Consider the following 550,567-nt stretch of genomic DNA (forward strand, 5'->3'; position numbering starts at 1 on the left):
CTACCCAATGAAAAACTCTTTGATTCTACTACTTGCTGCTACTTGCATAAAATTTCCTTCTTCTAGGTGGAAGTTTGTTATGTGCCTAGAGAGATTTTTCTAATATCCTCCAAAGGTTATATCAAGCATTTGAGTAACCAGTGGTGACCAATGAATATTCAAAAACACATGGGAGATACTATAATGTGATAGGAGTTAGTTATTTTCTAATCTGCATTTTGTTTCTCTTTGGTAAGACTAGAACGATTTGCTTTAATGCACGCACCTGGTTAAATTCTAGCCATCCATCCATCAAAGCAACATTACTTTATAAGAATATTGCAGACACCAAACACTTGTTTACCATAGGCTTAATTTTCTGAATAGCATTTACAGCATCTCTCTTAGAAATCATGAATTCTACTCATGTTGTTTCTGTTAGTTCAGAGCAAGGTCAGATGGAGTACAATTACTCAGCCTCTTCCATTTTTTATTTTTTTAATTAAAAGCAAAACCTGAAATCTTTAAGGGCCATTTTCAGTAAACTTTTATTGATCTGCTTAAATCCCCCTTGTTAGAATAGATGCTCTGCTGGGTCCATCTGAACATAAATTATACTCTGTCTAAATTTCCACACTTTTTTAGGGGAAAAAATACAAGAATCAATTAAATATAGAGAAATACTCTTTCAATATATAATTTGTCTACCAGATGCCAGCTGGCTTTAGCTTTGAGGCTGCTCAAGTCTTGAGGGACTTCCATTTCTTCATGGAATCTTCTTTGTGTGATGCTATATATTTGGCTTCCAGACCCTCCACTGGCAATGAGTACCATAATTTACTCATACATTGTACAAAAACATGTGCCTTTTGAGCCTGCTACGTGATAATTTCTAGTCTTGAAACATAAAAATAATTATTGCATTTACCTTGTCTAAATCATTCTTGACAGATCACTGCCATACTCTCTCTCCTGTCTCTTTTCCAGGCTGAAGAGTTCTAATTTATTGAAATATACCTTCATAGAGATGCTATTCCATGGCATCTTTTATTAATTTGTTTCCTTCTTCTGTGAGTTCTAGATCTCCCATGTTAAGTTGCAGTTGAGGACACCAGAACTGCAGCCATACGAAGACACTAAAACCCTTCTGCTTACATCTGAGGGGTTTTCACTCCTGCTTTTTGTAATAATTTGTATTTTAACTTTTTCTCAGGTACTACTTTGCAAGGTGATTACTTTGCATGATTTTTTAATGAGCCATTGGTAGGCCTCAATTATGTTGCCATCCATCTGTCTGTACACTATAATTCTATCTGATTAGCAAATGATTGACATTCCTCTAAGATTTATATCACTGCTTTATATCTAAGAGCACATTTGGAAATCACCTTGAATATCAATATAGCATCTACATTTCATGAGATCCTGGATAGCAAATTGCTCATCTGTGTATCTAAAAGCAATACCTCCTGTTAATTTACACTGAACATCATGGGATCAAACTGAAAGAGGCATATTTAGGCTAGCTATACAGAAGAAATTCTTTACTGGCAGGGTGATAAGGCACTGGAACAGGCTGCCCAGAGAAACTAGATGCCCCATCCTTGGAAGTGTTCAGGGAGAGGTGGGATGGGATTTTTGAGCAATCTGGTCAATGAATGACTTCCTGCACATGGCAGAGGGGTTCACAGAATCATAGAATATTCTGTGATGGAAGGGACCGATCAGGATTATCAAGTCCAGCACCTGACTCTGCACAGGACACCCCAAGAGTCACACCATGTGCCTGAGAGCATTATCCAAATGTTCTTGAACTCTGTCCAGCTGATGCTGTGACCACTTCCCTGGGGAACCTGTTTCAGTGCCCAGTCACCATCAGGGTGAAGAACCTTTTCCAAATACTCAACCTAAGCCTCCCTGACTCAGCATCATGCCAGGTTGGAACCTTAAGGTCCCTTCCAACCCAAACCATTCTATGAGTCTATGATTATGCAATCTGAAAACATGTATTTATCTCTTTATCTCTTTTCATTTCCTTAGTTACAAGCATGAGCTTCCTTTCACAGCAGTTCCTTGTGATCTGTGTGCTGGCCTGTGACAGCCCATTTCCAAGAGTTCTTATTTTCCTTCTTTTTCTTGGTACAAAAATTAAGCACAGAACATCTTAAACTGTGGTTAAAAACTCAGTGTTGTAATGCTGCTTTAAAAAATTGCAGTTGATAGGAGGAGACTCTTAAGCTTTTATAAGTACTTAGTTTGATGTATATCGAATGGGGAACTGTTTTGTAATATGTTGATATGAAGTTTCATGCGATGCTTGCTTTTCTTTGTCATGAAAAAAAAATTGGAAGGAGATGTTGATTTCCATTGTATTTCCTAGAATCACAGAATGGCAGAGATTAGAAGGGATCTTTGAAAATTATCTGGTCCCATCACCCTGGAAAAGCATGGCCAGGTGTGTCTATCCAGGGCAGCTTTTAAATATTTTCACAAAGGGAGACTCCGCAGTGCCTCTGGAGATCCTGTGCCAGTGCCTGGTGACCCTCACATCAGAAAAGTGTTTCCTGATATTCAGAGAAAATCTCCTGTGTTTCAGTTTGTGCCCATTGTATCTGGTCCTGGCGCTGAATGCCACTTAAAGGAGCCTGGCTCCATCCCCTTTGCAACTCCCCTTCAGTTATTTGTAGACACTGATGGGATCTGTCTGAGCCTTCTTTTCTCCCAGCTGAACAGTCCCAGCTCTTTATGTCTTTTCCCATGGAAGAGATGCTCCACTCCCTTCATTCTTGTGGCCCTTGCTTGGACTCCCTCCAGTCTCTTTACATCTCTCTTGTTCTGAGGAGCCCAGCACTGAACGCAGCACTGCAGGTGAGGCCACACTTGTGCTGAGCAGAGGGAAAGACTGGTCACCCTTACCATGGTGTCATTACTTTGCCCAGTACACCCCAGGAGGCCACTGGCCACCTCTGCATTGAGAGTTCCCTGCTGGCTCCCATTCAGCTTGGTGTCCCCCACTCCTCTCTTGCCAAGCTGCTTTCCAGCTGGGTGGCCCCCAGCATCCACTGGTGCCTGCAGTTGTTCATGAGGTGTGCAGCTGAAGATGGCAAGCATGTTGTCAATTTCACCGTTTAAGAACACAAATCATAAAAGGCCTGTTCAACAAATATGCTTCAAACTCTAAAACTGCTGCTCAGAAGTTTGATTGCTACAGCTGTAACACAGAAATGTTGGATGACCCCCACTGGAATCCATAAAACATAGCTGTTTAGTAACAAAATGTTAAAAGCTTGGGGTGTGTTTACTCTCCCTAAGCTTTGATGAAGAATAAATATGATCATAGAAGATACTGCAGCTGTCAAAAGTGCTGGTGGTGGTTCATACTTCAAATAGAAATTATCAGCACATTTAAAATACCAGAAACATTTGAGAAAGCCGCCAGGATTTTTCCCAACATGAATCATTATCATGTCAGTAAAGTAAAATATTTTATTTGTAACTTAATGAAAATAAAATATCTTTATTTGCATATAGATCTGTATGTGCTGGGACTTATCATTCAAGCATTGCCAACATCAAGGTTTGCTTTTGTTGTTTAATTTGGTGGGCTGCCAGTATCAACTTTCTTTCAGTACACTTCAAAGTCAAAGTACAGCATCCCTTCAATAAGTAGGTCACTTGGGAAAATGTCACAAATGTTCAGTTACTTGTGAATCTTTGTCAGCTCTTATTTATCTTTAAATAAAAAAAGAGATGTACTGCATGATAAACATACCAAGTTGCGCTAAAGGAGATTATATTATAATTTTGGGCAGTGCCTCAGATTCACAACACTTTTCCATATTATCCTGCTAACTTCATGAGTACTACAATCTGAAAAATAGTGCTTGAATATTGAGGGTGTCCAAGAAATGCAATACTCCATATACACTTAAGCATCTGCATAGGCTTACCTTGGTGCTTATAAAATTGGGTAGATGTCTGTAGTTCTGCTCATGACCAGAGACACTGTCAAATCATCTTCGTCCAGCTTATGGTCAGTTGTGTCTTGTTCTGGGGTACTCACAAATGAAAGGATCAGGAAGGTCTTAGTCATGGCCCTGCTCTGGACTTCTAATGAGATTTCTTCAAGACTATGTCCCAGGACTGTCAGGGAACAGGCACCTTCAAGTCAGCCCCCAAAAAGCACTGTGGACAAGAGTGTACAAAATTTGTCTTACTCCATTTCCACACTCCCCCCACAGTATTACAGCAGGCTTTACACATTCAAACAGCTCATGTGTCCTCATTTCTAGAACATTTAGTATACCCACAAGAAGTGAAAACAGATGACAGGAGAGGGGAGAAGAACTGTGATGCTGTAAGACAAATCATTTCTGTTTTAAAAATTCTACCATCAATAGTTTTTCACAGCCGGATATAATCCATTGGCATAGGTCTCTTGGTGCCCACAGTTGTAATATTGCTAAAAGTCATGGCCCACCAGCAGAGCCCTAAGGTAGCTGTCAGCCACCCTCCCACTCCTATGATTCACATCAGCTTTGGAAACTAGTACAGCCCATGGCACAATGCATTACTCCCAAGTCTGCTCTAATTCAGGAGAAAACTCCAGAAAGCTACAGCTCAGAGCAGCTGAAAATCCACATCACCGCATGCACTGCGGGAACTTCTTTCATGTATCTTAGGAGGATCCTCTCTCCACCAGCTACAAGCCTTCTACACCCCTTGTATTCCTGTGAAGCAGTGTTCAAAGAGCAGTGTGAAGTGGAGGATGATGATCTGCCTGCTTGAGCTTCCTGAGGTAAAGAGTAGTTGTAGAACACTGTAAAACCATAGCCAGTTAGTAATTAAAAGGTGATACAGCAAATATTGTTTAGAGCTGCAGGTATTATTAACTGTAGGAATTTAAAAATAGCTGCATAGACAATTTCAATTTACTTCAGAGGACTAATCACATCCAATTAAAAAAAAAGCCTCCTGGAAAGGGTTATAAGGCATGAGATGTTAGAAAATCTATGACCATTCAGACAACTGACCACTGGAGTAAGGACATCGGTAGGATTTTCTTAGGATCGGTTTCTTACTCTGAAATTTGCAACTGCTGTATACATACGAGTATCTATATTGGTAATAATTTATTCAGTAAACGTGGTAATCAAGCTCTTTCTCATCTGCTCTGAGCTTTATTTAATGTCTGTGGAAATGAAAGTGTACAATTTGGCATTTATCTTAAAAACTCAGGTCAGCCACTCATATTCAGGAAGCATTTAGAAGCTGTCCTTTCATCCACAGGAGCCACTGTACTGAGCAGCATAAAATCAATGACACACACATCTGTCTTTATAGCCAGAGCCAATGTGAGTAGTTCAGAAAATAATGGATGGCCTGTTTCTGTCTGCATAACGTATGCAGTGTGCAGGCGAGCAATCGTCTGTCTGGACAGCTGCACTTTGGCTGTTGTGCTTGAGAACAGCCACCATTCCCCCCTCCCTGAATGCAGCCTCCTGCCCAATGGATCTGCATCAGCATGGTTTCTGCCCCTCTTCTGAGCTGCTCTGCTTCACATGTTGGAGGTAATGCTCAGCCCAACTCGGGTGGGTTGACCTTTGCTGTCCACCAGATGTCCACCAAAGCCACTTTATCACTACTTTCCCCACATGAACAGGGAAAGAAAATATGATGAAAGGTCTGTGAGTTGAGATAAGGAGAGATCACTCAACTTTTACCATCATCAACTCAATCTTGGGGAAATTAATTTATTGCAAACGAAACAGAGCAGTGTAATGAGAAATAAGGACATAAATCTAAAAACACCTTTCTCCCATCTTTCTTTTTTCCTGGACTCAACTCCCAGGATGAGGATGAAGGAGTAAAAAATTCACTTACTTCCATTCATGGGGTGTCAGTGTCACAAATTATAAGCCCTTGTTTCATCTTTCTGTTTAAACACAATGGAATTGTATCTTCCATTCATGGAGAAGTTCTGCTACACTGTAATTAGAAGCCAATCTTAGTACAACCTGACAAAAAACATTTTTCTCCTTAAATATTAAACTCTTTGTTGACTGCCATGTTTGCTTTTGAATTGTCAGTTGCATAAAACACCATCCCAAACCCCATAAATAAAGCATTTACCAGAACAAAAGGATGCACTGACTATGTTATCTTTTTCTGGAGTACTGACTTTGAATGGTATTTATCAATACAGTGAACACCTCCCCTTCTATACAGAAGTTCATTCTGCTCTTTATTTCACAAAGACATTTTCAAAATAATGAGCATATCCATCTTTTACAAGTGCTGCACATTTAGACTGAGGTAAATAATAATTCACATTAATTTAATGTTGAATATTAGACTTAGCTGGGGACTTCTAACAATAGAATGGGTACTGGTACCCATTTACAGGTACAGTTCTGTATGTAGCACAAAAAGAAATGACACCATTAACTTTATCCCTTTTTTTTTTTTTTTTTGCTAACCTTTTTCATTATTCCTTCTTCCTCCTTTCTCAGCTGAAAAGTCTGAGATAAGTGTGATGTCAGCAGCAAAAATAGCAAAGCATTTAACAGTTAAATAAATTGTAAGTACAAAGAGGGACTGAGGTGACAAAAAGGTGCTTCACAGAAGCCATGGCTGCTCATACTAAAATCTCTGCTTCTGGTAAGGTCTCTGCCTCTGTTGATTTGCATCAAAGGATTACATACAGTCTGGAAATAATTCATATATATGTGTGTGTGTGTGTGTGTGTGTGTATATATGTGTGTGTGTGTGTATACATATATGTGTATTATGTGTGTGTGTGTGTGTGTGTGTAGATAGATGTAGATATAGATTTGGAAATCCACCAATTTACATCACCAAATTATATTATAAATAGGAAAATTTTGGTGGAGACTGCTATTAATTAGCAAGGGACTTCAAATTCGAAAAGGTAATATTCTGGTACATGTGTGCCAGTCCTAGTTTGTGGGTAAGCTGCATATCCCAAAAAATAGGCATACAGACTGACTATACCAGTAAGCTTCTTAGAAGGTAAGTAAAATCAGTGTTCTGTCATAATCTATATTAAATTATAATCCAAAATTTGGCATGATTCAGAGCTAAGCCTGCACTTTCCCAGGCACAACTGGCACACGTACCATTCCCAACAAGATTGGATATGGCAATCTCATTTAGGAGGGTGGTAAACCTTAAGTATATGGGATCCTACTTCATGCTCAAAAAGAAAGGCTCATGCCCTGTTTTGGTTGCAAGTATAGAATTTGTTCTATCATTTAGGTGCATTAAAGAGGGGGTCAGCAAGAATTTGGTTCCTGATGGAGCCAAGAAGTTGCAGAATCTCCCTTGTCTGTAGCTGGAACAAGAGCAGAGCATGGGCAAGGGAGAGAGAGAAAGCACGTTTGCTGTGCAAGGTTCTTCTTTCCTGTGTAAAGCAATGTTGTGAATCAACCACGCCTGGTGTAGCCAATGGCCACAGAAATGAATGCCAGAATCTTCTGAGTCCAGTTCTCCCTGCCACTCCAAGTAAAAATGCCTGCAATGTCCTTTTTCAGTCACAGCTTGCTGCACAGCACCAGACCCAGTGATAACCACTAATGAAAAATTTATATTTTTTATAGCAGGACATAGTTATTTTTTCCTTGGCTTGTTCAAACAAATTAAGACAATATGAAAACAGAAATATTAGCTGCTGACATTTACCAGCTGGTTCTTGTGGCACAGCAGTGGGATGCTTGATGGGAAGTAAGGATGTGATTTCTGCTCAGTTCCCTCAGTCTGAGTCAACCTCCCCTCTGTACACTACAGCACTATAATTAGTAGCAGTTCAATTGCATTTCACAAATTAAAATGTTGTGTAAATTGTTCCCCTATTCAACACAACACTTCTGCTCTTAAGGGATAATCCAGGCCAAGGAAGCATCCTGAGACTCCATGGAGAAAGACTACCACTTCTCACAGAGCGGAGGGGAGAGAAGCAAATGAGCAATGTCTATTTATGTATCTGTATTCTAGATATGTGGTAGTTTGTCAAATTTTAGCCAGAAGTATGATTGAAACTAGTTGACCTTTAAGGTCTCTTTCAGCCCAAACCATTCTATAATTCTAACATTTTGCTAGTGAAAGGCTGTTAATGTAGGAAAGAAGAGGCAGAAGCAGAGGAGGAGACCAAATATTGCTAGGATAAGAAACTGTCCTGGACAAATCCTCCCTTCACTGTATAATAAAGCTGGTTTAAGAACCTGGGAGCAGAGAGGAAAGGATATCTGAATACCTAGTCAAAGAGTACATGGGTTTTAAATGCTATTTAGTCCTCCGTGAAGATTTTAAAACTATGTACTGAGGACACAGAAGGTTTTTTGGCATAGGCTAATGCTCCTGTGTTAGCAGCTCAGTGGGTCCTGTAACTGAAGTGACTGCCTCATCCTTCCTAGATATCACAGATACAACAGGGGACAGCAGCTCCTTTGGGACATCTCCATATATCCTTAATCAGGTTCTAACCTCTACAGCATTATTTGAGGTTGGAGCTCCAGGGTCAGACAAGGCACTTACTCCTTTTTGGGGTGCATACTCACCTGTCTGAATTTGGGCAGCAGCAAATTATGAACAGCACTATACAGCAGGGTTGCAGTGGTGAGCTCAGGGATGCTAGCTCTTATTCTTAATACTGGACTGCACCTGGGCAACTGTTAAAATATCTGGAGTGGAGGACTAGACTGTACATGTCAGGGGATTGAACTTTGGAAGCTCAAATTTATGTCAGAATATGCTCCTACTTCTCCAAAGCAAAACCCACCTTCTCAATGTAGCACATTTCAAGCACAATTTCAGCAACAGGTATGCAAGATCTATTACCAGTTTTTCAGTATGAAAAAGTTAACTTTTCCCTTTCTCAGACAGGGAAAAGTGCTTAGTGCTTGGGATTTTTTGATAACTAATCAGTTTTATGGTATTTTTGGTGGACCGAATGAGTACAGAAGTTAAATATATTGGTAAGACTCAGCCTGAAGCTAATATTAGAACATTAAATGATAGGAAGGTCTGAGTCAAGATTTGAGATTTGGGCTCAATTTTGCTTCATCTCATGGTAAACATTATTAAAACTTCTTAAAGGAGAAATAGTGACAATATTGACTAAGTTTTAATTTTAACAACATGATTAATGTCTTTCTTTTTTGTAAAAGAGAGGGTTTTTTTAATGGAAACTTTCCACATTTGGCCATGATTTAGGTCATCCTTTGTAGGGAGAAGATGAAAGACAATTTCACTGGGAGATGGTCTGAATTTGTTAATGCTGCTGTCCTGTGTTCTTGAGGAAAAAGCAAGACAAATTTTCAAAAGAAAAAAGAAGTAGCAAAGGAAGCAGCAAGGATGGCAAACAGAGTGTCAGGGAGCAGCAGGAGCAGGGGGGACATAAGGTACAGGTGACAGTGAGGAACACAGCAGTGCCCCCCTGACATGGCCCCAGCTCACAGCACCCAGCTAGAAGAGCTGAGCAGAGCCAGAAAATCAGCAGGGCAGATCCACAAAAAACCAAGGGCAAGGCCCTGAGCCTGATGAGGCCACGTCAGAGCTGCCCTTGATCACAGGCAGCCAGACTCCAACAAGGACTTGGTGTATAGGTTCTGCTTTCGGTGTTCTTATTTGCCCTGTTTTTGAAGAATGTTAGTACAATTCAGTCAGCTGCTCTGTGCACAGGGAAACTTTATCAGCAGCCTTACTAAACACACTTTCTTGGCTAAGGAAGGAAAAAAGTAAGAGAAGAATAAAAGATACAAAAATGGTACAAGCAGGGGGGAAAAGGCAAAAAAAGCTCCAGATCTAATATTAAGACATTGCCAAAGCTGGTAAAGGTGGAGATGAGGGATCCTTTGGGTCCCTCTGTCTGTCTCAAGAAAGTTACTCTAACTCCCAAAATGGAATGTGCCAGAGCACTCATACTGAATTGCACTTCCAGGATGTTACAGAAGTCATTTGTCACAGTTCCAAATTATACTGTTTGTGTCACTATATTAAAAGCTTCAGCAAAGGGTCTCAGGTTAAACTGAGTTTTTTCCTACTTTCTTAATCTCTTGCTCTTAGTTTCTTACATTACCAGCTCTGGTTACTCTGGGTCCTCTGGTTACTCAAACCACACCCTTTTTGGCTAATATTAGTGTGTCTCTTTGCTTCAAAGTATTCAATTTCTTAATTTTTTACTTTGTCAGCTTCTACAAATAGTTTTAGGTAACTGGCTGGATTAGATTCCTGTTATCCTGGCTTAAATATAAGAAACCACACAAAGCTTTGAAAATTTGTGACTTTTTCCTATTAAAATGTATCCATATATTGCTCAAAGACACTTCTGTATTGTGTAGTATTATGATGGCACAGTCTTATTATTAACACATTATTAATCTCCACTGGGAAAGACATGAAGTTCCATTATATGCCATTTGGGGAAAAAAAGAGAAGCCAAGGAAGAACTGAAATACAGAGGGAAAAAAAATCAGCTTGCCTAAAGCTACACAGAAATTCTGCAACATTGGAAGGTCTTGAATTCCATCCTCCTAACACATAGGCTAATACCACTCCTGCCTGATAAAAGCCTTTGGCAGTTTTATTTGTAACAGACCTCATATATATCAGTTAATGTGAACAGTGTTCATTTCCATCAGCTCTGCAGATGAAAGCAGAGAATTTCTTAAGGCAAAGCCATTTAGAGGCAAAGAATTAACACAGTTATTTTTAAAATATCCCACTCCCTCACCAGTTCATCACCATCACTATCAATTAATAAAAAAATATTTCAGTTCGGTGAATAACCTCCCTGTGTGCCGTGGTCAAGGTGGTCCCAGATGCGTTACTGTGCAGTTCCAGGGTGGCATGTCACAGCCAGCAGTGGCAGCTGACAGGAGTTCCCTAAGTGTAGCCCCAGCGCAGGCTCCCAGTTCCAAACCAGCTCTTGCCTCCCATCTAGTGGCTGCATCCATACATCAAATAATTAATTCAGATTTTTTTTTTTAATTAAGGTACTGAACAACTAAGAATCTTGTCTGCCATAAGAAATTAACCCACATTCTTAGAATTTTCTAAATAACTTTGCATAACTTTTTGGAATAACTTCAGTAAACTCAGTTACTCAAAAACTGTTGGTTCCTTCAAAAGTCGCTATAGGATCTTCAGAGCTAGAAGATTGAAAAAATAAATCTGAACATGGAATTCTTCTATTACCTCCATGAGTTTGAGCCCTGTAAGGAAGCTGTGTTCACAAACCTTTCACTGCTGATGTTAAAATAGAAAGCTTACTTCTCATCTCCAACAGCAAGGTTAAAATCTTGTGTGGAAAACTCCAGAACAGCAGCCTGTAAGGAAAAAAAAACCCAAGGGGACTGAAAGAAGTAGACTAGAATCCCAAAAGTGAGCACAAACTCTTGACTTTACATCCTGCAACAGCTACAGAACCTGGAAGGGACCTCCAAAGATCATCTGGTCCAGCCTTTCATGGGAGAGGGAGCCTCCATGAGATTAGGACTCTGTCATGTATTGAAAACCTGGTGAACAAGGAATTCCCTCCCTTCAGCCATGAGCCAACCCCCTCCTGTTTTGCACAAGCCATCTCCAGAGGAGGCAGTCGGTAGCTACATCACCTGAACAAAGAGCAGCACCAGCTGAAGTCACACCTGAGTGTGGCTCACACAAACAGAGCTGCAGCAAGGAGGTGGCAGGAAAGATGCCAAACAGCAGAGCCTGGCTCCTCACTGCTCCCAAAAAGCAAATGTGTGTCCTCAAGGAAGGCTGCAGCTAAAAATGCGACTCAGCATCTGTAGTGTACAGAGTGCTGTGTTTGGGGAAGGGAGGGCAAAGCAGAGATGTTACTAAGGGATAACAGGACCCAGGACCAGCCTTGGTGCAGCTGGCTTCTCACCCATTTGGGATTACTGCTTTTATAGGACATCAATCATCCGTCTTGTTGGTGAATATAGCAGGCGGAACACAAAGCAGGGAGTTATCCCATGTGAGAATATGCTGGCATTTAATGCTGGTCAATAGGTATTGGTAGTACTTTGGTGGGAAATATCTCCTTTTGAGTTTATTTCAATATAGGACCTCTCTATTTCTGGATTGTATTCAGCATCTAAGCAGAGCTCAGAATTGATAAAGCCAGAGATACTTTATATTACCAGCATGTACTTCTACTAGCAATAAGAGTAAATTAAACAAAACCTGGGCACAGTCTTTAGACACAGCTAGTGATTGTTTAAACTGTTTAATTGTTAGGATAGAGCCTGGGGTATTTTTTTATGCTCAAAGTCTCCTAAACAACTCCCAGGCATAATTTAGGATTTGGCATATGCCGTGCATCATTCTCAATTAAATTGTCTCCCTATTTTGAAGGGGAAAAGGCCTTTAAAGTTGGCCCCTGTGCAAAAGAAGTAATTTAATGTGGTACTACAGGCATTGCCTTTGGCTACATCAATGCCGCTGGAAAATAAAAGCACCAGGCTAAAATTAAAATTATGTTCCCCTAAATACATAAATCTTAGAGTTTCAGGATCTTCTGTAAACAGCTTCCCCTCATCATGGACTGCAGAAATAAATTTTTTTTTTCCTTTTTTCCTTTTTTCCAGGAAGCAGCTCTCAGAGAGCAAAAATTCTACCAGTATTTGGAGCAGTTCTTTATAAAAATCCTCTGCTCTCCTAAAAATGCAAGGAAATACTGCAGTTTAAATGAAGAATTAATTTCTTATTTGTCTTGCTTTTCTTATAAATAAATTAAAAATTCTCTGGTGGTGTCTATTCTTGAGTAAAGAATTGTGTTCTGGATCATTATGGAGTAGTGGTATAGGGAAGCATTTCCTTGATAAAATCAACAAATTATTGAATCACAGAATGGTTTGGGTTGAAAGGGACCTTAAAGATCACCCAGTTCCTATCCCCCTCTCATGGTCAGGGTCACCTTCCAATAGACCAGGTTGCTCAGAGTCCCATCCAACCTAGGTATTACATAGATCAAATAGTTTATTATTTATTTCACTAATTTGCACAATTATTTAACAAATAATAACAAATATTAACCAGTAAGCTCAATTTAGTTAGTTTCAGTTCCAAAGAGCTCTAACTAATAACTCTGAGAATGTGTCCAGCATTTTTCACCACTCCTAATTAAGTTGTATGCATCATTAAGACCATGCAAAAAAAAAAAAAAAAAAAAAAAAAAAAAAAAAAAGTGTTTTACCTAGAGAATTACAGGAATTACCAGTGTGCCATTAGTATGCAAAGAATTAATATTGAATGATTATAAGTGAATGCACAAAAGGCTGGAAATTTGCAGAGTCCTCTAACTACTGGCCCTTAAATGCACCAGCTATCCTGATTTTAAAAGTACTATCTAAAGTACAAGCAGCCTGAAAGAAACAAAAGTACTGCCTGAAAACGATGTGCTAAAATTTCTAAAACACCCCAAGGAATTATCTAATTAAATTTAATTCAAAAAATCAGCCCTTTTTTTGCTTTTCAAATCTCACTTGAGCTATTTCTGCTTTACAAGTTAAATAGCAGCTTTGCAAGTGGATTGGACTGATTCTCAGTCTCTTTTACAACCCTTATTCTCTTCTACATCCAATATGATATAAAGGAGCTTCACCATAGGCAGTCTTACCCAAAGTCTGACAAAAATAGTGATAACCTTCCCATAACTTAAATAATTTTAGTGTAAGGCCCTAAATAGTGACATATCTCAAAGCCTGAAGTACTAATATGGATGTATGTATCAATTAATAAAGAATCTTATACTTATTTAAGCACAACCATTTTTATAAATACATGCAGAAATACATGCAGTTAATTTAGCAATGATTTTCTGCATTGAAACTAATGAGATCCCATTGGAATAAATATTACCATAGCTGATACAAGGCAGAAGAATAATCAAGTAAAATTAAGGAAATAACACACTATCATCATAAATGCTAACCATATTTGTTTAATAAATGATGCTTTAGGCAGAGTCCCCAAGCAAAATATCCTTAAAACCCAAAGATTCTTGAACTCTGTTTCCACTACTGAATGATGGATGTGCAAATCTGTAAATCTGCAGTAGGCAATGGCCAGAGTTAGGTTACAGATGTTGTAAAAAAAAAAAAAAAAAAATAAAAGTATGCTAAAAATCATCATAATATACTTTCCTTTTTCCACTGAAATAAGCTGTTTTTCTAGAAACAGAACTCTTCTAGACAACATACTACAGTGATAGCTGTGGTGTGACCAGTGCTGTGCCTGAGACAGAATTTGAAATCTCCCTGGCAACAAAGTCCCAGCTGTGTCTGTCTCAGGTAGTAGTTTTGTGTTGAGATCAATTGCTAAATAAGAGATACTTGCAGACTTCAGCCAATGAAGGTCTGTAGTGTGATGTCTGCACAAAGATAGCATACAGTTATCAAGCTATTTTGCATGTGTCAAGCCCATTGAGTTTGTATCCAAAGCCTATAACTTGCTACATTTTGAAGCCTGTCTGAATGGTACCCAACCTTCTAGTGATGATGATGGTTTTGTGTTGATGTGCACAGTAGTGCAAATATAGATAAGCAATGCTAATTCCACACAGGAGAAAATATATCACCACATTACATTCTAATGACCTTTATAACTGCCTCTAAACAATTGGTGCCAAAGTCTTTTTAACTCCTTTTATCACTGTGAAGAGATTATGACCTTAGTCTTTGTCTTGGTTCCATACTTAATTCACATTGCACTCTTGGGAATCACTGGTGGTATTGACACCAGGAGACCATTTTATTTTTCTGGTGCAAACAGAAAGGTGCTCATAGGTCCACAGAAGGTAGTTTGGGAAGCAGATGTTAGAGATGGGGTGTTATTTGCTTGTATCAAAACACATTTCTCATCTATGTTGCTTGTAATAGTTGTTGTGGCAAACACAGGGTTGATAAAGAGTATGTGAAAAGCTGTGTACTTCTCAATGACTTTCTTCTGCTTGAAAAAGTTAATAACTACTTCAGGTGTGCACAGATTCTGCAAAGAATGTCTCTGTACAGGAACTACATATCTCTGAGTCTTGAGCTGCTCCTTTTCAAATTCAGGACAGTTGGAGCAGGAGAAATGGGTGGGTAAGTAACAGCACTAGTCAGTGTAACTCTTCTAAGTATTCTGCACCATCATAAAGATCCCTTTGCCACATCCACACATAACCATCCTGATAATCTTAAGCAGTCCTGAAAAAAACAAAATTTTCAGGCCTTGCCTCATCTTGAAATGAGTTTCCATTCAGCAATCAGTTGTCAATAATAAATACACAGTTGTATCTATTCTTGTAAGACTTGGTTGGTTTACCATTTCATAATCAACACAAGTGTCTTTATCAATTCCAGCTGATCTCATAAGAGGGGGGAATTTCTAAGTAGGAAGAAAAAAGCCTAAATATTCCTAGGCAGAGAGCACATGTCTAAATGCTATTTAGATACAGCAGGACAGTAATAGAAAATGTTTTAATATAAGCCAATAGTAATTCCTAAGTGTGTATTTGAATACTTTTCTGGAAGAAAACTAGTTAGAGGTTCCAATGGCATTTGCATGAGTGATGTTTGCTTAAATAAATGTTTGCATTTATTTAAAGACAAAGAGTGGGTGGTTTTTTTGTTGGTTTTTTTGTTGTTGTTGTTGTTTCCAATTGCTTGTATTAATGTTCAGCCATAATAAGCCAGTTTCTTTGATAATATTCCAATGGCCCTAATCTCTACAGGATAAAGATTTAACTAAACAATAAATGGGACTGTTCACTCTTAGCTGCTATGGCTGCTTAGTAAGGTTGTGTTCCTTGAGGAGTTCCCGGTGAAGGAGCAGTCCTAATGAAGTACTGTCATGGCACCCATTATAGTACTTAAACTCTGAAAATTACACCAAAAAGAGCAAATATCTAATGTGGAAGAAAACAGCTGGTAACAATATTGGTCTGTGATGTCATTTGGTGACAGTAGAAAGGGCCCTATTCTGTCATCAGTGATCTGGTGTGATTACAATGGGATCAAAAGCATCAAGGGAAGTGTATCCCAAAGTACTAATATGGTGCACATGAACAAAGCCGTTTCTAAGTCAATAAAAAAATTGGGTTTTTTTCTTCCCCTGATTCTGTTTTTTTGTTTTTTTTTTTTTTTTTACAAGGACAGGGGATCAGCCAGACATTTGGTCCACCTGCAGTGGAATATACTTGTCATTTAATGCCATTTGCAAACTTGTTGAGTTCAGTCATAATCTAATTAGATTTCTTCCCCTGCTGCTTCCTCCTGGAGAATTGTCCCAGTGTGCTGAGTGGGAAGAGTTACATCTACATGCAAGACTCTCTTTGGTGAGCATTTTCCTTAATGCAGAGTGCAGGTAAGTCAGCATGGCCACTCCAGAAACACAGAACTCAGGAAGAAGCAGGCAGGGAGGTAACACTCAGCAACAGCCCCAGGCCATTTGCACATGCTTCTTAATAAAAAAAAAAAGGTGCTTTACAAAACTTCATCAACCAAGATAATCTTGCTCCATGGGAGGGCATGGGAATGTTGTACCACAATGAAAGGATCTTCAGTTCCTTCGGGAATTGAAGAGGATCCCCCCCCTCTTTCAAGGATATGATCTCTTAGGTAATCTTTTAAAAGATATGATCTCTTAATCAATGAAAGGAACTGTTCCTTTAAATCAATAAAACCAGTGGAAACAGACAAAGTAATGTTATCCATAGTAACAGAACAGCACCAGTTCAATTTCACAATCAAGTGTGCTGAAAAAATGCCTTGTTTTTCATTCAGAAAAATGGGGGGGTTATAAACAACAAAAAAATGTTTCGGTATCAACTTTTAAATTAAAATATCTCCTCTACAAATGAAAAGACAGTGCGTTTAGCATGCAGTTTGGAAAATCTAGACATTTCCCTGGTGTATCTACCCTGCCCTTCCTACAGATGAATGACAAAATGTCCAGTTCTACTCTAAACAGTGAGAACTGTCATTCCAAAGTAAGTGGGCCAAGAAAATCCTGGATTTATGACAGGTTATGTTATTTAATGCTTGGTGAACTGGTCCTTCACCAACAGAAGGTCTGCAGTAGATAGGTCACAACAGCCTAGCCTCTTGCTCTCTTGCCTACTGTGACTTAGACTGGAGCTGAAGGGCACACAGGGGACAAGTTGTAGAGCACTGATAACAGAGGAATCATGCTGTGGCCATGCTATTCAGTCTTCTGTATTATGTTCTAAAACTCCTTGTAAGTTAGATATAGTCCAAATATTCATTAAAAAATTAGGTGAGAAGCTATTTGGACAAAAATTATTTTTAAAATACAGTCTTCCAGACTAACATGGAATGGTAACCAAGTTCTTATACAGCTTTTGCATTTTAGTTCTCTTTGGTTCTATCATCCTTTCTGGAAGCACATTTCTTACAACACTGGCCACAGAATCATTGTCACTTTGTGCCTGGAAACAATGCAGTTTTTACTGACTATTTTTTATTTCTGTTTATTTGCACAAAATGTTTCTCCCCATGTGATAAACTGTGTTATTTTGCTGCACAGTCCTAAACCTGAAAAACTTTCAATGGAGTTCCCTTGGGGACAGACGAATGGAGCCTTAAGATCACTAATTGTGTTTCTAAATATGTCTCACAGTAGCCAAGCTGGCTGTAAAGAATTCCAATATCTATAAGGAAGAACTGGACAAAAATAAAATCTTATTGACAAAAGCCAACACATGGCTAATACAAATGAATGGTGGAAATCTGCCAATTATGGCAATGTCATTTCCTTTTCAGCTGTTCTTGGGGGCAATGCTCAAATTGTTTTTCTCATTGACCCCTTTCAGGAAAAAAAAATCCTTTCCTGCCTAATATTTATTGATCATATTTAGAATGGGACAGAATGAAATTATATTGCCTGTAGGGTTTAATTAACACCACTGAGAAGTCTGAGGCCCAGAAGGCACAGCTGCTTTCATATGGCATGAGCTGGTAGAGCCAAGGCCAGGAAGAGAGCCCAAGTGCCATTGTTATTCATCTGCATCTGTGAGAGCAGGGCTGCTGGAGACCTCCAGGAGTTAATCTGTAGGGTTTGCATGTGGTCTTTGCCAGAAGATACCACATGGCCCACAGCCTTGTGGAGTAATACCTCGAGTTAGAATCAAAGTGAAAATAGCCAGGCAGGGAATATTGGTGAACAGGTCTTTTGTGTTCTACAGAGAGTAAGGGAAGGGCTCCAGCCTGCTTCACTGTACATCAGGTATGCACATACACACAAGAATCATCTGTTCTCATCCTTCCTATTGCTTTGTTATCCAACCCCTGACTACAGCTCAAGTAACCCACCCAAGTTAAGGGTTTGATTGCCAGCAAAAGATGCACGAACTGATAACTGTGATACAGAGAAGTGTGTAGTAGGTTATACTCCCTTCTGAAGCATCCTGGTGGTCAGATCTTAATTTGAAGAGCTTTTCGGGAGAAGTCCAATGAGGACTGAGAAGTGCTTTTGGATAGCAAAAAGAAGACCTGCTTGCTGCCTGCCTTCCAGAGATGTGTTTTTACTTTTACAAGTTCTTTTGTCACTTTCTTTGTCCTCATTTTAGAGAGTACAAGACAGATGTAACCGGGCAGCCTTTCTCCAGAGAGGAGGTACTAGAATTAAGTCATACAGCCAGGTGAAATTGCTTAAGCCCGTCCCATGGAGTTCACTGATTTGGTCTAAAAAACATAATTCAGTGGCATTAGAGGTACCTGAGCCAGTTCTGAACAAGGCAGCTGAGGCACCAAAACTCACTCAGCCACTGGATTTTGACAGTTTATTTTGAAATCTTGTAGTGTTTGCATAAGACAAACAGCAAAGAGTATTCACAAATTAAGCTGACATTATCTATCAAAGTTTTTAAATGTGAAGAGATTCAGTACTAGGGAAATATTTTACTCTTTAGCTCTTTTTACTTTAAAATTGTTGAGCCTGTTTATTCTCCTAATTACCCAATCAAATAGTCTGGGGTTTGTTTCCATTTCTGTTAAAAATCTTCTGATTCTAATTCTGAAACAGAATTTTCCACATATGCGGGGAAAGGCACTGCCCATCTGATGAACTGTGGAATTGGCAATGTGAAAGGAAACAGATGAAGTAATATCTTTCTGTGCAAATTTGCCTAAACAAGACTAAACTCACTGGCCTAAGTAATTAGTAGAAGATAAATGCAACAAAGATAGCTGCAGTGTTTCCAAATGAAAACATCTTATCAAGTTAGAGCTTGACTTGATGAGACTCATCTTATATACAGTGATTGTGTCTTTTGTAATTATCACAGTTCTCTTTTCCTTATTGTTCTAACAAAACTGTTGAAAGAACTTCATTTTAAGTCTGGAATCCATAGAATTAGAAATACCAATTTCCATCTTAAATGAAGTTAACATAATTAATGGTAATTTTAAAAGCTTCCTTTAAAATATGGTGGGACCTGCCTCTCACAGGATAAATAACTTTTGTTTTTCAGTAACTATTGTCTGGAATAAAAAAAATGTAAAGGAAGTCAATAGATGTGATTTGAGGACTGGAGGTTCAGAATTCCCGTAAAGCATGTGTAAAGTTGTCAGAGTGGCCACACTGGGCACATACACGCAACTGGTGTTCTTAAAGATTTATACTTGCATGTCATCTTACCCAAGAACAGACTTCCAAAATAGTTTACTTTCCATTTAGGCCCAAAAAATACAGTCAAGTATTTTTCGGTCCATTTCACGTGCTGAGGTAGTTTTGAAGCCCTATTTTCACAGCTTTCGTGAAACCTTAAGTGTGCAAGCATGAGGTTCTGATTATGGTGCTGATTCTGGCCTGCCAAAGATATTTGGAAAATTCCCAGCTAGCTCTCTGCCAGGCAATACTCAAGTGGATCTGAGAAAGATCCCTCAGCACAGCTCCCAAAACATAGTGCGGGTGACACTGCAGCAGCTTTTGCCTTGTCCCTTCAGGGGAGAAAAGCTGACATCTCCCAAGTGCCCTCAAGCCACATGTCCAGGTGCCAACAGGTATCTTCAATTTCATGTGCTGAAGACACCGCACCAGTTGGCTCAGAATCAGCTCTTACACCATTACAGACACCCCAAAATGTGAATATGCAAAAGAGTAACCTCATTGCAGGGCTACAGGGGCACCAGGCATCATCCAGAGGAGACCCACGTCCCAGCCTAAGGCAGTGTGGATGCTGAAGGACTTGGCCAAGGCTGCCAAGAGCCACACTCACTGAATTGTGTGTGGCTGTGCCCTCAGCATACAGTCTGGACGCTAATGAGCTGTAGCTGTCAGAACTGCAGCCCTCTTCATGGCCTGAGGACACATTCAAGTGTGCCTTCAAGTTACTGCCAAAACTTGTAGGCCATCTGCAGGAGAACCACAGCAGTTGAATCAGAAAGCATGACAAAACTGCCAAGTTAAAGTTGCATCTTCAGTTTTGGAGTTTTGTACAGTTTAACTACTTTTATTTTCAAACTTATTCCTCATTTAGATGGTGAAGATTTCTACAGCAAACTGAGTTGTTTTAGTTGCTTGGGAAACAACCACCCTACCAGGCTGTAACCCAGAAGTAGAACTACATAATATAAACCATTTCTAGTAGCACCTTGACACCTAGTTTAAAGGATAAGATTCTGCACCAATGCTACATTTGTTCTGCTGAAGTTACCAGATCTGTACTCATTTACACCAACTTCTGCTTTGGTTTCTTTGCAAAAAGTATATCAATTCTTTAGACATATCCATGGTTGATGCTACAGGTCTTTTATGAGTTAGCCCAACTGGTATTAATTTTTCCTTGAGATTTCTTATTTTTAGATCTATACATTAAGTACCATTAATCAGTCTTTCATTTTAAACTTTTATGTCCCATTATATTACTTTTAAATTGTCAGCCAGATGATATAACAGGTAACATGATGGACACATCTGGCATCAATTAAGATTTAAAAGCTAATAATGGTCTAAAAATATAGATGATTGGAATTACATGAGAACAATTTTGTCAGAGCATCTTTAGACATGTGTAGGTCTATTATTCTAATGGTAAATGATCTTATCCTATGGCTGTCTTGGCTCTTCCCAAGTACAGCTGAAGGTCAGACTGATATTCCAGCCTTGAAAGTGGAAGAGACCAGCAGAGGGATTCTTGTTCTCTAACTAAAATAGAACAAAGGTTCCTTCTCAGTTATGTTTGTTGCACATTTGTTGGAGGCACTTTACATCACTCCTGCATGAAAAACATGAAGTTAGAGCAGGTAGAAAGGGGACTGAGAGATGCACATTGAGACTTGCAGCTTTTACATCTAGTGGAGTTCTCCATGGGAATGGGAGAAAAGAGAAGATTTTTAGTGTGCTGACTAAAACCTTTAGTGGAATAAAGTTTCACAGGAAATTTTTATCATTTTTCTACCTACTTTCTTTTTGTCTTCTCTAAATTTATCTTCTCTCTACTCAGAAGAGTTTAGTTTCCCTCTTGCCAAGCTGCTTTGTTATTTTTCAATTTTAAAAATGCAAAGAAAAACCCTGAAAACTGTTAGGATTGCTCATTCTATTGCATTTGATGTCAGAAGAGGAAAAGAGGAGAAAGAAAGTATTATCAAAACTATGAAAACTTCTAACATATTTTATTTCTAGAAGTTGAAAGAACAAGAGCTTTTTGTTTAATTTTTGAGATCAATAGATGTTTAAATGAGGAGAGATAATCCACTCACAGTTGAAGGAATCCAGCTGAATCCATAGGAAATTAGGCTGACACAGAAACTCTTTGCAGTATTTTTTTCAGTCTGACCAGAATAACTTCTATAATTTCTATTCCTCCTGTTGCTCTATTCAGGACTTTGCATGAGCATAAGGCAGTATCCCTTTTGTTTAATTGAATATTTCTTACCTAATCTACACAGAAATTATTGAAAGTGTTGGACATAAAAGCCCTATAATGGCTGAATAAAGAAATTTACTCTCCAAAACTTTCTAGCTGTAACTTAAGTGTTTCTCATATCTCTGTCACTATATAGCAATTTCAAAAATATTTCACCCCTAAAAACTGGAACCAGTAGATAATTAATACCTCCCACATAGGAGTAAGGGACAAAATAAGTGCTTAGGCTATTTAGGCTATTCCTAAAAAGAAAATAAAAATAATTCTTTCCAGAAAAAAAGTTTCCAAATAAGAGATTTCTATGTGTGTATGTGTGCATGCATGTGTATGAGGAAGATTCTAGTCTGACAGGAAAATTACATACTTGGCAAAGAAAAGCTTCCAAATATAGGGCTTGCTTTTCTGGGTGGTTCTGAATGGTTGATTGTCATATGCAATGTTTTGAAAGGTTTGAAATATGTGATTTTGTAAGACAGCAGGGCCCAGATCCTGCCCATCTCTGAGAAAATGGCCTAACAAAGCCCTGGGTAAGAACTAGCAGTTTCCTTTATTCAGAACAACCCTCAATTTTCTTATTGTATCACAGCAGTTGCCCTCTGAGATACCAGGGATCCAGAGTCGGGAAACTGTCATGCATTAAGCAGCAGTGTATTCTATTTACCAGGTCTTGGAGGAAAATGGAGAGCCATTAAATAGTAACAGCAAACCTTTCCAAGGCGATGAGAATATTTATTTCATTTTTATACTGGTTTCTGATGTGATTTGAAAAATACTTATACTGTTTCTGTTAGTGTAACCTTGGAACAAAGACAAGAATGGAAAAAGCAGCCTCTGTTTCAGACCTTGCAGTATGCCAAGAGAGTTTAAAAACACAGTAAATTATGCAGCTGTCAGGTAACATGTGGGAGATAGGGCTCAGAAAAGTTCAAGCTCCTCTAGTTTACTCCAAATGATGTTTTCCTCCAAAGATGATTAGGCTCTTAGGAAACACCTGCAAATGTAGACCTAATTAAAACCCTGATTTGCCTACAGAGCAGGTGACTACCTTGCAAAAAATGCTCTTTCTGTAAATCTGTGCCTCGCAGCTTGGGAAACAGGCAGGAGGACACCAGTTCTTGTCAGAGCTGGTCTCACTGCCACTCTACATTCACAATCCATATTATTATCCATATATCCAAATTATCCAAATGCATATTATCCAGATACGCTGAATATTCTTCTCAGGAGCTATCTTTTTGCTGTGAGGGCTCATTGTCTGCCATTCACCATCAGTAATAACCAGACCTTCTCTCAGACCTGCCCGCTCCTGTTGCTGCGGGCTCTGCTGCCATCCAGTGGAAACCAGCATGAACGCTAAGGACCTCACTTCAAACCCGGGGTGTGTTACTGCTGCAGGAGTCGCCCTGAGGATGCGGGGGTGGGTGGGTGGATGGATGGATGGATGGATGGATGGATGGATGGATGGATGGATGGATGGATGGATGGATGGATGGATGGATGGATGGATGGATGGATGGATGGATGGATGGATGGATGGATGGATGGATGGATGGCCGAAGGGCGATTTCTAGTGCACAGACATATACCCAAAACCCTGCATAGGCTGAGATGTCCCTCATGGTGTCAGGCAGGGGTGCAGAAAGGGCAGGAGAGATGGGGTCTCAGAATGAAAGTGAGAGCAAGGGCAGTGCTGACCACAGAATCATAGAATCCCAGAATGGTTTGGGTTGGAATGGGCCTTAAAGATCACCTTATTCCAACCCCCTGCTGAGGACAGGGATGCCTTCCACTAGACCAGGGTGCCCAACCTGGCCTTGAAAACTTCCAAGGATGGGACATCTACAACTTCTCATGTCTCACAGCACTCAGAAAAGCACAGTAGGTAAAGGGACAGGGACTGGTGTCAGCCACAGCCCAGGGATGGCCAGCCCAGCCAGTGGTGACAGGCAGGTCTCAGTCTGTCAAGTCTGCCCCCAGCCTGAGCAAACAGCACAAGTATAGGCTTGTCCCAGTGATGCCTTCCCATCACTGCTGCTGAAGCTGAGCTGCTTTGCAGCATAAGCATTCGGACCAGCAGCACAATCCCCTTTGCTTCCCCTTCCTCTGGGCATACATATATCCCACAATCATCTTTTTGGTGCAGAGAATGATTTCTCTGTACCACTGACAGCACCTGCAGACTTACCTAGCTGGTTTCTATGTGTTACAACATCATTTAGAGTCATATTCAACCCACAGATGTAAGAAAATATCCTTAGAAATAAAATAGCAAAATAATTTCTGCTGTGTAGATTTTTGTGCTAGTATGTATTGCATACTGCAAATGGTGCAGGAATCTTTTCTAGGCATCAATCAGTGAGTGATGAGTGCAAGAACAGCAAACAGTGAGCATTTAACTCTTCACACAGGAGTGCTCTTCCAGCACCAGATGCAAGGCTGGCCAACTCTACAGCACAAATCACATCACCGGCCACAGCACCCATCCAAGCACCCTAGAATATTAAATCAATGTTCAGTCGTTACCTCTCACAATGATAATTTCTGAGGATAGCCTATCTCTGACAGCAGGTTTCACCTGGGAGCCAAAGACACTTTCCCTAAGCCAATTTAACCACATCTGCAGACCAAACTACAATTCCAAACGTTTAGAATCAATTTTGCCCACTGAGAAGTGGTTTGTTTTCAGTTTAGTGTAGACGACCAAGACAACAGTTTATATTGCAAATCTCAATTCTTTTAGGAATGAGACAACACCTCAGTTTTTCTGGTTCATCTTTGCCCAGGATTCAAGAATTCAATAATTCAGTTCATAATACAGATATATATTAGCAAAATATTCATCCATGTCAGTATTTATGTGGTGTATGGGGCAGTAGTTCTGTGATCCCTTGTCACATTTAATGCTGGATTTGTAGCTAATGAGAGAACTTCCACATACTTCTTACACTTTGTATAAACCGATCAGGTTCCATCCTAAACATATTCTTATATTCCCTTTAGTCTCCTTAAATTTGCTTTCCAGTGAGTTAAAAATTTTCCTAATTTAATTCTTTCACGAGGTCATTTGAGTGTTTTCACCAATGTTGCATTTTTAAATGTCTTCACTCAATTAATATTTTCTCCTTTCCCTGACATATCAATCCTGATGTATTTATATGGAGCAGCTGTATTACTTGCTAACTTTGGTTTGGAAGGATAAACAAGCTGAAATCTTGGCAGATTTTTCTGCACTAGTAATATCAAACAGGCTTGTACTTGCTTTCCATTGCACAAATGTGTATGACCAAGTAAAGAATGACAATTGAAAGTAAGAACCAAAAATACTGCGGAAAGACTCAAAGCCCTGTAAATGGGTGGGAATGTGGTAGATGTCTCTGTTCTACAGCCATACTGAAAAACCACTGCAGGAATTTGGTCTGAATGGAAATATAAAAGCATTTATATTCAAATGTTCTACAAAGAAAACTGAGACAAACAGTTTTGGTTTACATGGAAGTTTCTTATTCAGTCCTAAATGAAGCATTTAATTTAGTTGTCTTTTAAAATTATTTGGTCTTTTTGTAAGCCCTGCAATCCTCTTTCTTTTTTAGAAGTCAGTAGGTTTCAGGTAGATAATGTCAAAACAAACAATTTAGCAATACCAAATATTTCATTCTGAAAATGTTAAAATGAAATGTTTTGACATTTCTCCAATTTATCCTCCTCTTTTGCAGTCTTAACTATTTATCAGATTTGACATGACCTCACAGTTTGCTTAACTAAAATGTCAATTTTTGGCAAAGTTACTGATCCTCAGAACAGAAAATGGTCCATATCTACCTACTGGATCTGCCTGATCTTACTCTTCATCCTGTCAAAAAAGGGTGGTTTATAGCTGTATCAGTAAAATGACAGGTGAAATGTAGAGGGTGAACAGGTTTCAGTTATTATCTGCTTCTCCAAATAGAAAAACTAACAAATACCAAATGTAGTGGCAGATGGCAGGTTTAAAAAAAAAAAAGGATTTTTCCCACAGAGTTCCTTTGTACAGAATATTATGAAGACTAAGAAGTTTACATGGAGTAGAGGGATAAATCTATGGAAAAGAGAGCTTAAGAGGATGGCTGAAAACACAGACATCACCCGTGGCTCATAAAAATGCCAAGCTGCAAACTGTTAAAGGCTGGAATAAGATTCTGGAAAATGATTGTTGCATGCTTCCTCTGTTCCCTGTGGATGTACCTCTGGACATTTTCTGAGGAAGGATACTGAGCTAGACAAACCCTTGATCTGACCCAATCATCTGGGCTGAAGTGCATTCGTGCAAATAACGCAAAGGAACAGAATTAATGAAAGAACCAAGCTCGGCTGCTCTGCCCGTTGAGCACAGCTGTGTTTCAGTGGTACAAACCTTATTAAAAATGTCACATTTGATGTCTGCAATGCTCTTCTGAGTTCCTACTGAAAAGTGAGCAGCTACCCATCTGGGAAGCTTTAACAACCCAGATATTATCTGTTTTATTTCCCTATTGGTAAGCTTATGATAGCTTGACCTATCAAAGTGTTTACTGTGCCACACCAGTCTACTTTATTTCTTTTTGTCTTTTGAAGAGATTCAGATATGTTGAAAACAGCAGTGTCAATAAATAAGCAGACAGCATCTGCTAATGTCTTCTGCCAAGAAAAAGGAGAGTGGGAAAACCAACATAATTTAATTTAGACATTTACTCAATAGCTTTATGCCCATCAAACACCAATACTTTATAGTTCCCTTCACTTCGCATAAACATTTAGCAGAGCACGGGGGTGAAGCTAATCCTCAAATTCAGCTCTCTCCACCCAATGCTGATTTCATTATATCTTTTAAAGAAAGGTCTGGCAGCATTACTTTGCTTTCTCTTCTGAAATGAGCAGAGAGAAAATTAAACTGATTCAGTTGTTTTGGTTTTTTCTCTTTTTTTTGAAGCCTTAGTCCTTTAGCTGCGTTCTTAAGCATCATGGTGACAGCTGTTGGTGTCACTTGAATATGTAGCCTTGAAAAACTACTTGAAAATCTGCTCTATGATTCATAAAAAGCATGTTGAAATCGCTGTCAATAGAGTTGAAGAGCAAATGTGTGGATCACTGCAAGAAGAGTCAAGCTACAGAGAGGAAATTCCTAGTTTTGTAACACCATAATAACTTTTCCATTAATTACAACTCAAGAGAGTAATCAGTTTTGCCACTTTTAGAGACATAGGAAATGTCTTCTCAAAGAAAAAGATGGTAATGCCATACTATGTTTAAAAGTTAAATAAGTTCTCGAAGACTTGTTTCATGGATCACATGTTAGAAGTTTGTACACATTTTAAAAATACAGTTGGTATCTTCTGATTAACAGCTGCGTTAAAAAATGCAAATACTCAATATTGTCAAAATATTATTTTGTCTGTCAACAGCTCCTGATTTCATTACTGGAATGGTGTAATTCTGTAACTGGGAGTTTATTATCCATGATGGTGAAGGAGGTGACAAATGTCACAAAGGGCTACATGAATCACAGACCAAAAATCAGGACAAGGTTGCAAAAGAAACATTATGCAATGACTCACTGCTTAAGGACTATGTTAATCAAATATTAGTCAGGGCCTGAAGTGTCACACTGAGAGCTCACTTCAATTTGTGGCCCCAGTTACAGCTAGAAACAGTTGGAAATGAGCCAGTGAGATACAAAACACCCTGCTGAAGTACTTGGGCACAGCTCTTTGAATTGTACATGCTATTGCACGAAAGGAGAGAAAATGAGGAAGAAAAATAAGGGTGGAGAAAAACAGTGGAGCCATAAGCATTTGTACCACAGAGAGATGCTGCTGTAAGAGGAATAGTGAGAGGCTGGTAGGTGTGGAGAAAGAGAGGAAGCCACTGTTATTAGGGAAGGTGCCAAGAGGAATGGTGGGCTCAGGATGAAGGAAGCTCTGCACTGCAATAATCTACCCTTGCTTCTACCCTGCTGCTCCCAGTGCAGTGCCAGCCACTCAGACTGGACATCCCCCAGTGAGGGTGGGATTCACTTTCAGCCTAAAGAAGAGTTCTAAACTAAGTCAGCTGTTGGAGTTGCAACTGGGAAGCTGATCCTGAGGGTTTTCTCTGAAGTAGAGTGCTGTACTGATGCAGCAGTGGCTGCTAGGTGGGTGTTCAGGAAGTACCACCTGAGTTCCTTATTTCACCAGGGAAAGGTTTCATTCCTGTGTCTCAAGTCTCATTCTGTAAAATGAGATTATCTCCCCTTCACCCTAAAGGATTCTGTGACAGTAAATACATGCCTGGATACTCTGGTTATAAAAAACCACGTGGAAAGTTGCAAAAGGAAATTAATATATTTTTGTTTTCAGAGTAGGCTTTAAAGTTCTAAAGAAACAAAGTATATTGGTCATTCACTGAATGAGGGAAAAGTTGATGACAAAAGACAGACTGCAGATAAAAGTATTTCATAATGCATCTGATAATTAAAAACCATGTAATAATGCAGCTGGACAAGAAGTCTGACGTGGAATTGTGCAGTGCTAACCTTGCAATTTTAATAACAATCATTTACTTCTGACTGGGTGGCACACATCAGAGATATCTTAGACCACCAAACGATAGAGCATTCACTCCTTAATAGCTCTAAAATATGCAGTACACCTTTGCAGGTAGAAAGATGCACTTTTTTGGAAGTATCTTTTTTCTAAGTTGCTATCAAATACTTCTGAGATTAGAATCTCAGAAAGCACATTAAGAACTGAAATTGCTAGTTGCTTCATTGTAGTTTTGTGCACCAGCTTTCTCACAAGTACAATGGTAGGGTTGATGAAGCCATATAAGCTTTTCTGATATGCCGTCATACATATACAAATAGACACACAAAAGCACACCCCCTACCTCTCTCATTATAACTTTCCCTTTGTCTGAGTCTCACTCATTGAGGGCATTTTAGAGTTTCAAAACTGCATTAGTTTTGTTTTCCTGCACTGTATTTTTCTACAAAAATATTCTCCAGTGTTTGCCATTTCTTCCTGGTTTGGTGGCCTTTGCAAATCTGACAAAAGGGCACACTCTGCAGACTGTTGGTAAAGATGCTAAACACTAATGGGACAGACCCATGCAGTATCCCATGTGTTAATGGCCTCCAAGGTAGAGTGTGACCCTTTAAGCCCAATCATGCCACCAGTTTTTCTGATTTTTGTTTTACCTCCCTACACTCACAGAGCCCTCACTTGAATCCTGCTTTTTTTATCCATTTTCCTGTCCACATCCATATGTAACATCAAAACATCAAAAGGTTGGTGGTAACAAACATTGATAAGGTATATATAGGAATTTGTGTTCTCCTAATAAACATCCTTACAATAACACTAAGCAGTCTCATTAATGCAATGATTGTGAAAATGCCACAAGACAGACAACAATCCAGGTTCACATGGTGCAGGAATACAAGAAGACAACAGCATTAGTAGAGACATTGAAAAAAAAAGAAGATGACTTAGGAAAAAGGCACTGAATGCTAATTCTCTGCTGCTTGTCATTATTTCAGGGAAACTGGACTCTTTCCAAAGTCAGGCACTTTGTGCATTGCTGTGCAACAATGAAAGAGCCATTTGGGGTCAGCAGTAACTGTAAAATGAATGGCCAGAAAAGGAGTGCCTCATTACTCAGCTTGACTGAAGACAAAAGAATATTTGATGATCACCTTTATATTCTGTCTCCGAAGCTGACCACAATTAAGCTGAGCCAAAATGTTGATGGCTAATGGGATGCCACTGAGATTCAAATGTTATGTAGAATCCCATGGTATGTGAAGAGCCAGTAACATATTTCTGTGGTCTAATTAAAAACAATGTCTTTGCTTTTACATTACGGAAATGTAATGAACACTGTGTTAGTGAAAAACATTGTCCTACCAAGAGAAGATGGAACACTTGTGAGAGCTGAAAAAAAGCCCAGCTTGGCCAAAGGATCAAAAGGTCAAACATATTTCACCACTGTTTTTAGTTTCCTGCAGGAATTATAAACAGGAGTATCTCTGAGAAACTTAAGCAAGAAAAATAGCTACAGCAGCACCTGAAACTACAGTGGGCAGAAGAATTTAAATGACATTCATTGTAGCCTGAAAGAAGAAATTGCTCACTTCACTGGGTGAAATGTATTAACCTCTAAAAGGCAGTGAGTCAATAAAAATGATTTAAGACTTCTTTCTGGCCTGAAATTCCATGAATCTATGAATACCAGATGACACCTATGCAAAGCCAACTGTTTATCATTCACACCATCATCTGCTTTGTTTCCTCAGGTATTAAAAGGACGATGTTCTTCTTCTCTATCTGCCTACTTGCACATCTTAAAAGAGGATGTAATCATATACCAGAGACTCTGACTTGTTGCTGTCCTCCATGTGACCTGCTTGGAAGCTGTGAACTTGGGATATATGCACAGAATCGCAGCTGTGCTGCTACCACCACGTGATAAAACTGAGAATATGACTAATTACTGGTTCTTTTATTTTTCCAAATTCTTCATTTCAACCTATGAGTTTCCTATAAATCCCATAGCTCTCACAACACTGCCAGGACATAAATGGCAACAGTGACTTCAGATTGTGACCCTTGGTCTAGTCCCACCACAAGACACAGAAGACAAGGGCATCTTTGAGTAGGACAATTCTTTAGCCATAAATTTTTGAAAAGATCTTCCATGAGACAGGGAAGAAAATGTAAGTACCTCTTAGGGACTTAGGGAGAATGAATGGTTTTCCAGAAGTCAGATGGATGGGGAGGATGAGACGCAGAGAGGGGGTTGTTGGGGAATCCTCTCTTGGTGCTCAAGCTTTGGTTTTATGGAAAGCACTCCATGTCTGTCCCTGGCTGCAGCAATCAGCTGCTTTCCTGGAAGATCAGAGGAGATTTTATCGCCCTGTGCCACAGCTCTATCAGAGGAGTCATTCTGCAACTTGTGAAATGCCAAGAGTTTTCTGTTTTCACCTCTGCTTCTTTTCCCTCGCTTTTCCAAGCGCAATCTGACAGCCACCTTCCTGTGCAACTGTGCACCCTCCTACCTCAGGGGTGCCGGGGCAGAGTTTTGTACCCCTCTAACCAACATGCTGTCATCCTCCCAGCTTTGCACTCTGTACTCTGGACCACAGCCACGTCCATTGCATGGGATTTCTTATGAGAAGCAATTGCTACCACTGTATGAACCACTCTTTTTGTCTTTCTCTTCCTCTTCACCCTTTGTTTGTAGCTTTTTATGTATAACATTATGTTAGGGAATATGAATTGCCTAGTAGCTGCCAATAGGAGATAGCAGTGATTTAGGTAGCCAACCAGAATTATCCAGTGGTATATTTGCAAAAAGCTGAGGAGACCATTGCAATGGCCAATGTGTGTATAATCAAACCATGCTCTGAGCAGTATGATTAGCACAAGAAATAGGGATGATTAATAAAGAGGTGGAGTGCATCAGGGTGAAACCACCGAGTTACTGTAGAAAGAATATCTGGGAGAGAAAAGCAGACAGAGCACCAGAGGTCCACTACTACCACCAGCACCAGAACTACCACTTCACCTCCCAGCTAGCTGCCACGGAAGATTCCCTTTTCTGTATCCCTTTCCCTTTTTTATTTCTCATATTCCATTTCTCCTTTCTTTTTTTTTTTTTCCTTTCCCATTTCCTTTTCCCTTTCTTAAATTTGTGGATCTTTTAATCTTTCCTTGAAAATGGCCATTCCTGCCAGAGCTGATGTCCCTCAGCTTTTTTATAACATCACTCGTATACAGACACACTCTCTGTAAAACTTCTATGTGGATGTTGTTGGATAAAACAGCTGGGAAATGAGTCACTTCAGTTATTTATTCAGTGATTATTCAGTGATATGCCTGGGGTGCATACGGTTTCCACTCAGAAGTTTTGTAACTATTTCCTATTAATTAATAGAAATTAATACCTAAAAAGCCTAAAATATCTTGACTCTTCTTGTCTGTTCTTTCTGCATATAAAAGCTCTTGTCCACAAAGTTCTGTATCTTTGTCTCTCAGCCAAACACTTCTTTGAAAGAATTGCGTTCTCTGCCTCTCTGGCTTTTCTCTAACAGCCTGGAAGAATTCCTGCTGGATAGTTGCTGCCTCAGGAGTACTACAGCTCATCTCTGAAAACTGTTTTGTTACTCATTTGTGGGAGGCAGCGGGCACCAGTAGACAAGGCAGTGTACAGAGACTCAAGTCTGCAGGGTCTGTTCCTGTGCATGACTCCCTTTTCCATGTTTTTTTGGCAAGCTACACCACCTTTGGGGCTTAATTTCATTATCTATGATAAACAGAGCATTGATACAAGGTTCTTACACTTATCTGCAAAGTACCTTGACTCTAAAGATGAGAAGGGACTTAGATAAGTATGGGTGGTTTTGCTAGGTTGAACTTGTTGGCAATTTAATCTTTATGAACAAATAGGTCCAAAAATTGGCCATTGTGAGGTCGGCTTATTTCATTTCACCAAATCTAGGGTCCTGGTGACAAAGGAGAAAGGAAGATCCTGGAAAATGCATGGAGAGGTGCCTGGTCAGGTTCTTCTTCTGTTCTTTTATACAATCTGTTCAAATGAAAAATCCCTCATTCGCAGATGATATTTAATAGAAGTGTGACTTATTTCATGTGATTTATCCATACAGAAAGTAGGAATCTAATTCAGACATCTAATTTTCCACTATAGTTGAGAGGGAGACACTCCTGGATGAGCCGTCCCTCCAGCTTTGAGGATACTACCCTGCACAATGGCATCTTCATCTGGCATCTGTTTTTCTACTAAACCTACTATAACTGCAATGCCCTGGCATTATCTGTACAGCTTTGTAGTTGTATTTCTTTGGTTGCCCATAACCTTTTTGTGAAAAAGAAGTCTGCTGAAATCTCCCTTCTTGTTTTTTTTTTCCCCAAGACATGCCTTGTTCAGTGACTCCAGAAATTCTTTTTACTATTCATTAAATTCATTGTTTGACATTTTTTCCACATATGTGGATTTTTTTTCCCATTTCAAGTACTTTGAATTTGATGATAATCTATTCATTGCTGTGTGATAGCCTGAAATTCTTCTATATTAATCATGTCCCACAACACAATGTCATAAGCCATTTTTGTCAGCATGTTTTCATTTAATCCTAAAAGAATGAAAATAGTTGACATCAGTCACTGGACTACTCCTTAAGGAACTCCACTTCTGACTTTCCTCTGCATAGTGCATTCTCCTTCAAATGCACCTATTGCTGTCTCTCCTCTATCTAATTTCTATTCACCTGAAATTTCTTCCACTAATTTGCATACTTTCCAATTTCCCATACAGCTGGTAGGCCAGACAGATGACATCAATTCCATTTCTTTTGTCTAGAAAATAAGTTAGCAAAGAAGGATGTCAGGCTATTCAAATGTGATTCACATTCAGTAAACTCAAGCTGCAATTTATCTCATTCTCCATTTTTTCATTGTCTTTGGTTTCTTTTTCCATGGGAATATGTGTCGGGCCCTGAGGACATTCATAGTAGTTAATTGCCTGATCAGCCTTGCCCAAGGCCTCCACCCACCCCTGCCAACTCCTCCGTAACTGCCAGCCCTGCATGTTTCCTGACAGTATTTTCTTAAACTTCTCGTACCTTTGGGATCAGAATAATGGGCCTGTAGTTACACAATGAACCATCCCTAAAAACATCCCTAAAAAACATCACATGCTTTCCCTGATTTGAGGTCTGTGTGAATGCACTGCTATGAGACCAACAGTTTTGTGTATTCTCAGATTTCTTTAGAGAGGAATCTGTAAAGATCACACTCTGTCCCCTGACCTGTACTCATCAATTTCACTGACATTTTTGTGTGTGCCTCAGTTCTGATAATTTTTACTTCTACATTCTTAATCACAGAGCTATCCTGCCTTTGCCCATATGTTGAGCATGATCGTCTTTACTAACAAGTGAGAAGCTGTTAGTAAACAACAATTAATGCTTCATCAGAAAACTTCCTGCAGACCCTCCTTCAGTCAGGTTGTTAGGTCCAAACTTAGAGACCATTAAGAAAATTTGAATGTTTAAAAACTTCACTCTACTGGAAACATGCACCCAGTTGCCAAAGTTGCTGTCACAAGATTAAGGACATTTGCACTTCAGCTCACATAATTTAGTCTTCAGGCATCTCAAGGAGCTGACACAGGTGTCAAGAGACAATTTCTAAGACTACATATCGGAGCCTGCATTTTAATACAGTATATTATTACCAGCAAATATTCTCATCTAGCAGCCATGCACCATATGGTTATCTAGTTTCAAGCAGATTGGTAACCCCAGACTGCCTTAATTCAAATAAATCATGGCATTCTCTTAATATATTGGAGACTGCATCTGTTATCCTGCACCTGTCACTCCTGCAGCAATAGAATGATTTATGGTTCTCAACTTCAGGGTGTTATGAAGTGGCAGATGGATAGATGCACATGCTACCATCAGTTTGGGGACAGATGGAAGTGTAGCAGTGTCATAAACTTCAGACATTTCCTGATAATATCAAGGCTCTTTTCTTTTGGGAAACACACCTAGTTACTCACCAAAATTTCCATGATTTTGTCATTTACAGTAACCACAGTAACCACATTGATTATTTACCAACATTTCCATTATTGTTTGATAACTAGAACTGTGTTTAACATCTGGTTTAACTCATCATATATGACATGAAGTTTGATTAAAAAATTTGTCCCCACTGGAAAAATGAAGATCAGTATATACCTTTGAAGTAAAAACAAGAAAAAACCTCTTTAATTATTTGTTGTTTGCAACTCAATCTAAAAGTGATTTTGGTGGAATTGAATGTGTTTCTGTGTGTGCATGTGTGTGTGTGTGTGTGTATGTATGTGCGTGTGTATGTATGTACACCTTAGAGAAAACAGACCTCCTATTTATTCAAAAACCAGCAATGAAAAATATTCATAATTTGGCAACTAAAAACAACAGCAATCTTATTTTTAGGTTGCTCTTTCTTAAAGATAGGGTTAATTTCACCTAGCCTTAAAAATACAATAAAAACATGTGTGTTTCTTGTGGCCCTATGGAAAATGAGAAGCATCTCCACTCAGGTTAATAATACAAGTCAAAGAGAACTACCTTTCAAGTAAATGCAGAATACTTTTTTTAGATTTGTATGCCTAAACTGAAATGCTTAAAAGATCAATCCCAAGACTTTTCTAAACATTAAAGGTAAGACATAGCATGACTTGATCAGTTTAAATTACTAATTCGTTTGCCCTATTTTTTTTCACAAGGTCCTTGCCCTAGCTTTCATGTATTAGTTGACTGAATAATCATATATTACTAAGAACCTCTTGTTGACATCTACTCTTTTCAAGGTATTTAAATATGGCTGTTAATATTTTCAATTACAGACTGTTTGAACATGAAAATAATTCCTGTAGCTTGAAGTATTTCCAGACATTTGCTTCAAGAGTCTTGTTTTTTTAACTTTATGATTTCAGCTTTCATAATTATCCCATTGTATGCTTGGAGAGCAGCAGAACATGGTTTTCTTCATTATCACATAAGCATAATACCTTAGAAAACAAGATGAGAAAGATCAGAAATACGTAAATACGTTTTATATAGTTTTCCTTCTCTTTCATGACCAATTGGAGCAATTGAATTTCACTAAATCACAGAATCACTAACCTGGAATTGACCTTCAAGATCATAGAGTCCAGCCCATGCCCCAACACCTCAACTAAACCATGGCACTGTGTGCCACACCCAGTCCTTTCTTAAACACATCCAGAGATGGTGACTCTACCACCTCCCTGGGCAGACCATTCTAATATTTTATCACTCTTTCATAAAAAACTTGTTCCTAATAACCAACCTGTATTTCCCTTGGTGCAACTTAAGATATACTGAAGATTATTTTCTGTACAGACAGTTTATTTTTGATTGCACTTTCATTCATAACAAGAATCTGTAAATGACACCTGAGCTGGTCTGAAAGTTTCTGTAACAAATGGTTATATGAGAGTCTTTCATTCACATTACTTTTCTGATGGTTGCTTACCTGGTACCATGCCAACTTGCTTGTTTTCTCAGTAGCTACCAAAGGACCTAGAAAAATTTCATATTCCCCAGTTTTTGAGCTCTGTGACTACCAGAGATTAAACACAACAGCTAAATTTACCGATTCTTCAGAAAATTTTTGGCTGGCTAATGAAAGAGCACTTGATTAGTTACCTCTGCATTCTGGTTCTGAAGAGTTTCATACTGTCCCAAACAAAAAACCCTGTTAGAGCTTCAACTACAAAACTCCCTGACTCTTCTACAGGCCATCAGGCAGGATATTGTGGAACAGGAGATGTTTAGACCCTGGAGTATATATATTTCAGTTAAATATTAAGGAATATTGACTCAGTGAAAAGTTCTGGAGTATTAATTACTCATCCCTGTTCTCAAAACTATTTTTTAAGATACAGAATCTGCTTTTTCAACAAGATATGAACTAGACACCATGCACTAACAGATGTTGCTGCACATCTCAGTGGACATCTCACAGCTCACTAGAGTTTTCATATTTGTTTGATGCCATGCTGCAAGATTTTCAAGGTTTTTACATATGCAAATTTGCAGCTAGAGTACTTTAAAGCCTTACAGAGTGGCCTATAGACATGTCATTCCACTGATTTCAAACATGCTTTTGCATTCTGTGTAATGAGAACAAACATTTCTGAAGTTATTATTAAGTTAATCATTATTGCCTCTGTGGCAAATACTCTGCAACAGGAGACCATGCTCTGCAGAGTAGAAATTTCTCTCTATATTACAAGAATTACTGGTGTTCTACCATTGGGCTTTAGAGCCCAGAAGGTGTTCAAAATGCAAAACTACTGTCAAACTGTGCTCAAATTACCACTGTTTTCTAAAAATTGCATGTATGGATTTCCATACCTGAATGGAAACTGGTCTTTAATATAACATAAATAAACTTTGGACAGCTGGACAAATTCTGCCTTGGCAGAAACACAGTAAATTCTCTGTATTTTCCTGACAATGAATAGACTGCAAATCAAGACAGATTTTCACCAGTACTGCGCAATGGAAAAGAATTAGTCTTGGAGGAGATATAAGTTAATTTTTCTATTAAAATTGAGCTGGCTCAGACAAACCATTCTCAGTCAACAGCTTTACCATATGAGAAACAAAATACTATGCCAACCTTATGCTTTCAATTGAAAATACATTCCCAGTGTTCTTAGTTATTTAAGGATGGATCCAAAACCTGTGGAAGCTTGCCATGTATTTTAATAGACTTTGGAAAAAGCCTCTCAGAATCATAAACAGATTAATAGTAAATAGAGAATACTACAAAAAACAATCTCAATGATGATTGATTATTTTAGAATGCCTATAGTTGGACATTACCTATAGAAGTTATAAACGTATTTCTGATTTATGAAACTATATATGCAGAGAAACCTGCTTGCAGAAATAAACGTTCTTCATGACTTATCTTTTGTTTTCTGCATTGTATACATAATCTATTTCAACCTGAAACTCAGCAGCCTAAAGAAAGCCGTAAAGCTGGTAAAAAATTCTGAATAAAATAGAAAAGGCAAAGAAATCCTATGTCTGAAAGTCAGAGAGAAAGCTTTGTTAAGTTTTAAATATCTCTGAAGATTACCAACAATTATATACAAATGGACTATTTTAAGAAATCAATGGATTTGTATTCTTGAAGGAAATTACTTATGTCACCAATTTTCTAAATTTTCATATTTTTTTTTATATTTAGCGCTATTCTAAGAGTTCTAGATTCTTTGAATCCAGTAATAATGTAGTAATTCCAGGCTTTATGAGAAAGTAAATTAAGTTTCTAATCCCTAGAGCTAAAGAGAAAGCAGCATGCCAAGGTACAAAACCAAATAACTAACAAAAGGATCAATTAAATCTACAGGGGTGCTTTATCCCAAATTATACTTTTCAGAACTACTAGGACTTATCAGCTATTAGGAACTACTGTTAGAAATACAAAAAAATGCTAATCTTGCGTAACTTGGGGTCTTATATTCTCATTATGTGATTATATCCTCATTCAGGTTTTGTTAATCAATGAAATTTGGGGGTTGGAAGTATGATTTTGTTGGTGAGCCAATTTTCTTATGTTACTGGCAGTCTTTTTATTTTTTTACTGAGATGTATACTTGTCTCAAAAGAATACTGTAATCCCATGCATGCCCCCAAAGGAGTCATTTGCGTAGAGTCAGTCAAAGAGAGAGCAGCAGCAAGTGGTAATACTCAGTTCAGAAAATATGACCTGCTGGAGGAAGTTGAAAGAATCAGGATTGTTTAGACTAAATGAAAGAATGGACACCATGTTTGTATGCTCTTACATAAAATATTGCCAAAAAGCAGAAAAGACTAACTCGTTCTGCATTCCTCTGATGGACAGGATGAGAAGTCACAAGATTAAACTGATGGAGGCTCGCTTAGTTTAGATATTTAGTAAATGTAATTTGACATGGTTTTGCAATAGCCCTTTAACATGTCCCTCACAAATCCTATCACTGAACATGTGTAAGGGAAAAAACAGACATAGAGAGGATATTCCTTATATTACTGGTAACAGAAAAAAAATACAACATTGAAAATGAGTAGCTTCTTAGGTTCTGTAAAATGTGGCTGAAATGAAAAAATTAAGAAGTGAAATCAAGAAGGCTGAAGAGTAGAAATTAAGAGGTGACTTACAGATGCTTTTTCTGTACCCTTCAAGTGTTCATTTTATCATAATGAATTCATAATTATAATTATAATAGTAATGCAGGATTCCCCACATGCTAGATGAATTGTCCCATCATTCCCATCCAATTTACAAAAATCAATCATTCTTTTCTTGAGCCACACTAATCCTGTCCCTTTTAAGACATTAAGAACTAATATATACACTCAATCACAAGTTTCATATAACAAGAGTTTGACATAAAGGGCTCATTATGCCAACCACTGAAATTATAAATTAACTTCTGACAATTGCAAGTTCTTTTTTTAATCCACTAGAAAAATTATGTAGTTACATATATTTACTGTTTTTACCTGGAAATATCAAAATACTTGAGAAATTTGAATTATCCTCACAACAATCCAACAAGATAGCAAAGTTTCAATGTGACCTACTTAAATCATAAGAAAATTATATGACAAAGACTAAGTCACTTCCCTCAGATCATGCAGTGGCTATCATTAGAGCATATTAAAGAATTCTTCTTTTCTATTTACTAGATAGTGCTTCCTCTCTAACCATGATAACATCATGATTGCTTATTTATGGCAGAATCATGCAGAAGTAATTCTGCTACATTTCAATAACTGGTGGAAATAAAATGAGAATCTGGTCTATCGTGTAGCATTTCTACTTCTGCTGTCATTTGGTCTTTCAATTTTAACATACAAATTTGGTGTTCTGTAACATCATCTGAACAGATCAAGCTTTCAGAACATCCAATTCACTGAAGCTGAAAGTGGAATGCCTCACTAGGGAGAACAGACTCAATGCAAGCGGTTAAAGGGCACCTGCAAGGTATTCTGCTTTCTAAACTGCATATGAAAATCGTATTTCTTGTGCAGTACCATAATAGAATAGCTGTCCATTAGACAAAAGTAGCAATGCAGAAACCTCATTGTGATAACACTGTCTTTCAATAATGTAATTACTTCATTTACCTTACAGCTTCATTTAGGTTGGAAAAGATCAAGTCCACCCATTAACCCAACACTGTAAATTCATCACTAGCCATGTCCCTGAACACCCCAACACCCCATCTACACATCTTAACATATCTCCAGCAATGGTGATTCTACTACTTCCCTGGGCAGCTTGTTCAACCCTTGACAACCATTTCAGTGAAGGCATTTTTCCTAGCATTTAATCTAAAAGTCCCCTACTAACAAGGCCATTTCTTCTCATCCTGTTGTTTGTCACCTGGGAGAAGAGACTAACTCCAACCTCTCTACAACCTCCTTTCAGGCAGTTATAGAGAGCAATAGTCCCCCCAAGCCTCCTTTTCTCCAGATTAAGCACCCCCCACTCGTCATTGAACACTGAAGGCTCCAGACCCTCCCTCAGCTCTGTTACCCTTCCCTGGACACGCTCCCACCCCTCTAATGTCCTTCTTGCAGTGAGGGGCCCAGAACTGGACACAAGAATTGAGGTATGGCCTCAGCAGTGCTGAGTAAAGTGGGACAGTCCCTGCCCTGGTCCTGCTGACCACACTACTGCTGATCCAGGCCAGGATGCCATTGGCCTTCTTGGCCACCTAGACAACAAGCACTGGCTCATGGTGAGCCACTGATGACCAGCACCCCAGGTCTTTTTTCACCAGGCAGTTTTCCAGCCTTTCTGACCCAAGTGTGTAGCACTGCCTGTGCTTGTGATCGAAGTGTAGGACCCAGCACCTGGCCTTGTTGAACCTCATACAGTTGGCCTCAGCCCATCAATTCAGCCTGTCCAGATGCCTCTGCAGAGCCTTCCAGCCCTCCAACAGACCGATGTCTGTCTGTGAACTAACTGACTGAGGGTGCACTTAATCAAGATTTCATTTTGGTGAATCCCAGTGAAACAGTCTTTGCTAAGTTTACATTTAGTTATCTTCAATATATTTTTGTCTCTTGAAGAGTTTTAAAGCTATATGAGATTCCTGAATTACTGTTTCTAGGCTTCATCCATGCCTATTACAGCATAGAAACTAAAAAATAATAAATGCCTTACACTTCTAATTGGCATTCAGTAACTCTAATTTTTTTCTTGTCATTCTGGAATGATTCTTAAATGTTTCTGAATGCTTTGAGAACTTCAGTTCCAGATTATCCTAGCAATGACTGTATACCAACACATGACATCTTCAACTACACCAGATTTCTCAGAGTCCCATCCAATTTCACCTTTAATGTTTCCAGGGATGGAGCATCAGCTCCAATCTGGGAAACCTGTTCCAGTGTTTCACAGGTCTCACAGAAAATTGTGTTCTTTTACCTACTCTGACCTGACCTCTTGTAGTTTAAAAACATTACTCCTTGTCATATCACATTCTACAGGTCCTATTAGAAAGTCTCTCTCCATCTTTCTCCTTTTAAGTATTCAAAGGCTTCAATGAGCTCCCCCTGGAGCCTTCCCTTCTCCAGGCTGACCAATCCCAAGCTCTTTCACCCTATCTTCATATGAGAAGTGCTTCACCCTCTGGTTGTCTTCATGTCCCTCCTATGCAGGGCCCTCCCTGACAGGTCCCTCTCTTTCCCATACTAAAGACCCCAGAGCTGGGCACAATATTGCAGTGGAATCTCATCAGAGTGGAGTAGTGAGGCAGTCATCTTCCATGGCCTGCTGGCCATGCTGCTTCTGGCAGAGCCCAGGATACACTTGGCTTTCTAGGATCCAAGCACACATTGCCAGGTCATGTCCTGCTTTTCATTCCCCAGTAGCCCCAAGTCCTTCTCTACAGGGCTGCTCTTGAGCTGGTCATCCCTCAGCCTGAGTTTATACTAGGGCCTGCCCCAAACCGGGTGCAGGACCTTGTACTTGGCCTCCCATGAGATTCCCATGGGCATGCTTCTTGAACTTGTCCAGGTCCCTCTAGATGGCATCCCGTTTCTCAGCTGTGTCAGTTGCTTGATGTCTGCAAAATTCCTGAGGGAGCACTAGATCTCACTATGTCATCAATGAAGGCATAAAATTGCACTTGTCCCAGTACAGATCCCTGAGGGACACCACTCAACACTGATCTCCATCCAGACACTGAGACATTCTCCACTTACCCCCTGGATGCAACCATGCAACCAGTTTCTTACCTCCTGAATAGTCCATCCATCAAATCCATATTGCTCTAATTTTGACAGAAGGGTGGGTGGCCATGTCAAAGGCTTAGCAGAAGTCCAGGTAGATCTTCCCTTGTCCACTGATACAGTCACTCCACTGTAGAAGGCCATTAGATTTATTCAGGTTTTTACTCAGTTTCTTACCCTATGTGCCCCTACATGTCTAACTGACACTTGAACCTTTATGCTTCATCCTGTTAAGCCATTGAGATTATTGCAGATAGAAACAGATCTACAGAAGATGGGAACAGACTCTGGTTCCTCAAATGAATGGGTTTTGTCCATCTAGCATAATACATGCAGGAGATTTTGTCAAGCTCTTCTTTGCTTCTTCTGAATTACTGTGCAAATTAGTTGTATAGAGCTATATCAGTAGTCCAGTGGCTGTCATTGAGTGCTCACTTAGCCATCTCTGCACTGCTTCTCAGAAGGCCACTTAATTTGGTTAAGAAAATAGTTCTCAAATGTCTTAAACTTCCTTCAGTGAAAAACTTTCAACAAAAAACCATTATAAAACTGGATCCACAAATTTCTTTGCAGAAAAAATACAACAAATCAAACAAAATAAGTGAGTAGATTCTGTGATATTTTTCAAAAAACCTATATCTTTAAGACCACAACTATGTTTGCTATTTTATTTCTAAGATTTTCACAATGACTTTTTCATATTGAGGTGTCCATAACAGTTCATTGTTGTGACAGCCTCTAATATCTAATAGCCCTTTAACACCTCTGTGCACTCCAGTCTCCTATATCTTTTCACAGTAGGATCTATATATTCTCCGTGCCCCAAGGGCACTAACAAATCTATAGTTCTCTTTTTCTCTTATTTTGCTTACTTTTTCTAGGAAGACAGTATGATTAATGTCTCCCTAGAAAATGTCAGGCAGCATTCACTCCACTCTAAGTCAGCCAAACCAGTTCCCTTCTAGATTTATTAAAAAAATCAGTCCTTCTATTACTACCAGCGCTATTATTACTCATTAGTTGCACTGCAGGAGCACTGCAGCACCTCAGTTCATCTTGTTAAGGGATTCCAGCAACACATAGCAAATAACTGAACCTGTTCTCATAAAAAAAAAAGGAGAAACAATGTATATGACTAATACATGAGAGAAAATGCAAATTAATCATAGGAAATATTTTACACCAAATTGATTACAGAGGGGAAAACAGAGACAATGAATGTTATTTTGGTGACAGGTAGGCAAGCTACTCATTATATGTAATTACAAACAAATGCTGTCTTCTCCAAAATATGAACATGCCAGTCTGGAAAAGGCAATGCATCTGGAGCAAAGGGAGAATCCTGTATTTCTTCTCCCAGCAGGAAGGCTTATAGCAAAGTAAACACAGAACCTGCAGCACATTTGTATATTCCTTCCATCCTATATTGTGATTTTAATTACCAGATGTCCATGATCTCCCAGCTCTTCATAATCAGCTTGGTATTTTGATACTGGGATGTCCTTAAGGGGATAAACCGACCCTTGAATCCTTAAATGTCCCTGTTGAAATAGAATATCACTGACATTACTTCTTTTCAGTTCTCATTTTTTTCATATCCAATATCATCTGCCCTCTGGTGCATTCACATCCTGAACAGTGAGTATGGTCATAGTGCTCAAAGGGCAGTAATATTATGAAAAATAATATTCAGAAAAGAAACCTCAAATGGCACTGTATGGATGCAATTTCACTTTCTCCTTGGTGCCGCTAATGCAAGCTGTTTACTTTGGCATATTTGAAAGGGCACAGTTATTTGTCCTAAAACTTGCTACAGATTGATTTGATAATCATGCCAAGTTCTTCCTGTTTCTTTCTGTCGTCAGTCCTAGTAATTCAACTCATTTATCAATGGCAGTGAAGGAATGCAATGCCTCTTGCTGTGCAGCACTTGCAGAAGTATGAGTCAAATATCAATTTATATGTCCAGAAATTGCCATGAAACACTCAGTATGGTTCCTATATGTTGTGTTCCTGAATTCACACAACTGTAACTACTCTATTTTGCCCACTTTTCTGACTTTCACTGTATTTTTCAGAGCAGTCCTTGACGCAGATGCATTCAGCCTGCTGAGGATACCCTGCCCTAATATCTGCACTGAAATGCAGATCACTGGAAACAGAGAGGTTAGCTTCAATCCTTTGTCAATTATAAACTTATATTCTGTACTTAAGAAATTAAATTTGAGGAACACTCAGAACCATGTATTCTAGATCTACCTGCACCTATTTACTGCTACATTTAACTGAATTTTCTGGTGGAATCATCACAAATGTAAATAAAAAGTATCAGTGTTAATCTGTAAACTCTGCTCACAGTTACCATTTGCATGCACTTTCAAATCTCACAGCTCCTTGAAAAATTACTCTTTATATTGCATTGGACACAGTCTGAACCAGTGTGACTCATTTGCCTGTGCTGGAGATCTTGACATATCACAACCCAAGAGCTCCTAATCTCAGAGTCAATATACTAATTTGGAATAGAAAATCAGTTTGCCAGGTAACAAACTTAATAGGAGGCATGGATAAACTCTTAAGTGTCTGAAAGCCCCAAAGAAAATAGCACTTGATCAACAAGGGCAGGTGATCTGAAAGAAGGCATGCAAAAATGAGCCACTAACACTGGAGTTTGTATCCATGGAATTTGCTGTCACAAGGACATCATTATTGTTTAAGTTAATCATAATAGAAAATAGTTAGTTTACCACATGACAAAATAATGCAGCTAGCAAGGCAGCAAATGCACTTCTATAATTTGGCTGCCCTTATATAGGAACTGCAGCTTACAAAGCTGTGTAGCAACACAAATTCTGCTCTGCAGCTGTGGTATAATCTACAGCAAATACTTTTTAATTTTCTTTTCAGATTCAACAAAACTAAAAAACTGAAAGATTGTAAATAATGCATAATTGTCTTTATTTTGTATCTTATCTTATAAATGTTTTACCTTATTTATCAAATAGGGGTAATGGATTTTTTCTCTATACCCTTTTAAATCTGTATGTTCATAAAATTACAAACTGGATACAAGTTTTACAATCCTCCTATTTTTACAGTGATTAGTATGCATTTCATCATAAGTATTTGTTCATTTTTTCCTTCCAGTCCTACTTCAGTGCTGAAGAATCTCATGTACCGATATACAGTTGGGTCTGCTACAAACCAGCAAATATGACACTCACGTATTTTGACCCTTTTAGTCTCAGTAAAGCAAAAATATAAATGCATACTAAAGTTATGGGCTTGACTTTAGATGTTTCAAAGGAAAGAGAAGAAAAGAGGCACTATCTTAGGCAGCAAGACAGCTGTTGTGTTAAATTACAATGTCCCATAGGATAAGGATTGCCACAGCCCCTGGATCCTTTGAGGAAATTCTCTCTCTTTACAAGTTCAGACTGTGCCTATTAATGCTACAAATGCCCTGTTTTCATCCTTCCTGTTGCAGTCTGTTCATACTTTCTCCTGCAAATAAAGCATATCCTGTAATCTGTTTCTTGAGCAGAAGTAAAAGCCACATATTCAAGCCCTGTAACATCCTAGTTTCTTTGATCACAGCTGGGTGGCAATATAGACTAGAAAGACTAATGACTTAGAATGAAAAAGTATTCCTCACACATTCAAACACATTTTCCTACTATTTGTATACCTTCCTCAAGTAACATGAAGAAATGCAGTCTTTTCAGATAAAACAGGAGTTAAAACCAGTGGGAACCAGATAATTGTGATAGTAATTAGCTGTGATTTTCTTTCAAGCCTTTGTTTACCTCAGCTATTTAGATTGCAATTTATCATTAGACTACCTTTTCTTTTCATGGGCATATTTACATTGCAGGCTCTGTAAACTGATTATAGCAATGTTTTTGAAAGTCATTTAGTCTTTAAGTCCATGAGGCAACAGGGACCAGGATGCAAGACTCTTTTCCTGTCATCAAAGCATGTCCTTTTCCTACCAGTCTGTAGAATTCATCTCTCTTTATTTTTTCCCCTCTGGTTTTGAAATCTTGTACATACATTAGCTTGATCTAGCTCCAAAAAAAGTGATAGAAAGTACAGCCTTACAGAGAGCCAGCAGACTTTGGAAGGGTCAGCTTACCACAAAAGTTTTTTTCTAAAGTTTTCTAACCTTAGAGTTATGATGCAAGAAGTATCTCACAGCATTAGCACCAAAGTCCAACACTTGGCCTTCTGATTTCTGAAAGACACGGAAATCAGACATAAAAAAGATACACATTCTGGTAAAGCCAGGTAACAGTTCAAATATAGCCCTGCATCTTGTTTTTCCAAATGCTTTCTCCAGTTGGACCCTTCAATGTGATATGGAAAGTCAGAACATTATCAATGTAGCATAAAGGTACGGTGTAAGAGAATTTTCATGTTAATTTTCTGTCAATGAACAAAGGAAAGCAATAGTAACGTTATGTAAACTGTGATAATTTCTAAATACTTATAAAATCCTTTAGTCATTACAACAATATTTTTGTACATAGAATTTGTTCATCAGAAAGAGCAACAGACTGAATCAAAAGCTTCAAAATGTACTAAAAATATAGCAGCCATTGAATACAATGTGAGACAAAGGGAGAGGAAGAAGGGTGCAGCAAAGATGGTTGCTATTTAAGGATCACTTCCTCCAGGCTCAAGAAAGATCCACCCCAAACAACTTAGAAATCAAGCAAAGGTGGCAGGTGGCCAGTAAAGGTGAGAAAGGAAACTTCTGAGTGAACTCAGACATAAACAGAAGTGTACAAAAGGTGGAAGCAGGGGTGGGTTAGGAATGCCAAGGCCAAATCAGAGTTGAATCTGGTGAGGGATAAGCATGGTTTTTTGGGGCTTTCTTGGGAAACAAGAAAGGTTTCCCTAAGTACATTTGTAGCACAAGAAAAACTAGGAAAAACATGGTCCCAGGATGAATGGGGCAGAGGAACTGATGATAAATTACATGAGAAAGGATGAAGTTACCAATGCCTGTGTCTCAGTCTCTACTGGCAGGCCCAGTCTTCAGGAATCCCAGGCACCTCAGGCCAGATGAAAAGTCCTGAGGGAAGACATACCTTCAGAAGAGGAGGATCAGATGAGGGAGCCATTGAACTAATTGGATGTACAGAAGTCCATGGGACCAATGGGCTGTCCCCACAAGTACTGAAGGGGTCAGCTGATGTCACTGCAAAGTTATCTTTGATTATCTCTGAAAGGTTAGGGCAGCTGGAAGAGGTTCCTGAAGACAAGAAGAGAACAAATGACACTTATCTTCACAAAGAGCACTGAGAGAGATTCAGAGAACTACAGGCCAGTCAGGTTGACCTGAGTCCCCAATAAGATGATGGAGCAAATAATTCTGAAAAACATTTCCAAACTCATGAAGGACAGGAAAGTGACTGGGACTAGTCAGCATGGATTTACAAAAGGGAAGTCATGCTTAGCCAACCTGACAGTAACCTAATTTGATGGATGAGGCAAGAGAAGTGAATGTTGCTTAGCTCAACTTTCATATGACTGTTGATGCCGTCTCTCCTAATATCCTCATCAACAACCTGACAAAGTACAGGCTAGACAAACAGACAGAAAGATGGATTAAAAACTAGTTGAACAGCCAGGTCCAGAAGGTTGTGATCAGCTGCAAGAAGTCCAGTTGGAAGCAAGTCACTAGTGGTGTGCTCCAGAAGTCAACACAGGGGCCTTAATCTTCTTTAATGACTTGGGTGGTGGGCCAGAGTGCACCTTCAAAGAGTTCAAATATAATACAAAACTGGGAGGGCTGGCAGATTGGTGTATTATCAGAACACATTGGATACATTGGATGAGAGTAACCTCCTGAAGTTCAGAAGAGGCAAGAGCAAAGTCCTTCCCCTGGGGAGGAATCAGTGGATCAGTTCATGCTGGGGGCTGACCGACTGACACACAGCTGACAAGGCAGGTCGCAGCAGATAACAGTGATGACCGTGAGGCAAGAAATGTGTTGTGGCAAAAAAAGTCAGCAGCTTCTAGTATTGCATTAGGAAAAGTGCTGCCAGCAGGTGGAGGTCCACTCACTCAGGGCTGGTGAGGCCAGATCTGGAGTAGAGTCCAGTGCTTGCCAGTACAAGACAGACATGAACTTACTAGAGTCAGAGCAAGGCTACAGAAATTATTAAGGGAATGGAACTTGTTTCGTAACAGAAGAGACTGAGAAAGACAGTTTTCAGCTTAGCTTTAAACATAAAATATACAGTTTTCTATATAAACTAGGTATCATAACTTTTCGTTTATACTCACTGGACAGAAATAAGAACAGTCGTTCAGCATGGAGAAGAGATGCCTCAGGGAAATTTCATCAATAAATAAATATAAATACCTGGTGAGAGGGAATGAAGAAGAGGCAGTCAGACTTTTCACACTTGTGCCCACTGGAAAGACAAGAGGTAGTGGACACAAATTAAAAAACATGAACTTCCATTTGTTTTTGTGCAGTCTGCTTGAACTGTGGGACTCAACTTTATCTAAAGAGATTCTTTCCAAACTAAACAATTCTGTGATTATGTGACAAAACAGCAATGAAAAATCAACTAATTTATCCTAAAGTGACGCTCTTCATAAATTAAGACACAGTAAAACATGCTGAATGCCTCATTCTCAGGAAATAAAATAATAATTTGGTCTTACAGAAAACCTAGTATTGCAAATGACTGAAAGACAAGCTCAATGTTTCTACAGAAACACTGTGTAGCTCTGGAAACCAAAATCCTCTGTAGAATTATGAGTATCAGTCATTTTGAATTATATTAGAATACATTATTGTGAGGAAAGATAGCAGAGTTCTAAATCAAAGGAAATACAAATTCTTCACTCTTTTAAAAGCCCTGCTTTTCTCATTAAGAAAGCATTAAGAAAATTCAAAGCATACAGAACTTACAGTTATTGAAGCACAAGATACCTAATGGTAACTGCCAAATTAAGATGGTCAGGTTGAACAATCTGGTAAAAAAGAATATATATTTTGACATATCATACCTGCTATGATGTTTGCCCTATTTAAGCAAAGGGGAAAAAAATCTGAATTTTGAACTGGGGCTATAGTCCATTGCTCCCGCCCCAGTCCATGCCTTCTGATTCTGTTTTCTCTGTATCTTGATCTAAGTTCTAGAACAGGCATCTCTGTATAATATCTGATAAATGAAGCTTGAGATCCTGTGTACATTCTTAGGAGTGACTACAATGCAAGTAAATAGCATGGAGGGCACAAGGTGACAAAGAGATAGAAAAAAAAAATATTTGAAGCATAGTTCCTGCTTCAGGTTGAAAACGAAATGGAAGGCTGTTACCTAAGCTTCCAGAGAGTCATAACATGCTGGAAAATCTAGCTAAATCATGGGTCCACAAAGCCATGAATCAGGAAGCTAAAATGATCTTTTTGTCTCATTTCCAAAAGAGAAAAATCTGTTGGTGCTGAGGTCGGACAGAAGAAAGCAGGGTTTGTGTGTCTCAACACTGATGTCTGGTATTACAGAAGACACCATAAAGTAACTAAAATACCTAGCATGTATGAAACATAAAGGAAAATATTCAGGGAGTGCAGGAACCCATCCAGATGAGACAGAAATCACTTAGGAGCAGATACCATTGCATTATTCACAGTTACAGACCTTCAAATGATAATACAAAGCTCCCTAGATTTCTGTATGCAGTCACAGAGAAATAATCATCTGATAAAGCAGCATACATTCGCATTAACTTTGTGCCCAAACTAAAAGCTGTACATAAGATAATGACTGTTCAAGATGTTAGAGAAATACATGTAATCTATGGATTTTGAAAAAAAAAACCCTATGGATTAAGACAGAATTATTTAAGCCACTAATTATTGGTATGGCTGCAACCTTGGCAAAAAATATGCCAATAATAGAATGGAAAAGCCTGAGTTAGTGATCCTACTGGCAGAATTATTGTTGAAAATTCACAAGTTAAGGCATATATATTACAATGAACTGTAGAACTCTCAGATGGGTTTGTTTCCATACTTCCTTTCATCCAAAATTATAAAGTAAGAATAAAGCCTTCAGCTTCCAAAGCAAAGTGTAATGAATAAAAAAGCTGAAAGTTATTTTTACTTGAAGAGGAAATATGCCTTTCTCAGTCTGAAATCACTGTTCTCTGAGAATAAATTGTACTCTGCAACCAGTGATGTCTGAGCGTGATCTATACAATCCAAAGTAACCAAGTGTGCCAAACACTTCACAGCTAACTAGCTACAATTCCTAAAAGCATCCGAAAAGAGACTGAAAATAAGGGAATGTAAGAACACCAAAAAAGTCACACAACCCTAACTGCAGTACTGTCTTTTTAAAGGAAATCAGTTATGTGTAACTCATCTAAAAAACCAACAACTTCCAAGGGAGGAAACCTTCTCCCTCATTAACTGCAGTTTAGAAACACCCCATTTAGATCTCAGAATAAAATGTGCATAAATACACTGTCAATAATCTGGCTTTGGGGTTCTCTGAGAGGCTGCAGTTTTCGATTGGTAAACCAAATAAACAACACTTGAATAACTACTCTTAGAAAAATGTCACACTTTTCAAACAGGTGTTAAGTACCTATCACTTCCTGCTCCCCCACATTCAAAATTGTATTCAAAAAGCAGTCTTTTCAAAAAGAAAACAGCAAGTCAAGGAATCAGAATTCTGTTAAATAATATATTTCACTTTCTGAGACATTGTTTTGACAAGCTTCTCTATATCATTTCATTAGCAGCAGCATTGATAAAGAAAGAAATGTCACATTAAGTAATAGGACTACATATTCAAGCCACCTGTGTATTTTCTGCTATACTAATTTTTCTAGATGGTGGAAAGTATCACATTGATGTGAAAAGTGTTTCCTGAGTTTAAGATTCAGTTCGCTTAGCTTTAAACATAAAATATACAGTTTTCTATATAAACTAGGTATCATAACTTTTTGTTTATACTCACTGGACAGAAATAAGGACTTTGAAGGTGATTTTTAACAATGTCATTTTAGTTATAAAAATAGGAAGAGACTAATTTGGCCTAAAATGCTTATTTCTGTTCACAGACAGAAGGTCAGAAATTTCAGCTATATACAACAACTATGTAGATCTTTCCATGTCTTGAGACTTAATTTAATTTCATTTGACCTAAAATCATAGAAAACCAGCATGATTTATCACCAGATTTTGAGGAATTTGTTGCATACCTAAATGATATTTTCACAGAGTAGGTAGATAAAACAATTCCTTCTCTAGCTGGGGAGCAAGGACAAATGATCCAAATTTCAGGCTCAACAGCATAAACAACAGTGGACTGAAGAAAGAAAAACAAGAAGGATGGGACTTCATAAGCTAAAGCAATAATTGGACAATTAGCTCCAATATGCTAATGGACCAGAAGTTATAAAAGTGTGAGACTCAGGTCGTCCATTTTCTTTCTGGCACTCTGACACGAATCCCTGAGTTAGGAAGTCAATGCCTTATCCACTGGACCACTGGAACCTGTCAGGTCTGAGGGTTCGTGTCCCTTTGTGGGCACCAGAGACTGATGCCTTGTGAAGGCTGACCTGGAACAGAGACTAGACAGAGTTAAAGAATAAAATAGGTATTTATTAAAAGGCCTCAACGGATACACCTTGAGCAGTACAAGAGCCCAGCCAGGGCTACACCCAAGATGAACCCAAAATGGTCACAAAATGGATGATTGGTCACAGGGTCTCACACTTTTATAAGTTCTGGTCCATCAGCATATTAAAGCTAATTGTCCAATTATAGCTTTCGCCCATGAAGTCCCACCCTTTATGTTTTTTTCTTTTCAGTCCACCGTTGTTTCTGCTCTTGGCCCTGAAACTAGGATCATTTGTCCTTGGTCCCCAGCTAGAGAAAGAATAGTTTTTTCTACCTACTCTGTGAAGAAAGTTTACTATCCCCTAATATGAAGCTCAGAACTACACACTAAAGCAGTACAGAATCTGAGAAATACAAAAGCTAAAACCTGAAGCATCACCTTCCCTAAACTATGCACATAAAAAACATATACCAACAATAACTGGCTTTCCAGACAGTGAGAATGATGCAGAATTACAAGCCTGAGTGCACACTAAAAATAACAAAAGATATTCCAAATTCACCATTTGTATAACAACATGTCAAGTTTCATAACTAAGAAAAATAACCTACTAGACCCTGAAAAGTTACAGAAGGCAGAGACAGAAATGTTTGCAGGTTTGGTTTCATGTGGCAGTAACAGATGACTGGCCATGTGGCTTGGAAGAGCTCTTAGGGAAAAAAAAAATAAAAAAGAGTAGCATTCATGTCCCAAAACTCAAGGAAAGGACAGCAATGTTGTGAATCTGTTTAGACAGCCCTCTCTAATGCTGCAAATATGGCTATTCTCCCTTTGCACTGATAAAGAACTCAACACCTCACATGGACACATGCTTTTTTTCCCCCAAAGGTTTGAAAAAATGCAAGAAGAACATAAAAAAGTCTTTATCAGCATGTCAGTTGGTGCTTTGATCTATGGAATTCTTTTTAGCAGAAAACTCAGTGGGAAAAATCCTTTACACTTCATAACAAGAACCATCAAAGCAGCTTAATTTTACATGGTCAGAACTGGTCAATTTTTAGCACAAAGATGCTAAACTGCAACACAGACATTTACAATGTTTCTAAACAAATAAACTATTATTTCAAGAAATACATTAAAATTGTATTAAAGACCTAATTTTCAGACATGGTAGTGCTTAAAAGCCATATAAAAATTTTAATATCCTACTGATTCTGAAAATCTGAATACAACCTGTCTGATTTCAATGCAACTCTAACAGTCATTTTGTAAAATAGTCAATTATATGTTTTGAACTGCACTAGAAAACAGGAAATATGTTTTCATTACAACATATTAACAGAAGCATTTGTTTGCTTCGATTTATTTTTCTCTGTCAAGAGAAGGCAAGAAGAAATTGCATTAAACTACTTCTGGCTGAAATGAGTAAGAAGAACAATCTGTGAATGAAGAATGTTTATGAATAATTAATGTCATGACTACTGAGTTATTGAATCCCAGACAAGAAAATTATTGGATGAGATGACTTGTTAACCAAGCCAAGACTGTTTCTTTCGTATTCCATGTACAACAAACCAGAAATGGTCACTGCAGCAACAGCCGAAGATAAAGGATAGATAAACAAATATGAATACAATTAAGTATATCAAATTTCTGTGTCTGGAAATTAATCCAAATAGTTTGCTGAAAAGTGTATGAAGCCTTTGACAAATTTCAGAGTTGCATCCAGAATTCATTAGTTCAAAGAACCACCCTTCTTCTCTAATTGTTAAAAGTTATGGTCATAAATTTGGCCTAGATAGTTTCTTTTTTTTTTGCAGTAACCATACATAAGATGGTCTAAAATCCATTGCTCTCAAGCATCCTCAGATAGTTCAGATGATCTGTTATCCTACTGAATTGACATAAGTGCATGGTTTTGGCAGGAAGCATAAAATGTTTCAGAAAAATTGCTACCATGTAAGTGTGGCTAGCTCCATCTGACTGGTCCATATACTCTGTAGAAATAGGAATTTTGGGGATTGGAGAAATGAAACTAAGAAAATCTTGGATATCACCACTGGTGAGTTTCCAGATGACTGGAAGCTGTCCAATATGACACCCATTCACAAAAAGAGTGGGAAGGAGGATCCTGGTAACTATAAGCCAGTTAGCCCAATCTCAATACCTGGCAAGGTAACAGACCAGTTTATATTGAGTGTAATCACGCAGCACTTACAGAATGGCCAGGGTATCAGACCCAGCCAGAATGGGTTTAGGAGGGGTAGTTCATGTTTGACCAACCTGATCTCCTTTTATGCCCAGGAGAGTCACCAGGTGGATGCAGGAAAGGCTGTGGATGTTGTCTATTTAGACTTCAGCAAGACCTTTGACACTGTCTCCTACAGCACGCTCCTGGAAAAGCTGGCAGCCCATGGCTTGGACAGGAGCACTCTTTACTCTTTGCTGCGTTAGGAGCTGGCTGGATGGGCAGGCCCAGAGAATTCACAGAATCACAGAGTCACAGTATAATGAGGTTGGAAGAGACCTCTAAGATAATCGAGTCCAACCTATGCCCTAATACCGCAACTAGACTATAGCACCAAGTGCTGTGTCCAGTCTTTTTTTAAACATATCCAAAGATGTTGATTCTACCACCTCACTGGGAAGACAATTCCAGTACTTTATTTTTCTTTCAGTGAAATATTTTTTCCTAATATCCAACCTATACATTCCCTGATGTAGCTTGAGACTGTGTCCTCTTGTTCTGTCAGTTGCTGCCTGGTGGAAGAGACTGACCCCCACCTGTCTACAACCTCCCTTCAGGAAGTTGTAGAAAGCAATAAGGTTACCTCTAAGCCTCCTCTTCTGCAGGCTAAACAACCCCAGTTCCTTCAAACATTCCTCACAGGGCTTGTGTTCCAAGCCCCTCACCAGCCTTGTTGCCCTCCTCTGGACGCTCTCAAGCGTCTCAACGTCCTTCTTAAACTGAGGGGCCCAGAACTGGACACAGCACTCAAGATGTGGTCTCACCAGCACTGAGTACAGGGGAAGAATGACCTCCCTGCTCCTGCTGGTTACACAATTTCTAATGTAGGCCAGGATGCCATTGGCCTTTTTGGCCACCAATTGTGGTGAATGATGCTGCATCCAGCTGGTGGCCACTCACCAGTGGTGTCCCTCAGGAGTCTGTGCTGGGGCCAGTTCTGTTCAATATCTTTATCGATGACATGGATGAGGGGGTTGAGTCTTGCATTGTAAATTTGCAGACTACACTAAGCTGGGAGCATGTGTTGATCAGTTGGAAGGTAGGAGGGCTCTGCAGAGATACCTGGAATGGTTGGATGGATGGGCAGAGTCCAGTAAGATGAAGTTTATTAAGTCCAAGTGCCGAGTCCTGTATTTTGGCCACAATAACCCCCCGCAGCATTATAGGCTGGGGACGGTGTGGCTGGACAGTGCCCGGGCAGAAAGGGACCTGGAGGTACTGGTCGACAGCAGCTGAACATGAGCCAGCAGTGTGCCCTGGGGGCCAAGAAGGCTGAGAGCATCCTGGCCTGTGTCAGGAATGGTGTGGCCAGCAGGAGCAGGGAGGTCATTCTCCTCCTGTGCTCGGCACTGGTGAGGACACAGCACTCAAGGTTCTGGGCCCCTCAGTTTGGGAAGGACGTTGAGATGCTTGAGCACATCCAGAAGAGACAACGAGGCTGGTGAGGGGCTTGGAACACAATCCCAATGAGTCATGATTGAGGGAGCTGGGGAAATGGAGAAAAGGAGACTCAGAGGTGACCTTATCATTCTCCACAACTTCCAGAAAAGTGGTTGTAGTCAGATGGGGGCTGGTCTCTTTCACCAGACAGCAACAGATAGAACAAGAGGACACAGTCTTAAGCTGCACCAAGGGAAAGACAGGTTGGATATAAGGAAAAAGCTTTTTATTGAAAGAGTGATAAAGTATTGGAATGGTCTGCCTGGGGAGATGGTGGAATCACCATCTCTGGATGTGTTTAAAAGAAGTTTGGATGTGGCACTTGGTGCCATGGTTTAGTTGAGGTGCTGAGGCATGGGTTGGACTCGATGATCTTGAATGTCTCTTCCAACCTAATGATTCTGTGATTCTGTGAAATACCCAAAAATCACATCAGTGAGGTCTATCTGCCTGTTGAAGAAAACCTCCTGAAGAGTGATACTCAGCAGTTTCAGTCAGCAGAATCTACACTGGGGTATAGAGATTATTAGAACTGGCCTTTAAAGATCATTATGACTTTGAGAGAAGTAGGTAAAGTAAAAGGTTCTTTATAATACCGTGAATTGAGTGGGGGAAGCTATTTTTAGTCCTCAATTTTATATTTGGATTTTCAATTTAAACTACTAGGAAGGTGGAGAGCTGAAAATATTGCTTTAATATCTCCCCAGCTGTGAACTTTCTCTGATAAGATGGAAAATACTAATATCACCTTATATGTATGCAGCTGCCTTTGTCCCAGAGGATCCTAGGACATCAACAAGCTATTCGTAAAGAAAAGTATATTCACTCAGTCATAGATTGCAGCAATCAGGTAATAGTCAGGAATACAAAACAAGTTAAAATAGGAGACTAGACAAGGACATTTTGAGCACTGATCTCACACAAATCCCTGTGCTTATAGCTCATTATTAGACAACCCTGTAAGATAATAATTATTCAACAGTTGAATTTGAAAAGTAAGCAGCATTGGAAAGGGAACAAAAATTGAGCCTGTCCTGGGATATAGAGGATGCAGAATACAGCATTTCTAGTCAAAGGTAATTTTTTAGCTCAGTGTTCCTAAACATGTGCAAAGATGAGCAAGATAACTGTGGAGGATATGGAAAGTTTCAAAGAGATGGAACTGGAATTGTTTTAAGGAAGAGGAAGAATATTCAAGATTATGAAAGAATTACTATAGAACAAATCCCGGTGGCTCTAACATTACTAAATAACCATGTTATTTAACGAAAAGGTAATAACTATGTTATTTAGTAGTTGGTAATAAGTAATTAGTAATTCATAACTAATAATAATTTAGTTATTAGTAATAACCATGCTATTTAATTATTTAGAAAACAATTAATTTCTTAATGAACAAAGATCTTTTCTACAGACCCTTGTCCACAGTACATCTGGTTTTATACAACATTATGAGAGTAGCTAATGACATTCTGGAAATTCCATTCAAATGTTCTTCTTCATAACTGGTGTAAAAGTTTGAGAGGAGGATTGTGGAGTTGTGTGATTTATGGGTTTTATTATCCCTGTATTATGTATTGGTTTATTCCTTTGTACCCCCATGTACAACTTGGTTTGTCCCCAGTTTTCCCGCTTTGTCCTCCCTTCCCGCCTCTCCAGTATCTATCCATCACCCTGGAAGAGGCGCAGCCTTTCCCTTTACCCCTCCCGGGTGCCTTGTCTGTCACTCGGTGCCCCTTCCCATCCATCCAGAAGCTTCTATTCAGGGCACCGGGTGATTGGGCGAGGACCTGGGGCTCCCCCCATCTCCTTCCCCCATTGGACCCCATCATATCCCCCCATCCCGGAGTCACTCCCTATCCCTATCCCCATTGGGCGTTGGTTTCCCCCCTCCCACGCAGTTTATAAGCTGGTGTCAGAACCCTGTCTGGGTTCCTGTTGGCTGGCACCGTTCCACAATAAACTTGGATTTAGCCCCCAGCAGGATCCGTCCTTCCTTTATCACCGCGAGGCTTGCTATCGCTGCTCGGGACCCACGAAGGCACTCTCCAAACCCCAGCTGGGAGCAGCGGAGGGTGCCTCCATCGCCCACTCTCACCCCAGATGGAGAGCTAGCCGGGGCGGAGGAAAAGGGAACCGGGGCGGAAGCGCGGCAGAGAATTGATTCTTCATTTAGTATTTGTTCAATTCTCTGTTTCAGATTAACTGTAAGCCTTTCCTGCTCCAGTAGCAAGGCATAAACATTAAAAAAAAAAGCATAAACATCGTGTAGTGGATATGATTTCTCCTTCCAATTCTCCTCCAGCATCAGTGTATGTACAGCTAGCAACTAGCATCCCAAACAGCTCCCAATACCCAAAAGTGATTTGGGTCCTTGCTGGCAAAATCTCACTCCTCTTACTTAAAAACTACTGTTGTCCAAATCCTTTCCTCGTGTGCTCCCCACCTTTCTTGTCTTTCATCTACCTAGTCCTTCCTCAGACTCTCTCAGCTCCTCCTTTTATCCTGCTGTTTCTCACACACCACAGTGATATCTGTAAGGACTGCTAAAGAAACATCTTCACTCTTAGGTCTTGTATTTCAGATAGGAGGAAGCAAGCAGAAGATAAATCTCATTGCTCATCGGCCAGAGACACAATTAAAACCAGAGCTGATTTCTCTCCGATTAGCAGCATCTACAGTGCGCACACACACACACACACACACACAAATACACAGAAAATCCTGATCTAATTGCTTCTTCCTAGAAAGGGCAAAGGAAAAGGTAACTTGTCAGAGGTCGAAGTTCATGACATTCAACAGTGATGTTTCCTGTTTCCTTGTTCCAAAAATAGGCTCAAACCCTGGCAAATTATTGAGAAAAACATACAGTTTGAAAATGTCCAGTAGCCTGAAGAAACCATTCCTTGGATATACACTTTACTGTTGGTATCTTCATTGTTTTGCCTTAAGACCTGATAGAGGTCAGGCTGAAGCTAGCAAGTAGCAGAAGAAGGCAAGTTTGAATGTACTAGTAAGGAAAAACACAGCCCCTATCCCAGCTGGCTCAGCCTAATTGGGCAGGGAGGTCAGCAAGAACAGCTGCTTTGAGGAGAACTCTGCCTTACACCCCAGAAATGCCAATCAGAAACTTGGCCAAGCAACCCTCAAGTCATGAAGGGGCAAAGGCTTGAGTCAGTTGTAGCAATTTTCTTGCCACACTGTGTTGGAAGATGGAATACTTCAAGAATACCTCTCCAACAATCTTTTGCTCTAGACAGTCAAACACTTAAAACAAGTGTAAGATTCAGGCATCTGTGTTTGTGCATGCTTGCATACCCAAGTGTCTGTGTCTTTCTCCATGGGTCCTGCACATTTTTCCCCACTAATTTGCTTAGCTATTAAATAAAAATTTATTTATTATTTATTTGCTTACCTACATAAAAAATAAACTGATCATGGCTTATATCTGTCTGGCCAGTTAACCTTTTGGATAATAGCATAGTGCTTATAATATAATAATTAGATATGCCTGCAATGAAGTTGCAATGTAGTCTTATGAGATGGCAGTGTTCAGGTTGGGAGGGAAAGTCAAGGATAAAGGCCTCACCCTTAGAAGCAATTGGGTTACTCTGATGAACAATCCTCATTTTCAGCTTGTAGAAAATGTAGAGTATTTCTGTTAGCTTGAATTTTCTAGGAAAGCTTTGCTTGCTTTTGCTTTTTGTACCTGGAAGGTGAAGCAAAGTTTCCATTGCTGCTGGTGCGTTACATATTTGCATGCACTTGGCCCCACAAGAAGCATTCACACTGACCCAAGTTTCATTACTGTGAGCTGCCAACTGTTAAGCAGAATACGATGTTCAAGCAGATGCAGTATTTGCCCAGCCCAGACTCAGCCTTGAGCATTCAAATACTCAGAACAAGCATCTGCAGAAGGCAGAGACAGCAAGCAAATACTGTGCTACTGTTATTTGCACTCTGATTAGAATTATGGCTCTCAAGGTCAGAAGGGTGAGTTTAGATGTTAGGTTGATAAAAAGCTCTTTTCTGTCTCTAGAAAAAAAGCAAGAGAATGACAAAGCCAGTATCCTATGTGCCTGTGTCTGAATCCCCAGCCAAATACCTCTTTACAGTCAAGTTAAATGGGGGTTTAACTTTTCCAGGCAAGCCAAAAAGCTCAGGCCTCATAATGCACTTCTATAGAAGGTAACATAGCAATACTTTTTAATTGCTCTACCACTGTACTCCAATACTAATTCTGAAAATAATGAAATTCAGTTAATTAGAAAACTAAACAGGAATTCCAAAGATAAAAGAAATAAAATTAGTTAAGGCAGAGCACCTGATCATCCAAGTACAACTTGAAAATATCATCTTAATATAACCAATATAGCACTGTATTCTATATGAATACATTTTTATGCAAGTGAGCAATGTGAATTCTCATGACATCTACTCAATTGCTATCTCTGAAACCCCAAATGACAGCCTAAATGTCAGCACTGTTAATTATTTCTCTACAAGGTATTTCAACAGAATATTCACTTAATGTGCTTGATTTAAAAAATAAAAACTTAAATCTATGCAACATTAAAAAACTTCCAATTATCTACTCTTCCATAATTAAATTTAAATATGACCAAAAGCAGCTAATACAATTGTTAGCATATTTGTGCCATTGAAAACTAAAACTGTCAAACTATCATAAAATAATTTACCTTCAGGATGAAAATAAACCAGTTTGTTTCCTGTAATCCCCTCAGACAGTACAAAGTCAAATGTATGCTTTTAGAGTGGGTTTTTTTCTATACCTTGCCTATCTTAGCCAGAATAATTTTTAATAAATTCTTACGTCACTATGATACAATATAGAAACTGAGGCAACTGTGGCAGGATATAAAGCCACAGATGAAATGTACAGTCTCAAGTTTAACAGTCTTCTTTTTAACTGCAGACAAGATCACAGACAACATTTGATAAGTAAAAACAAGTTACCCAAGAAGTATTTTTGTCTGTAGAGCTAGAAACCATCCATATGCTGCCAAACCATAAAATATTTTTATATTTTTATGTTTCAGTAGGAATAACTACAAAGGAAAGACTATGCCATACTGAAAGATTTTGAAGTAATGCTAAACACTATTATGACTTTCCAGAAAAATATTAGCAGCAAGGTTTAAACAAGCGATTGTTCTTTTGTGTGGAAAATATCTAGCACTATACAGATAAAATTCAACAAAGATCTTAGGTCAAAACAACCTCATGGAATGCTCCAAGCTTGGTTCAGAATGTCTGGGAAGCTGTCCAGTGGAAAAGGACCTGGGGGTGATGGTCAATGAATGGCTAAACATGATCCAGCAGAGTGCCCAGGTGGCCAAGAAAGCCAATGGCATCCTGGCCTGTATCAGGAATAGTGTGGGCACCAGAACCAGGGCAGTGACCGTCCCCCTGTACTGGTGAGGTCACACCTTGAATCCTGTGATCAGTTCTGGGCCTCTAACTACAAGAAGGACACTGAGGGGCTGGAGCATGTCCAGAGAGGGGCAACGGAGCTGGGGAAGGCTCTGGAGCACAATTCCTGTGAGGAGCAGCTGAGGGAGCTGGGGGTGTTTAGCCTGGAGAAAAGGAGGCTCAGGTGGGACTTTATTGCTCTCTACAGCCGCCAGAAAGGAGGGTGTAACCAGGTAGGGCTCAGTCTCTTCGCCCAAATAACAAGGGATAGGACAGGAGGAAATGGCCTCCAAGTTGCACCAGGTGAGTTTACATCCTACATTAGGAAAAAATTTCCTCACTGAAAGGCTTGTCAAGCACTGGAACAAGCTGCCTAGGGAAGTGGTAAGGTCACCATCCCTGGAGGTATGTAAGAGATGTGTAGATGTGGTACTTGGGGCCATGGTTTAGTGGTGGACTTAGCAGTTCTGGGTTAGATGTTTGACTCCATGATCTTAAAGGATTTTTCCAGCCTACACAATTCTACCATTATTTTTTTTCTCATCCTTAGAGACTGACAGAGAAAGACTCATTTGTAAGAGTAACAAAAAAACAGGTGTGATGGCACCTTTATATCCTGTCTGCATTCTCCTAGAGCACTACCCTTAATTTTCAGGTTTCCTCTTACAGGATAAATTCTTAAAATTCTCCACTCCAACGTTTCAGCCTACAGTGTGACATATCAATTGGTTTACCTGGCAAATCCTACTAAATCCAAACTCTGTCCTTTCCTTCAGTGATTTCATAAGCAGCTTAAGAAAAGAGTAATTTTCAGTTAAAACTAGAAACAAAATACTTAGAAACAGTACTCTTCATCTATGTCTGTATTGTGCCAGGATTTATCAGTCCTGCCAGTAAATTAGTTAGGCACTTTTAGAATCTTCAGGCACATTTTATGCCTGTCTCATTTTCACAAGCAGAAATCCCTCTTGAAAAGGTTCTTTTTAAAATGTCATTCTTCTGTTATTGCTTACATCTTAAGGATCTTTTTTGTAGATTTTATTGTCTCTCAGTGACTCCTGCATAGTTGTTGATGGATGGCTTATACTCAGCTATTCCTTTCCTTTTCTATAAATTAAGTTGGGGTGTTCCTATGTATTCAAACTAACATACAGAATGCAATTAATAAACTTCTATAGAGCTGCTATGAATCCATCACATAAATATCACTAAAATAATGTGGTTTCTATGCTAAAGAAATGAGTCTGTTTCTTATTAAAATTATACTGAGCTTACTGGAACAAAATGTTCAATCAAATCTGTCATCTGAGATTGCAAAATTGTGAATATATCCTGTAAATACAATCTGTATTTAAATACACAAATGCACTTAGGTTTTACCTGCTATTACATATTGTACTACAAACCCAACACATATTGAAGAATTCAAGTGACAAATACCTAGGAAGGATAATTAGTAGGTATATAATCATTTATCACAGAAATTATGTCATTATGCTACTCCTTTAACACCACCACTTTTATTCTGCTCTGAAAATATTCTATATTGAATTGTGTATTATTGCTTTGTTATTAGAAACTCTCACCTGCTAGATACAGAATCCAATATTTTGACGTGCTAAATTCCATCCCATTAATCATTGCCCAATGCTCCAATCTGAGATCCCTCTGCATGGCAGCTTCCTAGGTAATGCCTAGTTCCCCTTGTTTTTGTGAATAGATCAGTGTTGTACTTTGTCTTGTTTGCCATTTGTTCACACTCCATTGTGTAATTGCCCTGGTCTACTTTCCTTTTTTTTTTTTTCCTAAAGAAATGTGCTTATAGCTTTCCATTAATTTTAATCTAAAATCTGATTTAAAATTAACTTTTTTTTTTTTTTGCCGGCTGGCTGGCTGTCACAATTTGTAAGGCATGTTCTATAAAATCAACAAATAACAGTTTTGAGTCTCATAAGACAAGATCTAGTCAGGAGATGATTGGATGAGCATAAGCAAATAAAAAGGTCAGAAATTTGATATGGGATTTTTTAATATAGCGGGAGAAGCATTTGGATATACATAAGAGAGTTAGAAACACAACTACAGCTAGTGGCAGTGGAATTGTCTTTCTAAAAAGCTTTGAAAATGTAGATAACTAATTTAAACATTATTTTACTGTATTTTTCTAAGTTGCCCCCCTCCTAGTTCCATTTAGGCATGACAGATGAAGCTAAATTTCTGAATAACTGATTACCACTGAGATAGGGTAAGACAGGGAGGAAATTAAAATATATACACTGGGAATATGGCTGAAAAGTTCATTTCAATTGAGCAAATGAAAAAATGGAAATTTGCTGGCAGTTGCATTAAAAATTACTTCTAGTATATAATACTTTAAATCATCTCAAAGCTCAGTATTTAAAAAAAATAAACCCAAATTTCACTATTGAAAGAAAAAAAATCTCAAAACTATTTAAATTATAAGAATTATATTTGAAACATTAACTCAATTACAGTAAGTAAATAATGAAGAAAAGCATAATGAAGTATTAAAAGTGTAATGAAGAAAACATTTTCAGGGCTCAGAGTGCAGCAATTGGTCCCACAGCTTTCTCCTGTCATCCTGATGGGCCTGGCTACAAGGGAAAATTCTAATTTTCTAGAATTAATAGGCAAACCTCATCAGGGAGTTCCTGTCACCTGTGCTAGGTGATCCTGCCTTAGCCAGGGAGTTGGACAAAATAATCTCCAGAGAGATGATCTCCAGAGGCCCATTCCAGTCCTAATACTTCCATCATTCTCTGACTTTCCTGAAACTCTGCATATAGTTTCAGTCTCTTATAAAAAAAAAAAAAAAAAAAAAAAAATCATTTTTCACAACTTGAAACAGCATTTCTGCTGACAGGAAAACCATCTGCCACAATACAGTATGTAGGAACCCAATGAAATAGATTATACCTTAGAACTGGTACTAAAACTGCTGTTCACTTTGCTAATTTCAGTAAACATATCAAGAAAAACAAAGCCAAAGCTGGACATGTAGTGCAAAGAAATAGACTAGCAGGTCCTGAAAGTGCTCCGTGAAAATTTCAGGACAACACATACCAAGTGAATGGTGCCATCCTGGTAGAAAAACTGACTGGTGTTTGAAGAAATGTAAACTCCCTCAAATTATGACTGTAAAAAGCTGAAATAGCTGTGATTCCTAAAAGCATTATGTTGTTCAGTAAGACGGACTGAAGGCCACAAGAATGGAAAGGCATCAGACCAAGGTCGTTAGCAAAATAATCTGAAAATCGTTGGATGCTCTTTTACAAAAGCATAGGTAGTCATTCAGGGAGGAAAGGGTAATGTTCAGCCTTTTCATTATCTAGTAATAACAGAGTTTTAAGGGGAAGAGGAGGAAAAAAAAAAAAAAAGAAGAAGAAAACACCTTGCCTACTGATTTCTTACATTATGTTAAAGTACACCTTCTTTACTCGGGGGGAAATTTTCCCGTGGTGAAATTCACTCCGGCTTCCTTCGCGCCGAAGGAGGGGCGCAGGGGGAGCGACCGCGGGATGTGCGGGCGGCTCCCGCGGCGCCCCTCGGGGCCGGTACCCGGCCCGGCCCTGCCCCGGTACCCGGCCGGGCCCTGCCCCGGTACCCGGCCGGGCCCGGCCCTGCCCCGGTACCCGGCACTGCCCCGGTACCCAGCCCTGCCCCGGCCCGGCCCTGCCCCGGCCCGGCCCTGCCCCGGTCCCGGCCGCCTTCCCGCCTCGTCCGCCGCCCTCCGCGTTACCGCGGCGACGGGCGGGCGCCGCGGCGGGCCGGGCCGGGGCGGGCCGGGGCGGGCTGCGGGCTCGTACCGCGGGCACAGCGGCAGCGGGGCCGGCAGGAGCGGAGGGGGAGCACGGCAGGTAACGGGAGGGGAGGGGGCGGCCGCGGAAGCCGGGGGGTGCTGCCCGTGTCCTCAGGTGCCCAGCACAGCCAAGGCTGGCCCTGTGCTGGTGTCACCTCAGTGGCAGCATCACCTCTGGTGCCTGGTCCTTTTTCAGCCAGCGCCCCTCTGGCAGTGTCATCTCCCGTGCGGGTCCCGCTTTGGCAATGTCACCTCAAGTGCCTGCTCCCTGTGTCATTGCCCACACGTCTGTGGGCACTGGTACCCGTGCCCTTGAGAGCCCACTGCTCTCCCCCACCAGGAGTTAGGGCTGTTTCAGGCTCTCCCGTCACCCATAACATTGTTGCGTGCAGGCAGGCATGCTCCCCATCCTTGTGGTCCTGCAGAACCGGGCTGGTCTCCGCAGTAGCATTGTTCTGATCGCCCTGCCGAGCTCTTCGAGGGCTGCGTGTCTCGGACTGCACCTGCCAGGCGAGGGAGTGACCGGTCAGTAGCAATCCGAAATGGTGTTCGAGAGCACTTATGGCCGGGGTGGAGGTTAATCACGGTGAGCAAAAAAATGTTTGGTGAGCGCTGCCATGGATCTGTGGCAAATTAAGATTCACGCGCTTCAGAGTGTCTTCTCAAATCATTGACATCACACAACAGGGAACGATCCAAAACAAATTTCTGTATGGAGACCCAGGGCTAGGTTCAAGCTCAGCACCACCTCTGGTATCTCGGTGCTGCACCAAGTGATTCTCCAGTTTCTGTCAGAGAGCTGAGCTATCTCCCGAAGTTTTTGTCTCGCCCATTCCAGCCTGTAATTAGAGCTGCACGCCCATGTCCTTGTTGGTTGTAATGAGAAAATTGCATAATATGAAAGAAAAGCATAGAACTATCCAGTTTGCACTACTTAGCTATGTAAATGAATGCATTTAAGAATCAGAATTATTTGATTTTTGGTGTTTTAACAGGTTAAAACGACAATCATTATAATGGAGGAGGACTTAGAAGTGTTCCAGGAACAAGCTGTGACTAAGTACGTGATGACTTACTCTCTTGGGAGTTGAATATATGATGGATTTGAATTATGTATGTTTATTAAAAATGTTAACCACAAAATATTAATGATTTTGGAAGAAAACTTGAATCTACATTTCTTTTCCTTTCCATGCAAACTGGACAAGACAAAGTATCTTATTGCTTTGACTAGTACTCTACTCACTGTTTCTGTTAGTTATTTTAATGTTTTAAATATTCATACCTGAACCAGAGGTGGAGGGGAGAATGAAAGCTATGTAGGGTTTTATTAAGATGTTAAGAAATGTTGTTTCAAACGTTTTTTATAAAGTACTTGAAGTTGCTAGGCTACAGAAATATAAACTTATATATCACAGTTCTTAAAACATTAAGAATCTTGAAAACAAGATTAATTGCTAAAGCCCTAGCCTTATTTTGCACAGATAATAACTAAAACTGCTCTCCCCAATTACTAAGTGCTCTTTTTATAAGAACACATTATCTTTTTTTTTTACATAATCCAAGTTTCATTCTTTTAATGTTAATCTAAAAAAATATGTTAGCACAAAGTTTTTCTAAAGAAATGAGAACATGAGTAAGATTTTATGTAGGACCTCATCCCATTCAGCATCTTCAGGGAACACACAAACATAAGAACTTCCCCATTTAATGACTTAAACCAGAATATTTATCCATCATAATTTTATAAGTAAACTTACTAACTACTTTTCAAATAAACCAGTTTATTCTGCCATTATTACCAAGAAACAACACAATGTGATATGATGCATATTAAAAGTATTTCTTAAAATAAAAGAGGCATAATCTATCATACCTTATTCTGGCCCAAGAAAGTTTTTAATGGGATTTAAAACTGTGGTGTGTCATACTGAAGAATAATGCATGCACTTTTCATGGTAGATATAAACTACTGCAGTAGAATATTCTGATCAGTGTGGTGCCCCCTTCCTCCCACATTTAAGTTTTTTCTTTGCTTTGAGGGAATTCTTTTTTCATATCATAGTTACATGATTTGTAAAAGTAGTCATATAAAAACTTGAATTAGAAAACCCCAAAGGTATTGCTGTTCTTTGGCTACAAGTCAGAAGCCTATTTCAAAAATTCAGGGTTCTGCCTTACCTTTATTTTAATCAATTTATGAAATTTCAGGCTATTTGCAGATGCATCTGGAAGAATTTGTCCCATCATAAACCATAATTCTTGCTATCTAGGTATTTCCATTAACTATACAAAGAATCTGAAAGAGTAGTTTAGGATATACCTTCACTGAAAGAAAACAATTTCATTCTATGCTGATGGTATTCCAGGGAAAATGCAGTGCCTCTAAAACTTGGTAATATAGCTGAATAATGGTGGTGAAAATCATGACAATTACATTCCAGCTGCAAAGACACATAAATCACAAATTATCCATCCATAGATGTAATAACATCCATGTTATTATGTTGATTCAGTATGGCTGAAAGTTGTTAAATAAGTTGGTTGTAGTTCTTAGAATGGAACTTTGGGGTAGAAGATTCTATCACAACTGGTTTGTATATTTCCTATTTTTAGAGCAAGGTTTGCAATAATTAAATGAATTGACTGTAGAAGCTGTGGTAAATATCCAACCTAATGAATATACTGTGTAAGATTGAATAAGTTTTACTTTTGTTTGCATAAATATGGCCATACTTATTTTCCAATTTGTGAGCAAATGTAAATAATAAGGAAGAAAGTATAAATTCAAGAAAGACGGTATGAACCCTAGATTTCTTAAATAATCTGTTTTTAAATAAAAACTTTATTCTAGAGTGTATGGACAATACCATTCTTTCTACCATTCATTTTTCTGTCTGTTAAGAAACAATCAGAAAAATGCAGACCTGTGCAGAACTCCAAAGCAAAAGATGGATAAATAGAGCTAGAAAGGTCTAAATAGTGCAAAAATCATTTGTGATAAAGGCCTGGAGGTGGTAAAACTTTTTATCTGGATTTTTGCCTAAATTTTGTTTTACATGAAGATAAATAGTTATTAATGACAGTAGAATATGACTCATCTCTATTTTCACTTATATGGAGTGAAAATCATTTGCAGAATAAAAGAAGACTAAGAGCTTGCCTACACCACTTTAAAATGAGATAACTTTAAGAGTTTTGAGCTGTTTCAAAGTAAATGAACCAAAAAAAAAAAGTAGCTCCAATTGCTGAAGTACAAGTCATTACTTCCCTGTATAACTAATCAGTTCACTGTATGCATTCAGCAAACTGGGAATACTGAATCCACATGGGTAAAAACACCATGCATGCTTCTTTGCTTATGAGAAAATTTGTTCTTTGTGTGTTTACATGTGCCTTACTAAACAAAATAAGCCATTGCATTCCACATCCAGTGATCAAAATAAACTCTCATTACTCTGGTGCCATATAATTTGCCATATTTTGAGGGGGCTAATTTGCACTCTTTCCAAAACACTAGTGGACTAAAGCAATAGTTACTGCAACAAGTAGCACCTCCCTGCAAGCAGGTGGGGACGACTGCAGATCTGTCTTCAATACCAGAGCCTTGGTACAGAATAGTTTTGGTAGTAGAACAGCGGCAGTAATCTACAACTTCACATACAGATTTCCTTTTGCAGCTGCAAATGTGCTTAGAGGATCCAGGTGTAAGGAATTTGAGAAAATGAAGGTAGACTGAGAAGCTCTTTCAGAAGCGATTTTTCTTTCAACAGCTCCCTTTTATATAATGATGGCTCTAGGTTCAAGAAGCGTGCAAGAACTGCTAAGAGAAATTTTTTCTAGCAACAAATGATGAATTTGCCATGTGCAGAAAGATCTGAAAGAAGCAGATGAAATTTAAGAGTGAAAGGTGTCAGCCATGGTTGGATCTGAAAGGGTAATCTGATGATCTAGGCTAGAAGTTGCATTCTTACTTGCATAACAGTATTTAGATTATCCATGTGACACGCAAAAAAGCAAGTACGTTTTTCTGAAGGCTAAAATCACACAGCTGAGTCACTGCTGGTGGTTCACCAAAGTGTTGCTGTGTAACATTAGAGGAGGCTGGAAGTGCACAGGCCTTTACAGCAGTATCAAGGAAAAGGTAGCCCTGATGTAGCTGGTAGACCTGATAAAGTAGTGTCGCTTTATGTTCTGTTTTCAAAATCCCATTTTATATTCCACCCAGAGTCACTCAAATTTTACCCATCATTAATGCTATTTTTGAGAGGGGTATTTTTGTTTTGAGTGATATACATCACTTGCTTACACTTTGCTTATTGTCATCCTATGATTCATATTAACTTTCAAAACATCATTACCAAGAGTTTTAACATTAAAAAGTCATTAAGATTTATATGCATTTAAAAAGCCCTTCCAAGCTTAGCACTGATACCATTACAGTTTCAAGGATTTGTGGATGTAAAATAAGTTTTAAAGAATTTAACTTCAAAAAATCATGCTAAGTTTTAATTACGATGTTATAAATCTAAGAAATTATCTTAAATTTCCTGTAATAATTATCAGAACAAGGGATGCGTATAATTTAAGCATCAAAGAAAAGATTTGTGATAAATCCATATCCACATTAAAGAGCTGTTTTTTCAGTTTAGTAAAGTCAAAAGTTGAGCATGCAGGCAAATTCAAGATTGATGAAGTGGGATTCCACCTACATTTGAAGACATCATTTAACTTTCCCATTTCTTTCTTTCTGTTGTTGAAAAGTAGTTAGTTTGGTCACAATTAAAACAGAATTGAAGTAATGTAAATAAAAATTTGTTTTCTCCCTTGTTCTTTATATGAAAAAAAAATCTTTTTATGTTTTTAGAGCTTCTCTGTGTGAAGCTGAACTTCAGGAATTAGTGCATCAAATTGACATCATGGTAAACAGAAAGCAAGTAGAATGGGAAAGAAAGATGAGAGCTTTGGAAGCAAAGATGGATATCCAGGATCAAGAATTAGCAAGTGCCCAAAGCAAACTGGATCAAAAAGGTCAAGAGGTATTTAGGAATATCACATTCTGTAAAGAAAGTATTTATTCTGGTAGTTTCTTATTAGTATGCTTTAAATTCTCCATAAGACCGTTTGTTCTATCATGTAAAAATACCAAACACCTCTTAAAGGTCACTAATTATCCTTAGTGTTTTGTTTTAAAGTGTGCTTCTGTTCTGAAAAGTGATTGTAAAAATGTCATTGAAAATCTCATATTTCTTCTATTTCCCTAAAGTCTACATCAAATATTCTCAGGTTAGCTGTAAAAAGATAGTTCAATGTTTTTTCTAAATGCCAGCACTTCTTATTTCATCAGGAGTTTTAAATGGAAGAATGCAATTCAAAAAGGTTCCCAACATTATGTCTTTGTTACTCCTTTTTACTCTTGATTTTTAGTGTTTTACATTTTATACTGTCTTTGTATGATAATTTTACTCATTGTGATGACTTGAAATGTATTACTACTTTGACTTTCTTGTGTAACTTAAAGCCCCAGTGTACCTGATGTTGTCTGTATTTCACAGTCTTTTCTTCTGAATAATTATTCAGAAGCATCAAGAAATCCTTGCATAGCATTCAATTCTAGTTCAAACCTGCTGAATTTAAGTGTTTACACAAGGGCATCCTTGTGCGAGCTCAGTGGCTAAATTGCCTGTGGGAGTTTTGAAAATGGAGTGACTCTCCCTAATGAGCAATTAAGGAACTCGCCCTTAGTCCCTGCAGTCAGAGGAACCAAGAGAAGAATTCAAGTAGCCCATCCTGAAAGCATCAATTTATTTGCTGTACAGAGACATTATCTGGAATACTTCAGCATATTCTACCAAGCTTCCAGCTGCCCCTCCAGGAAAGCACAGGTGCCATATATGCTCTCTGTCATATTTCTCAGGTCTCTGTGAAACTCAGTAATAATTCATGGTATCACAAATGGCACTGCACTTAGGGAGTTCACAGTGTCTCCTGGTAATTTGTACATAAATATGGGAAGGTAATTAGTATCATTTTATAAGCCATGCAAGGGACATTTTCACAATGGGCAACAGCGTAGTTTGGTTTTAAAAGCTTTTGGGAATGGTCATTTGTACAATATTATGACTAAATCAGCGTGTAATGAGATTTTTTACAATAAAATCCCTAATTTGATGTTGTCACAATCTAGGTCTGTGGTATGCATTCTGTTATCAAGCTAGTGATTTAATACTTATTTTTAATATCTCTTCTTAAAGCAGTGATCTTCTTTCAGAGTTTCAAATTACTTTCCCAAAAATTACATATTTTGAAAAATGTCAGAAAAGGTACTTTTGAATGCTTATTTTAACTTTAGGTGGGACTACTTCAACAAGAATTGGAAAACTTACAGAAAACTAAAAATGAAATGGCTCAGAGTTACGAAACTCAGCTTCAAGCACTGAAATCTCAAGTAAGAAAAATGTCAGTTTCATTATTTTGTGATTGCAGTATAAAAAACTTACACATGCCAAATTGTATAGATGTGCCATCGTGAATTTGGGAAAGATCAATCATGTCATACAAATGATGATGACTACAGCTGCCTACTAGGCTCTATTATAATTTATGTACTGTCGTGTCAAAACTCTTTGGATGGATTTTGATGTGGATATGACATCTGCTATGAAGAAAGATACTTGTTTTCCTAACTCCAGACTAATAAACTAAAGCCTTGGTGAATGAATAAAATAGGTAATTGGATTCATGCTAATATGAGTCGGATGCACATTAGGGATTTTAAGATTTATACTGTGCTTCTCATGTCTTTGCTATATCTTTTTCTGGTTTTAGTTTCCTTGATTTACTGCTAAAGTGGCCTGATAGCTTTCCATAAGGTATAGATTTCCTTTGTATCAAAACTGGAGTAACCCACATTAATGATGTTGTGAGTTTGTTCTGACTTTATTTATTTCTGAGTGTTCATGCAGATCACAATAAAAAGAAATGTGGGCTGCATAAAAAGAAATGTGGCCAACAAGATTGAGGGAGGTTGTTCTCCCCCTTTTCTGTTCTGGTGAGGCCCCACCTGCAGTGCTGTGTCCAGCTCTGGGGTTCCCAGAACAAGAAAAATTTGGACCTGTTGGAGTGAGTCAAGAGGAGACCATGAAGAAGATCAGAGGGGTCTGGATCATCTCTCTGGTGAAGACAGACTGAGAGAAAGGACAAGGGTTTTAAACTGAATGAGTGCAGATTTAGACTGTACCTGAGGAATAGTTTATTATTTTTTTTTACTGAGGATGATGAGACATTGGAACAGGTTGCCCATAGAAGTTGTAGATGCCCTATTCCTAGAAGTGTTCAAGGCCAGACTTAGATGGAGCTCAGAGCAAGCTGGTCTAATGCAAGGTGCCCCCTTTTATGACAGGGGGATTGGACTAGAGGATCTTTTAAAGGTCCCTTTCAATCCAAACCATTCTATGGTTTCATGATGCAGTTTGGCTATGTTTGCTCTGCACCTGTCTTTTTGTTTCTTCAGTATTTTCTGCTTCAGTCATGGATATAAACTCGTAGCAAACTTGAGTAGATTCTGTTTCTCTGCTTTTAACAACTCTGCATTGTTTTTCCTGCTGTTTCCTTCACTGGATTCTTCTACCAGAGACATGGTGTTGTAATTCAGAATGTTCAGTCAGCACACTTATATAGTGATGTCAGATCACATAAATTGGATATCATTATTTTCATTTAGAAGTGATAGTATACCTGAGTCCATCAAATGAATAAATGTATTACTTATTTTTGAGGTTATGTTGTCTTTAATTTATCTTTTCTTTTACAATTGAAAACAGATTTAGAAAACAATTCTGTAAGTAGGTGGTGAATGCTTTGGATGTTTTGTAATTAACACTTCTAATCATTTGAGAAAGTAGCTAGAAATAAAAGCTGGTTTATAACTTACACAAATTACAGAAAAGCATCATCTTAGCATGATTGTTGAGAAGATAAGCATCAGACAATGAAAAGGAGTGTGACATTTTATGCAGAAGTATTTGGGTGTCTTTTAGCAGTGCAGAATTATTCTCAAAAATATAGTAAAGCTCTTTTTTTCTTTATAACATTTGCTGCAATATCTTTCACTTAATTATTTTTTTTTATCCCATGCTAAAAATGCTTGGGTTTATGTTGCGTGTTGTTGCTAGTATCTTCACTGAAATTGAACCTTCTGAAATTGAAAGTCCAGGCAATTTTTCATCAAGATTTTTATTTTGGAGTGTTTAATTACCCTACAAGTCCTTTCCATGGGCAAATACAACCTGTTTTCTCTTTTATTTTTTTAAAGAACCTGACATTTTCTCACCTACAAGCTTTTCTCTTTAAACCTGGATATATTTTTTCCCCAAATTCTCCCTTTTAGTTACTGCTCAGACTACTTAACCTTTATTTGGGTTTCTTGATTGCTTCTTCTTCTATCTTTACGCAAGATAAACTTGATAGAACTTTGGATTTCTAGCTCTTAAGAATATGTGTCACTTTCCCAATCCATGTCTCCAAACATTTCATTCTCTCCGTCATCCTATTCCTTTTTCTAAAGCTTCCAGCACTGATGCTGTTTGCATTTTATTTTTCAGTCCCCATTCCTCTCCTTTGACCAAACCATATTTCTTCATGAAATATCCACCTCATTCACCTTGACTGAAAAAGAAAACTGTTAAATGTCTGCGTTAAGGGGGCTACCTTGATTCTCCATGTGATAAAGAGAAATCTGCCTGTCAGAACAATTCCTAGCACCTATGCTAGACAATAGGACTGTCCCACTCTGCTCCTCCAGCTTTTGTCACATCTCCTTACTGAATTTCTTTCCTAAATAAGAGTGCTGCATTGTCTGCAATGGAATGGCTTTAATGTCGCCAATTCTGAGCTACACAAACTCATATCTAATATATAGACCTTCTGTGACAATATTAATTTTTGCCTTGTTTCCTTTGATTCCCTTCTTTTGGTTCTTATTCTCACTTGGAAGTTATACCACCTTCTAAACTGTAGAATCTTATGAGCTAATTTAGTTTTGCACAAATTGTGTGACCAATAGCATTGTATCTTTTTCTACATAGGTATTCTTAAAATCCCACCCAAGATTTCTTCCTTCCTAATCTTGATAGAAATAGTAAGGATCACTTTCGCTAGCTATCAGAATGCTACACTATTCAGAATTAATTTCTTTTCTGTTTGATGAGCTATAGTCCATCTGAATTGATTGTGTGCCAGTTTAATGCAGTAAAACCTATATTTTTCTTGTATTAGGGATATAATTCCTAGTATGTAACCTGAAACTCTTAGGCCACACTGTTGAATTTGTTCAAACATGCAGCATTTTGTCATAACCAAATAGCAAAAACTTCTGAGGTTCATCTGCATTACTTTGATCCTTTATTTTTTTTTTAATGTCTAGTAGTTATTCTCACTTTGAAAGTGATGGAAACCTCTTAGCAAAAGAACAAGGATCCTTTCTTGCTCTAAGAACTTTGCAACTAATTTCCTCACTTTGACACATAAAAGCTACTTCTGAGCTATCCCAGGCTCCCTTTAGAATCAACAGAAAGAAATGGACACCCCCAGAATACAATTCATCTCAGTGTATGACAAGAATGTAAGATAGCTGAAATGACTAAGCATTTACAGGCAGATTTTTCTGATGCAGAGTATCTCAGGCTTGTATGTCTAACTTTCAGAAATCTAAACTAAGATGGATTCTACCCCAGAACTCACTAAAATGCCTCCTTTTTACTTAACATGCAAAACATGTGAACAGAACAACTTGGACCTTTTAAAGCAAATGTCTGGGCTTAAATAGAAGGATTTTTGTCCTTCAGTCTTGTTTCCAGTCATCATAACATTCAGACAATAATTTGCTTTTAATATCCTACTGTCATTAAATATCTAAGACTCAAACTAAATTATATCATTTTGTTCATTAATTCAAATTAAATTATATCACTCTGTTCCATTTTAGACTGATTTGCCAAATTGTTGGATCATGTATTTCCCAGCCTTTTTAGCATAAGCATTCCAATACCTGTCTTACTTGCATTGAGTCTTCCCAGGCAGATCACATATGCCATAATATATTCAAGAGCAAAACTCTTATTTGAAAAAGGATATCTTTCTTCCAAGGTCAACGAGTTCCATGTTGTTTGAGCTGGATACTCTGACTAATTTTAAATATTTTATCTTAACTCTGTTCTCTGACAAAGACAATTTCAAATATAGGCAGCTTTACTGCAAAGCTTTTGATTTGGGTTTAAAGGTGATAACTCATCTCTTTTATGCCCAAGTTACAGAATTGCTATTCAGACATTCCAAGCTGGTGAAATCTGTGCCTGGGTCTCTTCATGTCATGAAACTTTCTAGTCCAGGACAATCTGTCTTATAGCCATCTTTTCAATTAGTCTTTGCTGTCTCATTATGATTCTCCAGTTCATCTTGAATGTGTCTAGAAAGTTTCCAGATTATTTTTTAATTTGTTTCTTCCGGACTTCTTTTGGCCATGTGTATTTATCTGAACAGACCTCTATTGCTCATTCAGTGTTGACTCAACAGAATTCCATTCCATTTCCAAACAGTAGTTCACTTTGAGCTGTTAAAAAATATATAATATTTTATGGATTTTGTTTGGATATACAGAGAACTTTATGTGAGAGTCAAGGTTTTTTTTAAAGTTATATATATTTAAATATAAAGGAACTAAACAACAAGACACATGATCAGTATTTATTCGAAGCTTCTTTCCTGCATAATATTCTTCCCAAAGTTCTTCCATTCAACTTTCCTCAAGGCCATAGTTTTAGTGTTTCCTTTATTAATATCCTTGAGTTTGCTTTTTTCCAAAACCAAATGTACATATTCCTACCAAACAGTATCGCTTTTTTGTATCAAATCTGTTAACAGGCACTAGACAGACCCTTTGTTTTGTGCAGTGTAATGAACTGATGTGAAAAATGGCTCTTTTTCTGAAGAGGCTGGTCCTTCTCCTGCTACCTTTTCTTCTGTGCCTTTGACTCCTAAGACTTTCATGGTGACATCAGTAGGCAGTGGCTGTTGTCTATTTAGTGTCTAATTCTGAGACCCACACACTGGTACCAGAGAGTGCCAATCATCACACACAAAACATTTCAACAATTTTCATCATAAGAAAGAAACACGCAAGTTTAGAGTACATTGATGATAATCTTGCATTCTGACTAGTGAAGCACCCTTTAAAAATGTCAACACAAGATGGCAGTAAACAAGTATAGAACAATCCATATGAGCACTGTAGAGGAAATTACTCTGTGGATAGCAATGCCAGTGGAGAACTACACCAGAATTCAGAAGCTGTCAAATGAACCCACTTGAACAGTTAACATCTATATGAGAGCTTAGTCTTGTTCATGTGTAATAACTTTATTAATTGAAGTTAACTTTATTAATTGATTTTTTGTTACACTGATTAAACATTTAGAATGCTAAAGCTGGAGTTGGTAATTCTAGTTTAAACAAAACTTTGGCCATATGGTCCTCCTTGATAGATTCTGCATGTTCAACTCTACTTTTGTTTTTAGTTCTCAAAGTTGATACATAGTTACGAAAAGCTACAGTCACATCAGTTAAAACCAAAAAAGCTCCAAAGTAGAGAAAATTGTGAGGAAAACCTGGAGACATCATCTAACCCAAGGAATTTATACGTGAAACTTGAGGTAAGAATATTTGTCATTATATTTTAATGTGCTTCTAGAACTAATCTTTGATTTAAAATTGTGAGATTTATTTTGCTCATAGTTCTACAAAAATTATATAATTGTCTGTCTTTGGCAAGAACAGTTCTTAATTTTAATATTATTTAATAGCAAAATTTTTGTAAATGTAGCTATAAATAAATTTTACTTTTTTCCTGATGAATAGACGTGTACTGGATAACACAATCTCTTGAGGCGTGAGAGCTTCTACATATGCAGGATACTGTCACATAATACCTATCATTAATTCAAGTTTTATAGACCTCAGGACAACCTTGATCACTTTGGGCTACACAGAAAAAAGGATTTAGGATTGGAAAACTGCTTGTTACACATATATCCTGTCAGCACCCATATGCCTGAAGCAATCCATGACCTTGACCTCAGTGCCTAATTTCCCTAGGCAATGTATGAGGAAGGATTAGGCACTTAAAAATACATCCTGCAGAATCCAGCATATTGATTGGGGGACTAGATAATAGATGCTGAGGACAGGATCAGTCATACTCCCTATCTCTTTGGTCACGGGCTGGATTTTAGTGGACTTATTCTTGAATACAGGAAGACACTGATTTTTGTTCATAATTCCCAGCCTTGACTTCTCAGAGGTTACTTTATGGTCTGTGGAATAAACAGGTGTTTATTGGACAAACAGGAAAGTTAGGGAAGATAGAGAGCTTGTAGAGAGTGTGCCCACAAGTGGTGTCTTCTCTCCAAATACTCCTCTGCCTGCATTCAGTGGGGCAGAAACTGATATCCAGTATTATTTCTTATAACTGAGCAATATCATCTCTGGATATGCTAATTTTTGCTGCTTCTTTTTTACCTATCCAATAAATTTTCTCATATCCTGAGATAAACGAAACAATTTGAAAAGGAAGAATTTCGGAGCTTGTTGAAAAATAACATTTGTCTGTTAGAAAACTAACATGGGAAGATTACACTTCAGATTCTGTCTTGAAAGATTTTTACACCGAGTCCTCCACTTATGGGAAGACCAGTCTAACCAGTAATCTGATGAAGCATAGGATGATCACAAAATCCATGTTTTCTCTGTTGATCCTTTGTGAAGACCATAATAAAGGAGTGCTCCACATGCTTACTGGGCTGGGTGCTGTAGGCAAAGCAAGGAGATCGGTACTAGTTGATATGGGAGCTGCTTGCCCAGCTCTAAGCATTGGGAGGACTTAGATGTTTATGATGTAGATTATTTGGACACTTAGAGGACTTTGCAATCAAGAAATTCAGCACTAGTAGACTTTAAGTAATTTCCTACTTTCAACCCAAACTAAGCAGTGTCTTAGGATCTGTGTTTTGGACTTGCCTTTTATGGCATTCTGTGAGATACAGGACTACTGAGACCTCTGGGTTCCACATAGACACATCCAAACTCTATATGATGTTGGCTGTCTCCTCCACATGGAAGTTGTCACCATCAGAAAAGCTAGAATGCTTTGGACTGCAGCATAACTCCCAACATTAGCTACTACAAGAATAATAAATGGGTTGTACATCTATCATTGATGTATCACTACTGTCAGCTAATTTGAGAATAACCTTACTCAAGATTAAAATGTGAAAATAATGTAAGACAATGCTATAATTTGATTAATTATGTAGTATGAAAAATGCATACTTGGAATATATTCAGCAAATCTGAGTATTCAGGAAATAATTACCGTGGTGAAAATCTACTAAGCTCAGCAGTGCTTTAGTAAGGCCTTGAACTTGCAGTCCTTACTAAATAGTCTGAAACTCTGTTTGTATCATGTTTTATAAAATAGGGATATGTTTATTGTTTTAAATGCCAAAGCAGATGTCAGGAAAGCTATGAGAGAAGATTTTTATTAATCTGTGTTGAGAAATAGTCAGGTTTTATTCAGTAGCAAAATAAAAAAACCCTTATTGTTTTAAATTTGGGGAATATTCTAGTTTAGCTTAATTATAAAATATCATCTGTCTTTTGGAACAACATTTCCATTAGTTTTCAATATATAAATCAGTGTACTGTTATTTTGCTGAATTTTCAAACTAAAAGAGCAACAGCTCTAGTAACTGAAGTTCTGCTTATTTTTAGTATACTGCCTTTAAAATATATTTGTGAACATAAAAGGTTTGGCATGAGTTTAAAGCAAATTCAAATACACTATAAATATAAATGTAAGTGCAAATACAAAAACAAAATTAGATAAATCTAATATAATTGAATTTCCTAAACAGCTTTTTGTTTAAACTAGATGAACTGAGAACCTGAAGCAGCAATTTTAAAGAGAACAAGAAGTAGAATTTATTCAATGAAGCTGCTGTCCCATTAAAAACAAAGGCGAAAAGTGAGCACTTTGTGTCTGAATATTAAGGGTTTGATTCCCTACTGATTACCCTTCTCAACACTAATACAGCTTTAAAGCCACAGGAATTTCTATCCAATACAATTTTTGTATCATAGTAATAACTCTAATATTTTATTATTTTTATTCAATTACTATGTTTACACTCAGTGTTCTTTGTTCAACAGCCTTTAAGACTAGTCTATCTCTGGTGGGGATGACTGGATGGCTGGTTTATAGAATTGTTATTTTTTTAACTTCTTTCCAAAATTATGGAAAGATTATGTATTAATTAAAAACCTAGGTATTTCTTAGAACAATGCACATTACAAAATCTCTTTCAATTGAAGAAAGTAGATATTTATGTCTACTAGGCTTGTTTTGCTGTCTTTCAGGAATTTAAGGCAAAATCACAACAATGGGAGAAGACTGTGACAACCTATGTAAATAACCCTTTTTTTGTAGATATGTAACCCAAATTATTTCCCGAGAAATGTAATTTATTTCAGGTAAAATTCCTACATTCCTGCTCTAGGAAGAAAATGAAGTCTTTACTCAGCTAGAGCTTACCTAAACTTAATTTTTAAAAACCAAGCTTACGGTGAATATTACAAAGCATGTCTATATTGATAGTGAATCTATGGTAAGGTAGAACCATACTGGAAGGTCTAATGATACATGCAGTTATTTTAATTCAGGTTTTCTCATTAAAATGAGAAAATTAATAAGAATCATGATGAAAATGTTAATATTTCTTAAAAAGAAAAACCCAAACAATTACAAAACCCACTGAATGTTCCTTTTTACTTTTTAAGCATATTATAGATATACTTTTCCATGTTATTTGCTATTATGCAATTAATTGTGACAAGTTATTAAAAAGTATCTCAGCAGGTAAATAGTGCATGCCATTAAGGTGTTAGTACAAGTATAAAGTTCCTTCAAATCTGATAGCCTTCTTTTTTTTTGGAAGACCATAAATATACAATAGTATCATTTATGCAGAAAAATGAATTTTCATATGCTACTCCAGAATCACTCTTGGAGTTGTTTGTTGGATCACTTAGTCTTTTTTTAAATATTTTTCAGCCTTCTAGTTACCATGCAGTTCCTTGGTTGACTCTATGATTCTTTTTGATTTGCCAATTTGCTTATTGCTTTTTTTATATATAGACTGTTGATACTATATATTTTTATTTTTTTAATTCCTTCCATTCCAGAAAAAAAATGTTATTTAATGATGTTGTGATGACCTATCCTTCTCTAAAAATAACACCAGAAAATAACTTACAAATTGACTGCACCACAAGAGAGCTTGAAAATTAAGTAAGGGGAAGCCAGTTATGTTGCTCATTGGTAATTCCCTTCTCTACTGTTACTAAGCTCATTGGATCTTAATCTAGTGAAACACTTCCTTAACAATTCCTGTGAGACTCCTTACACATATCCAGAGTTTCCAAGGACAACAGCTGTTTTGGGTTTAGCTGCTGAGAGCATTATATTCCAGCAATTAAACTTTCATACAAATGTGTTTTAAAAGCAAGTCTTTGACTAGGTTTAACTATTGACTGATGACATGCTGATTGTACAGTTAGACAAGTCAAAATAGAGTACTCAGGGTGATCATTCACAGTTTTCTGTTGAAGCTTTCATTGCCATCAGTGAACTTGCTTTGAAGACAATTTCCTTCACAACTGTAACATAGCACCAGCTATTTTTTAAAATCCAAGTCTGAGGGACTGTTACCCTTAGCTGTTTCAAAAGTGTTAATTGTTCCTGCATCTTTGCCTCAAATTCATCTTTCATGACATCTTTGATTTCCAGTTGCGGTCTTGCACTATATTTTCGCAGGATGTATTGACACTTTCGTATATCAGAGTTCATAACTTGGATATCAAAGGGACCTTAATTTTTATCTATAGAAATTAAACTTGAACTACAAAATTTTTTGGGGTTTTTATTTGATATGCAGCCAGTGGTCCATTCTACTTAGGTTCTCAGGTAACACAAATTGCAATAACATCAAAAACTGTCTAAAGTATGACTTTTTGCAGTCCTTGTCAGTGAAATATAGTGTTTTTAACCCTATTTATTTTTACTTTATATTTTCTTGCCCAACTTGTTTTCTGCACATGATATATGATTTCCAGGTCATATTTTGTTGTAATTTTTCAAGTAATTCTCAGTCTTCTGAAATATTAGTGCTGCTTGTTAATCTCCCAGTAGTGGGATTCATGTCGATAATTTTTTTTAAACAGCAAAAACAGTTGCTATAGTAATTATGCTTCTTCACAATGCCTGTGGATTCAGAAATACTGGCAATACCAATTTTCTGAAGTTTTGTGTTTAGAATTTTAATTGGTACAAGAAGCTGCATGGGGTGTAGGACTCTGCCAAATGTACGAATGATTCTTCCCCAAGTTTAAGGATAATGATCTCAAAGAAGTGCAGTTCCTGAAGTTACTGAGCTGTTTGTAGATGACCTGTGTAATGTAGCCCTCTAGTCAAAGGTTAATTTCTATCCTGAGGCACACACACACACACACACACACACACACAGCTCCTGCTGAGTTCAATGAATCAAAGAGGAACATTTCTCTCAAATTATTTCTCACAGGTAACTGCTTTGAATAGGTCATCATAATCACCTTTTTCACATTTGAGTCTCATTAACATTAAATACTAGGAAAATACACAGCACAGGAGAAAAAAATCCTTGAAATCAATTCCTGTGTCCTTGAAGGCTTTTGAAACTTTTTTTTTAACTGAGGGAAAGTATTCAAACTGTTTGAATTATGTCATCTTTTCTAAGCAAATCCAGCTGAAGACAGGAATAATCTTATGATTTCACTAATAACAATTTGGTCCTAGCAATTTACATACAATTATTGAATTTAATTTAAAATATTTGTTTGTTTTGTAGAAGCAGACCCAAAATTATCAACATCAAATATGCAATAAGAAACAAAGCCAAGAAGAGCTAATTACCTATACTCAGCCCAAAAGTGAAAACTATGAAAACGATGATTCAATTATTGAAAAACTAAAGGCAATTGTGAATGAAATAGCAAGAAACAAGAATAAACTGGTAGAGGAAAACATGAAACTCCATGAGGATCTAAAAATGTACCAAAATCAGTGCCAGGTAGTAATGGATTTTTATGATAACTGTGGAATTAAGGTTGGAAAATCAAGATGAGATGCCTGCATAAATATACATTAGATGTATTCTGTGCATGGACACAGAATAATCTGGGAGCAGTATGGGATGTTTTTTTTAGTAAAATAGAAATAAGTTTGTTTTGTAGCAATATATTTTTTCTCTTGTCTATGTATCTAGGGTTTTATAACTCTCCTAACATGAACTTCTCCTAGTTTGGTTCCTTGTATATAAATGACTTCTGTGAAATCTCTTTATCTGATTTACACCTTGCTGTTCATTGTGCCATATAGCTAGTAAAGAAGTATACACAAACATGTGTGGTATATTTTGTTTATTTTGAAAGGAGATTGTGCAGTCAATTTTTAATTTTTTTTAAGTTTGTGGCTATTGTAAATAACCATCAGGTTTTATCCCCAATTCCCTGTTTTTCAGTATAGCACTGATCTATGAAGACAGCCATTTCCTCCTCTTCTTTTGGTCATGGTATATGAGTTCTGAAAAGATTGAGATAACATAAGATCTTTACAACCTTTTTTATTATCTGTGTTTGAAACATATCAGGAATTAAATTGTAGTTGATTTTTTTTTTTTCTGGTGACATATACCATATGCTTTTGCTTTTTTATTTAAACACTTCTAGGTTCAGTAATATATTGAATGGTGTATAGAAACTTCAAACCCTTTTGGAGAAAGATTTGTTTGTTTATAGACAGTCTTGCAGAGTGCTAACAGTATATGCAATATACTGTATAAGAATTAGCATATATGTGGCAGAGGTTAATTTCAGATTGTGTTGTCAGGTGTTGTCAGAAGAGCCAAGTTTATATATGCTATTTGCACATTAGTTCACTGAGTTTTTGCCTGTGTACACATTATCAGTGTGCAAACAAAACTTCTGTTTTGGGGCCTGTTAAAAAGGCTGTCTTCAAAAGCAGGGACTAGACTGTGCAGTGGAACAAATCATGGCAGTCGCAGCAAATGGATACGTGCTGTATGACAGAGAGATTGTGCTGTCGCCTTGAAGAAAATCTTCAAGCAGGAAGAATTTTGGAATCATATGTTCAAGAGAATACAGGAGATGTAGGATGCTTGAAGACACTTTAAGTAGAAGTGGAGATAGATGTACATAACAGTGTCATCTGAAGGGCAGAAAGTTCCAGAATAACTGTGTTGGTGGTGTGGAATGCTGTTATGTTAGTTAGAAAAGCTGCATTTGGAAATAGCTGCATAAGGGAAACACTGATGTCAATGAATGGTGAAAAGGGATAGCTCAGGGAAAATATTTTTTTAGGAATGTCTGTATGAGAAAGAAGAAAGTACAAGGCCTGTTGTCAGCCAGAAAAATTAAGCAGGTTTGTGCAAAGGAGAATTAGGTTGGAGGATAGCAATAGTTGGACGTGATATGGGTAACAGAGGAAGGAGTAGATAGGAATCTTGGTGTGGAGAACCCTGATGGCAATTAAAACAAGAATTGTTGAGCCTCATATATTCCTTTATGCCTATGATAATTTCAGCTTCTAATTATTTTATTTATACTATTAATTAGCAAACAATAAAGTGAAATATTTGGAAGAGCAGTTTGTTGACTTTACAGAAAACGCAAAGTTTAAAATATCAAAATGGAGACTGCAGTCTATTCTATTTTTCTACCCTGTGAATTATCTGACAAACTTATCTGCAGCCCTAACATGAGAGGTAACCTGAAAACATCACACAAGGGGCTTGGTTCTTGAAAAGTCAGCTTTAGGTCAGCTGCTGGATATATGTAAATGTATGTAAATTTGTATTTTTACAAATTTATGTAAAAATACACCATATAATTGTATTTAAAAGGAATAGTGTATTGAATTTGTGTTGGGAAGGTTTTGGTAATGGGGACGCTCCAGGGATGGCCTCTGTGAGAAAGTACTGGAAGCTTCCCCCATCTCTGACAGAGCCAATGCCAGCCAGTTCCATGATGGACCCAGCAGCAGTGATGGTGGTACCTTGGGGTTAATGTATTTAAGAAAAGGTAGGCGGGGGAGCCCTGTGCAGTGGGGAGAGAAGAGTGAGAATGTCATAGGAACAGCCCTGCAGACACCAAGGTCAGCGGAGAGGAGGGGCAGGAGGTGCTCCAGGTGCCAGAGCGGAGATCCCCCTACAGCCCGTGGTGAGGCAGCTGTGCCCCTGCAGCCCGTGGAGGTCCATGGTGCAGCAGAGATCCACCTGCAGCCCCTGGAGGAACCCAGGTCAGAGCAGGTGGATGTCTGAAGGAGGCTGTGGGAAGCCTGTGCTGGAGCAAGCTCATGACAAGACCTGTGGCCCTGTGGAGAGGGAAGCCCACGCTGGGGCAGGTTTCCTGGCAGGACTTGTGACCCCACTGGGGTTCCACACTGGAGCAGCCTGTTTCTGAAGGACTGCACCCCATAGAATGAAGCCACACTGGAGGAGTTAATGAAGAAATTCAGCCTATGGGAAGGACTCACCATAAGTTCATGGAGGGCCATCTTCCTTGGAAGGGACCCCCACTGGAGCTGGGGAAGAGTGAGAGGAGTTCTCCCGAGAAGGAAGGAGCAGCAGAGACAAGGTGCGATGAACAGACTGCAGCCGCCATTCCTCATACCTCTAGAGCACTGGAGGGGAGGAGGTAGAGAAATGAGGAGTGAAGTTGAGCCTGGGAAGAAGGAGCCATGAGGAGAAGGTGTTCTAAGATTTTGTTTTTATTTCTCATTAACCTGCTCTAATTTGATTAGCAATAAATTAATTTCTCTGAGTTGAGTCTGTTCTGCCTTTGGCAGTAACTGGTGAATGGTTTCTCCCTGTCTTTATCTCAAGAAACAAAGAGAAAGGCAGTGACAGTGTGGCTGTGGTGGGTACCTGGCATCCAGTCAGGTCAACCCACCACAGACAGCTTTGAGTAGAATTAGAACAAGAGCTGATCAGGAAATTTTTGGGACTTTGTTTTGATTGGCAAGCTAGTAAAAGCAAAACTTTTCACAGAAGGAAAGAAAAGATGTAATGATTTTTTCAACTTGAAATAGACTCTTTATATGAGATATTTTCTAAACAAATCCTAAAGGTTTCTGCTTCTAAATTAATTTTCATTTTAACCAGATGCGGTAGATATTTTCTAAAATAGTAAGTGATGCATATCTAATTTATTTTTTTAACTGATATGTGAAACTGTGAAACTCTTGACCTGAAGTTCTGTTTCAATTATTATTGCAGCTGCTGCTGTGGCTGCTGTTCTTCCTGCTAGTATTTTAATTCACAAGAAAATACAATTTATGTAAATATGTGTGCTGACTGCAGTCTATCACAGAAAATATTACTTCTGCCACAAAATTGTGTAGAATTCATTTCCCTTATCCACCCCAGAATGAAGTCAGAGGGGTAACAATCTCCCAAGTTCCTATGTTATAAAACAATTGTGGCTATTTCTTAAATGTTGGAGTCATGAAGATGAGAATAAACAAGTCTTAGCAAGAACTTTAACAATTCATTAAGATTTTTTTTTCACTTGAATATACGCAGAATTGCATTTGGTGTTTAAAAAAGCTCTCATGATCTTAGTGTAACAAAGGATAAGATGAATGTCTATGCAGCCTCCCCCTAAAAAACTCAAAAAAAAAATGCAAAAGCACTTCGTATCTGTCTTTAGCAACCCTTTCAGCCAGAAGAAGACCACCGGCTTCTTGGGAGGAGCCTCTAAGGGAAATAAACCTGTGAAGTTCTTCCTTGCAGTGCAGTTTCTGTAATCCAGTTCTCTTTTAAAATCTTAAAGGCTTTATTTATGCTCTTAAAGATGGAAGCTATATTCAAATAAAATTAAGAAATTATGAAAAATGTGAATGTTTTTAGTGGAATAGTTTGAAAGGTAAAGGATCAATATCCTTGGAAAAATCTTTTTCTTTTTTTAATCTGAAACATGCTTTTGTATCTTAGGTGAGAAACAATACATATGCTCTGGATATTGCTATTGGAAGCATTGATTGTTAGTGGTACTTTTGTTATTTGTGGGTTGTATTTCCAATTTCTTATATTTAGTATGTTTTCAGTATATTTTTGTGAAATTCTGATTTTTTTTTTAAATTCATGTTTTATCATGCCAAATGTAATATGTGTCTTCAGGTTGTCTAACACGCTATCAATCAGAAATAAAAATAAAGCAGAATAACATTTGTCAAGTCCCTAAGAAAAATCTTTTTTCAATTGTTCGAAATTTTTGTGATGCTTATTTAAATAAGCAATGAGCTCCATGCAGATGGAACTAGTTTTGAAGAAGATTTATGCAGCCTAGTCATTTCTAAAGTTTATAAATTTGGAAATGCTGTTAGTAAAATAGAAGTGACTTATGGCACCAATTCCACCATGTGAAACATGTTCCAGGATGCAAAACCTGCTAAAACAAGCCAACTATATATTTTAGATGCATTTAGTACAATAAAGAACTTTTGAATTATGTTTCCTATGATAATTTTAGAGGCAGATGCATTGGAACATTGCAAAGGCTAAAGAATATTATGAGTCTGATTTTTAGATGAGAGGAACTGACATGGAAGCAATATGTTTTTCTGAAATTAAAATCATGTATGTACAGGTATTGAATATGATGTGCTAAAAACCAGCATTTTGAGCTGTCTGGTTTTATTTAACTCTTTGTGTATTTGCTTGTTTCTTTAGAACATGGAGGCAGACATCTCAGAAATGAGAAATGAGCTTCAGTCAAGGGATGGTCTCTGGAGAAGGATACAACTGGAATGCCAAAAGTTGTATACAGAATTATTGAAAATCAAGGAGTATAAAGATATGCATGAAATTCAAATAAAGTATGGATGGTGAAGACATATTTAAATTAACAAGTACTTCTGGGCTAATAAGTTTTTTTTCTTATATTTGTTTTAAATTAAGTCTGAAAAGGTACTCTGGATTCAAATGTCAGCTTCTAAATTTTAGACTGGATATTTTCATTGACAATTGTATCAGACAATTTCTGGCAATAGATACAGGCTATGTTAAAAAGCTTTAATGATGGCTAAATTTTTACAAATCAATGCATTTCAGGTATTTCTACTTGTATCTTTACAGTCTTTCCTTTTCTCAGCATTAAAACACTTGAATAAAATTGTCATGGTTTTATGGCTTATGTAATCTGCTGTAGCCATTTCAAATTATATGAAATACCAGTCTATAAGGGCTTTCAGGAGTCTTTCTGCACATAGTTGTATTGTCCTTGATTCCTAGACATCTCCCAAAATCCAGCCTGGTTTAGGTCAAATGTTGATTATGTCTGGGGGTATTTTTTCATCAGCGAGCAGATGTTCTACAGTTTTACACTGTGGAGAGGATTCTGCAAGGTAAAGAGTATTGAATCTTTCATGTTTTGTTTATTTCTTACTTGAAGGCATCAGTCATCTCCTGTTTATCTTACTGAGCAACTAGAAACTAAAAATGGTGAATTACTGATATTTGCAGAAAGTCGAGAACACCAAGAAGAAGAGCTGAACAAGGTATTTCCTATAATTTCCATATCTTAATTGCAGTATAGGAATTTTAGGAGAGAATACTGACCTAGGGTATGTGCATATACTGTAGGGAGCAGGAGGATACACTGTAGGTTCAGGAGAACATGAAGTTTTTTACATGGGAAAGATTTCGTATATGTTTGCATTTAGTTGTGTAGCTGTAAAACTGACATTCTGATTCTGTGCCTACCTACTTCACTGAAATAATAGAAGAGACCATGCCTATAGATTATCGTGATTCAGATAATACCATGCAGCTAAGAAAGCCTCCAAAGCTCTGATTAACTGGTAACCTGTAGAGATAAGCTGTAACTTGTTGCTAGTCTCAGAGGCAGGGTATGCAAACAGATCAAGTGATACAAGTGACTGTGGCAGGTACCCACACAAGGCTGAGCTTGCTCAGGTACCTGCAGCACGGTTGGTCTAGGGCAGAGCTCTCTCGTTGGAGCTACGCGCCGCATTGCTCGCACCTTTCAGAAGTGCTGTGAGCAAGCAGCTGTGGCATGGCACTGTGGAACTGTGTATGGCTTGGGAGGCTGAGATACCTTGGAAGTAGAGGATGCTCAGAACTCAGAAGCATGTTGTGGTTTTGCTAACTAGCAATGTAAGCAAAATCACAGAATTGTTAGGTTGGAAGAGTCACCCCCTGCCACCTAGGGCAGGTTATGGGAATGCTTGCCAAGTGGGTCTGGAATGTCTCTCTTTGGATGCATCTGACTTGGGTTCATCAGTTTTGGTACGATCTAGCCATGATCTAGCTTATAGGTATTTTTGCATTTATATATATTTTTTTACAATTCTAATACTTCAGAATGCAATCTGTTATTCATTGTGCATAGTACTGCAAAAAGTTGGTAAGATGGCTACAAAGGTTGTTATGCTGGTTTTTGACGTCCTGTTTCTTATACAATAAAAAAATCTTTCAGTACTAAATTTTTGGTTATAGTAGAAAGATTAGGAAGACAATTTTTGTGTTGATACTTTTGAGAACTCTCCACAGGAGCTTTTGAAGAAAGTTTGGCCTTAAATTTTTACATGTAATGGCAGGGAAAATTCTCATAAAATTATTTTCCATATATACCCATTTCTAGCATAGTTTCTTATTAAAGAACCTCTAGATTGATTTATTTTGTTGCTCCTAAGTTAATTTAAGCTTCGTCAAACTTTTTTTAAACCTAAGTACAGTATAAACAAATCATACTTAAATTTATTGAATGGATATTTCCTTGGATATTCTTTATCATGAATTGGAATTCTATATGTGATTTTACTACATTCTTTTAAAAGGTTCATTGAAGTGTATTGTACTTTGTTCATTTCTAATATTAAATTGGGAAATGAAAGTACAAGGGAAGTGAAAAAAATATGTAAAAATAAACAAAGCTCTGTGCACTGACTTCCAAAGGCAGTTTATTTTACAATTTCAGAATCTCTGGTTCAGTTAGAAGAGTTGGTGTCTGGGATGCAACAGCAGGAAAAGTCACTGATAAGTAGCAAGTGATGCAATCAGATTTACTGCACAGCATTTTTTCTTTTTGAAATGTATTTGCTACAGATAAGAAACCATGTTTATCGAGAGGAGCGGTCCCATTGCTCTGAGCAGGAAAGAATGAAGACAGAAATCTCTGACCTGACAGAGGAGCTTCATCAGAAAGAGATCACTATAGCAACTATCATGGAGAAAGCTAGTCTTCTGGAAAGACAGTTAAAAATGGAGCTAGAGACAAAACACAAATTGTTAACAAAACAGCAGGTATGCAAGTAGGCAAAAGCAGCCCACATCATTTTGCTCCACTATTGATGACATTCATTATCTGTGGGGAAAAAAGGCATCATGTTTCTTGCTATAGTTTTTATCAGCAGTGCTGTAATATCTGTGAAGCATTACAAAAGCAGCCAAATTCATACTGGAACAAGAAATCACCAGTAAATGTCAATTGTATATCTAAATAGAAATTCATTCTGACCATCACATCTAGTTATCATTTTAACATGCAAAAGATCTTGAAAACTTCCAGTTTGTGGTTATTACATATGCTTCAAGTTTCTAATTTTCCAGTGCTTTCTAAAAATTTTTGAAGAATGTTACAAATCTGCATAGAAAATTCAAGTAATTTTATAGCTGGAAACTGTAAGATACCAGTACGAATTTTGATGGCAAATTTTTGTTTAAAAAAATTGTCATCTTTGTTACTTAGTTTGTAAGACAAAATAACCATCATATTTAGAGGTTCTGAGTATCTCTGTTTTTTATGAGAGGGTCACTACATGTTGACAACTGTGATTGAAGTAATACTTTACTTTTGACAATAGTAAAGTTAGTGTTTGGGGAAAATGATACCTCCTGCTGTGTGGTGCTCTGTACCAGGTATTTCCATATCACTAAAAGAATCTATATAATTTGTAGACATCATGAATAGGATTTCCTCCAATTTCAGTGGCCTGTAAAATCTGTCCCTTTTTCTATGTATTAACTGCATGTGACCTTCTTGTTTTCATAAGTCATTACTTCTTTCAAAAAGGTAAATAAATTCAGAGGTATTGTATTTGTATATCTTTTATAGATGGTTTAATAATTCTACTTTGATATTGCTATATTTTAAAATATTATAGTAAATTTTATAGTTACTAATGTATATTTTGTAAAATTAAGCTTAAATGTATCTATACTCAGTGTTACTCCAGTTGAGAGTACTATTCTTGTATTTAACTAAGAATTTAATCTTTTCCTAGTTGTTGGAATTCCATTACCAAGCTATCAAATCTGAAAACACACATCTAAAAGAAATGGTGGAAAACCAGGAGTGTGAAAGTTGCATGGTAATTTTTTTTAACCTATGAAGTATGTATAGTATGCAAGAATAGTTACTTATACTTATTGTAGATGTAGATTAAGATTATGGCAGATATAGAGATTTCTGCTTTCATTAATTAAGTAAATAAAAATAAGGTGTGCAACATAATCAAAACCAAGTGGTATTCACAGACAACCTGAAGATGAGTATAGCTAAGAGTAATTTTTACCTTAATTGTATTAAACTACAGGTAAGTTACATTTTTCAGTAACTGTCTAGACATGAAACAATTTCCAGGAGCTTATTTTTTTGTAAGTGATATCACTTATTTAAGTTTAAACAGTCATCATTCTCACAGACAAAAATATATCCCTTTTTTTTAAATATCTTACCCCTTTGTTCACATGGCATTTAAATAGCAGTGTAAAAATCTGACACATTTTGCTCCCACCCAGCTTATTTTCAGAGTTTAGTATTTATATCTCTCCAAACAGCGGAGCTTTAACATTTAATTGATAAAAAGTGTGCCACAAGATTATGTAGAACTATGGTTTATGAAGGTATAATAAATTGTATATATGCCGTTTCCACAAAAAGCTTCAAAACATCCCCTGCTTATAGAACATCTGCAGTTACTGTATCACTAAAAAAAAATCCCACTGGAATGTTGTTTGGAAATACTGATGTAAATACATTCTGGGGGGATTTGTAGCCTGTTAATTGTCATGAATGAATGTTACATTTATCCACACCCTTAAAACAGCACAGATGCCGTCAGTGATGTCTTACCTACGCATACAGACACACTATTATGGATCTCTCTGTGTGTATATATGGTATATCATTGTGGAAGCATAGATGGATGTGTGTATGCATGTCTAACTCTGCAGTGACACTTTTCTTGAAGACTGAGAAGAGCTGCCCGACAAGGGTCCTTGGAGACATCACATGTTTGTTATATTTTAACAGTAAAATCCAGTTATTACAAACACCAAGGTCAATACATGTTTCAGTAGATTTGTGGACTTAAAAATTCTTTGCTGCTTTACTAATGTATTGTGAGGATCTAAACATTAGAGATTGTGATATATTTGATATTAAGATTCCAGGGACTGGAGAGATTTTTATGGACATGTTTGTGCTGTACAGTGGAGCACTACACAGACCTCTGAGACCACTGCCAGCCTAAGTCAGTATGATTAGGTTAGTCAGTCAGGCAAGGTTACTTTCAGGGTTTAGATATCAAAAGAAATGTAGCTGGGCTAGCTCAGTTTTGGAGTTCATGCCATTATAATTTACTGCTGATTCTGCAGCTATTAGTGGTAGGATGACTTAGTGCCCTCCTTCTCCTGCCACTCCTCCCACTTGTGAGACATAGCTGAGCCCCTGCTCCCCCATAGTTGCACAAAATATTAAATTTTATTATACCTTCTGGCATTTCCATGCCAGCTTGGCTCATAAATTCACCCTAAAACTGAGAAAGGTGAGGTTCACAGGAAAGAGATGGTATCAAACCAGTGCACGGAATAGACAAGCTTTCAAATACAGGAGCACAATTGTGCCAGCAGTGTACTGAGAACCAAATCTGTAATGATTTACTGAGTTCCAAAAGAATGAGGTAAATCTAAGACTATATGAAAGCACAACTTAATGAAATGCAAGGGGTTTTAGTCTTTTGTGTGTAATCTGATTAACCTTTTGAGAATTTCCTGGTGATGACAGTATACTGTTATTGCAAATATATTACACAATGCTTTGCAGTACTCTGCAGAGAGATAGTTCCAAAATAGTTGGCTCAGGTGTGCAGCATAGGCTTCATGGATTAAGTGATAGGAAAAAAAAGGAGCAGAGTATCCTGGCTAGACAACTTCCAGAGCGAATTTCCATCTTCCCTTCTTGATATCCTAGTGGATAAGGGTATTTAGCCCCTGATCACAGTGCACCTGTGGCTTGCACTTGCAGTATTTTGCCTTGCACACCATGTGGGTTAACCCAGCTGATAACTGGGGTTTAGTGACAGGGACAGAGAGCACTGTGCTGATGTGGCTTTACTCACTGTTTTTGAAACTGAAGGTGACTGTGTCAACACACATATTAAACTGTGCCTGTACACATATTCTATATCTACTGTAGTAATGAACTCCTACAATTTTGCTTGTTATTTTTGGAGGAATTGTTACTGGAGGGAGCAATACAGTCTGCAGCTATAGCTGTTATGGTCGCTTTTATGTCATCAGTTTTACAAAGCAAGCGATAAATTTACAACAATAATATTTTGAATGCATGTTTGCTGAGAAATTTTAATTTGTTTTATTGTGTTGTAAAGGCTGTTATCCCTTCTTTTCCATTTATCTACTGTGATTTTTTTTTTCTGGAGGCAATTCTCTTGGTTTGCTCTAAATGGTGCATGATTATATATGGTAGCTAGGTCTTTTCTTTAGCATAGAACATTGTTTTGTGTTTGCTTGTTAAAAATATACCCATTTATTCTGGAAAAAATAACTACTTAATGATGGTATTATCTCCTTTCACAGTGTATAGATTTATGTAACAAAGAACATGGAAATTTCACAGCTTCTCTTCACAAAATGAAACATGAGAATTTAAGACTACAAAATAGCCTTGTTAAACCACAAAATTACACAGAAACATCGATACTGGGTTGCATGGATACATGTAGAGAAACAGAGCACAGCTACCAAACACATTCAAAGATGCAAAAAAAGGAAGAGAGGTAGGTAATATTTCGATTGTACACATTTATGAAACTTCTTGTGATTTGGAAGGTCTGACAGGGCCAAACTGTCCAGTATTTTGCTGTTTCTGTTCATTCAGAACTCCCATCAATATAAATAGCAGACCTAATTAGTATATTTGTAAGGACTTCCTACATTTTTCTGGATGGATAATGGAAATGGACAATAAATGAAGTCTCAGAAATGTTTAATATCTGTTATAGTATTTAGCACATGACACTTAAAAAATCTTTTATGTGCCACTTAAGCTATTCTTAGTTCCAGGTTTTGCAAGATAGACCAGACTCTATTTTTATTACCAAATAAAAACAAGACAAGGAAAGGCTAGAAAAATCAACATGAGAGGTAAACTTCTCGACGGGAGGTTTTCTTAATAAGCAGTTTGAACTATAGGCCCTGTGAAAAGCTTTGTGTCCTCCAGTTTCATTTGTTGGGAGTTTCATTAAATGTATTTTAATGCCTTGTCTGGTTTCAGTGGTTTTGGGTGACCTGATTTTTAACAGAAACATAATTTCAGATGCCCTGAGTAAATCATTATTACAATAAACTCCTTCTTAGGGAAAAATAATGAAACTTTAGAATATTCAGACTCATAAAAATCATTGTAGTGATGACTTTCTTCTTATTTCCCTGTATTCAGTGAGCCATTGAATTACCTTCAAACATATAATAATCATAGCATTGCAATAAAAAAAAAAAATAAACACCCTGCTAAACAGTATATGTTGATTATTTGTAATAAAGAACTGACATGGTAGCACTAACATGAAATAGTTCTGTGAAGTAAAGTTGAAATAGTTGGAGCCAAAATCGAATGTGTTAAGATTTCAAACTCATACATTTAGGTTTTGGCAGAACTTAAAATTATTTTCTTTCTGCAAAATAGAGTGGTGTCCCAGTAAATGTAGCTCCATTTTTGCCTAAAATTTTCTTTTAAAGTGTGCTGTTTTGTGTTGAAGATAACATTCATGTGTATATAAAAATAAATAGATATATGTATTTATATATATATATGCATATACATAATGCATGAGTATATGTATATATATATATATATATATATATATATATATACACACACACACACATACACCTATCTTTGGAAGTAGCAGGTATGGCTGATTTCCTATGAAGTTTGAAATTATGCTGAAGATGTTGCTGAAACAAATACTTGTAAACCAAGATACATATTATTCTGCACCAGGAGGTCTCATAACTTCACAAATTGGTCATTGCCATTTTTGCTCATGCTTCAACTCCTCCAAAGTCAGGAAGAAGTAAGATTTTTTTTCCCATTTTCTCAGGATTTACACTCGCTGTACATAAGAGACTGTGAAATTTAATTTATGAGAACATAAATATTTTATACAATAGAATTATGCATGTAATTTGCAGGATTGTGATTTCATAGCTGTTGGAAGATCAATCAAAACTGTGAGAGAGACACCTGTGAGAATTGACCTTTCTCCCAACAGAAATTTCAGCCAGACTACTGAATACAATATAAATTATTATTATTATTGTAGTTTATATGATGAAACAGATATATTGAACCTAGATTTCAGAATCTAAATCATTCATTAGAATTTCTAAATGTAAAGCTATTCAGATAAATAAATAAACAGATTTTAAAACTTGCAAATTTGACATGTACTGTGTATGCACATCACTTAGCCAGTGTTTTTATGATAGGGCCCTCTCTGTACTATCAGTTCTCTGTTCCCAAGCAAGAAACTACCTCAGGATTTTTCCAGAAAACTAAAATTAAATTTTCAACCATCAGATCATCACAGATAAAGTAGGAAATTGATCTTGGTTAAGTTAAAATCTGGGGTATGTTTATTTTATTCTGACTGTAAACCCTGTTATTTCTGCTTTAATTTGCAGTTCTGTTTCCATGGTAATTATGGCACTGGAGAAAGGGCACAAAAGACTTTTTTTATAGGGTAAAAAATTAGAAAACATGGTGTTTGTGCAAGGGATGGGTGTATAATTTATAATATTTTTCAGTTGTGTCTCTCAGTCAGTACTGGAATCCTGGGCACAGGCACCCTCATGTCTTAGAGAAGAGACCTCTAGAGAAAACACAGGAAATTGCAGGAAGTTATACTGGCAATCCAAAAAGCAGCATGATTCTTCCTTCTTTCAGTATACAGGGCATTTCTAAATACTAGAAAGTAAGATATGCAGAAGTAGCATCTTTTTGCTCAAAAAGTATTGTGCCCACATTCTACCTATAACCACCTTATTTAATTACTGTTTTCTTATTTAATTATCTTACTTCTAATTGCCATTTACATAAGCTTTCCCCACTCTCAAGATTTCAATCCTTTACTTAGACCTTGACCGTATGCAGTTGATTTAAGTTTGCATTGTCGAAGAGGACTCTCCAATGAAGCTGATCATTTCAGTTTGTTTCTTCCAAAATTAAAACATGCCTGTGAGTTTTGAAATGAAAAGCTATTTATTTTCCACAAAAACATGCACAAAAAAGATAACTGATCAAGCCAAAGTGCACTTTCATCATGTGGGGAAAGTGAAGGGTAAATTCTGAGATTTAATGCCTGCTAAGGTAGCTGGGGATCGTTTAATGGATGTGTGTTTGCAGTGAGTATCTGTGTTAAGGAGGTTTTTGGAGATCATACAACTCTTAGTCACACCACTGTATCAGTTATTGCAACAGATAAAGTGGAAAAAGTAAAAACAGTTCTTCAGGAAATGGCTTTTTATCCATTTTAAAATCAAGCTAGCCGTTATACGTGCCATGTAAAAGCAACAGCTCGAATTCTTGAAGACATTCTGTCATTAAAGATTTGTAGTTTTCTTTCTCAAGACTGGTTATGTCACCAGCAAAGCTGAGTAAGGAATTTGGGGTTTTTGCATCACTGAAGTCATTGACTGCACAGAGACCAGGCTGATTTTATGTGTGAGTCAGGAAAAGTAGATCCTGTTTAAATTGCCTTTGTGAGAGCACTGTTCTTTCACTACTTGTCCCCTGTGTCACCATGTCAACAGTGATATTATTTGTGTGGCATGTGTACATGTTAAATACTCTATGACTAACCCCACCAAAAGCGTTACTTGTTCAGCTGCAGTAATAGTGTATTTGCATTGGTAGTGTTAACAAATGGACAGCTTTTCACAAATTTGCAGATTGTATTTAAAGTAGATCTATGTTTTTAGATATTGTTTTGCACAAGAACTGGTAGAAGTTTAAACCACAACTGTGGACACCATCCAAAGTAAAGGCCAAGTATCCCTATCAAAGCACCTCGATGTAGGTTTCATGTTTTTCCAAAATACCAAGAAGCCTCAGCAATACTATGGATCACACTAGGAATGGGAGAATGGGAATCCCTTTTTAAAAATCAGTCCTTTTTTTATTTTTTTTTACTTACTTTTCTGGGAGGGGAGGTGCGGTATCTGTTTTTATTATCTAAAGGCTACCATAACCCAAGTCAAGTAGGCACTCAAGTCTGAAAATTCTGATCTTAGAGGAATTAATAATAACATTAATAATTTGTATTAAATACATAAATAACCAGTTCTGGGAAAAAAAAAAAACACAGATCACATAGACTTTACTATGGGTTTAGAGAGAAAATTACTTCCAAAAAGGTCAAAACATGAGATTTAAAAAAAAATTTAAAAACCTGTGATTTTATTATTCATCCCATCTATCTTCAGTTGTGTCAGGCTTTTTTTCACAGTGCCCTTCATCCAAACCATAGATAGCATGGATTTTAAAATAGGGGGAAAAATAAAGAAAAAATTATTCTTCAGTGCCCAAAGAGCAGAGTATATTCATGTAAAGAAAAGTATGAAAGAAAGGAGAAAACTCTGCATCCATAAAGGTAAACATTTTAGGTGATTTAGAAAACTGGAAGGTTTGGAGAATATGTTAACATGTATAATAATACTATTATGATTGGAGTAAAAATAAAATTAGAATAACAAATAATAATAAAGCATCATGCTTTATTTGCTTTGCTTTAACATTCAGATTATCTTAATCACAGCTTCTTTTAAAATCAGAGGAAAAAGTATGTTCTTCACTAGTTCTCTGAGTTGTTCTGCATAGTCCATGTACTGAATACTCAGTTTCCTCTTTTGGGGCTGTTGTGGTTTAACCTGGCAGGTAAACAGCACACTTGCTCACTCCCCTACTCACAAGGAAAGAATTGGAATTTTAAAAAAGTAACATTCATGTGTTGAGATACAGTTTAATAGGACAGAAAAGGAAGGTAGTAGTACAATAGCAATAACAACAATAATAAAATTCTATAATTAGAATATACAAAAGGAGTGATAACCAGTGATAACAGTACAATTGCCCACCACCTGTCATGTGATGCCCAGGCAACCTTCCCCCAGCGTTTTATTGCTGAGCATGCTTCCATATGGTCTGAGATATCCCTGTAGTCAGCCGTGATCAGCTGTCCCAGCTGAATCCCCTCCTGACTCCCTGTGCACCCCCAGCCTCCTCTCTGGTGGGGTGGGGTGGGGTGAGGAGCAGAAAAGGCCTTGGCTCTGTGTAAGCTCTACTCAGCAGTGACTAAAACATCCCTGTGTTACCAACACTGTTTCCAGCACAAGTTCAAAACACAGCCCCATTCAGACTACTGTGAGGAAAATCAACTCTGTCTCTGTGAAAACCATCAGAAGGGTTTATGTAAAAGCAGGTCCACCAAGGCTCCACAGCCACTCTCTCCAAACACCAAATATTTAAATTAAGATTAGAAAATGATGGTGGGATCTTTCTGCAGAAAATACTTTCTTTTCCCTGTACTTGGCAAGTTCTTCGTATTTAAAAAGAAAAAGATAGCACTGAGTAGCACTGCATACTCTTGAATATTTATTAAATTATATTTTACTGGCAGAGAACATGCTCTTAAAAAGCTTTTATAGCTGCATTTCAAATTACTAGTGTGTTTTAGGATATTTGCAATGATAGAATCTGTTCAAACTGCTGTCATGTTTTAGTAGTTACCTCCCAAGATTAAAATTTCATCATAAGCAAAGACCTCAATACAATGGAAATTTTTATCTCAGCTAAAAATACTGTAACATAAAATTAATAGAATCTGAAATAAGTTTTTTTGCATGTATTGGTATATAATACAAGGAATGCTGCAATTGAAAATTAGTGTAATTTTGAAAACATCTGGGCAAGCAAGTCTCAAAATTGTCTGCTTTTATCAATACAGTATCTGAATTGTTCAGTTAACTATTTTGGAAATGGGAGGAAAATGGCTTTCTTTTTCTTATTTTTCAGGTGTTAATAGCTAATTAACCCTAATAGCTTTTGCTTTACAGAAATACAAATTATTAGAAATACATACTTGCACATCAATTCTGATCAGTGAGATACAAGAGTTTTGGAAAATCATAATAATGTGCTTAAAAATTATTTTTTTAAGATTGAAGATTTCATTTATTGTTACAAAAGCATGTTATTGTACAATTTTTTAAAAAGTGCATTTTAAAAAGCTAATAATTTTTTATATTAATCTCCAAAGTGTTGCCATTAAATCAGTGGCAAAACTATCATTGCAGTAAAAATGCAGAATCAAAGATTCCTGTACTATTTTTTGTTTAAGTATTTATTCTAAATTCTAGCCACTTGAATGTAGTTGTTTAAGATGCTATTAGATCAAAATTGACTAATTTTCCAATCACTAATAATAGGTTTTTTCTCTCCTCTCATACTTGCATATTTCATTTCCTCTGTTTGTGTGGCTGAATTCACTCTGGTCCCTAGACATGGCCATAGATTGCTTGCATAGCTTTTTCCACTGGAAAAAGAAATGATGGCCATTAGCAAAGGATAAGTAACAAACACTTGAGTATTGGCATTTTCAATACCTGAAGTGAGTATGTGTTTTAGCTCGTTCTAGTCACGTTATACCACGCAAGGCAAGGTTCCTCAACCTAAGCTCCAGGCAAAGGGTTTAAATTAGGGAGGTTTAATTCAAAGCTGAATCACACAGAGAGTTTTACAGCAACCTAGGTGGAAACTGGTAAATTGCTGCAATTTGGTAATGCTGGATCTTATGCCCATAACTTCATGCATCAAGCAGTTTGAACAGCTAAGTAATCGAAACTATGTAAACAAGTAAAATGAAAAATCCTTGGCTTTGCTGTGGTAGTTTAAGAGTTTTAACTGGGTTTCATAAGTAGATTTTTTTTTCTTTTAGATCCTTCCAAAATAAAGATTCATGGGAAGTGGAATGTCAACAGCCTGCTATGCTCACTGCTGGTGGATGCCACAGAAACTGCAGTCCTGCTTTGTATGACCAAGGCAATATCACTGGTTCAAAAAGTGATAGCACTTTATCTTCTCATCCACTTCACAGAGGCCATGAAAAGAAAACAGATTATAAAACTCCATTACCACCAGTGGGGTGTCCTTTGGGCCTTCCTGGGCCATTTCCTGCAATGGGCAGAACAGGCAGCTTTCAGAGCCCTGCTTACAATGCAGAAGAAATCAAATTATTGGTAAGTAACTATTTTCCTATAACACGTATATTCTCAAAAATCCATCTGTGGACCAAATGTAGCCTTGGAGGAGCCAAAAATTAGATCACTCTTGTTGTCATTATTATTTATACAGTGCCAGCCCAGCAAAAATGGAAATAGCTTATCCTAACACAAATTCTGTTTTTCTGGAGATTAAACATCCCCTACTGAGCCATACCTCTGTTCTAATAACAGTGGTGGTAATTACCTGCCATTATGTGACTGTGAGAAAGATTTTTACATTTTATTGGCTTCTATATTGGGGCACTTTGCTGTGTATTGCCTATATAAGAGCACGCTGCTTCAATTGTATTTCCATAATGCCTGCAAACTTACTGCCTTAAGTGCTGTTAGACAAATCAAGTTCTTATTTGATCTACATCTCTTTGATTGATGGATGAAATCAGAAAAATCATAGCAACTATTTTCCATATGTTAGCTATTGTATTTGAAAAGAAACAGAAATTATAAGTGCTGTGATTCTTACTTTTCTTGAAGTGAAAGAGTAATAGGACAGCGTTCTTTCTTTTTGTCTTCATAGACTGGAGACTATCACCCTCCATGACAAGTGGGACAAATCCCACTTTGCCTAGGACTACTTAGGAAAAATTTTCCATAATTATTTGGCTTTAGACCTCCCTTTAAATTTGAGATTTATCCTCTTCCTTAGTATCTTCTCTTCTTCCTTAGGCCTCCACTAAAGGCAACTATTGTTTTGCACTTGACAATTAGCACTTTCCTGATCTCAAACCATGAAACCATACCATCAGTAAGCAGTGAAACTAAGAATGTAAGTGAGGAATGAACTAGAGGCCTCCCTCTGTCCAGCTGTGATGCATGGATCTTTGTAACCAGGAGATTCTCAGCTGCAGGGCTCGGGCTGAACCTTTAGAGAGAGAGAAGCGGGAAGACTTCAGCATTTACTGGGGGGATTGACAGGCAATTGTACCTGTGGTTGTTGTACCCCGGTTCTGCTGTCCACTTCAGAAACAAATGCACAGCCTTTCCTGTCACAGACATGGCTGCTGCAGAGCTATCTCCATAGTCCAGAATCTCACTGTTGATAGGAGGAGCTGTAATGATGGTGTGCTTGGGAAGCAGGGATTGCAGTGCAGCCCTTCACTGACTGTGGTCCCATCAGCTTTGTCCTAGTGGACTGAGAACAGTGAGAACCATGTAGTCCCAGGTGTTTGACCTCACTTGCATTTTTATATTCTTATGTTTCACAGGAACTTTAAGTAAACAGCTTTTGGGTTCTTATGGCTTGAAAGTTTTCCTCTTTAAACTGCTAATCATAAAAAGAGTCATTGGACTTTTTCAGATGAGTCTGATAAACACCAGTTCTTCTTTCTTCTGTCAGAAGTGTCAGACAGAGACACCAAATTGCAAAGCTTCTGTTTCCAGACAGCCTGGGGAAAAAGTCCCTTCTGAGACACTACTACAAGCTGCAGAGAAACTATTTCCCAGCTGGCACTCAGGCCAGCATCAATGCCAAGACGTTACAGCAGGTGTGTGGGCAAACACATAACAAAACTATTAAGCAAGAGATATTTTTCATGCAGAGTCTAGGTCCAAATCAGTGCAATTGAAGCAGGTACAAGTTCAGATCTCTGAAATTAAATCATCACTCAGGCTGACATTGGATCCCACAGCTTTAGTGCAGAAATCATTCAACAGTCTGTTACTCCAGAGTTCTGTGTTCAAATGCAAAGCTGTTCCATTGAGGAGAAGGAGGGAGGGAAATACACAATATGTTAAACTAGAGTTATTTGACAGAGTTCTGAGGTCTTCAGGGGTATAGAACACAGGGGCAGGACTCGTGTGAAATCTCCACTATGTTCAAAACTTCAGAAAATCCTATAAGGCACTAGTTTGCTGAAGAATATTTGTACTTCAAATTGAAAACATCAAATTTCCAGGTGATGGCCAGATACCTACCAAAATAACTCTTGGTATTGAGGGAAGAGAGAAAATAATCTGTAGGGCTTTAGACAGTGACTTATATCTCTCCTCCTGGTAAAGAATCTTCAGACGAAGATTAGTAAATGTTCCATTGCAACCTCTGTCTTCTCACATTCTTACTTAGAGGTGACATGTATAGAAAGAGTCATTCTTGCCTTATAATAAGCCAGAAAGCTCAGCTGGGATTCATTGGAAATTCCCATAACCTCAAAAATTCCTGTTTCAAGGGTTTCCAAATCTAGGGAAATACTTATTCTTCTAAACAGTACTTTAGGCTGCACTCTCTGAAATGAACAACTTCAGAAAATGATTGGTTGATCTTTTAGTCATAAATAGTTTCTCATGTTTCTCTTCAGATGACAGACAGTTGTTTGTTCTGGCTTTAAGGCTTGGAAATACAAAATTTAAGCTTTAATAATTTAAATTTAAAATAAACATTAGGAAATTTTCTAACATTAGTATGGGAACTTGCTTAATAAATAGATTGCAATGGAAAATTGTGGAAATTCTACCACTGAACATCATTAGGAATTATTTTGACAGTCTTGATACTACCCCGAGGCAAGCTATAAAGTCCATGCCTCTCACTCTTAGGTATTACTATTACTTAGGCCATCTAAAAATCTTCCTATGTCACTCAGAAATTTAAGCATCTCAAATTTAATTTTCATATATGAGCAGAAGCAAGTTTAAGACAGCACCTTCTGTCTAAGATGTATTGCAGTGTAGGGTTAGAGGAAACTGGTCCCTAAACATCCCAAATTTAGTCACTATGAGACTAAAATTAGCCAGACCACTAAGACTAATTATCCAGCCAGACTACTCTTGGTATTATGAAATATTCCCTGGAAAGTAGAAGCAGCTCAGCATGAGAAGACTCTAACACTGCGGTTTGACCGCTTATGATTTAGCTGGCAAATGTTAAAATATCCCACATGTTAAAGCTTTCTTGCTGCCCTGCTGAAGGTGTATCCAAGAATGCTGGGTCAACTCATGGGGCAAGTAAGAGATTGCCTCTAGGCAATTAATTAGGCAGTTCTGTCTCTCTCTCTCTCTTTGAGAGATCTAGCTTCCTGAAGGGCTCCCCCCCAGCAATCCAGAATGAATTCTTGACCATGTTGGGTAGCTCTTATTTAAGGAGAAGACATACTTACAACATATTTCATCTATTGAAATATGCATCTCTATCAGGTGCACTCCTTCATTTCCAGCAAATGATGAGGCAAAAAGGTGTTTTTCATTACTGGTATAAACCAAAGAAATATAAGATCAGCTGGCACTGTAGAAATGAAAAAATAGAGTCCTCCTTGCCTTATTGCCCAAACAATTTAGATGGAAAGCTTATGATGAATCCATCCCTATCCAGCTGCAGTTAGAAAACCAAAAAACATAAAAGCAGTAATATCTGAGAAAAAGAAATTCAAAACCAAGGACCATGATTCTCATCTGAGACATGGATTAAAGCACTTTCTTTGTGGTTTTTCTTCCTCAGAGGCCAAAAGTAAAGACAATAAAGAACATAATGAAAGAACAGACCAGAGGCTTGGAATGCAAAATGCTGCTAACAAGGAATGTTGCCTTTTAGACTTGCTTACATAAAACCTTCTCTCAAAGTGCATGAAAAACAATGCATTAGGGACCTATCTAAAATCATAGTCTGTGATGTTTGACCCTCGGGTAAGGAGCTGTGGGGGGCCATGACCTGCTTATTCTAAGTGATAAACATTCTTCTCTCTACTCGGAGAGATGAAATGTCTCATTCAGAGTTTACAGTGTATTTCAAGAAGAAACACATCAAAGTACCAGTTGAAGCAAAGAACATTAACAGTTTGGGAAGATAGCTTGATTGTAAGGCCAGTCTTTTTCCAATGAGAAGTCAGTAGTTCTTAGCATTGTTATCCTGAATTTCTAAGGATCTTTTCTAACTTGATGTAAAGTTTCTGAGACTGGTACCTGTGTAAATCTGCAGTCCATAAGGAAAAGTCTAACACGACATTTTCTCTAGGTGATGACACCTGTTAAATTTGTATTTCAGATTCAGATTATCCCAGTTTCTCATGCTTCTCAGTGAAAGTGTTTTATTTGCTCAGCATTGAATCAGTGATTTTATAGGTGGTATCTAGTAAGGGAGACACATAGTGGTTTTTTAAGTTAAGCCTCCAAATCCAATGTATTCTTCATAATACAAAAGCCTTCTTCAAATAATTCAAAATAGTACTAATAATTCTGTCACTGAATCTTGACAACACAAGGAGACGTATTTGTGACCTAGCCCATGAAGGAATAAATGGCATATAGCCATGGCATTCAGAAAACTCTTCATATGGAAACAGTGATAATTTGTGAATGGGAAATCACAAAATCAAAGGCAGGTGATATCCCTCCAATTTCTTAAACTTTAGAGGATTGGCATTCTTTTTCTTGCTAGTACAAGGATTGAGAGAGGGGTGTTATGGCAAAAAGTGACCCAATATCTTTAGGTTTCTTATTCATACATGTCGAATTAAGTCACTTTATCTTGCCCATCATTTTAAATCATTCTTTTAGAGGGATTGAGAAAAGGAAGATTCTGCTTTTTCTGTGAATTTCATTTTAGGAGCCCTATACATCAGAAGGCCTCTCTCACTCAAGAAGGATGGTATTAAACTCAGAATTTATTTCCAGCTGTCACTCACTTCTGTACTTTGAAAAGAAAGTGGGTTTCCTATAGGAATTCTCTAAATTTTATCTCAGAGTTGTACAAAGAGTTTGAATGGATTGGTGCTTTAGAGCATTTTTTCCAATTAGTATCTTTTAGCCTTAAAAGCTGCTAGAGAGCAGTTTTCAATGAAGTTGAAAACAAAGTCCAAATCTGTCTCTAGTTGCTGTGGAAATAAGGAATACCCCATTCTGACACGGTGGAGCCTGGAGTAAAAATTTTTGGATGTAATATAATTGGCCTTTTCCACAGACAATCTGAATATTTGAATTCCTGTTTGATGTGCTAACACATAAACTTCAAACATTTTTAAATTCTAGAAAAAAAACCCTGAAATTCTAGACTAATAACTTAACCAGTAACTAAAACTATTTAAGATATGGTTTAACTAAGATTAAAGATGTCAATCATTTTTCTTAATATATGACAATATAAAAATAGAAGATTACCTCTCTTTTAATATTAAAGCCCCTATACTAAGTTTTTTTCAGCCGAAACTCAAAAATTCATGTCATAAAATTGCATTTATCTCTACAAAAAAAGCATTGAATGTATTTAAACAGGCATAGTGTCATTAGTAAAAGAAAAATTATTTCATATTTCTTTTGATAAAGATATTCCAATGAATTCATCTTAGGTATTAGCAAGAAAATTAACAAAAATTGGTGCTGAAAAATTTAGACCTTGTTCCAGCAAAGATTCACACATGTCATTTTCATACAGCTCTGCATCCCATGACAACCATCTAAAGGCTGATTATTGGTATGGTTTGTGTCTGAGTCTACTAAATGCTCATGAAATGAAAAGAAGATTTTTCAGCGAATTACTTGCAGTGAACAAAAATTTAGTATATTCGCCAGAATGTCAGAGCTTGGAGTTAATAGTACTGAAATGAGCTCAAGTTTTCTTCCTTTCCTTAGAAAGTATAATACCACAGAAGCAGAGAGCTAAAATTACAGGAGACAATCAGCAGTATCCAACATAATTATACTCAATGTCATTCCAAAAAAGATTATTGTCCTCTGCCCTGGTCTATATTATACAAATAACTAACATAGCCTGTAGTTGATAGATTTTGGAGGTTCTGCAGCAGCTTAATTCTGTCTAGTGGGATATTTAAATTTTTAATGGCCAAGCTACATCCTAATGCCATGAATATCAGAGATAATCAAACACAACATTCAGTTCATGTCATTTAGGCATGGCTGCCTTTAAAAATGCATGCCTTTAAAAATGGTGCTTTCTTGAAGAGGTGTAAAGCATTATAGTGTTATTAGCTGCTGTAGGTCAATATGTTTTTCACATCTAGAATTTAATAATGCAAACACGTTGTAGCACTTGTTGGTTTTTCCTAACCATGATTTTCTATTCATTGCTCAGTCTCCCCCTGAGATGTCCTTCCTTTCAACAACAGAAAAGTTCCTTCAAGAGGAAGAGAAACATGAAAGAGAATTTGAAGAACGTTTAAATTCACACCTTGAAGAGCTGCAAAGATATTCTGAAAATACTCTAAAAAAATATGCCAGAATGCAGCAAAGCAGGCATACTTAAGCCAGTCACACAATTAAGAAAATCAAACCAAGTAATCACCCATGAGTTTCTTAGAACTAAAATCTGCAACTAGCTGCTTAATGTATTTAGGCATATCGCCAATATCATGTATTTGTAACACCAAGTTTTCAAGAAAATCATCATTCTCCTACAGATTTAAGTATATTGTAACTTGAGTATATGACAAAATAAACTCTGAACATATTCTGAAAGATACAGATGGGTTTTGCACAGTTAAATTGTGTGCAGCAGAGACCCTGTTGCAGCACTGTAAATTAAGATACTTAAAATTCTGTAATGTACAAAGGGCCAATAAGTGGAATTATTCCCTTGAAATTAGAATCAACCAAGACAAATTCTCTAGATTGTACAGAAAAATAATAAAGGCCTTTACCCATGTCTCAGCTCCTGGCATGAAAAGCTTATCTATGCTCTGGTGATTCTTGGCCATGGAAGTAGCCCCTGGGCCTCTGGAAATGCTGCTTTGTGAGAAGAACATTAAAAGACCAAGCACATGTTTTGAAGCCACCCATATTTCCCCTTTTACCAGACTGATAGACTTCACCAGGGGCAGAACCTGATCTCAGGCACTTTACATTAAGACTTTACAATTTTTAAAACCTGTGTTCAAAAGCACCTATTTTGGATTGAAGCTTTCTTACCATGTTGGTTCTTTGCTTAACTGTATTGGAACAGTGAGGAAAAACTTCAACTTCAGACAACATGTGATCAGTCTTAGGTAAGGGCCTAAATTCTTTACATTTTCCTACATCATAGAAAAACATTATATAACCGAGCAGAGTTAATTCAACTACATGTGCCGAAAATCTGCATAATATTGAGATTCCTTTTATTTGCAGTTCACACTGAATTCTATTGCTGTGCAAGCGAAACAGAAATTACAGACACTGTTGATGAACCACCAATTTCAGTGAATGAGATACTGAAGAACTGCTTTCCACCATATACTGTTGCCAACTTCCTGGGAAAATCTGGATAAAAATAATACCAGGCTGTCAAACTGCTCCAGTTTGTGAGTAAAAGAAGTCTCATTAATATTCAGGACCATGGCTAAAATGTAAATTGTTTTTTGATTCTATATTTCCACTAAGACAAAATACACTACATCATACTTACACAAAATACCAAGATTTTAAATACCACTTTGGCTCAGCTTGCAGTAAAATGAGCAATGAAGATGAGGACATCAAAGAACCTTTTACAGGAAAATTCAGGAAAATTACTAGACGCAGCTGGAGGAACAAGAACTGAACAGAAAGATGATGGAAGGACATCTGAACAAACTAAATATATACGCACCCTCAGCTTAGGGGGAGATGCAGTTTTAAAAGAATTAATGAAGAAATTCAGAAACCTCTGAAAATAAAGCTAAATTTTAAGTGGGGAAAGATCTGTATAAGCAAAAAGACAGCAAAATACTGACTTTCAGAAGAGCAAAATAAATAGCCAGTTAGCCAGAATCTTTTGCCACTCTCAGATTCAAACATACAAGATGACAGACTGCTCCAGATCTTCCAAGAAATGTACACGTCTGCCTCCAGTTCAGGCATGAGGACAGTACTCAAGGTTAGATCTGTGAGATGATGCAGAATGAGTGAATGAAATCATCAGAAATGCATACAATGTTTTTTTTCCTAAAGCTTTTTAAGATCTGGGCAAGCTACTAATTTTGGCTGATAAAATACCAGAGTTAGTTTCAGCCTGGCTTTTGTGCAATGCCATATAATAAACTGCCTTTGAGAAGCACTGGAAATTGTGAAGTACCTGTATCTGAACAGCCTACTTGTTACTGTTATTGCCTGCTCAGAGAGCACTGTGCCACAAATGCACTGAGACACAATGGATCAAGGTGCCATTTTTTTTTAACACCTACTAACCAGAAAGTTTGTCCTTCTCTTTCTCAACCAAACAGCAAAAGTTGCTCATCTAACAATCCCCAATTTAAATGAGACAATTGATGCCATAGTATAGAAACCACTGGTTTGAACACTTTAGTTACATTAAAAGGCAGAAACTCAACTGAGCAGGTGAGAGGTTTCTGAAGGAAGATATATCTTCCTGATGTTAACCTCATGTTATGCCAAAAAAACTTTTTAATGATGGACAGCAGAAATAATAAAGACTGAGAAATTACTCATTTATGGACAGGGGTTGGACATGGATGTATATTGTTAAAAAAGGAATAATCAGAAAGGTCCAAGGCTACAAATTACTCAAGACACCAATAAAAATGAAAAAAAAAGTATTAAATATTAGGCTCATTTGACAAGACAAGGTGCAATCTTCGGGAGCTGCAAATTGTCTGGATACTACAGAAAATTTCTATTCTACTTTGTGAATAGTGAAGCAATGGAAAATTTTTATAAGCTGCTGGACTTTGATGATTTTTCAAAGCTGTACTGAAAAGCAATTTTTTGGCTCCCAGTTGAAAGACTTGTTCTAAACACGAAGAACAATGGTTCAGGCTGCCACCAGCTTTTTTTTTTTTTTTTTTTTTTTTTTTTTTTTTTGGCTGAAGAAAAAACAGAGGTCAAATGCACGCAGTTGCCAACATGTTTCATCAAGATATAATTTTGAAATAGTTGGTGGCATAAAAGCTGCCAGAGCATTGCTGTCCAATTCACTTCCCAAAACTTTCTCTGAGGAGGCTGAAACAGCAGTTACTGAATACTAAATAGCCATTTAAAAGGGGCTCACATGAAAGTTGGATATGTAGCGCATTTTCTTCTATTTCTTACTCTCTCATGTATGGGAAATTGAGGAGTATAAGAATGGAAGAGTGTCAGACATTGGAAGAGTGTGAGTACTCCGAGCCAATGTAGAGAGGAATGCAAACTGCAGCAGCAAAACACAGTGCCAAATGAACATAAAAACAAACAATCACAGGCACAGCTCTCTTGCTTTTCCAATGGGTAGACTTAAACAACAGCCAATAAATCTATGCTGTGATCAGAGACAGTACAGGAAGTGCCTAACCCCCCAGTGTCACTGCTCTGGCTTTATTGTAGTGGAACTGGTTCTAACTCCTGGTTTAACAGCGCTACAACAGCACACAGAATGAAGCCCACCAGCACTTAATAATTCCAAGCTCAACTAAACACCACAAGTAGGAATGAGAAGGAAACCATCAACAGAGACTGCTGAATGCATGAGCCAGGAGACTGCACATCTGCAGTCTGTCTTGCCAGCCACCAAAGCCTGGATTACACAGCCAGCTCAGGTATGTGATTAACTCCTCTCACTCCTGCTGCTCTCTGCTCCTGCGTCTCCCACAGACTCAACAGCTGGTAGAGTGTACTGGGGAGAAGGTCCTTAACTTGTATAAATCCCCTCTGGCTTTACAACCTACAACAGCCAATTACATCATTCACAATCATTCAAATCCCCGTTTAATTCTATTCAAAATAGCTATCCACTAGATTTTACACACAAACTGCCTTGCACTAGGAAAATCTGGGTTTTTTCTTCTCACACACAGCTTCTGCTGAGAAAATGCTGGGTTAAGCAGAGTTCATTGGAGTTGGGTAAACCAGTGTGGGAACTGCGTGTTGTTTTTCCCTCACTGTGGGGATCAGATCTCAAAGTTCACTGTGTTGGAGTTACTCTTTAATCACATGGACACCTTTAAATCCATAAATAGGCTGTAATTTAATGTACTGCATTTAAGTTTCTGCTAGTGGATTGAGCAATGCCCCTAGAGTGTGATATGCTGCATTCCTGTGTCTCTTCCTAAACCAACAGATCAATCTGTTTCTTTCACCTCTTCCACAGCTGCAGGAGTGTTCAAAGCTGTACATGATCCATCTGGGCACTGAACATAAACGGTCTGAAAAAAGAACAGTGCATCTTCTCTGTTGTGTGCATTTAAACTGAATATCAGTGAATAAGTAACTATTTTCTTGTAGATTCATTGAAACATGAGACCAGGAGCCAATCTCTTTAAGCTCTTAAAATGCGTGTAGTTCTTCCTTCAGACCACAGGCAGTGCCACTGGCTTCTCTCACCTGGCTATGGGAAGCTGGGGCCATGTGTAAGGCAGCTGGGCATTTACCCACTGCAAGAATACTTGACATGATCGCTTTGTTTTCTTAGCACTTTGCAGACATTTATAAAACTCCATTCAATACCTTAAGTATTTGACTCAGATTTGATTTATGCTTTGAAAAATCAGGTTTTAAAAACTGCTTCTCTAACTTGATTTATCAGAAGGCAATGGCAGATTTTTAATGACTTCACCTGATAATGAGCACTCTTGGAAATCATAAGACACTGCTGAAGAAGTGTCTCAGCATGAGTTTTCTGGAAAATGCTTGTAATAAATCATTCAATTTTGCCCACAAGCTACTGTATGCTGGGAAAAGGTTTGAAACTCTATTTCTAAGACATTTTTGAAGGCAACTGACAGTTGGAGCAATACATACAGTTAAAAAAACAGAGGCACTGTTACACCTTCAGCTGAGAAGCTCACACAAGTTGACATTTGGGCAACCACCATTTATTTATTTCCCCATTATTACTCAGTGATTTTTGACAGTTTCTGTCTGCAGAGGCTTCATACCTTTTTTCCAAACCCACATTCTCATATTCAGTACAAGTAAAAGGGAATTTGGTAGAAAATGTCAGAATCCAACTTTATTGTTTACTAGAGAAAAAAATATTTTTTTTTTTTAAGTTGAACTGTGAAATCAATTCCAGCTTCTACTACATAAGGAACTACTTAAAGAACCATTCAAAATGTGTAACACTATCTTCCTCTCAATTAGTACTCAGTAAAATTGCACATTTCAGAGAATTTAAATACACATCTTTAATTAGCTATAGGTTCATATTAATAGACATTTGTCTCTGAAAATATTATTACTGTGACCTGAAGAATTTACAGATGACAAGAGATAAATGAAGGGCATAAGAAAAAGCAGCAGCAATGTAACATCTCATTAGAGGAGTAATCATAAATGTTATCTAGCCCAACTGACATTTTACCTATTTAGTTGTTATCAGCCAGTTCATCAGTTCATTGCTCTTATGTCACAGACTCAACTCTTGAAGAAAATGAAGGTGGGGCAAAACTGCAGAAAGACTTTGAACAATTTTGGGGAAGGATCTCTGAATTATAAGATCATTGCCTGGCCTCATAAAAAAACTCTGCAGGTAGAAGAAGCTGAAATAAGCTACTACTCAGAGATGGGGAAGTCACAGGGACTTCATTAGAGCCATCACAAAGTATTACAGAACAAGAAGAGTCAGAAATCCCTGGTTAAGAATCTATGGAAGAGGACAATGAGGAGGAACCTCTGCAAGAGGTTATCAAAAACTGCACTTCTATTCTAAACACCCAAGACACCAAGTACTCTGCAGGACATGCATATTTAAATTGCACACGCTTTTGGTCACTTGCTCAGGCACAAATTTTATTCAAGCTGAACAGCACAGTTGAAAAAGGTGCAAACTACCAGAGCTCCACTGCAGCCATCCCTGACTGAGGATAAAATAAAAATAGGACAAGGATTTGGTGCCTAGGAGAACAGAAACAGCTGGGAGATGACAGACTAAGCAATTACCGTTAGAGATTCATCATTTGAGAGCTCCCCAGCTGAAGGAAGCAGTTGTCAGTGCAAAGCACAGATAATTTCAGTGTCAGCACACGGCCCGCTGAGCACAGGGGTTTGCCAGCAGACTTCCCGCTGGCCGCTCGGCGGGTGAACACTCTTGCAGTCAGACCACGCTGGCCATGCTGTCTGTGCAGCTTGTTGTGCAGATATCCCAACTAGGATGCAAACTGCAGGGGGGAACAACCTCACAGTTCATCCAAACTCTTTAAGTTTTAGTAAACTTTGTATTTCAAAAACATCTGTCTTCAGGGCCAGTTTTATTCTAGACACTCCCAACAGCACTAGCACCAAGTCAGGAGCCACGGCCACCCTCACACCATCAGATATCTGCATCATTCCCAGGGGAGCCAGTTTATACCCAGCCATAGGCTCACCCTGCTGTGGGAATATGGGCCTTAGGGAAAAGTACACTGCAAGGACTTGCATTTGCTCACCTGGAGTGGGTTTTTTTTTGTAAAGCAACTTTGGGTGGCAGCAGTATTCTGCACAGGAGCAGTACATGGAGGTGATGCAGGAAACACAGCCCCCTCTTTCACTGGCACCTCAGTGAAGAGTCCTGCTGACTTCACTGGGACTATGCCTTAGCCAAAAGACTACACATGAGGGAAAGACTCACGGGATCTTTAACTTTAAGCACATCAATATTTCCTGCCATGCACCAGTGCACCAGAGCATCATGTTTTTCCTTCTTTGGCCTGCATTTAAGCAGCAGTGAGGAGTTCCCAATCTCCTTCCCCAAAATCTTCTGAAGGTTAATGCCTATTGAATGCCTTAAATTACTTGAATAAAAAAGGGCTGTAGTAGAATACAGGTTCATTGGGGCATTTTGATGAGAATTTGCAGCTTAATTTCCTAGAATTAAACTGCCCAACCTGTGCTCACAGGTTCCTTCTAATGAGGGGATGAGGACTAAAGTTACACTGTTACTTCTCCCTTCTTAATAAAAGAAATAATCAAGGTTTTGTATGCAAAACCACCTTTTTATTGCCATTTACACAGTTTCAAATATTGAACATTCAGATAAGCAACTATCTGTGTTTATGCAGTTTGTTATTAGTTACTTCACCATAACCTGGCAGAATGTCCCTGTCCAAATTCTGTAAGATTCCATACAGCAGGTCCTGAAGTATTCACTTTGCATGTTTACATCTCACACCAAAAAGAAATTCTTTTTGAGTGAACTATATAGTGGTTGATGAAAAAATTATTACACAATGTAGGCTCTCACAATGTCACTTTTCTTTTTTTTTTTTGCAAAATAATTTGAAGATTCCAAGTAAGACTTCTTTTATTCAAAAAATAAATATATCTTTTCTGAATCAAAGCACATCATATGACATTAAGTACAAAGAAGAAATGTACTTCTTTGGAAGTTCTGAAATAGACATACAAGAGCTCATGGGAGCAACATTATCTGTAACAGTGATAAAAGCTGAAAGCTGATTTTTTACAAATTTATAGCAGAACACGATTTCCTTTTACAATATAGAGCTTCAAACAGCTTTACGAAAAACACCATTTTTAAAAGTCTGAAAGGCACATAACTGGACCATAAAACGTACTGGCACATTCACTAATACGTTTTATGTTACATTCCTAAAGAGAATCTGTGGGACTGTAGCCAAAAGAAAGACTGAAAATACCAGCAAGATCCTTTGCAAAGTACTAAAAGAGTGGCAGAGAGTTCCTTTTGGCTCTTGGTAAAATTAATATCCCAAAGCTAGAGAGTCTGAAAAGCTGCATCATTCAGTTGTATTGGGACGAGTCGCTACATAAACAAACACAACAATCAGCAGTACTACAACAGCCAGCGTGGGAAGCACCACGGTGGTGATCTGTTGCCGGGCCTCTTGCATTGCTTGTTTTCTCTCCTTTTTATCTTTGGAGGTCTCTTTTTTGGGTTTTCCTCTAAGCTGCCTCATCCTCCTCTTTGGATCTTTTCTTTGCTGAAATGTGGGACCAAAGGGAGTGTAACAGCAGAAGATTGTCCGAGGTCTTTTGAAACAAGAGGCTGAAGAATTCTTTTTCCACTGAGTGGTTGGCTGTGCAAGAAACTGCAAAAGAAAGAAAACAATTCTTTTGAGCACAATTTACATATACTCCAGTCATTAAAAACATTTGCAGGTAAATCTTTTATCCAATGGACACCAATGCAGCTTCTTTCAAGGAAACAGAATCATGGAGTTCAGCTCATCCACACAACACTTTCTCCATAAAAACCAGAGCAGTTCATCATGGTGTGTATCAGTCCAAGAACCCTGAAAATTTTTGTACTCTGTTAAGCCAGAAACAAAGCCCAGCACCATACATTTTGTCCTCCAAGACAAACAAGGTAACACAACTAAAGACTTAATGAAAATAATCTGAATTAGTCTTGCATGAACACAGGGTTCAGCTGCCCTTGGACGAGGCAGGGAGGAGGGTCCCTGCTCATGGGCTGTGGCTCTCACAAACCTGCAGAACAAGGAGGGGCAAGCTGACACACCCTGACACAAGCATTTATCATCCACAACAGGTATTTATTGGCATAAAGGGTACTCCAACAGGAAGAAATGGGGAGAAAGAGCTGATTACTGAAAGAGCTGCTGATACTTCTGGTTCTTCTGCCGCACAGCAAAGTCTAAATCATAACATGACTCAGTGCTGTCACTCTTATTGCAGCTGTCATTGACAATTGAAAAGAAGCCCAAGCAGTAACAAGTATGCTAACAAACTACTGGTGTAGACAAACATTCATCAATAAAGTATAAAGTAGTTGTTCTAAAGCATCTCCTAGACAAATTTTAAATACAGAAGTATCTACAAAGTGAGATTAAGAAAAACCACAGCATGGTATGAAAGCCTCTCTGAAATGAGAGTTAGTAGGGGCTTAGTATTTCCATACCCAAAGTATTTTTGCCCCTGAGCTGCCTGGAGCTGTGCAATTCCCTGACTGCACAGCAAGGGTGGACACCATGCCAGCCATTGGCTACATTCTTCACCACATCCCCCAGTTCTGCCATGGCACAACAGCTGGACACATGCCACATGCACATAAAGACAGATTTGGAGGGCAATAATTACTGGTATCAAATACTGAGTTGAATTGAAATAAATTATGAACTCAAGTTTTTCCATCACTCTAATATAGTCAAATAAAATGTATGTAGAAATTAATGGGTTACTGCCACTTCCTCTTTCCCTCTTCTTAATATCAAAATGTAAAGATGCCTTTAATGTGATGTTGTAAGTGAGGAGCATATATCAGCAAGCAAAGGTGCAAAGCTCAGTTCACCCCAGACATGACTTCCTCTTGATGTGTCATCTCTGGTTGATGCTACAAGCTGTCTTATGACTGCTTTTTTGAAATCCAAGAAGAGGTTTCGCTGAGAGTGAGATGCTTTCTTTTGGTGTTACAACTCAATCTCATTTGTCAGCCTGATCACAAAAGCAAAACAGAACTAAAAACACTCACAAAACAAGAATCCTCACCTAGAGGTTATGTGCAGCTACAAAGGACTTTTCATCATTTCTCACAGGTAACAACCTGCCTGCTGTGAATCTCATCCAGGCAATTCCTTTGCATCATTTAAGATACAATGTGGAATAACTCTGCTAAACTTGGACTGATAGAAGTGACCAGACTATCACAGCAAGCCTGTGGTACTAGAAAACCAGCAACAAGGCACAGAATCAATACCTCTGGCTTTATATGGTCCATCCTGGATGCACTCTAAATAAATAAATAAAACCAAAACAACCATAAAAAACTCCAAATCAAACAAAACAAACAAACAAAAAAAAGGTTCAAGCATGAAAAAATCACAGTGTTCAGCTGGATTCACCAATTCTATATCCCCTACCTATACATCTTTCAGGAAGTTGTTTTCTGATCATAAACTTAGCAAATTCAGCTTGAAGTCTGAGGCAAACCCTTCATTTTGGTTTTGCTAGAGAACAAAAGGAGAACTTTTAGTGGCTAGGATATTTTTCAAAAGAGGAAACAATAAAATTCAAGTCTTAAAAAGAAACATTTCCTTCTGCATGGTACAGCATTAGGATCAAAATATGTAACAGATTTAGAGACCAGAAGTGGTCAATGAACTTCACAATGGAGAGGCAAACAAGAATTGGATGGCATAACTACATACAACACCCTGTTCCCATCTTTTAATCAAATGGTCTGTGTAATTTCTAGACTTCCATAATTTTCTTCTTAGCAAATCTGCAACACTTCCTGACTCAGGGAGAAGCTTTTGATATACACCACCAGCAAGCCATGGGTTTCTGGTGTGGTGGTGTTATCACTTCCCTAACTCCTGAATTTCCTGTAGGGCAAAACAGATTTTTTACCCCTTCCATTTCCATTCCCTCTCCTGCTCTGCTCACAAGATTTATTACAAACTCTAAAAAAACTACTATGCAAAATAGAGTTTTACATTTGTCCTTTGGGATAATTAGCCAACCAGAGCATTTCAGGCTGCATTTTGGTATTATTTTTTACTTCCACTGTTAATGTATGTCTGCAGGTTTTGTATCTGGATTACCCACAGGACCCAAGAAGTGATGGCCAGTAAAAGCCTCTAGGACTTTCTGTGCACCATAGTAACAAAGAGGAGTTGCCATTAAACCAATTTCTCTAACAATAAATGTATGTCTTGCTCTGTGCAGCATCACTTACTACCCAGACACTAAAAACATCAGGATGGTTTTTTAAAGTCTCTTTTGAATGAATATTTCATTCTGAAGCAGAATTATACCAAGTTAATTACATACACTGGCTAACATCTGACAACTTAGAACAGAAAACCTTCCCGCAAATGTCAGCACCACTTGAATTGCAAGCTGACATTCTCCAGTTTGGGAACCCGGCATCAGTCTCCAAAAACGTATCCGGTAGACTTCATTACTTGGCTTTGCTACTGGCAGAGATGGACTCACACAGAAACTGACCCAGAGTTGTCAGAGAAATGAGCCTTAGGTTTCTTCTTAACTGAACCATAAAATGGAAGTGGTGAACCTCTGCAAATTGCTGCCAGGGTCCTGCTGCCACCCGGTGCCCAGCCATGACTGCCAGGATTGGACAGTTGCTGCAAGAGACAACATTTTCCCACAGGAAAAGTCCAGGATGTTGTAGATTCTGCTGTTTTCATCCTGGAATGAAACAACCCTGAAAAACCAGTGTTCAGCTGGATATGAGGAAACTCTACAGCCCATGTTGTACAAGCACATTCAGGGTGCTTTACACTGCCAAGCCTCTTACCAGCCCCTGTGGACTTCACTGACTACTAAAAATTATGTGAAGAAAGAAAAAGATGCATAAAGCACATCAACAGTGACAGGGGCAGGATTACAACATTAGGGTCTTGTTCCCTGTGGTGTGCACAGTCCATGAGAACAAATTATCTGATATTACAGAGCTACATCCTCCCTCAGCCATCAACCACCCTGCTTATGCTCTGGGAAGGCTGAATGCCAGTGAAGAGAGGAAGGAAGTAACACAGCATTAGGATAGGTGTAATTAACAGTCTCATTAGCACTGCTCACTTGAAACACCTGAGAGAAAGACACTACCAAAAGCTCAATGAAAAAGTGTTGTCCCACAGGCACTTCAGTCTTGTGCAAACTCAAACCTTGGACCAGCTGCAGAAGAACTGGAAGCTCACCTTTCCTCCTCAGACAGAAGCGGAGTCTTCTTTCCATGCCAGTCTCCCTTGAACAGGGGAGGGCTCACAGCCACAGGCTGCACACATCCCATTCTCCTAAGGCTACTTCCCATGGATATTAACGGCTCGACTGGCCCAAACATCTGGCAAGGGGGAAAGTGATCATCAAACTGGTTCAACTACTGCCTTAACTGGGAAGCCAGCAACTCCCTCAGCTGGGACACAAGGGGAACATCAACAGAAGGGATTAACACTCTAGCAAAAGTGGCATGCCTGTAGTCCACAACACTATGACAGCAGCCTGGCAGTAGCCAGCCATGGTAACTTCATCTTACTTTTATCAATTTTAAAATTTAAAATTCAATAATAAAATTGCATGGGGTGATGAGGTTATTTTTAAGTTCACTATAGCAAATTTTCCCCCAAAAGCAGAAACCTGCTGGCTAGAAAGAAACAATCATTCTAAGAAACACCAATTGCCAAGTAAAAGAAATGAGTTGGTAAAGTTGTTTTAAACTTGGTAAAGTTGTTTTAAACACCCATGTCACAAAGCCTATCCCATCTTGATACTGAAGAGCTAAGGTTTCCAGGAGAAAAAAAAAAACAGTAAAAAAATTCAGGCTATTGAGGATAAAACTAAAGGTAACATTCTTCATCATTCTTCATTGTTCATTGTTCTTCAACATAACACAAATTCACTAATTTAGTATTCTGGGTTGCCTACTAGAGCAATTCCATGCCTCTTTGCCCATAATCAGCATTTCTTTTTATATACAAATATGTTCATTCTGTCTTCTGGGTTAAGTTACTGTGCACTGTTTCTGCAGAGCTAAAGTCAAAACCTAAAAACATGAATTGGTGGACTGAGTCACTCATGTCACTCATACCAATGCTGAAGTATTTGACAGCATCTTAGACCAAGTCAATCTAAGCAGGGATCATTTTATACCAGAATACTATAGTGGAACCTGATTTCCTTCAATATATACCAACAATCTTCCAACCACATCTGTGCCAGTCTGCCATCTCCTTTTTTTGGTAAAATTAACCCTGAACTTCAGTAATCTGCTGTTAAAAGCTCCTCACACCACAGAAGGCTATTCCTGTGAGTCTTGAATGGCAGCCTCAACTCAGGCTAGACCACTGCTCATGGAGTATTGCAAATTTGCATATCCTTCCACATGCAACACATGCAGAAAAGATTTTGTTTATCTGCACTTAGGGTAATTGTATGTCTCAATGTCTAAAGAACTTATTATCACAAACCTCACAGCATGAATGTATTAACCATATTAAACTGACAATTTTTTCTCCAAATCCAAAATTACAAGTGTATGCAAGCCAATTTGGCTCAACCTGGCTTCATGATCCTGGCATTGACACTGCAACATTCCTGGAACAGCAAAACAACTTGAAATTCAAACAAATAATCTGACAGGAATTAATTTTTATAATTTAAATTTTCCCTTAGGGGTATGGATATTACTGAGACATTAAAAATAAAATCAAACAACGAACTAGCAGACAATCTGGACACACAGTATTCAGACTTGCCTGCCAGCAGTTGGAAAAAAGGACATAAAACATCTAAGCAGACAATATTCTTCAGATTATCTGAGCATTAAAAAGCCCCCAGACCAGTAGTTCCCAAACACCAGGACACACCAGCATCAGATTTGCGAAGAAGCCAAACCAATAAACTTATCAGCTTGTTACTTATGTTTGCTGTTGGGCTGATTACTCCAGGGTCATGCAGCCAGAGCTGCTGCGTGGAGGCTGGAAGAACCATTGGGCCCAAGAGCTGGAAAGAGGAGGTAGGGACCCTACTCCAAGGGCAAGAGGAAGCCTGGCCAGCAGGGAACCACTGCTCAGCACTGTGTGGTCATTCAAACAGGAGCACTCCCCATCCTCATGACTAGGACCATCCCTTCCACCAGAAAAACAGGATTGTTCCTTGAGTGCTGCTGAAGCCCCAGGCCATGGCACTGCGTCCTCTCCTTGCACAGTCCCACCAGAACAGACACAGGGGCTCTGTGTAGCCTGAGCAGCAGGGCAGGGCCTCCTACACACAAAGGTAATCCACCTTACCTCACAGAACTTCAGCTTCCTGCAGCTGAGCGGTGACTGCTGCAAAGGGACAGCAGCTTCTCACAGAGCAGAAGGAACCCTGACGTGCTGCCCCACCCAGCATGGGGAGCCCAAAACCCACAAGTTAGCTGAAGTAACAGCATTTCTTATTTCCATCCCTAAAGTGGGGTCTAAGCAACAGAGATGCTTTATTTCCTAGTTTTGAAACCAGGCAAATGTTTTGGGGTTTCTTAATGAATGACTGAACTGCATGTAATACTGTTACACAAACCATGAGTACTATTTAATAAAGGACAAGTCTTATTTTAGGCTAGCACACAGAATCACAGAATTACACAATCAACTGGATTGGAAAAGGCCTCTGAGATGATCAAGTCTAGCCTGTGACCAGACATCACCATGTCAAATAGACCATAGCACTAATTGTCATATCCAGTCTTGTCTTAAACACCTCCAGAGACTGTGACTCCGCCTCCCTGGGCAGCCCGATCTAAGGTCTAAGCACCCTTGCTGTGAAGAAATCTTCCTACGGTCCAACCTGAACCTCTCCTGGTACAGCCTAACACTGTGTCCTCTTGTCCTGTCACTGGTTGTCTGGGAGAAGAATACAACCTCTTTTCAGGTAGTTGTAGAGAGTGATAAGGTCATCCCCTGAGCCTCCTCTTCTCCAGGCTTCTTCTCCATGGAACACAGATTTATTTTTTTTATCATTACTTCATAACTGATTTTACCTTGTGGTGACATATCATATTTTGGATGGGGAATTTTCCTTCCTGAAATTCTAAGGTCTGGTCACTGCAGGAACAGCATCAGGAAGGTCACCAATTTCTAAGGTGATTTGACCAGATTAGACATGCAGCTAAATGGGAATTTTGAAAAGTATTTCAGTAGAAGTTTGGAACAGATGTACAAGCAGGAATACTGGTACATGGAGCTCTAGATGAGGTTTCCAGAGAGTACAGTTCTGAAGAGTACACAGCCTTTCCATCCACCAAGGTCCAACTTTATTTTACCTCACATTTTAGTTGTGGCAGATATGTAAAAAATAACAACCCTCACAACTTCTCCGGAGAACATGTTCATCACTTAGTGTGGTTACTACACGGGAAGAACTTGCAGCAGCACTTGGACCGGTTTGCAATTCATCTTCCACACAAAGACAAGCTAAACCTGCCTATGTTTGTGTCAGACCCATTAGGCACCCAGTGTCTTGCAAGACTGGCTCTGTGGAGGAAGCTTTTTGCGGAGAAAAAAAGGCAATAAAAGCTTGACTTCAACAGTTTTTAAGCAACTGCAGTAGTAAATGTCCAGCAATATTTCCATCACATTCAAGCACAATTATTACACTTATTTTTTAACACTAAAAGTAAAATTATAGTTTAAAAAAAATCTTCATTATTTGACTGGTTCTATGTAATCACTTTTGCGACTGATAGAGTGAAGATTTGCTAATTTGACTGTGAGTTCTGAACCCTAAAGACTGGGCCTGCCCAAAGGATTAGCAAAACACTTCAATCCTGGTCACATCCTCCATCGCTCTCCCAAACCTTCCCGGACAACCCACTCTGAACAACTCAAAAGTGGTTCCATGACGAAGTGAATATTCCAGCTACAGGAGAGCTTCTTATGGTACTAGACCACAGTTCTGTGCAACCACTAAAGAGGAGAACTTATTATCAACTGCATAAAAATCCCCCAATTTTTAATTTATACAAGACATCCCCTAATTAAACAAGCAACAACTGCAGCAACAGCCAGAACAATAACTTTCCTTCTTCATGATCAGAATGCTCTGGGTCATGCATTCCTTTTAAACTGAAGCTACACAGCAGAATTGATGCATACCTGAAGATAGTGCTTGCAGTGCTAAATTTGGGATCCTGTCTTTCAGTGACACTGTCATGATTTCAGAGTCTGCTAAAAATGAAGAAAAGCATTACGAGAAAATTTTTTGCTCTGTGAAAAATTGATTTTCTCGTTACAGCATGAGGTCAATTCTTAATATCACAAAAATTTACCTCAGTCTATTTGACTGTAGCAAGGAATTACAATTAGCAAATAAAAAGAACCCTGTTTTCAAGGGTGAAAGCTTTTAATTATACACAGAGCAATATGGAACTATTAAGATTCTGTTTGAAGTCAGTTTAACATTATTTTTTAGTGAGAGGTGGTGGCTTTTTTTCTAAAGCTGAATTGACCCATCTGTTGCCTTCTGCTGAGAAGGCAGGCGACCTGGTTCCAAGGGACAGCACGGCAGCCCGGCCTCGCCCGGGCCACTCGGGCCACAGACATGCACAGACACCAACGTGGTGGATGGTCAAACGGCGTTTATTACCTTATCTCGTGAGGTTAAATAGTCAAGGGAGCTTTGCTACATCAAAGGAAGAAGGTAGGGTCTCTAGGGTTAGTAAGGGGTGGAAAACTACTGAGTTAGGAGGCGTTACATGTCTCAGGGGTGATGGATTACATATCACAGGATGAGGGGGGAAGGGTCTTGCTTTCTGTTACATCCCGAAATCTTCTGTTCGCCTGTCCCTGTCTACTGCACCCATCATTACTGCAACATCACATTTACTGTAAATGTAGCTTTGAGAGTCTCCAAACTATTCACAGCATTTGGAAAATGAAAGCCATCACTGAATGCTGCCAGAAAGTCAGAGAGAGCAAGGCCACCAAAGCAGAAAGCTATTTCTGTATGATTTTCACAATTCTAAGGACTTGGGTATAGCAAGCAATCTCCATTAGAAACAAAGAGCTGCGGATCTCTGCATTTCAGAAGGCATTGTTAAACAGAGGCCAGGAGACCTGCAGTGCCATCCTATCTGCCCTGAATGCAGCAAAGAAACCGAGCAGAATGCAATTAAAACAAAATAAGTAAATAGGCAAGCTCTTTTGCTCCATGAACAGGTGGATAAATAACCTATATTTTTCCTGGTAGAGAACTAACATCAAGACAACTTTTCCAACAGGCAGTCCAATGAAGAAATACAACTAATGTTTACTGAAAACACAAGAAAAATAAACATGTAATTTCTGCCACTGCATGAATTAAATTCCTAGGGGAGGCTGTAAAAGAAGAACTTGGCATTCTGCATCTCCACAGCTATGGATGATTTTGCACATAAATGCAGTAAACCACATCTAGCATATGACTTGGTATTACGTGTTTGCTCAGTTGTTTTCATAAAAGGTAATTTTCTCAGCTGTTCCTGACAAGGCTCCTTTGGATACAATACATTTATCTTTCCAGTATATTTACATAAATTCAGTCAGTTTGTAAACAGCTACACTAAATAAATAATAACCTAGTCACTGGTGTCAGAGCTCCTCAAAATTTAAGCGCTGCTTTCCCAGACCAACCTTTGGCATCTGCCAGAAGGAGCAGCAACAGGAATCTGGTGTGAAAACAATGTTTCCTTTTTCCAGTTCAGCTGCGTCAGCCCGCCCTGATCTTGAGTGTCACTGCTCACACCTGAACCTGAACTGTCACCAGAGGGTAGCAGGGCTCATCTTCTGAAATGGTGACGACCTGGATGGGAACCAACACACTTTTCCTACATGAGGTCTGGTTGTTGCTTCCCCTGTTCAAACTAAGGGGTTCCCAACACAGTCACTCCGTGAGACAGCATCACTATGAAGGTCTTTGAGACAGATCCCCGAGGCATGTGCCAGGCACAATGCCAGCTAGTCCGAAGCCTGATGTTACAGTTTTGTAATGCAAAAAGGAGAGTTGAGGGACTCTCACTGCTTTTCATTATGATTCTACTGTCTTTAAAACTTTGGCACTGAAAGGCTAGTCCAGGCTAAAGATTGGCAGGCAGAAAAACCTTGCCCACAGCAAACAAGGATGGAATGTTAAATCTAAAACGACAGAAACCAGAGAGGCAAGAGCTGAGCCTGGGCGGCAGGTGTGTGTGTGTGTACACCTGCATGTGCAAGAGAGGGGAAGGATGTAGTGTGACTGACAGAAGGGAAAGCTGGAAGAACAGTCCAAGATAGCACAAATCTAGAACATCCAGAAATGTGTATTTCGTGACCACAAGACAATCTGTGTATGCTGGATCAGAACTATTTGTGAAAGTTTGTTTCTTCAGGAGGCACAAAGGGAAATCTCGCTCTTCTAGCTCAAACATGCAGAATTGTCTGGCCTAGGAATATGCAAGATGGATGTGCATGCACCTGGGCTCCTGAAATCCCCCAGACAGTCCCACAGGGGAAAATGGACAGCACTGCACTGACAAAAGTATTTACCATTTTATTCTATACAGTACCTTAGAGGTATTCACAGATTTAAAGCAAGACTGATGCAATGTCAGAACACATTGAATGAGGGATGCAGATCTCAAACTCATCCCCTTTGGGGCTTTTCTGAAGTTCTGGTTTTTCAAGCTTTTCTTGGCAAGGATAGTTTTTCAGTAGGAGGCTGAGGAAAGACTGCTGGCAACATGCCTGTCTCTCCGTGCTCCTACATGTGACAGGGAAAGACTGCATGACACTGGAGAGTAACTCAATCACACAGAAATCAACTCAAATACAATCTATTAAGTGGGTACCTGTTATTCCCCTCCTTACTTGCTTTCCCAAGCTTTATTTTATAGCTTATGCAGTGCTACCATTTGGCAGATTTCATTCCCACCTCTGCTGCTTTCTACACACTCATTTAATCTGGATAATCAAGTTATCAATGAATGAAATAAAAGCCTCCACCTTACACTGGATGAACACTACAGTTTTAGCTAGAGCTCTTCCTCCAGCAGCCAGAAATCTACACCTTTCCCAAATTCCTTTCAGTTGCAGGAACATCTCAACATCAGTGTGAAAATAATGCAATCAGGACACCTTTTTTTTGAAGGGGGCTGGGGGGGAGGAAAGATAAGAACTGAGACTTGCAACACAGGATGGGTGGGGAACTTTCTCTTCCTACTATTGGTCTCAGTAAAATCTCATTCTGTTTACTTCCCAGCTTAAACTTGAAGTCTTATTACATTTCACTAAACAATCCCACATTATAATAAAGCAGTTGGCTTTCCTGCCATGATTGATAGACTTTGCAATTATTTAAGGGGAAGGCACATAATTACATACAGCTGGATTAGGCTGATCAAATCCCTGTTAGTGTCTGTCAATATACACATAATAAGAGAGTGTGACATTAATGTAAACTAATTTAAATGCAGAAAGTTTAATTAAGACTTAATAAAATTACAAACAGAAAGAAGGTTTTGCACATTCTAACCAAAGGGTATTGCTCAGCAAAGACACTTTATAAACACAAACCTGTTTTGCCTGATCAGCTCTGCAACACTGATTCTTGCACCATCTATTTATTTATATATTCTTACTTATAGTTCTACTGCCAAAACTTTCACCAGCTCAAAACCTTGGAAGCAAAAGGAAATGCTGTGGAGCCATGTGTGTAAGAGAGTCCATTATGAACAAGCCCAGGTAGTCAGAGAAGGATGTTTCAGAAGTTCAGAACACTCAGCAAGCAACTATTGATCTGTAACACAGTTCAACACAGTACAGTACAAGTGGCCTCCTTTTAAAGCACTTACCAAGACCAAAACATCACCTCCCCGTATGCAACACTAGTCCCTCTCATTTAGTCCTGTACAGCCTCCTTTTCCACTCGAGTTGTTTTTAAAGCAATCTGCTACATTCACAGCATCATTCTCAGAGTCACCAGTGATACAGAATACTGGATTAACCCCAGGAAATTTAGTGCAAGACTAAGCTTCACTCCCTGCTGCATTGTTCCAAGGGTAGTCATGCTTGTGCACTGCCTTAGTTGTCCTTTTCCTGCAACTCCTAAGGATGTGGTTGCAATGATTCCCTAATTATAGCTAAAATACACTGAATGCTTGGTATGGCCCTTGGTGTAATCCCATGCTTGCAGGGCCAGGGAGATTTGGGTATGGATGCCAGAAGTCCAGTTGTCTACACATGTTCCCTTTCCCCCTTCACTCAGTGATAATGACTCCTTCTGCATATGCACGTTATCACCATTTCCAGCCTAGATGCCCTTGCTGTTTCTCTGCCAGGCACTTTCCAAGACAGTGATCCAAAGAGAAGGGTGCAGGAGCAACTGTGCCACAGAACTTCCCTTCACCATGAAGGATGCCTGTGCTTTGTTACTAAAAAGTAGGATATCGCTCCGCCCCAACACACTTATTTTCCCATGCTAAGATTTTCTGGTATGCTCCCTGCCAAATTAAATCAAAATGAGTATCTTGTTAAAGAAAAAAACATTGCAGATTTTGATCTATTTTTATTAGTCTGCCAGTTGAGCCTGTTGCTCTGATCTGGTTTACTTGACAATTCCTTAGCTGCTATGCTCAGCTTCTTCTCTGCAGAGGCCCTACAGTATTTCAAGAATATTAGAAAGTTCTGAGTAAGATACAAGGATCCTCACCACGGCCTTATCCAAAAAGGCTGCAAAAATTCTGAACGAGTCTATTTCACAAACATGAACATTTCCTGCAGAATTAGGTCTTGTCAGCTGGGGGAAGAGGAAGAGGGAAACAAGGAAAAACCTGAGAAATCTAGAAAGGATTACAGTGCAATCACCTGGAAAATATATTAAAACTCAATACCGTCTTAAAACTGATGAAAAAAAATAAGCCCTCCTGTGTTCAATCACATCCCTCCAAAGCTCTTGGCCAACCTCTCCATGTTAGAGACAAATCACTGTTAGATAACCTTTTCTGAACAAGTCCATCACTTATTCTAGTTTATGTTCTGTTTCTTTTGGCAGCACAGCTATTTAAGGCAGCCTTCTAATCCAAAACCTATGGTAATTTTTCTTTTCTGTTCTAGGGCAATTCTTCAAAGCATCATAAAGGCAAATTTAATAAGCACCTCAATTTGTATTGCTTTATATTTATAATACTGCAAGCACCTGCTGCTGCTGAGACCTAAGCACATATCTATCGATCTTAACTCTGCATAGACTGATTCGGATTAATCTTAATAGTTTCATATTTTAAAGCAATTTCAAGAAATATTACTCCAAGCTGCTGGGTGGATTGGTTGTGGGTTTTTTTCTCTTTGGGGTGTTGCTTTTTTGTTAGGTTTGGCATTTGGGTTTTTTTCCTTCAGTGTTTTTTGTTTGGGTTTTTTTTTAATTCATATTGTGGTACCCCCTTATTTTTATTAAGATACTGCTGACCAGCTCCTAAAAACACAATTAATTTTGCTTCCTTGTTTAAACCAGCCACATTTGATATGTGTATTTTATATATATATTTATCATTTTACTGGAGTACTCAGTAGATCCCTCTTGTCAATATAACAACAGGGACTCAACAATCAAACCAAGTTACTCCTGGAAGCTCAACACTGGAAGTCAAGCCACCACTGGAGCTCATGGATGGTTTTGGGATCTCTGCACATGCAGGGAATGGGTGTTTAAAAGTTCATACCATGATCCAGTACGTGTAGGGTTTGAATCACGTATTATCTGACCTTCTCTCAAAAGAGGGATATATTAGCTTTTAATCTTATCCAAGTGCTTGCAAACATCAAGTGACAGCTAAGGCTACACAGTACAGAAGTAAAGTCCTATGTCTGACCTTTCAAGAGGGGCTGAGGAATCATGTCCTTAGGCACCTCTTCAGAGCCTATCTTCCACAGCTTACAGACAGAATATTAATGGATGCACCCTGGGCTGTGGACATCCTGGTATCTACAACATCAACAGGAACTGCTCTTGCTGTTATTTCATTTGACAAGATGACAGATAAGAAGTTTAATGCAGTAGGGGGAAAGGAAGAAAAAAGTTATGATGCAGTGCAAGTAGGTGAGCGAGATAATGAAGCCCAGACATAAAGCACAGGAGAGCCCCCTTAGTGTTCAGGAGAAAAAAAAAGGAAAAAAAAAAAAAACAGCACATAGAAGAAAAGCTGCATGGAAGTAAAATAAAGACTGAAATAAGTGAATGGAAGAAGAGTCTATCCATCAAAGAGGACCGACATTAGTGATGGGTCTCACTTCTGCACTGTCTTTGCTTTTAGTGGCTGACAGCTGAGGTTCGTACTTCTCATCCATCTCCTGCCTACGTATTTAGGTGTGATGGAGCAGCCTCCTCCACAACCCATCAGGAGACCTCATGGAAGACTTCACAGGATACTCTGCAGATAATTTAATCTCAAGAGTGACTCCCTCTCATAAACTCCTACTCTAGAGGGGCTGTGCTATGTGACTCCCTGCAGTATATAATATGGGCGTTACAAGATAGGTTTTTAAGTATTCCCATTAAAAACACACCTCTTTATCAACAAAACAAGAGTCTGATTGCTGTTTTTATTCACCCCAATCATGGCAAGATTGTTGCTAACTTCATGACATGCTTGTGAATATCTAAAACAAAGTTTGCAAAACTGTTTTTAACTGCATTTGTTGGAAAATTAGGCAAATGGAAAGGCTCACAGACAGGAAACATCATTGTAAGATAATCAGTTGTATGCCCTCTTATTTATCAACAACAAAAGCCAATACAGACATTATCTTGGGAATCCATGGATTTTTAAATTTTCTCTTAACATGATGATACAGATTTCCTCAGAAAATAAATGAGGCACAGGGAGACCTTGCATGTCATTTATATAGAAGAGATGCCATTTATCCTTCAGCTTCTGGCTGCGAATTCCAAATTACTGTCCCAAAACATCTGTAACCTTCATATGTTCTCATCTTCTTTCACAATTACTTCTTATCATGTGCGGAGGTCTTGAACTTTTGCAACAGCTATACTGAGTAAATCAGCTATAAACAGACATGCTATTGATACTCCAAGCCAACAGCTAATCATGATTTCTAGTCTTTCAAGCGAATAGGACAACTTAAAATGGCAAACATTGCTCTATCTACTCATCCATAAATTAGGAGTGACAATTGCAGATTATTACTCGTTCACTCAGAGCGTTTGTTTGGCCCTGAGAGAACTGGCTTCATTCCAAGAGCTGGCAAACACTGGTTAATATACATGTAAATGTTTTATTTCTCTTGGAGTAGGCAATTTCACAAAATGAAATACCGAATTAAAGATGACCTCAGTTCTGCTGATGCCTGTCTTGGATACAGTGCTGCTGGAAGCCTTTGCAAGCTTTTTCCACACCAAGTCAACAGGGAAAAAGACACCTTTTCTTTTCAAAGTGAGACAATTTCACTGTGGAAACATGAAAGCTTTTATATAAATATTAATCACCACATTTGTCCTGGAGTTAAGTGGATGGAGACTGGCTTATATAAGGCTGCAGTACTGACTTGAAAAGAGTGAGTGACACATACTGAAATGGTTCTGCGAATACTGCTCCAAATAAGCTGTTCTTCTATACAAGTACTGTGGTGCAAGGAGTAGATTAGTGACCCCAATATTTAATCTGAGGGTACTAGATTAAATAGTACTGAGAGTGAGAGTGGAGAAGGGGAATTTTGTCCTTTGAATTCTTGATGTAAGTGTAAAGAAAAGGAAATTGTTCATTTCCTCCAAAACTGCAACTAATTTGAATGGGGAAGAAGAGACAAGACTAAGAAAAGGAATGGAGGTTCAACAAAGAGTGGGGAATAAACTAAATATCTGAGCAGAAAACCCAGCAGTGGTTTAACAGACCCTCTTACTAACCAGACCAAAACCTAAATATTCAAAATAATACTAAGTGTACTGTACCATACTCTTCTATTCAGTTTGGAGCATGAATCTCCAACACCCAAGAGAATCAACATGCTCATTTGAGGTGAGGACAGTATACACCACCTCCAGCAGGACTCTGAGAACCATCTTTTTCCTACAAAGGGCTGGAGGTATCAGATCTGTTTACTCCTCCTATGATACAGGCTATCAGCCATTGCTTACCCCTCTTTCCTACAGAAAGTGAGATTTATTTTCACAAATCAATGAAGTTTTGAAACTAGAACTACAACTACAGAGCAGATTTCTGAGAAGGGGAAGAGAGAAGCATAACCTCTTATCTACTGTGCTGTACCATAGGTATTGCCTCACTTTCTTTGAGGGCACACTGAAGTTTCAATCAGTTGAGGATGCTAAAAATAGTTGAAAATTGTTCATAAACCTAAACAGAGATGACACAGTATATTTCACAACAGCAAGTATAGAATGAAATACAAAATAAGCTACAAAGCATGACTGAGATCACAGTAACTTGAGGGAGCCCACAAGCAGAGAGCATACAACAATTAAGAAACCCCCAATTAGCAAGACAGCAGCAGTCAAAATTCACCTTCTCTGAGTGAAAGGGATAGAAGATGAACAAACATTGATGGGAAGCAAGTACCAACAGATGACACCATCAAAAGATTCAGGACTGTATTTATGCAGCAAGAGCTGATGAAAAGTTTAGTTCCGTTTGGTAACTCATCTTGATAGCTATTGCAGTGCTCCACAGTTTTCAGCCAGGTCTCTCCATGGACACAAACAGGACACCAGATCTGTATTTTCTGGAGATAAATACATCAAAAACTGCAGACATTAGAATTGCTCTCCTTCACATTCTGCATTTGAACAGGAAAACAATTTAGATTTTACAGGCTACTACATTAACTAAAGCTACTTTGGAAACATTTTTCCATTATTTCTTCACGAAATGATATGTTTCTTTTTCTTCTCACCTGTAGAAAACTACTGCTGGAGCAAGCACACTAACTAGCACTTGACATGACTTTGAAACTTGAACCTTATGCTGCACTTTTCCATGCTGCTTTCACACAAAGCACACCCTCCCCACTCTTGTGTGCTACTGCTTACATGGCACCTGGAGATCTCACAAGGAAACCTGCAGGAACAAAGGGCAACACAACAGAACATGACAGTGCCAGCCTCAGCTCTGAAGAGGATTTTAAAATTTATAACAGGGTCTCACTTGGCTGCTCGGTGCTCTACGTGGCTGAAATGAATACACAAGCCAGGCGGAACTGCAAGAGAGGCACCTATAAAAGGTGACAGCACTATTACCAGATAAGCCAGCAGTTAGACATCACTGATTACCACACTGGACAGAGATTTTAACTCACCTAGAGAGCAGACAGCTAATCGGATCTCTTAATGGGCTTCTCTCAGTTTCACTGGGGCTGATGCATGCTGCATACAGGATTTGGAATGAGATTTTTCCCTGAATAGCACATACTGCTTTACTACATCATTCTGTTATCATCTTGGCTTACGCTTATATAAAATACCAGATGGAAGTTACATGAACAGTCATTAAGAGGTTGTTAATCATTAAATTCAAGCTATGCCAGGGCAGCAACAAAGCTGACCTCTTGAATAAATTGAGCTTGGATACAGGTAACATTGATTTTCCTACTTAACTCTAGAATTGTGATTTCTTTTGAGAGTAGGAAGTTAAGAGCTAATCCAAATTTGCTATTTATTTTCTACCAAAGAGAAACCAGCCTATTTAAAAAGCAGAAAATATGATAGATCTCCCTCCCTTTCATTTTTCTCTCCCTTCTGAGAAAAACTCAACTTCACAGGACTTCAAACCTCACGGAGGAGGGGAGGAACCCAGAAAACAAACTCTAAAAACCTTTTAAAAAACCCAGTTCATCTTTATTCTACAAACTTTTCCTCCAGCACTGAAAACCCAATGTATATTTTCTCCCAACTACTTTTATCCCTGTATTGTTCTTAATGCTTTCCTAGAAATTATGGTTTTTTAGCGCCCAAATGAAAAACTTATATTTGATGAAGGGATAGGGACTGTTTGGAGCCCAGAGTCAGCAAAAAGGCACATGGTAAATATTTGGATATGCTACAGGATATTGAGCCTATCTGCTATATTTTCTCCTTTCCAACTCATCCTGGGTTTGTTCTTAAACAGGTATCAGAATCAACCAGGTGACTATTACAAGTTATACCATTAAATTGAAGAGTTTCCTCTTCACCTCCTTCAAGTATGATAAAGATCATCCATAAAAACAAAGTGATCTGAGTTCCCCACTTCCCACAGGTATGCTAAACTGCTTACTCAACCACAGCAGTAATGTACATGACAAATGGAGTGTGTTGCGGACTTGGGGTTTCTTAACTTTCTAAAATTACTATTTTGACTTACTCATATCTTTGGGAATGTAAAACTTACTTAAATCTAAGAAAATTATCTAAGCAAAAAAGGAAGAGACAAAGTTATTCAAAAAAGAAAAAATACGCAAAACCTCCAAAACACACATCTTTTACAAGGGGTAATTTCTTACTCTCCTTGTTTTGAGAGCATTGCTTCTTTTATAAAGCAAAGTTTTCCCAAAGCAGGCATCACTGACTGCATTCATCTGGAACTTTTATGTAAACAATGTTGAAGTAAGAACTGAAAAGCCAAAAAAGGATATTAAATCACAGGATATATACATCCTGGAACCTTGTATGTATATTTTTCAAGAGAAGAATAACAAAAAAACAATTGGACATGAAAAAGACAGAACAAGGAGGCAATAATGTGGAACATGAAAGGCTTTTTGCTTAAGGTCTCTCATATCTTAAGAATTTTTTAAAATATTATGTTAGAGCACCTGAATTACAGCTAATTGCTTCTGAGATGGCTCCTGTTGCAGCAGCTTTTGCTGGAATATTTCACTCTGGCTGTCAGCCAAATCTTTGCCATGCTGATGCCAAATAAATGATACCCAATTTCAATGACAGATGCTGTTGTGTTGACACATAATTAATAGGTTTATATTCAGGACTCCCTGGAATTCTGAAACACTTTATTCACAAGAAATGTAACTGACAGCAGAATTCAAAGGGACTTGCACATAGCTGGTGCCACTGCACTGCTGGTATTGTCAGACTGGAAGGAAGAGATTGCCAGCTGTCCAGGGTGGTCAGGAATAGTGGAGACCAAAAATGTTCCAGGGCAAAGGAAAATATGGAGAGATACAACCCAGCAGTAAAGGTTAACCTGCTCAGCTAGAAACCTGCATGCCCAGAGAAGCAGGAAATCTGAAAGTTTTCAACACAAGTCACATATCCCTTTCCTGCAGAGTTTCTAACTGCACAGGAGATGGAAATCAGAGAAACAACACAGCATTGAATAACAAATATGTCTATAATCTTCTTTTCTCTTAAACTTCCTTTGTTTTCTAGGCAGGAAACAGATTAGCAACTGTTAAAAATACATTTACCAAAGGTATGTTTCAAAGAAAACATTAAATACCCTGATTCTTGCATGTTCACTCTCCTGGAGTCAATTTGTAATAAACTTTCATAAATAGCATTTATTTTGGAAAGCAACTATATCCCTCCTGAAGCTAAACACACCTTTGCATCCACTGTCATTCTTACAGGAAAAAAATGTTGATGATACTACAATATATTCCTACAACCTGAGGTGTTTTTTTTGTTTTGGTAACAGTGTCATATTATTTTCACACAATGAATAAAAACATGGGTGGAAATATTCAACAAAATATTTGTACCTGCTCATTTCACAAGGAAAAAAAGAAAAACAGCAAAAAATAAAATTTAGCATAAAGGAAAAAATAAAAGCCACATGGCAAAGCTTTCAGTGCTTTAACCAGATAGTATATGCTGCTGCTGCTCAGCAAACATGCAATGTAGTATACTCTACCATGATGCCTTTTTCTAATTAAAATAAGGTTAAGCTTAAGAATACTTTTGAATTGCACTATATGGGGATTATCAAATACATCTGAAGTTTGCAGATGAACTAACTGAATACATATTTTGTTGACAGTTTCTTAAATAGTATTTTAGAATACTGATCACAGCCCAGAAAGCTTCTTCAGTGTGATACACTTCTGCTGTTTGTGAGGCCTTATCTAGGTCTGAGATATTGTCTGTACTTCTCTACCAGTACCACAGGAAAGATTTCTTCTTCCATTCCACTCTTTTCTTTCCACTGTATGAAAAAGGGACTGATGTTAATGCTTCAGACTTTGCACACTGCAGCTCTTTCCTTTAATTCTTCCTCTCCTGTGCTTCTAAGGGTTGCTAAGGGCAAAACTGTCACAAGACCTCTCTTCACACTGAATTTCTCCTTCAGGAGTGCCCAGCACAGAGAATACAGATGAAATTTTACAAGGGAAAAATGCATTTGTCATCAAAGTTCCTATCTCTCAAATCCCCAAATTTCCAGTTAGTTCAGCAACACAGAATATATAAAATGTCCAGGTTTATATCCTTGCAAAAGCACAAAGTACTTGAAAAGGTCAAGGAAGTGCATTAAGCAGAAAAGCTTTAGAGGCCAGGAGTTCTTTCTTCACTGTTCTGTGAAGCATTGGGGAAAAAAAAAAAAAACACAACAATTTTTGCCAAAACATATCCAGAAGTTAAAAGTTAAGCAGCAATTGCACAGGTACTTTCTTTCTAAAACAAAACAACCAACTTAATAAAACAAAAAACTACATCAAAAAACTTTAAAAGCGCACCCCAAAGAAATCACATCCCTCCCCAAAACACATAGAAATTTTGTCAGTCACAACGACAGCTGGGACTAACCTCCCACTGGCATTTGGGCATTTCAGGAACATACACAGAGAATCATAAAATGGTTTGTTTTGGAAGGGACCTTAAATATCATTTTGTTCCAAAGAGAACATGAAAAAACCAGCTAAGCCAGCTGTCAACAACTTTGATTTACCAAAACCAGACATGGGGAATGACAGGGTGCTATACCACAGGCAGACCCAATCCTCCACACTCCTGTTCAGAGGGGATCAGATGCAAAGCAGCTCCAGATGCTGTGCCTAACTCAAAGAAGGCCATTCTTTCAGCACTGCATTTTCACTGAGCACAGCACAGAAATAACAAAGCTCAGAGGCTTATACAGAAGCTCCTGCTCCTGTCTAATTACTTGGAAGGATGTGCAGAAAAGGCTGCAAGGCACTGTATAGCTACACTGTGCATGTGTTAGGAGGGGTGTGATTAGTTCAGGAAGAGATCAATGCTAAGATGCACAACCAACTCAAATATTTCTACTTGTTACTGAATTTCCTCCAAAGATTATTCCTACAGTTCTTTTGGGGTGTTTGAAACCTCCCCCTGCTCCTCCCTTAAGCACATACTGAAGTCAATAGCTTTCTCTTTTTTAAAAAAAATGCAACATCATATTCCATAGTAATAACCCATCCTGTTATTAACAAAGGCCAGAATTTAAAAATTCAAATGAATTCTCACTCCTACGCCTACTATTGGCTTCGGCATTATGTTCTGTTCGGACACAGAACAGAAAGGTTTCACTTTGTCCCAGCTGAGGAAGGCAGTGCTATAGCTGGAAGACATGGGGGAAAAAATGATTGTATACAAATATTTCTGTTTCACTTCCTCAATTTATAATGCAATTTAAAAGAAAAGCAAAAGTGTGTTTGATGCTCATTACTATACAATGAGTTTAAAATGCTAAGTAAATTATCAACAGAAATAACTAAGTCATCTTCAACTTTTAGAAGTGTAAAAGACATAGCAATACTTCAGGCAATCAGATTTAAGATCAAATCTTAGTTTTACAGACACTGTTTCCTGTACTCTTAAGTATTTCTGTTACAACTGTGGGAAAGACTTAAACAATAGAGGGAAACTGTTTGCTCTGCAGACTGAAATAATAATTCAGCCGCAAGAACTAGCATCAAGACTTTTGAGTAATGGTATCAAACCCTAACATTAAGGCAAAAAGTTGGCATGCAGCCTTTTCCTCTATGCTAAAGTACTTCATCACAAGTAACTCTAAGACTCCAAACCTTCAAATGTACTTCACAGGTTGTAACAGTATAAATACAAGCCTCTCCTGTAACAGTTATGAATTCAGAAAACTTAAGGTTTTCAGATGCTGTGCAGCATTAACACCTAAACCTCTCAAGCCACTTCAGACACATCTATCCTGCAGTTTTTGTCCTAAATTATGCTGGAGTTTAAGTGTATGTTTTTCCATTCAAAGTAGGCTGTGAAGGTTGAGTTGATGGCCAGACCCAGCACAGTAAGTGCACAGGTTTCTAAGCAGACCTGAATTTGCAAAGACAACTAACCACCACAGATGAACTTCCCGAGCCTTTTTGTGGCATGACTGCAGGCTCAGAGACGTATTTTATCCTGGCACCAGTAAGTCTAATAAAAGGCTCTTGGTTCTCTTATCTTATTTGTATCATGACAGCCATGTACCTAATCTATGTTTGAGGGTGCATTTTTATAACTAAAAACTCCATCTTGCAGCTTCCTTCTTTTTGTTATGTTTCTAGCTGGGTGCCAAAGTTAAGTAAAAGATTTATCCTGATGCAATGATGCTATTGACACATGTAAGCAGACATGCTAAGAACAAACATTTGAGAGGCATAGCACTACAGTGAATTTTGGAAACAAATTTATGTAACACACTTCCCCCTCCACACCTGACACTAAGCATTGTACCATGGTCTCCTTTCCAAATATACAAGCAAAGCCAAGGTGTCAAACCAAACTGACACTGGGTGAAAAAGCAGTGAGACCAATCTATAAACCAGAAGCAGTCTGAGAAAGAGATGGGATATACACACTGAGGTCTAGTACATCCAAACCCTGATTATCCATACCTCTGGCATGACACAAAGCCCAAAATCAACCTGACCTGAACACAAGGGTTTTATGCTTAGCAACTAATAAGGCTTGAGAAGCCTTATTAGAGACCCTTCTCAAAAGAACCTATCTGAAGACAGATGGTACTTTGAGTGTTAAAGCCTACTCAGGCATCTCCTCTCATTTAGCATTTTTCCCCATGTTTACCATCATGCAAACATAGCTCTTCCAACTCTTTAACTGTAATGCATCTTTATTCTTCATAGTTTTTTTTAGACCAATTTATGGAAAAAAAAATTAAAATTCACAGCAGTACCAAGGCAGAACACAGCCACAATCAAAATGGATTTGGTTTGTTACTGCCAAAGTCTAAGGGGTGCCCATGTAAGGAAACATAAGATCACATCATTCTGCACTCCCCATCACCACACCAGCTCATTTCAGCCTGAAAAAGTCATTTGTGCCTGCAGCAGTGCAGGCCACATTTCTACTCTTCATGTGACAAAGACACAAACATTGGTTTGGGCAGAAGCAGCTTTTGCACTGATGTTGCTCTTTATTTTCCACTCTTTTTGTGAAATACAGAGACAATTTCTGAGCAAAGCCTTTTGGGAAAGAGCTTTACTCAAAATCACTAGTCCTCTGTCTAGCACAATAAGAGGAGAGAATGTAAATTAGTTTCAATAAAAGCAGCTGGCAATCAATAAGAAAGGGATGGTCTCAAAGAGTAAAACTGGTTCCTCCAAGAATAAGAGTTAAAAGGAGAAAAATGTAAGAAGATGAATAAAGGAAGAATAAATGTAAACAACAGAGTTTGTGCACAGGAGAAAAATCTAACAATGCAATTTAAAAAAATCAGAGAAACCGTCAAACAAAAGCTAGGGTAAATAGAAAGAAAAATACCAGAGCAAATAAAAGGACCACAAGAAAAAGTCTAATGGAAAACAAGTGCAATCCAAACAAGATAAAATAAAAATCATGAAAGGGATCAGAAAAGAGGTTAGCTGGCACTAAGGCTTAGGGCACCAGTCACGAGTTCACATTCTAGCCTGGTTCACAGGCTTGGTAAGTCCAATAATGAGTTTCAGCATTCCTGCTTCCACACATCAGGCCGTTTCACAAAACCTTATAAACCTGCCTCTTCTGACCCTCTGCCATAACACAGGAAGTGAATACCCACCCATTCTACATGCAGTCAGACTCCTCTGCTATGGCCCTTTACCTTCAGGTCCACAGGCACCTGCAGAGGACTGGGAAAAGCCCAGCAGTATTGTTACTACCTATTTAAAGAAAAAAAAGAATCCAAACACTCAAAACTCATACTTTCACTGAATTTCCATATAATTGTGTCTCATTTTTGTAAGTCAGAGACTGCATTATGGTCACAGAAGCAGCTCTTCCAGACAAGGGAAAATACAAGCGTGGCTGTGTTAGCAACCTGCACTCAAGAGAAACCTAACAGTCGAGTGCCATGCATGCTGCAAAAGTCAGTGTCACACAGTGTCCATCTTCCACCTACAGATCGAGCCCCACTTTCTGGTTTTATCAACACCTCCCACCGAACCTTGGTAAACGTGGAAGTAAGGTCCTATCCTGCACATGCCTTTAATAGAGCGTATGAGCAAAGAGGAAGGCAGGCAGGTACTTAGCAGCTTTTTATCCCCAAAGAATCTCACCACAAAACTACACAGTGTAACTCCTCTGGTCCCAAGAATGCAGCCCCATCAATGAAGTAGCTACTTAAACAGCACACGTGAATTGCAAAAACTGGTGTTTTCTACACTCACCGGAAACTGCAGTGGAAAATTCACTGCACGGCACACTCTTTCATTTACATTAAGTTTTGACCAAAATACTGATGGACTCAAAAGATAACCCCTCTGACAAGTTGCTCATATACGTAGAATTATGCTTGTACTTTCAGAACTTTAATGCAAAGTAATTTGACTGGGATATGCCCTACCTTTTGAGGTACAAGATTTTTAATTACAACAGTGGTCAGAAACTTGCAGATACACAGACACCCAATAGCTCACACTTTTAAGAAAGTACAAAGTGACTAACTTCTTTGCATCTAAAATGGGTATACAATGCAACAAAGAAAAATAAAGAAGACCAAAACACCCACATACTGAAACTAAACTAGTGACAGAGCAAAAGACAGCAGAGAGAATAGTATCACACATGCTTATCCCCTCAAGATATATACGTGCTCAAAGGGCTCACAAATATCTCATCTCTGGCTGTGTCCCCCATTCATTATACAAAGCCTGCTTCCTCTGTTACCTACAGTAATTATTTTATGGTTTGTCTTAAGTAAAAATATCTCTCTCAAAACACCCAAACAAGCAACCAGAAGGAAAAAAAAAAAAAAGAAAAAAAAAAAAAAAAGAAAAAAAAAAGGCTGGCGGTCTGCACTGTTGCAGGATTCTACATCTACAACTTCATGGCCTGTACCTACTTATAAAACAATTAAAGCATTTTAACAGCACGTTTCCCTAAGGTGGTGAGCAGTTAAGACCTTTATATACTGAAAGAGATGCCCTTCCATATTTGCATGGCCTATCAGCCACAAACAGGATTAAGAGCTCAGCAAATCCTCACACAGGCCACATCTGCCCACATAACTCTTTGCCATAATGAGCAGAAAGGAAAGTAACTCCTCAGCTGTATGCAGGACTTACTGGGAAGCTGTTACTGCTATAATTAAAAAAAAAAAAATTAAAACCCAAGTTAAAACCAAAACAAGCCAAAAAAGAAGCAACGCAAAACGGCATCATGGACACCTCAGGATCTTTCACCCTCTAAAGAAAAGTCTCACCTGGTTACAGATCTTGGGGACTTACAGCCCTACCACTGATAGCTTTGCAAGAGATCTGTGCATCACTCTGAGCACAGCCCCCATGACAGCAGTGCTGTCTGCTGAATCAGGACCCATCTTCTGTGACTTAATGCAGGACTTCATTCAGCTTCTCACCACTGCTTCTTGGTGGAACACTATCATTGGGACGAGCCTTGTTGGTCTTCAAAGCAACAAGAAAGGGAGAAAGATGATGGAGAAGGAAAATTTGTGAAAATAAACAAGGAAACTGCATTACATTACATACTGCCATCATCAAATGTATCTACCATCCAATAAGATAGGTCATATCACCTAATCAGTACATGTACCTCTTATATAGACATACATATGTGCAAAAGCACTTCTGTGTTTATTTAATGCATAGGAAAACATGATTAGATTTTTTTTAAATATTGAAATTATTTTGCTAGCATACAGATCTAGCAGCAACCAGTGAGCACACAGTCCACTCAGTGAGCACACGGTCCACTCTCTTGCTGCTACTGCACCCACACCCCTCTCCAAACAGGCAGCAATGACCCAGCGATCAGCTAGGGAGCATTACTGAGGGTTGTCACCTCACACAGGCCCATTTCCACCCCACGCTCTGGGGTAGCTGTAAAGCTCAGATGCTGTTTCACAGACAGGAGGCATGGGTATGCAGTCACTACCGAGCATTCGATGTTCACTGGTTTGAACACAAACCAGTCCCATCCGAGTGTGAATACCAATCATATCCCAGAAAGGTGTAATGTGTGCTCGGGACTCCCTGGGAGACTTTTCCAGTGTCCATCCTGGCAGCATCTGAAGCTGCCCAGCTCTGCAAATCACTTGTCTTTATCCCTGTAAGTCTGTCAGTGCTGTCCATGCTCCTCTGTGCTGCCCTTCATTTGTGGCCAACAGCTCTGCCACAACCCTCTCAAGGAGCAGAATGGAGGCCTATGCAAATCCAGGCTGGAAAATGCACTAAAGAAACAGGTAGTTCTCCCAAAACATTGGACAGCATTTGATAGCTTCACCTAAAATTCCTGTTGGTAGATGTCCCTTCCTACAAAGCATTAGGGAAACCAGCAGCTAAAACTGCTGTGCAAGGAGAAGTTCATTTATCTGACAATTTCATTTCAATTTCATTTATCAGTGAAATCAACAAAGGTTGAAAATAGTTTTCTTCTTAGCTTCATCTTAGGAGGTCTGTATGTTATAAATAGGCTACTATAAGGCAATTAAGAGAGAGAAGGAGAGCAAAAAGTTATTAAAAATGTACCAGCAGAAACTAATTTCACTTTTTTTCAACAGGGCATAGGGGAATTCCTGTAAGACTTCTAGCTAATTTCAAGGAGGAAATTCTGAAGGAAGCTATAAATGACAGTCAAATTTTCAAAACTGAGAGAAACACGAAGCCCCAAGAGGTTCGACCCAGGGTGGCACCACCCCACAGACCGATAAAAATATCATACAAATTTCAGGCAAGATAGGGACCACGAAACAGAAACCACTCTGACAAGAGAACATTTTAAACGGTCGAAAAATAAGAGAAAGGGTTTAACTATAATCGGTTTAGAAGCACAACAAAAAAAAAATTAAGGTAATCAACAATAAGGAGAACCACAAAACTATGCACCGAACTCATGACAGCTCATCACAGGGACAAAACACGCACAAATTAGGGCACGGTGCTTTAAAAAAAAACCCCACGTTTTTACATTCAGAACAGATTGGGGTTTTTTTTCCTTCTTGGGTCACCTTTAATGCTTTCCTGAGAATTTTTTTTTCCCCAACAGGCTGCTTAAACACAGGTCTCGGTCGTTTCCCGGCACAACTGTACTCGCGACTGGGAATCGAAATTAAGTAGATAAGAAAAAAGAGCAACACATAAACCCCGAAAGTCTCCTGCGAGTCTTCGGAGCAGTTATTTTCCTGGCCAGCCTCTCAGCGGAGCTTCCCGGGGGCTGCCAGCCGGCCCCGGCAGCGCGGCCCGGCGGCAGCTCCCTCCCGCCGCCCCGGCCGGCTCCCGGCTCCCCGCCCGCCCTCCGCCTAACCAAACTTTCCGGGCTCACCCGCGGCACCCCGGCCGCGGGACGGAGCGCGGGGAGCCCCATCCGCACCGCAGGAAGCGGTCCCGCCCGGCAGCCGATCCCGCCGCCCCGCGGCTCCCCCGGGACACCGCGGGCTCGCCCGTGCCCCGTCCCGGCGCTCCCCGCCGCCCGCCCCGGCGCCTCCGCACCCCGGCCTCTCCCGGGACAGCGGGCGGGAGCGGGGCCGCCGCGCGCCCTTACTTGGAGTTGCGTGCTCCGAGAGACGGGAAGGGCCGGGCAGCGGCGGAGAGCAGCAGCGTCCGCAGCGCCGGCCGCCCGCAACTTCCCCGCTCCGCCGCCACACGTGGGGCTGAGGCACGGGCTGCGCTCCCCGCCCGCCGCTCGCCGCCGAGGACGTGGCAGCTCCGGCCCTCCCCGGCCGCGCCGGAGGCTCCTCCCGGCCCCGCTCTGCGGAACGCGGGGCGCCCTCTGCCGCCCGCCCGGGGACCGCCGGCCCGGCCGCGCCCGGCCCCGCCGCCCCGGAGCGCGGCCCGGCGCCGCTGCCGCCCGCGCTGCCCGCGGGCCGGGGGCCGCGTGCCGCACGCCCGGCCCCGCCGGTGTCGGCCCGCGGGCCGCGAGGGGCGGGCGCGCCGGACAGGGGAGAGGGGTTGGTAAGGGAGAACGCCAGAATAGGTGGCATCAGGAGAGCAATTCCTTTTCTTTCCGCGTACCAGCAGGACGGAAGCGCCTGTTGAGTTGATCAAACTCTGCGATAACGGGCCGAAAATAAAAATGGAGGGCCGGCTCCGCGCCCTCCGGGAGCAGGGGCTGTCCGGGCAGAGCGGCGGGACTGGGTGTGCTGAGGAGCCCTGTCACACGCAGCCCCAGCTGCTGTCACCTCTGCACCGGCGACACCCCAAAACACCTGCAGCTGCTTCCCAGCGCCCATGGCTTAGGCTGACTGCCACAGAGACACTCTGCTCTCTTACTGCGGAGAAGGGACCTCTCACCGCGTTCCTAAACAGACAGTAGCTGTTAACTGCTGGAAAATGGAAGACCTCAGACATCTATTTGTCTTTTCTTCTTGTTAGGATTACACGTTTTGAAAATAAAATTTAAAAAAAACCGTTTCTTGTGCTTGCATTGGTTGCAGTGCGCCTGACAGCATTCAGCTTCTTGCTGAAAAGGATGGTTGGGAGGAATCTTGCCCTTCTTCTATGTTAATAACAGCTACAGAACTTTTTCCAAGCTTAGTGGTTTTGTCCTTTTCCTCATGCCTTTCTTAAAGTGTTTCCTGTGAGAGTGTTTGTGACAGGCTCCTTAGTGTAACCTTAACAAACCTTCTATTTGAGTGGTCTTAGACTGTTGTGTTGCTACCTCCTGTTGCTCTTCTTCCTGCTGAAAACATCCATTTCTCTGAGTGCTGGGCACAGTTTTAATCTCGAGGTGCCCTGTCAATTTGAGGTTAGGTTCCGACTTTGAATTCATAAAGAAGTGCTGTTGCTGATGTTCAAATAATGCTGAACCGCTTAGGGCTAAAGCAGAGAAGAAATAAAAATTGTGCTTTTCTAAAACATCTCTTGCACTGTGGTTATCTCAAAGGGCTTTATTAAGTAATGTCAAGTAAAGGGGCACCTTTAAGCATAGCAGCGATTCCATGCACAAATGTACCTCTGAACGAGGAAAATTTTGGCATTAGAGTTATCTACTCATTTAGTAGGGCTATTATGTATGTTTAATGATCACTTGCAGTACCATGAGAAATATCCAATAATGGTCACCACTTAAAACCATTAAGGAAAGATAAATTATGTGTGTATATTCAATTACTCCTTGGGTTGACTCTAAGTAAGAAAATGCAGCCAAGTCGATTTTAAGGTTAAAGTGAATATGTGAATCTTTGCTACATATTCCAGGAAAGCTGTTAAATTTACAAAGTACATAATTTGGTGGTTATTAAGTTACATATTTATGCTGAAGGACTCCTGGTACACAATTACTTGCTACTGTAATCGCTCCAGCTTCAGCGATGTCCAGCAACAGGATGTTGCCATTTAGGAAACACAGATTCCTGTGTAAGCTCTAGGCAGAAGACAATGTGTGGGCCAAATAGGTTTTCCAACCTGCATCTGTCCAAAACAGATATGATTAAGTGCATTTTTGTTTAGCTATTGATTTATTCACCTGGCTTCCTCAAATATCGGATATATATATGTCTCTTGTCCAAGAAAAATAAGGCTCTTCAGAGTATTGATTGCAGCAGTGGAGTCTGCAGTACAGCTCAGTAAAAGGTTTGGTTCACATTTTAAGACATTGCACTGTTATAGGTAATAGTATGTAATAAACCTACACGTCCTTTGGATGTAGGTGTAAAAATCTGCTGCGAGGATTATAATCTTTATTATTTATTCTTAATGTAGAAAAAAAGATCTTTTCAGGTTGAGCTATCAGTGTGCAGTAATCCTCCCCTAAACCTGCTCAGAATTTATAGATTTGTTTTATGCAGTACTGTAAAAGCATGGGAAATGCTATTGCCAAATTTAGTATTTTGTCCCTTTGTTGTATCCTACTTCTGTGACAGTAGCAGCTTAGTCTTTTAATAAATACATATGGTTTTACATATGTGCATGTATGGAGAGAACAAGAAAAATAATCCCACATAAAGTGCAACTGAAGTGCAGAAACTGTGGTGTTCATTACAAGTTCTAATACAAAATAGAATCAATTGGGTTCATATACATGTACACTTACAAGGCCCTTTCCCTTGAATATTGTTTCCTTCTCTGGGAACTTACAGTGGCAAAACCCTACAACCGATATCCTTCCCAACTGGCAAAATATTTTTGACAATAAGAAACAGATGTTTCTTGCCAGGACTCTTTGTGGTTTTCACAGTCTCTGGCAGTTTTGGGCTTTTTCTCCAACAAGTGGTGGAACCACATCACAGATACTTTCCACCTCTGTGCAGTTGCACTCCTGGGTTTTGCTGGTGTCTTTGCCTTCCAAGAACTCCTTTGACTTTCTTTTGATTTTTTTTTTGGTTCCACACTTTCTTCAGATTTACTCTGGGTTTCTTGTTTACCTTATTTTCTGTTCATATCAATCTTCTGTGAGACTTCCCCTAAACCTCATCATCAGAGTCTTCTTTCTCTCATAAGATTCAACATGGAAATCCCACAATTACCTCCAACACTCAGACTAGATAATATGTCAAACTGTGTGGGATAGAGGTGCCATGAAAGTGCCTATTTATCTCTTTCTGACTATGAAAAGTACATAAGTAGATCAGATTTAGACATTTAAAGTGGGGTGAGATGAATTCCATCTTATGATACTTCTCTGTTGCCAGTGAAGTTAAAGAAAAACTGAGTCTTTTTAGTACTGAAAGATAAGATATTTTTATGTCCTGGGAACAATGGTATCTGAGGGGATGGATAATGTATATTTTCTTTTCTAACTCAGCAGCTACCTCAAAACACAAGCGACCATTACTTATTTGTAAGTAGTTTGGTAGTCTTCAACAAATGAGAATTCCACATGGATTTTAGTCTGTGTTTTCAGTGATTGCTTTGTGATGGATGTCACTCACTGAACTGTCTTAGAGATTATAATGCTCCTTCTCCTCTGGAGAGGTCCTTGGAGCTCAGTCTCTGTTAGAACAAGTATATCAAAAAGGTGCTTTAAGGACCACCTCAGCTCAGTACTGGAAGTAACTATGTATGGAAAGATCCTAGGAACAGACTGTTAACTAAAGTTAAAGCTCAACATTTTCACACTAAGAATGAAATTAAAAACATGAAAGCAAATAAATAGGGAAAGAAATATATATCATGTAAAATTGTCAATAATAATAATGTCTAAATTGAGGCAGGATGCTTTCCTGATTTGATCCCAGAAATTATGATGTCCTCTCTATATATAGAAAGTCAAAGTAAATTACCACAGTGCTTTCTTCTGAGTTTACAAATTACCGAAAAAGCTCTTCAAACAGAAAGCTGGGCCATATTGACAAGGTAGAAGAAGCTGGTTTGTACTGTCACCATCCTGCAGAAATCCTTTTTCTGAAACCTGAATAATACTTTCACAGTCACAACAATTTGCCCAGTGTAGAGCCTAAAATAACCTTTAGAAGACGTGAGTTTTGATACAAAACAAAAGACTGGATTCATCTGCTGGTGTTAACTTGGCATAGCTCTATTGAAGTCAGTGGAATTATATTGATTTACAAAAGGAGAAAATATGATCTATAAACATTTGAAGCTAAGACTAACACACACTAAGACACTATCCTTTTTCCCTAGTACTCCAGATCACAGCAGAACTCCTGGACTTTTAAGATTCCTTTTTCAGCAGAACATTATATGTAACATTCTGAAATATATAGAAATGTGATGTCACCAGGACTTTGGTTGATCTTACCTGAAAACCATAAAAATATTAGTCAGAAACTTCTGAGAGATAATTTATATTTTGTGTGTTGGATACATGCCGGTATATTTTGCAGGCTCATTCTGTAGTGCAAGTTTAGTCTTTTTATATTTCATCCGCTGTCACAAGTGATCAAATGACAGATAAAAAATTTACTTGATAATAATTGAGTATGTCATCTGCTTCCAAAGACTCACAGTTCCAAAACTGGGAAAGACTGAACAAGGGGAAATGTACAGTGTCTCATTATACTTCATCTTTCAGGTAGCTAAATATTGTGACTAAAAGTCAGACTAGACATTTACATCTGTACTGTGTTTTACAGAAGTGGAAAGATAAGTCACAGACGTTGACAAGGCTTTCTTCAGTACATTCTATTGAAAAAAATGCTTTAGTTGATCTGCTTTTTCATGCCATGTCCTCTTTTGGCACTGAACATTATAAAATTTACGAAAGCAACACCTGCAGCTCTCTAAATCACAGCCCTTTTGAAAGTTGATGTCTACATATAACACTCTCACATTCAATCAACCTAAATGTGTTAACAACTATGTGACTTACAGTGAATCCCCGAAGACTTATGCTTGAGAAACAATCTTCTTTGTTTGAAGATGTCTCTCTCTGAAGACTCTGTCATACAAACCAGACTTTCAAACTCTGCTCTATAAAAACTATGGTGCAGTGCTGAGCAACTTCCTGCAAGTTACTAAGTGCTTTCAACTCTTACTGAACTTTTAGGAATTGTAGGAAGTTGACTATTTACAGGAAGAGCTGAGACTTTTAAAGAATGAAGTGCAAACTAATTTTATTAGCTTACATGCTTGTAGCTACTTTTAGGTATAGTTTGACATTTCCTATTTTTTCTTCTTGACATAAAAATATACTTAACTGGCAAAGTCTTGCTGTCACTTCAATTAAGATTCTCACACCAGCCATCAGCTTGTTCTGTTGCTGTTGATGTTAGAGGACAAAATGCTTTGGAGGAACTTATGTGTAAAAAGCTTTAGATTTTAAAGTTAATGTGTGGTGCCATGAATTACAGCAGATATTTTTCTTCCCTTACATATATAAATGTTCTAATGCTGTGAACTATTTTATATATTTTCAAAATCATAGCAGCCAGATATCCAAAGGACCAGTTTGGTTGTGGACTTTTCTCTAAAGAATAAGTGTATTTTCAGACCAGAGCTGTTGACTGCTTAATGATCTGTTTAAAGATTCAGTAGCATTTGGCACATTGATATTGTTTACAGCATGCCCTTCATTCTCTCTGGCACATAACAGGGCCTTCTGCTTCCTCTTGCTTCCCTGATGATCACCTTACAGTGACTCTGGAAGTAAAATAATATAATTAAAGAGAATGTGGGTATCTCCAGATAACATTAGAAAATCACATAGCAGGATTATCCAGCTTTGTGCTTAGCAAGTTTAGCAGAAAGATGGGTTCTGTGCTTTTTGACATAGATGTCACTATAATTCTTTGTGATGGGCCTCCACATTTGATGATATTGCAAAAGCAGAGTGGGATAGATTTAACCTTGAAATAAATTGCAATCTGTGTGAATAATTAAACAGTAGGGTGTCTTCACAAGGAAGTGGTGGATCACTATAACTTTGCTTTTTCCAAAGAGTTGATATATTTTTTACAAAATATGCTTAAATCATCTGGAAGAAATTTACAGCCCCTGTACTGAGATTATGGGCTGGAGACATTATATTTCCTTTTGATTTATGGAACCATGAATCCATGAAGAGTTTCTTTTCTTTGTGGATCGTGGCATAGTGAGCAGAATTGTGCCCATAGTCCTTGCTTTGTTCATAGTACTAGTAGTTCTGTATTACATTAATGTGTGTAATTAAAATGTCATCTCTCAGGACTTCACATGATTTCCTGAAGGGTTTAGGAAGTTTTCTCTGCCTTGCCCCCTCACTTGCCTAGGCAAAACTAGCCAGATGTACTTTTATTTATCTTTTCCTCCACCAAACCCATCAAAAGTGAGATGCTGTAAACTGGTGGCTGGAGAGGGTGAAGATTTCACACTGGCTGGCTGGAATTTCTTGTTCACGATCCAGCTTTGGGCCTAAGGAAGAGAGATCAGTCATAAGATGAATGTTTCTATCAGAAAGGAAGTGTTGGGGGTTTTTGCTTACAGTTGGGTGGAGGAGTGGAGTAGATTCTGGCTGCAGATGGGTTCCAGTAATATCACTAATGATGTCACTATAAAGCATTTTCACACATAACATGATTCAAAGAGCATGTGTGGTTCCTGTTGACCTGCCTCTGAAAAGAAGTTTGTAACTCAACTGTAAAGTCTGAGGGTTATATTGCCATGCAGATTGAACTAGGCAGTAAAGACCTGTTCCTCATAAAACTTTACAGGTTTAATTCCAGCCCTCAAACCCTTTTATTTATTAATATCAGACTTGGAGATTTTAGGAGAAGCATAAGGAACTGTCTTGTCTCAGCAGTTCTTTCTGGCTCAATTCCAGTGTCTTTCTCCACATTGTATCTATGAATATATCTAATATTACATCTGTGGACACTCTTAATAATTCAGTTCCTTGGATCCCAGAGGCCAAATTCATAACTTTCTTTTTTTTTTTTTTTTTTTTTTTTTTTTTTTTTTTTTCCCCCTCAAGGTTCGATACTTATAATGCAAAGATATATATTGTACTCTTTTTTTTTTTTTTCCAATGTTGTGAGAAGTGAAGGGGGGAGATGCTCTTGCCCCCTTCTCCTTCAGGCCCCCTTCTCCTTCAGTCTAATAACTTCCATGAGTAGGTGCTACACAGCATGGGGAAGTATGAGAGAAATCTCACCAAGCTGGGCTGGGCATGAAATTCTATTTTGAAGCTGGACCCACATAGAAGCCCACAATCAGGGGTGGGGGAATTTGAAATAGTACTTTCCTGTTGGCTTCAGATTTGGAGTTCTGGCTTTGGATCTTTTCCCAGTGGAGGTAAGCATGATTATACACCCTAGCAGGTGTTATATAATCTCTAGTTACATTTGGATTCACTGCTACATATGTTTGATATTTCCTCTCATAGAAAATATTAGAGATTAGTTCTCTTCAGCTCCGTCAGTGTAGCTGGGATTTTTTTCCTATAAAATTCAATAACAAGAAAAAAACCAATGCATTTATACTCACAGAAAACCAGTCATGCAAAGCATTCGCTTATGAAAGAGAGATAGTTACACTGAGTCAATACTAATACAATTACCTACTTGAACAAGCTCAGTTACTCAATGCATTACCTAATTCTGTCTTTTGAGAGTCTTGCTAGGTTGTGTTTTTCTTAAGGTCCTCTTTCTGTATGCTTTTATTCTGGTGTTTTCAAGAACCACCAGTAGCTAGAAATGTAGAAGTACACACTGTTGTCATGGAAAACCTGACTTACCTACACAGATATCTTACCATCACTATAAACAAAAAACAGATGCAAGATTTACAAACTATATTTACAGTTCTGAGACACAGTAGGCTATTTGGTAGAGCAGGGAAATTTTTTTATTCTGTCTGTCAAAATCTTAAAATAATCTTTTGTTATTCCCAATGGGACTAAAGTTTTCTTAATCCAAGTGGGACAAAGGTTTTGAGGGACAGGGAGATGAGTGGGATGACAATTGTCTATATTAAATTTTTAAATAAAAAAAAAATAATTCTAGATGACTTCTTATGTTTTACCTTACTCTGTTCCAAATGTTTTGCTTCAATTTAATTTTCTATGAGTTTCATCACTAAATGGCAAACCATATTGAGGTTAAACATTTCTAATTTGGAGAATACGGAAAGAGGAAGACTTTTGCTATTTCCTAATAGAAACTGCTTTGAAATTGATAATTTCACATAAACCCCCCCACTTCTGTAGAAATGGTGCTTTCCAAACAAAACATTTGTGCTAAAAAGTGTGACTAGTCTAGCTTATCAACAATTCTTAAAAATGAAGATTGTTGGTTTGGAGCTATATCTGTGACCTTCTGAAATCAATGGGAATCTTTGAGTTTCTAGAGACTGTATTAATTGATTTTGCTAAATGTTATGTGTCAAGCTCATTAAAAACCACTTATATTAAAGGCAAGCTCATATTAAAAAACAACTTTAAATAGGTTTGATTTAATCTTAGGGACCTACTGAAGTTTACCATAGCCTGGCATCATTGCCCAGGAGCAATAAAACAGGAGCTGATTTAAACTCTATATCCAAGGAGCATAGAGATGTTGGTTCTTCCCCTTTACTTGTAGTTAGAGGAAGTTGCTCCACTGTACTACGCTTGTATGGTTGCACTTGGTCCTCCAAATTTGTGGATTATCCCAGAGTGTCATGCTGATCACAGTTTGAAGTCACTTTAAAAGGCTCCAGAATCCAATCATGATCCACAGAGAAGTGAGTGGTAAAGATGCTCCTCTAACACAGCTGTTCATCTCATAACGTAGTTTTATGAGCAAATTTAAATGTGTGCCATTGTGCATTGCCTGCTTAGCATTCATCTTATGTTTTCCATAATATATTTAGTAAATTAAAACTGATATACTTGCTGGAGAACAGACAAGAATCCCCATTCCTTCTCCAGTCCCCACCTTAATTACTAAGTTACAAGTTATACTCCCTCAGGTCCCTGTGAATATCAGTTGTTTACATAGAGTGGAACATCTTCAGCAAAGGTGGTGAGACAGACATTCAGAGTGCTCTGTGACTTTGACTTTATGGCACTCCAATGGGAAAACAAGCTCAAACCTTTAAGGTAAATGAAGTAGCTGGGGCACTTCTGTCCTGGGCTGCATTCAAATTCGAATACCTCTCAGTGAGTTGTTAGGTAAAAACACTTATCAGGAGCATGCAGTAGGCCCAGAAGAGTTCAGCCTTGAACCTAATCCAAAGCAGTTTGTTTGCAGTACACTGGTCATAAGACCACAGCTGGTACTGGTATGCCTTCTTCTGGAGTTAATAATTATTTAGAAATAATGGCTGCAGTGGTTTGTTTTTTGGTCAAGCTGAAGGAATGAGGGTAGAGCAGCCCTCATATTTGTTGTGTCATAAGAGGAGTGTGAAGCAGTAGCTCTTTGGGAAAGCTCCTGCTGGAAGTCTGCACCCGCTCCATCGCTCTGCAGCTCACCACTGGGAAAGGGCCGGCTTTGCCGAGCTTGGCAGCAATGAGCACGGCTCGGCTGACAGCTCAGAGAGCTGGGGCTGGCTCACACACAGCCACTTCCAGCTGATGAGCTGGGTCAGTTGGTACATTCACTTCGGGAGTCACAGTAAGAATACTCTCACATGGAGCAAGGCTACACTGCATGAATATCTCCCTCATCGGAAAGAGAGATGAAGGCTCAGTACAGGACAAGGAGTGATTAGCGTGAGGGAAAAGAAAGAGAGGCAGTGTATCTTTTGGAGAGAATAGTTTCATTCATTTTCCCTTGATCTTTTTGAAGGTTTGGGTTTTTTCCTTTATTGTCATGTATCCCATTTGTAGCCAACAGGACTCTGTGATTCCACCCTTTCCCCATTTCTCACATACTCTGCACAGAGTGCACAGCTATGGGTGCAACTTAACAGTTGTGCCCAAACTGCATCCCTTCTCCAAAGAAGGGGGACCATTACTTTGCAAAAGTCTCAGGAATTAATTACTCTTTTTGGGAGTAAAAGAAGACACAGGAGGGGACCAATCTCTTTTGGGTTACAGGGTAAAAAGAACAGATTTCATGGATCAGATGCCTAGCAGTAAGCTTCTCTCCATTGCTTGGATTTTGAGCCATCTGGAGCAGAGCAGGTTGTTGGTTCGATTTTTTTTTAGCAGGTTGCATGTTATAGTATAAATAAGAACAATTCACAGTTCAGTACTGCTCTTCTAGGCAGTACCTAATCTTTTTTGGTGCAGGGAAACAATGAGCTCTTGGCTTCTTTTTTAATATGTCATGCACAGGAGGAAATCCTCATGTTTTATGTAGTCAGTTGCTGCTAGATTATTTTCTGACACCGGCATTCAGTCTTTGTTGTTGCTGCATTTGCCACAGCTCTAAGTGCATAATAACAATGCAATACATATTAGCAAAAATATAGTGACCTGTCACTATGTAACCTGCTGCTATAGCTGCTGCAAGAACAGTTTCCTCTTTCTGTTTCTGCTCCTTTCCTAAAAGCCCTTGAATAAATCTAATATTCCCCGAGTGCACATTTTACTGTCAAACTTTGCTGCTTTTAGGGCAGTGTGCAAGTGTACAGGACACTGTTGTGAGCATGGTATGTAATGGAGGAGTTGGGCCACTCCTCTATCACAAAGGCCACACCTGACAAGAGCAGAACAGGCTGGAATCAGCTGGAACCAACTGGAACTGGCTGGCACCTGCAGGGTGCAGCCCTTATACTTCCAGACTTGTGGCCTCTGGTCTGTTGACTTCCCTCTGGGATAGATCTTGGACTCTGATATCTCCCCATTAGGGCAGCTCTTGGTTTCTCTTATCTACACACCGGCACAGCTCTTGGTAACTCTCAGCTTCCAACTGGTACAGATTTTCTATTCTCACGTCACCCCATTGGGACAACTCTTGGATTCCCCACATCTTCTGCTTTGTATAGAGATGTGTCATTGGCAGCCTTGCAATCCTGCAGTGTTAATCAAACCAAACAGTGGGCTTATTTTGTTTCTAATACAGATACAGAGTCTTAATTACTCCAGCATTGTTTTAACTACCTCAGCACATTCTTATCTGCTTTACTGCACTTCATTTCATATTACACATTTCCAGTTGGAGGCTTGACAGGAGGCAGAAGCAATCAAACCATATTGTCTTGCAAAACAGTGGGGAAACTGCCATGTCTCTCATGCAAAAGATTAATCATAGACTGTGCTTTGTTAAATAAAAACATGTCTCACTTGAACAGCTTAAAAGTTACGTCCTTTGTGATGCTGTCAGGGTGGGGGCCAAAAGTCAGACATTTAAAGAGTCAAATCTTTGAAGAAGCAGCTTTTTTTTCCCCTCTTGTAATCATAGCATAAATTGCTGCAGCTGATCTGGGAGCACGGTGCTTACACGAGACTGCTGCTGCAGATAGGAAGGACAAACTGTTGCTGGGCAGATTAGTGGGGAAGCTGGGAGTACTTCAGGTGGAGAAGGAATAGCCTGCTATTGCCAGCCGAGGGAGCTTTAGGTGCAAGCTTGAATTTTAGATCCAGAATGATCTCTGGAACATAAGGAGCATAATTGCTGCCCAGAAATACCCATGAGGGCCAGGCACGTTATTTCTAGGTCTGCCAGCAGCTTGGAAAAACCCATATAGGTGCTGTCTAATCTGAGGAGGTAGGGCCATGTCCAGAATTATTAAACAGAATAAACAGGAGTAGCAAGGCTTGGGAGGAGGCAACAAAAGTCTATTTGGAATTTTTTTTCCCACAGATTTGTTAAGGAATGCTTCAGAAATACATGAAATCACTCTAAGGTCCGAGTTTTCGATCCAGGAGTGTAACTCCTCCATGTTGCATTTACTGTGATCCATCTTGTCCTAAATATATGAATTAAAGGTAATTTATGACTCTCACCAAAGTACAGAGAAATGGTTAAACATAAAAAGTTTGCAGGTGTTGGGGAGGAGGCAATAGAAAATCCTGGTGCAGGGTCTTATCCTCTGCTTGCAAACGTGCCTAATCTTCATTAAAAAATTCAAAGCCTGCTTGGCATGGATCCTAGATGTGTAGCAGTTTGTTTAGTGATGATGGAAAGCTCACTCTACATTAATTCCTAATGGTTTATTGCAAAATGTTCTGTAATGATGACGTGCTTGAGCTGTTAATTGATTATGAAATGCCTTGAGATCTTTATGAAAAGCATAAGATACAACTGTTATTGGATCATGACGCTCATTAACTTTAAAGAAAATAAATGTGCTGTAATTCCAACTGTCCTGTAAATCTCTTATGTCTGGAAATATTTTTATGTCATCCTTCTTTTCTCTGATAGTATCAGTGTTTGCTGTGTGTTCGAATTCCAGTACATTCAGGGAGATTAAGGGCCTGAACTAATCAGACTGAAGTCAACCTGAATTTTTCCCATTGAATACAGAAGGAGTTGGAGCAGTCCTTGTTTGCTCTGTCCAAGTCCAAAAAGAAAATTTCTGGAAGAGTGTGGCAGCCGTGAGATTTTCCAAAGAGAGGAGACGTGAAAATTCTTGTTTCTGAACTGAGAGAACTACTTTATCCTAGAACAGTTCCTAGAACTGTCTTCTGTTGTCAAAAGAATTCTGCATAAATGGTGAGGTTTAGGAGATTGGGACAGCATTTCCTGTGATACTATTTCATCTAGAATACTCAAGATTTGGGTACAATTACCTCCTAACCTGGTTTCAAGAAGAGTTATAATTCTCAGGGTACCACTGAGATGTGGTAAGGTGACACTGGCTAGTGCATAAGGGCCAATCCAGGAAAGGACATTAATGAGTGGGACTTTTACCTTGTTCTGGATGGGGCTTAGGGAAAAAGCTTGGTGGTAATCCTCTGTGTAGAGCTGAATTTCAGCTCTAGTTCTCACACTTGCAGCAAGACCATCATAAAAAAGAGCTGAGCATTTTTATACATTAGAACTAATTTAACTGGAGACTTGCAAGTTGTATTTTTAAGCATTTTTACCTTATACCATTTCAGAAATAATGCTGACGCCACCAGTTATTTGGGGAGCAAACACATATTGCAAAAAAAAAAAAATTCAATTTTATCAGAAATAGTGTAGACCCCTAATTTCTGCAGAGCATTCTGTCTAGAGAATCTGTCTAGAAGTCAGCAGACTCCCCTTCCACATTACTCCAGACCTCAAATGCTGACAGGTAGCACTGGCACTCTGGAAGGTGAAAGAGAATTCTGGATATTCATAAGTAAATTTAAGTAACTGATGTCCCATTCTTCTTTTTTGCTTTCAATTAAAAAATGAAGAGAGAGAGAAAATAAGAAATCTCCCCAAATGTAATGAAGTATTTTCATATAAAGAGACCTTTAACTTACATTCTTTGCTCATTGGCAGTCTTTGGAAGCCCATAATTCTTTTCTGATGTTAAATTTACTCAGAAAAAATATTCACATTTCTGGAGAAGTAGAGGTTTATTTTAAAATTCATTGTTGTTCATTTATTTTCACAGAATGCAGACCTTTCTAGACACAACAACTGTATCTAGACATGAGCAGGAGAAAGATGTAAGATTCTGTGGTGGTGTGTTGTTTTGGTTTGGTTTTTTTATAATATCCTAGATAAAAGTTTATAGATGCTATATCAGTAGAAAATCTCACTGTGGCAGCAAAGGAAATGTGGATGTTTTCAATTTCTCATCCTGAGTGTGCAGCTTTGTGACTAGATAACCATGAACAAATGACTTATTATATCAAGGACTAAAGTTAGTGTTATTTCTACTGGCATAAATCTGGAATAACTCCACAGAAGTCAATGGAGTTACAGTGCTAATCCAATATTGTTTCCTCATCTGTAAAAGAGGTTAATGACATTATCCTCTCTTGGGGAATATGTCAAGGATATTTAGTTAATATTGACTCTGTAAAATGCTAATTAATTGTTAGTGCAAAATTTGTGCTTTACAGGTGAAAAAAACAGCACAAAAGGTACTCATACTTAACCCACTCTGTTAAAGATAGATTGGCTTTCATTACAACATATCAAACAATTTTCCCATTATCTCTTTCATTTGGGAGGGAAGACTGATCATTCTACTAGGAAAGCAAAGCAACCAGATGCATGTAAATAAATTAACACCAAAAGATTACCAAGCGTAGCATGTGCATATGTTCCACACTATGCAGCTTGCTTGAGTACCAGTCCAAGGAGAACATTGTAAATTTAAAATAAAAAGCTTTGATTCTGCTAACTAATTTGTTGTTATATATAGACTGAGAGAGAATAAAATATACACAGACAAAATGGTGGACAGATAAATAATTACTGCCAGAAGTGATCTGCAGCTTTCAGGCAATCCTTTTAACATTTTTCTGTCTCATTATTTCTGTATATAAATGAGAAGTGTCTTTGTAAGGAGCAGCATGAAAGCCCTGGTATATGTCTTTCCAATGCAAACAGAAACATGACTGTAATTCCTAGTAACTCAGAATTAGCAATTTATGAAGCACTCATGGGACACTGTCACAAAGCAAGTAGGAGCATGCGAAACTGCAATAGCAGTAATTTCCACCCCTGTTCTGAGGTTCATGCTGGTAATTCTCAATGCATTTTTCACAAATGGGTGCATTATTCCCATTTTGCAGATGTGGAAAGGGATGGCCCTGGGGCAAGTGCCTTGCCTGAACAAAACAGCCGGTGAAGACCTGCAGCTGCGTGCAGAGAAGAAAAGGGCAAGAGTGGGGGTGGCATTTCCAGCAGCAGGCACCCCACAGAGCCACTCCTATACCCACTTTCTCACATGGAAAGAGAATCTTGGCCGACCAGCCCCCATCATCTATCCACTGACATTAGATTAAAGGTAGAGGACAGAAGGATACAACGTAAAATAGCATAAAGGAGCTCTTACTTATGAATGATCAACTCAAGTATTGGGATCGCCTGGATTTTTTTCAGGTACCACTCTTCTCAACAGTGTGTTAACTGTGTTAGCACTGTGTTGCATTGCAACCTGCCAGTCTCCTCTTGTTATCCCCTCTACTAGTGCTGGACTGAAGAGGAGGCTGATTGAACACCTTTCATGTTCTAATATTTCCAGGGGTTCAGCTGTGGTCTCTTGAATCAGGTCTGTAGGACACACCTTTCCAGCACAGACCAGCTCAGGCTTCTGTTCAGTCTGGAAGGACTGGTGTAAAAATGGTTAAAGCTTCCTTCTCTCTTAGCCATGTGACTGTGTCCAGTGAGATGGTATTTCCAGAGAAAAACATTGTGAACCAGTTCTGTATTAAGCAATATTCTTTTTACATGGAACTCTTGAGCTGGCAATGTAGTTAGAGTGGCTTTGGGCACCATCTGCCAAGTGTTTACACAGGATGTCAAGCTGGCTTGTTCCATTCATGCCATGAGAGCTACACTGCTACTGGTCCCTCAGTCATCATGATACACAGCCTGGGTTTATTAACATGACATAAGAAGATGCTAGATTTACCTATGTTGCCAAAACATTTGACAAGGAAACCCCAAAAATTCTACAACAATCATTAGAAATCACACACTGAGAAAACGTTTTATTTCCAAAATTAGGTTTTTGTATTTTCACATGCTAAAAGGAAAAGCAGCAACAATATTTCCTGTAATGTTTTAATTTAGAAAAGAAAATAATCAAGTAACTTTTTCAGTAGCCTCTATAAATTAGAAATAGCACTGGTTTGGCCAACTTGTCCTTAAAACGAGCTCATTAAATCTAATTGTACACACTGTATAGCAAAGAATCATATGAAAAAAATCCCTGAGTTTTATTCCAATTAAAAGAATACTCTGTGGTGTTCAGCACTGATTTCAGTGGTGGATGTCTGCCAAGATACATTTAGCTAAAATTAATACACTTTGAGATAGAATCAGCCCTGACAACAGGGAAGTAATCTATTAGAGGCAATAACTCAAAGATCACAGCAAAATTGCATGTTAAAAGAAATCATAAACTTGGGAAAAAGTCGATTTTTATTAAAATTTATTATCTCTGATTTAAACAGATGGCTTAGTAGAAGAGATTAAGATATTTTTAAGATTTTGTAACTTGACCGTAGTGAATCAAAATGAATAAACACATGCCTTGCAAGTAGAAAATGGGGCTAATATCCTCCCCTACAGTCAAAAGCAAAGGGAAAATGCACAACTAAATAATATAAGGATGAGATCCAGAGTGCCTATTTATGTATCATGAAGTCTGGGCTCAGCAGGGGAACCCAAATAACTAAATGATGCATGTCAGCTCCATATTCGTGGAGAAAATAATTAGACACTGTGCAGGGTAGCCCATAATGCTGCCCACAAGGGCTTAGTGGCTGGCAGTATGATATCCTCGGGATTACTGTGTCTGAGCATTCCCCTATTCCTGCACCTCAGAGCTTCTTCCTGCTCAGGACACACTGCACAGAGCCTTCCCCCCACTGCAATGGCCTAGCTGAGCATGGCTCATTCTTTCCAGGTGAATGGAATGGCTGAAGGACAAACCTAAGCTGGAGTCTCGACTCATTCGTTCGCTTTGAAAGTTCATCTCATGACTGCCTAATGTAAAATGCAATGATCATTCAGAGCACAGCAGAGAATTCAATCTTCACCTGATTTCCAGGGCCTCTCACCTTTCTCTCTCTGGCCTGGATGGGCAGCAGCCCCTTTGGCACAGGATGTGCCCCTAAGAGACTTCTCTAGCCTGAGACAGGGCATATTCAGGCTAAGGATTAACCCCAAATCTCCATTACCCTGGGTAACTTCTTTGACCACTAAGCAACAGGAATGAAGAAGCAAAAGCAGCATCACTTCTGTAAAGGGTAACTTGGCTGTCATGCTTTACACTGAGAAAAATGCAGTCCTTATGTGATATATATTTAAGTTTATAGCTCACAAAGTCATTTCTGGTTGCATCATGGTGGACTTCTGTTTCCACCATCAGACACCTACTTTCACAGAAAAGTGCAATACACAGAAGTCTCATTTCAAGTGTTGAGAGAGCTTCCAAGTCAAGTAGGGGCATGGCATCTCCAAGAGTAGGTTTTCTGAGGAACATGGGATTTTAAAGATTAATTTCTTGTATTCTTCCCAACTTCTTGTCTCTAGGCATTGAAGGGATGTCCCTAGAATTGCTCCTGCTGCAAAATATGATAGCAGCTATGGGGCAGTTGCAACCAAAGGACAAACTTGAGTTTTGTACTTACCTGCACAACTCTCATCACATTTTGTTAGCTCAGTTCCCAGTCTATATAGTCTGAGATGGACAGTATGCTTCAATATACTTGTCAAATGCCTTCCCTCTGTGGATTGGGATTTCTCAGAACAAAACCTCATATTGAATCTTTAGCATTTTATAGTAGAGATTAAAATACCACATGCAGTGGTAGCTAGCAAGCAAACAAGAAACTTATGTTTTCAGTAAATCTGCATATTTGTGTGTCTCCCTTCATTGCAGCACCTGAAGGATTCATTGCCTTTATACAGCATTAGTATTAACCTAATTTTATACTAGTCACTGGAGCTCAGCTTTTTTGAGTCCCAGTCTAGTGTCTTCCAGTACCTCAGGCAACCTGGTCGTAACTTGATTATTGTTTTTTCTGCTAGTGTTGCTTTCCTAGAAATAAAATCAAGAACATAAACATTGTCTAATCCTTCATTCTTAAACCAGTGTTCATTTCCATGGAATAAGATTTAACTTTTGGCAGAGGATTGAGCAGCAGACCTAAGCACATTGACAAGCATTGATTGGCCATGTGTGCAAAGAATTCAACCTTGGTCAGTCTTTTTCATCCAAACAAACTCAGTGTCTTTCACTGATTCATGCCTGGCTGTTCCCTGCCACCTGCACTGGAATGAGATGCCTGACCAGGCAACCCAGCCTATCTGAGAGGAAGTTAACAGATAATAGGCAATAAAGCTTTATTGTTTCCCCAGTATGTGTTTATTCTGCATCACAGAGAATCCATTTGTCAAATATTAATTGAATTCTCCAACATTTGGCATATTTGCATAAGTATTATGAAATAGAACATTATCTCCCTTGGTATTATACCCATTTCCCTTAGATGGTCTCTCTTTGATCCATTAATTATGTTTCCTGTATCCTCCCACAGAAATTTAATTGCTCACATCCCGTAGAACCCACTCACAAAAAAAAAGAAATTAGCTCTATGTAAATCTAAGGTTATTACCTTGCCTCTATAAATGTAAAACAATTAAATTATCCTCTAAAAAGGACAGTGATAAAATTCCAGATGAGCACTGATCACCCAAAGAAGCAGATTGAGGTGATTTCATTGGACCAGTGGGGAAAAAAGTGGTTTTGCTCTACCAAGGACATTGCTGGGGCAAATGATACTGCTGCCTATGTCTCTGCTACTGCTGCTGTCCCCTATACTGACTTCAGTATTACTTTAATATCTGAAACAAAGGGTTAGATTGAATTTTAGTGCAGCCTCGAATATTAGGGCTGATGTAGCCTCTTACTGGTGGGTACATCAACTGTGCTTTGCTGGAACCTTGAGGAATGGTCTAAAGATGGGAGCACACCATTAGGGAACCATGTAAAGTCAAAGGTACAGGTGTCCAGCTGCCTTATAGGAAATACTGAGAAAAGGAATATATCTTGAGTTCCACCTCTCAGATCTATAGGGATATGATTTTCAGAATACGTATCTTTAGCCTCAGATATCTACTAAATATTGGAATCCACATGAAAAAGCAAAAATGCCTTCTTGAGTACACTAGATGGTGGTGTATATCTATCTATCTATCTATCTATCTATCTATCTATCTATCTATCTATCTATCAAGACATAATACCTGAATCTTGTTCAAGTTTAGATTCTGAGCCTTTCTGTCCTGCCAACATCAGAAGAGTTTGGGCATATAAAGATCAGCAAATCTAGAAGCTCACGGATCTTTAGCACTGAAAATGCTAACAGCTTCTAGACTTTAGTAATTTAGCAAGGCTTTTCAGGATCAAGATTCTGGGACTTAGTTCAATTTATAAGATCTATCCCAAAATGCCTAAGCCAGCATTACAGGCACAAAAATCTCTTGTCTTGTAGAAAACAGAAGACTCCAGTTTACCAAACTATCATCTAAATCATCGATAGCTTCCTTACACATTTGTTTTCCTCAGACTTGACTCTAGATTTAATTCCTTGCAATCACTAAATACCCTTTGTTTTTTCACCCTTCCTTGGTTTCCATAATATTTAGCCAAATTATGACAGAAAATGTCTCCATGTCTTTAGAGAGATTAGTTTCTGTTAAAGAGTAAAATGGGAGCAGTAAGAACCACTATATCACTACTCCCTGTTCACTGCTCTCTTCTGAACTCATTTGTTCCCTTTTCAGCTTTTCCAAATTTCTTCTCTTGGTGCAAATTCATTCTCACTTCTTGTAAATTTTTCTTCACCACCCATTCCTTTTGCAAGGTTTTCTTTGAAACATATTTCAACCCCTAAGTCTTTTAATGACTTCATCTATATAATCAGTTTCTACTAAAGAAAACATCAAAGTTAATCTGCAGTAGAAGTATAATCTGCTATATCACAAGTCTGTCTGATCATATAGTCTCTTTGATTTACAGCATGAAGGTCTTGATCAAACCAGGATCGACTCTTTTACCCTGTGAACACTTTTGCTGGTATTTCATAAAGAATATTAAGATGTTATAACATCTCTCCCAGAATAATGACATGTACTTTCCCAAGAGGAGACCTGCATCCTTGTGTCATATCCTGTAAGTCACCTACTGTACAGGTTAGTTGTCAGAGAGATAGCAGCAGCCAGCATTAAGGAAATGGAGTATCTAACACATATTTTAAATTTCTTTATGTATAAATGACTACTAAGACACCAAAAAGGATTCTGGGCTTCTGTGCTTGAATTGGTCAATATATAGACAGGTCCTGACAATTTCATTTTTTATGATTTTTTATGATTCAGAACCTTAATTAAACCTCTTGTTGGAGGCTTGTAGACTTAAAGCCTTAAGCTATTCTTCAGTATGTCTTTGCATTATTTTTTTTGTTTATGGCACATCATTTGGATGCCCATCTGAGAGAAACTGAAGCTTGTGAAAACTCCCATGTCTCCTGTAGAAAATGTAATAAATGTAATCCATCAAATGGAGGGGGCAAACAATACAGAATAAGTCAAATTAGGTTGGAGAAAATGTAATCATTTTGAAATTAGGAAAAAAACCCTAGTTTTCTCCTTTCACCTTTACTACCTGCTGAAAATACAATGCTTACTAATAATGTAGGACTAAACTAAAAAAGCATTTTTCATCACATAAGGAGGGCTTTCCCTACAATGCAAAATTTTAAGCCATTCAAGAGATCTTGCTGGAGTAGAAACTGTTATTTAAAGATAATGTCAGAAAATCCAGTTTTCTGCTTGAAACTACCTGCAATAAAGAAAGGAATGTTCAATATAGTTTCTGAAATGGAATAGAAGTAGACATTAGAAGAAGCAGCTCAGGAAGGTTAGCCAAACAAGATATGGCACAGTAGTTGAGAAAAGCTGGCAAAGACCAGCTGTAAACTCAGTGGACTGAGCATAACTGGCCTATTAGTGCACAGAGTTACTATGCCTATTTTAAGAATTGGAGAAAATTCTGTTTGTGGTTCTCATATATTTTAGAAAGCTGAATGCAAGTTACAAGAATTTTAGCAAATGAATATGCACACACCAAGTTTTCATTGTAGAGGTCTACCCATGCTGGCATCACTGAGTAATTAGGCAGACTAATCACAGAGTAATTAGGTTTTGAGGCTATACAACAGGTACACAAGGCTCATTTTTACCTGTAAAAACCTGAATCCAGTTCAGTTCTGTTGACTTCAAGGTTTGGGAGGCTTCATTTGTTTGAGAGCCTATTTTAAAATGACCTCAGGCAGCACAGTTGTTCTTAGTCACTTGTTGCTGGTCTTACCACCCCAAAGCTGGTGGTTTTACACTGACCCAAATCATTAAGCTGGGCCAAGGATGCTGGGTGAAATCCCAGGAGCCTTTGTGACAGAGAATAAGCCTGGTTTCCTAATAAGAACTTTTAGCTCAATGTCATAGGACAGCCTGCCTTTTTTTTTGTCTGTAAGACAACACTATATATGTCCAAAGTCACATCTGAATTTACAGACATTTTCTTCCAAAACAATAATTTTAGGATGTATACTATATTTAATTACATATAATTATCCTTTTGCCAGCTACATAGCCTTTTATTCTTCATGTTTTACTTATATTTTCTTTTTTTTTTTTTCTTTTTTTTTTTTTTTTTTTTAAAGAATCTGCACCTTGAGAATTTATACAGGCACAGCTCTGGATACAGTTGCTTTGGCACTGAAAATGTAGCTTTGCAGCATTCTATTACATGACATAGAGTATAATAACAAAAGCTATTCTTCCACATCTGTCAAGAAAATGTATCTCCAAATCAGTCTCAGGCAGAAACTATTATAGGCTGTGCTTGCACAAGCTGACCATGGTAGATTAGTCAGCCTCAAAAATAAAGATTAGCCCTTCTTCCTTCTGAGGAGACTCCTTGTCTTTTTGCAAAGCTTACACAGGAACGTACTTATTGCAAACTATTTAACAAAAGCACTTTGCAGTTTTGAAAATGTGTGAACTGAAGCATTACAAACATTTGTAAAACCACGTCCTGTCAGCTCCTGGCGGTCACGATAATTAGACATCAGGTGCCAGGTGCTAAAAAGAACGGCATGGGGAAGTAATCACACATCAAACCAAAATGAACCATAGGGGAACTTTTAAGATTATATGACAGTGTGGGATGTGACTTTGAGGAATACAGAATGCAGAGAAAGGCGAATTCAGACTGAGATAAATTCTCATTTCATTCTGATAATTCAGTTATCACAAGAAGGAGACTAGAAGCAGAAACTGCAGTAATGTATAATGATATGTTAGAGGACTCAGGGCAGGTGAATTTCGTGTCTGAATGTGACACAGTTTCTAAAGCTCTTCCTTCAGGGTTTTTCAAGGAGAATACTTATTTCATGCAGGGTGCCAAGTCCTTATTAAGAGAGTACTTATTTCGTGCAAGGGTGAGCTGTCAGGTGTTTGTACTGTTCCCTTACTAGCTTGCAGAAAACCTTTAAAACCAGGGCTTCCCTGCTAAAGATGCAGGGAAGCCTGCAAAGTCACCTTTCCCCTGTGCAACTGAGAGCCATGAGCGGACAGGGAAGAATTTCTGATGAAGAAAGGAGCAAGTGTAGTAAAAGATATAGGTTGCTTATGCTGGTCTGCTAGACCTGCCCGTGAGACAGGGAATATTTTCTTGTGAGACAGGGAATATTTTCTCTCAGGCCACACAAGGTCACCTCCAGCCTCATGGATCTCACACTGGGGCCAAACGGCCCCACAGAGCACACCGAGGCAAGGAGCCTGTGCCAAAATCTCTTGCAATGGTTCATCTACTGATGGAATAAACCTCCTCTGTGATAGGGAAGTACAAGCAGTCTGCTCTCAAAAGACATTTTCTGGAATAGCACAAGGCCTATACTGTGATTTGAGCTCCTGACTGTGCACTGCAGGCCAACTCATCAGTGGCTTTTAGAGTCATACAACCCCTCTTCAACCTCAAATGCATTAATTTAATATGATTTCTTTTAAATCTGTGTTTTCACGTAAATTCACTCTGAGACATTTTATACATATGAAAAGCATTATATTTCTGAAAAGAAATTCAAATTTCCAGTGGATATCTTGGGACTTTGTAGATAATTCCTGCAAGTGTAATTTCTTTTCCTCAAGAGGAATGTGACCAATAATTGAAGCTCAGTACCTCCGGTTTTATGTACCCCTGACTAAATGCACCAGTACTGCTGCATCACTATTCACCTTTTATAAAAGGAACACCATCTACTTCACAGGGGGAGGGAATTAATGCAGGTCTGTAATACTGTAATTTAAGCGTGAGTAGTCAAATGTAGAAAACATTACAGTATTAAAATTCCCGGTTTTCAGTATATGTATGTAAATTAAACAATAGCAGAAATAATTCTGCAAGACCATGACAGAAAGCACCCTTGAAACAAAATTCTTACCCAGCACATGTTGGTTTCATAATATCCCTTTTATTCAACAGTATAATTGAGGAGCATATATTTGACCTCTTTCACATTCTATAAGTAGAGGATTAAAATCCATAATCACAATGACTCTCTTAATAGACTATCTTGACTTTTTTTTCACCTGTTGACCTGCAGGATAAAGCTATTTACAAGTGATGTTATTGAGGAGATCACTACCATAATGAAAATGCTGAAGGACAAAAAAATCCGATAAGGAGACTAGAAAACACATTTGGAAGTGCACTTCTCAACTCTAATTTATTCAATATGCATACTGTGAAGCAACTGTGTGTCTAAAGTACAATCAGATATTAACTAGCTATTCCAGTCAGTAGTTTGCAGCAAGTTGCAGGCACTTGTCAGAAAGCAAAAATCTGTGAAAGAGAAGGTAGCTTAGCAGTGAAATGCAGAAGGCAGGGAAGAAAGCACATTAAACTGCTATGTTACCTCTTCTCCTTATGCTGATGTCTTTTCTCTTGCAATTTTTTTTTTTAGTCTATTTTCTTTGCAGCCATGCATCTGCATGCACCAAACCATAAATTTTACAGAGTAATCTCAGCCCTCCTGGTTTCAGTCCTGTAGGGCACAATGTGGCGGGTTACTATGACAGCTAGTTCCTAGCATAAAATGTGTTTTTTCTTTTTCTATAAGAAACTGCCAAAAAAGTAGCTATATTTTGCACTCAAGTTTCATCCCAAGACAATTGATTATCTGCTTTGTTCCTGGCCTGTTTTAAGTCACAAACATTTCTTTCGTTTTTGTAGCAGCAGGTCAGACCCTTAGGATGTGCTCCATGCAAAGAAACAGACTAACAGCCTCTCTTGCCTCATTTGTATGTGTGGCAGAATTGTTTCCTTCAATACAAATAACATTTACATTCCTCATAAATCAAGGATATATGACATTTCTACTTTCAAATCCCAGCTGCTGCAAATCTTGCACATATGATAAATGGCTCCTTTTAGAAAGAAAGGTGAAGTGTGAAGAAGAATCATAGAACGGTTTGGATTGGATGGGACCTTAAATGTTGTCCGCTTCCAACCCCTCTGCAATGGGCAGGGACACCTTCCACTAGACCAGGTTCCTCAAAACCCCACCCAACCTGTTCTTGGGGGATCCAGAGATGGGGCAGCCACAGCTTCTCTGGGCAACCTGTGCCAGTGCCTCACCATCCTCATAGCAAAGAACTTCCTCCTAATGTTCAATCTGAACCTATTCTCTTTAAATAGGATTTTCTTTTAATGTGTTTAAACCCATTACCCCCTTGTCCTGTCACTACATGCTGCCAGCAAAGAAGCAAGCATTCCATCAAATTTACAAGGGGCAGACGTTAGTTAAAAATTAGGTTTATAAAGGAAAGGTTTAGCTACAAGGTTGAAGCAGCAGCACAGATGTGCCTACTGTAGAAGCCATGTGAAGCCTAGAAGAGAGGCAGAGCAGCACGACACGTACAGGGCACTGCCATAGCCTGGACGGGATGGAACTAAATGATCCTCGAGGTCCCCCTCCAAGCCAAACCATTTTGTAATTCTATGATACTCCTTCTACTGAAACAGTGCAACCGAAACCAGCTCTGAGCAGGGAAGCTGCATAGGAGTAACACTAGTGAGGCAGAACTAACAGGATTCGCTTTTATTCCGCTCTCAGCATTTCAAGCTCGGCTAGTGAGTGCCCCTCCCACGCGAGCGCTTGGAAGCTCCGACCGCGGGCTCGGGGGGCGGTGTTGTGAGGGAGCCGGGGTGACGAACCCCTCCCCTGCATCTATTTCGTTAAGCGAGCAAGGCACCGCCCGCACTTAGATCGGCCACGGGGAAGAGACTGACAGGCACAGACGAACCCCCGAGGACATCCTGCGGGACAAACGCCTTCAGAGCGGCCAGCGCCGCGTTTATATTGGGCGCGCGCGCCCCTCGCCGCCGTCCCGAGTCCCGATTGGCTACAGGGGGACGGGGGCGGGGCTCGGGCAGCGGGGCGGGCGGCGGCGCATGCGCTATTGGCGGCTCGTTGGGGGCGCGGGGTCACGTGGCGGGGGCGGCGGCCGTTGGCGCCTCGGTGAGCGGGAGGGCCCGGGCGGCGGCGGCTGCGTGAGAGACGGGTCTGTCCTTCCCTTCCCTTCCCTTCCCTTCCCTTCCCTTCCCTTCCCTTCCCTTCCCTTCCCTTCCCTTCCCTTCCCTTCCCTTCCCGCCCCCCGCTCCCCCGCGCTGTCCCTGCTCAGCTCGGGCGGATGTCCCGGTGACTGCCGGGGCCCTCTCGTCGCTCTCCGCCCCGCACCACCCGCCCCGTGCTGCGGCTGAGCCCGGGCAAGCGCGGCGTTCGCAGTCTCACCTCTGCTCTTAGCCTTTGGATCCAGGCTCTGCATTGGTCATCCTGTACATTTTTCCCCTCTTTAGGAGTGTGTGTGCGTGTGAGAGAGAGACTGTAGTAATTTGCTGCTTAATTTTGTGCCGTGATAAACTTCTGTAGCTCATCGGGTGACTAAGGGAGGGCTAGCAGGACCCAGGATGCTACTGACCTTTTTTATGCTGTAAAGAGCTTGGGATTCATTGCTTTAATAACCCTTTACCGAAAGTGATCTTCGGCTTTACACCTCGCCTGATTTCTTTACAGTGTTGCTATTTTATCCGTGATACTGTGTCTCTAGATATACCAAAATCATTATGTATGATGCTGAAAATAATAGTTTTCAGGTGTGATATGTTGGTTAAACTCTCATAGATTTTTTTAGAATCAAACAGTGGCTTTTGAAAGTCTTTGTTTGCTAGTTTCGTGTGAATATTTTCAGGGTTATAACTATTTAAAGATTCAGTAGAAATCTTGCTTTGTTTGGGGGGAGGGGAATTTTAGAATTTAGCGGTAAAATTTTGAAGGAAACATAATTTGAAATTTGTCTTCTTAGGTAAATTTGAATAAAAAATCGTTAGTGAGCACTTTCAGTTTTCCAGTGAAATGCTTGTTACGCAGGCTGTTGCTAGAGTTTCAGAGCCTGTACACCAGGAAACCTTGGAGTGCACCCAAAAACATCAACAAAATTGCTGTGGTGTCTTACCTCTTCTCTGCAACAGTTATGAGAGTATTTCAGTAGAAATTATCTGAGTGGCCAGCCTGTTTTACTGTGCCGTGTGCTTTTCAGTAGTTTGTGGGTTTGTTTTTAAATCTTCCCAGGAGCAGAATGGTGTTCGCTCTTTTCTTTGCAAATGTTGGTGGCTGGCCTGCAGAGCGGACTGTGAATGTCATGCTGTTTCAGTGTTTGGTACATAGCTCAAAGAAGTTCAAAAGCATTATCTTTTGTGACTGTGACAAAGACAGAGCCAATGCTGTTGATTACAGTTAAGAGTCATTAAGGTTGGAAATGGCTTCTGAGATGTCACCTCCAGCCTCTAGTTGGAGCAGACGTGAACAGTTGTAGCTCTCACATGCAGATACCATGATAAAGTTGACAACATTATGGCAGTATCTTGTTTTTATAGCTGTTTTGCCAGTGTCATTTATGCATAATTTCTTTTTTTCTTTGCATTGTTCTCGTAGAAGTTGATTATTCAGCATATCCAAAGATGAAGAGGAAACTTGCAACAGCTGGGACATTGAGGCTTAGTCCTAATGAAGAAGCCATGTTTCTGAAAGAAGAATACGAAAGAAGAAGAAAACTAAGGTTACAACAGGTATGCCTGTGGTAGTTTTCCATGTGCTGTATTTAATTTGATGTTGTAACAAATAATTTAAGAGAAGTGAAAAGATTATTTCCTGTAAGTTAAATTTCAAGGTAATAGTATTGTAGAATGGTGGAATTTTTCATGTTGGAAAAGACCCTTGAGATCATTATCTCCAGCTATTAATCTGGCACTGCCAAGTCCACCACTAAACCATGTCCCTAAGTGCCACATCTACATGTCTTTTGAACTTTTCAAGGGGTGGTGTCTCAACTGCTTCCCTGGGCAGTTTGTTCTAGTGCTTGACAACCCGTTATGTAAAAAAAAAAAAAGTCTAAAATACAAAGTGGAAAATAATAAACTATGTATACTAAGTTTTCGGTATAGTTGATTTGTTAAATCTTGAATTGTAATAGGAGCCTTTCATAGATTTTTGTGTTATATTTTTGGAGAGGAGGATATCCAAGCAGTGTTTGCGGTTTGTCACCTGTATGTAATTTTTTGGACTTTAACCAAAGTGTTTAATTGAGATTAAATTTATTATTTTATATATTAATTTTGGAAAAGGGTAGGAGCAACTTGAAAGTATTTTCTGGATAGACTGTGAATGGACTAGTAGATGAGATAGAAAGATGGAAGTAGAGTAAACTGTGTTGTGGAAAGTCTTGCTGCAAAAAGTATTATGCTTGTCTTGAATTGCTGATGAACATAAATGCTATTTCTACAGGTCAGAGAGCAGCAGAAGTATATCTCCTACCAGATAAGGCAGAAGGTAAAGCAGAAGAGAGAAGAACAACTGCATCAGTTAGAGGAGGCACTGAGAGCTGAATGGCAGAAGGCACAGGATGAGAAGATGAAAGCCTTGGAAGAACTGTATCTATCAAGCTTAAGAGCAATTGGGGAGGGTCATCGACAGGCCAAGGAAAATGTAAGTGAGCTTAATATTATTGTGTCATGGTTTCACCCCAGCCAGCAGCCAAGCAGCAGGCAGCTGCTTGCTCACTCCCTTATCAGTGGGATCAGGGAGAGAATCAGAAGGGTAAAAGCCAGAAAACTCATGGATTGAGATATAGACAGTTCAGTAGGGAAAGCAAAAGCCATACACAGAGCAAAGCAAAATGAGGAATTCATTCTCATCTTCCCTTGGGCAGGCAGGTGTTCAGCCATCTCCAGAACAGCAGGGACCCATCGTGTGTAATGGTTACTTGGGGAAGACGGCCACCATCACTCCAAACATCTCCCCCTTCCTCCTTTGTTCCCCCACTTTATGTACTGAGCATGCTGTCAGATAGTGTGGAATATCTCTTTGGTCAGCTGGGATCACCTGTCCTGGCTGTGCCTCCTCCCAGCCTCCCATGTACCCCCCACTCTCTCGACAGTGTGGCAGCACAAAGAGCGGAAAAGGCCTTGGCTCTGTGTGAGCCCTGCTCAGCAATAACAAAAACCTTTCTATATTATCAACCCTGTGTTCAGCACAAATCCAAAGCATGGCCTCATACCAGCCACTATAAAGAAAATTCCATCCCAGCCAATACCAGCATATATTGTCAGAGACAATTTTAATGTTTTAGAAATCCCAAGATTGCTGTTTGTTTGGCTTTTCCTTTGACATTCTAGATTTTGAAGTCCTGATGCCTAAATAGACAACTTTTTAAGAATGGAAACTTTTTAAAAGTGGTTGTGTATTTTTTTGCAGGTAGCTTCCCGCAAGATAGTCTATGGGCCTATATGTGAAGGCTTTTGCTGGGCAGATTTTAAAGTTATTTTGTATTAGCTTGTACAATCATGTACGATTTTATTTGACTAAATTGTACATAATGACTTAGTTTCTCAATTATGCCAGTAATACAGTAATTTTTTCTCCACCATGGATCATTTCTATGGGCAAGAAGATACACTTAACATTTTTTTCCCTTCAGTGCTCCAGTGACATGGAAAACCTTGATAAGGGCTTCAGAGACCTTTGCCTGGACTGCAAATGGGTGTCACTTTAATTCTGCACCTATAAACTGATTTAGCTTTCTTTAAAATCCTATAACTTGTGTAGGCTCTGCTTGAGAGATCATTAAGATTTCTGGGTAGAGTTTTTCTGTAGGTTTGACTCTGAATCAGGTTTACAGAAATCAGCCATAGATTCTTACAAGGATTTTGCAAAGTAGCTTACTACCTGAATTAGTAAGAATCTTTAAACCCAAGTAAATTAGCATTATGCTTTTCCATGTATCAGTGTCTTTAAATCAACTTCTTTTTAAAGTCCCTTCTAATGCTAGGATGGGTGAGTTAGCAAAAAAATGTGGAACCAGTGTTATAGGAACAGAAAACTAATAATAATGTTTCTGTTGATGACTGAAGGGTATTAACATGCTTCTTCTACACAGTTTAGTTTGCATTTGCTACAGGGTGCTTAAATAACTATGTTTAATTATCCTTTTCATCAAACTGATGTAGAAGAAGCTAGGATTTCTACATCAATATTTGGTTAAATTGGCCGAGGGATGTTGCAGGTTTGCTGCTGTTGTTGGTGGAGAAAAAGAAGAAAATAAAAGATGGAAGAGAAGGAAAAGTTATTAAAGTATTTTTACTTTAATAGCATAGAAGGTAGTTTAGAGCTTCTGCTTCTTGCCAGCAGTATGTAGTTTGAAATATCATACTGATAGTATGAGATTTAAGTGGAATTCTGTATTAAGTGATTACAATATTTCAATGTTAAGGAACCTGACTTAGAAGCTCTGGCAAAGCAAGCAGAGGAAAGGAAACAAAGAGCAGAGACAAGACATAGAAAAGCTCTGATAGAGCAGAAGCACCAAAAGGAAAAATTACTTCGTGAGCAATCCAGGTATGCAATAGTTATTTTGTTTTATTAAGAATGAATTTTAGAGTGTCACAAGGTGAAAGGCAAAAATGTTGATGCTTCTTGCTTGGAGCTTTTTCAGTCTTGAAATTTTATGGGCTAGAGAATTAATGCTCTTGGACAAAGCTTGTGCCTTTTGATAAAAACTGTAGCTTTAAGACCAAGACAAGAATGTCAGGAATTCAAGCTGGCCCTATAGACTCTCCAGGAGTTCAGTGACATATGAAATGAAATGTTGTCAGGGCAGTTCCTCATGGAGAGTTAACCACCTGAAAAAATGACCTAATGTATTTGTCATGGTCTTCCTTCTTACGTTGTTTTTTATTAAGCAGATTGGAACAAACTTGTGCTGGCATGGAAAATGCCATGTCTCCTCTTGGGTGTAGTTGTGCTTGGGTTGAGCTAAAACCCAATTAAATAGTTAACTATATCTACATTCAGGCAGTTAAAGTAGGTTGAAATGCACAATGCTTTCTGGAAACTTAGGTCAAAAGCAGAGATTTTGCCTTGCTTTTGGGATGCTTGTATATATTAATGTTTTTGCATAACTTGAAGAAGGTAATTTTTAATGCTGCCTTCCAGCCCAAGTTCTGTTATCTTTTTAATATGCTTCCCCATCCCTGTGGCCCGACCAGTCAGTGCAGGTACTTAGGAATCTCATTTTAGGTTTACCTTTTATTTTGCACTGTTCTGTCACTGTTGCTTGAATAATTTTCTGTCTCTCTTCTCTTTTGTGGTTTGTTTTGTCTTTTCCCCCAAGACGAGCAAATGCACGTAAACGTGCTCTGGAAGTGGAAAGACAAAGAGCAGCCAAGGTTGCAAGCCTGCCACCTCCTCCGCCACGTCCTTTTGAAGTATGTATCCATGATACAACAGGAATTACGATTTCAGGGGTACCATATATATTTATTGGTCTGACTCCTTGCAACAGGACATCCCGAGTCGGTATTTGCATATACAAGGAGAGTTATTCAGCAAAAGCTGAGGGAGTGAATTCATTAGATGTTAGCGGATTTCTTGCTACTAAGCTTGGGTACTTTATTGGTCTCTTGTTATATGTGAATATTATTTCTTGTAATCAGACTCTAATTTTTGTATGTGTCTTTTTAATGTGTCTTTTTAAACTTTCATCATATCTCATTTTCATTGAGTAGCCTCAGTGATATTAGGCTTTACAATGATCTCTCAGCAAGTACATTACATGCCTCCTCAGCCTGCTGTCATACTGATATAGTTCACAGCATTTTGTTTAGTTCTGAAATAAAGGCAATTCTGTGTTTTTAGCTGTGGGGCAGTTTTGTTGGGTTTTTTTTCCTCCCTGCAATTTTGTTTTCTTGTAGAAAATCCTAAATGAAGGGGAAGCTCTTTAATTTTGATAGGAAACCATCACCCAAGTCTATTGGGGAGGCTGCAGCCTTTTGAGGTGTGGCTTTGTACCCCATTCATGCTGTTTTGATTTCATAAAACTGGTGCATACATGTAGAATTTGCTGTAGGATTGCAGATCTGAACTGCAGAAAGAATATTATTACATGCATTTTTACTTTGGAGTTAACTAAGAGGATTTTATGAATGCAGAGCTTAAGTTGCCTCATGTGGTGTCAGGGATATTCAAACTACTGACAGTAAAATAAAGAGTTGAGGTATACTAGCCCCTCTCAGGGCCAGTGAAGCTTTCAAAACTTTTTCCAGCTACATCCCGGCACAGTATGTACAGGTTAGAGTGCAGGATGATAGGGGTTTGGTGTTGTATCTGGAAAAAACTGAGTAAGGTTTGACCCTCCCAGTTTTAAGAATGATTAGAAGGAGTACCCATGACCTTTCATTCGTACAAGTTTCTCTCTAGATCTTTATGTTGGCTGCCCAAGGGTTTTCATGTTGTGTAAGCTGGATATGAGTGAAGATTAAAACAAATGTAAGGGAGTGGTAAAGTTTGGGGTTATTTCTGGTGAAATATATGCTGTATTGAAATTTAATACATCTGGAATAAGGTCCTGTCTGGTACAGTTCAGGTAAATTCATACACCCTTTCACGCCTCTGCTACCCCCTATGTTGTGCCACAGGGTACGTTCCCAGAGTGTCTGGTGCAGAGCAGGTGAAGTCTGTATCAGTCCAAACTTTGACTATTTCATGGATTTCAGGTGCTTCTGTTGCTCATTTTGGCATTGTTGAGAAAACATGAGATACTGTGGCTTTGCTTTGTAGTAACTTTTGCAGTTTAGAATGGGTCTTATGTGACATTTTATTTAACCCTTCCCCATAGATAGTCTCTGCAGTTGATCTGCATAACAACTAAAATGGCATAATACTTAATATGGAATACTTTTATCTAGTATATATCAATAATGCATCTTCCTTTCCATTTTATAAATGCAAAATTTTCTCCTCATTCTTTAGCATTTTGTCACCAGGGGAAGTAAGAAGGCTTTATTTCCAGGTTTCTTCAGGTTCTGGTGAAACCAGAATTGCATATACAATTGTGTTGGGTGATATGTCTGGGTCAGTGCTCTATTTAAGTATTGTTCTTTTCCACTCATTTTAGGGGAGTTTGCAAACATCTGGATTTTCTACAATATGTGGGTTTTGTTTCTGTTTGTTTTGTTTCATGTTTTGATAATGGCAGATTGAATCAGTAATTTTGCAGACATGTTGAACTTTTGTTGAAGAAAAAAGATTACTCTGTTTCCGTATAGCACAGCGTGTCAATTTGTTCCATTTAAAGACTAGCTGACTTTAAGCCTTTTTTCTAGTTTTCATAGCTGTATAGATTTTAATCCTTTTGTTGTAGACCTGTGGCTGGGAGGGCACAGGGCTAAGAATAAAGTTATTTTCTTCAGAGAGTTATTGGGTGGCATGTACTACATGGCCATGTACTTCATGGGGAAAATGTTAAGGAATTGAAAGAGTGAGAGATTTTTATTCCTGTTTCTGCTTCAAGAGAGAGAAAACAAAAGATATTGACTGTCAGTTGGGGGAAGGTAAATCTAGGGGTTTTTCTTGCAAATGTGTTACTCAAAAGGCACTGAATTTAATTGTTTAACTTTAAATCCTATGAATTTCAGCAAATTACATGGTCATCTGAGTAAGTCTGCTTGTTTTTTTGAATGTTTGCATAAGGAGTTTAATAAATGCAACTATAATCATAATCTGATGCTCTTTTGCAATAACAATTGACTATAATTTCATAAAAAGGAGCTAGGGTATTGTTGTTCATGGCATGATTACTTAGAATATAAGAAACATTCTCTAAAGATGCTCCTATTATTGTGATTTTACCCAGTTAGAAAAGAAGTATTTTTACTCTAATGTCATAACCCATTTTGGTTCTCAGAAGTATGCATTTTAGGAGGCTGTATTTAGTTAGACCAAATGAAAAGTTACTTAATTCAAGTTAAACTGTAAACACCATTTTATTGGTGTTTTTTTTGGAACAACATTTTATTGGAAAATGTGGCAGCGTTCTTGGAAACTTTTTCTTACATGAGCTATTAGATTTTTATGGAATGGAAACAAAAACTGAAAAGTATTACTATACTCCACTTGAGTATTCATAGCATTTGTAGAGTTGGGGTCATGAGTTTTGTGTTGGGTTCTTGACCCATTTCATGATACATTGCTGCTCCAGTTTTGCCAGATTTTAATATAGAATTATTTGCTTTTTGAAGAAAGGAAAAAAAAAGGAGAGAGGAGTTACAAAACCATGATGGAAGTATGGTATTTTTTTCAGCCTAAATTGCTTTTGACACTGATTAAAAAATTGCAGTCTCCAACATAATTCTCACATCATCACAGCTTTTGAATAAAATTCTGGCAATTTGATTGACTACATGTAATTAATAATTATTTGTTATTAGTTTTTAATAGTTTATTAGTTTGTTAATTTTAAATAATTCAGGAGAGGTGTTTAATTGTACATTCTGAAAGTAACCCAGTACAGGGCAAGCACTGGTAATCTGGCTAATGAGGTTTAGGCCTGGGACTTGTCTGTTCTCAAACCTATAATCAGTATCTGCAAGTGTTGATCTGTTACAATTACTATTATTAGTATTGATTAAGAAATTTAGCAGTTTCTTTTTTTTTTTAATCTACTAGGATAACATGAAAAAATATCGTTTAAGGACCATAAAATAAGTTACTGAAGTTGTGTTGATAACGCTAGAAGTAATTTTACCGGTTTTGGGTCCCTTAGGACAAAACAGACATTGAGGGTCTGGAGTGTGTCCAGAGAAGGGCAACAGAGCTGGGGAAGGGTCTGGAGCACAAAGCTGAAAAGGAACAGCTGAGGGACCTGGGGGTGTTTAGCCTGGAGAAAAGGAGGCTCAGGGGGAACCTTGTCACTCTCTACAACTGCCTGAAAGGAGATTGTAACTAGGCAAGGGTGGGTGTCTTCACCCAGGTAACAAGTGAGAGGAAAAGAGGAAATAGTCTCAAGTTGCACCAGGGGAAATTTAGACTGGCTATTAGGAAAAAATTCTTTGCTGTCTCATCAAGCACTGAACAGGCTGCTTGGGGAAGTGGTGGAGTCACCATTACCTGGAGATACCTAAAAGATGTGAGTTGTGGCACTCAGGAACATGATTTGGTGGTGGACTTGGCAGTGCTGAGTTCATAGTTGGACTTGACGAAGATTTTTTCCAATATAAATGATTATATGATTATTTTATTTTCATTTAAAGACTTTACTTTCTACAGTCTTCATAAAATAGTGATTGTCAATACTGAAGTTTTGTATGTCTCTTCTTATGCAGAGATAAGTTTAAGATATTCCTGAGACTTAATGCTGCTCTTTGTGTGTGCATTTCTTTATGATCATGTTAGTTTTAGAGCACTCAAGCTATGAATCTTTCCAGTTTAGTTAATGTGGATAAGAACACCTTTTTAGGAGGAGGTTGAAGGAAGAGGAAGCTGAGAGAAAATTAATGGAGGAAATGTTAAGTACAAAGACAGGTCCAACAGGATATTGAATAACCTAACCTGGCTACTTTGCTACTGAGAACATGAGGCTAAGCCAAAGAAGAGGGAGGGTCTGTTGGTTTATTGTTCAAATTTCCAGAAAAGAGTTGAAACGTGTTAGTGTACCCAAAACTTCTAAAAAACCACAGCAACTTAGCATTATATGAATAGACATACAATGCTATTTTTCAGTGAAGTTACAGAAAATGCTCTTTTCTCTAGTCAACTAATAAATTGGACATAATAGCTCTGAATTTCCTAAAGCAAGTCTGTACTTGAGAAGTTTTGCTTAGTTGTTGGGTATAATTATTTTGTGGGTCTGTGGTTACCCTGCTCTGAGGTGAATGTGACAGCTGTTGTAAGTGGGATTTGTATTAATGCATTAAACTCAAGTGCTTTTAAATTAGTGCTTTTGAAACATGACACTGATGAGCATCAATATCTGTGTAAGGGTTTGCCTATGACTGTTATATGCTCTCCATTATAAAAGCCCTCTAGATCTGTCTTGTGCTGATGTGGTTTATTAATTATCACATGTATATAAGGTTTTAAACACTATTTTCAGGACATAATTTGGTGGGGTGGGTTTCTTTTTATAATAATTTTGGTATACAGATCACTTTTGTTTAGTTGCTTTGGTGGAGCTACTGTTCTGTGATACAGCTGTAGTTGTACTTTTCTTCCTAGAGTTTTGAAGTGAAAAAGATCCTTGGGATGAAGACCTGTGGTGCTGACAACTTTTCTGTTACACGTTACCATATTGCTGAAGCTTTGGTAGACAGAGAAGTGGAAGGAGGGCAGGTGATTAACTCCAAGTGTTTGTGCTATAGTGTTACATTCATGTTTCTTTACATTGCATACATTGTCTGCATATCAGCCGATGGATTTTCTAGAACCTGTTTAAAGATAACTTGTATAAAGCAGCTTATACTACTTACTGAAGAGAATCTCAGATGGGCAAGCTTCTAAAGCCTGTTATGTGCTCAGTCACTTAGGGGATCACAGCTAGCAGTCCCTTGTGAACAGGCTTTTATTGGAAGGTGAGATCACAAGACTGGTATAATGTTCAAACACCCAAACTGGAAGACTTGTGCCTTATGCTGAATTGATAGGTGCAGTTGCCCTGGTTTTCTCTCTTCCCCTCTTTAGCAATGTACTCCCAGATTTGCCTTGTATTTTCCTTGCTTATTTGAAATGACTTTTTTTTATTCCTAAGTATATTTTTATGTTAGGAAGATTTTTCTTCTTTGAAAGTTGCAGGTTGTTTCTGGTTTCCCAAATAAGATTGAAGATATTTCAGGGACATTTTCCCCCTTGTTTAAAACAAAAGCATGAGGATTGAAGTATTCAATCTGTAATGTTGAGCATATCAGTATTGTAGGAAAAGTAACCACTCTGTGATAACAAATCATATAAATGGTTGTCCCTGGTACAGCTTGAAACTGGAATACTTTGTCACCTAAATTTACAAAATACGTCACAATGAATTTTTTGCCAAAGGTAAAAAGTTATTTTGATCCTGCTTGCAAAATAAACATTCAAGGATGTTCATATGGCATTGTATGTCATTTAAATGCTGTTGCTGCAGAAGTATTCATTTATTTATTGCTACATATGCTTTAAACTATCAAATAACTTCATGGACTAAACTATTGATTGACTGCCAGCCAGATGCTCATTTAGCTGCTGAAGAAGAAGGGAGACGTTTGGAGGAACTACGCAGGGAGGCAGAGAGGGAAAGAAGAAAGCAGCTTGAAAAGGCACATATTAGAGGAAGTCACGCCTTGAAGAAGATCCAATTGGCCAAGGTAGGCAAAGCAGTTATGTCTGTTTTTAATGTCAGAACAGCCACTGTTAAATAAGTTGTAGGTAGGTGATTAATAAAGGAATTACATTTACAGGAGGGAAATTGATGGACTAAATAAAGTTTGCAGAATGTCATTGGAAAAAAAAATCAAAATCTGTTTACTTGTTTTAGCATCTAGAAGGAGTGAGAATGATAGAACATCCTCTTAATTTTTGTTATCTGAATGTTTGACCATCTATTAAACAATAGTCAAGCAAACTTTAATAGGTAATGAGTTCTGCTTTTCCACATTAGCTGTAGTTGGAGTTGGTACTTCAGTGGAAAAAATATTACTAAGAAGGTAACAAGTTTTTTTATTTTTTGAAAACTTTCCTAAGTTTTTACTCGAAGACTGATATTCTGTTAGTGTGCAAGTCTGGAAATGTTGAAACAGTTTCCTTTAAGAAATAAAAATTGAACTACTAAGAAAAGTCTTTGTACTGAGATCTACATTCAAAAAAATTTTGTGATCTGATAGCTTCACATGAATTTTTATTGTTTAGAAAAAGAAAAGCTTATGTTTTATCAGCTGGGATATGATTGGCCCTGAATGAGTAACCAAACTAAAATGGGGATTTCTGGAAATATTACTGGTGCTCCTGAAATTAATAGGAAAAAAAAATGCCAACAAATGTATTTTTTCTTTTTTTTTTAAATAGCTCTCACGTATACTCAATGTGCCAAAGAGTATTTAGTTTGCATCTTAGAAAGTAGCAACTGCTGAATTATATACTAGCAAAAGTCACTTGGCAAAATAAATACTCATTTACCTTATAAAACAGGAAATTTAATTATCTTGAATAAAGTTGGCCTGCAGGTGTAGAGTCTGATCCTGTATTTAACATCGGATCTTCTAGGTAGTATTGATGACTCCTGTGTCTAAAGGGCTGATACTGCTTTCTCCTGAGGAAGCACTTTCTCCCGAGAATAAGATTAACTTTGAACATTAACCAAACATCATGGTAACCAAATGGAAGCATTTTGTATCAGTCTTGATATGTGGCTGTCTGAATGTGAACACTGAAGATTTATGTTATCCCTTCTTCATTCTTGAAGGACAGGGAAAGACTCCTGGAAGAACTGGAGCAAATGCATACTCAGGAGCGGATGCGCAGGAGACAGGTTGTCGCACAGATGCCACCTCAGCTTTCAGTGCCACCATACAAACGCATGGAAATAAAAGAAGAATGGCAGAGAGAGCTGGAGTCTGCATTTGAAGAAATGTGCAGTGAAGACAGGAGTAAGTTCTTTGTTGGAGATTGCTGGAATCTGGCGCCCAGTAAAGGAGAGGCTGCTGCAGCAGCCTCTTCCCTGTACAGCTGGTAGCGAAGCTGTGTGTGTATTCCTAGTTGGCATGCACACAAACAGCCTTCCAGGGCACATCCATATAGCTGGCCTTGCAGGCCAGCAGGAAAAGCAGCACTCACATAAGTACAAACAGCACAAATAGCTTTCTTCTGTTTACTGCTCTGGCTGATCAACATGAAGTCCTTTTGTGGGATATATGTGTGTAATATGGTATGGATCCCTTTAGCAGTTGGTCTTAGACACTCAGTCTATCCAGGAGTTGTCCCCTGTATCCTGGGTCTCTCTCTGCCAACTGCAGATCCTCCTCAGGTTTCAGACAACTAGTCTAGAGTCCAGTGATTCATGCTGGGCCCTGGAGCCTTAACATTACATCTCATACTCATGTATGTACTCAAATGCTCATGTGCTCAAATATGTGCTATGGATCACTTAGACACTTGCTCTTACCTGGCAGCTGGCCCTTGATCCTTAGTCTTCCCAGTTGCTGGCTGCTGGGCCTGTGAACCCCCAAGATCTGCTGCTCTTCTCCAGTTGTTACTGCACAGATCCAGCTGGGCATGAGAGCATATGAACAGACATGTACATGCTATGGATTCCTGTGGGAACTGACCTTATATACTCAGTCTACCCAGTAGCTGACCCTGATCCTCTTGTAGTCTTGAAGATGCACACACATGTGCTAGCAGGTTTCTTAGGATCCCTTCCTCTCCTCTTCAATGCTTGGATCTCCTGATCCCTTTCCTAGACAGTTTGTAAGCTCCCCTGGCCTCTACAATACCCAGCCAAGTCTTAGAGCTGACTGATGTATAACTCCTAAGCCTCTTACCATTCTTGCTAGCTAGTCTAGCTTGTGATTTGCTAGCCACTGCATGCTGATACTCATACCCAACTAAATGCATTCATTATGCATTTAGCCTCTGCAGTTAGCAATGCTCTAGACACAGGTGCATCTGTGACTTCTGGTCCCTGTTCCAGTTACTGGCCCTTACATATCTATGTACACACATGCATACAAAACACAGTGTTCCTCATGCAGAAAAACAGCTACAATTGGAATTTAGTGAGAAAACAGAATAGACTGTCAGGTACAGTGCATGGCCAGACCAGTGGACTGACTGTCTCATTTTATCTCACTATTTTTGCACTTTTATCTCATAGTGCTTCTGCCCCTGACTAACTTGATCCTTTCCTTTCCCTGCCTTGGGTTTCTCCCCTAAGTATATGTAACAAGCATAGAATTTCAAGGTGTTCTTCCCCTGTGTGCCACATCCCTTGTAGGCAGTAACCCCCTCAGTCAGTGAGGTGATCATAGGGGAATTCCTGTTGTGCAGTCTTCTGGGATTTCACACCTGGACTGTGTGATCACTCTCCTGTGGCAGCCTTGTGAACAGCCAGGTCAGCGTGTATCTTTTCCATGATGAAGTTATTGGGATCATGTGTAATTTTTCTTGTGAGCTGCTTTTGGTGTAAAGCTAAGCCTTTCACCACATCAACTTTTATTTTGAAAAACATAGCATATTCTAGTGGAAACTGCTGTGGCGGTTCTGAATGAATAGATGGCTATTGATCTAAACAGTTTTGAATCTTGTATTTTGGTGGGAAAAAAAAGATGGATTAGATTTGTTGTAAAATAATCTCTTGATATTTGAATTTCCTGGGGATTTGTGTGTGAGTGTAGTCTTGCAATGTTGTTGGATTTGTATTCCAAATGGTCATTTTATTTCATTGTATTATTTTAATTAGACATGAAAGGAGACCTGATTCTGCAGTTTGAGCCACAACCTTTGCCAGCTCCTTCTGACAGAGCTCGAGATAATGATCTTGATATCTCCTTGGAACATGAATCTGCTTGTGACACTCAACCAGAGCTTCCTTGTGATACGCAACAGGAATCAGGACATATGATAGAAGAGGAGGTCCCTAATGAACCAGAAAGTAAAAATTCTAAACTGCATATTCAAATTAAACCTTTTCATTTTATATTAGAAAATATTAGTATATCAAATAAATTTTAGTAATAAGTAAAATGCCCTAAGTAGTAAAACTTCATAATGTGCATAAAGTAATTCAGTATAATTTGGTTTATGTTTAGTATAGAGGTTAATACCCTAATGATTATGAATTTAAAAATGACAATGTGGCTTCTTTCTCTGATATGCTTCAGTTTATTAGTATGCTGAGAATAATTTTCAATTGTAAGAACTACACTGTTAGTAGTCATAATGATTATTGTATGCTTAGTATAAATTATGGACTGATGCTGATGTGTGAAATTAAGATGTTGAGATATTTCAAAGCTTTATAGTCTGCTTATTGTATGTCTTATGTTCAGGTTTATGGTTGAGCTGCTGCACATTGTGAGTAGGCCGGAATGAATGCATGAGTGTGTCCTGTTTGTGTTGTCCAGGGTCATACGATGCGAGCCAGAAATGTCTCCGTGAACTTTGCTGCTTGACCAAGCACTTCTGCATCCCTTGGGTGGCACAGTCTGGTGTTTGGTCTGTTGTGCATTGTGCTTCCAGTGCTGATAGAAAGCAGAGGGCAAGTGTTGGGATAGTACTGCATATTTCTGCTACAGTTTGACTATAAAACACTGCATCCAGCTTAGTCCTTCTTTTATAGCTTGCAGAGACAAGTTACTGTTTTTCTTTTGCAAGTAAGAGAAAATTCTGCTAAGATTTTAAAAATACATCTAAGCTACTTGTCCAACTCTGTAAGCAATAAAAAGGAAATAGAGGGCTTTTTTATGATATTAAGATATTCATTATCCAAAACTCTTAACAGTATCTATTCTTTCTAGGGCATGAAGAAGGAAAAGCTTGTCAACCTCGATCAAAACTTGCCTTAAAGAAATTGTTGAACAAAATTAGAAGCCAAAAAGAGGAGTGGACGTCAAAAAGTGAGAAAGAGAGTCAAAGTGATTTTGAAACTATTGAATCAGGCACAATTGCTAGTGAAAATAGACCATTATGTGATTTAGAACTTAACAAGGAGCAGCAGAAAAATACAGTGTCTGAAGCCAAAGGTACACAGTACATACTTGCATCAAAGTTTGTTGTGTAGGAGCAAAAGACTTGTACCGGGGGAGCTATGACAATGACTGTGACAAAACTGTTAATGAACTTCCAGTGTTAAGTGTTTTGTCACATTGAATAAAAGTACAGTTTCCTATCTGTGCCCACAAGGTATTGTGGATTTGTTGAAACCACATATTTGAGAGGTTTTTGCTCTTATGTCCAACTTGTCCATTGAGATCTTGAAGAGAACAGATGTCCAAAATACCTTGCTGTTTTTCAAATCTCACTCAAATTGTTGCCACACTTGGTATTGCTGTACTTAATAGGTGTTTGCCTCCAGGGATAGAATTCTCAGTGCAGGAGTCAGCATTGAATTTCTGTACCTGTGAAAAGCCACTTTCTTTGGAGATTCACAGCTATAAATGCCCAAGACAAGTATAAGCTGATGAGTGGAGTTTTTTTCTGCTTTTAGGCACCATTAAAGAAACCTTTTTGTAAAATTGGAATTTATAGCAATTAGACACTGCAGTTTGTTTGATAGCCAAATTATCTTGGGCTACTTCCCATGTCTGTCCTTGGTGCCCTTCTGGTTAGGCTAATGCCGAGTTGGTGATCTTGTATGTTGGGTAGAATTTCTGAAGTTTTCAAATAATCAAGTTGTGGCATTGGGTTTTGGGTTTTTTGCTTTTGGATTATTTGTTTTCATAGGGTGCTTGTTTTTTTAAACAAGATAAAGTGATCTAGTTCCATCATGTACATGGCTATGCCAACATAATGTCTGGGGATTGGAGAGTGCAGCATGTGTGAAACCATGCCTTGGGGAAAATGTGCTGCTATTTGAAGCTAACAGTACAGGATTGAGACTTGCTTTTTGTACAGTAGCCAAATGTTAGATAGTTTTCCCAATACTGCCAGTTTTAGACCCTCTTTGTTCCAAGAGGTTAATGTGTGGCTTTTGATTCTTCAGAATGATCTTGCTCTTGGCCTCCCAAGTAATATTAGAGGAAATTTTCAGTCCCATTGAAGCTGGGACATTACTGTGTATTCAAGAAAGACACACAATAAAGGGCTATTAAAGACTTAAATTATATAAAAACTGATTTTCCAGCTTATGGAGACAGTCAGAGTAGTAGGATATAGATCTTTTCAAGAGCAGCTTATGCATTTTGTTGAGAGATATTGGGAAACTGTAAAGCAAGATATAAAGAAGATCCAAGGCTTGCTCTGACTGCAATTACAGCTAAGTAACATGTATATTTTAGACTCTGTGAAAATGTTGGAAAATGCAGTTGCAGATGAAAAGTCAGTTCCAATCCATCCTCAGGAACAGGCAGCTAAAATGAGAATGGAAGAGGAGAGACAGAAGTGGGTAAGTGTGTTTATATTTTTTCTTACCTCAGTTGTGCTATTTTAAAGTATTTCAGGTTATACAGCAGCTATAGGCACTCTCAACATTTGAACTTTTACTGTAACATTTTCTATACTTCTCAAAAATCAAAGCTGTAACTGGAATTTAGAATAGAGTGGAAACCCCCAGTTTCTTCAAATGTAATAAGTGCTGTAGGCAAGGGTAGTCAGGGTTAAATGAGAATCCCAGTTGTACATTAATATCTTTGTTTTATAAAGGGAGGGTATAGTCAGCAATACACAACTCTGAAAACTTTATTTACCCTGTGTAATAATGTAGGAAAATCTGTGAGATTGTGTTTAGAGTGACAGGAGAAGCATACAAACTTTGAGTAAGTTTTTTTTTTCAGTTATCTAGGAAGGTTATCTGGGAAGCAAATGTAGAAAGTTTCTTGTGTCCCTGGGAATGCTATATTTATTACATTTAGAAAAGAATACATTCATTATTTCATTAAATCTATTGCGTATTGTGTTTCATCGTATTTTAATTTTTGTTGTATCCCTAGAGACCTACCTATGTGGTAGTTTACCAATTTAAAAAAAAAAGTTGAATTTTGGGTCTATGTACAACCTTCAGTTGTAGAGTTTAAGTTCAGAAATCAAGGAAACAAAAATTTGACAAAATAGTAATATTAAAAAAAAAAAAAACAAAAAGCAACAGATCCTTTATGAAAGTGTGGCTACTTTCTTTAACCTTCATTTCCTCCCATTTTGCACCTGGCAGGTGTCTGTAGTTCTGTGTCCACATTAACTGTTCTCAGGTCCAGCATTTTCTCAGGTTGCTTTTCCTGACATGCCCATTTAGACTGTTATTAGAGGCTGTTTTGCACTTCATCTTTGCCAGTACTTTGAAATTTTTCCTTGTTTCCATTCTAAAAAGCACATATGCTGCCACTAAATGTAGATCTAAGTGAATTGTAGCTGAGAGGTATATGGAAAGAGAATAAACAAACAGACGACTTCAGAGGCTATGGTCTGCTCTCAAAGTGGTTATACATTTGCTATTTCAGATGCTTTTGTAAAGTTTGAATTAATGTTTAGATGTGATGAATTCTGATAAAAACTGAGTAAAATGCAAAATAGATTTTTCAAGTAAGTTTAGGAAAATTACTTCTTTTGCAGTCTTCAGAAAATGATAATATATCTTGAATGGATTCTGATTTTATCCATTTTATTTATTTGAGAACAGATAATAATGCAATAATAAATGGACTCAGAGATTGTTAGAAATATTTAGCCAGTAAAACAAAGTTATTCCTGTAGACTTTGGAACTACTTTTAAAGGCCTGTTGCAATTTGGAAATACCTGTCACAGGCAATAGAATTTCTTCTTTAATTGGGAACAAAAGTTTGTGCATGGCGTGGTCATGTGTGTGAGCAGTCTGGTTTCTTTGTCATTCAGTTCTAGAGATTCTCCCTTATTTTTCTTTTGATAGAATGAGGAAATAGAGAAACAGAAACAGGAGCAGCTGGCCTTGATTAAAAAAATTGAGGAAGAGAAAGCTCTTTTGGAGGCTGATTATCTAAAGATCCAAATGCAAACCAGTTTGGAGCAGGCAAAGAAAAAAGAGGAAGAGCAAAGTCAGCTGGTACAAAGCCACAGTTTCCATTCCACAGATCATCAGAACCAAAAGGAACATGAGGTGAATAATTAGAGAAAATTTTGTGTAGGTTTTTATTTACTATTATAATAAAAATAAAGAACACCATTTACCAATTTTAACTATATCAGTTAAGACAATTTTTATTTCTTAGGCTGTGAATTAGAAATTTGTACGTATTAAAGCTTCTTTTTCTAGTGTGCAAGCTTCTATTTCACATGGTATTACTGGACCTGAAGGAGTGGCATGCATATGTATCAGAGGAGGTTTAGGTTAGATACTGGAAAAAAGTTTTGAACCAAGAGGATGGTTGGGCACTGGAACAGCTCCCAGAGAAGTGGTCACAGCACCAAGCCTCTCTTGAGTTCAAGAGAGTTTGGACAATGGTCTCAGGTACATGCTGTGACTCCTGGGAATGGTGCTGTGCAGGGCCAGTGACTGGACTTTGATAGCCTTGTGGGGCCCTTTCAACTCAGTGATTCTGTGATTTTGGGATTGTGACTTTCTGCTATTGTATTGTCTCTCTGTAGTTCAAGGGGCAGCCTTGATAATAATACCTGTTATTAAAATCTGGTTATAGTCAGATAATGATTGTTCATGTAGACATAACCTTTTTCAAGAAGATAAACAGAAATCACAGTGGGAGAAAAAAGACAAAAATCTGCCTCTGTTTAAATCTCAAACAAATGCTTAAAGAAGAGGAATTTATGGAGGATGTTGACAGATAGTAATCTTTTTTATATATAAAATCTTGATTCATGTGCACACCTGGTAGTCTTCTGAGAGTGTGATTGCCTTGGAAATGCAGCTACATTGGCTCATTGCTCCCTGAGTTTGCAGGGTATATTTACCTCTTTAGGCTGAGCTGCTGTAAGCACCATTGACTTTGATGGTGTGTGTAGAGAGAGGCTGTAGCTGTGGACCATGTTCTAGAAACTCCTTTAGCTGCATTGCCTCAGGCTGAAATCTCACAGACTTCAAACATGGTGGTACTGAGCAGCTCCTGTAAACTTGGGTGCAAGAACATACAGCTTAAGGCTGCTGCCATAATAGTTTTCTGTGAATTAGTTACATATGTGCAATTAAAATTATTTTATTTTGATTAGTCTGGAAATGTATCAGAAACCAGGAGTCCAGGAGAAGACAGTCATAGACAGACAATACGTGATTTTCAACAACGCCTTCTGCAGCAAAAGAGGTAGGTATCTATGGAATGGAAAGTGTCTTTATGGAATGCCTGTTCGAAGTCATTGAATTTCCTTGATTATTGAAGTTGATTTTTCTTTTTGCACTGCTTTGAAAAGATCCATGTTTTTGCTCTGTTCAGGTTGCACAAACAAACCATTGAAGAAGCTAGAAAGAATCTACAGCAGTATCAGAACACACTCAGGCAAAGGTACTTGTCTAGTTCTGAAATTCCTCTGAGCACAAGGGAAACAAAGCCCATTAATTTAGAGCCTGTCTCAGAGCAGCCCCTACAGATACAAGGAGCACAGCCAACACAGTACCAGGCATCAGAACAAGTTCATGCCCAAGAATATGTGCAGTCATTACCTGTGTTTTCAGGAACATTGGTTATGTTGGAAAAACTATCTTCACAGAAGCAGCAAGAGCAAGTGCCTAATACTTGTCCTGGAAAATCAGTGCAGTTTTCAGAAGCATCAAAATTGAAGCATGGAGAGTTTCACTTGCCCTGTGACTGTCCTTCACAGGAGCAAGTGGGAATATTCAAGGCTGCCAATAATCACATCAGAGAACCATTCCAGTCCCATTTACCATCAGGATCAGTCAGGAAAGAAGTGACTGCAGTAAGAATACAACCAGAAGCACACCAACAACACTTTAGGTTTACATTGCCTGCAGAAAGTTTCTCTGAGTCTTCAGAAACAGTACTCTCTAAAGGGTTACCTCAGAAGATATATAACTATCAAAACAAGACAGAAGATGGAGAAGAGCATGCATTTAAGACATCCATCCTGCCAGTAACGAAGAAATCAGCCTTGGCTGATCCTTCAGCCTATCATCAGGGATCTGTAGAGAGCAGCAAAACAAGCCCTGATCAACCTCTCAATCTTTCTGAACCCATGATTCTAGTGCATGAAGAATCTAAAGCCCAGAGAGTTGAGGAATTCTTGGTATCAAAAGCAGGAGATGCATCTTCATTAAATTATTCTGGTATACTGAGTTTAAGGGACAGAGTGTTGGCCTCATCAGAAAGCATCCAAGCTCAGCAAAAGTATTTGAAAGAACTGCAAGAGCAGCTAGATGCACAAAGAGAAGCTCTTCTTTCTAAACAGAGAATACAAGAAAAACTACTTTTACAGAAGCAAGATAAATTGAAGGAACAGATGCAGAGACAGCAAGAGGCTTTGAAAGAACTTCTAAACAAGCAGGTAAGCTTTAGAAACACCTTGCATAGGTAATCATCAGTAGGTGATCAAATGTACAAGTCAATACTACAGTGTACCCCATGGAGTGTTGATAGTTCTAGGTGATTTACCATAACAAAAATTTTAATTAGGATTTGTGATTTGTAATCAGTATTTTCCCCTGTAAAGCTCCAAGAGTGCAGTTTTATCAAGTCTAACAGAAATACTGTGAAGGTCTGTGCTTGGTCTCTGAATGCAATACCCATTGAAATTGTTGTCTGAAACACCTGTAGGTAGAGTTGTTTTCATATCTGTAAATGCACCTCCAGGTGTAAAACAGCCCTTGTATTAGCAATACGTAAGTATTACCTGAAAGGATATCATAATCATCTTGAATAGATCATTTTTTAAAGCTTGTCTTTTGTGTGTACCCACTATGAATTTGGTTTGGCAGCTTCAGTCTTGAGTTGTAATTTGCTTGTTTCTCAGTAACAGAAGAAAAATCCAAGTTTATTTTTGAGCTTATAAAGAGCCTCCTTTTGCCTCTCCTTGTGCTTTATTTTAAATAGAAGCCATCTTAGAAGAATAACTGTTCCCTGTAGTTCCTGTCTTTTGATCTTGCAGTTTCCAAGCAGCTAAAATTATTGAATTCAGGAGCTGAAAAACTAAAAGCAGACTTTTCAGCAATTGTTCTTGTTAAAAATTATGGGCACTCTGGTCTAATCTCACAAAGGCCCGGAAATGTAACTAATTGTGCTTTAGCACATTAGGTTTGTAGAGCTCAGTAAAATACCTCCATGTCCAAATGTTTCTGTGAGCTAAGAGATCTGTCTGGTATCCTGCATAATTGAGCTACTTTCTCAATGTGCTCAATATTGTCTTGCATGGAATACACACAAGAGAAAATTCTATTTTAATAAATGTGTATAAATATAATCTTATATAAAAATGCTCCTCCCTTCTAAGGTGAGATATATGTACCCAAATGAAGAAATGACAGAGGCACAAAAGCCTTTCAGGAGTAAGAGAACTGACGTCTTCCAAGTTTTAGAAAACTACCAGCAAGAGAATTGTGGCAGGAATAAATTTCACGGAAGTGAAACAATTTCACCGTGCATTGGTCCAGTTGAGCAAACTGGTAAGGCAGTTACGTTATTTTTCATTATAATTTTTATTGCTTTATGGCTGAGATGGAGTTCTCTTCCATCTCTCCAAGTTAATTTGAAGTATTTGTGTGTTTGTACACATATTATTGCAACATACTAAACTTTGTTTTACAGATCAGTCTGAGAAAGTTCTCTGTAGAGAACAGAAACAGAGGTCGTCCAAACCACCAGTGACAAAAGTCAAGTTAGGGCTTGGTTTGGAGCAACATGAACTTAGTGTGATACCAGAGGTAGACACACCAAAGAGTTGCAGCCTCTCTTTGACAGGTAATGTATAAAACATATAATAAGTGCTGTTATAAGTAGTAGATTGGAGGAATATAATATTTTCTGAAGAATCTTTGAGATTATTAGGAAATAATAGCTGATACTGTTGCCTTTCTTAAAGTATAATTTATGTACTAGCAAAGTTGTAGTTCGGAAAAGTTTATTCTGTGAGTGTCTGTCTAGAAAAACATAAACAAAATTTCACTAGGAAAAGAAAATTCAGTTACTCCATGACCTGAGTTCCCTGTTGTTTTTCTTTTGGGCAGGGTCTGTGTTAATAGGCAGTTGTACAGTAACTAAAAAAAAGTTGGTAAATTTTCTTTAAAGGTTTACCTTTTGAGCATCCCAAGAAAGTGACTGTAAAATCTTTCAAGTATTAGTATCAAGCTTCTACAGAAACTTCTAGACCATCTCTTTAAGTTGTTTTTTCTAGTTAAAAAACACTCATTGCAAAAAAAAAAATTAGAGAGCAATAAAAATTTTATAAATATATTACAGTCTGCAGACAATGCTTTGCAATTTTCTGTAAGGAACATTATTTAACAGGTACAACAAACTCATGTTTTCTAAACATAAACAATTTTTTTTCAATGTGTCTTCACATCTAAAATGTAATGCATATTTTACAAAGCTTTTTCATGTTGTGTTCTTAAAAAGGCTCAGCAGAACAATGTGAGTAATTATAGGCTTGTCAGGCTGGCATTCCTTGCAAAATAATGAAACAGCTGATATGGGACATGCTTCAATTAAAGAAAAGTAGTTAATGCTAGTCAGCATCAATTTATGCAGAGCAGTTCTTGTCGGATTAATTTGATATCTTGATTAGATAGCAAGTTCTGTTGGGGAAGGTTTTGTTGGAAAAATATATCTATGTTTTCAAAAGCACTTGGCTTAGTAACTTACACTTAGCTGTATAATACTGTAGTGATCCATAGGTGATTTATTCTTATATTATCAAACCATTGCTAATGGTAGGTAGTAAAAACTTGAGATTTTTATTAGATTGGGTGGCCAGAAAGGGCTGATTTGTGGGCTGGGTTGCAGAGAAAGAAATCTTTAAACCAGAGCAGAGAAGTTGTATTACCCCGGGATCTGGAGAAGTTACTGCAAGCTTTCTTGGATTTGCTGTGTGAAAAATTTGGTTTCTTTGAGTAAATACTCTGGTGGAGTTAGGAATTAGTTTTTGAGGAGTCTATGATCTGCATAATCTTTCAGCCTGTATAATGATGTGATATGGCTAAATTCATTAAAATGGAGACCATACAAATTCAGCAGTTTATTTCTGTAGAGTAGAATGTGCATCTTAATGTTCCTCATGAAGTGCGAAACACTTCCTTTTTATAACTAAAATGATTACAGATGTTTTAAATTTGGATAAAACAGATGATGGTACTGGAGAAACTTCTCAGAGTTCAGCCTCTGGGGAGTTTGCATGTGTGAAACATCACAGTTATGCTCTTCATGGAGGCGCCTTTCCCTTGGGCATGACAAACTATGACAGAAAAGCCTCTAATGGAAGTCCAAGGCAAACTAATCCATCAGGAAGATTATTACAAGAATTGTTGATGATGGCTGCGGAAACTTCATGTGATTCAGGTGAGGAAATCCTCTCCATTGAAGAATATCATTCAGCAATGCTGATTTTGCTGCTGTTTATTTGTAGAATACGACCTGACTATTAAAGAACATGCAATGCTATTTAATGCCATTGAATTTTGAGTGTAAAAAAGGGTGTTTCAATAAGTACTTGTTTCAGAATGAATGAGTTTTTATCTTTTGGGCTTTTGGGATCCATTACCATTTTGGTAACAAGTCCGCATTGCAGGACACTTCATTGCTGGTCAACAGTTTCTTGTCCAGAGCATGTGCTTTGCATCTGTAACCTTTAGAATTGTAAAGGTTTGCAGGTATTCCAGGTGGGAACCTATTGGTAAACCAGTGGCATTCCTGATTCAGTACCTAATGATTCTCGTATTGATACAAAGGAAATCAGTGCTTAAAAATACCTCTGGAGTGTTAATGTGTTGATGTAGACATCCACTGAAGGATCACTGTGTATAAGAAATTACTTAAAAATACAGTTGAGACAAAAAATAGAAACATAAGGTCATTGTCAGCTCAATAAGACTTGGAAAGAATCATGTCTTAGGTGTGACAGACACGAAAATTGAGAGTTGTAGAATATTTCAAATTTAAAGACTTACTAGGCTCATTGAGTCCGACTCTCTGCTTCTCCCAGGATTACCTAAAACTAAACCTACTCCTTGAACTATGATGGCCTTAGAGCTATGATCACTTCCCTGGGAAATGTGTCCCACTGACTGACCACCCTCTCAGTGAAAAACCTTTTCCTAATGTCCAATCTGAGTTTACCCTAAATGCAGCTTCATTCCATTTCCTTGTGACCTATTGCCTTACTTAGTGTCAGGTAATTATTTTGTATCTGCAATTTCTGTTTAATTAGGAAGTTGTGACTATCAGCTCACAGTGCATTAGCCTTGACTCTCAGCTTGTGGGACTAACACAATGCTAAAGCTGAGCCAGACACCTGGGATTTTCAAGTAGCTGTGACAGCTCTCCTGTCTAGGAAAAATCTGTGCATAGCCAGTCTTCAAGAGAGGTCCATTCTGCTTTCACCTTTCTGGTAGCCATCATAGGCTTTTAACATGCTCCACTGAATATGTCAGAAGGTCAACAGTGTAATAGTGTAAGGACTGCTTCAGCTCTATTTGTGTCTGTCTGTGAAGACCTTTTATCAAACAAGAACACCTTTGAGGATGGGCCATGTTTATAGGCGGCAGAGTTATTCTGATTCCATAAAATAAAACAAGATGTTTTGGTTATCAAGAAAAACATTTTTGTTAGAACGTTTTGTGAATGTTGAAAATAATTTTGTTACAGGGACATTGAAACCTACTAAGCATGTTATGGGCAACTTGACTGGCTTTATAAAAGAACAAAAAGGACTAGTTTGTAAAACATTCACTAAAGGAATTTGAAGTTTATTACAAGATGACAGCATTGCATGGTCCAGTACAATTTTCAGGATTCATCTAAAATATTGGAGTTGCAGAGGAGTTCTCAGAAACTTGGCAGCTTGCATATGCCCATTGGCACAAGCAAAACAACTATGTAGTACACATCTCCTGGCGTTGCTAGAAATTTCATCACTGGCCCTAAGCTTTAATTTTTCATTTAGTTTGCATTGAGACATCATTTCCAATTCAATCAGATTTACTTGGAATTTGAGTTGTTTTGAATGAGTACATATAAGCTAATTTTCCTTCAGCTGTTTCTTTATGTCTCAGAATGCCCCTTTTGAAATATGTCTATCTTTGAGCTTCAATTACAATGAAAACATTTTGTCTTTTAATAATATTTGAAGAAAAGACTGGTATTTTTCTAAGTTGTAGAACTGTTGCTAGAGCAGCTGTTACCAAATTAATATAAAATATTTTGGTGTGGTGCCTTTTTACATTATAGACTATTGTATATGAACAATGCAATAGTTTATGTAAGAGGATTAGGAAACTTCATGTGAACATCTATATTAAAAGAAAAAACCCTAAAGCTTTCTGTGATTATGTGTTTAAGAGGATTGCCCTCTTGAGCAGATCAGCAACCAAAAGTGCCAGCAATAATCTTGAAAACATGTAGGCTGTGATGCTCTCTCTGGTACTTTCAGTAACTAGTGTGGTATTTCATCAGGAAAATCTACAATCCCTTGCACTTTATATACAGGGTTTCTGAAGGAAAAATTTAAGGTTCATTTTAGGTTGTTGCTTATGATTTTTTATTTAATTTGGTTTTTAATTTTTTTTGCAACTTGATTCTTACCAGAACATTGTTTGCATTTTTTTCATGTTTTCAAGATGTAATTGTATCTCTACAGGTAAGAGCAAATGAGTGCTTTGTGTGATCTTTGACCCTGTTCTTTGAAGTAATGTTCTTGGTGGTTTGAACCTTTGACCAAATAATGTAAGTCTTTACAACTTAGGAGTTGTACTGCTTTCATGACTACAGAACCACTAGATGTGTAAAAATACCTAGTCATTGCTCACATGCTTTTCCAAATCAGACATAAAAGATGAAAAGAGAAAGTTGGTAAGTCTGCTTTTTACATGCAGACGCTTTATCAACAAAGGTGAGTTTTCTTTGATAAGAGGGTTGCCTTGGGTAACAGGCAGTTTTTTTGAAAAATCTGTAATTAGCTGCCTATATAATTTTCCTCTCAAATTTAAAGGCAGCCATGTCTGTAAAATGGGTCTGAAGGACTGCTTGTGATTAGAGGGGATGAATTCCTGTGCTCAGAACTGAGTGGCTGCAAGTGCTACATAAACTGATGAGCTGGTTGCAGCCAGAGGACAGGTAACTGCTGAAGTGATGTTGCATTGAGCGCCACCAGTGAGTCTGAAATCTAAGTTCCTCTTTTACATAACACTGATTCATTGATAGGATGAGTTGGGAACTTTGGACACTTGATGTTCTTTCCAATCCTGTTTGATTAGAATGGGCCAATAGAATTCAAGCTGTTACTAGGGAATTAGAGGGTAACCGTGCATGTGAGACAGGCAGTTTGATAGCATAAGCCTGATTTCCTTAGGAAGTCAGCCTGCAGCTGTGACTAGGTTTGATACATACACCTCTTCCACAGTTCTCCTTGAGGGACACATCAACAGGCTTATCTCTGTATATCTGCAGTGATTCCCTTGAGCAGTGTTCCAGATGTGATTATCTTCATGTGTTGCTACTCTGTACAGAGGTGTTACTCCAAGCATGACTTTATTTTGTGATCCAGGCTAACCTAAGATTTCAATTTATCTTTAGTAATCACAAATAGTTGTCCATAATCTGGCATTTCAACAGACTGTCTTTTCCATTACCAGTTTGTTTTTTGTTTGTTTCTTTGTTTGTCTACATGGCTGAATTTGGACTAATCCCTGTTTTTATATTGCTTTCACTGAGTGTTGGATTTTCAGTCATTTGTCTTTCAAATTGCATCCTAAAATAATTGTTGCCATTCCCCTTGGGGGGAAAAAGAAGCATTTGGGATATTACAGACTCAGCTTTTAAACGTAAATTCTTTGTCACTTTGTGGTGGCCAGAAAGTTAAAACATGAAATTCTCATGTTCATTTCAGGATGCTGTGAAGAACAAGAACCTTGCACTATTATTTTAGAGGAGGAAGAGAGAACTGAAAAACCCTCCTTTATGAATCACCAAATACCGTATTTTTACAGATATTATTTGGTTTATAGCATGAAATTGATACAGTTAATCCCTGGAATTAATATCACAAGAACAGTACAGTTTATTAGAGTTGAGTAACAAAATATTTGTAACATAGCTGTCCACAGAATTTATATACAAGAGACTATGAAATGCTTGAATCTCATCTCTAGTGTATCCTGAATGGTGATATTCTAGAGAAAATAAAATAACTTCTTTCAGAAAAGTATCTCTAATGTGGATGGAAAGTTATCAAGAAATGGAGAATTATGTGGTAGCTTGTTCCAGCATTTACATTTTATCAAATCTTAAAATAGTTTTTAGTTTCTGAATGTCTGACAGCCATTTTTAGACACTGCTTGTTATTACTTTAAGTTTAGCATTTTGTACTATGTATTTCTTTCTCCTATGGTGATATTTAAATAGCAATTGATTAGATGATCACAGTTTTCATGCTTCTTCAAGGAATTTTCTTGAAGGCCTTGCTCATTTCCAGGATCCTCTGTCTCCCTGTATCCTGCTCAAAGGAAGAGGAGTGAACTTGAGCTGAGTACTTGATCTCTAAACAAATGTGGTTTAGATGTGTTTCCTTTCATGTTTTGTACTTTCTCCTAGATGTATACTAGGTGATAGTGGCTATAAGAAATCTTGGATTTTTTTTTCTCTCCCTAGAATGAGTTTCAAAATGTTTAATATTTTTTGAGAACACAATCTTTATTATTGTCATATCATATCAATCCATCATGGCTGTTGCTTTTCAGAGGAAATATCTTCTTTTTTTAATAGTATGAATTAGAACAATCAGAGTTTGCCATCTGTTAGGAAGCTGAGTTTCAACATATACAAAGTACAAACTAGTGTTGGGATTCAGAAAAAATCAGATCTGCTGAAGTAGAGAGTGTTATAAGAGCTGAAGATTTGAAATGTCTGTCATTAGCAGACTTTTTAGAATTGGGAAAAAACATGCCTACTTCACTTGTGTTTAATTTCAGTTTCATACTTAGCACTTTCTTGAAAACTATACTGGAAATAAGAATATGTATTTCTTTGTGACAGTTAAGTTATAATCATAGAATTGTTAAACTTTGAAGGTGCTTTTCAGCACAGATACTGATCTTACTTACTTTTATGTGTTAAAAGCATTATGGCAAAAGTGACTCAGTTCCATGGTATTAGTCAAGCAATTTGGTGCTTCTGGTTTCTGTGATTCACTTAGAATGTCTGCTTTTCTTTGTAATCATTGTAATGGTAGATTGTAAAGGAGTCCCCCACTCCAGTGAAATGATTGGGATAACGCTGGCAAAGCCATGTTTCATTCTGCTAAGCCAAAACATGAATTTCGAGCTCTTCCTGTCTACTCTGTGGTAGTTAGAAATCACAGGAAGGTGTGTCAAAGACCACAGGTCGCTGATGAATTGGTGGTATGGTGCAGCAAAAAGTTACGTAGGTGAGAGGAAAGTGGTTAAGGATGGGCAGAATCAGTGCCTGAAGAGTGAGGCCAGCAGCAGTGGAGTGTTACTGCCCTCTGCTGTGCATTGCTCACTATGAAGTCGAAAATGGCTTTTTGTTCCTTATTGCTTCTGTTACTTTTGTGTTCAGCCCAGTCTGAGGATTCTCAAGTGTCTCAAGATTCACCAGTTGTCGCTGCTGAAGGTGGAGAGAGACTTAGAACAAGTTCTGGACCATCATTCAGGCTTGATAATACGGTTGGTCATATCAAAATAATCATATAACTCACTATTTTGTGATGTAATCTGTGTTATATTGGGTGGCTAAGAGTGGGTGCACTATTCTAGATGCAGCAGTAAAACAAGCACCAGGTAAAGAGGTAACCACTGTGATGCATCTGCTGGTTCTGTTCCTGTTCATACAGCATGGGATGCTGTTGCTCCTTGGTCAGGGCACACCATGGGCTTACACTCAGCTTGCTGAGACTCCTTCACAGTGCTGCTCCCCAGGCAGGCCCAGCTGGGACTGGTGCTTTGGCTTCTTTCTTCACAGGTGCTGGACTTTACCCTTGCTGGGTTTCATACCATTCCTGTAGAGGCAGCCTCAGAGGTCCTTCTTGATACCAGCACTGCTGTTCAGTGCATGGGATGCTCTTCCTGCCTTAATGTATCTGCACATTTGATGAAAGTGTGGTGTAACCTCCTCTGAGTCATGGCCAAAGACAGGGACCTGTGTACTTGTTCACCACCTCCACAGAGTGTGTAATCCTTCAGTCACTGACTTCTGAGCCTGATGATCCAGCCAGGTTTTTACCCTTCTTACTGTCCATCCATCCAGGTTCCAACATCCAAACTGGGATCATGGAATATTGTGAGAGTGTTAAAAGCCTTGCCAAAACCAGCACCAATCTCCCTACTTTCTCTCCCTCAAAGATTCCATCATTTTCGTAGCAGATAAAAACAGTATTTAAAGCATGCTCTGTATGACATGGATATATAAAAATACCTTGGGTTGTAAATATTCTACATGTGTATGTTTATATATATATATATATATAGTGAGAGAGAGGGTATGTAATGAGAAATGTAGCAGAAGGGTTTCCTAAATTTTTAATTTTCTTAGGGCACATTTTAAGTCAAAGTTTGAAAAGGACTGTTCACATCTAATTCTTCAGAATTTTGAAGTACAAGAATTCTCATTTGTGGCAAGCACATTTCTCTCCCTCTCAGGATTTTTCATGGAGGTGCACAGAGAGAAATGAAAGAGAAAACAATTTCTATTTCTGCTCCTTGTTTTCCTATGTGGAATGTGTTTGGAGAATTGTTTACCTGGAGTGAGTGCTTGATTGGATTCTGGTGAGGATTGTTTGAGCCTGATGACCAATCCAATCCACCTGTGTCGGGACTCTCGAGAGAGGGTCACTAGTTGTGTTAGAGTCAAAGAAAGTAGTATGTAGTTTTAATATCCTCCTTTTATATAGCATATTAATGTATTTTAGCATAGTTATAATAAAGAAATAATTCAGCCTTCTGAATTGAGTCAGACATTGTTATTTCTTTGCATTGGTTTCGCCTGCATTTACAACACTCATTATCTGCTTTGTGACTTTGTAGAGCTTACCTTAAAATTAAAGATGATAATGCTTTAGAAGATTTTGTATATTTTAGTTTAATTTAGTAGAATAGATTTTAAGTCTACTGTGTGCAAAAAGCTCAATATTGGAAGTGCTTGTAAAGTTCATGAGTTTTTAATGTTACACATGTATGTCCCTCTGAGATCCACAATTCAACTTAAGTGGGTCTGTGATGAGAAATAGCCAAATCTGACCACCAGAAGATAAAACAATCTTCCAGGTGTCATGATTTATATGCAGTTCTGAGAGGCTTTATATGAGAGTGAGTGTGTGTATGTATGTGTGTATGAGGGGGGCTGTTGGGGGTGATGTGCCTGGGACATGGGGTGTGAATGTGTTGTACTGAGCAAGGATGAATCTATATTTGCCAGATTGTGCAAAACATGAAGGCTCCTACACTTGAACTGAGCTCAGAATAAAATCTGTGTGTTTAAAGTTTTACTTCTGAACATGTGAATACATGGTAATGTATGTTACTTTATCCTAGGAAGTGCCAGGTTCAGAGGCTTCTATGCAAAAAATACCCCGTGATGGCACCTTTTCAACCAGTGAAGTGTTGAATGCAAGCCCCGTTGACACTGGTGAGTGTTCAGGTTTTGTTGTTCTTGTAAAAGGAAAATTGTAGTTTCATTTCATGGCAGAATGGGTCTAACTCACTGAATATAAGTTCTTCTGAAATAATCCTATGTCAAACTTCACTGAAGATTGATTAATATATCTTACAGAGTTGAGTATAACCAGAATGTTTTCGTAGGGGCTCATGATATTTTACTTTTATAATAGTTTAGTATTATTATACATCTGCTTTGGCAAAGGATATTTTGAGTTTTATTATGCAACTGTAACGCTAGCAGTGGCAATTTTTGTTTTAAAAATTATCTTCAAATGATACATTAATAAAAGTTTCCTAATCAATCTATATCGTGGATTATTGCAGAGCCATGATAGTCTTGCTGTTAAGAGACTTGTTCCAGTATCTGCTTGTCACCACAGTAATTCTTAATGACTTATTTCTGAAAATGCCATTTGAGTGCCCTATTGACTTTTAATAGTTTTCTGGGAAATGTGTTCTTACTATTTTTTCTCTGTAGTCTGCCTCTTGATGTTAGTTTTTCATAAAATCAAAACTAGTTCCTTTATAATAAATATGTAAATGATCCTGACATTATTACTTGTGAACATAGAAGTGAGTTTGAAATTGATTAGAGAGTGACCCTTGGATTTACTTACATTGAGGCTTAATTTTGGATCATTCTGACACGCACCTGATTTCTTAAGAAATGTAGATATATGTGTTATTCCATGTTTATAAATCAATTTTTGAAGATTACAGTTTTTACAGCCTGAGATTTCAATGGCTTATTTTAACCCTAATGTTTCAAAGAGATGTTATTTTGAGTAGTAAACTTTATGACTCGTGACAGGTCTGTGTTTTATTGATGTAAGAAAGCTAAAGCCATTTCTAAGATAATTTTCTTGTGTTTTTTCTTCTCTATTCTTTTTTAGTTAGTTTTTTAGTGAAAGAAAAATACTAGAATTTTTCTTGAAGAAAAATACCAGAAGGTATTTGACTAAATAAATTTTTCAAGTCTAGCTGTGTCTTCACCATACCCTCAGTGCTTTGTAATGACCTTTTCTGGTAGCTTTGTGCAGTTCTTCTGTAAGCTTATGGCTAAAGAAGGGTTGGTGTACTGTTTAGGAACATGATTTTGGTTGTCTTGGTCCCTCAGATTTCTAGTGTTGGTATGAAGCAATTTCTGTTTGAGCATGAATAAAACCACTGTGGAGTGTCATGAAGATACTCAAGATCACATGAAAGGATTGACAAATTTATATGCAGTAGGAGGTAAAGATGTGCTAGTTAGCATAAAATAGCAGTATTAATTCTTTTTGGATTTTATTTCAGTATTTCTTAAGTCTACATTCTGGAAAAGTGCTATGTACTGACTGCTCCCTAATTAGATATTAGCAACTTACGTTTGTGAAAATGTGTGGTAGGGTTTGTAGGAGTGTTGACAGGAGACAAAGAAATAAAACCCCAGAACTCTCTATGAATATTTCAGGATACTAAGCACTGTCTTTTCAAATGATACAGTGTAAGAGGTTTGTATGCAAAACTGTGAACATCTAACTTACTATTTCAGGATTGTCTTCTGATAGTAGAGGAGATGGAATTCTGAGAGAAACAGGAAGCCACCCTTGGAACTCCTCACTTCCTTTTACCTTGCAGCAGAGGCAAGAGAATTTTTCTGGAGCATGTGAAAGTCAGCTCTCCAAAGGAGAGATGTACTTTTATAAAGAAAACCAGATACAGCAGATCTTGGGGAGACCTACTGGGAACTTGAACTCTTACTCGGAGGACAGTACACATTTCCAAGGTATTCATTATTTTATAGCATTTTTGTGCTTCTCTCTGATCATACAGAATGAGGAGCTTGCTCAGTGTTAGGTATTGGTCTGTATTATTTATATTTATATTCAATTTACATTTTAAAGTCAATAAGGATGCAAGAATTCGATACTTTTATGCCACCAAGCAACATTTTAATAACTTTCTTATTTTGGTTTTTTGGGGTTTTTTTTTGTTTTTTGGGGTTTTTTGTTTGGGTTTTTTTTTGTTTTTTGTTTTGTTTTGGGTTTTTGTGTGTGTGATTGTTTTTGTTTTGTTTGTTTGTTGTTTTGTGGTTTTTTTGGGGGGGGGTTTTTTTGGCATGTTCAAGGAGACTGTATTTTCTTTAAACTGACAAAGGACAGATTCAGATTAAATACTAGGAGAAAGCAATCATAGTGAGGGTGTTAAGGCACAGGTACAGTTTGGCCAGAAAAGTTGTGGATGCTCCATCCCTGGAAGGTTGGATAGGCTTTGACTAACTGGTCAAGTAGAAGGTGTCCCATTGCAAGGGGCTGGGAACTAGATGATCTTTAAAGTCCCTTCCAATCCAGAGCATTCTAGGATTCTCTGTACTGTCTCTGTACTGTAGACAGCAGACATTTTTGTACCACTTCCCTCACACCCCCAGTTCTTCTTTTAAAATTGAACAAACTCATTTATTTAGCTGCTCTTTGAACCTCATGTGCTACATCCATCCTCTAATCATCCTTGTGGCTCTTCATTGGTCTTGTTCTGTTGCGAGTTTTGTACTGAGAAGCCCACACTACTTCTGAGCCAGTCTCACAAGAGCTGAATGGCGAACTTGCGGACTTCACCTTTTCATTTAAAGAATAATAGAATTGAATCAGGGTAGCACTTTCTTACTGCTTTATGTACCTTCATTCTTCCAAGATTCAAAGAATTGGATGCTGTAAAGATTTCATTTTTACAGCTGGTATTTGTATACCTGCAGAATACTATAGGCTTTATTTACTGTATATAGACACAACTTGTGATATGTCCATTGTTTTGGGTTTGTTTTTTTTTATTTTGGTTTTGGGGGTGTGGGTGATGTTTGTTTGTTTTTAAAATAACCTCTTTTTTTTTTTTAGCTCTAGCAACTGAACTCTGTTCTCCTGAAATGGAGAGACCTTTTCCAAACTTCCATCACCAGCTCTTTCAGCCTCTGGAACCAAGTGTTGACTTTGATACATCATCATCATCATCCTGTTCTCAATACAGAATTTCCCAACACAGTCGAGAATTTAGCAAGGTACTACAGAAAATACTCTGGTGGAGGAAAGCTTTGGCTGAAGTTTTTTGTAAGATTTAAATGTATACTCCCTATACTATTTAGAAAAAAAACCCATATTTTTTTTATATATGTAGATTTCTGTTTGTAGCAGAAACATGACCCAAAAATCAAAAACTACCTTATTCTTTTTGTCCTTCATATTTCTGAGAAAATTAATCTTAAGTCAAAATTTTTTTTTTTATGCCACTAGACTTCGGAATTTTCAACAGAAAGTCCCAATGTGTCTGAATTTCTAGAAGAGGAAAACTCTGGTCTGAACAGACAAAGAAGCAGTCAGCCTTCTAGTCTTGAAACAAATGGGCAAAACATTTCATCAGAAGAAGGGCTGGTTAGAGAAAATGTTACTCCAGGTATGTTCAGTGTAGTTTTCAAAATCAGCTTTGTGCCAGTGTATAAATACCAGCCCTTAGTGTGGGTTTGAAATGGAGACAGATCTCGCTTCTCTCAGCCGTGCTTTGAAATGTCTTATCTCCACTCTCAAACACAGTCTCCTCTACCACCTGTAATGGTAGAACTAAATTTTTTAAAGTTAATTTCTTCAGCAGTATGACTGTGATACAAAAACAGGTCAGCATATTCAAGTCACTTTAATGGATATTATATCACTTATTCCCTCTGCAATGATTTGGTTGGCAAAGAAATACAAACTCTGGCTGAAACTGCCCTGTGTTATCTCTCTACAAAATGAAATGGATGATAAGACAGCACCTTTTGATCTATGGTGTTATAATTAATAACTGGAAGTATATTATTAAGTTAACTGCAGCTTATAGCAGGAAAAATATTTTGTAATGTTTTGCAGTTAAATTTAAATTAACTTGATATTTCATGTAATTCTAAATTCTAAAAGTTTCAAATGTAGCTAGTAGCAAACTAAATATTTCTGGAGCAAAAATTGGTGTTCCAGTGTTTCAAGATGCTCCAGCAAAAAGCTGATAAGGAGCAGGAAATGTGGGACAATAATTCAAGTAATAGATGTAGTTCTAATGCAAAGGTTATTGGTCAGTTATATTTGTGACTTGCTAAGTAATAAAAAATGCTAGAAGAGGTTGACACTTCAAGATGTGATTGTGGTCACAGTAAATAGGATTTAGGAAGCTCCACTGTAACTTCAAACAATTCTATTTCTAAATTGCTTATAGACACAGTCTTTGTGGTTTAACTGCAAAATCTTAAGTGTTTTTATAACTATGAAATAATTATTGTTATGCTTTAAAAGGAGGGGGGAAATAACATAAGTGGCAGGCTAAGCAAGTAAAAACTATTTTAGATTGTTCAAGGAAGGCTGACATGGAAATGCATCATCCACAGAATTTTCTGTTGATGGCTGATGTTGCAGTGTAATTCTTCCCTCCCTATTAACAGCTCTTTATCAGCAGACAATATTATTTATAAAATTAGATATTTTCTGTGTATCAAATAATAAAAAAAATGTCTAAAGGAAACCATTAAATATTTCTGTGGTACTTTGCATGTGTATAAAAAGCCTGGTGATAGCTGGAGTCTGTGTAACCAATTTTATCAAACTTAGGACAAAAAAGAAAGGGATCTAAACAATGCTGTTGTCTGTCTGGCAGATGCTATTTTACTGAAATGCCTCCCCAGTCATGTTGGTAATGTTGATAGCCAGTCTTACTCTTTGCCCAGCCTCTTCTGGGGAAAAATGGTATCTTGACTTCTATGCTCAGATAAAGAAAGATAATTTAGGGTGCAGTACTGCACCTTGGAGGAACAGTAGTCTCTGTTGCAGTTTTATGTTGCTTTCTACATTCAAGACTTTCTGCCCAAGTAATGGTGTTTTGGGTCGTTTTCTTTCTGGTTTAGAGACTTAGTTGCAGTCCCAAAAGCAACTCAGAGGACTTCCATTTAAAGAGTATAAGCTGTAAAGCCTTCTGACTTCCAGTGTAGTTATGTCAGCACCATCACAAAGTCCATTGCTAAACATATTCTAAGAAGCAGCAAAAAGTGTTGTTTCTTGAAGTTTTGTGCACAGTGATGGAATAGTTTTCTGTAATGTTAATGGTATTCTGTTTGAGGAAACTTAAGCAGTTTTTTAAACAAAATGTTTCTTCCTATTTACTAGACTTCTTGTTATACATTACTGAAAAGTCTTCTTATAGAGAGACTTAAAGTGGAAATTCTGTTTTGTTAGCAAGAAGTTTGACTTCTGACAATTTTTGAAACAGGATCTGAAGAATCTTTTCACCCACTGCAATTAGAATCTACTCTGAGTGATGATTGTCAGAATGCTGATCAGCCAGAGGATATGAACATTGTGTCACAGAGACCTTTTGAACAAACCCCTGGAATTAAAAACAGAGGCAATGAGAGCTGTATTTCACCTGCAAGTGGATATGAAGAGCTGTCAAGAAGTATGGAATGTATTACTCTCCAGTGTTCAGTGGAAGATCTGCGGAATGAAAGTCTGGAAGAGCAAAAATCATTTTATCAACTAGATCCCATACCAGTTACAATGGATGAAACTTCCTCTGAGCAGTTAGTAAAAGAGGCTGTGTCTTCTGAAAAATTACCTTTGAAGGCATTTGATAAGAAGAAGCTTCCTGAAAAATCAGTTCATGTAGATGAAGTAAATAAAGCTATGGAGCTGCATTCTCAGTGCAATATGGATATAAAGGAGCCGGATCAAAGCTTTCCAGAAGGACAAGAATCTCTGAGGGTTCCCAAGGAAACCAACTTGGAAGACTCAGACATCTGTTTGCACAGTGTTGTACAGCAGAACAGTTCTTTATTCCAAAGACATGGAAAACATTCCCATCCTGTGCCCAGAAGCTCATATCATATTCCCGTCTGGGTGAGTACAGTAGAACAGATTTCCAAAAGCAGGGGATTTATTAGTTATTTTAGACCTCTAATATCTGAAAGCTTGGCAAATGTTGATTTTACAATTCTATTTCCTGTTTCCTGGAGTTTTGCCCTACTCCTTCTTCCAGATCCTAACACTGACATAATAAACAGTAGTTTAACTGAACTGAGTTCTCACAATGGTTGGAGGAGCTGTAGCATCCCTACTGCATCTCCTTCTCTTAGCACCAAGTGATAGTGTTCATGCAGCTGGGTTACATGGCATGGGTGCCTCACTGGACAGCCCCTGGCTCAATTTAGAAGCCTGAAGGATGTAAATAAATTAACCAATGCATAATCAAACTTAACTAAATCGTTGATGTAGCTTTAAAAAAATAAGTTTGCCCTAGAGCTCAGTAATTTAAACTTGTGGAGAGGGGGATTTTTTGTAGTTGTTTGGTTGCTTTGGGTTATTTGATCCAATTTTTTAAATTCTGATATACAAATGTTCTTTCTGTATTTCATTTACTGCTTGGGACAAGTTTTCTTTTTTCTATATGTTAAATGAGCTTCCTTTTTCTGACAACAGTTGTTGCTGTTGCTGAAAATACTGGGTTTTTACTTTTTCTCCTTACTAATGTCTTGATTAATTTATTTTTTAGGAGACTGAGTCAGGGCAAGGTATTATGGAAGAACCAGAGCTCACCCTGATAAGCTCCAATGACATCAGTATTGTAGAATTAGACACTGAACATCCTAACCAAGAGAAAACTAAGGAGGATGCAATGGATAACTCAGCATGTGTGGATCAATCTGAATGTAATATTTATACTAAGGTGAGAATTATGTAATGTGATTCTGGTTTGAACTTAGTATTAATTACAATAAGGAGAGGCCCCACTGTAGCAGTTCATCCACTGTTGAAAAACAAGAGGTTGTTGTGTTCTCCAAGCTTTGTAATTGCTTTGGATCATCTTGGTTTGATGTTGTGTTTTCCAGACAGATTGAACAGATCCTAGATTTGGGGTATTCCTTTGAATAACTTGTCATATTGATCTAGATAGAGTTTGGGAAGACTTGCTGCAAAAAACAAAACTGTCTTGCTGGTGTTTGCAAGACTTTTTAGTTGAAAACTGAATGAAAGGAGAGTGTGGAATAAAATGAAAACTATAGACTAGATAGGATAAAAAGGAGAACCCCCTCACCTTGTGAGGATGGAGCCATACCAGAGTGCCACAGCAGTTAGAGGTTTATGGGGAAAATGAATCAGCTCTTCATAAATGCCACACTTAATTAACCCATTCTTTTGGATGCTTGCTTATGTAAAGCAAAGGCTTTTGTAAACTGCAGAGGGGCTGGGCTGTAATGAGACCATAGTTTGGGTGCTGATGTAGAACCAAGTAATCTGCATCTGTTAGATGAACAGATTAGATTAAATCATGCACTAATTTCAAGAGCCATCTAGAGAGTTCCTGAAAGTGTCTAAGGATGGATTTTTATCAAGTAGTTGATACATGGGTGAGGTGGAGGTTGGCAGCTGGAGGCTGTACTGCTGCAGTGGATGTTACCTGCCTCTGGGAAAAGGGAGGAAAAGAGCAGGAAGAGAGTGATGAGGAGAACTGGAGAGAGCAGGAGGAAAGGAAAAGAAATTGGATTTGCAGACCTGTATTAAGAGCATACAATTGAAATCTGATGGGCAAAAGGCTTTAATGGATGGGGTGTTTTTTTGGTTTTTTTAGGTTTTGGGTTTTTTGGGCATTTTTTTTTTGTTTGTTTTGTTTGTTTTTTTTGTTGTTGTTGTTTGTCTTTTTAAGTTTTAAAATGTTTTTAGAAAACAGCTTTTTCATACCTATTACCAAAATTCATTTCTGATTTTTCTTTGCATCAGGCATAAAGACAAAAGCATGTATTTTATTTGTATTAGGTCTATGTTAGTGGTACAGTAGTACTGCTTCACTCAAATTTGTCACGTGCGTTAAGCATTTCCAATCCAATCACTGATCCTTTTGAAACAGGAGAGAGAATTTTTCCCACTAGCTCCAGATGCAGATTATTCAGCATTCCAAAGGCCTGACAGTTCTCCCAAAGCCCAGAGTCCCAACGAGAGTCACTGTCCGTCACATCGGACTGCAGGTAATTATGTGGTACTTCAGTACACTGAAGTTGAAAGTATTTTTTTAGTATTAAAATTATCAACAAAATATACCTCTCATTTAGAAAACCTAGAGCTGCTTTTACTTAGGCAAGTGCATCCTGCTGTTCAGGCTTGGTCTGTAGTACCTTTGACTGAGGTTTAGTGTGTGTCACATGGACTTGTCTCTTCCTGGGCCAGGGTCTTTCTCATGAAACTTCAGAATCTCTACCACTACACTTGTTTCATTTTGTAATGACTGAATTTTGAAAAAAAAATGTGCCATTTTCTGATTTGTTGTCATAATTTATATACCTTTGTTTATTTCTCATTTTCTGTTAGTCCCCCAAGTGCTGTAGCTAAAGAATTGTCCTTTTTCCTATTCTGATGGTAGTCTGGAACAGTAGTAAAATACTGTCTTTTTTTTGTCCAAGATGAACTGCAGTAATATGAAGGGGTCAGGAATTCACAGAACTTAATTGTGTTGGGGACTTGTTAGGTCTTCCATATGTTTTGATGCATCCAGATGCTTTTCATGCAGTATTTCTCACAGCATTAGTCTGGGCAGACCTGCTGACCTTTAGTGGATTCCACAGGTCTGAACTGCTGCTGGTTCTGCAAGATGCTTCATCATTCAATGCCATTCTCCTCGTGCTATGAACATGCTTAAGCTCAGCATTTTTAGAAGTACCTTGAACTGCATGACTTACTGCTCATTGTTAAAAGTGAAAGATATGGAGACTTTCCCTTTTCTTTCACAGTGATGCTGCTGGAATTTGCAGCTACACCTGGAAGTTTACAAAAATCTTTTTTAAAAAGAAAGCAGAATTTCATCCAGAAATCTCTGAAAAGAGTAGAAACAATAAAAAATAAGGAGAGAGAAAATGAAAAGCTGGAAGCAAGAAAGCTTCAAGGAGGAAAGTCTGAGAATCTAAGAAGCAGACAGAAGAAGTCTGATCTCTCTGGTAGGTTTATCCCTTCCAATAGCTGTTTATTTAGAAGAATAGATTTTATATTTGCTACATATTATATTTTATATTTGCAAACTGGGATATTCTTTAATACGTTTTCTCAGGGAATCAGGGAGCTTTGTTTTCCCCCACTGTCTGGCTGTCTGTTCAGTGTTGTAAAAGCCCTTATGGGGCCTTTTAATCTTTCACAATCAGCCCACCTTTACCATCATAAGGTGCCTCTGCAAACAACAGCTGCTTATCACAGAACAGCCACATTTAGCAAACTGATGCATCGGTAGCGCCTGCTCCTGGGGACTTTGAGGTTGGCTGTGGAGAGCCATGGATGGCATAAAGCACAGGCAGCAGCATCAAAAGTGAAACTGGGGGGATTTATTTAAAAATCTTTGGAAATTTCTCATGCCTTTGAGTTAGCTGAACTTGAAATTTTAATTTAGGGTATGTTTGGCTTTTTTTTCCCCTTAGGAAAAAATGGTGCGCTTGCCAATCAGTTGAAAAAAGTAGAAGTGAAAGTATGTTCTCCAGAAGATAGGAAGTCTGGAGAAATTGAAATGCACCAGCGTACATCCAGGTATTGCATGAACACAAGTACAAGAAGTTTAATTAGAAAAAAAAAAAAGCAGTTAATCTGTGTTTTGGGAAAGCTGCTGCTCAGTCTGCTTTTCCAGCTGGACCCAATGCTGCTTAACTATGAAGAGGGGGGAGAGGAGCCAGGGGTGTTTGATGCAGGTACCTGCTGGGAAATGCTGTTGCAGAGGTGGCACTGAGGAAGGTCACTCTGCTGCTGTCACTCTGCTGCTGTCACTCTGCTGAGGCAGCTGTGCCACCTGACATGGGGTGAAATTTGATGCCAAATTCACAGTTGCACTTGGGCACTTAGGAGCAGAAACAGGCAACAAGTGCAGCTCTGAACAGGGAGAGGGTTTGTTTGATGCAGCTGAAGAATTTGAAGTGGTTCTGGATTACTGGACAGTGCAGTCAAATTGTCCCAGTTGCTGGCAACTGACCCAGGGCAAAACCTTAAGCTTGTTAACCTACTCCATCTTTACCACTTCCTTCCTGCCCAGACACTGACTTTTTTTTTTTTTTTTTTCCTGTTTTCACAGACTTTATAATCAGCTTGCAGAAGTAAAAATCAGAAATGAAGAAAAAAGAAGGCAAGAAACTTATGCTAAAAACAGAGAAAAGGCTAAAGAGTTTCAAAAGGTGATGATAGTTTGCTACATGTCCTCTTGCCCTTTGGTTTCTTGATTTCACTGAGCTTCCAGTCAGAGTAATCGAGATGTGGCATGGAGGGGAAATGGAGACCCTCAAACCAGTCTGGATGTTAAGTGATGCCATTGGTACAGCCTATGAGGAGTTTTCTTGTCAACAACTGAGCTCAAGTTTTCTCTAAAAAGCCTCTGCCTCAGGCTGAATTGTTTTATGACCTGAGCTTGAGCAAAAAGGCTCCAACTGCTGGAAAGCTTGTAGCAAAAGAATAGCAGCCTTTTTCTTGGTCCAGACTTGACCAAATATCCATTTTAAGGCAGCATGGTGGTTTTTTGGGCTGCTTTGTCTACTCCAGGTAGGATAGGATTCTGGGCATGCCCAGTCTTGAAAGGTGCACGATCTTGTCAGCGTTTTGATGGCAGTTGTGGAACAGGGTTGAACAAGAGGCCTTGGGCTTGTCAATTCCCTTTCCCCTGCTGCACCCCAGACAACTGAAATGAAGGAAATGATGGATAACCCTAACGAGCTGCAACTACTGTGGGGGAATCCAGAGCCAATTCCTGCCTTTAGCCCTGGCTTTATGGTGGAATGAGTGGCTGCTCGTTACATTGCTTTGCAGATCCCATCATTAACAGAAGAGGAACAAGCACACCGTCCCCCCATGCCCTGTAATCTGTGGCCTCTTTGGAATAGAGGAGACACTGCCCATTCCTGATGTTTTGGTTACAGACACAGTACCCCTGGCATGCTGGCTTTAGCGCAGTCACTTCAGCTTCAGTACTGTGGTCTCATGGTTTGTTTTATTTGCAGAAAATGCTGGAGAAACTGCGAGCCAAGAAGACTTGGAAAGCACCATGACAGGCAAAGACTTTGAGCAACAAGGACACAGGGTGGTGGTGGTACAATCCAGGCCACTGAGTGGTACAGCCTCAATGGTGAACTGTGAAGCCATTTAGGAATCCTCAGCTTTAAACTGTGTAAGACAGTGAGTACCCCAAACCCCTGTGGTCCCTGTTCAAGCTCAAGTAGATGGACTGTACTGCTTTTTTCATTGTCTCAGACTGAGCTACTGGCCTGAAAGGCCTGTGTTTTGTTAATATTTTAAAGAGATGCCAAGTTTTGTAATATACATGTATAAAACATCTTCAAATAAAGTTTTAATGTTATTTGAATTCTCAGGTGACAAGACTTTTCTTCTGTAAAGCTGGAGTTTTTAATCTTTTTTGCACTATGTGATTTAAGAGTATGGTTTCCTGCAATTACATCTTAAAGCACTTGAATTGGAGAACTAAAAAATCTTACTTCTTCCAAAGACATGTTTTCTATTCCAGTTTTCTGAGCTAAGCACATTTTAAGGACAAATTCAAAGCTCAACTTTAGCTGTAAACTGAAGTTATTAATGGGTGCAGTACCAAGGGCTTTTCATTAATGCCCATTCTGTTTAAAATGCACCACAGCAAGTAATTGAGTAGTTGGGGGTGGGGAGGAGACCTTTAAAGGTCCTCTGGTCCAATGCCCTTGGAATGCTTAAAGCTCTATAAAGATCTCCCTGGAGCCTTCTCTGCTCCAAGATGAACCCCAGCTCTGAGCTTTTTCACAAGTGCTCCAGCTCTGTACTCATTTTTGCAGCCTCCTCAAAATCTGTTCCAAGGGAACTCTACTAAAGCAAATTTTTGATTAACTAACTCTACACTTCTTATCACCCATTTCTTTCAGTCTGGTGCAGTTGCATGTACTGCAGCAGTGAACCAGCTGGTAAACTCCATGGAGTCAGGTCGGGGCTGTTTGTAGTTCTGGGATTATCAGTAGAGCCTGGGGAGTCTCAACTTCACCATGGCAATTCTGCAAGGACTGCTGAGGCTCACACACATCAGTTCTTGTTTCTCAGAGTATCAAGGGAAGAGACCAAGCCCACAGGTGATTTATCAGCTGCCATAATTTCCTCAACCTGTTACTGGCATTTCAGTGCAGCACCAGGAAATAACCCCAGACAGCAGCCCAGAGCTGTGATATTCTGTACAGAATGAACACCTGTCCAGGGCTTTGGTACAGTTCAGTTCAGAGACAGGGAAGTGAGGGAGAAGACCTGATAAAGCTCTCAGTTTAGCTGAGCCTTCTCTAACACTGAAAAACCACCTTTACCACAGCTCTGAGGGAGACCAAGAGGCAAGTCGCAACATGCACTACTACAGTTTACAAAGCAGTAACAAATTTAAATGAATGTTTAATTCCAAAAGCTGCAATAAAAACTCTAGAGAAGTGTCTTTGTAACAGCTGTGCAGTTCTTTACAGCAGGCTTGAAGCAACATCACCAGGATCTAAGGGAGGAAAAATATTTATTATTTTCAATCCAAATAAAAGCAACTTTTCTAATATCCAATCTCAACCTATCCTGTCACCTCCTCTCATTCTACTGCCTGTTAACTGGCAAACCAACCTCCACCTCACTACAAGCTCCTCTGAGGTAGTTGCAGAAGGCTCTCCCTGTGCCTTCTTTTCTCCAGGCTAAAGACTCCCAGCTCCCTTAGCTGCTCCTCATCAAACTTGTGTTCCAGACCTTTCCCCAGCTCCATCACCCTTTTCTTGACACACAAACAGCAACTGGGCTGCAAGGCTGTGCAGACCACAACTGAAGCAACCCTGTTTCCTAATGCCCCATGCTATGAGTTATTGCTTCAGAATGGAACTGAGCAGCCTCTCCTCTACATCAGCATCAACAAGCCCCAAAGGCAGCAGGGTAAGGCCCTTTTCCAGCCCAGGAGGCCTAACACGAGGTGTTATCTCCTCACAAATAGACCATAGCACACATGGAGTGTCCACGGCATCCTGCAGAGGATTTCAATATGCGGTCACCGCGTTAAGAGCTGCTGGTTTTTCAGCCACGCAAACCCTCTTTGAAGTGACCCTCAATTTCTTTACAGTATCAGCCATTTTGGTAAATGCCCTTATCTCCATACTCACTTTGATAGCTCCCACGTGGTGTTTTTCATCCCTCTGACATGCAGCAACTTGGTGGCAGACCTAGGAGTTAAAAGTCAGGTTTAGTTACTACAGGGGAAAAGTGCACCTTGGGTGTAAATTGCATGAAAACAGCCTATGGTTTTCGCTTCTGTTCCAAAGAATCAACTTCTCAGCAGCAGCTCTGGGATCCAATCTACAAATCTCCCAATGGCAACTTCTGTTCCCCTGTAGCTGAAGTGTTGAAGGTGCCCAAGAATACATCCCTACAAGCCATATCCCTAGACCTCAGGAGGAACTTACTCTTAAGAGCAGAAGGGAGTATTGTGTCCTTGACCTATGTTAAAACTTTATGCCCAGCAGACTTGGTGCCACACATCATGTGGCAACACAGGAGTCTGGTGGATTTGCTTTATGGTCATGTCCACAGCTCACCAGAAACAGTAACATCCCAGCAGCCTTGGTAATGACCAGATACTCCTCACTGCTCTTACAGGACGTCACTCCATGGCCCAGCTGCCCATCTTTTCCAGTGAAGTACCATCAATCCTGCCATTACATAGCCCGAGTTGTGAACAAGCCTGAAGTGTAGCACAAGCTCCAAGTACTGAGGAATTCCTCACAACCAACAGCAGAGTAATTCAGACACCAGTACTACAAATGGCTGCTCAAGTGTGACAGCAATTTGAGGTATGTATAGTCACACAAGAATGACTCACAGGTGAGTGATCTGCTCAGATGCTGCCAAGATCTCCAGTAATCTCTGGTACTACATAACCATTTCTACACTTAGTTCTACAACAGTTCAGTAGTTACCATATTTACAGTCATACAAAGCTAATACACAAAATGTGAAATTATATGGAACTAGTAACTGAGTGCTTACCTGCCACACAAGTTGCTTCCCTCTTTTTAACTCAGGGCAGTTCACTTTGTTCTGTATCCTCAAGCACCTGTTAGAAAGAATTGAATGCACTTGCTGAGTTCCAGGACCAGTAGCATTTTTACACAATAATCAAAATGAAGACAAATGGAAACACCTATTTTCATTTGTTATATGAAAATAGGTAAGTACACTGAAATCCCAGAAAGCTGTTGAAGACTCTTTCAGCAAAAATACCAAGTTTAACAGACAGAGCAGATTGAAAACCAAGGATACCAAATCCTGCACTGGTGTAGCACTGCTTTTTGAACATCCTACCAGAAGTCTGCTGGGTGCACAGACCTTCCACCACAACAGCTCATTTTACATTTGAGCTTCTAGCATGCACCAGTGGGTCTCGGGGAGTAAGAGGTACTCCTCACAAAACTGTCATGCAGCTGAGATCAAGAACAGGCTAACATGAACAGCAGCTTCTGAATTCTCTTGTGTTTAGATTTATACTTTTTTAGAGTACTTTGCTTCTTCTACTTTGAACTCTTTGTAATACAACAGAATTTCAACAGTATAACAATAAACTGGCTGAGCTGCTCAGCAATTAACTCTTTAAACCACATACTTGAAGACATTAACCAACTATTGCTGCTCTATATGAAACTGTGGAGCATCTCTCAATACAAAAGAAAAATGCAGTAAGTTTAAGAAGTTACTTCATAACAGACATTACAGTGCTTTTCTTCTTACCTACATCCACTGAAACAAAAAACAATAATCACTCCTGCATGATTAAGGGGGGGAATAGACTGTTTCACCCCATCCAGAAAGCAAGCAGCAAAACAACTGTGTTACAAGTCAGCTGCCTACACAAAAACCTGGAGAAGAGACTAAGCCCATGTCATTCAGAATGTCAGCTGCACCTGAAGTCCCAGAACACACGGACTTTTTACTCCAACCAAGCTTCTCCACTCAAATCTATTTTTATTTTGTATTCCAAAAGCATGTTTCAATACACCTGAAGTAGAACACTGGGCATCCTGCATTCCTCTGATTCTACTGTAAGATTTGTCTTGCAGTTTTATCCCACAGAGCTAACAGGTAGTTAAGTGGGTAAAGCCAAACCACAAGTTTATTCTGTGAGGCGTTTCCAACGACGCGAACCTACAGAAAAGATCCCATCGGGATAGACCTCAACACTTCTGGTACTATAAATTAACACAAGAGATAAATAAAAATCAAGCAGACTGTAAAGGTATCTGGTACAGATCACAGTAAGTGTCATTTTATGTTGTTTTAAGACATTTTAGGGAAGGAAGAGGGTAAATGATACATTAGCACCTCCCTCACATTAGCAAGTTTTTAATTACAAGTTACCTGAGGAGCAAACATCAATAGGAATTATCTACAGAGCTCTGCAGAATCCTCCCTGTAGATTTCCTAATACATGTAACTTACTGGTCAATGTAAAACTATCAGTTTAAGCAGTTAACCTGTTCACCTCGTTTTTGACTGTGGAATTTATATGACCATTCCTTGGGCAAACTTAAGTTGAAATAAATTCTTCCCTTAACAGTATATTATAGTAGTGTAATGTTGAAAACAGCCCCTGAAACCTTCACAAACTTGCAAGCTTAGTCTGAGAGACTTCTGGCCTATTGACAACCCCTCTACAGAGCCCCTCTGTCTTTAAGGTACAGGCAGAACTTCAGATGTCACACTAACCCTTGAAGCAGCCTCAGACTTCTGTGAAATGGCAGCCTGCACATCTTCCTTCATTTTCTTTAAGTACCTGCCACCAGAAAAGAACAAGTAAAGTTACAAACCAGCATACGAAACAGCAGAACCTACAACAGGAGGACTAAGCAGATTTGTTCAGAAAGGCTCTTCTCACTCACTCTCTTCAGAGCAGTTGAACATTTTGCCAATCATCACAACAATTTTCTCACAGCCTTTTTAAGTTTGGGGAAAATAAACTCATGTTTTCTGAAACAACACTGCATTTTTTCAGTAAGAGAGGAGCAGCAGTATAACCAGCTCAGTAAGTTAAAGACAGGTGGCAGACCTGAAACAGGCAAAGGTAAAAAAAACAGTCACTCAAACTTACCAAGATGCTAGCTCAGACTGGACTTCAGGTCCACCTCCTAAAAGAAAATAAATTGCTGTATCTTCTTAGTAATACTTCCAAGTTTCCTCAGTTATTTTAGCACTTCATCAAGATTTGGGTGCTTTTCTCCTAGTATGAAGCCAGGAAGCCAGTAGTCCAGTTACACTGCCTGAATGCTGATGACATAGCAAAGTATTTTATCTGCAATCAAACCACAGCCCAGTTTATCACACAACTACCAACAAGGTCTATCTGCAGTTGAAGAAACTGGAGCACTATTGCACAGAAGGTGAAACTAAGGGCATTACCTCACAAAGAAAGCATGGAACAGACCACTGCAAGACACCTTAAAAATATGCTTTTAATAAACCAACTACAGGAATTCAGTACTTCAAGTATTTTTCCTCTACCTGCTAATTCTACTTATTTTAGTACACAGGATTGAGGCACATCAACTCATGTTTATGCTTAGATTTCATAGTAGCTGCATTTTTAAGTATGTTTGCAGACTTGTCACACTAAGTTAACTTGTTACAGGTCTCATTGTCACCACTGCAATTAAGTGTACAGCGAGAAAAGCAGAACCTGTTACTCTTCTAGCCACGTTTTCCAATTCAGACACACTGCAGGTTGTGTCTAGTTGCTGAAGAACGGGGCATAAAAACTCCACAATGTCTTTAGAATAGTTTGTTTTTTAAACCTGGACAGTAACTTGGAAAGAAACCTTCCCTAGTCGTCATCTGGAACTTGGAATTTTTCTTTCAAAATAGAATACTTTTTATTGTCAAAAGGCAGCCAAGAAGTTAACTTGAGCTTTTATCTCTATACAACTACCTCCACCTAAGAAAAAACCCAACTGTTTCCTCAATACTTACACCTGAGTAGAGGCTTTCCAATCTGTTCCACACGTCACAGGAATGCCCTTTTAAGAAAAAATATTTTAGAACAATGTCACTAGTTTAACTGTACTTTTATCCTGTAACAGCTTAACAGTTTTTTGATGTTCCATTTTAAAAGCTTCCCACTCATAAACACTAAATCTACTTGTTTCAACAGAAATACCAAGTTTAACCAGCACATCTGCATGAAAACCAACGATGCCAGCTGTTGAAATACTGTAGCACTGCTTTTTGAACACCCCATCAGGAAGACACTGCTAGGTGCAGATACCATACAGTGCACAAATCAGTCTGATTATTTGCTGTGGGAATAGCACTAAACTGAAGAAACTCGAGTCTTATGCTAAAGCTGAGAAGAACACACAAAGCTCACCTCTTTTGCTACCATGTTGCACAGATGTCCATTGAAGTAAAGGATTTGTCAATCAGGTCAGCAACAGTCATAAGAATTCAAGAGATCCCCAAGTAGTTACAACTACTGCAGTGTGACTGTAGTCATCTGCAACAATAAAACCAAACTACACTTCTGAAAATTCACAACACCAGACTCTAGATCGATCAGTATTTGAATGGATGAATGCTATTTGAGCCTATGCAAATATTGTCCCTTCATATAAGTAACACAACTAATACGTTAATCAGCTGTGGGTTGCAAAAGAAGGGTTTTTTCTAAGCACTAGGTTCCAGGTTTTTGTCTACAGCAAAAGACAAAACCTGATCAAGTGCTGGAACAGACTGAACACATTCATTTTTTTACTATTTTTGAAATAGCATTTGAACCTACTTCCCAACTGACTATACCTACTGCTAGCAGTAGAAGCTGACAGTTACCAGTCCTAGAGACACATAGCTTGAACCCAGGTAACTGTGGTGAAGAGCTCAGACTCACACACTCCTCAGAACAAGCTACCCTGCCAACCTGATGTGCTGCCTAGTGCAGTTCTCTATCTACAGCAACACCAAGTAAGATGCCTGCTCCTATCCTCTCACTCAACAATCTTCCTGTAAGGTTTCACTACTTGCCCACCCTCAGCTCAGTATTTCCCACATCAAAGGGGTTTGTTTTCCTATGCTGTATCCTTTCTTCCATGCTATTTACACTGTCCCAAGCCATGCAAACTTGGCAACATCCAAGCAGCAAGAAGCTTTCACAGCCTGTACATGCAAGACTACCAGCTGCTCTCTGCTGCTCCTCCTGTTCTTGCAAGCAATATTAATTAAGATAGAATTTTACCACAGGGAAGCCACCAGAAGCTGCAGCTGTTGATACACCCTGGTACAGAAACTGTGGGTGAGCCACCATGAAGACACTGAAGGGAAAGCAGTTTTTAACATCTTCAGCAGAGAAATTCCAGACAGTGTTGTCCAAACCAAATCAGATGAAGCTGCAGCATTTGACAGCAGGTCAAACTTTTGGTTTTTTTGCACTTCGAAGTATTCAAAAAGTATTTGTTCAAAGAGAGGCTACAGGCTCTAATTTTGGTCAGACTGATGAAAGGTTATGTAGCACTGAACTTGTACCTGGGAAGCTTCACACTCACAAGCTGCTCAGCTTGGAGCACTATAACATATTTATTTTAACTATGAAGCACTGCTTTTTCAAAACCTTTTGTGTAGTAATGCAAAAAGGGTTACCTGAAGCAAACAGAACTGGAACCGAAGTAACACCTTACCTTATGCAGCAAGAAAGCCAAGAGGTATTCCATCTTCCAAAAGCAACATAAACTAAAAGGGAAAGAAAAGCAAAGTGATAAAAACTGTCATATACAGGCAAATAACTGAAGATTACTGAAGTAAAAGCTAGATTTTAACAATGAATTTAACAGCTGTAATAACCTTGATTTTTATGTATATATTTATCCAGTTTTAATCAGAATTTAATTTAGTTAATTTCTGAGTCACCCAGCAGCTGAACAGCCAAATTCATCACATGAACTGCAGAATGAACAGGACTCCACATATCCCTCACTATGACCTACCAAGAACCCCACTCCTTGATCCAGGATGAGTCTTTCAAGCCATTAAGCATTTCTCAAAGAGACAAACTAAAATAGTTACATTTAGCTATTAATTCTGGACCAGTTTTAATTGTAAACTTTAAATGCTGAAGAGTAATTTCTGCAGTCCTAGAGCTATCAAGATGCATTTGGGAAACTTCCTTTGCGAAGGTTTGGGACCCTAACTCAAGCATGTAAATAATACTGCAAATCTCAGACTGTCAGTTTCATTTGAAGGAAATTTAATCAGCAAAGTCTTTTTCTGGTAACACACTTGGTTCAGCACAGAGTACTTTTACCTGCTGAACAGCTGTCAGTCAGCTGCTGACAGCAATTTGGTTAACACTACCCAAGTGAGGCTGTGAGGTGACTGGTTTTTAAATCTTCCTGATTCACAAGTGAACATTTTAAACATTTATTACTTCAGCTACTAGAACTGCTGCAGGGGGAGTCAGTGATATTCAGACCACTTTCTAAACACTAGCCATGTTTCCCACTGACTAAAACACCTTTGAGAAAGATATTTGCAGCTGGGGCAGTGCCTGGTAAGAACTGTTAATAAAGAACTTTTAGCTTCTGCTAAGTCATGTTCCCATCAGAAGGCATTGTGGACAGAGAAGGAAAAGAGGGAAAAAAGTAATTTTTATCCCAAGATTCACTATATTGCTGCAGTTATTTTTACATTAACTTATGATTTCAGATTTTTGTATTAAAGAGCAGAGAATTAGTTTTCTGAGAGGTTATTCCACATGGAATAGAACACATCATTCAAATGTATGAACCACATTTTTCAATACACTTTTGTCAAAATTGACCACCCACTTCTACATTTTTATGATCAGCACTTGACTTGCATTGAGCTTTAATTCTTTATTCAACCCTTTAACTTTTAAAGTATTTTAAACCTGCACCTCCAAGATAGAAAAACAACCTCTAAAGGACCACTCACCAAGAAATCAGCTGTGAAAGAAAGGAATCTAAACTGCCCTTTTAACTTGAGCATACAGATGTATGCATGCTTTTATATATACACATGCTTTTCTATCCTGTGCTCTTGACAGAAGAGCACAGAAGACAATAGCTTAGCACGAGGACAAGTTTTTCTATTTTTATAACGGTCTCAGACACAAGCCAAACATACTCACAGTAAGCCAAATGAGCCTAGGCAGCTGGGTGGAGCTCAACACTGACTCCAGATCAATGTTTTAAACCAAAAAGGCCCATGAAAGAGATATCTGAAGAACAACAACTGCCACCTCATTGGTCCATCTGCCGTTCACCGAGGGGAGCCTTGCAGAGGCACTGAGTTCTCTTCACCACCATCTTCATCATCCACTATTTCAATCACTTCAGATGGTTTTGAATGTTTTCTTCCTGCCTTTGACTTTTTTTTACTGGGAATTGTACTGCTTAAAATGAAAGAGCTGTTCTCCTACAAGAATACAAGACAGAACAAGTGGTAGGAACAAGTCCAGTTTTGAGATACTTATGTAAGATTTTACAAGTGAATTTGCAGATTTTAAGAACTCTACAGAGAACTGCAGAATTTCTATACATTTCTGCATTACACTGAAGAAAACAGTGTGGACTATCAACGTTCTGCACTGACAGAATCAGAATTCAGAGCGATCACAATTAACTCTGGATTTAAGCTCAAGCATTAAATACTATCAATTCTTTAACTTCAGAACAGAAATGTTACAGTGTTTCTGAAGATAATGAGTGCTTACTTACCACTATTCTGGCATCAACTTGTTCCTCAGTATCGGAATTCAAACTGTCCTCATCATCACTGAAATAAAAATATGAAATCAACCTGTGTACTTTTATAGTACCTTAGAATGTATAAACTAAACTACAAGTGAACTTTAAAGTGAACAGTAGCTGAAAGACAGCATTGTAGCTTTCACTGACTTTCAGGCTTTCTAGAAGTTATGAGTATATTTACAACAGCAAGTATTCTTGCTTATTTACTTATCTTTTTATTGCACTAAGCTAGTTGCTTGACCCTGAAAACCAAAGTAACACTTCAGTTTTAATAATGTAGAAAGTTATTTTAAATTATCCTTTAGTCTTAGAACACTGTACTTTTAAAGGGGTGCATTTCAGGAAATACTTTGTTTCAATTTCTACCAACAATTATCAGTCTTCACATCAAATTAAAAATGCTCCCTCCCTTCTCTGAGAACTTCTAAGTCAACATCTTCAAATATATAATATCCCAAGTGGTAGAGTGCTTTGTTCCCAAAATAAACAATGCTTTCACAGGTTAAAAGGACAGAACAACTGAACTTGATACACACAGGTTTATATTATAGTAAAGCACAAAAGGGCAAGTAAAGATGAACTTACTCTGTCTCCTGAATAGGGGAAATGGGGCCTTCATCATCTAAGTATTTGTGTTTCCGTAACACCATACACTCTTTTTCCAAGTCATCACTGGCCTGAAGGGTTTTTAAAGCTTTTTTAAGATGTTCTTCATATTTAAGCACTTCAATGTACTTGAAATAGCCCTTTGCAGCTGCTTGCTGTAGAAAAAAAACTCGGGTAAGACCTTAAAAATCCACTATAAAGCATTTACATGTAATGTAACTGTAACATTCTATCAACATCCACATATATTCTTGCAGTATTTGCTTTAAAAGGCATTAATTTTGCAACATCAAATATCCTGTTTAACTGAAGTAAAAACTGTTCGTCTTATTTTAGTAGAAACACCACAGAGCCCATTTCAATTCACAATTTTTAGACTAAGAAAATGTTTATCCCACAAAACAGAGGGCTTACCTCATAGCCAAGAACCATCTTTAAGGGAATATGTTTCTCCCCATAATGTTTTTCAACAAAAGGAAATTGAAAACCTCTGTCTAGAAGCCTCCTCTTTTGTTCCTGAGGTGAGGCTGTCAGTGGGGGCCGCCCTGTGGGCATCTGTGTGCCCTCATACTTTTTTTTCTTCTTGTTCTTCCGTGCGTAAATTTTGTATTTTCGGTGTGCGGCTGCTTTGAACTTCCTTCCCCTGAAGTGATAGGCAAAAATGGCCTTCAAATTGAGTTTTGACTTCTGCTGCTTGGAAACGTTTAATGAATTCCTTGGACTTTGGGGAGACCATGAAGAATCTGAGGAGCTTTCATTGTCAGCTACCTCTGTAACAGATTCATCTTGTTGCCTTGAAGACTGAGATCTCCTTTTCTGCTTTGAAGCAATGGAGCACTCAGGACGAGCAGCAGAGACATCGCTGAAGAAGAAGAAAGTATTTACTTTCAAAAGAAGGTACAGTTTTATGACACATCACACAGGTTCTCCATTGGAAAAATTCTGAACTAGAGATAAAAACTCACATTTCTGAATCACTGCTGATCAGTAAAACCTCAGCTGAAGCTGCTGATGCTTCACACATGCTGTTAGGATGATCTGAAGACTCCCCAGGTGCAGCCACCTTTTGCCTTGACCGCTCTGTTCCTGTATTCCTTTGCAATGAGTACATCACAGATGGCTCCTGCAGCTGATGGCTGATCAGCTCTTGCACATCAGAGTAATCAGAGCCAGATGCCTGGGGTTCATCTGTATCAGTCATGTTTCACTTTGCCCTAAAAGGAAATGAGAATTGAAGAAACTAAAAAAAACTTACATTAATCAGGCAACAGACTTTACTCCACTCACAGTCACAGGATAAACTTACAAGAACAATCTGGAGCAGGTGCTCTCCTATGAACCATAACCAGTTATATTCTGCATACTAACATTTAACTTACACCCACTTATTCAAGACACTCATATCATAACTGAGGACAGAAAAAATTTTAAGAGTCCTTTTAGGTCAGCTCTTGACCACAGGAAGGCAAGCATCAGTGGTCCAACAGATTGTCCAGAGACTCACTGAGATTAATTCTGAGTATTTTAACCTTCTCCCTACTAGGGTTAAGTTTTCCTCCAAACAAGCACACATACAAATAGCCAATGGATTCTCATACTTGTAAGGATAATGCAGTTTTAAGTTATACATAAATATTTAGTTCACTGTGGTTTAAAAACTTTAATCCAAGACTGGGTCACCATGAGAAGCAATGCCATTTTCCTTCTGTTCTTTTGTGAGCTGCAGGATACCTAAAATCTCCTGCTCTCAGAAATCTATTTATCTATTTGCTCACTGGTTCTCAATCATCATAGAGACCAGCTCCAGAACTAAAATGTTAATTTTCACTTGAATATTCAAGACAACACAGTCTAGCTCTTCAGTGCCCCAAGTCTATACAAAAGGGACTATAACATACAGCAAAGTTTTCCTCTGTATGTGCTTAGTTATTTTACCAGTTATTTACTAGCCCTGTAGACCTGCATCTTTTTAATTTTACTGTGCTTTTTAAGAGCTTCACAAACTCATCATCATACCCATTAATATTTCAAATGCAATTACACAGTTCAGTATCTGAAGACACTAGAGCAGAGCTCATCCAATGTCCTCACATAACCTGCAGCAAATGATCCTGAGGGTACATCAACCAAAGGATTAGACCCAGTCAGCTTGAATTTACAAAAGGCAGATCCCAACTGACCCACCTGATGATCTTCTATGACCAGTGTATAAGGAAACACCGTGGTTGTTGTCTGTCTGCACTTCAGTAAAACTTTGGACACCATTTCTCACAGCATTCTCCTGGAGGAACTAGCTGGTCGTGCCTTGGATGGGTGCACTGTTCATTGCATGAAAAGCTGGATGGATGGCCGGGCCCCGAAAGTAGTGCTGAAGAGAGTTACATCCAGCTGGAAGCTGGTCGTAAGTGATGTTCCCCAAGGATCAGTGCTGGGGCCAGACCAGTTTAATTTCCACTGATGACCTCAAAAAGGGGATTAAGTGCACCCTCATTCAGTTTGCAAATGACACCAAGCTCGGTGGGAATACTGATCTGCTGGAGGGCAGGAAAGCTCTGCAGAGGTGTCTGCACAGGCTGGACTGATGCCAACTGAGTTGAGGTCCAACAAGGCAAAGTGCCAGATCCTCCACTTGGGTTACAGCAGCAAAGACCCTGGGGGTGCTAGCCAACAGAAGCTCAGTATGATCCAGGCTGTGCCCAGGTGGCCAAGAAGGCCAGTGGCATCCTGGCCTGGATCAGCACTGGTGTGGCCAGCATGCCCAGGGCAGGGATTGTCCCGCTGTACTCAGCACTGATGAGGCCACACCTCCAAATCCTGTGTTTCATTTTGGGCCCCTCAAGGCAGGAGAAGGCACTCACACGCTAGGTTCACGATGCCTTTGCAGGCACACTGCTCACACTGGCTCACCCTCGGCCTGGCAAACACAAAGCCCAGAAACAAAACCAGCCAAGGCCAGAGGCAGGACAACGCCCTCTGACCGCGCAGGCCCTGCCTAGTACTCACAAGGCGCAGCTCAGTATCCTTCCAGGCCTCTACCACAGCTCCGGCCACGCAGATCCCTTAGGGAAGAAAACAACCACCTAAACTGGCTGAAGAACCTGCCAAAGGCGCCAAGCACGCCGCTCGCCCCTCGCCAGGCTCGGCTTCTCAAACGCCGGCACGCACCGATCACACGGGCCGGGGACACCCCGCCGGCAGCGCTCCCGCGGGGCCCCTCACCCACCGCCGCCACACGCCTCAGCCCCCGGGGCACGACTCCACAGCGCCCGGGCTGTCCCTCCATTCCCGGCTCCCTCGGTGCCGGGCCCCCGCGGCGCGGATGGCGGCGGATCCGCCCGGCCGCGGCACCCACCTGGCCCGCCGCCGCCCCGCCGCAAAGAGAGAACAATGGCCGCCCGCGCCTTAAGTAGCGCCGGGAGCTCGCGAGAGGCGCGCGGGAAGGAGGCGGGGCGGAGGATGGCGCCATGCCGGCAGTGGCCGCGGGGCGGCCCCGCCCGGGGGCGGAGCCGAGCCGAGCCGAGCCGTATCGAGCCGTATCGAGCCGTATCGAATCAAGTCCTGTCTTGCCTTGCTGTGCCAGTCCCGGCGGCAGGGCAGGTACGTGCGGACGGGCGATAGCGGCGGTCGGTGCGCGGCAGAGCTCGGGCAGCTGCCGGGTTCCCTAGGCTTCCCGCCCGGCGAGAGGCTCCGGTTCCTGCTGCGCTGCTCGTCCTTCCCCGCGCTGCCCAGGCTCCTCCGAGCTGGCTGCTCCAGCCTCAGCAGCCCCTTCCTCCCCCTCGCAGCTATGCCGGCTTTAGCGCTCCCTCGCTCCAGGACTCTTCGCTGTCTTTGCCTGCTGGGGTGCTCCCAGTCCCTACGGACCCCAGCCTCGCCTAGCACACTTGTAAATACCTGCCGTGATTCCCCAGATCCCAGCCATTCGAACAGCTTCTGCTGCCGCGCAGCCTTCCTCTGCCCCGTACGGGATCTCCTCGCACCGCCCCAGGAGAGAAATACCGCTTCTGCCCCTATGGATGTCTTGGTGTCATCGCTACATTTCTCTCTCACAACTGCTGTCTTCATTTTTTTCCACTGATATTTCTTCCCCCATCACCTCCCTCCCCGATTCTTGTCTACCTGCCTATAATCTCTCCTTTTTGGCTTTAAGTCTCCAAGCTAATTTCAGTTCAGGTTTTGACAATAGACTATCCACATAATATAATCAATCTAATGGTTCACATTTCATCTGTATTCTCCTGGCACCTGGCTACTCTCTGTAATGTTTTCTTCCCACTTCAAAGGTAGACTTTTAAGTCTTTGCATACTTGTTGCCTCCATTCTAGTTGCACCATCCCACATCTATAACAATTTTATCATCCCTTTAGCATTTGTGTTCTTCCTTTGAAAGTCTTCTGTAGCGATTCAGTGTCACTGCAACCCTCTGTGACGGATCTTAATTGCATGCTGTTGTTTCGGGTTCTCTCTGTCCCCACACTACACAATTCACTCCCCTGTGAATATTTGCAGTGGTGGGCCACAGATCTACCCTTTTGTGTCTTTCCTGGTAAGAACAACTGCCTACCAATCAGATTGGGTTTATTATGCTACATCAAACTTTTCCACAGTGTTTCCCTCCTTTCTTGATTGTGGGGAGCTAACTTATACTGGTATTGTACAAGTCTTGTCCCTGCCTTTTGTACAGCAGCAATTATAGCTTGCCTTCTCAGGCTGTTTTAGGACAACCAATGTGTTGAGCATTGGCACGGCCTCCTCCTGGATGTGGCAAAAGGTTCTTGAGGTGGTGAGGATTGTCTAAAACAATGCTCCCAAAGCCATGTTCTTACATTACTCCCTTTCTTGGTGCACACTAAAAGTCTTGTGGTATGATTCACTCCGCCTGACATGAGGCTTCTACCAGAGGCACCAAATCCAGCCTGCTACTTTCCAGAGCCAGAGGAGGGATGAAGTCAACTGTGGAGATAGATAGGACCAACTAAGATGAGAACTACTATACACAGGTTGCAGTCATTCTTCCCTTCTCTACTGCTTGCTATGCAGTAACTTGGAGTGGCTGAGCATTGGGCTTAAAGATTTCAGTTAAGTGACTGCTACGATCTCCCTACTCATCTTCTTTTTTCCACTGGTTTGGTGGTTTTTTTTCCCTTTATGCTAATGGTGTAAGGACAGTTACATTTTTTGATAGTCATAAAAGTTAGGATTTTTTAAAAACAGAAGCTAAATATATATGTAAGCAGCTGTCTTATACAATAGTCATTCCTAACAAAGACTCAGGTCTAGGAATGTAGTTAGGATTTTGGCTTTTTCCTTCTTCCACCTGAGATCTGGGTAAATAGGACCCATTTTATTTTTTATTGCTGTGTATAGCAAGTATGTGGTATGTGCCTAAGGAGTTAATGATTGCTGCAGCAGATTTTTAGGTAGTGTACAATCAGTTGTTTTTGCCCTGACCTAGTGGCTTGCCCTTCTAGCTGGCTTTGCTGTTGCATGGCTGACTGCAGTGCAGTTCATTTCTGAAGGGGCTCTTAAAGTCATGTTCAAAACTTTTTGTTATAGTACACACTGGTTTTTTAAGACACTTTTTGTATGGCTACAGAGTCTGATACTGCAGAATTTGCTGCTGTTGATTTCTATTTTGCTGCTAGCCTGTTCCTCTCTGGAAGGGGAAACACATGCCCAGAATCAATTGGAGACCATGTCACAGCTGCGGTTGAAAGTCCACCATCCAGTGCTGGAAAAGTAAACATTAAATTCAGGAAGACCTTAGGAGGCAGTTGATGTGCTCAGGAAAGCTCAGGTTTCTTTCAAAACTTTCTTGTGACTCCAGCCTTACAAAAAGACTCCCAAATCTCCTGACCACTTGAACTGCATTCAGCGTAGGATATGTTTTCTTTACACCCAGTTGTCAGCTTGAGGACTAGTGTGTGTAATGCTCTGAGCCAGCTATAGGGCTGACAGACACATCTTCTTCCAAAATGCATACGAAATTTAATGGTGCTATTGAAGATGTCAGTGTCTCCTGTGATGGTAGAACTACAGTTCTATTTTTTCTATGTATTCTAGAGTGAAATTGAAAAATAATTAACATGTTGAAAGGAGCATGTTTAAATTGTTAAACTATTATCTTTGCTGGCAGACCACTTACTCTGCAGTGTGCTGTACTGTAACTTCTTACCTGAAGAAATCAGCACTGATCAGGAAATGGCCAAAGTCGAAAGGTTTGCTTTTCATGTCCCAAGTCTGGAGGAGCTTGCTGGGGGTAAGTAATGCATCACGTGACTTTATACATTACTTTATACACTACTTTGTAATGTACTCTTCAAACTTATCTTAAAACTCATACCAAAGTCTTTTTACAGCTAGGACATGCAGAATTCCTGCTTTTAGCACACCGAGAGGTAAAAAACAGCACTGTTTCTCTATATAATGAGATTATTTTCTTAGAGCAAACAATGAGTGCTCCCCAAGGGCCCAAGATATTTAAATGCACAGACTCAATTCCTTTAAAACTGCTGCATGTGCAGATTTGTGTGCAGGTCATGAAAGTTTGACCACTACACACCAAACTTCTTTACACATACAGAATTATCTGTCCTCCTCTATCCTCTAATATTTCTTTCTTTTTCAGGACTGCCCAAAACATAGCTGACAAGATGCATTGTAGTAGTATGGCAGATGACAAGATGCAGTGTAGTATGGCAGATCCTCTTGCTTGAACATAGTTGGCTCCTCCTTTTGTGGTTGCCTTAGAACAGGGCTGCAGGAAACATCTTCTGTAGTTTACTTCTTTCCAAAGCCTTTGCAAGATCTACTCAGAATAACAGAATGGTTGAGGTTGGAAGGGACTTCCAGGTTTGGCCCAGATGCTCATGAGCTTCTTTTCTTGCCCTAGTAGGAAGACATTATTCCAGCCGTCTCTCCCCTGCAGCAGATATACTGAAGTTTTTTTGTCTTTCAGATTGATCCTCAAGTTCAGTTTGCCACTTTCCCAGATCTGTGTCAGTTTGACATTTCCATGTATTGAGAACGTGTGGTCCCAGCAGTGCCCTGGGTGGTTCTCAGTGCTTTTCTCATCCAGTCAGATGGGGGCAGTAGGCCAGGGCTGCTGTAGACCTCTAAGCTCTGCAGAGAACACCATGTACTTGCAGTAGAACAGCTTGAAAGAGTATCAGAAAAATTTCATCACAAAGCAGAATTTTCCCTTTTTTCCCCATCTGTCCTGAGGATCTCCTGTAAACTGGGAATTGTGTTGCTGGGAATTGTTCAGATTTGGGGTATAATTTGAAGAATGCCCTTTTACTGTCCTTGTCCACTTGCCAGAAGGTACTGAGATGTATTTAGAAATGTACCAAGTACTAGCTACTACTTTTGGTCAACAGCTTGGTAGATCTGATCTTGAGAGGTAAGGTATGGCTGAAACCCTAACTGGAGTAAACCGTGTCAAACCACGACACAAAGGCAGAGAAAGACTTCTGCAGATAAGGAACCACCTGATTTGAGATCACACACTGAATGTCCTGTTCTTTATTTTGAGACACCTGTCAAAGCAGACCCCCAGGCATGAAAGAACTTGGACCTTTCAACATAGTATTTGAAGCAGTGTATGTGAAGACAATCACACACTAAAGGTTTGAAAGTTGCTTCCAAGCGATGCACTCATCTAATCCTCCCTATTGTTTGAGTGACTTTGCAAGTTCTGAGCCTAAAAAAACATTGCTATGAAGCAAACCAAAAATTTTAGATTTGGTTCCTTATCACTAACACCATTCATTATCTGTCTTGCTGTGACAGTGGCAGCTGTCAGAAAATCTCCACAAGAGCATAAACATGATAGGCAGTATCCCATGGTGGTAGAAATTTCCAGGTTTCCAGCAGAGGCAGTTTGAGATTATAATCAAGTTATTGCAAACTGCCTGATTAATGTATGTAAAGAACTGATTGCTGTTTCAGCTACATCTTGCTTTCTCCTTTGCTCTTGAATCATATTTGACTGTGATTGTAATTGTCTGCTCTTTGAAGCAAACCCACTGCTGAATGTGATTGAAGTTTTACCCATGTTACTTCACGCTGTGATGCTCCTAGTGCTAATTGGAGCAGTCAGTCAGTGTATTTCAATAAAAATGTCTTTTCAATTCTTAAAATTAATTAATGAGGCAAACAATTATCTGAACAAACTTTTGCTCCTCTCTGAAGCTCAGATTAACATAAAAAGTGCCTGCAGACATTTAAATTATGGAATTACTTAGGGTAAGCATAAGTAATGTATCTTGCAGAAATAAAACCCAAACAGATATGTTTGTTGTTAGAAACTTGTCAGACTCTTGGTAATTTTTCACTCTTGATAATTTTGCCATTATTCTTTATTACAGTTTTGCAGAAAGGGCTTAAAGAGAACTTTGCAGATGCTCAAGTCTCTGTTGTAGATTGTCCTGATCTGACTCAGGAACCCTTCAACTTTCCTGCTAAAGGTAACCTAGCATTCCTGTCTTCCACTACAACTTCTCCAGTTCTTTCTGCATGATCCTGCTTAATTTTGACCCTTTAAATATGTTGAGAGAGCTTAAAATGTTTTTCAGGTAGAGCATATACATGAGAGGAGAGCTACCTTTCATTTCTGGGTTTGCTTCCTAGTTATGTATGAACAAGGTCAAGTCATTACTAAGTACTTGTCATATTTTTTTTCTTAACTATCATTGCATACCTACTTATGAAATAAGCTTTATTTAAGTACTGAAAATGTTTTGAATTTACATTGTTATCTTTCAGATGGAGAATTTTTTTTAGAACCATGCCAATCACTATCTGAACCTAATGAATTGTACTTCCATTAATTTTTAAAGTCCTGGCATTCATGTATGTCAGTGAAGTGAAACTGTCTTATTCTGAATGGGATGCATCCTTGTTTGACACTAGCTGTCTGAAAAATGGAAATGTCATCTGTGCTACTCATCTGAGTTCCCTCTGTCATCAGTGTGAAAGAAACACCTCCAGGAGGTTATTCATCCCTTTTAAAATACATATCCAAATAAGTGGGATGAATTGTCCTGAGACAGCTTTCAGCTTTGCTAAAATTTTGCAAGTGGAGTCCCAGCAGAGTTCTCTACTGTGTACTGGGGAACTGGCAAATGGAAGGTGTTGCCCACTCTAGCAATTCTTTTTTTGTGCTTAGAGAATGTTATTTTACAACACCTTGTGTAGCATCAAATCCTACTATGAATCATTTTAGAACCTGGACTTCTTGATAGCTCAACACTTTATCTATGCGCGGTAGGGAAATAGTGTTCTCAAGGGTTTGAGAAGTTTGAGGAACGAGTTCTTTGGTGGGTTAGAATGTGTGCTTATTGAAGACTATTGGGAAAAAAGATTTTACCAAGCTAACTGGCTGTATTTTTCCAGGAATCTGTGGAAAGCCTAGGATAGCAGATGTGGGAGGTGTTCCTTACCTCATACCTATTGTAAAGAAAGAAAAAGTAAGTTTTTCCCTGTAGATGTGGGGTTTAATATGTTTGTCAAAAGAAAAGCAATAAACAAAATTAAGGACTGAGATACTAGGATCTAGATACTAGAATTCTACACTTGTGAAAGACACTTTCCAGTGTTTAATGAGACTGATTCTGATGTGTATTGTATGTCACAAAATCTAATAAGAGCAATAATTCAGTCTTAGAATAAAATGAGCAGGGAACATACAGGTAGAATCTATCATTTAGCAAAAAAAATGGACATCTACCAAATTTGTTATTACTAAATGTTATGTTGTGTTCAGAAGCCATGTTCAATCTAATTATCAAGAATTTAATGAGGGTGTGTGTTGTGAATTAAATGCCTCCAGGACTACAGTGAACAGACTGACCCTTGCAGATCAGAACACCACACCAAAATCATAGAATGGTTTGGGTTGGAATAGACCTTAGAGATAGTCTAGTTTCAACCCCTCCTGCAGTGAGCAGGGATACCACCTGCTAGGTCAGGTTGCTCAGGGCCCCATCCAGCCTAGCTTTGGGCACTTCCAGGGATGGAAGTATTGGTTTTTTTTTTCAGGTTTATGATCTAAATACAGTTGCAAAGGACATAGAGCTGCCTGGAGCTTTCATTCTTGGAGCTGGAGCTGCTTCATCCAGAGTTCTTGGAATAAATGCTGAGGTCAGTATGTAAGTGTGATAGTTCTCAATGAATTCATGGAAGTATCATAACAGTAGATCAGTATCATGCTGGGTATTCCCCATTTACAACAATGTATTTAATAAACACTTTCACACCACAAACACATAAAACACATTAGAAAGAATTGAGATGAGGGGCATCCACTGAGGTGCATACTCCTGAGATGATAAAGATTAATTTTTAACTTGTAATTCTTCAGGAAGCATGTGATTACCTTGAAGTATGCAAGAAACATGGTTTTTGAAACTGATTGACAAAGACCTAACCAGAAGTTTTAATTCCGAGATTTAAAAATGCTTCTCAAACATACTAGTAAATACTTTTGAAATATCCCCTGTCTTTTGTCCTCTTGGATGACTTTGTTTCATTGTTGTGAATTTTAAAGCTACCACACAGAAAATTATAAACTGCAGGAGGGGTAGGAGACAAAAATTATTGCTGATGGAGACCTTGATTAATCACAGTTTTTTTCAGGCATAAACCTTTAGTCTTGCTGTCTCCTTTTGATGGGTTTATTGGCAGATGGAATAGTCCATATTAGCATTAAATTTGGGCCACAATAATAGTGGTTGTTACTGTACACTGAGAGAGTATTACATAGAATTGCAATACTTGCTGCAGACTATAGACCTTTTTTTCTTTCTTTTGTTTTCTTTAACACTAGCATTCATCTTTATATAACATTAATTGTCCAGAAAAAGTAGATCTGTTTTCTGACCTTTCAATTACATTACAATATTAGTACATTTTTCTTACCAGTACCTCATCCTGATAGACAGAGCTGTGTGATGAAGTGGATTTTTTCTTGGTATCATGGCCCAAATCACATTTATGTGAGTTCAGCTTATTTGGCTGATTCTTATACTTGACTGATATGTTCTTTTTCCCAGTTTATCCCTATTGTTCAAACTAAGAGTGAAAAAAAGCCTGCTGTAAATGGGAGCTACGTTGCTCAGATAAATCCTGCAGATAAAGGGTGTCTGCTTGAGAAGTACAGCAGTAAATACACTGATTGTGAGTTTGGATTGTTGGCCAACCTTTATGCCAGCGAGGGCCAACCTGGTAAGGTACGTAGTTCCACCTAAGGTGACTTTGCAGTGCGTGGTGACTGAATGGAAACTCATGGTTCTCCTATCAGTGTTCTGTGATAATAGTAAAGTAGTAATTCCACAAGGGAAACATGCAAAAATAAGGACCTGATGCCAGCGATTGAGGGAAAGAATTAGTGGAGACAGAGGCATTTGCATTTTTGAGGGATAGGTATTAGTTTACAAAAACTTTTCCAATCATTCATCCAAATCCAATCCAAACTAGCAGTGACAAGGTAATAGTGCAATGTACTTGTGTAAATGAGACGTGGGCACTTAGGTAGATTTTTGCACAAGTGTTTCTCCTGACACAGCCAGCACAGTGCTGGCAGAACAGTCAAAAACCTGAGTGTTGCATGGAAACTGTACAGTCTTCTCTGTTACCCAGTGTTTCTTTATGACACAGTGGAAACCAGCTGGTGGACAGCAGGAAGTTGCTCAAGTCACTGTCCCATGTATAGGTAAATCTCTTGCTGCCCAGCTTCCTTTACAGGCAAAGCTAGCATTGAACAGAACTAAGGAAAAGCAAGTTGGTCACATACTGGAAAGATGGAAGCACAGCGGTGCTTGCATGGAAGCTTATCTTTTCAAAAAGTGATCTTGGGTTATCAGCTTGGGAGAATTTCAGAACAGCTTTCACAGACCTTTTCAGCCCCTTGCAGCAGGACACGGCAGTGACAAACTGACTTTATCTTCCAGGTCATTGAAGTGAAAGCCAACGGAAGAACTGGGGAGCTTAACTTTGTGTCCTGTCTGAGACAAACTTTAGAGAAACACTATGGAGAAAAGCCAGTTGGGATGGGGGGTACGTTTATCATTCAGAAGGGTAAAGCAAAGATTCACATTATGGTACGTTGTTCTCAGTGCTTGTAACTCTCTTTGTCCTCCTGAAAACAGAAGTATAAAGCAGGGTGTAACATCTTAGTTCCTTCACTTTGTTTTGTATTTCTAAATGTATGCATAAACTATTAGGATGAGCACCGTATTAAAGTAAGGAGTTGACATTACAAAATCAGTGTTACAAAACTAGTAATTCTGTTTTAGTTGGCATTAATGCCATCATCTTTTGAAATCTGTGTGCAGCTAAAGAACTGAGAACTATTGTAAAAGTAATTGAAATTAAATACATGAACTCACATGGTACTTATAAGAAGCATTAAACTTTGTAAAAAATAACTGAGCTTCTAAAATGTACCAGGAGGAGGGGCATCCTCACTTCAGTAGTTGTGCCACTACCTGTGTAATGAAAGACGCAATATTCCAGACACTTCTGTTTCTGGCAGAAACAGAGTGATGGACACTTTCAGCTTCTTTCAGTCAATAAGGAAATTGAACAAAATAATGGGGAGTGAAAAAGCAAAGTTGCTAGAGAAAAAAATATCTTGATGCAAGTGCCTTCTTTTTACTTAAAAAGTTTTTATTTTTGCTCTAGCCTCCAGAATTTTCTACCTGTCCCCTGGATACTGATGAGGATGTGAATAACTGGCTAAAATTCTTTGAAATGAAGGCTCCACTGATTTGTCAGCCAGTAATAGTTTCCAGAGATCCGGTGAGTCTTTTTTTCTCCTTTCTAAGTATAGACTGAGACCTGTAATGAATTTTTACTTGGATGTGATTTTCCTTTCAAGCATGGAAATGTGTGTATATATATTGTGTTCAGCTCTTCCAGAGTTGGGGCAATGATTGAGAAGCTTCTCATTTCTGTGAATTGTTTGAATTATTTGAGTTGAGGCTAGGTGAATCTGTTCTGAAACCTAGTGGTTGTTCATAGTGGATTAACTTCATGGTTCTGTTGCATGTGTGCGAGTGTTTGCATCCCAAACCCAACAGTACAGTTTACATTCACTGCTGATCACACTGGGAGAAATGTCAAGAGCATGGAAGGTGGTTCAGCCACCTGTTTATGTAGTTCACTTTCATAACAACTCCTTCTGCTAATGCTGTGTCAAAAGACATGAAGCCTATATCCTTTTGCTGATGTAAATTAAAGTCTGCAAAGCCTCATGCTGGAAACTTATCTAGCATCTTTCACAAGCACCAAGTTCAACAGCAAACAATTCAGGATAAATGCCAATCTGGTTTCAAAGACCATTAAAGTGTTCATAATTAGGAAGACTATTTGTTTAAAAGTAACCAGAAAACCATGGATGAAAATTATTATTTTATAAATAAAATACAGTCAATAAGTAATATAAAAACATATTTCCAGAGGTAAGTGGGACATAACTGTAGGCTTATATATGTTGAAGGGTGTGATTTTATTGTGTCATTATGTGGCAGCCTTTGGCCTAAGGCTAAACCATATCTTCCCATAATCCACTGATGCATCCTTTGAAAGCATCCATCGGCAGCTGCTCCGTTTGGAACCAATGCAGTTTGTGCAGTGGATGCCTTTGGGTTTCTCCTGTCTACATCCACTGCAAGCTCAACAGCACTTGGGCAGGCCTGTGGTTTTGGAAATGTTTGAGTGTCACTACAAGAAGAGCAGCAGACGATGGCATTCCAATGCCATAGCACTATTCACCAGCATTCCCTTGCAGCCCAGGAAACTAATCATGTCCTGGGCTGTGTCAAACTAGATGTGGCCAGGTGGTTCTTTCCCTTATGAAACTCCACCTGGAGTGCTGCATGTGGCTTTGGGGTCCCAAGAAAGATGCAGACCTGTTAGAGCAGGGCCCAAGGAGGGCCATGAAAATGAGCCAAGGGCTGGAGTACCTCTTCCTATGAAGAGAGACTGGGAGCTGTCATTGTTCAGCCTGGAGAAGAAAAGGCTCTGGAAAGACCTTATTGCAGCCTTCCAGGACTTAAAGGAGGCTTTTAGAAAAGATGGAGAGAAACTTTTTACCGGGACATGTAGTGACAAAAGAAGAGGCAAGGATTTTAAATTGAAAGTGAACAGATTTAGATTGGATATGTGGAAAAAAAATTTTTAGGCTTAGTATGGAGAGACAGTGGAACAGGTCGCCCAGCAATATGGATCTTCCATCCCTGGAAGTGTTCAAAGCCAGGTTAGATGGGGCTTTGAGCGAGCTGGTTGAATTGAAGATGTCTCAGCCCATGACAAGGTGGTTAGAATAGATGATCTGTGAAGGTCCCTTTGAACTTAATCCATTCTAAGATGCATAAAACTGGTGGTGTTGATCTGATGGTTTAGGATGTTGCTATTTCATTCCCTGTTCTTGCTGTATTCATCTAAGCTGGCTCTCAGAATTGCAGACAGTCCATTTATCACATGGGCCTGTGGCAATTCAGTGCAAAGGGGTTGGATTTCCAGTAGGGGTTCCTTGGTGTAACTGCATTATTTAATCCCAGTGGAAAGAAAGGTGGGGGCAAAAAAGGGTTTAAAAGGACATCTCAGTCAGATTAACACCAAAAGCTGGAGGCTGTCAGGGTTTCTAAATTCTTGGTTTCACAAGTGTCTTGCAAGTTTTCGCTGCATAACGTTTGGAGATGTGTGAAAATGAGCATTAGGGTAGATATCCTGTGATTTTACATGCTGTCCCCATGAACGTGTTGACGTGTGACTTTTACATGCTGTTCCCATGAACCGTGCCTCTGCCTGGTGGCAGGGCTTCGACCTTCGTGTGGAGCACACGCACTGTTTCAGCCACCACGGGGAAGGAGGGCACTACCACCAGGACACCAGCCCGGACAGCGTGCAGTACCTGGGCTACTTCCAGCCCGCCGAGCTGCTCTTCCGCATCGACCGGCCCCAGGAGATGCACCCGGTCGGGAGGGACTGAGCCCGCGGGCCGATTTCATCTCCTCAAGTACACATGCTGATTTTTGTGATGCTTTCCATTATCACTGATCAGATTTAAGAATAAATATGAGAATACTCAGCTGCCGCCTTCTTAATTGTGTCAGAGTGCAGAACGTGGAGCATACGTGTCATTGGAGTTGCGACCATATTCAAACGATAATTTAATGGCAACGTTACTGTATGTTTTCCTTTTGTTCGGTTGAGCTTCCTGCGTGGCCACAGCAGACGATGGGGAGCTAGAGATTAAATTATGTTTAAAACGGGACATGAAACCAACTTCTGGTCAAAAATAAGACCGTAGAAGAAATTGGCAGCAGGTCCGACCTTCTTCGCTCGGCACGGCGCCGGCCGCGCTCCTCGCGAGTGCCTCCGGAGGCAGCCGAGCCCGCTCGGCGCCGGCCCCGCCTCGTTCCGACCTCTCTCCGAAAAGGGCCGAGCCCGCTCGGCGCTGGCCCCGCCTCGTTCCGACCTCTCTCCGAAAACGGCCGAGCCCGCTCGGCGCCGGCCCCGCCTCGTTCCGACCTCTCTCCGAAAAGGGCCGAGCCCGCTCGGCGCTGGTCCCGTTCCCTCGCGAGCGCCTCCGGAAACGGCCGAGCCCGCTCGGCGCTGGTCCCGTTCCCTCGCGAGCGCCTCCGGAAACGGCCGAGCCCGCTCGGCGCTGGCCCCGCCCCCTGCCGAGCGCGGGCGGGGGTCGCTCCAAGATGGCGGGCGTGCCGGTGGTGCGCATCAGCATCGAGTCGGCGTGCGAGAAGCAGGTGCAGGAGGTGGGGCTGGATGGCAGCGAGACCTACCTCCAGCCGCTCTCCATGTCCCAGAACCTGGCGCGCCTGGCGCAGCGCATCGACTTCAGCCAGGGCTCCGGCTCCGAGGAGGACGAGCCGGGCTCGGCGGGCCGGCCCTGGGCCGAGCCGGGCGAGGCGGAGGATGAGGAAGGTGAGAAGGGCCCGAGCCGAGCCCTCCCGCCGGGAGCGGGAGGTGGCGGCCGCCGCGCTGTGGCCGTGCCGGCGAGGCCCCGCGGCTGGTTGGGCCCGGCCTGCCTTCCCCAGGGCTTGGTCACAATGTTGTGACCCAGCCCCAGTAAATTGCAGCGGGAAAGTGCAACAGCAGATTTCGTGTCGTGCTGTATTTCGTGCCGTTATGATCTCGCTGTGGTTCAAACATCAGCCTTACGCCTACCTTTTTAAAGTCCTTTGTTTTTCCTTCCTTTGTTTTATTTTTAGGGTTGGTAAAGTTCCAGCCATCCCTCTGGCCTTGGGATTCAGTGAGAAATAACTTAAGAAGTGCCTTGACCGAGATGTGTGTGTTGTATGACGTTCTTAGCATTGTGAAGGATAAAAAGTTCATGACTCTAGATCCAGTCGGGCAGGATCCCCTTCCTCCAAAACAAGTATGTTGTACCTAGTTGAGCACTTTTTGTGGCTTGATGCTAATGATTTTATTCCAGTGGATTTTTTTTTCACATGTGATCAGTAAAAAGTTTATCAAAATGTTCCTTTTGATGTGCTAGTGCAGTGCTTTGAGGGTCAGAGTAAGGCTGGGATTGGGAGTTCAGGCCAATTTCAGAAGACTCATTGTTGAGGCTCTAAGTCAAAATGCTATTTCCAGCTGTATAGTGGTGGTATGAAAGTAATTCTAATTCTGAATAAATTACTGGACATCCAGCAAAAACAACTTATCAATTACTGTCAGTTAGTTTCTGCTAATAAGAAATAAATATTAATTAAAATTTTTCATAATAAATTAAAATAATAATAATCTTTTGTGAATTAAAGTGCAAGTATCTTCTTGTTGGTTTTGGTACTAGAATCCTCAGTTTCTACAGCTGATTTCAAAAAAGAAGTCATTAGCTGGAGCAGCTCAGATTCTGTTGAAAGGTGCAGAAAGATTATCCAAATCAGTTGCTGAAAATCAAGAAAATAAGCGACAAAGAGACTTCAACTCTGAACTGTTACGACTGAGACAACACTGGAAGCTGAGAAAAGTGGGAGATAAAATTCTTGGTGATCTGAGCTACAGAAGTGCAGGTAAACAGTAGGATCTTTTCACAAGAAGAGATGTTTTATGAAATTGTCTTTTTGTAACTGGAAAAAGAGATGGAATATATCTTAATAAATAATTTCAATGTGAATTTATTTATGAGACAGGTTTATAAAGGGAGAACGCTTGTTTTAGTATCAGGGGAAATATCTTGGCATCTTCAATCCAGAAAGGCTAACTGAAGTATTTTACTAAGAATTTGTTCACAAAAACAATACTGCATTTGCAACGTAGTTGATCAGTTGACAGGCAGGCTATGTAAATCCTTGGCTTTTATCTACGTTTGGTGTGTAAAGCATTAAGGAAAAAAGTGAAGAGTTGGTTACATTTTTATTAATCAAAGATCTGAAAATCCTACAGTATCTCAAGTTAGAAGGGACCCAGAAGGCTTCTGATGTTTAACTCCCTATTCCCCAGAATTCACACCAGGTAAAACTAAACCATGTGATTAAAGAGTGATGTTGAAGGTAGATTATTATACCTGTTATTCCTACAGTTGAGAATTGATGCTGAGAAGATGCCTTAATTCAAGGATTACATTTAAGGGGGGTGAGCAGCCCAGGGTTCTAGAGGCCGTTATGGAGTGACAAAGTGAGTACAGAATCACACAGAACAGAGGATGTAGGTACAAAGCAGACATGAGGACGGGATGTGTTGGGTTCCTGTTGTCATTGGTGGTGGGGGGAAGGACAAATTGAGATTTATTAATGAAAAAGCTGTAGATGTACTCCAGGCTATATATCATTTTTAGTTGATTTACCCTGGACTAGGTGAGCTGTGCCTGGGATGAAAAAGGTGTGTAGCTAGGAGAGATGTGGGTATCTGCTTTTATCAGTCACTGAATGACTGGCTATCTTTTCCAGTCAGAACGTGGTCATAATTTTAAGATTTCTTGGCAAACATCATCAGAATTCCTTTAAATCAATAAGGCTGTTGTACCTTTAACTACCTGCTTGCAAATCTTCACACATTCACTTTTTGCCTTTTTTTTTAACCAAATATCTTTTTTTTGCCTTCCTTGCACCTAATGACTCAATTTCAAAAAACTCTTGGCTTCCTCCCACAATTATTAAATACTCTGTGTTAACGTACTGTAAAATATTACACACTGACATGCTGTTACAGTGGCATAAGCTTTCTAATTTACCTGGTTTTTTTTTAAGATGTCATTAAGAAATGTGAGTCAAGTGCAGCTCTGAAGATTTGGAGACTCAGAAATGCATATTCTCCCAAAACAGAAATAGGAGCTTTTTAATTTGAAGAGGGTGCTTAATATTTTATGTGTATATCTTTGTCCTTCTTTACTCAGGGTCCCTTTTTCTTCATCATGGCACATTTGAGGTGATAAAGAACACTGACATTGACCTGGATAAAAAGATACCTGAAGATTACTGTCCTTTGGATGTTCAAATTCCAAGTGATTTAGAGGGATCAGCATACATCAAGGTTTGTCAGAGAAACCTTAATAACCTAGTGGAGTTTAGTTTCAGATTTGTAACAAAGAACAAACATTTAATACTCTTTTCTCTTGCCTAGGTTTCTATTCAAAAACAAGCACCAGACATTGGTGACCTCGGGACAGTCAATCTCTTTAAAAGACCTTTGCCAAAATCAAAACCAGGTACAGCTTATATGTTGTTTTATGAGTATATTCTCAAGGAATGAGTTTGGATATGATGCTTATTTTAAAATTTCAATATATAGCTGGGAAGAAGAGTAAGACTTCTCTTATTTAAACTGAAATACTCTGGGTGCTGTTTGGGCTTTGGAAGTTAAGCTCTCAAAGCATGCTCCTTCAGTTTTTCATACGTGTTTATTCAGTTCTGAAACAAAATTATTAGGGTTGTATTTTGAGTATTCTGGAGCCTCTTTTGTTAGACATGAAAAGTTTGAGCCCATAACTGAAATCAAATCAAGGTGTTGTGTTTCAGTCAGTTACATCCTATTAATTCAGCTGAACTAATGATTGTTGACTCTTAATTCTGCCCAAAATGCATCATTTGTGTCTGTTGCTCATATGTTTTATATGCATCTGAAATTCTGCTGCTGGTCTGTGTGTTAGTTACCAGCAGCTCACCTGGCAGATAGTACATTGATTCATTTAATATGTGCCGGTATGTGAAGTTGTAAACTTTTGGATTAAAAAGCCATCCTTTACTCTGTAAAGTTAGAAATAAGTGGCAGGGCTTTATTTCACAGTTGTCTGTGATCCAGATGCTGGTGCTGTCCTGAACATAGAGTGCTGTATTATGAGGTATTTCATATGGTATTGAGAGTACATTATACAGCTTGTGTGCCTACTCACTCCAGAATCTCCCAAGAACCCTGTGAGAGCACATACATGCACTGAACATTACTGGGTAGTTCATCAGTGAGTGAATTTAATAAAGCCAGAAGTATCATTGAAAGTAAACCACAACATAAGGAGTAGAAGTTCATAAAGAGAGGCCTTCGCAAAAGGCCTGGGAGTGTAATACACTGTTCCATAAGGGTGTTGCACTTCACAATACACATATATGTAAAATTGAATCAAATTTAGTTTTAGTTTTACCTTAAAGTGCTTACTTAACTCAGATAAAATTCTGGTAATACTGAATTTGGGTATAAGGCACTGCCTGCTTTATTTTAGTGATCACACCTGGCTGCTGCATAGTATCTGGCAGCTGAACAAAATGGTGGCTTCTCTTTGCTCTTCCCTCCTGCAAACATCGCTTTATACTTTTCAGGTTCTGCACACTGGCAGACAAAGTTGGAGACTGCACAGAACGTTCTTCTATGTAAAGAAATTTTTGCCCAGCTCTCACGAGAAGCTGTTCAAATTAAATCACAGATTCCTCACATCGTAGTGAAAAATCAGATAATCTCCCAGCCTTTCCCAGGTAGGAAGCTTTTTAAGACTGTTAACCTACAATTATTTCCTTAAATACTGATTGATGTCATGTTTTTTAATGCTCGGTCCTTACAAAAGAAAAAACAAACTCCTTGAGTTTGAAAGGTTTGGAAAAACAGAACTTCAGCTAATGCACAGTAGTTTCTAATGTATTCTGTTTCCCTTTGTGGTTATGTTTTTTGTCAGCAGCACTTAAAACTGTCAGCTGTAATGCCATGTGCATGTGGCAGTGTGGAGCTGAGCATAAGTCATTGCTCCTGGATTGCATGTAAGAAGAAATTTAAGACTTGGGTTTATGGGCCCTCAGAAGAATAAAAAGCAAAAGCTCTTCAGTGAGGGTAATTAAACAGCATAAAGGTGGCTCAGAGTCAGTGGTGAATCCTCTGTTCTTACGAGGGGTACACAACTGATTGTAGCATGCAAAGAATATATTTCTGGATTGCTTAAAATGTGTGTGATGGTTAATCACTCCTTCTTTGAGAAAGGAATGGGGTCCTGGGGGCTTCTTTTGTGTGGGATTGGGTTTTGTGGGATAAAAATTGATGCGAAATGCACCTGGTGATTTCACAGTTGTCAGCACTTGAGTGAATATCAAGTTTTACTTGGCTTTGTTACTGTGCTCTCCACCATCATTCTTTGATTTTTCTCTGATACAGTGAATACCTGTTGTTAAACTACTGAGTATAAAACATGAAGAAAAGCAGTTCTCAGTTAGCAGCCTTGAAAATTGTCGGTGCTCACTTTTTTAAATCTTTTTTTTCCATCTGCTGTGTACAGGTTTGCAGTTGTCTATTTCTCTGTGTCACTCTTCCAATGATAAAAAATCACAAAAAACTGCTTCTGAAAAACAGAATCCAGAGGATCATCTCTATGTTCTGGAACATAATTTGCATCAACTTATCAGAGAGGTACTGCATCTATGGCTGAAGTACTGAAGAATTTTTGGGCTTTTGTTCAGCCTTCTGGCCCAGTGTGTGGCACTGGTATATAACAGCTGAGTGCCACTAGAGGCCAGTCCTTCTCCATCCATTTGTGGAAGGCAGCCTACTGCTTGGGTTTCCGTGGGTGTGGGTGGTTTGGGAGTTCCAGTTAATGCTTTCATGGAATGTTAGTTCTTTACTTAACCTCAGACCTGACTGCTCGTTTCAGAAAAGCCACACAAAGCTTTTCCAGTAGAGTTCATCAGTTCTGTCATTTTTTGTTGTGTCTAATAGTGCTTACCAGGCACTGTCAGCAAACATCTGGTCAGCCATATCCTCATGAAGGAACAATCAATTGTCATAATACCTTTGTTTATTTGAATGTCCACTTCTCTGCTTCAGCATTTTAGATTCTTGAATAATCTAGCAGAACCTGGGGTACGAGGTTGAGGTTGTGTCTCTTCAGGAAAGAAGCACAGTTTTGCATCTCTAAGTAGAATTGAAAACATGTTCAGGGAGTGTTCACCTCCTTAGAGGTTGGCTTTGCAAGTCATGTGGAACAGTCTAGTACTTTAAACACTGATTTAGGGTTCATGAAGCTTTGGCTCAGTGCCCATCTTTCCTGTGGATTTGCTTTCTTTACTGTTGACGTATTGCTAAAAACTTTTGTTCTTAAACCTTTTTGTCTAAAATGCTTCCTTTATTTTTAAGTGACCATTCTTTCCGTTTCCATAGATGTATATAAAGAAGACTTATTAGCAGAAGCTACTGCCATAGTACCAAATTTTTGTTAGCTAGCACTTTATTTTTAAATTACTTTCTATAAGGTTTGAAAGACATATATAAATGGAGGAAGCAAAGAATGAAGAACTGTCTTTTAAGTGTCGTCAGGTTGATAAAGTTAAAAAGGTGTTCTTTTTGAAAGTATGTACACTCAAAAAATAGGATGTGAAGCAACATATTGTAGGATACATTTATTTCTTGCAGACACCTTATTTGGTCCCTTCCTTTTATATCTGTTGGTTGTTGCAGTGTCACAAGCAAACCCTGAGCTCAACAGTGATGCCACATCCAGCTAGTGCACCTTTTGGCCATAAGAGAATGAGACTTGCAGGGCCCCAGGCTTTCGATAAAAATGAAATCAGTTCTTTACAGTCAAATGAAGGACTTCTGGAAAAGATCATTAAACAGGCAAAGCATATATTTTTGAGACGAAGGTGGGTCACAATATACTCTTGTTACAGTAACATGTACCATTACATAGTATATAATTGATCTATTTCAAGTGTTCTTAAAACTAGCTGCTATTTCCTTCATGGTTAATATAGTCTTTTTTTGTAAGTACTAAGAACCAAAAATTATGAAGAAATATGAGAAAACAACATTCAGCTAGTAATAAGAAAAAATACCAGATTTCTTTGATATCTCTGTGACAGTTGTGACATAAGCTGCTGATAATTGTCCCTATTTATCTCACAGTGCATAAATCCTTTTTAGTATTTTTTGCAGTGCAGTAGCTGATAATGAATAATACAACTTCAATACTGCTGCAGAATGTATGAGAAATGTACAGAATAGACAACTGTACTTCATTAGCACCAGAACAATGCTGAAATGGAATTTTGATCCACGTGTTTCTGTTACATCTAATAACTTCCTTGCTTTCTGTGAGCAAGATGACAGCACAAACTGCCTAGATTATTGTGTGTGGAATATGGTTTTATCTTCCAGAACTGCTCGAACCATAGACAGTCTGGCGAGTCGTATTGAGGATCCTCAGATTCAGGCTCACTGGTCCAATATCAATGATGTTTATGAATCCAGTGTTAAAGTTCTAATAACTTCTCAAGGATATGAGCAGATATGCAAGTAAGTATGATAATGCATGTCCTGTTAGTTGTACAAGCATGAAGCAAAGGCAGCATGTATTCATATTGTGCTTTAAAGGTTTAGATTCTCTTCAGACAGATAAGTAGGAGTCCATTCTTTGTCTGTATTTGTTTTTCTGAGTTGATTATGGAGTGAAAAGTCACCCTAAGAAAACTTCACCCATTTTACCTTTTACTGAAGATATTTAGTACATCTTTATTAGTACCATTTCCATTCAAAGAAGAAATTTGAGAGTGGATGCTTGCAGGAGATTTATTTTGGTTAGAGATGACTGAATACAAAGTATTATTTGATGGTGCTGGATTCTAAACTTCCAGTCTTGTCATGGAAGACTAATCAGTGCTCAGTCCTAGCTCGGTTGCATAGGTACTGAAATGTGGAGCTCATGTAGTTCATGCAAAAGTTACGCACGTTGTTATCTAAATACAAGATGTGATGTTGCAGAAATAAATGCCTGCAGACTGACCAGCAGTCATTAATGCATCAACAGTGGGGTTTTTTTTTAGCAGTGCTCTCTGGCTGTGACCACAGTGTCAACCACAGGGGCAGCCTGCAGTCATTGATGCATTTCCAGTCTTGGAGTACATAAGCTACCCAAGTCTTGTCTGTAGCACAGAACACACCATTTTCCCCTGCACAACTGGAAGGAAACTTGGGCACAGGGGCAGGCAGGGAGCTGTGAGGCTTCCTTGTCCTGAACAAATGGTAGGCCAGGTCTGGGAACATCCACAGAATATGGTCACCTGCCATATAGAGAGAGCTGTTGTGGTGGCTGATGAAACTGGAATGTTTGGAGTTGCTGTCCCATTCTGTAGGCTTTGTACCATCTGTCTTAGGGATTCTTGTCAATGATTGGGTGGGATTTTGTGTTCTTAGTTTCCTGGTTTTTTAAGTGTTTTAATGCTTTTTTAATAAATATGGATCTTGTTTTCAAAGATCCATTCAACTACAGCTGAACATTGGTGTCGAACAAATAAGAGTTGTGCATAGAGATGGAAGAGTTATTACATTGTCCCATCAAGAGCAAGAACTGCAGGATTTCCTTTTATCTCAGGTAGACTCACATATGTTGTTCTTCCCTTTCTTGTGATGTTTGAGAAACAGAAGAAGCTCGAATCTCACTTTCATCTATGTAGAAAATATTAAAAAGTTCAAATTAAGATAGTGAAGATGGGAAGCTGGATGACTGAATTTACTATATTTGTGTAGAGTCTTTACCTACCAACTGTTCTTAAAATATATAGCCATTTTTTACTAGGGTCAGTAGTCATGATAATTTTTCCCTCCAATTTAAAATGCATTTCTTTATGCTGCTCATTATGGGAGAAACAAGTTGGTGGTAATCATAGCAGACAATAAAGTATTCTATATATGAAACTTAGTGTAGCTAAGTTCTTAATGAACCATAATTACTGTCATTTCAGCATTGTCTGCTAATGCTCACTTTGCATCTGTCGTTACTAAATCAGCTGATACTTGAATGAACTCTGTTTTCTTAATTGCTTAAAACAACCTGCTGGTTTTATTCAGAAGTAACAATCTCCCCACCATGCATTATAAATAGTTAAAATACAGGTCTTTAATAACAGTAGTTGGCCTTGTTGCAGTTATATAAAACTCCACAACACAGAAAACAAGTTGAAACAGATTCTGCTGAGGTCGTGTCTTTTTGCTCAAGTGTTGTCAGACCTGTTCAAAGAGAACTGCTGAATGGTGCTGGATACTTCCTTGTTACAAGGGTTAAGTCATGATACAGGAAAACAATAGCATTTAAACTCCTAAGCTGTTAAGAGCTCAGTGCTTACACTTGAGCGTTAATGGAGATAATCATGCATGTAAACACCTCAACTTTTTTGCCTAATTTTCTCTGCTAATACTTTCTCATATTTTTATATATTTTACAGTAGAAGTCTTATTTCTATTGAAGGACAGAATTGTTTGCAACTAATTTTTTGAGACCTAAATAAAAATTTTTGTAAATAGATAGCAGCATTTAAATAGAATGGCTAAGTGCATATATCTATGAAAAATTAATTTAACTGCGCAATAGAGAGGTCTTTTCTTCTGTGGAGGAGCTAGTCTAAATTGAAATAACACAAAGCTCTACCATCATGTAAAAAAAGTTCTTCTGAAAGTAGACAACTTAAAGTCACTTCTATAAATAACTATTGTACAGAAAACAGGATTGCTAAACTGCATAAGCAATTCTTTCTACAGTCTGCAAATACTGAACAGAAAACAAACCTCTTGTTATGTTTCAGATGTCACAGCACCAAGTACATGCAGTTCAGCAGCTTGCAAAAGTTATGGGATGGCACGTTCTGAGTTTCAGTAATCACGTTGGTCTGGGGCCGGTGGAGAGCATTGGCAATGCATCAGCAATAACTGTAGCATCACCAAATGGAGACTATGCCATTTCAGGTAGTGTTCACTCTTGCAAACAAGTCTTTCTGAGAGTGTTTGTGTTATTTTGCTATAAATTGATACTATGCTTTAAAAGTCTAGAGACTATTTCTTTTGTGTATGGAATTGACATCTAAATAGAATCAGCACCTTGCCCAGGAAGCCACTTAATATAAACCTGATTTAATTTACACAGGCTTGAAAATATTTCTTACAGTTACCATGGAAAATAACATGTATTCTATAATATGTATTATATTAATACATTGTTTAAATATATTATTTTGATAAATATTATATAAATGTTTGTTTCTATAATTATATATAATTAATTATATGTATTATTATTAGCATAGAAAAAAGAGATTACAGAAACCATCAGGATCCTTAGAGAAGGGAACAAGATAAACAGATCACAACTCCAAACTTAGGGAGAACAGTTTTGGTCTCTTCAGGGATCTTTTTTGAAAGAATCCTATGGAATATGATCCTATGGGATGGAAAGAAGAGGGGTCCAGGAGTGCTGTTTGATTATTGTTTTCAAGGGTCACCTCTTTCAAGCTCAAGAATGTTCAGGAAGCTGTGCAAAGGTGACAGAAGACCTGTGTGTATGAGCAAGGAGCCCGTGGCTGATAAAGGCAGGAAGCTCCAAGAGATTATTAGTTGTCCTGGGAGGGATATAGAGAGACTATCCAAGCATGCATTGGGTAAGGATAGGAAAGCTAAGGATAGGATAAGAATCTGGTGGGGGATGTACAGGGCAGCAAGAAGAGCTTCAATAGGGATGTCAGCAGCAAAGGAAAGATTAGGGAAAATGTGGGACTGCTGTTAAACAGAGACAGTACCTGGTGGCACAGGACATGGAGGAGGCCAAGGTACTCAGTACCTTCTTTGGTCTTAAGACTGGCCTTCAGAAATGGATCTGTGAGACCCATGGGAAATTTTAAAGCAAAGATTCGGTCTCACTAGTGGAAGTTCAGGTTGGAGAACCTTTGAACAGACTTAGACATACACAAGTTCGTGGGACCACGTGGGATGTATATCTATAACTGGTGAGGGAGTTGATAGATGTCACTGCAAGGCCACTCTTGATCATCTCTAAAAGGCCAGGCTCAGGAATAGCTCCTGAGGACTGGAAGAAGGCAGATGTTACATCCTGTATTCTAGACGGAAAACGTGGGGAACTACGGTCTGATCAGCCTCATTGTGATTATTGGGAAGATGAGTTGGAAAAAAATAGTCTCAGAAGAATTCTCCAAACATACTATGGAGAATGTGGTGATGAGAAGTAGTTGACATCAATTTATGAAAGAGAAATTATGTTCAATCAGCCTGATAGTCATCTCTTTATAGAGGGTTAGCTTGGTAGATGGGGGAAAATCTAGGCAGTACTTTGCTAACTGTTGATTTAAAAAGTCAACACACACCACTCCCCAACGTGAAAACACAGAAACCCAAGCCAATGAAGCACCACCACCCCTCCACCAATCTCACAGAATTTTGTGATTAAAAGTAACTGCCTAATTACTTAGATCTGTCTATTTGAGATAAATCCCCTAGAAACAATACATTTTTCAACAGAATAGTGGGCAACACATCAAAAGAAAGAATGAGCAATGAAGCTTTTGCCCTTCCTGGTGTCACTGGGGAAAAAAGAAATGCATTTGTAAGGTGTACATTTTGGGGCTTATTAAAAGTTTCTCTGTCTTGATCTAACCAAGAACCTGCAGTGCGAAAGCAACAAAATCATAGAGAAAGTGGGAGATGAGAAAGTCCAGAGAAAAAGCTTTGAAAAAAGAAGAGAATTTCCCTTGTTTGTTTTCAGCATGTTTGGAATTGAGTAGGAGTAAAGTATAGAATATACAAGGAAGAATATTTAGTATGGGGAATTCATACAGTGTAAAAATGCTCATTGAAATCTCCTTTTCCCACAGTCCGTAACGGTCCAGAAAGCGGCAGCAAAGTCATGGTTCAGTTTCCACGGAGCCAGTGCAAAGATCTCCCCAAGGGAGATGTCCTGCAGGACAGCAAATGGAATCATCTCCGGGGGCCATTCAAGGAAGTTCAGTGGAATAAAATGGAGGGGCGTAACTTTGTGTATAAAATGGAACTTCTCATGGCTGCCCTAACTCCTTGCTAGTGAAGCATCAGCCCCTCTCTGAGGGCTTTGAAGTGTCTCTGTGCAATGATAAATGCCAGTGCAGCAAGGGGAAATGGGAGCTATGGGCCAATATAAGAAAGCGAAATCAAATTTATTTCCTGTACAGAAAAAGCCATTTTGGTATTTATAATAAAACCTTTTTCAGTGACATATAAAATACATATAATTTTTTGTAAAAGTTCCTTTCAGCTGTATCTTTGAAATTTGCTCTGTCCACGGAGTGATAGATGAGTAATTAATGTATTTTTTGTTTGTAAAATTAAATTTGGTAGTCCTTGAGTTGAAGCATTCTTGAGTTGGAATTTTTGTACATTGATGGGGATTCTGGGTGACCCCTTTGTTTTTGAAAAATATGTTTACTTGGCAGTTTAATTTCAGAGTGTTATGAAGTCACTGCCTATGGCAGAAGTCTTTCCTCTCTGATGGCCTGTGTCATGTCGGCTACTTTGCCTGTTTTTTGACCTTGTTTTTTACAAGAATATAGAAGAAAGGGTCTTATTTGGCTTGCAAAGTTCTGACAATTTGAGTTTGTGGGTGACTTGTGACTGGATAGAAGGAGGTAACTCTCATGCTGTAGACCTCCACCCTTGAGTATCTGGGTCTCTCTCCTGCATTCTCCATGATTATCATTCAGAGAAATAATAGTATCTTCCCAAATATCACCTCCTTAGAGATCTTTCAAAATAAAAAAGTCACTTTTTTTATAGTTTTGGTTGTAATTCTTGAAATTTACAGTATGGTGTTCAACAAAGCTTTCATTTTGTTTGGTACTTAAGTACTAAGTGTCATTTTGCAACCTGTTTATGTAAACTGGTTCATATTCATGTCCATGTTGTCTCATGAGATATCTGTCTATATGTATATATATGAACTTCTTGCACATAAACATGGTCAAATTGAGCATCACACTTCCATGGTGACAGTTATTTTGTTGTATTCTCAAGTATAAAGAATAATTGTAGGCAAATAAGCAGCAAGCTGCTGCTCAGCAGGTATCCAAACAGTTCTTGCACTTATATTGGTGTTGGCCAGCACGCAGCATCTCGTTTCAGTTCCTGGAAGTATTTGCTTCTGTGTGACTGAACTAAGAGAGAGAAAGGGTTTTCCTTTCAAGTGCTCATGTGTTAGCCTAGACAACTGTTGAAAATTAAAAGCCCTAGTTGAAAGTAAGTCTCTTGATCTTGAAGCAGGGCTTAGCAGGGCTGTTTTGCTGTGCCAGCAGACACTGTATGATTACAGGCAGAGGGGGGGTTGTGCCTTGGCAAACAGTTGAGCCAACAGCCTGATGCATGTATTCATGCATCCAACTAGATGAGGCTGTTCTAACTCCTGCTAACACAACAAATCTCTTATTAATAATTAGAAGATGAGTCTATGAAACTTGAACGTGTCTTTACAATTCATTGTTCTTAACCTAAATTGACAGGTCTGCATGTAGCAATAGCCTTTTAATTGAAGTTTCTTGTTACAAGTAATCAGATCACTGTGGAGCTATTACAATCTCATGGTTGCAGGACTTCTCTCCTGAAAAGAAGGACATATCCTATGTTGCAGTACACAAGCTCTGCATGTTAGCATGAAAACACTTGTCAAGACTTCTAGGGCTAGCTGAAAAAATAAGAACAATAATAATAACATGAAAAAAAAGAGTTACTAGAGACCTGGAGAGTCTGTGTTTTGGTGTTGAATACACAGGAATTCCTAATTTTAATGGAAAACAGACTAATTAGACATCTGACAAACAGTCTTGAAACTTGGTAGTGCATCTTTGAATATGAAATGGCGACATTACTAAATTATTAAGACCTTTTCAATTGATTGCCAAAACAATCTGGTGAACTTGGACATCTCTCTAATTCAAGTTTAAAAGTAAAATGTCTTAATCCCTTAGATCATCCAGTATGCTCTAAATATTAAATTTGCTGCTGTTCTGCAGGGAGTTTACAAATACAGTAAGAACAGCTGTTAGTTTCTGAATTTCTACTGTAACAACCTTCCATAAGACTTCAGATGCTCCAGGGTAGCAAGAAACTGCTACAGTTTATCCTCACATTTTGTACCTCAAATATTGACCTTAATAATGCATAGTGACAAACATAGTTTTCAGGAAAATGTGAGTATTTTTAAAGTAATGTTACCTGTGTAAAGTAAGTATGTTAAATTGAGGGCAAAATTTTTGGGTGAAGAATTGTCTATAAAGAAAGCTACATACAAGCTAACTGTACTGGATGTTCTGACTGAATACTTGGAGTCCCTGCTATTCATATAGGATATTACTGCCTAAAAGTGAGGTTGGCACCAGGTTTAATAGCCAAGAATGGGTGCCTGATGTCGCAGTGACATCAGCCAAGCTGAAAGAGGTAGAAGAACTTTGCTAGTTGTAAACTTCTTTTGTTGTAGTACATGTTAAACTGAATAATTTTAAGTGTTCATTTCCTACTTTCCTGCCAGCTTTCAAACACTGTGGTTTAAATTTGTGTGTGAGCCTGCAATCACAGCAGTGCACTGGAGTGATCATTCATTGTCTGGATATGTTTCCTGATTTCCTCTGGCAATTGCAGCATTCAGGTCAGTGTTAGCAGATGATAGTGGTTTTATGTGTAAGCTGCACTTCTTGTACTTTCTAAGTTTGGCAGAGCATCTGCTGTATATTCAGCTCAACCTAATACCTAGCTTCACATTCAGAGTATTTTAATGCAAATACTTTCTGCCTTAAAAGTCTAAGATTCATTCAAAGTCTAGGATTAAGGGCTCAAAAAGAACCCCTAACAATGTTTTCCATACTCTATAAGCATACTTTACCAAGTAATTCAAGTATGGTGATTGAAATAGGTGCACTTACAGTTTCCCTGTTGTCAAAGCTTAGTTCACTCAAAGATAGAAAAATGGGCAATATACGTTTAAAGCAGAGAATTGGAATAAACTGTTATTTGCCTGTGCTGTATCTGACACTGACCTGTTCTAGATGTAGGAATGAGCAAACAGCTAAATCTGGTACCTCAATTTATGAGTGGGAGAGAGGCCCCACACAAATGGCCAGCTCAGTATGGGATAGTTTAAAGGTATTGTGCACAGGGTGCTTTGGCTTGTTTGGCACCTACCTGCTTCATTATATACTTGGTAAGAAATTCCCTGAATGTTTTTCCAAATGGAGCCCATAGCACCTCTGTATTTGAGCATCCCAGTCCCTGACCAGAGGCAAAGCTCTGTCAGCCTGCCCTGTAAAGGTTTTTGCAAATAAGTGAGACGAAGTGTCAGAAAGGCAGTAGCAGCAGTTTGATTCAAACAGCAGCGTGGCAATCTACAGGCGCAGACTAGTCCACGATGTCTTACAAGTTCAAAGTTTATTTCACACTGCAAAATTCTCATTACAAAAGCAAAACAGAATAATTTGGAACTCGGTTTACTGCCTTCTCACCGACAAACAAATGTTATTCCACCCAACAGATATACAGGTGGAGAATTGCAATATGTGCAATATGCAGATCCAAGAAAACATTAGTTGGGTCACTGCTACAGGTCACTTCATGTTTTCTTACAACATAGGGAAAACAAAGGTGGCACTCAACAAAAGCAATTTTAAGTAAAGCTGTTGTAACATTTCTTCTCAGATTGTTAGCACTGGGCTAAGTTTGCAAAGAACTTGGCATCTTTCACAACAGAACTGTTTAGTATTTTGCCACCCCACTGGTGGTGTTGTGTCAGTATTTTATCTGACCCCTCTAATCTTTATAGACAATGTCCTCTTCAGTGCCTGCCTGCAATGTTCCTTGTACAACCACCTGCTCCAGTAACGTCATAAAATCTATGTTAACATCCATCCTGGGGCAGTGTGTAAACAACTGGAAACACAAGCAGGACAACTTTGACCAGCTCAGCATTCTTTCAAAGTCAGTTTTGTCTCATGAAAAATTGCAGCTTGTCTTCAGAGCTTCAGGAAGTTCCTTACACCCAAAAGTAGCAGCATAGGTGCAATAAACAGGATTCAATGCTTGCAATTAATTTTTTAATGTAACACTGTAATTAGATATTTATTATGTTGATGGATGCTAATGACCACTCTTGTCTGTAATAGGAGACTTGCAGTATCCAAAATGCAGGTGTCCTTCAAGACCATGATAATTTCCTTTATGGGTTGATCTTACAGACTTGCTTGGTTGGTTGGTAGGTTGGCTGTTTTTAAGAGTGGTAGAGGCTGTAGATTTTATTAGCTAGCCACAAAAATGTGTTCATGCTCAGCATGAAAGCATACTCTTTTTTACTCTGACCTTGACTAGCAGAACCAAAAACTTAACAGGTTGAAACAGCTCCATCAGACACTGCTGATTTAATTACTGTGCAAGTCAGGATGTTTCTGCAGTAGTCACAGACATTTTACCTTCTAGGTTTGTTTTTGCTTTCTTGGCCAATACTTTCCCCTGAGGTAGAACTGTTATTTTTATTATGATGCAGTCCTTGGCTAACACTCAATGGTTTCCAGTTCAATCTCTTCTGTTGTACTTGCTGTAAATGAAAGGATATTGTTATTGATTGGCAAATGGATTGGAAGGCCAACATTCCAAAATTAACTGTGCTGAGACATTTTTAACTTTTTAATAAAATTAGCTCAAGCTTTCTCATCTAAAATTAGATTTTAAATACATCTTTTCAAAATATTTAACTGTATAAAGAGGTTCTCACAATCTTTAAGTACAAGGCTAAAGGCAGTAAGAAAACTAAGTCCATAGGGACTGTTCTTCTATCTCTCTTCATGACTTCTGAAAGGAGGGCTCTTCTGAGATAGAATTGGGGCAGAAATTAGGTATCTGCTTTGGATCATTTCCTGGGACATCACATAAGTTTCTAGAACTGTGCTTTCCTGAACTCTGCCATATGTTACATGAATATGTCTGTTCTGTTCACCTCTGTGGCAAAATTTGCTTTAGCTGATGGAAGAGGCTTTACCTAAACAAAATCCTGTATATTGTGCCATGATAGGACAGTTTTCAGCAGCTACAGAAGCTTGTGAATAGTGTATGCACCATGAAAACAGCAGTAGCCCTTAAGAGCTGTAGGTGAGCAACAGAAAGGAAGAGGCAGCTCAAACCAAGTTAATTTCTTCTATTGGGTTTTGCAGAGTTGACACGAAGTCTAGGCCGTGAATCTTAGGATGCTTGAGTGTCTCTGTTGGTCCTGTAAAATACTGGTAGCTGGGCTGCTTGTTGTAATGTAACACTAATTACAGGAGAAATACAGACCTTTTATCTAGAGGGCAAGAAACCACAAGTGGATCTGCACTTACAAAGAAGAGAGGTAAACATCAGAAATATTTTGAAATGGTAACAGAAACCTCCCATTTCAAAGATGTGCCTAAGAGCTTGATCCCAGGCCTATAATGTGCACCTTGTCTTTCTGCCTAGGCCAAATATCCCTGGTGGTGATTTGGAAATTTTTTCTCTAATATGTCCCTTCAGTGTAGCTCTTGTGTTCCCTTGACCTGTTTTTCATGACTGCTGTCTTCAGTGTCAGATTTTGATATTACTCAGTGTTCATTGGAGTCTGCAACTGGATCAAAAGTGAACAGATGAAGAGGGGGTTTGAGAAGAGGAGATGCAATCCTCCACTGAGGATTGAACTGAGGTGGGGGCCACTCCCAAGGGTCATTTGAATATTTTCCCCTAGGATACACCCTGATGATGTGAACTCTCAGAGAGTTGCTGATGCTCTTGACTTTGTCTTCTGCCCTTTGATGGGGCTTATTGCAGCTCTGGCCTTTTCTCCCCAAGTTTTGCAATTAGCAGTGTTGAGAAGTATTTTATGATTTCTAATGTGAAATATATAAACTAGATGTCCTGTGGACTGTTCTTCAACTAAACACCTGCTATTCAGTTGCCTCAGCTAGTTAGAACAAGGAATTAGAACAAGAAAACTGATCCCTTCAGTCTTGGTTTTTAGTGTCCCTGTTTAGCACCTTTATGGTACAAATTTTAGGCTCAAATTTCATGCTTGAAGACTATACCCTGACTACATTTTTAGAGAAATACCTGTTAGTTTATGTGTTGTCTTCTTCTGAAACAGATGCAGAGATTTATTACACAGCCACATGAAGCAGATTAGAATGGCAGATACTGCAGCGAGAAATGCGAAGAGAACTGCTACAAAATGCAAATCTTCATAGATAATCTCTGTAAGGAAAATGGAAAAAAATTAATATTATAAAATTGTTTACAAACAGATTGATGCTTAAACACAGGGTAAAGCCGAGAAGTCCTGTCTAGTTTGTACCGTAAACATTGACTATGATGGTGCCATAGGCATTGGTTCCGTGCTCCTCCATTACAGTGACAAAATAGTAGCCAGCATCTCTCATGCCCACATTCCGAAGCTGTATAGAGCCATTTTCAAAAGTAGTCACTCTGTCCTTGTAGACCGTGGATATGTTGACATAATTCCCACTTCTCCACTCAACAATGCTGGTGGTGCCCCAGCTTGACACATGCTTCCACTCAATGGTGGCCACACCTTGGCAAGAGTATTCAACTGAGAGGAGGATGTTTTGTGCCACTGTTGCATTGATGTTGGGTTGTGGGACAACTAAGGATACTCCTCCAGGAGCTGAAAGACAAAGGAGAGTGATGAGTCTGGAGGTGATGCTGCACCAACTGTCCAGGGCAGGTTGGGACCTCTGGATCCTGGTGATTCGTCCTACCTATGTCAGTGATCTGTTTTATGAGAGGATAGATTATGCTTTTTAATACCTTCTTCCTTCTGCTTTCCATAAAAGTAACATACATACTTGAAGACTAAATACACATTTATAATTTGTGATAGCAAGAACGCTTCCACCATAGAGGGCACATAATTGCACGTTTCAATGCTTTAACACCCACACAGAAAGGGACTTCAGATAAGCATAACATTTTCTGAAAACTGGGCAAGGTTCATCAGTAATTAGCTTCCTTTAAAAACCTTGCATTTACATGGAAAGTTTAGTTGCCACATCCAAGGTAATCTATCATATTAATTAACTACCATCCCCCAAAAGCAAGAACTATAGTAGGCATAAGTATGTGGGGTCTTGGCAAGGACTTTGTTGTGTTTTCAGGATGTGTAATCAATTGGAAATATCAGCTTCTTAAAAGGCAACAGTAAATAAGCCAGTGCAGATAAATCACATGTAACCAAAGGTATGCAGTTCCATGAGAAACCAGGGACTTTATGTTCCTGATGATATCCAGGCAAAAATGCATATAAAAGAATATTTAATTCTCACCTGCCTCCTCCTGATGTGATTCCAGAGCTGCTCATGACACTGTGAAACTGAACCGATGGCTTAGTTTAATGTGTAACTGCAATAATTTCTGCTTGCATCTGGTGTTTCTGCATGACGATTTGGATGAATACCAACACTGGAGTTTTAACTGGCATAAATTTTTTCTCTTGATTAATGGCTTGTTTGAAACCCCTGGCTAAAGACTGAAATCCTGTTATCTACCAACAAAAATCAAAGCAGACAAAAGGCAGATAAAGCACACAGTAAGGCTGAATGCCTTTTCCTGGTTTGGCTTGGAGCAGCTCACCTGCTCTACTTCCTTCCTGTGGGAACAGCCTGACTCCAAGAGCAAAATGAAAAAGAAAGGCTGACCTGTAAATGTCTGTAACCCAGTGTAGGAGTGAGAATGAGACCCTCAGCTACACTGCATGACTGCAGAGCAGGTCATCTGGGCATGATCCTGGAGGTTCTGCAGAATCTTCAGGGATAATAATGATTAAGAAAGGCAAAGAAAAACATCTCTAAGGGAAAAAAATTAAAAAAAAATCTTAAAGTAAGAGCCCTCTATGGTCAAAATTCCACAGCCACCACAAATGCAAGAGATGGGTGAATTACAACCTGACTTCACTGTATTTTGGGATCTGAAGTCACTACCTCTGCTGGTCATGGTAAGATAGGGGAGCTCAAGAAACCAGTTCAGTTCCCAAGCTCTCATCTACAGTACCAAACAGGATCCAGGCTTCTTCCAAGATAACATTCCTGGGCTCCCTCTTTCATGAGCATCGTCCACACTCAGGCTGCCCAGTCCCCCTGTAGGAACATCATGCTTTTTAAAAAGGGCAGCTCAGTGTGTCCTCAGCTGAGCTGTGGTCTGCTGTTCCTGTGTGCAGGAGAGACTAACCAGAGCTGTGAAAATGAGGTTTGTGCCAACTACAGAAACAGAAGAGCCGGGAACATCTGGTAATCGCTGCAAATTGTTCCAATTGTTTTCTGGTCCATGTGTTTATTTAAAGGCCTTTTCCACTGTTTCTGACAGGATCTGAGTATCTTCCCTCAGTCACTCTTTCATGTTTTTATAGAGGCTTTGTTTTGAATATGCAATTGCAAAATAAATGTTAAAAAAGAGAAAATTTAAATCTTTCCATTAAATTATTTGCAAACATGCCCTGTCCCTATCTGGTATGCAAAGCTAAAAAAGGCAGTGCAGTATCTATCTAATGATTCAAAAATATTTTTAGTATGCAGTGTGCCTAGATCACCTGAATCAGTGTAATCCAACAGAGCTGCACCAGGCTGGAGAGCAAACATCACACCCACATGCAGCGCCCTACGCAAGGTGACTGCGCCCTGCTGCTCGCAAAACCAGCCCCTTCACACGTAGTAAAACACGCACGCAGGAGAAGAGCGCACGGGGGCTGCTCAGAGCTCGCGGAGTTTGCCATCCTGGCACGCTGCTCTACTCCAAAGTAGTTGCCTGGCCAAGAGTCAAAGTGGGATGTGCGGCTCTGCGCACCAGACCTGGCCGCGGCGGCGCAGCTGGGCCTGCAGTGTGCTGGGCAGTGAGTGGCCAAGAAAAAGGCTGGCAGCGAGGGGCAGGAGCTCTAAACTGGGGGGACAGCTCTCGAACGGGCCTCTGAGACCCTGCGGGCTGTTTCTCCACCCTTTGGTGTCCTGCTCGCGCGTCACTTCTCTTGCTGGAGCGCCGTGACCAAACCAACCTCGCTGGCGGCGCCGGTCCCCAGGCGAGGGTGGGGCTGGAGCAGCCTCCTCGGGAGCTCCCTGCGTGCTGCCCCATCCCCACGCACTCCCCGTGGGGTGCTAGGCTGGAGCCCACCTTCCCTCCTCACCCAGCGAGACCCGACACCCCTGGGGCTGACTAACCGGGCTGTTTCCCCCTCCACGCCTCGTCCCCTCGGTCGCTGGAAAAGCGGCGGGGCCACGGCGCTGCCGGCAGCGGGCGGGAGGTCGGGGCGTGGGGCGCTCCCCCCGCGGCCGCGCTGGTCCCGCTCGGCTCCCCCGCTCCCTCCGAGCAGCAGGGGCGGGGACGAGCCTCCCCTGACCGTGTCAGGGAGAGCAGCGATGTCTGCCCGAGCCTCGGTACGTCCCGTCCCCTCCCCGTTGCGGACGGGCTGGGCAGAGCGGGGGTCGGCGGGCGCTCTGCACCGCCCCGCGGGTGCCGGGCGCTGGGGCTCAGCCGGGACGTCGCGGCCAGGGGCTGGAGGAAAGGGGCGGGGGAGGCAGGACGGAGCCGGACACTTACTCTGCAGAGCCCACCCGGCGGCCAGGCAGAGGGTGACGGTCCCCACGACGACGCTCCGGCCCCGGGAGCCCCGCAGCGGTCTCATCAGCGGGAAGCCGGTGCCCCAGGGGCTGCATCTAAGCGGCCGGGCCGGCCGGCGCGGCCCGACCCCGGGTCTGCCAGCCCCAGGCCGCTCCCTCGCTTCTCTCCCTCCTCTTCCTCCCGCGCCCGCCGCGGCGCCGGGGCCGCCCCCAGCTCCCCCCGCAGCGGCTCCCGGGCGCTCCCCGCCTCACAGCCCGCGATCGCCCGTCCGGGCTGGAGAGGCAATTGGCTGAGGAAGGGCAGGCGCTGCCCGGCCGCCGGCCATCGCCCGGGCGGGAAATGAGTGCGATGGGCGCAGCCCTGCCCGGCCCTGCCGAGCCCGGCCGGAGCCGGGAGCCGGGAGCCCAGCCCGGGATCGGGACACCTGGCCGAGGAGGCTGGCTTTGAGTGTGATTTGGCATCCGTAAGGGAAATTTCACTTCGGGGTGCTAAAACCGACTTTTTTGCTCCAAGAAGTCTGGTGATGACGCAGGTGAGATGGGGATGGGGGGGAGGGCTGGAGAGCACCATCTCTGTGTCCCCAGAGATCATATCAAATGACCGCGCTGGGAAATGAACCTGGTTTCCATCCCACTGTGCCCGGCCGCATGCATTAGGTGCTCCTCTCTCCCTTCTGTTGTTGTCCAGAGGAGGTCCCCAGCTTCTTTCAGAAGCACAGGACAGTGTGAGGTAGTGGGAAACATGATTAGAAAACATGAGAGCATCCCAGTCCTGAAAATTCATCTTTTCTCAGAGGCATCCTTGTATATGGCTACCAGAAGCTATATACACCCCTAGGAGATCTGCCCCTCTGACCAGGGAAAGAGTTACACACCAGATCAGCCTTTTTGCAGATTTTCCACTCTCTTGCTTGCATTTCCCTCTCCTCAAGTTTTCTTTAGTAGAGTTTTGGATTAAAGAGAGACATTTCAGCGTGCTGGTCAGCGCAGGCTCCTCAGGGTGAGTGGGAGGAAAGGACAATCACCCGGGCGGCGAGGGACAGCTGCAATCTGCCCTATCTGCCCGAGCCGCCTGCACTGAGTAGCCACTTTCCCCCTGCACTGCGTGGTTTGCATGCAGGTTTCACATGCAGGTTTCCTTATGTGCTGGCTGGCTGTGACAACAGGGGAGTCCCACGGGGGTCTGGATGACTGAGGCACAGCTCTGGGTGGGGGGCTGAGCAGGAATGAGGCTTGTGCAGGGCTCAGCTGCAGGGGACTCATTCCTGCTGGGGCTTTTCAACCAAGTGTGATGCTGTCCTGTTCTGCCATGCTTTATATGGCATTACAGCTTCTCTCACACGCATCTCAGGGGGGAATTCCAGGGCTTAAGTCAGGCCTTGACAAGACACAGTGCAATCTTCATGGACTCCAGGGCCCAGATTTTGTTCAGGTACAAAAAAAATCTCCAGCTTCATCAACTTCTGGTGCGTCTTCTGAAGCTTTAGCAATGATACCCAGGTGAAGGGGAAGGGAAAGAGATGTACTGCCCAAGTATTTGATCTCACATATGTTTTGCAGCCTGCTGTGGTGCTGGGGTTGCTGGAAGTGTTTGCAGAGGCAGGCCATGGAGTGCTTCCCTTCCGCCTCGTCTGTCTGAGCTGCTCCTGTGCTTTGCCAAATCCCCTCTGTGTCAGACCAACATTGTGCCTGGGCGTCCCTGCTGAAAATGTAATTGCATGAAAGAGTGTGTAGTGCTTCCCCTGGGAGAGATTCTGTCATGCAAATTTCTTCCTGGTCCCATCACTTTATGGCAGTTCTGTTCCTCAGAGCATTAAAGGTCTCATGGTGATATGACTTTGTGTAATTTTCCTATTTTATTTCTTTCACCCTTTATTTGAATTATTTTTGAGCTTGTGGCCCAGTGAGCTATTTTGGCAGCACAACTTATGAGCTATATTCTCATATAAAATTAATTGAATTCTGCATATTTTAAATGTATCAAACTGGTTGCATTGAGTAAATGCTCTCTATTGGAAAGACAGATGATAGTAACAAAATTGAAATACAGGCTTGGAGGTCCTCTCAAATTTTAGCAGTTTTGGCTACCATAGGTCAAATGATCAGTCGTGTGATAAAAAGAAGTCCTGTGTTTGTTTTGATGTTCAGCATCAATAATTAACAGCAAAGAACTTTTAAATTCCTTCTATTTAAAGGGAAAATTATAAAATATCTAGAGTTTGGAGGGTTTTTTTAATATAAACTGTACCTCAAGAAATACATATCACAAAGAGCTCAAGATTAAGAAAGCATTTAATCAAGCTATTATAAACCATATTTATTTGAAAGCTGGCTGGTTCCTCTCTCCCTGAGAGCCCCTTGCAAGCAATGCTTCCTCTGTCTGTGCTGCAAACATCCCCCCTGCAAGGGAGGTTTCTCTTAAGCAGAAATGCATTGGAGTGTGAAATGGCAGCGCTGGGTGACAGCTGGGCAGGGTGGGGGCCCACTGGCAAGGCAAGGGACAGCAGGGGCAGGGGAACTTCTCAGGGCAGTCTTCTTGCCTGCAGCCTGTGGAGAAGTGTGGCCATATCAGCTGCACTATGGTGACTGGTGCTGGAGGCCATGGGGTGCAGCCCCATCAACAAGTGACTATGGAGAGAATCACTTGGCTTCAAGGAATCATAGAATCAGTTTGTCTGGAAGAGATCATCAAGCCAACCATTAACCCAGCACTGCCAAGTCCACCACTAAACCATGCGCATAAGAACCACATGTACATGTCTTTAAAATACCTCCAGGGTGGTGACTACACCACTTCCCTTGGCAGCCTGTTCAAGTGGTTGACAACCCTTCCAGAGAAGCAATTTTTATTAATGTCTTCTGGCATAACCTGAAGTCATTTCCTCTTGTACTGGTGCTGGCTGGATTATTGGTTAGGAACTAATCTAACTGAATTTAACCTTGATGCTTGACCCATCTGAGTCCCCCCAGCACCCGCCTGCCACCCAGCACCCCAAAGGCAATGGGGGATGAACTTCAGCAGATATCTGCAGATAACAGCCCTGCTGTTGGGCTGAAGTTTGAAGAGGATGCTGTGGACATCCTGGGCTTTGGTGCTTGGGCATTGGTGCAAGGCTTCAGTGGGGGAACTGTTTCTGCCAGGTGTGAGTGAAGGGATGCACCCTGCTGGCTCTGCTGCAGGATTTGGTAGTTAACTCAGAGTAACTTTACAGAAAAGCCGGATTGGAGTGTTATTCTTAATTTTACTTATCTTGGCATATTGATGATGTATTTTTCTAACAAAGCTTTTTATTAAAATCCTGTCCAAACACATTCAGATGAGGCTAATGATATGCCACTCCAGGTTGTAGGTTTTTGATCTATTAGTGCTGCTCTTATGGTTTTATTTTTCTCTTCTTGTCAATCAGCAGTTCTAGGAAACATAAATGTATCGACCAATATAATACACACTGCAAAAAATTAGGTTATCTTTGTTTAATTGCAAAGTGGCTTTAAACTACCAGGCTCTGGGAATGGCTTACAAGGTCTGTAAAAGATTTAGTTTGCCATTCCTACCCTTCTGTAGGCATCTGCAGATTTTACTGCTACATGCTCAGTGTTTTAAGTCATCCCTTTGCTTATTTCAATTATTTAAAATGTTTTTTTTTTCCTTTCTTCTTATTGCCAGATGTGAAACAACAGTCTCTCAAGTTTGTCTGGAGGGCCTGATTTCTCATTCTGGTGCCATTAGTAATGGAACAAAACCACATTAACGATTGCAACAACAGCCAGATAGGAGCCAGAAAGCTCCTTTTGCTCTCTAATATGCTGCATGGGTACATTGAAGTGCTTTATACAGAGGGTTTGCTCTTTTTTTCTCACCCTTTTGCATTGATGTCTTTTTTGGGCTTGATAAAATGCTTGACCTTGTCTTTTGCTGAAGAAAAGATAAAAACCACCAGAGTTAAATATTCAAAGAGATTACAGACCCGAGATAGGTCTTTAGAGGAAATTTCATCCTGCAAGAAACCATAGGAGAAAACAGAGATGTTAACAGCGACTGCAGGGCATTGCATCTGCTGGGTCAGAGGCTGCTCACTTGTTTTTGGCTGATGGTGCAGTGGGCTGGCAAACAGCTGGCAGAGAGCAGGAGAGAGCTGCAGGCTTCCAAACCAGCAAAGAAACATGCACATGGCACAGAAGTAGTCAAAAAATAGGTAACATTGTGCTGCCCCCTCTTCTTTCACATGAGGTTAGTCATCCATGCTTAGCTTATTCTCATCTTCTGGAAGTGAGAAGAACATTTGTTGTGAGGTCTTGGTGTATAAAAACATTCCTTCATTTGTGTAAGATGAAAAATGAGTTTTCAGCACCTGAAGTAGAACCTGGTCAAATCAGTGTCTGCATGTCACTGGTTTCTTTTTTGCCTTTTATTTTTTCTGCAGAGGCCCAATACAAAAAGCCCCTTTCTTACCTCAAATCAATCAATAGCTGTAAGAGAAAGACAATGAGGTTCTGGTCTGTCAGCGTTCATCCACTTTTTAAGCTATCTAGACTGCTTAAATTTTCTTGTGGGTTTGGCCTGTGGGTTTGCAGGTTAGGGAAATAGAGGAAAAAAATCAAATGATGATGCAGAATATCTGAGAATGCACAGATTCTTAGTAAAAGGGAGACATTTAGAAACAGCTTTTATCAAATGGGAAGTTCTCAAAGCACACCTTTGAGGGGGGATGGCTGACATTTGCCCACGGGGTGCTGTTGTGGCAGTAAATCTTTCGAGACAATACATCCTCCCTTTATATTCACAGAGAGTGGAATATCCCCATCTTCTTTCATTGGGGAACCAAAGCAAAAAGTTGCTTTTTTTCTAGGAAGTTTATATCAAAACAGAGAAAATAAATCCTCACTATTTTGAGGCTCTGAGATGGTCTTTATCCTGCCTCTCTGAGCAACCTGTTCTAGTATTTCACCATCCTCACTGTAAGAATTTTCTTCCTTATATCTAATCCAAATTGAATCTCCTCCAATTTAAAGCCAATACCCCTTTTCCTTTCACTACAGCTGCTCCTTGGCCTTCCTCACCATATCTTTACACACCTGAGTAGTGTCCCTATACCCAGGATACCTGCTCCTGCTCCACTGCCTGTGCATTTCCTTCTTGCCCTTTAGTTTCTCTAGCAGGTCTCAACTCAGCCATGCTGGTCTCTTGCCTTACTTTTCTGATTTCTTATACCTGGGGATTGAGAACTTTTATGCTCTATGAAAAATGCTAACTCTTTGAAAGAGTTGGAAGTTTGGAACTTTGGAGTTTGGAAGTTTTTTTTCTAAAGTTCAGGGTCCTGATTTTATTCTTTGCCTGACCTTTATCCTTGAGGATGTGAACTCCACTAATGCATTATCACTGCAGCCCAGGCTGCCTCCAATCTTGATGTCACTGATTAACTCAACTTGTGTTGTGGTGGTAAAAATAAAGTAAAATATTTATGCAATTCCAATAAAATAAAATAATTATATTCCACTTTGGACACCAGAAGGTCTGTCATACCTACAACCTTTCACCTCACATCAATGTCCCAAGTTACTGTCTATTGGTTAGTGTTATTCCATACAAAGAATATACAAGAGGAGCCTTTATCACAAGGAGGATTCATCTGACCATTTTCCAAGTTTCTAGTTCAACTTTGCAGATCTATGGTATTTTCACTGTTTCTCATTAGCAATATAAATATTTTCAATTGCAGAATTCAGCAAAGTGAATGGCACGTCTATCCGCTCTGTGCAGAATGAAAACGGTCTCAAAATGGAAAGGAACAAGTGCAAAAGTGTCTCTTCTGTCTTCCCTTTTTTGCTTTTGTCCCCTCTTTTTTCCCTTTTTTTTGTCTGCATTGCTGTCCACTACCAGAATAGTACAAAGCTTTTTTCATCTCAGATCTTGGGATGCTCCATGTGCTCAAGCCTGTCTCTCATCTCTGATTTGATCACTGTCCTAGGATGCAGGATATGTACATTATATCTTATCTGATATGTACAGATGGGCGATAAGCAAAATTAAACATGAGTTATAATTACGAAAAGCAATAATTAAGCATTATTAAGTTGGTCTAGTTGAAATGGATTGTTTAAATATTCACACTTCAGTCTTAACCGCACTTTTTATGTGGATCACCTAAACAGCTCACCAATTCATTTGGCCTAAATTTGGTGCAAAGTATTTACTTTGGCCTGCCCTGGCAACACAGCTGTGTCCTCATGGCTCTGAGCTGCCAAAACCAAAACTCTTTTTTTTTACTACTGATTAGGCTCACTATGGGCTTGCTGAAGCACCGAGCAGGGGCTGCCACAGGGTCTCTCTAGAGAGCCGGACTTGATGATCCTTGCTGCAGGCAACCTCCTTATCTGTGTTGGTTCCCGTGCCTGGACACCGCACCTGCAAGGCAGCTGGGAATGCAGAGCACTGAAGTGAATTGAATCCAGCCTGGTCTGACCTTGCATAACAGCTGCTGAAGCATGTCAGGCATGTGGTCTTTCAAATAATGGCTGTGATTGAGCAATGGTGGTGTAATTATGGCGTCTCCCATGGAAACAAGTATGGGTAACTCAGGGCAGTCACAGCTCAGACCCTTGCACAGGCACAGTGAGTGGTTGGTTTCCCCCTGGAGCACCACACATGGACGTCACAACACCACTTATAGCCTTGGCCTTATGCCCCACCTCAGCCTATGTGTGTGGAGGACTTAGGAACTGCTCCCAGCACAGCAGAGATGGAAACTTGATTTTTCAGTGCAGGATGGGTAGGTGGCTGCTGCAGGAGTCATGCAGCACCATCACTGAGAGAAGGAGACTTTCTTCCCTCATCTTTGAACAGACACCTTGGAGTCCAAGACACAGAGAGTCTGCTGATGGAGAACACAGTTTAGATTTAGAAATCCAAATCACACTGTGTTCTTGACTTCTTACTGTTGGAATTCAAGGAGGGGCAAGCAGGGTTCTGAGCAATGTCAGCATTAAGACAAAAGTGGCAGTGGTTACCTCAGTTGTACCTGATTACTCATCTCCAGCAGGGCTCGGAGAAGTAAGGAACAATGTTACTGGGATTTGTCAGTCTGAGCTCTGGGCTGGACATGGACATCAGATATCCTAGGGCTACACTGAATGGATTCCTCTTAAAAGAGAGGGATAACTGAAAAAAGCTTCCACTTTCACTGTAGCCTTTACAGTGATGGCATATCCACCTCAGCCCTTGCCAACTTGTTATGCTTGATGGACTTTACATTTAAAATGCTGAGCCTCATTTTAGTCTTAATTTGTCTAGTTTTAACTTCTAGACACTGGATGTTGTCATGATCCCTGCCTGTGAGAGAAAAAAAAAAAAAAAAAAAAAAGAGACAAAGTAGCAAGAGCATGCTCTGAGTAAGACTGATCTCACCTAAATCTCAAGATTGCAGTGCATAGCATTACTCAGACCTTTCTTTGAGGACAACACAGCCAACAGTTGGTTTTAGGCTGTGATACACTTGGTCTGTCTATAGACACCTGCATTAGATTGTCTGTGAGCCCACACTGACCTGCAGCTCATTTGACCAGCTGAGCACATGATGTGGACTGCTCCTCATTGCCCACCCAGTCACTGTCTGCAGTTCCATAGCAGATGCCAAGAATCACCCTCACTAGAGGTTCTGATACTGAATGGTATTTTCCTACTAGTAATTACATTTCAAACCTGACTGTTGTTAATCTACCTAATGCACATGACATTGATTTTATATGGTTCTTCTTTCTTAATCAAATTTCAGTCTGATACCATCTCAGATGCTCTAAAGATGAACTGTAAAAATGTCAAAGAAAGGCAAGACAATGGAAGCCTGAGGGTATCTCAGTGGATCCCGCTAGCCCAGGCAACAATGGAGTACTGCTGGATGCTGATGTTTGCTGCTTTATGTAGCAGCTGTCTAGGCTGAGAAAAGTTAATCAAAACTGGAACTATATAGAGTCACTGTCATGGACACTTCTAAGGGTCAAAGGAGGTAAATCCACATGTGGAGAGGTAAACTGGAAGAAAAATAAAGGAATATGAACTGGAGGCTGTAACCCATGAACAGACTGGCTTCATGGGAGTTGTGTCATTATCCTCCATGCTGGCAACACCTCAAGGACCTTGAGTCTGCTGGACTGGAACAACTAGGCATTTGGACATTAAGTATAGGACAGAAGTACTTTTGTATTTATTTTACTTGCAACTAATTGCTTCCAAAACTTTGTCCGACCTTGATGAATGTTTTCTTTTTCAGCTTGCTGGGGGATGTTCGGAGGAGAGAGTCATATAAGGATGGAAAATGGTAAGCATTCACGAGAGTTACAGTAATTGTGTTTTTGCCATTTTCCTCTCTTCACACAAAGCAGAGCGCTCTTTAGTGGTATGAAATTCAGGGAAGCTTTGCAAGGGCCATGTATGACTGAGTATGCCAGATACCCCTGACAGCAAAGACTCTCATGTTTGAAGTCTCTGTGAGTTTCTGTGGTAACACTAGGTGGTAACATGGTGGTAGTGGTGACACTTCTCAGCACTCTTCACTGCTCTCTCAGGAAACTGTGGATATATTGCCTGCCATGCCAAACCTATTAGCACAGAAAGGCTTCAATATCAAGCTTTGTGTCTCTGCAGGGTAAAAGCAGGAGAAGTTGAGCACAACAGTGGAAAGGTACTTCTGGATGTAGGCATTTGCCTGTCAGAGCTGCTGTGTGGAATGGATCCTGGGCTGCATCAAGAGCAGTGTGGCCTGCAGGGTGAGGGAGTGCATTCTGCCCCTCTGTTCTGGTCTGCTCTGCTCTGGTGAGACCCTACCTGCAGTGCTGCATCTGTCTCTGGGGTCCCAGCACAGGAAAGATGTGCTGAGTGGATCCTGGGGAAGCCACAAAGATGATCAGAGGGATGGAGCACCTCTCCTATGGAGGCAGTCTGGGAGATTAGGGGTTGCTCAGCCTGCAGAAGAGAAAGCTCCATGGAGTCTTCATTGCAGCCTTCAAATACCTTAAGGGGGCTTATAAAAAGGAAGGAAGGGGACTTTTTGTATGAACAGATAGTGACAGGACAAGGGACAGTATTTTTAAAATGAAAGAGGGTATTTTTAGGTCAAATAATAAATCTTTACTCAAAGGTTGGTGAGGCACGGAAACAGGTTGCCCAGGGAAGTTGTGGATGCCCAGTCCCTGGAAGCGTTCAATGCCAGGTTGAATGGGGCCCTGGGCAACCTCACCTAGTAAGTGGCATCCCTGTCCATGGCAGGGGGTTTGGAACTAGATGATTTTTAAGGTCTCTTCCAAGCCCTTAACATTCTATGATTGGAAGTAGGGCGATAATCTTGGCATGAGGACATTGGGGTTTCACTCCTATTGGGTCGTGCAGCGGGTCTGTGCCCTGGTTCAAATGCAGCATGTCAGCAATGATCTGCCCCACAAAGCGGGATGGACACATCCCCAAACTAGGTCACCCCTAAATCTCTCAGGGGAGTATGTTTGAATCAGCATCCAGCAACTGTGCTTTAACGAGAGCCCTGTTCTCCTGGCGCTGGGGTAATGACAGCTTTGGTGCCTCCCTTGCGTAAGCACAACCTCACACACTCCCACTCAAATCACTGCTGTGTGAAAGACTCCTGTGGGTGACAGCCTAGGGCCACAGTTAATGGCAAAGATTTCGATTTTTAAACCTTTTTTTTTTCCCTTTTCTAGACAGGCTATAATTAATATTTCATGTCAGTCTCTAGAGACACAGGAGAGAATTTCTGGCCTTGGTTTAACAAAGTATATCAATAGGACAGCTGTGCATTGGAAGGTTAGTGTGCCCAGGTGTTCACTAACACTAGCACAAAACATAAGATTATGTGATATTTTTCTGATGAGGAGCAGAATCTCCACCTTGCTGAGGATGGATATTTTAAAAGAGGTGAATGATTCCCTACAGGGAGCAGAATCCTCAAAGCCATATCTAGAGTTCAGGGCTGGCAGTCTTGCTCCAGAGCCAAGGCAGTTGCCGTGGTGCAATTCGGAGTCTTGTGGCTTCTTGCTGAACTTGCTGCAGTAATGCACAGTGGCACCAGTGGAGCTTCTCACCTTGTGGATGCATGTGCTGGAAGTAAATCACAGAGCAGCACCTTGTTTTCACCTCAGCAGCTCACTTGGCTGTGAGGGTTACTCTGCTGCAGGATATTTTGGTTATGCCAGTAAATATCTTCCTTTCAGTAGTGCCAGGTGTTTCCACTTACAGCAGCTCCCACAACCACTTTAGAAAGGTACTGTGATTGTGGTTCCTGCTGGCTCTTGTGGCTGGATTTGCAACTGACCCCAATAAGATACTGCACAGCTGCTGGGGAAAGTATAAAATGTCAGCCATCCGTGAGCCATTACTGTGGAATTCTCCTGAATCTTTAATTCAGCTCACATCTTAATGATCCATCTCACTGGGGCATGTTCTCAGTCCATCAGACTTCAGGCTAGAGTCCAAATTCACTATTTATCTGGGTTTCTTGTCTTCCAAGCCATTAAGAATTTATGCAAAGATACTGGGGGCTTTTCTGTACTTATCTGTGGCTTGAATATTTTGGGATCTTGCCTTCAGCATTTTAGGATTTTGTGTCCCTGCAGGAAAGTTTAGGATCAGTTTCCAGCACCCTTCTGTTATCACAGTTCTCTGACTTCTCACACACCAGTTTGTGTATGTCACATACCAACCATCCTGTCGCTGTGCTAGGGTAAAATGTTGACATAAATAATTTAACAGGTTTTAGACAAAATTCCAGTAGTCTGTCTGGCACATCTATTTTCCTATATTTTTTTCGTGGGTTTTTTTTTTGTTTTTTTTAATAGTGGCTATTTTTCTTAGTAAATAGTTAAGGGCTGTTGCTTTACCTTGCTTACCTGTTACTGCCCTACCAGATTTTATAGAGGGGATATGTCACACATTCCCAGGCTGAGGGATCCACTGGCAGATACTGCAGTGGGGAGAGACATGCAAAAATTTTTGCAGTATGAAGGAAACCTTTGTAAAGCATGCAAGGAATGGTGCAGAACTGATATTACTGCTGCACTGCTGTGGCAGTTGCACTGCTTTCAATAATTTGTGTTTTCAGGGGTTTGATGTGCTCCCCAGGGATGATTATGCTAAACCCCTTGCTATTAATGGAAACAGGTCTGCTCACATTTTTTTTTTTTTTTTAATCAAGAATACCCAATCTATCAGACTTTAATTTGTCTTCCTTGTGGTCAGAAAAGTAGGTGACTTGGGAACACTCTAATTGTTAGAGCAGGATTATAGCTTTGCTTTCAGGTGGAATACCAGGGGCGCCTCAAAGCAACCACTGCTGGGGCCCAAGGTGTCCCATGGTCACCACCACAAGATTGTACTCCATCACCATGTGACTTTAATCACTGCTGACTTCAAACTCACATATTCTCCTTGGATGAACAGAACGCCTCTTTATTTCTTTGTGAGGAATTTAACACAATCATTAGTGGAGAAACCAAAGAGCGATGCTGTCTGTGCCGTGCTCTAACTGCTGAACACACTGTGGCCTTTCAAATGAAACCTCACATTTAATCCTGGTTCTCTTCTAGTGCAGTGGTCGGCAAATGCTCCTGTTTCTCCACCTGCTGCAAGGGAATGGGGATGGCCGTTCCCTCTGTGATATTGCAAACATCCCAGCTGCGAGGGAGGAGGCTGTGCTGAAACAGGGCCTTGGCCAGGTGTGAAACAGCAAGGATTGTGCCCAAGGTAAGAAGCACAGTGAATGTTTTAAAGGGGAAGAGCTGGCTGTAGGTCCCATTCACCAGGGAGCAGGCTGGGTAGTGGATGACAGGGGGGATGCTCAGGGCAGGCTCCCCTGCCAGTAGCCTCAGCAGGAGCCCAACCAAGAAGCCAGCAGCTGATCCATAGGTGTTCGTGCTGGGTGCAAAGAGGGCACAGCAGAGCTGGGGGAAGAGGAGGGCGTACACCAGCTCCCCACTGAGGAACCAGAGGTTGTAGACAGAGCTGGAGTAATAAGCCAGACCAGCAGCCCCAGCCCCAAACACCAACATGGAGGTCCTCATGGCCCACAGCACCTCTGTCTCTGACGCCTGTAAAGCAGAGATTGCAGCATTAGAGACACTGTGTTTTCTGGAGGGATGGCCAGCACTGCTCTGGCCTGGGCTGGTTCTCCCCAGGCCCTTGATGCTTTCAGGCACCACTTGCCACCAGCAGCCAGGCAGGGCAGGTACCCCTGGAGGGGCCCTCTGATTTTAAGGGTCATGGTTTTATGCTGTTTCCATTAATACCTTAGTCCAAATTTTTTTTATACTAGTCTTGTTGGAATGAGCAAAGGTCACCAGTATGGGTATTGGTACCTTACCAAGGATATGAACACCCCTGACTTATGTCTGCAGCTCTATCTCCAGAAACCAGTTCAGCAGCTGAAGGACACACACCTCCAGTCACAGACTGATTTAGAAATAGCCTTGAAACAAGACTACCTTTAATGACACCAAAACTACTGAATGCTGCAACCGGGTACCTTTTTCCTCAGGATTTTCCTGTAGATATTGTGAGCGAACATGGAGCCAGTGGAGAGAAGAGCTGAATCTGCAGAAGACATTGCAGCAGCAGCAATGGCTCCCAATCCAGTAATGGAGATAAATGCTGGGCAGAGATGTTGTAAAACGAGCGGTAGGATCATTGCTGACTCCCCTCTCTCAAATGGACTTGGAAGACCATAGCTTGTCTGATTCCAGTCTTTAAAATAAAACAAGGGAAAGTCACAATAAATCCTTTGTGACCGTTTTTGCTGGCTTTGAAATTGCCTTTTCACAGGGGCCACAGAAGGACTAAGAACTGAGATCCACTCAGTATTTTAGGACGTAGATTGATTTTTTTTATTATTTTGTGAACTTTAGTGATTTCCCGTAGCATGCTGCAGCTCCCACTAGATCAAAAGTTTCCCTTTTCCTCAGCAGCATCTTTTGAAATAGGTGTGCCCTGTGTGATTCCAGATTTGGCTCAATTGAAGGTCAACCTCTAGACACTGCTCATGAGGAGAAGGGAATTGGATGAAGTAATGACTTCAGCTGATTTCCTTAAATGTTCAGTGATCTGGCTGTCCTTTTACCCTTGCTCACAGCCAACACAGGACTGATTCCCTGCATGGAGACTGTGAGTTTGCAGGACTGAACTTCTTGATTACTTTAAGAAAGAACCTTATTAACAATCTTTAGTAATATTGTTGTGTCTTACATGTGTAAGGGATGAACATAAAGAAGCATAAAATTCCTTCTAAATTAGGATGATACAAGAGAGTCTGCTTTCATCTTTCCTCAACACAAAGTCTGGAAAAAGTAATTTTTATAAGAAAATAGCTTTAAACATGTCTTGGGGCAGTTTAAAATGTCTGTAAGTAGTTGTGCAATGTAGCTCAGAGGGCTCCGCATTTTCTGGACAGATTACCTACCTTGGTATCGAGGACCATGGGATGGGGTAATTTGAAGTCTCTATTAGGATTTCTTTGGATCCCATTTTAATCACCTTTGCCAAAACCACATTGATTACTCAGAGACAAACAATTCAATTTACCTGTTGATGCTGCGACTGCCCCAATGAGCACTGAAGGGATGGCCATTGCAAAGCACCCGAGTCCAGAGAGGTAGGAGATGAGCCTTGCCTGTCCCGTCGAGGCAGCAGAGAGCACCCTTTGGAAGTAAGTCTGCCACGGGATACTGCCAAGCACCTGAAACATTCATCGGTTACCAGTGATACCAACCAGGCTGCTGTAGGATGTCATCCATAATAAATTCTAGTTTCAAATAATCAAATTCTCATTTCAAGTGCATAAATGTTGCCCAGCTCTAACTCTTGAGGATAATATTTCTGATGGGTTGATAATTCCCTGTTTCCTTTGTTTTCATCTATTTCACATTGGACGTGAAATTTTAATAAAAACAAGTGAATGGTTTGGCAGATGGAAAAAGCTGAAAAATGGTTGTTTGGAATTGTGAATCAGGCACAGAGGAAGTGAAAAGGAAGTTTTTCAGAAATGCATATTTTGTAAATAAATATACCCAAACTTAGCTATCCAGCTTTTAAAATGAAAAATAAAGCCATAATTTTCACTTCCTTAGTACACAAAATTAATCAGATAAAATCTGAAGATTCTGTCCTCACCAAACAAACTTCTATGTGTCCCTGTTATCAGTTCAGTAAGAGCAGAACAATCTCCTGGAGTCTTGGCTATAGTGGTAACTCAAAAGTTGTGTTGTGCAGTGGAGCCAATCGCACTGTGCTTGCTGATGACCTGCAGCCATGTCATTTTAATTTTGGTTTTTTTCAAATAGAGGAAATTTTTCATATTTATGTTAAAAGCATACTATTGAGGCTGCAAGACCAGTGTCTCAAAAGGTAGGAAATTACTCATTTAGGTGCCAGGAGAGGAACTGGCTGCCTGGATGGTCTTACTCAAGAGGTATGTTCCTCCATGTAGGTAAAGGATGGAGTGTCCCTACTGCTTCTTTTCATCCCACAGCTGAACCCTGAGTCTCCCCAGTCCATTTAGGTTGCTTCAGGGGGTGTTTAGAGACAGTTTTACACCTCCAGCCTGTGTCAACTGTCCATGCTATGGCTCCTGGCTGGTAGAACTCACAAGCTTTCCAGACAGAAAGTCCCTGCACAATTCCTCCTCCCAACCATTTGTCCAATAAATACTCCGTACCAAGTAGAAGAAGTCATCCAGCCACCTTCCAAGATACTGTTTCTCTATTTTCCCAATCCAAGGGTCTTGGTAAAATTGATGGGTTGCAGTGTAATAAATACTTTCTGTTGCAGAATTCACCAGGGCAAAGGGGATACAGATCCACTAGGACAGAAATGGAAGTTGTTAACCATTTTCTCATTTTCTCCCCCTTCCTTACTCTAAATCTATATGTTTCTGGTTCATAGCATCATCAAGAACATGAGTCTGTTATTCAGGTTAATTGGTACTTTCTGTAGACAGATCTCTCTCCATTCAAAATGGTTCTAGACTAGTTTTGCAAACTTCACTTTTGTGCAGACCTTTTTGTGTTCACCCAGCAAGGCCAATGGCTTGTCTGAGCACTGTCTGAAATGCGTGAGGTACAAAGACTTACAAAGACTGCAATGTTTTTCAGGAAATATGTTTTGCTAAAGGAGAACTGCAGGTCAAGGAAGTTATTTTTCATCTGAGATATGCTGAAAAGAAGAGCAGCACTTTTCCCTTTAGTTAGAAAACTACCAAAGAAATGCACAGGACTTGCCAGGCTGAGGGTAATGAAAACCATCTGGATGACATCGGTGTAGGCAACAGAGTAGAGGCCTCCCAGCAGAGTGTAAAGTATGACAGTACAGGCCGAGATGGTGATAGCCAAAGAGCCTCCAATATCCAAGATGACCCTCATTGTTGCTCCTGCAAAGGACAGCAGTCAAGTATTTTAAGACAGATTTCATATATGCAGAATACAGGATTAATGAGGATATGTTATTCCCCTGGTGCCAGTACAACATACTGTATGAAAAGTGCAGTTTACAGGGAGCGTGTACTGTGGGAACTTGAGAGAGTCCATGATTCCTTTCTGCTCTTATGTGGGAACTCAAAATGTCTCTCAGACATTTTTAGAGGTTCCAGGCCTTGGTCAGAAGCATTTTAGACCTTGGCAGGCACCTGAAAAACAGCTGTGATTTTGAGTTTGAACCATGGAATGAATTACCAACTTTGGAGGTGGAACAAGCAGTCACAAAAGGTTAGATAATATAGTAAAAGTAGTTACAAAGTAGAGGGGAAATTTTTTTAGTATTGTACAAGGGGGTTTTAGCACATGTACAGGGGGGTTTTTACTTTGTACATGGGGGTCAGAAGTTCTAAGATGGAGGAAAGTGGGATGATCCTGTTCTTCCTCCTTCCTTTTCCTTGCCTCCATGTTCTTGGTGATGTTGGCACTCACAGATTGGTTTAGAGTAGAAAAGCACTTTGTAATATAGGTAGTAGGTATTGGGGAGAAACTATAAACATGTAATATGTAATATATCATATAAAAGATAGCAGCAGCCCTGGGCGGGGAGAGAGAAGAAGACACCAGACAGTCAGGGTGTCAGGAGTGTGTGTGTCTCTGCCTGGGCCGCTGAGCAAACAGCCGCAGCCTGAGAACATAATCTGTTAGATAATTAGCAATAAATCATCTTGAGACCGAACAACAAGAGGCTGCGGAGTTTTTCTTTGGAAGCACGGGTTGGAGGAGAGACTTCACCACCACATGGGAACCCAGAATAAGGCCGGGGTTCCCACACTCTTACTGCTTCACCTTGCTGCAGAGCCATTGCCTTTTTACATCTGCTCTTCTACCAGCGAGAGGAAGGTACAAACTCGCATTGGAAGAGTTCTCTATTATAATATAATTAATATATAGTACTATTTATTTTAAGCCTGAAAACGTGTTTTCTAGAAATGAGAAATTCTTGTTTCTCTCACAGAAGGAGACATGAAGCACAGCTTTCCACAATTCCCAAAGGTGTACTACGCTCTGTTAGTCCACGTGACCTTTAACAAATATAACAGGAAAGCAAGTATTTACCCAGGGATGCCAGGATAGCTGCAAACCAGAACACCTCTCCTAGCAGTGGTGGAATGAAGAGTAAGGTTCCCATCATGTTCCCATAAATTTCTTGAAGGGGGTCCATTACGGTCACGTAATTCTTTGATCTCATTGGATTTACAAAGAAGAAACCACCTGTTAGAAAGAAATGACATTTTGGTAGAATTTTGCATGTTTTATATTCCAAGAAAAAAAGAGGTAAGAGCAATATGGTATATGTGTATCAGACCCACCTAGTAAATTCATACATAATGGACCCTAGAGAATGATGCAGCCAACCAGACACTAGGGTTTAAATTCACTTGCTAAATGTAGGGTTCTGTCCATTTGAGAGTTCCCATCTTATAAAGGATATTGGCTTGAAGCTTATATATATAACCACCCACTTTTGGCACATCTAGATCTTTCTGGAGTGGCTACTGGAGGCCAGAGAGTGGGGTGCTTTGTGGCAGCCCAAATGGCACAAAATTCCTTTGTGACTGTAACGGGAATTTAGCTCAGAGGATACCCATATATAATCTCCTCTGCCTCCTCAAGGACCTACCAATCTGAGACATAAAGTTTCCTGAAAAGCATCCCATGGACAATGTCAGTAGACAGAGCAAGTCATTGAAGACACGTTTGGCTAAAAAGGAGGCAAAGTTTTGTCCTTGGTCATGTGATGCAACCTGTTGATATGTGGTCTTTTTCTGATTACATTTTTCATTTTGGCAGCTTCATTGTCTCTTCCCAGAACTATATTGTTTTAATCTGCACTTTGAGTGGAGTCCCACCCACCTTCATCTAAATATTGGACCTCAGATGTGCAGCCATCTCATTAAAACTAAAGAATACATATTGTGTCTAACCCTGAAGCCAGTAGGACTGCTTGTCTGGGCACTACTGACCTGAGCAAAGATTGCAGGATCAGACCTGCACTCCTCATTTCATTAGTAGGAGTTACTCACAGAAGCAGTCCTTGCAATATATTTCCAAGCTTGATTCATATTCATGTCAGTTGGACTCTTTTCTTTGACTTGAGAATAAAGGTTATTGTTCTTTTAGGAATTCCTGTGTGAGGTCTGCACAGGTCTCCTTGCTTTCATCATCTTATGTCCCTAGGAGAGTTATAGTACAATGTGGCCTGAAAGCAACTTTGGCCTTGGCAAGAGGGCATGAGTCCAATAATTCTCAGGGTTAGAAATGGCAATTCAGGTGTAGAACGCTGCACACTTAGCTTAGTCTCAAAAAAAAAAAAAAAAAATCAGCTACAAAGTTGCATAAGCTGGATGCACAACACATTCATCCTGAGATGAGACTACTCAGAAGAATGCATTTTAGTGGAAAAATCAAGATACTATTTCATCACTCAGAAATTCCAAGGAAAAAAATAGATACCAATACTCTCAATAGTCTGTGAATTAGAGACCATGTGAAAAAAGCAATAGACACATTCTTCTAAATCCTCAGATAAGATTTTTGTCCCATAAATTACTACAAGCAGGCAAAACTCTACACCAGCTCCAAGCTATCCTAACTTACGTTTCAGTTAAGACGACAGCATTATAAATGCTTATTCTTGATATATGGGAAACTGAAAAAAACAAAATCACATTTAAAATGTACCCTATATTCTATTACATATTTTAATATACTCCTATGATATCTTTTTAAAGCTTATGTGCCTTAATCACATTAATTATTTACCAACAGCAAGGGACAAGGCAAATCCCACAGGTGCCTGGACCCACAGTAATCCTTTTGAAGGCAGATAGACGAGTTCAGCTGTGCTGTTGATGTATGCTCCTCCAACCCAGGTGGCTGTAATCATGGAAGATGGAAAGGTCAGAATTGAGAGACATATTCTCAACTAGCCCTGCAGAAAACTCTGAGAACTTGTAAACATTTTTCTTCTACAAATATTTTATCACATCTCTATTTTCTTTGCAAAGTTTTCTGCCATACAGAGATGTGCTGACTATAGGTAATTGTATTAGAATCTCACTCTAGATAATTTTCCAGCTTCAAGAATGAATACTTGTGTGTGCATGGAAAAGCTCAGTGTTTAAAAATTTAGAGGCAATTTGAATATAGTAATTTTTAATTAAATTTTTTTCTCAGAGAAAGACTTTTGCTAGAGGAAATGGAATTGCCTTTGTAGAATTACCCTCCTTCAAGAGCAACAGGGTTGTCCTTCAAGACTTGAAGGGTCTAAGAAAATAGACATTAGGGAAAACAAATGCAAACAGGCAGATAACAAACCTACAAAATTATTTAAGTATCTTAGCCATGCAAATGACACTGGAGGATGCCTTTACAAAAAACAAGTCAGGGAAGCAAAATTCAGATTATGCCAGGCAGCAAGGAGAGAAAAGTGAAATTGAGGGAAACTCTTTAAGAGAGAAACCAATGCTCACCATGACTGACAATTTATTTCACACAGAACTGGAGTTTTCTGTGAGTAAAATTTGTCTGTTATGTTGGATAACAGAAACTGGTTCACAATTAAGGCCACAGTCCTCCTTAATGAAAAGTGTTGTATTCTTTTGTCACTCTTAAATTAAACTTTTAACTCTTAACTAAACTCTTAAATGAATCTCTTTAATTTAAGAGAATATACATAAACATTAGGTTCTGCTCAGTGTGAAGAGGTTTGTAAGAATCCATCCCAAAATGATTCATGAAACCATACTCCTTTAAAGTCACACTTAGGCAAAAATCTACCCTGACATTAAAGGAGTTCATCTCCTTTGAAAGAAAAGTCACCCAGATCTATGCAATACATGTGTTTTAAGAAGAATTTTTAAAAGTCTTTTAAGATCGCTTACCTGTTGCAGTAAACAATCCAATGAAAACATGTATATTCCTGCCTCCAACCATGGCCATCTCTGTTGGGTTCCTGTTCTGCTGATCCTTTCTGCTTTTCCAAGAAGCCCAAATTCCAGTAGCTAAAGTTAATGTAAAAAATACACTCAGAGATACTAAACCTGGTATATTTAGAGCCATTTTCTGTTGCTTAATTTACTTTATAAAGAGGAATAATGGCACAATGATAATATTCTTTGATTGAGTACACAGTCAGAAAAAAATCAGTGGAAATAGTGGTGCCTTGTAAAGAAACTGCTGAGTGCTGGACTTTGCAACAAAAGAAGCAGTATGAAACAGAGCGATAAACCCAAAAGTCTGGAGAACCAGATGTAGAATCTCAGTCTTTGGAAAAACACTGGCAATTCTGCAGCCTTCTCCCCTCTCTGGTAGATATCCAATCTTATTTTTGTGAGGAGCAAAGATTAAGAGCATAAGAATTAGTGTTGATATGCCTAATGGAACACTGATGTGTGGGGTATTACCAGATTGGCTTAAAGTAGGAGAGATGTTATATTTTGTCTGATATGAAATGGTATGAAGATAATCCATATTTCTTTGGGTTCTAGGCACAAGGCTAAAGCCAAAGATAGGGCTAAGAATTTGTCTGTTTAAAAAAACTAGACTAAACTCTCAGCAATGATCAAAATAAACCTAGGAAGCAGTAAATAAGATTTACCATTGACCAGTGAAAGGAGATACATGAGATACTCAAAGCAATCATTGCAAAGTGGTAACAAAGCGAGGTGGTGTTGGATTCTTCAATTAAACTATAGGAATGATACAGATTTTTAAACTTCGTGAACCTCTCTGTAAAAAGAAATCATTCTGGGGAAAAGCCTCATACATGCATTATGGAATTAAGTTGGTTACATTTATTGTGCATTTATTGTAGAGTTGCCACACCAATATATTTTTATCTTTTTATCTCTGTCTATCTTTACCATCTCTCTGTTTATGGCTCTTTATAACCAATTCTATGTAAAATCTGCCTGTTTTAGGGCACATATATGGCTTTCCTGGATACCTTTGGTCATCCCTGGAGTGGGTAGCTCATTTTTGTGGTGAAATCTCAGATGTCTTCTTCTCAGATGCACTCTGAGTGAAAAGCCAAATCTTTAGGAAGATTTTCTGCAGTGTGACAGCTCCTGCAGACAGACAGGAGTGGCTGTGCATGGAAGTGACAGTGGCACAGGCTAAGCATATCCTGTTGGCGGGACATGGTAGGAACACGCAGGCACATAGGTGATAGCTCTGAGAAGAAAAGGGGAGAAGTGCAGGAACTCCATGTTGTCTGTGACACCTCTCTGTACAAGGGGAAATAAAGATGTTGGTAAGATATGCAGTGATCTGGTGGGAAGACTCTATAATTAGTGCTTAAAAAGAAGTGAAAATTAAAAAATATGAAAAAGCCTGACAACCAGATGCTTACTTAACCTACCTTAGGAGAAATATTCCTTTATATTTATAATCATATGCTATTTTCACTGAGTAATGGCTTTTAAATTTGACCCAATTATTTTAAGTACAGAAAGGGACACTGTGCATTTTAAAGGTACATTTTTTTGGGTGGTAATTAGAAATACTTCCACCTTAAATGAACCTGCTACAAGAACCTAGAAACTGCAGCTTCATTGCCAGTGTCAGTGGAGCCCTTGGTTTCTCTGGTTTGCCTTCCTTGCTCAAAATGGGTATTCCACAAACTTTTAAAACAGTGTAAACATACTAAGTTTTTGTTGTTGTTGTTGTTGTTTTTGGGGTTTTTTTGTTTGTTTTGTTTGTGGGTTTTTTTTTTGGTTTTTGGTTTTTGGTTTTTTTCCTATGAACAAATGTTTTGCAACATATCTTGTAGGCAGGAACAGGAAGAAGTTGAAGGTGTATGTGGCTGAGTGTGAATGCAGCCAGGTCTCAGCCTGCTCTGCAATCAGACACTCCTGGGAGGACATACCTGACCTTACACCCTTCATGTGAAGGTCATCTGCAGAGAATGTCTGGACTGACCCTGGTTTTTTTCATCTCTTGGGAAAAAAAACCCACAAAATTGTCAGCCATAAAATTCTCCAGATAAACTACATTTAAAGACCCAGAGGGGTGGAAGGCAGATGTGGTAGGACACAATGTGTGAAAATATGACATGATGGGATGAAGATGACTTAGAGAAAGAGGATGTGTAAGGTAGTTCATCTGAATCTGGAGTGTTTTTGCTGATATACAGTGCAAGGAGGAAGGACTGTAAAAATATAAGCTAATACCAAGAAGACCAGTTCCTCACTGAATCTCTTATTGTACTCTTTTGCCATTAAATGACTCTCAGCTAATGTATCTATTTTAAGGGAAAAAAAAAAAAAAACAACAAAGAAATCTCACTACTGAAGAGATTTTTGAGGTGAATTTTACTCCCTGCTCATGATGGGTGGCTGCAGATTTGAGTGACAGCTGCTGTGCTGCTCACTTCAAGCTCCCAGAGTAACCCATGGAGACAAATCTTAGGGGGAATTGACTGTCCTGTTTCTAGTCTTGTGAGGTAGGACAGAGTGAGGCCAGGTCTCAGACTGATGAACTCAGGGTTGCTTCTAAGAGCAGTGTCACTGTACCCAGTAGATGTTTCAGAACTTGACTTGAATGCTCACATAGAGGTGGCTGGTGTCACCTGAGATGCTATAAAACCTCTGAGATGTCCACTCAAGCCAAGCAGAGGTTACAGTCCCTGTTGGAGACACCTTACCCTCTTGGAATAGCAGCCAAGATACTCTGGTGTACCTCCAAGGGTTTTGAGCTTGGGGAATAGAGGTCCTTTCCAGTAGCTGAAGGGAATACAAGAAAGCTGAGGAGAGACTTTTTATAAGGGCATGTAGTGACAGGACAAGGAGTAATAACTTTAAACTGAAAAAAGGTAGGTTTAGATTAGATATCACAAAGAAATTCCTTACTGTGAGGGTGGTGAGGCTCTGGCACAGGTTGCCCAGAGGAGTTGTGGGTGCCCCATCCCTGGAAGTCTCAAGGCTGTGTTGGACAGGGTTCTGAGCAACCTGATCTGGTGGAAGGTGTCCCTGCCTGTGTCAGGGGCTTAGAACTAGATGATTGTAAAGTCCCTTCTAACTCAAACCATTCTGTGACTCTACAATACTCTGCTGACCTCTTAACTCTTACACTTGTTAGTTGACTTTGATGGAACAGACTCTGACATGCGTTGATAAGAACAGGAAAAGTAGAGAAGTGCTGTGTCCAGTGAAGTTTTCTATGTGTTGTAGAAATGATCTGCACTGTAGTGAGCACTTATAGCTTTGTAAGTCTAAGCACTCTAGCGAGCTACTCTTACTCAGCATTGAAGCTGAAGAAATAAAGATGGACAAAGTAGTGGTGTCTGTCCCTAAGACCATGCCTTTGTTCTTCTTTTCTAGGTAAAATGTGCTACATGATTGCTGATGGGCTTTAGATGGCTCTCTGTGGCTCATGGGTTCAGGACAAAAGGGGTGGATCCAGGTGAGAGAGGTCCTACAGGGAAGGGCATTTCTGAAGGGTGGCTGTTACATCTCTGGAAAGGGACAAGCACAAAGAGCTGGTGCTCTGTAGAAGATTAAATAAAGCACTCTGAGAGTCTGGGGTTTTTTTTAATTCCCTTTGGGATTTTTAAAGTTTATTTGCACAAAAGAGTTCACCTGGGAGCAGAGGCACAGAACTGGGACTGGGGCAGTAGAGCAGAGGCCATGGCACTCTGAGGTCTGCAAGGATCAGCTTCTCACTGGTCTACTTTGCTCTGCAAGCCAAAAAATTCGAGAATAGTGAGTGCCGGGCCCTGAGGCATCTAAGCCATTTGCATCAAAATGAACTGACAGTTCCTCTTGAAATGAGAGGATATGAACTAGTCTGTGGTGTCCAGCCCAGGTATTTGGATTGTGTCCTTGATCCTGACAGCTGAAACACGGGGTTGTTGTTCTCCAAACATTTACATTTTTCAGATTATGTCCTTGGTCTAAAGTTTTATTCCTGTCCCAAGTTAGTTCTAATTGCAAGTGGCTGATCACCTGCATGAGTTTCAAAGGCAGGACAGACAGGGATATTTGATGCAAACCCAACATATTTAAGTTCTTCAGTCAGAGCCTGTGCAGTGTGATTGCACAGTGAATTAATATCAAAATTACACAAATAGTTTTGTCTTTATGTCTGGGTAATTTTTTACTATTAATTATTTAAAGTTGATAGATACAGAAAAAGCTAAGATAGAGCAATGAATATAGAGAAAAGTCAGATATAGAAGAATAACTTCCTTAGTTTTACTAAGTTCTTCATGTATACAATACAAAAAACATTTCAAAGACAAAATTTGTCTTGTCCTTTGCTAGGAGATTTCCTTGAAAGAATTTTTTCTATTTTGGAAAAAAACCCGAACCAATAACCTAAAATATGTTGCAATCCTAATTCTGAACCATGATAATCTTATCTTCAGTCATGCCAACTCTCTGTTCAAATCAAACGTTTTATTATATTTAGTATTATGCAGACATTTTCTTTAGAAGCCTTGCCCACCAGAAGAGCTTGGGTTCACAGGTCTCCCTGCAGTGCTCGGCATGAGGAGCTGCCCCTGTTGCCATGTGCTGGATGGCTTCTGAAGAAGGCTGTGGTGTCACTTCTGAGAGCACAGGCTTTGAATCATGTAAAAGGTGCTTTGCGGGATCCAAAAAAGCATGAACTGAAATAATTTAATCTAATTTTAGTCACCTTTATGTACTTTCACTAAATGAATTTTTATCATCCTTGTGTTTGCAAGAGATAGCTCATTGCTTTGGTCAGCCACATCTCCATGTTGTTAACTCCAGATAAGACTCTTGTCTCTCTGGACATCTGTGACTGTGTTCTTTGCTGCACTGCAAATGGCACCAGATGTTCCATGGTGAACAACTGAACCTTGCTCAGGAAGGCAATGCCTCCCACTTGCCTTATGCATCCCATTCAGTGTGGGCTGGGGGAAGGTTGCCTCTCCCCATGGCCTGTGTATCTCTATGCCTGTCCTAGAAGAGACTTCTTCATGGTGACTCAAGTAAAATGATTTAACTCTGCTTTCTCTGTTATTCCATTTATCTTCTTATTGGAGGTAGTTTGAGCTCACAAGTCCTTCAGACCACACAAATGAAGTCAGAAAATAAGTTCAGAATAGCAATTTTTAATATTTACATATATCAGTGAGGCCAGTGGTCACATGGTTGGCAGGACAGAGAGTGTTCCCAGGAGCACACAGACATCCCCAGGGCAGGACAGCCTGGAACAAGCAGATGGCAGCAGCACAGTGCACTTATTTTCCTGTGCGGGAGGTGTGCCAGTGGGTATCTCTTCCTCCCCTGGTGCAAGCACATCCAAACTTGGCTTTGTCCCAAAGGTGAGAGTCAGGGAGTCAAAACTAAGGGATGAGGAAGGGTGGGTATTTAGGGATTGAAGAGTTCATAGAGCCCCTGTGCTGATGAAGGAGTCTCTCTCCACCTGATTACATGCAAATATCCTTCTTTCCCACTGCCTCTTAAACTCTTTTCCTGGTTTGCTGTCTGCTGTATGTGGTTGCACTGTCCATGCCTCACTGCTGGCAAAGAACATGAGCTTTTTAAGCCACCTGGCAGGTTTGGATGCACCTAGTGATGGATTGCACACTTCAACAAGTCTTACACTTTCTTTTTCACAGAAGTTGCATTTAAATTTAATAGGTTAAATTTCCTCCTTCTAGGCATGAAACTATGCTCCAAGGTGCATATGTTCCTCATCTAGGCAACTGACCTTTTTGTCTTAATTTTATATAAAGGAGAATGTGAAGCATTTTGCATGTTGCATTAAAGGACAGCACAACAAGCCACATATCTGCAATAAGTGCATTTAAAGAGCTTGCTCCCACACTACAGTGCAGAAATACAAACAACTCTGAGGAAACATAAATCAGGAAAAATATCTTCAAAGTGCTTTAAGTATGTTCAGGTTTTCATAGCTGCCTACGTGCATTCAGGATGGGTAAAGATTATTTCACAGTTTGGCTGCCAAAGACAGTTCATCTCCAAGAATTAACCTTTGAGGAAGTCACTGAAATGATGAGTTTTCTGAAATTTCCCAGTCATGGACATTAGCTCAAGATTAAGAGCTTGCTCTTGAGTGATGATGAGGAATTATGGAGTTCCTGGTTGGTATTGCCGTTGCTAAAAAACTAATGCTGATGCAATTTTCTGCCTTCAGATTATAGCTTCTATTTATTACTAAGCTGCACATAATTACTACATTTATCATTGGTGAGTTAATTCCTTGATCCATGTGCTCTATTCTAGAACAGCCCTATAAACCTGTGTGGAAGTTAGTGAAATTCTTAGGCAGTTTCATGAAGGCAAAATTGGTGGTGAGGTTCTTCACCCTTTTGTTAAACCAGACATTTCTAAACTCTTGCTGCAAACCCTACTGTCTGTGTTGACCCAAACGCTCCTCTAAGGCTGCCACAACTCTCAGATGCTCCTGAAGAAGTAATTTAGAAGTGCCCTGGGCTCTGGCAAGGGGACCTGGCTCCAGGGTGGCAGAAGGAGCTGAAAACCATGTTTTCCAGTTCCCTCTGCAGTGTCTCAAACACTGCTAGATATATTCTCTGTTCATCCTCATTCAAATCTGTGAGTACCCCATTTGAAAATTAATAGGAACAGACAGGTGAGCTCATGGTGAGATTCGGGGAGGACAGAATATTATTTACATCAGCCAGAGAGCAGCTGCTTCATGCAGCTGATAAGTTAACAACATCTCTATTTCCCACATACATGAGAGGGCAAGTGGTGATCTTTTATCTGAGGACTGTTGTGCTTTACACAAAAGTACAGCAGTAAGGGCCAGACAGATTAATGTTTTTGCCAGTACCTGAGGTTTAGCAGGTATTTTTAGAGAGATGAAAATGTGGAGTCTCAGATTGAGATGATCTAGCCCTTTTCTACCCTGACTTCTTTATAAAAAAATTATTTTGCTCCGTGAAACACCGGAACATTGTTTTTTTTCGTTGTCCCCCCATAAATAAAACAGCACAGTGCACTATCCTTATTGTATGTGAATCGGCATTTTTGGGCTTGTCTTGGCATTCCTTGTAGGTCATTCACATTCCAGAAATATTTGTCTGAAAGGCAATGAATGAAAGATGATTAATTAATATTACAGGGGATATCTGACTTAGTGCAAATATCTTGTACAATGAAAAGGAATCAATAGTGATAAATGAAATTTGGAAGATGTTTTCTTCCATTCTGTAAAACAACAACATTATTATGTTTGACCAATTTAAAACATCTCAACTTTTTGTGTCTCACTTACATATGCTAGGGAGGGTCATTACACTTTATCAAGAAGGCTTCTTAAATAGCAACAGAACCATGCAATGAGTATGTCAATATGTCATATTGCTGTTTAGAAAAATCTGAGGACCAGGTAATCCCTGACTATAATGTGACAGACAGAAAGAGAGTGTGCAAATGCATCTATACTGCCCAGGGGAGCTTGTCCAGGGACTGTGCAAATCTTTCTGCTCATGTACCATTACTAGAGCCTGAAAAATAAAACTGGAAAGAACAAAAAGATCCCTTTTACTGCATACCAACCTTTCTTCTCCTCATACATGTGCCACATATGAAGCCAGTGAGTCCATTGATGACTTGAATGAAGCAAAGAATAGCTTCAATCACACCGATGATCAGGAGAATAGAGAAAAGGACAATATTCCAAATGATGATGTTTTCAGGTTGTTTGCAAATGCTCCATGTTGTCTGGTTAAACAAATAATTGTCTCTATGATGGAGGAAAATAATTGGCAAGATATTAGAAAGTAAAAACTTGAGAATGCTTTCTCTGATTTCCAGCATTTCATTTTCTGAACTTGACTGCACAAAGTGAATCTCAGGTTGTGCTATAAAAAAAGGTCAAAGCTGGTGATTCTCCCTAGAATTCCCTTTGCAGAGATGCAACTGATAATTAGGGAAGAGAGCCACATTTGTACTTTGTTGCATGCACAAGAATCTCCTCTTTGTTGTAGGGCAAAATTATGTTAATAACTGAAGAGAAAGGTCCATAATGGTTTTAAAATGTGTCTCCATCCTTCGTTCCTGCTGTGGTGTCTCAGCCCAGTCCATTCATTATCTCTAGCTCTGATTTGAAGAGCATAGTTGTCAAGGTTGACTTTAAAGATTCAGAGATTTTTGCTTTGCTTTTCAGAAGTAGGTAAAGCAGGCTGAATTCTTGATTATTTAACAGATTAATGTGGCACGGTAAACAAAGTCATAGCTCACTGGATTTTGAAAGCATGGTGCAAATTGCACAAGGGGCTTGAGGCAAGCACAGCAGATGAAACTTAGGCAATTTGCCCAAGGAGGATTCTTTGGTCAAAGAGATGACCAGCTGGAACATGCTACTCAGAGAAGTGTGAGTTTAGGTGTGCACAGGGTGCATACCTGTATGAGCCATCAGTTCATTTTGAAAATGAATTATCAGTTCATTTTGGAAAAATTCAAGTTCACTTTAAAAAGATAGGGGGGAAGGGATCACAGAAAGCAAAATTGGAATAGCCTGTAAGCCATACTCACTCCAGAGTGTCATTCCTGAAAGGGTAGAGGTATTCTCCATCACCTGTGTCACACAGAGGACCCCCAATCAGACCCAACAAAGAGATGACCACACAGTATGCTCCTCCTGCAAATCCCAGCACAGACAGGATCATTGACAGCAGCATCTGAAAGGGAAATAACCTTCAACATTGTGTGCACAGAGGTTTGAGTAGCATGGAGAACTCACAATGAATGAGAAAGAATTATCTTTCTTGTCTCTTGCTTTATGCTGAAACTACTACTGCTACTACATTTGTGGGAGTAAAAAATAGTTGACTCCTTCTTTGACTGTTGTAGCTGTGCCAGATGTTAAAGAACTTACTGAGTTTTATGCTTAAGCTATCAATTATGAAAAATCTGGTGAGCTTTCTTTTAAAAGCCAGTATAAGGCCAGTCCTGGATTGATCTGTTCTGTATCATGTGCCTTGGCATTTCCAACTCTTCTCTTTCCTTGGCCCTTGGCCCAACAGAAAAAGGCAAGCAACTACTGAACCAAGTACGAATGCAACAGAAGATGCATTAATTGTTTTTGCTAATTGATGGCCTTTCTTATTGCTGCTTTCCTTCATTTTGCAACACCATGACACGTGATTATCACTTCTCACGTTGAGAAATCTAATTGTGCTTCATGAGGCAACAAACCAGCAGTGACTTCAAATTGTATGTAATGCACTCATGTTTTACATCGGCCACTCCCACAGAAATGTTACCTTTATTCCATTCTAGTTTTCTAGTAATGAATGGGATGCATCCAGTTGCTGTTTGTCTATAGAAATAAAAGTCCCAGGGTGCTGCTACTGGTGGTGCATCTAGGACAGGCTTCTCAATAGTCTTGTTAAGAATCACTGTTGGTTGTTCACAACTCTGCCATAGAGCCAGGGGAAGACCTGGAGCAGGGAGAAGGCAGCAGGCCTGCCTTAAAGTCAGGGCAACAGCATGACCAAGGAAACACATACAAAATACTCTCATCCATGACTCAGGTTTGAAGCCAAATATCTCAAATCTAATAATTCCCTGTTGCCAGCAAATACCAGGTTAAGTCCACCACCTCACAAGGCAGGTAGAAACCTTCTCCTAGTCCCAGTTGTTCCACAGACCACTGTACTACAGAATCAAATGGAAATATCCACTCATGTTGGAGTTTTTTGACAAAGCCTTGAAAAGTCTTCACTGTCTGAACACATTCAGGCTGGTGAATGCAGTTTCCAGCCAGCCAACTGCTTTCTGTAGAACCTTGCATGATGCTGGTGTGTGAATTGGCTAATTTTTTGTATTGTTTTGCCTCTAAAGCAATCCTTGAGTTAAAGGTGCTGGGATTTCTCATGGGATTTATTTAATCATAACTGATTAACAATTCAGTCTTTTCTTGCAAAGATGGATACTCTTTTCCTAGTCTTTATCTGCATGTTGGCTGAATTGCCTCTTAGCAGAGCTCCATTGTCAGCAAAATGTAGGTAATTTAGTCTATTGTCCTGGACCAAAACAGCGTCTGGGTTGTAGCTGATGCACTGTCTCTCAAAGTAAGATTACCAGCCATGCCTTGTGGTGAAGGTGACTGACTGATGCTCTCTTTGAAACTCCTACCTATTCTGAATCACTTTTCCCCACTTGTTTTCTCATTTATTTTAACTGTGCATTCTGCTTCTTGGTTGAAGGCTCTTAATTATGTTAGCAATTCATTTTAGTACAGCATAGCAGTACAGGGCATCCCAAAGATAATAATGAAGAAAAAGTCAAACGTTCTTTTGGCATTGCTATGTTTTATGATAGCAGTTAGTGCTAGTAGTACTTGTCGGCGTTATCTGTGATGACTATGCTCTGTCACATGATTGTCTCATTTAGAATCTCTTGACTGTATGACTAGCCTCATCCCAACTATTTCCTTACTGTGTACAAGATCATCTAGACAGACACTTGTCACTGAAAGAGGAGTCTGCAGTTGCTACAGCTGTTAGATTCTCACATTTTCTAGATATGCAGGGGCATTTCCCCATTTTGTCTACTGATCTGGAGACTTTTCTGGAGTCTTGCCTCATAATCTGTGAAAATCCAATAATTTTATTAACTATTTAATCATCTCAAACTTTCATAATCTTCCCTAGTTGTACTTCTCTTTGAAATATTTCATTTCCTCATTTGTGTCCTTAATTGCAACAGGAGGCCTAACCTGGGATGCTTGAGTGTGTTGAAATTTGTTTCCCATTATGTTGACCTGTTCTGTACTCCTGAAAAGATTTTGCTGACCGTTTTTGCTGATTTTCCCTGCTTTATCCTTTAACTGAACTGTCCCTGGTGAGCTGATGAAGACTCTTAGAATTCATTCTTTGAATGTTTGCATCAGCTACTTTGGTGAATTTACCAAGTTCCTCCTGTCCCAACTTGTGCTGATCTTTAATACCCTGGTTCTTTTTCTATACACATTTCTTTCTTCTCTGTTTCTTTGTCTGGAAGTGGGTTTTGGGGTTTTTTGTGGGTTTTTGGTTTGGTTTGTTTGTTTTTGATGAAATTGTTGTTCTATCTGGTTATCTGGATATCTTTGCTTACGTTTGTCCGGAAGGCTGCTATGGCTATTCTTGTTCTACTAGTAACTCTTAAGGAAGACTTAGAAATACTGGAGTATATGTTTGCTGATGCAATGAGAGAAGCTGAATTTTGGGTGCGTCTTTTTCCTCATCACGTCAGTGCAGTGGATGATTTCAGATGTGTACGTGCTAAGCTGCAAGACACTGAAGCTTTCTAAATCTATTACTTTCCAAATTCATTATTTTGCAATGCAAGGACAAGAAGCCATTGATGTATGGTTGTAAATATTAATTTAAAGTTGAATAATGAAAAAACTTAATGTAGCATGTAATCACTGTGAACTGGAAAACTCACTTTAGTGAATAAAAAGTATGAGAAATACAGTAATTTTTATTACTGTTGAAGATACTTTGCAGTGTGTATAGGTCTTTGATGAAGTCTGAAACTATTAAACGAGGAATTGGGCAAAATAAAATAGAACAGAGTTCCTGACCTGAGGAAAACATTATGTTTGATTGAACAATAATTCTGATCAGTAATAATTCTTTAACCTTTTATTTTTTTTTGGTTTTTTTTTACTATTATAAGCAATTCTGCAATTTGGAGTATTCAGTGTAAGTTATCATTTTATACCTAAGATCTCCAAAGCAGAAAGGTGCTCAAACTTGCCTTTGGATTACAGAGGGTCCTGAGTAGTTCCATGAGGGCTGTTTCTCTGCCAGTAGGTGGAGACCCCTTAGTAGGTCCATCCAGACCTGTTTCCCAAGGAGCTCTGGCACTCTGGGAGGTTGCTGACATTGTGGATGTTTGAACTAATCCCAGGAGCCCTCTGCTCTCCAGGGCCTCACACCATACCTACCCTGCCTTCATATACAGCCCTTATAGTCAGGACAGCTAAGCATCCCTGCTGTGGTCATCTGTGCATTTTCTTCCACTCTCTACTGTCGGAATCTGAGGTATTGATATTCCGAGATTGTAGAAAGTCTCTGTCTTTCTGCCCCATTGCCAAAGAAGTGTGCCATAATTCATCTGTGCTGTTTTCAAGGTTGTTTATTCTTGCTTATCTCTAACATGTTCTGCTGCCCTGCCACAGGTCTGTCCTGCAGGGCAGCGTGTGGGGCTCTGCCCTCAGTGGGATGTTACAAACATTAAATACCAGAAACTACCTGTGCTATATTTACAATAATGTGCCAATATCTATCGTCTACGTTGAACAGTGTGTCCCCAGCCTAAACCAACAGAAAAATGCCAACACTACAGTGAAACATGGAGGGCATGAAGAAGGAGAAAAAGGACAAGACACACCCAATTTCCTCCATCTTGTCCCCTTTGGACCCCTAATCTAGAATCTTAAAATTTTACTTTTGCACCTGTGCCACATTTAAGTATTACTTATATCAAACACTCAGAGCTTGTAATTAATCCTGTAAGATTGAAAACTCTTTTGCCTGGACAGAGATCAGAGACAGTGTCTCTTGGGGCTCTGTACAGGGGGGTTCCTGAACCCCTGCCAGGGTCCCAGGCCTTCCAGGGCAGCCAGAGGGAAATCATGGATTCCCAAACTCCACAAAGCAAATTTTGCCTGAAGTTTCTTCCCTTGAAGAAGCAGACCATCAGCCTTCAGATCTCCCTGCAACACTAACCTCTTTTTGAATGTTTGGAAATCACACTTCCCCAGGAGCTGTGCAGGATAAACTTGTTTTTGGGGTTGTTCACAGCCACTCATTCTTCGCTCATGTCCCCATCTCATCCCTACTTTGAGCCACAGTCTGTTTAAAACATAGGGGGTAGAGCTTCACCCTTTCTGCTTCACAGAGGTGTGTGACTCCAGAGGGGTGTGTGTTCAAAAAGACAGCATTTTCATAGATAGGCTCTCCTCACTAAGCCTATTTTCCAGTTTGGTTTGGGTAGCTTCATCACTTGACCATCAGCCACTTTGTGATATGGTTTAGTGGGCATGGTGGTATTCATTTGAAGGTTGATGAACTTGGAGTTTTTTTCCCAACCTTAGTGATTCTGTGATTTTTCCAATTCTACAAAATATCACAGTGCATAATCAAATTGCTTTCTTAATATATAATTGATTCCTCCATAACAGCAAATAAAGAAGAGCAGGAACAGCTTGTAGGTAACCAGTCAGTGATGCAGACAGGGTATCTGGCATTGATGTACTGCTGCTAGGAATGGCTCAGACAGTGAAAGAGGAGGGGGAGAATAGAGGATCATGGTGGGTCTGTGGATGTGGGCTGCAGGATGACATTGTGCTACTCATTGCGTTGTTGGGCTGGTGAGCGAACCCAGGCAGCCTGGGGAGGTTTGACTCTTGGTCTGTAATATTTAAGACTGGGATGAAGGGTGGAGAAAAGACAACTGAGATGTTGTGTGAACTCAGCCCAGTTCAGCTGGATTTCCACTCATGACTTAACAGATCCAGTGAGCGTAGGAACCACAACTGTAGCTTTCTCCACACCACACTGCTTTCTACATCACTCAAAATCAAGCAAAGCAGCTGGCTCAGGCACTGTTTGCAGGGTGCCTAGGATCTCGCCCCAGCTCTGCAGCTGGCCTGCTTGGCCATTGTTAGCATCCTGTCTGTGCATATGACATTTGGTAAAACCAATGTAATAGCATGTCACTTGGAATGTGCTTCCTAATGTGTGACATCCTAATAAAAATGCTATTTTGGTATTATGAATCATGAATTAATTTAAGTAAAATGTTTTAAAGGGGCAAAGGTTTTCTCATGGATCAGACTAAATATTAATTGAAGAGTACAGAAGTTACTTTATTGCATGGAATCTCTCATTCCAGGCTGCTTCTGGGGAGGATGCAGACTCAAAAAATTTTTAAGTCTGTTTATTCTTGCCAATAATGATAGCCACACATAAATCTGTGCCCAGGGCTTGAGGAGGAGTGGAGATGCCTTTATAACATGTTGCTTTATAATATTCTTAATTATCAAGTAAAACATCTCTCTGGCCTTTCTTTAGATGTCAGAGAGCCTAAATTGCATTTTCGCATTTTACATGCATAATATTTGGGCACATGTGAACTAATAGTCAGAACTGCAAGATACAGTGCTGGCTCCTCAGTGCCAGATGCAGCATCTCACACTTTTGGCATGGACATGCAAATAAGGGACGTATGTATCCCTACAGAGAAAAGCAGGGATGACCCTGTGGAAGAGCAGATTGACATGGAAGGGTATAGAGGAGACAGGACTCTGTGGAAGGAGGAGGAACAAGAAACTGTCTCAGTCTTTATGATTGCCTTGAGCAGGGGAAGCTGGAGCCACGTTTTACTTTAGGGGATGTAGTCCCCTTTGCCCTCAGCGTTGTGCCTAAGGGCTCCAGCACCGGGCCAGGCCAATTTCCCTGGTATCAGCAGCTGCAACATCTTAATGTTCCTGTTGGCTAACTGAGCTCTCAGCCCCAGCCCAGGGACTCTGCAGATCAAGCTCCTCTTCTCCATTTCCCTGACATGGCTGCTGACAGTGGTGTGATGGTTTGTCACTGCACATTTCCACCTGCTGAGCAGCCATTTAAAGAGCTATTGCACCAACTCTGTAGGGCCATTTCAACACATAAATATCCACTTACCCCACATCTGTTAGCGCAACATCCTGCTCCACCTGCTCCCAGCATCATGAATGCCGGCAAAATAACCTGTAAGAAAAGCACAGGCTGAATTGGTGTGCAGCGCTTCTGCTGGGGTGGCTTTTAAATTCTTAGACCTTGGGCATCATGTTCCTCCAATGTAAGTCACCTTCTGACTCTTCTCTGGGAGTTACACCTGCTTGGATGTTGGTGCTGCTGAAGAGTTACTTGGAAATAAGTGTGGGATTACAGCTAGAGCTGTCTGGCAAATTGCTGGTACATCAATTCTGATTGCTGAAGCTATACTGCTTTTTTCAGGGTATAAAAAGGTTCAGCACAGTATTGTTGGGGTTTTTTGTTTGGAAAAAAATGTGTCAGTTTTGAGAAAACTGGATTTCTGCTCAGAAAAGATACATAGCTGGACTAAGAATTATAGTCAGTGTAAAACCTCCTGAGCATTCTGCTCTGGATTATAATTAGGAAATCAGCTTTGAGCTTCTTGAAAAAAATCTGCCTTTGATTGTTTTTGGTTTTGGGGTTTGTTTGTTTGTTTGTGTTTGTTTGTTTGTTTGTTTGTTTGTTTGTTTTGTGCTAAACTTCTGGCAAACCTACAAGATGGACTTCAGTCAATGAGGAACTTACAGTTCACATCAGATTTCTCCATGGTAATTATCAGGAGGAGCTGGACCAATACAATGCAGTCAGTAACCATCTATGACTGGAGATACAATGCTGCCTCACAGATAACTCTGGAGTTAGGAAAAGTTGCCTTTAGTTTGGTAGCCAGAGGGCAAGAAAGCTCTTGTGGGTGTGGCTGTGCAGCCAGCACACTCCCACTGCCTTGTCTCTACACACCAGTGCTGGCTAAAGCATATCAAAGAGCAGCACAAATAATGGAGTATTTAAAAAAGTAGGAAATGGTTACCATCAAATTAATGAAAGAAGGAGAACCCAAATCAATCAGTCAATCAATCAATCAATCAATCAAACAGACATAAAAGGTAAAAACTGTAAAAATGGCCTGACTAGGTTCTGCCAAGGTTTTTTGTCATGTAGGTGAGGAAAAGCGGAATGTCCATGATGAACAAAGTCCTTGGAATTTATGTGAGTAGTGTGAATATCTCTGTTGAACAGCGTAGGATATTGTTATGAAACTTGCTTAGATTTGTAGACTCCTAAATATTTTTCCAAGTATTTATTCTCTGTTGCCTTTTATGCACACCCTAGAGGCAACCTGCAGCACCTACAGTGGTGGCTGGACCACATCCGGAAGCCTGCAGAAGTAGAGCATTGAGGTGAAAAAGGTGTTTCTCTTCCTGCAAAGAAGTCCTCTCTTAAATAATCACAAATGGTCCCCAAGGCAGCCTCAGCCCCAGTGTTCTACTGTCTGGCACTCAGAAGAAGTGTTAATACCTCTGCCCATCAAACCAACACTCCTTTTCCTCCAGGGCTGTCATTTTTCTTTCGAGGTTTCCCATCTAAGTGACAAACACTTTTGTGTCATCTATTAGCCTGGCTCAGGATGAAGGGTTTGCTTGGCAGCTTTCTTTTTATGCAGTGCCTGATTATAAACACCTGCCTTTTGACATGTGCATGAGAATTTGCTGGGTTTGGCTGTTCAGTAAAACAAGAGCTGTGTGTGAGCCATGGCTTAGTCAAACCTTTCCTTCTGTTGCACACAGGTTTTCTATGAGGAAAGGCATTACTGTGACACATAGAGCCAGTCTTACTCTCTTTACATCCTAAATATTCGAAATAAGGAAATTGAGAGGTTTTCATGTAATATAATTTCCATTAGAAATTTAGCAGAGGAGGAAAGGGAGGAGCTGGCTACTCAGCCAAAGGGTACACTGACGATCTGTGTATCAGTCTACAGATGAAGGTCCCAGGTGGAGGGAGGTTTACTGCCTCACAGAGCTAAGCCAGGCTGTTCTGAAGTTTCTCCCACAGTCTTCACTCTGAAGGTTGCATCCTAGTTGAAGGGAGATTCTCCAAGATTGGGCAACCTGTTGGCATGACTTGCCTCAGTTTCCTTTGGGAGGAATCCAGGTGCATGGGGGAACATATTGCAGATTCATCTTTCCTCACTGTATAGTGTCAGGATATGGATCAGACTCCAGTTGTGGAACATCCTGTCCCTTGTTTTAACTCCTTAGAATACTGAAAAGCCAATCTTCATTTTCCCATGCTGCCAGCACCTGGAAGATGGAGCTGATGATAATGCTTTCTTTCCTCTTACCTGTGGGCATTTCTCATGCTGTTTTATGGAAAATATGCACACTTAACAGCATTGTTTGTGGATCAATAATTACTCCTAATGCTGTGTTTTGAAGGTCAATGCAAATTTTTCCTCTCCTCTGACTAACTGTTCTCATTTTTGATGTATGTGCTGCTGGCCACAGGCAAGGCTGTGTGGAAGCCTTAAAAGAAGGCATGTTTTCAATGAGCCAATGATGCTCTCACGTCTAACATCTTTCCTTTCCTTTCATTGAATGCCAATGACTCCTGGGCTTGCAGTGACACAAATTTTCCACAAGGTTTCTCATGTAGTTGCACTTCTTCCTTCTGCAAACTCATGCTTATGTTCAAGCTCAGCATGAGTAATAGGCCCAAGTGGTAGCCACAAGAAGAAGCAGACAAGCTGCTGGTGGAGAACAGTTCACTGAATGACTTTATGCCATGTTTCTGCTTTGGGAAAGATGAGTATGAACCAGATCCACTGCAGGCTTTCCATAGACTTAAGCAGCAGCAGCATCATAGGCTGACTGTAAATGAGATCTACTTTTTTTTATAAGTTAATTATTCTTAAAGATTATTTTATTTTTTGGCCAGCTCTGTGCCCAGTACTGGTCATATGCATGTTACTTGCTCAGCTTTTTAACTGCACTTGGGTAGATAATTGAAAGAGCACAAGGGGAGCAGGCTTTCTGATGAACTGGAAAGATAAGTATTCCCCAACATGTTCCCTTCTAGACATGGATATTCACATAAAAGTGATCTTTCCTGAGGCCTGGAATGGAGAACTAGTTATAGAAGAGCACATTCAAACCAGATCCAATCCAAAAGAAGGTGGGTGGGAGTGTAGGAACAGGAGGCAATCAGCTTATTAAGCCATTTGCAGCTCCGCATTTGTCAAGTGTTAGCTGGGTCTCAAACTAACACCTGCTGAAATATGTTTCAGTTTTTTCCCTTAATGTTTTTGTGAATTGTGTGTATATAAAATCAGTTGGAGGAGTAACGTGGGGGTGCAGACAATAGTGAAAACTCACCACCTCCAGCTGACCTCAGCTTTGCTTTCACTCCTGAGTAGTCAGGCCTAGTGCTTCATCCTAACTTGGAGTCCTGATATTTATTTCAGGAATGTTTTGTATTTCTTTGACTAGACACTTTTTTTGCCTTAAATTCATTTTCTCAGTTACATACCCAACTTCTCATTCAAGCTGTTCATGTGTTTATGCAAAACACATTTTTACGATCTTTTTCTTGCCCCCAAATTTAAAACAAAACTGAACAAAACTCACAAGAAATATTAATCTCTTACCAGTATCCCAGCTCCCAGAATGCCATGGAAAAACCAGACCAAATCAGTTATCTCGCTGAGCTGCAGTACTTGTCCATTGGGGAAGTACAGTAGAATGTTGGAGACAATGGCACATACTGCCAGTGGGAGGAGGGTGATCCCAATGCACTTTGAACACCTCCCCGTGCACATGGCAGCTCTCTGCTCAGGAAAGATACAGAGAGGTTTAGGTTATTGCAGCGCAAGGAGCACCAGATTTCAGCAGTTTTACACTTCAATGAAAGAAGAATCAATTTTGTAGAAAGAAATCTTTCATGTAAGACTTACACAGATAATCCTGTTCTACAGACCCTGTTCCCCTCAGATAATTTATTCAAAATTGAATTATTCACTGCTGGAATGTTTAATTTAATTTATTTAAAATTGTAGGACTAAACCTGTGTTGGTAGGAAATTACCAGAGAGTTTCATTGGAGTTGTTGATGGACAATTGTCTGTCCATTGGGAATATCAGTAACAAAACCATGAGCCCACAAGCAGATACCCTGGCTGGCAGGGTATCAATCCCAGCGGGTTGAAGACTGACACCCAGTTGAGCCACTTAGAAGAGCTGGATGCGCCCCTATGAAAACACATTCAAAGATGGGCTGGGGCGGGGAAACTCTCTTGGCTTCTGGCCACTGGAGAAGGACCCAGCCAGGCCTGGGCTGGCCCTGTGCGGCCAGGCCAGGCCTAGCCAGGCCAGGCTCACGCAGGCTGCTTGGCTGAGACTCCTGCTACCTGCGGGCCGTGCCACTGAGCCTGTCCCAGTGCCGTGGATCACGTACAGCCAGCGCTGCTAGGACGGAGTTGGCGTGGCGGAGACGGCGCTGTGCGGCCAGGGCTAGCTCAGCGTGGCTCGCACAGAAACTTCTCTTTACTCCAAAACCACGGCCGGCACTGGAGACAGCCCCAAGGTCAGAAATGGCCAAAAACAGCCGCTGCTGGCCCAGTCCAGGTGCAGCCATGGCTGAGACTGCCTGGCCGCAGCTATCTCGGCATGACCCGCGATGGGCTTGATTTGCTTAGCCACTTTTAGCCAGCCATGCTGCAAACAGAAAGACAAAAGCAGCAGCAGCAGTTTTGTCTCTTTTTCCTGGTGCCATTCATGAAGAAAAAGCCGCACATTCTGTCGGCCAGCGTGACTCACATGGTGCTGGCGGGGACCATGCAACCAGCAGCAAATGACACAGCGATTCCTCAATTGCAAAGCCTAGATGAGATCAACCTTTCAATGCTGCAAGACTATAAAAACTGTTTCAATTGATAAAACTTAAGAACAAACCAACCTAAAAACACTAATTCTCTCCCAAATCAGGGGAAAAAAGAGTGAAGACGTAGAGAAACCTTACTGAAGTCAGTAAAGAAGTCAAATTCTAGATGGGAGAGGATTTAAGGGGATGCCTTAGTCTGAGGCTGAAATTCTTTTGTGAAGCTATAGTGGAGACACACCTTTTGATACATCAAACTTCAGTTTTTCCCTGTAATTCATAAAGTGCATAAAGTAATGCATTGTTCACCACAGCCAATGAAAAAACCCACTCATGCTAAAGCATATAAATGCTAAAAAAGCTAATATCCAATAAACAGAAAAAGATAGAAATGAGACACTTTGCCCCAGGGATAGAAGTAAAATCTCTATTCCCAGAGATAAAAAAAAAGACCTTTTGTTTTTAAAACAACTCATCCCTAAAATAGTGCCCCATAAATTGACATAGCCCATAAAAGCAGCTTTGAGAAAGCTGCAAAGCATAAGAAAGACATTTACACTGAAAAAAAATATCCTTTCCCGGGTGGCTGATTTGCTATGACATTGAAGATACACAGAAACTATTTCTTGCAAAAAAGTCTCCATAGCATGGCAAGAGAGACTCCTCTTCCTAAGTAAACTAAAGAAAGATTATTTTAGAAGTGATAAACTAAGTAAAAGTTCCAAGTTTTGTTTCTTTGTGTTGTCAGGGGGAGAGAAAAGAGGGTGTGGGAGGAAGTGTTCTGAAGATTTATTCTGATTTTCTTATTATTTTCCTTTAAATTCTGTTAATAAAGTTTTCTTTATACCCCTTAAAGTTTTGGGCCTGTTTTGCCCTCCTCCTCCTAATCCATATCTCACAGCAACTAAATAAGTAAATAATTTCTAGTGGGTGCACTAACATTTAGCCCGTACTAAACCCACTACAGATGCCCTGGATTTTCCGGGACCACTGTCTTGGGAAGCTGATTTGAAATCTCTTTCACTGAAGGTCTAGAAGAGCAGGAAATAGCTACCAAAGATACCATGTGAATGTTCAACCCTGCCTTGGCACTGGGACAAGCAGGAAAACCATCCCAGGGTGCCCACCAGCTGCATTTCCTCTATTTCCGTCAAAATTACACCCTCAGCAAGAATCAGAGAAATATTTATTACTGTTTACTGTGATGTGCTTATTCTGCACATAAAGGTTGATAAGACTGTGGATTATGGGCTTGTTTGGCACCTACCCTTAAATATCTGAAAAGCTGAAATCTTGTCTAATTCTGTGTTTGTTTGCTAAGGGCAGGTCAAAAAATATCCCATCTCATTTTCAGAGATCTGTCATAACATACAGTAGCGTAGTAGTTCATAGCATTCAGGTTCTTTTTTTAAAAGCAAAGAATGAGCATAAATGAAGCACTGATTGAGAGAGATCTCTGCAGGTGTCCAGTCCAACCTCCTGCTGAAAGCAGGACTACCACCAACACTAGGTCACTGGGTCAGCCATGGCTTTGTGTAGCTGAGCTTGAAAAAGTCCCTAAGGATGGAGTCACCACTGCCTCTCTGGGTGACCTGTTGCAGGATTGACCCAATCTCTTGATGAAAAAATCTCTTCTCGTGCCCAGTCTGGATCTCCAAAGCTGTAAACAGGGCTGTTGTTCCTCTCACACCACTCCATCACCTCTGTCACCCCCCAGTTTTTTGTAGGCTTTTATTAGACCACTCTTCATCAATGTCTACAGCCTCAGCTCACACTGCACATATGCTGTGATCTACAGCCAGAGAAAAAATCCTGATCAGTACAAAAGTGGATCCACAGATATATCTCCATGTCAGTTTGGAAATTTCAAACTACTGAGTCAGAGGTTATTGAACTTGCATACTACCTTCAACTTTATGGCACAAACTGATTGCAGCTTCTTCATGGTGTTTTATCATAGCTTCAAGGTTTTCAAATGCATAAAAATATAAAACGTGCATGAAAATACAAAATATCAAGCTGTGGATTTCTATCCTCAGAGAGAAGTGTCAGTTTATGACTAAAAGGGCTTTGCTCTCTTGTGAGTCAGTTACCAAATGCAAGAAAGGAAGAGGATGTGGACACACACCATTTCATGCACATGCAGATGCCTTTGCTCGTTATGTGCAAATAGTTTTTGTAATAACTGAGACCGTCAGCAGTGAAATGTCCCTCAATTTGCTCATGTGTCTTGGCTAATCTGGGAAGTTTTATGACAAAGATTGGTGTGGAGAAGGCATTAAGCAGGCTAGAAACAAAGAAATCAATTAAGGTTGGGTTTCCAAGCAAGAAAAAAAAAGATGTGAAAGGTAGCTTGAAGCCATTTGAGAGAGGCAGAGACAGACTAAAACATAATTTAGTGACAGAATGAGCATGGTAAAGATTAGGTAAGATATCAGGTGAGATGTCCTCTGACCTATTCAAATGAGAGGGAAAACAGAAAGACTTTATGGGCTGCCATATATTGCTGTGAAGCAGATGTAGCTGCCAGAAACTTCTTCTGAGTTTGCATTTCTGTAGCAAAAAATTTGCATAGTTCTTTGCTTCTATGAGTTCAACAAGAGCACTGTGCTTATATGCATTTTCTTCTGAGCACTTTGCACTCTTGTTGAGCTTTATCATCCGTCTTTAAAATAAGCTAACTGGCATTAAACTATTCCAGATGGGATCATTTTTAACAGAGATATTTCTGTGTTTATGGTCATTACCTGTTGTTTACACAGTGCTCAAAATTTGGCAAAGCATTTTGCAAGCCTCTGGAGAAAGCCTTATCTCAAAGAGGTAAAAATCTAAACAGACCAGCAATGTGCATGTGAAAGATGAAGTGGGGAATGGGAATGGAGGAAAATGGAAAGAATACTGGATATTTCACCTGTCTTTCAAATAACCAGTGCCTAGGTTATTTTTTTACACTAACTCTTGCCTGCCTGCTTTCCCATCTCATTCCAGCTTTAGCTTTTCTATTTGTTTGCCCAACCTCACCTACTTCTCCTACCAAGAGAGAAGCAAACAAGCACAGGCACAGCCTAACCTCCTTGCATAAAAACTAAGCCTTGGAGTTGAGTTATAAATTCTCTTCTGCATCTTTTGTACATCACCAGAGGGCCCAGTTCTTGTACGGCGCAAAGCAGCATGCCGCTGCTTTGGCTGGAAGAGCTGGGGGTTCCAGCCCTTTCTGTCTGACCTATCTCAATACCACTTCAAACTGCAGGGAGAACTTACCTAAACAACAATCACCAGACCTAGTGAGAGCCTCTACCACCAAAATCAATGCCGCTTTGCCACCTGTGCACATTAGAGCATCTGCATGTGTTATTATAGCTTAGGAAAACATTCCAGTTTGCCAGAAGCACTTAAAACACTTTATTAATTCACCGAACAAAAGCACATTCTACAGCTTCATTAAGCAAGGTGGCTAGAGCAAGCTTCTGATTTTTAGTGAGGTTTTTCGAAAGTTTTGCTTCTTAATGCTGCAGTAAGCATGTAAATACTTCTGCTTACCTTCTAAGCAGGGCTAAGATGGCCTCCAGAGCTCCCCACAGCTGGATTCAGGCTTTCCAGCTCCTCTCTCCTGGAATGCTGCTGTCTGAGCAAGGCACAGCAATGTTTTTGGGTGACGGCCTCTATTAAGCAAATAGCTGTTTCTCCCTGAGAATGAGGAAATACCCCAAGTTATCCCTGGTTGGCCAGTGAGAGGTTGGCGTGTCACCCGCAGTTATTGATTATTTTAAGGCAGTGTTCCAATGGTCAATGCCTTAGCCCGCGGGACACATGGATCGGAGCAGCTGTTTACAGCGGTAACCATTTCAGCTGTGTGGAGTTTGGCAGGAGATGGCAGAGGAACAATGAGTACCTAGCAGAAAATGTGGTTGGAGCACGAGGTGGTGGCACAGCGAAGTCTGGCCATTGGTGTGGCATCATCTTCTGCCCACCAGACTGTGGCTGTTAAAATCCAGTACTGGCTGTGCTCCAAAGCATGTTCTTGGGAGGGTTAGGTGAGGAAAATGGGGATGGGAAGGGTAAAAGACTCATAGTAAGACAGGAGAAAAGGGAGAAAGAAGGACAGGCAGGCTGGGGAGAAAAGAGAGATGTGACCAAGGGAGGGAGCAAGGAAACAAAAAAACACACTATTCCAAGGAGGAGAGAGTAGGAATATGGAAGGGAAACTGAAAATTTGCTTTGACAGTGGAGAAAATAAATGTAGAAGAGGTACTAGGAGTGGGCCAAGAAATGTAAAACACAGTGGAGAGTATTAAAGCACTAAAATTGAACTGGGAGAAGACTCATATTGAGGAGAAAGGGAGTTTATTTTGTAGAAAATGTGATGATAACAATGACTGTTAAAATATGTTTGAACTTTCAAACATAGTAACACATATGCTACTTGGTAGGTCAGATTTGGCATCAGTTGTGCTGGGAATATACCCAGATCCCTCCCTTCAACAGAAAACATCCCCTCTCTGAGAAACACCTGCATCCTCACCTTTCACCTTCATCCTCTAAACTCACTAGGAAAGATTGGTTGTGAAGGCTGGAATTCATCTCCTGTAACTTTGGGTGTAGATGTCAGCCTAGGCTGTGCTTGTTTCTTGTGAGAGAAACAGATGCTTCTAAGGAAAAGAATCACAAGATCTATTTTAGGAATTACTGTAGGATTACAGTAAATCATCAATGGTAAAAGAATATCACCACTTGTTCAGATCTACATGTCAGAATCTGTTGTCAGATGAATCTCATCCATGAGGACTACCAGCATGGCAGAGTGACTTCAAAAGCACCAGGAATTCAGCCCCTGGTTGCATATTTAATATAAATAATCATATCAACTAATCACTGACTCACAGCCAGTGAAAATTTTTAGTGATCTCAGAGGGATCTCAGGCAAAGAGCCTTCATTAAAATGCAAATGGTAACAAGGAAGAAAACTGAATTAACTCACTGAATCCAATGCCCCAGACTTCAAATGACATCAGCAGCAACAGCCTTTAACCACGTCTTTTGTGTCAATGCTTCAATGCCAAAGGAAAGGAACAAAGTGTCATACAATCTCCGGACAGTACAAAAGCATAAGGTCTAATAACATTTAAACCAGTTAAATAATTAACTTTAGAAAAACTTGAAGACCATCAGCAATTTGCACTGACAGCTGGAACAACTGGAGGGACCTGCCAGCTTATGTAGAGAGTTGGGAAGCAAATGAGGGAATTTCATAATAATACTTAAGATGAACTCTGTCTCTAAATTTCATATCCTGGTTGCTTGGAGTTTTTATAGCCTTTACTCCATATTTCTCAGGCACCACCTTTCTCATCTTCCCATACCCAACACCCTAAGCTGGGCTCAGCATCCTTCATTTTGATTCTGCTTTTCTCTGGTTTTGCCTGGCTCATACTCTTCCAGGACGATGTGCAAACCTCACCTCTGTAGTTTATCACATGTATGTGTCCCCAGCATTACACATTCTTTTACTGACCTTTTTCATTTTCTTCTCTGCACTTTCCAAAGTTTGTCTATTGACAATGTAGATTTTAAATTGTTTGGGGCAAAGTTCAGTGTTTTCATCTACATCTATATAACACTTACATGCTCAGGGGCTTAACTAAAGACTAGTGCTTTTAGTCACTATAGAAAAAATAAAATAATAGTAACCTATATTGAACTCCATTCTCTTACTGGTTCAAGAATATCTTTAAATGTGCTCATTATTAAGTAGGATCTACATTCAGTCTTTGATGAGTTCTCTGCTAAGTACTGCTCACTGTGAAGCACAGGAAGAATGCCAAAAAGAAGAACATAATAAAAATCTGTATTAACATCAGGCATCCTGACTCTTACCTGTTTTTCTAAAGCAACAGACTCACCCAAAAGAAATGAAAGCAAGCGATCTCTAGAACACTTAAAAACACTGAGCTTTGCCTGTGAAGTGTTTAGTGGCTAAGCTGAGTGTATATGATTGTGTACATCTATTTTTCCCGCTGCAATATTGACTTTTAAGGCAATGAAAACATTTTGTGTTCCACTGATCAATGCCTCCTGATTATATTGATTTACTGTACACCAGCTCTTATACTCCTTTTATTTCTACCCTTTTAGCCATAAATTCTTTATTAATTTTCCAGTTACATGGGAATTGAGAGACAAACTGTAAATATGTGGAAAATCTTGTTCATCATGATAGGAATGAAAACAGTTCCAGCCCCACAATTTCCCTGAGAGGTGCAATGTGAGAAACTAAAGAATTACGGCCACGTGCAGGTTTTTGAAGGGCATATCTGACTGCCCACTTACTCTATTAATTGATCTGCCCTATTTGGAGTGCAGCTGCTGCACACTAAGGAAAAATGGCCTATTTGCTGTTGATATGATGTGGAAAAAGGAGCAAGGAGCTCTCTTTCCATCTATTCTTGTACAAAACTTAAGTGACTGCTCTGAAGTCACAGCTTTTTTCTGAGTACACAGTGGCTCTCCACTGAATTTAATTTTTTCCATTTTGACACAAATTATTTCTTGCTGCTGTTTCCTGTGACACTTTGCTGTTAATGTTCCCTTCAACTGAGTGAAAGGGAGGTTGATTTTCCTGAGATAGGACTGCTGTTAGCAAATTTAACTGCTGTTAAGAAGCTTTTTCCGAGATGAGCTGGCTCTCAGAAGGTCCTGGCACTGCAGGTAACCTGGCCTGGAGCATCAGCTGCCCCTGTTTCTCTTGCAGCAGGTGCCCAGCTGAACCTGCCTGTCTGTGTCCAGGAGCATACAGATGCTCTGTTAAGGTAGAAATAGGAAGATGGAAATTACACTACCAGCATTATTCAGATTTTCTTTTATCTGAAGCATCCAAGACCTTCACAATCCAGTCCACAAAGAGCTGATTGTGCAGCAAGACTATTGGGGAAGCTGAGGAACAGTTCAGTAAAAAAAGGCTCATTACTTGAATCAGATCAGAGACAGACAGAAAACAACCACTTTTAATGGCTGAGTGGAGCAAGTTAAGGTTTTTATATTAAGGATACCTACAAGTTTGAAGAGGGGGGATGGAAGTTATTCTGGACAAATTTTGGAATAGGCTCTCAGTACTCTTGGGGAGTGTATTCACTGCATTGCACCATCATGCACTGGTGGTCCCAACACACATCATATGCTGGACCTGCACTTTGTAGCAACAACAGTCAAATGGATGGATTGTTCCTTCTCTTCTGTTTACCTATTTTTCATTTCCCCCCTGCCTGTTTATTTTCTGTTGTCTATCCTTTTATGTGTAATCCCCTTTCCTACATACTTAGGCGCTCTCTGCTTCCTGAGATGACATCCTGCTAAGTACAATTTCCCCCTGAAATGGCAGCACACACATCATTGCTTCTGAGGACACTTGCACCACTACCAAGAGACAGTGCTCTGGGAAAAAGCCCCATCATTATCAGTTACTATATGACCCGAGGGTGGCACAGCCAGCCCTCTGCAGAACCTTCTGGGGCAAGGAGAATAGTCCTGAGACAACACCCAGTGAGCTCTGCCCATCCAACAAAGCATTATCCATTGCTTGCTTGTGTGTATGTATGTTCATCTGATTTATAACAAAGCTTCTTTTATTTAATTATCTGAGTGGTTTGCCCAGGGACAGCACTGTACCAACCCCAATGTTTTCTATAATAGCAATGGACTATGACCTGTGGCCAAGGGTTGTTTGTACTCCCAACACAGAACAACACTGTCACTATCCAATATTAAAATAATTAGAGGTTTGTGCTTTCATTTTGCTGGTTTCATGCAACACTTCTTTCTGGTTTTGGCTGAAAGGCATTTTTCATCCATATGTTTTGACACTGGGGTTTGCCCAAGAATGTGCTTAGGGAGAGGGTGAATTAGGAGCTAAAAGTAGTACTGACTGGAAAATGCCCCTATTTACCTGAGCAAACAGGAGAAATCTTATTGATCCTTCTCCCTTCCTCTTTTGCCCTGAACTGCTCCAGGTTTCTTAGGAAGTCTTCAGTAATGAAGAACAAATATTGGGAACATGCTGAAGAAGTATGTGGTTTGTCAGAAAATGCTCATTGTATTTTTTATAGATGTTTGACAGTGTCAGGAGGGAAGGTTTCTGTAGTCCAGAGTGCTAGTTTTGGTCAGGCTGAGAGATGTAGCTTATCCAGATAACTTGAAAGAGATTACAAATTTCCATGCAAGGCTGAGGCACCTGGGGTATCTGACTCCCACCAGAATGAAAGAGGAGGGCAACACCCACGAGGTCAGAAGTGACCATTAAGTGTTTTGCTATTGCAAGGGGCACGTCCACTTGTTCACCATCTCCATCTGGTTTTGTGCCAAAAGGAAAAAATAGGAAAATCAATACTAGCTTTGTGTGCATAGTTGTGATGTTTTGAATATGCACATGAGGCCAGGTTTGTAGCCAGAGTTATTGCTTGCTAGTAGAAGTACTTACTACTTACTTTGCCTGTTTCAAAGAAATTAATATATGTGGAAAAATTGGATAAGCCTTTGGAAACACAGCTGAAAATTTTCAGATCCTGAGGTTTGTTTCTTTCCAGCTGGTGCTGGCTGGTTGAAGAAAGGACAATCCATCCCTTTGCTGACTCCAAAGCTGTTAGTTGTTTGCATCCATTGAGGGACAGGATAGTATTTAAAATCTCCACATATGTAGCAGAAGGGCCTGAGGCAATTAAGTCAATATCTCCCTAAGTGGAAAGTACTTTCAGGTATTTCTTAGCACTGGATTAGTTTCTGAAATGGATTCTCTGCTTTCCCAGACAAACACACCCAGATTTTCCCAGAAATTAAGCAATCTTCATCCTCAAATTATTTATTCTTTACTGTTTCTATGCCCACTGAAAGGCAGAGTCAAGGCTTTTTTGAGGGTTAAGGGGACTTTGAGGAAAGTGGGCTGCAGGCATTTTTTTTGGTGTGTAAAATTAGGCAGACATAATTAAAGGTCCTTGCTGAAAAGGGGTGAACTCTCTGTCCCCATCCTCGGAGATATATAATATCCAGTCCTGGAAATATTCAAAAGCTGTCTGTCCAGGCAGCCCTTCCTAAGCCAGCATGAGGAAGAGATCCAAAAGCAAGATTTAAAAATGAACAAACTGAAGTATGCTCATGTCATTCCTTGGTGGTGTAATCCAGTTTTTATATTAGGTGTGGGTCTGAGCTGAGCTAAGGGCAAGACCTGCATTAACTCTGTGATGATGGCAAGACTCCAGAGGCTGGGAGAAAGGCAAGAATACCAAGAAGTGATAAGAGGGAAGATACTGGGTGGAGACAGGATCATAAGGATCATAAAAAAGCTAGGTGAGAGATGAAGGCACACACACTGCCAAAGTAGAAGCCTGGAGGGCCTCCTCCAGCAGGCACATCTCGACCTGTGCAGTGCCAGGACTTCATGCCTTTGTGGTTCCCCTGCAATGGCTCAGAGGGACAATGACCCATGGTGTTGATGGCCATTAGAGGGAGCTTGGAGGAGTGCAAGGATGAAATGCAGCCCTGGAAAGCAGAAGCGGTGTATGGAAGACAGCTGGTTCAACATTTTAAACCTATTTTTAATATTCTTGAGATGCTTAATGAGATAAGAAGGCATTTCCCTATGATCTCCAAGAAATACAGCTGCTTCTTTGGAAGAATTGCTTTTTGAAAGAGGCTAGGATTCTTTTAATAGTTCAATAGTTTAATTAAAGCACATGTCTGGTGGTGTCTTCCATCAGGCATCCTCATCCCATGATATATTAAAAAAAGAAAAATCCATCTGATGTTGTCCCAAGCATGTTCACTGGTTCACTGGCTGTTACTAAATGGACTGGGTGCTTTTACATGGGAAAAAGCAAGCAAGAATGCCTTTTGGATTCATACAGCAGTCAGAGGAAGGTTCAGCAATTGCTGGATTCATCCAGGACATTGCAGGTCCAGCTACAAGCTCATTCCACTGGCGAGCTGAAACAGACCGTGAAGGAGGTGAGGGATGCAGATGCCTGACCCCTGGGCTAGCCTGGTACTCCCTTGTGGGAACCCCAGCCTTGCTCTGGGGTCCCATGTGGTGGTGAAATTTCTCCTCCAAACCGTGCTTCCAAAGAAAGACTCCGCAGCCTCTTGCTGTTCGGTCTCAAGGCAGTTTATTGTTAGTTATCTAAAAGATTGTCTTCTCGGGCTGCGGCTGCTTGGTCAGCGGCCCAGGCAGAGGCACAAACACTCCTGACATCCTCTCTGTCTGCTGTCTTCTTTGTCTCTCCCCCCGCCCAGGGCTGCTGCTATCTTTTATATGATATATTACGTATTACATGTTTATAGTTTTCCCCCAATACCTACTACCTATATTACAAAGTGCTTTTCTACTCTAAACCAATCTGTGACTGCCAACATCACCAAGAACATGGAGTCAAGGAAGAAGAAGGAGGAAGAACAGGATCAGCCCACTTTCCTCCATCTTAGAACTTCTGACCCCCATGTACAAAGTAAAAACCACCTGTACAGGTGCTAAAACCCCTCTGTACAATACAAAAAAAAATTCCCTCTACTTTGTAACTAGTTTTACTATGCTATCTAACCCTTTGTGACTGCTTGTTCCACCTCCAAAGTTGGTAATTTATTCCATGGCTCAAACTCAAAATCACAGCTGTTTTTCAGGTGCCTGCCAGGGTTTAAAATGCTTCTGACCAAGGCCTGGAACCTCTAAAAATGTCTGAGAGACATTTTGAGTTCTAACACTCCCTGACCCGGAATCTGCCTGTGTAACCTTTCACATTCTGAAGGAAAGGTGTGATGGCTCAGATTGGCACATCTCATCCCAGAGCATCCCACTCCAGCTATGCTACTGGCCTTGGGCATGTTTCCCAGTCCCTCCACCGAGCCAGCGCCAGCCCTTTCACAGTCATGTGTGTGAGTGTTCACCATCTGTCTGGGACCCGCCCACTTGGGTTTTTTACTTCTGTATCTGTCTGCCTGTCTGGTCAGGCCTTAGATAAAGGAACAAATTACTGTGGAGCATCTCATCACTGCATGCAAGGTCCTTCTAACACCCAGCCTCCTGGTACTTTGGAGAGAATGAAAACTAGTTGTCAGAGATTCACTAGGTACATGGGAGGGAAGAGGGATGAGCTGTCACCAAGCTCACTTCCTTCCTGCTGAGCAGTTGCTTGACAGCAACCTATTACCACCAGGAATTTGTGCTACCTATCCAAATATTTCAAATTGTTCGTGAATAGTTTTGACTTCTTTATTAATGAAATATTTTCAATGCTCATGGCTACAAAGAAAAACTTCAAAGCTTGATTTGCTCAAAAATTGGAGGGCAAACAAGGAGAATTTGCATTTACTACCTTTTATGAAAGACTTTTCCATTTTTGAGATGCTGACTTGAGATTTTTAAATACCTCGGAACAGTAATATCGTGCTTTCTTTGGCTAACAGGACACTTGTAAAAAGCAGGTGTTGCAAAACCGACCCGTGTGCGGTAAGTCACTACATGCATTGTTCTTGTCTAGGTGCTCGCTTCCCCCTCTTTGTCTGGACGATCTGGCTGGTGAGATTAGGAGCACCGCAGGGCAGGGAGGATCCCCGTCTGTGTATTTGCGCTGTGTCTTGACACTTGTAAAGGAAGCAAGTAATCATCACTCTTGCTGCTTTCAAGTCTCCTTGCACAATAGAAATAATTAATAGTAATAGCAGTGCTTTGCCTATCTGCGGCCCTTTTCATCTGAAGACCTGAAAGTGCTTGACAAGCATTAACTAAATTAGCTTCCAAATACCTGGAGAGGGAGTCAGATGCAATCATCCCCACTTTTAGATGAGCACACAGGAGGAGAAGCTAAGCTAACTGAGTGCTTACAGTTAGTCAGCTGAAACCATGTTTCCTCCATTGAGGGAGCTTGCTCAGCACTTAGGAGGCTCAGGCTGCTTTTTGAGGTGTCCAAAGGTGGGGTTTGATGTCCACTTTTTACTTCCAAAACATACAGCCTGTGGAGCTGTGTGATCTGCCCTGCAGAGGCTGGAGATGCCCATCAGGCACTGTCATTCATGAAGTTTACCATTTGAACAGCTAACGTGGACTAGGAAAGAAGGAAGTTCTGCTGACACCATGTTGGCAAAGCCAGAGTGACTCTGAATTAGTCCTGATTTCAGAAACGTAAGCGGCCCCCAGCACAGAAACACTTCAGCTTGGATCCAGGGGTGGTGCAGCCAGATTTGCACCGTGCTGCCTTGCATTCATAACCCTTTTGGTGGCAAATTTGATCAGCCTTAAATACAATGTGTGGCCTTACCAGGCCCTGCCACAGTGTTCACAGCCCTTTCTAGCAAAGAATGATGCTGACAGTCCTGACCCAAATCTGGAGTCTTAAATAGATCTCTGTTAAAACAAAGGTGGTCTGCAACATCCAGGACTGCAATCAGCAGGGGAAAGGAAGAAGTTCATAGCATCAACTACGTAAGATCTGGTACTGACATGAAATTATAAAACAAAGGCAGGTGATGTTTTGAAAGACTACAGCAAACTCTTCAAAGTGGTAACTGGGCTAGTGGATGAGAGAGGTTTTTTTCCATAGACTATGGAATTTCTAATGCTGCTAAATTATTTTCCTTTTTAATATCAGGCCTGAAAGGCTTCCATTCCAGGAATGGCTGTCAGGCTGTAACATAGGCTCCTTCAAACAGGAAGTATCAGAGTCACTGAAGAGCAAGGGCTGCTCCTTATTGCAAAACTTTGTAGACTCAGATGAAAGACACTAATGGCGTTGGCAGCATATCCCATAAATCACATGATTTCACTGTGGACAATCATCCATGTTTCCACAAAGTTGTGACATTTTACACATTTTCTCCTTTCCAGCTGAGAAACTGGCCAGAAGAAATTGTCTGGACATCAGGTAACTCCTGTCAGCTCCTCCACTTCACATGACACCCTCCTATTTAATCAACAGACCCTAAGCAAAATGTCACAATCCTGCTTGGAATATGCAGCTTAATATCACTCTTAGGGATGGGTTGCCTGTCAGAATTGAGTTTGCAACAGTTTGAAGCCACTTGAGCAGATGCAATCACATCAGTTCTTTATTTTCTGCTTGCAATGCTTGATACCTTCTCTGCTACCTGCTTTAAATAGTCCTGGTTAGGTTTCCAGTGCTGGGGTTTATTACCTCAACTCCCCTGTTTACCCAGAGAGAAAATGAGGTAATGATCTCATAGGAGCAAAACAAAAAGGTCACATTTCCTCTAGAGTAAGTAAATAGGTCAGTGCCAGGAGACATGATGGAAGAGGATCCCATGATGCCCATGGGGTGACTAGAGGAGGCTGGACAGGCAGCAGAGCTGCCTGGGGAGAGCTCAGGGTTACCTCAGCACTGGCCCTCCCTGCTGGCAGGCAGCAAAGGTGTGTGTGAAAGAGTTCACCATGCAACCAATCACAGCATCACTTCCACAAACACTGGAAGTCCAGCAAGACCCTGATCTCCACCAGCCTTGTGCTCAGGGGAAAGCCTGGGGGCCAGGAGGGCTGTAGCCTTGCTCCCAGCTCTGGACAGGGAGTCGAGGTGGCCTTGCTTCATGAGGATCTGGACATTGTGTACTCTTCCTCCTTCCTCATTTGTATAATAGGGTTAATAAACATGTTCTGTCCCACAGTGCTGACGTAACGTTAAAGCTCTTTCATGTTTGTTGAGTGCTACAATACCACTCCATGGAAACTCATAAATAATGTACCTTGAAGTTCTGTTGAGGTATTAACCTTGTTTTAACAATGCAGATTTACATGAGTTACCACACAGCTTCTCTTAATTAGGATCAAAACTTACTTTTTTTAGCTTTGTTTTAATGGGTCTTAAGGATGAAAAATTTGTACTTGCCCAGCCTATTTGGCAACTTATTGTAATTTCTTCAAGCTTGCAGTTCCTTTCGGTGCACAGCTAAATGCCTTTCTTCTCATCATTGCTTTCCTGTACACTCTTCAAATTGAAATATCTTTAGGGGATTTTTAAAAATGTATAATTTGTTTCTCTGAAATCTAAATTCATCTATGTTATCATACTTTATTAGTGGTGTGAGAGATACTGGGTTTGGCTCAAAACCTAGACAGAAAAGAAAGGGTCTGTGTATCTCTGATACAGCAGAGGCCCTTTTTTCCATTTCACACCTTGCCTCAAGATTTGCCAACAACTGGTAATGTACCAAAGTAGCTGTTCTGCAAAGGGACTGTCCACACAGAGATGAACAGAGAAAATTATTCTGTGTTAATAATGTCCAGACAAGCACTGTGGTAAATGCCCAGTTGTGATCCTGAGCTGGGTGCATGGACTGAGCCCAAATGGCTGGAAAGCAGCTCCAGGGAGCCATGCGGGCTCTGACATGGGAATCTGGAGGGAGGGGTTCAGTTTCCATCCTGCCACAAAGACTTCTGGGCAGATGTGAGTCAGATTCACTGGGTCATGTGTAATATGAGATATAACTGCACTTCTAATATCTTCACTGATACTAGATCCTTGTTATTCTTGGAGTTCAAGCAGCTTTTTTGTCCTTCTGTCTCCAACAGTTCCAGTTCTCAGACTTGGAGTGCTCCAGGGAAATGCTGTGCAAGGCTTCCAGGGTAGCCTTTCTCACCAAAGTCCTACCCTGAACTTCATACAGAAATTCTGAATGCCTTTTGAGATTTCTGACTTATCAGTGTGAACTCAAAAGATTCAAGTAATTCACGTGCACCTTGTGCGACTGCCCAAGATAACGTGAGGTTTATATTCTGTTCACTACTGCTGCAACTCATAAAATCTTTTGAAAGTGCAATAGAAACTGGTTTTAAGTGATATACAAAGAGATTTTTACATTTAATGAGTGTTTGTCTGCAAAGAATGGGAAAACTGATGAAGGGAGAGGATGTCTTGGTTTAAAGGCTGATGCAAAACTTAGGAGGATTCAGTTCCCAGATGTATCACAGACACTCTTTGTCACCTTGGGATAGTCACTACAGGCACAGCTCCAGGGCTGGTGGCAACACTAGCTGAGGGCAATATTATGCTGGAAACCAACTCCGCAGCCTGGATTGCAATGGAGACACAAACCAACACAGCAGAGGCAACAGGAAGGACCAGCTATTAATGGGAAGTACTACTATCAAGAAGAAGCAAATGAAGCAGAGTAGACAATCACAGAGTAGACAATCTGCATGAACATCAGCTCATCATCTGCTCAATGGAGCCAAAGCTAGGCTTCAGGCTAGGCAGCCTGAATAAAGTACTCATCTATGATCTAATTTCAAGGAACTCACAAAGGTCAGTGCATCCATCATCTCTCTTCATTGATCTTACAGCCATCACAGCTTAAATATTTTAGTTTAATCACTAACATTAGTTAGTGCAAGTCTGGGCTTCAATGCACTAACTTAAGCTAATTCTTGCAATAATTCCTGATTTACTTGAAAAGAAAGCTCTATTGGTCATGATTCAGGGCTCATTCACAAACTGGTATTCAAGATGTTCACCCTTCGGTCCTATGAACATTGCTTCTCATTGCGAAACTTTGAAACCCAGCCATGCTCTAATTTCAGCCTTCAGAGGGACAGAAAGTCTCAGAATAACCAACAACCAACCCCTTTGCTGAAAGGATCCTGGATAAAGTGACAAATTTAATCCTATGACCTCACTGCTGGAAGGGACCTTCCCAGAAATTTTCCTTATGCAAGGGCAAAACAGCTGTTCTTTCATCTTTTTCAGAGTCACGCCCACAGCACCTCCCCGGAATGCAAATGTGCCTGGGTTTAATGATGTGACAAGGTAATTAAGTGCTAATGTGTGGATGCAAAGGGTATAGAAGTTGCCAGATCCACTAAGTGCTGAAGCCAAGCTAAGGCGTTTACCAGACTTACAACACAATGCTGATATAGAGTGTTAATGTCTACACATTATTCCTGTTACACAAGTAAATTTTACAGTAATAGACAAATAAATTAACTTCATATTTGAATTATAAAGAGTTATTCTAACAAGAAAGGAGCCAGGACCCAATCCTAGGTGCATGAGAAGCAATAGAAAAACTAGGACATAGCGCTATTATTATTTAAATTACTACAATGCAGTCAGATGCCAGCTCAGAATTGGACACTCCCCCTTCGTATTCCCTATTAGCTTGATGTATTTATGTTATATTAGTCTACATATACAGAGATTTAAGCATAAAACAGAATTTTTGAGTTACAAAAAAGCATACGGACAGGAAGTCATAATAACATTGTCTAGATTAAATTGGCCCTGTACCCAGTCCTTAAATATCTCTAAATGGTATGCAAATGTCTGATTTAAGCAACCGAACTCCACACAATCTCATTCAAAGTGCACACTGCCCTATAAATAAACATATTTCCTACTCAAATGCAAATACTTGCTACATTATGACAACGAATATTTGCATAACAGGCGGGAGTTCTTGTAAAGGCAGGTGCTTGAGTGACAGGTGATGAAGTTTGTAACTCCCCTGGGCTCAGGAGAGCTCCTCTGGGCAGTGGGAGTACTCGTAGGTCCTGTGAAAAGATGCCAGTGGGATAGCCTCCAAGTGTCCCCTTGGCCTTTTCACAGTTTGTAGCCCAGCAGCTGCAGCCCAGCCTGTCTGTCCCAGCCCAGGGGCATGTTCCATGGCTGTGCCACGGGCTGGCAGAGCTCGGCTCAGCTCCCACTGCCATTGTGCTTGCTTTGCTTTCCAATTACACCTGTTAGAATCACCGTGCTTTTAGTCATCATCGTTTGAGTAGTGCAACAAAGTGACACAACAAAGCAGTGGAAAAGGAAGATGATTTGTGAGTATCAGTGTTTTGGAAAAGAGTATACAGACTGACGTGAGAAGACAAGAGGCTGGGCACCGTGTGGTAAGCAGCAGAAGAGTGAAGAGATCAGCAAGGTGTCCAAGGTTATCAGGAAGACTGCAGGTGCTGCCTCTGAGGATCAGCATCTCTCTACACCTGTATTGTCCTGTTGCACAACACCTGCGTTGTCCTATCACCTCTCCTCTTCCTCGTTGTTCATCGATTAACTGACATGACCAAATGAACATCAGCATGTATCAGAGAGAATTCTGGGGGCCAAGGGACTCCTGCTTTTGTAGCTGTGTCAAGCTGACCCTTTGCAGTTTGTCTGACTGGCACATATACTGGGCTTTCAATCCTCATAGCTAAAGAAATGGAAAGCATAGCCTAAAACCACCAGAACCTTCTTTAGCACAATACTGCATATGTCTGTGTGCCTTGTCTCTTGATTTAGATGAGACCTATTAAGGTCCAGGTGGCTGGAGGTGGGCTGCTGTGAAGAGCACCTGTTTTTTTGAGTTGTCCTTTGTGACTTCAGAAACACCTGCACACTGCTGAGGAGTGGGGAGCTCAGCACAGCTGACCACAGTCATGGCCATCACTGCCACATGCCAGAGGGTGAACCTCACCCGACTGCCACATAAAACATTGTTCACATCACTGAGCTACGTCCTGGTGGACAGCATTAAACCTGTGACTTCCACATCTGTTTCCGAAGCCTCCTGCATCCCTAGTCATGGATAACTGTTAAGTTCCACAGGAAGACGTCAGATAGTTCTTGACCTAAAAGGGGAATTTCACAACTGTTTAAGCTTGCAATGAGTCTCAAGAACTCTATTTCAGAACTTCAACTTTTTTTATACCTGTAGTCACTTAAAAATTAGGAACAGAGCTGTATGATTTTGCAAAATGCCTTGTTACCTATATGATATTTTTTAGAAAATTTCCTAAGTGGTTTAAAATACTCTATCCTATCCTATCAAGTATACATTTCCACTGGACTTTGCCAAGATGGTAACACAAATATCGTCTTAGAAGAGGTTAAGCTATGAAGCAAGGGAGTGATTTTCTAGAGAGCTACGTGGGCATGTTAATTACCAGGGTTAATAAAAGGGTGATCTTTGTGTGCCTTAATTCTTAGGTGTCCAAATGGAAAGACTTTTATAAGGACTCTAATTTCCAGGGATGCTGTAAAAAGGTACTTAATTTTGGGCACTCTAAAACTGAATATATTCAAATCAATTGCAGTCTTAATAAATAGATAGATAAGAAAATTACGAGAGGTACTGGCCAATTCTTTTGCTCTTTCTGATAATGCTGGATTATACCTTAGTGTTATGTCATTAAAAAGAAAAAATAAGGCAACAAGATGCTATTTCTAGAATTCTCAGTCATGATCAAGAAGTTAAAATAAAAAAAAAAAAATTAAACAGGGTTTTTACAAGGATGTCAAAAACACTAACCCGTCCTCTGTCCCAGTATATCATATCACCTAGACTGGAAAAAGAAGGACTAAAAAGCATCCAGACTTCTAAAAACTACCAACTGGCTCTAGCCTGGACAGGTAAGTGAGTAATTTACTCACTAACCAAAGGATTGGCAAAGGTCCTGCCATGACAGCAACCTTCTCCCTGCTCTGCATAGCCTGGCTCTCTACCTATCCCAGTCCTAACCTGCTGGAAAGGAGGAGCTTTGCTCTGTCCCTTCCTTATTTATTACTTGTTGAGAGCTGGGAGGGAGGGAGGGAGGGGTGAGCTCCCTGTGGTGCATCCTGCTGCTGCCTGCCCGTGCCAGCCTCGCATCACCACCACAAATGCCTCCCGCGCAGCGCCGTGGCCGCCTCCGTGCCCTGGGCTTCCTCTGGCTGTGGGCGCTGGTGGAAGCAAAGACCAGAACTTACTACCTTGGGATTGTGGAGGAGAACTGGGACTATGCACCTTCTGGGAAAAATCTGATCACAGGGCAAAGCCTCTTGGAGGACAAGTAAGTGACTGGGGGCTTTGATAAGCTGGAGATGTACCAACAACTCCGAAACAAAGTTGGTTAATGTGGTGATTCTGCTGCAAATGTCTTAAGATGGCCTTTTCCTTCTCTTTATTCTGATGATGTTGTCATAGGTGAGAATTCAGTTTCAAGGCAAGAGTAGACTTCGATTGATTTCTCTTCCATTATGGTTGATTAAGAAAGGTGATATCTAGCATGCATTTGAAGAGGATGTTAATGAACTGATATTTGTCAAAAAAGCATCAAGTGTGGGCTCAAATTTACTGGCATATTACATAATTTAAAGTATTTTCCCTGATAAAATTTGGGAAACTTGGTAAGATATTATGAAATTCAGATGTGTATAGTACCTACGAATGGGACACAAGTCCTTATATCCATGCAATCTATACAACTGTGAGGACTTCCATTTTGGAAATGTGTATAGATATGTGCTTAGATACACAAGAGTGAATGGTCAGACAGAATTCCTGGTGATCTCTGAAAGTGGGGAGTGCAGGTGAGCGCTGTGATGAATCGTGCCTTGGCCAGTGAAACAGGTGTATGTTTGCATGCCCACACGGCTGGGGGCATGTCTGTGTGTTCCTCCCAGAGCAGGAGAGCTGGCCAGGATGTTGGATGGAGGTGGTTCCGATGCCTGGTGCCTGTCTAAAGAATGATTTGGGTTGGAGGGGACTTCTAAAGGTCCTCTCGTTCACCTTCCCTGCCATGGTCAGGATCATCTTCAATTAGGTCAGGTTGCTCAGAGGCACATCCAAGCTTAGTTTGAATGCTTGCAAGGATGGAGCATCCACCAACTCTCTGGACAATGTGTGCTGGTTTTACCACCTTCATTGTTAAAAACTTTTTTCTTACATCTGAATTGACTCTCATTTTGTTTAAAACCATTGCTTCTTACATGATGGGATTCAAATGTGTAGGAATATTTTTAACATTGCATTGATATTTTTGACACACTAGAGTTATTTTGGGGATCCCTCCTCAGTGTCTAGGCTTGGGATTGTGGGAACTGTGAAGAAGTAAGGAGATCCTGGTCTCTGTACCAGCTTTGGAGGCTCATTGGGAGCTAGATGCTGAGTCCCAGAAGCTAGAAATGAAAATGAACATTCTGACTTTTCAGGAAATCCCAAGCAAGTCTGGACATGTCTCTAGTGGTAAGTAATTTCAGAATCACTCTCAGATGAATTTAATAAAAGAAACTGTTGTCACAAGAAGGAGATGAGAAAGAGTTTTATTTTTCAACACAAATTTATGCTTAAGCTTTTAATAGCTAGAAGTCCCAGATGGTGTCCAGGTCAATAGGTATTACATTTATAGGTAGAATTAAGTTCTCAGCCCACGGAAAAAAGCTTTACTGGCAAAATTATTCCTAATTTATATTAAATACCTGAATTTCTCACTGTCCTAGTCTTTATAGCAGAGGATAACTTTCTCCAGCCAATAAACTAGAAGATCTCTCACTACAGAGTAGTTCAGCATTAACTGAAGAGCAGCTACTTATAAATCCACTTCAGTGGAGAGGTATTCAATAGAGAGATACCACAGAGAGATTGGAATCTGTTCTGTAAATTGTACTTTTGAGGCTGTGTGCACTTTGTGCTCCATGAACATCAAGTGGCACATTTAAGTTTGTGACATAAATGCAATTTTTTTTACTAATTGGCAACACAGGGATGGAAGATACTTTATGTCTTCAGTCATCATGGCAATGTAATAATTACAGAATGCTAATTACAAAAGGTTTACCCACAGAGGATTTTCATCTAGAGTACACATTCAAAGCTGGGGAGATGTTTCCCACGAATTCCCTACATGCAAAATAATTAAGTGATTTTTGTTATTTTACTCCATTTTTAAATTGTATTGAGTTGTGTAAAGTGCTGTATTCTGGAATAATAGTGTCTTCATAAGTATGTGGGTTAAATAGTGAACCAGAAATAGCTATTCTGACTATTCAGCTCTTTAGGATAATCTCCAATGTAAATTTAAAACAGTATAATAATGGGCTACTTTTCAACTAATGAATTGGTTCCTACGGATATTATAAAAAATGTAGTTCCATAAGCAAAGTTTAAGGATCAGTTTCCAGGTAGGGACTGGAATGCCTTTCGAGCCATGTCTGTTCTGCAAGCAGCAACACTCAGGCTGGCTGAGCCAAGCACTTCTCACCTTGCGGAGCATCCTCACAGCACCCATCTGATGGGGCACTGTCCCAGCTGTATTGAGAAGGCAGTGAAGATAAAGAGGTTGCAGACAAGCCGATTATCTTTAAAAGAATTGGTGCGTACACAAAAAGGAATGTTCCCTTTGATTCCAGCTAGCCCACAGAGATATAATCAAAACCACTTATTCCTCAGTACTTAATGAAAATCCTGAGTTAGCAAGTATGCAATGGAAAGTGTTACATTACCTGGATCAGATAGTAACATTTAAGAGACGATTTTCAATGTTGCTTGCCAAAGTCAAGAATATCTTCCTCAGCCTTTCATTTTTAGTAGTAAAGAGGATAAAGTGGGCTTTGGTAGCTGAAGCATAGGGCTAGAAACCAGGTGAGAAGATTCTGGCACCAGACACAACTATGATGCTCAGTTCCTGCTGTGCTGGTGCTGAGCGAGCTGCCTCTGGAGTCAGGAATCCTAGTGCTGCATCAGAACCTGCCTGGGTGTGAGCTGAACAGACTGCCTCTCATCAGAGCTGATTAGCCCAAATGAGCCCTGTCTTAGCAGAATTATTCTGCTAGGATGATTATTTTTATTATGCCTTGTCTTATTGCAGTGCTCCAGAGCCAGCCTGCTGCTTGCACAGGTATCTTGCTGGACATCAGTAATTTTAAAGCAAAAAGACTAATGAGTCTGTTCACCTCTTCCCTTTGTCTTGTCTAAGCTCGACACCTCAAGCTGTTCTACTAATTCTCAAATTTTGGAGTGTTGTGAGTAAAACTAAAACATTTCACTCTCTGTTCTCCCTTCAGAAATGTAACTTACATTTTCTGGAGCACACAGGGCTTTGGAAATCATAGGTCCAGATTACAGCATAGGCGAGCTGTGAAGGGGATCAGCGTCCCTTCCCACCTGACATAAATGGTGCATCAAACCATGCTGGACTAGACACACAGGGTGCAAGTGCTGTCAGTGCTGCTGGATGTGCTGCAGATCCCTGTGACATTTTGTGAGTTTGAGCATGGGTATTGCTGCTGCAGGAGGTTATGTTTGGATGTTTTCTGCTTTCTGTAATGGCCGCATGGAAAATGGCCCTTCAAGAGGAGAATAGTATCTAGGTGTCATGGTTTGACATCCATCAGTCATTGTTTCCCCACTGTAGCTCAGCCCTCAGGATAAAAGTTTAGTTGACAATCCCTTGAAATTACTTTGATACGAGTTTATATGATGGACTCTTAAATATTGCTCTGCTGGTGGTAGATGTTAGTAAGTTTTGCCTGATGGAGCAGCTCATCCCTTCTCTTTAGGGCACCAATCCTACATTTATTTATCTGGGCCAAGTCTTTCACCCACCAACACTAACTGGTGTTTTTTGTTAGCACAGCATTGAACACAGTTTGTGCAATTTGCCTGTGAGGAGATCCCACCCAGAGAAATGATGGTGAAACTGTCGTCACAGATGCTACACTAATGGCTGAGTCATTATGAGGCCAAATAACGCAATTGTAACAGCAGAGATGATCATTGTGGGAAGGGTCAACATCAAAAGGGTATTTGAGGTGAAATCCTGCCTCTAATGAAGCCTGAGAGGAGCTTTGTTACTGACTTTGGGGGCAAGTTTATTGTAGGAGGGAAGCCATCAAACCACACCAGTGACACCTCAGAGCCTCATCTAAGATTTCATGGATTTTATTGACCTCTGTGGCTCATGTGGGTCAGAAAAAGCCTAAAAACATCCTTTGAGGGCTTTGTGTCTCTGTCTTTTGAGGACACTCAGCTTTGTTGTTTGACGCCTTGTGGTTAGGGCGCCATTTAAAAAAATGAGTTGGGAGTAATGGTTTCTTGGAGAGTTACCTTGAACAGGTTACGTGACCCAGGGGTTAAAACAATTGTGTCAGTCTGGAGCCCTATCCTGGCACTGCCCTGGCTTATTTTAGCCACGGGAAAAATCAGGACCTTTGAGGAAATAAAATGGTTATAAACCCAAACACAGGGTATGTAAAGAGTGTGGAGAATAAGGAAGGTTTCACCATCTACAGATTTTAGGGAATAAACCCATAAAGATGGTTGTTTAAATGGTTATGAGTGTAAAGTCAATGGGACTTTAATGGAACAACAATAAATAAAAATAAATTTTGCATTTGCGTGCATTTGCACCCAGGACTATACAGTAGCTAGCGAGAAAGTTAACCACAGGAGAAAATTTGGGACTCTACATCTAGTAGTTATTCTGAGTGCTGTTTTTTGGCACTCAGTGGTGATTACAGCAGCAAACAAACTCAAGAGGCTTTGAAATTTTATCTGTGAGTATCTGTCTCCAGACTACTGAAGAGCTGTTTACTTGTCTATGCACAAGGCATCTTCCCATTTCTTTCTGCTCACTGTAACACAGTGCTCATGCAAGCACCACTTGGAAAACATAACCTGTGTTATGTTGTAGCCTTCAGATCAAAGGTAACACAAACCCAGTAAAAATTGTGGCAAAACACATCTTCTGTGTGATAAAAGAAATGGGTGTAGAAATTACGCTTCACACATGGATCTACCTGGAAATGTCAGATTGTTTGCATGTCTAGTTTTGATTTGAAGTAGAATATACACGACACTCTTGTTTTACTCTTTCTGTGGAAGATTTGTATTGCTTGTCATTGCAGGGAACTGGATTTCTATAATTATGCTTACACTTACTTTAAAGAACTAGAGTTAATTCCCTGTTAATAATTCCCTGTTCCACTCAGGTGCATTTCCAACTTTTCTTGGAGCTTTGGAAGTGCTGAGAGGGGTCAAGCACCAAAATGAAATCAGACACAGAAATAAAGGCAGGATTTGCATGTCGTTCTCAGTCAGAACAAGACTTTTAATGCCAATTTGCAAACCTGCTTATCTCTATATGTAGCCTCGAGACTGGCATGACCACAGAAGATGAAAAGGAATTTAGGAAGTTTGCATGGGTACTACCCCAGAGGATGGAGTATTCTCCTTTACTGTAGGAAGAAAGGCTATCTGAGCACCATGACTTTATGCACATGAAGGCAGACTTTATGCAAGCTGACAACTGAGATAGAGGGAAATAGTTAAAATTTAGAGGAGCAGTTCTTACATCTGCACAAGATCAGAAAGGTGGAAGAGGTTCAGACAGAAGCATCAAAAAGCCACCAGGACTCACAACCTAAGTGCTCTGTTTTCAGATACTGAGGGCAACCAAAAGGATGTGCTGAAAATACATCTCTGTACAGACAGAGCATCACCTACACTGTGTCTGGCTGCAGCTGATAGCCATTGCACCCATTTGAACAGTCCTCCTTTTAGAAAGCTGCCACTAAAAGACTTTTCCTGACTTCTAGATGGCTTTAAGCAGAAGGCAAGTACAGATACAGATATTATAGCATAGCTTTAGGCACTGCCTAAGCCTAGAGGGTTTTCTTATGGCAATTTCTTGAACTTTGATAACTAACTGGATTTTGGGATCACAGTCTATGCATTTAAAGGAGCTAGGGTCATGTGAAGCATTTAACAAAGCCTGACTAAAAAGTTAATTTTTCTGGGGTACAATTCTCCTTCTTCAGAAAAGAAGTGTATCCCAGAAATGTTATGAAAGAGTGTGCAATGTTGTCTGGACATAAAGATACAGTCATCATGGCAAAAGCATGGTGCCATTGCACCAAAATATTTAGTGGCTGGTGAAAGTGGAAAAAAAAACCTGATGAAAAATATCTCATGAAAAGAGGGACTTTCTGAAAATAATTGATTTGATATTTTTCTACAGAAAATTTCTTATAAACTATTAAAAAAATCAATTCATAATTTGAATTAGGGATAGCCATGTGAATACATTGCCATGAGGTAAGGAAATGTACATTTACACTGCACTCTTACTGACACCACCTCCTACTCTTGGTAAACACTCTGGTAGCAGCTCTTCCCCCAGGCAATAGAAGGTATCTTCTTGGTGAATGTGATGTGACTTGACAGGTCTTGCTATGTCCACAGACTACAGACACCTGCTAATTCACTGAAAATCCAGATTTCCTGGCAACTCATTCCTTAACCCTTCTTTTGGGGTGTATTTATCCAGCATATGCTATTCTGTGAAGGAGCAGAATGAGAAGCTTCTGCCTCTTCCCCCCAATTCTACCCTACTGTTTCTGTCCCAGCAATATAATTGACAATGTTTTAATTGCTACCAAAACTTGTGTCTTCATATAAACTGCACATTTCAAATGAAAAAGTGTACTTTTTGGAGGCTTTTATATCTGGACAACTTCAGGGATCTGTTTTAGACAGTGATCGTGGGAGTGTAATGACCACAGGTGGGAGATGTTGTTTATTATGGTGTCATAGAAATCACAGAATCATAGAAAGGTTTGGGTAGAGGGAGAACTGGATGTTTTGGTGAAGAACTTAAAGCAAATCATGCCTTTCAACTTATGTGATATCCATCACTTCAGTTGCTTGCACTTCACAAAAGAATCTAAACAAAATTTGTGAAGCAAGTGAACTCACCAGTCAAAAACCCCACAATAAATATGAAATTAATTTATTTCTGCCAGTGATACTTCAGGAAAATTTAGTTCACTTTTTAATGAATTTTTTAGGAAGCATGAAAGTTCAATCAATCTTCAGGGCACAGAATAGCTCATGGTCAATTATGTTGAAATTGGCCATACAATCCCTTGCTTGCTATGTAGCAAAGGGTTTAATTTTTGCCTTCATCGAGTGTTATAATTAGGGATGAAGTGATATAATTAGGGATATTTACCAGCTATAACATGGAGAGAATTAAAAAATGGATTTTATATCATCACAGATAGGATGAACATGGGTCATCAGTATGATATAGTTAAAAGGGCAAAACTGATTCCCAGTTATGTAAGAAATACTGACTGGGAGCAACTGTGGCCTTAGGTGTAATGTTACTTGCCTATTGTGTGAGTTCTTGTGTTCAGACTTCAACAGAGATAGAAAAATACTTGCTTTCAAAAAGAGAGCTTTGCATAAGATTTGTGGCATGAAGAGTGTCAATGTTTGTCCAGAAGGGTAGGAGGCAATTTAGTCAATTAATTAAATCTTATGCAAGTGCCTGCATAGAAAAGAAGTTTTTGATGGTATGTGGCTCCTTTGATCTGAGAGAGAACTTGACTAGAACCAGTGGTTGGAGTGTGGAGCTGGATGCTATTAGACTGCGAATGCAATTTAGGCTTTGAAGGGAGCAGGTGTTTAAAAGTCATAATGTGTTAACCACTGACCATATGGTGGGTTCTCCATCACTTGAAGTTGCTATAAACATAGACTTTGGAATGTGGAAGTTATGCATTTCATGCAAAATACATTTAATGCTACTCTTCCAGGGAGTTGATCTGGTTGATTAGAATCTCTCTTACTGGCTTTGAAAAATCTTAATTTCGTTTTATTTTCCGTCTGAATAGTCATGCTTTCAGAGGTGAGGTTTCAAACCTTCAAACGAGGGAGAAGCTGTTAAAATTGAGCAGGCTGAGGTTTGAATGGCTGGTCCTCTATGAAGGCTTGGAGCAACTGTGCTAAAGACCAGACCTGAAAGTGGGATGGTTGTTACTGTACATAAAGGGGCTTGGACCCTGCTAGTCCTGTCCTGATGTACTCCTGAGCTTTAACTCAATTCCACCAGCCATGAGGTGTGTCCCAGGGAACTATTTATTTGCACTGCAAGCACCAGTTATTTGATCTGTTCTTAAGACAGGTTTACTGTCTCTCAAATTTTCCCTTCCCAACGCTAGGTTTGCAAGAGTGTATGCAACAAGAGGAGCCAACCGGATAGGACGTGTGTACAAAAAGGCTATTTTTAGGCAATTCACAGATGACACTTACTCCCAGGAGATCCCCAAAGCAGCATGGCTGGGGTTCCTTGGCCCAGTCCTGAAGGCAGAAGAAGAGGATGTCTTTATCATCCATCTGAAAAACTTTGCTTCCCGCCCATACTCTGTGCACCCACATGGGGTCTTCTATGACAAGGATTCTGAAGGTAAAATCTGGCTTGGCTTTTCCTCTCTTTTTCCCTGGAGTAACTAATATCATGGCTACAAGTCTGTCCCAGTATTTATTGTTATTGACATTGACATCAGAGGACTTTAGATCACCCTCTCATAAACTCATCAGTAATTGCAGCTGATGACTAAAACCAGGAACAGCCTCATCTCAAAACTTTTTGCCACAAACTTTCAACACCTGGGATAAACCCAGTACTGAAACAGGTTAGATGGGTCTTTTTGCCTGAATTATTTTTCTGAATCATAACCCACCAAAACATCTTCCCTCCTTCCTTCTGCCTCTAGTCTATTTAAATAGATGGAGTTCTTGCAACTAAATGTTCTCCTCTCTTTTAGCCTATAACAGACATGATCTAATTTTCAGAATCCCAGACCTATGCATGTGTATTTTTGTTAGAGGATTCTGTGGATGTGCCTACAGTCAGTATTCTCATCAGTTTCCTGTGAAAAAATACACACTGTTAGATGACAAAATTCTAGATGACTGATAAGAGTGAAGAGACTAGGAAGAAATAGAGCCTGATAATGCATTTTTAAAGGTTTATCTACCAATAAAAAAATTGATTTTAACTCTCAATATATTTGTGGTGAGATTGATAGAAATTAGGAGTTTTTTCAAAGTTTCTCAATGATTCTGTATTTGTGAATGCTGCTATTATTTTATAAATGCAAGTTAAAATAGAATAAATGACCCATTTATTTAACAAAAACAACTAGGGTATGGCTAAAGTCTTTCTTTTTCCTTTTTATATATTAGGAGCACTTTATCCTGATGGAACTGGTGGTAAAAGCAAAGAGGACGACTTTGTTGTTCCCGGTGGAAATTACACATACACATGGCCAGTAAGGAAAGATTATTCCCCGACTTTGGCAGACTCAAACTGCTTGACTTGGATTTACCATTCTCACATTGACACACCAAGAGATATTGCATCTGGTTTAATTGGGCCTCTGCTGGTGTGTAAAAAAGGTACTGAGCTAGAAACACTGATAGAGCAAGACCCTCTGCCAAGCTTGGCATCTTAACAGTCATTTTTGCTTACAGGTTTAAACATGATGGTCTAGAGTCTATCCCTACATAGCCCATAAAAAGGGGCAAGGAATAGATGGGCCATTCCAGGAGCATCCCAGGGTAGGTATTGTAGCTCTGGGACAACCCCCTTCCTGCTCCCCTTTGGCTTCACGATAGATTTGCCTCGGCTGGTGGAGGGACTGCAGCATGCTCAGTGACCATCCCATCGTGACCAAGACCAAAAACAAGTATTCCCAAACTGAGAAAATTTCAGGATGAACAAAGGATTTATTGCTCAGGAAAACAAATTAGAGCTGGGTGGGTGAATTTGGCAGTAGCATTTACATATTTGAAAGCCCAGTCTTTGTAATTTTTTCCACATAGAGAGTATGCATTTATTTTTGTTTACAAGTTATATCTTACAACCTTGTGGGGATGTGCACAGAACAGCCTCTCCTGTGTATTTTATAGTCTGCTATTGTTGTGCTGGAGATATATGAACCAGCCTTCTCTATCAGCTGAGCCACTGCCACCTCTCCCCCTGGGCACATGTAACTCTGCCACCTCTTTTCAGTAACTCCTAGAGTAAAAAATCAGCCTTGATCTCATATGCAGTACTTCTAAGTGAAATAGGTTCTATATATGAAGAAGATAAAGACTTCAATGTGGAAAAGAAAGGCCTGGTTTCCAGCTTAACTCACACAATTAAAATATCTCAGACTTACATTCTCCTTAAGAGCCTTTGAAATCCACAGAACTGAGTATGTGACACTGAGCTGATAACTACAAGATAACATATGAAGCTAGGAGACAGCATATTCCAAACAATCCTAGCCTGAAAGACCAGATTATCTCCATGTTTGGCCTTGAAGTCATGATGGAGGATATCTACATGATGTAGTCCTCCAGCTGGTGGTGGTGGACACAGGGCTGAGAGCAAGACTCTGAGTTTCCCCCTGGAGAAGGCAGAGGAAGGGAAAGTTTTCATGGGATCAGAGATAGACTGATTGGAATGAAGTCTACACCCACCAGAGGATAACAACAGACTCATCAGAATCACCAGTCCTAGGGTCTCAGGTTGCTCCCCAAATAGATACAGGGATGGAGATGTTGAACTTAGCTGGAATAAATTTTGTTCATCCTGTCTTCAGCCTTTTAAAATTTAAGTATCTAGTCCTAGATAACTCTCGTGGATTCCTTGTCAGTCTGTGGAGAGTGAGCCACATTCAGAGGGCCACTCTGGGGGGTATAGTTCAGCATTCATTTCAGTGCAACAGAAATGCAGGCTACCACTCATTCATTACTCCTTAATTCCTTGTCGTAAAACCCCATGAGTCACTGGTTTCTGGATAGATCCAGCTCACTGGCTCACTGTGCAGGAACACAGATGTTATCTGACACTGACTAAGGGACAGGGTTAGATGCAGAGGGCCAAAGAGTGGGGAAATGGGACAACAGATATTGGCAGGTACTTGTGCTCATGTCAGGCCAAAGACATGCTGAAATATCAGCTTGACTTAGCTTAGCTTTGCCTTCTGGAGGCACTCATCTGTTCAAAGTCTATTGGAGGGGGGTCAAAATGCCTTAGAAGAGCAAAATTAGGTGAAATTCATCCTGCCCTGCAGACTGTGGGCAAAGAACTGTATCTCCTCAAGTGTGCCAAGATTATTGTCATATTTAGATTCAATCTGGTCCCAGGCTTTTTTTATCACTTTCCTTTTTGTTTGCAATTTAGGAACTGCAGATGACATCACAATAGAAAGGACTGGTGCTGCTAATGCTTTTGCCCTGATGTTTAGCATTGTAGATGAAAACTTCAGCTGGTACCTCGATGAGAATATAAACACCTTCTGCTTAGAACCAGACACAGTTAACAAAGAGGATGAAGGTTTCCAGACCAGCAACCGAATGCATGGTGAGAAGGACTTTTGAGTAAATGGTTACCTACAGCAGTAACCAGGCTCTTTTCAATTCATTAGGACTTTCTGTCTCCTGTGATGTCTCTCCTTTATCTGTGTCAGCAAGGAATGGGTCAGAATGTTGAACTACTCTGTTGATAAAATCCTCTCCCTAAAAACAGCATGACACTTGCACAAAGGCGATTTGGCTTTCATGCCCAGCTCTGACATTTGTTTAGCATTTTATCTTAGGCAACAGATTTTTGTCCAGCTGTGAAAAGAGCAAAGAAAGCTGCAAAGCAATTTGAGGTGTGTGTATTGAAAGAATGGGCTGGCTGGTATAACCACTGCTGCCCTTCAGAGATACATTGGCCAATGGAACTTTGTGTTATTTGGACATTTGGTGTAAGAAATTAATTCCAGATATTCCTGTATATTTTGTTTGCTCCAGGGAGCCTAGGAAATAAAGTATTTTGCAAAATATGAGTCTCATTCTCCTAGCATCCTGAAAAATTATCAGATGTGGAAGCTGAGGAAGACAGAGCTGACTTCACTGATTTGGCTGATAAAATTTTCAAATCTAAATTGTTTGAGCCTGGCATCTAATGGTATATTTATGACGTAGGACAAGAGGAAATAGATTTCAGCCATGCTAAGTAACTGCAGAACAAGTTAACTTCATTATCAGGGCTTTTTAGTGATGACTTGGCCTTTGTAACATCTTGATATACCGAGGATGTTTTTCACAGACACAAACAGAGAATTTGGGGCATTTGATCATACAGAGAAGTATGACATATGTTCAAAATGCTACTCTTCATCAAAGTGCCCATGAGGGCCTTATTTAGTGTGAACATCCAGGTAGTTTATTTTCTGGAGCAGGAAAGGATCACCCGTAGAAATGGGATCAGACGCACTTTTCTTTCACCTCTCATAAAGTCTCATACTTTTGTTTTTAGCTATTAATGGTTATATATATGGCAATCTCCCCGGCTTGGAGATGTGTGCTGACACTTCCATGTCCTGGCACTTGTTTGGCATGGGAAGCGAGATAGACATCCACGCTGCTTATTTCTACGGCCACACGTTCACTAGCAGAGACCAGAGAGCAGATGTGGTCGGTCTCTTCCCAGCGACGTTCATCACGGCGGAGATGACTCCTGGCAGCCCCGGGAGGTGGCTGATAACCTGCCAGGTCAATGAGCACTTACGAGGTACGCTGCTATAGACCTCCCTCATCAGCCTCTGTTATGTTTGGAAGAGAAAACTGGGAGATGTTTCCAGAGGAAGCAGGATTTGACACTTTTTTGTGTGACTTCGGAACAATTTGCAACTGTTTCAGCAGATAAACATCATGATTATGAGTTTTGTCACCAGAAATGATGCATGTTGGGCCAAATCTTCAGCTAATATGAGTGACTTGGCCGTGTAACTCATGTGAGGAAGACCTGCTACACCCAGCACTGCCACTATGCTTCCTGGGTAAACCTGAGATTTTGCTGAGCAATGAGAGGAGCTTTGAACACCAATTTTTCAACACGTTTTTTTTTGTTATAGATAAGTATTTATGCATAAAAAAAATCATGCCAGCTGAACACTTAATAGCTTTTTGACTTATGGAAATCGGGCAAAACTTGGCAGTGTTTCCAGAAACCATTATGCAAAGGAATTTGTTGGTGATGTGATATTTGTGCGGTGCAAGACCCCAAAAGAGTGTATCATAAATTTGGTGTCATGGCTGCAGGCAATGTATAGTTATCATAGCAGAGACGATTTGGGAGAATTTTTACACATTGATTCCAGTGGGGTTTGCATCAGGCAAAACAGACCCGATTTTGGCAAGCAATAGTGTCAGCAGAAATAATCAGTCTGTATTTCAGTGGAAGTCAGGGGAAGACTATACTATTTTGCAGATATCTTTCTTCTCCCAGGTGGTATGGAGGCACTATATGATGTTCAGATCTGCCAGAAAAACCTGTCTCACTCTTCACCAATCAGTCATATGAGAAGATATTATATTGCTGCTGAAGAAGTTCTCTGGAATTATGGACCTGACGGTTATGATAAATTCACTGGGCAGGGTTTGAACGCCACTGGCAGGTAAGATTTCTTGTCAACTCCCATTGTGCTTTAGTTTCAGGAGTCTGTGTGACACTGCCCCAGTGATTCACATGGGCTAGGTCCTGTACTGTCATTAGTTTTAATTGAAAGGGGCAGGGAGGAATGGATTTAAACAGCCTTGTCAGGAAACTAGATGCATAACTGTGATGCTCCAAGGTGCCTTCTGGAAGCACTTATCTTACTGCATTAAATCCACGGGGAAAGTGAGGCACGCCAAGTTCTGCACAGTTAATGACTCTTCATCGAGGCTTTTCAGGCAGCTTTCACACGTACAATCAATGCAGTTCAGAGGTGCCACAGTGGCAGAATTTCCCCCCCCCGATATTACTGATGGAGACAAATTGCATTATAGTGTCTCCCAGAAAAGCCAGCAATGATTAGACACACATTGTGCACAGTTCTTGCCCTAAGGTAAGTTGATATAGATGTCTCCCTAAGTAAATCAGGGTTAAACATAAAAGTCCAATGTACAATGAATGCTCATTTGTTGGCAAATTCAAACCAGTAATATCTTTCTTCATGTGCTAGGAAAGTGTATGGAGATTAGTAACTTGGGGGCCATTTTCCCTATGTCTAAAGTAATAACTTTATCTGAAATGAAGTGTTCTGCTTGAACCTTCAATTATTTAACCAGTCCGATTTGCTAATTCCACAGTGAATCTGCAACATATTTCACACAAGGGACTGACAGAATAGGAGGACAATACTGGAAAGTTCACTATGTGGGATATACTGATGCAACGTTCAGTAAGAAGACTTGGTCAGAGGACATGAAGCACCTGGGAATACTTGGTACAGTGAATATGTTCCCCTCCTGTCATTACATCAGGTTTAAATCTTGAACCATCTGGACTGAGAGGGGAATTTAGTGCATGCAGCTCTCTCTTCTTTTGGTAAAAATGTGCTGGAGAGCAATCCTTCTAATACCTTCCTCCACTCTCTTTTTAAGGCCCTGTTATAAAAGCTGAAGTGGGAGATACAGTGCTGGTTACTTTTGCCAACAAGGCCAGAAGAAGCTATAGCATTATGGCGCATGGTGTAAGCTTCAGCAAGCTGTCAGAAGGTGCTCCCTATTTAGATGGTAAGTTTTGGCTTCACTACTGGATTTAAATATCTACAATACTTGAGTCCAAAAATCTGCTGCTGAGCTCTGCAGGGTGATTGCCCTTTCATGGATACCAAGGCACAGAAAGGATGATTTGATTCCTTTGAATCTACCCTTCATGTCACAATCAATGGGACCCCACAGTCTGCAAATGTGATGGTTCTTCTCCTTGGATATGTGCCAGACAAGATATCTAAAACTAGCTGAGGCCTATGTTGAATAAAAGTCACAAGTACAATCCAATTTCTCTTAGTTCTATACTAATATTGCTCCATTTCAAGGAGTGGATTACTTCTGGACATGCTCAAGGATTATGACTCTTAGGATCTGGCATGATGGCCCTGCTGAGTCTTTGCCTATAGCTATCCACATGGTCTCAGCTGCACCACTCCCAGTTCTCTAATCCAGGCTGGCCATTGCCCTTGCTTAACTCTCAGGATAGTTTCAAAGGCAGCTTTTATCTGATTTCTCTGGAACATATCACAAAGCAGTGATAATCCTTATTAATTCTCATAAATACATAAATGCTGAAATGGAGCATTTATGAAATTCTTCCTCTCATTTTGTGCAAATACAGGGTCTATCATCTAAGTATAACTATTAAATGTTAAATATCATGTTAATTGGTAGGCACCTTTTAGAGTCAGTAACAAGAAGACCCTCTGGAGATGTGATTCTGTCTCCACCACCACAGAAGTCTAGAGTTTGAGTTAGGAGCTAAGCTTGAGATGGCCCAGTTAAGGTGAGATGAATCACATTCATAGCATCTACAGAGATAATGCTGTGGTCTCTGAAAAAGTGCATTTTCAGCACTAAAAAGGAATGTAATTTTCTTGTTGCCTAAATTGCTTTGCTTCTACTACAATGCATCAAAAGAAACTCATGAGACATAATCCCTCTTTTGAAAATTGTGCTGAGAGAGAATTAGGTCAACATGTAAAACTCATCGTACAATAAAATCAATGCAAAGGGCTTTATTAAATTGTTGTCTCTTGTTCCTGACTTTGTAACTCAACAAATTCACCAGGAGGCAAAACATAAAAAAATAAATGGCTTAAGTTCAGCATTAAAGTTATCTGCACAGATCCTAATGCCACCCACGTCAGAGATAGCTCTTCAATGGAAGTGCAGCTTCCTGCTTGGAAAGCTGTTTTGCTTTCATTTAACAGTCCCTGGCATAGTGCCCTTCAGCACTGCACAGTTCAGTGTGTAGCAAAACCAACCCCAAACCTGCAATTCAGCTATGATGTGAGCTGGCACAACTCTAGGTCTTTGGAGAGAAACCTGACTCCAGATTCATCAATAATCTGCCTTCCCCTCCTTCTCACCTTTTAACTCTTGTGCCGGGGATTTCCATTACATCTACAGGTGTATACATGCAGAAATCCTGCAGGTATACATGCAGAGCCTGTAGGTTTATGCTGAGGGTAAATAATTTTTCAGAGTTTATGCATTGTCTAAGTGCCACTTACTCATGTGAAAATACTGTAAATAAAAATACCTTATATCTAGAGATATCTGTAGATATATGGATTTTTTTCAGTGCTGTCAGGAAATACTCTGGCATGTTGCATTTGACACCTGTCAGTCTCAGAGGTCTTTTGACTCCAAGTCAATGTTTGCCTCACTGAGGACTGTTGCAGGATGAATCCAGTAGTATTGGATACTGTGGAAGCTATACTCTGCTTTCTAATACAGTTTACAGCAAATAGTTGTGCTCAGATGTAACACTGCTATTTTCACGTGTTTATAAGTTTCTAAGATTTTCTTGGAGTAGTAGAGACTGAGCATGCTGAGAAAATATAGATAATGAATTCTTCAGTGTCATAAAAAATCTAAATGCACCCTTTGCATGGCAGCGGACAGTGGCCCAAATCCTTTAAAAGTAGCCTCCAACAAAGAACATATCCTTCACTCTCTGGAGATGCTGACAAAGGCTCCTGTGCACTGCTTCAAAATAAAAAAGAAATAATTACCAGGATCAGATTTGTTTTGAATTTCTAAAAAGCCACAGCTCCAGCTCCATTCACTAATGTAATTGATTTGTTGGCACTTAATGAAAAGCAGAGTCTGAGTTTGTGCCACAGATAAATTCCATGATAGGGCAGGTAAGTTATAAACATTAGAGGAAGCCATTTAAGCACCAGGATGAACTCTGCTCATCTTGTCTGATTGAATCCAGATAATCCAACATAGCGTCAGAAGGTGTCTGAGTGGAGCAGCTAAACTTGTTCTGTGGGGAATTGGCTTGGTTGTCCCCATGGCACGGGACTCGGGTGAGATGTTCCCATGGCATAACTGCCCAAATTATGGGATGGTGCTCAAGTTGTGGTGGCAAGGGAGAGCTTCTCCACAGAAATCTGTAGCTATGCCTCACTTCCATCTAACTCTTGCAATCAGGAAGACAAAGCCTTCCTGTAACCTTGGTGCATCTCAACTTTGTCTCTACAGGCTACCTGAAGCCAGGAGCCCATGTCAAGCCAGGTGAAACCTTCACATACAAATGGAGGGTGCCTGAAGATGGAGGTCCAACAGAGAGTGACCCCCCGTGCCTGACCTACCTGTACTATTCAGCCACCGATGCTGTCAAGGACACCAACTCTGGCCTCGTGGGACCTTTGCTGGTCTGTCGGAAGAACAGCCTGAATCATGATGGGACGCAGGTGCTCAGTATCAACATCTGATTGTCCCTAAGAGCAGGGTGCTGCACTGGGGGTTCCCAGACAGGCATTTTGCCCAGTTCCCAGCTCTGTTTACAGAGATTAAACAAATGTCACTCCTCAGGGTAAAAGCTGATCTAAGGGGATGGTTAGAGAAGACAAAATCACTATTCCCTCATATGCTGGCTCTTCCCTAGCTTTTCTGTCTTTTGCATGCAAATAATAATTCTTTTCACACCACATAATTGACACTTTATTTATCCTTCTGGCTGATGAAAAGGTGCCAATTCCTGTCTCTATGCAGACTTAGTAAGAAGGTGGCTTCAGGGAAAAGAAAGCTTTGTTATAAAAACCTATTAATTTTTATTGAATAGACTTTTTTTTTTATGTCCTGTCTTCCTTGTCTACAGAAAGGAATAGACAGAGAATTTTACCTCCTCTTTTCAATCTTTGATGAGAATGACAGCTGGTATCTGAACAAGAATATTGAAGCATTTACTGGAGATCCTTCAAAAGTGGATGAAAATGATGCTGATTTCATGGAATCCAACAAAATGCATGGTACAAAATATCTAATGTCTGTTAATGGCACCTTTTATTCAATCATATTAGGAAGATGAGTCGGCAGGTTTTATCATCATTCATAGCTTTCTGCACTGCACTGGAGAGTGAGCTAGAAAGCTGTCAGTCAGCTTATGGCCAGATCCTGATGCCCTTGGAGTGCACACTGAAACCCCAGTCACAACAGCAGTGAGTGCATCCATCTACCAACTATATCTTGAAAAAGGGAACAGCATTGGTTTTGGACACAGTACTTAGTTATGTAAAAAAACACAATGCCAGAGACAGGTGCAGAAGAAGCCAATGTTCACTAGTGTTTTAAATTTCACTGCTGACCTTGGCACTGACTCATGCAGTAAAATCTACCTGCCCTGCTCTGTCATCTCCCATTTGGGCAGTGACTACCTCTGGAAGAGGAGACACAAAGACCAGGGGAGTGGTAAGAAATATTTTACTGCATCATTTCTGGATGCAAGTATCTGACTTCAGCATGGATCTCCTCCAAGGTATCCCTGGGATGACAGACTTGGGCAAATCACATAACCTACCTTTGTTTTAGATATATATTGTTAGAGAACTCTGGGGCTTTTTGGACCTATCTATTTTATTCTTCTTCTATGAGATGGATCTCATACTGAGGTTTTGTTCTTTTATAGCTTCTTTCACACATTGATCACAGAGAACATTTGAGGATTAGGGAATTTTGCCTTATAACACCCTTGTAACTCAGACTCTTTATGGCCTTCTCCATAGCTTTAATGACATGGGTACACATTCTCCAGGCTGAAAGGAGGTACCAAATTTGTACACTTGGCTGGTGTCTGGGAGGTACACTCAAAAGGTCAGAGGATGAATGCTACATCACTGCAAAGTACTATTGAAAGATTTTACAGGCTGAAACTAAAGAGGTAGAAGTTGTGAGTTTATAGGAATAGCACTTCAGTGTTAATTTGGTGCTCTCCAATGCTACCTTTGCTTCACAGAATGCCCCTTTAGTGACTTGCTGAGTCATGAGTCTCTGGCCAGGTAGGTGGTAGGATGCTCTGTGATACATTTCTGTGGACCTGCTGCTAACCAGGATTTCTTTCCTTCTCCTGCAGCTGTCAATGGCTACTTGTATGGCAATCTGCCAGGTCTGACCATGTGCAAGAATGACAAGGTCTCCTGGCACCTCATTGGGCTGGGCAGTCACTACGACATGCACGGGGTTCATTTCCAAGGAAACACCATCGACTTGAGAGGGACAACAAGGGATGGGCTGGCCTTGTTTCCACATTTATCAGGGACAGCACTAATGCAGCCAGACCGTGTGGGTATGTTCATGAACTGATTCTGGTTTTGTGGCGCTTGCAGATACCAGTGAGCCAAAATATCAGACAGTGAGATGCTCTGCTCTGCACAGGGAGGCCAAAAGCATGGAGAGAGACCCAGCATAGCTGAGAATTCTGGCTGGATCACTTTTCTGAGAAGGTGTATAAATCAAATATGCATGTGCACCAAAAACCAAAGGCTTTAATGACCTGGGGTTGGGCAGAGCAGCAGGCAGGGAGATAGCTAACAGGATGCTATATATAGAATTTTATAATTCTCCAAACAGACTTTATTAGAAAAGCTAATTCACTGCCATGTGGATAGTCAGCATCATTTAAGGTACTTCAGGACTTCAACAAAAGCTTTTCAGTAATAGTCAGTCTTTGGGAGTTTCTTCAGAAGCTTATACATTAAAGGAACTTTTAAATCTCATGGGTAATCCAGTGATTCATACTTCAAACTAGGAGAGCGTGAGTCGTTTTCTGGAGACACCAAATAATCTTCATAATGCAAAGTACAACGTTACCTTGCTTTGCATTGGTGCAACTCTCCTTAAATTAACAGAGTCATCTGGGTTGTACAAGGCTATGCCAAGGGCCATCCATGGCCAGGGCACCTGATAGAAATGTGCATTGGAGTTGTGTATGTGCCAAGCTAGACCTCTGTTGCAGATGCTGTAAGAAAACTGAATTTTTTCTTACATAAATCCCAAACATTTCCACTATCTCTCATGAAATTTCACTCTAGGACTCAACAAAACAATTATTTTAAGAGATTATTATTTTTTGGCTAACTTTCTACCAGCAATAAGGGAAATATAATGAATTACCAGATATTTACAATCATCAGTGCATGTGATTTTATTTTAATTACATGTTCTTTTTCATCACTTTTGCCTCTGAAATACAGGAAATGAACTGAGATCTAGTCTAGACAGAGCTATGCTTCTAATTTTGGTGCTATCACTGGCTCACATACAAAGCAGCTGTGGAAGTGCTTTCCTCCACACAGTGCTATCAGGTGGAGCTGTACAGGAAACACCACAGTCAGCTTCTGCTTGAGTAAATGGTCAGGAGGGAAGGAGAGTATAAATATTAAAATCTGCCTATGAACATTTCAAAATATGCTCCCACAATCACTACCATCTTTGGCCACCAGAGCTACCAAACAAAAAAAAAGGCCCATGGTGGCTTGGTCTTTCATGGAGGGAATGTAAAGGGTCAGAAAGTTGCAGTTTATCTCAACTGTTCATAAATGGTTATAAGTAGGCATTTCTGTATTGTGGGTCTGTAGCTGTATTGAAGAGCCATTCATTAGCCTGATTACACCAGACAAACTTCAGGGACTCCACAGAGAGTCTCTTGTAATGAAGGCTGGTACAGTGGCTCTGTGCTCAGGGACAAGGAACCATCATCTCTGACACACCCCTTGTTTCTCCATGCCTTTATTTAGTTTTGCAATGAATTCTTCCTCCTCCTCTTCTTGTATTCCTCATGGCACATCTGCAGCATGGGCTTGCTGGCAGTGAAGGCTCGCTGGCAAGCTTATTCCTGCTGCCAGACATCTAAGTGCTTTTCAGAGTCTCCTTGGCAAGCTGATCTAACTCAAATAGTTAGAAGTAATTTACGGTGATTTTTGAGGAAAGATGAAGCAGGCTGGTTTTTCCTAGGGAGCAAAACAAGGTCAAATCCTGCTGGGTCCTGCACTTGGCTCACAATAACTCCATACAATGCCAAAGACTGTTGGCAGAGTGTCTGGGAAACTTCTCAGCAGAAGAGGACCTGGAGGTGCTGGACAACAGCAGCTGAGCATGATCCAGTGTGTGCTCAGGTGACCAAGAAGGCCAGTGGCACCCTGGTCTGTATCAGAAATAGAATGGCCAGCAGGAGCAGGGCAGTGATTGTCTCCCTGCAGTGGTGAGGCCACATCTCCAATCCTGTGCTCAGTTCTGGGCCCCTCACTGCAAGAAGGACATTGAGGGGATGGAGCGTGTCCAGAGAGGGGCAATGGAGCTGGGGAAGGCTCTGGAGCACAAGTCCTGTGAGGAGCAGCTGAGGGAGCTGGGGGTGTTTAGCCTGGAGAAAAGGAGGCTTAGAGGGAATGTTCTCGCTCTCTATAAATACCTGGGTGTTAGTTTCCCACTTGACACTAGTAACAAGTGACAGGAAAAGACTAATTAACCTCATGTTGCATCAGAGAATTTTAGTTCATTGGAGCAGGCTGCCCAGGAAGTGGCGGAGTCACAGTCCCTGGATGTATTTAAAAGATTGTAGAGATGGCATTTAGGGACATGGTTTAGTGGTAGACTTAGCAGTGCTGGGTTAATGGTTGGCTTGATAATCTTGACTTGATAATAGGTCTTTTCCAGCCTATAATATTCTATCATTCTATTTTAACATCCCCTTGCTTGACTTTCCATGCAGCGTCATACATTAGGATTACCTCAGGACAGATCAGAGATGTACACAGGACCTAATATGCCAAGATACTTGTTAGGTTTTTTAATTGCTTATATGTCACGTGCTTGTCTTTGCAGGCACATTCAAAGTTGTTTGCAGGACTTTTGATCACTTTGTTGGTGGGATGAAACATCTCTACGAGGTCAGCAGCTGCCGCAGCACCACCCGAGCCCAGCAGCAGCGTGGAGCCATGAGGCTCTACTACATTGCAGCAGAGGAGGTTGAGTGGGACTATGCCTCAAATAAGAGCTTGGCACCAAAGGTTTACAACATCAGCAGCTATGAGGAAAGGTACCCAACTCAAAAAACAGTTGTGGGCACAGGACACACTTACAGCAGAGGGGAAACTTTGAAGCAGCATTTAGTGATGCCAACCTTGTATTTTTTAGGAGGAAGTATTTGCCAGACATAATATTAGAAAACGTATTTGCAAAGTCACAGCCCCTCAGTATAGACTAGTTCATAGGCACCAGCTTCAAATGCTTTAGTTTCAGAGTGTCTTGTAATGCTGTTGACTTCAAGAATGCTTCCAAGTTTGTGTTCCAGCCCTGGCTCAACCTTACAATGATGCGCCCCAACCCCCTCCTCTCCCTTACTCTCCCTAGCCTTGCTATCCCAGACTTCTGTTTTCATAGAAGAGAAAGTCAGGCACCTATTCCAGATGTGAGCTCCTGTAGGCAATGAAAATGCATGATGGGGTTGCTGATCCTGCTTTCCTGCAGCATGGTAGCCCGTAGATCCCCTGAAAAGATCAGAACATACATCACCCTGCAACTGAATCACTGTACTGTGTTTTAAGGACTAAAAAACTTGTGAAAAAAAATACACATTCCAGATCATATTGCATTGACTGGTCTCTGAGGAAAAGAAAGCAAAAAGGTGAAAGCAAAAAGGAACATATATCAAAACTAAACCTTAGAAAAACATCTGTGAAAATGCTCTTTGTACAGAGGAAGAGGAGTCTGTAAAAAAAACACCCAAAGAGTCACAGGTGATGATGTGAGTTTAAAGAAAACACAAACTCCAGTACTGTCAAAGGCTGCTATTGCACACACAGCTCACACAGCTCACTACACAGTAAGCAGTATCCCTGGGGCAGTTTTTTGGTTTTATTTAGTTTATTGTGAGCCAGCCTTGCGACTCCCCTGCCAGGGGCATCCTGGAAATGAGCTGCCAGGAGACGGCTGCTCCCAGAAGAGGGTGAGCGCTCATCTGCACAGCGGGCTGTGAGTGTCCTCTACCGGCAAGTCAGCCTTCTGGGATCCCATGGGAGCAGCAACAAACTGGGGTAAACCTGGAAAGCATCCTCTTCCAGGTGTAGAATGGAAAATACATTTCTCCTTTTATCATCATGCTGGGAAAACATCCAACCTGCGCAGTAGAAAGCAGCAAGAGGGAAGGGTAAAGCGCCTCCCTCTTTTCTCAGATGATGGCATTTGTTTCTGAAGGTCAAGATTTGTTTATCATCTTCCTGTGGCTGATAGCCAAGATAGCAAAAGCAGCCATCATGATAAGAGGACTCAGGTTTCCAGGGACAGTCAGTATTTTTTATTGAAGTGAACGATGCAGCTGGAGAGGGTAGCTGAAACCACTCTCATCTCACACTTCACCCCGCTCCAGCTCTGGTGAAGGATTTGTCTTCCCAAAATTCTTGGAGAGTGCAACTTATCCTCAGCTTTACCTGTCTGAAGAGGGTGTGCATACAATAAGGATTATCACTCTTGCTATTTGCTATTCAAAACCTCTTGCATCTTTCAGGACCTTCACATCCATCAGCACATTGGATCAAGCTATATATTCTCGTTGAATCTGTTATGAATAACACAACAGTTACTAGCTTTCAGCTATTTACATTTTAGTGCTTTTATTGCCTTTTTATTTTGCAGCTATGGGCATGTTTTTCTGAGCCAAGCAGAGGACCTGATCGGTTCAAAATACAAGAAGGTGGTTTACAGGGAGTACACAAGTGGCAACTTCACACAGCGCAAAGTGAGGACAGAAGAGGAGGAACACTTGGAAATCCTGGGCAAGTAGCTCTCATGTCTCACAGACCAAGCCTGTGGTCAGGGAGAGGATTGCTTTCCAAAAACTAAGATGTTTTCTAGCTTTTTTAAGATGGAAAATATGGAACAGTGGGGCCTATTCCAGATATCAGTGATTTTATATACTATTTATATAAACTACTGAGTGTAAAGATCCTTTCCAAATTAAAGAATTCATTCTTGAACATGAATAAGGAGTATCCTAAGGAGTGCTATAATGGCAATTCCAGGATTCACCTTAGCTTCAGAGCTTGTAACATGGGGGAGACTCTTGTAAACAGATTAAGACAATATTCCCAGAAGAACAGAGAAGCCCAAAGGTTTTGATAGAGACCTTGGCTCTACTTCTAGGCCAAGCTATTGAAAGTTTGTTGAATTCAGAAAAGCAGCATTAAACACTGGCATCTTCTGTTCAAATTTAGGGCCCTTACTCCGTGCTGAGGTCGGGGACTCCGTACTGATCGTATTTAAGAACAAAGCCAGCAGGCCTTATTCAATAAGTGCACATGGTGTAGAAGAGGTTGGATGTGAAGAACAGCTTGATACACCAATTACCCTCCCTGGTAAGGCTCCGCTTCTCTTCCCCCCCCTCCCCCCCCCTTCTTTTCTTTGAGCTACAGAGGCTGTACATAAAACCATTTTAGCACATTAATGATAATCTCTCTTTCAAACTTGCCCATATCTATATGTTCTCCCGGGCATAATATGCTCAACACTTACTCAGCTGCAGTTCTGAGTTGCTAGACATGTGGGTTCTTGATCAAGTGGGCATGTTTGGGCAGAGAATGAGCCTTCATTCCTATCAGGGGTAGAAACAGGAATGTAATATCACTAGACTACCTCCAAGAGAGAGAGAAGCAGGCCCATAATCATGGCAAGAGAAATGTGAGCCAGTGTTTCATTTGGCTCACTGACACTCTAACAATGTTTTACAAACTTTCAAATTCAGAGGTAAGAATTGCAGATGTTAATATTATGTCTGTCTTGTTAATACTAGGTCTGCCTTGTTAATACTTGGTCTGCAAAATGCCAATTATCTGTAGTCTCAAGCTACAGATAATTGGCATTTGCATTCAGAATCATGCATAAAATGCCAAATGTAGCTGTCATTCAAAATGTTTGGAAAAGTGTACCAAATATGCCTCAGTTTCTAGTGAGGAAAACAGCAGAAAACAGTTTTTCATCTAGAAAAATTCCTGTTTAACTTTTTGAACTTCAATTTTTTGTTGGGTTTATGTTCTAAGTAGGAAGCCAAATCCAGGCATTGTAGTCAACCCAAAATGTACCCACCTTTGCTTTCCAACACCCATGCATTTTTTTGGTGGGATTTGTGAACTTCAGTGTGAAACTAAATGTAAAGAAAATTTGATGTAATAAAGCTCTTTGCAAGCTGCAATTTCTTTGCTGTGAGCAGCTGTGTCAGTACAGTACAAATACACAGAGACTCATGTCCAAATATGAGCCAACATATTTGAATCTGCCCTGCTGGAGTTTGATGAATGTATATGAGGTTAATACATGGGGAAGGGGAAAGAAAAGGAAGTAATTTATATACAATTCCCTTGTTTTGTTATTTGCTACAAGATGTTGTTGACACTGTTAGGCTGGCGTTTGAGATGTAACAACGGGAACACTACTGTCATGTCTCCTGTGTCCACATGGGAGCAGGCTTGGGATGAATGTGATGAGAGAAGGTGTCTGTGAGAGTAAGCCAAAAGCATTCTTCAGCAAGGTCTAAGGACTGACTTTTCCTTAGGAGTTTGGAAAGAGCAGTTAACATAGAAATTAAATCCCTGAAAATAAGAAAACTTTCTGGACACCTCAGTCCCCACCAGCATCATCAAGAAATCCTCACTGTCTTTCTTCCTAGGCCATGCTGGACTGCTCACCCCAAACTTGCCAAAGACTATTTAATTCTACTAAATCCTAAATCACTCATCAGACAGATTTGCATCATGATAAACTGTACTTCTGAGAGCACTGCCAGGTCCTAAAGAAACTGTGGGGGGCATGGTAAATGGATGCAGAGAGCATATCCATAGCATATCTATGCTAAACCAGCTCTCATCTGCCACAACTTTGTTCTCTCCCTGACCTTTCTTCCAACTACCCAGAAGGAAAAAAGGGAAAAAACATCAATATTTCCTCATGTTTATTGATTTTTTCAGGGGTTATGCCTTATTTGCACTTCAAAGATCAGTCTTCAATGCCTTCTGAAGTGTGTCAGCTTTTTAAAATAGGGTGGAGATTTTTTCTGTCTACAGCCTCCAAACGTGCTGAGCTGAGGAGGAAAAAGCAAGCAAGGGGTGGAGGACCATGACCAGCCTCCCTTCTCAGATCACACCCTCTAAAAAGAGGTGATGACATGTAGGTTAGATACAGGTGGATGAGAAACACTTCCCTGGTCTATGTCTCCATGACATGATGCTTATCCCATAAGAGTAAATGATATAGAAATACTCACATGAGACCCATCTCATATTGTATGGGAGTTGAGAGTCACCACTTTCTTGTTTTTGTATTTACTGCTGCACAATTAAAACCCACTGTTGCATGGTGCATGAACAGTGTAGTGGCTCAGTGACACACAGACTAGGTTCAGTCACTTCCCAACCCTTTCAGCTTGAAAACTCCTTGCCTAGATATTCTCAGCTATTGGCAGCTGTTGGGTTGCAGCTGTACTAAAAACATGGTCCTGTGATTTCCTGGTTTTCATCTGACTCATAGCATGTCCCACGATGCTCTTGACTGTTGTCACCCTGAGAGACTTTTGGGACAGAGATTGCTTGGTTCCACATTTCTCCACCACTTAAAAGGGCAAGGTGTTGACCACATCTTGGTCTCCTACCCTTTCCTGAAGTACCAGCAAAAAGCAAAGCAAGGAAGCACAGCATAGACAGTTCATCTGAACACAGATGTTTGTGTCCAGTGTGGAGAAATGAGCCTCACCCAAACAGATAACTTCCTCATCCTTTTGTTACAGGTTTTTTAAAATCAGAGGTCAGGGAATTTCTGCTCAGGGAGGATGTGGAAGACACGATGACATATGGGAAGGGATAGAGGTTATCTGGTAATTGCTGTGGAGCAAGGTCTTATGTGGAAGAGAAAAGAAACCCCCTGCTGCTCCCAGACAGCAGGTTGGCACATATCCAGCTCTCCTATCTGGGCCCCCAGCTGACACATTTCTGCAGCTCCCTCTGCAAAATCCCAGTGGCAACTGCCACTTCTTTTTGCCCTTTTCCATGAGAAGGTCCAAGAAACATTTCCTGGGCTTGACTCCCAATGCCTCAACTGACCTTAAGCATCAGCAGCCAAAATAATTTAATTACTACAAGTTTTGCCAAGGGGAAAGATGAAGAGTCCTGTCTGTAAACTTCCTTCTGTGGGATGCCACTTTTATCAGTATCATTTGCAGATCTTATTTTCTGGAGAAATCTGCCTTTACACCACTGGAACCTCACTGGCCTCCTGGAAGGCACAACCAGATCTCTATCCCATTGCTGCATGCTTCCACAGGTAGTTTTGATACAGACAATTGTTGGATGAGGAGGATAGGAGGTCTCAGTTAGATACTATTCAAAGCCTCTAATACTTAGCTGCTCAAGGTAAAATTGTTCTCTCTCTGTTTTAGGGGAAATAAACACCTACAGGTGGAACATCCCAGAACGATCCGGTCCTGGCAAAACAGATCCCAATTGTATCACTTGGGTTTATTATTCAACAGCAAATTTTGTTAAGGTAACCAAGAAATGGCCATGAAAGCTTGCGTTGCTTTGGCTAACACGTTGTGCCTTGTGTAATGTTTCTGAAAGGATCCTCCTTCTCAGCTGGGAGAGCACCACAGGCTAGAGGAACCATTTACACAGCTAGATGCTTTGAACTCTTTACTAACAGTTGCACGTGCCTGAGTAATTTAATCTACAGAAATTCCAAGGCATATGCAACAGTGGTGTGATTTCCTCCTTAAAGAATAGTTGAAGGGATTTGGGGTAAAGACAAAACATTACACAAAACCACAGAAACACAGAATGAGTAAGGTTGAAAGGGACCACTGGATGTCATTGCTTTGGTAAATTACCAGAGAGACACGCAGAGAAAGAAGTTTTTAATTAGTCTCATTTTTTTCCTCATCTGATAGGAAAAAGCAATTTATTCTTCAGTTAATCTGTATCTATTTCATAATTGGAGGAACTGAAAATCTGTAACATATATTTATTTCATTTCAGGACACATACAGTGGTCTGATTGGGCCTCTTGTAGTTTGCAGAAAAGGAACTTTAGATGAAAGAGGTCTAAGAAAAGACATCGATCGTGAATTTACTCTTCTGTTTATGGTGTTTGATGAAAATGAATCCTGGTATTTGAAAGAAAATATTGAAACATACCTTCATAAGAATCCTGATGATTTTAATTCCACTAAGAACTTCAAAGAAGGCAACAGCAAGCATGGTATGTAGGACTCAGCAGCAGCAGGCAAGAGGAAAGAGGTTTCTTTTTCACAGCCCTTTTAGGAAGACATTGGACTCAGCCTGCAGTTACTCAGCCATGTGACAATGTCATAAACTGTAATGCTGGAAACAAAAAGATTTCACAAGGTCCAGCCAAGATATTTTTCTAACAAGATAGTTTACTTTTATACTTTCAGGAAGAGGCTGCCCTGCCAAGATTCCCTTGTCATTTGGGAGCTGTATTCCTCCAAGGCTTGTTTTTTAGGAGCATAACGATGATATTTTAAAACTGTGGCTATATTTGCAGCCAGTCCAGGAGCCAGGCTGAATAGTCTGGATGGGGACACACAGCCCTGGCAAAGCAATCTTTTCTTTCTACAGCTGATACCCATTTTAGGCAACAATTCTATTCCCTCTTTTTCCATGTACCTTCTCAGCATAAATCCAGTTTGCTCAGGAGTTCAATATCAACCAGTAAAAAAACAGTTTGATGCTCTCTAAGACAGAAAAATGTTTGCTGATGTATACTTACACAAATTGGAAACTGAAACAAAAGCATGACTGTCTCCCTGCAGTGGCAGTGGTCACTAGGGACAGCACTTGTCCTGACCACTCATGCCTGTCCCCTCTCTGCCTGAGCACTCCTTCTCCCCTCAAAGTGCAAAGGGTGCCTGACATAGAGGTTATAATCACCCATACTGTGGCAAATTATTAATAATTCCTATTTTGTCATTCTTCCAGCAATCAATGGGAAGATTTACAACAGTCTCTTGGGTCTAACGATGAATGAAGGTGACAGGACAAACTGGTATTTGATAGGAATGGGCAATGAAGTGGATATCCACACAGTTCACTTCCATGCACAGACCTTCATCTTCAAGGTTGGTAAAATCAATTAAAGTAAAACTTTTATAGTGTTATGGGAAATTTATGAGAAAAACAAAGAAAGAAACAAAATCTGTATTTCCAGTCTGGTTTTGTCACTTAGGCACAGAGCCCTGGGCTGATGCTGAGGTTGGTGGGTTTTGTATTTGAAGGAAATACAAAATGAATGAGATACTTGCAAAGCTTGTATTACCCTAGTAGAGGACATGTTTAGGTGGGTTAAAATATGTGATTACCCATAGGTGCAAGGGAAGACACAGGGAGGAAATTAGAGTTATACCAAGTTAAAGTATGGTTTTATGCTGTGACAGTTTGCCACTCACTACCTGAAAAATCTCTTACAAAGAAACATCTTTGCTTAACCAACAGCTGGAGTCATAAGGAGGGGTCTGCTGTTGTTGTATAATGGATTAAATAATAGGTGTCCACAGACCTCAGTTTCTCTGGATGATGCTCACTAGAAATGTACAAGAAGCATTTGATCTGCCTAAAGGAGCTGGAAGTCAAACTGGAATATTTCAGTGCCCATGGGGGAGTATTTGAGGCATGGCTCTCACAATTCTGGTTTTGCTTTGCCACAGACAGATAAGGACCACAGAGGAGATGTATATGACCTTTTCCCTGGGACTTTCCAGACAGTTGAACTTGTAGCAGAAAACCCTGGAACGTGGCTTCTGCACTGTCACGTGGCCGATCACATCCATGCTGGCATGGAGACAACCTACACCATCAATAAGTCAGGTACAGTATCAGAAACATCCTAGGACTCAGAGGTGGTGCTGCAGCACAATTGGATAGAAGGCAGGGATGAAAGGAAAAGAGCTCACCTGGGCACTGATGGGAAGCACCTGCACTGCCATGGCCAGCTAGCAGTGATAAGAGACAGGACAAACATCCCTAATGGCATGGCAATCTTTGGTGCACTTTGCTGCAACTTGAAAGCAGTTGGTGCTTCACAAGTGCCCTTCTGAGACAGTGGCAGGCTAGGGACCATTTGTCATCTAAAGGTAGCACATAAAACATCTGCAAAGCCGTTTTTCAGCCTTTGCCACACTGTGTGGGAGGGCCTACAGTCTGGCATGGTGCTGGTTCCTTCCTGTGACCCCTGGTGACTTGCAGAGCTGTTTGGGCTCCTCCCTGCACAGGCAGACACCAGCTGGGATAAAAGGGGCTCCAGAAAATGGTTGTTCATCTTGTCCAAGAAATAGGTGATCTCTTGACTGAGAAAAGTTGGCAAATTTTTGAGTGGTGCTTGTCTCTTTCAACACATGAGAGTGAAGCCGAAAGCATTTTGTGAGCCTCTCCACATCACATTACTTCACTAAACATCTGGATCTAGCATCTCCCACAAAGGTCCCCACTGTGCTGGCCACACTCCTCTACAAGAATTGAAACTTGTGCCAGTAGGCACACCTCATACCTATAACCCTGTAGCAACACGATGACAAATGTAGATGCCAAAATGTAGCCAAATTCTCCTTCCTTGGATATCATGAATTTGTTTGATTCCATATATTCATGTGGGCTGTGAGATTTCAAATAGACAAACAAATGCAGAACTGAATCATGGAATGGTTTGGGTTGGAAGGGACCTTAAAGATCATCTTGTTCCAATAGCCCTACCATGGACAGGGACACCTTCCACCAGACTAGGTTGTTCAAGGCTCCATCCAGCCTGGCCTCGCACACTTGCAGGGATGAGGCATCCACACCTTCTCTGGGAAACCTGTGACAATGCCTCACCACTCTCATCATAAAAAGTGTGCTCTTTATATTCCACCCAAAATCTACCCTCTTTCAGTTTAAAAGTTACTCCTTGCCCCATCACTACAGTAAGTAGTGGAGTAACAGAGATGCCTGCAGAGAAGGGAAATGTTGCCCATGGAGCTGCCCAGAGGAACAGTTGTGATGATAATAATCACAATTTCTGTTCAGATCAAGGTAGAAATAATGAACTAAATTTTTAAAGAGAAAAAAATATTTATTAAGGCTTCTAACATAACTATGAATTTTTTTTCACTCTGAGAAGAGAGACAAGAGTGGGAAGTTCCTTCAGAAGGAGGGCACACAACTGGAACATACAATAAAACTACTGCAACAAATGAAACCAATGCAAAGGGTAAGGATTTTTTAAAATGCCATTTAAAACTCTTCAGATTCATGTGTAGATTTCTCATTAGTGACTCTCTTTTAACAGATTACAACAACAAAGTGGGCAATTTTTTTGGCAAAACTTTGAGTTCTGGAGAAGCCACCCTGATACTCGCAGCTTTTTTTTGCATTGGACTTGTTCTACTGTCAACAGCATTAATCTTCTTCTGCTTCATCACCCACCAAGGAAACAGAATCCATTACACAGCTCTGGATGATAAAAGTGCACTTCTGGCAGATTCCCTGTAAATCCCCACTTTTAATATTGTTCACAGGGACTCACTGGATTTCATAACATAGAACCATAAAACCTCTAAGATATTGATTCTGACCATTAATCTAATACTGCCAGCCACCATGCTGCTAATAAAACTGGAGCAGGGCATATGCTGACAGCCCTAACACATGGCCAGTGCTCACAAGAGTGAACATGAGCTGTAGGGCTCAGCTCTGAGAGCCAGGTACCACCCATCACCATTTCCACTCCCCTGGGCTCAGATGAGCTCTGTCCAAGATCCAATCTGGCAGCTGAGCAGAGCAGCACACCTCTTGGCATTCACTGGGGTTTCATAGGAGTACAGAGCAGGCAGAACGGCATCCATGTGCAGAAACATGGGGTTCACCCTAGGAAATAAACACCACCAGGAACTGGCTTAAGTTGTCAGCTTCTGAAGAAGCAGGTGCCAATCTCCAAGTCCCTGCAGTTTCCCAAAGTCTGGCTCAATGAATTCACCACCATTCAAGTTATTGTCTCTTTTTTTTCCCTGTTAAATGAGGAAACTTTACACTGGGAACAGATTTCTGAAGACCTACAAATAAATTTTAGCACCCAATGAGTTCAGCAGAGCCCCTGCTGTTAGTTTCTAACAGCTTTTATTTTTCTCTAAAAATCTAGCTCTGAACAACTTCCAAGAGATTAATTGACTTTGTAAATGCTGCTTGTTACGGTCCTGATTCTGTACCTCTTCTTTGCACTGAGCAACACCTCTCTCCCTACCTGTAATGAAGCCATCAGGAGGATGATCTTTGTGCTCTGCGAGGCAGACAGACAGAATCAGGACATGTATAGTGATACTTGAATGTTTATAGCTAATTTTTTTTGTTAGGTTGTGTTCGTTCTTGCCTGCTCATGCCTGCTATAACTCTAGCAGAGGAATTCCAGAACAAACACCTTTGTAAAACTGTTTACACAAATCTGCATTTGAATGTAAATTCAAGTTGCTGTTTTGGTTTATAATTTTTTTTTTCCACTTCTGTACTTTAAAGTATGCTCAAAAGTAGAAAATTTTACTGTGCAACACTTACTGTGGCTTAAATGTGTCCTGCAGTGATGTCCAGCCAAACAATATGTTCAAGGTTCTTGGATATTTCTCAGTAATTTCTTTGTTTTCCTCAGTCATTTGAAAGCACACACATAAACCACAAATGCAGGACTAAGCCCTTATAGAATTTACATCATATCAACAAACAAAATTTCCTTCTCAAAATCTCCAATTCGAGCTGGCAAAAACAGATTCTCTAAACACTTTCATCTTCTGTCCCTTAAACTTTAAAATTGGGGTCTCCTGTTCTGTGCAAAAATAGTGTCTGTGCAGAATTTTAGCTCTCTGTGTACATATAAAATTAAAGTCTTTCACTCAAAATGCACTATTAAGAAAGGAAATTATTTAGTACTTCACTTCTAGGTAGCTGATGTTTTCAAATCAGAGTCATAAGTATGTTTTGACTGTAGAAATTAGTTTACCAAAGTGATTATATTGATAATAAAAAACCCCAGCTATTTGTATGAATCTTCTGGCACAGTTCATTTCCTCTGTCCCGCTCCTCAGGGATCACGAAACGTCACAAAAAGCAGCAAGTTTACCACTGCCTGCCTGTGCCTTGACACCTGTGTTGACAGACAGCATCTGTGTTGGGCTGAAGCACTGGCAGGAACAGAGTTAAGCAACAAAATTAACAGATCAAGTCACTGAGGCAGGGATGTTCTCCACTGAGTGCTAAAGGCCCTCAGGTATGAAAAATCTGGATTATAAACTGAGGTAGCAGTTGGGAACTGTCCTAAATCCAAAAGCTTGAAAGGTGACAAATACAAGGTCAATCTTTAAAAACTTTCCAGATAACTAAACAGCTATGTCGGCCACACAACACGAGTGAAACTGTTGAAACTGTTCTAAAAAAAAAACCAGGTAATTGTCCAAACAGAAAAGAACATGGAAGAATTTATACTGTTATTTCTTTTTCCCACAAGAAAAGTGTACCTTAGGAAGGTTTCTGAAGGACTCAGTGCGTAGGTAAGAAATATGGATGAATATAACCTGCTTATATTTTCATAAGATCTTTGAGAAGGTCTTCAGTTAAAGCTTCTTAAGGAAATGAAATCACCATGGGAGAAGGAGTTCAGGGAGGTTAAATACCTGGTTTAAAGACAGTGAAAAGTTGTCAGATTTCATGTTGATAGTCACTCATGGGGTGCTACATGACTTGGAGGACATGCTTGTCCTTGCTTTTCACTATTTTATCTAAGTGTTGTGAAAAAGAGTGGACAAGTTGAGTGACAATCTTAAGCAGCATGAAAAATCAGTGACAAAAGACAAAATTTAGTATTGATACATTTACAGTACTACATGTGTAAAAAAGCAATCCTAACCTTATATGTATAATGCTGTCTAAGCATCTCTGAAATGGGATATTATTTATAATACTTTAATGACAACATTAGCTCCAGTGTTGTTCAGTGGGCAGAAAGGCAATAAAATATTAGGAATCGGTGCAAATTAAGAATAGAGCAAAACAGAACACCACTTAGTCCCATTACATAAATGTATGGGGCACTTGCATCTTGTATACAGCATGGATCAAATCTCCTGACCTCATCTAGCCAAGCAGCACATGAACAGCACAAAAGAACAAGAAAGGGAATCAGTATTGTATAACAGTTTCCATATGAGGAATGATTTCCTCAGCTTACGGCTGGGAAAAAATAGGAAGGACAGTTGAAAGCAGGTAGGATAGCAGTTTTATAAAGGAGAATTTGAGTGGAGGAGGGAATAGTTTGTCCCTTTTGAAGAAAGAAATGAGCTGTGGGAGTGTTACATACATGACAGCACAGCACAGGAAGTGGCTCCTCATGGGGTGGACTTCCTCTGTGACTCCTGGGCTGAGGATACTCCAAGCTCACAGAGGTCCAGAAACCAACAGGAAAAATACAGAACGACAAACAAATTAAGGGCTATTAAAGGTGAAGGCCCAGTGACTCTCTCAAAAAACTGACCTGAAAAGCAGCGATCAAACATTTTGTGTGGGGAAAATGCCACAGTACATGGTGCTAGGTAGGTCAGGGGTTTGGAGCATCTGTCAGACTGTGGTGGGGATAGGAGTGCTGAGACAGCTGGGGCTCATCAGCCTGGAGAAAGTGCCTCAGGGGCTCCCCACAGTGTGTGCAAACAGCTGATGGACGAGTAGCATGGACAGAGTCGGGTTGTTCTTGGCAGTGCCTGCTGAGATGACCTGAGCTGATGGGCACAAAATTGACACAAGAAATCTCCATTCAAACACTGTACCTGTGTTGAAGCAGCCGCAAACATGAGTAGAGACTGGGAGAGCCCATGGAGAGTCCCCCTCACTGGGGCTCTTGTGGATGAAAAGCTGGACATGAACAAACTGTGCTTAGAGTGCAGAAAGCTAACCTGATCAGAAAGAGTGTGGCCAGCAGGACAAGCAAAGTGATTCTGCCCCTCTATTTTGCTCTGTTGACATCCCCCCTGGAGCACTGTGTCCAGCTCTGGGGCCTCCAGCACAAGAGTGACATGGACATGCTACAGCACATCCAGAGCAAGCCACAAAGATGGTCCGTGCAGGGGCTGGAGCAGCTCTCCTAGAAGACAGACTGAGCTGTGCCTGTTCAGCCCAGAGAAGACAAGGCTCTAAACAGACCTCACTGTGGCATGCCAGTACCTAAGGGGGCTTATAACAAAGAGGGAGAATGACACTTTACAAGGATACACAGTGATAGGAGAAAGGGGGATGGCTTTAAAGTGAACGAGCGTGCGTTTAGAATAGATTTTATGAAGAAATTCTTTATTGTGAGGACGGCAGCACAAGCGGCATGGGTTACCGAGAAGCTGTGGATGCGTGGATGCCCCATCCCTGGCGGTGTTCTGGGTCAGGCTGAATCTGGTCTAGCAGAAGGCGTTCCTGCCCACAGGATCTTTGAAGTCCCTTCCAAGCCAAGCCACTCGGCGACCCCCGGCGCCTGGCGCTGGCTCAGCCCCTCTCCCGAGCCGCGGGACGCCGCTCCGCGCCCCCCGCCCCTGGCCGGGCGGGGCCGGGCCGGGCTGCGGGGCGTTCCCGAGCCGAGCCGCGCCGGGCGGGGCCCGGCCAGCCTGACCCAGCCCAGCCTAACCCAGCACAGCCCGGCCCAGCCATGGCCATCGCGCACATTGCCACCGAGTACGTCTTCTCCGACTTCCTGCTGAAGGAGCCGCCGGAGACGCGCTACAAGGGGCTGCGGCTGGAGCTGGCGCTCGACAAGATCGTCACCTGCATCGCCGTGGGGCTGCCGCTGCTCCTCATCTCCCTCGCCTTCGCCCAGGAGGTCTCCATCGGTAACTCCCGCGGCGGACAAAGGGCTCGTTGGGCGGCGGGGCCGGGCGGGAGCGCCGGGGCTCGGCTGCCGGGGGCTCCCGCCCGGGGCAGGGCGGACGGGCCTTTCCCGGAAAGCATCCCTGCCGGCAGGCTCATCCAGGTGTGCTGGGCTTCCCGGCCGGCCCTCCCCGCGCTTTCCCGTGCCCTGCTCCTCGCCGGGGCATTCCCTGGCCGCCGCCGTATCTTCCTTCTCCCGTGGGAGCGATGGAGCGCTGAAGCCGTGCCGCCCTTTGTTTCCCAGCGCGGTTCGGACCGCAGCAGCCAGCCGGGATGTGCCCCGGGGAGTGCCCGTGTGCCGCCGCTCCTGGCGCTCGGGATGTTCGGCGTTAGGATCTGGGTGTCGCTCAGCTGTCGGGGACAGGTGCCGCGGAGAAGGGCTGGCAGAGCTCTGCCTTGCGCTGCAGGCGGCTCGGTGGGGTGGTCACCCGCAGGATGGACAGTGAGAGAGCTCTCTAAAGCTTTCCGCTGCTCCTCTCCCCTCCTGCAGCTCTTCCAGTTCAGTTTTCAATTTCTGCCGTGGCTCGGTAAACGAAACTATGCTTTACAAGGTAAAAGGCCAGGTTCTCCAATGATTTCACTATATTTTTATTTACCCACCTCCCCAAGTTACAAAAGTGATTACGCAGCAGCCCTTGGTGCGAGGAGTGGAGCTAAATGATCTTTAAGGTCTGCTCCAACCCAAGCCTTTGTATGATTTGCTAATATGAATGAAGATTTCAAAGGTATATATGTAATGCTGTGCATTTGGAGACTGAATCACAGGATTTCCAGACTTTCAGAGAGATAGTTTGATTTGCTGCATGTACCTGTTTATTGGCATTCAGTGTTATATACCTGATCTCCATCATATACAGGTTTGGGTCAAGTGAATGTCAGGAGAGTGGAAACTGGAATGAGACTTTGGATGAGTGGTGAATCTTTGCAAAGCCATCATGAGTAGCATTAGTCAGATACCAAATTGCTTGAGAGATAAGATGCCCCAGATTGCTGTATTTATAAGCAGCTACACCCCTGTTGCACCTGATTGCTGTGGGCCGCAATAACTGCGTAGGGAAGTGAAGGACAACCAGACTGGGAATGCTGAGACCAGATCTGAACCCCGTGGCAGCTCTATTCATCCAGAAACTGGATGAACATCCATCTTTTGGCACTCTAATGTTCTTCTTCTAGTTTAAGACCTGCTACTAATAGATGCACATTGCTTATTCTTAAAGCAATGAAAAAGAGGTGTATTTCCATACAGTAGCTTGTATATGCGCCCCTTAATTCTTTCTACGTCTACTCTAGAAGTGCTGGATCCAGTTTGAAACACTTGAACAGTACCCAGTTGAAGGCTGGGTACTAATGTTTCTTTTATTTTTTTTCATTTTACTCCCTTACACAAAGATTAAACACACAGTTGAACTGCAGAGTTTGGAAAAGTGTGCCTTTCTTTCAGATGAGTTAAGTTTTTGTCTTTCAATTATTTCAATATTAAAACTATTTCAAATTGAATCTGTGAGTGCAGTAGATTAATAAAGGAAGAATGGAAATGTGGGCTGCATCGCTAGTGTTTTTTTTTGGTTATAATCCTGAGAACCTGTTAGAAGAAAATATTGGGTTGAAAACTGGGCTTTTTTAGTTGAAAAATAAATATGCAAATAAATTTGGGAAGTACTTTTTATTGTTATTTCCGGACATGGGTGAAACTGCACCACGTGTTGTCCATACAGAAAGTGATAGTAAATCAGCCATGCTGCTGTGACAGCTGTCACCTATTTCCCACACAGTCCTTGCAGCAAAACAGGCTGGCTGCTTATAGGACAGCCCAAAACTGCTCCCATTAAAGCATTTAGAGGAACACTGAGGATTTTAGGGGCTGGAAATGCCTGGTTGTCTGTGCTGTGGTGTTCAGCCGGTGATGAAATAGACAGCAAAGTTTGTTTTCAAACACTTTGTGATATAATCATGCTCTGAAAAAGCCCAGCAGCACTAGACTGAGCGAAAATGTCAGGGTTCATTTTTACATCTGAAAAATAGCAACTCAGAGGTGGATGTGAAAATGTTTGGTGGAAATACCTGCCTCAGAGTACAAAAACTGAACACCCTTTCCAAAAACGAATGCTCAGCTTCTATTTCTGTTGGGATAATTGCATTCCTCCCACCTCAGGTTGGAGGTGGGACCTCATCCTGTCCCCTTCCCTTCCTGCTCTGCTTTCCTGTTCCATTGCAGTGTGGTGTCAAGACACCTGCAATTTTCCTCCTACACGCGGTTGCTCTTAATTGTGCAAAATTATTAAAATGTATGCAAAGGCTATGGAAGTTTTCTGAAGCCACCAAGTAACTTTTAGTTTTGATGGGAGTTTCAGGAAATAAATGAGATTCCAGTTGAATGACAGAGGATTTCTCTGCTGGAGGCAAGGAAAACCCAGCTGTAACACCCAGCCAGTGAGCAGTGCTGAAATCCTGGGGTTAGTGCCTGCACCGTGCTTTGAAATTCTTCAGGGTCAGGAAGAGAACTAATCTGAGTTTACTGTTTGCTATATTTTAGAAATCCATAGTCAGTTGTAATTTTCTGAGGATTTTAAGCTGGTTCTGGTAGTAGTTAAGCAGTGGCTGAGCTGTTGTCTGCTATCCCTGGGAATATTTGCTATTTGAAATCCTGCACCTGTTACCTCTTTGCACTAGACCTTGTTTTATACAATTTTACGTAGTTTTATGCAATTTTATATATACTGGGAATGGGAAAATGGAAATAACAATAGCATTGTGAGGATTGTGTTGTACATGTATATTCCTTATATCGTGACTTGGTATTATTTCCTTATATTATTTGGCAGTGCTTGGGTAAATTATACTAGAAGTGGTCAGGTAGTATGGTAACAGAAACCATCTAAATATAGCTAAATCAGCAGTTCTTCTTATAAAGGGGGAAAAAAAACCTGAAAGATGGGGCACCCTCATCAGTATATGAGCCAGAAATGAATAGAGTTTTATCTGTGCCATTTTTAGTAACAACAACTCTGAGTCAGGATTGAGATTCCAGTTTCTGAAATCAGATTGTGTGTATTGCAAGATGTACTTTCCTACTGTAGACACCTTGGCTGAAAACATAGATACTTGTTCCCAGGGTGCTGCTTGGAGCAGGATGCTGCAGCCCTAAGCAGTTACAGTCAAATGAGCAGAGAGGAAATTGAAACAAGCTGCTTCATTTTGGCCTCTGCCAAAATTCAGCTTAGTTCTGGAAAAAGTATCAATGGCTGTCTCAGGCTGCAGCTGAAAGAAAGCAGATGTGAGAGCTGTCCACTCAACATCAAATATTTTCATCTTTTTCTGTAGGAAGGTAACTGTGAACTGCTCATCTGTGCTTGTCACCAAATGATGTTTGCATAGCACATTTTCCAGGCACAACTGTGCAATGGGCAGCCTGTACTGGCTGCATTCACTGCAGCCTCGTGTGGGACCTGATGGCTGGGAAGGGATGAGAAGGGAGGGAGAGAGCGGAGAAGAAGGAAATTTTGTGGTGGCCACAGCAGCCCTTGCTACATGTTTGGTTTGGGTGTTGATTGTGCATAGCTCATATGTAGCTGGGATGAAGTAATCCATGTGTTTTAGCTTCTCTGTTTTATCATATAAGCAAACACCTTGTAGGCCTTTCCAGGACACAGAAACCATCACATGTTGAGTGTAGACAGCTGGGAAACTTGGTTATAATCATAATGAAGGCTTGGGTGGTGCAGCTGGCTTATCAGTTATGGCAGGATGCTGGGCTATAAAGTACCATGCCATGTGGGCCAACCCACAGCATCTGCATGAATCTGAAATGGAGATTTGTTGCATTAAAACCATCTTGTTTCTCACTGGTGCTCTCTGGTGTATCTTACCATGCTGGAGGGTGCTCAGTGGTGGGAAGGTGGAGCCATGCCTTGTGCTCTGCACACCATGGGTTTGATGTCCCCGTTGACCACTTCGGACTTGCCCAGTGATGACAATCCTTACTTGCCCTGCTCATTTTCCACCTAATTTATGGGAACTTTTTTCACCCAGCTTGTTTTTTCAGTTTTCTTCCTTGCAGTTGGCAGCCTGTGGGATTTGAGGTGCTTTGGCTGACAGAAAACACAGAGTGAAGGTTGTTAGTGGGGAGCTCTGGGTGCTGCATCCTAGAAGCCTCTGTGGGAGCCACAGTGGCATCAGTATCCCTTACTGCATGTCCATCTGGGCCTGTATCTCTCTATATAAGTTAGTAATGTGTCTGAAGCAGTCATGAGAATAAAATGTATAGAAAATGGAAAAAAAATGCCTATTGTGACTAAATCACAACAAATATACTGAAAAAAACAGTCTTAAGTCTTGAATCAGGCTCCTTTCCTCTCCTGCTACCCCCTGTCTGGTACTCCCTGCTGATGTCCTTCTCCCTTCATGTTCTCAAGTTCCTGGGGAGGGTTTTAGGAAATAATCCTATCTTGTGACTTCATAAGAGCTTGGGGCTAAAGTTGGATTGGGTGTAATTAACCCAAAGACTTATGGAAGGTGCTGGCTGAGAGCTGGAAAAACCCCTCCCAGTGCTGCTGAAGCAGCTGTATGTAATAGTTGACTTTTGCACACCTTGCATTTAATTCAGCAGGATGCTGTGAAACCCAGGGTGTTAATGAATGACTGAGACAAGTGTGTGAGTAGCCTCAGCCCAGAGCAGCCAAACAGGCTGAGAACTTCTGTCAGCAGAGGTGCAGATCCCAGCAGGATACACTGTGCTGCTCTTTGGCATGTGAGAGTGCTCAGGAAAGAGCAGAAGTTCCAGCATCAGGCACAGGCCTGCCCGGGCAGCCAGGGCAAACTTGTAAAAGCATTTGCTTTAATATCAAGTTGTAAACTGTCATTGTGTGAGCATCTTCTGCTGTTGGTTAGATTTTTTTCTGCTTAATTCCTATAGAGCCAGCTTTACATTTCCTGTGGAAATGATGGTAAGCTGCTTTAGCTGCCAGAGTAAATGTAAAAATTGTGAGCCTCTGGTGTTGCCTGAGATTTGGGGTACCACCCACGTTGGCAGGGAAGCTAAATGGTCATTGCCACTGTTTCATAACGCTTCTCCTTCAGATGAAGGGAAACTCTTTGTTTAAAGATGTGGTGGAAATCTCAGTGGTGGAAATTTAATTCACAATTCCTGTTTCCCACGAATCAAAAAATTTATCACTCTGAAAGCTATGCTTGATAAATCCCCAGCTCTTTTCCCACTGCGTGATTTTGAGACTTCTCTGAGGGGTAACTTGCAGCCCTGTAGAGAAAGAAATATAGCTTCTAATTTCTCTGTCCCACTTCACTTAAACATTGTATCACCTGAGCTTTACATTCTGCTCATACTCCATTACCAAAGTAACACTGGGAAGAGGTTCTTTTCTCCACTGCACCCATTTCTTTGCTCCATACTTTCTTCTTCAACACATTCTCTTTCACCCAGCCTTCCACTTTGGTCATTCCTTCAGGTCTGCTCTCACATGTACATTCTTTGGTATGCATTGGGATTCCTTTTTTCATTCTTTAATATATTTTTTAATGTTGGTGTTGAGGATGTGGGTTGGATGATGCCTGTCAGTCTCTACATTGTCTATGTGTGCCTTGATTTTCTTGTTTAAGTTTTTGTTCAGTGGCTACTAAAGAGTCTAATTCTTGCTAGATGAAATCAGATGTTTGGGTATCATGACAAGTTCATTTTGCTTAGTGGAAAATTATAGAAATAATGAATGGCCAGGTTTTCCTCCAAGTGTATGCAAATCTTTTTGCAGTGACTGCAGTGTATTAGAACCCAAATAATCACTTACTGAAGATTTAATCTTGTCAACTGCAATCATTTGATCCTGGTTCAAGAAAAATAGTTAAGCCTATGATTAGCATTGATTGTTGAATGTCCTGTCTGTTAGCTGCAGTTTCTTAATTAGATGTGTAAGTCAGCAGAGAGGTTTTGAGCCACTGAAGAGGAAACCAGTCTGGCTTGCTGGCTTTACCCTCTCTTTTGTGAAGGATGCATCCAGAGGGTGCTGATCCCTCAGGTCATCATGCCTTGGACCCAGCAAAGCAGTCCAGTACTGAACACAGATTCTCCTTTCAGTCTGAGATTTCCTTGGGGTTCTGAGAGTTTCTTCTCAGACACAGATTTCCTGCACAGAAGCTGCAGAAGATCCATTTGCAGGGGAAGAAAAGGGTATTCGTGCTACAAATGTGGAGGCAATAGCTGGAAGTTTGTTGGCAAAGCACCCATGAAGATGTGCCACAGCTGTGTGGGGTGACAGCTCATCCTTGCTGTGACTCAGGCTTGTACTCTGCACTCAGTTGCATGCCAGCAAGTAATTGCTGCTCCCAGCAACCAGCTCCATCTGGTAACTTTAGCACTCTTGGAAAAGTGTCATTTCCTCATATGTGGCTGCACACTTGCTGCTGCCTTAGTTTTCTTCAGCTCTTTTTGGGTGGTCTGTCTTCAGAGCAGCCATCATAAATGGCATTTTTCATCCTCATTTGTTTGCAAAAGTAAAAGTCAAATCCCTATTGCTCCCTCTCCAAAGCTAATGTAGCATCAGGAAATGATTACAAAAAATGTCTGTTGCCAAGAGTAATGATAAATTGGTCAAAGACTGTTGTGACAACTGTTTAACAAATGCAGTCTTTTGTTAGTCCTCATCCTTCTTGTTTGTATATTTTATCTCCCTGTTGTTATGGGCTTATTAGCTGCTTTTCTCTTTCCCAGGCTATTACTTGCACGAGCAAGGGGCAGGAATGGCTTCATGTTACCATGCCAGGAGGCTGTTCCTGTCATAGCAGAGGGCTATTAGCCTCTCATAAACTAGTCCTGGGCATAGCTGTGTGCACAGCAGGTCTGTGGAAGGCGTGTAGGTAGCCCTGTGCCAAATTTCTCTAATAGAAACTACAGATTTTCTTTTCAACTTCCTCCAGAATAGTCCAACATAAAATAAATTATCTCTATATACTGCTGTTACTCCTTTGGAGAACAGAAGGAAGGAAAAAAAAAAGATGGAAAATGGTGACCATTTTCTGGGACATGTTATGAATGGTCTGTGTTTTGTATGGATGATGCACAAAAACATCTTCCCTGTATAAATCCTAACATAACTACTGTTACTGCAAAGTTGTAATTTGAATTTACAAGTGTTTACAAACAAGACTGCAATCAGGTAGTTAAAAACCAGTCCAACAACTGGAGTGTCCCCCTGCTTGAGGCTGAGCTCTGTCTGCTTGGCTCCCAAGTCAGGTTTCCAGTGTCCCTGCTGTGAAACACTGGGGACTGTGGGTGATGGTCACTGCTCTGCTGCAGCACTGGCATTGCTGTCACTATTCTGCTATGAAGCTCTGCACGTGACATTTTGAAGAAAGAGGCTGGCTGCCTTTTTCATCACTAGTTTGGGAGAAGGGGCCAGCGTGCCTTTTTCCTCACTCCTGCCTTTTAAACACTCTACCACTTTAAGTGCTGTTCCACCCTTTAATAAGAATGAACACATGGAATGTGTTTCTTTTTGTGGATGCACAAACATGAATAAGACAAAGCATCTTTCTGAACACTTCATTGCTCTTCTCTTGAAAGGGTAACTTATTTGTTGCTCCACACTGGGCACAGCCACCAGCAGGAGATTGGTTAAATGATGAGAGCAGGGCGTGAATGGTCCCTATCCACTGGAGAGCAGACATTAAATGCCTGCTTTTTTCTTTGCTTTCTTTCCCCCCCCCCCCCCCCCCCGCTTTTCTTTCTGCAATGTATTGTTTCTTTGGTTTCCACAACTAACAGTTGATTTCCAGAAATCGTCTGGAAAACAAAAACTCCCAAGGCTTTGGGGGAGTGCAAGTGCTTGTCTGGTGCCAATTTTGCTAAATCACGTGAGCTCTGCTCCGATAAACAGTAACTTGTTTTCCATAAGGGAGGCTTGTGACTGGTCAAACCATGATGATCAAACCATGTCCTTATGATACTACAGTCCTAGAAACAATTATAATAGTGACTCATATGGAAAGGCTTTTATTCATAAAGCCTCCTGGACTATGTTACATTGTAAGAGGCCATACAAGTTAGAAGGCAAATGCAGTTGGCTCCTTTTCTAAAAGAAGCTGTTATTCCCTGAGAACTAAACCAGCAAAATGGCACGACAAATGATACAGGCTTATATTATGTACTTACTCCCATAAAGCAGAGAACAATTCCATTAGCATAGCTTAGATGAATGTGTTAAGGGGAAAAAATATAGCACATTTTCCCCTGTTGGTCTTTTGATATTGGCAAAAGTCTTGGAAGTGGTGCTCTTAGAAGAAATGTTCATGGAAGAGCCGTGTAATCTGTAATTATTTGGTGAAATGACTGTCCTATTGCAACATTTATGAAAGTCTGGTGGAAATGTATTTGTGTTGGGGGGATTGCTTTCACTATCAAAGCTTCAGAAAGAAAGTTGAACCCCTTCATCCTGTTTTACTGGCATTACTTTGGGAGCCACTGGTACTCCATGTCCCATAACCACTTTTCTTTGTTGAAGTATGCTGTGGAAGGAGTCACCTGGTACCTGTGATTGGCCAGGGCAGAATTTGACCCTAAGGCTGGTAAATAGCTGCTCTTGCTGTCAGTTAGGGCCTTGATACTAATTTGAAGCTCCTGACCAGCTGGAGAGGTCCTGAGAGTAAGTGGGAATGACAGTGTTATGCATAATCTTGGACACAGCACATCACTGCAGTGATGGGGAAGGGCCTGGCGCCCTTGGGAGGTGTCTGGGGCCACAATTTCTCTGCCAAAAATTACAGGAGAAAACCTTTGTTTTCACAGATGTAACTTGAGCTCCTCCAAATAATTTGCAGTCTCAGAGGCAGAAGTGGCAGCACCCTGGGAAAACCTGCCCTTCCATCATTGCAAGGATGCCAGACTGCAAGAATGGTGCTTGAGGTCTTGTTACAGTAGACATGGGAGCTGTAGGCTGTGCTTTTGGGAAGTTGTGACACTATGGTGTGTGATGGTATTTGTTGCCTCAGGCCTGATCTGGTCACACTTTTATCTGTTAGTTCCTCTTTGGCCAGCCTGAGTTAAGTGCAAGTGGGAAAGGTCTTAAAGGTTACATTCCCCACAAAACTTACAGAAATAGGCCTAAAAGATAGGTGTTCTAATATGCTGTCTCAATCTTTAGGAACATCCTTAGATGGATCCCTGTGGGACTTACAGCCTTTGGGGGCAGTAGGAACTCAGGACCCTCCTCCCTGCAGAACTGCTGGGCTTTGTCTGATTGCTTAACCTGAAAACTTTGGGTACCATAATGTCTTAAATGTGCACTTTTCTTCCTAAACCTGTTTTCTTATATTTTTTTTTTAATACTTTTGAGGATGCAATAACTTTTGCTTTGTTTTCCCAGGTGCTCAGATAAGCTGTTTTGCACCCAGCTCTTTCTCCTGGCGACAAGCTGCTTATGTGGACTCCTATTGCTGGGCAGCTGTGCAGCAGAAGCAACCATCCCACAACTTAGAAAATATACCCCTGTGGCTGCATAAAGTATGTATAGGTCTCCATCTCCTGGCAAAGTTATTCCCACATAGAAACCTACTTTTGCCTCACTTTCCTGGTTTCTCTGCTCTGCTGTAGTCCTTGCCTTTGACTTGACTCTCTATTTTTAGAATGTTTTTCTCTCCCTTCCTCCCAAAGAGGGTAGTACCAGAGAAGGTATTTTTTGCTTTTAAATAAGGGGTCACCAGTTATCTGACACAAGAGTAATGTTAATGTTGCTGTGTTGCCCTGGAGTGAATGCTTCACCTGGCTTTAGCCAGGAACTATATTAAAACTGGAATACAGGACACAGCAACTGCCTTAATACTTACAAAAGCTTATTTTAGGAAAATAAGGTAATAAGAACATTTTATATTTTTATTGTGTTGCTCTTGGACAGTTGTGCATGGAGAGAGAGAGAGTTGTGGCAGATAGATATTTTGGTGAAATTAATCAGTGGCACCAACAGGTTTAACCCCTGTCTTCAGCATGCTCTTCTGCATGTCTGCAGGCAAATGAGCTGGCTTTCATTGCTTCAGGTAAAGCAGTATCATATAAAGCACAGAAAGAGATTTGTTTTATGGGCTAAAAGTGCAGTAAGTTTTAAGATACTTGATCTGGCTCAAAGCAGTTAGCTGAGGTTTGGCAGGAGTTACACACTGGGTTAATGCCATGCCAATGCCTGGAGCTGACTCAACTCCAGAGGCATCTTTGGCCTGCTTGAGCAATGCTGGTGCCAAAGTAAGAAATGCTGGTTGGGCTCTCCAAATTTGTGTTCTGCCTTCTTCAGCCCCTTTAATACTTGCCCCAGCAAATAAACCCCTGGCATCTGGGAGCAGAGGAGAACCTGGTGCTAGAGGGAGCTCAGGTATGAGACTTGCAGCACCTGTACTTCTGGCTTTGCTTTTCTATCCTGAGCCTCAGATTTTATTGTACAGTCATCTGGTGGTATAATCTCTGAGAGACTATTCAAGGCTATCTCTGATTTGTTTGCTAACTCAAATCATTAATTGAGGATTTACTGTTGGCTTCTCCTGTTAGCTCCACTGATAACCTTGATACTGATAACCAGTAGGCATGTGTTTCATGAACATTAAAGCCAGACATTGCCTGAACTCTTCCTTGCACAACTAGGACTCCACTTCAGACAGACCTTCTACAGAGGCCAGTCGTAGCTGCTGGAACATTTCACAGGGCTGGAAACTCCACCTGCAAACCTGGATATTTTGCTGCCCCTTTCTCTTGAGGGAATGAGCTCTTGTTACCCAATCTTTTTGTATTGAATTTCATGTGATAGTCATCTGCTGATAGCATTAAGTCTTCTTGTTTGTCAGCCACAGATAGCTTAAGCACTCATACTTTTATGATCCAACTCATGTTAATTTGCTGACTAGTGCTGTATCAGAAATTGCTGCAGCTCCTCCATGACGTGTATGGTATATGATGTTTCCTGCAGAAATATCCTGCAGACTGTCTGCAGGAAGTGCATCTGCTCAGCTGAGCCAGGGGCTGTAACAGAGGCTGGTGACTTATCTTCCTAGATCCATGATTAGCCCCCCACCCTTCTGACCCAGACATTAGGAGCTGCAGATGCTCTTTGGAGGTCAATATTAACTAATATACTTCTGGTTGTTCATCAGCCTCCATGCTTTACAAGTTTACTGGGAAAGAGTGGCACTACAGCTGTTTAAGAGTGAACTTTGCTTTCCACTCTGCTATCTGAAGGCTGTTCTTTGCATCCAGGGCCAACAGCTGCTGAGTGGCTTTGGATTACTTCTGCAGGAAAGCTTGAGTTCTCCCCTCAGCCTTGCACTGCAAAGTATGCACAAGCTCATTGCTGTGCAGATTTTGGCTAGGTGATAATTTTAAAAATGGGCAGAGCAGAACCTTTTGGGAGCACAGTGATGTTTAGGAGAAAAGGGAGACTTCCTGTGCTCAGGTCAGTGGAGACCTGACTCTGCATCTACAGGGATGCACACAGAGGGACAGTAGGGTCATTAGGCCCAGTTCTTCTGAAAACAGCACTTAAATTTTTTTTTCCTGCTTTCTGGGAATCAGAGCTTTTATTTGCAGGGCATCTCAGGTTCTTTCCAAAACTCTGACTTACTTAGTATCTCACTATATTGGCATGCTGGAAGGCTCCACAAGGAACACTTGAGGAGGCATTATATTAAGGTTTTTGGGAAATGAGGTTGTAGGCCCCATTACTGATTAAAAAGGATGGATTTCCTCCTGGCATGCTCTCTGTGCTCTGTCAGAAGTACGGCCTCCTGGAACAGTGCTCAGTGTAGTACAGAGAGGAGATAGGAGCAGGTAGCTCTTTGGTGACAAAGCCAGCATGTAGTAACCTGCACTGCTTGTGTTCTCAGCATCTGGTTGCTCTGGAGGATTACCAAACCCAGGTTGCATTGCAGAAAAACTGAAACCTTTCCATCTCCCACCCATTTCAGAGTTCAAGTTTGCTCTGGGATTTTTGGTTTTTTTAGCAGTAAAATGTAAGTTTCAGTTCTGGGCACTCCCTGAACCTTGGCACCTTTACTGGTTGTCCTTTGTGCTCTAGGAGAGCTCTCCCAGGGAATTTAAATTCCAAACTGAGTTTATCAGTTTGGAAGCTGAAAAGGGCCACACTGCAAACTTCTGGGTTCCTTGACTCTCTCTGGTGGTCATTGTGCTCCTAGAGGGTGCCCAGGACCTCTCTCCATGGAGAGCAGGAGTTCTGAAATTCCCAGTGATCCTGGAAGCTCCTCACACTGGATAACCCTTAGCAGGAAGCAAAATGAGTTGTGTACTAAAATGCACAATTCAATGAACAAAGTACCTGCAGGTAAATATAAAGAAGGGTCTGGTAGGTCCTGCCCATATTCTTAGTTTAATGGTAAGATTTCCTCATCTTTGTCAGTGAAAGAGCTGTCAGAATGGTTATATAGCTGACTTCTCTGACTCATCTTCAGGTTTGTCATTGACAAAATTTACTCTGGTCAGGCTTCACTATTTCATTCCCTGTGTTTTCTTATGGGATTTTCCACTCAGGTTTAATTCCCTTAAGAGGTTTCTTGTGTCTGTCTGAAGTGTCAGAACAGAGATGTTGGTTTCTAGAGATGAGTGGTAAAGACAGACAGTCAGTGGTGATGGGGATGGAGGAGTTTTCTATTTGCCTGTCCTGTGCAGATAGTTTGCTTATTGTATCTAAAGATGAATGCTCTACCTGACAAATTATTTTGGTAAAACTTGTCTTGATCCTTAATTGGAAGGAGAAGAAAAGCTTTTGGCCATTGTGTGTGGGCAGTCCTCGCAGTCTAGTGAATGAGGGGACTGCACTGTGAAGCCTTTTTAATCCACAGTGCACAGAGAAATTTATAAAAACTCAAGCAGGAGAACAGTGAGCATCATCTTACTGGCTCTTGATAGCAACCATGCAAGTTGAGGAGTGGTTGAACACTGAGTGATGACCACTTTATAGCTCTGAAATTTGGATTGCTAGGATGGAGCTGCTATGATCGAGAGTTTTTGAGTGCATTATTAAATTACTGTATGTTCTAGTCTGCTATTAACTGGGGAGAAGCAAAGAAGATAAAGGTAAGCAAAGAAGAGGTATAGGGTTGCTCAGAAAAAGGGGATTTGTACTCAGATGAAATGCAGGCAAACAGTTCATCTGACTGAAAGAAGAGGTCTTCACGTGTGGCACAGCCAGGAGAGGTCAGTTGTCTGGCTAAGATCTTTCAAAGTGCAGGACAAGTGCTTTGGGACCTGCTGAAAGCATTGCATACAGAGAACAGGTCTGCAGTCTTTGTATGCATGAAGTAAAATAATGTGAAAACCCTCACTTTTCGTAAAAGAAGTAAGATTTACCATGGACCCTTGAGTTGTTCTTTGAGTCACTTGTCTGTGAATATGCCAAAACAAACCTTGGGGTTATTTATTATATGAACAGTACAGTTACAATTGTGATTCTTACCTGGTTCTAGTTACTTGTTATTTGTACAATTTCTTAGTTGACTGAGGGCTCCTCACATTTCACCTGTAAACCCTTCCCAGAGATATTAAGGGCTGTCAGAGCAAGGACACCCATATGCAGATGCATTTATAAATAATTTTTTGAAAGTGTAGTGCTAGAGCTACTTCAGTCTGTTGCAGATGGAATCATCCACTTCACTCAAAAGAGAGAAGCAACAATGTGTTGATATAAAGCAGAGAGTTAATACAGTCCAATAAATGTGAATGTGACAGTGGTTTATCAAGCTTCAGTGGGAAGGTACACTTCATTATTTAATGCATAGAGGATAGAATGAGAATTGTTAGGGAGACCCTCCTGTTGAGTCATGAGGTTCAGAAAGGACTCCTTTGTACTCTAAACTTCTCAGAGGGGAGTTCAGGTATGGATAGGTTCAAACTTAGTCCCAGACCTCTCAACAGTTTATGTCTAAAGGATTTTATGTACATTGTCAATCCTTTATATCACTTAGCTAAGATTTCAAGCATGCAATTAATCACCTACAGACCATGTGTTACAGCAAAGAATCTCAGCCTTGAGGAGTAACCTTGAGAGGTATCCCTGCTCAAGGGGAGAAGCTGGCATGCAGTCTGTAGCCATGCAGGAAATCTTAAGCAACCCTGGGCTGCCCACTGCTTATGGAGTGTGATGATTGACTTGTGTACACCAGCAAGAGGTCTGGGTCACTCTTCCAGGCAGCCCTTGACTACTGCGTTGCCATCTGTCCCCCAAAGTCCAGAATAAACCGGATTACAGTCATCACAGCTTCCACTGGTAATCATGGCCTGAGCTAATTGAAACTGGAGAAGTACAGTTTTGAAGCTATATTGAAACAGAGTCTGTAACAGGAGGGATAAAGGTCATGTAGGGTTTGAGATTCATCTGTAGGATAGGATCTCATTTAGAGTGAGATTTATAGCTGTTTCTGCTGAACCACCAGTGAGACACCTCCCATTGCTGCAAACAGGAATAGGGTCATATCCAGAGGGAGTTTAATGCCTTTGCTTCTGGAAACATGTAATTACCATCATTAGGCTGTTTGGGGACTAATGCCTTTGCTTGGGCTTTTTCCAGAATTGGAACTGAAGAGGGAGTCATCTCACCATGTTCATGTATTTAAATGAAGGCACTTCAGTGCTTCATTCTTTTAATTGCCAATTAATTACTTTTCTCAAAGCTGTTCCTTGGACCTGTGCAGCTAAAGTTTTGTGCTATTGTACTTAAGTTACTCTTTGACCATGGTCAGGTAGGTGGAAGTCAGAATTCTTTCAGTCACTTGTATAGTGTTTGCCCAGAGAAAATAGGGACTGAAGATACAGTAAAATTAGAAAGCTGTTGTTTTCTAAGTACCATTAAAGTTATTTTTGTATTCTTCCAACCATTTTTATCCAGACTCTGGCAAGCTTTCTGTAGATTTGGTCCTTGAAAATGCCCTTGCGTCACTCCAATTCCAGCTATATTTTTTTTGCATGATAAAAGCATATTTGAGGTTATAAAGCAGTTATTTTAAATGCCCTTTTAAGTTATTTGCTGCATATTTACTTCACCGTAGCAGAGTTGAAGCTGGTGATGACAGATTATTTTGTGCTTTAGTCTGATTTTATCTTTCACCTTTGGGGTGGTGTGGTGCTTGTGCATCTTCAAAAGACAGTTTTGTGATTCCAGCACCTTGTGTGCTTCTGCAAATGGACTGCTCAAATGCCTCTTCTTCTCCACCCATGCACCTGTTCTTGCTGATTAGTATCTGAGTAGTGACAAATTTACTCCAACAGCCTGGAATGTGCACAGGGCTCAAAGGTTTGTCGAGGGTCATGAGCTGCAGCAGTACAGGGGCAGCCTCTTGGCTTCCAGGTGCTCTACCTCCTTGGGAGCCTGCCATCCCCCCAGTGTGCCATCAGACTAGGGGCCAAGCAAGGGAGGAGAGCCTGCAAGGCAGGAGAGCCTGCTTCCAGCATCCTCAGCCTTCAGGAGCTCAGCAGCACACAGCAGAAAACAAACAGCAGGGCACTGCAGCTTGAGTCCCTGCTGCACACACCACTCGTCTTGTCAGTCTCATACTGAATATGTTGAGAAGGAACTTGATAACTACACAGCAAAGGAAAAAACGAGTTTCACTTCTGGGCCAGAATCTTTCTCTGGCATTCCTTTGACCATACAGTTCTTGGGATTGGTGACACTTCCTTCTACTTCAATGTTCAAACTGCCCAAGACTGAAGGGGCATTTCCTCCTTGTGTATTTGGTGCCTGGGGAGCAAATAAGCCATAAAACCATAAGCCATATAAAAAAAGGGTGATGGCATGTGGTTGTCTGTGCACAAATACCACAGAGTCCTCTTCTTAAAATGGCAAGTCATTATGTTTGACTGTCAAATGTAGTCAGATGAGCTGGACAACCCAAGTCTGCTTCTCTGAAACCTAGGACTCATGCCAGGTGACTTTGCATTTTCACTTCAAGATCTTAAATTTTAATGATTGAAAACAATTTGCTGGTTATCTAAGCCTACTGTTAACAAATGGAACAAGTGTATCTTTCATTTTAAAAAAGCCAGGATCTGAGAAGGATGGAATTGTGCATCAGGTGCTGTGGAAAAGATGACAAATGCAGACTTTTGTTTGCAAACAAAAAGAGCTGCAATGATGATCATGTACTGCTCTGGTTTGGAGACTATTCAGAAAAGAGTTGCATAGAGTTCACTTATGCTGCCACAAGCTGCAGCTTTGGGAGTGATGAGAGCCTGGCGAGAAGAAGCCCAGCAAATGCATAGCAAATGTGCCTTTTCCCCAGCAGTGTGCTGCTTCTGGGTGAGGAGGCAGTGGTGAAGGAGTTGGGGAGAGGAGGCAAGATGGCAGAGGCTGGTTTTTTTAAGGCAGCAGTCTAATGAGGGCAGGCTAGAGGGGGACATTGGAGGACATCTGGGACAGAGCAAGAGGGCTGATGCCAATGTGCTACACAAGTGCAGAATTCTTCTAAGTAATAGAGGAAGGAGTGGAGACTGGAGCAATGGAGGTTTGGGGCTGTGACTTCAGTGTGAAAACTATCTTGCCTCTTACTACATGTCTTTGTAGTATTTGGGGTAAAGAGATCTCTAGGATTATATGGGATACTGCTGATGGCATTTCCAGTTTTGAGGGTCAGAAAGGGAATTCATAAATCTTCTTATGCCTGTAAAATCTGAAGTGAGTGAGTACTAAATCCAAGCAGTGTAAACCAATGTAAGGCATTTTAGTTGCTTGTTACTACATCAGGTGTGCTTTTGTTGTTTCTTTCCCCACGTGGCTCCAGTGGAAGGTGGCTCAGAGGTGTACAACACAGGTGTAAGTGAAGTCCAGCAGGCTTTGCAGCTACACAAGCAGTCTTAAGCATTTGTTAAGACCTATGGAAAATGTGTTGCAGCACCTTAGAGCAGCTTAGATAAGTATAAGATGGGTTCAAAGATAATTTCTATATCTATGTAACACAGAATTCAGAGGACTGATAGAGCCTGGACATGAAACAATGAAGTTTTGGGTAAACCAAGGCATCAGGACACAGACCTAGTGGCATTGTCAGCAGTGATAAATAAGAAGACTAAATTCTTGTGTTGATGATGAGATGTCCAAAATACATTGGACATGTCAGAGCTTTACATCTCAATTGGAAAGTCTACACCTGGGAGAAGGAAGATGATGTTATCTGTTGTGTGCAAACAGGAGGGAGAGGCAGTAGTGAGAGCAGAGCTCTGCACAGTTTTTATGGGCTGCTCTGGGTAGGGGAAGCCAGTCATTTAAGGTCTAGTACATCATATGTGTTCCTATTGCCGATAATAACACAGGATTTTGCTTTAATGGTAGGTGATATTAGAAGTAATTTTCCTGAATAAAATGTTCCATAACATCAAATTACTTACTTTGTGCATGTGAAACTTTAATCTCTCTCGATTAATGCAAACACAAGTTAACATAGTTCTATTAGGTCCAGATTTTCATCTTGTTAAATACCTGCAAATGTACGTGTAGCTTTTCCACTTGCAGTGATTAATGACTTCAGTTCAAGCTTCCTCTAAAAATCTCCTCTGCCTTTGCCAATGAACATGCATGGGCACATGGCTGTAACACTTGTGATGTCTTGCATCTGTTTCATATTTGTTCAACTAACTTGAAGTTTCTTATGAACTGATGCTAGATTTGAGTGTGCTTACTATCAAAAGCTGAAAGTAATGAATTAGAGGTTGGCTGAATTTGCAGTACATTTCATTAACAAACTGCTTGTCTTACATCATGTGTCTGTAAGGGTAATGTTATGTATAATTCTATGCTTCGAATATAATATCAGAGTACATAAAAGCACCATTGTTCCTGCAGCTGGGAGGAATTAGAGATAAAATTGCATGACAAAAACTACTTGTTGATGAATAGAAGAAAGATGGAAATACTTCAGACTTGCATTTTATACCTGCTTCAGCCCATTCCCTAAGCAGTTGTGACCATGCAAGGGCTGACTTCTCAGTGCTGCATTAACACCAGACCATTCTGGTGCTGTGTGTTGGTTTCCATTTAGGTGTTATTGAAAATATTTAAATACCCTGAAGTATTACAGTCATTCGATGTCATGCACTCTGAGTGTGTTTGCAGGCAGAGGCAGAACTGTAGCATTCTATTAATTAACCTCCTGACAGCTAATGGAAGGCAGGAGAGATTTTGCTGGTGTTTGGAGTGTTTTAGTTGCTGTGAACAGTGGCTGCACATTGGAGAGGGAGAGTTAGGTGACGCTGTCTTCTTCTTTCAGTCAGCCCCTCTGATGGCTGCTGTGCTGTGCTATTTGTTTTTTCCCCAGGTTAATGCTGTATTTCTCCATGTCAGCTCTGGTGGTTCTGAATATGCAGAAATTGTTATCAGGATTGAAAATGTTATCAGGATGGCACCTTTATTCTGCATGCTTTTTTTTTTTTTTTCCGTTGGTGGGGGGAAGCTCTAAGCAGCAGCAAAGTTACTGGAGCTGTCTGAAAAGAGATTTTGCTTCCCTGCATATCCCAAACAATCACAAAATTGTGTTTGAGTAGAAGGATTTAAATAAAATCATAGGGATTTAATAGGCCTCTAGGAAATGTAGTGCTTATGGGGAACCATGGTGATAGGCAGACTTATTACTTATGAGGGTGAAGCCTAATCAGAGTTTTTTTCCCTCTGCAGTTCTTCCCGTACATCCTTCTGCTTGTTGCCATCCTGCTGTATCTGCCATGTTTGTTCTGGCGCTTCACTGCAGCACCTCACCTTTCCTCAGACCTGAAATTTATTATGGAAGAACTTGACAAAGCCTATAACAGGGCAATCAAAGCTGCTAATAGCATACGAAGTGGAGACCCCAGGGACCCTACTGACTTGATTCCAGCTGCTAATGAGAACTTGACACAGAGGTAAGATGCTGGGGCTTGACTTTCTCCACTCTTCAAGTTCCTAACAGATGTGACATCTATACCCACTTAGAATTTTATTGCAAAGGTTTGAATGGTGACCCGACACAATTTTAAGACTGGTTAAAGAAAAGAAAATATCTGAAATGATTACTTTGGTCCTTGGAGCTAGAGCTTATAATTTTCTTTTTTCAAAGAAAACTGTAATAAGCTCTTTGGATTACTTATTACCTGAGATGTTCTGATTTCTTTAGGTGCAGTAGGTGTTAAGTAGTTTTGCCCAGCACAGTGTAACAAAAGAGATACTTCAATCCTCAGTTCTCAATATTCTTGTACACTGTCAAGTTACTTATCATGTCCTCTTCTTTAAGATCTAGGTCTACAAAGCCTCTGATCCAAAAAAATTATTAAAAAACCCACAAAAGCGACCCCCTCCCCTTCTGATCAAGATGGTGCACTGTTCCAACCAGATCCAGCTCCTGTTTCCTTGTAGGTCAAGGGTACCTGTTTCTCTCTGTGTGTGGGGTTGCAAGTAGTGCAGCAGTCTTAGGTCTCTTTTAAATGTGGAGTTAGGTCTTGGCAAATAAAAAGCCTTCTAGTGTTCTATTATTGAACAAGTGCTTGAAGAGTCTGCTTTTCTGCATGGATTTGCTTACTGCACCTGTTTCGTAGAGGAAAAGAACAAAAATATTTTGTTGCCATGAGGGCTAGACTTTTTTCCCTTCTTTCCACCGTTTGAACTCTTCTGTTTCTTAAGCGACTTTTCTGTATTAAGAGTGTTGATATTTTTCATATATCTGCTATTCTATTGGTTTTCTGTTGACTTCAATAAAACTACCCTTGATTTACCTCCGTTAGAGGATGTGAACATGTTGGAGTGGGTTCAGAGGAGTATTACCAAATGATTAGAGGGATGGAACACCTCTCCTACAGATACAGGCTGGGAAAGCTGGGGTTGTTCAGCCTGAAGAAGAGAAGGGTTCAGGGAGACCTTAAGGCACCTCCCAGTACCTAAAAGGGATATACAACAAATCTGGAGAGGGGGCTTTTAGAGGGGCATGTAGTGAAAGGATAAGGAGGGATGTCTTTAAACTGAAAAAAAGTAGGTTTAGATTAGGCATTAGGAAAAAACTCCTCCCTGTGAGGATGGTACAGGTTGCCCAGGAAAGTTGTGAATATCCCATCTCTCGAAGTGCTCAGGGCCAGGTTAGATGGGGCTTTGAGCAACGTGGTCTAGTGGAAGGTGTCCCTGTCCATGGCAGAGCACAGGGATTGGCTGGAAATAGATGACGTTTAAAGAGCCCTTCTAATGCAAACCATATTGTGATTCTATGATTTTAAGAAGGTTTCCAATCTTTTATCTCATTTAGAGTACTAGGTTTTGTTGATATTTGGGGTAGGTGAATGTTGTAGCATCTGATCTATATGATTTGATGTTTTTTTTTTCTCTTTTTCAGTTTGTGGGAAATATCTGAAAGCTACTTTAAATACCCAATTGTGGAGCAGTACCTGAAGACAAAAAAGAATTCCAAGTGCTTAATAATTAAATATATTACATGCCGTTTGCTCACACTAGTAATTATTTTCCTTGCATGCCTCTATCTGGGCTACTACATTAGTCTTTCCTCTCTGAGCGATGAGTTTCTGTGCACTATCAAAACTGGGATCCTTAAGAATGACACAACTGTTCCAGAAGTGGTTCAGTGCAAACTTATTGCTGTTGGTGTCTTCAAGGTACTCAGCTATATTAACTTGATAGTTTACCTGATGGTAATGCCCCTGGTAGTGTATGCAATGTTTGTTCCATGGAGGTGGAATTCAGGTGTTCTCAAAGTGTATGAAATCTTGCCAACTTTTGATGTTCTGAAACTTAAGTCAAAGCATTTTGATGACTTAAGCCTTTACCTCCTCTTTCTTGAGGAAAACGTGAGTGAACTTAAATCATTTAAATGCCTTAAAGTGCTGGAGAACATTGCAGTTTCTGAGAAGTTTGATGTCATGCAGCTTTTGGTAAACCTTGGTACTATTAAGACTGACACTATAGATGGGAAGCCAGGGACTGCTGAGCTGGAGAAGCCTGAAGAAGCAACTTCAGAAGAGCTGGAAAAAGATGCGACAGAGTTACAAGGTAAGCTGATCTAGATGTGTATTCCTACCAGAAGCTTCCTAATACCTTCTGTAAGATAATGGACCTCCTTAGTCCTTGCTGTGTTGCCTGCTGTGTAAGTACTGTAACCTCAGAAGACTGGTGGTGTAAGTCTGTGGCACAGCTAAACCCTGGATTGCTTGTCGGGTCGGTGGTCCTTGCTGACATCTCTGCTCTGGCACTACCAGGCTTCAGCTGTCAGAACTTTAACTTCCTAAGAACCCCTGCACAGTAGGAGAGCTCTAGGGTGGCTTGTGCTTGAAGCAGCTCCAGTGAGAAAGCTGGTGGTTTCAGGACTTTTCTTCAGAAATTGGCTCCAAAGTGTAGTGACTGCTACTCCTGATTCTGTTCAGGCTTTGGCAGAAGTCGTGGGTGAACATAAAAGTAAGTCTGATGCTCAGAAATGCTGCTGGCAGAGGAACAGAAAATGACAAAAGAAGGAAAGTGGGACTGGGATCAGTGAACACACTCCTATTCCCTCTTTCATAGAGAGCAAGGAAGATTGACTGTAAAAGAGAGTTTTATCAAAATGGTCCAAGTCAATCTGGATTGGTGCAGCAGTTCTCTGGATATTCCATCAGTCTGCAGACATGGTCAGCTTGAGCAGTCACTCATATATGATATAATTAGGCTTCTGTCCTAAAGAATGTGGCATATCTTAATTGTGAAACCAGTTCCTTCCTTAAGTGCAGAATTAGAGGAGCCAAATATCCAGGGAGAGATATAAACCAAAAGTGATGATGTTTTAAAACATTTAGAAACTTACCTGAGTATGTGAGCACAATGCTGAGGGAAAGTTAAAGAGCTGTTTCAAAGGTAGGAAAAGAATAAATCTATTTTCTCTTCAGAAAGTATGCCCTGTTATTAATAAAAAAGAAGCATCAGTACCCAGGGGTTAGCTGTTCCTCTGTACTTGAGTCAAGCAGTTGTGGTAGGCAGAACTTGGAGAAGTCAATTTATACAACAGGAGAATTCAGAATAAACAAGCATAATTATTTTAGAACCAGAAGAAGCCCATTTGGCAGCCAGCTCTTGTGCAGCAGATTGGAGTAATTCTGACAGCATTCTGTCCATTTTTGAAATGACAGATGGGTTTGGAAGTAAAATACAAGAGCCTAAGTGGAGATCTGGACTCAAGGAGCTGAAAAAGTTAATAGAAAATCTGACTCATTTTTATCTGAAAGCAGAAGTTTTGAGATTGTTTTCACCTCACAAAAACACTTCAAAGATCTATTTTTGTCTAGGTCAGAACAAGCTAATGCTTGAAGCTCAAAAATGGATTGCAGAAATAACCTCCATTGCTGTGTATGTGACCAGCTCAGGCTGGTGCAGCCCCTCTCCTTCTGCCTGGGGACAGCTGCAGGCTCCACACCCATCAGCAAAGCTTCACCCACAGCTCATCATCTTCTCCTCTGTCCCTTGTGGTGTCAATATGTTTTTATTAGGGGCTGTGTTAACAAACCAGTGGTACATGCTGGCTCTGGCAGAGCGATGTGCAGGGCACCCTGGTGCTGGGCGTGGGGCCAGTGGAGGCAGCACAGGATAGCCAGCAGTGCAGCATGGGCGTGGTGGCAGTTCCTGTGTGCACCAGAAGCTGTCCAGTGGTTTGATGGCTCCCTCCTTCTCCTCCTCCTCCTCCTTCTTCTCCTCCTTCACCTTCTCTTTGCCTTCTCTTCTCTTTGCCTTCTCTTCAGTTCTGCCAGACCGTGATGCAAGTGGCAGTGTCACTACGAGAGAAGACAAGAGACTTCGCCAAAGACTCATAGATTCTTCGTGCTGATGCCTCCCAGCTGCAGGAGCCAGGAGCACGTTCTGTGGGAAGGCTCCTCCTCTGCCTCTGCTGCGCTCAGTGCAAGGTGCTGCTCTTTGAATGCAACGTTCTCAATCGCCTGACAGTTCCCCAGAGGCCAGACTGGTTTACAGACTATTTGGTGTATAACAATCAGGAGTCCTGTGCCTGAAAAGGCATGTTGTATACTTCCGTTATTTATTAAAAAAATCAAACCACACACAAAACACATCAAGCCATAAACAAAACAATTCTATCATGAGTAACAAGCAGTAGGCATTGAATGCAGTTGAAACTGGCAGCTGGACAGAGCTCACTCCATGCTGGACAGGGATGGGAACGTAACCCTGCAGGTAGCAAAAAGATAGGGCCACATTGCATTCTGAAGTGTTGCTCTGCAGCAGTGGCCATGTCAGTTCTGGGGTTTAAGTAAGGTAACTTTGGGCTCTCTGGCCTGGAAAAGGGGGCCGGAGGGTGGGGTTTTATAATGAATCTGGTTAATATGTCTTGAGTGGTGGCTGCCACTGATACTGGCTGTGTCTTCATAGGAATAATAGAGGTTACTCTGTTCAGCCTGAGATGTCTCAGTTAGTCATCCCAACACTGATATCTGGGATTAAGTACTTGACAGTGGTGGAAAAAAAACTACAGTTTTAGTGTTAAGAAAATGCTGTAAATACTAGGGATTTTGAATTTTCTATGTATTAATAAATTAATAATGTCTTAACAATGTTTTTACAAAATGTAGTGATGTGTAAGCTAAGTGTTGGTTTAATTTCTATCCCTCAGTTGTTTTGGTCTTAAATGTCTAATACATCCGCCTTGGAGTTTTGGACTGAAGATCAGTGAAATTCGTTCTATTTTTGTAATGGTTTGTCAAAATTATTTTGTAATGTTTTTATGTGTAGAATTTTTCTCAACGTGTTTGTAGTATCAAATGTGCTATTAGTTGTGCTGTCTTCCAAACCACACTTGAGAATACAAACTAACTTGTATTAAAATAGCACCCAAATACCTTGGCAGAGCCAAGCACCCAACAGCCAAGGTCGAGTAGATGTGAACACTATGAAAGGTTGTTCTCCCCCATACACATTGTAACTGTATTTTAATTAAAGATGCTTAAGTGTATTGGAACAGGCAAAATAAGGGAGAGTGTTTGTACACAGGTTTCTTATCAGACCATTTGGGGAGGGTAGAATTCAGCATTAATGTTGTCCCTTCTGCCCAAGACCTCAACCTTCATTGAGTATTAAAATGACCATTGTCTTGAAATATTAGATGCAAGGTGAGGTGGGTGGGGAGAGTGAAGCACCACAGTGGCAGTGTATGTCTTTCACACATGTGATATACTGACTTGTTTTTCTGTATTGTCCATGAAAGTGAAATGACTTATTCGTCACCTCTTTCAAGTTGGCTTTTTAAACAAAGAAGGACTTCTTTTATAGTTAGGTAGGACTTCCAGTTTGCAGTTCCTTGGTGTCACACACTTTTGTGCTCTCGTCTGCTGGCATTCTCCATATGGTTATGGATGAGGAGCAAACATGAGTAATTGGCGTTACCATTTTTGCACAGAACTCTTTATCTGCTGCAGCAGACTTCAGAGTTTGTGTCCATACTTGAATTCAGCAGCTGCTGTGAACAAGTGGATCTGAAAGTGCTGCTGTGCTAAACTTAGGGGCTGGTATTACAAGAACTCTTCAGTTTTCTTACGGCTTTCAACTAAGGCAAGCCTTATTTTAAAAGAAGTCTTTAAAGCCATAGTTTTATGCTACCTCTGCCCAGGACAGCAGCACAGCTGCAATCCTTCAATGCCTCTTGCATTACCAGCACAAAAGAGGGCTTTTGTTGGACACTGGTGGTCCACAGTGCTGAATTTTACTGCCATACTTCTGCCATCAAGCCTACGATCCCTTTGACCTTTCCTGGATTCTGTCTGGCTATGCTGATGTGTTGCTGATGGTCTTTTGTATGTAGGCAGTGCAGGTGCACATTGTGCATTGCATGTCTTGGACAAGGAGCTATAGTGCAATACTAAAACTTTGTGATGTGGATGTGTTTGAACTCTTTGATGTAAGTAGAGTTGTTAAAATTCAAAGCTCCCAAAAGCCACATGTTCATGTTTCAAGTTGGATACGTACCTAACTTTTTACTAATTCCCCTTTTGTATTTAAAAATATGACTTGCTGCAGTGGATCTGTTATTGTCTTCTTAAGTGCTCAATAAAATGCCTATCAATCCTTCTTGGTTATTAAAATAAAATCAGTTTTGTGAACTACAACAGTATAAGGGTCTGAAGGTTCCAGGAACAGTCTCGTGTTGCCATAGTGCAAATACATGTGGTCTGATGCTAAATCCTGAGAAACATTTTGGACAGACATTATAATTCTTCTCTTTTTATTTTTGCTCTCATAAAACTATCAGAGCAACAGAAAATGTCAGCACATGATAAATAGCATATCCACTATGTAATTTGCTATCTACAAATTTGCCACAGTGTCAGCACATACTTTTCAGCTGTATCTTCCTGTTTTAAGGTGTGTTTCTGAACTGCCGAGCTCAGTTCTACTTATGTTTTAGTGGCACTGCTCTTGCTATGTTGTGCCATTTTCAAAAGATGGGCTGAATGCCAATTTAGGCCTTATGGAAGAGAGTTCATCTTAAGCCTCTTCACCACTATACTCTTTTAAATATTCCTCTTCTAAATATTCCAGAAAGTAAAATGACAATGTCAAGGTTCAGGTTTGGTCCATGCCATTCCTTCTTGCCCTTTCTCTCTCCACCACTTGGGTACTAATAATCCTCTAAATGTAGGAGATTTGCAACTAGTTGCTCTGCACATGCTTTGCCTTACAGTGGCTCTTGTGAGATTTAAAACTTGTGATTTAAACTGCAGAGAACAAGTAAAAATGTTTATTCCATTAGAAGATGGTGTCCCTCTAAAAGCAGCTGTACTCACTGTTTTTCTGCCTCTGGCTGTTGTCAGTCCCTTTTAGAACAAAGATGTATTTTAGGTCCATTTTTTCCCCTTATTTGGAACAGTGGATGTTTTAATAGCAGCTTTGATTACTCGTTTAGTGTCTAAGCCTAGAACCTCATTAATAAAGGATGTCCTGTCTGCACTTTGGGAACAGAAAGACAGAAATAGGGTTGTGAGTAGTTTTCTGAAGATGGAGGTGGTAAGAGGGATTTAACCCCCAGTACAGGCACAGGTGAATCTGTCACAGAAGCAGGGAAGAATCAAAGCCTGTGTCTTGGGAATAAACTTTCCTAGAAATCTTTTCTTTGGGCACCACTTTGCATAGACCACATGAGAGTGGCACAAATGAAAACTTAGCTGTAGATTAGGGGCATTTTGTGTGTTTCTGTCGTGTAGGCTGTGTGGCCAGAAGCTCCAGAAGACTGCTTTCCTCATAATGGAATATTTGACTTAATATACTAAATTACTAGCATAAAGATAAAAAGTAACCACTCCTATTAAACATTTTAAAAAGTGTATTTCTGAAGTGACACAATTAATGAAAATAGTATGGCTTCATGTCATTAAATAGTCAAACATCTATTTGGTTCCTGTCATTTTATCAACCCTCCCCTGAAGGACTATGAGAAAGAACTTGGAATATAACACTATTTAAATCGTTTTAGGTAGAAAAATTTGCATTTTCTTTTTTGTTTCGTCAGATTCTTTGATGTGAGTCATCTCAAACTTTTTTATAATCATTGAGATTAACCAAACACCTTCATGCAAACAACATTCTTGGCTACAAATGAACTTCCACCCATCCCAGGGGCTGCTGAGTTAGTCAGTCCCCTTAAGTCAGATTCTCACTTCCCCAGGGAGTCCAGGAAAAGTGGTAGGTGCCTTTGAAGGCATTTGAATGTGTAAGCAGTCCAGGGATGAAAACAGCCTGGGCTCAATCTGCTTGTGCTACCTTTGAATTGCTTTAGCTCTTGTGCCCCTACAAACTTCATGTACCTAAACCAACAGCAGTGAAGTCTCTCATCCAGCAACGGGGGAACTGGAGGCTTTGTTTGCTTTTTCCCTCTATCTGAGCTCAGTTGGGATGAGAGAAATATGTGCTGCTGTATAGCTCAGAACAAGGCCTCTGCTGGGAATCTGAGCTGCAGGATGAGAAAGAGAGCCTGAGGCTACTGTCTGCTTGTCTTGGAATGTGTTTGCACTGCTGAACAGGAATGCTGAGGATGAAGCTCAAGGGTTTGGTCCTTGCTGTCCTCCCTGTTCAAGTGTCAAATCATTCCTGAGCTCTGTCTCAGGACTTCTTCAAGACAAATTCTGGGCAAATAGTTCACATCTAGAGCAACTTCCAAAAATCACTGGGGATGAGACCATAATAATTTGGTTATCACCACCCTACATATCCCTCCAACATATTCCACCAAGTTCTGTTCCTTCAGAGGCTGATGACGTGGTTTTAGAACATCTGATACATGTCCTTATCTTCATATTATTAAAAACTGGTGACATCTGACAGACCTGTCACATCATAGTGTTATTACATGAAAAAAAGCCTACAAAAAATGTAATTATGTCTTAAAATCCTGATACCCTCTGACGTCAGGGGCTAAAAGTCAAGCACTTGTACCACCACATATCTACTCTGTATGGACCACACCATTCCATGGTGTGGAAATAAGTAAGCTGACACCTTAGTGCCAGGAATCATTTGTTAGACCTTCAGTTATTTAATTGGTGCCCTGGTTTCATCTGGGATACAGTTACTTTTTTCTTAGTAGCTGGTACAATGCCATGTTTTGGACTCAGTATGAAAATAATATTGATCACACACTGATGTTTTGGTTGTTGCTGATCAGTGCTTATCCTAATACAAGGACTTCTCAGTTTCCCAAGCTCTGCCAAAGGGCAGGTGCACAAGAAGCTGGCAGGAGACATGGCCTGAACAGCTAACCCAAAGTGGCCAAAGGCATAATCCACACTCAGTTTACAAACTGGCAATTGGCCAGGAGGCACGGATTTGTTTTGTAGATAAAGGCAAATTTATTCCTGGGCAGGACATTGTGATGATGACAGGATTCACCTCTGCCTCTCTAACTATCATTAAATGGCTTTGAGCCTAAGGCAAGAGGTGGGAAGTTTCATCTCACCTTGACTCAGAAATCCCTTCAAACTTGCAAGACAGAGGACAGGCTATGGGGAACATTGTACCCAGAAGAAAACAGGATGGACCAAAGAATTTCCCTGTTTCTTTAATGCCAGTCCAGACCTCCCAAGCCCACTGTGCCACCCCCAGGGCGGAGCAGGAGCTGCCTTTCTGTTGGGCTGAGAAGGGTGGGGAGAGCAGAAGAGAATCCCATCCTTATTCCCCTTCGGTGGCACAAGGAAGATCAGGAATAAGACAGAAAACCACCAGCCACCAGCAGTGGACACCAAGGCTGTAGGAAGGCACAGCATTCCCAGCCAAGCCTCCAAGAGCTGTTGGGTGGTGTAAATGCCTTCATGGGTGCAGAGTGTTCACAGCCTGCTGGCTTCCACACAAGGCTGGCAGACTGCATCAGCAGGGACCTGGCTGCGCTCTCACCAGCACTCAAGAGCTTTATGAATAAGGCAGATGTGGATAATAGTTATTCTCAGTCTCCTGGGAAACTGCTGTTCTAAAGCTCTCTCTGTGTGTCCACATGCAATTTCTAGGTCAGTCTACTTAGAGGACTAAGACATCCCTGGAGCTCTTGAAACAGCTAAGTGCATGCATGGGTCATGGCTCAGTGCTGTGCAGATGTATCTATTCATATCCAAGAGCTCTACAGCTGCATGCAGCTGTTGCTAAGCCCAGCATAAGCTTCAGTGCACAATTGTAGCCTGAAATTTGGAACAAGCAGACAAGTCCATAGCTGGCAATGATATCATGGTCTGGTAGAGCGAGCCTTTCATGAATTCTCTGCAGTTCATAGCCAGACTGTTTTAATCATGACCTACCCAAATTACATCAAAATACTTCTTGAAGTTTCACATTTAATATGCAAATATTTAAGATTCCCCATAATAAAATATTCATAAGATATCCTGAATTTGAAGAGACCCATCAGGATCATTCTGGCCCTGCACAGGACACTCCAAGAATCACACCCTGTGCCTGATAGTGTTGTCCAGATGCTCCTTGAACTCTGTCAGGTTTCGTGCTGTGACCACTCCCCTGGGGAACCTGTTCCACTGCCCAACCACCCTCTGGGTGAAGAACCTTTTCCTGGTATCTAGCCTAAACAACCCCAGACTCAGCTTCATGCCATTCCCTCATGTCCTGTCACTGGTCTCCAGAGAGAAGAGATCAGTGCCTGCCAGAGATAAAAAACACGTTTGTAACAGCTAGTGGTGGCTAGTTAATATATTCATTAAAGAAATTAGAGGTTTATGCTTCTCAGAAAACTGTGATTTTGAAATCTCTGGAATTTCCCAACACTTTTTCTATAAGGGTGGAAATAAATAAAACTAGCTTAGAAATGGTGTCTGAAATCCTTTGAAAATGCCAGAGAGACAATGGAATTACAATTCCTGGAGTTACAGGACATTGCTATATTTTAAGCAGTTGCCTTTTCATCTCCATCAGCTGAGAGAAGAAATTCATCCCACACTGACAGAAAAAGAGGAGGGCTGCCCTGCAGTCAGGAACAACACCAACCAAAGCTGAGCTTCCTTTCTTCTGTGCACAAGCAATTTATCATCTTTTCCCTGCATGATCTCAGTATGCTTAGAAGAATTGTCCTCCTTTTATGTGTAAAAGCAAGAGGTGGTTTCAAGGATTTGTTTTCCCCTGAGCACTATTCAGAATAGCACAAGCTGCAAATACATCATATTTGTTCCTTTGCGAGGTGTCTGCATCTTTCTACACAGAGAAAATGAGTAAAACACTAGGAAAACACACACAATGCTTGTTCTTGGGCCATGCAGATCTCCTGCAATGAACAGCTGTTCAGTGTCTTGTACAACACCTCCCAAATTCAAAATATATTAAAAACTCCAGCTACAGCAGGCAAACACACACCAAATGGAAAATTGAAGATAATCTCCACCCTGTACACGTGTCTCATTTTATCAACACTCGGATCCTGCTCTCACACCCACCAAGATGGCATCTGAATGCTGTTTATGCACCAATGACTGTATTAGAACGCTCTGGTCTGCAAGAGAGATGGGGTAGAATGGAAAAATACACATGAAGACTGGATGGCCAAGTTAAATTGCCCAGATTGGAGTATTTTGCATCATACTGCACTTTGTGTGCACAGAACACAACCCCCCCACATTGATTTCAGCAGCACTGGTGAATGCCAGATGTCTGTCCAGAATCCCAAATCAGACATGAAGAAAATGAAAAATAGCTAATTATTAGAAATTACTGTGTGCCACATTAAGCACATTGTAGCACACACAGTGTATGATACACAGTTTCCAAGGACACCATTTCTAGAGCTTTAATCATGTCCTCCTCTTCCATGCTGTCCAAGTCTCTCTGAGACTTGTACCTCTGCTGGCCACCAGCCACTGTTCATTCCTGGACAGGCTCCTGAAGTTCAATGTCCAATCTGTCTCTTTTTTTCCTTTTATCCAGTCCATCCTTCCTGTTGTTGTAATTTAAATCAAACAGCTTCAACTTCTTGCATCCCCCCCTTGTGCCCAAATTCAGGATTGAGCAGGGCCTGGAGGAGAAAGGTTTGCCAGCCAGTGCAGGGGTGCAGGATCCAGAGCTGTAACTGCAGGAGCCTCACTTAGGCACACCAGCAGCATTTGAGATGGCATTTGAGGATTTTGTCCATTGGAGTATCAGCTGTGTTCTTCATATATAGCAGGATGACAACTGCACTCAAAAATGGTGAATTTTAAGATGTTTCTTTCAGCTTCAGAAAGAACATTTTACTGAGATACTCAGCATTCTCAGAGATTTATTTGCTAGTAAAGTGCTGGATTCTGCTGCCACTGGAATGGGGAGCATGGTTCACAAGCTCTGCACAATTGGGAAATTAATATAATAGAATATAATATAATAGAATAGAATAGAATAGAATAGAATAGAATAGAATAGAATAGGTTAATTTTCAAGGGACCTACAATGACCATCCAGTTCAGCTCCCTGAACAATTCAGGGCGGATGTGTTGCAAGTGTTGAGGGAGGAAATGGGACTGGGTGTAAGGAATCTAAGAAGGCAGGAAGAAAGATTTGACTCTGCAGATCAGTGATACAAAATATTCTGACTCCAGGGCAGTAAAATTGCACTGGATTCACAGTAAGAGGCTGATAACCACTTGTGCAAGGGCAGGTTAGCTGCAAGGAGTGGTAGATATTTCAGTCTCTTTAAATACTGAGGCGTGAAAACTCAGCACAAGGCATAAAATTATGGCAGAACTGTAAGTTTATTACAGAACACTGAGAAAAACAGCTTCACTTTTTTTTTTTTCATTTATAATAAAATTTTTCTCACTTCACTGCTGAATGCTGCAAGTTAAATGTAGAATGTGTCAGCCTGGTGTGATGTTAAAACTAACTTCCACAGCACAAGGAGGTATTGTTTTTCTGTGCAATATAAGGTACAGTTTTTTGAACACCATTTTTTTTATTATTCAAACCCATATTTTCTGTTGCTAAGAACATTAAGTTCTGAAATCTACTTCAGACAGTTGCAGTCATGAATTTTCTTAGACACTCCAAATAGGAGACATCTCTGTTATCCTAAAATGCACTAAAATTGTACAATCACCAGAGGATAAGTTGCAGAAAAATGCTCCATTTTTATTACTTGCTATCAGAGATACCATCTCTTCTCTCAGAGCAGTTAATTTATGAGTTGATTCCAGAGAGCTAACTTCTTAGTTCACTCCAACTTCTTAGTTGGAATGGAATGCCCCAAATGTCTGAAATGACAAGTACACAGGTGCTTTACAGGGTAAGAGAGCAACATTCAAAGGCAAGTTAAACAGTCAAACTGTGTGATTCTTCAGCTGCAACTTGACAATGATGCAAAGATATTTTGATAAAAATATCCAAAGCCACAGTAGCACTTAATTATCCATTCTCCAACTGTGAAAATTATGTCCAACTTTTGGTATGTTTCTTGAGTTTAGTTATCTATTTGAAGAAAAAAACATCTTGAAGAATAGGCATCCACTTTTCTTCAAATCTATCTTAGAAAAAGTGCCTGTGATGTAAGAGACTCCTATTTATCAATGTCTATCTTATCCTCCACTTCTCTAAGTGCATTTACACCAAAAAAAAAAAAAATTATGGAATTGATCTGTTCATTCATTCTGAACAGGTTTTGACTTTTCAGACCCCAGTTCAGAAAGAATGCTTTCCTACCCAGTTGCACTGGATCTCAGATAGCAACCTAAAGGTCCACACCTCAACCATTTCCATGTTGCTACAAGGAGACTCAGGAAAGGGGAAGGGAGATCTGATGTGGTGAAACTGTTGTTTAAGTACCAGCAAAACACACCCAGAGTCCTAGTTCTAAAAAGGCTTAGCCATGCAGGTAACAGCAACACACATGCAGAGAACCCCATCCTGTGAGCCAGTCCAAAGTCACCTTGACAAAGACAAAAGTTCCTTCCTGGGAAGAGTTTACCTTCTCCCCTCTAGGGTCTCCTCACCATTGTCATCAGCCTGCATCAAACATGCAGCTCTTTTATACTGCCTCCTGCAGAACCTCCTTCTTGGTTTTATCACCTGTTGTGTGTTCAGGGCTCCACATCTTCCCACCATTTTAGCTCTTGCCAAATCTATGTGCAGTCCAAGGCCACCTTTTAGCTCACAGCTACTATTGGCTCAACTGCAGAGATGTCTGTCTTTCCTGACTGGATGGTGGAGGATGCTGGAAGGACATGGGAGGACTGCAACCTCTTGAAGTTGCTGTCTTCTGGCCAAGCCAGTCGGTAGGATGGGACTGTGGAGGGAAGCCTCTGCTCTGTGGGCCTGGGGGGCTTTCTGCACATGTTGAGCAAAGCCTTTAGTTCCGATCGGAAGCTGTCATTGAGCCAGCAGTAGATGAAGGGGTTGTAGCAGGTGCTGCTCATTGCAAACCAGTGGAAGGCAAAGTACAGGGCGTTGTTGGTGTGGATGGTCTGGCTGGAGAGGAGGACGACATAGCAATTCAAGGGGAACCAGCAAACTGCGAAGAGGATGACAACGAGCATCAGCATCTTGATGGTCTTCTTATTCTTTTTGCGAAGGACAACGTACTGCTCAATGGTGACGTCCCCGATGACGTTGCGCAGCCAGAGCTTCTTTGCCACGGTCATGTAGGCAGCGGAGATGATCAGAAGGGGCAGGACATAGAGCAAAATGAAGGTTGTTAAATCAAGGTACTTCCAGAAGAGGTCAGCAGGCTCGGGGAAATCTGGCAGACACAGGCACCGGGTTACATCCTCACTGCAAATGGAGAGATGGGACAGGATGAGAGGCACATATGGCCAGGCATGGCGAGATAAGTACATCAGAAACAAGGAGGCAGCTGGGAGAGGGCTCCTGCCACAGGTCCTGAAAGCAAACACTGTGTTTATTTCACAAATGTCACAGCTGAGCAGAGCTCTGCTCTTCAAGGATCTGAGCCATGGACCAGCCAGTGAACAATGTGGTGATAATTTCTTATGGGCATTCATGACCTTATGATAATTTTATGAATTTCATCAATTACAAGATTTCCAGCTGCACATAAGCAGTTTTTTATTTTCTGTCCTTTGGCAAATAGGAACACATTCTCTGCACATATTAAGGACCTTTCCCTCCTTAAAGCACTTTCCAAATACTAAGGCTCTTGACAGCTGAGGCAGATTTATCTACTTTCCTAGGGCTAAAGAGTAGATTAAAATCTGTTGGGTTTTAGTGGGCTTTTGGTTGGTTGGTTGGTTGGTAGGTTGGGTTTTTTATTTCCCATTTCTGGTCTGACCAAACAGGTCAGATTGGTATACGGCATAAATGCCAGTGCATAGAAGTAAAGGGTCAAGCCAGATCCTCTAACTTCTTAGCCTGTTTTGTGTGGTTAGTGTGACAGAATAAAGATAAAATATTTAAAAATAAAAAGGACAGGATATCAGACATTGCCAAAGGAATTGGATGAAAATTGTATTTTAGATCCGTTTGGCTGACCTTGACATATGCTCAAGGCTTTCCATAGAATATAACAAAGTATGACTGCTCAGAGTTTGGTCTCAACGGAGACTGTGGAGGAAAGCAAAACACATCCTTACCTGTATTCAAAAATAAAGAGCTTTTGGTAGATAGCATGTGGTAGGGAAAAACAAGTTGCCATGATCCAGATTACAGAGATGTAGATAACACCTTTTCCAGTAGATATGCGAGGTTTCAGGGGGTGCATTATAACCTGTGCAAAATCAACCAAAATCTAGGCTTATTACATTTCTGGAAAAAATTATGCTTTTTTAAAATACAATCTTCCAGCCTTAAATTTAGCACGGTAATTTAGCATGCAAGCAATTACAGTAAGATGTACATGAAAACCTGAATTTTAACACCATGAAATATGGTTCAAGTCAGATAGTAGTCCTATACTCAGATTTCAGTACTTTCATCTAGGTCAGAAAAACTGCATACTGCTGTTAATACATATTCATTACCAGGTTCAATCTCCTTAATAGAAAGGAAAATAAAAAGAGGAGAAAAAAGTCTCAAACTCTTCAGTTTCAGTATCAGTGATGCAAAGAACCAAAGGGTTTAACCAGACCTCCATGGGAATGCTTGTGATAGTGAGTGCATTTTCTGGAAACAATATTTTTAGCAGAAAATGCCAACTGTAAACAGTTTTGGGTCATTGTTGGGTGACTCCAAGCTGATAATACCCAAATGTGCCCAGTCTTGAGCCCAATATCAACAGTAAGCTACAGCTCTGCTTGTGACAAACACCAGTGTCCTACAGTCAGGTCTCCAGTATTCAGGGTAACAGGAGGTGGGACATCCCCAAACATCAGGAGATAGAGCTGAGAAAATTAACTAGGATGTCCCTTAGAACCCTGGTACTGGACAAACCACCCCAAAGGAGAGCTGTCCACATGAATTCCTATCAGGATCTTGATCTTTCTCCTTGTTTGAGAGCTACTGAATTATCCATTGCATAAAAACTCCCTTTACTCAGCTGGAAGAGATGCCAAGGTGATGGATACGATGAACACCTCCTTTTTTTGCTGTGGGTTTGAAACTATTCTGAGAACAAGAACTGCTCCCCTACCCTTGTCAGCTCCTCATGAATCTTATGGTACTCTGGGAGCTGAAAGGGAAAGGACATAGGATCATCTTTTCTCAGTTTACTTATGCCCACCCAAGCTTTCCATCTCTCTGCTTCAGAGAGGTCTCACCTGGTGCCTGTCCACAGCAATGGCTGTAAGGGTCAAGGCAGAGACGTGCAGGGAGCAGTACTGCGCAAACCTACTGACATGGCACATCCCCTTCCCAAAGATCCAGGTACTGTTCACAAAACGAGCCTAAAAAAGAAGAACATTAGTGTTGTGCACCCCACAGCCTCCAGTGTACCCACAATTCCTTGTGCTGTGGAAAAGACACTTAGATGATAGAAGGTTCTTTGTTTAGTTGTGTAACTTTCTGGCTTCTGAACACTGAAGAGGCAGGTTACTGCTGCTCAGTGGCCTCCCAAACAATACAGCAGCGCAGTATCAAAGATGTTTGTTCTGTTTTATTTACAGTGTACCCTTCTGCAGTCTCACTATTGAGTCAATACATTTGCTTTTCCTTTTAGTCTCCACTTATGGGATAGGGCTGACCTGTACATCTTATCTCACTTCAGGCAAACTACACCTTTTCAGAACAACTTGGTAAACTATGCTAAGCATTTATTTTTTTTCAAAAGGTTTATAGCATTGCTTTCAAAATACTTTAGAAAAGAGAAGGGAAAAAAATCAGATGCTACAAAGTACTAAGCAATCACTGCAAGGCTATTTTTGCTCAAGTACTATCAGGGCCACATTAAAAAATGGGTAATTTCCGATCTTCAGCTAGATAACAGGAATCAGAGAAGAAAAATACATGAAGGGTTTTCCAAAGGCAACTCCAATGGCTGTAATTTGGAGTGGACAGGTATCTGCAGAAGATCCACACACTGCCTATAGCAGGAAAAGCCATCAAAGCACCTTTATGGCACTGTAGAGGCTCAGAGAAATTTATTTTAGTCATGGGGTGGATTGTGGTGGTGCATCCCCCCCTCCCAGTCCGCACCATGTCTGGGAATGCTGGGGTGCTTTCTTTCCCTCTGGGGTGGGGTATCCCAGGCATCTCTGCCCCCTCTTACCAGCGTGAAAGGTGTGTTGAGGAGCGTGATCATGATATCGGCTACAGCCAGGTTCACAATGAACAAGCTGGTGGCAGAGTGCACACGCTTCGTCTTGATGACAACATGACAGACCAGGACATTGCCGAAGAGGGCGAAGACGATGATGAAGGAGTACGCCGCGATGAGCAGGGCTTTCACCGTGGCGCTCTGCGACTCCGCTCCGTACCGGCTCCTGTCCACAAAGCTCCGCCAGTCGGCCAGGCTGTCATTATCCCAGGAAAAGAAACCCGACACGTTCGGGACTACAAAAGTCTTCTCCAGGCTCCCATTGAGGGATAGCTTTCCCGGGGTCACAAAGGCGTTAACCAAGTCGGGGAGGGTGAGCCAGACGAAACAGGGTAACATCTCTGGAACCGCTCGGCTGCTCCAGCTCGGGAAGAGCGCATTCGCGGGAGCAGAACCCGCTCCGTGCGCCGGGAGAGCCGCTCAGCCCCGCTCAGCCCCGGCGCGCTCGGGGCTGCAAACGCGGCACACGAGCAGCGGGAGCGGAGAGATGCTCCTGCCTCCCGCAACCTGCTTCTCTTCCCCTCAGCTCGCCGCTACTTTTGCTCCTTCAGCCAGCCTTATATCCCCAGAAGAGCTCCGAGCCGGGATCTTCTGCAGTCATTGGGCTGCATGACATAATTTGAGATCTGACGCGCTGCTTTTCCACGCAGTTGCGCTCCCGGGCGCTACTCCGAGGTAAGTACATCTGTGAGAAAGGCAAAACCATTCTCTTCAGATGTCAGGATCCGTTTTCTCTACCAGCAGCCAAGCTCAAGCAAATTCCATGCTGTTTATACACCAGCAGCATGTGTGCCAGCTCTGCTCTCTCTCAGGACAGGTCAAATCTGAGCTATTTTACAGGTTTGGCAGGCCAAGTTTCAGCCTATTTCTTGAAGAGAGAAGAGAAGAGAAGAGAAGAGAAGAGAAGAGAAGAGAAGAGAAGAGAAGAGAAGAGAAGAGAAGAGAAGAGAAGAGAAGAGAAGAGAAGAGAAGAGAAGAGAAGAGAAGAGAAGAGAAGAGAAGAGAAGAGAAGAGAAGAGAAGAGAAGAGAAAAGAAGAGAAGAGACTGTAACAGATGAACTGTAAATAACAAGTTGCCTTATTGTACTTAAGAGTATTTTTCCAAAGACCTTTTTTTCTCTCAGAGAGACATGGAATACTCCAGTTTCCCCTTGGCAGGTATTTCCTCTCAGGCAAAGAAATTAAAGCCTGATATGAAACTGCTTTCTAGGATTTGTAGAAATAGAGGTAGTTACAAAGATGTGATTACACAGGACAGAGAACAGGAACTGTCCCAGCCAAGTAAGCCCAGTATCCAAAGCAAAAGAAGCTGTATGCTCCTCCCAAGCACTGATGATCAGATAGCAGCATGTGTGTTCCCTCGGCCTTTTCCACAAAATACATAAGGAAATAGAAAATCAGGACCAGGAGACCAAGACCCACAAACCTCAAACAGAAAGATGTGCCACTTCCCAAGTGCACATGTACAGTGCTGCACCTCTGCTGAGGACAGATCTGCCTGGGTGATGCCAACTAATCCCAGCCAGAGCTGGTTTCATACATAAAAGACAGGCATTAATTAAATGACCATTATCTGAAAAGCTTGCCTTATAAGCTGGTCACTCACTGGGGTAAAGAAGTCTTCCAAAAGATGTTTGTGACTGCCTGAGTGACCTGCTCGGGCTGCCTTCCCTTTACCACCCTTCAGGAGCTAGGCACAATAAAACAAACAGAATAGACAACCCACAGTGCTACTCTGCACACTGCTACCAGAGTTTGTTTCTTCCATAAAATAGTCCAATTTAAGCTCTTGAGGCAATCCAGCTGTGTCAGAGAAAGCTTTTCAGTGCACCTGCTGGAGCTGCTAAGGTGGCAGTCACACCTGACCATTCAGAGAGAAGAAACATGTCCCACCCAGAAGCACTAGCAGGAAACCAGTCTCAAATAAAGGCCCAATAGTATAAAGTGGGACAGAGCAATGTTCTTATAGGTTTAGGATGAGAACAGAGGGGTCAGTGGCATATGTCCCCCTGCTTGCTCTGCTGCTCCAGCAACTCCCAAGGCCCCCTCTCCCTTCCAGTGCTGTTGGCCAGTGCATAAGGGTATTCTGCCACTCAAACACCTGCTCTGACTGTTTCACATCTATTACATCCCGTTCTGTACTATAATCTGTATTTCAGCAAAAATTATCAGCTTTGTTTATTTATGCTCCTTGATCTAATTCTTAATTTCTAGCCAGGTACCCTTGCATATGTAGCTGGAGCTGTCATTGCCTTTGAAGATGAGGTGCATCCAGGAAAGCAGGGCATCTTCTCACTTCCTAAACCAGGCTGCTGCAGGATGGGAATCTCCCCCGCAAGTCAGCTCAAGACCACCCTGCTCTGAGCTGCATTCTGTGCCTTGTGATCCAGAGGAGGTGGTCCAACCACATTGGGCAGGCACACCCAAAATACCCACAAAGTGTCATGCTCAGTGGAAACTCTCTGTGCCAGGTGTCTCCCACACTGCTGGTGTGTCTTTCTCTGCCTCACTACACCTTTCTGATTTAGTTCTGTATTTAAAGCATACTCCAGTATGAGCTGTTTAAGCAGCTCACCTTAGTTTGGTTGTTACTAGAGAACATGCTATAGCAGATTTGCCAGTTTGGTAGTTGCTCCTGCCAACTTCACCCTTGTTCAATAATCACCAGCACTCCAACAGTAAAACAGGCAGCTGTACAGAAATGTCAGGATTTGGCATGTTGAATGTGGTTTTTATAAAAGGCACCTGTGAAATGATGCAATTTCTAAAGTGAAAAATAATGTTTGAAATTAAAGCTATATGGATGGACCATTAATTCAGTCACCAAAAAAGTCACCAAAAATAACCTGTGCAAGAGTACTCTTAACAGGATGATAACAAATTAGAAAACAAGCCTGGTGGGAATAAAAGATTATAACAGTATAAAAAAGTCAGACACGCCAAAAAGTTTGGAAGCATTCAAAAAGAGGAATAATGCCTTCTTTTCTTTTTAATACACAGCACAGTGTGATTCTCTCCCTGCCCCTGCCCCTGGGAACAGTCTTTCACTATGATGACTTTAATGACTTCTTGAGCTTGGCATTTGAGCTTTGCTGAATTTTTGAGCTTTTCTGAGCCAGGGGAATTGAAGTTACACGGGTGAGAAGTGATTTTTCAAAAATTACCCAGTGTGACCTCTGAGAAATCATGCTGATTTTTGGAGCATCTTGCCCCCTCATACAATCACTTACATTAATGTTTAGGACAAGCATCTCTTTACAGTATAGTCTTTCTCCACACACCAGTTACATGTGAAGGCTGCTATGTTTATCTTCCATAGATAAAACACAAAGCCACTTTGAATTTGACAGCTGACTGAAAAAAAAATTGTGAAAAGGGAGAAAGAGCCTTTGATATGATTCCTATTATTCATACACATTCAGCTAAAATCTTTTCCTAAGATGTTTGTAAATCAAAATACAGAATCCCCATTTGTACTGCTTGAATTACACAGCTGAATTAATTCTCATATACCATGATGTTTAATAACAGTGCAATACTGGGTTTAAGTTCTCTTGGTACAGTTGAAATCACTAATACATTTTACAGCTTCAATACTGAAAATTGTATTCTTGTGTCCAATTATGACTCTGAGTTCAGTTTTCAACTGTATCCACAGCAGATTACAAGCAAGTACAAGTTCCACTCTACTGAGACTGTGTCCATATTCATACCTGCAGACTATTATAAATTTACTTCTCTGCAAAATTCAAACCAGAGATCGAGTTTTATAGAAAAGATATAACTGTCATTTTTTATTATCATCTTGGAAAGAAAATAGAGTTTCACAGCTTTACAAAGAACTAGCACTTTCAGGCAGTACTTCAGAATATAAGACCTTCTAGCCTAGTTGCATCAAGCAACCTAAAAGACATTATACCAAATTTGGTGCCGTGGAAAAAAACCAACAAACCCAAACCAAACCATTTCACAGAAGTGAAAATGGAAGGCAAACCATCATTTACAGAGAAATATCACACAGACAAAGTTTTGCAAACTGCCTCCCATTTTCTTCACAAACTTCCACAGTCTCTTGCACAGTGAGGCAGAAATCACTTAGTTCTTCTTGACGTTGCAGGGCTCATGAATGGATCATCCTGCAGTTTGCAAAGAGATACACATTACTAAAATTAGCAGGCATTCCAAGCCATAAAAAAGCAAAATCACCTTTAGATGAAACTAGAAGGCCTGGCCATACAATTCCATGTTTTCTGACAAATCTGTTTTTGTTGGTTTTGATGTGAAAGAGGTCATTTATTGACTTAAAAGTCCATGTGACGTATGTGCAGAGAATAGAAGTTTATGTCAATGTGACCACAACAGCTACTTTGAAAAAAGGAACAATCTATATGTCAGTTGTAAATGAACAGCACATACCTCAGTAAAATTATGTCTATATACACATTGCATATCATAATTTACTAATATTTGTATGATTCAAAAATACTGTTTATTTTTACATATTCAAGCAAGCATGTTTTTATTTCAGGTACTAGAAGAGATAGCACAGTGGGGAGAAGGGAAGAGAACATAGCATTTTTTCTGAAGTGGCCATCATCTGACACTGTTAAGGAATGGATTCTGACCGTGCACGACAGACTGTGAAAACAAACTGCACAGTGCTTGACAGAATAGTGATTTATATTCAGTGCAAAACTGTGTAAAATGTTCTACTTGTTTAATTGTGGAAGAAACCATTTCCTAGCAGTTCAAAGATACACTGCAAGAGCAGACATATTAGACTTGAAAACAGTGTTTTAAGAACTGTGCTTAGATAATTTGCAACAATAAAACGATCTGAAAAAAGCTGTTTCTAAATTAAAAAAAAATTCCTTTTTACAAGAATAAAATATATTATTATAAATTTTAATAATATAATCATTATAATTACAATTATAATTATAAATAATATTATAATTGTTATAATATAATATAAAATTAAATGAAAGTATATAGCTAAGCACCAGAAGAGATTATAATTACTTTCTCTCCCAGGCAATTATAGGTCCACATTTCAATAATGACAATTCACTGATTAAAAATTGAAGGGAAAAAGGATCAGGTATTTTTCTGAGGTCCCTTCTAGCCTTATTTTCGATAATTATGCAGGTAGTCTAATCAAAGTTGGTTGCAATAATCTAGCCCTCTTAGTGAAAAAAAAAAAAATCAATTTCACTCTGAAATGATTTACTCAAATAGCTGTAAAAGAGTGATCTATAGAAACTTACATGAAATAAAAACGAAAAAATAGTACTGTATACCTCATCTGACTCAAAATCAACTCCTCTAGATGCTTGGCTTTGTGAACTTCTCTTACTAAGTGAAGACATAGTTGGCAACCTTGAAACATACAAAGAGAAGAAAACAGCATCAGCATGTTCTCAGTCACCAGACATTCCAATAACTTCCCCTTTAGCTTAAGAGTTGTGTAACCAATACACAGAGGAAAAATAGACATAACAAGAAGTAGCGCAATTCTAATTCTTAAAATAACCATCTTCATACTAAAGCTCTGATCAAGTTTACCTCCATCAGTAATCAAATTTTTTCTGTTACAGAAAGATAACGCATATTAGCAAGTAAAAATTGATATAAATTCTCTAAGTAGTGTTACGACATTCCTAAAAATTTGGTAGTCAATCAGACCCTTGGACTCTGCCAATTGCCAGTCAGAAATAAGGCACACACTGCATTCTTGAAACAAACATACTGACCTTTGTTTTATTTTAGAAGAGGAAGGAACAAAAGAAGTATCTTCTGGATCAGAATCAACATCTATAATATCCTGAAAAAAAATACATGAAGTTTTTCCACAGAATTTATCCTTACAGAGAAAGTGCACAATGTGTCAGCACCATAGCACAGAACCTCTGTGATTTTTCCAACTATACACCTATTTAGTTAGAATAATACACGCCTGAGGGGGCTCCAGGCTAGAACTGCAGAAATTTGCAAATACAGCAAAAGTTTATCCTTCACATCTTTGACCTTGCACAACCCATCAAAACACTCATGTAAATACTTGTATCTTAGACTATGATAACAAATAAAACATGGCTTTCTCAGACAAAACCCATAACAAAAAAGGATACAAAAGGTCTACAGATTAACATGCAGAAACTTAATGATGGAATTGACAGCTTGGGAACATCTGCTGATTTAGGCTAATATTTTGACTGTGTATTTATTTTTCAAATCAACAGTAGAAGAAAGCACAACATCACTCCTACAACAAGGTGCTTACCTCAGAGTAAGACTGGAATGAATTTGAAGAGTGGTCTGTTTTCGAAGACCTAAAGGCTGAAATAAAACATATGCAATACTTTTAAAATGCTGACACAATTAAATGCAAGCAACATTATACACTTCTTTTTATTTAAGATCCTCCTAGCATGCATTTCCACTGCAAAACACCCTGTAAAACAAACAAACCAACCCAAGACACAAGTCTGTCAACCCAGGGATATAACCCTCTGTGCAGCTGCAGGTGCTTCCCAGTCTCGCTGAAAAACCATCAGTAATGCTGGTTAAGAAGATGAAAAAATACTGCTGTAACTGAAATTCCTGTATATCTAACAGGCTAATTATGAACACATCTGCTAAAATTAATTTCTCTGCAATATTTCATTTGCTGATCTATTTAAAACCAAGGTAATTTGCTGATTAATTTAAAATTCAGTCTACATTGGGGTGTTTTGTGGGGTGTTTATGTGTAGTGGTGAGAGATATTTTTTCCCTTAATTTTCAGATGACCTATGCTGTTTCCTCAGTGCCTTTCCTCTACAACAAGGAACAGCTACTCTCACATATGTAGGTGGCTTAAAAATAAGGTTTTCTTCCCTAGTAAAAACTGGCATTTCCAAACTCACTACAATGTAGGGCTAAATGGATTTGTATTAAAGCTTACTGACTTGCAAACATCAGTCAAATATAACTTTTTATCCCCTGAGGAATATTCTGCCTAAAATATGAAGACACATTCTTTCTATGCGCTTATTCCTTAAGAAACTGCATTATGTAGTATGTTTCCTAATTGCAGTTCTAGCCAGAAGTTCCTAACACATTCCATTTTACCCCATGACAGAAGAATGTCACAATTTTTTTTCCTTTTCTTTCTCTCATCACTGTTATTCTATTTCATTAGTGCTGAAAGAAACTCTCACAGCTGAAACGGACTAATAGAATAAAAGGCAATAAAAACACTTCATCATTAAATAAACACCTTCACTACAATTTGAGAGAGCAGATTAGAGTAACAGACAGATCACAGGCCTACCATCCATGATAGACATATTTTTGCCAGGCCCAGATACAGGCTTGTAGGATCTGCTGCCAGAAGCTGACTCTTGGCTAGTGGCTCCTGTAGAGATAACAAAAATAAAAATGCAAATCTGTTCGGCAGTTTTTTTTTTCCCCTCTTTAGTCTATCATTATTGAGTCACTTTAAAGAGTCACTTTAAAAAATCTACAATCCTCTTTACTCCTCACTTTCTCCTTGAATTAAAGCCCTCATTACATGCAGAAAAATTGTTCTGGGTCAAGTGTTCAAAGGTCCCCAGACACAACCTCTTAACACATACAGCTCTACTCTGATGGGATCACAACAGTGTTGGAGCACAGCCTCACAGAACTAGTTCAAACCAAACCAGACCCAAGATGACAGCCTTCGTTTCAACTCAACCCGCTCTCAGACATACTACTGAGACAACTCAAAGGAGTTATTTACTTATTTTTATATATATACACACACATACACACAGTGGAAGTACAACTGTAAAGGAAGTACCACTACCACTGCAAAGTGTATAATCACACTCATTCCAGGAGCTATTTAACTCTTTTTGCTTAAGAAACATTCCCCATTTTTTCAGTCACTAGAAACATTAAAGTCTCTTGTCACTTACATTAGGATAGAGAAAATCTGTACCTCCTCTTTACACTGATCAAATACATTACCTTTAGCAGTAACAAAGGTCTATCCATGCATTTCACTGTACAGACCTTCCCAATAATGCATATTTTAGGACTAGACTATGTTTCCACAGCTGGGAAGCATGATTTTTTTTTTCTTTTAATCACAATGAAAAAGTCCCAACTTAAGCCTTGTAAGGCAGTCAATTGTATGTAATAGGATATCACAAGTATTTGAGAAGAGTTTTTTTCCCAGAAGCAGTTCTTAAGCAGCAAATTTCCACTTGACGGAAGCATCAGCAGAGAGCCACCTTTTAAAGAAAAAAAAGTCAGGAGCTGCAGTACAAAGACTGCAAAGTTTTTCTTACCTCTTCCTCTTCGTGATGAACCTCTTGCTGTTGAATTTTGTCCTCTTGCACCTCTTGCCCTACCTCTTGCCCGACCCCTTCCTCGGCTCAGTGTTGAAGAAAGGCCATCACTTGGATTGCTAGTGCCCGTCATCTCAATATCCATAGAATCTTCATCACTGGAGGCTGCAACCAGAACTTCATCCTCAGATCGGTGGGCTCTGGCCCTGATCATTGCCTGAAATGGAAAAATAATTACAGGAAAAAGAATCTTAAATCATGAAACACACCACTGCTAAATCCTAGGTATGTACAATAAATATATAATATAATTGTAAGTAAAAATGTGTAATTCTAAACCAGTGAGGCTTAGAAGACACAAATCCAGTGTTATGGAAGATGAGGACATTTGTGAAAATACTTATTTAATTAGATATGTACACTTAAAGTAGTTAGCTAAGACCTGATAACAGAAAGGAGCTCATTAATTTGTCAGTGAACAGCTCAGGTCATCCTGTGTCAGCTACATGTGTCTGCTCAGAGAAAGCACCCTATGGGCTCCACTGACCTGGACTTTATTGATGACAATGGTTGCCTACGACAACTAGGTCAGGTGATTATATCCCAGATTAGGAGGACTGAATTCACCTCAGGTGTCCTTGATCTCAAAATTTCATTCCAGTCTCACATAACTTGCAAAGACAAAGGAGCACCCATGCTAACAGTGGTTGGCAATTTTCTTTGGAAATACATATGCAATCAAAGTATGAATATCTGAGAGATTTAAGAGATTGCTGATAAGGACACGGGACCTAAAGGTTTACCAATACTCCCCATTTCCTCCAGTAATACCACCCATTACAGTCCATGCACATGTTCACTAGTGACAAGATCACAAAGAGCTTAAGCTGAAAGATCTTTGAAAGTCACCTGCCTGGTCTAACCTCAGTTAAAAGCAAGAAATAATGAACATTCAGGTTCACAAATTTGTGTAAGAAAAGAGACCTCAAAAGCCAAATTGAGCAGTAGCTTAGGTACATATTATCCTAACAAAGATTTAAAACAGACTTACTAAGTCTTAAAGACACGTTTTGGCAAGGACAATGCTGAAGTATTCCTGAAGCATTGCTAAATGACTGCATGAATGCAGTCTGAATGCAGAATTCACCGCTCCAATTTTCAGCCTATGTTCAAAACTCAGAGTAATTACCTCACGGACTTCCTTATCCTCTTCTTCAGTATTCTTTTTTCTACTCTCCCTGAATTTTCTCACCTGAATAAAAAAAACAGTTCCTGTCAAAATAACAGTTCATGTCATACAATAATCAAAATACATTAAGAGCGAAGCTTTAATCACTGAATAATTAAGTCAAGCTCATGTAAGAAGTGGAGAGTCCAAGAATAACCGAACAGTTTGTTTAGGGCCCTTTCATGCTGTCCAATGGTTTAAGAATCTCACATTCTCTTAATAACTGGAGCTACATTGTTGGGAAGGAAAAAAGCCTGGCACATGATGAAGGAAATACTGTGTTAAAGAGGAGTATAGTGATTTTGACAATAAGGGACACTGAAATACAAATAACTGGAAAAAGAGGTAGAGATGAAGAAGCGAGACAGAAAATAACTATTATGAGAAGAGACATTGCAGTACATGTTGCAGTACATGTACAATTAAGGAAGCTCAACTTGACAAATATGGAAAAACCATGAGGCATGACAGAAAGAAGACTTTAGTTCTAAAGACAAACAACGACAAAAATACACCCTAAAGTGTCACAGAAAGCCTGCAGGCACTGATTGTTTATTGTCTCTTTAAACCCCTCATGAATTAAAGCAATCAGTAAGAAAACATGTACATGCAGCCTTCCTTCCCCACCAAATTATTCTTTAAACAGTGCACAGATAAGCTGCAGAACAACTACTTCTACAATGTTGACTATTACAGCTGAATACACGGGCTCATGTGAAAGCTCACCTAGTTGACAAAAACGTCTTTCAAGGGTTGCTCAATACACATAAACCAGGCCTGTCTCTACAATACCCTGAGCTGCAAGCAAGGGTAGAAGCAAGTAGAGCAAGTAGAAGCAAGTAGAGCATCTGAAGGATACATTTCCTTTATACTTCTCCTGTTCTTGTACTCTTCCCTAAGCCAATATGAAAAAAAGCTATGAAGAGATTATACCTACCACCTTTCTCACAATAGTGGTAAATATGTAGTTCTACATGTATTACACAGATTTTTTAAATGAACATGTGTGCAACCTAAACTCCATTTTCAGTACAAGTTTTGAAATCATGTATTTGAAACTTCACCATAAATTAATTATTCATTTATTAATTGCAGAAAATTACTAGAGGCAAGTGTTGCCTCTGCTTGCAGCAACAGTTGCCTTAAGCAGATGCTCCACACACAGGCAAATCTATTAAACCATGTTTGAGCACTGATTTTTCTACTGTCTTGACCTCTGTTGGGGAATCAACATTAACAGAACACTACCTCCTCATCTATTTTTTCTTCCACTGCATCAGTGCGACGCTCCTTGAGAAATCTCTGCGTTTTTTCTAGTTGAAATTTCACCAGCTCTTCTATGGCATCTTTTTCCTCTTTGTCCACAAACTCTTGCACTGCTTCTCCCATTCCTCTTTCAGTTAGAAGTGAAAGCTGTACTTTCTTTAGAATTGGAGAAAACAATTTGTTAAGAAGCAGCTGCCTTTAGAGAAAGCAAGCAATATCCCAGTTGTTTCAGATAAATATCACATTAAATTGGTTGCAAAACCAGTAATGTGCACTGCTTATTTAAATCAGAGAAAAGCACAGCAATAACCAAACGTTACTTGTCATAAACTAGTTACAACTCTCTTGCTACTAGCATGTCACATTACCTTTACAGAAAGTATTTTTCAAACTAGTCAAAGCAAAAGACTTTATGAACAGTAAAGAAACCACAATGCTAGTAATATCTAAAATAAAAACTTTCAGGAAATTATGCTGCTCAGAGGAATGAACTTCTAGCTATTATAAAATAAAACGCTTAAATAAAATAAGTATAACAAAGGAACATGGTTTATGCTGTCCTAATACTGACACCTAACATTTGTCTAAGGTTAGGCAGGACGATGTAATTTGGAGGATTGTTACCTCAAGAATTCTTGCTCTAAAGACTTTCTACAACTGAAATAGCTTCAGCAAGTTATGTTTGTTCAATTACATCAAGCATTTGTGCACCCATCTCATTGATTATTTTTTTACCTCATAGGTGTTACTGCACGGGTGCTGGGAAAGGGAAATATACTATATAACAACAGGTGGGAAGAAAGCAAATTATCAGGGGTCTCCCTTCTCCTTGCTCTGCTTTAAATAAAATGTGGAAGAGCACTATACATCTGAGGACACAAATATACAGCCAAGTAACAAGAGACTCTAAGTCAGCTGGTAACATTAAATGCTACAGTCTCACACTGGCCCTAGAGTAAATTAAGGTAGCTCTTCCCTCACATTTTCCTCCTGTACATGACACATAGTACAGGGCACACACTGTAAGTTCACACGAAGAGCTATCATGCTCTCAAACCAGTGTGTGTTCACACACCTACACAACCTATACTAAGTTACTTGCTAATCTAAGACACACACTTCATGTGGTAATTCTCAGACATGAGAATTAAATTACATGAGAAATAAATTCACTTCTTGGTGAATATCAGAGTCTTTTCAGGGCACAGTATTTCCATTAAGAAAGAAAGAAAAAAAGGTAAAAATATCATATGACATTAAAAAGGGAAATCATAAAAGGTAGAAAAATACCTTTTCTGCTGTCTGGAAATACTGCTTTACAAGGTCTTCCACCCTCAGGGTTGTTCCCTCAGCAGGTCTGCTAACCAGTTTTCCAAAATTAAGATCAATATCTAGAATAGGAAAGCACAGTGGCATCATTCAGATTTACAGCTTTTAATTATTACCATCCCACTGACAGTAGCCGGGAAAAAAGTTAATGCAAACTTCCTAAGAATTGTGGTCCCTTTTATATGTAAAGCTTTTTGCTCTTTTTAGAGTCTATTCATTGGAAACATGGAGAAACATAATAATTGTGCAGACAATTCCACATCTAGCAGATATAAAAAGTTCTAACTAACATATGTCTGGAATTATATATTGAACACTGTGTTCTTATAATTGAACTCTAGATCACAAATGGAAGAAAATCGTAGGAGCCATCAATGCACTAAAGGTTTTTATAAGTAATCCATTTACTAGAAAAGAGATTCTCCTCCACAGCACAGCTCATCCCCCTTCTCAGGCAGTAAGGTAGGAATGGCAGAAGGATGAGAGGGATAATCATCCTAGGTTAGCACATACCACAAAAATAACATAAAGCGACTATAGACTGCTTTAGACTATAGACTGAATTCCTGAAGTCTTAACATCACCTTTTCTGAACCACAGCGTGTGCATATAATGAAAATGTTGAGTGCTTCATTAGCCACTTCCCTTGTATTAGAGGCTGTGTAATAAAGCAATGCAAAAGCCACTTTCACATTCCCTTCCTAAAGCTGACATGCCCATTAAGTAGGAAAACTAAGTTAGTGAAACATGGTGGCAGATGTGGTAGCTACTGTGTATTCTGAAAATGTTAATGAGATTATACAGCTATAAAAAAGGAAACGAAAGCAAAATAAACCAAGATCAATGCAGTATAATTTTAAAAACGCCTCATTAAAAGCAGTTTTTATTCATGAAACAATCTTTTGAACTTTATAGAACTGATAGTATTCATAAAAACTGTCACTGGAACTGGACAATGCACTTACAATGTACTAATGCAAACTAGTAAGAGTTTTTTAGCACTTTATGTTCCTGTACAAGCTGAATCTTCATTAGGAACTATTACAAATCCAGTATTTGGACAACATCTATTAACCATTTATTAAAATTCTAGAAACAGTGAGAAATGCTGCAATAGTAACAGCTACTGGTTTTGCACAAATATTTGAATAGAAACCAACCTGGAAGAGACAAGCCAAAAGCACCTCATACACACGATTAATAAGGGCAAACAAAATGTTATCCTACATTTGGATCTTTTTTTAAAAATATATCAACAGCTCTTAAGACCCTACCCTTCATTACTATTTTAGGTATGAACAAATAAACCGGTGCAACTTAAAATTAAAAAATAAAGGGAAAAAACACTATACTGCCATTTCTTTTCCTTCAGAGTGTTCAAACCAAATCATCTTATTCTAAGAAATCTTGGAGTGAGCCACTTAATGCCTTTCATAGTAATTACCACAGAACCAAAGAGTAACTCTGTCTGGCGTGGGTCTATATGTATTACTATAAATAACTCAGTAAGGTCTGAGGCCAAAGGAAAATAAAACTGTTTATGAATAACTGTCAGAAGACACTGTGCTGAATATCAGAATTTTGGACAAACCCAGAAATAGAAAAGAAATAATTGTGCAATATATACACTTAAATAAGACAATGCATCATTACTCCTCCTGTAACACATTAGATGGTAGACACCAAAATTTTGCAAGTGCTGGGCAACAAAATACAGACAGATGAATGAAAACAAAAGCAAGCCAGTGATTCCTTCTCTCATAATCACCTTTCTTCTCTTTTTGTTCACGATGCCTGAAAAAGTGTATGATGTCTTTTGGGTTAGCCACTCTATGCATGTACTTCTGGCTGAAGCGATGGACACTGAATGGTTCAAAGCCACCTGCATAATCAACCTAAGTGAGGAAAGGACAAATTTAAATATGAAATAAAAAAGTGGAGAAGCCACACAACTCAAAACAGATTTGTTACACTTCAAAGGAAAAAATTAATAATAAGAAATAAGTCAACCTAAAATGAATGCCTTACTATACATAGTAAGTTAATGGCTAGTGACAGCCAGTTAATGTTTGTCACTATTAATAGAACAGTTAATGGCTAATGACAGCTAATAATAACATTAACAGAAAAGCTAGTAGCAGCTCATATTTATAACTTGTTCTTAATTTGTTTCATTTACTAGCCTTCACAATAGTTTCCAGTTGGGTTAGGAATGCACACAGGATAATATGACTTAAAAAACTTCACAGTAAATAGCCACTTTTGATACCCTTACTCAGAACAGCAGTTAAGTACATTTAATGACCAATCTCATCCTTTACCTTAGTGTACTGGTAAACAGAAGTATGGTAGGTATTTGCCTGCACACAGCAAAAAAAATGTATATATTATGTCTTTACACAAAAAGCATGACTTTGCTTTGAAACTTTTCACAGTGACCTTTAAAAACAAAGCAATCCAAGCTGAACAATTTCTTACTCTTAATCTTATGATAGGCTTCTCTGGCTGGCGGGGATTTCCCAAGCGTTCTCTTTCTGCAGTGTCCAGCATCAATTCCACCTGTGAAGGAGAATTATAAATTCAGTTCTGCTTTGTTCTCTTACAGATACCTGAACACTTCAAGTATAACTTTAAATACATCCAAGGGGTTGCAAGGGGAGCTATCAAAATAAATCCTTATAGAATGTGCTCTCATTCCTGAACACATATGTACCAGTATGCAGCCAAAAGCCATTGAGAATGACTGAGAAAAACTTGAAGTGAAAGGCTTATCCTTCAGATACTATGTAGCCCAGCAGTATCTACACCACTGATCTCTCCTATTTTAGAGCCACTATACTTTGCTCAAGTTCTAGTTCCATGGAAAAGCAGAAAGAACCATATAAACTTAAAAACTAAGCAATTAATAAACTTGCTTAGTTACTTCTGCCACTTCAGACTGCATGGCTGAGCTCTCGGGGTTTAGGTCAATGTATTTATGCTGGTTCCAAAGTGTACATCCAACACTGCCCCACTCTTGGGTGCAAGCTTTTGTACAAAAATCATATAGACACCCAAAAAGCAGTTCCAGCCTAATTTAATAGGGCATCCCAATAAAGGAATCTGGAAGCCAAGGCTGCAGAGTGAATGCCATGGAATTTAGCTTTCTATGGAAACGCTGCCTAAGTTCATTTTAATATGGGTAATACACAAGATTTCTCATCTTCCGGTCTCAAAACTAGTACCAGATCCCATCCCCTGTCCATACACTGATATCCATAAACTGTTAGTAGCACAAGTTACCTTTTCCATGCAGAATGCCTGTATTGCCTGAGTAACATTAGGATTGTCAGGATTAAAAAGCTCTGGATGATCAGCTAGAACAATATCCTCTATATGGAAAGTTCGCACTGTCTCTAGAGCAATCTTCTCCATTTTCATTTTTTTCCCTTTAACATGCAGCAAACCAATGTGTCTAGAAGGAGAAAGGTAACTTACTAGAAGATAAACTTAAGAGAACTACGGTATAAAGATTTGTTTCCAAATTCATGTTTACTTTTCAGGGACAAAATTTCAAAAGCTATAGAAAGATCTGTACTTCAGGGTTGGCCCTGAAAACATCCATTTTATTATACTTAGATTATACTTATTCCATATACAAGCACCCGCACTCAGTTCATTGTATTCCAATTTATCAGTATGTAACTCTTCTTAGCTTAAGTTCCATTTGCTTCGAATGTTAGATTAAATTGTGAGCAAAGCAGAAGTTATACCAGCTACTCAATCCATCTACTTTGTTTATTATGTCACCCTCTGAAGCTAATCCACACAGTAATACAAGGCTTTTCATACTGTATTCAAGTATTTTTCTGTTCTCAACAGAACACTCGAGACACGCAAAATAAGGGATAATCAAGAACAGAAAGAAAAGCTCACGCACTTCTTCACAGCTTCTCCAGGAGACAGAGATGTCACCACTGAACTTCCTGGCTGAGAAACATAGAAACGTTGCTGTTCATTTTGGAATGGAGCTATTTTGCACTCATGTTCATGACCCCACACAACAAGATTAATAAAGTCATCTAAAAATTGTTCTGGAATGTAGTTGGTAGCTCCATGTTTGCTCCTGTTCAAGAGAAGAGAAGAATAATGGATGGGCAAGTGGAGAGTGAAGGAGGAAAAAAACATCAGTGTGATTTAAAATGATACAGGAACTCCAGCAAAAATATCAGGCACACATGTCTGCTCTTCTCCACATTTATTCCTTACACAGTTGTTTAGTGTTTGGTTAAACAAAAGGGAAATGTACATAGCTCACTTTTTTACATAGCTCACTGTTTTCTGCTCCCCTCCTTTTATTTGGATCTCCCTTTTCTTCTTACTTGGCTAGTAAGACTTTTGTTTTTTTTCTATACAAATGCTTTTATAGCATCTCATGGCAATCAGTTTTTTGTTTTTAAATGGTGGGGAAAAACCAACTGAATTAAACAGACATGGGACATGCCATCCCCAATCCCTTTATGGACCACAGGGAGATGGGGGAGTGAATTCTGTCGGTCTACAGGACAGAAATCTGTACACAGGGTAATACGAGCTCTTTTGTTTATGTCTGCCTCACTGTTATTTGAGAATGAGGATTGCCCTCTTCTTCAGGAAAAATCAGAAGAAAGTATTTGGAAAAGAATTCTGCCTGTTCCTACTACTGCTGCTGGGAGAAGCCTGTAGGCAGACAGAACATGTTACCTATCTGCAAAGCACAGCAGTGCAAGGGAACACAGGGTACTTGCTGAACTATGGTTTGAACAAGGATAGAAAATACAACATGAAGTTTGGTGTTCTGCCAGCTCTAACAAGCAGAAAAGACCTAATTTTACGTATATAACATTACAAACCCTCCTCTGCCTCTTGACTATAAATGTTTTGGTAGAGATCTCCCAACTCCCCAAACTCATTTATTTCAATCCTTTTCCTTTACAATTCTTCTCCAAGAAGAGCTGTAAACCAATGTTCTTGCTTGTAAAAATCTTAAGAAACCAGCTTAAGAAACCATGCTATTGTGAGCATGTTATTTCATGCTCACAAGAAGCATGAAATAACACAGCTGGCTTGCTCACCCATCCATCTCCAGGCAGTTTAATGAAATAACACAGTTAAGTTGCTGTAATTCATTCAGTACTGTTACCTATTTTGATGTATCACAAACAAGTTAAACCAACTATCTTCATCTTCCTTTGGTCTCAGCATCGTTACTTGCTTATTGACAAACATACGGTACAACCTCTCATCTGGAATTGCTCCTGAAGTGGACAAACAAACGAACAAAAATAAATTTGTGTGGTAAACAAGCCTGTATTTCACAGCATTTTTACTAGCAACTCTATTTAAAATAGCATAAGGAACAAAAATATAGCAGCCTCCCAGTACCCAAAGTGGGTTTACAAGAAAGCTGGAGAGGGACTTTTCAGAAGGGAAAGCATGACAGGACAGGGAAATGGATTTCAACTGAAAGAGGACAGATTTATTTTGGGTATTATGATGAAGTTCTTTACTGTAAGGGCAGTGAGGCACTGGAACAGCTTGCCTAAGGAAGTTGTTTACGTCCCAGTCCTGGAAGTCACTGATTATTTCCTTATTGATGTTTTTAACTAGGTAAAAAAAAAAACCTGAAACCATCCTTAGCCAGGCTCTGATAGATATCAATAAATCCTATATGGAGTGTCCATATTTTATATAAGAACAAATGCTCTCTGAATCAGAGAAAGTCAAAGAGGTATAAATAATTCTGGCACAAACATAAAGAAACACTTCATGAAGCAACACTGGTACTTTAGAAAGTTGCTGCATTTCCCAGTAACAACTTTGGTACTGAAAACTTCTATCTTTTGATATTAGAACGTTCCACTAACTACTAACCTTTCAAACATCTAGCAAGCTTTCAAAGTATCTCATTAAACATACAAAATCATGGCCAACTGGGACTTAATTTAGAGCTATAAAAGTTGCTTGTAATTGAATGTTTAAGCATTCATGACTGGACAAAAAAAAAAGAGTGAAAAAAATAATACTTTAACAGTTAACTTCTCTAGACAGAAAGCAGTCAAAAATAACAAGTCTAAGTATGAAGTGAGGGTAGAGGGGAATTCAGTGGAGAAGATACAAAGGAACAAACCTGAAGTTGGAAACATATCACAGAACCACTTTAAAGTATGAAACTCTTAAGCTTCTTCAAGGAAACTGAGATTACCCATGACCAATACTACTTATGAGCCACTTCAGACAGACACACAACACATTAGATTTCTGCTCAGACAGCTTATGTTTTCAAATATAACTAAAATGGCACATAAACATTGGGTGTTTTTAAGTTTTGTCTAAGAAGGGTGAAATAAGCTTAATACAGAACAGAGAGAATTTAAAAGTGTGATTGCTCTAACTTGATAGACCAGCACTGTGGCTAACTGAAGCAGGGTTCATTTATCACCAATGAAAGTACAAAAATCAAGTTTAGGGAGATTTATCTAAATGAGCAAAAAAAAAAAAAAAAACCACAACCCTGTAGGTAGTGACACAAAGCAGGAGAAAAACCTGACATTGTAACAGAATTTATATGCTTTAATTTAGAATCATGTACACCTTCATGTTTGTTGCAGCTTATACATTTATTCCAACTTTATTAGACCTATTAAATTTCAGTAATACATGAACAGTCTAGTCACAGACTGGCAGACAAATACTTACCCAAGCCATAGAGAGCAATTTTTGTTCTACCTTTACGCAATAAAATGGGACTAATATCTATTTTCTCCACAGAAGTTGAACGTCCAAAGTGATTCAGCAGTCCTGCACAGCTTAAAATATCCAATGCACACAGTGCATCTGCCTACAATAAATATTAAGAAACAAATACAGAATTTGAATAGAACATTAAGTGTTTCATGTCTAAATGAAAGTTTCAAAAGAGAAAATATCTTTCCTTAAGTAACTTCTCCAGTTGAAAAGCCCCATAACATATATTAAGGGTTTTGCTAATACTCAGAGTACAAAAGCAAATCCCTTTTCCTTACAAGTCATACTTCATTTGAACAATATGAAATTAATCATTCAGAAAAACAAAACCACAAAAAGTATTCAAACCAGCCAGTCTCTAAACTACTACAAAAATTATCTGGTTAAGGTAACTACCTTATAGTAAGTTCAAAGTTAAACTGCTGCTAAAACACTCATCTCCATGATACACTGCTATTTGATATTAAATGCAAAATTATTTTAATGCATTTCAATGCTTTCTAAACATCCTTTTCCTGATTACTTTTAGTAGCTTGTTTTTAAGCTACCATTTCACTATTATTAGGTTATCCTCCTTGCAAATGCATGATGCATATCGATTACATATGCACAAATCAAAATATCAAAATTCTTCTTTAAGAAAGAAGCTTTCAGGCTCTACAGATGGAATATTTCAGGAACTTTCTGAAAGACTGCCACTTCTTTGCATGAAAAGCGATTCTGTTCTCAATGACAGAAACCTACATAAATTAAGAAATTAAGCACCATTCATATGGATCTCAGCTTATTTCCATTTGCTTTTTTTAGATGTCACGCTTACACTTAACTAATTAAATAATTAAATAATTAATTAAATAATTCCTAAAGATACACAAAATTCTTTACACACAGAGTGGAGCAACAGACTAATCTCCCAGAACTGTATTTCTACACAAGTTTCTATTTCTGTATCTTTGTAATGCAACAGTAAATTATTATATGAATTACCCCTGTGGGATCATCATGATTGCCATGAATGCTAAAAACTGGAATAGAAATGTTGAGATTTTCATCCTGATAATTCACCCAAGGAAACCTGAACATAAAGAGGAAAAGAAGTTACTATATCTGCAAATTTGTGTATGATTCTCAATATTCTCTTCAAATTAACTTCAACACAAATAGATGTGGTAAAAATCAGAAAGAAGTGATTATGAATAAGCCCAAGCTTAAGGTTAAGCATAAGAAGATCCTTAGTCATGGTCTGGAAGCACTTTCTATGGGGAATATGGTAGCAAAAGAAACCTTTTTTTTTTTTTAGAACAAGCCAGGAAAAGAATTGTACAAAAAATTGTGCAGTAGTAGTAGATTAGGCTGTGCAACCTTTGCTTACACACAAGGAACTCTGCTGATTTTACCAAAACAACTCATGTGAATTGGATTACTTGTATTGTACCACAAAATGAAAACTATACATTACATAAATATATCAATAGTCACAGCACATTCAGAAGTTTCTCAAAATATTGTACGCATTTCTTTACAAACTTAGATGACAGGTGAAGTTACCCTGTAAACTGTCCCACACAGACAGACCTAAAAATTCCAGGTTCCAGTCATGGAGGATATAAAATAAAAATCACAACACATTCACCCAATACTCAAACCAAGCCTTACACGATAATTTATAGTAACATACTTACTTGCTGTAATGAAAATTAACTGCCTGATCACTCAAAATTTCAAACTGAACAGGACGATCACCCATGCAGTATTTTCTTAGTGACTCCAAACAAGAGTGTACTGTTTTTCTGGAGGGTTTGTTCTCATGAAAAAGGTCCCCACCTAATAAAACAAAGTCCACCTGTATGTAACAAAAAGCTTTATTATTTTAATATAACATTTTGTATTACCTTGAAAGACTTCTAAGCAAATTGTTTAAATTATTTATTCTAGGGAGTTCCACATACTTCCTCAAATATGAGAAATAGCCTCCTAGGTAAAAGGACTAAATTGTAAGAGAAACGCCACAGCACGTCTGTTTGCCATGTTGGAAGTGATCCTGCTTGTTGTCACTCCCCAGGAGCTTTTTTTACAGGTGTGGGGGGAGGTCTTGCCTGCCACTGCTCCACACTCCACCCAGATCCCATCAGCGGCTGTGGGCTCCTGGTGGCTCTCGGCTTCCCCGACACTGCCCAGTTCAGGAAGCCCCTTTGTCCACCCCACTACAGGATTCTGCTGCTGATTGTGCAGACCCGGCACTGCTCGGCACCAGGACTGCTCACTTCAGCGACTCAGCACTGCATGACACTTCAAAAGCTTCTAACAAATCTCTGCCGATTTGCCAGAACTCCCTATATCGCTACTCTCACTCTCCTCAATTATTTTTCCTCCTCGCAGTGACAACTCTAGAGAGCACTGAAACTGGTTCAGGCAATCCAAAACCACTGCTAATGCAACAAAGTCATGATTCAGTAAGAATGCTCCGACAAAGAATCAGAAATGAAACTGAATGCAACTCATAGTTCAGCCATTTGACTTGGTATCACTATAGACTGTACCAGGATCAAGCTTTACAGCTTCTAGCAGATTGGACCGTATTTTCAACAGCCTCAGTCCTTCCCTCTCCAAAAAGTAGCACTTACTTCATTTTTTTGAGCGTGGTCCAGAATTTCATTGAAAGTTACAAATGTGTCATTTCCACGCACTGGGTCCTTCTCCAAATAGCCAAGATGAATATCAGTAGCAACGAGTATTTTAAAGGTATCTTCATCATTCCTGAATAAGACAGGAAAACTAGTGTCAAAGAGCAATACACATAGGGAATGTCTACACAGCTTTTACTAAGGTAAACTTATCCGTCCGAAGTCATGAAACACAGAGATTTGCCATAAAACTCTACCAAATATCAGTCCTGTAAGAGTCTCAAAATACTTCACGACTTGTATTGCAAACAGCATATCGCCAAACATGCCGGTTGGAAGATTTATCCCAGTCATTCTGCTCCAGGAAAGGGAGCAAGCACCCCTCTGAAGTATCTAATTAAAAACTAAAGAGCCCTTTGTATATTTTTTGTTTTTAAACATATTTGTTCTCTCTTTGCACTGGTAATCTACACGTGCCTGAAGACACGGTGAACCTAAGGACCAGAGGGAAAACACAACTGATGATCCCAGCTCTCGTCCCAGGCACACGAAACACTTGCTGCCCGACGTCCAGGCCTGCAGGGAGCTGCCGACAGCGGGTCTTACTGTGAGCTGGCGGTGCTCATCCTGGTGCCGAGTTCTCACGGGGAGCTCTGGCACAGCGCTGCCAGCCCGGGGAGTCGGTCAGCCTCTCTCTCCGCAGGCGCTACGCCAAGCGCCAGAGACCACCCCAGGCTGTGCCAGGGCAGGGGCACAGTGCGGCGCGATCACACGGGACGCTCACTGCCGCCGCTGCACCTCCCGCTCCCGCCGCCGCTCGGCCCGAGCACCGCCCCCGGCCCGGCCCGGCCCGGCGCGTTCCGTCACGTCCGGCGGCCGCGCGGCCCGGAAGCGCTCCCCGCGCCGTGCCGTGCCGTGCCGAGCCGCGCCGTGCCGTGCCGTGCCGCGCCGTGCCGAGCCGCGCCGCGCCGTGCCGCGCCGTGCCGTGCCGAGCCGCGCCGCGCCGTGCCGCGCCGTGCCGTGCCGTGCCGCGCCGTGCCGAGCCGCGCCGCGCCGCGCCGCGCCGCGCCGCGCCGAGCCGCGCCGTGCCGCGCCTTGCCGCGCCCCCCGCAGCCCCGGCGGCGCTCCGGTACGGCAGCGGGCCGGGCGGGGGGCGGGCGGTGTCCCGGGGCCTGCCGGGCCGATGCGAGCCCCGCGGAGCGGAGCGGGGCCGGAGCTGCGGGCCGGGCTGCCGGGGCGGGGCGGAGACTGCCTCACAGTGCGGGCTGCTCTCCAGAGCCTTTGCTAGGAAAGGGAGCAGCGTTTCGGCAAACCCCGCGCACTGCTGCACTGCAGTCTGAAGGTGGTGCCGTTCGGCGTCGGGGTAACACGGTGCTTTTCTAGCGTGGATGTTGCCTGTGAGTTCTGGCTGAGCTGGCAAAGCCCGGGTTAGTGGAGGATCACTGAGTTTTCCCTTGAGTTTTGCTGTTGGTTAACATCAGCATCATGTATCAGGTCGTTTTAGTGACAGTTTGTGCACCGAGAAAAATTACAGTTGGCATAAATGCTGTTTTACATCTACTGCCCACAGATGCTGGCTGAAAATGAGTAAAGACAAGCAAGCTGATGAAGATGATGATGACAGCGACCTGTTTGAAGACTTCACAGAGCATTTTAACCAACTTGAACTGCTGGAGACACACAGGCATTTGATTCCTGTAGGAACTCAGAGCTGTTGGTCAGGACAGTCTGATGATGATGATGATGAGCAAGAAAGAACGGAGGAATGGTACGAAATGCAAGAAAAGAAAATGGAAAAACATCCAGAGAAATTGCTACTCTGGGCTGCTGAAAACAATCGGGTAAGGCACTTGCTGTTGATATATATAATTTACAAGAATGTTATTTTGAGCACGTATGTAGTCTCATCCACAAAGAAAAATTTACCCATACTTATCTTTATTTCTCTGAGCTATTTGAATCTGGTATGTAAATCATCCCCCTTTGTAGCCCATACACACTAAAGCATCTCTGGATTCATTGACTTTTAGAACAAATTTTGATTCCCGTTCAAAGTTCAAGTAACAGCACTTTAACTTCTATAAACTGAAAGCCTGCTAAGTTCTTCATGGCAAATAAGCCTTTAAACTGGGGTGGAGAGGCCGTATCTGAGATTTTTTAAGTGCTTCTGGCACTGACAGAAATTGCTTTTCCATTAAACTTCAGGACCATCAAAGCCATTCATCTTGTTTCTTAGAATCACATGAAGTTCCCTGTTTTCTTGCAACAGCTGAGTACCGTGAAGAGGCTCCTGACGGAAAAGCTGGCTCCAGTGAACGCTCGTGATGAAGATCAATACACTCCTCTCCATCGAGCTGCCTACAGCGGGCATTTGGATATTGCACACGAGTTGGTGGCCCAGGGGGCCGACGTCCACGCGCAGACCGTGGACGGCTGGACGCCCCTGCACAGCGCCTGCAAGTGGAACAACACCACAGTGGCCGAGTTCCTGCTTCAGCAGGGAGCAGACATCAATGCGCAGACAAACGGTCTGCTGACACCCCTGCACATTGCTGCAGGGAACAAAAACAGCAGGGAAACCCTTGAGCTCCTGCTGATGAATCGCTATGTGAAGCCAGACTTGAAAAACAACTTGGATGAAACTGCTCTTGACATTGCAAGGAGGACTGATATATATCACTACCTTTTTGAAATAGTAGATGAGTGCATAAACACTGTGTCCCCATAAAAGCTTGTGAATGTGAGGTTTTCTGCCTCTTTCTTGTTAGTGTTCTGCATGCCTGTCGGTGGTGGTGTGTCTCTTTGCAACGAGGTTTTAACGTAAGATATTTCAGTATTCTCAGGCGAAATGTCACCTCCTGCAGCGCAGTTCAGTGGTCACGCCCGTACTTTGAAGTGTTTCTGCTGTTAGTGAAGGTGGTCAGAAAGTCTCAGTAATTTCTGTGAATGTCTGTTTAATAAGTGCAGATTTGGAGAGGCCTTTCTAAGTTGTCTGTAGTGTCAAAGCAGGAGGGAAAACTGGAATGTTTACCTGATGTGAAAAAATTCTGGCTTGGTTATGCAGACTTTATTACAGCTCACTTGAAAATTATTTTTGAGAAATTCTAACTTTTTTAAAACTGCATGAAAGCTCAGAATGAATGTAACTTATTTGGGTGATACACAAAATGTTTAATAAACCTAATGTAAGGCTTATGAAATAAAATATTTAACCCAAAGTATTTTGTTGTATTTTTAATTGAAAGCCCATTTGGGCTTTTCCAATGCAATCGCCTGCTCATAAATCAGCCACATTATTAATAGGATAGAAAGTAGTTCTGTTTTTTTCCCTGGTGCTTTTCAAGGAAGTGATTTTCTACCAAGATTCTGTTTACTTTTCCCTTGCAATTAAGTTGCAGAAAGACTAAATGTCAAGAACGTGGCATTAGTTGGAAAAAATGAGCCACAACCATATGAGGATAAACAGCCAGGATACTGTCGTGTCTGATTTAGTTACAGGTAATTTAGTATTTTTCCTGCACTCTTTAGTTAGTACACTAAAATTTTGCCATGGTAAGGGCACACAGTAAGGTTTTCAGCTTCAACTTTGCCATCTGTAATTTAGACGTGGAGAAATTGCTTCTCTGTTAAACAAACTGAAAATAGAATGTAAGTGCTGAAGTAGTGTCACTATGAAAGCTGTAGTAAACACTTCACTGTCCCATGCAGATGCCTTACTGAGCAATCCCAAGCTCCTTCCACTAGCACATATGCAGCACAGTTGCAGCAGTAGCAGCAAGATTGGGGTATGCTGGACCACATTGGGTGCTCTGATCAAGCTACTGTGGAGGGCGCCTTGGTCACCCACCATTTAGAAGCAGGATGTAATATTCAGCACTTTCTTTTGGAAAATGGAAACACAGCTTCTGAACTGTGAATGGTGTAACACGATTTTAATGTTTATTATTTTTAAAAGTTTAGTTTCAGGACATCTGTGGATGATGAATGTATCTTGAAATGTAGCAAGGAATAAAAGGACGTGGATTACAAGGCCACTTCAGTCCAATAAGCAGTGTCTGAAGATGCCTCGTTTGATGACCAAACTAGTGCTTTTGAGTATCAGTAGGTATACATCAGTAAAACTGGCCTCTGTCGTTCTTCTCTTCGGGCCGGCATTGCCTCGGGCGGGAATGGCAGAGCATCGTGCCGCAGGGCAGGCCGGTGGTGCCAGCCGCAGCGGTACAGGTGTGTGATGTGCGTGCCCGCTGCCGCGGCCATGCCGAGTGACACGGAGGAGCAGCTGCTGATGCCACCCACAGCCGTCCCCCAGTGCGTGCTCCAAGCCAGGCCTGCAGTCCCCGGGTTCTGGGGCCGGCCCGCTGCCCGGGGACCGGCGCGGCGGCCCCGCCTGCCCGCAGCCTGGCAACCCGCGGCGCGGCGCGGCGGCCATGGGGGCGGCGGCCGGCGAGCCGGGCGGGCAGGGCCGCGGCGAGCAGCCCCGAGAGCAGCCCCGAGAGCGGCCCCGCGAGCACCCCAGGAGCAACCCGAGAGCAGCCCCGCGAGCAGCCCCGCGAGCAGCCCCGAGAGCGGCCCCGAGAGCAGCCCCGAGAGCAGCCCCGAGAGCAGCCCCTGAGCACGGCCGTCCCCGCTCCCCGCCACCCTGCCCCGCCCCGCCGTGTCCCTCGGCGGCCCCGCCGTTCCCGCGGCTCTCACCGATGTCCCCCAGCTCCGCCTCAAGCGCTGGCCCCGGTGCCGTGGGGCGTCCGCATCCCCCTTCAGCCGCCTGGAGACTTGCTGCAGCGAGACATCTTCTTGGGTGCCTCTCCATCTAGATCCCTGCCCTGCCGTGCCCGCCCCCCCGAGTGGCCCTGGGGTGGCTTTGGCTACCGGCGCTCTCCGTCTGGGTGGAGCCACCACGGCCCTATCCTCTACGATCTTCCCATCCTGGGGAGCAGGGCCTGAACGTATTTGTAAATTATTTGGTTCACTGTGTATTGAAGACGGATGTAGAGTAGCCTAGGTTGACAATTGTGTTCAGCAAAGTACATCGGCATTCAGGGGATTTATAATAACTGGTTGTTTTGTAATATATTTTACTAACAGGGCAGAAATGTGTATATGTTGAGCCACCTAGGAGAGTTAAAGAACTACTGGAGGAGCACTTTCATTTACAGAAAGAAGAATGCAACATTAATCATCCAGCTGCAGGTAATCCTCCTTATCAGCAAACAGCGTTTGTCAGGACAAGTGATTGTTTTGAGGAACTGTGGCAAAATTACAGAACATTTATGTAATATTGTGCAGAACATTTAGAAGCAGCAGTATTACATATAGTCTTTATTACTTTTTTCCTCTTTTTGTTTTTGGTCAGAAATTATGAGACCAGAGAGAACACAGATAATACTGTATGATATATCAGTTTAATAAACCAGAAACAATTGCCAAGCAGTAGGGAGGTTTTGTTAACTTTTTCTTTGAAAGAAATGCTGTAGTTATTAGAATATGGTTTCTCTTGTGTAGGATTGAGACCCATTTCTAAACTCGCTCACAATTAATTTAAAACAGTTGCATTCACAGACAAAAATGTACCTAATTTAGGTGATGTAATCAGTACCCAGCAGATGTAAATACCATTTCAGCCTGTAATTCTTATTACTGTGATTAGGCTCTGTAGGGAATTACAGCACACATCTGCAAACGACTGACCTAGGTAGCTTCTGTGTATAGCAAGCAGAGGAAGAAAGGCACTTTGGACATTGTTTTGTCTTGTCCTAGACACCTGTCATTGCATGTGTCATGCTCTAAAAGTGTTCTTTTCCTGTTGACTCAAAAGGGGTCCTGAACACAGAGCTGAGTTGCAGATGTTAACACTGGTCTTCTCAATCTGGTCAGGTGTCTAATTTTACTAAGAGCTGAACACAACTATTTTTTCTGCATTCATCTGCCAATGGATCAGAATTGTCTGGAATATTTCAGTCTGGTTGAAGAAATGGGTATTACCTTATATGTTCTCATGACTTTTGAGGAGTGTCCCAAAGAAATGTATGTTACAAAGGCTTAGAGTACAAAGATAATAGAGAAACACTACACAAATATTTGTTACAGGACTGTGTAATATGGATCTATAGCAAGCTCAGTACAGAAATGCTATGTACAGCATAATATTATAGGCATAGCGTAACAATGATAAATATGAAAAATATAGATGCTGGTGTACAGATTATTTCTCAAGTACTGAATTCCTTTTTCAGCTGTTTGGACAATTAGAGATGTTTACTAAGTGGCCTGGGTTCTGATAGGCAATAATTGTGAGGTTAGATGGTTATGATTTACACAGTTTAGACTACTAAAGTGTATTGTTTAAAATAAATTAGATGGCTAGTAAATTGTAACCTTTCCACAAAATAAATTAGCTTTTAATTTTGTTCTATGGTGATGGCTTTGGTTTTTTGTTTGTTTGGTTAGTTTGGGTTGGGTTTTTTTGGGGGGTGGGTGTTGTTTTCTCTAATTTTATGAGGGCATTTGGTATTCCAGTATGACCAAAGAAGGATGCTGCCTGCATCAGTGGTATTACTGCTGTTTCTTATTTATTATAGACAAGCTATATCCTGCTTCAGTTGAGTGCCTGAGTAGTCCTAAGAGCTTCTATAAACAGTAGAGAGCATTATGCACCTTTAGCAATCTGAATTTCTCTCTGAAGATGTCAATCTGTTTTCATTAACTATGGAAGACTATTATTGTGTAGTTTTATATTAATTCTAGAACAAGCTGAAGTGATCAGTTATAAAGCTATTATTTTGACTAATTCTTAACAGCAGCTCTGGAAGAAGTTTGGAAAGTGAAGAACAATTTCTCCATTAGAAGCCTGAAACCAGTGTCACAGAGCAGCAGTGACTTACTTTTACAGCCTCAATTCTACTCAAGACATGCAAGAATGAAAAGTAAGAGTCAATAATAACTATAATTATATTCCACTTTAACACCTAATTTTGAAGTTGCAGGGCATCTTTCTGCAGAGCTAACCCATCTCTTCCTTTGGTAAGTAGGCAATAGACTTTGAAATCTTTGCAGAAGAAATCTGTTCAGGACTGCTGTGTTGAGTCACCTTATTTCATATTCTGAAACCTTTTGTAAAGGTTCCTCATCTGTTTTGTGGAATAATCACTTGGTTCCTACTGATAGATGGTGAGTGTTGTTTTCATGTTCATTATGAACCTTACTGTTCTTAGCATCCAACCCTAAGAAATTCAATTGTTTGGAAAAGCACTCCTCCAGAGCACCTGAAAAGAGCTTGATCTAGGTATTCTTTCAGGCATTTTAGTATTTGCTGGCAGTGGTCAGTGGCTGCTCTGGGAAATGTGTTTCTCTCTACAGTCTGTAGAGTGTAGCTTTTGTGGAGCAGACCTGTTCTTTATAGATTTTGGCTTAGTGTGTGCCCACATTCTCTCCTAACCTAACTCTCTTTAAACCCTAAGAAAGCAGAGCTTGTTTGCTTTTTAAGAGGAATATTTTTAATACCATGAGCTTGCAGAATATATGAACTCAGCATATTTTGCCATTACATGAAGCTCATTCCCACATTCTTGGGAGATAGTAGTTTAAAAATGACTAGCACCTCTTTCTTCCTATCTTGATCTTGTGAGATCAGGAGATAGTGGCATCTTAGTTACAAGAGCTATCACTCTATTACTGGTATAAGAAGTGCTATTAAGCTATAATAGCCATTAAGGTATTACTGGTATAAGAAGTGTTTCATCAGTACAGCCTCCTGCCACACTGCCTTTACTTTAGTTACTTACTTGTAGGAACACTTATAGCTAGCAGACCTAGCAACTACAGAATGACTCAGAGTTTTGATATGTTGGCATAATTTTAAAAGTCATGTACCTCAGGCTTCTAGTGAAGGCAAGCAGAGTTTTCAAATATCATTATCTTCTTCATTTCTTGTTCAGAACCATGAAGAAAGAGCTTTAAAATAAAGCAGTTAATTCAGATTGATGTAGGTGCTGAAAATCTGTTGATTTTCCTTTGGGAATTTGGATGTACCTTCATTCCCAGGACTGCTGCTGGAAACAAGTGGTGCCCTCCTTACCAGCTATGCTGCCCATTTTGCAGTGGGCAGGCAGGCATCATGAGAGAAGAGGTGGCAGAAAAGATACATAATGGGAGAGAAACTGGGAGCAATTTAGCTTCAGCTCCTGTGTTCACCAAACCATCTCCATTCATGCAATCTTTTCTGTGTAAGGATCTGGGGAAGAAAGGAGAGACTAGTAGGGAGATGGAGGGGGTACAGGCTATAGAAATGGACAAAAGGGAGGAGACAATGAGAGAAGACAAGCCCCCTGTATTTCATGCCAGAGGAGGGGAACCAGTGAAGGAAAAGGAAGAAGCACTGATAAGGGGAATGAATGAGGAGACATACAGAAGGTTAGAAATTCCTGAAGGAAACAGAAAAGAGGAGAATACAGTTCAGGAACACAGAAAAATAATCTGTAAAAAATGAAGGGAAAATATGCAGGAGATATAAACAGAAGAGGGACAAAGAAAAAATGTATTCATATTGCTGAATGTACTTAAGTAAATGCATTTTGCTTCTTCCTTTTATTGCCTTTCCCTAAAAGCGACCAGTGGTTTGGAGGGCTCACTATGTGGTGTCTCATCTCTCCTTAGAGCAGATGCTGTCTTTTTTACAGATTGCTGAATGTCAAGGCTGTGAAGACCTGAGCCTGCTTTGATGTGTCAAATCAAACATCAGCATAACTAGCTACCTTTGGAAATGTAGATGTTTACTTATAGGATTTTGAATAAAGTTCTAATTGAATATGTTTTGTTGTTTTATTCACATCCTCATACTACTTTTTAATCTGATGTTGTAAGTAGTCAAATCTGAACCATATTTCCACCAGTGATGAAACTGTCACAATCCAAAGATTACAAGATTTTCTTGCTGAAAAATGTGCAACTGTGAAAATCAACATTTTCATAGCTTTCTCTTTTGCAAAGTGACTCTTAAGTTCCAGTAGATGGTTTTAATGTAATTGATGAAATGCCTCATAATGCTTTAGGCTGAGTTCATCCATTAAACTGAGCATTTCAAAGGTGTTGCAGTAATGTAGAAAAATTATTAAAGAAGGGCCTCGTAAAATCAGGCCTGTTCTGTTAGATCAGTGGCTAGCCTGTCATTTCTTCTAAGCAAAGCTAGCACTTTGCAAGTTCCCATGTGAAAACAAACCTGGTGTGAACAGTTTGTTAAGATAACAATCTATTCCTGGGTGAAAAACAACTAGCACCTGCAAAAACTTTAAATCTATCCCTTGAGAATAATTGAAGAAAATATGTAAACAATTTAAGAATAGAAAGATTCGATAGACAAGAAAAACACTTTTTACTCACCAATAGAGTAATTGACAAGAAAGCTACTAACCAATTGGAATCACACATGAAGTCTGTAAAACTGTGTAAAAAAGGAGAACAGCTAGCAATAAAAAAGGTCTTTGATACATTTCTCAGTGTGTCATTTCTGTCCATCTCTACAACAACAAGAAGGCAAGACTTTTTGATTCAGTATCTAGCCTGATTTAATGAAAGTTTAACATAAATAAGCCTCTCTCCATGTAAGAGCTATCATAGTATCAAAGAACCAGAGAGACAGCATGGAACCTGAAATAACTTATCACTCTCACTTTTAAACCATTATTACAGTGAGGTATCACCAAATTAATATTAGTTTGCTTTGTATTAATTAATATTAGTTTGCTTTGTATTATCATGCCACTTACAAAACAAATCTAGATCCTTTGTACTGTATAAAACCAGAAAATATATCGAGTCCTCCAGAGGCTGTTTCACCATGGATCTCTTTGTGCTACAGGGGCACAGCTGACTCACCATGGTCTTCCCCACAGGCTGCTCTGTCTCCTGGAGCACCTCCTGCCCCTCCTTCTCTGACCTTGGGGTCTACAGGGCTGTTCTTCTCACACATTCTTACTCCTTTCTTCTCTGGCTGCAATTGCTTCTGTGCAATAACTTTTTCCTTCTTTAATGTGTTATCCCAGAGGCACTACCACCATTGCTAATTGATGCTCAGCCTTGGTTAGCAGTCGGTCTGTCTTGGAGCCAGCTGGTATTGGCTCTCTTGGACACAGGGGAAGCTTCTAAAACTTCTCATAGAAGTCACCCCTGTAGTCAGCCCCCTGGTACCAAAACCTTGCCTAAGAGGTGGAGATGGGATTTGTTTCTCAGGCTCTCAGTTACTCAGGAAGTATCTATAACACACTGAATATTTTTAAAAAGGAAGTCTTAGTGACAACTTTGTGAAACTAGACTTTGATTTCCTTTGGGTTTTTTCTACAATTATCTGTGAATTAAATCAGATGTTTGTTCTTTCATTTTCTGGATCTCTGCTCTGACATTACAAGTTTGATTTTATTTTTGTATCAGTGAGAAGGGGAAAAGAGAAAACCAAAACCAAAACAGCACCTTAGCAGGCTTCAAGCCAATCTTTTTAGTGTTTCTGTTTGACTTCTAAATGAAAAAGGTTATTGTACTGAATATTGTACCTGAGGTGCTAGAGGAGTAGCTCCTTTTGAAAATACTGTTCTCACTTTTTAGATGAAAATCTGATCATGAATCACATAATGTTTGAAAAGCACTGGATTTTCAGACAGAGACTTTGATTAGGCTTGTTGCATCTTGCTTTTGCTTTGTTTCATTTTTATCCTGCTCTCCTCCCCATGCTTTCCCATTCTGTTTCATAATCTTGTTTTAAAATTTTCCAAATGAGAATACTTTCTGGCTCTATCCTGGACTCCTGCACTAGCTCAGTTTTGGTGCAGCATTTGGTGCTCATTTTCTCCCACATTTCTTTTTTGTATGATCTTTTACAACAGAGAAATCCCTGTTAGATCTTTTGTACTGAATATATTACCTCAATTATGAGGCCTAGGTAATCCTTACCTAGTCTGATATATTCGTGTTTGTGACCTTTTTATGTGTGTCTTCTGTTATTTGAATAAAACAAAGCAATTTGTTTAAATATAATATTGCATAACAATAATGTTATTACTGTTATATTTATAATATCTTTATAATATTTAATTAAATAAGGTTAATTTGAATTAACTGTGCTGACATTTTATCATACTGACTTTTTACTGTCTAACTGTTCGGCTCTCCTTTTCTCTTTTTTTATTATTTCATTGCCAAACTCAATGCTACTGTCTTGAAAGAAAATGTTATCATTGCTTAAACCATTGCCTGTATTAGTACCAGTGATTAAACACTTATATTTTTCCAAGACTACATATACATTATTAAGTAATGAAGCACAACAGGAGAGGGTCGGTTGGTACTGAGAGCCCCATAACTGGATTATGCGTGGTTTAGAAGATTTACTTCAAATTAGGGCTAGTTTTGTCTCCTGGACTGAGATATGATCCCAGCCCCTGATGTTCAAAGATGTCCAAAGAGAAGATTTGTCACAAGTCCTTGCTCTCTGTCCTGGAAGATGCTCACTGGGTGAAATCAGTGCTGGTTGCCCGTCACTGTCTCTTGCCACTGTGGCTGAATAAGATGATGTCCAGTGCTCAAACAAACCCAAGGAAGATTGAAATTATTGATAACTGCTTACAAATGCCCACAGAGCCAAATTATGGCTTGCTGGTACCCACATATGTGTCAAAGTGTCTGAGGATTGTGTGGGACTGCTAGGAAAATGTTCTGCTCTGATTTCTGCTCTGGTCTACACTGGTGAACAACAAAGCTGTGTGCTTCAATGGAAGACTGAAGAGTGTCCTGGACAGGATCTTTCATTCACAGTGTGCACAGCACATTTGTTCATGCCTGTGCCTTGACCTGGAAATATCAACTTCGCATGGTTTTATTCCAGCATTGTTCATAGTCACAAGTGAAACTGTAGCCAGACAGAATATTTTAATATTGCCTTTGGTGCATATGCAGAAACATGAGTTTGTCTGCCTAGAAACTGTTCAGGCATCAACTTTCAACTGGATCCTCTCATTGTATTTCCAAATTTTATACTTCCAAGCAGAAAGATCGTAATCCTACATATGAAACACTAGGTAATCAAATTACAGGCATTTAAACTTCATGCTGAAATACAAAGTGTACCATTTATACAGAACAAAACTTTTACTGTGCCTTTTCATAGAGAATTTAGGTTCTTACTTGGAAAAACTTGCATTGAAACCATGGAGACTATTTATGAAGAAGAGACTTCAACATCATTTTTAGTGTCATTTTGGTACCAGACAGCATCCTCCTACTCTTTGAAGCTGATCACATTTGCTTATGATGAAAAACTCCACAAGGTTTCCCCACCTGACAGAATGTCTGGGTTGATAGCTGTGGCTGAAAACACAACCATGTCTTACAGTATCGTTTAAACTGCCTTTGTAAAACAGTTGACAAATAGCTTCAAAGACTTTTCTAGGCTTAGATATTTCTGAAGTGTGACAAAACAGAGTGAGTCAGAGTAGAGGAGGAAGGCAGCTGGGAAGTTCCAGGCAAAAATATTTACTGCTGTTAGTGATGGCAAACATTCAACCTTTAAATAAGCAAAATATTTTTTATTTTGCAATAGCTTTATTACTTACACAGAGCGTATAATTTTAAATTCCTGACTATCAGCAACATGAGAACTTGCTGTGATTTCCTCGGAGCAGTTAAAGCACTCCCAAGCTGCATATATAGTGCCAAGAAGTCTGGGTGGTCCTCAGTCCATGGGGCTATCTCCTGGACTGGTTTATCTCCAAAGCAGACAAAACCAGATGTGCTCCCTGTGGGAGGTCTTCAGGCATCTGGCAACACTACTCAACCTTCATCATGTTGTACTTCTCAGTGATGTCCATGGAGTTTTTCCAAGGCAGAGTGAACAAAACTGCTTGACAAAACCCTGCCAGCACAAAGTAGCTGATGTGATTGTGCCATGGATGTTCTGTGTATTATGGCAGAAATGAGGCAAACTGAAATTGACATGGGTTACTGCCTGGCTGCTGTTTATTTCTCCGGACAAGAAATGAGACATTAAAAAGGGGAGAGAAACATTTGACCTACGCACAGATCTGAGGACACCTGACTTCCAACCTTGGTCCTGACAGTGAGGTCACTCCACAGCAACACATCCCATCTGGCTGTTGAATTTCCAAGATTTCTATGAGTCTGCTAGACTTGTAGATGAAGACACAACTATCATTACTTTCAGCAGTGACTATGATGAATATCCAATTAAAATGTATTTCTGCTATTTCCCATACTGAGAGGGTTTGAAGGCAGCAGCAACAAAACAGTTGGATCTGTGATTTGTAAAAATTCTAAAATATATCTCAAATATACATTTCATCTTGCTCTATATATAAATTCTATAAAGATTTTTGAACTAGTGGACTACATACAACTTGTAAATGTAAACATATATTTAGCTTCCACAGCAGCAGGTGTGACAGGAAAATTAAAGTGACAATATTACTCACAGAAATGATTTAGGCTACTGTCCTCTCATCTTGAAATTATTAAATTATTATTTGCCATAATAAAACAAATATTATTATAGTTCTGAATGTCTCTTTTTATATACAACCATAACTTACTTTGGATTTCAGTAATAGCTTTTTTTTAAGATGCAGAGATATGTAGAGCTTTAGCTGATGTTGTGTTGAGGAATACAGAAAGTCATGTTTTTATTTCATACTAAATAATTCAACAGATTTGTCTTAATATAACAATTGTCTTAATATGGACGCCACTGAAATGCAGATAAAAATCACACTAAAATTTCACTGTGAGACTGCAAAAAATCAAAAGTAACTAGGCAACCTTTGCTATGAATCCTCACAAAGTAATTTTTTTTTGTTTTTTTTTTTTTTGTCTTTCAAATTTATCACTATTTGGCTTATAAAGATTTCTATGTTACATTGTCCTGAAATATTTCATAAATGCTGAATTAATGTCAACATTTTTGTTAACTCACTATAAGGCAGGATCAGGCCTTGCATCATCAATGTAACTAGTCAGGCTTTGAATTTGGAATGCTTAGCAGCAAATGCTTAGCAGCAATGGAAATGAAAACATGACTAGATCAAATTCCTTCAAAGTCATGTATCAATGCTGAAAACTTCTGAAGAAAAATAAGAACTGTGATTGCAGTTGATATGATCAAATTTATTGAGTGAATGAGAATTCCATAGAAGTCAATTGAGCTCTCCCACTCACTTTCACAAGTCCCCGAATTCTCATATTACCTGCAAAATGTTTGAGTAAACAAAATAACTAACAGTTGTGGGTTTGAACCATTTGGAATCCTTGATTAATGCAGACTAGGGATTGTGTTCATTTCATGTAGTGTTCATTGTATCAGGTGGGCTCTGGATGGAATCTCCATACAGCTTAGGGCTTCACAGGATTCTACTCTTCCTTAGCATTGTATTTCGGTATTTTTTTTCAGTTTTCTACTGTAGCAAAGTAGCTTTCCCATATTCTCATTTTGTGACTAAAACCAGTTATTTATCAAGACAGTTTATTTATTGCTAGTGCCGGCAATGATTCACCTCATCCACTACGGTGAACTGGTGCTCCCTGGAAATCCCTTCCAGCCAACTGTGTGTTGGAGCAGGCAGCCAGATACCAACTCCAACCACAGCTGTTGGAATATCATATATTTTATGAGTACTTGCAGCATGGACTATGGAAGTACTATGTATACATTGTGGAATGACTACGTACAATTGGTTTATGGGTGTACATGACTTAGTTTCTAACCTAACACCACCCTCACACAAAACCGTTTTAGTTTTTTGAGTGGACAGACCTGAATCACTTTTCTTACTAACACAGAGTCAAGTCACAGGGTCTTGACATGTGTGGTACGTAAAATCTGTGCTGAAATCCAAAAAGTCAGTGAGAATTTATGCTGGGTGTAACTTTGCTGTCTTCACTAGATATATATGAGAGGACCTTGGATCAACAGCTGTTGGACGTGAGCATGTGCTATGTCAGAGTTGGAAACTTCTTCAGTTCTGTACAAACACTGTTTGAACAGTGTGAGTCAACAACCTCACAGTCCACTGAAGCGAATTGCTTAGGAAAAAAGTTTTGAGCCTATGTGACGTACTTTTTCACAGCAACTCTGTGATGCAGAACTGGAAAATGTAATTTTCTGGTAACTATGAGGTTTTGTAGTTTTTAAATAACTGTGAGATTTTCAAGTAAACATGTATGATTCTAAGAAGGCTGTAAAGGAGCAAAAAGAATCCTCTTTTAAAATTTATTTTCTTTTAGTTTTTCCAAATTGTTACTCCTCCTAGAGGTGCTTGAAACAGATTGAATTTGACAAGAATTCAAAGCTATTCTGGCAGCTGTCACTTATTTTTTCTTCTTTTTTTTTCATATATAAGTGATTTATCCAAACTTGCTCTCAGCCTCACTCTCTAAATTATATCTGTTTTTTAAAAAATCACCTGCATCTTTCAAAGTACTTCCCTGTGAGGCCACAGGACACAGCATGTAAGTCATAGCTCAGCTGGTGTGGGAAAACCGTTTTGCCAGAGTTTGAAACCTCTGGCGGTTAAAGGTGTGGATTGGAAGAAATAAATGAGAATGCACTGGGAAGCAGCAGAGCAGTCCTACTTTCTCATGGACAATAGGGCAGGGGAGACTGGAGACTGCCTGCCTTCGTGATGCGAATGGGCAGGGCTCTCCTCCCCCTGTGGCCCTCTGCCCTGTGCTCCTACACATGCTCATGTATGGGATTTGTGTGGCAAGGTTCTGCTAGTGACGGGGTGACAGGGGTGGCTTCTCTGAGAAGGTGCTAGAAACTCCCCCCCATGCCTAGTGGAGCCAATACCAGCCAGCTCCAAGACAGACCCACTGCTGGCCATGGCTGACCACATCAGTGATAGCAATAGCACCTTTCGGATAATGTATTTAAGACACAGAAGCAATCGCATCCAGAGAAGAGAGGAATGAAAATATGCGAGAGCAGACACCAAAGTCTGTGCAGAAGAAAGGGGTGGAGGTGCAGCAGGGGCTGGAGCAGCGATTCCCCTGCAGCCCATGGTTCATGGTGAGGCAGGACTTTCCTGGATGGAGGACCTCATGCCAGAGCAGGTGGATGCCCATAGGACTCTCCATTGCTGAGCAAGGTTCCTGGCAGGATCTGTGACCCCATGGAGAAAGGAAGCCCATGCTGGGGCAGGTTTGCTGGTAGGACTTGTGACCCCACCAGGGAGCCGCGCTGAATCAGCCTGTTCCTGAAGGACTGCACCCTGTAGAAGGGACCCAGACTGGAGCAGTTCATGAAGAGCTGCATGCCATGAGAAGGACTCGCTTTGGAGAAGTTCAAAGGACTGTCTCCCGTGGGATGACCCACATTGGAGCAGGGGAATGGTGTGAGGAGTCCCTCCCGTGAGGAGGAAGGAGCAGCAGAGACACTTAACTGACTGCAGCCCCCATTCCCCATCCTCTTGCACCGCTGCTGGGGAGGAGGCAGAGAAATTGCGAGCAATGCTGAGGCCAGGAAGAAGGGAGGGGTGGGGAGGAGGTGTCTTTCAGTTTTGGTTTAATTTCCAATTGCCCTACTCTGATTTGATTGGCAAAAAAATTAAGTAAATTTCCCCAAATCGGTTTTGTTTTACCCGTGACTGTAACTGCTGAGGGATCTCTCCCTGTCCTTAGGTCGACCCGAGAGCCTTCCGTTGTATTTTCTCTCCTCTGCCTTGCTGATGAAGGCGGAGACAAAGCAGCTGTGATTAGCACCCGGCACCAAGCCGCGGTCAATCCCCCAGAGGTGCCAGGCTCCCCGAGACTCCTTGTGAGCGTCCCTACAACCTTTCCCGTGCGCGCTGGGGCCTGGGCTCTCACCGGGGAGACACAAATTCCCTCTGCAGCCCCACGTCGGGCATGAGCAACCGAGCGGCCCGGGGCCGCCGCTGCCCGGCTACCGCGGCGCCGCTGCCGCACGGGGCAGGCGGCGGGGCCGCGAATCCCGCCGGGAGCCCGAGCACCGCTCTCCCCGGAGGCGGAGCGGCCGCGGCGGGCGGGGCAAGGCGGCACCCAGGGGCGGCCCCCGGGCCGGGAGGCGGCGGGCGGAGCACGGGTCGGCATGGCCGGGAGGGGCGGCGGCAGCGGCACCTCCCCGCCGCCGGGGGTGGGGGCAGAGCGGCGGCGGCGGCAGCAGCCCCAGCCCCAGGATGCGCTGCCCGGCCCCGGCGCGGCCGGTGCCCTGCGAGGGGCAGAGCGGCGGCAGCGGGCGGCGGGGATGGACGCGGCCCCGCGGCGCTGCTGGCGGCGCTGGCGGCGGCGGCTGCGCGGGCGGCGGTGGGCGCTGGCGGCCGGGCTGCTGGGCGCCGCCGCCGCCGCGCTCGCCCTGTACTCGGCTCTGCCCGAGCCGGCCCGGGCGGACGGCGAGGCGGTGACCGTGCTGCTGTGGTGGGAGCCCTTCGGCCGCCCGCGGCGCTTGCCCGACTGCCGGCGGCGCTACAACGTCAGCGGCTGCCGCCTCAGCGCCGACCGCGGCCGGTTCGGCGAGGCGCAGGCCGTGCTGTTCCACCACCGCGACCTGGCGCGGCACGGCGCCGGGGGGCTGCCCCGCGGGTCCCCGCCGCGGCCCCCGCGCCAGCGCTGGGTGTGGATGAACTTCGAGTCGCCGTCGCACTCGCCCGGCCTGCGGGGGCTCGCCGGGCTCTTCAACTGGACCATGTCCTACCGCCGCGACTCCGACGTGTTCGTTCCCTACGGGTACCTCTACGTCCCGCCCGCGCCCCGGCCCTTCGTCCTGCCCCGCAAGACGCGGCTGGTGGCCTGGGTCATCAGCAACTGGAACGAGGAGCACGCCCGGGTGCGCTACTACCGCCAGCTGAAGGAGCACCTGCCCATCGACGTCTACGGGGCGCGGGGGCTGGCGCTGGCCGAGGGCGGCCTCGTGGAGACCGTCTCAGCCTACAAGTTCTACCTGGCCTTCGAGAACTCCCAGCACACCGACTACATCACCGAGAAGCTCTGGAGAAACGCTTTCTCCGCCAGCGCCGTGCCCGTCGTCCTGGGACCTCGCAGGGCCAACTACGAGCGCTTCATCCCCCCCGATTCTTTCATCCACGTTGACGACTTCCCCAGCCCCCGGCTGCTCGCCACCTACCTGAAATTCCTCGATAAAAACAAACCCAACTACAGGCGGTACTTTGCCTGGAGGAAGAAGTACGAAGTCCACGTCACCTCGTTCTGGGATGAGCATTTCTGCAAAGTCTGCGAGGCTGTTAGGACAGCTGGGAGTCAAATCAAGACTGTTCAAAATCTGGCCAGCTGGTTTGAAAGCTGATGTTCGTGGCGGGCGAGGCTTGCCTGGACAGCCTGGGCCAAGTGTCAAGGTGTCGGGAAGGATGGGTCTCACAGAGATCATTAGCCCAGGTAGTCGGCATTAGTCACAGGAGACTGGCATCAGTTGGAGAAGCATACAGGTTTCAAATCAAGCTGTGAACAGCCTACAAAAGAAAGATTTTTATTAAAGAGAAAATTATGAAGGTACAAAGAGACATTATGCCAGATGATTCCTAAAGAGCAAAGTTAAGTTTCCAAAAGTTGTACAGTTACAGAACTTTTAAAGTTCTGCACAGCTCAACATAAATATCTGATGCCAAATTCCTCAGCTGTACAGCTGAAAACAATTTTGTCGGCTATGACAACTTCCTGGATTGTGAAACTTTCCTCTGCTCACAGAAGATACATGATCAGTGCTGGTTTTCTGTAATACTAAGACAAAAATGAATGTTTTAAACTGTTTTTTTATGCTTGTGAAAGGTATTTGCAGACAAATTCTGAGCCGCGAGTGTTGAATGTAAGAATCTTACACAGTAGCACCTTTTAGCAAGGCTTGCAATTGCAGCAGCCTGCTAATAATGCTTTGAACCAAATAATTATTCCATTTAGGAAAAAGCGTATGGAGGGGACTGAATCTGAGTGGACAAACAGCTCAGATGATGTAAAGTATTTCTCTTTCCTGCTGAAACCATAGGCATGCTTATCCTGCATGACAGTGGAGTAGAACTTTACGTACAGGAAAACACGGATTGTAGGGAAGAAAGCTGGAACAATTCCACCCTCCCTTTATTCAGGAATTAGAAAATGTTTACAGGTATCTGCTTGTTTTTCTCTGCAAAGTTATTGCCATACAGGAAAATGCAGGGAAAGGCTCAGAATGGCAGGGGTTTTATTACTGTATTGAATATATATACAAAAAGGCTAACTTTTTTCTCAAGTATAAGTAGACAGTGCTGTTGTGTAGCAACTTGTTTGATTTTTGGCATGTATTTTTAAAAATTCTGCTGGGGGGCAGACTAATCTTTTTGGTTTTTTGTTGTTTTTAAAAATAGTAATTACTAAAAAAACCCACAAATCACTTTCATTCAGAAAGAAAATTACTCTAGAGAATTAGATCTACATTGTTGGTAAAATACAGATTGTGTGAGGAAAAAATATAAAAAAGGAAGAATTTACTATTTTCTCTTCCTTTGGTTTTGAGTTCTTTTTGTGGCTCAGTTTTTTAATCAATAAATAGATTCTTAAGGTAGAACTCCCTTTGCTCAGTGCCTGTCAGGAACATTTACAGTAGTTATTCCCTTTTAGACTCTAACATTTGGCTGCAGCCATCCTAGAAGTGGATATGTGGTTACTTTTTGGTTACATGTAATCTTGCTCGACCAAAACCAGAAAGAAACTTCAGTTAAAATTACACATCCTTGCCAAGCTCAGCCTTCCCGTCTTTTGCAGCTATGAAGTTTGGTGGCAAAAAAAATGGCAATCTACAAGAGATTTGCCCACATGACTAAGGTATTCATTCTGCTGCTTTTTAATCCATGGAGTTACTCAGAGACTTCATTCAGAGTAAAATCATGGGCACAACACAGGAGGGAAAAGAAGAAAGTCAGTTGCAAATAAAAGATGGGCATCAGAACAGGCAACCTTGCTGGCATTTGTGAGTCATATTTAGGTTAGGAAAGGATTAGATTTGATTTAAGCAGTATGGGATGTTGGATGAGTGCTTTTAAGATATATGAGCTTGCAGTCTACTGTAATTTACTTCTGTTTAGATACTCCCCATGATTAGATACTCATGGAGCCAAGGATTATTGGAAAAAAAAATAATAATGAAGTTCATTAACAATTTGCACAGTTTTACCAGTTCAGATTTTGCAGGCTTCTCCAATTACTCCCTTCTGCTTTAGTGCAAGGAGGGTTGGCTGAAAGTACTTGATGAATTTTTTGTTGTCGGTGCCAGAGCTGCTGTAGAATATTTACTGCAAAGGGAGAGAAAACAATCTGTGCCATGTGGAATATAGTAGGGATGATTCCTAATGCTGCACTTTCACTCTAAGAGGTATAAAGTGATTGTTTATAAAGTACAAGAGTCTTCTTAATGGCATGGTCATCTGTTTTTTTATCAGTAGTTACTACTCCCATAATACTGGGTTTGATATTTTTAAAACTCCAATATAGGTATAGTATTAAGAGTAATACCCAAGTGTCAGCATGATAGGTTCCCTCTTTTCCTTTGAATGTATAGTATTTTTTTTTCTATTCATTTTTTGTCAAAATTTGCAGGACTATATACAAAAACCCAATCTTGAAAGTAATGAAATAATATTTAAGATTACACTACTTTTAATCAGTCTGCTGAAACCAGTGCATTTTTTTCAGTCCTCCTAATTTTTTTAGCATTTTGTGAAAATTTCCAGGCACACAGTTCTTCTGTGTAATCATTAGTAATGCCACATGCAGAAGATTAGGCTGCAGGAGCATGGGAATTTCCAGAGATCACAAATGTTAATTTTCTTCTCAGCCTCTCTAAAAAAAAAAAGAGTTGAAATCCTTGAGGTAATATTTTTGTAAAATTCAGAAAAGAGCTACAAAGCAATTAAAGCATCAGTTGGGTAAAGTCAGAATTGCGCAGTATTTGTAAATTGTGCATTGAGGATTTTCAAGAACTGTACAGTGAAAACTGCAGATTTGTAATAATTATTGTAGAGCACTTGCACTGGGAGAAGAGAAGCCTTTTCTAATTTCATCATTCTTACATGGATGTTGCAAATTTGTGGCTTTCCATTTGGGAGGAAACTCAGCCCAGGCCTATAGATGTAGAAGTCAGTATTTTGGAATTTCTATAGATCTCTGATTTTTGGTCATCCACACCATGAGCTAATGGTGTTTCAGGCAAAGGACTGGCTTTTGTAATGCACTTTGTAGAGCTCTAGTTCAGTGATAAATGTAAAGTTTGCCTGAATGAACTGGTTTGTACATTGGGTACCAGACTCCACAAGGCATTGCAGATGATGTATACAATCCAGTTGTAAAAACTGAGGAACGCTATTTTCTATTTTTAGTTGAAAAGTTTCCTTTAATACATTTTGAAAAAGTTTTTATTCCATGCCTTAAAATATTGGGGTGGAGGAAGAGAAAGGAAGGTCGTTATCTTCTGGGTTTTATAAGAAGAAGAATTGCAATTACCTTTTGGTTATGATGTAAATGGAATAGAGAATTATGTGATCACTCAAATTGCATATTTTATCTCAGGGAATTTTATACTGTAAGGTGTCTTGATCTTCATAGAATGAAGAAACTTTATATTAATTATATAGATTGACACTCAATAAAATGAAAGGAAGTAATGCAAAACGACCCTATTTTTCATTCTGTTGTCTGTGTTATGAAGCCTGAAGAAAACTGCTTTTTAAAGAGAATGAATGTCTTTTCATGTTTGTTTAATAAATAAAAGTGGCTGATTGTTCTCAGAGTAGTCAGACCATCTGAGGTTAGGCATGAAACCTGGTTCTGCCAGGAGAAAAATATTTTCATAGGACAGGCTGTACTGAGCTATTTTCTATATGAAAAGGTGCATTTATTGAAGTTGGGTGTTGGAAAAATGTCATTTCAAACAAAATCAAATAAAAAACTTTCTCTTGACTTACAGAGAATTTGAGTGTGTTCGGATTCTTTTTGCCCCCCTTACATTTCAAAATGAGACTATGTTTATTTTGGTATTCAGCATGTAGTGCTTTATCTTCTTTTTTAGCTACAACTTCTTTTTCACAGTTGTTCATGGTTGTTTTCAACTGAACGACAAAAGACCAAGGCCAAAATTTGTTTTCCCTAAGCTGTTAACACTGATTTGCTGCCCAAGTGATGGCTTACCCCACTTTTTATTCATCTTCTGTACAGCTTGGTGCACAGTATTGAGAAAGCATTTCTGAAAATCCCTGCCCAGCCAGGAAGGGCTACAGACCTTGCTTTTCCCCCTGAGGTGATTGATGTTGTATCATTATCACATTTAACTTTTCTAAGTAGAGTTTAAACTGACTGCTTGCTTACTCCTGCCTGAGGAGGGAAACGTTTTTAGTTCATTTTCCAGATGGCATTGAACACTGGGTTTGGGAAACCGGTTAAATATTTTTCTGACAAATATTAGGTACCATTTGTTCAATCTTGTTTGGTGAGTGAGTTATGCCTGATTAAACTCACACAACTCTCCAACAGCCATATAAAATGGTGTTTGTTTTAAGAGAGTAAATAACCCTTTGTAGGGTGCACAGAGCTGACTCAATCTAAAATATGTTGATGAGAACACCGTGCCTTAATGTGGATTTAAATGGTGTTTAACTAAAGGTAACTCGGGATCCAAGTATAACAGACTGTTTTTAATCAGTAAAAAAAAGTCATTATTTGAATAACTTGCCCGTAACCAGCTTGATTTATGTAACCAACTCAGTTTAACAATTTGCATAATTATGTATTTTCTTCTGTATGGTCATTTAAAAAACAATACCCCAGGCCAGAATTTCTATGTCTTCTTTGCATTCTGAATGTTTTTTTATTTTATGGGCTTGAGCTAAATATTTAAGCTTAATTTTGACACAATAACAGCTGTTCCTGAGAGTCTCGCCCTGAAATTATCTGAGATAAAGGAGTCGAACCTGTTTTTCAGGAGTGCTTTGAGAGCTGCAGGATTTTCTCACTGCTGGTGCTAAAGATGTTCAGGAAGCATCAAGAAGAATTTTTCATTGAAAAATTTTTCATTGAAAAATTTTCTCTAAAGGAGTACATTTCTGAATTCCTTCAATGATTTTAGTTCCTTATAATTGCATGGGTTTAATTTTTGCAACAGATTTAAAACTGGACTTTATTTCAGGAATACTCAATATTTTAATAATATTCTTTTTATAAGTATGAAATATTGTCCCAGATTTGGAATTTGCATTTTTCTTTATTTATCAAAACATCTTTTGAAGTTAATCAATCCAAGGTTGGTTGTATGCATTATGGAAGAAAATTCTACATCTGCATCCTTGAATTTGCCATTGATGTAAAAGATGCTGTTGATATTTTGGATTATGAGAAGCTCATAAAATAGGAAAACAGAACATTAGGAATGCCCAAGCTATGGCCTACTATGGCTCCAAGATCCTGATCACATGAATGCCTATGACTGGAAACTGGCCATCTTACTTTTAAGCAGAAGGCAGAAAGATGATTGCAAATAGAAAGCATAGATTATCAGATTGTGAATGTATTTTGGTGCATTTGTAATGCTGCCAAATTACTTTGTGTGGTATAAACATGATTAATTTATTTGAAGTAAGCACAACATGACTACATGAAATACAGCAAAGCAATTGTCCTAAAGGCAAAGTTGGATTCAAAATGGAAAAAATGATACTGAAATTAAAAAAAAAAAAAAAAAAGAGGCATGCAATTGTGGCAAAGCATGGGTAGACATTTTGAATTGTTAAGTGGGAACAAACAGAGAATGTCCTTGGAACTGCTGACTCTAGCCAGATTGAAATCGGAAAACACAGGTTCAGAGTCATGCTGGTACTCATGCTTACATCTACTTCTGAATAGGAATGGCCTCCTGAAATTAAGGCAGAGCTCTGAATTTTTTTATTCCCCTTCCAGTCCCAAGTGTATGTTTTGCTTGCCTTATTGTTTGTTTCTGTTCTCTGTCATCCACATGTTTCTCCTCAAATGTACACAGACCTGAGGATGTCTTCTTTAACGTCTTATTACTTTAGAGAAGGAGAGCTTAGAGGAGATAAGTTAATATATGGATGGTTGCTGGGAATTTTGGTTGTATTTTGCAAGAGTTCTGGGGTAAGTACAAGTACAAACTGAATACAAAACAGAGAAGCATGTTGTAGGGTAGCATCTTGTTGGAGACCCCAGCCTGGTCTGAAACATCTCATCTGTTTTTAAGGCTGAGACTCTATGCTGTGAGTCTTCTATTTAGTGGTGAAGATTATTGTATCACGTATCCCCAGATAGTCCCACTGATGTATTATCTCAGAATAAAAGAATCATAAGGTGGACTATAAACAGAGACAGTAAGTCTGTGCTATGAAAAAAAATTGTCAGGTTAATTAGAGCAGAACTCCCTGAGTTCAGGGGGTTGCTGAGCTTAGTAAAGAATTTTTCATGGCACTGCTGATACAGAGGACGTGAAATCTGGTCACCTGCTCAGAGTCAAGGAGAGAGGCATTCTGGAGCAGCTCAAAAGCACTATCACTGCACATAGTATGATTGAGTAGCAGACCTGGGCTTGACTCCATATGGGAGATGGAGAAGATAAAGAAATGTCACCAAAGTAGTGGGTTTTTTAAAGTTACTGAAGTACTTGGAACCCCATTGCCTAAAACATTTGAGAAATGCAAGGCACTTCAAAACCGAACACAAAAGGAGACTCTCTTGGTCACAAGCATAGATTTTGACATAGTCTGAACATGTTCCGATGGCTAAAAGCTGCAGAAACAAGCCTAAAAGCTCCCATAGGCTTTTTCCAGGGTAAGCAGCCAGAAGAGAGAGAAGAAGAAAGCAAGGATATCACCAAGGCTGTAAAAGAATTGAGTTAGTTGAAATGCTTGCAGCAGCCTCACTGGCAGCCCCAGTGACCTGACTAGGACAGGGGCTGAGGGAGGGTTCCTCTTGGATTTCACATCTGGGAATAATTTTACCCTAAGCATAGAAGCAAGATACACGATCCTTTCAGCTGGATTGAGCATTATCAACAGGGCACTGAGGAACAAGTTAAGGTACATCTCCATTGTTTCAGAAGAAAGATGAATCTCGCTCCTTCTCTTGTAGATGTGTGAGGCAGGGCCATAAGCTGCATTCCTTGCACTGGTTAATGACTTGTGACATACAGTGGGAAAAATCTTTTTCAAACATTGCCTCAAGGGCAGAAGTGGTTTAAGCCAACCTTTTTTTAAAAACAATGGCCTCAGAACTTGACAAGCTCTCACAACTGTCCAACCTCTCCAGCTGGCTGAGCTATGGACTCTTTAACCAGTGTCTGCTGGTTGTGGGACAGCTACACATGCCATTTAGGCATCTGAATAGGATTTTTACTGTTTAAAATGCTCAATTTCTTCCTTTTGCTCTAGTGGTTGATGTGTCTACCTGTCACATTTCTGCTATGGATCACGTCTTGCTTCCATTTCCCTCTCAATGGACTGCTGGCCAGCTCAGCTTCTTGGGCAGGTTAATCTGGACTAGTGGGTTTTAATACTTAACAGAAAAGTAGCATTATGGAACAAAAGGTATGTATGTGGTTTTCTCTTTTGCTGGCCTTTTGGGATTTTGGGTAGTCAGGCTGGAGTTGGGCAGAGAAGGAAAATGAAATGTAGAACTGAATGATGTGTCTTCTTGCTTTACCTAAAGCTATACCCAAAGAATGCAAGAGCTTCTAGAAGATACCTGTCTCTAAAAGCCAAACTGAAGAAAATCTCTCCATTTGTCCTGTAATGTTCCTGAAAGTTTCACCTGGCTCTGTTAAAAATGTTCACCCATGTCCCACCAAAGCACAAGGGAAATCTCTCCAGTGGCTTTCTTGGTGTATCACCCTACATGTTAGTGCTGTATTTGCCTGCAGAAGTATCACAGGAGACACAACAAAAGGACTGCTCCAACACCAACCAGAGTGACCATGCTGATGTGATGTTTATTCTGAATGCAGAAGAAAGTGAGATAAGGTCAAACTGTTCTTTCCATGTGCACCGTTTACATTGCATTAATGTAGTAATATTTTTATATACCCCTGGTGTTTTGCATCTCTCTGACTCTTTGATCTTTGCAATCTCACACACTACAGCACAAACAGAACAGGGTCTGCAGGAAGCAACAGTGCATTGTGTGCTGTTGTTTGCAGTGAGCATGACCTCATGGGTTCAAAAGTTCCAGAGAAGACCATAGCCCCAGAGCAAAAAAGATGTTTCTATTTTTCCACCACTTGTATACACATCTTTAATATAAAAGAGAGGTGTCAGATGGTCATGTCTTGTTGTGTTTTGATTTTTCAGGGGACATGCCATGATTTTCAATAACCCGATGCTCTACCATCATGTGCTACATTTCATTTGCCCCCCTGGGGACACACACTGGCAATGGGGGATGTGTTTGTGTCTGCACACAGCAAAGAGTTTACAGCCTCAGGGGCCAGGGGAAGAGGAGGTGCTGTACCAGAACAATGGGCCATGGCCTCAGAGCAAATAGCAACAGTGATGGTGGCAGGCACCGATATCCATCCTTGGCCAGGCTGCTACATATTTTGGGTAAAATGAGGTGATTTTCCTTATCTTTGAAGGTGGCATTCCCTATTCTCTTCAGAGGCTAAGGGAAAATTAGTTTGCTCTTACATGTGTGGTATACAGAGCAGAACCTCAAAACAATGGGCTAAATTGAACAGCAGAAACATGACCTACCAAGTAAAGAACAACTTTCCTTGATCCTCAGCCCAGCTTCAGAGATAAAAGTACCCTGAAGAATAATACCTATACCAGCTAATGGAGCTCACTGCAGGAAATGTCCTTCTATGGTGAAGATGGGCTTCTAGTTCAAAAGCTGCTGCCAATTTTAAATAAAGCAGCATTGAGCAAAAAGAATCACAAGCTCTTTGGTAGCCGACCAGGTCCCAAAGACCGTTCTGGATATTTTCAGTAAAAACTAGTGTCTTGGATTTTATCTGAGACTTGGAGTGTGTCCTAGGACAGCGGGGTGAAAGACACAGCTGTAATTCAATTCTAGAAGTGAAGTTCAGGCCTGTGGGGTCACCTTGGGAAAAGTTTGAAGGCCACCCTGGATCAGAGTTGAGCAGGTTTTCATACCACAGGCTGAGAGCAATTTTCTAGCCTTCTGCTGCAGTATCCAGTCCTAAAGTGAGATAGCACACATAACTGAGACAAAGCCTACATAGAAAAAGGCCTGGCTGGAAAAATGCCCAGGTACACAGAGAACTCCTTCTTCTCCAGGCGCAAGTCAGGCTACCATAGTGCTTCTGTTTTGTTCTGTACTTATATTACAAGTGGCAGCTGATTCCCATCAGTCAGGTACATGGATATAATTGTCACTTTTGCTTCTGGTTCCTTTCCAGAAAAGAGTTAGGCTATCTCAGTCCTTGCAGAGGCATTGCCAGGTAGCTCTCACCTGAGGCCAGGACTCAGCTGAACACTGAATCCTTTGTTCCACTGCCCTTTCTTGGTCAGCCAAGAAGCAAATAATCAGATCACTGTTTACTGGCAACCTGTTTTCCTTAGAAAATAGGCAAAGAGAACGAGATCCAAAGGTTTATCACCTGGGGTCTTTTCTTTGTCAAATCTTCATTTAGCAATCAATATTTTGGTATAATTAAAGGGCTAAATGGAGACAACTGTACATGCAGTTAACTGCATGTGTGTTTAAATAGAATGTGTGTGGATGGAGAAATACTCAGAAATATCTATTTTCTTTGTTTCTCTTCTCATTGTCACCAGTGAGGACAGCTGAAGTGTGCATGCTCTTGCAAAAAGAATGACCTCAATTAATAGATATGACTTCTCTCTGCTGTGTCCATTGATAAATGCACTTCCCTTGCTTATCAGTTCTCTAGCAGTGTAGTTGTGCAGTGATTTAACTGGGTAGGCAGCTAAATACCTCCCAGCTGTTTGGAAAAAAGTTAAAAGTGGGTTGAGATAAAGATAGTTTAATAGGACAGAAAATGAAGGGGATATCAATAATGAGATAAAGTTAAAAAGTGGGTTGAGATAAAGATAGTTTAATAGGACAGAAAATGAAGGGGATATCAATATCAATATTAATATTAATAATGATACTAATAATAATAATAGAATATGCAAAACAAGTGATGCTCACTGCAGTTGCTCATCACTCACTGAATAATGCCCAGCCAGCCCCTGAGCAGAAATTGGTCTCTCCTGGCCAGCTTCCCCAATTTTATTATTCAGCATGATGCCCTATGGTGTGGAATGTCCCTTTGGCCAGTTGCGGTCAGCTGTCCTGGCTGTACCCCTCCCATCTTCTTGTACACCTCCAGCCTCCTCCCACTGGCAGGGCAGAGTGAGTAGCTGGAGAGTCCTTGACACAGAGTAAGCAGTACTTAGCAACAACTAAATAATCAGTGTCTTATCAGCATTATTCTCAACATTATTCTCATGCTAAACCCAGAGCATAGCACTTTACCAGCTACCAGGAATAAAATTAATTCTATCTCAGCTGAAACTAGGACAAGCTTTGTACTTCTTGTGCTTTGAAGTTCTCTGCTACCTGTGTGCATTAAGACTTATAAAAAGAGTGAAGGATTCCTCTAGGACTGTCTCTGTTTGGCCTCTATTAACAACATAAGGATGGCATGTATCAAACAAGAAAATATACAGGCTTCCTGAAACCTAAAATAAGAAATCATAATTACATCAGCCTTTCATTTATGAGCTCAGTTTGTTCAGCTGTCTTTAAAGCCCAGCAGCTGCAGGCTCTGGATGTTACAAGATTAGAGTCAAAATTTTGGTTTTGAGAGGTGAGGAACTGACTTCCCATGTTAGATTGCAAAATCCACTCCACTAGCACCTGCCAGAGCTGCTCCAGGAGCATGCTCTCTTCCACAACTCTTCCAAAATGGCTCAGAGATCTCAGATTTCAGCTATTTCAGATTCAGTAGAAACCAGCCCAAACTCTTTCTCCTAACCTGCATGCCACCAGTACAGAGTGTGGGATCTGGGGTTTCCTGCAGCACAATGATGCTACAAGTTCCTGTGATCCAGCCTGGTGTCCTCTGTGCCTACAGATGTATCTATAGAACCCTGCAGAGGGAGAGTCACCAGGTTGCAGGTACAGGGTGCTAAAATTGCCTATCGTAAAGAAGTACATGTTCTCCTGGGTACAAGGAGTGAGTGGGACTGGATATTGGGTTCAGCAGGTTTTGCAAGTGCAGGAGGTAGAGTGCAACAACTTGGCATCCTGCAAGTAGTACTTAATGTCTGCATGCAGCTAAGGACACGTAGGAGTTTTTAACCTCTTGCTTCTTGCTTCTCCTCTTTGGGCTTGCTGGTTTGTCTGAAGAGTTGTGTATTGAACTTCTGCTTTGTTGGGCCTCTGGCATGATGCTGCTTTTACACTGTCTTGCTTTTGGAGTGTTAAAGCTTTCAGTGAAGAGCAAGGTAAAGCTGGGCTTTGATGGTTTCCTTGCTCATTATTTCTTTAGTGTCCCATATCTCTAGCTAGAGTGTGGGAGTCTGGGTGGGAGCTGGAATCCATGCTCACATGTATTGGCAGAAGGTGACAGCAGAGCCAGCTCTGCTCCTCCACTTCTCCCTGCTAAGCAGAAGCCAGATCCAGATAGATAAAGCAAGAACAATATTAATTAAGATAGTGTAAATACATAGAAATGACAGACCTAATTGATTCCAGTCTGAATTAATTCTATCTTTTTACACTGATGTTATGAAAATGCCCACCCTACATTCCTCTAACTGGAAAAAAAACCCAAAAAACAACAACAACAACAAAGAAAAAAGAAGAAAAAAGAAAAATTTGGAGAAGACTTGTTTTTTTGTAACTCTTACAAGAAAAACATTACTGAATATACAATGAGCACTGTGTTTTTTTCTGTGCTGCATAAAAATGTATATGAAGAATATGGTTATTTTTCATCTTTTAGCATAACAGATCCATGCCTCTCTAGCCAGTTATATTTAAGATGAGATGAATCATGGACTTTTGCTGCCCAGTGACTATCAAAGGAGGCTTAAATGACTATCTCAGATGCAGATGTCTTTTGTAACCATTTTTATTGTACTATTCTTCTTTAATTAATTTCACAGCTTGTATAGAAAAATCTGTTTATAAACCAGACATCAGCTCTCTTATGTCAAAACTAAATGCAAAATTAATTTATTTTATATCATAAAGTCCAATCCAGAAGTTATAAAAATGTCAGTGCAATGGGCCAGGACCAGGCAATAAGTTACATAGATTCCATGCATTTACAGAAGGCTGATGATAATCTTTATTAAGAAACCCATACTTTTATACCTTAGTTTACTACAGGTGTACTTAATTGCTCCTTTAATTAAAACACCATCACCAGTGGCTAAATAAGAAACCACCCTTTGGTAAGCAAATCTCCATAACACATTCCACATGTTCACAGCAACAGGTGCAGCAAGTGAAGATAAGAATTGTTTATCATTCGTTTCTCTGGTCTTCTCACAGATTTTCCCAGAACGATGCTTGGGTAAGGTGTCTGTTTCTCCCTGTGGCCAGAGAGCCGCTGCCACATAAAAAAGTGGTAGGTAATGAAGTAACCCCCCGTGCTGGGGTGGTGCTGTGGGTACAGCACAGATGTGGCCAGTTGTTGTTTGTGGTTTCACAGATGTATTTCCAGTGTCTGCAGATGTGCTGGACCAGTCACTGCTCGGGTCCTGTAGCCTGAGAAAGCAGCTCCCACCTGGTCTGGCCACGGGAGAGCATCAAACCTGGCTCCAGAATGGGAACGTGCAACAAGCTGCCCTGCTTTGCCTAAGTAAATGAATGGTAAACGTTAGAAGCTCAGTAGGGCAGGGAACATCTCTCTTTTTCTCTCACTCATTCTGTGTTGTCATAGTAGAGATAATAATGCTGTTATTAAATATCTAACTGGATTACTGAAACATAGTATTTTTAGACCAAAGGAATTTGTATTTATGAGCTTTAGGTAAAGAGTACCATAAATAAATTAATTGCAATGTTTTTGAAATGTTGCTTTTTGTTTTGTAAACTAATTTACCTTTGTTTATAAAATAATTTATTATTGTTTATTATGCAATAAAACTTTGTAGTGTTTTGCAAAATAATCTGTCTTTTGCATTGTTGAAAAAAGAATTAATATATTTTAATGCCATACTAGTCATTAAACTGATTGGGATGTGTTTAGTAAAGTTAATTTTGCATTCTGTTGCTGACTACTCTGCTGGAAAAATAAAAAACAATTAATTATAACAAATTTTTAGACTTGCTATTCATTTTGCAAACCCAGGAGAAACAGAAGGTAGCAATGCTAGCTGTATCTAAGCTTCATCAATCCCACTAGACCCATTAAAAGGAATACTTTTAGGTTTTTCTCCATATTTCCGTTTTTTTCATGCTCAGTGGCAGAGAAGGGGAGGAAAGCTCACTGTAAGGTTCAGGTTTGAGCAATAAATACCTGAAGACAGTGTCAAATGGCAGAGGTCATAAACCAGGTAGAAAAAATACTTTTTTATTACCATTCCCTGCATTTGTGGATGGGGTTTGGGTAGTGGCTGAGCACTGGAAGAGGCAACTTTGCTGTTTTTGCTGTCAGTGACTCATAAGTGACTCAATCAGCTCTTGAAAACACAAAAGCACTCTTGTGTGAAGTTCTCATCTCTGGTTATAGGTAGTCATTACCTCTGAGAGGGTGCTCAGAACATGTGTAGGAGTTTCTCTCTGCCAAGAGACTATTTTGAGGTGTCTGGTTTTTGACAACCCAATTTTCTTTCCATGCTTCAACTCCTTCCTGACAAGACAGTTGTACGAAGCATTTGCAATTTTTCTGGTTCAAGGTTTTTTGTAAGGCTACCAAGGGTAAAATCCCATTTAAAAAGTAGCAGAGAAAGCTTTCTATTTTTTTTAGCAAGCATTATTTGTATTTTTAAAATACAGATATTAAATACAATTTTAAATATATTTTTTTAAATTTACATTTACAGTTGCTTGTCATCTTGGCTGTCTGCTAGCATTGCTGAGAATCAGAATGAAATACCAGGATTCAAGGTGACTGATCCCCTGTGTGTTACCCACCTTTCCCTGGCAAGCACCAGCACCAAGCACATCCCAAGTTCATCAGGCACCCTGATATGTTAGCCCATTAGCAGCCTCTTTGCTCCTTAAAAACAGATCTTACTGTGTTCTGTTCACTATAGACATGTTGCTGTTGAGGCAGGGATGGGAATGAAAATCATTCCAAGTTCAGAAGGCAAAGAATGATCTGTTTATTAACAAGTACATCTCTCTCTTATACAGAACATCATGAAGACTAATTTCTTTGATCTTAGAGTAAAAACATTTCACACCATTGGTGCACTATGAATAGCACATGGTGGCAGAACATATCTGTAAACACTAAGAACAGAAAGAGAGATAATTGTTTACCTTCCTCTTGGACTTTTTCCCAGGCTTAACCTGGTAGAAATCTCTGTTTTTGTCTCTGACTGAACTGAGAATCTCTATATGCACATCCTTTTTTTTTTTTTTTTTTTTTTTGGTCTCTTGTAATGGGTATTAAATCTGCTCAAATTATATGGTAATTTTAAGAAAGACTACGGCTGGCTTTTTTTCACAATGGTATGGTGCAGAGGGAAAGTGCAGGGCCCATTGCTCCCATCAGCAGTTACCTGAAGGACATTTTGGGTTAGATCTTTGCAGGAAGCTACCACTGCAAATCAGGAAGCTGGGCAGGTTGTGTTCTGCTGCTGACTTTCCAGCAGGAGCTGCTGGGATGGGGTGGTCCCCTCTGCGCCCCTCCTAATCCCTATGGAGGGGATGACAGGGCTGTGCTTCCTGAGGCCCAGCAGTGCCTGTAATCCACTGCTGCGTGAGAGCTTTGCCCTGGGATGATGCTGCAGTGCAAAGCAGGATCTTTACTCAGAGGATGCTGCTCTGCTGCAGCAAACCCATTATGCTGGAAGCTACGAGAGATCCATAATGGTGAGGGCTTGTAACTATCTGGGCTCCTCATTCAGCTCAGCATTGTTCTCTGTTGTTCTCACAACCCTGAAAATAAGTATTTTACAGACATCTGCCTTCTCTGACAGACTTGCAGGGCTTTTTGGGTTTGCTTTCAGTGCAGTTGGTTCTTCATTCTGAGTCTTATTTCCATAGTCCTTCAGAAGACTCTGAATGTTAACTCAGTGTCAGTTTACATATTTAATTGGGGGTTTATAGTTAATTTTTTATTATTTTTCCTTATTTTTACTGTCTTCATAATTTCCATAAGATAGTATGTATTGATAGTGGAAAAATAATTTTTTTATTCTCACTGCCAGCATCTTAAATTTTCTTGTGCTTCACCAGGGAAGATACTGTTATCATGAACCAAAAAGAGCTCAGATATTTCTACCAACCATGCCTTAAAACAAATTTTTTCATTTAAAACTGACTTCTGTAGTGGAACTGAAGGGAAGGCAGACACAAGCCTCTATAGTGTAAGGTTTGCAAGGCGACTCCAATTGTATCAATACTGCATAATGATAGAGATAAAACTGCCTTCAGAGTGCCTGCTACTTGCTTGGCTTTACAGCCTGAAAGGATTTCATAGGAAAGCAGGAGCACCTGGTGGTGCTGTCACAGAACCTGGAAGCTTTTAACCCTGCTGAGGCAGGTAAATAGGCATGCAATTTTGCATGTGTGTATGGCAAGAGAAAAAAAAAAATACTACTTACTTGCTTTGTGAGCACCTTGAATGTTAGACTTTCTGGGCCTAAATGCCCCTTCCAACACAAACCATTTTATAATTCTACATTTTTCAGAAAAAGTGGGACCCACAGTGCCCATGCACCTAAAACTGAGGACTTTGCCTGCAAAAGCACTCAGTAAAGTCTAGGATGAACAGAAAGAAGAGGCAGATGCACTGTACTCCTCACTGCTAATCTTGATGTGAACAGAAGCTGAACGTTTAATTTTCAAAGTCACATTTGATTTGGCTTTTTCTTATTGTAGCAAATTGATGGGTTTACTGGCTTTTTAAAAATAATGTTTGTTTCAATCATGTTTAACCAGTCTAATCCCTCATGAAGTATTTGATTTTGTAAAGCACATACTTAGGTTTATATGTAATCAGTATTTATTGGGGGCAACAAGCAGGGAAAATGAAAACTAGAGTAACGTATGTGGTAAAATGAAATGAAAACTGAAAACAAAGAGTGTGACGTAGTGCAGGTATCATGGGGTTTAAGAGCTGCGTGACAGATGAATTATATGGAAAAGGCAGGGAAAGTAGGCTTTGAGGCTGTAAAGGTGCTTTTTTATTCAAAAGCAGTGCCCTTCTCAGCTAGCCCTGGGCTGCCAGCTGCACTGCCTCTGCAGGAGCTCAGTCCCCTAGATGGGGTCAGAGCACTGTGATTCCCAGCTAGCTCCTGCTGCTCCAGCTCACCCTGAAGGGAGCAGCTGATAGAACCGACAATGTCCTACGAGGCTCTTCGGAGAGGTCACATCATGCTGGCAGCTGCTACCCAATATAATCAGCCAGCATTGGGCTGCTTTTCTCAAGTGATTGTGTGAAATGCAGCCAGATGCTTTGAAAATGAAAGCTTGCTTATTTCATAGCTGTTTCTCAATTATGTTAGTGCACCCTAAAATTCTTGTCTTTTGTATCAAATCAAATGCTTCTGCAGAAACAGAGGCTTGTCTAATGTTGCAGATTGTGTGCCAATTTTGTTTGAGTGAATAAGCTCTCACAGATGACAAATCTTAGAAGAGCAGAAAGTTCACAAACTTAACTTGAACCATAAATGGTCTATTTCTGTGTGTCTCCACAGTCTGGAACTGCCTATCAAGTGTTCTTTATAATAATACATCTGGACTTTCAAAACAAGGGGAGAAAAGCCTGCTGCTGGAGAAAGGACAGCTACGTCCCTTCATTAATGGTAAAGAAAAATAAAGAAGGTATTTTATTTAATGTAAGGGGTTGCTATTCAGTGTTACGCAGTTTGTATCTGAGGTTCATGCTTCCACGAATAGAAGCTCCTTAGCTGCAGGGGCTGCTTGAGCTGCTGCTCTGTAAGGAATGACATTGGATTGCCTCTTTATCAAGGTGCAGGAGCTCTCAGGAATGACAGCTCCTGTCTGCTGCCGGGGGAGGTGGAGAAGAGACACTGCTGGTTGTGGAAGTGTGGGGAGGCAAATGAGTGGCATCAGTAGGTGCTGTGCTGGTATCTCTCTGCTTTGCTGGTGCTCATTACTCAGCACGTTTCACAGGTTAAGCTCCTGCTAGAGCTGGCCTTACTCCAGGGAACTGCTTTGGGCCACAGAATCACCAAGCAGTACAGATTGATTAAAGATCATTTGGTTCCAACCTTCCACTGGACCAGGTTGCTCAAATCCCCATCCAGCCTTGAAGACTTCCAGGAATGGGGCATCCACAACTTCTCTGGGCAGCCTGTGCCAGTACCTCACTGCTCTCATGGTAAAGAAATTCTTCCTTTTATCTGATCCAAACCTACACTCTGCCAGTTTAAAGCCATTCTGCCTTGTCCTATCACTTCACAGCCTTGCAAAAAGTCTCTCTCCAGCTCTTCTGTCATCCCCCTGATGGTACTGAGAGGTGCTGTAATTTCTCATCAGAGCTTCTCTTCTCCAGAGTGAACAACCGCAGCTCTTCCAGCCTGCACTTATAGCAGAGGTGTTCTCCCCTCTGAACTCACTTTGGCATATACATGTTTGGACAAGGCATGTATGTCTGCAGACAGTCATTTTTCAGGGTCACAGTGGCCAAAGTGTCTGCTGCCACCCAAAGAAGCTGCTGTTGAGCATGCTACAGCATGTAGGTATTATTGCAGCATCCTTTATAGACTCATTTTGGAAGTAATTGAACTAGTTACCCCAAAATCCAGATTTTACAAGAGGACCCCACTCCAAACAACCCAATCAAAAAACAGGTTTTCTGAGAATTATATTTGGTAGATGTGGCACCACACTGGTGACTGGTCCTCATCTTGGAAGACGAGCAGCAGACTGGTATTTGCAAAGTTAGGGCTCGTGGATGTGTTCACTGCCCATAGTTTTGTTCACAAATGCGGGCAAAGCAACAACACTCAAATTGAGGCACAGCTGGGGCTGCTGCCTTATGTTTACTCAGGCACCAGTTTCTCTTGCACTTGAAGAAAATGCAGCCTGACTTCTCGCCCTTAGGGAGGAGATTCAGAGGAGGAAGCAGTGTTGACAGTGCAGAGATCAGAACACTCGGAGCAGTTATTTTGGATACTGGCAACAGCCTGGCTGCAAGGGAGAGGGGCTACGTGCTGCCCTGCAACCTGCTCTGGAGGTCTGCTCCCATGGCTGGGCTGTGACTGCTTTTAGAGTAGCTGATTGAAAGCTGTATAAGGCATATTCATGCACAGGACAGTAATTTCTTTGTATTTTAGGACAGATGTGAAGAGGCTGAGGAGGGAGCGGGATGGAAATGCAATAGGTGCAGGGTCAGCAGCTCAGGAACACTCTGTCCTGCTGCACCCCTAATTAAGTACATTTCCTTTATTTCTCCCCAAGAAAAGGGTAAGAGTGAGAATGCTGCATTTTCTCTCTGGTCTGGAAGCATTGCCACCATAGAGGTCTCCCCTCCAGTGCTTTCAGCTTGTTTCGTCCTGACAGGATTTGGTCTGGAGCTGTCACTGGTTTGTTCAGCACAGTCCATTTGGGCAGATATCTTCAGCTCTGTTACATGGATCTTATTTTTTAGCTGTCATTGTATGAAAAAGAAATTTGTGGGGTAACCAGATCAGTCAGAATTGATAAATTCTTCCCATTTCATGAGAAAAATTGTATGTGTTTAAAACAGTGGAAAAACCTTGCCATGTGGAGGTGTATGGAAGCAGAGCCCTGCATCACCCCTTCCATGTCTGCTGGGGAGGGGACCCATGTCTCCATGAGTTCTGTGAAATTTACATCAAGATTTAATTATAATAAATAATAAACACAAAGGCATCTCTGTGTGTGGGGTCTTTCAGCCAGATTATGTGAAGTAGCTGACAGGAGGGAATACTGTAAAGCTAATTATCTCTTTTTCTTCACCAATAGATCATAAGTTAATTCCATCTCCTTTTCTAGTTGGTCATTTGAAGGTGGATTAGGCCCACATTAAAATGTTTCTTGATCTTCAAAAGTAAGTAGGTGGTTTAGTTTTACAATTAGACAATTATTTAGACGATATTGTACTTTTTATCAGTGTATTAGTAATAGGAAAATCTTGCCCCTATGTTTTTGACACACCAGCAGGAAAATTGTTTTTCTTTACTGTTTTTCTCCCCATATTGACTAGTTCAAAAAGATTTGTCAGCATTGTAGAAGTCCAACCACCAGTGTAATTGGGTCACATACTTTGATTTGAAGTGACCCCTTGCTCTGAATATCGGCCTCATTATTGAAATCTGCCCATTTGGTTTGACTTCTGTGCATGAGATGTCAGGGGCCAACTCCAGTACTGGCAAGATTCCTGCCTCAGTTACAGACATAAACCAAATTATTTCCTTTGGAGTCTCTATCAGCACTCAGGTGTTGTACAAGGTGCAGAAAATGGCATGAAGCATTATAAAAGTTGTACCATAGAAAATGTAATAAAGCATTAGCAGCTCATCAAAATCAGTTTATCACAAAGTTGCTCCAAATTTAAATATGTTATTTCACAGTTCACATCACTGCTAGTGATGGATGCTGGTAAAGATCCCACCAGTGCAGAAGGCTGGGTAATGGGCTTTGTGACCCACCCTAATTCCAGCATCGTGAGGTAAGGCTTTGCTAACACTGCTGCTATTATTGCTGTGTCTGTCTTCCTTATTAGGGAAGTCTGAGGTTTAATTTCCCCTTGGACTGCCTTGGATCAGATCATCACTGAACTGTAAGATGGCAAACACTTGCAGCTGACCATAACAACCTTATGACTTGAAACCTTACCATAATACTTGCAGCTGACCCAAACTTCAGGAAACGGGTAGAAGAAGAGGGAGCATAACCTGCAATGCCAAAATTACCTCCAGCCACAGCCAAATTCTTGCAGAATAGCAGGAGGTAGTGACTCATCTGGTCAGCCTGGTTATGCAGCACAGGGCTTTGGTCCTGCCCAAAGGTGTGTGGTTTTGGGATGGAGCCAAGGGCACCTCCAGAGCCTGCAGGGAAGGCATAGCAAAGCTCAAATCAGGCTCTGCATGGTGATGCAAGGCAAGAGAATGACAGGCAATGGGCAAAAGCTAAAATATGAGAGGTTTGGATGGGCGTAAGGAGTCCTTTCTCTATGAGGACACCCACCCCACCACCCAGAAAGGCTCTGCAGCCTCCCTTCTCAGAGGTAGTCAAGACACAAGTGAAATGCTGAGCACCTGAGGCAGATCTTTGAGTTGACCTCCCAAGGTTCCTTTTAGCCTCAGTTTTTCTCTCATAATATGGAAAAGCCCAGTGCTACCAAGGGAGATGTGGGTAGACATTTATATGTGCAGGAAATTATTCAGTAGATGAGCTAATGCACCTTCTCATTTGACAGTGTTGTGGTGTCATCTAACACTGGCACAATTTAGGGGTGAGTCACAGATTTAATGAAGTATTGGGAAAAGTGCCTTTGTTGTGAGACTCTTAATGAGCTCATCTACTTAGCTTAATGAAGTGAGGATTGAGAGTCAGCTTTGATCCCTGTAACTGTTTATTTGAGGAACAAATTGGATTGCGAAGTTTGCAGTCTATCAGGTAAAGTCACAGCAAAATCCAATGGCTGAAGTCAAATTTAGATGGATTCAGGAGATAAGTCAATAATAATCACTAATAAATCTTTTTATTAAGAGTTCTGATTTTTGGAAAAAAAGTTGCCATGGATTATGATCAGTCCTCTGTTGTATTTAAATCAAATACATTTATTTGACAGATATGATCCACCTTAAAGGAGAGTGCATTCAGGTGAGTCCCTTGCCCCTCCTGATGCAAGCTGTGGTAGCTGAATGGGTGCACCTGAGCAGCAGTGCTGGCCTCATTCCCTGGTCTAGTACAGGCCAAGGAAGGCACACAGAGCTGCATTCAAAAGACTGGCACAAAATCACAGCTTTGTTTCCAGTTATCTATTTCACTGCTTGGACAGATATTCAGCCAAATATTTAGTCTTGTTGTAAAATACTTCCATCATCAAGAAGCAGCTTAAATTACACTTAGTTCCCATGTCTTGGTCATATGGACAGTCATACTTCACATTTTGCAACTGTCAGATACAGACAATGATTCACTAAAATGCAGCATTTCATTACTCATCTCCCTGTCATTCACAAAATGTGAAGCACTTTTGATGAAAGCCACATATGAGCATTACGGTGTTGCAACTAATTGACAGTCAGAGGCTTAACCTTTATTTCAAATAATGCAAAATTTATGTAAGCTCACAGTAGAAAATACACATCCTTTGTACTCAGCATGTTTAGCCAGCACTTGAGATGTACTCCACTCCAGAGCAGTTTTCATCAAGAGGTTTAAATGCATTTAAATGTTAAGTCATTGACTGTCCAGCATTTTTATGAGAAAAAAGGATGAAGCAATGATTTGATTATAAAAGCATATCCTGAGGACCAGCAATACACTTAGCATAATTCCTCATGGCAACACTGGTCTTTGCAGCCCTAGGCACGATTTTTCAAGAGTTTTTTTATTTAGAAAAGTGTATTTACATTTTAATCTGCTCAGTGTGATTGTCCTCTCTCAATCCACCAGTTCTTACAATCCAGCAATTACTCCCTACCCGCCTTGGAATGAATTTTTACATTGGTGAAGAATTTACTGCCACACCATGACCTGCATCCACTACTAGAACACATTCCTGTGTAAATCATTCTAAATTGATTCTAAACTGATTATTCTTCATTGCTTCACCTATACAGTAAGTACAGTGAATTTTGCCATTGAACTTTGTTCCACTTTCACAAATTTATATTAAATTCTTGTGCTAATACCTTTGACAGTGATTGAGTGGTTGTAAATCTTCATTGCTTTGGTCAGAGCGTGGTGCTAATAATGTCAGGGTAGTGGGTTATATCCCTGTATGGCCCATTCACTTCAGAGTGGGACTGGATGACCCTTGTGGGTCCCTTTCAGCTCTGAGAGTTCTGTGGTTCTGTGATTCCATGACTACAGTCAGCTAACAGGAGTCAGAGTGCTGCCAGCTGAGGTGTGAATGGGTATTGAGAAGCACAAATGGGTAAGCAGAATCACAAGAAATTACTCATCTAGAATTTGTGGGATGCAGAAATACAGCCCTAACTGGGAATCAGGCATCCCAGGCCATCCAGGACTTCTAATAAACTAAGAGAATGCCATCTTCTTCAATGATGAGAATGTCTTAAATAGCATATGTAACAGTGGATAAACTCACATACCTTAGACACCCATTCTATTCTTTATCCTGGTAGTAAAATCAGCCAGAGATGGCCATAGCTGTTGAAGTTCCCCCACTGCTAAACATCACCAGAGGATACATGAGATTTCTTGGATTTATTTTCACACTCCAGGAGTCTGAGCAGGTTAAACACTTACCTGCTCTGTGAGAGTTTGGGTTTTTTTTCTCAAAAGCCATATATACATACACTTTAAAATCTTAATGTTTCTTACTTCTCTAAGTAAGAGATTTAAGATGTAGAGAGACATTGCCTAATTTTATATCACCAGATGTCTTTCCTCTTCCATGCCCAACAAATTGCTGCATTCACAGTGAAGATGTGTGGTTGCTGTAGGCTACACTGCTTGACAGTGAAGAAGGCCAGGAAGGTCCTGGAAGGACCTTACAAGGACTGAGCCCATCTTCAGTGGTGATTAGCACATCGGGGATCTTAGGCCAGGACAGGATCCTGGGACTTAGCTGCTTCAAGTGCATGTGAGATAAACCTGAGCTTAAATTCACCTATAATTAGAATATATATATATATATATGTAAGTGCCTGGATACATGGCCTTTGATTTCTTAGTTGTTTCAAGACCCAAATTGTCACAGCTTGGTCTGAGACAAATGCATGCCTTGGTTCCTTGCATGCACCCTGAATGCCAAGGACACATTTACACCCTGCTGAGGAAATGTTTGGCATCTGCATAGGGTCCAGAGAGCCAAGCTAAGGGGGAATAGGTGGCTCAGAGGGAATCTGCCATCACTCCTTCAGAGAAAATATTATATTCCAAACCAGACTGTGAACCTGAACTGAATAAAGTTGTACATGACTATTTTTAGCATTTCTTCATCTAATAAATCTTGCCTTGCCTATATTATTTTACAGAAATTCTCATATTTTTAAAACTACAGATATAAATTAAAGTTCCAGTATGAACTTGCTGACAGAGTTGCATTGCAAAGGGTGCATAGCAATCCATATTAACTTCTTTTATTTCTTTAGGATATCACAGCTTTTTAAAAATAGAATAAATTGCATCTAGAACAGTTTTACATGTGTAGTCTTAGGTTTTAAAGGTAATTACTAATACATGTTCCTCCTGGAAGAAAAAAATATAACTGCAGATTTTCTCTTTAACTGATCCACATAAGTCTGATTCCACAGTTTCTCACATTATTTCTGCATTGCTGCCAGTACAATTTTAGAGTGAAGTGCAATAATAACCTTAATGACCAAGAAACTGTATTAAATAGGTATTGTAACAGGTAATATATTGTGAAATCATGCATGGAAGAACCGTGCATTTAGGTATTTCATAACATTCAAAATCAGAAAATGAGGTATCCTGGAGACGAAGGACTTTCCTAGAAAATAAACTAGAGGGCTGCCACAGAGGTGCATGTGGAGCCAGAGGCACTCTGTGTGTGACACTGCGACCCTTCACCCCAAGTGCAGCCTCTGCATCCGAGGCATTTCATGCTCAGATGCACAAAATCTCCTCCCCCTCCTGTAGCACAGGTTCTGCAGGCACAGGCAGTGCTGCTGGTGCTGAAGCTCCTTTCAGGTGTCCAAGGGGAGTTCTGGGGGAGCTGAGTAAGATGCAGCTTTCTCCATGAGCTTCCTGGGAATGGGACAGGCTGCTCTGTCCAGGCTGGCAGTGGGCATGGGGAAGGGGGACATTGCCAGGCTCTGCAAAGGCTTCCCAGAAAGTCTGCAACAGCTGAAAAACTGGAATGTGCCTGTGCTCTGAACCTGTTCTTACTGTTCCTGTGAAGGGCTGCTGGCTGTGAAGAGCATCACTGGTAGCTGCAGGGAAGAATCAAAGCTAGTAGCTTCTCTTTCTCTGCCAGTATTCATGGGAGACTAAGGGCCTTAGAGAGCTGGGAGCATGGCTGTGGAGCCTGGGCCATTTGGGACCGTTCCTTCCAGAAGGGGACAGAGCCTGTGAACACAAACATTTAAATGCTTTTGCATATCTGCATGGAGCACACACTCTGTGCACTGTGGTGAAGGAAAAAAAATTACAAATATTTAGAGGCTTGGTCTCACTTGTCTCGAATGATGGCGAAATGTAGAAGGCATCCCAGCAGGCATCCCACCATGGTGCCTCAATGTGCATCAGAGCTGACATCCCACCAGGCACCGCCCCAGTGGCACTGCAGGCATCACTGCAGGCATCCCGCTCAGCAGGCAGGAGAGAGGCAGATCAGCAGACATCTCTGCACAGCATCTCGTCAGGACATTGCAGCAGGAGCCATGCAGGCTGGTGCTTTGCTGCCAGCCCTGCCTTTGAGCCCGGTGGGGGCAGTGGGTGAGGAAGGCAGGGCTGCTCTGTGGCAGGCACAGGCAGTGCAGGTGGCTGATCAGCCACGGGTTAGCCCAGGTGGGGTAAGGAAGGGCTCTGGAATGGAGAAGCAGCAGCCTCAGAGAGCATCCAACAATTGCTGGTGGAAAGAGGAATCCTGAAGGTGTCATGATGGCTCCTCAGCCAAGTTTTAAGGAGCTTTGAGGCATGTTTAGTCCAAAAATAGTAAAAACTGGCTTTCCTTCCACCAGCTATATATATCATGTCCAAAAAATACAGTTTTCAATGTGAAATTGAGCCTTTGGCTGAACATGCAGAATATGACCTTGGGTGGTCTATGGCCACCAGTGATGGGGAGAGCAATTTCATAGCAGCACTGTGTACAGAGGAAAAAATAAAAAGAAACAGCACTGGTGCAGATAAATGATAATTTACTTTCTCAAATACTTTTTTCACAGGGTCTGGTTGGCCTGTGAGCACCCCATGCCCATGAATAGGGAAACAGAGCAGCCACAGGGAGCCAAGCCTGGAGCTGCCTGACCAACTTCTCTGCCCAGTGAAGTGAATAACATACTGTAAAAATGATTTTCTGAAATCTCATTGGAATGTCAAGGCTGCTTATAATGTCTTGCTTTACATCTCTCTCTTCCCCTCTCATTAGCGAGGGGAAAACATCTGGGTTTATGTTTAAAATGAGGAATAATCTGTTCTCTAAATTAGGACAACTGAGGACTCTGTGTGCCCAGGGTAGCAGAGCATCAAGAATGGTATTTAAATACACATTCTGGTGTCCAGGGGCAAACCCCCCACTAGTGCCCTGAGATGTGGGGCATAAATAGACCACATCTTATTCTGCAGGCACATACATTTGACTTCTGGGTTTCTTTTTACGGTCACTTTTCCATTTACAGAATTCATTTACGGTCTGCTTACATGAAATTTCAAACAATTCTTAAGAAATAAAGTTTCATTGCATCATAGGAATATTTTTCATATATATGAACATTGGATTACAAGAATATATTATGTCAAAGCTTTTGCTGAACTAATTCCATTATTAATCTGGATGCCAAGGTAAGGAAACAGGCCCTGGCACAGATATTTTGGAAAATGAACCCTGATGTCAATGCCATGTGGTGTAGGAAGGAACAGATGAACACATAAAACCCACTGGCACATGGGCTGGAAATGGAGGAGATGCTGCAGATCTCGCACTGGTCTCAGTCTGTGAAACTAAAATGTTGTTTCTACTCTCACTGTGCCCCCACCAGTGATTTGAAGGAGGGCTGTGCAGTTTTCTCTCCCAAAACACATTCTTTACAAAGGCAAGCTCGGACTAATCTGTTTCTACGAGAAGTTTACATATTTCCCATCCAGCCTTGATGGACACAACTGAGTGTCTGTCAAACTGTTTCCCCATCTAAAGCATGGCCTTTGGCCATACAAATGTGGCACTGAAGAATGCTCCTACTGTAGTTTGGATTTTCTATTCTATAAGCATTGATGTTCAGGTGATGAATCCAAGGGGATGAAAAGATCATGTCACCCATTTCAAATGGCAGGTTTTTGTGTATTTCCTGCTTATATTTCAAATATTAGGAAGGTAACAAGCTGGTAATTTCATTTACAGGTGTTTTGGTGATACTGGCATCCACATTTGTCCACCTCTGCTGTTCCCTGTGTTTGTCAATCTCGCATGGACATGCTGGTCCAAGGTCTTTCCCAATTAGTTTCCACAAGGTGGTTATAGGATATCTGAGCCATATATGACTATGAGTTTAAATACTGGCTCATGAACAGCTGATGCACTCTTAAATGGTAAGAAAACTTTCTGGAAATTATTTTCAAGGAGTGGAGGGGAAGGGATTGCATGAGTTTGCTGAGAACTGTCAAGGCCAAGGGGTACCTGTCCTTAGTGACAAATTAGTAAAAGAACTCTCAAAATCCATATTTAATTAAGTCCTTGCTATCTTGCCATATCCAGTTGGATCAGACTTTCTTTAAATCAGTGGTGCTATTTAATACATACAAGTATATTACACTTCCTGCCAAGGCAGTACACACACTTGTGTACTTCCTTTTACAATTATTTTCAAATAAGTAAATTAATTTCAAAAGAGGAGTGGGAGTTTTAACATCATAAAAGTTATTTTGACTCAATATTTTTATTCCCTGATAACATTGCAGCAGAATAATTTGTGGGTCAAGGAAAGCTATGGGAACTTCATGTAGCAGTATCCAATACTTTATATTTTTATTGAAATAGCTTAGCTTTTCAGCAAACAGCTAACTAGCAGAGGAGGTGACAACCAGGAAATGAACATCACCTTGCAATATCTCACCTTGCATTTTATCTATGACCTGATCTAGACTTTGTCCTGGCAATCCCAGGACAAGAGCTGGGTCTAGAAGGATCTGACTTCTGGGGAACTCCACTCCTACCTGGATCAAGCCTTTGAGCACTTTGGCTGTTGGAGCTGCTTATGGGCATGGGCCACTCTGCTTCTGACAGCAGATTTCTACATGCACTGAACTGGCTAATAACAGAAAAATTCCAGAAGTCTTTTATTTAACCACAGAGAATAAAAAAAGCCAAAAAAAGAATGTGAGAATGGCTTTATTCAGGACAGGCTTGAATCCAGCATCTAATTTAGCTGATATGCTTTGAATTATATAAAGACTTAGCATTTATTCTTTAGAAGTTTAAGGGCTCTTAAAAGGTCATATTTCATTTTGTATTAGTACATGGCATGCTGGCTTTCTGCACATATGAGTGCTTAAGGTAAAATGCAAAAGCAGCAAGCATGCAGACACTTAATAAAAATATAATTTCTTCATGCCCATTTGTAGTTAGTAGGAAATTTTCTTCTCTGAAGCAGCAAAATAGAGGAATACAGGCTGATTTCTTCAGGTTTCCATCTCAGATACTCCAGAAAATGAATATCATCCATTCCCAGATGATTTGTCTTCTCAAACTCATCATAGAATCACAGAATCTTTAGGTTACAAGAGACCTTCAGGATCATTGAGTCCAACCCATGCCCCAACACCTCATCTAAACCATGGCACCAAGTGCCATATCCAGTCCTTTTTTAAGAACATCCAGGGATTGTGACTCTCCCACCTCCCCAGGCAGACCATTCCAATACTTTATCACTCAATAAAAAGCTTTTTCCTTATATCCAACCTGTCTTTCCCTTGGTGCAGCTTAAGACTGTGTCCTCTTGTTCTATCTGTTGCTGTCTGGTGAAAGAGACCAGTCCCCATCTGACTACAACCACTTTTCTGGAAGTTGTGGAGAGTGATAAGGTCACCTCTGAGTCTCCTTTTCTCCATTTCCCCAGCTCCCTCAATCATGACTCATTGGGATTGTGTTCCAAGCCCCTCACCAGCCTCATTGTCTCCTCTGGATGTGCTCAAGCATCTCAACGTCCTTCCCAAACTGAGGGGCCCAGAACCTTGAGTGCTGTGTCCTCACCAGTGCCGAGCACAGGAGGAGAATTACCTCCCTGCTCCTGCTGGCCACACCATTCCTGACACAGGCCAGGATGCCCTCGGCCTTCTTGGCCCCCAGGGCTCACTGCTGGCTCATGTTCAGCTGCTGTCGACCAGTACCTCCAGGTCCCTTTCTGCCCGGGCACTGTCCAGCCACACCGTCCCCAGCCTATAATGCTGCGGGGGGTTATTGTGGCCAAAATACAGGACTCGGCACTTGGACTTAATAAATTTCATCTTACTGGACTCTGCCCATCCATCCAACCATTCCAGGTATCTCTGCAGAGCCCTCCTACCTTCCAACTGATCAACACATGCTCCCAGCTTAGTGTAGCCTGCAAATTTACAATGCAAGACTCAACCCCCTCATCCATGTCATCGATAAAGATATTGAACAGAACTGGCCCCAGCACAGACTCCTGAGGGACACCACTGGTGACTGGATCATGCCAATCTCAGCTGCCAGCTTTGTTTTTTTTGTGTTCTGGGAAATCAAAACAGAAATCAATTTTGCTTTAGCAATTGTAACTTCAACCAGAAAAGATACAAAGCACATGTGAGCCTTCCTCCCTCCCTCCTCAGTCTTCGAAGCAGGACTGAAGTTAATGGTGTAAACACTATGATATAAATTACAGAATAAAACAGAAGATAAGGTGCATGATATTTACTCTAAATTTTACAAGAGTTTGGTCTCTTGAGGTCTGGTTTTGACTCTGTTAAACTGAGTGTGGACTCAGCTATGTCACGCCAAATGTCCAGTGCGAAACTGAAAGGTGTATCTGCTTTTAAACATGCAGTATTATACTGGTTTAATTAAAGTAGCACAACCCTAGGTGTGCACACCACTGACAAGAGTGGCTGTCATTCATAGAATTTGTGAGTCAAATAGTAAAACTTTGCCAATCTGACCTGTGTGGCCAAGGGCATCTGCCTCCAGGTCCTGGCTGCAGATGCAGAAGGCTGAGGTTGAAGCAGGGCATTCACCCATGTTGTTCCTCCTGAGGAGGTCATCTTTTGCAGATGAGCTACAAAACTGCAGCTCCTGTGCTTGAAGCAGCCCTCTATGAAGCTCCACAGTAAAGTATCAGGGAAAACTGGTATGGTCCCTGCAGTCACAGAGCTGTAAAGCAAAAATAACTTTGAAACAGAGAAAGTGTGAATTGTCTTTGAACAGAAGCCACCGGCACACGCAAAAATAAGAATTGGAGACTAGAGAAAGATAACAAAATGTGTGTGTGTGTGAGAGAGAGAAAGACAGAGACACATTCATGCTATAGAAGGAAATTGTGTTTTCCACCTGATCCATCTCCATGAGATCACTTTTTATGTGGGCAGATACTGAAAGGACAAAGGGGCATGGCTTTAAACTGACTGAGAGCAGGTTTAGGTTGAATGTAAGGAAGAAATTTTTTATACTACGTGTAGTGAGGCACTAGCACAGGTTGCCCAGAGAAACTGGAAGTGTTCAAGGCCAGGCTGGATGGTGCCCTGAGAAGTCTGGTCTAGTGGAAGCTGTCCCTGCCCATGGTGTGATGGGTTGTAACTAGATGGTCTTTAAAGTCTCTTTAAATCCAAAATATTCTGTGATTCTGTGCTTCGGTGACTTCAGGTTTATTAAAATCATCTGCTAATTGCAGCCCAGAGAATAGTCACAATGTCCTGTTTGTTTCCCTAGAGTTCTGTGGATGACTCACTGTGATATTTTTGTTTAACAGGAGGCAAAGGAGCATTTTTCTATCACACCAGTCTGTAGGGAAGTGTTTCTCTCTGGAGCTGGCTGTTGCTTTGTGCAGATGCAGCTCTGCATGCAGTATCCCTCTGCCGTGCTCACTGACACATCATCCTGCCTGAACATGCCAGCAGCAAAAACAGATGAGAAAATACCCAAAGGGAAACCACAGAGCATCTAAAAATGCCAGAAGAAAACACAGTTTGCAGAACACCATCTCTTCCTGAGAAAACCTTCCTAGCTCATCAGCACGCCTCACCTAACAGGCACAGGAGGGACGTGTGCATGCCTAATTTAGCTCTGCAAGTATGTCACTGGGCACTGGGATGGAAATCTACCTGAAGTTTAAGACATTATAAGAATTTAGAAGATCACAATCTTTAAACACGAGAAATGCAAACCAAAGCTGACCACAGGTGCCCAGCTCCAGCCCTCTTTGGGCACAGAGACTGCAGGGAGTGGCCAGCTTCTCCCAGCTCTGGCTCATCTCGACTGCCCACCTGCTGCTGTCAGTGAGATGAGAGAGGGCTGCAGCTTTTGAGGGTGAATCAAATCATCCCACGTCAGGAATTTTGTGTCATTAATCTCATCCTGATCCTAAATCCCAGGCTCCTCCATTCTCCTGGGATGAATTTTAGAGCTTTAAACAGGTAAACCCCATCTGTGTACCCTCTCCTGGTTAGAAAATGTTAAAAGTAGTCTGATACTGTAAATTCATTTTTTTGGGGAAAAAGATCCATATTGGTCCCTATTTATGACATTCAGAAATAATATATTCAAGTCGAAAGTACTTGCTTAAGGCTCTCTTTTTAATCAGTGGAGGAAAATGGCACCTCTGGTGGGATAGTCATCTGTTTTGGGAGAGCTGGTGGGCTGGTTGGCTGAATCATCCTTTGGAAATGCTCATGCCTTCTGATAAGGCAGGTCACTGTTAACAAAAACTGCTTGGAAATAAGAAAAAAAAAGTCTTTTTGGGGATACAGAGACTGTTTTATGAAATAGAAATAGGAGTTTGCTAGCAGGGGGATAGTCTGGGCCTGGCTTGGTAGTTGCACTGCTGAAAGCACTGGACAGAAGTGCAGGGGAAGTGAGCCCTAACCTGACTTACACATGTGCCAGACAAATAAAATCCCATAAGTTCTCTGATCTGGGACAAAATAAGGAGTGTGACTCCCAGAGTAGTCCCTGAGGATGATCAAACACTCTTTGATCAGGGTATTCATGCAGCAGTGGACACTGGATGCAGCTTCACAGGGCTGACACCTGAGCCAAGGTGTTTACCTACGAGCCAGCTGTCTAACCCTGGGTCAGGGGAAAGAGAGAACGAGACCATGAGACAATGAGAAATATTTCTCTCTATCCCTACACACAGAGAGAAATCAAATGAACTGACTCAGAAGGAGCGGCTGAAGCTCATTTTGTGCTCCAGCACACAGGTTAGAAGAGGAAAGAGCTCAGTATGGTTGCACAAGGTAAACTAATTTTCTGCAGTGAAACATCATATTGCCAGTTACTACAGGCACAGGCTGAGGCTGTGCTTGTGTACTCAGAGGTGGGAATTCATGCTGGTAAAAATAGTGAAGCAGTTTCATCTGAAATAGGTATTTCTGTATCAGAAGTTCATTATAATGCAGAATAATAATTCAGTTTTGTGCCCAGGTACTGTGTAGGTGAAGCTGATGGGACATTTTTGTTGCTCTATTGCTCAATAAATACATTTTTTATTAGCTACAAGCTAACCCATGTGTAGGCAAAATCAGCACATATTCTACTTTTATGGGTGATGTGATGTTGACATGGCCACAGTTTTCTTAGTTTTTCTTTATTAAATTGCATACAAAATCCATATTTAGCAATCAGAAATGACAGAGTGCTGCACACTGAACAAGAAGGAACTGTTATTAAAGATGCAGATTCTTTGCTGTCTTGGCATTTTGCTGGATGAAGGGTTTTGGTTTTACTTTTGAATTACTTAACACAATATTAGTGAAAAAGCACTTCAGCTTCAGATATGCTTGTGACATCTTTTAAACCTTAGTAATTGTAATTTGTCATAGTGCTCTGTAATTTCATAATGAAAGAAGTAAAATCAAAGGATATTCATTTCTCTAAACAGAAAATACATGTTATAATACTTTCAAAAAGAACACACTTTTTAGATGCAGAATACACATAGATGCAGCTAATTACACAACCAATTTTCTTGCAAAGTTATGTTTCATTTTTTTCCAAGTAGTCTCTTTAATTTTGATAAACCTACATGCTAGAATAGAATTAAGCAGATGAATGTTTACATTTTATACATTTTGGCCAAAATGCATAAAACAGCTTAGTGCTGTATATACTGGTTGTAGTTGCTAATTTAAAAATAGATTCCTGAGTTAGAAAAGGGAATGGGTCCAAACTGTTTAAACTAGAAGAGAACATAGGTTTTAGAACAAATGGATATGAATGCCCATTAATGTATTTAGACTGGAAATTAGAAGAATGTCCTTAACCACCAGAAGATGAAAACATCCTTCTGAGAGTAAAAATGGATATAGAGGATGAAACTAGCTGTGAGATCTACCTCAGCTGGTTTAGCACAATCTCCTGATGTGATTCCTTGTGGCAGACAGCTGTAGACTATGATGGCACAGAAGCTCTGCTCTGGCATTATCTGGTTCTAGTACAATATAGTGAGTACCTTTTATGTTAATAACCACCATGGCTCTTCACAAGGCATGCTTGGATCTCCACTAATCACCATCGAGTTCATTACGTTCAAACATCTGGACATGAAAGCTGTAAGGTAGAGGCAGTTGCCCTGGTGGAAATGGGCAGGGATGCAGGGGGAGGTGGGAAGATGAAGGTGCTTGTAGCGTGTCCCTGAGCAGCATCAAAGAGAACACATTAATCAAAGTGGGAACAACAAAGGGCAGAGGGATGACTGATCTGAGAACAACGCCGTGTCTTTCTTGTTAGCTAGAGAGTCAAATTGCAGCAGATGTCCTCAGTGGTCACAGACATTGAAGGCCTAATGATGCACAATGAAAATGGTTGTGAAACCTGTAAATTAATGTCTGGATGCACAAAAACAATGCTGGAAAGAAAATGAAAGTGATGGTACCTGATCCTTGAAGATGTCAGATTTTTGTGTCCCAAGAGTGAAACTTTTCTCTGAAAAGTATTTGAATTTTGCAACTATTTGAGAATTAATAGAAACACATCATCCTGATGCAGTGGGCATATTATTCCACTGTACAGTGCTGATAAGGGCCTAGTTGCACTCTGCTTTGGAGGGAATACCCTGGACTTGAATCTTCCACATCCCATAGGCATGGCACAGTTTTACAGGCTGAAGCGAGGAAAATCATCCTCGAGACAGAGAAATTTAGAAATACTCTCAGCAGCCCTCCCACATATCCAATAAATCTGATTAAGATTTGAAGAAGATTTCATTACAATAACAGTAAACTCTACAGATTACATTAATGTACTCTTAGGCAGAATTAATGTCAAAAACAAGAGGCTGGACTTGAGGGCCATCAGCCTGTTTGGCTCCACTGCCTTTGGCAATTAGCATGGGCTAGGGACGAGTACTGAGAAAGCTGCTAAGGGTTCTCCTGTTTCTCACAGTCTGCCTTGGAAAAAGCTTCTTCCTGTGGCTGCAGTTTCACCGTCTGTTTGGTGGCTGCAGAGCTACTTCCTCAGGAAAACAAACAGACGGTCTTTCCTCACACCAAAATACTCCAGTCTCCATTTTTCAGGTGCCATAAGACTGCAGCAAAGCGAGGCAGTTGCTCGTGCAAGATGGTACACTCAGAAACAGAGAGCTGCTGCTTCTGGTCATGTTGAACTGAGTTTTTCACAATTTCCATGCAGAAGGCATGTGAAAATTCAAAGCCATTATTGCAACAGCTTTCTGGGATGTGCTTCACACAGAGATTAGAGATGCCTTTGCAAGAATCAGCAAAGAATCAAGAGAAAAGTAGAGTGTCCACAAAAGACACCACAAACTACAGAAGCCATCTTCTGGCAGGACAGAGGTTGCCAAAACCAACCTGAATTGAAATTACACACCTACAGCTTCCACCCAGCTCTACAAACATCAGACAGAGTTGTGTTCAGAGACTCCTCTTGGGTTTTAGAGCTCCCTCTTCATCTTTTGGGGGAGGCTGCCTCTCTTTTTCCCATTCCTTTTCTTTGGAGGTATTCTTCTCTTGCGACTGCTCTAATTAGTGAGAGCTGCAGCATCCTCTGGAGCAGGGATTCACAGATGCACGAGGTGTTAGGGGAGCCTGTGGGCTGGGACTTGCCCAGTTTTACCTCCCCTGCCACATCCCCACCATGTGAGGGCACCTCTGTCACCCCCCAACCTTCTACCCTGACCAGCAAAGCAAGGGAGAGCAGCTCCATGGGGGCTGTGAGATTTTGGGAGGGGTCCCTTTGTCCATGTCATGGGCAAGCCTAAGGAAGCTGTGTGCTTTTGTGCTGCAGCAGAGCTGAGTGCACCTTGATGGGGAGTTGGTTATTTTTGAAGGGATGATGCAGTGTGGCTGTGGGGCTGGTGTAGAAACTCCTGGCTCCATCCCCTGCCCCGTGCTGGGGTGGGAGGTGGTTGCAGGGTGTTGTCTCTCTCTTGTCCTGGCAGTAGCTTCCCTCCAGAGCCTTTTAGGACTGTGCTAATTTCCTAAATTTAACCAGTGATGTCAAAGGCTCACGTTAGCTCCCTGCACAGAGTCCTGTGCCCACACACGCTGATGTAAACCAGGAATTACTCTACCACCATGCAGATTTGAATCCTGCCCCAAGCAGTGGCACCCAATGCCTAGTTTTGTAACAGAGACCCCTAAACCTTCACTGTGCAGGTGGGTCAGCCACACAGCTGGAAAAAGGAGACTCTGGGGCTGGGAAAACTCACAACAGGAGAGCTGGATATAGCTGGCAGTGCAAGGAGAGACCTCTCAAGGTAAGCTGGAAACAGAGCACTGTTATTTATTGGTGCAGTGATGGCCAGAGAGCAGGCAGGGGGATGGCTGTGTTTGGTTTGGCTGCTGAACTGACAAATTGGAAGAGGAAACACACTCGGGTGTGTATTCAAAATGATGTTACTTTCTGCTCTTGGTTTTGCCAGTTAAATGGCAAAGTAAAGAAGATAAAGTTCTGTTCAAAACAAAATGTGGGATGGTGCTGGAGATACCTGTCTGACCTTGAGTGCTGGCTAAAGAAAAACAAGGGAAACAAAGGGCTCGTTTCACAAAAATGCTGGATAGGTGGCAGCCCCCTACCAGATTCCCATTCACCTCACTCCTTCCCTTCCTGACCCCAAGAGGCAGCATTGGAGCACCCCACCAGTGTTCAGGATATGGACTAGCTCCCTGAGAAGTGAAGCCCAGAAAGACTTTGTTAGGAAAAAGTGTCTGTTTTCAGACAGAATTAGGCAGACAGAATTTCTCATCCCATTGCCTCTTACAAACCTCTCTCTTCATTTGTCTGCTTTTTCAGAGTAGTGCAGTGCTTGCAGCTGGGCAGATGTTTAGCACAAGACCTTTCCCCCACCCATTCAGAAGAACTGGTGAGCAGGATGAAATGTGAGGAACAGGGGTTTTGCCATGAAGATGTTTTGGTGGGGCATTGTTGTTTGTGAGGATGGACTAATTTGGTGCTAGTAGGGAGCAGCAGTCCCAACCATATGTGATGTTTTGCTTCCTGGGCAGGACACAGGTGGAAGCCAAGTTAGCACAGAACATCCATCACCTCTGCAGTTCAGTCTGGCTGCAGGCTGTTAAATACCCCTGAAACCTGGAGCCCTTCTCGTCTCCCAGAACTGAGCTGCAGAGGGTGAGGATAGTGCAACCTTAGCTTGGGATTGGCAGCACCATGGGAAACGTGTGGAGAACCTACCCTGGGAGTAAAACAGGCTGAGCTAAGCTGGGAAGAAACACTTTTTGAGCTTCACATAGCTTCCCTCCCCGCCCCTCCCCCCCCCCCCCCAGCTTCATAGGAGGATCAAATCTCATCTATATGCTTTTTGATTTATTAGTTTTATTGGAAGAAGACTTATAGCCTAAGATTGTAACCAAAGGGTTGAGGATGTAGGAAGCTCAGGTCAGAGACCTGCATTGAAACAGGCCAGCTGAGGTCCCACAATTGTCCTACCCTGACTGCTGATTGCTGCTGCCTCCCAGCTGGTTTCCCACACATAGACTAAAAGTTCCAACCTAAGAAACTTTTCCTGGCAGAAGTTTTGTTGAGAGTGGTACATTCCTGAAATGAGGGGGAAAAAGAAAAAAAAAAAGGATTAGTTGATATTTTCCAGGGACATATTGATTCCTCTGTCAATTGGGAGGCAGTGGGTGAGCACAGGGGCCACAGGAGCTGCTGCTGATCCAAGTGAGTCCAAGTGTTGAGGGGACAAAGCACTTCCACAGGTAGGGAGCATCCCTGAGGTCTCTGTGCACCCTGGCCACTGCAGACACAAATGACAGCCCTTTGGAAAACTGCAGAGACTGGTGGGCAAGCTTCAGTGCCTGGTAAAATAAAACAGCAATGGAAAACCCACTGGCACAGCTCAAGCCACAGACAGCCAAGAATGGGCTGTTACAGCTTGCCCATGGGGGAAAAAGAGGCAGATTTGGTCTCCTTCAGGCCCCATCCATGGATCATATGCAACGTTTCATCCATCATGAAAAAATTGTGAAGAAAAAGCCTAAATCTTGGTTTTGCAAATAATCCATTCTTACATTCAACGTGGTTCATTGTCCCCATAGGGAAGGAGAAGATGAGTTTGCAAGGGACTGTGTCTGTTTTTTGTGGAGAGGCAAGACTGAGATATAGAGGCAATCAAAGACTGCCATAATTTTTTGGGTGAAGCCTAAATGTAGTGGCTTACAGGAAGGAAAGAAAAGGGAAAGTGCAGCCTCTGTCCCATCATCTTTTTGGAAAGAGACATGGAGTTGCTCCATACCCTAGAAGAAGGTGCCCCAAATTTCCTCAGATCTACTAAGAATGCTTCCAGCATAAGAACAGAAAAAGGCCTGAGAGCAGTTGCTTCCTTTGGGGGAGAGGGAGTCAGGCAAAAATGAATGTATTTAATAGAATTTAAAGCTTATTCTTTGTTTATTCATGGTAGCAAAAAACTCTTAAGCAACCCCTAAAACAGTTCGTAGCCACGATACTTCTGATTAGAGAATCATAATGGCCAACGTGGGTAGGACTGGCTGTTACAATGAAGTGCATGGTAAAGTCACAGGAAGGTTTTTTAATTTATTTGCACCATCACAAACATGAGAGCATTACTGGAGGTATCTTCTTGGCTATTAAGAAGTGTAGGGCAGTTATTTGGTACAATATAGTAAAAAAAGAGAGCTATCAGCATCCATTTGCTTTGCTACAAATGGGGGGTCTGCTCCATCATTTCTTGAAGTCAGGGAAAATATTGTTGGCCGGATTAGGTTTCTCTTTGTGCCACACCTGGAGTTGTTTCCATTTGAGAAGTGCTACCACCAATGTTGGATTGCTGATGAATTTTTCAGTAATGTGCATATGTAAGTAATACTACCTCAAGGGATGATTAAATCACCAGGTGTCTCAGTCTGCAGGATGCAGCTGGACACATCCTGTCAGACGCTGCTCTTCCATAATTGACCCGAGCAGACACTTTTTTTATGGTTGTTCCTCACCGATAGCTCATACTGGCATCAGCCTTTGTCAGAGTCTCTTGTGAATCAGCAAACCAGGGGGTGGATAATTGTTACTTTGGTTCCTTGCTGTGAGTTTAAATAACATGTACAAATTGAAACCCCCTTATTGATACAAAATAAAAGCCTAATGAATTGCTGAGTTGGTAACCTGAAAGGAAAAGAGAAGACGTGCTTCACATTTCAGCTGGAACAAATGCCACTACAATGCTGATGTTTTTCAGGTGGAGTCAGGATATTTTCTTAAGTAGCAAGTAGACCTGGCTGGAAAATGGCATTTCTCTTTACTGAGATATTTAGAAGTTTCAGCTTTTGGGTTTGTTCTGATGCAGAGTTTTTCATGAGAACCTCAGAGAATGAGGCAGGGGCTTGGTGACAGGGACTCACCCACTGCCATGCCTTAGATAAGACTGGTGGCCAAAATCTTGCCTGTGTAATTAGTGGTGGGGGCTATAATTGCACCATCCTCATACCCTGGGATCAGCCCTGGCTCCCCTGTGCCAGTGGGTAGACTGTGTCAAGTGGGGCTCTGCCCTGGATGCACCCAGATCCTCCTGCAACTCGACAAGGGACCTACAGAGAATGTGAGGTAGGAAGTGACCACAGCATTCTACCACAGAGTTCACAGGGAAGAGCAGGCAGCCAGGAGAAAATCAGCAGAAAGCAACTGTTGGCTGCACTTCTGTGATCCCAACGGCAAGACATTAGGTGTCTGTGTTATGGCTGACTCCAGAGGCAGAGATCATCACACCCTCATAAATTGGTACCAGACTCTTATCCTTACACCCAACAGGATTTTGCTGTCAGTTCCTCCCATAGTCACCAACATCACCACCTCCTTATCAACCTCTTTTCTGTTTCTGTCTGATCCTGAGAAAAATTAATTCAGTGAGAGGCTGGTTGGATTCCCTCTGTATTTTTGTCTTCAGAGTTCTGATTTTGTTCAGCACAGAAAGATTGCCCCAAAAGCATGTTTCTCAGAAGAGGGGGCTGTAAATAATTTATGTCTAAGTCAGTCCTCTGGAAAATATTACAGCAAAAAGTGTTTCCTACCTGCCAGTAGAGATCTTGACTGAGACCAAATTGCATTGAAGGATGTATATGGATATTTGAGCAAAGAAGCTTCCTTGGCCTGCCTCATCCTTCACCTGAGAGAAAATTATGGTGGATATGGTGGGTGTGCTCTCTGTCAGGGTTTCAATGAAACAGAACTCATCCTCTCTGACTCCCATCACTGAATAACCCAGACACTGCTACCCATCTCTGCCTGCCCCACAAGTAACCTGAGACTCCCCACTGCCCGCACCTAGCCTGGGACTTATCTCCTTCCCACCACCAATCACACTTTCCTCCTCTCCCTGGAAAAGGCAACCCAACGTGTCTGTGAATAAGACAGCATTACAGGCATGGCATGGTGTAGGCGTGGGGGCTGGGACAAGCCAGCCCTCAGCCAGGAAACTCCACTGCTTCTCAAGAGGCAGCTGTGCAGGACCCCATCAGTGTTCAGGGTATGGACAATCTCCCTCCCTCCCTCACTTATGCCTGAGCTGCCCTGCGAAGTGAAGCCCAGAAAGCCTTTCCTAGGAAAGAATGTGTGCTTTCAGACAATTATCCAACAACAGTGGGACGGCCCCTCTCATCCTGTTGACTGGTATGATCATCTGTCTCTGCTCCACTCTTTTGGGGGAATGAAGTGTTGCTACACATCTGGGCAGATGTGTATCAGAAAACAGGCCCCATTGTGAAGACTTCTCCCACCAGTTCAGAAGAGCTGGTGAGCAGGATGAGGAGCAAGGCATGGGAGTTTTTACATGGGCACCCAGGGGCACGGCTTAGGTGATGTGGCTGGAGAAAGGGCAGGAGGCTGGTGACATCCAGCACCATCCCTTGTCCTCAGTACAGGGTAGGAAGAGAGGAAAGAGTGGGTTTATCCACTTTGTGGGTAAACTTTTCTGCAGCAGATGCACTGCAGTGCAATGACTGCTCATCTCTGCCTCGCCCAGCCTCACCTGGGAGCTTGGCTTGGGCTGAAACCATCCACTTCATTTGAGTCAAGGCAGATCAGTGCCTCTGGCTGTAAATCTCCTGGGAAGCTCCTGACTCACAGCAAAAGAGCAGTGTGACTTACGCAGCACTGGCTTCTCACCCTCCTGAAGGTGGTTTTGGCTCCCCAGGGAGTTTGTGCAGAATGGGATGAGCCTGTGCCATGGTGGGGTGACCACAGCCCTGCACAGACACGCCAGGAGGAAGGTAAGAATGTGCCCTGAGTCAACAGGCCTGGAAAAGCCACCAGGACTTGGTATCCCTGTAATTACAATCCTACTATGTAGCATTTTTTTTTTTTTTAAAGAAGCTTAACCCAAAGTCTCTATCACACAAATGACCAAAGAAGTCAAATTAGTTGACTTCTATCCAACCAGTGATTTCTCCAAGTTTCTCCCACTACAGAGTTGAAGACTGGTGGCATCTCCATCCTCCAGGATGGATTCTGGTGCATCAACACATCAGGGGCTTAGTGGGGTAGTTTTGACACTGCTGGTGCTGCTCCTGCTGCTCTACAGGTGTGGTGATTGAGCCTGGATGTAAGAAGGGCCTTGGGACACACCAGCACAACCAGATCTCTCTCAGCTCCACCCATGTGCATAGGTGGTGGCACAGCCAGAATCTTTCACTGTCCCAGACACTGGCTGCCAAGACGGCCAGCACCAGTTGGCACCACTCTGGCAGTCACCAAAATGTCTCTTGGTAAGAGCTTGAATGCTCTTTCCTTTGTGGCCAGAGCTATGCCATTGGAGAAAGAATGGGAGTGCAGGGTATCTGAAGGTCTTTTCCCTGGCTGATATCTGCTGCTCCTGGACCTGCTGGCTTCCTGAATACACAGGCGGTCTGCAAGCCAGCTTGTGCCTGGCAGCATCCCAGCATGCTCACACTGCATGAACACCCAGAACTGACAGATGTCTTAGGCAATGCTGGCCAATGGAATGGGGTGATAAAACCAAGCCTCAGAGTTGGCTTGAATGCTGCACAGCACATTTCTCTGTGTCATGCAGTACACAGGGGTACTTAAAACCCTCCTGGCCCTGGGAATGGGGGCTGTTTGCCTCCTAGGTGTGAGGTTTTCTGTCTAATCTGGTAGCTGGAAGCATTTAACAACCAAGCTCAAAATTTTCTATAATCTTCTGAGTACTGTAAGCTGTCAAGAGACATGATGGGTGGTCATGATCTTTCAGAAGATGGAGCAGAAACCAAGATCTGTTCACATCTGCCACAGTTGTGTGGGCTGCCCATGCTCAAGTGAGCTTTTGGTTGTTGTGTGGGATTTGGAGCTTCACTTCTGGGATGTCCTTGTTGTAAATCATACAGGAAAACTGGTCCCTCTGAAAAAAGATTGCGGAGTGTGAGCATCTGCTGGAGCCATTCTCATCATGGTAAGAGTATATTTTCCTTGCAAAAAGGTGGGGTATTCAAGGCTTCCTTCACTCTTTACTTTTCATTGTCACCCATATCTCCTCCCATCTGGGTACACGTGGTTTCTCTGGAAAGTTAACTTACAAGGTAACATTCTCTCATGTTATTTATTCCTCTTCTGAGACTGCCTGAGGTCGCAGAAGAGGAATCTGCCATTTGATCATGGCAGATATCCCTTTCCTGGTATCACTTTCCCCAGGTGCTTCTGACTCAAGGGAAAACCCAGGAAGACATCCACCATCCTTATCAAGATGTAACTAGCCCAGACACTGCTGCATCACACCATTTTTACATTCCATGTCACTGATGACTCAGCCTTCATTAGCAGCAGTCATCAGGGACTATTTCACCCTACATTTCCTCCTGGCTGGAGGCCATCCCATAACCTGTGTAAGCCAATGAGCTTCAGATTGTCTCTTACAGTGCTGTGGTTGCTTTTGAGACTGGGCTGCTCCTTCTCCTTGGCACTTCCCACATGTGGTGCTGCAAACTGCTGAGGAAGGTGGGAAGCACACAGCACAGCATCTCTGCTAGCTTTGGCATTTTGGACGTGGGAATCAGCAAAGCCTCTGTTTGAGAAGATCTCCTTGCAGGGTTACTTCTGACTGTCGAGGGATTTAGACAGCCAGTTGGGGTTTTTTCTCCTCTGCTGCATTTCCACGGGTTACTTTCCCACAGATAATTATGTGACTCAGGAAGACAGACACATACCTGGCATACTTGTGGGAACCATAAAGCGGGAGGTGGTGTAGAGCATTTTGAAGCTCTTTGAACACAAAAGAGCAGCTGAATTCCCCTGACTTACCTACCCAAACTAAAGCAAGTCCAGGCAATGGCTACATAGTTTTTGTGGAGCTCTTACCCAACAGGGGACAAACATTTCCCAGGAAATCTTTGGTCTTGCAGCACGAAGTCACGGACGCCTTTTGTCGCCAGAGAAATCACGAGTGTTTTTTCAGGTAAGATTTACCATTTCTACGTTACTATTTTTTTCAGATGTTGTCTGTACTGAGGCTGGAACAAGAGCATTTTCTCCTATGACTACAAAAAAAAAAAAAAAAAAAAAGCCAGTAGTATGTTTTCTGAGAGGTCAGGGAAACAGCACAGAGAAATTATCATCTCTTAAGTAGATAAGTGATTGTTATGGCTAAAATATCCTAGCAGCTAATTGCCTGTGAAGATAACTGGCAGAGCTGAGGTGTCGTGGCCTTTGGTGCTGCTGGTTTAATACAAACAGCTCTGCAACAGACACAAAGAGAGACACAAGCTTTGCTTCAAGGAGTTGCAATTCAATTTTCTGACTTTAGAACAAAACCAGAGAAGTAAGAAAGAGAAATTTTATTCCACATGGTGACTTGGAGGACCTTACAGTTCTTAAACTCACACCAAATCTGTATTGATATGTGCACCCAGCATCTTCTGCACTGTGTCATCAGAGCAGTGGTTCTAGAACACCGCAAAGTGGATCCTGATATCCTGCCATGCCTGTGAGATGGCTGGAATAGGTTTGTGAGCAGCTCCTTTGGGACCATTTTGGGGGGTACTCGTGCTCAAGAGTCAGATTAAGAGTTTGGCTGAAATGAAGGTTATAATTATCAAAAGTTTTCAAGATTTTGTTTGGTATCTGTGTAGACAGTTGTCCCCAGTTAGAGGTGATCTATTTAAATGAAGTTGTGACATGTAAATAGGAATTTATTTATTCGTTCACCTACTACCTTTACATCGAAAGGGATGTATAGGATAGATAGGAGCTTCTAGTGCCAGTTATCTTCACAGCCAATTAGCTTCCAGGGTATTTTAGCTATAACAATCACTTCTAGTGCCCAGCCCCATTAGTGCAGATGACCTAAAACTACCCACTTGTCCCCTGAGACCAGACTGGGACAGGTCCTCCAAAAGGTCCTACAGAAAGCTTATCAAAAATGTCTTAGGGTTCCTGAGCAATACTGGGATCATGACCCTGAGCCCCTTCCCTCTCTGGTCATCCTTGCATCCACTGAGTCAGGGGAATGGTGGCTGTGTTTCAGGGAAGGTTCCCTTTGGAGGAGATAGTGCGTTTCCTGGCTTGTGAATGTTTTTGTTTGTCAGGGTGAGGGGAGCAATACAACTTGCAGCTTGCCCTGACATGTGCCTGCTGTGTGTAAACCTGCAGCCTTTATAAAAAGGGCTCCTGTCTTGAAAACTGTGGAGCGTTCAAATGCTTCTTGGCTCTGGGCTTCTCCTTTAGCTGTCCTAAGATCAGATTAATGATGTATTAGTTTGAGATAACTGCCATGAGATCATGTAATTAGCTTGTGATCATGCACCGTGCCAGTTGGCTGAAACACAACGCTTTAAAAAAAACCCCTCTTTCAGACCAGCTAAAAAAGAGCTTTTTGATTGATGATATTAACAAATAGCTCATTAGTCACCTTTTGGGCTAATTAAAGGAGAGCACAACCAAGGCAGTAAAGAACAGCTGTGGGTGATTAAAGGCAGCCGTCAGGCTGAGCTCTGGGGTGCAGGGGAAGTAGTTTATCACCTTGTGCCTTTCACTGTGCCCATGCTGCTCCAGGTTGAATGAATTTGTAATGTCCCTCTCAGAGTCCTGATCCTGCCCTGCTCAGCTCTGAAAGGCTCAGTCAGACCTTCCCATTCCCACTCACATTGCCTTTGGGCAGATGAACAGCTGCAGGAAGGCAGGTGCCTTCGTAGAGCAGTGATACCTGCCCAAGAGCAGCTGCTGCTTGCCCAAGTGACGAGACTTCCTCTTGGCACTGCCCTTGCATTCTGACTACATGGCCTTTTTGATACAAAAGTCACCAAAACTTACTCAGTTTTTACTCTGGCCAGGGGATACTTTAACTTCTCTGGACTCTTTGGGATTGGGAATGGTCTGGCTTATTGTGCAGGCACCATAAGGCCCCTTGGGTAAGCATGGGTAGGGAGGCTCCCAGCACATGCCTGATGAAAAGAAGGCTATCCCTGTAGTATTGCAGTGTGCTGGGAAACATCACAGGTAGAGGGATCTGTCCCACAGCATTTATTCCCATGTGTGATTGCTGCAAGGCTGATGCCTGAGACCTTCTCCCACAGCTTGGCCAAGCTCTCTTCCTCCAGCTGGACCAAGCTCTTTTCTTCAGTCCCTGCTTCTTGTCTCAGCCTCAGTTCTGCCTTGGCTGCCCATATCATCCCTTTGGTGTGGTGAATATCAATCCCAAAGCCCAAAAGTTGCCTGGAAGCATGTGTTTGGATCGGTGCCCTCTCTTGCTGGAGAACACACTAGCAATGCCCAGCCACCCCTGCAGGGTTTACAACATGAACAGAAACAGATTTTTCTCCCTTGTCCCAGCCTACCTCTCCACACTGATACTGCACCCTGCTCTCCTTGCTGTGCTCCCTGCTGCCCCATCTACCAGACCCCCTATGACTTGTGACCACCTCAGCTGCTGTGCAGCCTTTCTGTGGCCGCAGTCCCCACCCATGCTCACTCTCACACCAGGCTGCTGCAAGCTGGTGGTGGCTCTGCAGTCACCAGCCCTGGCCTGGCCACCAAGCAATGGGATGGTGTGGCTTGGGGCTGCTCTGATCCCAGGAACCAGTTGTGTGCACCCCACACTGCCTGGCTCCCCCAGGACAGATGCTACTCAGAAGGGATCACACGTAAACTCTCCTTAGGTGTTACAAGGTGTTGGAAAGGTGCCTCATCGAGAAATCATTAAATGCAAAGGGCTCAAAGGGCTCCAGTGTGCTCTTCTGGGGGCTCAGACAAGCAAGGTGGTGTGCGAGAATCATGAGGTCTATGTGATCACCAGCCTCAGGTGGTCACCATCCCTGGTGATGATCTAGCTGGATCAGATTGAATTGAGTATCTCATGACACTGTGCCCTTGTTTGCTCTACATGGAGAAGTATCTGAGTTTGTGTATTCTGGAAGTGCCACTGAATATTACTCCCAGTCAAGTAGGTGGATGCAGTTAGAGCTCTAAAGCTGAACCATATGCAAGGAGACACGATAGTTCAGAGAAATGTGAGATCCTTTGTACAGCATCTGCATCTCCATTCAGCAGCACCTGAGCCACATGGATGGAGCCAGTTTTGAGGGCAGTGTTTGGGCAAACACTTCCAGCCTATACTTGTCCACCAGATCAAGCCCCTGCATGCTGCAGCATTTAGGGTTTGATGCTTTAATCCATAGTCTGTCTGGGTTAATCTCAGATCATTAACTTTTATTTTCCTGCTGTTCTGGCCACGTGAATTCTACAGTTTAGGGTACTAAAAAAACATAACCCTGTGCAGTTGCTGAGTGCTCTGATAGGCTGTGTAGCAGATTGTCTTGAGCTGGAAATGCTCCAGAAGAGGAGCTTAACTGAGGCTTGTGCTCCAGCAGCCACTCCTGACAGATTAGAGGGATTGTAAAACATTGGTGAAATGGTCATTCCAATATGCTATTTTTTCCTGTAGTTTGGACAAAATTTGCACGTTAGCTTGAAAATCGACAGTGCTTGTGATCTACATTGTTGTTTTTGAGGTAAAAGCTGCAGAGTGAAAGGTATCTTCATGTATTTAGCCCCTGATATTTTTTTAATATTGGAAGAAAGGATATAGGAAGAATGTGGGCCTTTTCTCATCTTGTTTTCCCTCAGAGGAATGGTGGAAGCTATAGGTGTGTAAAATGAGCACCCCTTGCCCTCAGTGAAGACTGCACACAGAACCTGAGCACAGGTCCTTTGGAAAACCTCACATTTGATTTGTCTTCTTGAAAGGTGGAGTTAATGGGTGTCAATTTTTGACTGTAGCAAGGCTGAGCCCTTCAAGCAGCTGGAGCTTGAAGACTCAATGACACCAGAGCTGTCATTCCAGCCCTAGTGAGACACCAGCCTGAGCAGCGATGCCTCCTTCTCCAGCTCTGCATTTTAGCAAGAGGTCTATTGCATGAATATAAATGCAGCTAGTGGGCCTTGTCCTGTGTTTCCACCCATTCCTCTCCCTCCCATCCCATCCTGTGGAGCAGCCACAGCATATGGTGGGTGCAATGAGTGCTCTGTGGTGAGACAGAGACCACAAACCCATCTCTGATCTCTGATGCTGGCGCTGAGCACCTGACCTCAGCAGCCTCTGCTGGCATCAGGTTCTGCTGTGAAGGGAAGAGATGGATGCCCCAAAGCTACAACAAAGACTGAGGTTTATGATCTTCTGGGTGTTTGCCACTGCTGCTGTTATTGATCCAAATAAATTCTGACCTTTGCTTTGTCTAATATTGGTTAGGCCTTACATGTCAGTGAAGTCAGAAGGTTTCACATCTGCAATTAATCTTCTGTGTGACGAGAGCTCAGGACTCGTGTCTATAAGATTTCATATCTATATGATTTCGAGCAGAGTGGGGCAGCAGGCAAAGAGCTGAGGTTCCTTCTTTCAGAGAAACAAGTAAATGTGGAAAAGCCATTTTTTTCTTCTATGCTACATTGATAAATTGCCCTTTTGTTCTTTCTCTCTTATACTTTTACTGAACTTGAAGACAAACCTCTGTCTTGGCAGGTAGAAAGATGAAATTGCCAGAAGTACAGATTGAAGAGATGTCTTTCAGTAGTGTAGCTGTACAAATAATAGGTTTTTGATTTCAGTGGCTGAAGGGAAAAATTGAAAATACTTTTTGGTTTGGATCACCCCCTAAAGGAGAATGTTTCTTTTCTTCTTTGATTTCTTTTCATAAGCGTATCATGAAACATTCTGGTTTGAGATTATTTACTGCTTTTCATGACTTTAAAAAATAAGGAAAAAGAAAAGAAAAAGCAAACCAGGTCACTTTCAAGCCAAAACCAGCACTTGAAAAAAAGGAAAAAAAAAATCAGTTTTTAAAATGTCAAAATGGAGCCTTGCTGCTCTTCTCAGGATTCTTTTTCTTCTCTTTCACCTTACACTAATTACTTAGTCCACCCAAATTTTCCTGAAGTCTCAGTACCTCTTAATTGCAATTCAGGTGAATTTGCTACATCAAAAAGCTCCAGCCCAGCTCTGCCTGTGCGTGCAGTGACCTGTCCTGCTTGCTGCTCACCAAACATATACAGACAAGTGTTTAATTCTACTCAATTAAAGTGTTAAGCAAGAGAATGTATGAAATGACTTCTTGCAGGTCTGGCCAGTCAAGGAAGCACCAGCGCATTCCCAGTTCATGCTGGTGAGACCTGGCTTGGGCTGTGCCATGCTGGGAGCTCCTGGGAGCCAATTACCTCAGTGTGGGGCTGCTGCCCCTTCCTGCAGCCCCCGTCAGTAGATGGTAGCTGAGAGGTACCAGTGCTTGACAAGTGCAGTGGGATTGCTCAGCCATGCTTTGCTTCCCTGTGGAGGCAGGATGGCATCCATCTCTTTCTTGGCCTCATTTCCTTAGGAGATGGTGCTGGTGTGATGGTGTCCCTCCATTGCTATCTGCCTGTTTATCCCAGGAGTGTGCTGAATTAGGATTGTGACAGCATTAAGTTACAAAAAATTCCTACAAATAAAGACAAAGAAAATCAGAAGCTGAGTAGTGATGACCAGCTGCCAGTGTGGTGGGTTTCATGGGACTCATCTTTCTATGAAATCAGCTCTATTGCTGCCATTTGGGGTCTGGGTTTGCTTCAGACAGTGCTAGGGAAAATCATCGTCACCTCCTTTTCAGCATCTTCCAACAGAAGCAAAAGCTTGTTGCATCACAGCACTGTGTATGCTTCTTTAATAAATTAAAGCATGCTGATACTGCAATGACTCTGTTCCCTTCCAAATCCATGTAATCCTGAAGGCCTAGGGATGCATTAAATGCTTGTATGTGCTACAACACCAGGGATCATAGAACACAGAATCACAGAATTGCTTGGTTTCAAAGGAACCTTAACGATCATCTAGTTCCAACAGCCCTGCTGTGGGCACTACCCACTAGACCAGGTTGCTCAAAGCCCCATCCAGTCTGGTCTTGAAGACTTTCCAGCTGGGCAACCTGTTCCAGTGCCTCACCACCCTCACAATAAAGAATTTCTTCCTGATATATAATGTAAACCTTTTTATAAGCCACCTTTAGGTACTGGAAGGTGTTATATTGTCTTCTTGGAGCCTTCTCTTCTTCAGTCTGAGCAATCCCAGCTTTCTCAGCCTGTCTTCACAGGAGAGATGCTCCAGTTGTCTGATTATCTTCAGGGCCCTCCTTTTGACTTGTTCCAATAGGTCCATGTCCTTCTCTTGCTGAGGACCCCAGAGCTGGACACAGCCCTGCAGGTGGGGTCTCACCAGAGCAGAGCAGAGGGGCAGAATCCCTCCCTGGCCCTGCTGCCCACGCTGCTTTGCATCCAGCCCAGGATGAGCTTGACTTTCTGGGCTGTAAGCACACACCATTGGCTGATGTCCAGCTTTTCATCCATGAAAACCTCAAGTCCTCTAAAAGACTGCTCTCCATGAGTTACTCTCAGAGTCCTTGCTCACATCTGGGATTACCCAGATGCACAGGTCCAAGGAGTCAAGGGAAGGAAAATGTCTCCATGAGGATTCCCAGGTGCAACAAACCTGTGGGTTGCAATGAATGACTGATAGTCAGGAATATAGTCTAGTGTCTATACCAGAAAATAACCTTTTAGGGTGGAGGGCTCTCCTGTTAACTGCTCAATAATCCCTTCCCTGGTGGCCCACAGCCACCGCTCTGCGGCTGGGGCAGCTGTGAGAGACAAGTGACCAGTGGTAGCATTGCCTTGGAATGTATATCTGACTGTAACTTCCAGCCTGCAACTTCTGTCCATGGAAGAGCTGGGATGTGGGAACAAGGGCCAGCAAGCCTGCCCACTCCTCTCACTTGCCAGGACCTGATGACTGGGCCTGTAAAGCCAAGACACACACCCTTGATGGATGTCCTTGTGAAACATCATCCCACTCAGAAGTAAAACACCATCCCTGCAAGTATCATGATGGATTAGGAATTTCTAAGTGTAGGTCAGACTGATAACAGAAATTTAAGAGGTCCAAGTCTTGGTGGCCTTTTGATGCAGTGGGGAAGCTTGTTGATGTGATAAGTTGAGTAGAGTTGGCAGCTTCTTGGTCCTTGAGTAGAGTCATAAGTTCCTGTGAGCCATGTGGGTTTTTCCTCAAATTCTAAAAATTATTTTATTTTTTTCCTGAAATATTGACAAGATTTCCCTCTGCTGAGGTGAGCTTCTCAGCAGCTGGCTATGGTCTAGCAACATGACAGATGTTCAGAGTATCTTTTGGTTATTCCCCAGAGAGAGCAGCAGGAGGCATTGCAAGCAGATCTTTGATGCTGCGGATCAGAGATGGACCCTGGTGAAAACTGGAAGCTGGATGAAACAACCTGGTTGTCTCATGCTGGGATCCACCCCTTTTCCAATGTGAAAGGAGGTAGGATATGATTGCTGGCTCTTAATCCACCCAGTGAAAGTGCTGAGAGCCTTCCCAATGGGTTGCTGCCATTCACTGTGCTTGCAGTGGTCCCAGGGGTTTTGCTGGGCTATGTCCAGAGCCAGGCAGTACTTGGTATGAAGGTGAGAAAGGTCAGATCCAAACTGTCACACTGACACAGCCACTTGGTCTGAGGCTTGTTTTCCTGCTTTGGAGTGGGCTTTAAAAAAAAAAGAGATGGAAAATAAAAAAGCCCCCAACACCCATCTTTTGGGGAGTTAGTGTTCAGTTGTGCTAGATATAACCACCCTGACTCACCACAAGTAGGACTCTGCAGATTACGAGGGTTGGGAAGGAGTGATGGGAGAATTGATAAAATATTCTCTCAATCATATTTGTGTGGAACAATTTAGGTTGGCTGCAGGGATACATGCTGTCTTGGCAATGAAAAGGGGGCTGCCCATACTGGGCCTCCCTGTGCAAGGGCTGTTCAAGGCTTCAGCCCACCTTAACCAGACACAAGATGTCTCATCTCAAGGCTGGAGTTCATTGGTCTCTAGAAATTCCCTGTTTCAGGAAAGTGCTTGGTGGAGATGCAATGAGGAGTAGCCAGCAGTCCTATATCCTCTATCAATTCATCTCTACCTAATTTCCACTCAGCTGCTCTTACTTGCTTTTTAGTCATTTGGCAGGAACAGCCACAAGTGCTCCTTGCTTAGCCCCAGGTCATATTTTTTACTAGAGGTCCTTGTCCCCTGGGCCAGCAGAAGCTGTCTCTCCCTGGGTGTAGTTCCTTCTCTGTCTGGGATGTGCTGTGCCCCAGACTAAAACCAAAATAAACCCACAGCCTTCCAGATGGCAGCACCTTGGGAACGGAAACACTTTGCTTTGGTAAAGCGCTTGCTTATCTCCATCTGTTTCCCTTGGCTTCCCGCTGATAGCCCAGATGCTGGGGGAAGGGAAAGGGACAAACCAAGATGTGACATTGCCTCCTTTTCTGTGAGAGCTGAATTACATAAGTAGCTTTATGCTTTTGAACCCATAAGTAGATTTATGCTTTTGAGCCCTGGGTTCAATGTCCCCAGCAAAGCACCACTGGGCAACATCCTTATGATAGAACTTCGGTTGCTTCTGCAGGTACCCAGCCCAGGGAGGCTCCAGGGGAACAGCACTGGGAAGCTTGCTGGACTGCAGTCCAGTTTTTTCCCCCATTAGAACAATCTCTGCTTCTATTGGTTTTAAAAAAATCTTTGTTATGTGCATGGTCTGTGTTATTGTTTATAACTGTATTGGTTAAATGCCTGTAGACGTCAGGATTCCACCATGCTTGTGTCTGTAAAGCAGAGGACGGCAGAGTCACTGCCATCAGGAGTTCATAGAAATCCAAATCAGTTGAACAACTGAATGTGGATATACATTGGCTTTTGGTTTTTTATGCAGCCCATTGCTATCCTAAATTTGTGGCTCACAACTTTTTCTAACCGTTGGGTCTAAGAGCATTTTATAACAGGGCAAGATCTGTTAGAAAGGGCACAGGTATGGGATTGCTGTAGGGTATCATGTGCCTTTCCTTCTCAACTATCCTCCTGGAACCCCTAGGAGTACAGGGGATCCACAGGCTGCAGTCCAAAAGTTTTTAAATTCAAGCCCATTAATTGAAAACAATTCCATGAATTATAAAGGAAAAAAAACAAAACAACACCACAAAACCCCTCACCCTCTGCAATTTAATTTTTTTTTTTAATTTTCATTGGGTTTTTTAATTTAGCAGCATTTTTGAAATTGCAGGAAATGTTTGAAAATAGCCAAATCCCCATGAGCTACAAGGCACAAAGGGAATTCAATGCTTGGTCACATGTTCCTGTGTAGTTGTGGATCTTAGTGGTAGTGAGGGATCTGTGTGTGTTGTGCTCTGCAGCTGGGAGCAGAAACTATTGGGTGGGCTCATTTATGGGATGCAAAATGAACCCCTACAAGTTTTTGGTGAGAGATGCCAGCAGCTCAGGGATTTCCAGAGCCTGTGGTCTCACCTGTCACAGGCACTGAGTTACTGCAGTGCTGCTACCAGATAACTCATAGGTTTGGTCAGTTTTCTTGCTCCTGCTGGTTAAACCTTCCCCAGCTGCTGTTGTTGGAGGAGACTGTAGCATACAGGAAAGCTTTGCTGCAGGCAGGGTGCTCCTGGCCATGCCCTGAGCACTGGGTAAATTGAAGAAAGGGAGGCAGAGCTCTGGTATGGACAAAGAGGGGAACACTACCAGGGATCCCAGGGAGGGTACAGATGGAGAAGTGGGGCTTCTGTTCTTCAGGGTTCATCCTGACAAGTCTCTGTTTTGAGCTGGTTCTGAGGTTTTTCAATAACATCTGAGATAAAAGAACACCCGCAACAGGCACATGAAAGCTGTGAGGATGAACTGGAAGCAAGCTGAGCAGGGGCTTATCTGCAGTGTGATTAAAACAGCGTTGTCACCCCATCTGTCCTCATCTACCTCTCCAGCTGACTTCCCTAGCATTTGTTCTTCTTCCCTCAGACAATGAGCTCTCCGAAGGTGCCCCAGCCCTCTTTGCTCTGGATCAGCTGGGTAAGTCCATGCACAATACATTTTCCTCTGCCTGATTTTTTTTTTTTTTTTTAATTTTGAGTAATTAGGAGATGACTTCAACAGGGCAGCTGCTAAATGCTTTTAAATTTATCAGCACCAGTGCTTCCTTTCTTTGCTGTTTTTGAATGCCATCCATCAGAGGGCTGGAATAGCTTGACACTAGATGTGTTTGATAGTTTTCTGTGTTAAATTGATGCAGGGCTTTTTCCCATGGGTGAAAAGCTGTTACCTTTCTGGTGCAGAGCACTATAAGATGCTGTTATTTCTTGGCTGGGGGTTTGTGGCTTAGCCAGCAGTTGGTACTGGAATTTCTGTGACTTTCTGCCACCTTGCAAAATGATGAGGGGTTTTTCTTCACCTGGGAGGCAGTAGAGATGTATAAAGCAAGAGAGAAGAGTAAGACACTTGGAGAGAAAACAACCTCAAATGGGCAATGGAAGCTGAAGGCTTCAGAGGCTGAATCCATGGGAAAACCTCATCTAGCAGTGATCTCCCCTTAATCCCAGGGCCAAGGTCAAAAGAGGTGTGATTCTCAGGATGAGTTAGAGGTGTTCTAGATAAGGTATGGTGAGGTATGGTGGGAAGCTTCTGAAGGAAGGCTTCTGGCCACCCAGCCAAGACTGGAGGTCTGATGTGCATGGAAAGGGGAAAATCACAGAATGACAAAATGGGTAAGGCTGGAAGGGACCACAGTGGGATCATCTGGTCCAACCTCCCTGCTCAAGTGCCATCAATTGCACAGAGTTGCATCCAGATAGTCCCAAAATATCTCCTGTGATGGAGAACCCCCAGTCTATCTGGGCAGTCTGTTCCAGTGCTTGGTCACCCACACAGTAAAGAAACTTTTCCTCATATTCAAGTGGAACTTCCTGTGCATCAGTTTCAGCCTGTTGCAGCTTGTCCTATTGATGGCTCCACTGAGAAGAGCCTGGCTCCATCCTCTTGACACCCTCCCTTCAGATACTCACAGACATTTATAAGTTCACCTCGGTCATCTCTTCACGAGGCTGAGCAGGCCCTCAGCCAATCCTTGTAAGGGAGATGCTCCACTCCCTTAATCCTCTTTGTAGCCCTTCGCTGTACCTGCTCCAGGAGCTCCACGTCTCTCTCATACTGAGGAGCCCAGAACTGACCAGCTCCCAGCCTCTCCTGAGAAGAACATGCTGGAAAGATACATGCTGTGAAATAAGATGTGCTGGGAGATATGCCAGTCTCAGGAACAGGCACCCTGCCCTGCTCTTTGGCAGCGTGGTGGGACTGCTCTGGCACGCTGCAATGTGCATCACCTTGACATGACCAAGCACTGGCCCTTCCTCACAAGGAAAAGGCACCCTCCTCTTCATTTTCAGGGCAAAAAATTCTCCATACTTGGAGATACTCAAAAACTCTCTAGACATGGATCTGGGAAATGGGCTATAGGTGACCCTGCTTGAGCAGGGGATTGGGACCATATGAACTTCAAATGTCCCTGCTAAACTCAAAACTTTCTGTGATTCTGTGACTACCCTGCTGCTCTTGAAATCCACCTTGACCCCAGTAAAGATGACCCACATGCATCCACTGGGTACTCACCATGTATGGCCCTGGTGGAAACTTGGGATAGGAGGGTAAAACTGCAGAATCCGAGAGAGTGGTTTTTATTAGGTATAATTATCTCCAATGTATGTTTCTGCTGCTAGGAGACAGGTTCTTGAAAAATATTCCTAGAAATACAAAAATGCTTAAAAACTGTATGATGCCTCACTGGTTCTAGAATGGGTGGCATATCGAGTGGTTGTCCTCACTGTCAGTGAGGATATACACTCAATCATATTTTAAAGTAGTCTGTGAGTTCTCTCCACTTGGTGTCAGGATAGAGACTGCTCTGATATGCATTCACCCTGAGGAGTGTCTTAACAGAGAATGGGAATAAAGCCAAGAGCGTTCCTTTGTCTGGCTCATTCATTACCTGACTGTGGTTAAAACACATCAAATAACTTTAAAATTTATTTTCTGTGGCAGATCTTAGACCAGTTCCTTTTATCCTCTTTGTTTTCCTTCTCTTATTCCATGAACAGAGTCTTTCCTCAGTGGCATGTGCCCACTTCTCCTAACCTTGACAAACCCTGTAAGTCTTAGTATTTAGTGAAGAAGATAAAGCTCCCTTTCCCAAATAACAAGTTGTGGTTGATTTTAGGAGGAACTGCTCAGACACCACGTTCCTCTCCCCAAGTGTTTAGACATCCCTCAGTCTGGAAAAGATTATCCAAACCAGTGCTTATATCACCTTACAATTCCACTCTGCTTTCCAAACATAGCACAAGACATGATTACTCCATCCAAGGTAGACTAGACAAAGGATATGAGATAGCAGAACAAGTAATGGAAATATGATTTCTTCTCTTGCCTTCCTCCCAGCTGGTGAGTTTTAAGCTGGATCAGTCCCCTGGCCTAAGTCAGGCACAGCTGTCTGGTCTGCAGTGCCAGGTAAGACAGGCGGTAAGACCAAGCACAGGTTGGAGAGGTAGAGGACAAGGCCATCCTAGTAGCACCTTGGATTTATGCTGTGAAGTGATTGTGTAATCAAAGAATACCAGGTCAAAAATACTCAGCCCTGGTCAAACCAGCCACCTGAACAGCAGGAGTTATTAGTAGAGGAGCAGTGGATAAAGGAGTATTGTAATAACAGCATGCTGAGACAAAACATTAATACTGTAATAAAACATCATCAGGATAAAAATCACAGGAAGGCAGGTCTGAGCAGGACTTCAGGAAGACAGATACACCTCACTTCTGCCTGGAGGCAGGGATAGTGGCTCCTGTTCATGCATCACCCTGTGTGCAGGGCCAACTCATCCTAGCAGCCTTCCCAGGCAACTCACCCCAGTGCTCTGCTGCCCTGGAGGGTTTTCCTCAGCATCTACTTAGATTTCTATCATTTAAGCCAAAGGGAGGCATAAATAGGAAAAAGGCCTTCCAAGGGTCAGATTGAGAGTTTCGGGGCTGAAGGGGACATCCAATGGAGGATCAGTGGAGTCTATCCCTTTTTTCCATGCTCACCATGTCTTCCTTGACCTCTAGTCCTATATCCAACTTTCTATCAGCTTGTCCCAACTTGCTGTCAACTGCAAATGTAAAAAAGCTCTCCTCGGATTTTGCGTTATTTGTGAAAACACTGTTCTGGACCAGATTCATGAGAGGTTTTTTTGCATCACATCATACCATGAGTAACTAACCTCTAAGAAAAGTTTTGACCAGACGTGCATCCATCTTTTCATATTCTATTGTGGCCCTATCCTGCGTATAGTAACACCACAGGACACAGTACCCGAAGTCACACTAATGCAACAACACATACTGCATCTGCACCTTCTTGTTCATTACCAGGTTTATCACCTCATTGCAGCAGGTCAGATGAGACTGACAGCACTGTTCTTGCTGAATCCGTGCTGGATGTTTCTCATTCTCTCCTTTTTTACATGTTTGCACAAATTATAGTGATTCCAAAGCTTCCAATGATGGAATTAAGAATGAATGGGAACTCCCTTCCTAGCTCTTCTTTCTCTCCTTGTCTTAAAGATTTGTGCTCTGCTTTGCCATACCTGACTTTTGAAAACCTCTCTGTGGTCTGCTGCTGCATGTCAGTTCATGGCTCACCTGTACCTTGTGCAGTAAGAGCATTTCTGACATTCCTTGGAGAAGTACCCAGCAAGGGAGGTAAAAGTGACTGAGGGAAAGAGCAGCTTCCATGAAAGCAGGCTCTGAGTAAACTACAGCTGAATTAGGTGGAAAATAGATGCTTGAAGGAAGGTGCAGTAGCAGTACAAGAATTATGAATGGCATAGAAGTAAGTGCAAGAGAAACATGGACATAGTGGACGTGGTCCAGCAAAGAGCCACAAGGGTGATGAAGGGACTTCTTCAGTGAAGTGGCACTTTTCCTGTGAGCAAAGGCTGAGAGAGCTGAGTCTCATCAGAATAGAGAAGGAATGGCTGTGGGGGATCTCATCAATGTGTATAAACACCTGTAGAAGGGTTGTAAAGAGGTTGTAATCAGGCTCTTTTCAGAGGGGCCCAGTGCCAGGACCAGGGGCAATGGGCACAAATAGAAACATAGAAGGTTCCCTCTGAATATCAGGAAACACTTTTTTCCTGTGACGGTGACCAAGCACTAGCACATATTTCTCAGGGAGGTTGTGGGCTTTCCAGCCTTGGAGTTATTCCAAAGCCATCTGGACATGGTCCTGGGAAACAGGCTCTAGGTGATCCTGCCTGAGCAGTGTGTTTAGAGCAGATGACCTGCAGAGCCTCTCCTGACCTCAACCAGCCTGAGATTCTGCAAAAGAGGGAAAGGCTTAAAACAGCCCAAAGGAAGTATGTCTTCACTCAGCACACAATTCCATTGTGCAGCTTGCTGCCACAGAATGTCCAGGGTGCCCAAAGTATGCAAGGGCTCAAAAGTGATTAGAAAACATCATGGGAGAAAGGTCTATGAAGGGCTTTCAAACTTGATGGAGCTAAACTTTCTGGCTCAGGAGGTGAAATGGGATCATGTACTAGAGGAAACAGCACTTGTAATCTATGTATTTTCTCTGCAGTCATCTACCGGAGAGGACACTAGGAGCTCTTAAACTTTGCAATAATCCAATGTGGTCTTCCTTGTCTTAGGTCAACAGTGACTAACCAGAAGGAAAAAAAAACTAAAACAAACCACCCTTTCCTTTCTTCATCTCCTCTCCCACAGCTTTAGCTGCTGGATTTCAGCAGATATGAATCAGATGGTAACTGTTGTGTTCCTTTGTTCTGTAAATGATTAAAACAGAACATTTCACACTTGCTTTGTGGCCCAGAAGAGAAATGCTACATTTTCAGCTTGGCAAATCCTGAGGTGGAATTTCTGGCTATGGAGAAAGTGAGATCAGGGAGCGAAAAACTATCCCAACAGAGGAACATATGCAGACTGCTTTTCTGTCTCTCCTGTGCTTGGCATATCTTCTCCCCATTTTCCATTTCCTCATCCTTCCTCTCTTTTCCACCTCTTTCCCACCCCACTGGCATTTTTTCTGCTTGCTGCTTAAAGATTATTAAATTGAATATCAGAAAAAAAAGGAAGCAGACTGAATAAAAAAATGCTAGGTGAAAGCCCCTAGCACAGAAAGCCCTGCAAAGAGTAATGAGAATGTGATGAAATGGAAAAATAAAGTGGGCGTGGGGGGTATGAACCTCAGTCTGCCAAAATTGAGATGAATATGTATAGGGGATGCAATATATCAGTGGAAACCCCTAGGACCTGTGCCTCACATTTCCCGACAGCCGACCAGAGGAGGAATTAGCTGCTTGTGCTATTTATAAGTGCACCCTGAGCATGGTCAGCTGCTGGAGGAGGTTCCCCACAACAGCGGCTTGCAGGAAATACTGCTTTGGTGATACTGTCTGCCTGGGGAATAAACACGCCCAGAAACAAAATTGGATAAAACATTGGATATAAAAGGGAAGGAAAGAAAATGCCCTGGTCCCTGCCCTGTTTCTTCCCACTGCTTCATAGCCATCCAGCTGTTTTTTCTTTCTTGTCCTGACCTCATCCCACACTGGAGCAAGTCCAGAGAGTGAGTGCTCTGCTTAGCTGTCTTCTGCCAGAAACCAAAGAGGTCAAGTTATTAGAGAAAAATGAAAGCTCTTTGGCAGAACTGGAAAAACAGATGTGCAGAGATATTTCTGCTGCCTCCAAATACAATGCTGCCTATGAAATGTGTATCAGAGGCGATCTGATAAATGCGTGCAGTTGTTGTGGTAGAAATCTCAACAGTGGCTAATTATTTAGCAGGATGGGTTCCTTTGGGGCTCCAGGTTTACTGGAGCTGAGTTTACTGGCTGCCAGGTTACAAGATTACTTGAAAAACTTCTGCAGATGTGATTTAGAAAGTGGTGCTCCAATGCTGCAAGAGGATCTGCCTCTGCCCAGTAACTAGAAGTCTCTGCAGGGCAGGTAAAACCTGTAGCTATCAAGAAGAGAGGGTATTCTCCACCTGAGATATGGTAAGAACATCTTTTATGTCAAAGGCTTTGTGGCTTTTATTTACTAAATTTGCCTGGGTGAAAGTTTCTATGCAGTGTATTCTGATTTCTTGATTCAGCTGTTGCTGTGGGCTCTGCATTGCAGGGAGGCTATTTGTGCCATCCCCAGAGGTGGTGTTAACAGGGCTGGACCCCTCAGTCTGCCCATCAGCCACTGGTAAAAGCAGCAGAGACAGCAAGAAGTGGAATTGTGTGCAGGCATTTGGGGTTGCCGCAGTGTCAGGCGGAGCGGGACAATTATTTGTTTGCTTGCAGCATTTGGAATCTGTGGGATTACACGCATGGTTGGCTGCAAATGTAACGAGCATCAATACCCGTGTGTGCTTGTGGTTTGGGATGGCTACATCCCTGCTGCAGGGCCTCAGGGCTCCAGCCCCAGGTCTGTCAGTAGCAATTGCTCAGAGCTCCCCAGCCAGCAGGTGTCTGGGATGCAGCAGAGATGCTAAGTGATGCAGGGGGCTGCTAAGGACCAAGTTGTGGTGGCACCTGGAAATGCTTCTGCCTTCCCAGGTAGCTCACCAAAATGCTTGGGACAGCCATGAGAGGTGTATGTTTTCCCTAGCAGGGTATAAGAGACATGAGATGTGTGGATAATGCAGGTCTCCCGAATCCATGGCTACCAGGAAGAAGCAGGAGGGCGGCAGTGAAAAGAGATGTCACTGTCATATCCTGAAAAGATATATCACTGTCATATCATATCTGTTGACCTTACAACTGGAGTTCTGGTGGCACTTGGTCCTGGTTGAGCAGGTTAGAACCAAAAGGGGTGAAAAAGTAACTTATTTCCTGCCCCGAATTCCTTAGAAAAATTACATAAAACAGACAAACACACAAAGAAATATTAAAATATTGGAGCTATTCCCAAATTGAGGGAATTTTAATAAAATATATAAATAAACAAATTACTAAGTACATATGAAATTTATTAAAATATTGGAGCTGAAAAGGGGAGAAGCTTGGGTAGCAGTTGCCTTGCCTTCCTGGGCAGACACAGTTCCCCAGAGGTTATCAGATGTATCAAACCACAAGGGGTTAGAGAACTCCCTCTCCAATCTGCCATCCTTTTTGGCCACTTACCGGTTTATCAAATCAGAATGGAATTGAACAGGAGAAAAGATTTTGGAAATCATGTGGAAATACACACCAGAAAATGAATAACATGAGAGAAAATTGAAACCATACTTTTACTTCAGCATAAAGAAAGGAGTCTTTTCCTTTGGAATGTAACAGCATGGTTCACCACTTGCAAGTCTACTGAAAGACAAGCTGGCAGATACTTTTTTTTTCTTGATATATTTGTTCTTCTAGCACCAAAATCACCATGATTACCATGTAGCACTAGGTGAAAGGGGAGCACAAACCCTGGGGCCAGAATGAGAAACAAAAGTAAGCCCTTGAACAGGTTGGATCTGCTTGGCCAAGGGCAGTACAGCCAGATTGTGCCCAGACCCCTATGACACAGACCAGGAAGCAGAATAACCAAAATAATGTGTCCCATGTTGCCCAACCAAATGATCCTGTTGGAACATGACAAAAAGTAGTGCTTGAATTGGCACTTTGAACTGGACTCAGTGGACTCACTGGACAGCAGGGCCCTCATTCCACTTCATCTGCCACAGTGAACAGGCATTTAACAAGCAAGGGCAAAATTTCACCTTCATTTTACAACTGACCTGGTTCATGGGTCACCTGTGCTTATAAGCAAAGCTAAACTCTCTGTGGGAGGTAGGAAAATCTGAAAAATCCAAGGCAAATTCCTCTTGTGGACCGAGGTGTCTAACTCTATTTTCAAGGTTCTCCATGATTTTGCAGAGGATTTAGGCATTCAAAAACCTTAATTTGGGCTTAATCTTCTCCCACATACTCAGGGCATCTGCAGATGACAATGGAATGGAACATCCATCTCTAATCCAAGTCTAGGGTACCCTAAGCCTGTAGTTATTTTCCTGAAGTGGTCAATGATGTGATGGTTCCCCTTGCCCCCCACCTCAAAAAGCAGCATATTTGCCATTCGCTGCTCCCCTGTTTGAGCATAACCCTAGCCTGTATTAGGTGATTTAATGGAGACAGGTAAGAGATGTTTGAGTTTCAAAGCTTCAGAGAGACATTGCAGCACCTGACTGGCATCTTGCCTTGCACACAGGCATGGAGGGAAGGGCACCTCTGAGGATGCCCATCTCACATGGCAAATATTGTTCTGGGGTAACTTCTGTCATAGGAGATGCTCAGATGCAGGAACCGAGGAACCTGATTTCACCACTGAATATTTTTTCCTTCTTTGCATGTTCCCATATCCTATAGCTTCCCTCTGAGCAAAACCCAAACTCTGAGCAAAGCTGGATTTTGTGATGCAAAAATTGCGATGCCTTAGACTGCTGTGAACCACAGCACTCTCCCAGTGCCTGGAGCTGCTGGGAGTCTTCTCTGCATCCATCCAGTCCTGTGGCCATGGCACTGGGTCAGGTCCTCTCTTGCTGTGAGCCTTTATGGGGCTGTGAGCACAGTGAATGGTTTCTTCAGCCTGTTGCTGCATTTCTTCCTACCTGTCTTTATCTATTTGGCACAGTATTGAGGAGGAAGAAGCCACCATCAGTCCCTAGGAGAAAGAAGTACAAATACAATGGACAGTCCAGGCATCACTGGGCAGCTTTCTGGACTGAAAGAGGTTGAAGCACTGAGATGGGGAAACACAAGCAGTATCCTGGCAGTGCCACTTATCCCAAAAGATGCCTACCCTACGGGGCAGTGCTGGGAATAGGGTGTGTTGGGACTCCACAACCCAGTCTTTGCCCACATGGCTGCAGGGATGGGAATGAACCGCTGTGCAAACATCAGAGGAGCTCTTCTGCCATGTACCCTCTGTCAAAACCGTTGGCAGCAGGGCTGGAGTGGTCTGGGGAGATGGAGCGGTGGGTCACTCCAGCCCTAATGAATGCTCATCCCGTGCAGCTGGTGTGCCAAACCACAAAGACATCTGGTGGAGCAGGTGGGCAGCAGGGCAAGGGGCTGAGCTCAGGAATGGGGCGGTGAGTTTAGGAATGAAATGGTATTCCCAGTCAATCCCCGAACAGCCATCCACTCCTCCATGGACAGGGAGAAGCTAGAGGTCTGGGAGACAAGGAGGATGCCCAGGGTTAATTCACGGGCTTCGGACTCGGCGTAACCCTCACCACTTGTCCCGCAAGGGACCAGGGAGTCTGTGGCGGTCTCTAGGTCGGGATTTAGATCCCGAGCATCCTCAGACACAAGGCGGGGCAGCCGTGGCGCCACACAGGCTCCCCCCGGGCGTACCCAGGTGCCTCCATTGGCTCCGGGTGGGGCCGCGAGTCTCCAACCTGGGGCGCGAAGCTCCCCCGACCCTGCCTCCCCCACATCCCCGACAGGAGGGGCGGGCAGCGGCCGCCCCGCGCCGGGAGGTGCCGGACCGCCCCCGGGCCCGCCCCGTCGGCTGCCCCCGCCCCCGGCGGCCCCGCCCGGCCCGGCCCGGCCCGCGGCGGCCGGCGGAGCGCGCCCGGCGGCGGCGGGGAGCGGCGCGGATGGCAGCGGTGCTGCCGGGGACGGCGGGGCGCGGAGCCGGAGGTAATGGCGGGGAAGGAGCCGGTGTCCGGGTGTCCCCGCACGGCTGCGTGTCCGTGCGTACATGTTCGCGCACACGTGTGTCTGTGCGTGGGGGTGCGGGCGCACGTGTGTGCCGGGGAGCGCGCCGCGCTGTGCGTGGGTGCCGCGGCGGGATGGCGCTTCTCGTGCCCACCCGTGGGTGCTGCCGTGCCCGCCGCCCTCCCGGGAGGATGCGGGAAGGCCTGAGCAGCCTTCCGCCGGCTGCCGGACCCAGCGCACCCGCTGCTCCCCGGGCTGCGTGGGTGCGGGAGCGGGGCCGCGTCCGTGCTAAGCCGGCCCGACGCTCCGGTAGACCCGAGTCGCCGGCCCGGCGGCCGCCGCTGCTCCCGCTCCTCCGCTCCCGGAGTCCTCCCCGGGAATCTTCCCCGCTCCGGGAAGGCAGAGCGGCGCGGGGCGAGCCCCGGAACAGTCGGAGCGGGGTGTCTGCAGTATATTCTGCGGGAGGAACGCGCCGGGGGTCCGCCGCCCCGGCGCTCCCGGGAGGAGCGAAGCGCCGGCCGGGAGCGCGGGGAGTGTTTCCCGTTTCCGCAGCAGCGATCGCAGCGTCCCCGCGGGTCCCCAGCGCCGGGCGGTCACTCGGAGCGGCCCCGCAGCGCCCACCGGGACACCGGCCCCGTCCCGTCCCGTCCCGCGGGTGCAGCGGGCGGCAGCGCCGGCCGCAGGGGACACGCAGCAGGGGCCTCCCACGCCGGGAGAGCGCTTTCTCACGGTGTTGTTATAGGGGGATGGCGAGAGGGAACTTTTTTTGTATTTAACCTTCCTACCTATGAAGGGAACAAAGATAAACTCCGGTTAAAAAAAAAAAAAAAAAAAAAAGTCAGCATTGAAAGGAAAAAAAAAAAAACCAAAAAACCACGACGTGAATTTAACCCGAATCCTCCTGCCAGGTTTTATGATTCATAGCTTTAAGTACAGGAAGGTCGCTGCTTGGGCTTTTTCCTCTTTCGATGGAAAGAGGTTTTTTTTTTTTTCTTTCCTGGTGCTGTGAGAGCATCCCAGGAGCTGTGGGCAGCTGCTGTAAGAGACGAGGATCTGGTGACTGAGAGTCTGCAAGACCCTTCTTGTGCATCCACTGAGTTTGGGTTATGCCTTTTTATGTATAGAAATAAGCCTAAAAGCTTCCTGAAAGAATGGTGGCAGTGAACATGAGTCCTATGAATTTTCCTGAGCACAGCTATCTGGCAGCGCCATTCCTGCTAACAGGTGTGCATGTATATAGTTTATATATAGATATTAAATATATATCTAAATATATTTAGATGTATGTTTCTGTATTTTTATATTTTTACATATATATATAGACATATATGTCTGCATATATTGTATATAAATAAAATATAGACCATGTGTATATATTTACTTTTATACAAACAACAACAACATATATGTGTGTATATATACGTAGTCATTTCTAATGGCCAGAAAAGCATTTCCAAGGGTTCTACAAATACATTATCAAGAAATGTCCAAGTGGTGGGGGCAGGGAATATTGGATTGGCAAGAGCCCATAGTAGAGCCCTCTCTGGGGCTGTGCTGGGTGCATGGCATGGCCCTCCATGGAGGGTCAATGTCCTGCCCAGCCTTCCTCATCCCCAGCCATGACTAGAGCAGTGGTGTGAGGGGATGAATTTGGGGAGGCTGGTTTTAGGTTGTTAAACAGGGGAGGTATGTGCCCCACAGTGTTGCTGGGGTTGGGCTTCTCAGTTTCCCCAGGCTGTGTGGGGGCCACTGGGACCCCCCAATCACCTGCATGTCCATTCTCATCTGTCCTGATGTTCGTTGCCCCCCGTTTTCCCTCTGTCAACATTTGGCAGGGGAAACTTTACTTTCTCTCTTCTTTTGGAAGGCGCTCAGCTGCTGGAGGAGGGCAGCTTCAATCCATAGAGGCACGTCTGGCCTCTCCTAAGCCCAGATGTCTGCAGGATTGGTGACAGGTTGAGGGCAGTTTCCAAATCCTGGCCTCCCACGGTGATCTGGACTAAGTCTCTGCACATTAGTCCCTGGATGGAGGGATGGATGCACGGATACAGCTCTGGTGCTCCTTGCAAGAGCTCCTCTGTGAGGAAACACCAGCACAGAGCCAAAGGCTTTGCGTTTCTCCAGCAAAGACACACCTAAGGGGTTGGAAGGGATCCCAGCAGCAGCCTGGGGAGGGTCAGGCACAACCAGACTCTGTGCACATGAGTGTTTCAGGATTATGTGGAGATGTTACTGCTGACCATTGCACCTTTCCTTCAGGAAATGAAAGCCTGAGTCCACAGTACCTTTTTTTCTCACTCATAGGCACGTAACTCGCTTTAAAGGCCAGGTCTGGTGTAAATGTTATTTGGTGCTAAGGCAGGAGTGTGTGCCCTGTGCAGCCTTCTGGTCCTGGAAACCATTAGGAGGACAGCTGCATACTTGGATTTTCACACACAGACTATCTGCTAATGTAATAGTCCCAGTGGAAAGTTTAGTGCTCGGGAATATTTTGCGGATTTGAGAAAAATCCCAGGAGGATTTTTGGTTTCATATAGCAATTGCTTTTTGGCAGCTTTGGTGTAGATGTAATCTGGTCCCCATTTATGTCCTGAATTTTTAAATGGAATGGCCTGCCTTCCACTCAGAGCAGAAGTAGGAATAGATGGAAGTAGAAAATAATAGTAACAAGAACAACATTACCTCTAAAAAAATTAATTCTTAGGGCAACTTTTCTGTTGAAATGTGGCATTTAGGAAAAATGTATGTCATTTTTGGTCATTTTAGTGGCTTTTTGAGTAGGTAAGATGCTACTGTGGGTGTAAATTTCAGGTAAATCTGTAGAAGCCAGTGAAACTGCTCCAGGTTTTGATTGGTGCATGTGAGAGCAGTTTGGCCACACAGTAAGGTGTATCCCATTAGTGGCAGGAGGTCCTGCAGCATTTGCTGGCTCTCCGTAGCCTTATCCAAGTCAGATGTGTCCCACCATGGTGTGTGGCTGTGGTTTTCCTGATGCATGTCTGTCCCACACCTTGAAGCTGTAGCACGTCACTTTTTGTGCAAACCAGGCAGTGGCAGCCAGCACGTGTCAAGGCAGCACCAGCCGAGGAGAGGGGTGATCTGCAGGGCCATGGCATGTCTCAAGGACATGTAGCATGGGGTTAAATAATTGAGTAGCACTTGGGATTATCTGCTCTGACCATGTTGGTTAACACAAATATAAATGTGCTTTAGACAACAGTAACTCCAGTGATCAAGTGTCAGACTGGAATATAATGACATTTTTAATTTAATTTAATTTAATGATTTTAAATGTTTTTAGTGAAATTCCTCCCTCTGATGGCTACCTGGGATGGACAGAGAGTGGTCCCTGCTAGCGACATGTCCCATTCCTTGGGATGTGTCCTTCTGCTTGTGACCAGCACCATTTTGAGGCTGTCTTTGGTATGATGGCTCTGTACTGGTGGCTGTTGCTGTGATTTTCCCTGTTCTAAATCTGAGCTGAGCCATCTGGGAGCAAGAACTACAGGCAATTATCTTGTTAGCACTTCTACATATAACACCTATATTCAATTTCTGCATTTTATAGGTGGCTGAATACAAATTGCATGTAATATTTTAATAATGGAAGGATCATAATTGTAGCATATATTCTGGTGGGAAGAAGGTTTAATTTCTTTTTGCTTCAAGATATGACACTTAAGAATTGTGCAAAGACTGTGCTTAGTGTAGGGTTATCTTAGTGAAGAACAAGCAGTTTTTCACACAGATCAAGTGAAGAAGTGGATCCTTAGGATGGTTTGTTGCTTGTGTTAAAAAAAAATGGAAAAACTCTAGAAATACATACGATAGAGTTCAATGCCCGCCTTTTCAGTTAGAGAGTACTGAACAGCCTTTGTACTATTTTTGTTCTGTCCTTATCCCAGGCTCCTTTGTACACTGCAAGCTTGTGGGAATGACTCAGGGAGAAAGCTATTTAACCTAAAGGACACCACTGGCAAAAAAAACATAAATGGATAAAGAGCAATGTCCATGACTGTGAGTGGGAACCAAGAGGAATATTTCTGTGTGTCTGAGGAAGAGAGATCCCAAAACCTCCTCCAAATGGGGTGAAAAAAATTCCTCTTCTTCAGGATGCTGTTTATTCACTTCAAGAAGGGAATTTTGTAACATAGTTGCCTGAAGTAACAAGGAACTAAGACTGAATGGTCCACAGACCTAGGTCCTATTTCACTTCTGGTTAATTAATGGAACGGCTTAAATATCGGAGTGACATGGATCATGCCAGTGCTTTCTGTAACGTGATCATTTTTAAAGGCAGTAAGTACAGCAAAATTTATCATGGCTTAAACTCCTGCTCTACAAGTGTCTTGTCTGTATGTTGTAGCTGATTGATGATTTTGCTTTTTCCCCCCAGTGGAAGAAGCTTTCTTTCCCTGAGAATTTATGTGATGAATTTTTATCTTGAGGTTTTTTTATTGCTTGGAAATCAGAATTTATAGTGTAGTGAAAATGTCTGCAGACAGTTACTGGGCTGACAAGTGGTGTGAATATAGCAGAAGTGTTGTCTCACTCGTGAGCTCCATGTCAGCCTTTGTATTCCACTTTTACTGGAGTTTCTTCCCCTACTTTCAGGTCTGAATAATATTTATCCTTTCATCTCAGAGCAGCAATGCTGACATGAGTTGTCATTGTGCCACTGGCACTTTGATGAAAGCAGGAGTTTCAATTATTGATTCAATTCTTTGAATAAATTTGGGCTGGCTGTATTTGTAGACTTGGCATTATAGCTGTGAAGGCAAATGTGTAGCTTATAATATAGAGAGACCTTAAAAATGCACATATTTTTGCAAAGCCTAGCACAGCTGCCTAAGGAATATGCATCTCTTCCTCCATCAGGTTAATGCCCAGGTAATGTTTGGCACCTGGAGGTGTGATGAGAATACTCTGCCTGTATCCTGCCTCTCCTCTGGGCTGAGCCTGGGTCGAGGGGGGAAAAAACAGCATGTTATCTAGCACTATAAAACCTGTTGCCACCTGAGATGAAACAGTGGTGATGGGCACTGTTTGCCCCTACACACCATCATACCTGATTTCCATCGGGAAGGTGGAGAAGTGCGGGCATCCGAGGGGATCTCCCGGGGAGGCAGGCTTGGCTCCACTCTCTCCTGTATCCATCTGATCTCGTGCCAGGTTTGGGAGCTGCTTTCAAAGCACATTTGCTTTGCTTCTCTCATAGGTTTTTTTCTCCTCTGCTTTGGTTTTTGCTGAAGGGAAGCATATATGAAAATAAGCATGTGAGGCTGAAGTTTCATGGAGAATGTTCATCCTTGTAGGCAGTTAAATTTGGACATATTAGCACAATTCTTTGGGAGAGACGGGGTTTGGCTGACTCCATTGCCTATTCCTGTTAGTCTTGCTCGTGCTTACTTGGACAATTCACTTCCTGGAGAGTGAAATGACAGTCCCAAGGATGGGTGACTCTAGAAACTCTTCTTGAGCAGGGGGATAGCACAATGTATATCCTGGAGCTGATACTGGGATGAGGATCTCTTTCCCCAGAGCAGTGAGTTGCGGAGGTGTAGCTCAGTCTGATAATCCTGCCAGGCACAGGGGTGCAGCTTCTTTTACTTTCATGTGGGAAATGAGAGGTGCTGCTCACCCACATCTGGTGTGCATTATGTGTGTTGGATGTTTGTCCTGCAAGATATTGCTCTTCTCCTGTGAAAATAATACTGGTGGTGCTTGTTCAGTCCTCACAGGGCTCAGGAGCCCTGGCAGTGGATGCGAGGTTCACAAGCAAAATTATGGGGTGTGAGGATGAGTCAGCCACCCCACAAGTGACCTAGAAAACTTGTGCATTGACTGGGGAGCTGCTGATGCAAAACAATCACCAGTGGGTACTTGAGCCCCTGCACCTCATCGGAGCTGTGGCTGCAAAAGAATCCCAGCGCTGTTGGAGGTACCAAAAACATCCCTTGGGACATTGTTAGGAGTCCAATTTTCATACTTAAACCAAGAAGCGAGATATGTGAGTTATTTTTTTCTGTGCTGAAGGAAACTCAAATCTTTCTCCCAGCTTTGGGAGAGTGGCATGGCTGTGTGGCTGGGGTATGGCAATCCCTGCTCTCATGATTGGGCCAATGCTTAGGAGAGGAAGTAGAGTTCATGAGCCAGGATGCACATGGAAGGTGTTCAGCCTCAACAGAGGGTCCCTGTGACCCACTGCAGGGACTGATTGGGAAATTCATGGCATAGCCTTTGTGCAGCCCCTGGGACCTTGGAGTGCTTTAGTGTCCTTTTGTTATTTCCCTTAAAGAATTATCTTCCTTTTTTGATCTGAAATTTTTATGCAGCAGCAGGGCAGAGAAAATATTTTAAATGTCAAATAAGGTATTTATACTCCTTTTTGGCATGGCTGTGATACAGAGGGACAGATGTGGGCTTGGAAATTATGTACTTTTTCTCTTGTCTTTTTGGACTTCCCTTACATACTGTGGCAGGGTTTATAGGAAAGTGTAAAGCTACCTTACTTACTTTTTAATTTCAGATGATTGCTTAGGATCATATTTGAAAGACCTCAGTTTCTTTTGAACCACTTGGTCAGTAGGGTACAGATTGAAAGAGGAATTTTTGGAGGTCAGCTCTGTGGTTTTGGTTGGCTGGATGGCTTTTGTGTGGTAGAAGAATCGTCATAAGTGCCAGCAGCATGGGCTGTGCTGTGGGCAGCCACATTATGTTAACTGGGTGGGCAGTGGGTGTGATACAGAAACTCATTACCTCAACACCTCTGCCTTGAGGTGTTGCCTCTAAATAGCAGCAAACTGTGTTTTCACAACTGGCATCTTCTGGTGTTTTATTGAAGACGAGAGTAGTAGTACAGTTTGGCTGTAAGATAACCATCTTCTCTGACTGTTTTTGTAAATTTGTTTCTTGGGGATGCTGTTACTGCTTTAAAAACATGGCTTTCTTCTCATGTCACAGCTTCCTATGTGGTTTGCTTTAGATCCTTTTCAAAACCAGACTGAAGCCACATCAGAAACAGAAAATATTTATGTGTTGCTCCACTGTCTCTGGGTCCTGGCTGACTGTCTGATGTTAATCTTAGCAACTGATTCATTTGAATAGTTCTGAATCTTCAAATGAATTGCACTGCTGTGCAGTAACCTCTAGGATAATATGTCTGCTTCTGTACAGTGGAATGCATGTTTATCTAAAAGTAAAGGAAAACAAATGAATTGATGTCAGGCAGTCACTAGATGTAGGAGAGTTGGTAGAGATGTAGAAATGAAGGCCTGGAGCAGCCACCCATTTTAGCAAGGGCTGAACTGGGCCAGAAATATGGTCATGTCTTAGAGAGATAGCTATAAGAGACACTAGATACATGGCAATTGAAGACATGATGTCTGTGGACTGGGCTGCATGCTAGCTTTCTGGGGCTGAGGGGGCTGGCTTGGGAGGGGGAGAGCAGAGGGCACAGCACAGCTGGCAGCTGCCTACAGGCACCTACAGGCATGATGAGGTCAGTTCTTCTTGGCAGTGGCTGTCACAAAACATGGGGCAGCAGCTGCAGCAGCTGTGGTTTGTGGCTTGCTTGGGCAAGATATGGGTAAAAAGCCATTCCCCAGGGATGTACCCCTGGCAGGGTGATGATCTTCATCCTAGGTTGCCCTCAACTGGCTTCTTAATTCCTGGCTGCTGGGCACCACTGCTCTGGCACTAGGAATCAGTTATAGGGATGAAAATTGCTCTTCTGGTGAGCATTGTAGAGGAATGAGGAGGTCTGGGAAAGGAACATGTGCCTGATCATTGGATGGGTGCCTTGCACCGTGTCAGAGCTGGATGTAGTAAAGCCTTTCCCTTCAGAGAGGGGAGCTGGGTTTTGGAAGGCTCCAGTGACAGCAAGGGGAGAAAGAAGTAAAGTTTGTGCTTTGCTCCAAATGGCTTGTGAGGTTCCACTAAGCTTTCAAGTGGTGCCTTATTGCCCATGATCTGGATTGTGGCTGTGTGCCAAGTGCTGATCTATTGGCAACTGTTTTCTGTGTTACACAGAAACTGGTTTTCTGCGTCAGTTACAGCTGACATTTTATTAAAACCTACTGTGAGCGAACATAAAATATTGTTACATCATTTTTAACATCATAAAACATCATGACATCATTTTATGATGATAAAACATCAACAGGGGTACAGCACAGTCCAGCAGTTTTCTGCCTGGACTGGGGCTACTTGATTTTGACTGTGATAAAACAGAGATCAGAAGCTGAGCAGTTTGGCAGATGCTGGCATTTGCCAATCCTGATTTTAGTAGAATATTGCTCTGCCATGACAACCAGAGACAAGTGGTTAGGTGAGAGCTTCTGCTCCTGTTAAAGACAAGTCTTTGTTCTCCATGTGGTAAAATTTGAAACCATTACCAAAGGCTGCCTATAGACTCAAAATGCAGAAGGTGAGGCTATAATTTTAGTAACAAATTTTTTTTGAATTCTCTTTGGTGAGTGGTGGGGCCAAGCCAGTATGTGCTGGCTGCCCAGGTTGCCTGTAGTGCTTGAAGCTACTTGTCTTCTTCCTTGGGTGTGCAGGTTTTCTTTGCTTCACCTCAATATACTTTTTATTCCTAAAACAAGCTTGGGTTTGAAATGCACTGGTTACATACAGGATTCCAAATTCCAGGGCAGGACTGTGTGTGTGTCAGAGCAACGAAGGGTGTCTTTAATCCTATTCTCTACCAGAATAGGCCAATAATTTTGGAAGTTAGTGTACTTGAGATTTTTCTTGGGTCTGTGTCAGCATCAGCACAATTTACAGACTAGTCTCCTATGCTTGTTTTCACATACTTATATGGCTAAGACCTACTCAAGCAATCTTTCCCTCTTGCTCTCTAAATATAGATAACTGCCACACACATTCATGCATAATATGAATGGTAAAGTGATGAATTCATTAACATTTTGCAGAAATGCCTATTTCCTCTCCTCTTGGCACAGAAGAAAATAGTATCTGCATGCCTGTAGAAATGACAGGCTGGATCTTACCCCCTTGTCATCCCCCTGCTGCCTTGCTCCATGCGGTTGCATGGGGTTAGTGATGACCTGTGTAATATATGCAGGCAGCATGCAGTTAGCTGAACATAAACCAAGCAGTCAGGATTAATAAATCCAGGTCATTTGTGGATGACTGTTTTTCCTGCAGAGCGGTGTGCTGAGGATCCCTGTGCCTGTGGGCTTCCTGCCCCACAGGGATGGCCAGATGCATCACTGGTGCCACTTTGAGTACTCTGCCTCCTGCTCGAGCAAGTCCTTGGCAGTGGCTGGTGCTAGAGGTTGATGACCATTCCCTTAGCCTAAAACCAGTGGGGTGAGTGGAGAGTGAGCCTGCTGTGTGCCTGTTGTGCCAGGGTACTTGCAGCCAGGAGATGCTCATTTCCAAGGGTTGAACCTCAAGGAGCCTCTCTTTACAAAATGAGTAAGTTCTCAGAAAAATGAGAAATCACAAAAGAGTAGAACAGACCAGGTTGGAAGTGACCTCACAGATCACCTGGTCTAACCTTTTGAGGGAAGGAGACAATTTAGATGAGATTTTCTAGGACAGTGTCTAATTGCATACTGAAAACCTCCAGTGATGGGGAGTCTGCCACATCCCTGGGGAGGTTGTTCAGTGAGTGATTGTTTTCATGTAAAAGGTTTCATCCTTCTGTCAAGATAAAACATCTCTTAGTGCTACTTGTGCTTGCTGTCCCTTCTCACTGTAGCTCCTTGTGAAAAGAGAGCCTCTTTCCTCTCTGTAGCCTCCATTTAAATGCTGCTAGACTGTAATGAGAGCTCCCTCACAGCCTCCTCTTCTCTGGTGAGAAAGTACCTAACTCCTTCAGCCTTTCCTCTCAGAACAGGTTCTACAGCCCACTGATGATTTTTGCAGCCCTCCTTTGGATCCTGTAGTCTATCTTTCTTGAATTGTAGGATTATTCCAATGTAATTTGTAGCTTGAAATATAGGGTCAAGCCAATGTCATTCCTGGCTTAACACTGCTGTGGTGCGTTCTGTATCAGTTTGTTAAAACAAGCGCCCTTGAGAACAGATTTAGGATGAGCCTTGTTGTTTGCCAAGTTGCAGGCAGAAAAGGCCCTAATGCTGTCTTAAGTGCTGCTCAGCAGAGACTAAAACATCCATGTGTTATCAACAACGTTTCCAGCACAAATCAAAAACATAGCCCCACACTAGCTACTGAGAAGAAAATTAACTCTGTCCTGGCCAAAACCAGTGCAGTCCAGCCATCTGTGTCTGTGGGATGCTGGGGCTGGGACATGCAGCTCCCGTGCAGTTGGTCTGCAGGACAAATTCCCATGGTCCTCCAACTATGTCTGCTCCTTACCATATTAAGAACATCTGGACAAAATGGATTTATAAACTCTCTCCCTTGATAGCACTGGTTGTATTTTATGTCTCAGCAATTTTCTGTATTGCTAAGCTATTACTCATGAGCAGATTTTGTGGTAAGACCTTTCCCAGACTATAGTCCTATTTAATGTGTGGCCATGTCCTCACTTTTCCTTTTTTTTACTCACTCCCTTGTTCAGTTTTATGATGGCTCTGTTGATTTCATATCCTGGAGCTATGCCTTGATTTGTAAGCTTGTGACTTTTCACTGTTAGCTCTTAAAAACCTTTCTCTGTACCTGGACTGAGGAGCTTGTAGGCCAGGCTGGGTCAATGCATGAAACAGCACTGGTGACTTGGTGTTTTGCCTCTTGTTCCTCAGAGCTAATGTGTCATTTGGGAAGTGCAGGCTGAAGAGATGGTTTGCTCATTGGGCTCAGAAGGGCTTCTCAGCACCTAGCCATGCTCAAGAAATTTTTTTTGACTACTGTCATAAATCATGGCTTCACATTTTGTCATTCATGCAGTTTCTTTACTGGCATTCTGTTCTTTCTTACAGGCTCCACATCTGTTTGTTACAAGCCTACCAGCCCAGTCCAGGTACTGGAAGACTCTGGCTTTCTCTACCAGGATCACCAGTTGTTTGCTGGCAGGCATGAAGTGTCCCCACTAACGGCTGACGTGATCAGTGCCAAAGAAAAAGCTGGTAAGCGCATGGCCACACTTCTGTATGAGCCCACTGCATTTACTTCCATGTTTTTCCCAAAGTATAGATTGAGAATCAAACCATTTACAAGTAATATTTAGAGAGTTGAAGGCCAGCTTCTCATTCTTTGTAGAGTCAAAGTTACCTTTGACTTGTGTATTGTGACCCCACCCTCACTTGTCACCTGTATTTGTGGAGGGTATATTATTTCCACTTGTCCTTCAGGACATGGTTGCTTTTCACTGCACAGCTGGACCAATTTCCATGGCTCTTTTGCTGATGGAACACAACCATAGGTACTGTGGAAAGCTCACTGTGGTCAATCCTTCTGGACTTCAATAATAGGCAATTTAAAGTACACCTTTCAGATACAAGGATGATAACATGACTAGCACAGAAGTGGAAGTCCTGACAAACTCCTCTGAGAATTGAGAAGCAGGAGAGAGAAAGTTGCCAAGAGTGACCTGAAGAAACCAAACTGCAGAAAGCACCTCCTTCTTGCCTAGGGTCATTGGAAGACTCTTCGCACTTTCGTCTGCACTGGAGTATTTCAGGAACATTCCTCCGAGCTCAGACAGTGTTCAGATAGACATCTTACAGCACTTTTGGGGTGCAAGGGGGCCTCCAGGAGGGAGGGATTCCAGAGGTCTCAGCTGTGGTTAAATCACAGAATATGCTGAGTTGAAAGGGACCAATTGGGATCATCAAATCCAACTCGTGGCTCTATGCCAGACACCCCAAGAATCACACCATGTGTCTGAGAGCTTTGTCCAAATGCTTCTAGATGCTTAGTTCCAGGCAGGCTCCACTGCATATGTAATGCAAACATGGTGCCATTGACTCTGAATGACTTCAGCAGCCTGTGTTAGGGTTGTGTAGCTAATCTGTCTGTGCTATTTTTTGACATGCTGGCATTACATCTATAACCATAACACCTTCCTTGTGTTGACCCAACAAAATTACCACAGTTAGTATTGACTCCCTTAGAAATAGTGTTTTCAGCCAGAAGGGAAATTGCAGTTTTAGAGGAAGATGCCGGAGCACAGATTATTCTCAGACCTTTAGGATCATTTCATTTTCACAGTTCCATTTCACAGGTTTTCTGTGACACATTTTACTTTTTTTTTGTCATGGCACACAGTACATTTAACACCTTTGGCCATCAAAAATACAACAAGTTTGTATTGCCATGCAGGCTGCCTCTGTAAGTTGTGCAAGCCATCTCCGGGGAGAGGTCAACCACTGGAACAGGCTTCCTAGAGAGGTGGTCAATGCCCCAAGCCAGTGTTTAAAAAGGCATTTGGACAAAGCCCTTAATAAAATGCTTTAATTTTTTTCTGAGCTTTGAACTGGCCAAGCAGTGGGATGAGATAACCATTGTAGGCTCCCATCCCATCCCATCCCATCCCATCCCATCCCATCCCATCCCATCCCATCCCATCCCATCCCAGTTAGAAAATACCAAATTTCCCTGTGACATGGAATGTCCCTTGTTGACTTAGAGGGAGATTCAGAGCTGTGGGCACTGGACATGTGGAATATTATGGAGGGGAAGGCCAAGGAGGGGACTGGAATGTGTTCCTGGGGGTTACTGCCAAACAGAATTAGGGGTGGAGGAAGAGCAGGGGGCAATGCTCTGCCTCCTTTGTTGGCTTCCAGCCATGTCCCCTGTGTTTCGAGGGGAATCCTGCAGGATGCTGCCCATGTGGTGCATCCTGGGCATGGGGTCACCACTGTGGGATGCAGGAAGGGAAGAAACAGCAGGGGGAATTAGACCTCCTGGACAGCAGAGCTAATGGCCACCTTTCTCTCCTTGCCCAGCTGAAGAGACCCTCTGCACCCTGCGCCCGCCCAGCTTCCGCCGTGTGCCAGAGGCGGAGATGCGAGGGGCGGAGGAGGTGGCAGCCGGCACCGTCCTGCAGCGCCTGATCCAGGAGCGGCTGAGGTATGGCAGCCCCAGCGAGAACATGAACCTGCTGGCCATCCAGCACCAGGCGACGGGCAGCGCCGGCCCCTCCAACAGCACTGCCAGCACTCTCTCTTCCGCAGAAAACCTCGCTCCCGAAGACCTGCCAATGGTCCAGCCGTCAGGGCGGCAGGAACCACAGGGGCAGGAGCACCAGGGGGACGGTGCTGCCATGGAGAAGCAGCCTCGGGCCCCGCAGCCCCCGCACGGCACCGAGGAGCTCCCCACCTACGAGGAGGCCAAGGCCCAGTCTCAGTTTTTCCGTGGCCAGCCCGCAGCACCAGCCACCGCCGCCACACCGGGTTTTTACGGCTCCTCCAGCCAAAAGTCCAGGACAGAGGGGAGGCCGACGGTGAACCGGGCCAACAGCGGGCAGGCGCATAAGGATGAGGCGCTGAAGGAGCTGAAGCAGGGCCACGTCCGCTCGCTGAGCGAGAGGATCATGCAGCTCTCGCTGGAGAGGAACGGGGCCAAGCAGCACCCCCCAGCCCCAGGGGGTGGGAAGGGTTTCAAGGCAGCCCCACAACCCAGCAAGGCCACGGACCCACGGGGCCCGCCTCCCGAGTACCCCTACAAAGGCAAGGCGGCAGCCCCAGGCGGCAAGGCGCAGGAGCATGGGCTCTTCTACGGCGAGCAGTCATCACAAGATGTCCTCAAGGCCGCCTACGCCGCCCCCCAGCCCGCCCGGGCAGAGCTGGCCCTCGTCCGCTACCAGCCGCCCCCCGAGTACGGGCTCAGCAGGTAATGGCCATCGGGGTGGCTCTGCAGGGTCCCCTGCTCCTGCCCGCCTCGGAGGAGCCGGTGTCTGGGGGGCTTGGGCCGTGTGGACACGGCCAGAGTGAGCTGTAGCTCCACGCACACGGTGGGGACGTCACAGCCTGCAGTGGGGACATACCATGCTGTAAAGGGATGGCACGCCTGGCGGGTGGAGGTACCTGCATCTCCCAGAGGACTCTGTAAAGCTGATAGTCCACTTATGTGCTGCTTCAGCCTTCCCACAGAGCTCATGTGGGGCTTTCATGGTACTGGGCCCCTCATGCCAGGCCTCCCTGTGAGCACAGGTTTATTCCAAGCGCATTAAAAATAATCCAGTGTTTGCTGGCTGTGTGCTGATCCCTGCGAGTGGTGCAGGTCCTGTCTTCAGAGATGAAGTGGTGTGTTAAGGGCTCCTTTTCCTTGCTGTACCTAAATGTGAGTGTTTGTCTGTCTCATCCCTGTCTCTTTGACCTCTTAGTTATTTTGTTGGGTTTGGAAGTCTAAAGTTGTTTGGTGTGAATGTGAGCAGTTTCCATGTTACAAGCTGCCTCACTTGGTCTTTACTGATCCCAGAATCCCCAAAGATTTTGTTGGCATCACTTCAAGTTGCACACAGTTATTTTACCACAGCACTGGCACAAAGAAAAGGTGGCTCTTTCTGTCCAAAATGTGTAAGGCATGAAATGAAGGAGGGAATGCTCTGCTCCTCCATGTTTGCAGAAAAGATGTTTTGTGTTAAAGGGTTTTGTGTTAAAGACAGGTAGAAACTCAAAGTGTAGCTTCAGTGACAGGGGCAAAATGGCTTTGACAAGCAGTAGGCCTGCACTGAGTCTTTCTACAGATATGTGTATGGCCATTGTGCGGAGTTTATGCAATTTTTTCAGAGCAAGATGGTATTTTTAGGACCTCAGAAAAAATGCCTGTTCATTCAAAGAAAGAGTGGATGTGGGGGCAACTAGGGCCATTCTTTCCTAGCGTTGTTTGTGGTGCTAACAAACATCTCCAGCACCAATCAGATTCATCCCCACAGAAAAAGAACTGGTTTGTGTATTTTTAACACTCTTGGAAAATGCTGGTTCAATAGCCACAGAGTTTTCTGAGTCTGTGCAAGTCTGGGTGCTGCATGCACTGCTTCAGCTAACTGGGAATGTCAGTGGGGTCAAATTAAAGACTCTTTGGGACCACTTCCAGAGCTTTTCCCAGTTTCCTGATCAGCAAGGTTAATGCTGAGAAACCTCGATTCAGGCAGATTTCCATGCCAGTCTTAGCAAAGGCTGGATCACCCCATCAGCTGTGGGGAGAGATCCACTGGCTCCTGATGGTGGTCACTGCTCGTTCCTGGCAAGGCAGCATCCTTTACCCCCAAATCACACAGCAGGGGATGTCGCACTATGACACAAAATAACTCATGCGCTCATTCTAAAATATAAAGAACAGAAGGAAGGAACTTTTATTTCTGACCTTGCAATATATAGAATTCTAAAAGTGACAGTGGATTGGAGGATGAAATTGCTACCTCTCCAACCACACTGGTTAAACCAGTAGTCTATCAATTTTCTTCTCCTACAAAGAAGAATGTAAAACAATCATTATTTACATGAACAGTGCGTGAGAAGCTCTAGTAGAAATATGTAAACATCAGAAGGCATAGAAAACTTTAAAAGGACTTTAAAACTTTTAAAAGAACAGGGTGACAGGGGAGATGTCTGCTACCCCTGTGTGTTTTCTTTGCATGGTGCTGGAGAAATGTCCCTCCTGTCAGGTATGTGGGCACCACAGGGAGGGATATGCAGTGCAGCTCAGGACTGGCATTGTGACAGAGCAGGGCTGCCAAGTTTTGCACACTTACTAAAAAAATCTTCAGTGGTATCTTTCTTGTAACTCAGCAAGGGCCTTATTACTTCTCAGTCTGCATATATCCCCACTGGCTGTACATAGCTTGTACATATGTAGGTTAGGGGGTTGGCTTGGCAGGGCTTGTTTCACCAAAGCTGGGTTTGCTTTAGGATGTATGGTATCTCTTGAGCATCATTTAAGATACTTCTGGATCCTGCTGTACAGGTGATCATTTTCAGGTTCTTCTTGGCTTCATGACTGCCTGGATTTTGGGGAGGTTTCTTGTTAGTGAGTGGGGGAACATTTGGCTGTGTTCAGATGTTAGACAGTGAGCCTCTGGGTCTCAGCAAAGTGATGGTTTTCATCCTCATCTCGGGCTTCTCTATATTTTTTAACACAGGGATGCCAACCTTTCACTTCCCTTTGGCAAACTGAAATATTCATTACTGGGGCTTTTTCTCAACTATTATGAACTGCTGTCACTAAAAACCAGAAATAAACTCACCTAGTTTATTCTGTGCTTATCCCAGTTTATAACTGGTCCCAGGTCCTGTATGGTCCTATCACCCAGGAAGATTTGGTTGACAAAAGCATTTAGGAGGTAACTGTAGTCCCTGTGTGCTTATTCATCGCTTGTCATTTCTCTATCTGCAGCAGCTGTGCTCCAGTGCATCCTTGCATGCATCTTGGGCTGCATGACAGGATGGACTTGCCCACATCTGGGATGGTTAAAATGCAATTTTATAAAGTGGTCTCTGCTCCAAATATTTCAATCTTTGGAGAGGATAAATGCATTTCAGGGATGTCAGCCCTGTCTTTACTAGAGGATTTGCCTGGGCAGCAGTCACTGTCTGAGCCCTGCTGGAGGAGTTGGGTGCAGGTGGAGCACTGTGTTACACTCCTGGATTGCTCCCAAGAATAAACTTTCCTGTGATCTCTGCACTTGCTCACTGCTTCTCTCCTTACCTGGGCTCTGGGGATGCTCACTGACAGGCATCTGACTGGGATGGGTAGGGTTTGGAGAGGCTGGTTTTTCTGTTAGAGGAACAAGTGAGGTAAGGAATTTCCCTCTCATCTCATCAGGAGTGTCTGGGAAAGCAGCTGTTGGAAACAGAACTTTGCTCCTGGTCTTATGGGACTCTCATATACCCCAGCATCTCCTTCCCTCTGTCATGGTCATATCAGTTCCACATCCCATCCATCCTGACATCCTCTGGACGGGGACCATGTGAGAGTGTTCTGTGTTCCAGAAAAGAGGAGAAAAACAGAGTGCATCAATCCAGAAAATGCACTCTCAGATTCCAGGGATGGAAAGGACTTAAAGGGTCACTGAACCCCCACTTCCCTACAGTCCTTCTTTGACAAGGGAAATGTGGCTGGAAATGGACCAATGCTGGCTGGGAGCTGTTGAAGGATAATCGAATAACTGTAGCTGCTGCTTAGTTTCCTTTTTTGGTTTGACTTTTTGTTTTGCACATGACTGGTTTTAAAGGAAACATTGCCTTTATAATCATTGGAGTGAAATCTTGAAATTTATTGTAAATTTCAAGATAATTAATTGGTGTTGTACTGAAGAAATCCTAGAGTAATGTGATGTAGGGGTAGTCTCAGCATTTATATAAATTAGATTTAGTGACTTCTGTTTTATGGACATCACAGTTGCAGAGCAGAGCTTGAACCTTGAAGCTTAAAGGACAAAACAACTAGAAGGCAAATAAAAATGAACGAGTATTTTTTTCCTTCTAAAATGTCAGTATTTTTAAGCCAGTTGCTTTATGTCTGGGGCCCTGACTCACAACTTCTGAATGCTTTAAGTTGGCCAAGTATAACAATCTTTAGAAAACATTTCCTTTCCTAGATGTTGCAGCCATTCTTGAATGGTATCTTTGCTAACTTTCCTTAGGTGCAGGTTCAGAAAGTCACAGCTTGTTAGGTAAAAGGGCTTGGAACTAATATAATTTAGTTTTTTTGCATAATGCGTGAATTAATTCCAGTTTGTGAAACATTCAGTTCTGGTGAGTATAACAGTCTCCATCTGGAGAATCCATCATGGATTTTATAGCCTTATTCCACTAGCTAATTGCCATCTCTGGCAAAAATCTCAATTTTAGTTTCAGCCTATATTTTCTAGTTACCAGGGATTTTGCAAAATCTTTGTCAAATACAGTGGAAAGACCTGTGCTATCAGTTCTTTAATACATTTAACAGATGGAGCCTGGAGCCCTGTACTTAGTTCACTGTTGTCAAAATCCCTTTTTTCCACTGTGGAAAGTCAGTTTGAACACTGGTTCAGTACCAGCTGGACCAGAGGCTAATCAGGTGTAGTAACACCTCTGATTTGACTCAGTGTTCCTTGTTTATGTAGCTCATTAACACTTGCAGTTGGCACCCTGGATCTCCCCACACAGCTCGTTATTGAGTCAGTTGTGTGAGGATTGTCACAGTCCAGGATAGTATTTTCCACCCTTGAGCTTGCTGTATTTATTCCTGGAAGGATGAACCTGGACCAACTCAAGTTGATATTTTATCTCTATGTCATGCTTAAACTGTGATACAGATCACTTGGTGCAATGAATCCTCTTCACTGATCCCAGTGGCTCTTGTCAGATCCTGGTGTCTTTTATTCAGAATGATTTCTTTATCTGCACTATTAATTAAAAACATGTATAATGCAAATGAAGCCTTGAACTGGAAACTCTGCTTCTTACTGAGGGGAGTTAATTTGTGGTACAATCAGAAGGCAATAATGCAGGCATCTTTTTATTCTAATTTAATCCATACGTTTTCAAAGTCAGCATGCAGAATCAATGAAAAGAATAAATCTGGGCTGTTTTTAAAGACATCCCATTTTTTATGTGCCTCATAAAATTCCACCCTGCCAGGATGTAGAAGTCTATAATTAATTGCCGAAATAGTCTGCTGCTTCTCCAGTATTTGTGTATTTATTCCCCCACACATATTACTGCTGTTTGCAGACAACCTGTTGATAGCTACCGATGCAGCCATGTCTGTGGCTGCTGACAGGACACAAGGAGCTTGTTTTCTTCCCTGAGACAGCCCAGGCAGGCGGGTTTGCTGGCACTACGGACAAGCTGAAGGATGTTACACCCAAACTGACTTGTCTTGGCTTTTCTGTGCAAGGATAGCCCAAGCATGAGCGTGGGTTGGAGGCTACACTTCCATCTGACGTGAATGCTGGCAGCCCTGCAGAAGAGCTTTGCTTTGTATCCTTTCCTTCTGGTCTAATATGCCTTACATTAAAATAAATGAAAGTGAAATGAAGCTGTTTCCACAGCTTGGGTGATGCCTTGTCATTTCTCCTTACCCTTCTCTGTTATTATCCCAGCTGGTTCCTCTAGAAGTGCAGAGGTTCAGGAAGGCACCTTTTCCTTAGGCTGAGAATCTATTCTGAGTGTGGATCTCTGTGAGGAAATAAAATATCCTGTCCCTCTCTTAATTATTGAGGATATGTTTGATACAGCATATGTCTTTTTAGATTATCATTTTTTCCCTGCAGAATCTTCACATAATCCTGCCAAAGAAGCTGGGCCAAATCTTTTCAGAGCTATCAAATGTCACCAACAAAATAGTAAATTCAAGTGATGTGAGTCCAAGTCTGCAGAATGTTTTTTGAAACAAATACTTGAGTTTACAAGGTGCTGCAACTATTGCTGATTCCATAAGACAGAAAATGCCATGAAGACAGAAAATGCTTTGACAAATGTTCTCCCATTTCTTTCCGTATTACCATTTAGTGATGGATCTATAATTGTGTTTCCTTGCACCATGACCATCAGATTGGGCTTGCTGACATTGCTAGCATCCTGTTTTTTCCCTGCATGGTCATAATACTGTTTATTCCATGTTATTCACAGTGAGACAAGGTAGTGTTTGAAGTCTGCTTCATGACTGCAGAAATCATAATGAAATCAGGTAGACACCTGGTCTGAGGTTAGTATCCAGACTGAAGGCTCCCAGTCAATGGGCAGGAATAAGCACATTTCACACACTTTTTTACTCTCATTGTGAGGTAAAAGCCTAAGGCAACTTCAAAGAGCTGCACCCCAGAAACACCTTATTCTCATCCCTGACTCAGCCAGAGCATCCACAGAAGATGCATGAAGTTGTGAGATAAAGTTCCTTGGGAAAGTCTTTGAAATATGAAATAGACCAGTCTGCCCTAGAGGCAAAGGAAGGCAGAACATTCAGAGAAAGATTGAGCTAAATAGGTTAGAGGAGGGTATTTGAATTATGAATGTAAATGCCATAGTGTGTTAGAAACGAAGCCCTTCCTCCACTGGCCCCCTTTCATCCCTAAACAGAGGAGAGCCTTCACTGTACCTGTAGCAAGGCTGAGGTGGAATTTCCTTTCCAGAACATTTACAGGCATTTTCATTTACTAATACTGTGCTGCTTTATCCAACAACAGCTCTTTTGTATTTATGATTTCCTGGTCATCAACAGCAAGTGGACTTTATAATTAATTTTCATTTCCAGGTTTCTTATTCATATATAAAGTTACAAATTCTCCTCAAATTTCTCTGTCTTGGTAATTCTTGCTCCCAGGTGGTCCAGTATAAGAGGAGTATTAAGACCATGCTTAAATTTGGGGGCTTGGGCAACCCCAAATCTTGAGGAATTTCTTATGAAAGTGAGGTTCATTGTCAAGTATTTTGCTGAAGACATTGTATTGCAAGCTATAGGTAGTAAGCTATTATGCATGTATCATAAGCTATATCTGTGAAATAGAGTGCTTGGTGACCCCAGCACAGTAGCCCTTGAAAGCCTCATGATCTGCTGGTGCTTTTTATTCAAAAAGCTGTTTTCCTTATTTCTTTTCCTCTTTTTCCTTTTTTACAATACATTGCAGAAGCTTATGGGGGTTCTACTTCTACAATAATGCCAACAAAAAATATGTTTTTAATAGAAACCTAGCTGAAATGTTGCAGAGATAGCCAAGACTCATAATGTTCCACTGTTGCATGCTTTTAAGAAGGATGATTGTTGACTAGAATGTTTGGCTGAAAGATTTTAACCTGCTCTAATGCAGAGTAAGATCAACATTTAAAATACAGTAAAAGCATTGTGAGAATGTCATTCTTTACTAAGCCCAAAGGACCTCAGGATAATCCTGATTGCTGTGTTTCTTTGGAGCTTTACATGTGAATTTGGATAGGAACTAAGCTGCTGTTACAACATTCCTGTTTTTGCAAATGATGTTTTGTTAATGTGAATTGCTGTGTTTATTTTATTGTGTATGTACTCAGAGATTTTGCAGTTGGCTAAGCCAGAACTAAATTGGGACAGATTAAACAAGTAAAAAGAGTTAGAAACATTAATTTTGTTGAACAACTGTGCTTCAAGAGGTATAAAGTCAGTTGTACCTGTTCAGCTTCCAAGCTGGAAAACAGTGCAGACTCTGGTGGCTGGCAGCTGCTATAGGGTGTAAATCTTTAGTAGCTCAGAAAATCATTTGCAGTTCAAGAAAACAGAGATCTCTCTGGTCTTTCCTTCCTCTGTAGTGTAAAGCTAGACAGACTAAAGTGACAAGAAGAGATTAAATTGATGAAAGATAAGATTTCCCAAAAGTGCAGCATCAAAAGTTCATGCAAGGGTCTAAAGGGGACAAAAATTGCTGTACTTCATAATGAAAAAGAAAAATTTCTGTATCTCCACTGGTTTAGATTCAGAGATCAATTTAATTCTATTGCTCTACGCTATTCCCATAAAGAAGTGAGAAAATCTGTACCTGCAGCAAATCTTCCAAATTTTCTGCTTTCTACCAAGTGTCTTTGTAAACAGGGGTGTAATTGTATCCAGACAGTTGGGCTTTTACTTGCATAAAAGCAGTGGTGCCTTTTCTTTTGGTAAAGACAAACAAGCTCACCCTTACCTGGATTAATTGCTGTGGTAAAACATGTGAGCACAGACTGTCTGTCAGCAGCATTGAGGAGGTGTTGCATGCTTGTCTGAGTTCACATTCACTTGTAGAGCGTATTTTGCACTGTGAGTGACATCTCTCACTCATCATGTTATTTATTGTTCAGATTTTTGAGCTAAAGAATATTCAAGTCCCACGATGGGCATCATGTCCCTTGCCAGGTTTGCACACTGGAGAATCAGAAAGAAGGGAATGTGGAGATGATGTGAGAACCATGATCAGAGGGCTGGAGCACGTTTTCTATGAAGACAGACTGAGAGTTGGAGTTGTTCAGCCCAGAGAAGAGAAGGCTCCAGAGTAGAGAAGGCTACTGCAGCCTTCTAAAGGGGGCTTATAAAACAGCTGGAGCAGGACGTTCTACCAGGGCCTGTAGAGATGGGACAAAAGGAAATAGCTTTGAACTGGAAGAGGGTAGGTTTGGATTAGAGTATAGGGAATATAGTTTTTACACTGAGGGTGATGAGGCACTGCAACAGGTTGCCCAGAGTCGTTCTGGATGCTCCATTATGGGAAGTATTCAAGGCCAGGTTGGTTGGAGCCCTGAGAAGCCTCATCTAGTGGAAGGTGTCTGAGCCTGTGGCAGGGTGGTTGGACTAGATGGCTTTTGAAGATCACTTCCAACCCAAGCCATTCTGTGATTATATTAATTCCTGTGTGTATTTTTGTGAAGTGTCATACAGCACCTCCCTGGCTTCCTGTATTTTGGAAATTTTTATCCTCTTTTCAATAGACATTTAGCTCCTTAGTTACTAGCCTGCACCTCTGCTGGAGAACTAATATGACTGGGTCTGAAAGCAAACTCTTCTGGCCCTGGGAGCTGCCCATGGGGAATGGCCACTCTCCTGTGCTCTTGAGCCACCTCCATGGATGTTTAATTTACAGGAGAGACACAGCCTTAGAACAAGTCTATGCTAGGCAGGTAAAAGCCATCTCAAGGCCAGACTGAGCTCAGCTTTCCTCAATGCTGGCTGCAGGAAGCTCTGCTGGGATCTTCTCAAGGACACTGGTCTGTACTTCTGACCAGGTTAGCAGTGTACTTGTGTTCAGTGTTTTTAGTGTTTTTTTCCATTTCAGTACCTTTCTGTGCCAGAGTGGATGCATTGGGCAAAGCTGGGATGAGAGTGTGGGACTGTGTATGTGCTGTGTCTGGGGGCCTGCAGATTTGCTTTCACTCTAGTTTGGACAGAAGATTAAGGCTGAATTGCTGGCTTTTTTTGCTGTCGTGTGGCTTGGCAGGGACAAGTTTGTTAGAGCAGTGCTGTTCATTTTCTAGGGCAGGATTTTTAAATTGCCTTCCCTTTTCAGCTTTGTTTTGCTGCAGTTGAAAGAAGTGGTGAGTTATTGTCAGTAGTTAGGCCAACACTGAAGGCTTTTGAAAACTCTGATTTGAGAAGCTGTGTAGGTGCTGAAGACAATGGTAACCATACTTACTATATATTTAAATAGCACAAATTTGTTTGTTTAAGAAAAAACATTAATTGTTCTTTGAGGCCCAGTGGGGTAAATACATCTGTTCATTATATCTTGTGCCTTGTGTAGGGTACAGAAATAAGGGTAATGATATCAACAGCAAGCCTAATAGCTTGTAGTTACATTAAAATACAAATCCCAGACCTCAGGTGGGGTCCAGCACCCAGCTTATTTTCCACCCAAACTGGTCCCTGACACTGAAGTACCACATGGTCTGGGTTGAGTCTCTTTAACAAGATCAGTGTGGGAATTTCGGAACTTTGGCATTAGGGCTGAGGAGTGGCTCAGCCTGTGGACAGTTAGATTTTGCCTGGGGCTCCTTCCCGTGGCTGAGGCATTGAGGGATGGAGATGGGTTGGGTAAGGGACTCTGATCCCACCTGGCTGTCAGCTGCAGGCTTACCCTCACTGCTGAGACATCCTCCTGGATTATCTTCCAGCCACTGCAAATTATGATTTGGATGTATTTAAAGCCAAGGTCACAAGCAGTTCCACTACTCTTTAATGATATGAGTCTGGTGAGTCATAGATGCCCTTAATGGGGGAGTGACACAATGAGGTCTCCCACTGGAAGATGGCTTTCATGGCTCACTGTAATTGAGTGGGGCTGTGCCTCCAGCTGTTCTTCAGCAACACTTCCCTCTTCCACTTGCTAAAGTCACTCAGGGATGCTGCTTTGCTCGTATCACTTCCTCTCACCTCCCAGCTCAGCTGATCCACTGGTTTTACTCTGGGCAGGGAGTGGTGTTCGAAGGGTGAGTAATGCATCCCTTGTGTTTTATTCAAACCTGCCAGCTTGTGCTTGTCAGCCATGGCATTTCTGGGAAGGGGAGGCAGGGAGAGGCTGGTGGCTGCTGAAGTATTAGTTGCACACCTAGGCAAAAATGCTGGGCTTGAGTCAGTGCTTCCTTTATCTGCTCATACCAGATGTGTACGTCACTGTCAAGAGCAGGCAAGGAGACAATTTACCTGTTCTCTGCTGCGACTGTTGGTATTTAGGGGTCATGACTGTCCAGCTATAACACTGTTAATAAGCCATGCAGTCATTAGGTGAAAGCTCCCGTAAGCATTCCGAGGGTGTGTGGCTCTAACGCTTCCTCCATGTGTGTTTTCCCACAGCCGACAATGCCAGCCACCCTTCCCGCCGCCGCCGGCCCAGCAGCACAGCCCCATGTCATCACAGGCCACCGCTGGCCCTCTGCTCCCAGGCTCCTTGCCCCCACTGCCAGCCCCTGTGGCTGCCCAGACCCCGACGCTGCCGGGCCAGCAGCTGACACCCGATGCCTTTGCCATCGTGGAGCGGGCGCAGCAGATGGTAGAGATGCTCTCCGAGGAGAACCACATGCTGCGGCAGGAGCTGGAGGGGTACTATGAGAAGGCAGACAAGCTGCAGAAGGTAGGTGTAGAGACTGGGATGGAGCCTGGCCAGGATAACCATCTTGGTGCTTCTGCCTTTGGGCAGCTGTTCTTCATAGTTATGTCACTGCAGTGAGGATGCACCACTGGCCATTTCTAACCACTGCCTCTCCATGGTGGTTTCACAGAAGGGTAATCCTGTGCCTTGTGGACTCTACTGCCTTTAGGATGAAACAGGGCAGTCCATCAGCTATCTCTCAGCTGGATATTTTCCCCTTCCATCTTCCATGCTGGCCTCACTGGAGCTTTCCCTGGAAGTCTCCCGTGGGTAGTATATTCCTGGTGCAGCAGGGTCCTTCACCATCTGCACAGGGGCTAGAGATGCAGGTGAGAGCCATGAAGAGCATGTTCTCATTTGTCCCAAGCAGTCTTGTCCATCACAATAAGTTTGTATGTTGCTCCACGCTCTTTGGGAGTGTAACAACCACCAGTGGGGTTGTCCATTGTTTGGAAATGGATGAACTGGGTTGTCTTAGAGGCTTTCAGTTATTGCTCCTTGAGTTTATAAGAACTGATGTTAGACATGCATTTAAACATGTTGGTTCTAAAAGCACTGTCTCCTTATCTGAAAGAACCATTTGATAAAGATTTTGCTTGAAACCCATTTTTCTAAGACATCCTGCATGCCCTTTTCTATAAATACACAGGCTTTTCCAGTGCAGGAGGGTGATGTCTTGTGCACTGCCTGGGATGAGAAGATGAAGAGTTGCATCAAATGAAGTAGAACTTGCTCAAAACAGAGGTTCACTGAAGGCAAATCAGAGATGTTCCCCAGATCTGCTGTCATGGGTTGACACTGGCACAATGCCAGCGCCCCCATGAAAATGTAACCTATCACTTGAATGCTGTGAAATGCGATCGAGAACAGAGCAAAGCAGGCCAAACTTAATAACAAGGGGAAAACTTTATTACACTACTACTACACTACTACTACTACTTCTACTAGTATAAAGGGGAAAAAAAAAAACCCACAAAATTTAAAATGAAAACCTTTCAAAACATTCCTCCTCCCACCACCCAACTCCAATAAATCACAGCGAGACACATTTGTACCCTTAATCCAGTCTTCACCCTTCCACATAATCAATACTGAGTCCATCAGGGGAGAGAGGAGTCTCCCTTGCACCATAGACCCCCAGGAAACTCAGCTGTCACCTCTTGTGTTTCCATGTCACACATGGCACCGCCAAGACACACCAAGCCAGTGTGACACTCTCCTCTCCATGTCACAGTGCTCTCACCACCGTGCATGGACAGAGACTGCTCATAGGGCTCCTTTAAGGATGCTTTGCCAAGGACCAACAGGAACAACAGTCCAGTGTCTCACTTTGGGACTACAGTCCCCCCCATTTTCCCCTGGGGCCGAGGGTCCAAGAACAGAGATTGCTTTCTCTTCTTCTCTGAAGATGGAGGGCATCCTCACACCTCCTCCGCTGACCTCTGTTCATTCCTGAACTGGTAGTTGCTTGTGGAGTTTCTTGGCTCACCATTGCATCCCCCTAAAATGCAGTCTCTCTTGGAGGAGAAATTGGTTCACTCTATGGCTAACAAGAAGAGTCCAACCAACAGCCACTCCATCATCTCCCCCCAACCTTCTTTCCCTAACAACTGAGGTCCCCGGCTGTCTCTCTTTTCTTCAAATTGAGGAGGAGCAATATTTCACAAAGCCTTCATTTCCCAGGAAAGGGTTAAAATTCCTGGACTCCCCGGATGGCTGAAATCTCAGCCCAGGACGCTGTGCTGTCTCCCACGCTGGGCATCTTCCCCCTCCTCCTCCTCCTTCTCCTCTGCCGGCAAACTCCCGGGTGTCTGCAGGCTCTCTATCTCTTTCCCTCAAGTTGTGGGGGGTGGGGGGGAACAAAGACATCTCAGACGTTCTCCACCCTTCCATCCGCAGGAACTGGCCCAGCTCAGTTCCCAATCCTTCACCCCCTGGCCTACCTTCCCAGACCACATGGCTTTTCCCTCATGGCTGGGCAAGGGAGGTTTGCACCCTCCGATGACCGGAACCAAAGAGAGCGAGTTCTCCTGGGAGTTCTGCTTTTAACCCCTCTGTGTTCTCAGAGGCGTGTCCACCTTCAATTGGTCACCCCAAGTGTCAGTATCCAAACCTGACCCCTGACTGGACTGACTTCTTCCCTCCGAGAAAATTCTTTTCCCGTGTCAAACCACAACATCTGCTCACTTTGATTCCCAAGGGCTCAGACCGAATAACTTATTTAGGACCCTGCACTACTGTTTCATTTATGTCTTCCCACTACTTAGACACAAATGAGCTTAGACTGCAGATCTTTTCTCTCTAAATTTAGGAGCCTATATAGGACCTGAATTTTTTTGTATACTGTGTGGATCACTGTGTGGATCAGTGTTCTTGGAGACACCCTTCATAGGAGAAGAAGCAGCTCTCAGAGACCATGTCCCAGCCTCAGCTTTGGGAAAAAATTCTGACAATCTGTTCAAACAGATTAGAAAAAAGACCAAGTGTTTTGTAGCTGCTGTCCTTTCTGCCTCATTCTCTGCAACAAGATGAGTTGACTTTATTTATTTTATTGACTTTATTTATTTCCCAAACTTAGTTTAAAATTTTTGCAACAACATTAACTATTCATGAAGAAATCTGCAAAACCTTTAATACTGACTTCCCGTGGCCTTTGTGGGCAAAAAGAAATATTCCAGCTATTAATTTTACAAAAGCTGCGTTGTTCAGTAAAACGTATTTAAGTGTAATGCCCTATAAATATTCTGGTTTCTTTCACCCTTGGAAATGGTTCTCTCTTTATCTTGGATGCCCTGCAAGTCTATTGCATCAGACACCAACAGAAAGGTATTCAAGCATGGGCTGAAGTCTCACTTCAGTCAATAAAGTGTGGACTTGAGTCCCATTGACTTTGGGGGAATGTAAGCGGAGTATTAAAGTGAAACACATACTCAAGTGCATTCTTTCTTCAGGAAACTAAATCTCTAACACATGGTATTCCTCCCATGCTACTTTTGCTATGTTTGAACACAAGGTCAGGGCAGGTCTTCCTTGGTTCCCACAAACATTGCCTCTGAAAATGTGATTGAGTTAAATTATGTACTTTGGATGTGAAAACTCTTCCTTCTTGTTGCAAGTGGAAAGGTCAGGAAGGAGTAATTCTTGTTGGTGGGTAACAATTTTATGCTAGGTAGGACCACCTTTCCATCACTTTTATTTGTTACAGAATAGGAGAAGAAAGAGAAAGTCAGACTGATTTGTAGGACTCCTTGGGTATTTGTACAAACAGATCAGTTCTGAGGGCTGTCACATTCTCATTTGTGTGTGAAAAGATTTTTTTAGAGAGGTAGTGATGAATCCCTGTGCTTTTTGATGAGTTGCCTCATTTTCATACCTAAAAAGAGTTGTAAGAGGAATTGTGTGCATTTAGTTGTGAGCATTTTGGATGATTTTCCCTTTTCTGAGAGGTGTTACCTTGCTGAAGTTTAATTCCCAGGCTGGGCTGGCTCTTCGCATGCTGCATGTGTGGGTTGTTTGAGTGGGTTGGCTCCAGGAGCTACCAGCCAGGGAAAAGGCTGAATTGTTTTTTTTTTCCTCCATGGAAGAAGGCAAAGGAAATCCCAGAGCTGTTGAGAAACGCCGACACAATTTATGGCTGTTCTGCTCTCCTTTAATTTTGTTCGGTGCTGATGAAGCACTTGCTACAACAAGTTTTTGCCTCCAGGGCTGCAGGCGGTGTGGTGATGTGTTTTGGGAAATACCAGCATATAGAGGGCCAAGCAGAGCCCTTGTGGTAACCAGCTGCATTGAGCCAGACTGTTAGGCTGTGGAAAGCCACTTTTGTGCTGGCAAATCTGCTTTGCTGTGGTAGGAGCTGTCTGGAGACAGCATCTTCTCCTGCAGATAGTGGCTTACCAACTTCCTGAAAATTCAGAGAACCAAATTAAAGCATCTTGCTAAGGGCATAGTTCATATGCCTCTAAAGCACTGAAAGGCTTGGGGCATTGACCGCCTCTCTAGGAAACTTGTTCCAGGGCTTGACCACCCACTCAGTAAAGAAACACTTTCTCATGGCTACTCTGAATCTCCCCTTGTTTCAGCTTTTGTGTTGTGAACAAGCTGGAAGCAGAAATTAGGGAAGGTAATCAGGTTTCCCCATCATAGCTCTGCCAGGCTTTCCTTGGTGCGTGGTTTGGAGGTGCTGCCTGCCCATGGGCTGTATCTTGACAGAGTGGCTCCAGAATTTGTATGGAAGCTTACTGAGAGGGACCTAACTCTTCAGCAAATGGTGGTGAGCTTGCATCCTGGCTTCAAAAATCATGAATTTGCCCCACTCATGACTCAAGAGGCTAAAAAAGCACCAGATTTAGAAAGCTATGTGAGAGGCTATGTATGTCTTTTGGTTTTCCAGCCTGTGCACATTATCAAGCCTTTCTCCACAAACACAAGGGCCAGGCATGTGGGAACAGATTCCCACATCAGCGTTGGTCATCTCTGCAGCAATGATTTTACCAAAGCTGTATCACTTAACATGACATTAGCTTATTAAAAGAGTTGGATGGATTGAGCTGAACAGCAAAACTCTACCCAGGACTATTCTTCTGTCAGTCTTTTGGGCTTAGGTCTTAAGATGCAAGTTCACCACTAAGGGATTTCTCTGCATACTGTGCCTGCAGTTTGCCACATTTCAAGGAAATGAAGTTAAGGAGATTGAAAACCCAAAACAATTGGTTCTGTCTGTTATAAGGAGTTTCTCTTGTATAAAGCAGTTTTCAGTCAAGAATGGAAAGGAATGGATCACAGTAGTTTAAAAGTGACGTGAGGCCAGAGCTGAGCCTAAAATAGTTTGGTGGCATTTAGAGCTCAGAGATAAGTTCTGGATCAGGGACCTGTTGAAAAATAAATTATACCTCCTACACCATTTCAAGGAGAGCATACAGCCCACACAAGTACACTATTTCTTGTTTTTTTTTCTTCTTGGAGAAAAGCAGTCCCCTTGGTCATAGACTAAAGGCAACCAAGCAGTTCCATCAAGTCTAGCCCACCTCAAGCTTTTTTGGGAGCTGCCAATGGGGTGTCCTGGGGTGTTGTGACATGGTGAGCTGCCTCACAGAATGTTTATAGGGGTCCCCAGTGCAGGAGCCACCATCATTGCTGGGGCTTTGTGCCATTGTCTGCCAGGGAGATCAGTCATTGCAGAGTTGGTGGCTGGCTTGATACTGGACATGAACATTGCCCTGACCCCTTATTGGAATGTGCTGGGCAAACACTGGAACATTGCTGCAGGGCTTTAACAGGAACTTTCTCTTCTTTCAGTTTGAAATTGAGATTCAGAGGATTTCAGAAGCTTATGAGGGTTTGGTCAAGACCACCACTAAGAGGGAGTCCCTGGACAAAGCAATGAGAAACAAACTCGAAGGAGAAATTAGGAGACTTCATGACTTCAACAGGGATCTCCGTGGTACGTTACAGTTGCTTGGGTTTTTTCCCCCTTTGGCTGACATGGTGTTTCACTTACAAGCTCCAGAGCAGCAGGCTTTAGAGGAGTGAAAACTCCTCTAAATTCAATATTTAGATACACATAATGAGAAATAAGGTCCTGCTCATTGGCATTAGACAAAATGACTGTCATCCTCCTGGTGGCAAAAAAACCTTCTAGCAAAGTGTAAGAATTGGCTCCAGATGGTGCCTTTGTGTTTAGCACTTGAAAATATGGATTTGACAGCCAGGCCACCAGTCACAGTATCCTGTTGTCTCAAACTGAGACACCTGCCCACTCCTAAAGAGCTGAAGAGCAAATTGTAATGTAGAACAATGCTGTGTTACCTGTAAATCTCCAAAGTCAGTGCCTTCACAGGCCAGTAGCCAGTACCAAAGGTTGTATATTTTTTAAAAAACTTGAAATTGAGCATGTATCCTTTTGAGAAAGGAAATTGAGGATATGTTGGGTAACTATTGCCCTTCCAGGTTCCTGATGAGTGGTACTTTGGTACTCACTGCTCATGCAGTGAGGTGCCTTTTTCAAGCTGACTTACAGTTTTTTGCAATGGTCTAAGTGGGTCACATTGTCCTTTTGAAGGGGAGAAGTTTCTGAAGGCAGGACCTTCACAGGGGAAGCTGTCCTTGGCTGCAGAAAATGCCTTCTTTCCCAGGGCATCCCCAAGGAATGGTGTCACTGTGTTGGGGACTCCCTTTCCCCAGGATGTCTTGCTGCACGAGAGGCAGCTCTTCACTGCAGGAAAGCAGACATCTCCTTACACAGTTGGGTAATTCAGATTGCAGATGCCTTGTGCATTTTGAGTAGTGTGAGAGATGATTGCCTGGGCATGTCAACTGTGAATGTCAGAGACTTTCCCCCCAGTTTCTGTGAATCTGAATAACACAGCTTCATGGAAGAGGTCAAAGGCCTCATCTTTTATGTATGTGTCAGCCTCCATTTTAATATCCTCCTTCAGAGAGTCTATTTATACTTCTCTGCTGGCATGCATCTTATTTTCTTGGTTGGGCTACAATTTTATATACATATATTTATACTTGAAGTATTTCCTGTTTTTTGCAGAAAGACTGGAGACAGCCAATAGGCAGCTGGCCAGCAGAGACTTCGATGGGCACGAGGATAAGGCAACAGAGGGCCTTTATGCTGCTCAGAGTGAGTACTGTGCTGAGCTGTTTGGACAATGCATATATATATATATATATATATATATATATATATATATACACAGATATACATGCACACTTATATACATAGTGGAGTGGAGGTGCATACTTTGCTATTAATTGTTATCCTGCTTGTGGCTTGGTTTTACTCAGCTAATTCATCACACAGTCTTGTTTAAGCTGCAGACTGGATTGTTTAGGATAGGGTTTTTTCTCTCTGAGCACCAGAACCAGGCAGTGGGAATTAATGGTAACACAACTTAGCTTATTTTTGATAAATATTTATCTGAAAATGCAAAGTCTTGCTTGCAGAGGTAATCTCTAAAGATGCATGCTTTTTAGAGAAGCCAGATTCTTCTCTTGGCTGGGAAGAGCACAGAACAAGCTCTGCTGACTAGTTGACTGTTTGACTAACAGCAGAAAGAGCGGAACTCAACCATGCTTTTTACAAAGGACTGAAGTGACAAAGATTTTACAGCTTCTATTGCTATGGAAACATGCATTTCCAATGCACTGTAGGCTCCCATAATGACTGGCTGTAGCACTGCTGGTTTCCCATGCCATGCACTGATATGTGTATGACCATCCAACCTGTGCAGCTGGATGCTATGTGGCAGTGTGTGGCTTCTTTTGTATCCTACATCTCCAGCATGCTTCCAGAAGGGCTTGGCCACCTGGAAGCTGTGCAGTATCTTGTGAGCTGAAATCCTAGTGAAGCTCATTGCTGTGTACAGCTCATCCTTCTATTTTATCGCATCAAGAGCTTCCTTGGAAGATGACCTACGACTGCAGTGGAGAACCATCCATCTCATTAGCATTGCAGAGTTTGGTACTGTTCAACATGCCTCACCACCAGCCCTGTAATGTCCAGCAGCTGCTCCAAATGCTGAAGAGCCTTCTCCTGGCTCCCACCAGCAGTGATGATGCCAGCACAGCCGATTGTTTAGTACATGTCTGCACAAACCAAAAAAGAAGCCAGTGATCTTTTCCATGACACTTAGCTTTGCTGTAATAGCAGATGGCATAAAGGTGTGTAGGTACTGCTGCAAATCCAATGGGATGATCTCCTAAGGAATGGCATTGCTGTATAGATCTTGTCATCCTCGGGAAGAGTTCAAATGGGATAAGCTGCTCAGTAGAAATTGGAGACTGGGATTTGTTCTCTTCATGTAGAGACAGCCTGGCAGTGTTGCTATATGTTATTAGCTACAAGGAGGAGTTAAATCCCCAATATGGACTCGGTTTGAGTTCTTTTCCAGTACATAAACATGCTTCATGCTTCTAGTGGTAAATATATAGCAGTGAAACTGTGTTGTGCACTCAGCATATTGCTGCAATCAATTCACAGCTTACAAACAAATATAGCCTTTCGGATCCTATCACATAAGGTCTGGATGCTTGGAGTGTCTCCTGGCTAGGCCAGCGAGCTAAATGTTACTAATGCAATGCAGAGTGCTTCCAAGAATAGAAAAATGGGCACATGTAAAGCAGGTCCTCTTCAGTCACGTTCTTTGGGCTGCTGGGACATGCACAGTACTGACCTCGATATCAGAGTGTCTTACCTAAAATGCCCCTCTCAGAGCCCATAAAAGGTTCTGCTTGGAAATCCTCTGTTGCTGACTGCATTTATACACTGATGTTTGTGTGTGTCTGAGTCTTCCACTGGGGCAGACCATGACTGGGGTTTGGTTGTACTTCACTGCTGACCTGAGGGTTTTTGCAAGCACAGTTTGTATCTTCCTCATGTCTTTTAATGGGACACACAGGCAAGAAACTGATAAGGAAACTGAATTTTAACACTGAGATTGAAATAGTCTTTTTAGAAGAAGAGAAAATGGTTTGTTTTGAAGGTGATGTTTTGGTTTTATTTCTAAGAGTAGCAGGTTATTAAGTAAATGAAGGTTAGTAAATGCAAATCTTAATTTTCATTAGGAAAGCAAAAGCAGATTTCTAGTCCCTATGTTTTTGGAAGACAGATGGGAAATATGACCCAAGTTATATAAGAAGACTCCGACATCAGCAGTTTTCTAGAAGTTGTCATTTTTAAGCCACTCTGGTGATGAGCTGAGGAAAGAAAGATTCCTGAGGCTGGTAATACTGCATACCAATTTTTCAATGGTGAAACTCCAGTACTGGGAAAAACTCCCTGAGAAAGAAATCTGGCAAGGCAGGATGTTCAAGGATCATTTCTCAGTTCCTCACAGAGATTTCCATTAGCAGTGCAACAGTGCAGATCAGTCATGCACTCTGAGATGGAGACTGCAGGTGACAAAAAAAAATCTTATTCTTTGCAATAGTAATAGACAAAGCCAGGCCACATGCCTCTAAGTACTGAGTGATAGGCAGGGCTGGAAAATACTCACACTGTATTAGTTTAAAGATAATTATGTGATGTTTTGTCAGGGAAAAGGATTTTCTTAAGGAAAGCCATGAAGCAGTGACTGATGAAGGCATATGAGCCCATACAGGCAAGAGAAGAGACACTTTGGAGGACACTGAAAGATGCTATGGAAAGGAGGAGGCAGAAGATTGAGGATGGTTTCAAGGGCACAGGGCTGAGAGAAAGCTTACACAGTCATGTCTTGGGAAAAATATGCTTTGATGGAGTGTGAGTGTGAGAAAAATGAGGTTTGGTGGAGTGTGTTTTTTGGGGATTTCTGAACTGTGGGAGCACTGTTCTTTCAGGTGTCTGAGACAGACTGAGGTCTGTGCCCATCCACATGGCTCTGCATCTGTTAGTGGGGGTACATGGACAGTTTCAGCAGTGTATTGATAGAGCCTTATGCTTTGTGGGAGTGTTCACTTCATGTGCCATGAACCTGTGCATATATCTTTGTCCCAAATATCCCAGGCAAAGAAATGTTCCCATTTCCAGACAGGAAATAATCTGCATTGCTGCTCCAGGCCTCCCTTGGCCAGTCTTTGTCAGCATCAAACCACAGCTGCAGAGGACTGACTGCGGCTTGGACAGATGGACAGTAGCTCTGGAGCAACTCCTCTAGAGGGAAATGTCTGGGCCTGGCAACTTGGCCCTATTTACTGTGTAGAGGATTTAGTAAAGCTGTGGAAAACCTTCTTCTGTTTGGCTACTTGGTGTAAATACCTATTCATTTATTTTGCTTATTATTGTGGGGTGGATACCAGCTGCTGAAAGGTCTTCAGAGCAGGCAACAAGGTCCTGTTCTCATTTCAGATTCCTTCTGACAGTCAGTGTCAGTCTGGGGAGGTTGTTGGAGCATGAGGGCCCATACTGCTCTTGATCCCCTGTCTCACAGCCTTGGCTGTTTGGGAAGATTGTGCCACTGGAGTTGGCTGGGACATGGCTTGATCTAGGTGAGCAGAAGAGATGACTCTTGTGCCCCATCCTGGTACATCAGCTGGTCTGAGGGTGACTGGCAGCAGCTGCCATGGCATACACTCGTGACCAGGGTGGCGGATGGCAGAGCTCCTCCACACACTTGCCATGTCAGGAACTGCAAGAGTGACAAGAGGCTGAAGAAGTCCCTCAGGTTTTCACTGAGGAAAGGCATGGTCACTGGAAAGCATTTGTGGAATTAACAGCTGTGAGTGAAGAGCCGCCACTGGGAAATGGAAACCTGCATAAGAGAAATTATTGGAAGTGCTGCAAGGGATGTGCTATGGGAGGCACTCTTGTTTGCAGGAAATCTCTTGCAGCCAAATGAGTCCCCGGCTGCTGTAATTTGATATGTTTTCTTCTGCCAGCAGTGGTAATTTTGAAGTAGCAAGGATTGTCTTTAAAATATGTCCATGTTACCATTCTGCAACATCATAGCAAGTCAAAAATCAGCTTGGGATATATTGAGATGGTCATTAAATTGGTCAAATATGTTGATACTCTGATATAATGTGTGCTAAGGTGCACATCTGAGTTACACTCAGTCTGTGTCATCTCATGCCTGTATCTTTTTGTCTAAAGTTTCCATTTCAAAGCAGATTCAAGATTTGTCTACTTTTGATGCACTTGCCCAGCCTGACAAGTCAGAAAGCCTGTTTGAGCAGTACTGAAGCAGCTTCCTTGCTTCAGTCCCTTTACCCAACGGGAATACAAGTGTAATATCCAGTGTGTGGGGGTACAGCAATCAGAGGCAGTCTGTAGAAAGCTGTGAGATTACAACTGTGAGCTGCAACAGTGAAGCCTTTTGGGAACTCTTCGTAATGGGCTATGGTAGTGACCCTGCAGAACATAGAAATAATTATTAGAGTCCTTTAGTTAAAAAGGTGTATGCAAAGGTAGTGCAGTAAAACAGTGTTTTCAGACTTTAAAGATACTTTGTTTGCACTTAAAGAGAATTTGAGGTGTGTTCAATTAAGTCCTTCATCACTAAAAATTAATGCAAGTAAAGAACTTACACAATGTACCTCTAGGATTTTACAGGATGAAGCTGGTATGAAGAAGTGTTGAGAGTCGTTCAGGAAATTTTTCTTGCCAGCTTTCTAGTGGTGATTATTTTGTGTATTTCTATATAATTTGTCCTCTTTTGGCAGGATAGAAAGCAACAGGGTAGGCTGAGGACTTCCCAAGTTCCATGAATGGAAGTTGAAAATGAAGATCCCAAGTCCTGTTTTGCTATGTTATCCCCATGTGTAATGTGAAACACGGGTTTCAAATCCAGAGCAGAGTATGTGTGGTCCCAGCATGAGGTGGTGGAGGGAAAGGCTGAAATAGCATTCGTCTTCCAGCTTCCTCACCCTCTAATGACATTAGCTCCCTGATAATTTGCCCAGATTTACACTTTTCTACAATACATACTAATGTTCCTGCTGGCTAATCTGATTGAAGCAAATATTTTTGCATCGAAGGAAGAGGTCTGCATCTCTACTATAAAATCCCTTACCAACAAGGGAAGAAGAAAGCCACCATCAACCCAAGATGGCTCATGGTGGCAGTCAGTGGTGCAGTGTCCACAGCATTCACTGAGTTTTGCCTGTGGGCTTTGCAGTGAACAGCATGATGGTATTGCTGCCAGGAGTTTTTATGAGGTGCTGAGTTCCTCCTTTTAGGATAAATGAGAAGACAGGTGGGTGGGTTTGGGCTCACCTTGCCCACTTTTGCCTTGTACACATGGCTCAGCTTGTGTACATCTCACCTTGCTGCAGGCACTTGCTGATGGTGTGTGAATTAAACCTAATTCTGTTCTCATCCCACCTCACATTAAGGAAGAATGTGACCCTGCTGGATGTAGTTCATGGAATGGCTTTGGCTCTGAGTTTTCTGACCCTGCTTGGGGGAAGGTGGATAGTTGGGCTTCCAGCTTGAGTGGTCACATGTAGGTGGCATGGACTTGATGTTTGGAGCAGACTTCCCCTGTTTCAGTGGTTTTGAAGCAATTTTTAACTTCAGTTAAAAAACAATAAAATATGTAATGCTATGTTTTAAAAATAAAAAATCAAAACAACATTTAATTGATACCAAGTAAATTTTTGGAGGAAAATTTCCTTCCTAGAGGCTTTCCAAGTATCTATTTTTGTTGTCATTCAGAACAAAGGCCAGATTTTGAAATTTCAGATGTCATTGAAAGAAACCTCGATTCTCTGCTCACTCCAGTCGTTAACTGTTTGTGTTCTGGCATCAGGGATCCAGTGATTGGCCTGTGACACTCATGTTCCCAGAAATGGCTTCTCAGCACTGTTAGGGGAGAAGCAGATGGAGCCAAGCATTTCCCCAGGCAGCTTGCCAGCAAAGTCAGTGGTGGGCCTGAAATTTGTTGCTGAAGACAAAGATGTGAGCAGAGTTGACTGAATTTAGCCAGTTGTTTTTTTTTTTTTTTTTGATGTTGTTTTAAATCTTACCCAAAAAAGGGATGATTTTTCAGCTCAGAGGTTATCTACATGCTTTAGTCTCACTTGTGATGCTTAAAAGAAGGGGATCACTGGTCACTAGATCCTTAAGTCCTTCAAGTCTGGAAGGTCACCCAGGGCCCCCATAGGCCTGAAATGGCTCCCAGAGCCTTCCTTTTCTTTGCATGGTCAGAGGAAGTGTGTACAGAGGCCTCCTATCATATTCTTTGTTACTGTTTTACCCTCTTTCCATTTTCAGGCTGTCCAGCACAGATTTGTGTGTAGTATTTGGCTTCTTCAAATTTTCTGTATTTCATGATCTCTATGCTTGCCAGTAAAAAGCACAAGGCACAGCACAGCCCACATCCATGGGGCTGAGGTTTCTTGCCCATTACAGAAGGCAGCAGAATTGAAGCTGGCAGCTATAAGCAGTTTTGATGTAGGGTGTCATGTAAAAAAGGGGGAGTTGGTGCAAGCCAAATTTTTTCTAGGGGATGTGCTAGCAGTTCAGCAGGATGGAAAGCTGTGAGGCACTGCTGAGGGCCACAAACTCTGCTGGTGCAGAAGCAGCCCAAGCTGCCACTTGTCTCTGCTGCTGCTGTAAGGCTGGGCAGTGGGGGCTGAGCCCTGGCAGTAGAAGGTCCCTGCCCACTGTGTCTCAGCACTGTTGTAAAGGCCCTACTCGCTGCTGCTTTTCATAATTTTGGTTTTTCTAGGGAGGTGACAGCTTAGCTCCGGTGTGTGGCCTGGGGCCTGTGAGCTGTCCTCATGGAGTGGCTCTTGTCTTTCTTTCAGACAAAGAGAACTTGAAGGAGAAGGAGAAGTTGGAGATGGAGCTGGCAGCTGTGCGTTCAGCCAATGAGGACCAGCGGAGGCACATTGAAATCCTTGACCAGGCCCTAAACAATGCACAAGCCAAGGTTATCAAGCTGGAAGAGGAGGTGAGGCATGGACAATATTTGTGTGCTCTGAAGATAGACATGGCTTGTGGTTAGACCTTTCTCCATCCAAGTCCTGATTCTCTTTTACCCATAGAGTGATGGGTCTTCCTGTTTCCCTTGCACTTGCCCTTTTATAGAGAAAAAGTGTAGTTACACAATACTGAGCCAAACAAGCAAGCAAAGGACACCATAGATGTGTCTAGAGCAAAACCTTCAACACGTAACCAGGAACAAGATCAAATTCAACTAGCTGGTGGCTGAGGTAATGGTAGGATTTAACAGAAAAATTGAATAAAAAACGGACTACTCGCTGGCCTGGGACTGTGATAGAGACATGTGGTGTTAGTGCATCCCATTTTTCACTAAAGAATACCAGGAAGCTTTTGAGATGCACACAGCAACACAGCTGTGCAGGACTTTGGTAACTTCCTGTCTTAAAATATCTGGCTGATCTGGCTGGAAGCAGACTGACTGACTAGGATTTAGAGCTACAGGTTTTATTGGAGAGTTGAAGAGAACCTATCATACTGTGAGACCCAAGAAGTGCAAAAATCCTAATAAGTAATCATATAAGCCTGATAATGAAAATAGGTATTCAGATAGGAAGAGAAATCCCGTGCACAGGGTGCTCTTTAAACTGACAGACAGAACAATACCTAGTACTTGGAAGCTGAAACTAGGCAAATTGATAGTGGAAATAGTGCTGAGTTTTAACTATATCTAAGAGTGATATTATCAGTTCTCCATTACTGGTAAAGAAAGTCTCAATTTATTGTATTCCTTAAGGACCTTCAAATCAGAAGGTGTGGATCTAGTAACTAGTAGAAAGTCTGTGCATTCTAGCAGGTCAGGCAAAATTGTCAAAACAGGCCTTTTTGATCTTTCAGACCTCTAAAATCTCTGTTCCTGGGATCAACAGAGGGACAATGTTTTATGGGAGGTAAAAGGAACGTGATGTTTACTACCTAAGTGTCCAGATCACTGGTGGCAGGAAGGCTGTTGATGACCCTCTGCCCTAGCAGATTAGGTAGAGGGTCAGGCTCTGGCTCAGATTCTTGGCAGGATCTTGGGCAGCTCTGTTGCCTGTCAGAGCCTCATTTTCCACCTGCACCCTCTGCAGGGCTGGCCAGGGGAGTGGGGGATGCAAGGGATCTTGTGGGGAGCAGAGAAAGCCTTTCCCAAATACTTACAATTAACTTAAGTGCCATTCATTGTCTTGGAAAGATGGAGGGAGAATTGACCTCTGTGATTTTTGAATGTTTTTTATTGACAATAAAATGAGAGTGAGGCTTGTTAGGCTAACCAATGTTTACGTAGGGTCTGGAAGATTTAGACTGCTATATGTGAGTGTTGAAGACATTGCTGGTTTGTACCTGACCAGTGGCCCATTCTGACTACCTGTTTAGAAACATTTTAAAAACTCAGTTTCCTTGGATGGATACACTCAGCAGCAAGAAGACGATCACATTAAGTTTAACTGCTCCTTTGTTAGTTAGACTAAAGCCTGCTCAACATCTGGGTGTATTTGAGGCAGTCCCTTTGGGGTAGCTGCAGGAGCCAGCATATCTTTAATCTGTACATAATTCACTTGACACTCTTTGGCTGAAAGGCAACCTGAGGTTTTCTATTTGCATTTAATTATGAAGGGCTGAATAAAGGAATGGTTTAGGTGGCAATGCCTGCTTCTACACTCACGGCATCATGCAGGGCATGGGAATAAATAGTATTTAACTTGTGTCTGGTCCACAGACTGTCAGTGTGATACTGGCAGGTAATATTGACTTGCTGAGTAGAGACTAGTGAAGGCAGAAGCATTTATACAGTGATCTCCAGGCGGGTGGTTCAAGAACCCACCTTGTGCCTGCTGTGTTGTAGTAAATATGTTCGCAGCCTTAGGGCTCTAAGAGCTTGGCAGTAGTCAGGTTTTAGTCTAGTCATCCAACAGAAATGTGCCTCTGCTGGATCCTGGATTGTGGACTGGTAGAGCTGAGGAGAGGTTAGATGTTCCCCTCTAGGGAGCTCCTAACCTGCTCGGGGCATGGCAAGAGTTACGGGAGGTGGTAAATTCCTGCCTGGGGCACTGTAGGTATTACAGAGAGGTGTTAATCTCCTGCCTTCGGCATGGTAGATCTCAGAGGTGACAGAGATGAAAGTGATTCCTTGGTATTTGCCAGAGTATATCAGAGTTCTCAACCTGACAAACCCATGTTGATCTGCTACCTTTTAACTTATTTTTTTCATTCTAGGGGCAGTTCAAATGAATTTTAGCCCAGCTGCTGTGTTTTAATTGTTCAAGGCAGTGTCAGGCAGCTTGGGTGTAGTGCAGTTAATCTGAGGCTGCCAGCATGTGCCCAAGTTCCAGCACTCATTTTCCCTTTTGTCCTGTTTCATGGCTGAATCAGAGCACCTTTTCAACAGTCTCCAAAGTTTCTGGATCTTAATTAGACACTAGCAGAAGATAAGCTGCAGTGTTAAGCCTTTGTTTTAAACCAGGGATTTTTACTATAATTCAGAATATATTGAGGAAAACAAATTCAGTCAAATCAAAATGACTTATTATTGTTAACAGAGCTCCAGCTCATACACTGCTTTGTAAATCTGCCCAGATTTCTTCTACCACCAGCATGTAATTAACAACTTTTAAAATCAAGCCTCGAGAAATAAGCAGTAGCTGCTAAGTTGAATTAACATAAGATAGAATTCTGTATAAATCTGCATTATCCTGAGTGCCTGCTAGTAGAAGGATTTAATTCAAAATGTGTAGGTGGTATTATCACCTCATGTCATTTAGCAGACGGCTGCTGGAATCGTGCGTCTGTTCCATGCTTTGAATAGAAAACTGAATAATTGGAGAGGGCTCAGAAAGCAGCTGTTTTGGGATTTACTTGGGATCCAGAAGCTGATCTTTGCTGGGAAGAATTAAAGTAAAAAGTTGTCTGAGCTTTGGTCTATGCACATAAACATGAATCACTGAATGGTTACGATTAGAAGGGATGACGATGGGTCTTCTGGTCCAACCTCCTTGTTCAAGCAGCATCATCCAAGAGTACATGACACAAGATGGTGTCCAGATGGTTCTTGATTAGGCTGTACAGCCTCTCTGGTTAATCTGTTCCAGTGCTCAATCACCCACATAGTAAAGAACCCTCAGGTCCTTCTCTGCAGAGCTAGTTTCCAGCAGGTCAGCCCCCATCATGTACTGGAGTATGGGGTTATTTCTCCCCAGATGCAGGCTCTGCATTTGCGCCTGATGAATTTCAGAAGGTTCCTCTCTGCCCATCTCTCCAGCCTGTCGAGGTCCTTCTTGGAGTGCTGCACAGCCCTCTGGAGTATTGGCAACTCCTCCCAGCTTTGTGTCTGCAGGCAACTTGCTGAGGAGGCACCTGTGCCTTCACTCAAGTCATTGATTCATAGGTTTACAAAGCTGGGCCCAATACTGAACGTCGGTGGGCACCACTAGGGACAATCTCCAATCAGACCCTCTGCCTCCTGTGATCTGCTGTTCAGCCAATTCTTAATCCTCCTCACTGTCCACTCAACCATGGTTCCTGAGTTTACCCATGAGCATGTTGTGAGAGACAACATCGTGAGCCTTGCTGAAGTTGAAGTAGACAACTTCTCCCTTCTCTCTCCACTTCTCTCCCTTCATCCATCCAGGGATGGATCCAGGAATGGATGAAGAAGAGATTGCTATAGAGAGATTAAACATTGCTATTTAACATAAGAGGAGATAATGAGATGCAGTGTTTGGAGGCTGAAGCTGAGCAAATCAGGCTGAAAATATATAGTTAAGAGTAATTAACACTGAAACAATCTACTTAGAGTGATAGTGGATTCTTCATCTCTTGCAGTCTTTCATTCAAATCTCATATCTGTAGAATTCAATTGTTCAAACTGGAGTTACATTTCTAACCCACTCAGACCCACTTATCTTTACTCAGATTTATTTGCTTGGATGATCTCCTTTTAGCCTTAGCTCTTCTTCATCTTTGTTTTTCTAATCCCCAGGACAAGGGCAGTGTTCAGGCAAGTTTGCTGATCTAGTGAAGAAGTGAATTGTTTAATTAAATGCTTCTTGCTCTGGTAGATCACAGTCTGGAAACAGAACAAGAAGTAATTTGCTTAAATTGCATAAGAGAAAGTCAGATTAGGCATTGGGGTAAAAGTTTTCTGGCAGTAAAGGGAAATAAGCTGTGAAGTAGTTTGCAGGGATAGGTCATGTAATTCCTACCCCTGGGTGATTCTGTAAACAGCTTATACAGATACGTGCCAGGTTTTATGTACAGTTGATCTATTATGCAGCAGAAGGATAGATTGGTACCTCTTCAGTTGCCATCCAGTTTTGGGGTTTTTTGGAGTCTGTGTGTCTGTGAGGTGTTGGAGCTTAGTGTCACATGTCTCTGATTGTAGCCATCCCTCCCTTATGGATCCATGCTTCACTGGGCAACCCAAATTAATTTGAATGACAACATTTTATAATTTGTGTTTTAAATGCATTGATGATTTTTTTTTTGTTTGTTTATGAATCTACATGCAGAATAGAAAAGTCAGAATTGGCTTGAGAACCTCCCTATAAACTTATGAATGTGAGAACTGTCTTATTGCATATCTCCTGCAAAATTGTTTTTGAAGGCAGTGGTGGGTATGTGAGCATCGCCTCACCCACAAGGGCAGAGGTGTGTGAGTGTGAACTCTGGGGCCTAGAGGGCTGCTCCAAAGCCAAATTCTGACTGCTGTGATATAGATGGACCCTGCAGCATCTGGCAGGACATGGGAGAGCAGATGAGGTCTGCTGCCAAAGGGAGACCCTGGGGAAGCTCCCTAACCCTCTCTATCCATGCTGGTGTGGCTGGAGGTGACACAAACACCTTCTTACTACCAAAATAGCACTTTCAGCAAGAAGCCTCTACTGTGTGGGTCTTGCCAAGTCGTGAGCTCCTGAGGAATGCAGTTCTCCTGCTGCTGCCAGAGACCAGTGGGGTTTATAATCTCATTAATTTTCAGGGAAAGCCCAGGGAGCTGTAAGCATTACCCTAGATTGCAACAGGGCTAAGGAGGTCACTCTGCCAGTTGTTGGTGCCAGGCATTAGGGAGGTTTGTTTGGACCAAGTTATGCTTTTGTTGTGAGCAAGCCTGTATTTCACTTCACCTGTGACATGGATGGATTTAGGGTGACAAAAGAGGAATTTGTACCCCTTTCGGGGTATGCTGCTTGAGCAATCTCTGACTGTAAAACCCTGCATTGCAAAACCCTTGTGTCATGTTTAGCCCTTCAGTAATTGCATTATAGATGTAAAGAGGGCCTGGCTTTAGCTGCCAGGACATCCCATCTACTGATCACCATGGACAAGCCTGTGAGCATGACAGAGTAGGTGAAGTGCTTCTGTCTGCTGGCACTCTGCTTGTTCCACCTGTGTTGAGCAGGTGTGAAGAAAGAACCCCTCTGTCTGGGTGCAGGCAGTGTGCTGAGTGTCAGTAGTTAATAAAACCCACAGGGATTCCTCTTAACTGGGTCCATCCTGTGTATTTGCCCAAAGAGTACCCACCAACATGACAGTCTTGCTTAGAAATGGCCTGGGGGGTTCATAGTTAGCAGATCCCCAGTGGGCAGAAGATCTGGGGCAGCATTCCTTCCAAAAAGGTTAGCTGTGCCCCAGCAGTGCCAGCTGTGCACATTCCCTGCCCATCAAAGAGACACCATCCTCTCCCTAGAGAAACTCTTGGAAGCAAATGACCAAAGCCGTGCTCAAGCCCAGTGTGTGCAAGTGCATAGGGGCCCCAGCAGCCCAGGGAGGGGTACAGTGCCCTCCAGACTGCTGACCCCTGTGCCCCACAGCTGCGCAGGAAGCAGGCCTATGTGGAGAAGGTGGAAAAGCTGCAGCAGGCGCTGACACAGCTGCAGGCGGCCTGCGAGAAGAGGGAGCAGATGGAGCGGCGGCTGCGCACACGCCTGGAGCGAGAGCTGGACTCACTGAGGATGCAGCAGGTGAGGACGGGGTGATATGGGCAGGACCCCAGCACGGGGCCTTTGGTCTTGATTTGAACAGATGGTCACTTGCAACCCTGCCAGGTGACATCTTGTCTTTGGATTCGGGTTGTTGGGCTTTCCTCCTAAACGGTTCCTTTGGATAGGGTTGTTGATCACTGGAAGTGTTCAAAGTAATGTTCAAAGGATGGGGCTTTGAACTTGTGAAGTTTTCCCTGCCTGTGACAGGAGGGCTGGATTTAGATGATCTTTGAAGGTCCCTTGCAACACAAATCACTCTATCCTTCTTATTCCTGATCTTCAGCAGAGGATGAGGCCATTCTGCTGTGGGGCTCTGGATGCAGTTGAGCCCTGCCTGCTGCTAGGCTGAGATGTCCTGGCTCCCTTGCCCAACAGCAGGCAGGGGAAAATATCCTTCCATGTTTCTCTCCCTAGCAATGACAGATTGTGCAAAAACCAGCTCCACACAGAAGGAGGAAAGGTGTGGTACATGTGAGATTCACCCCAAAAATTTTAGCCAATGTTTCATTGAAAAGGCCAAGTGCGATGATGTGGGATCTGGTAGGAGCAAGATCTAGGCTTTTATTTGTTCTGTGCAAAGCTTGATGTATGTGGTTCACAGAAACTTCAATCCATGACAGATATGGAGCCAAGTGATGTCGTCTTCAGACAATAAATTATTTCTATATCAGTCCAGTCCAGAATGGGCTAGGAGTATAGCTTTGAATTTCTGTGTGTGTTCCCTTGTTTTTCGGCAGCCCTGTGTCCTTAGAGGGGTATTGCTATGCTTGTATTTTATGCACAGTTACTCCTTTGTTATAACACCTTCATCTGTAAGTCACAAAGTCCAGTCATCTTGAAAAGGAAAAAAAAAAAAAAATGAGGAGGTTGCAGGGAGAATTTCCAGGCTACAGCCTGCACCAAATGCCAAGTACATGGGCATTGGCCCTGGAGGAGAGTGAGCAGATATGCTAAATGTATCAAACTACAGCTTGGGGAAAAAACAGCAACACAGGCAAAGCATGATGCTCTTGGAATTCTTGAAGCACTCACTCATATCTGTCATCACACGCATCTGCTACTATAACCTTTCCTTATTTATAAGCCATTAGTGGACACCAAAGCAGCTGTTACACAGAGCTTGTGCTGCCAGAAAGCAGAGGGGCTGATCCTGCTGGCAGGATGCCATTGGGAAATAGCTCTACGGTCAGGGTCAGTGTCAGGGGTTTGCAGAGTCATGAGGCAGCCAGACCTGAGAGCATCCCCTTCCTTCTGGCAGCCCCAGGGCAGGGCAGGTCCTCCAGCACTCCTCCCAAGGGTATCACTCTGCTGCTGCTGCTCCCTGCAGACCCTTCCCATTAATTTCTACTCTTTCTTGCTGCCATAAAAGTATTTTAAGTCTTTCTTGCCCAGTCCACCACGGGCTTGGTGTTCAGGTCTTCTCAGTTCCCCCTTAGCCAGCTCTCTTCCAGTTTAACAAAGGAATTAAATAGCATATAACATGCTAATGCCATTTGAGAAAAGAACATCAGAGAAAAATACAGTTAAAATTCAAGTGAAGGTAAAACTAGAACTGAGGCTGGGTACAGAGACAAATTGATATATTAAGTAACAGGGATGGACAACTGCAGAAATTCTTGTCTTGTGAGTTCAGGCTATGTGCGTTCATTTGGGCAGAAAATTCTTCTGTAATTTACAGATTGTTTAATTTAATTTTTTTTTGGTACCATAATTAGCAATTGGTTGTTGGGTTGACATAATTTTCAAATGCCTGCACCCATTCCATCTAGTCAGTTTTAAGAGGAAAGGTACTATTAACTTCTTGTCTCACCTATAAGCTTTGGGAGACAGCTTCAGGGTATATTTACTATTTTTATCTATACTGTTTGTTTATGAGCCACAGTGTTGCAGAGAATCACTTTACATCAAAATACCCCAGCTTTTCACTTCAGAGCTGTCTTCTCTGAGTAATCAAAGTTATAGCTACTGAAACATTTTCTTATTGCAGAGAAAAAAAGGTGATTTTCTTTTCTCATTTTTACCAGAGTGAGTAGAAGGGACCCAGCACACAAAGAGACAGTGAGCCAGAATCTCTTCTGTCCCTGGCTTGCTGGTAGCTAAGTCCAAATGGCAAATCTTCCTTATCAATGGCACACAAATTGGGCCCAATAAATAAACCCTTTCAGTCAGCACTGCAGGCTCAGTGTGCAGGGCTGGCAGATGTTTTGACTCAGAAAATGACAAGCTCCTGTGATGTCCCAAGATACCATTTGTAGACAGGACAATACTTCCAAAATACTACCTTCCTGACAGAGGTTTGACAGTATTTTTGCAGGAGCAGAGTCACAGCTTGTGTTCCCAAGGGGTGCTCCATACTGCATTTCCAGAAAGCATCTTCCAAACATGTTGTTACTGTACCAGAGGCAAAGGCCTCTAAAAAGGGTATCTAGAGATACCCTTTCCTGGTATCTCTAGTTTCAGTGGCATAGCTTTGCCAGTGGAACTTCAAGGTGCAGCATGAATGAGAAGCCAGTGTTCCTGTGGTTTCCTCTTCAGCACAATACTGTTCACCATAGAGTGTAACAAACCTCCTGCATTTTTTATTTAAAAACAAATTTATTTCTACTGAGTTCTCCCAGAGCTTCATGCTTCTCCCCTCAGTGTGGCCTCATCCCTCTGCTGAGCCAAGGACTGGATCTCCCTCTGCCTCCGCTCCCTATCAGCAGCGAGAGGAGCACAGGGTAGCTACCTATGCTGCTTAGGTAACTTAATTAAGTGCTCTAACTGTGTGGAATAAATCCTGCCTGGACAAGCACTTTTCTTGCAGCATAGATGGAAAGAGTTATGCACCCATTGCTGTTTGTCAGCGTCCCATGGGAGCCACTCCACAGGTGTTTGGGAATCTTCTGCCCCTCTAGTTAGAAAGTTAGCTGTTACACCACAGAAGGCATCCCCTGAGGGCACAAAAGAACTAATATGCCAGAAGGGACAAGGTTAAATGCATGGCTGGGATATTTTCCCAGCTGCTGCTTTAAACAGGGTACATGCAGCTAGGTCACATGCTTCTTTTTTTTTTCAGCTTTAATATATAAATGCTGTGGTAATAACTGTGTGTCCATACTTAGCACTGTCCAGCTATGGGCATGAAGTCCCAGCTAGAAGAATATCTTTTAAAGTTTCATCGCTTCTTTTCCTACCAACTTTTTTTCCTACTTTTTCCCTTGGCTTGGGGTGCTAGGGTTGCACATATGGTCAACTTGCCTGTTCTCTTGCAAGCTAAGGGGTTTAGCCTGGGATTTACACCTGCCCCTGTCAGAAGACATGGGGATGTTTTTGTATGTGCCAGAAAACTGAGGAAAAAAGGGTCAGCATGCCATACTCAGCCGGGCATGAATATCTGTCACTGTTTCCACTGGCAGAGGCAGGGCAGCTACCAGACAAGCAGCCTTCCAGAACATAATGCCCCAGCCCTCATGGAGCTGGTGAGGGAGAAGGAGGAGAGGATCCTGGCCTTAGAAGCTGACATGACCAAGTGGGAGCAGAAGTATCTGGAGGAGAGTACGATCCGGCACTTTGCCATGAATGCTGCAGCCACAGCTGCAACGGAGAGGTAAGATGACCTTGCTGCAAGCAGGCAGCTCTGTTCACCATGGACACATGGCAGAATAATAAAGAGTGGGTGTTCTCTTAAGGCTGGATGCTGCTTGCCTTGCCCTACTGAGTCACACTGCCAGGGTTAATGCACTTCTCCTGGGTGTCATACCAGTGAAATAGAATAGTTGCTTGAGATAGGACTTACCTTCTGACCAGGTCCAAAAGTTTATCACATCTAGGGATCAGATTGAAGCAATGGCCTCTGCCAGTCTCAAGGTGCCAAATTACATAGCACAGGTAAGGCAGCTCCTCCCCCATGGTGGAGTGAGCAGGGACGTGGTATATGGCTGTACGCATCCCCTTGCCTGCAACAAGGTTGTTTAACCTAGTTTTAAAAACCTGTAATAAGGGAAATTTTGTTGCCTAAATAACCCTTTGTCACCATTTCATTAATGTTCAGACTAAAATGTTTTTCCTGATGTTAAGCTAAACTTCTTCACTGCAAATAACCTCCACTGATTCTTGTCCTTCCCAGGCATACAGGATGAACAACTGACCACTGCTGATGTTTAAATAGCCTTGTAAATATTGGAAGACAGATACTCCCTGTTGTATTTTCTCTAGTCTGAACTAGCTTCCTCCCCTCAGCCATTCCTGACATGCCCTGGTATAAACCCTTTCTCATTCACATTGCATATGTCTGGACTATCTGTCTCCAGTTCGTCTGTGTCAAAGCGCGATGGCCGAAAGCACAAAAGGCAGTGACATCTCCCAGTGATCAGGAGGATGAGATAGTTAACTTCTCACCCCAGTTTCTTAGGATCCAAATCCCCAGGAAACATCCTTAAGTGAATTTTCCCTTTGAAATGTGTTTAGATGTGTGACTCAGGATGGGCTTTCCTTTTACACTCCAGTCTAAGCAGCAATTACTGTGCTGTTTTTCAACTTCCAAAGTGTAGAGCTTTGTTACTTGTTCATGATGTAGTCTTGTTGACTTGGGATCTGGTGCGTGGGTCCCTCTGATGTCTGACCCTATCCTGGGTGGCTGTTATCCCTGTGTGGGTCACCGATGATTCCAGCATGCTCTCTGTTCCTTTAACCCAGTTAAATTAATGGCATTAATGACCCAAGCCAAGCCAAGAGTAGCCTGCAACAGGATGCCCTGTTGCCAAGTAGTCATCTGCTTGACGGACAACCATCGCTGGCTTGTTCTTTGAACATGGGTTTGGGGTTTTCTTTGCAAGTTTCAGCCTCACTTGCAAAAGCCACCTTCACAGTCTCAGGAGCCTGACTCACCGTGGTGAACCTCTTTGCCAGGGATGCCTCAGCCCCGAGCCACTCGCACAATGGCAGCTACGGCGAGACGACGCTGGAGGTGCGGGGCTGGCAGGAGGAGGAGGAGATCATGCAAGCCAACCGCCGCTGCCAGGACATGGAATACACGTAAGGGATATGCCTTGCCATTCCTGCTTGTTGTGGTGTTGGGGCTGGGTTCAGATCAACCAGGATGCTCTGTTCCTTCCTACGTGCCTGGAAAGGATGGGCTTGGGCTTAGTTTTGCTCTTCAGCATTCAAACAGGGATTAAAGAGTTGTCATTAGGTAACTTCCTCCCTACCTTCCTGTCAGGCCTTATGCGGCAAACTCATCATTTTTACCAAGCAGAGGCTGTTCCACTATTAAAAGTAGTCTGGCATGCAAAGACACAAATTTTCAGGCACTTTTATAAAAAAGGTATGTTTGCTTGCAGAAAATACCAATGATTGTTTTTATAGGTTTGGGTTTTGTTTTTCACATACAGATGTAAGCTAATCCTGCTTCCAAGGAAGTAGTGGAGTTTTGCCATTGCCTTCATAAATATAATTAGCATATTGTGTTTAAATTGCTAATTAAACATGTGATGATGAAAACAAATGCTTTCACTGCTTCACAAAATACACCTGCATTGTATTATATATTGTACAGCACAATCGGGCTAGTCATTTGACTATGAAAGTGTACAAGTTTTTGAAAAATACAGTTTTGTAGTTGTTTAGTATGATTTGGTGTTAATCATTCCCGGAGAAGAGTTCAGATAATCCCATTCTTTTTAGTGATTTGAGAGTCTTCAGGGTTTGTATGAGAGAAGTAACAAGCTTTGCTCAGCTTTGAACACAATGTGCTGATTGTTTTTGCAGCAGTGAGGGAGAAGGAAGAGCCCAGACCACCTCTTAGAGAAACCAAAAGGAACTCACTTCAGCAGATCTTTATTCCAGCTGACAACAGACCTGAATCCTGGGGTTAACTCAGTCTGCCAAAGCATAGTTTCCAGATTTGGCCCCAGTGTATTACAGGGTTTAAAATTGTCTATGCGTTTGTATTGTAAAGGTAGAATTGTGCAGCCTGGTCAGGATGCTGCCCACTGCTCCTGCTGGGTTAGTGAAGCCATAGCATAGGTGAGTGCAGTTAACCTTGCAGAAAAGTTTTGGCTGAATAGCTAGAAATGCTGTCTGTTTTGAAGTGCATGGTTATCCTTGGAGGAACTGCTGGGAGCTCTCTTGCCTGAGTATACAAAACTAGAGAGGACAGAGCAATAGAGCATCTGCCTGGGGACCTCCCTGCTGCCTCCAGGTGTGGAGATCTGCCCATATGAATGTTTCTTCCATTCCTGTAAGCAGAGCATTCATGTTTTGGCAGAATAAAGAATCTCCATGCCAAAATAATTGAGAAGGATGCTATGATCAAGGTCCTTCAGCAGCGGTCACGAAAGGACCCTGGCAAAGCTGACAGCGCCAGCCTGCGTCCGGCTCGGTCCGTGCCCTCCATCGCCGCTGCTGCAGGCGCGCATTCGCGCCAGACCTCGCTCACCAGCAACCAGATAGCTGAGGAGAGAAAGGAAGAAAAGCTCTGGAAGGGAAGCATAGGTGAGTTCAGCTTTTGCTTAAGCTTTGGTTCATCCATCACTTCATGCCAATCCTTCTGCTTGAGCTTAGGTGAAGTGCCTTGGCACACATTGCCCTGACAGCTCATTTCCAGAGCACTTTCTATGGGCAGAATGTGTGTCCTTGTGCTTAAGTCAAAAACCGGTTATTCTTTAATTTTGCATTGTATCTTAAGTACATTTTTAATAATATTAAATAATTTTGCACTGATTATAGAAAGCCATACTTGAGGGAAGACCTCCTAGATACAAGCACATAATGTTTGCAACTTTGTGGGAGTGAATAACAAATTTGGGCTAGAAATAAAGCCTAAATAAAGTTAATCAAGAGGCTGAGGATCCCTTTGGATAGGGTAGCATGATGTGATGTGGCAGATCAATGGGAAAATCAGTGCAGGACTGTTGTTTGGGGCCACATAGGAATGGGGTGTGGAGGTGTGCAAGGCTGTGTCGGGAGTAAGTGTCACTGGGATGTGTGTGCAGAAGGGGAGACAGGGAAGGGAAGCTGCTTTCCAAAAGCTGTTTTGTAGGAAAGTACCATGTGGATGCCAGGAAAAGCAGCATCAAGGGGAAGAGCTAAGCCAAACTAAATGACGGGAGCCATTCCCAGCATCTTGCTCTGGGGTGGGACAAGGGACAGCACATGCATTTGAGCCAGGATGTGACTGACCTGTATGTGTTTTTAGGGCTACTCTTGGGAAAGGAGCACCATGACCACCCATCAGGCCACTCTCTGCCTCCGCCCCTGCCCTCCTTGTCTTGCATGCCCATCCCAGTGCCGGCAGCCTCCCACGCAAAGACGGGCAGCAAAGACAGCAGCACCCAGACAGACAAAACCGCTGAGCTCTTCTGGCCCGCCACCGCCTCCTTCCCTGGCCGGGGACGCCTGGGTGGCACCCCATCACACAGCCCAGCCCCACGGCCCCTGGGGACACGAGTGGCCAGTGAGAAACTGGGTGAGCTCTGCCAGATCTGTCAGTGCAACATGTCAGCACCCCTGGGGCTATCAGCAATCCCCAGAGACACATCAGTATTAATGGGGGCATAGTGTGGGTATTGGTGCTGCCAGTTTGTAAGGTATGGTGGAGGTATCTTCAGGGAAACTAAAATTGTGGAGAGAGGACTTTCTAGGGCTGCCCAGAGTGCTTTGCAGAGCTTTGTGCTCGGCAGCTTCTGTAAAGCTCCATTTGTCTGTGGCAGGCAGAATTTGGAATTATTTATGCTGCTAGATACAAAATTGTAGAGTTTCACACCTTGAAAACACTCCACACCTGCATGCAAACTTTTCTCTTTTTTTTCAACTGAAACCATGGTTAGTTAAAAGACCATTTTCTCCCTAGTTTTTAAAGGAAAGCTGGGGGAATTGTAAGGAGAAAATGGAGACATTTTCTTTAGCGGGGATGAAGAAGTACAATTTTAGTTATTTTTGAAAGGTGGAAACTGCTGGTTTGCAGCCCAAGCAAAGGAGACATTTATTTTATGCACATTATTTTGGAAAAGCCTGTTTCTTACACATCTTCTCTCAAAAGCAAATTTTCTCTCTAAAAACATGCTATGTATCATTAACAGGGCTGACTATGACAGAACTAGATGGTCTTTAGCATCCCTTCCAACCCAGACCATTCTATGGTTTTAGCTAAAGAGGTTCTTTGGTGTGTATCTCTTAAATATCATCTCAGGGCCTGTGCACACCAACACACCTGCTGTCATTGTGCAGGGAATTCAGCATCACACATTCTTAGTGTCCCAAACAAATATGGCTTTCAGTATGTAAGGTGTAAGGGTAATACATGCCCCAGCTTCAAGGAATGGGTTGATATTTGCTTTGAACAACTTGAATTTGGACTAAAGACCAACTTTCCCTTCTTTCAATTGCAGAGAACTCCAGCCACGGGAAGCTGCCTGACAGCAAAGGCAGAGTGAGCAGCCTGCTCCACAAGCCTGAGTTTCCAGATACAGACATGATGGAGGTCCTCATCTGAGCAGAGGACAGCATTTCTGGGGTTTTGTGTGTGTACAGCCAGGCCCAAGATGGTCTTCGGTGTGCCAACCTTGAAAACTAACCCTGAGAATCTGAAAAAAGACAAAGTTTATTCCCAAATTGAAGCTAGAGTCTGATGTGTTGAGACTTTTCACCAGGCGAGAAGTCAAGAGCACTGAAAAGAAGTGATGGAATGAACGTCTGACATTTTCTGAACAGAAAGGATTGTTGAAAATGGAAAGTGGTGTGAGAAGGGCAGTGTTGAGGAAAAAGGAAACTATATTTTCTGGCATCAAGAGAAAGTAGTGAAGTTACAGACTGGTTGCATGCTGCTGCTCTGTTTTCCTGCCTCTGCAACCAGGACAGGGAGTGAAAACCTGTCTCTTTGGAGGTCAGAGAGAGTTTCTGAATAATCCAGGAAAAACTTGCATCTTCCTCAGTATCAATGGATTTCTCAAAAGTTTCAGTCTCACAAATTTCACTTCTTAATTTTTGTGAATAATTGGTCTGTAGATGTACACGGCAGGTTCTTGTAAGTATTTGTTTGAAGTGGCATTGGTGTGGCTTTCCTGGGCAGGCAGGTCAGGTGCCTCTTTCCTGGCTGGACAAATGTTTCTCTTGGAGCTGAATTTGCAGTACAAATATTGCTGTCTTGCAACCTCAGCGCTCACTGAGACTTCTTTTTTTGATAGGAGCAGTTGTTGGCTGGAATTCTCCTGGTGCATAAATGTAGAAGGGGTTGGGGGGACCCTATTGAAGCAAACCCTGTTGTAACCATAGGAAAGTTTCAGGAGGGAAAGTTGGCGGAGGACTCCAGCAGCTCCCTAAAGGGCTGTGTGTTATAGAGTTCCTTCACAGGGGAGTTGCATGGGTTTGTTTTTGGAGGAGTTAAGCTGAGTTTGCATGTGAGACCAGAAGATACCTTTCTGGGCACTGGTTCATCATATTGGAAGAATCAGTGTATCTGTGGTAAGAACAAGATTTTTCCTTACTTTCAATTCTTATAGCCAAATCCTAGCTTCTTTGAGCATACAAACCTGCTGTTAAAGCTGATGTGAGACTAGACATTAAGGAGTGCAGGAGCAGGCAGGGAAGGGTTTAACTGCAAAGCAGTACGTGAGCATCATGTGTTTTCTGTGCTGAGCTGCGGTTTCTTTTCACCTTATTTTACCCAGGGTGGAACATTTCTTATTTTCAGCTTTGTCCCTGAATTCAGTAAGAGGCAGCCAGCTCACCCACTGTGTTACTCATGGCTTTGTGCACTGCACATGCCGATGGGGAAATTTTCCTCTGTGAGGCATTTCTGTATTGGCTTTGCAGTTCCTGAGCCTTGTGGTGCACTTTGAGGAGAGCTTGGCTTTGGGAAAAAGAGCGATGGGATCTAATGTGAAGCTTCCCAGAATGGAAAAGTGATGTGTGCTAGAAGTAATCGTGCACTCAGGGCTGGCTCAAGGTCACCTCTTCCCGTAGGTGACAAATCAGAGCCCTTGACTGTTGAGGACACCAGGCATTTTAAACTCTGCTTTCACCAAAAACTGAAGTCCTTGTGAACTCAAAGCCTTCACAGGCCAGAGCCTTATGCTCAGTATTGCCTGGCTGATACCTTTTAATTTTAAAAAGAACAAAATTGCTATGTTAAAGCTATGCACTTATTTTTGTGTGTACCTAGAATTAGATGTATGTTGTTGTCACCCTCTTTCTGAGTTCTGCACTTGTTAAACAAAGTAGTGGTAGGTAGGTTGCGCAGGAAGCAAATTGTGTGTTTCAAGTATTAGCAGCTTTGCATTGTGAAACCAAAGGTGTAAAACCCTTGGAAGATGTTATGCAGCTTAATATATGCATTGTAATATAATTTTTTCCTCTAAAGTTAATTTAAATGTTGTAATTGTTTGCATAAAAGCCGGGACCGCATGTGACATCACCACTGACCCACTTTTGTGGCCCTTCCTCAAGCATCTGTGGTAGGAGTGGGGCAGGAGAAAAACAAATCAAGGGAATACAAGTAAAATGTTGGTGAATTTTTAATTGCATCACTTTTTATCCAAGAAATAAGGATACCCAGGTGCTTAAAAGTTCCTAAGCATTTTGTTACCAGCTGTAATATTTATTTTGCTGAAACTTCAGTAAGTTGTGTGCAGGCAGACAGTGAGGCATCCAGGAGAAACAGTGCTGGATCAGCATGGATCAGCTCTTAGTTATGTTTGGTAGTGGTTCAGCTTGATTTCTCCAAGTCAGCTCGAGTGCAGCACTCCTCCTTGAGGAGACCCCAGTCTCTCCAGTTTCTGCTATCCAAAGCTGGCTTTTACACTTGATGCTGCCCCAAATTCATGGTCACATAAGAAACTGTTAGAGACGGTGTGTAGACAACTTCCATTTGGGCAACAGCTCAAATAAACCAAATTCTCATCAATTGTGTTGAACTCAAGAGATGTTGGTTTTCCTGGAGGGAAGGTCTGGAGGAGTTGTGTGCCTCCCTCCAGCCCAAGCACTAGCAGGACTTGGATGGGGTACTACTGCCATATGTCAGCCCCGCTGAGCAGAGCAGCCCAGCTCCATTTGTGCTGGCTTTCCCAGCTCTTTGAACTGTTCTGTGTTTTTGGGAAACTGTGTTGTAGCCATTCCAGGTGATGTCAGTGATAACTAGTTGTAAAATACTGTCATTTTTTATTGTTGTTGGTTGTATAGAGAAGTTTGTGTACAGTGTTTTACAGCTGGAGAGTTATTTGTACATAGGGGGGGAAATGAAGGATGTGTCACCCCCAGCAAATGTTGATATTGTTGGTCAGCCAAAGATTTCTTATTCTTTGCTGTTTAAATTTGTGCCTTACTATTGTAGATAATAAATGTATAAACATGTTTATTTTCTCACTTTTCCAGTGTGAATACATTCAGTCCTCTGGAAGAAAGGACTTTAAAAAAAGTTTTTAGGCTTTGCAAACAATGTGTTAAGACTATGAGGGGATACCTCAGGGACTTTTAAGGTTGCATCCTCTCCATTTTTCAGAGGTGTTAATGAAGGGCCCCACAGCAGGTGACAGCAGTGGGCATGAAATCTGTGGGTCTTCAAGGCAGAGGATCAAACTGGGAGCTTGCCCAAGCAAGAAGAGCAAGATTTTAGGGATGTTAAAGAAGAGATGGTTTTAGTGAGATTGTCTTCACTGTAAGGAAATGAAAGGGGAAACTTAATGAGATACTTTGGTGATGATATGAATATTTTTTAGCCCTATGTTCCTGCTAAGCATAGAACTCCCACTAATTTTTTTCTTGAGGGTCTGGGGCTTCTTTATTTGACAGACCTTGGATTAGTGTGAGTGAGGTACCTAAATATCTTTTATATCTAGATGTTCCTGAATTATATACTGTGCTCAGTAAGGAATAAAGATCAGATCCCATTTCATGCTGTAGTGCTGGCAAGGGGAATACTCCAGCCTGGTGGAAATACTGTTCCTATGTTTGTTTATGCAACTGAAATAAATGGGGGGAAGGGAGCAAAAGTGAGCCAAGTGTCTGGCTCTGAGTTCAGGAGGTTTGCTCAGCGGGCTCTCACATGCTTTTAAAAGTGTCTGTTAAAAAATTCCTGAATCAGGTCCCAGGGAGCTGCAGGCATGAAAGGTATGAATGCCACTAAGGGCCTCTCTCTCCTACAAATTCTCTTCCTGTCCCAATCATCTCTCCCCAGATCCTTGCACACATTATAAAAAAAACCAACCTGTCCTGAGCAGGAGTGTGTCAGCAAAGATCCAGGGAGGTTGCAGAAGCTTGAGGAGAAGTTTGCTTGACCCAGATCCCAGCACCATGTGTTCCACGTGCAAGCAGAGGTCAGCCTGACCCATTTATCACTCCATCTTTGAGATATGGCAGCTGGCAGTATTTTTTGTGCCAAGAATGAAAGTTTGGTGATTGCTGAGATTGTGGCTATTCTGCTTCCTTCAGTTCAAGATTTGTCAGTAAAATTTGGCATGTATCTTGTTTTTCAAGGCCATGGAAGAAAAGGAAACTAACAGAAGCCAAACCAATATTAGGATGGGAAAAGCCTCATGGCCAGCTGTGTTGAGATATAACAAGGAGGGGGCTTATTCCTCTTTTGGGTTGTGTCTTCACCACAGATACTCCAGCCAAAAACCAGAATGTCACTGTAACACTGTCTGCAGGTTAAATATATTTTGCATAATAATGTCAGGAATAAACATGCAAAGAAGTAAACTTCGGGAGTCAGTTTGCTTAAACATTGAAGTCCATTATTCCAAAAGTAAGTAACAGGCCTGCATTATGTAAAGAAAGCTCAGAAGAGCTAAAAATATTAGCAAGATTGCCATTTAGAAGCATTCAAAAATCTAGTCCAATCCAAAATGACAAGACCTTTTCAGGATTAACTTGGATTCAGTGCACTGTGCAGATGTATCATCTCTTCTGCACTTGTTTGTTACCGTGTTCAGGGCTTTCTCCTCCCAGAATTTGAGACGGGCAAACATACAAACAGCAATGAGGTGCATTCTTGGGGAAAAGCTGTGATTTCAGACATCTTTAAATACCCTCTAGGTCTGGACTTAAGGTACACTGGCAGTGAAACGTGAAAAGTTCAGATTTCACCCCCTGGCAGGAAGGATGCTGCCAGGATCCTGCTTGTCATCAGGATCCCCAGTCTGGGTCTGGATGCAATCCAAGAAACCAGGCTGGTCTTGAGCACCCCACTTGTTCCTCGACCACTCTGGGTCAGGTAAGTCAGCCTGAAGGTAGTAACCCCCTCTCTGCAAACCAAAGCAAGTGGGGAAAACAGGGAACAGTGTCCACAGTGCAGCCCCACCTGAGAGAGGGGTGAAAACATGAGCAGCTGTCATCGTGCTGCTGTGATTAATGTTCATCCAGACCTTAAGCTGCAGCTCCAAAGCCTTGTAAAACCAAACACGGGTGCCCAGCATTCCTGTGCTATAAAAGGCCCAGGAATTCATTGACTCGAGGTATGAAGACCATGAGCTATTTTCTTTCATACTGACCACTTCAGCTTTAGATGAACAAAATATCAGTGTGCATATTTTCCAGAGTAACCTTGCATGGCCCTGCTGCAATCCAGAACTCAGTCCTGTGCAAGTGCTCTCCAGTCTGACACAAAGCAGGGCAGCAACTAAGAGATGAGACCCAGGTCTGTGTTGGCCCCCCATCCTGTGAGAGGCTGAAGACCTGCAGCAAAATTTAGTGCTGAAAGGGGACTTTTTTCCCTGGTACCACATGATGAGGCAGCAGTGGAGCTTTTGGCAAGCTAAAAGTTGGAGGGTAGCAGTGCTACCACCTTCCGGGAAGTCATGCTCACATACTACCTGATCTGACCATTGTGGTGGCTTCTCCAGCTGCTTGGTGGACTCTGACTCCTTGTTCATGGCTCCCCTGGTGCCTGGGTGCCCTGGGCGCACCCTCAGTCCCCTGCAGAAGCAGGGTGAACAGCCAGTGACCCTCCAGGCATGTGAAGCTTCCTCCAGGACAGCTGGGCTCAGAATGAGACGAGGGGACTGTGATGGCAGCTGACATTGCTCTTCTGGTCCCTGGTTTGGGCCTTGATCAGCCCAGGTAGGAAAAATCCTGCTAGGAGGAAACTCCAAGAGGGAGAAAAGCGTTGTAAGGTGTGAGGAGATGGAGGTCCTCTTGCTTGGCCAGTTACTTGGACCCTTTCTGGTAGGCTTGCTATTAAAACTGCAATGCAATTTGGTGTGCAAAAAAATTGCTGCTTGGTGTAAATCCCATCTGAATTCATAGAAGGAACCTTAAAGACCTACATGTAGTTCCAACACGCCTGCCCTGGGCAGTGGCACCTTCTGTGAGACCAAGTTGCTCAAAGCCCCATCCAACCTGGCTTTGAAGGTTTCCAGGAATAAGGAAACAACTTCTCTGGGCAGCCTGTGCCACTATCTCACCACCCTCACAGTGCAGAATTTGTATTCTAAACTAAACTTTTCTTCTTTAAGAAAAGAACCTAAACTTTTCTTCTTTAAAGCTGTTACCCCTTGTCCCATCACTACATGCCCTTGTAAAAACTCCCTCTCTGGCTTTCTTGTAGCATCCCTCCTGTAGCTCTGCCTTTCATCCTCTCAGTGCATATCCTACCCTCTGCTGCATCCTCTCACCCTGCTGCCTTCAACATCTTCCAGCTCAACCCTGCCAGAAACAGGCAGTCAGGTTCTCATGTGCCAGCCATTTTACTGTTCAGTTTTAAGACAGAACAGCTTAAGAGGTATGAGCTACCCTCATCTAGGTGCTTGTACAGTGCCTTGTGTGGTAGCCCCAAATCATACTCTCTAGCTGTAAATAAGGGTATTTGTTGACCATTATTATTATCTGCATGCCAGCTCTCACATTTCTCAAGCCTAAATCTGGTGCACAGGTCAGAGCCCTCTCAGTTAAGGTGTTAAATAATGCCTCATCCCCACCAAAGGGCTTTTTTTGGATGGCTGAGCCTTTCTTTTCAGATGCCATGAGTGCCTTATCATGTTACCCAGATGGCTCTGTGTGTTGGCTCTTCTGCCTGCAGGGCTCTGAAGCCTCACCCGACCCTGAACACGACTGCACCACCAGCCCACATCATCCCTGTCCCCATCCACCAGAGCAGGTCCCCCGGGCCATTCTCCAGCAGCCATGGGCCAGCTCCCGGCACAGCCAGCTGGCACACGGCGGCTGGGCAGGAACCACTCCCTCTGCTGGCTCATCCTGCCTGCTCTTCCCTGGCCCTTCAACTGGGAAGGCTCTGCGATGGGGGTTTTGGTCTGAAGGGCAAGTCCAGCATGTGATGATGGTGCTAATACCTGTAGTATTATAGCTACAGTAGTTATAGCCCTAATGACAGCTTATTGCTGCTGCTGAGAGCCACATCACCATGGCTGGATTCAAAAAGTGTACAGTGAGTAATCCGGGTACCCTGCTGTGACAAAAACCCTTCATTTCATGAAAGTAAACAAAATCTTGAGATTTCAATGAAAATTATTTCACGATTTTAGCTTCATTTTGATGCACTTCCTTTCTTTCCAATTCTATTTCATTGTTTTCACCTAATTCCTTCATGAAAATTCTTTATTTCTTGAAATTATTTAATTGAAATCTTAAGATTTCATTTCATGAAATAAATGAAATGAGAAATCAAGAAATGAAATGATAACAAAGGAAATAAAGTACCACAAAATGAAATTGAAAAAAAATATATTTTGGCCTACTGAATGCTGGATGAAAAAACCCAAAAGGACCAAGCCCTGGACTCACTCCCCCATTTCCAGAAGCTGGTTTTGCTGTAGACACAATGCTTTTCCCACTGCATCCTTCATGCTCCCACTCTATTGTTCCTATAATTCCTCTGCTTCTGCTGCATCAGCCAAGAAAACTTGTGGGGAATTTTCAGCTTTCTAGCAGATCTCTTAGGAAGAGCAGCTTCTGGGTTTGTCCATAACGATGCCATTCAGCATCAAAACACCCCTCCTATGCCCAGGTGCCACCTTGGGTTTAGAGCTGACTTCTCTGACACTCAATTATTCATTGTCCCTGCAGCTGCCAGGGGCGGCTCATCTTACCACACTCTCTGCACTTGGCAGGAAAAGCCATAGATGACTCTTAGGATTTCCAGGATATTAAAAAACCTCTTTGGTTTATTGTTATTTTCACTCTAGAAATTGTATTTCACTAAAAAAAAAAAAAAAAAAAAAAGAATTTCAGGTATTTAGAAACATCTCGGTCTTGCTCTCCCATTTACAACAGCAAGGACCAAGACTAACTCCACCACGGCCAGCAGTAAAACACTGGGATAAAATCAGAGCCATAAAACCAGTTATAGGATTGACATCTCAGAGCCCTGGTTTTTTGAGCATTCTAGGACAGAAATTAGAGCTTTAAAATCTTCCAGCTCCCTTTCAGATGGCTCTTCACTGACCACAATCTCAGACATTGCTCAGCATTTTCCTGCAGACACTGAGTCCTTTGGAGGGCCCCTTGACAGGCTCTTGAACTGGCTGTCAAAAGAGCAACTATCTGTGCTGAGTCTGAAACTCATTTTTTGGGGCAGCTGAAACAAGTGCTGCTGAGCCATGGAGAGCACACAAACGAGTCCACCTGGTCCCAGTTAGTGAGTTATCACCTCTTTGTCTAAACCACATTGCAGGAGAGGGAAGAGCTCCTTTCTGTCCATGTTACTCTGCTCACCTTTCCTGTTCATCCATCATACTCCTTCTGATCTATTCTCTATAAATCTCAGTATCTATTCCCTTTACTTAATTTCACCATTTTATTGCCTTTTTTCTGCATCTGCCAGTTCTGCACTGTTTCCCTCCAGTTGAGTGCAGTCCAAACACTCTCCAGGTCTTCTGTAAAATCCCTCCTCACATTCCCTTATACCAAGCACACTTTGCCTCCATCTCTCCATTTTCTTGCAACACGCTCACTCCAGTTCTCAGATTTTATACTCTTGGCAAGGAGTAATTATTGGGGGGAAAAAAGGGGTGAAATTAAATAACAAACCCACTCCAAACCAACAACTGCTGAAGAGGAGCCAGCATGGCTACAACAGTAGGGAACAGAAAAGCATTATCCATACATGCTCCCATTTGCAATCAGCAATTGCTAGTAGCTTTCTATTAAAAGGAAGAATAAAATTAAAAATGTTTCTGATACATATCACTGCTAATTGATGAAAAATACTGACTTTGGAAATGTGGAATTTTAATGAAATTTCATGCCAAAGGCATTCTCACTCTGGATCCAGACATGCTCTCATGCTTTGCAGCTACAGCTGAGCTAAGAGACATCTCAGCAGCCAAAGGAATGTCCCAAGCTCCATCCTCCTGCAAGAGTCTGACCTGGAAAGTGTGAACTTACCCAAGTGACCAATGCTGAGCACTTCTCCTGCTGTCCCCTGCCGTGAGCAACATTAACTCAGAGCTTCTGCATCTCTCTTGTGACCACCTTATGCTCTAAGGTGGTCCTTGTCTTGCTCCAAGTGGTTCAGCACCACAGGGGTGAAGGTACACTCACTTCCATCAGGAACAGAGCTGGGATGCCAGCACCCTGCTCTCTCCTCACATCCAGGGCTGGCACTGGAATAGTTTACATGTCTGGGGCACTCCTGTAAATTCACAAAAGCCAAAGCAGAACAAAAACCTGAACCCTGCTTCCCTCCCATCTCAGAGCACGGCTAAAATCATTGCTTCATCCCTTTGCTTCGTGCCCAGCTCCATGAATATAACAAGTTCTGGAACACAAGTCCATCAACAGCAATAAAATCCAGGCCACCACCTTGGCTGCAAAGAGACACCAGAGCCCTGGCTACAGTTCCCTGCTCTAATGCCCACATAACACCATCTGGCTTTTATTCTTTATTGGAACAAATGGTAGACAGGGATATTGCATAAAGAACTTTTACTTGCTTTTTTTTTTTTAATTATTTGGCCCCAGAATTTTCTAAAATTACTCCTTCTCTCACTTGAAAAGAGGATGCATTGAAAGAGAGAATATACATTTTTAAAAGCTGGAGTTGGAAAGCAAGCATAAATTAAAATATGAGGTGGGCATAAAACAGCTAGAGATTTCAACATCTATGAATAATTTCTATAGCTCTCAGAAAACATGATTTATTGTTGTTACCATCAGCTTACCTATGCTCCAAATGAAATTAATTCAGCCCTCAAAGTTTTGAGCTGCAAAGTTCCAATGAAGTCTTACCTTCTAAAATAAATCATACTGCTGCACTACCCAAAACAAACGTTGCAGTGAGAAATGTGATGAATCCATCTATTGCTAGGAGGAGTAATTGGGGAAGTTGGTTTAATGAAGTCCTTTCAGAGGTGCAAGTGACAGTTCTCATCACCAGAAGAAAGAAATCTAACAGGACCCCAGCTTCTTCCACTCTGGTTTGGTGCTTACAACCTCCGTTGCTGCCTCGTTTCACCACCAATCCCAAACACCCATGTGCCACCAACTTCAATATGGCAGCCCCAAAAAAAGAGAGCAGCCATCATGGACCCCATCTGGAAGTAAGCAGACTAACTGGCAGATGCATCCTTCACCCACATCCAACTCAAATTCACAGCTTGTTCTCCCAGTGCAGTTAAAATAACCATTTTTCACTGGAGAAAACCCAACTGCTTGAAATCCTATCCACTAGAAACAACTTAGAAAAAAAACAGAAATAGCCCAATTTCTTAACAGGACTATTTCTGAGACAAAAGCTGGCTGGAGTGGCAGATTTTAAAGTAATGCAGATACCAAGGGGAAAAGAGGTCAATACTCAGCATCCAAATACAGCTTTTTGTGGGACTGAACAGCCTGTTTTCACTCTGCCCCTCACCCTGACTGCTGAGTATTTAAGCCCTTCAGCACACAGCCTGCTATACAGCCTCTGTTTCCATAAAACTTATCCTAACAGATGTCCATTGTGGTCTTTGAAATAATACTCTAGTATAAAATGCAAAAATAATGTTTTTCTATGCAGATGATACTGGTTTCAACAGAAAGCAATCAGATTTCTCTGTTCCATTCTTTTACCACCTGTACAGTGCTTTTCCCCTCTACTTCAGAATGCATTTCTTAGGCTTGGTGGCAAACTGGTGGGATTTGGATTAGGAAACATAATTTTTTTAGACATACATGACCCTTTCTTCTCATTAGAGCTGCACTAGACACATTAGAATTCCAAGCAATTTTGTGTGTTTATTTTTCTTTGTCTGGTTTAATGAAGGTTTCCTACTTGAAATGACAAATTTTGGTAAAAGCAGTGACATGAAGGCTCTGGTCCTCAGCTACTGGTCAGATACTACAAAGGGAAAAGAAAAACCTACTACACAACCCTCAGGTATATTCCAACTCTGAACAAAAGCAATTTAAAACTAGACATAGTCACTGTTTAATTTTCAATCTTACTTCCTCACCAGACGCAATATTATGGTCATTCTTGAGTTATATCTCATGATACTGCCACCTATGCCAAGAAAACAAAGTCAAGTCTGAGATACAGAAAAGCCAACCTGCCTGACCTCAGTCCAAGGAGGAAAGCAGCACAATAATATCTGTGATTGGACAATGTAAGATTTCAATGTAGTTTTGGTTGGTTGTGTTTTTTTTTTTTTTTTTTTTTTTTTAATTTACTTCAAATTACTGATTGGGCTATGTATGGAAACATTAATCCTTTTTCTGCGTATTCACACTTCAAAAAGAGCTCAAAGCCTTTCTTAGAAAACATGAATTTTCCAGATGAGCCCCTTTATACTCTGCTTGCACTGTATCTTAGGACATAAAGTGTGGTAGCAAGGCTGTACTTGCTTCTATCACTAGATATGACCTTGTCAATCGGTCTTGGTAAGGAAGATACAGCTGAACTCACAACAAAACTCACAAAAAGATTTTATTTCCTTGGAAGAAGCTTCCCAAAATAGGCATGACACAATTAGACAGGGAGTTTTGTTTTTGAGTAACAACTAATTGAAGTCCGTTCTAGAAGCTGACAGGAGATGGAATAAGGGCTTCCATGGATGGAAACATTTCTCTGGGTATTTCCTTTCCCTCCTCCTGAATCTGTATCGCAGAGCACTATGCCATGAGAAAGACAGAAAATCAGAGAAGTGCCTACATGTGGTTCTGACTTTCCTTACAAAACCATAAAAAGCTTTGACTCCAACTAGCCCTGGCTGCAGATATGAATAAACACTTGAGTCTGAAGCACTTTCTGAGCATCAGCACATCCCTGCAAGTCTTGAATCCTAATTTCTTTAAAGTGAAACACTTGAGGGCAACATCCCCCATGCATTTCATGCTTTGACGTTATGTTCAAGTCTCTCCTCCAGATGAAATACTTTCAGGTATTTGTAGTTGTAGAGAGAAATTTCAGTACCTCAGTGGGAACTGATGCCTGCCTGGCTGAAAAGAAACACTGGGCTGTCACCACAGCAGGCACCAGCTGAGTTGCCCATGAGACACTCCAAGGGAAACAGAACAAGAAACAGATCACCTCTGCACCAGGATTTTACTTCAAACAAAATACAAGTGAACAGAGAAACTGGAACTCACCAAAAAAGGTTTGTTTGGTTGGGTCTTTAAAAAAAAGAACTCTTTCTAGGCATTCATAGGATGCTTACCTGGTACCTATAATAATGTGAAATCCTGAAAAATGCAGATGGCAATCCTGCTGGTTGCAATAGGCAGCCTGTAATATTCAGCCATCTACTTGAGGAAGACAAATAGACACTAAATGTTTTAGAACCCTGTATACACACAGCACAATTATTTCCAGCTGCAGGACTATCATCAGTCTTTATTATTAATTCCTACTCCCCTCATAATGCATAATCCCCCTCAGAATCATAAAACATACTCAAAAAAATTTTGAAAGACGATGCTTTGTAAAAAAAATTTAGAAGTTTAACTGTTAGCCCCTAGAAAATAGATTCTAGTTTTCAGTTGCAATACTATTCCAAAGGTAGCCATAAAACAACAGGGAAACTGTTTATAAAGCAGATAGGCTTTGTCTACACCTACCTACCTCACTGTTACCAGGAAGTTCAGGTGTTGCTTACAAAAACACAAGATTGAACAATTCTGATTGCTAGGAACTGCCAAATAATGACTTCCTTGAAATACTGAATGTTAACTCTGCTGAGAGCAGAGGTGTAGAATGTCAATCTGATTTCTTTTTAAGAACTCACAGTCACACTGCAGTTTTACAAAAACAAATTACCTGCTTATTTTCCTAGATGCATGCAAGGAGCACAGTAGAAAATTAAACATCAATAAAGCATCAATACTGAAAGCACTTCCCTGACAAAAAAATCACAGAGCACTTCAGATTTTCCAGTACTAGTAAAGGAAGTTCAGGAATTAATGAAACAAAACCTACCAAAAGGTAAGATTTGAGATTCCTTAATTAGCATATTGTGTTGGTGTATTGCCAAGTCCTCAAATTGTGGGT

General features: G+C 41.2%; 16 protein-coding genes, 1 long non-coding RNA gene and 9 other non-coding genes across 95 annotated transcripts; 11 read left to right on the plus strand and 15 right to left on the minus strand.

Annotated features, from left to right (window-relative positions):
• Positions 1 to 24,033: 24,033 nt before the first annotated feature.
• On the minus strand, positions 24,034 to 63,969 carry LOC146768647 (uncharacterized). Of its 2 annotated transcripts, XR_014953706.1 has the most exons (4): positions 63,849 to 63,969; positions 47,997 to 48,075; positions 45,868 to 45,936; positions 24,034 to 43,243 (listed from the first exon to the last, which is right to left on the minus strand). It is a non-coding gene; the product is annotated as an uncharacterized LOC146768647 (long non-coding RNA). The 2 variants fall into 2 exon arrangements; XR_014953705.1 differs by having other exon boundaries at positions 24,034 to 45,936.
• A 227-nt stretch (positions 63,970 to 64,196) lies between these two features.
• DEUP1 (deuterosome assembly protein 1) lies at positions 64,197 to 132,905 on the plus strand. Of its 15 annotated transcripts, none has more exons than XM_085575014.1 (15): positions 64,197 to 64,294; positions 64,662 to 64,822; positions 65,232 to 65,296; positions 69,104 to 69,275; positions 70,589 to 70,684; positions 75,810 to 75,944; positions 81,234 to 81,455; positions 86,136 to 86,281; positions 86,857 to 86,962; positions 88,533 to 88,730; positions 89,711 to 89,797; positions 92,307 to 92,506; positions 98,726 to 99,026; positions 105,088 to 105,997; positions 106,119 to 132,905. In XM_085575014.1, exons 3-14 carry the CDS (start codon positions 65,253 to 65,255, stop codon positions 105,256 to 105,258), a joined length of 1,878 nt encoding a protein of 625 aa, XP_085431140.1. In that variant the 5' UTR covers positions 64,197 to 64,294; positions 64,662 to 64,822; positions 65,232 to 65,252; the 3' UTR covers positions 105,259 to 105,997; positions 106,119 to 132,905. The 15 variants fall into 15 exon arrangements, with proteins under 15 accessions (XP_085431140.1, XP_085431129.1, XP_085431188.1 ...); XM_085575003.1 differs by having other exon boundaries at positions 64,662 to 64,761; XM_085574995.1 differs by lacking the exon at positions 64,197 to 64,294 and having other exon boundaries at positions 64,342 to 64,761; positions 106,119 to 108,499; positions 110,314 to 132,905.
• A 32,155-nt stretch (positions 132,906 to 165,060) lies between these two features.
• Positions 165,061 to 207,871, plus strand: CEP295 (centrosomal protein 295). 8 transcript variants are annotated; one of them, XM_021544976.4, is made up of 29 exons: positions 165,061 to 165,206; positions 166,680 to 166,813; positions 167,529 to 167,729; positions 169,513 to 169,637; positions 170,413 to 170,506; positions 175,293 to 175,406; positions 176,273 to 176,413; positions 177,508 to 177,691; positions 179,503 to 179,694; positions 180,560 to 180,784; positions 182,039 to 182,145; positions 183,620 to 183,826; positions 184,891 to 184,982; positions 185,112 to 186,177; positions 187,120 to 187,291; positions 187,434 to 187,586; positions 188,946 to 189,182; positions 194,415 to 194,521; positions 196,385 to 196,478; positions 198,042 to 198,275; positions 199,381 to 199,541; positions 199,774 to 199,933; positions 201,770 to 202,395; positions 203,048 to 203,221; positions 204,401 to 204,518; positions 205,278 to 205,481; positions 205,953 to 206,058; positions 206,594 to 206,693; positions 207,510 to 207,871. In XM_021544976.4, the coding sequence occupies exons 1-29, from the start codon at positions 165,140 to 165,142 to the stop codon at positions 207,555 to 207,557; spliced, it is 5,643 nt and encodes a 1,880-aa protein (XP_021400651.3). In that variant the 5' UTR covers positions 165,061 to 165,139; the 3' UTR covers positions 207,558 to 207,871. The 8 variants fall into 8 exon arrangements, with proteins under 8 accessions (XP_021400651.3, XP_021400655.3, XP_021400656.3 ...); XM_021544980.4 differs by having other exon boundaries at positions 188,970 to 189,182; XM_021544981.4 differs by having other exon boundaries at positions 180,560 to 180,658.
• Positions 196,062 to 196,145, plus strand: LOC116184352 (small nucleolar RNA U2-19). Its single transcript, XR_004149118.1, has one exon. It is a non-coding gene; the product is annotated as a small nucleolar RNA U2-19 (small nucleolar RNA).
• A 1,032-nt stretch (positions 207,872 to 208,903) lies between the features above and the next one.
• On the minus strand, positions 208,904 to 221,288 carry TAF1D (TATA-box binding protein associated factor, RNA polymerase I subunit D). Of its 19 annotated transcripts, none has more exons than XM_085575426.1 (15): positions 221,260 to 221,288; positions 220,911 to 220,966; positions 218,873 to 219,114; positions 218,322 to 218,769; positions 217,887 to 218,062; positions 217,269 to 217,326; positions 216,680 to 216,966; positions 215,211 to 215,262; positions 213,911 to 214,036; positions 213,514 to 213,560; positions 212,639 to 212,675; positions 212,257 to 212,323; positions 210,544 to 210,610; positions 209,661 to 209,720; positions 208,904 to 209,017 (listed from the first exon to the last, which is right to left on the minus strand). In XM_085575426.1, exons 3-7 carry the CDS (start codon positions 219,106 to 219,108, stop codon positions 216,811 to 216,813), a joined length of 1,074 nt encoding a protein of 357 aa, XP_085431552.1. In that variant the 5' UTR covers positions 219,109 to 219,114; positions 220,911 to 220,966; positions 221,260 to 221,288; the 3' UTR covers positions 208,904 to 209,017; positions 209,661 to 209,720; positions 210,544 to 210,610; positions 212,257 to 212,323; positions 212,639 to 212,675; positions 213,514 to 213,560; positions 213,911 to 214,036; positions 215,211 to 215,262; positions 216,680 to 216,810. The 19 variants fall into 19 exon arrangements, with proteins under 19 accessions (XP_085431552.1, XP_085431560.1, XP_085431547.1 ...); XM_085575434.1 differs by having other exon boundaries at positions 212,639 to 212,814; XM_085575421.1 differs by having other exon boundaries at positions 212,639 to 212,839.
• Positions 209,476 to 209,605, minus strand: LOC116184344 (small nucleolar RNA SNORA25). The gene has a single exon (XR_004149111.1). It is a non-coding gene; the product is annotated as a small nucleolar RNA SNORA25 (small nucleolar RNA).
• On the minus strand, positions 210,758 to 210,893 carry LOC116184342 (small nucleolar RNA SNORA8). Its single transcript, XR_004149110.3, has one exon. It is a non-coding gene; the product is annotated as a small nucleolar RNA SNORA8 (small nucleolar RNA).
• Positions 211,598 to 211,729, minus strand: LOC116184350 (small nucleolar RNA SNORA18). The gene has a single exon (XR_004149116.1). It is a non-coding gene; the product is annotated as a small nucleolar RNA SNORA18 (small nucleolar RNA).
• On the minus strand, positions 212,401 to 212,473 carry LOC116184340 (small nucleolar RNA Z40). Its single transcript, XR_004149106.1, has one exon. It is a non-coding gene; the product is annotated as a small nucleolar RNA Z40 (small nucleolar RNA).
• On the minus strand, positions 213,165 to 213,296 carry LOC116184346 (small nucleolar RNA SNORA1). Its single transcript, XR_004149113.1, has one exon. It is a non-coding gene; the product is annotated as a small nucleolar RNA SNORA1 (small nucleolar RNA).
• On the minus strand, positions 213,681 to 213,819 carry LOC116184341 (small nucleolar RNA SNORA8). The gene has a single exon (XR_004149107.1). It is a non-coding gene; the product is annotated as a small nucleolar RNA SNORA8 (small nucleolar RNA).
• On the minus strand, positions 214,138 to 214,264 carry LOC116184353 (small nucleolar RNA SNORA40). Its single transcript, XR_004149119.2, has one exon. It is a non-coding gene; the product is annotated as a small nucleolar RNA SNORA40 (small nucleolar RNA).
• Positions 215,403 to 215,473, minus strand: LOC116184357 (small nucleolar RNA SNORD5). Its single transcript, XR_004149126.1, has one exon. It is a non-coding gene; the product is annotated as a small nucleolar RNA SNORD5 (small nucleolar RNA).
• A 127-nt stretch (positions 221,289 to 221,415) lies between the features above and the next one.
• Positions 221,416 to 232,995, plus strand: BKGD (beta-keto-L-gulonate decarboxylase). 2 transcript variants are annotated; one of them, XM_021544958.4, is made up of 9 exons: positions 221,416 to 222,450; positions 224,041 to 224,163; positions 226,274 to 226,372; positions 227,301 to 227,374; positions 227,946 to 228,047; positions 228,959 to 229,135; positions 229,856 to 230,005; positions 230,589 to 230,705; positions 232,726 to 232,995. In XM_021544958.4, exons 1-9 carry the CDS (start codon positions 222,348 to 222,350, stop codon positions 232,897 to 232,899), a joined length of 1,119 nt encoding a protein of 372 aa, XP_021400633.3. In that variant the 5' UTR covers positions 221,416 to 222,347; the 3' UTR covers positions 232,900 to 232,995. The 2 variants fall into 2 exon arrangements, with proteins under 2 accessions (XP_021400633.3, XP_021400632.3); XM_021544957.3 differs by having other exon boundaries at positions 221,416 to 221,504.
• A 600-nt stretch (positions 232,996 to 233,595) lies between these two features.
• MED17 (mediator complex subunit 17) lies at positions 233,596 to 246,128 on the plus strand. The gene is made up of 12 exons (XM_021544975.3): positions 233,596 to 233,852; positions 234,140 to 234,306; positions 234,724 to 234,943; positions 236,266 to 236,402; positions 236,493 to 236,577; positions 237,683 to 237,835; positions 238,624 to 238,754; positions 239,799 to 239,983; positions 240,498 to 240,635; positions 241,593 to 241,710; positions 242,918 to 243,077; positions 244,994 to 246,128. Exons 1-12 carry the CDS (start codon positions 233,621 to 233,623, stop codon positions 245,197 to 245,199), a joined length of 1,932 nt encoding a protein of 643 aa, XP_021400650.2. The 5' UTR covers positions 233,596 to 233,620; the 3' UTR covers positions 245,200 to 246,128.
• A 2,419-nt stretch (positions 246,129 to 248,547) lies between these two features.
• On the minus strand, positions 248,548 to 254,941 carry VSTM5 (V-set and transmembrane domain containing 5). Its single transcript, XM_021544956.3, has 4 exons — positions 254,733 to 254,941; positions 251,485 to 251,814; positions 251,244 to 251,384; positions 248,548 to 249,723 (listed from the first exon to the last, which is right to left on the minus strand). Exons 1-4 carry the CDS (start codon positions 254,815 to 254,817, stop codon positions 249,680 to 249,682), a joined length of 600 nt encoding a protein of 199 aa, XP_021400631.1. The 5' UTR covers positions 254,818 to 254,941; the 3' UTR covers positions 248,548 to 249,679.
• Positions 254,942 to 263,041: 8,100 nt separating this feature from the next.
• On the minus strand, positions 263,042 to 274,336 carry LOC110478387 (high affinity choline transporter 1). Its single transcript, XM_021544955.4, has 8 exons — positions 274,159 to 274,336; positions 273,038 to 273,151; positions 271,331 to 271,486; positions 270,020 to 270,168; positions 269,458 to 269,601; positions 268,326 to 268,479; positions 267,274 to 267,491; positions 263,042 to 266,839 (listed from the first exon to the last, which is right to left on the minus strand). The coding sequence occupies exons 1-8, from the start codon at positions 274,334 to 274,336 to the stop codon at positions 266,318 to 266,320; spliced, it is 1,635 nt and encodes a 544-aa protein (XP_021400630.3). The 3' UTR covers positions 263,042 to 266,317.
• HEPHL1 (hephaestin like 1) lies at positions 266,358 to 345,119 on the plus strand. 17 transcript variants are annotated; one of them, XM_085575125.1, is made up of 23 exons: positions 266,387 to 266,495; positions 305,123 to 305,165; positions 306,540 to 306,576; positions 308,235 to 312,473; positions 320,407 to 320,651; positions 321,434 to 321,646; positions 323,424 to 323,603; positions 324,546 to 324,800; positions 325,518 to 325,686; positions 326,363 to 326,499; positions 326,657 to 326,788; positions 329,264 to 329,475; positions 329,883 to 330,033; positions 331,134 to 331,346; positions 333,881 to 334,094; positions 335,690 to 335,829; positions 336,268 to 336,408; positions 339,477 to 339,583; positions 340,072 to 340,294; positions 341,035 to 341,174; positions 341,760 to 341,919; positions 343,205 to 343,297; positions 343,376 to 345,119. In XM_085575125.1, the coding sequence occupies exons 4-23, from the start codon at positions 312,304 to 312,306 to the stop codon at positions 343,576 to 343,578; spliced, it is 3,498 nt and encodes a 1,165-aa protein (XP_085431251.1). In that variant the 5' UTR covers positions 266,387 to 266,495; positions 305,123 to 305,165; positions 306,540 to 306,576; positions 308,235 to 312,303; the 3' UTR covers positions 343,579 to 345,119. The 17 variants fall into 17 exon arrangements, 14 of the variants coding, with proteins under 14 accessions (XP_085431263.1, XP_085431259.1, XP_085431251.1 ...); XM_085575155.1 differs by lacking the exon at positions 266,387 to 266,495 and adding an exon at positions 280,593 to 289,071 and having other exon boundaries at positions 305,123 to 308,967; positions 309,409 to 309,468; positions 311,970 to 312,473; XM_085575106.1 differs by lacking the exon at positions 266,387 to 266,495 and adding an exon at positions 280,593 to 289,071.
• On the minus strand, positions 279,341 to 297,565 carry LOC110478386 (transmembrane 4 L6 family member 1). Its single transcript, XM_021544954.3, has 6 exons — positions 297,221 to 297,565; positions 292,453 to 292,632; positions 288,915 to 288,980; positions 282,772 to 282,917; positions 281,794 to 281,980; positions 279,341 to 281,315 (listed from the first exon to the last, which is right to left on the minus strand). Exons 2-6 carry the CDS (start codon positions 292,621 to 292,623, stop codon positions 281,295 to 281,297), a joined length of 591 nt encoding a protein of 196 aa, XP_021400629.3. The 5' UTR covers positions 292,624 to 292,632; positions 297,221 to 297,565; the 3' UTR covers positions 279,341 to 281,294.
• A 2,624-nt stretch (positions 345,120 to 347,743) lies between the features above and the next one.
• On the plus strand, positions 347,744 to 373,060 carry PANX1 (pannexin 1). Its single transcript, XM_021544974.3, has 5 exons — positions 347,744 to 347,933; positions 357,339 to 357,475; positions 366,627 to 366,850; positions 368,305 to 368,975; positions 370,688 to 373,060. The coding sequence occupies exons 1-5, from the start codon at positions 347,753 to 347,755 to the stop codon at positions 370,771 to 370,773; spliced, it is 1,299 nt and encodes a 432-aa protein (XP_021400649.2). The 5' UTR covers positions 347,744 to 347,752; the 3' UTR covers positions 370,774 to 373,060.
• An 86-nt stretch (positions 373,061 to 373,146) lies between these two features.
• On the minus strand, positions 373,147 to 386,821 carry GPR83 (G protein-coupled receptor 83). The gene is made up of 4 exons (XM_021544952.3): positions 384,061 to 386,821; positions 383,114 to 383,239; positions 381,992 to 382,125; positions 373,147 to 381,173 (listed from the first exon to the last, which is right to left on the minus strand). Exons 1-4 carry the CDS (start codon positions 384,445 to 384,447, stop codon positions 380,549 to 380,551), a joined length of 1,272 nt encoding a protein of 423 aa, XP_021400627.2. The 5' UTR covers positions 384,448 to 386,821; the 3' UTR covers positions 373,147 to 380,548.
• A 234-nt stretch (positions 386,822 to 387,055) lies between these two features.
• On the minus strand, positions 387,056 to 410,488 carry MRE11 (MRE11 double strand break repair nuclease). 6 transcript variants are annotated; one of them, XM_085575253.1, is made up of 19 exons: positions 410,331 to 410,488; positions 405,639 to 405,771; positions 404,697 to 404,838; positions 404,002 to 404,089; positions 402,967 to 403,108; positions 401,411 to 401,525; positions 400,169 to 400,354; positions 399,532 to 399,703; positions 398,728 to 398,808; positions 398,018 to 398,144; positions 396,211 to 396,311; positions 394,903 to 395,076; positions 393,616 to 393,678; positions 392,427 to 392,643; positions 391,424 to 391,507; positions 390,392 to 390,447; positions 389,862 to 389,932; positions 389,409 to 389,487; positions 387,056 to 388,244 (listed from the first exon to the last, which is right to left on the minus strand). In XM_085575253.1, exons 3-19 carry the CDS (start codon positions 404,759 to 404,761, stop codon positions 388,200 to 388,202), a joined length of 1,866 nt encoding a protein of 621 aa, XP_085431379.1. In that variant the 5' UTR covers positions 404,762 to 404,838; positions 405,639 to 405,771; positions 410,331 to 410,488; the 3' UTR covers positions 387,056 to 388,199. The 6 variants fall into 6 exon arrangements, with proteins under 6 accessions (XP_085431379.1, XP_077637461.2, XP_085431371.1 ...); XM_077781335.2 differs by having other exon boundaries at positions 404,697 to 404,857; XM_085575245.1 differs by lacking the exon at positions 410,331 to 410,488 and adding an exon at positions 406,245 to 406,480.
• On the plus strand, positions 406,517 to 408,856 carry ANKRD49 (ankyrin repeat domain 49). Of its 3 annotated transcripts, none has more exons than XM_021544972.4 (3): positions 406,517 to 406,767; positions 407,209 to 407,479; positions 407,908 to 408,856. In XM_021544972.4, exons 2-3 carry the CDS (start codon positions 407,222 to 407,224, stop codon positions 408,364 to 408,366), a joined length of 717 nt encoding a protein of 238 aa, XP_021400647.1. In that variant the 5' UTR covers positions 406,517 to 406,767; positions 407,209 to 407,221; the 3' UTR covers positions 408,367 to 408,856. The 3 variants fall into 3 exon arrangements, with proteins under 3 accessions (XP_021400647.1, XP_031360910.1, XP_085431577.1); XM_031505050.3 differs by lacking the exon at positions 406,517 to 406,767 and adding an exon at positions 406,825 to 407,065; XM_085575451.1 differs by lacking the exon at positions 406,517 to 406,767 and adding an exon at positions 406,837 to 407,035.
• Positions 409,091 to 414,438, plus strand: C1H11orf97 (chromosome 1 C11orf97 homolog). The gene is made up of 5 exons (XM_085588370.1): positions 409,091 to 409,136; positions 409,948 to 410,433; positions 410,721 to 410,825; positions 412,433 to 412,558; positions 414,311 to 414,438. Exons 1-5 carry the CDS (start codon positions 409,091 to 409,093, stop codon positions 414,316 to 414,318), a joined length of 771 nt encoding a protein of 256 aa, XP_085444496.1. The 3' UTR covers positions 414,319 to 414,438.
• Positions 414,439 to 422,718: 8,280 nt separating this feature from the next.
• On the plus strand, positions 422,719 to 427,594 carry FUT4 (fucosyltransferase 4). The gene has a single exon (XM_021544947.4). It carries the CDS (start codon positions 422,734 to 422,736, stop codon positions 423,943 to 423,945), a length of 1,212 nt encoding a protein of 403 aa, XP_021400622.4. The 5' UTR covers positions 422,719 to 422,733; the 3' UTR covers positions 423,946 to 427,594.
• Positions 427,595 to 465,196: 37,602 nt separating this feature from the next.
• AMOTL1 (angiomotin like 1) lies at positions 465,197 to 540,498 on the plus strand. 6 transcript variants are annotated; one of them, XM_085575192.1, is made up of 15 exons: positions 465,197 to 465,694; positions 472,954 to 473,089; positions 475,621 to 475,671; positions 496,256 to 496,402; positions 498,224 to 499,109; positions 509,490 to 509,766; positions 515,080 to 515,224; positions 516,323 to 516,412; positions 523,018 to 523,163; positions 529,000 to 529,149; positions 532,569 to 532,759; positions 534,061 to 534,186; positions 535,418 to 535,644; positions 536,348 to 536,617; positions 537,540 to 540,498. In XM_085575192.1, the coding sequence occupies exons 2-15, from the start codon at positions 473,005 to 473,007 to the stop codon at positions 537,641 to 537,643; spliced, it is 2,895 nt and encodes a 964-aa protein (XP_085431318.1). In that variant the 5' UTR covers positions 465,197 to 465,694; positions 472,954 to 473,004; the 3' UTR covers positions 537,644 to 540,498. The 6 variants fall into 6 exon arrangements, with proteins under 6 accessions (XP_085431318.1, XP_085431323.1, XP_085431354.1 ...); XM_085575197.1 differs by lacking the exon at positions 475,621 to 475,671 and having other exon boundaries at positions 465,198 to 465,694; XM_085575219.1 differs by lacking the exons at positions 465,197 to 465,694; positions 472,954 to 473,089; positions 475,621 to 475,671 and adding exons at positions 485,310 to 485,324; positions 489,248 to 489,641.
• The last annotated feature ends 10,069 nt before the right edge of the window (positions 540,499 to 550,567 follow it).

This window comes from Lonchura striata, chromosome 1 (genome assembly GCF_050655825.1).
Source record: "Lonchura striata isolate lonStrDom1 chromosome 1, ASM5065582v1, whole genome shotgun sequence".
Lineage (NCBI taxonomy): Eukaryota > Metazoa > Chordata > Aves > Passeriformes > Estrildidae > Lonchura > Lonchura striata.

Coding starts and splice junctions, on each gene's coding strand:
- ANKRD49 (XM_021544972.4), top strand. CDS start 407,222: ATGAGTAAAGACAAGCAAGCTGATGAAGATGATGATGACAGCGACCTG. Junction 407,480..407,907: donor GGGCTGCTGAAAACAATCGG/GTAAGGCACTTG, acceptor TTCTTGCAACAG/CTGAGTACCGTGAAGAGGCT.
- LOC110478386 (XM_021544954.3), bottom strand. CDS start 292,623: ATGTGCACGGGGAGGTGTTCAAAGTGCATTGGGATCACCCTCCTCCCA. Junction 288,981..292,452: donor TTCTGGGAGCTGGGATACTG/GTAAGAGATTAA, acceptor CTTTTCTTACAG/GTTATTTTGCCGGCATTCAT. Junction 282,918..288,914: donor GTTGCGCTAACAGATGTGGG/GTAAGTGGATAT, acceptor TTTCCCTTTCAG/ATGCTGCTGTCAATGATCCT.
- LOC110478387 (XM_021544955.4), bottom strand. CDS start 274,336: ATGGCTCTAAATATACCAGGTTTAGTATCTCTGAGTGTATTTTTTACA. Junction 270,169..271,330: donor AGCTATCCTGGCATCCCTGG/GTAAATACTTGC, acceptor TGTCCTTTGCAG/GAGCAACAATGAGGGTCATC. Junction 267,492..268,325: donor GGCAGTCGCAGCATCAACAG/GTAAATTGAATT, acceptor TTTATTTTAAAG/ACTGGAATCAGACAAGCTAT.
- FUT4 (XM_021544947.4), top strand. CDS start 422,734: ATGGCCGGGAGGGGCGGCGGCAGCGGCACCTCCCCGCCGCCGGGGGTG.
- GPR83 (XM_021544952.3), bottom strand. CDS start 384,447: ATGTTACCCTGTTTCGTCTGGCTCACCCTCCCCGACTTGGTTAACGCC. Junction 383,240..384,060: donor TCAACACACCTTTCACGCTG/GTAAGAGGGGGC, acceptor CTTCTTTTTTAG/GCTCGTTTTGTGAACAGTAC. Junction 381,174..381,991: donor CTCTTTATTTTTGAATACAG/GTAAGGATGTGT, acceptor CTCCATTTGCAG/TGAGGATGTAACCCGGTGCC.
- CEP295 (XM_021544976.4), top strand. CDS start 165,140: ATGCGCTATTGGCGGCTCGTTGGGGGCGCGGGGTCACGTGGCGGGGGC. Junction 202,396..203,047: donor CATATCATATTCCCGTCTGG/GTGAGTACAGTA, acceptor TTTATTTTTTAG/GAGACTGAGTCAGGGCAAGG. Junction 206,059..206,593: donor ATGCACCAGCGTACATCCAG/GTATTGCATGAA, acceptor CTGTTTTCACAG/ACTTTATAATCAGCTTGCAG.
- DEUP1 (XM_085575014.1), top strand. CDS start 65,253: ATGGAGGAGGACTTAGAAGTGTTCCAGGAACAAGCTGTGACTAA. Junction 70,685..75,809: donor TTCAAGCACTGAAATCTCAA/GTAAGAAAAATG, acceptor TTTTGTTTTTAG/TTCTCAAAGTTGATACATAG. Junction 92,507..98,725: donor ATGCAAAAAAAGGAAGAGAG/GTAGGTAATATT, acceptor TTTTTCTTTTAG/ATCCTTCCAAAATAAAGATT.
- MRE11 (XM_021544969.3), bottom strand. CDS start 406,264: ATGAGCACCGCCAGCTCACA. Junction 404,090..404,696: donor GTTAATTTTCATTACAGCAA/GTAAGTATGTTA, acceptor CTTTATGTTCAG/GTTTCCTTGGGTGAATTATC. Junction 389,488..389,861: donor TCTTCTAAAATAAAACAAAG/GTCAGTATGTTT, acceptor GTATGTTTCAAG/GTTGCCAACTATGTCTTCAC.
- TAF1D (XM_085575373.1), bottom strand. CDS start 219,108: ATGACTGATACAGATGAACCCCAGGCATCTGGCTCTGATTACTCTGAT. Junction 218,770..218,872: donor ATCAGCAGTGATTCAGAAAT/GTGAGTTTTTAT, acceptor CTTCTTCTTCAG/CGATGTCTCTGCTGCTCGTC. Junction 218,063..218,321: donor AGATGGTTCTTGGCTATGAG/GTAAGCCCTCTG, acceptor TTTTTTCTACAG/CAAGCAGCTGCAAAGGGCTA.
- HEPHL1 (XM_085575133.1), top strand. CDS start 312,304: ATGCCTCCCGCGCAGCGCCGTGGCCGCCTCCGTGCCCTGGGCTTCCTC. Junction 334,095..335,689: donor ATCAGCAGCTATGAGGAAAG/GTACCCAACTCA, acceptor TTTATTTTGCAG/CTATGGGCATGTTTTTCTGA. Junction 335,830..336,267: donor GGAACACTTGGAAATCCTGG/GCAAGTAGCTCT, acceptor GTTCAAATTTAG/GGCCCTTACTCCGTGCTGAG.
- MED17 (XM_021544975.3), top strand. CDS start 233,621: ATGGCGGGCGTGCCGGTGGTGCGCATCAGCATCGAGTCGGCGTGCGAG. Junction 234,307..234,723: donor ATCCCCTTCCTCCAAAACAA/GTATGTTGTACC, acceptor TTTTGGTACTAG/AATCCTCAGTTTCTACAGCT. Junction 236,578..237,682: donor TTTGCCAAAATCAAAACCAG/GTACAGCTTATA, acceptor TATACTTTTCAG/GTTCTGCACACTGGCAGACA.
- BKGD (XM_021544958.4), top strand. CDS start 222,348: ATGCTGTTGTTTCGGGTTCTCTCTGTCCCCACACTACACAATTCACTC. Junction 227,375..227,945: donor CTATTGTAAAGAAAGAAAAA/GTAAGTTTTTCC, acceptor TTTTTTTTTCAG/GTTTATGATCTAAATACAGT. Junction 230,006..230,588: donor AAGCAAAGATTCACATTATG/GTACGTTGTTCT, acceptor TTTTTGCTCTAG/CCTCCAGAATTTTCTACCTG.
- VSTM5 (XM_021544956.3), bottom strand. CDS start 254,817: ATGAGACCGCTGCGGGGCTCCCGGGGCCGGAGCGTCGTCGTGGGGACC. Junction 251,385..251,484: donor CATCATAGTCAATGTTTACG/GTACAAACTAGA, acceptor TTTTCCTTACAG/AGATTATCTATGAAGATTTG. Junction 249,724..251,243: donor GACAACACATAAACTAACAG/GTATTTCTCTAA, acceptor TTTCATTTACAG/CAAGTACAACAGAAGAGATT.
- C1H11orf97 (XM_085588370.1), top strand. CDS start 409,091: ATGAGGATAAACAGCCAGGATACTGTCGTGTCTGATTTAGTTACAG. Junction 410,434..410,720: donor GCAGCGAGACATCTTCTTGG/GTGCCTCTCCAT, acceptor TTTTACTAACAG/GGCAGAAATGTGTATATGTT. Junction 410,826..412,432: donor CATTAATCATCCAGCTGCAG/GTAATCCTCCTT, acceptor AATTCTTAACAG/CAGCTCTGGAAGAAGTTTGG.
- AMOTL1 (XM_085575192.1), top strand. CDS start 473,005: ATGGACCCTGGTGAAAACTGGAAGCTGGATGAAACAACCTGGTTGTCT. Junction 515,225..516,322: donor CTTCAACAGGGATCTCCGTG/GTACGTTACAGT, acceptor TGTTTTTTGCAG/AAAGACTGGAGACAGCCAAT. Junction 536,618..537,539: donor AGTGGCCAGTGAGAAACTGG/GTGAGCTCTGCC, acceptor TTTCAATTGCAG/AGAACTCCAGCCACGGGAAG.
- PANX1 (XM_021544974.3), top strand. CDS start 347,753: ATGGCCATCGCGCACATTGCCACCGAGTACGTCTTCTCCGACTTCCTG. Junction 366,851..368,304: donor AATGAGAACTTGACACAGAG/GTAAGATGCTGG, acceptor TCTCTTTTTCAG/TTTGTGGGAAATATCTGAAA. Junction 368,976..370,687: donor AGATGCGACAGAGTTACAAG/GTAAGCTGATCT, acceptor CCTTCTCTTCAG/TTCTGCCAGACCGTGATGCA.